The sequence below is a fragment of the Sminthopsis crassicaudata genome, chromosome 4 (genome assembly GCF_048593235.1).
Source record: "Sminthopsis crassicaudata isolate SCR6 chromosome 4, ASM4859323v1, whole genome shotgun sequence".
Taxonomy (NCBI): Eukaryota; Metazoa; Chordata; class Mammalia; order Dasyuromorphia; family Dasyuridae; genus Sminthopsis; species Sminthopsis crassicaudata.
In genome coordinates this window covers 400,030,254-400,606,969 of record NC_133620.1, presented here as the reverse complement: position 1 = coordinate 400,606,969, position 576,716 = coordinate 400,030,254, and the positions used below count along the sequence as shown (strand labels likewise).

At 35.6% G+C, this 576,716-nt stretch overlaps 3 protein-coding genes and 1 pseudogene across 15 annotated transcripts; 3 read left to right on the top strand and 1 right to left on the bottom strand.

The window, feature by feature from the left end:
* The first annotated feature begins 45,039 nt into the window (after nucleotides 1–45,039).
* PSEN2 (presenilin 2) lies at nucleotides 45,040–84,340 on the top strand. 2 transcript variants are annotated; one of them, XR_012481335.1, is made up of 11 exons: nucleotides 45,040–45,163; nucleotides 57,452–57,610; nucleotides 66,352–66,581; nucleotides 67,411–67,552; nucleotides 71,268–71,335; nucleotides 73,642–73,862; nucleotides 74,541–74,639; nucleotides 76,024–76,101; nucleotides 79,205–79,329; nucleotides 82,035–82,153; nucleotides 83,457–84,340. XR_012481335.1 is itself a non-coding variant. In XM_074262599.1 (11 exons), exons 2-11 carry the CDS (start codon nucleotides 57,473–57,475, stop codon nucleotides 83,610–83,612), a joined length of 1,371 nt encoding a protein of 456 aa, XP_074118700.1. In that variant the 5' UTR covers nucleotides 45,040–45,163; nucleotides 57,452–57,472; the 3' UTR covers nucleotides 83,613–84,340. The 2 variants fall into 2 exon arrangements, 1 of the variants encoding a protein (XP_074118700.1); XM_074262599.1 differs by having other exon boundaries at nucleotides 79,205–79,324.
* Nucleotides 84,341–124,437: 40,097 nt separating this feature from the next.
* COQ8A (coenzyme Q8A) lies at nucleotides 124,438–174,691 on the top strand. The gene is made up of 15 exons (XM_074262597.1): nucleotides 124,438–124,723; nucleotides 150,532–150,717; nucleotides 155,109–155,507; nucleotides 157,960–158,026; nucleotides 165,736–165,810; nucleotides 169,226–169,348; nucleotides 169,840–169,925; nucleotides 170,161–170,301; nucleotides 170,540–170,621; nucleotides 170,710–170,803; nucleotides 171,072–171,213; nucleotides 172,152–172,259; nucleotides 172,513–172,578; nucleotides 173,105–173,191; nucleotides 173,502–174,691. The coding sequence occupies exons 2-15, from the start codon at nucleotides 150,550–150,552 to the stop codon at nucleotides 173,787–173,789; spliced, it is 1,926 nt and encodes a 641-aa protein (XP_074118698.1). The 5' UTR covers nucleotides 124,438–124,723; nucleotides 150,532–150,549; the 3' UTR covers nucleotides 173,790–174,691.
* An 8,920-nt stretch (nucleotides 174,692–183,611) lies between these two features.
* On the bottom strand, nucleotides 183,612–512,365 carry CDC42BPA (CDC42 binding protein kinase alpha). Of its 12 annotated transcripts, none has more exons than XM_074262585.1 (40): nucleotides 510,720–512,365; nucleotides 442,598–442,689; nucleotides 382,888–382,971; nucleotides 374,456–374,551; nucleotides 368,347–368,495; nucleotides 341,186–341,279; nucleotides 327,363–327,563; nucleotides 323,136–323,384; nucleotides 311,932–312,011; nucleotides 310,183–310,349; nucleotides 308,647–308,769; nucleotides 291,253–291,386; nucleotides 282,948–283,190; nucleotides 282,557–282,667; nucleotides 281,941–282,188; nucleotides 277,028–277,133; nucleotides 273,075–273,199; nucleotides 266,965–267,070; nucleotides 266,424–266,572; nucleotides 264,189–264,280; nucleotides 263,318–263,394; nucleotides 262,554–262,601; nucleotides 256,733–256,771; nucleotides 246,690–246,809; nucleotides 244,392–244,472; nucleotides 240,580–240,685; nucleotides 236,653–236,789; nucleotides 235,472–235,611; nucleotides 232,419–232,500; nucleotides 228,148–228,364; nucleotides 227,196–227,258; nucleotides 226,164–226,757; nucleotides 225,137–225,234; nucleotides 224,044–224,128; nucleotides 220,205–220,328; nucleotides 218,734–218,851; nucleotides 205,021–205,206; nucleotides 198,457–198,586; nucleotides 189,065–189,222; nucleotides 183,612–188,342 (listed from the first exon to the last, which is right to left on the bottom strand). In XM_074262585.1, exons 1-40 carry the CDS (start codon nucleotides 510,895–510,897, stop codon nucleotides 188,211–188,213), a joined length of 5,562 nt encoding a protein of 1,853 aa, XP_074118686.1. In that variant the 5' UTR covers nucleotides 510,898–512,365; the 3' UTR covers nucleotides 183,612–188,210. The 12 variants fall into 12 exon arrangements, with proteins under 12 accessions (XP_074118686.1, XP_074118687.1, XP_074118693.1 ...); XM_074262586.1 differs by having other exon boundaries at nucleotides 198,469–198,586; XM_074262592.1 differs by lacking the exon at nucleotides 510,720–512,365 and adding an exon at nucleotides 416,577–416,738.
* On the top strand, nucleotides 478,750–494,116 carry LOC141538760 (rRNA-processing protein FCF1 homolog pseudogene; annotated as a pseudogene).
* Nucleotides 512,366–576,716: the final 64,351 nt, after the last annotated feature.

Sequence of the window (576,716 nt, the reverse complement as noted above, 5' to 3'; positions counted from 1 at the left end):
ACTATATTAGTCAGGGGCACTGAAATGGGCATTTTGCATTTATCATATAGTATGGGTGAAGAGAATTGATTGTAAGAGAAAGAAATGCCAACTAGAGATAAAAACAAAACATAAACTGTGACAAATCTGAAAAAAAAAAACAGCATTTAAAATATCAATGGAAAAAATTTCAATGGGTAAATATATGACTTTTTAGAATGAGGACCAGGGTGGGGAAAAGAAAGAAAAGAAAATCATCAAAATGTCTTTCACTTAGCAAGAAATGCAAGCAAGACAAGAAATCTTCTCAAAACTCAACATTATCAAAGAATTCTCAATAGAAGAAGTATCCCCAGCATTTTCGTATTGTCACTTGGGCAATCTGTTAAAGCAACAAAATAAAAAAAACTCAAATAAAAATCTAGTCATCTCAATGACAGGATGATAAAAATTTTTTTTCCAAAAGAAAAAATATCACATGATCCCCCTCAATCCTTCAAAACACCTTTAAATAATACCATAAAACAAATTCTAGAGCTGCAGAACCTACAAAAAGACAGAGAAACAACTCAGAAAGTAAGCAGGAAAGATTTGTTGCATCAGGGTGAGAATGGAGCTAGTCCAACAGCAATATTTACCAGATTTCAACAAACCTGAGGGAAGGGATTGGGGGAATTGAGAGCCATTCACTCAGTGGTGGCAATAGCAGTTTCCAGACTTCCCAGCCCACAAATAATAAAGGGGGATTGGACAAATGGTCATAAGGAGATTATAGGGGTTCCTTTGTTGGCACCAGAGGCAGGACTCTGTTGTGTTGCCTATGCTTGGATCTGGGTTGCAGTTCTAGGTATGAGTCCCAGGGCAAGGAGGAGCACTAGAACATCAGAACTTGCTGCAGCAGGGAAGTGACAACTATGGACATAGTTCCAGAGTAGAAAAGAATGCTTGTGGTCACTCACAAACCTATGCACAGTACAGGAGAGTAGTAAACACATCTCTCTCTAGAATTACCATTGAAACAGCTATCAAAAAACGCTAAAGCTTGGTTCAGTGCCCCCTCCACTCCAGAAGCAGAGTTCCATTTTAGCATAGAGTTAAAAGTCAAGAATAAAGATGGAAAATGAGCAAACAGCAAAAAAAGATCCTGACTATAGAAAGTCACCATGGTGATAGGGAAGCGCAAACTCAAAAAAAAAAAAAAAAGAGAGAGAGAATAAAATCAAAACTTCTATATCTAAAGCCTCAAAGACAACTGTGAATTGGTTACAGGCCATAGAAGAGCTCAGAGCAATGCCAAATAATATAGTAAACAAAAATGAAAAATTAGGAGAAAACTCATCAAAACAATGACTACATGGGACTACAACTCATAGAAAACAAAATGGTTATTTTCCCCTCCCTTTTTCTTCCTCATTCTCTTACTGATGGAGAATAGGGAATATCAGTAATTAGTTTAAATTATTCATACAATAATATATAAAAGGAAAAGAAAGGAGGATCAAGTGTATTTACTTCACTAGTCATTTTACAATCTGCTGGTTCTATTCACACTTGGCTTGCCTTAAGTCCGGAGACTTTGGCTTATAGTATAATAGTTTTATAGCAATATACTATTATAATAATATGAGAATTATAATATTACTATAATAGTATAATAATAGACATTTATAGAGAACTTTGCATTTTGCAAAGTGCTTCTTATGCATAATCTTATTTGAGTCTTCTGACTCTGTCCCTTTTGAAATTACTTTGTGCAATACTTTATAGATTTTGAGTTTACTTACTTGTATACACACTACAACCTTTTCTCCCCTCCACAATAGATTGCTAACTCCTTGATGACAGGGATTATCTTTACAAATCTAATACCTAACCCAATACTTGTTTCCTTAACTGTAAAATGAGCATAATAAGAGCACCTAGATCTCAGGATTGTTATGAAGATCAAATGAGATAATATTTGTAAAATACTTACCACAGTGCCTGTCATATAAAAGATGTCTAATAAGTGTGTATTCATTTCCCTCTTCCAATACCAAAATAAACAATAATTATTTGTTGAATAAATTGAAGACTCTCCCTTTTCTTTTCATTGCAAAATATCATTGGTGGCAATAACATAATACAGGTTATACCTTCAATGCAAACCATATTATCAGATAGCTCAATCAATCAACAAATATTTATTCAGTATCTTATATATAGAAAACATGATCCTAGGCATTGTGGCAGAAATTTTAGAAGTTAAGATCCATCTCTACCTTTATAGTTTCCACCTTGTTAGAAAGAGAAAATTATAGATATGTAAAAAGGCAACACGGTTCATAATCATTTATAGAAGGAAGAGATTCTGGTGGTCAGGTGAATTCTGGGGGTTTGGAGACTTGGTAATTTCTCTCAGTTTCTCACTGGAAGTGTATACTCACTGCATAGTATAAGGAAAAGAATGCTGGACTTGGAGTCAGAGGTTTTGTTGTTGTTTAGGCTTTTTCAGTGGTGTCCAGCTCTTTGTGACCTTATTTGAAGTTTTCTTGGCAAAGATCCCAGAGTGGTTTACCATTTCCTTCTCCAGTTTATTTTATAGATGGGGAAACTGAGGCTTGGATCCAAATCTTAAGTCTGTTACTCAGCTGTTACTAGTTGTCATATAAAGTTTCTGAACCTCCTTTTCCTCATGTATAAAATACTAAGACTACCTGCTCCATTAAATTGTTACAAAGAAATTGCTTTGTAAAATTTAAAATTGTTTTTTTAAAAAATTAGTTACTATGACTACTCTGGGGCTTTTGTTTCCCTCTTCAGCAAAATGAGGTAGTTGAACTAGACCAGTGATGTCAAATTCAAGTAGAAATGGGAGCTGCTAAACTATGCATGTGTATCCCTACCTACTTCATATTAGCTTAGAAAAACAAATGTTAATGTTATCTGTTTTATTGTATTTGTTAAATATTTCCTAGTTACATTTTAATCTAGTTCAAGCTACACTCAACAGTATTGCATGGGGCATATTTGATACTTCTCAACTAGACAATCTAAGGTCTTTTACAATTCTAAAATTCTATCTTTCTTATGACATTTCCCAACACAAATCTTTCATCTAATTACCCGTTAGATGCTAAAATATAGAGCTATTATTCCTTTCAGCTACAGCATTGTTTCTTCCTACCTTACTAGGTTTTGTGTGTTTGTGTGTGTGTGTGTGTGTGTGTGTGTGTGTGTGTGTGCATGTTTTAAGTCAAAATAAGCTAACTCTAAAACTCACATTACATTTTCAAGTTGGTAACCTGGATGTATAGTAATACCTATTTATTTCTTTGTGCATCTTAAGAAGCAAAGACAGGGAAAAGGAAAGGATAATTGGAGCAAAATAAATTACCTTCAAGCTAATGACAATATTGACTACCAGTCATTTTCCTTTTTCTCTAAGTACTTGTATTAACAAAACTTTGGGTTTTTAAAAAATTATATATACTTAAGTATTTACAATTGGAGCTGGTGGACCTGTTCATTCAAAAGTTATTTAGTGCAGGGATTCAGGCTGGTGAACTCTACATTTTCCAAACCAAGAGTTACAGAGAAATTAAATAATGGGAGAGGAAAAAAAGGTATTCTATGATTTAAAAAAAAACAAAAACTTCTTTCTTAGTATGTGAAACCCTGGGAAAGTCAGTTAATTTATCTGGGCCTGTTTCCTCATCTAAAAATGAGGGAGGTTGGTGTCCTAAGTCCCTTTTAGTTTTAACTCTGTGAACCTATATTAGGCACAGGATTGAGACTCTAAAGAACCGAATTCTAGTCTTGTGTGTTCCCACCACCTGGGTATATAACTTCAGATAAGCAAAACACCTTCAATGTTCAATTCTTTCTTCTTATTTTTATGAGTGCTTCGGACTAATTGCTCCATCATTCTTTTATAATAATATTTATATTGTTATGTGGCTGTGAATCATAAAGCACCAAAGTCTCCAAAGAATTGAGAATGAATTCACTCAGAAGACAATGGCGAGATCTATGTGTTCTAAAATATTTATAGCAACTCTATTTGTGGTGGCAAAGAAATGGAAATTGAGGAGATGCCCTCCAACTGGGGAATGATTGAACACATTGTGGCATATAATTGTGGTGGAATACTACTGTGCTATAAGAAATGATGGTTCATCACAAATGATGGAGGCCTGTATGAATGAATGAATGAGGTCTGTAGCACATAGTAATTATGACCATGTCACCCCTAATCTATTCAATAAATTCCAGAGACTCCCTATTACTTCCAGGATCACCTCTAGCTATAGGGATTTGTCCAATGTTATACTGTTAGCAATTGGCAGAATCAGGACTAATAGCCACATCTCCTGACTCTAACTTCAACATTATTTCAATTCCACATTACTATGTCTTTGTGCGATAAAATTCTACAATAGTCTCAGTGTCTCTTGGGAAAGGATGACGTGGACCTCTCATCTAGTTGGGGTCATTAAAAAATCTCCAGATGGGCTGCGCTTTTCCCCTAAAAAATATGGTCAGGAAAGGAAGGAAGGAAGGAATTCAGACACAGCTGTGGGGTATGGGAAGGGCACAAGAGGATGGTTATGAGACAGGCTTTCTTGGACAGGTAGGACAGCAGCTGCCCCTGGACATAAATAATCAGTCAGCGCCATGACAGAGAACAGGGAGTGAATACAACAGGAAACTACACTTCCTCCTTTTGGTGTCCAAGGAAACTTTTCAAATGCCAGCCTGGGAATATTTAGGAAATTGTGTTCCCTATGTTTGGGTGGATGCTAGGAAATGCCAAAGAATTAAAAACAGTGGGACAGAGTGAAAGGACTTAGGTTGGGGGTTTCCCCCAGCTTGGTGAGTATAAGTTAAATTCAAAAGAGAATGCTTTTTAATTGCCATTTATAAGAAAATGGTTCTATCATTGTCAATTAGTCACTGCCTTGGTTAACAACCATGTACTTCTGAGGCTTTTTGAAGTTTCCCTCCTCCTCCTTTTCTTTTTTTCTGATTCCTGCAACTATTCTGGTGGTCTGAGTTCATTAACTTTTTGTCTTTTTCTCCGGGCTTTAAGCTCACTTATAATATTGTTTCTTGTTAGATGAAGAGAGATATGAGAATAGGAAAAACGATGGAAAGGAGAGAAATAAAACCTTATCAAACCAAAAGTCAGGCAGGCTGGGCTCTTAACAGCTAGTAATAATATATGGGTGGATAGGTTAGTGTTATCTGGAGATAACCATAATAATAATGATAATAACAGTAATAAGGAAGAGGATTAGGAGGAGAAGAAAAAGAAAGAACAGGAGGAAAAGGAGGAGTAAAAGAAGAAGTACCATTTTTGTAGTATTTGAAGTGTTGCAAAGTACTTTATAAATATTTCATTTTATCCTCCCATGGGAAAGAAATGATGAAAATAGAGGGAGGAATCAAGATGAGGGCTTGTGTGGCCAGCTGCCTGGCCTAAAACAAAGGAAAATGAAATCTAACTGCAGCTAATTCTGTTCTCCAGAAGTTAATCAGCACAAGAACCAGACCAGTGGACCCTATATTCCCAACACAAGAAGCAGCCTTACAGCCTATCCTCATTAGATTACCAGAAAATGGGAAGAGCTAGAAAGCAAGTGACCAGGAAATACCAAAAAGAACTAAAACTCTTAAGATCTCTCTAGGAAAAAAACTTAGTTCATAAGCAAATAAATCAACAAAGAGAAGGAAGAATGAATAAAACCTCAGATATACAAAACTCTCTTAACAATTATTATATGAATCTCATTACTGGTTCTGTATCCCAAAGAGATCATAAAAAAAGAAAAATAAACCACATGTGTAAAAATGTTCGTAAGCAGCTTTGTTATAGTACCAAGAAACTGGAAACTGAGTAGATGTTCATCAACTGGGGAATGGCTGAATAAGTTATGGTGTATGGATATAATAAAATAATATTGTTCTATAAGAAATAATCAGAATATTGGTTTCAGAAGGACCTGGAGAGACTTACATGATGATGCTAAGTGAAGTAAAGTAGTACCAAAAAAAAAAAAAAACATTATACACAGCAGCAACAAGATTATATGATGATCAACTGTGATGGCTCTTTTCAACAATGAAGTGATTCAGGCCAATTCCAATAGTAATGTGGAAAGCCATCTACATCCAAAAAGAGGACTATGGGGTCGAATATGGATTACCACATAGTATTTTCACCTTTGTTGTGGTAGTCGTTGTTTGCTTGCTCATTTGTTTTTTGTATTTTTTCTTTCTCATGTTTTTCTCCTTTTTGATCTGATGTTTCTTGTGCAGCATGATAAGTGTGGAAATATGTTTTTAAAAATTGCACATGTTGAACATATACTGGATTACTTGCTTTCTCAGAGAGGGGAGAAGGTAAGGAGGCAGAAAAATTTGTAGCACAAGGTTTTGTAAGGGTGAATGTTGAAAACTATCTTTGCGTGTATTTTGAAAAATAAAAATCCATTATAAATATTATGTGAAGAAAAATAAATTAGTAGCTCCTGATGAAAAAAGAGAAGTCTTTGGCCTTCCCATGGAGCATAGAAAAAACCTTCAAATAATAACATAATAATATCTTACACTTCTATAGTGCTTTAAGATATACAAAGTGTTTCACATATTTATATTATTTACCTCATAGGTTTGTTTTAAGGAAAGTACTTTGCAAACTTTAAAGCATTACTTATTTCAAAGAATCTTTTCAACACTATTTCATTCTGTCTATCTTTACACACACTGTGTCAGCATGATGGCCTATTAGCTGTTAATCTCCAATCTCTTTAAAGACTCATCAAAAAGTGAAAATCACTGTCTAAAGATACACAGTCTACATTCTGAGGCAGGAAGGAGGTGAAAGGAATTCAGCCATCCTGACCCAGATAAGAAATAAAGAGTTAGGACTTCCTATGGCGAGTAGACTGCATCAGAAAATAGTAGGTTCTTCACTAGCAAAGATGAGATGACCCTTATTGAAGTATTTTGCAATGGGTACATAAGCAAAGTCATGACCATTTTCTGGAGAGCCTGTAGGCCTGAGTAACATCAGAGTTGAAGATATGTCAGTTAGCCAGAGGTATTGATTGTATGTGAAATGGGTAACTGGTATCAAACTTAATACTCACTTTAATTATCTACTTTATGAAAGCTTTCAGTGATTGTCTTAACACCATAGGAATAATATTTTTGAACAGTGTAGAGATGCACAAACAAAGCAGATTGGCTTTATTTAATAAAAAAACCTTTTTTTTAAAAAAAAAGTGTGGTTATAGCATTAATTTAAGCTCTGATATTTTTTAATGCTATCAATTATTTATACTAATGTGTCCATTGTATATATTATTCTCCTGCTTCTTTTTAATTCATTTCATGTCAGTTCATGCAAATCTCCTTAAAACAAAGACCCATCTTTTTAATCTCAAAATTTTTCTGCAGTTACTGTGTGGCTAGGAAAGACAGTCTTTGAGTAATTGGAAATGTGTTATTTTCCATTTGCCCAGAAGGCAATGGAAAGGTTCATGGTGGGTATGAGTAAACTGCAACACATTACACTAATTAAATCAATGAAACTAATGTTACAAAAAAGAAATTATGAAGGAGAGAAAGCATAAAGGATTTCATTAAATAAAGGTTAAATGGAAAAGAAGGACTGATCACAAGAATGAGGGATGAGCAATGGACAGTCCACATTCTCTATTGACGTATTCAAATGACGTGAAAGGAAGGTGAGAAAGGTCTTCAACATGTTTGGACCTTTTTATAATAAAATGTTGAGAGATCATGGTACTGGGTCACACTAGATGAACAGGCATGGATAAGTAGTGATCTGCATCATTGGAGGGAACAGTCTCATCTAGGAGATCACAGCATGACCTCAGAATGAGAGTCTTTCAATATTATTTCATTGTCTAAAGCACTCCATAATTCACAAGGTCTAAACTCCTGCCTTTCATGTGATGGGGCCACTGACTTAAAGGTATGCAAGTAGGCTAATTCTGGTCAGTACCTTAGGCTATGCTAGGAGATCCTACTTTCACCAGGGCTGCAACAGGCCCAATTTCTAAACTACCCATGAAATAACAATGCAGGGTCACTATAATCAGCTTTGTTATTGTCACTATTACCCAATTATGGGAAGACTCTGAGTTTCCCCAAACTTTTTTCAGTATATGGCCAGCTTTGTTAAATGCAGCTTTGCCTCTGGTCAAGATATCACTGAACATGATTTAGTAACACTATTGTTACCAATTCTATAATCTTTTTACTTTCAATGCTTTTCTACTATAATTTCATTATTTATCTCTTTTTAAAAAATGTGTTTTTACATCCTTAAATTTTCCCACGTATGTCTTTCCTTCATCAACCCAGAGAACATGTATATATAAAAGCCACAATAGAAAAAAAATGGAAAGGAACATTTGATATCAGATCACAAACTCTACTACAAAATAATAATTATTAAAAACAATTTGGTACTAGTTAAAGAAAAATGGCAGGTTAACCGGTAAAATAGACTAGGTACATGATATATTGAAGCAAATAAACGCAATAGCATAGTGTTTGAGAAAATTAGAGGAAAAAAACCATGAAAAATAAAATCCTCATTACATAGATGCACAAGTTGGCAAAATAAATTCCCACATTAGCTATGTCTGAAAATATATGTTTCTTATTGCATTTTCTTCAGGAGTATTCTGTTAGGAGACAAGTGGTATAGTTCATCTTCAGTCTTTTGGACCCATGATTTATTATTGTATTGATCAGAATTCTAAAGTTTTTCAAAGTTGTTTTTCTTTCTAATGTTGTTATTAGTATATAAATTCTTGTAATTTTGTTTTCTTCACTGTCTCAATTTCACTGAAGTCTTCCCAGTTTATTATTCATCCTTTTTATGGCATAGTAATATTCCATTCTAATCATATACCACAATTGGTTTATGTTTATGTTCCCACCATAGAAGGGTACATTCTTCATTTCCAATATTGGACTAGCACAAGAAAGCACTATGGCTATAAATATTGTTTATATAAGTCCTTTCTCTCTTTTGATTTCTTTGGGCACACATAGTAGTGGTATCACTAAGTCAAAAAAGATATGTACAGTTTGGTAAGTTTTTTTTAATAAGTTGCTTTCTAGAATGGCCAGATAAGTTTATAGATCCAGCAGAAATTTACCAGTATCCATATTTTCTTGCAGCCCCTCCAATATTCAAAATTTTATCTTCTTTGCCAGTGAGTATAATGTAGAACTCCAAAGATGCTTCATTGTGCATTTCTCTAGTTATTAGTGCTTTTGAGCATTTTTTGAGAATTAATCATTCTCCCACTAATTAAATTGAGTTGGTAGCTTGGATTTCTTCCTTTGAAAACTTCCTGTTCATATTTATCCATTGTGGAATGGTTAGTTTTATAAATTTAAATCAATTCCTTATACATCTTGGATATGAGACCTTTATCAGAGAAACCTGTTGCAAAGGTATACCTTCATTTACAAGTACAAATGTTTGTAACAGCTCTTTTTATTAGTGATAATTGGAAATTGAATTGGAATTTGAAATTAAGTGGATGCCCATCATTTGGGGAAATGGCTGAATAGAATATAGTATTTGAATGCAATGAAATAGTATTGTTCTATAAGAAATGATGAGAAGGCTGAAAAATTTACATAAATTGATGCTGAGTGAAGTGAGCAGAACCAGGAGGACATTGTGTACAATAACAGTAAGATTATGTGATGATTAACTATGATAAACTTAGCTCTTCTCATCAATATATTAATCCAAGACCATTTCAGTAGCCTTGATATGGAATATGCTTCCACATCCAGAGAAAGAACTATGGAAACTCAATATGGATCAGAGCACAATATTTTCACCTTTTTTTTCTTTTTTTTTTTTTTGCTTTTGCTTTCTCATGTTTTTTCCCCTTTTAGTTTGATTTTTCTCTCACAGCATGACTAATAAGGAAATATGTTTGAAGGGATGGTACATGTATAACCTATATCAGATTACTTGCTGTCTTGGGGAGGGATAGAGGGAAAAATTTTGGAACACAAAATCTTTTTTTAATTTTATTTTTTATTATAGCTTTTTATTTACAAGATATATGCATGGGTAATTTTTCAGCATTGACAATTGCAAAACCTTTTATTCCAATTTTTCCCCTCCTTCCCCCTATCCCCTCCCCCAGATGGCAGGTAGTGGCATACATGTTAAATATGTTAAAGTATATGTTAAATACAACATATGTATACATATAGGATATATACATAGAAGGATCAGATTTTGAAATAATGTACACTTAACCTGTGAAGGAAATCAAAAATACAGGCGGACAAAAACAAAGGGATTGGAAATGCTATGCAGTGATTCACACTCATTTTTCAGAGTTCTTTTTCTGGGTGTAGCTGGTGGAACACAAAATCTTACAAAAATAAATGTTGAAAACTAACTTTACATGTGTTTGGAAAAATAAAATACTTTTGAAAAAATAAAAAACAAAGATATCCCTTCTAATCCAACAAATCCCTAGATTTGTTTATGCAAGAACTTTTTCATTATAAATTATCAAAATTGTCTATTTTATCTTGTGTAGTCTTCCCTAGCATTTACTGAGTCATGAATTCTTTCCTTATCCATAAATCCCAAAAATGATTTCTTCTTTGCTTCACTAATTTTTTTAATGATATGACCACTTATATTTAGGATATGTATCTATTTGGTATGTAGTATGAGATGTTAGTTTAAATATAATTTCTGCCAAACTGCTATCTAGTTTCCTTGCAAGTTTTATTATCAGTTAATCATTCTCTCACTAATTAAATTCTTTGGGTTTATCAAACACTATGCTATTGCGTTTATTTGTTTCAATTATCATGTACCTAGTCTATTTTACTGATTGACCTGCCACTTTTCTTTAACTAGTACCAAATTGTTTTTAATAATTATTATTTTGTAGTAGAGTTTGCGATCTGATATCAAATGTTCCTTTCCACTTTTTTTTTCCTATTGTGGCTTTAATTTATCTGAAAGTCTGTGTCTGTATTAACAAAAGAATAATTTCCTCAAGGTTAAAAGCTGTTATATCATAATAGGTATCTCTAAGGGTACCCAGAACAGTTATAGATATATAGAAAGTGCTCAGTAAATAATTTAGCAAATTAAAAACCTCTTTGTAGCAATTATTAGGACTAGTAATGTCCTTTCTGTCAGTAGCAATAGGTGAGCAGTTATTTCTTTCTCCCTGTTTTCCAAAGCATTTTGCCTTAATCTCTCCTTTGTTCCACTAGTCTAGTTTACAATATATTTATCTATTTACATGTCACATATCCTTAGGCACTGCACATTTTTTAAAAAAATATTTTATTTTCCCCCAATTACATGAAAAAACAATTTTTGACATTTGTTAGTTTAGTTTAGTTTTTTTTTTTTAATTTGGAATTCCAAATTCTCTCCTTTTCTCCTTCCCCTTCCTGAAACTGTAAAAGATTTGATACAGATATAGTAAAAGACTATGCTTTTCTTGAGAACAAGAATTTATCCTCTTAAAGGCAACCTAGGTCCAAGTGTTGCAGTGAATAGAGCACTAGAACCGGAGTCAGGAAGCCTGTTCAAATATGGCCCTACTCACTTCCTAGTTATGTGACCCTGAATAAGTTGCTACATTAAAAAAAGCAAACTACTTTCTAGCCATCCATGTGGCTTTGGACAATTTATTTTTCACTGGGCCTCTGTTTTCCTCCCTGGAAATTAAAGGTGTTAGACTAGATGAGCTAGTCTAAGGTACCAACCAAAAGGAGCTAACTCTTTCAACTTTGGTATTCTAGCAGGGAGTTCCAGGTCTATAGACATTTTCTCTGGCTCTCCCTCAGGCTTGGAATGTTTTTCTCCCTTTTTCCTCCATTCCAATTATTGACCTTCAGGGCTTCCTCTCAGTTCCAACTAAAATCTCACCTCCTACAGGAAGCTTTCTCCAACCCCTTTTAATTCCAGTGCCTTCCCTATTTCCTATTTACCTTGTATATAGTTTGCCTTGTTTATATTTATTAGCATATTGTTTCCTCCATTAGATTGCAGCCCCTTCTTAAAGGCAGGGGCTATCTTTTGCCTCTTTTTATATTTTATGTACTTAGTACAGTGCTTTTTTTTTTTTTTTAAAAGAAGGCTCTTAATAAATGCTTATTGATTGATTGATTCTATCTTTCAAATTCTATCATATATTTTAAAATTTCAAACTACCAGCTCTAGTGGGTGAGTGAATGAATACTTACTGGTATAGCTAATCAATCCCAGCCTTATATTTTAGACCTCATCTAACCATCTGCCAGGAAATCAAGGCCTATCGGGTATGGGCTCATTGCACAGGAGGAAATATACATACACATAATATGTATACATATAACTCAAATACACATGTGTGTATATATATATATATATATATATGTGTATATATATATACACATGTCTGTATATAGATGCATATATGTGTGTAAATACATATATACATATACATTTATATGAAAATATTACCTTTTACTTTCCTTCTTCCATCTCTTGCCACAATAATCAGATCAAAACTATCAGTCCTTCTGGAAAGTATAAATGACAGACATGATGTGACAATAGACACCCCTGTTAAAGTCTCTGTGACTCCATTAAAACCTCACTCCTAGGTTACTGTTTCCATATATATTACATCTCCCCATTAGTAGAATGTATCTTCTTGAAAGCAGAGACTATCTCATTTTTGTCTTTGTTTTCCCAGCAGCCTAGCATAATTCCTGGCACATAGTAAATATTTAAAATTTTTTTCATTCAGACCTTTCACTTTGTTAAGTATCTATATTTTTCCTGCCTATCTTAGAATCTGGATGCCTGCAGGTAAAGGTTAAGTGTGCCCAGGTATAAGAATTGGCAGGATAGAAGAAGGAAGGAGGCAGTGAAATTGGATTATCCTGAAACTTCCCATTCAACCAGCAAAATGATGCAATGGAAACTTGGCTAGAGGACTCCAGGACGCTGCAATGCAAAAGGGCTTTTTAGGGAAGAATAAATATGATGAAATATTAAATAATTATCAAATATATTGAATTAAATTTTAAAAATTATGACTAGGTACAAAGCCTTGTGCTAAGTGCCAATGCAAAAAGATATGGTCCCTATCCTCAAGAAGTTTACCTTCCAATGGGGGAATGGCAACCATGGAGCGGTGAAGTCCCAGGGATAGTAAGGAGGGCCGTAGAGCAATCAAATGACGTGCCCTTTCCAAAAACAGTGCTAACATTAATTAGATTTCTATTTCTGGGTAGAGAGTTTGAGGGGAGGGGAAGGGTGAGCAGGAGCATGGGAACATGTCAGGAAGATGTTAAAGCAGGTTATTGGAGAGGTAGGAATTGGGGAGGAGAATCCTAATTGAGCAAGTTCCAGATTTAGAGTTAGGAGATCTTCCCCTCCTGCTCTTTAAGAGATTGCAGGAAATCCTTTACTCCCCTGAATCTCTGGGTCTCTGTAGTGTCATGGCTCCCCATTCTCACTTTCAACTGAATTTGCCCCAGGCACAGTTTCAGTTAATTATATCTCTAAATATGACAGATATAGAAGGAAGAAATCACACATACCTATATTTTGTTTTGTTTTGTTTTGTTTTTTTAGCCAAAATAAAGAAATAAGTCTGTACCTGTGTGTTTACTCACCTCATTAAAAGGAAAAAGCATTAGTTACTATGAACAATGAATCTCTAGCCTGGAAGGTGAAAAGTTTAGGCCCACAGTTCCTGAGCTTTCCTCCTTCCCCAACTTACCCAAATCAAAAAACTTTATTTTGTCTTCCTTTCTTTGGACAGTAATCTGCTCCATCATGACCTCTTCTCTCTTCCTCTTACCCCCTCTCTATCTCATCCTATATCTCATCCACTTAGGCTCTCTTTTACTTCCAACATGGAAATTTCACATCCCAGTAAAGTTTTTGGACTGTCATTTTAATAGGAGAAAAATATAGACCTGAAATCAGGGAGAGCCAAGCCCATTTAACTTCTGATTTGTATAATATCCCTAAAAAGGTCTTAATATCACACAAGAGCTAGATCACAAGAGATGTAGAGTTCAAAGAGACGTTAAATCTCTTCTTTCATTTTAAAGATGAGGAAATTGCCTTCTCCATTAGACTGTAAACTCTGTGAGGGCAGGGAAAGGAACCTTCCACATCCAGGGAAGAGTTGTTCATCATTGGAATACTCTAGTGAGGCACAAAACTCTTGTCTAACTGCGTATTTCCATCTACTCTGATACAAGCCTAGGCTTTGATCAGTTTGTTACTACCTCAGAATCCTCCAGGGGACTTTTTACATCCCTAACAGACAACTGCATTAACATGGGCTGTATAATGGTACTATGGCACTGAGATCCACCAATAAGCTTTGAAATAACTAGCATTTATAGAATACTTTAGGGTTTGCACAGTGCTTTACGAAGATTATTGCTTTTTATTTAAGACAACTCCAAAATATCACTATACACCTCTCAAATTGGCTAAAATGACATGGAAAAGATAATGATGAATGTTGGAGGGGATGTGGGAAAACTGGGAACTAATACATTGTTGGTGGAGTTGTGAATGGATCCAGCCATTCTGGAGAGTAATTTGCAACTATGCCCAAAGGGCCATAAAATTGTGCATATCCTCTAATGCAGCAGTGTCTCTACTGGGCTGTGTCCCAAAGAGATTATAAAATAGGGAAAAGGACCCACATGTGAAAAAATGTTTCTGGCAGCCCTTTTTGTAGTGGCAAGACACTGGAAACTGAGTGGAAGCCATGAATTGGAGAATGGTTGGGTAAATTGTGGTATATGAATGTTAATTTTGCACATGTGGGTCCTTTTCCCTCCTTTATGTTTTCTTTGGGATTGAGATCCAAGAGTATCACTGCAGGGTCAAAGGATAGGCACAGTTTTGTAGCCCTTTGGGCATAAAGAACCATAGGATATTAAAAAATCTCACATTTGGAAAAAACCTTGTGAATCATTCAGTTCATTTTGTACTTGAACATATCCTACAATATATTTGACCAGTGATTATTAACCCTTTGACTGAAATTCTCCAGAATAGGAACTTTACTACTTCCCACAGTAGTATATCCTGTTTGTGAATAGCTCTAAACTTTAGGAAGTTTTTCCTGACATTAAACTTAAATTTTTCTCTTTGCATATAGCACCCATACTTCCTAATGCTTTCTCACCAGAGAAAGTCAAATTCTTCTGTATAACTCTATCCACAAAATACCAGAAGACAACTTATCTTGCTTTCCTGTTTTGGGGGCAAAGGAAAGATCCACAAATGGCAACAAGATCACACATCAGATAAAGCGCTAGACTTACAGTTAAAGGTTCAAATCCAGCTTGAAGACATTTATTAATTAAAACTGTTGTACACATAAAAATATATTTTTTTAATTTTATTGAAGTTTTTTTTATTTTTAAAACATATGCAAGAATAATTTTTTCAACTTTCACCCTTGAAAAACCTTGTGTTCTAATTTTCCTCCCCTTCCTCCCACTCCTTTCCCTAGATGACATGTAATCCAATATATGTTAAACATGGTAAAAATATGTATTAAATCCAAAATAGGCATACATATTTATACAATTATCTTGCTACACTAGAAAAATCAGATTAAAAAGTTAAAAAAATAAGAAAGAAAATAAAATTCAAGCAAACCACAACAATAAGAGTGAAATGCTATGTTGTAATCCATCCTCAGTTCCCACAGTCCTCTCTCGGGTGCAGATGGCTCTCTTCATCACAGGATCATTGACTGTGACCTGAATCATCTCATTGTTGAAAAGTTTCCTCCATCAGAATTGATCATCGTATAGTCATGTTGTTGTCATGTATAATGATCTCCTGGTTCTGCTCACTTCACTTAACATCAGTTCGTGTAAGTCTTTCCAGGTCTCTCTGAAATCATCCTGCTGATGGAAAAAGCTATAATATTTGTAAGGAACTCTAAAGTGTTCATTAAATGCTAGTCATTTCATAGCTTATTGGTGGATCACAGCATCAATTATACTATTAAAGCGATTGTCTGGCTGCAATGGAAAAAGTCCCTAGGGGACTCTGGCTGGTGACATCTGAGCAAGTGACTGATCAAAGCCAGGACATCTAGGCTTGTACCACAGTGGATGGAAGTACGCAGTTAGGCAATAGTTTCCTGCTTCACTAGAGTATTCCAGGGATGAATCACCCTTCCCTCTATGTGGAAAGTTCCAGGAATGTCCTTTTCCTGAAAATAGTAATGTCCAATTGGCTTGACTGACTCTCCCTCTTTTATGTCTTTAAACACCTGCTTCTCTCAGAGACTTCAATGTTGAAACTTGGGTTTGGGCCCTATTTTTATATGAACTCTGGTGACATGCTCAATGCTCTCCTAAGTTCCATCCTTTTAAAATTTCTCTTTTCATAATATAACCTGAAAAAAAATAAAACAAACACTGCTATTTCTATATCCACAAAGGATCAATTACAAAACCACAGGGATTAGTTCAATATATATTTATTAAGATTCTGGTGGTACAGTGGATAAAGCTTTGGACCTGGAGTCAAAAGACCCACGTTCAAATTGTACCTCAGATATTCATAGCTGTGTTTTTTTAAGCTCTCTGTACCTCAACTGCCTCATCTGTAAAATGGATATAATATCATTATGGTGAGAGTCAAATGAGATAACATAAATAACAGTACTCTGTCCAACTTAAAGCACTAAATAAATGAAAATTATTATTAACAACAACAACTAGGGTCACATAGATAGTTACTGTCTGGGTATTTCTGAATCCTGATCCAGTATGCTCTCCTCCATACAAAGTATGTTTAAGTGAACGGTCCCCACCTAATGCTTCCAGTTTCTCATTTCCAGCTTCTTCTCTTTTCTCAGTCTGGGGAAGAATCCTATAAAAAGGAACTCCTGCCTCAAAGGATGTTCCAGTTAAGAGGTTATGACATGGCTATTATAAGGGTTTCAGATTTTGGCCTAGAGGTGTCATTATGAAAAAAAAGTGGGGAGGGAGGTGGAAAGTACAGTTCTATCCTCAGGAAATGCTTCCCTCCTCCTCCACCCTTTTTTTTATTTTTGAGTACTGGACAGTAAGTACACAATAGTTCTGTCTTCAGGAGCATATATAATAAGAGAACAAGCTATTGCTGTTCTCCCATATCTGATTCACAATAGCCTCCAGGAGCAGCTGCCTTCCTGTACCTGTCAAGAAACTCTCTCTGTCTTTTCCTTTGCTTTTTCCAGGTTATTCAAACATTTAAAGGAAGGATTTACATAAACATTTTGAGGCAGTCTTCTCTGATTCAAATTAGTTTCCACTGAGACATTTTTCCTTGCTGAAGGGCTTGGTGGAAGAGAACTGGGCCTTCAGTAAAAAGAGATGGTATAGGATAGACTTTTGTTTACAACCCCAGTTCACTCCACCCTTTGGCTAAGTGCCAGAGAAGTCAAAGAATTCATACTTATGAATGAAATCACTTGTTGGTCTAGAGAGCCCATGTAATAATAGCTCAATAAGGGAGCCAAAGGGAATGTTCATTAGCATCTGTGAGAAATGCCTGAAAGATAACATCAGGGAGAATCAGATCAATCTAACTGGTAGGTTGGGTGGAAGAAGCTGGCGTACTTAATTACAAATTATTTGGTGAGACACAGATATAGTTCCTCTCCAGCAGATGTGGTCAGGCAACAATCCCTCTCTGTCACCAGAATCACTATATATTTCATTTGTTTTTATTTACAAACATACAGCCCCAGGCAACTATTAAAATTGCTTTCCCAAAAGTGGTTCTGGGTATTTAGCTTCTTGTCTGGAGGAAGATATCTCTTTCATGAAGAAGAAATGGAGTCTGATTCACCTCTTTCCTTCCTAAGCAGTATGGCCTAGTGAACAGAATTCTATATTTGGAATCACGATCATTCAATCAATGAGCATTTATTAAACACCTACAATGTACTAGGCATGATGCTGACAACTTGAGATATAAATGCATAGAATAAAGATAATTCTTATTTATAAAAAGATTATATTCTAATGAGAGAGATTACAATACCTATATATGTGTATCTGTCTCTATAGAGTGATAAATACATAGATACATGCACACAATATAGCATAAACTATAATGTATAATTTATAAAATATAAAGTGAATAAATAGAAAAAAATATATATATATATAAAGTAATTAAATACGAGGTAGTTTAGAAGGGAGTACATTAGCAGTTGGCAGGGAGAGGGGGAGAAGAAAGATTCAGAAAGATTTCACATAGAAAATGGTAACTGAGCTATATCTTAAAGGTAGATGGGTTTTTGTAAGGCTGAGGGAAGAAGAATAGAATTCCAGGCATGTGAGATGACCAAGATAAAAATATGGAGACAAGAGTGTGATAACAGAGAAACTGAGGCAAGATAGAGATTAGAGAGTATTTAATCATTTATTAAATGGGAGAGATTTACTGGGACCAAATGGATCCATGGTTTGGTCCCAGGGCTGAATGAGACTATTGTCTCAAGAATCCAGCAAACAATGTTTGTTCTCAATGACCTATATACACATGGCTCAGCAGGGGTTAGACCGAGGCAGAGGCGTAATCAGGGTGCTGAGAGTGGGATTATGGGATTAACAATCCAGTTCTGACAGGGTGAGGGGAGGCATGGGGGACATCTGATAATTGGGATTACAGAATGAGGAAAGGCACCCAACATTCTGATGATGTCTAAGATAGAAGGTCGTTCTCCTTATCTGGATCATCATGATTAGGAGGGAGAGGTGGTTGAACAGAACAATTATAAACTGAGACAGAACAATTCAGGGTAACCAAGGCAGGCAATTTAGAGAAACTGAGTCAGGACAATAAAATAGAACTGTGGCACAACATTCCACACTCTCTTCTGAATATTCAAATCATTGAATTACTTTCCTCTAGAAGGTCTTAGCACCATAATTTTGACCAACCCTATGTAAAGCAAATAAATCAAAATGAAACTAGAAAAATGCAAGGACTTACGGCAAGGACCAGTCTCTCCCTCATAACCCCAGAGTTAATCAGCATTACAAAAGACTCCTTGTTGCAAGCATGTATCTCTACAGTTGGGGAGCATCTCAGCCAGAAAATCCACTTTGAGATAGACAGTTCACTGTGAGTTAGGTCTGTGGTCATTTGTGCATTTAACTTATCCTCTGCTTATATAAGGAATAGCAGTGCTCAAGACAATCCTGCTGCCCATCTAAGAGGGGCACCCCCAGTCTGTCAGGGACTCCAAAAGGGGAAAAAAGTGGGGCCTGGAGTAGCTCCACTTGTCCCCTTTCTATAGAACAGGATCTGCTACTAGGAGACAAATTTCTGAGCAGATTATGCACAGTTAGACCAAGGCAGGCAACCCTGAACTATTAGAGGCCTGACACCAAATTGCAAGGTCCTCTGAGAATGCTGATAACAGGAGTGGAGAAACAGATCAGAGAGACTGCCAGTCCCCAGACAGGTGTCTGATTTCTGGTTGTTTCTAAAAAATAATCCCCAAAACTGAGTCTGCCAGGGCAATTCCAACAGAATAAGGGATTTCAAAGTTAAAACATAACCAGAAACTCATAGTCCAGTAATTTTAAACAAGGAGTAAAAACAAAAAAGACTGTTTAAAGGATCTCTAGAAAAATGCACCAGTTTCCCCAATTTCCTATCTCTTCCTCCCTTTTGTTTCTCACAGAAAGGAATTCTCAAATAACTATTCCACATATAAATCCCAAGAGTGAATCAAAATTCCTATACATTAACAGACTAGTACAGTAAGTTTCCTAAAAAAATACCTCAAACATACAGCAATAGTTACACAGTTTTAGTAATTTCCATACCAAATCTTATACACACAGTAATAGATGATCCAATCAGAGTTCCTAAATTCCCCCATATCAGTCCATCAGAGGTAAGGGACAAAACTGCTTCAGGCTGGGCACTGACAGGAGACTCTCAGTCCATGCAGGGGATACTTGTGATGTGGCCTGGCATACTGGCAATCGAAGCTGATCTAGGTCCCAGAAGCAAGTCAATACCTGTAATTTGACCAAAATCTAGAACAAAAAAAAAACAAACAAAGACAAATCTAATAAATAAAGATTAGAACAATCTGAGATAGAAAGACTGGTCCACAAGAACTGCTACAAGATGTGAAGAGGCCAAAATAGACTGGCCAGCAGCTTCCTATGTGAAGAGATGCTTATCTCACAGGCAAAAGGCTGTCAGCTATAGTCCCCATAAATAGCAATTAGGTCTCACTGTGCTAATTGTCCTCTCATTATTTAGAAACTTAAAAAAAACAAACACTTGAATGTCATAGACACAATATCCAGTGACAGATAGATGACCAGACTAAATACTTATTTGCCCAAGTATTTAGGATATAATGATTACATAGAACCATGTTGGAAACAGCAAGGTATGACATAATTGAATTGCATTAACAATTTCTATTGACTATTGCTCTGATCATAGAAATCAGTCACAGGAGGAAAAAAATGCAGGGGACACAACTATAGTATAATATAAGCACTTAAAACTCATTTTTCAGCAAAACACAATGAAATAGCTTTAATTCATTTTTTCACCAGTTAATTGTCCCACTAACTGTCAGAGAGTGGAGCTTTAAAACTCCTAAATAGCATTAACTATAAACCCAAGAAATTTTACTTCCAATAACAAATCCCATTAACCAAAGTTTCAGATAAATCCTGAACAGATATTTACCATAACCCTATATTTTATAATAGTAAGAATTTGTCTCAGCAAGTCTACTTCTTTCATATCTAAGTAGACAGTTTCATAAGTGAACATTATATATACAAATCATTTTGCTTTAAAAGACAAATATTCCAAATTATATATTGTCCATAACAGAAACATTTTCAAAAGGACAAAAAAGAAAAAGAAAACTTATTATTTTCAGAGGCTCTTTAAATGACCTCAGGCTGATCCAATACAATCAATTAAAACTTAGATAGAATATCCTAATACCACATAAAAATCCAAGAGGTTCTTAAAAAAATATTAAAACTTTAGAAATTCCACAACCTCATATTGATAACAGTAAGAAATCTGTTTCAGTAAGTTCACAAGTTATCTTTCATATTTAATAGAAACATTTTCAAAAAGACAAAAAAAAACCCTATTATTTTCAGAAGCCCTTTAAATTATGGGCATAACCTCAGGATACAATCAATTTAACTTATACAGAAAACCCAATTCTACATAAAAGAATCTGAAAGATTCTTTAAAATATCAAATTTTATACTAAGTATAATTGCAACATTGAAATAACCAATTCCCAAAATTTTTAATCATTGTTCTTAAATCTTTAGCAAAGTTCTTAGCCAACAGGACAGACAGACAAGCCACACAGAACAGACATAGACTGCACAGTTACAACATTTAACCAAATTGTGTCCCAAAAGGCACTCAGAATCAGATAAGACAGCCAGAGTGCCACACTGCGTCCAGTGGACACTACTCAGAATTTAACACCCATCAGTGTCCTGTAATTCTGAGAATCCAGATGCTAGCACAGACAGGCAGACAGAACAGGTAAACAGATAAGACATCCAGACTTACTCTCCAGTAACTGAAATGGAGGTGTTCACCATCAGGCTCAGTTGTGGCTGAAAACTGTTCTCTTTCCTGGAAGCTCTGGGAAAAAATTCCAGAAGGCTGGCCTCTCCAGGCCAAGAACCCAGATCCTCAGCCGCTCTGACACCCGAAGGTCCCTAATCTCTAATCCTACTCTCATTTTCTCATATCTCGGTGGGCCCTCCAAAATGTAATGTTGGAGAAACTGAGGCAAGATAGAGATTAGAGAGTATTTAATAATTTACTTGAAAAGGAGAGATTTACTGGGACCAAATGGATCCATGGTTTGGTCCCAGGGCTGAATGAGACTATCGTCTCCAAGAATCCAGCAAACAATGTGAGTTCTCAATGACATATAAACGTGGGTCAGACACAGGGGGTAGACCGAGGCAGGGGCAGAATCAGGGTGCTGAGAACAGAAACACAGGACTAACAATCTGGTTCTGACAGGATGAGGGGAGGCATGGGGGACATCTGATAATTGGGATTGTAGAATGGGGAGAGGCACCCAACATTCTGATGATGCCTAAGATAGAAGGTCATTCTCCTTATCTGGATCATCATGATTAGGAGGGAGGGGTGGTTGAGCAGAACAATTATAAACTGAGGCAGAACAATTAGGGAAACCAAGGCAGGACAATTTAGGGAAACTGAGTCAGGACAATAAAAGAGAACTATGGCACAACAAGAGGAGGAGAATTCTGTGTGAAGAACAGAGAGGAGGCTAGTTTGCTGAATTGCCCAATGTGCAAGGGGCCTACAGTCTAATGAGATGAAAGGTAGGTTGGGGCCAGGTTGTGAAGAGCATTAAAAGTTAAACAAAGGAGTTTATAATTTATCCTAGAGGCAATAGGAAGGCACTACAGTTAATTGAGTAGGAGAGACAGGTAGTTAAATCTGCACTTGGGGGAAAAGACTTGGTCTGTGGGATGGACTGGAGTGGGGGGATCTTGGGGATAAGAAGACCAGTTAGAAAACTGTTGCAGTGATCCAGACAAGAGGTGATTAGGGCCTGAGCTAAGATGCCTAGTGATTGAATTGAATTGAAGGGGAATGATGAGTCAATAATACCAACGTTATGAACCAAAGAATGGAAGAATTATACTGGCTTCAATAGAAATAAGGAAGTTTGGAAGAGGGAGGAATGGGGGGGGGGGGAGATAATGATCTCAGTTTTGGACATGCTGAGTTTGAGTTGTCTCATAGGATATCAAGTTTGAAATATCCAATAGGCAATTGGTTGATGTACTACTGAAACTCAGGGTAAAAACTGGGGCTAGACATATAGATCTGAGGATCATCTGAATAAAGATAATAGTTAAACAAACCTGTGGCAGCTATTCATATGACAAAGACATAGTGTAGAGAGACAATAGCAGAGGGCCTAGGATAGAATCTTGAGAAATACAGGAAACACCCAGGTTTGGGGGCCATATTTTCGATGATGAGGCAGCAAAAAGAAATTGAAAAAGATCAATCACACATCTACAAGGAGAACTAGAAGGAAGTTCATTCAAATTTTGCCTCAAATATTTACTAGTTATGTGACTGTAATCAAGTCACATACTCTCTGAGCATTAATTTCTTTATCTGTAAAATGAAGGGATTGGACTAGATGGTCTCTACCATCTCTTCTAGTTCTAAATCTATGATTCTTTGTGATACCGACTCTCAGAGAGTTCCAGAGTTAACCTCCCTAGTCCCAGACAGCTAGTTGGTAATATCGATTCTTTAACATACAAAAGTTTGACCTATGGAGATTCATAAATCATTCCATGCTTCATCCAGGGCTACATATTGGTATCTACTCTTCATCACCTTTATGAAATCTTTCCACTTGAGAATTGCCTTTCTTCAGTATTCCAGGCAAAAAAAAAGTACACGTCAAGAAGGAATAAATCTGGTATACCTCCAGCCTATGCATATGCTGCTGACATTTTATATTCAAATTGTTATTTGAGGCTCTCTATTGGGAGGTTGCATTGAAATGTATGACAAATAGAAACTCATTTTAATGAGTTTTTAGGAATGTTAAAGTCATTGTTGTGTATACACTTTTTCAAAACTTCATTTGCTGCATTATTTATAAAGACTGTATTGTCTTTTTTTAAGTATGTGTATTTTAATAAAGTAAAGAGACATTTCCAACATGCTTTGGCACAGTTCACAAAAAGAATAAGTACATTTCCCATGAAGATATGAACACGTGACATAATGGCTAGCCAAGCCAAGGAGACTTTTGGAAAGAAAGAGGATTAATGGAAGACTTTGTAGTATTCAAGATCTTCCCAGAATAGCAGAGGTTTTTTGTTTTTATTTTTGCTTTTCTGTTAGACTGCTTGGAAAGTTCTGACTGGAGCAAAACAAGGAGATGAGACATCCTGACTATGGAAATAATTGTCTAATAGTGACCACATGACCAGAAGTGATGAATTGTGCTTGAGGCAAGGCAAGCTGTGAGATGCATGGAGATGGTACTAGCAAGAAGCAGGAACTTAATTAGCTAGACCACAGATTTGGCCCTTCACTGAATTTAATCCCAGAACAAATCTAAAAGTACACTCCAGCAATTGAGACTATAGATGTCTTCTGTATTGAAGTCATGAGTCTTTTCAGCTCATCTCCCAAACTGTCCTGTGGGCAATTGGAATGAGATTGTGCTTATTTATTCAGAAAATATGTGCCCCAACTATGCTTTCTCATTATTCTTCAGCCTCGCCCTAATTATTAGTTGCTTCTCTACTGACTTTAGAAATATCCTACTATCTCCCATCCTTAAAAGACCTTTACATGTCCTCAACCTCTCATTCCCCATGTCTCCCAATCAAAATCCTAGATAAAAAAGCTATAGTCATCGACTCCATTTCCTTTACTTACTCCTCAGTCCTCTGTGATCTGGCTTCCAAGCTTATTGCTCAACAACAACAAATTTGTTTTTCCAGATTTGCCAAGGAACCCAAATCTGATGACCTTTCCTCAGTCCTCATCCTTCTTAATCTCTCTAATATATTTGACTATTGGCCACTTTCTTATCATAGTTATTTGTCTCCAGTCTGGGGTTTTGTGACAATAATTTCTCCTGGTTCTCTTCTGAGTTGTTTCTTCTTCAATCTCCTTTGTTGACTCATCCATTTCACACCACCTAACTGTGTTCTATTTCAGCAGAAGTTAGGGAACTCTTCATCATCTTCCATTGAAAGCCCTCAAGCCATTAAGTCTTCTAGCTCATCATCAGTCTAAATCCCTCAGTCATACATAACTAGAAGTAGGATTCCCTTTCCCTCTGCCCAGTTTCCATGTAGAAGACTGGAACCAGGCAGGAAATATCTATAAAGATTACAAGGAATGACCCCCATAGGTCAATCTATCCATGCTGCAAACAGTTAATTATATTTTTAGATAATAGAATGTATACTTTTGATCCAATACCACATTTCTGGAATGTAGTAGTTGGTTATTAAACCAATTTTGTGGAATGGAATGGAATGGAATTTAATCATCATGGATGAGGGTAGTTTTACTGTAAAAACAAAGGTACTATCCCAATATACTTGAAGACTGGGAGTGGGAGCAAAGAGAGGTGCCTGTCCTTTTTTCCAGATTAACCCTGGGGTAACAGGGAAATTTTACCAGGAAATTAGATATCAGGGGGTTTCCCATATGCAAAATGGCTTAGAACCTGCCCAACTGGAAATCTTCCTTCAATAGATTGGCTGATAAATGAACAAACCCTGTGAAAACACCTGTTAAACAGGATTTCTTTCTCAAGTGAAATTCAATCTGTCCATACCAGTACAGCACTATGTGTAGGGTCTTCTGCCTTAGGTATTAAATAGAAAGCTATAGTAGGTTTCATTTTCATTTGGGAAATGAATCAGGAAATTATCTGTATAAATATAAAATTCAGGTTCATTGGGAGTCCTCTTTGAGATCAAAATTCTTGGAGTAATGAACAGATTAGAGGTCAAGAAGACCTGAGTTCTAATCCCATCTCAGACACTCTTTGTGTGACCTTGAAAAAAATCAACAAACCTCTCAGCATCAATTTCCTTATTTGTAAAATGAAGTATATAGAGGAAATAAGATGACCTCTGAGAGTCCTTCCAGATCTGTTTATGATACATTATGATCTTATGCTGGAGAGAGAAGTATTTTCTAAATTTTTTTTAACTAACAATTCTCCTCTATTCAAAAAGGAAAACAAATATATATAAAATTATCTAACCATAGGATTAGGGTTCTTTCCCCTGCACCAAGTCTCCTCCAACAGTATCCTATTTTATGTCATCTGTCTACCAAGATCTCTTTTAAAAACTATCTCCTTCAGGCAGACTTCATATATTTCTTTTTTTTTCCTGAGGCATTTGGGGTTAGGTGACTTGCCCAGGGTCACACAGCTAGGAAGTGTTAAGTGTCTGAGACCAGATTTGGACTCAGGTCCTTCTGGCTTCAGGGTTGGTGCTCTAACCACTGTAACACCTAGCTGCCCCTCACATATATTCTCTTATTCCTATTGATGCTTTTCTGAACGAAAGCCACATGAAAGCAGAATGCCTTCTTCCTCCAATCGGTCTCATTTCCGAGACATATTGATGGCAAGTCTCTTTCCATCCTTCTGGTCTCCAAAGCACAAGTCAACACACAAATCTAAAGACATAAAGCTTGTGGAATCTATTATTCTGACTATTAAAATATACTAGAAATGTCACAAGCTGATTCTATTGTATCTTCTGTTCAGACCTTAGAGTCCCTGGGATGAACAGCTTGGAGTCATTAGAATGATAAAAGTCAACCTAAAGATAGTAAGGTCTAGTTCCAAACTTCTTGATTCCTATAAAAGCCTTAAGCTGCTTGCTTTCAAAATCTCTACTTTGATTAATGCAGAACATGACAGGAAAGATATAAACAGAGAAATATTTCTTCTAGAAATATTTCTATTAGCTATTATAGGACATCTCTGTTTTTTTCTGTGCTTTTTGGATGAAATGATCTGTCAGCACTAGTATGTTGCTCATATTTTTCCTATCTCCTTCCAGAAACAAAAAGTCTATATGCATAAAAGTTAGTGGATTGCTATTAGTTAATTTTTTCCAAGTATGCAACATAAATTAGTAATGTCTCCTCTACTCTGCCCAAAGGGCTATAAAACTGTGCATAGCTTTTGATCCAGCAGTGCCTCTAGTGGATCTGTATCCCAAAGAAATCAAAAAAGAGGGACAAGGACACATGTACAAAAATGTTTATAGCAGCTCTTTTTGTGGTGACAAAGAACTGAAAAATGATTAGATGCCCATTAGTTGGGGAATGGCTAAATAAGTAATGGTATATGAAACTAATGGAATATTATTGTTTAATAAAAAATTATAAACAGACTGATTTTAGAAAGGACTGGAAAGACTTACATGAACCAATCCTGAGTGAAACAAGCAGAACCAGGAATACATTTTGCACAGCAACAGCAAGAGAGCGATGATCAACTATGACTGACTTGATTTTATTCAGCAGTTCAGTGATACAAGGCAATCCCAATAAACTTTGGATGGAAAAATCCATCTGCCTCCAGATGAAGACCGAATATAAATCAAGACATACTATATTCATTTTCTTTTTCTTCTGTTTTTTTTCCTCTTATGGTTTTTCCTTTTTATTCTGATTTTTCTCTCCCAATATGATTTATAAGGAAATATGCAAAAAAATGACTATATATTATATATCTAAAAACTGTTCCTACATGTAACTAGAGAAAAAAATTAATTAAAGAAAAAATGCAATCCTTTCCTCTTATATGCAGTGAATGTCATCTTAAATCAGGAATTTTTTTTAACTAGTTTAGGAGTTTTCTCTTGATTCATACCCAAAGTAATTCTATAGACTTCCAGAGTCCTAGAGCAAAAAACCTTGATTAGCACTAATTGCTTCCCGGTACTTTCTGTGGAATCAGTTATAGCCTAATATAGTACTCTGCTGCATAGTTTCTGCCATTCCCTCGACAATAAAAATAAAACCTTAGAGAATAAAAGTTAGGTCTTTGAAGATCATGATCTCATTTTTTAATCTTGTCTCATGGTTCTCCATTGACTATTTGCTTCTACCACTAAAACACATAAGGACAACCGGATGAAACAGAAATTTTAAGCACTGACTGCCATTCTTGATCTGCAGTTCAGAGGGACAAGCCTTTCCTGAGAGGGTTTGAAACTGTTGTGATCTTTCAATAAGGAGTCACAACCAGAGATACACCATCTGTGAGACAGGTCTAAGATAAAGCAATGAGGTCTTGGGCACCAGTCCCACTCAAGATGTAAGGAGAATCCGAAAGAATCAATGACTTCAGAGCAATATGTGAAAAGAAAAATAGGAATGAGATACTGAAAGGAGAAAGTGAAATAAGGCTGAACTGTGGCAGAAAAAGTGAGCTAGAAGAGGGTCACCTATCTCTTTGAAAGACTAGAAAGAAACCCAACTTTTATTTCTCGTGTCTGTCCATAACAGGCTCTCTAATAAACTCTGCCTGTTTCTTTTACCTATTTCACCTGTTTTCATGTACCTTGATTTTTGTCTCAAGCATAAGAAAGCCAGGAGTTAGGGGAGCTAAGTGATACAGTAGCAAATGCATCTTCCTGAATTAAAATGTGTCCTCAGACACTAGCTGAGTGAACTGGCCAAGTTATTTCACCCTGTTTGCTTCAGTTCCTCATCTGTAATATGAGCTGGAGAAATGACAAATTAGTGTCTTTGCCAAGGAAACCCCAAATAGGGTTACTGAAGGGACACTGAACAAAACAGCTACAGATTAACATAGACTTAAATTGGGTCAGAGATCCTAATCTCTGTCTAATTGCTGGGATTTTTCCTACCTGGGGGCTCTGAGCCATTATGATTATACTTTTCCTGACATATAAATTTCATAAAATAGGAGAGAAGGTTACATGTATTTAAGGACCATTGATTTGAATTGTTATAACATTCTGACAGACAAAGAGTCAGAGAGAGACAGAAAGAGAGAGAGACAGAGACAGAGAGAGAGAAAGACAGAGAGACAGACAGAGAGACAGAGACAGAGACACAGAGAGAGACAGAGACACAGAGAGAGACAGAGACACAGAGAGAGACAGAGAAAGACAGAGAGATATAGAGACAGACAGAGAGACAGAGGAGATAGAGAAAGAGAGAGACAGAGACAGAGAAATATAGAGATAGAGAGAGATAGAGACAGAGAGAGAGACAGAGAGAAAGAGACAGAAGACAGAAAGAAAGATATAGAGACAGAGAGACAGACAAAGGAGACAGAGAGAGAGATAGAGAGAGAGAAAGACAGAGAGACAGAGACAGAGACACAGAGAGAGACAGAGACACACACACAGAGAGAGAGAAAGATAGAAAGAGAGATATAGAGACAGACAGAGAGACAGAGGAAATAGAGAAAGAGAGACAGAAACAGAGAAATATAGAGATAGAGAGAGATAGAGACAGAAAGAGAGACAGAGAGAAAGAGACAGAAGACAGAAAGAAAGATATAGAGACAGAGAGACAGACAAAGGAGACAGAGAGAGAGATAGAGAGAGGGAGGGGGAGTGAAGGAAGGAAAAAGAGGGAGAGGGAATGAGCAAGAAGAGATCTGGTTGGACTAGATAATCTCTAAACTCCCACCTTGCTCTTTGATTCTAATTCAGCAAACATGTAATCTGTTATATTACAGAAGAGAACTATCCCACTGTAGTAGACAGAAGGTTGATAGAAGTCAGGAAAACTTCTAACATCCTCGCTATGAGACAAATAGTCTCAGTGCAACTCTTAGAACATTCAAAGATGTATCAGTAGAGAGAGTTTACTCAATGGAGTTCTTTATATCAATTAAATCACAGGACTAGAATAACAACAAAAGGAATAAAATATGACAGGCATTGTGTTAGATGCTGATTATATGTAGACAAGAGAAAACTTTTTGCCCTCAGAGAGCCTGTACTGAAGGAGGGGTTGCATTTATTAATAATAGCTTTTAATTTTCAAAATACATGCAAAAGTAGTTTTCAATATTCACCCATACAAAACCTTGTGTTGTTCCAAATTCTCCCTTCCTCCCTAGATGACAAGTAATCCAATATATATTATGTACAGTAATTCTACACATATTTCCACTTTTATCATGCTGCACAAGAAAAATCAAATAAAAAAATCAAGCAAACAGCAACAAAAAAAGTGAAAGTATTATGTTGTAATCTCAGTCTCCACAGTCATCTCTCTGGATCCAGGTGGCTCTCTCCATCACAAGACCATTGGAACTGCTCTGAATCCCCTCATAGTTGGGAAGAGCCAAGTCTATCACAGTTGATCATCATATAATCTTGTTGTTGCCGTGTACAATGTTCTCTTGGTCCTGCTCATTTCACTCAGCATCAGTTCATGTAAGCCTCTTCAGGACTTTCTGAAATCATCCTGCTGGTTATTTCCTATAAAACAATAATATTCCATAACATTCATACACCATAATTTGTTCAGCTATTCCCCAACTGATGGGCATCCACTCAGTTTCCACTTCCCTGACTCTACAAAAAGGACTGCTAAAACATTTTTGTACATGTGTGTCCTTGTCCCTTTTTTTAATGCATTTTGTTTTTAAAGAGCATTTAAACTCAAGTTATTTGTTTAAAAAAATCAAAGAACAATCCTGGTCAATGTACACAGTGAGAGATGGGGATGAAGGGGAGAGGGACTTTTCCATAGAAATACTTCTAGTCACCAAAAGGAAAAGAAAAGAACCTTTTCATCTTGATGCTCTTCCAAGAAGCTCTGACCCACAGCACATATTTTCTGTAGTACCTAGTAACCTGTGCCTTCTCCTGTACACAGGCCAACATTGCTGTCTAGCTGCTGACCTCTCTGACTAGAGAAGTTTCAAAGAGTACTTACCTCATTCTTAGTACTTCAATGACATCTTACTGAACCATGGTGTCTGGGCCTGAGATGACTCAGTCTTTAATTCCCAAAGGCCTAAGTCATTTTTTGGTCTTGGATGGAATATTGACATCTCGAAGTTTAGGCCTTTCTCCATACCTCTATAAATCACCTAAAAAAAAAGCACAAGCCTTTCCCATTAATTTGCTGACAGTAGCTTCCCCTTACAGTGGCAGTTCAGGGTTTTTAAAATAAAAAAGCAGCTCCCAGGAAGAGGAATGAAAGATTTTTTGTAATTAAGAATTCACTTCCTTTGCCAAGGTAATTAAATGTTCACCTGGCTGAAAAGTTAACATTTTGGGTTTTCATTTTATAAAATTATCAGAACAGGTATGAATATAATTATTTAAGGCAGAAATCCATTTTTGTCCATGAGTCCTAATGAAATTAGGATAACAATAATAGTAATAGTTGCAATTTACAGAGCCCATTAAAGATTACAACTCATTTAACATCCATTATTTCATTTGAACCTCTCAACATCGCTCTAAGATAAGTGCATCAGTGTTATTATTCCTATTTTACAGATGAGAAAACTAAGACTCAAAAGAAAATCGATTTGCTCTTGGCAACCTTGGCACTTTGAGATATTAAAACAGACAAAGCAAGGCCTCAGTGTATTGGGTAGTCCTTTTACCAGAGGACACAGAGAAGGATCACACAGAATAAAAAAGCTGAAGAAGTTTGCAACGAAACCATCTAGGAAAGCTGCCACAAGAGTTTAACAAATTCATATAGTATTAGACAGTAAGAATAAGAGGGAGGATTTGAACACAGGGCTTTTGGACTAAGCTCATTTCTCTCTAGTGTAACAAGCATTTTTTTTTCTACTCCTGTTCATGAAAATATCACCCAAGGGGCAACTAGATGGCACAGTGGATAGAGTCCTTTTAAAATCAGGAGGACCTGAGTTCAAATGCAGCCTTAGACATTTAATACTCACTAGCTATGTGACCCTAGGCAAGTCACTTAACCCTAATTGCCTTGCCAAAAAGAAAAAAGAAAATATCACCCAAAACTTGACTTAGATATAATAAGTAGAATTTATATAGCTCTTCAAGGTTTGCAAAGTACTTTACATACATATATATCAATCCTCACAACACTTTAAGGCAGCTATTATTATCTCTACAAATAAGGAAACTAAAGCTGAGAGCATTACATAGAGTCACACAAGCAATAAAAAGTGACTAGGGCAAGATTTGCATTTAGGTCTCTCTGATTCCAGCTCCATGACTCTTTCTACTATGTTACCTAGTGGTTTTAAACATCAGTATAGCATGGAGGTAGAGCCAAGACTGCAGAGTAAAACTCTAGATTTGTTATATCATTAATGTGATTGCTTCCTCTACAGGTTCAGATTGCAACTCTTTCAGCTTTTTTATTCTCTGGGATTCTCGTCTGACTCTTTGGTAAAAGAATCCCCCCCCCCCAATACGCTGAGACCTTAAAGGAGCTGAGGTAGCCCAACGATTTTTGGTTAAGATCCTTATTTTTTGCAATATGACTAACCCACCTCCTTCTCCTTTCTTGATGTGCTTTTGTGTGTGTGTGTGTGTGTGTGTGTGTGTGTGTGTGTGTGTGTGTGTTACCATTTCATGACATTGATTTAAAAAAAAATGCATGCCATCTGCTTGTATCCAACAAGTGCTTCTCCATTTTCCTTTGAGCTACCTGTAATCTTTTCTGAGATTGTGGTGATGCATCCAGCAAATATACAGCACCACTTTCTATCAAGAGGGAGGCAGCTAACCTCTTGATAGCAAGTGGTGCTTTTGCATTTGGAGTTTTGGATTTGGAGTTAAGATAATTTAAATTTAAGCCTTGCCTAAGATTCTCACTAGCTATGGGATCCTAGACAAGTCATTTAATTTCTGATTGACTTAGTTTCCTCTTCTATAAAATGAGGATAATAAAAGCACCTATCTCCCAGGATTGTTGTGAAAGTAGAAAATACAATATTTTGGAAACCTGAAAATGCTAAGACTAGTTATCATTATTATCATTATTATTATTGAGAATGTGCTTTGTAGCAACAAGTACCCCAGAACAGAAGTGCAACCAAATTTCCATATTTCATTCAGTCCAATTTCTCTTCATTATTGAACTCTGGGAGACACATGGTAGTGCGGCGTATAGAGTTCTAGGCCCACCAGCAGGGAGACTCATCTTTCTAAATTAAATCTGGTCTCAGGCATTTAGTAGCTATGTGTCTCTGGGCAAGTCACTTTACCCTTTTTACCTCAGTTTCCTCATCTGTAAAATGAACTGGAGAAGGAAATGACAAATCATTGCAGTGCTCTGTGCTGAGAAGACCCTTTATGGGGTCACAAATAAATTGGACACAATTGACTAACAATAACAACATTCAACTCTGGATCTAAATCATTGGATCTAAATCATTGTCTACCTACAGTATCTATCTCAAATATGCACGTAAATGAACTACCTCAATAGGCTACACATCCAACATGACATAATTTGAATGATAAATGTTTATCATCCACCTTTTCCCCCTTTATGTATTGTTAAACCTATGGAGTTTTCTTTCATGGTATTCTAAGATTAAAAAACAATAATAATAGATAACATGTAAATAGCATTTTAAGGTTTGCAAAGCATTTTACAATTGATCTTCATCATAACCCTGGCAAGTAAATTTTATTATTACCTCCATTTTACAGATGATAAAACTGAAGTCAAGGGACTTGTACAGAGTCACAAACCTAATAAATGTGGCATAGGATTCTAATTCAGTTCTACTTGATTCCAACATGGGCACTAAATCCAATGCACCACTTAGTTTACTCCTATATAGAATCCTGCCATGAGAATCCATATGTTTGGACTCTCTCCAGAATTATCCTTTATGCCCCTCGTTAAACATTTCAGGTGAACATACAATTCCTTTTTAATGTCTCATTTTGATGTTAATATTCAATGGGTCATCGAAAAAGCTTACCTCCACAGGCATAGTCTCTCAGTTACATTTCATAAAAAAGATACAGACAGGAGCTCTACAGACTTATATTATATTTCCAGGGCATATAAGCAAGGGGACAAAAATGTGAAGAAGCCTGGGGCTTTTAGAGAAACTAGAAATAGAAAAATTAAATCTTGCCTAAACATATCACTTGCAGGATGACACTGGGCAAACCACTTAATTTCTTTTGCCTCATTTACCTTTTCTATAAAATGAGGATGATAATAGCATCTATCTCTCAGGATTGTTGTGAGGGCAGAAAATATACTGCCTGTATAGGTGAGGGGAACTAAGACTAAGACCCTTAAAGACCAGGACCTAGAGCAGGTGCTGAGACTTTGGAGTTTGAGGATTCTTCAGGTAAGGGAGAGTTGAGGTCAGAGAGATTCCTTAGAGAAGGCATTGAACTTGGAGAGAAACTTTAGATCTCACCTGTCTGCAATCTTAGGATAACAAAAGCAGAGATTTAGAGATAGAAGTCATTTAATCAAATCAACTAATTTTGGCAAATCCAGATCAGACAAGCAACAGTAAGTGGCAGAGCCTGGATTTGAATTCAGTTATTTTGATTCCAGAATCAGCATTTTATATAATAATCCGAGTTACTTAAAAACCCAAACCACAAGAGTGTCAAGATGTGCTGTCAACGGTACTGAGTATGGCTTAACGTGGTAGTGAGATCCAGCCCCTGGCTGTGTTGTTGATGAGTGTGCAGCTCCTATGGGAAAATTGCAGTAGGATTTGGGTGTGTTTGTGGTATACCATGGGAAAGTTAAGTGAGTTAATTACAGAGAATAAAATGAGCAAGAGAGACTAAAAAGGAGAGCTATTAGGGACTTCAGACACCATCAAGTCTAATCCCCTCCTTTTATAGATTAAAAAAAAAATAGAGGTTCAGGGTCATATAAAAATCAGTGTTCTCAGGGAGGATAAGAATCCAGGATCCAGAATCCTAACTCCAAGTCTGGAGATAAGTGCCCTTTCAGTTGACCATAATGAGGGTAAGAGAAAAATACTGGGGAATGAATATGAGGAAGAAAGAATATGCAAGTATGGACTCTCAGAGGGGATTCACATTTAGAGTAACAAGACATCCAAGTGTGAATTCTGGGATCCTATTCTATGAAGCGTTATTAAGTTCAGGTCACTGGATCATCCATATTAGATGATCAGGGGGCATATTCTAGTAAAACAGAAGCAGGAAATCATTATTTGTGTTACTCTCCTGAGAGACTGCAGGTCCTGAGCCATACTCTCAGTCACCTTGAAGCAATATTGACATCATGGGTAAAGTGATGATGCTAGCAAATGTGAATATTTGATGGCATAGTTCTAAACCTTCAGTTGTGTTTGTATGGGACAAAAGTATTCATTTAAGTCATGTCTGACTCTCTATGACCCTATTTGGAGTTTTCTTTATTTTGTTTTTTAAGTTTTTTAAAACTTTTTTTTAATTGAAGTAAAAATAAAATAAGAAAAAATAAAATATAAAAAGAAAGAAAGAAAAACAAAACATTGTCATGTGCCCAGCAGAACATTAGGGAGGATTCAAAATAAATAACAATATACTTTCATTTATTATATATATGTAATAGTAATGTATATATAATATACATTAATTTTATATGTGTGTGTGTATATATATATATATATATATATACATATATATATATATATATATATATATATATAATAGAAGAGATTGTATTCACGTGTCCATCTTTTTTTTGCTTCCTTGTTGGTTATTCTTTTGCTCTCTTCTGTGTACTTTTTGCTTTTGCTTCTCCCCCCCCCCTTTTATCCCCTCCATTCCCCCAAGCAGACTACAGTTAAGCATGGATACCTTTATAAATAAAGATAGAAAATATAGATTCACACCCACCACATATTTCTATATATACCACATAGATATGCATACATACCTACATATACTCAGATATACACATGTATTTACCTATATGCAAACATGCTTTTAAAATGATATTAATATGGCTGATATATAATGTAGATTTTCCTCTTGATTGAATCTTTAAGTTTGACTTTGTCTAGCTCTGTTTTTTTTTTCTAATAAATTCTACTCCTGATCCTTGTGGTAGTGTGTGTATATGTCTGTGTGTGTGTATACAAATATATATATATATATATATATATGTAAATATATAAAATTTCCTATCCCTACTCTTTTATTTTAATTTTGCTCCTTAAGTTGCCTTGCTATCATTTGACTTCCCCCACCCATAAACCCTTCCCTTATTTTCTCCCCTCCTTTCCTTCCTTCTTTATACCATTTCCATTAATCTATATACTTTGTCCTACTACTATAACTCTACACACCCTTCTATACCTCATCTTATCCTTTATCTCTTGCCCATTAATCTATATAAATTGTCCCACTACTATAACTCTACATACCCTTCTATATCCCACCTTATCTTATTTAATCCCTTCCCTTATGTCTTTACCGATTTTGAAGGGTGCTATACCCTTCTTAGTATGAATATATAATGTTCTATTTAATTCATTTTTCAATGTGAGTAGGTTTTCAGAACTAAGAGCCCTCTTCTTTCCTCTAATGTCTCTGTGTTTATTCTTCCTCTGAACCTCATTTGTATAACATAATTACGATTTTTATCTTTTCCTGGACAGTTCTGCTTTTTTAAGAATTAAATCATACTCAAATTTTGTTCCAATCTTTCTTTTGTGCTACCCAATTACTGATGTCACTCTTAAACATATGGTATACTTTTCCATATTAAAAAAAACCATAAACAATTTGTCTATGTTGAATTCCTTGAAATTAATCTTTGATATTGATTCTTACATGTTAAATTTTCTATTAAGTTCAAGTTTGGTTGAGACAAAGTCCTAAAAACCTACAAGTATGTTGAATGTCCATTTTGTTTGTTCAGTATCATGGATAATTTGGCTAGATATAATATTTTTGGCCATAGGCCTTGTTCTTTTGATTGAGGGTATATATTATTCCAATACCAGCTGTCTTTTATTTTGGCTGCCAATAAACCCTGTACAATTCTAATTGTAGTTCTAGCATATTTGAGTTTTTCATTTTTGTTTCTTGCAAAATTTTCTCTTTGGTCTGTGGATTTCAAAATTTGGCAATAATATTCCTGTGTGTTTTTCAAAAGGATCTCTCTGAGGTGGTGATTGGTGTATTTTTTAAAAAAAAATTCTATTTTCCCTTGTGTTCTACCATTCCCAGACAATTTTCTTTGATTATTTCTTGCATTATTATGTCAAGGGTTTTTTTTGGTGTGTTTTTTGTTTTTTGTTTTTTGGTCACAGCTTTTAGGTAGTCCAATTATTGTTATATTTTTTCTTCTTGATCCATTCTCCAAATCTGTTGTTTTTTTAATAAGATATTTCACATTCTGTTCTATTTTTTATTCTTTATATTTTGTTTTGTTAATTCTTAATGTCTTATAGCTTCACTAGTTTCCCCTTGCCAATTTTAATTTTCAAATAATTATTTTTACCTTTATGATTTTGTATTTACATTTCTAGTTGGTTAACTTTTTTCATAATCTCATTTTTCTTAGATAGTTTTTATTATTTTTAAATTTTTTCCTCAGTATCTCTCACTTGATTTTTTAAATGAATGCAAAGATACTTTTTTTTATTTTAATTTTTTTTCCTGAGACAGTTGGGATTAAGTGACTTGCCCAAGGTCACACAACCAGGAAATATTAAGTGTCTGAGGTCACATTTGAACTCAGGTCCTCTAGACTTCAGGGCTGGTGCTGCAAAGATATTTTTCAACACTTACCTTTACAAAACCTTGTGTTTCAAATATTTCTCTCTCCTTTCTCTCATCTCTCCTCCCCTAAATAGGAAGAAATTCAATATATGTTAAACATATACAATTTTTCTAAACATATTTCCACATTTGTCATGCTGCACAAAAAAAATCAGATCAAAAGGAAAAAAAACAAGCAAGCAAAAAAAACAACAATAAAAACAATGAAAATACTATACTTTGATCCATAGTCAGTCTCCATATTTCTGTCTCTGGATGCAAGTCTCTCTCTTTTTATCACAAGTCTATGGAATTCTCACTTGATTTTTAAATTCTTATTTAAATTCTATAAATTCTTTCTGGGCAGGAAACCATTTACTGTTATTCTTTGGACAGAAGTGGCTTTTTTTTTTTTTTTTTTTTTTAACTTCACTATCATCTTCTAAAGATGAATCCTGGTGTTCCTTATTCCTATAATAAGTTTCTATGGTTGGGTTCTTCTTCCTATCCTTTTTATTTAAAACTAAGAATCATTAATGTAAGCGCCTCTAATCCTGGTTTTTGGGAGGAGGTGCCTCTAACTTCACTTTGATTCTTCCCTTTGACCTGGCACCCCAAACCAAAGCTTCACCCTTCTGCAAGTACTTACAGCCAAGAGAGTCCCTGCCCTGCTTCTTCTGCACTCACTAGATATGGCAGTTCCTTCTTGCCCAGGGCCATCTCTGAAGCACAGCTGGACCTGGTGTTCCCTCAATCTGCGCAGATTAAGACTCCCAATTCCTCACCCTGTTTAGGAGCTGAAAGTTTCTGTGGTTCTGGTTAAAGAACCAGCCAACCCAGCTAATCCTAGAGTTCCCCATTTGGCATATCCCCATTTGGTATATAGATCTAGCCTGGAGGTGTTTGTATTTCACACTGGCTAATCCCCGCCTGAGGTCTTTCTTCCATTTTAGGTTATCACCGGAGGACCCCTGCTCTGCCCCAAGTCTTCTTTGCTTTTCACCAGTCTATATGCACCTGAGGCACAATTTTGTTCTGTTTATGGGGGAAAGCTGGAGAGCTTGAAATTTTCTGACTTACTTCTGTATCTTCCCAGAATCCTCCCCGATTTTGGAATTTTCTTGTGAAAGATACTGAAGAGGTTTGCCATTTCCTTCTTCAGCTCATTTTATAGATAAGGAAACTGAAGCAAATTAGGGTTAAGGAACTTGTCCAGGATCACATAGCTATTAAGTGTCTAAGACTGGATTTGAACTCATAAAGATAAGTCTTCTTGATTACAAGCCCAGTACTTAAGCCACTATGCTACCTAGTTGAAGGAAATTAAGGATTCTAAATGATTTGAGGAGTAGAATGGGGATTGGGTTGAGGAGGGAATGCATTTCAGGTATGAGAGGGCTGGGGGGAGATCCAGCCAGTAAAAAAAGCTGGAGTTGCGTGATAGAGTGGTGTATCTAGGGAACAGTTAGACTGAAAAGGCTAGAAAAAAATGTAGGAAAGGATGGGACCTGTGATTTCACTGATGCCGGGAACTCTCAGATGAGGAAATTCTCCCCACTAATTCAAGAAGGAGAATAATATGAAATAAAACTAGAAAAGCAGGTGGAAGTCACACTGAGGACAGTGTATCCTCCTGCCTGTCACATCTCAATTCAACTGAGATTAAGTGATTAAGGTTAGGTGAGAAAGAAATGAGGCAAAGAATGACCTTTTTTACCTAATTAAAAAAAAAAATCTACTTGGAAAGGGAAGATCTTCTGGGTTTCTGCACAGCACAGAAATAATTGCTATTTACATTCACTCTGAGGCAATCAGGAGGACCAAAACAAAGACCAAGTTGACTTAGCCTGAGGTCCATAGCTAAGAAAGTAGAGTACTATGATAGTGTACATGGAAGGATCCACAGAGGAAATTAGCACCAGGAGTCAAATTTCATGAACTTCTATTTTATGGTTTTTTGAGAAAAATTTTAAGATAATTATTTTTAAAAGTAAAACAATAAAGTCACTTATATGATCACTGACCCAAATGTTCCTAATTTATCTCATTTCTAATTTATTTCAAAACTTCAATGAATCTGACACAGCATATCCCAAGTCTCCATTCAGTTTTACCTTACAATAGCTTCAACTATTAAGCTTTAATAGTTAAAACTGAATAAAGACGTTTTAGTATACCCTACATATCTTAAAATTACATAGTTATATGTGGGTGACTTTCCCTATTTAAATATGGGCCCTTTAAGAGCCATGTTTATTCTTTTCTTTGTATCTCTAGAGTTTATACATATTAATGATTAATAAATGCATATTGACTGACTGAACCCTACTATGGATACTGCCTCCAATAGTGCGGATTGTAGCCATCCATATTTTCTTATCCTGTGCAATTCTCATCAATTCCATCATCCAGAGACTATTCATTTGAGCCTCTGGAAGTCTTCCTCTCAGTATTACTACATTCACGAATGCCAGTAGAGAATTCAGGTAGTCTATTCTATTGTCTCTCTTTCTTACTGCATGACTGGCTCAGATATCTTTCTGGTCATGTGTTTTTGTTTTTTCCTAAAACATTTCCCTTATATGCTAAAGCCTTTATTCTGCAGAGCAGGTACTGAACTGCACTGATAGAGGAAGTTTTTTGCTGGAAGTTCTCAACACCAAATGAAATCATGAGTTTAGACCCCCAAAAAAACCCATTTCTTGGTCTATTTCTTCATAAATATACTGCTGCTGAGTGATTGATGCTACCTGTGTCTCTCCATTAATCTAGAGACCACTTTCTTTCCCATATACAATATGCTCACCTTATACACCTTGAGAATTCAGTTTAATAATTAATAATAATTAAGCCTCTATAAATTATCACATAAGGTGTTTAAGGTATAAAATATATGAAAAAATCTCTTCAAGAACCATATAGGGGGCAGCTAGGTGGCGCAGTGGATAGAGCACCAGCCCTGAATTTAGGAGGACCCGAGTTCAAATCTGGTCTCAGACACTTAACACTTCTAGCTGTGTGACCCTGGGCAAGTCACTTAACCCCAGCCTCAGGAAAAAATAAATAAAAAAGAACCATATAGACAACTATAAACCTACAATCTAATAAAAAAAAGTGTCAGAATAATAAACTAGATGCCCACCAATTAGGTAATGACTACATGTATAATGAAATATCACTCTGCCATAAGAAATGATGACTATAAACCACACTAGAGAAAGTCACCATCTGATACGATTATATGAGTATATGTATGTGAATATGGAGTATGCATACTACTATGTATCAGTTCTTTGTCTAGAGGTAGGTAGTGTATTTTTTCAGATATCAGTAAAATTTAATGCTAGAATTAGGCTAAAGTGAATTGGCTTCAAAGTCTCTGTCACTTTTTCACCTCCCTTCAGAGGTGACATATTTGTACCTTCTGAGAGTAGATGTGAATTTGAGAAAAAAAAAAAGCCCAAATTATTCAGCACCAAGGTTCATGAACAAGGTGGATCTAAGCTGAGTCATATCAATTGGGGGCAAAATAAAAGAGGTATTTTTCTCAAGTTGTAATGCAAATTTTCATGATACTCAAAACTGTTTTGGTTATTATAAAAGCAGAGCTCTACAAACATTCTGCACAATATAATATTGCTACAATATATTTAATTTGTACTTTAACATATGTAACATGTATTGGTCAACCTGCCATCTGGGGGAGGGGGGTGGGGGGAAGATGGGGAAAAATCGGAACAAAAGGCTTGGCAATTGTCAGCGCTATAAAATTACCCATGCATATATCTGGTAAATAAAAAGCTATAATAAAAAATATTGCTACAACATGAAAATAATTCCTGATGATACAATTATGAAAGACAATACTAGTTTGAGTATACAAATTCTGCTCTGTTGTATTTAAACTGTCTGTAGGTAGAGGAAGTTTCAATAGCCATTCTCATTAGTTTATTATAACCTTGCCTTACTTATTGTTATTCTTATTAGTAGCCTTTTATTTTGCTTGCTTTTATATCCCCATTCATTATAGCAAAGTTCTTGGCACATAGTAAGCATTAATAAATGTTTGTGACTTGATTTACTTTGTATACAGTTCATACATCCCAGATGAACTCTTCCCTGAAGCAGGCATTGACTAGCAATCTGCAAGTGGGCTCTACAAAGACCAAGCAAAAGATAAGGGAATGATTCCCCTAATGTATAAAGTCCAATAAAGTGTCAAGAGCATTGATTTTGGAGCCAGAATGTTTGCACCAAAGTCCTGGCTTTGCCACTTATTAGCTGTGACTTTGGCAAATTATTTTCACACAATGAACCTGATTTCCCTCAGTATAAAATGGGGATTATATTACTTGTACTGCCTATCTTGCAGGAATGTTGTAAAGAAAGCCCTCTGTAAACCTTAAGCTTATATAAATTCTAAGTTATTGTTATTGAATCATAGGATGTTAAGGCTAGAAAGGAGATTATCCAATCTAGTCTCCTTGTTTATACAGAGAGAAACTGACATTTAGAGAAATTGATTTATCTGCCAGAAGTTAGTTGGAAGCTAATTAGCGGCAGAACTGGGAGGTCAACCCATTTTTCCTAAGTTCTCAGTTCTTTTCATGGAGTTATACAGATGCCCTGACTGGCAGCTAGATTAAAAAGTCTAACAGTCCCATTAAGGGAAGAGAACGTGAGTAATAGGGCATATAGTCAGTTATTGTCAGTGAACAAGCATTTATTAAGTGTCATATACTATCTTTAGCCCTGGGAATAAAAAGAATGGGGGGCGGGGGAAGATACTCCTTGCCCTCAAGTAGCTTCCGTTCTAATGGGGGGAATGACATGTAAATGATTATGTACTACAAGATAAATAAGAATAGATAGAAGTAACCTCTGAAGGAAGGAACTAACAAAACAGGTTTCCTGCCAAAGGTGAGATTTGAGCTAAATTGTGAAGGTAGCTAGAGACACCAAGTGGCAGAGGTGAGGAGAGAATTACAAGCAGAAAGGATAGTCGTTGCAAAAGTGAGAGGAAGACCCTTTGACCCAGAAGTGTTGCTACTGCATTTGTATCCCAAAGAGATCTTAAAGAAGGGAAAGGGATCTGTATGTGCAAGAATGTTTGTGGCAGCCCTCTTTGTGGTGGCCAGAAACTGGAAACTGAGTGGATGCCCATTAACTGGAGAATGGCTGAATAAATTATGGTGTATGAATGTTGTGGAATATTATTGTTCTGTAAGAAATGACCAACAGGATGATTTCAAAAAGGCCTGGAGAGACTTACATGAACTGATGCTGAGTGAAATGAGCAGGACCAGGAGATCGTTGTATAACAACAATAGTATATGATGATCAATTCTGATGTACGTGGCCCTCTTCAACAATGAGATGAACCAAATCAGTTCCAATAGAGCAGTAATCAATTGAACCAGCTACCCCAGCAAAAGAACTCTGGGAGATGACTATGAACCACTACATAGAATTCCCAATCCCTCCATTTTTGTCCGCCTGAATTTTGGATTACTTCACAGGTTAATTGTACACTGTTTCAAAGTCCGATTCTTTTTGTACAGCAAAACAACTGTTTGAGCGTGTGTACATATATTGTATTTAATTTATACTCTAACATATTGAACATGTATTGGTCAACCTGCCATCTGGAGGGGGAAGGAGGGGAAAAATTAGAACAAAAGTTTTGGCAATTGTCAATGCTGTAAAATTACCCATGCATATATCTGGTAAATAAAAACTATTAAAATATTTTAAAAATTAAAAAATAAAATTTTAAAAAATAAAAAGTGAGAGGAAGAATTTACCTGTGACAGCAAACAAGTCAGCATGTCTAAGGAGGTAGAGGACAGTCAAGTGTCAGATGATGAGAGGAAAGGATCAGATTTTGAAGAGCTTTAATGGAATATTAAAGATCGTATAACTAGAAGTCAGGAGACCTGAGTTCAAGTCTCACCACTGGCACATAACTGTGATAATAAGTCAGTTAATTTATTTTAGCCTCAGTTTCCCCGTTTGTACAATAGGGACAAGAATACATATAACATCTCTAGTTGTTGTAAGACTGGAATGGCATATTATGGGATGTTCCAAAAGTCCTAGTACTGTTTTGTTCTGTGCCAGGACTTTTAGAATACTCTGTATATGTGAAACTTACATTTTGTAAACTTCAAAAGGCTGCATGAATGTTAATTATTATATGTGTAGAGAGGTATTTATATATATGTGGGTGGAGATACTGAATATGTATTGTATATATAAAGATATATTATTATATATGGACAAACTTTTATAAATAATCCCTCATCTCTGACGATCTCATTCCAGGTTAGTATTGTCTCTGTCACTTTCACCATTTCCTTGTCAATGTCCAGGCCAGGAATGAGCCGGCTTCTATGCTAGAAGCCTGGATAGATATTTCTAGAATCTTGCTGTTGGTGAGCTCACCTGTTTCTAACCTTTACAAGTCTAGGCTTTGTGGGTAACATGGGAACCATTCAAGGTATCAAGCTGTCGTGTTACGGCAGATCTGGCTTTTCAGGTATCAGGTAACTAATACTCGTGTAGTTTTTCTCTTCCATTTTTTTCAAAAGATAAAATTTCCTATTTCAAAATCTTAGATTTCATTACAAGATGTCACATACTAAGAGTACTAAAAAGTGATTAACTGCCCTCCTTAGAGCACAAACTAAGCATCTTGCCATTTTCTTTATTCAATAGTTTTAATCTACATTATATCCAGACACAAACTGATTCATTACTTTTTGCCTACTTTTAACGACCACCTAGGGCAGGGGTCCTGAAACTACTGCCCGTGGGGCAGATGCAGCCCCCTGAGGACGTTTATGCCGCCTGAGGGGTTATGGCCAAATCAGACCGGAAGTGACATTGACCTAAACTTCGGAACGAACATTTTCGGTACTGGGCTAAGGGGGCGGAGACAGAGTGTTCGGACCTCCAACAGTCTGAGGACAGTGAACTGGACCCCTATTTAAAAAGTTTGGGGACCACTGATTTAGGGGCAGTGAGGGGCAGGTCTTGAGTTCAAATCCTGCCTTAGGTTTTGCATCCTGTGTTACCTGAACTTCACCGGACTCATCTACAAAAGGTGGGGTTTGGATTCGGGGACCATTGAGTAATCAACTTTATTTCTTGTCTATTGAGTTGTCTAATTCTTCGTGACCTCTTTGGGGTTTTCTTGGCAAAGATGCCGGCCATTTCCTTCTCCGGTTCGTTTTTCTGAAGAGGAAACCGAGGCGATCAGAATTAAGTGACTCGTCCAGGGTCACACAGCTAGGACGTGTCTGAGGCCGCATTTGAATTCATGACAATGAGTCTTAAGATTTGGCTCTCTACCCGCCATTCATTGCGCCGGCCAGCTGTCTGTCCCGTAACCTTTATTAACCGCCTGCTGTGTGCTAAGCCCTCTGTCCTGGGATTCAGTGCGAGCGGGGGCTTGCCATGGCACCCGCTGAAAAGCCTCAGACACTTGTTGCCCGGTCTGGCGCCCCACCCTCACTCACGCAGGAACTGGAGTCTCCCGCAGCAACCCACCGCACCGAGGAAGCGGGCATCCTCGAGGCCTATCGTCCATTGGCCGCGCTCTCGCCCTGCCTCTAGCTGCAATTGGCCCATGAACCGGGATGACCCCGCCCCCGTCTCTGGGCGGTGTCCTGGGGATCAGCCAATGGGCGCTGCGCAGCCGGACGGCTAGTGGCGGGAGGGGCGGGCCGGGGCCGGAGGTGGTGCCTCAGCCCTGGGCTGGGGCTGACTACGTTACCCGGAGAGTTAGGTAAACAACGCCGGGGCGCTTCTCTGGGAGCAGGTGAGTTTGGCCGGGGGTGTGGGGGACTGACGGCGGCAGCCCCCTGCCCGGGAAAGCCCTCGCCCCTCCCCCAGCAGCGCTCTCCGCCCTCAGGAGGAGCGGGCACCCCGGGGTCGGGCGCGGGCGCGCACGCGCGTGCTCGGCCCGGGACCGGGGCTGGGGGCGGGGAAGGGGGGCGAGGCATGCCGGCTGCGCGCGCTTCCCGGCTGCTGTCATTTCTCGTTTCCCTTTACCTGCCGCTCCCCGGGCGCCAAGGGTCCAGCTCTGCATCCCCGCGCAGGCCTGGGAGTCTCCGCTTCGGGGAGCGTGAGTGCCAGGCCCGTACGCCGCGGGGCGGACTGCTCAGCCCCCTCCCCCACCCCCAGGTGTGAGGGGAGCCCGCCGCCCCGGTCTCCTCTGGCCCACCTGCTAGGCGCCTCTCTCAGCGGCCGGCTAAGGTGTGCAGTTAAAGGGGCCGCGCACCTGACCGCCCTCGGACTGGCGGAGCATCCCCTCTTCCTCTCCGTTAAGAAAACCGGTTGAGTTTGTTCATCACGCCTTGTGTGTTGCCGTTTTCCCTCACTGGCCTGCAACGCCGGGCAAACGCGGCCTGCCGCCGCCCGGGGGTTCGTGTGCAGAGGGAGCGCCTGTCTTCAAAGGCAGTTCTGCAATGAAAAATAATCTTAAGCTTCACTGATACTCTCACTGTATGAGTCCTCTACCAACATATAGATACATGTTAGCCAGCGGAGCGCGGCTTCGGGCACGGAAACTGGCTCTGCTTTACTCGCTTTGCTTTGTTTTCTGTAACTCTTAAAAAAAAACAAAAAAAAAAAAAAACTTTATTTTAAAATACTTACAGTCCACATAGGCTCGGGGCCATCCCTGTCTAATGATTGATTACGTTTGCAAACCGAGAGAGTCATTTTGTGCATCTGGAGTTACACCCGGAGTGTGGTGGAGAAAAGGGAAGTAGGTTTGATGTAAATGTGGGCCTTTTAGTTAGGGACAGTGTTGCCCCTCAGGTTTGTTCTGAGGAAGATAGAGTGGAAAGGATGTTAGATTTGGCAGCAGAGGACCTGTGGATAGACAGCTCTGGGGTTAAAAGATCAGAGTTCAAATTGTATCTTTGAATATTCAAATATTGTAATTTTGCACACTTTTATATAATTTGCATAATCTTGCATATTTTGGGCAAGTCACGTGATTTTCCTAAGTCTCAGTTTCCTCATCCATAAAACATGGAGATTAGACTAGATGGCCTCTAGATTATTATTGCTGTGAAATCTTACACAGAACACAACACTTAATTAAAAGGTTCTTCATGTGTAAAATGAGGAAATTGAACTAGACAATGTCGTAGTCTCCTTCACCCATAAATCTCTCCATATGTTCAAACACAATGTTCAGACATGGGATTTGAAAAAATCCTGGTGCAGACTTTTCTTCCCCTCACACAGATAGTGGCTTCCCGCCCTTCTTCCTCCCCCCCCCCACCCCCCATTGACTGCCTTAGAGAATTACTGGAGGGGGCAGGGGGAGGACAATAAGAATTACTGTACTTGGCCAGAGTCTTGCCAATAGGTGGGTTTCCCCCCTCACAGCTAGCAAGATTTAAACAATTGCTTTCTTGACTCCTGGGACCCTTTCCAGTACCAGTGGTGTCAAACTCAAGTAGAAAGGGGATCACTGAACAGCAACCCTCTCAAGTCCCATATTTAGTAAGTTTTAAAATGTAAATGGTATCTGTTTTGTCATCTTTTTGGTTTTTTGTTGTAATTACATTTTAATCTGGTTCAGCCTGTTAGGCAGTGTTGATCTTCTGGGACCCCTCTCCACAACACCTTGCTCACGTTTACTATTTTTATATGTAAACTAATAGGTTTTTTTCTGCCATTCAGTAATTCCAACTTTCTAGATGACACTGAGCAGCCTCATTCTTTGTACCTAGCCAGCTAGGAGAGCAGACTTGGTTCAGAACTAAGAAGCCCAGGTCGTACAGTTCATTGTCTCTCCTGGAAAAATCCTTCATGCATATATAGCCTGTGCTTTTTCTAGAACCTTGAGTGCCCAGACTGTCTCCATCTGCTTGATATTTCAAGGCAGATTTAAAATCACTGCACAGATTATGTCATTGACATGAGATTCAAGTTCCCTTTCTGAAATGCATGTCATGAGTTAGTGAGGATAGAGTGATTTGTAATCATGTGAATACATTATTTCTGCTCCTCTAAAGGCAGACTGAGAACCCAGTGGTGAAACAGATGGGCAATTGTGTATTGCATGGATAATCCAAAGAACCTCAGCATCTTTTCTTCCAATCCAGTTTTTTTCTTCTGCCAGGTTGTCTTGCAGAGAGATCTTCAAGGAGTTGAATATCTATAATTAAGTGGAGGAGTTATTATGACTTTTGTTTGAGGTTCTGATAGTGAGTTGCTATTCTCCAGGAAAGTTTTTGCCATTTGGACTGGAAATACTAATTTCCCTAGAGATGGCAATTTGCATGTTTTGCTTGGGAAAGGTCAGTCCCCTGTTCCTTTGTTTTTGGAAAAATACCCAGAGGTTCCCTTTTATGTTTTCCTGAGGACACAGGGTTGATTATCAACCCCATTTAGCCTTTTATTCCATATTCCTGCCCAGTACTCCCTCCCGCTTAATTTCCTTCAGGCAGGATACTCCCAAAATCATCCCACCTTGACTGCTTCTTAAGAATAATTCATTGCATCATGTATTTCTTAGAGCTTTCATACATCTTATTTAAAGCAACAACCCCAAGAGCTAAGAGCAAGGAGATCATTATGCCATTTTGCAGATGAGGAACATTCAGTTTCAGATCTGTTAAGAAGATCTGCCCAAGATCACAAAGCTAGATGGCCGAGTCTGGAACTCAGGTGTTTTGTCTTCTTTCTCCTCCATTCTTTCTTTCACCAGATGTTACTGTCATCACTTCTGCGTTGTGATCTCAAAACAGTCTTACTCAGACTATGCCACAAAGTATTTTTAAAATAAAATGTTTTTTAGAAACTAGGGTACCAATGTGGCTCAGTGAGTTGAGTAGAGTAGCACACAATATTAGGATTTAGGGATTTTGGTTCCAATTCTCACTTTTCTATCAACCATTTTTTTCTATTAACTTTTTTCTTAATAAGTTACTTCCCAGCTGTCCTCAGACCCTTCATCTATAAAATGAGGGAAGTGAATTTTCCCCCTTTTCCCTCAGTTTCTTTGTATTTATCTTTTTTGTACTTTGTACTTCATATATTGTTTCCTTCAGTGTAATGTAACTCCTCAGGATTGAAAATGTTTTGTTTATCTTTCCAGAATGTGGCACAGAGCCTGGCACATAGTTGCTGTTTAATAAATATTCTTATTCAATGTTCAATGGCCTCAAACTCAAATAAAAATGGACCACTAATCCATACGTAAGAATTACTGGCAGTTACATGTTGACTTGTTTTTTTTTTAAATAACATTGTGTCTTACTGTATTTTTGTTTATTTTGATAAATATTTTCCCAGTTACATTTTGTAACTTGTTCTTTCAGGGAGTGTTGAGGGTCCCCATGCTTTGGGTATTTGATATCTCTGAACTAGATGATTTTTAAGGCCTCTTCCAGCTGTGTAACTAACCTATGATTCTTTATGTTGATTCAGTTTAACAACCAAAATGGCTTCCTATTGAAAAAAATGTTTATTAAGAAGCTAAAAGGATTGGGATTTTAAAATATTTTGAAAGCCAAGTACCTTTTTATGTCCAATGATATTCCTGATCTTTCTGTGCATCTTTCAATATCAAGACATCTGGAGGTCAGGAGCCCTTTTTGTTTATTGCCTTGGTATCCTTTGTACCTTAGCTTTCTGCCTGTTACATGGTAGTTTAACAAATAAATGTTTGTTGAATTGAGATTGAATAGGATTACTGATAAAGACAGAAATAGGGTTAAAAATGGAGATGGGCAGAATTGGGGTTAAAGATGGAATTAGGGTTTCCAGATTATAAATATTAGTTATTTCTGGGCATATAGAACATCAACTGCTTCTGCAAGATTTCCTTACTCTTCAAAAGATTTCATGGTCTGGGGGAAGAGTATACTCTGCAGCTATGATGGTCCAGATACCTGCCCAAGTAAGCACTATTACAGCTCCCTTTACAGCTGCACAGGACATGTTTTTGCAAGTGCTTGAGTGAGCTTCCCTAATACCTCAAGATTTGCTAATTTTGGCCTAAGATTCAAGAATTTTCTATTAAATATTAAGGGTCAATTCATTGGAATCCATGCTGGTCAAGCAAAATCCATGGTAACAACAACAAACAGCCATTTAAAATCGATGAGCAGGAAGAATTTAGAATCTGAGAATCATAGGATGTCAAAGTTAAAAGGGACCTTGGGGATCCTCTAAATCAGGTCCCTCATTATGGCAGATGACACAATATCTTTTTTGGGAACATTTAATGGATTTATAGATTGTTAACACTGGAAGGGAATTTAGATATTATTTAGGTGATGATAGTGTAGTAATGGAAATAACATAGGCTTGGAATTCAGGATATTTGTGTTTAGAGTCTAGTTCTGTCATTAGCTGTTTTACTTTAGATAATTTACATCATTCCCAGAGGCCACCTTTTCTTCATAATAACAGTTAGCACTTATTGCTAATAATTAGCATCCATATAGCACTTACAGCTTGCAGAGTCCTTTACAAATACATGATTTATCTTCTTAACAACCCTGGGAAGTAGCTATTATTATCATCACCATTTTACAGATAAGGAAACTGAGGCACACCAAAGTTAAGTGACTTATCCAAGGTGACACAGCTAGTATCTGAGACCAGATTTAGGTCTTCCTTACTCTAGGTCCAGTGCTTTGTCTGCTGTAGAACTTAGCTACTTCATTTGTAAAATGAAGGATTTGGGACTAAATTCTCTCTAAAGCCCCTGCCAGCTCCAGGTCCTTTGATTCCTTATTTCTTCTGAGATAGTCCTTTCATTTTCAGACTCCAGGCCGTGATAAAATTTGCCTTAAAAAGAATGCAACTAAGAAGTTCTAGAGGGCAACAAATAGATGAAAGATGGGAAGTAGTTGGATCTGGAGTCAGAGATCCTGAATTCAGACATTAACTGCCACTTTTACTAACCTTGGGTGTATAGCCTTGACTTATATGGGCCTCAATTTCCTTATCTGCAAAATGAGGAGTGTGGATTCAGTGACCTCTAAGGATCCTTCCAGATCCTTCCAGGCTCTAAAGCTGTGAACAAAAGATCTGAAAGCATCTCTAGAAAAGAGGTCTCCCCATCCCAGATGCAGAAGCTGCTGGAGTAGGCCAGTGTTTAAGTATTTTATCATATATATCCAAAGTAAGCCAATGTATCCTTCACTAGCATTTACCAGAAATGCAGGTCACCATTTTCAAAGCATCTGGGCTTTTTGTAACCCAGAACCATCAAAAAAGATGGGAGCTCACTGAGAGGCACCAGAGCCTACTAATTAGAAAGCTAACCAGCTGTGGAGCACCTGTGACCCAGATTGGTTTTGTGACCCTGCACAAGTCACTCAACCTCTCACTCTGGGAAACTTTCTTTAAGACTACAGATTGCAGAGAAAGCAATGTCCTGCATTGGAAGAGGGAGTTTCCTAAACTGGTCAATTTTTTATACTAAGTGAAATCACAGGACCAGTCTCTATCCTTAAGGAGATTTCATGACTGTAGATGACCGCCAGGGCCTTGGATAAACAAATCAGGGATTTGACTGTTTCTGGGAGCCTCATCTTCTTCAGTGAGTCTTTCACAGGTGACAAATGAAGTTAGAAATAGTCTAACTTTCTAACAGGGAGATAGTTCTTGGAATATCAAAGATAATATAGCAGTAAGGAGCATATTGCTTAATGTGATTGTAATGAGAGCAGCCACCTGGATATTCCCATGCAATCCATCTCACCAGAGTTGCTATCGTTAGGATACAGGAACATTGGATCCATAGACATGTTCTTTCATTCCAAGATCCTTTAAGGAAGGCCTGCTGCCCACCTCCAGGGGCTCAGCATTTTAGTGTCCCTATAGAAGTGCTGTGAGGAGGAGAGGTAGATCATGAATAGGACTTGAAGTAGGTGGGAGAGGAGGATGTAAATTGAAGAAATCCTCATGGAAGCCATATACCAAGTGAAGGGACAGTATCTTATATCGGGAAAACTACTCTATTTGTAGTGGTCCACTTTCTGTCTGGGTGACTTCAGATAGTTAAAACCTCTCTGGCCTGAGTTTCATCATCATACATGAAGTAAAAGTTTTGGACTAGGTTATCTCAGGGATTCTTCATGGCTCTCAGCCTGCAACCTGGTGAGCTCATTAGTAACTGAGGAGATGATGTCTTTCTGGAAGGGTAGATGAATCTAATAGAGATGAGGTAGTGGCTAAAGTCATTAATTATACAAAATTTATCTCCTGTGGGATCAAGCCTGAACTTGGGTCAGACCCTGCCTTAGATACTTTACTAGAGAAGTGACCCTGAGCAAATCATTTTATGGTTTCAGTGGACTTTGGGGGCTTCATCTGCAAAACAGGTATAAAAATCAGCACCCAGCTCACAGGGCTATTGAAAAGGAAGTATATAATGTACCCTGAAAACTTTAAATCATTATATCAACACCAGCTATTTTAATTTTGTAAATCAGAGAGCCCTTAATTTTCTAAGCTAGAGCAATGCTCCAGGGACCCATCATGTTTCTTCTATTTGCTGATGTGTGTCCACTCCTCATTGGTTTCTGTCACTTGTATTACAAATATCTCCAGTTGTGGGGGAAAAAAAGAAAGAAAGAAATCCATTATGTTTCCTTATTGCCTATTGTGTGTGTGTGTGTGTGTGTGGGGAGAGCCTAGAGGAGCAGATGGACTTTGGAATGTTGGCTTCTGGGTGTTTTCATGTCCTTAGTTGTATGTGCATGTGGTCTCAAGAGCCCCTTTCCCTCCATCCTCCATCAGAATGGAAAAACAACAACAACAACAACAACAAACCTTTATTAAAGGATTGCTTTGTGCAGAGCACTGGGACTGTTACAAAGTGCAGCTAAAACAGGGCCTAGGGTTAAACCAAGCTTGCCTGTGGTCAAAAGTAGGAAGTGCTGGAGGTGGGATTTGAACACAGGTCTTCTGACTTCAGAGCCAATGCTCTGGTCTCTATCCTTATGGAGTTTAGAATCTAGTAGTCTATTTAAGGATAGAGACAAAGTTATTTTCTTTTTTATGTCTGGAATATGTCCCAGCAGACATTTAAGGAATGCTTATAGCACTAGGAAATTGCAATACAATACTGGAGTGAGGGGAATGTGTTTACCTTTTATTTTTAAAGTATAGACAAGACTTTTTTTTTACACAAGACAAGAAAAGAAACCATAATGAAGACTGCTTGGGATCTATAGGATAGTTGGCTGCTGTAGTAAGCCAGTGGAGCCCTTGTGATTCCCCTGGGGGTTAACTCAGCCTGTTCCTACCTAACAACCAAAGCCTTCCTAGCCTAGCTGGCTCTCAGGGGATGGACCAGGGCAGATGGCTGCCGCAGGAGTGTTTCATTACAAGGGCTAACAGAGCTGTTGTACTGTGGATCTAACCTTGAAGTCCAGGTTCAACCACCACCCTTGGCCAGAGCCACTTTCAGCAGCCCAGTTGAGGGAAGAGCAGTTGTCCAGGTTGGTTTTTTGTATACTCAGCCATGTGTGACTTGATAGATGGTAGCCAAGAACAAGCTTTGGTGCTGGGTTGATGAAGGTTATGGAAGGAGGTGATGCTCAGTTTCTAAGGACAGTGACAGCCTTTAGTCAAAGTAAATGCTCCTAAAGGCAAGGCAGTGATTATTTCTTATGTAATGAGGTTACCATGGCTGCTGTTTGAGAGCATAAAAAGTTTTTGTACCTTTTGTACCTCCTCCTCCACACCACACCACCCAACTTAAGCTGGGCTGTTTTTGTTTTCTTTCTTAAATAAAGAGGGTGCCTCAAACTTATTCCCTATGCTGCAGACTGTATAAGTACTTAATATCCAGGGCTCTTCATTTGCTTTTAGAGCAATAATTTACATTTCCCATAAGACACTGCTTCTCTCCATAGTAATTTTGATATGTTGCCAGTCCCACATTGTTTGGCCTTCAGATTTAAGGGCAGACCTTTTTATGTTCCTCCATGAGGTTCATTTTGGGTCTAAATAAAACAGAAATACAGAAGAAAGTGGGTCACTGGGTTTCATTCTAACTGCAAGGAACTGCTGGCCTAAGCAGGTTTGCTGAAAATCTTCAAGTCAGAAGGGACAATTCTGCCAGATCTGCTCATTCAGCTTTTTCAGCCACATACACCTGAATGATGAGATCCAGTACTGAGGTATTTTCTATAGATATTTGTTTAAAAGGGTTCCCAGGGCCCAAGTAAGTTTCAGCAAAAAATGTTCTTATTCTGCTGGGTAGTTTGGATTACTGTGGGAAGGAGACTTTCCCCATATATCTCTGGGTGCCCTAGTCAGACTTGATTTGTTTGTTTTTCCCCTCCTCCACTCAGCCCTCTATCACCTGGCCCTACCTTAGCTTTGAAAGTGTCAAGTAACGAGAGCTTGCTGCCTCTGTAAGTCAAATAAATGGTCTTTGCAGAAGGACCTTGGGAGAGAGGAGTTGGCTAGAACCTTCATTTCCTCATTTAGATATCACTTTACCTCCATCAGGTGTGTCAGTTACACAGTCTTGTCCCCACTTGTTTGGGAACCACAGATTTCCCCACCCTCACCCCAATTACATCAGCAAACTTGGAGTGGACAAACATCATGTGGTGTTGCTTGGCAGACTTGTTTATAAATTGTACACCTTCTGAGGAACTTTTTCTCTAAGGACTTCTGAGCACCGTGGAAAATTTAACTGTACCTTGGAAAGCAAGATACTCACTGCTTACGGTGTGCCTAGCACTGTGACAGGAGCTAGGGATACAAAGCCTTGTCCTTGCCCTTGACAAGATTTCCAGCCCCTAATGCTGGGGTTTTCCTCCCTTTCATTCTTCAAAATACTTAGCTGTGGCTAGGTAGACTCAGCAAGGGACTCAGCAAGGACCTACTAAAATTTTTGGTGCTTTCCCACAGGGAAAAGCTTCCTTTTCTGGGAAAACTACAAAGTGCTGACTTCTCCCTGGCTAACTCAACTAGTGAGAGACCAGCTCTACCTCCTTTCCCCATGCTTGAAGTCCTTCACTAGCCTTTAACATTTTTCTCTCCAGAGGGCACCAGGTGTTGATTCAGCTAGACATCTTTTGATGGCAGGTAGAGCCAATTTATAAAGGTCCTTAACTACTAAGCTGAATTGACACTTACTCTAGTGGCAGTCAGGTAGCATGAAATGTTTTTGAACAGTGATGTGATGTGGTCAGACCTGCACTTCAGGGAGATCATTTTAGCAGAAGTAGAAGGTGGATTTGACAGAGAAAGAATAGGAGAGGATTCAGTTAGGTTCCAAGAGTGGTCTAGAGAGATGTAAAGGTGGGCTTGAATCTAGATGTGAAAGGAAAAAAGAGAACAGATAGATATTATGGAGTTATAATCCTCCAAACATGGCAGCTGGTTGGATATGGGGGTTTATTAGAAGCATACTGGGACCTTCACCAGAAATAGAGAAGACTGGAGGAGGGAGTAGATTTAGGGAGAAAGATGTGTCCTGGTAAGTACATGAGATATAGTGAGTTTGATATGGGCATGGAACAGCCATGAGTTGTCTCCCCCCCCATTGTCTTTCTGCTTACCCACAGCTCTAATTCTTTGCATGATATTATGTTTTAATAGTCACAAGTGAGAGGACACCAGAAAAATCCTACAGTATGATAGGATCATAGAATTTAGATCTTGAAGGGACCTTAGAGACACTAACCTGTGTAGTTTCTGGGGCCTAGAGAGATTTAAATGATTCACCCAAGGATATATATATATATATATATATATATATATATATATATATATATATATATATATATATATATATGTAGCAGAGTCACATTTATATATATATATATATATATATATATATATATATATATATATATATATATATATATAATAAGTAGCAGAGTCACATTTGAACCAAAGATATCTCCAATTCCAAATCCATTTTTGCTTATACTATGATGTAAAACATACCAGAAGCCCAGGTTGCATGTATATAACATGTCATTTATGTTTCTATACATGTATATTTATATATTCATATACACATATGTAGTATGTGTATATAATGCAGTTTGAATACATGTATGTATATAATTTCAGGGGAAAGATTGGGATACACATTTTATACTTTATATTGAATGAAAGTAGGGTAGGACAGGAAAGAGAATACTACCACATATTTTGAGGTTTCCCTGTACTTTCACTCATAGGATTTAAACCTAGGAAGAACTTTTGAGTGTCATCAATTCTTCACCTCTGAAGACTAGAGGTACATTTGACTTGTCTAGAGCAGGCTTTTGCCTTCACATATAAAGTGTCCTTTCTCCCACTCCTAGTTTCCTATGGGTTGCTCAGGAATGATGACATCTAGTACAAAGCACAGTGTCTTGCACACAGATGATTTTGGTTCCTAGATACAGAGGGAAAAAAAAAAAGAAAACATCTCATTTTAAGAACTTGCATGGTGAGCATATACCCCATTTAGAAGCCTGCCATTGTGATCTGATATGTAATGAAACAAAGAAGTTCAAAGGTATCAAGCCAGAATTTGTTTTGCTGACTATCAGTCAGTCAACAAGTATTTATCAAACATCACCAATGTACCAGATGGGGAGGACATGAGTACAAAGAATGAAATAGAAGAGATGTATATGTAAACACATATATAGCTTGAATTTTAAGTGAATAAATACAAACAAATCAGGCATTTTGAAAGGGAGGTCAGGAGCAGTTGGGAAGATCAAGAAAGGCTTCTTACTGAAGATGGTGGGGTCCAACTACAGAAATTCAGAACAAAAGAGATTCATTTCTACCTGTGCCTGTTCCCTTGTTTATCCTATTTTGGTAGCTCATTCTCTCATTTCCCTTCCCATTTTTAATCTTAAATCAAGAGTCTTTGTTAATGTTTTTCCATCTTTCCTTTCACACATGCTGTTTCAGAGTGTGATGGAAGAGGAAGGGTATTGTTAAGCTCTTCCAAGAAACAATATTCACATGAAAGATTGTGCATTCTTACCTTCATCAGCAGTTCTCAATTTATTAGTATTATTTTTTAATCTGCAGATTCCTTCATAATTTTGGTGGTTCACCTACCTCCATGTGCTTCCTCTAGTTACTGCAAAAAAGTTTAAGGGTGACTTCCAAGTTTAATTCTCAAGACACCAAATTTCCATGGATTTCACAGCCATAGAGCATCATTGGAAGAGTTGTCAGTAAAAACAACAGACTTTTGTTTCAGAATGGAGTTGTCACCAACCTTTCTTAAGTATCTGGGGTTTAAAAGAAATTGAAAGAATTATGCTTTTGATTAAACACTAGTAGGAAAGATAATAACTTAATGATTAACTTATTCCTGAAACCAAAGAATAAACTTTTTTATAATGTAAAACTTCATAGTGTATTAAACCACCATCTGATGAGCCATCAGCCAACTTTGGCTTGTTGATCCAATGAGATAATATTTATGAGGCTCTTAGCATAATGTCTGGCACATAGTAGGTCTGTAATAAATGTGTTTTCCCTTCCCTGGAACCCTACTTGAGAATGAAAGTGAGGCAGTGTAGAAAGGATGCTGAGTTCCGAGTTTTTAGGGCATGGGTTTTCAAGCCAGTCACTTAGATTGGGGACTCTAGGCTAGTTTGCAGAAAGAGATGCCTTTCTTTGAGAATCACGCAAGGACTCTGTTGTGGATCTGAGAAAAGAAGGCATTCCTTGTCCTCATTTAGATGTCAGCAGTTGAGGGTAAGCCTAAGAGTTTATCTAACAACTCCTTTTTTCATTAAAGTAGATATTAGAGTGTCTTTTCCCTTGCCTCTCTGAGATAATTTATTTAATCATCCTAGATAGAGCTGAACATCCCTTCTCTGGGGGTCTGTGCTTATGGCTTAGGTACACTAAGATAGACAATTCTAATACACATTCAGAACAATAAATAGGTAATCTCTTTTAGTGTTCCTTTACATGAGTTTTTGGATTTGACATTTTTATTACAGATATTTAAAATGTGTTTGTTCTATTATATCTGAGATTGTTAGCATTTTTCCAGCTCCTTCTGGCCCCTGTAATCTTGTATCTTCTTGCAATTCCCATTGGCCTCTAAGGATTTTCTTTGTGCCTTCCCTTTCAGACTCTTCCCAGGAGGTGAACCATGATCACATTCATGAATTCAGACAGTGAAGAGGAAGTCTGCAATGAGAGGACATCCCTCATGTCAACAGAGAGCCCCCCAGCACGGTCTTATCATGAAGGGATCTGTACAGAAGAACGGGACAAGGAGATCCAAGAGGTAGGCCCATGCAGGTGGACTGGCTATTTGTAGGTTTTTTAAACAATTTTCCTAGGGTGGTTGGCCTTTAAAAACTCAGACCAGAAATTTACTATCATCTCTAGATGATCAATACTGGTGAAGAGGCAACAAAAAAATGTGGATAAACCAAAATCATAAGCTTTCTCAAATGCACTTTGTCTTTGGCATTGAAATGTGTAATATGTTTTTTATAGCTATACAGTTATGTATATATTCCCAGTTATGCACTGTTCAGGATGATACTTTGTTCAGAGTAATGTTAAGATGGTCTTGATTCCCAGAGAAAGCACTGATGATGCTGATGGATATTAGAAGGGAAAAGCCCAGAAATTAATTGATGCCAAAAGGAAACCAGCCTGGGATTAAACTTTTTGTTGGCTAACTTACAAATTAGAACAAATGAGACTATTAATAAATATTTGCATCATGTTTTATATTGAGGCAATGGATAGTGTATTTGACTTGGAATTTGCCTGTGGATTTGTATTAGGAAGAGCTAAGTTCAAATCCAACCTTAGACATCTCCTAGCTATGTTAGCCTGGATAAGTCACTAAACCTCTGCCTCCCTCAGTTTCCTCATCTGTTAAAATGGGATTAAGAATAGCACTTTTCTCTGGGGTGAGAATCAACTGAAATAATAATTGTAAAGCTCTTGGCACAGAGCCTGGAACAAGGCTAATGCTATTTAAATGTTTATTATTATAATTGTTGCTGTTGTGGTGATTTTTTTAAATTTAATTTTTATTTTATTTTATAATTATAACTTTTTTTTTGACAGTACATATGCATGGGTAATTTTTTACAACATTATCCCTTGCACTTACTTCTATTCAGATTTTTTTCCCTTCCTCCCCTAACCCCCTCCCCCAGATGGCAGGCAGTCTTATACATGTTAAATATATTACAGTATATTCTAGATACAATATATGTGTGTAGAACCGAATTTCTTGTTGCACAGGAAGAATTGGATTCAGAAGGTAAAAATAACAGTTTATACTCATTTCCCAGTGTTCCTTTTCTGGATGTAGCTGATTCTGTCCATCATTGATCAATTGGAATTGGATTAGCTCTTTTCTATGTTGAAGATATCCACTTCCATCAGCATACATCCTCGTACAGTATCATTGTTGAAGTGTATAATGATCTTCTGGTTCTGCTTGTTTCACTTAGCATCAGTTGATGTAAGTCTCTCCAAGCCTCTCTGTATTTCTCCTGTTGGTCATTTCTTACAGAACAATAATATTCCATAACAGTCATATACCATAATTTACCCAACCATTCTCCAATTGATGGACATCCATTCATCTTCCAGCTTCTAGCCACTATGAAAAGGGCTGCCACAAACATTTTGGCACATACAGGTCCCTTTCCCTTCTTTAGTATTTCCTTGGGATATAAGCCCAGTAGTAGTATGGCTGGGTCAAAGGGTATGCACATTTTGATAACTTTTTGGGCATAATTCCAGAGTGCTCTCCAGAATGGTTGGATTCTTTCACAACTCCACCAACAATGCATCAGTGTCCCAGTTTTCCCACAGCCCCTCCAACATTTATCATTATTTGTTCCTGTCATCTTAGCCAATCTGACAGGTGTGTAATGATATCTCAGAGTTGCCTTAATTTGCATTTCTCTGATCAATAGTGATTTGGAACACTCTTTCATATGAGCGGAAAGTTTTAATTTCATCATCTGAAAATTGTCTGTTCATATCCTTTGACCATTTATCAATTGGAGAATGGCTTGATTTCTTATAATTTAAAGTCAATTCTCTGTATATTTTGGAGATGAGGCCTTTATCAGAACCTTTAACTGTAAAAATGTTTTCCCAATTTGTTACTTCCCTTCTAATCTTGTTTGCATCAGTTTTGTTTGTGCAGAAACTTTTTAGTTTGATGTAATCAAAATTTTCTATTTTGTGATCAATAATGATCTCTAATTCTCCCTTGGATACAAACTCCTTCTTCCTCCACAAGTCTGAGAGGTAAACCATCCCATGTTCCTCCAATTTATTTATGATTTGGTTCTTTATCCCTAAATCTTGGACCCATTTTGATCTAATCTTAGTATGTGGTGTTAAATGTGGGTCCATGCCTAGTTTCTGCCATACTAATTTCCAGTTTTCCCAGCAATTTTTGTCAAATAATGAATTCTTGTCCCCAAATTTGGGATCTTTGGGTTTGTCAAACAATAGATTACTATTTTTATTCACTATCTTGCCCTGTGAACCTAACCTATGCCACTGATCAACTAGTCTATTTCTTAGCCAATACCAAATGGTTTTGGTGACTGTTGCTTTATAATACAGTTCTAGATCAGGTACAGCTAGACCACGTTCACTTAATTTTTTTTTCATTACTTCCCTTGAAATTCTCAACCTTTTGTTGTTCCATATGAATTCTGTTGTTATTTTTTCTAGGTTATTTAAATAGTTTCTTGGAAGTCTGATTGGTATAGCACTAAATAAATAAATTAGTTTAGGGAGTATTGTCATTTTAATTATATTCACTCGGCCTATCCAAGAGCACTGAATGTCTTTCCAATTATTTAAATCTGACTTTTTTTTGTGGCAAGTGTTTTGTAATTTTGCTCATATAATTCCTGACTCTCCTTTGGTAGATATATTCCCAAATATTTTATACTATCGACCGTTATTTTGAATGGATGTTGTGGTGATTTTTATTGTTGTTGTTATTCTGCTCCCCTCACCTGCCCAACAAACTACTAAAGTATTTACAGTATACTGGTTGTTTCCCTGGCATTTTTAACCCTATATTTAACCTTATTGTTGTAGGCACCTAACAAATGCTTGTTAAATTGAATTGAATTAAAATTAATTGCCAGGCCTCTCATACTCCTCCACTTTATTTTTCCATTTGTTTTCAGTGAACATAGAAAACTGCATTGAACTTTGTATGACAATTCAAGTTACCCTTCAGCTTTCTCTTGCCAGATTAAATTCTCACAATTTCTTTAACCTTTATTTTTTTAAATGCCTGTGGATTTTAGATTGTTTCTGTTCCTGTTCATCAACTCTGCTTCTTTCCTTCTCTTCTTCCTCTAAATATTTAGATTGGAATGTAGTCTGGAAAAGAAGGATACTTGAGACAAAGGATTTTCTCCCTCTCTCTCTTTTTTTTTTTAACTGGCTCTGGTTTTAGATTATTAATATAATTAAGTAGCTTGCTAACATGCTTGTATGATTGCAGCTGAAAAATGGAAATTCTTGCAGATCCATTTTGGCCAAGATCCAACAGGGTCCTCACTTGACTCTTTCCTAGATGCCTGTTAACAATGTCCCACCTTTTTTGACCTGAGTTTATCCATGAAGTCCTTTCACAACTGCTAAAAGCAAAGTTATGGTGGAGATAGAACAATTTATTCAATCCACAAGCATTACTAAGAGCCTACTGTATGCCAAAAACAGTGCATTTTTAAACAAAGTCAAAAAATGGAGCAATCGCTATTTCAAAGGAGCTTATGTTTTATACAAAGGAGTAAACAGTGGGTCTGTGATCCTATACAGAAGAAAATTCACACAATGAATATGAGATTGTTCAGGAAGGAAAGCGCTAACATTTAGGTGGAATCATAAAAGGCTTCAGGCATAAAGTCTTGAAGGTAAAGAGGGGTTCTATGAGACAGAGGTGAGGAAGAACCTTGTTCCAGGTGTGTAGGCCGACTAGTCATAGCAGATATCTGGGGAGGCAGGAGATAGAATGTGATATGTGGGGAACTGCTGGATGGACTGTTAATTGAATCATAAAGTCAGGAGGTGAAGTGATGGATAAAAGGCCGGAAAGATAGCTTGAGGCTAAGTTGTAAAAGATTTTAAAGGAGGTGAGGGGGAAGGGAACTCAGACTTCTCTTATGCCTAGGGATCTCTTTTTCCCACTGAGATTATCTTTCAATGCATAAATTATATCTTGTTTAAGTAAACACCTACTTTGTGTCAGGCACTAGTTGTGCTACACAAGTGTTATCTCATTTAGTTCCTACAATAACCCAGGGTGCTATTCTTATTCCCCACTTTACAATTGAGGAAACCAAGGCAGCCAGAGGCTAAATGATTTATCAGTGTTTGTGTTTGATCTGAGGAGTGATAAGGAGCCATAGGATTTTATTCATGAAGGAAAGACATGGTTAGACCTGTTCTTTAGAAATGTCAGTTTGGCAGTTGTGCAAAGCATGTATTGGGAAGGGAAAAACATTGAGGAAAAGAGACAAGTCAGGAGGCTCTTGTATTGGACCTCAGTAAAAGATGGTGGCTGTGTGAGTAGAGAGAATTCTAGCATGTGTTGTAGTGACAGAAGCTGCCAGATTGGGCAACTGATTGAATATGTAAGATGAGAGAGAATGAATAATTGGAGACAACCCAGAGAAATGGTGATATCCTAGACAGAAATAGGAAAGTTTAATAGAGGAGAATGGGTTTGAGGGAAAAGGTTATTTGAGCAGAGATTTAGAGCTAGAAGACATTTTAGAGGCCATCAAGTCCAGATGAGGAAATGAAGGCACAGAGCAGAAAAAAGACTTGCTCAAGCCTTGCAACTACTAATTAAGCATGCTCGTGCATGCACACACACACACACACACACACACACACACACATGCACACTTATTTACATGTCTTTTCCCATTATTATTCTATATACTGAGACAGCTTTTACTTGGTATATATTTTGTTTTTACCTGTTTGTATCTGTGTTATTTCCCATGAAATGTAAGCTTTTTGAGAATAGAATCACAGGCCTAGAACCACAAGGATTAATGATTGGATCTAGGCCTCTCACTTTCTACATAAAGAAAGGGAGACCTAGAGAGGGTCAGTGAGATACTAGATAGAAATAAACATCAGATGTGGAATTTGAACCCAGCTCCTCTGTTTTTTGAGCCAGTCTTTCTTTCACTGCACACATGATTTCATTTCTGCTTTTGGCTCTCCAGCACACAGCACAGGACCTGGCCCAGGGTAGGCATTTATTAAGAATTGTTGATTGATTGATTGGAGCAAGCAATGGACTTGGAGTCAGAACTAACCTGAGTTCCAATTCCACCTTCAGACTCTGCAATAATGAAATGTTTTGTTATGCAACTCTTGGAGCCATCATAGAACAATTATTTGTTTTAAAATAATTCTTTAACCAGTACTGTGCCAAGAGGCAATTATTTACATTGAGCCAGTCTTAAAGGAGTTCATGTTCTAATGAGAGAGGTAGCATGCAAACATCTCCATGGATACACAGTACATAGCATGTGATTCTGGGCTCTCTCTAAGTCTCAGCCGCCTTGTGTATAAAATGAAGGTCATAATAGCATTTCAGGGGCAGCTTAGTGGCAAAGTAGAAAGAGTGCCAGAGTTGAAGTTACTGACCTGACTCAGTTGACCTGAGTTCAAATCCAGCTTTGAATAGCTGTGTGAGTTTAGGCAAGTCACTTAATTCTGTTTGTCTCAATTTCTTCATTTGTAAAAATGAGCTGAAGAATGAAATGGCAAACCACTCCAGTATCTTTGTCAAGAAAACTCCAAATGGTGCCATCAAGTGTTGGACATGACGGAAAACAACTGAACAACACCAATAGTAGTATTTTCTTTCCAGACTTGTGAGAATCAAGTGTATGGAAAGTACTTTGCCAACCCTAAAACCATTCTGAAAAACCTGAACTACTACTATCATAAAATATATAATTTATGATTTCTTGCTTTTAAAAAGAGAGAAGGAAATTTGCAATAATCATCACTTATTTCAGCTTTCCCCAAACAGAATACTGTCCGTTCCAATCCAATCTCCAGATCAGGAGACTGAGGCAGAAAGGAGTCACATAAAGGGAGTCACTCTCTGAACAAGTGAGAACCACACTTTTAGGCTTCAGACCTTCTCCCTGCAGCCCGCAAGGCCCTCTGCTTCCTGAGATATTCCCTTTCCTTGCGTGGGCACTCATCGTTGAGTGGGGAAGTGCCTGTGATCAAGAGTGGAAACCAAAAGGCAGAACCAGAGTGCATGAGTGAAAGTAGAAAGAAGCGTATTTCCACTCAGTCCAAAGAAGTGCCCATGAATTCCTTTTCCCTAGAGGTTTTCAAATGGCCTACAGGGACTGGCTTATTGAGGGTATTTTAAAGAATATTTGTGTTCCGTTAAGAGATCCTCAAACTCCCAGGATATCAGTGAATAGATTTTAGGGGGTCCATGAACTTGTAGGGAGGAAAAATTACATCTTTACTTCAGTTTAATTATTTCCCTTTGTAATCCTACTTATTTTATACATTTAAAAACATTATTCTGAAAAAGGTGTGTAGGCTTCACCACACTGCCCAAGGAGTCCATGACCCACAGAAAGGTGAAGAATCCTTAACTTATATGGCCCCTGCTATGAAGCTAGGAGAGGCAGTTAGGTAACAAGGTAGATAGAGCCCTAAATCTAGAGTCAGGAAGATCTGAGTTCACATCCAACCTCTAACACTTAAGAGCTTTGGATCCTGGGCAGATCACTTTACCTCTGTCTGTCTCACTTTCTTCATCTGTAAAAGATATTTATATTCCTATCTCCCAGGGTTGTTGCAAGGATCAAAAGAGACAATAACACTTCATACATAGTAAGTGCTTCCTTTCTTCCCTTAAAGCATTGGAGTTTGGGTTGGCACCTATATAACAATATGAAATCTTCCACTGATGTTGGTTTGATGTTGTCCATCTTCCAGTGGGAACCACATCATCTTCAGTTCCATGAGTAAGGATACTAAATGTGTCTATTGAGGAAACCTTCCCTCGATGTTGAGTTCCTTCCCTTGTGAGCTGCACGCCACAGATAAGTTTTGCCTGATCTCAAAAAGGAAGATTCTGTTGCTGTAAAAGTAGGGAAATAAGGGTTCTAGAGCCCGGAGAAATAGAGAAAGAGGGATTTCACCATCCCCACTAAAAGTTCAGTTTCCCACAACTAGATCTGTATCCCAAAAGAGATTTAAAAAGAAAGACAAAAAGAAAAAGGACCTATATATACAAAATATAATCAGGTCTTTTATGGGGACAAAGAATTGGAAATTGAGGGGATACCCACCAATTGGGAAATGGCTAACTAAATTGTAGTATGTAATTGTGGTGGAATATGGTATTGTACTATAAGAAATGATAAGCAGGATGCTCTCAAAAAAACCTGGAAAGACTTCCCTGAGCTGACGTAAAGGAAAATGTACTATGTACAAAGTAACAGCAATAGTGTAAAATGATTAGTTGTGAATGGCATAGCTATTCTCAGCAATAAGTGATCCAAGACAACTCTGAAGGACTTATGATGAGAAATACTATCCATATCCAATGAAAGAACTGATGGTGTCTGAATGCAGATCGAAGCATGTTGTTTTTACTTTATTTTTTTTTGAGGGGGAGTCTCTGTTTTTTTTTTTCATAGCATGACTAATAAGAAATGTTTTGCATGATTACACATGTATTACCTGTATTGAATTGCTTGTCTTCTTAATGAGGAGGTGTAGGAAGGAAGGGAAAGAATCTGGAACTCAGTTTTAGAAATGAATGTTAAAAATTGTTTTTACATATAGCTAGGGAAAAATAAAGCACTACATTAAGAAAAAGGAGAAAACAATAAAAACTTTTCCCTTGGGGAATCTGCCCATTGAGCAAATTGACTTTCCTTGCTTTGAAGCACCTGTCCTTTTGGTCTGTCTGCTCACATACCCCAAGTTAAGAACCACTGGGCAGGGTGACCTTTCTTCCAGATCCATAATTCTATGATATTTGAATAGGTTAAAGGTTAAAAACTCTTGATACCCACATTAATGTCTCACTTAACTAGAACTTTGGTGGAATATGACCAAAAACCAAGTTTTTTATTTATTTTTTAAATTTATTTTTTTAAATAGCTTTTTATTTACAAGATATATGCATGGGTAATATTTCAGCATTGACTCTAGCAAAACCTTCTTTCTGTTCCAACTTTTCCCCTCCTTCCCCCCACTCCCCTCCCCCAGATGGCAGGTTGACCAATACATGTTAAATATGTTAAAGTATATAGAACCAAGTTTTTAAAAAAATGTCTCTGAGAAGTCAGAATAGATTACATCTTGAAAGTTTTACTATCTCTAAGGGCTCCTAAATCTGTCTGGACTGTGCCAGATAGTCTCCGTGACAGAGGTCTGCTGTGTGGCCAGCAGAGGTGTCCAGATTTTATTCCTCCTTAACATTAATGATCAAAGAGTCATCAAAGTTACCTTTGTTAAAAATTTGAAGGAATCTTGTATGGTTTTAAACATATGAGATTCCTTGTTGGAAGAGAACCATTGAGGTGGTTTTTTTTTTTTTTGTTTGTTTGTTTGTTTGTTTTTACTCTGCCAAATTAATGCCTTTTTAAAAATAATCAGCAAACCACATAGTACATTGGCTACAATCTTGTATGTCATTGTTATTTACATATTGTCTCCAGAATTAGAATATGTCCTCCTTAACAGAAGGGACTATGTTCTTTGCTTTTCTCTTTCATCTCCATCCTGTAAGACAATGTCAGTTGTGCTTGTGAATTGACAGTGTGCTCAGGGATCTTGCATTCTCAGCACCTCTCCTTCAGGCATAGAATGGAATGAGAACATGTGTGTTGTTGTTGTTGTTGTTAATGAAAAGAAGGAGGAATTGTCCTCATCCTCCTTGTGCCCCGTTCTTGAGGGCCTATGGGAGGAGAGACTGTCCTGATGATGTCTGTCACTCTCCTGCAGAAATGCCAAGGCAGCCTGTGTAACCATGGCAATGCCGACCAGTGTACCCCCGACAGCAGGGGCTCATCGAGAAGCAGCAGCCTGGAGGAGGATGAAGAGGAAGAAGAACTAACGCTCAAATATGGGGCAAAGCACGTGATCATGCTCTTTGTTCCGGTTACTCTCTGCATGGTGGTCGTTGTGGCAACCATTAAGTCAGTTCGCTTCTATACAGAGAAGAATGGACAGCTGTGAGTCAGCCCTGTGTATGGTGTATTCAGGCTAGCAGGATGTGTGCGTGTGTATGTGCAGGTGTACATATGTGCATGTAGTGGGTTGGGAGTGGGGCCAGAGAGAGAACAAAGGGACCTAATAGATTTGTAGTCCTCAGTGTGGAAAGAGAGAAAACAATTAGAACTGGAAAAGCCCTCAAAGAGCCTCTGGCCTAATGGTGTCCTACTCAAAATAGAAGCTGGGTCACTAAATTATACCTGCAGGTGGCATATTGACCGTATATAAATAAGGCTCTATTTTTTTTTTTTGTATTTATTTTATTAAATATTTCCTAATTACATTTTAATCTGTTCCCAATAGTTTGATGACTTTTGAACTAACCCAATTCCTGTTTTACATGTATGGAAACTGGGGCTTGGGGGTTAAATTATTTTCTCTGTGTCAGAAGAAAAGTAGCATTGGAGGGCAGAGATTAGAGTCCAGGACCTTACCTCTAAAACACAATTATTTTCAAGAAACTTCCATCTGAATTTTAATCTTAGCTGAGAAAAAGACTTTTGAGAAGGCCTCCCATATTTTGCTACTTCCTGCTAGACTAAGACTAGTCAACAGAATGAAATTTGAAGTTGCCTAACCTGAGGAGTTGGGTGAATTCTTGGAAGGTCTGGGCCTACTGGCAGAATGACAAAGCTTGATCCAAAATGGTGAGTCAGCCAAGGTCTTGGGAAAGTAATGGGAGAAAATGGGTGAGAAAGTTCAAATAAAGAAGAAAAAAGGTTAGGTGTAGATAAGGTCTGAGAGGGAGATTGAGTTAGGAGACTAGTAATCCTTTCTCTTTTCCTTCAGCATCTACACACCCTTTACAGAAGATACCCCTTCTATTGGTCAGCGCTTGCTCAACTCGGTGCTAAACACCCTCATCATGATCAGTGTCATTGTGGTCATGACGATATTCCTGGTTGTGCTGTACAAGCATCGCTGCTACAAGGTGGGTGCTGGTGGAGGGACTGCGTGTAGGTTGGGAGGTCTGTCAGGACCTTGTTTTGGGCTTGTTCTGAATCAGCACTGAAGTGTGTAAAGCTCTGGGAGTCTGTGTCACTGCCTGACCATCTCTGTCCTTTCAGGCCGTGTGATTTGTATACATGTATTTTGCATGTATGTGTGAACATGTGTATTTGCCTGGTGTATATATGTATATTTGTGACATACAATATAGCTTTTTATGTATTGTGCGTATATACTCAGATGTCCTCATCCATCTGAGATCTCATCATTTGAGAATTCTATCCATATCTGCCCATCCTGTGCAGTTCTTGTCTATGTTCTTTAGAAAGTTTGGTGTGAGGATTCTCATCACACCTGCTCCCTCCCTCATATTGGGATATGCCTTGGATACTTGCATAGACTGATATACCCAGAGGCAGCCTTCATGTCTCATGTGTCAGTGACCCAGGCAACTTTCTAAGACCATGACTTACAGGACAGTTGCCAATTTGCTTTGATCAAAAGAGGTTTTCTTTCTGCGAATTTGTTATCCCAATAAAATTACAGATCCAGTCCAAAAAAAGATTTCTGTACCTAAGGTGTGTGTATATGTGTGACGTTTTCCAAAGCTTTTAAGGTTTACAAAGTGCCTCCAATTTCAGAGCCTGTCCTTTTTCTACTATACCATAGTTTCATTTTTCTTTGGATACTATCCTAGCTTAAGTAACTTGCTCAAGGTAAGGACAAGCTACCCATAAAGGTGAGAGGGAAGGTTTGAACCTGAGGCTGTCCCAATTCTGAGTTTGGTGCTCTTCCACTCTATTACTCCCTCTTGTATAAAAATATATACATGCATATATTGTTTTATATATAACATATACATATTTGTGTAGATGGTGCAGTAGATAAAGCTCTGGGCTAGGAATTGGGAAGACCTGAATTCAAACATAGCCCCACACACTTACGTTATTTAATTCTGCCAAGTCGCTTAATCTCTTTTTGCTTTAGTTTCCTTTACTATAAAATGGAGTAACATTTTGTTGGGAAGATCAAATGAGATAACATGTAAACCACTTGGCACAGTACCTGACATAGTAGGAGCATGTGTCAGTTACTAATCTTATTATGATCATCACATATTTGCATATGTATAGGCATGTTTTAAAGTTACATCTTCTATGTATACATATATGCATGTGTATGTCTGTCTGTCTCTGTAGCTAGCAATCTATTTTGTTAGTAGAGGAAGTGATAGAATAAAGAGTGTCAAACTTGAAATTGGGAGAGAGCCAGGTTCAAATCTAACCCCTGACAGTTATTACATATATACTTTAGATAAGTCACTTATTACTGCATCCTCCACTTCCTTCTTTATAAAATTGTGATACTAATATCTATTTCACAGAATTGTTGTGAGACTTAAATGAAGTAATGGAGATAAAGCATTTTATAAACTTTAAAGCACTAGAAAAAATGTCATACATGTTATTGTATGTTTGTGTGTGTCTTGGGGGGGTCTAGATTGGTAATTTCTTAGGTATAAGAAATTCTCTGTAAGGAAAGTCCTTTTAGCAGTGACGATTGACCACTTTGTGTGTGTAGATAGATAAATAGATATACAGGGATTTGATGCAAGGCTTCCTAATTTGAGGCAGGCCCTCTGTCTGCTCTGCCAGCCTTCCCTGAATATCACCTGCATATATGAGTGTATCCTTAAAAAGGCTAGTCCAGCTGCTTCCATTACCCACTAGTTCATATTTAATGCCAGACAAGTCAAGGTGTTTGCAACTTTCCACTTTTCCTCCTCATATCCCTTCTGGACATGCTGTGCAGTGTGTTGTGCTATGATTTATTTCTTAAAATGTGCTACCAGAGTTCCTTTTTTATTTAGATTGTTCATAGTATCACTTCCCTATGCTAAAAATTAATTTCCACATTATTTGAAGGCCTATGACTGCCACAACTGGTTCTTGTTTTGTTTTCTTTTCCCATTTCCCTCTGGAACTGGCTCTGTACAGATTCCACCTTGTGGTCTGCGAGGCTTTCAGCTCTTGTCTCCAAGAGCCATTTCATCTGGAGACTGTCCTGTAGTCTGGGCAGTTCCAGGCAGTGTGGCTGCACCAAGATATCTCCTCATCTCTGCTGGTTCTTCCCAGAGAATTGGTGCCTTTGGGACACTGGCCCTACAGTTCCTTTCCTTGTTATGGAATATACAGGAATCCCCAAAATTTAAAGCTAGAAGGGGCCTTAGAAATCACCTTGTTTAAGGCTTTTATCTTATAGATGAGAAAATTGAGGCCTCAAAGGAGGAAATGGTTTGTCCCAGGTCATACAATAATTTAATGGCTGAGCAACCTTGGTCCCTGACTCCCGATCTAGTGACAGATACCTCAGAATTAGCTTGCTAGGGATGCCAGAGGGCTGTGTTCCTAAATCATCAATTAAAATGAGTATTGCCAATTCTGTAAAGGTAAAATTAATTAATTTTTATTAATTATTGTCAGAATTCAAATTTATTGCTAGTATATTAAGTCCAAGGGATTCTCTTCTGATTGCTGTTTTCTTTTGGAGGAATTACACATTATGTCTGAAGTAGATGCTTCTTAGGAGGGAATAATGGGTCAGTATTTCCTAGGAATGTACTTTACTGTGAGAGTTGCTATGATCATCACTGCTGCCTCTGTAGGTGAAAGGGTAGTCCTAGAGAGAAATCCCTTCCCTCCCCTTAAAGAAGCTTCCTATCTTCCCACCTGGCTTCTGTTCTGAGCCTGGAGAGTGTTCCTTATTTGGTGATCCTTTAAAACTTGCTAGCTCCTCAGTGACCCTAATTTATGCTAATAACAGATATGACATGAAAGGGCAAAGCAGCTCCTGTTATTCAAGGATCTACATCCTTGTTTGTGGTTAAAAGATTAGTATCTGTGCTAAGGAAATCTTGAGTTTCTTAGTCTATAATATTTTTCATTATCTTCAAAGTATTTTATGCACATTATCTCATGTAATTCCCAAAGCCACATAATTAGTACAAGAATTATTATCCTTATTCCTTACAGACGGGGAAACTGAGACTTGAAGAGCTGCAGACTTGCCCACAATCACCCAAGTTATAAGTGACAGAAGCAGGCTTCAGACCAGGTCCTCTAACTCCAAATTCTGCATTCTTTTCTGCTGTACCGCACTAGTGCTCACTACTGGTCCAGCCACACTCATTCTGTGCTTACTGCTTGCAAAGGACTGCTGAGCACTGGAGTTCAGAGAGGAAAGTCAGCTGTTCCCTGCTCTCAGGAACTCACATTCTGACAAGGGGAGGTTTCAGCTGCAAGTCAGATGGAAGGGTCCCGTTGTCCTTAGAGCCCAACAGCCAAGCAGCGGACGGCCAAACCACAAGGCATTAGAGAGAGTGCAGTGGGTTAGGAGATGCCCAATCCCTTTGGGAACCGTGAAACCATAGGGTAGAACCTGTAGCTACTGTTATTGAGTCATTGGCCAATGGGAAAACACTTTGAGACAGAGACACTGGGTACCTGTGGTGGGTCGTGGGGCCTTTCATCTTTCCTGCTCTGATTCGTCTGGGTTGGACGGGACACCACGGCAGTGCCGAGGTGAGCCATGCACATCGTTGCCCCTCGTTACTGTTGCTAAGCCTAGCTTTCTTTGAAACAGCAGGCAGGCTGAGAACGTTTCTTGTGTAAACAGTGGTGTGTGTTTCTGTTGTCCAGTTTATCCATGGCTGGTTGATCCTGTCTTCTCTGATGCTGCTCTTCCTCTTCACTTACATCTATCTTGGGTAAGTGTCTGCCCCAAGGTTTGGGATTGTTCCAAGTACACGTTCATCCATACTGCTCCCTGATGTGAAGGGCATGAAAGGGGGCACAGGACAGAGATGGAGATGTGCATCCGCCCTTCCTCACCACAACCCTGCACTTTACAGATTAGAAACCTGAGGCACACACAGTCATACAACTGGAAGCAGAAATAGGGTAGGGCTTGAGAGGGGCATGATCAGAGCCAGGACATGGATCCATTTCCTCTGATCCCAAGGCCTCTGTTGCTTTTTGAAATACACTTCAATAAAGGACAAAAATGATATTTAGCAAAGGAAGACTATAGGAACAAGTGGAATTAGGATTGCCTTCTCTCTGGTGCTAGAACACCTAGCCAATCAGTAGACATATATTAAGCACTGTTATGTGCCAGGCACTGAGCTAGGCCCAGGGAACTTCTATTCCCATTTTCTTGTGGAGATGATTGATCTACCTTGTTTGGCTGTATGTTGTGCTTTTAGTCTCCTGTAAAAATACCATAGAGAGAGAGGTAGCCTGGCATAGTGAACAGAGTTCTGGCTTTGGAATCAAAAAGACTGGGTTCAGGTCCTTCCTTTGACAGCTCCTGGCTGCATGACCAGAGCCAGTCAAGCTCTTAGTGCTATAGGCTACTTCTCTAAGACTATAAACAGAATGGGTGTCAACTTGTCTTGGTACAGGGCCTTCTTTTTTCAAACAGTGAAAACCCAGATCCAGGACCAAAATTTAAAAACAAGTTGACATTTTGCTTTAAACTTGATTAAGAAATTGTGTATTGAGAGCTAGAAGAGACCTCAGAGGAAAGCCATCAAATGGAACCTTCTTATTTTAGAGATGAGGAAATTCAAGCAACACAGAGAAGTGGTGAGTTGCCCATAGTCACATAGGTAATAAGTTGTGCAGAGGGATTCAGACCAAAGACCTCAGCTCCAGTATTGGATGAAAAACTCTTCTTATCTAAGTTTTATTCTTTAGTCTAAAACTTGGTAAATTCCAAATTTAGAAAATTATTGATTCGGGACATATACTCTGTTTTGAAATGTCTCCTTATTCCAGATTCCTAAGTGATATAAGAAAGACAGAACAAAGGTTTCCTAATATTTTGGGGGATGTGGGCAGCTAATACTCTGTTATGTTTCTTGCTGGATTGATGAGTAAAATTCAGATATCTAAAGCCAGGAGGTCAACTCCGAGGGATCCATGAGCTGTTTTTTTGTTTTGTTTTGTTTTGTTTTTTGTTTTTTTGTTTTTAATATTTTATAACCTAAATAATTGGTGTCCTTTGGAATTTTATTTTACTTATATTTTTAAAATCATAATTCTGAGAAGGGATCCATAGATTTCACCAGACTTCATCAAAGAGCTCCACAGTACAAAAAATTTATAATCCCCTAGTCTAAAGGAAATTTCAAATGAAATTCTAAATAAACCAAATAGTGGACTTAAAATGAATGTAACACGATCTCTCTTCATGACAATATATTTTGGAGTGGAGGTGGAAATTTATTTGAACATTTAATATGATGGAGATCTTAGCACTAGAAGGAACCTTAGAGATCACAATATAATTTCCTGACTGTAAAATGGAAAGCTGAGGCCTGGGGAAATAAGAGTGTCTTTTTCAGTCATTCAGAAACTACTTAGAAAAGCTGTGGAGTATAGGCCCAGCTTTTTATAACTCTAAAAGGCTGCTCTTTCTGCCTGGACATTGATAGGAGATAGAAGAAAGTACATCCAGCTATCAGAAATGGAAGTGACATATTCACAGGGAGAGGCAGAGAGAGAGAGAATATAGCTGTTACTGTGGCTCTGGCTGTGGCTGTGGCTGCGTGTATAAGGCCAATGAAACATCGCCAGCAGTTTATAGTGGGGGGAGGGGGCTCTTCATGGGCCAGTAAAGTATCTGTAACACTCCATGGAGGAGGAAGAGGTTACTCTTGTTAGTAGTTTTCATCGTGTTTCAAGATTCTTGAAGCCTTTTATGTATATTCTCTCTTTTGATCGTTATGAAAACTCTGTAGAGCAGGTTCTTATTCATTCTTATTTTATAGCCACAGAAACCAAGTCTCAGAGAGGGTGTCTTCCCAGAGTCACATAGTAAAGAAGCATCTAAGGCAGAATTTAAACCCACGATTGCCTGACTCTAAATCGAGCACTTTATATGCTGTGCCATTTGAAAGGCAGAAGATTTTAAATTAGATCAGGGTCTAATTAGATGAAAGTGACTATGGAAACAGGGTTTTTTCCCTAAATTCCCAGTGACTTCCTTTCTGCTGGTCTTGCTTTTCAGGGAAGTGCTCAAGACTTACAATGTGGCTATGGACTACCCAACCCTTTTCTTGGTCATCTGGAACTTTGGGGCAGTGGGAATGATCTGTATCCACTGGAAAGGTCCCCTGGTGCTGCAGCAGGCCTACCTCATCATGATCAGTGCCCTCATGGCCTTGGTCTTCATCAAGTACCTCCCAGAATGGTCAGCCTGGGTCATCCTGGGAGCCATCTCTGTGTATGGTAGGACAGCCATGGGCAGGGGTGCTTATCTTGCACCAAACAATAAGGGTCAAATCCTATCATTTTTACCCACTAGAATGTAAGATCCTTGAGGGCAGGGACTGTCCTTTGTATCTTTAGAAGTTAAGGCAGGATCTGGTACATGAAGTACTTAATAAATGCTTATTGATTTAATAATTCCAGTTAGTCTTTTAAGTGTCTTCCTTCTGGAGAATGTAAGCTCCTTGAGGGCAGGAACTATTTCATTTTTATCAACAGGTACTGTATGCCCAGTGCCTGGCACATTACAGGCATTTAATATGTGCAGTTGAAGTGAATCTTATGAAACAAAAATGAGGGATTTTTGACCAGAAAGTGACCTTCCAAAAAAAAAAAGTAGAAGTTATTTAATTCTTAATTTCTTTTTTAAAAAATTGATTCTTTCAGACCTACTTTAGATTCCAACTTTTTGCTAGTTCTTGGGCACACATCATAGATTAGGATAGAAATTTGTTCAACAATGGGTAAGGTTTAAGTAAGGAATAAAAACCAAGGACAAATGAGGGAATCCATTCTCTCTGGTCAAGGATGAGGCAAGCCCACCTATCCATTTTGAAGAGTTTGAGTCAAACAAGTTTCTAGAATGTGCTTAACAATGAGGGTCGCTTTTCCCTGATAAGGGCTTCTTGCTTTTCACAGATCTTGTGGCTGTTCTGTGTCCTAAAGGGCCCTTGAGGATGCTTGTAGAAACTGCTCAGGAAAGAAATGAACCTATATTTCCTGCACTCATATATTCATGTAAGTCCTCCCATTTCAACCCCTGCTGAGCATTAAACCATGTGAGGGTGCTTATGTCTTCACACCTTTTCCCTTTTGGTTTTCCCAGTGCCAATAACCATTTCCTGACTCCCTTTCCTTTCACAGTTTTGATAAAGAACCCTTTTTCAAGGTTGGGGATGGGGACAGGGAAGAGGGGAGAGTTGGTCTCTTTTCTCTCTGATATCCAATGGGAAGTTGACCTTTTTTTTTTTTTAATTATTGAAGATTGTTAAATGACATATTGTTCCATTAGAATTATACAGTCTTAGAGTTACAAAGTCCTCAGTCTCTAGCCTAAGCTCTCAGTGCATCCTCCTATAGCATCTGTGATCGAAGGTCCTTTGGCCTGTACTTCCAGGAATGGGGAATCACCTGCCTCACCAGGAAGTGCTCAGTCCTTGTGGACTCTTATTGCTAGGGATGAAATTGAAACATGCCTTTCAGTCACTTCATGTGCTTGATACCTCCCCACACAGTGGCTTACAGGAGTAAGGTGCTTTAGATCTAGAGCAGAAGGGACTTTATAGATGGGGAAACTGAAGCACACTTGCTCAGAGACTTGTGGCAGGACACAGAGGCAGCGAGCATCAGAGGCAGCCCTGAAGCCAGGTCCTGGGGCTCTTTCCACATTAAGCTCTCTTTTCTGGGCCTCAGTTCCCTATTCTGTCACATGAGGGATTAGAAGAGAATGATGGTCTGCCTGAGATTGTTTGTAGCTCTAAAATACTTTGTGAATTTTGAAGAGTCCAGGCAGTTGCTTAAATACTCTCTAATAAAAGAGGAGGAGCCCTGCCCCGTCTTTGGGAGTAATCTGAGAATGTATTAGAAAAGACTGATAATCCTGAAGAACACTTTAAAAAAAAAAAAAGAAAAGAAAAAGAAAAACATGATAAAGATTTAGCCTAATGAAACAGAAACATAGGTGTTGACAACAGTTATTTAAAAAAAAATAGTGGCATAAAAACTGATAAGCACATGAATAGGGAAGAAATCAGGGGGCTCAGAGAAAGTGCAAATTATTGCACTTTATTATTATCATTATATTATCATTATTTCAGTCAAATAATATAATCGTGTATCATTATCGTCTCCATTTCGCATATGAAAAAATTGATCCACAAAGAAATGAAGAAAGTTGAGCCTCTAAGTAGCAAAACCCAGGCCTCAAACTCTGTTCTTTGTTCTCTACATTCAAGGTTCTTTCTATTATGTCATTTACTTTGTATATTATTAAATACAATATACTGTAATTCAGAATCATTCTTGAGGCACAGTAGGAATAAGAAAGTATAATTGCTGATTATACAGTCACAGTGACTATGGTCTTGTCCTGTTTTTGGTTTTTGGTGCTTTTTTTTTTCAGCTGCCATGGTGTGGACTGTAGGCATGGCAAAAGTGGATTCACCCACAAAGGGAGCCCTCCCCAAGGATCAAGAGCAAGGTCAGTGTCTCTGAAGCAGACCCACAGGCCTAAAGTGTAGTGTCCCACAGTCACTGTAGGAGTGGGCCTCCTTTTGGGCATGGGAGACAGACAGAGAGATCACTAGACTATTTATTTAGTACTTACTATGTGCCCTGCATTATGCCAAGTGTACAACAAAGCAGGACTAGTTCCTTCTCTCAAGGAGATTACATTCTTTTTTTTTCACATTTTAATACTATTTTATTTTTTTAAACACATTCAAAGATAGTTTTCAACATTCACTGTTACAAAATTTTGTGTTCCAAATTTTTCTCCCTCCCCCAAACAGCAAACAATTCCATATAGGTTAAACGTGTTCAATTCATATAACCATATTTTCATATTTGTCATGCTGCACAAGAAATATCAGAATAAGAGAAAAAAGCATGAGAAAGAAAAAAAAGAAACAAGCCAGCAAACAACAACAAAGAGATGAAAATACTATGCTTTGATCCACATTCAGTCCCTACAGTTCCTTCTGGATGCAAATGGCACTTTTGATGACAAGTCTATTGGAATTGCCTTGAATCACCTCATTGTTGAAAGGAGCAAAGTCTATCATAGTTGATTATCACATGATCTTATTATTGTGTACAATGTTGTCTTGGTTCTGCTTGCATAACTCTGCATCAGTTTGTATAAGTCTTTCCAAGCTTTTCTGAAATCAATCTGCTCATTATTTCTTACAGAACAAGAATATTGCATGGTATTCATATATTATAACTTATTCAGCCTTTCCCCAATTGATGAGCATCCATACAATGTCCAGTTCCTTGCCACTACAAAAAGAGCTTCTACAAACATTTTTGTGCATGTGGGTCCTTTTCCCTCTTTTAATGATCTCTTTGAAATACAGACCCAGTGATAACACTGGTGGATCAAAGGCTATACACAGTTTGATAACTTTTTGAGCATAGTTCCAAATCACTCTCCAAAATGGCTGGATGTATTCACAACTCCACCAGCAATGCATAAGTGTCCCAGTTTTCCCACATCCCCTCCAATATTCGTCATTGTCTTTTTCTGTCATTTTGGCTAATCTGAGTTGTGAAGTGGTACCTTAGAGTTGTCTTAATTTGTATTTCTCTAATCAACAGTGATTCAGAGCATTTTTTCATATGACTAGAAATAGCTTTAATTTCTTTATCTGAAAATTGTCTGTTCACAGCCTCTGACCATTTATCACTTGGGGAATGGTTTGTGTTCTTATAAATTTGAGTCAATTCTCTACATATTTTAGAATGAGACCTTTATCAGAAACACTGGATATAAAAATTTTCCCAGTTCTTACTTTCCAATCTTGGCTGCAAAACCTTTTTAATTTAATGTAATCAAAATTATCTGTTTTGTATTTTTCTAGTTTTTGTGTTTCTATAGTTCTTATTTGGCCATAAATTCCTTCCTTCTCCATAGATCTGAGAGGTAGACTATCCTTTATCTTCTATATCTATATCATGAACCCATTTCAATCTTAGCTTGGTATCAGTGCCTAGTTTCTGCCATATTGTTTTCAAGTTTTCCCAGCAATTTTTGTCAGATAGTGAGTTCTTATCCCAGAAGGTAGAGTCTTTGGGTTTATCAAACATTAAATTGCTGTAGTCATTGACTATTGGGTCTCACTATTGTATCTAACCTATTCCACTAATTCACTACTCTATTTCTTAGCTGGTACCAAGTGGTTTTGATGACTGCTGCTTTATAATATGGTATTGGGTGTGGTACAGCTAGGCCAATTTCCTTTGCATTTTTTTCCCCATTAATTTCCTTGAAATCTTGACCTTTTGTTCTTCAGATCAATTTTGTTGTTATTTTTTCTAGCTCTGTAAGTAATTTCTAGGCAATTTGATTGGTGTGACACTGAATAGATTAATTTAGATAGAATTGTCATTTTTATTACATTAGCTCAGTCTACTCATGAGCATTTGATATTCCTTCAGTTGTGTAGAGCTATCTTTGTTTGGGTGAAAAGTATTTTGCAATGGTGTTCATAGAGTTCCTGGCTTTGTCTTGCTAGGTAGACTCCCAAATATTTTATATTGTCTACAGTTATTTTAAATGGGATTTCTTTTTCTTTCTTTTGCTGTTGTGATTTTTTGATAACATAAAAATAATAATGATTTGAGGGAGATTACATTCTAAGAGAGAAAGACAGGGGAGTGGGAAAGCCGAGGGTGGGAATGGGAAAACAAAGTGAGCCCTGTAGCTGTGGGCGTCCACACTGTGACTTCAGCAGCCACTGGGCCAGCCTCAGGTTCAATCATCCTGATAGCAGGATAGATGTGGAGCACGTGACCATTGTAAGCAGTACAGGTTAGCAGATAAAGGTGTTGTCAGAGCCAGGAATACCTGAAGTCAAGTCCATCTCTGACACTAGTGCCACAGGGCAAGTCACTCTCAGTATCTGGACAACTCTGTTAAGGCAATAAGTTGCAGAAAAGGTGCCAGCCTTTTGTGGTAGAAGGAATATCTTTACCAGGGAATTGCCAATACCAATGAAATCATAGGTTTAGGCCGAGGCCCAGTCTCTGATACGCTCCCAGAAATCCTAGTTCCATATCTGGCCCTTTTACTCTAATGAAGCATAAATATTAGTTTGGGGTAGAGATTTTCAGATGTGGAGAGGTCATCCTAGGACATGATATCTTCAAAATGTGTTGTATCCTGCATGCGCCGAGGCATTTAAACTGGGTATAGCTGATTCTTTTTTTTTTCATGGGAAAAGCTGGAACAGCTCTCCGTAGCTGGCACACTTCAGATGTCCCAGACCCCTCCTCTATTTCATTTTCAGTTATTTTTGTTATTGTCAAGATTTTTCCTTGAGCGAAAGATAAGTAATTGACCATAGTGGTGGGAAGTTCAGGAGAAAGATAGGAAAGGGCAGGGAAGTGCTAATTTTAAGGAGAGGGACTCATTTAAGTCCAAGTTCTGCTCCACCATGGACTCTTCCCTGAAGAATAGTTACCTTCTCCCCATATCAGCCTCTTCTTCCCCAACGAAAAATTCTTCTGATTGTGCTTCTCAAGCCTTTTTTTTTCTTTTTTCTTTTTACATCACTGATGCTCTGTTCTGTCTGGGAACACAGATGAAGACTCAAGTGACACTTCTGGGGACCACTCTTACTCTGAAACCTACGACTCTCCGAGGTGCACTCCACTCCACGTGCCTTCCTATGCAGTGGAGGAGCTGGAAGAAGAGGAGGAAAGTAAGGTGGATTAGTTTTCTCTAGCCAAGTGGGCACTAGGGTGGGAAGAAGGACATCTGGGAAGAGGATTCCCAATTCCCTTAAAAATGTTTTTATACACCCATACAAAGATCTCCTTCCAAAAGGAAAAAAGAAAAAATTAGAAAAGGAGTCTATGCCCACAGACTTCCAAGAATCCAAGCTACAGTCCTTTGGCTTCTGGTGGTTTGCTCTATTTTTGTTTTCCCATTGCCGAGCACAATCCCTGGTTCATAAAAGGTGCTTAGTAGCATGTTAGTCTCATGGATAAATATGGCCTGGTCATCACTGTCAGAGTGATCAGCCTGTGGGATCTGGGATAGGAAAAGACAAAGGATTATTCTTTGACTTGTTAAGAGACCAACATGATTGGGAGACAGATACTGGTGGTTGGTCACAAGGACAATCTTTTTTTTTTTTTAAATTAATTTTTATAATTATAACATTTTCTTTGACAGTACATATGCATAGGCAATTTTTTTTTTTTACAACATTATCCCGTGCACTCCCTTCTGTTCCGAATTTTTCCCCTCCTTCCCTCCACCCCCTCCCCTACATGGCAGGCATTCCCATACATATTAAATACCTTATAGTATATCCTAGGTACAATATATATATGCAGAACCGAATTTTGTTGTTGTTGTTGTTGCAAAGGAAGGATTGTATTCGGAAGGTAAAAATAATCTGGGAAGAAAAACAAAAACAAACAAACAAACAAAAAAACCCAGTGCTCACAGTTTATACTCATTTCCCAGTGTTCCTTTTCTGGATGTAGCTGATTCTCTCCATCATTGATCAATTGGAATTGGATTAGCTCTTCTCTATGTTGAAGATATCCACTTCCATCAGCATACATCCTCGTACAGTATCATTGTTGAAGTGCATAATGATCTCCTAATTCTGCTTGTTTCATTCAGCATCAGTTGATCTAAGTCTCTCCAAGCCTCTCTGTATTTCTCCTGTTGGTCATTTCTTACAGAGCAATAATATTCCATAACCTTCATATACCATAATTTACCCAACCATTCTCCAATTGATGGACATCCATTCATCTTCCAGCTTCTAACCATTACGAAAAGGGCCGCCACAAACATTTTGGCACATACAGGTCCCTTTCCACTCTTTAGTATTTCTTTGGGATATAAGCCCAGTAGTAGCACTGCTGGGTCAAAGGGTATGCACAGTTTGATAACTTTTTGGGCATAGTTCCAAATTGCTCTCCAGAATGGTTGGATTCTTTCACAACTCCACCAACAATGCATCAGTGTCCCAGTTTTCCCACAGCCCCTCCAACATTCATCGTTATTTGTTCCTGTCATCTTAGTCAATCTGACAGGTGTGTAGTGGTATCTCAGAGTTGTCTTAATTTGCATTTCTCTGATCAATAGTGATTTGGAACACTTTCATATGAGCGGAAATAGTTTTAATTTCATCATCTGAAAATTGTCTGTTCATATCCTTTGACCATTTATCAATTGGAGAATGGCTTGATTTCTTACAAATTAAAGTCAATTCTCTGTATATTTTGGAGATGAGGCCTTTATCACAACCTTTAACTGTAAAAAATGTTTTACAAGGACAATCTTGCAGACAAAAATTAGCTTTATCAACTCACGTCATCTTGGTTGGTTTTTTTAAAGTAGGCCTTGAGATCACAGATTTAGAACAGAAGGGATCTTGTCAGGCATCTAATTTATACATCAGGAAATTGAGGCCCAGAGAATTTTAATGATCTCTCCAGGGTCACATAGGTAGGAAGCAGCAAGTTGGGATTTGAACCCAAGTTCTTTGACTACAAATCCAACATAGCATTTGGTCCCACAGTTGTAGTTTTCTATGTTCTTGAAAGTTATAGAATTACAGTTCCTTAAAACAGATTTTAATTCAGACTAACTTTTTTATTATCAGTGGTACTTTCGTTTTCCAAATACATGTAAAGAAAGTTCACGACATTTATTTTTGTAAGGTTTTATGTTCTAAATTTTCTCCATCTCTCCTTTGCCTCCCCCATCCTCAAAACAGCAAGCATTCTGATATAGCAGACTTACTTTTTATGTAACTTTACTTTTACTGTAACCTGTTTTTACCCTTTTAGATTTACTGGCACAGAAAGTGCCAGCCTGCCTGAGGAGAGGTAGTTTGCTGGGAAGGTCCCCACACCAGTAAAGTCACCAATCCAGTCCCAATCCCACTCGTTATTCTGGGCCCAGAACAAGGCCTCTTTCCAGGCCTGATCCAGTTAATCTCCTGAAGGACAAGCATAAGGCTGGGCTGTGCCTTTTCCAAGCAGTGGGACTTCCCAGCCTTTTGTTTGTCTGCGTTCTATCACTGCCTGGCATTTTTAAAGAGTTCCATCAGTATTTCAGAAGATTTTGAATGGATTATGGAAATCTAAGGCCATTGTCCACTTCAGAGCTCCCGCTGGGGCTTCCACATGATTCATTGTGTGGTGAGGAATGAGGCAGTGACTCGCTTGGTGGGCCAGAGTGAGCTCTTAGGCTCTCTGACCCTTTTAGATATCAGCTATATCTATGATCCTGAAAATCGGAGAGAACTGGCTGTACACTGAGTGTGGAGATAAGTCAGCTTCCCATTCACTGAGTCAGTGTCATCCCTCATCCTTTGTTATTGACCTTCCACCAATACTTGCCACAAGACTTACAAGACTTGGTTTTTGTCTTTCTTCAAACAGGGGGAGTGAAGCTGGGCCTGGGAGACTTCATTTTCTACAGTGTTCTTGTGGGCAAGGCAGCAGCCACTGCCAGTGGGGACTGGAACACCACACTAGCCTGCTTTGTCGCCATTCTCATTGTAAGTAGCAAGACAGATCCTGGCAATAAGAGGAACAACTTAAATTTGCATAACCCATGCTAGTCATCATCTATCGTAGTCTGTCTGATCCAGCCCATGAAATAATTAGTCATGTTATCCTCATTTTTATAGATGAAGGAACTGAGGCCCGGTGGTCATGTGAGTCACTTGGGGCCATACAGCCGTGAGCCTTAAAGGCAGGTCTTAAGGGGGTCACAGAACGTAAGAGTTGAAAGGATTCTCAGTGGTGCCCTAGCCTGACCTTTGTGCCAAAGGAACACCTGCTGTATCTGCCCAGCTCTGGCCTATATCTAACACTTAGCATGTATTTAACAGATGTCTGGCTTGGGTTGAATGGCTCTCTTCCCCATTTGGAAGCAGCTATGAATCATCTCCTTGTCGAATGACACCATACCAGTTTCAAAAACAGTCCCTGAAACAGCAGGCACAGCTTCTCAATTCTTGGTCTCACATAGTCCTTGGGTCTGTCATAAGAACCAAGAAGATTGATCCCAACCCAGAGAGTTTGCTTACAAGGACCTGCAGCCAGTGCTGTGCTGGGAGGAGGAGTTTTGGGGGATCATAGCTATCCAGCCACAGCTCAAGCTGGTGACAACCTCATCGGGCTTTTGCAGTTCCCCCTCTCATTTGAGGTGTGTGTGCTATATTAGAGATACAGTGTCCTCCTGTGTCTGCTAATGTTATTTCATTGCCTTGGAGAGTGAGAGGGGAAATCCTCTGGCATAGCAGATAAGAACACTGGGCCTGGACTCAGGAAATCCAGCCTCACTCACCTACTGATTGTGTGACTCTGAGCAAGTTATTTAACCTCTTTCTGCCTCAGTTTCCTCATCTATAAAAAGAGGATAATAATAGCACCTACCTTCCCCCTACCCAGAGTTTTCATGAGAATTCAAGTCTTATTTGTAAAGTACTCTGCAACTCTTAAAATACTCTCAAATACTAGAAAGGCCTCTGGACTAGAGAGTCAGGAAACTCACATTCTCTTCTTGATGTATGAGTTAAACCACTTTGTGATTTGCTCCCCTTCTGTAAGAAATGAGGATAAAATAACATTTGCAGCACTTGTTCCACAAAATTGACAGTGAGGATTGAGTGAACCTGAGGATGGGAATGCATCTCAGAAAGCACACAGCACCCCATCTCTGGGCGCTAGATGCTTTGGGGTTTAGCTTCATGAGGAACAATCTTCTGGTCAGACCAGATCTCTTGCTTACACACAAAGGCACACACTACAGTTTCCCTTGGTCTTCTCCAGCCTCACTTTTTGTCCTTCCCACAGGGCCTGTGTTTGACACTCTTGCTGCTGGCCGTGTTCAAGAAGGCCTTGCCTGCCCTGCCCATCTCCATCACCTTCGGTCTCATCTTCTACTTCTCCACTGACAACCTTGTGAGGCCTTTCATGGATACCCTGGCATCTCACCAGTTGTACATTTAGAACAAAGCTTAGCTGCTATTGTCTGGAAACTAGGAAATTCCAAGTCTATGAAGTGATATAGTTTTACGCATTAGTGCCATATATTTTTTAAAACTTTTTTTTTTTAAATAAGTTGACACACAGAAAAAGTATTATATAGTTACTTTGTGAGATTGAACATCAGTGCAATAGAGTAGAACAAGGTCCAGGATCTGGGTTCAAGTCCGGGCACCACTACTATCTAGCCGTGTGACTTTGAGCCTCAGTTTCCTCATCTGTAAATTGAGGCAGTTGGACTAAACGATCTCTAAGTCCCTTCTGGTTCACACATGATGTAGGTGTCTGTAAATCTAAGTTCAGCCATTCAGCCTTTATAGTCCTACACTCCCTCTGCTGGAAACTCAGGAGTTCCCTTAAGTTAACTGAAAAAAGAGGTCACCAAATGTGGCTATAGTCAGAAGAGGATGGAGATTGACACCTGCTTATACTCAGTGGAATTTCATGGAAGTGTGACATATTGGAAGTCCATGAATGTTCTCAGGAAACTTGATCAAGGGACTGGCCTTACGCACTCAGATCAAGGAAGGCTCCTTTTTCAGGAAGGAATGTTCACAATGTTTTATCAATGATGTTATTTTTATTACCTGTTGGAAAGGAAGTCCAATTCTTGTAACATTTCAGATGACTAAATGCTGGGAAGTGGCTTGTTGGCCATTGTGACTTAATACTAATAAACTTTCTTAGATTGACTCAGTGGAATGCTCTTTACCTCACTATAAACTATGATCCTTCTCTAGTATGGCGACGTGGAGAGAGAGTTGACTCCAGAGCCCAGGTTCTTTGTATTCCAGGTCAAGAACTAGCCATGGGTTCTTAATGAGAAGATTTTTTTGTTTGTTTTTTGGGTCAGCCCTGTACTTTCACTAGTATGAGGAACTCCTGATAGGAAAACTGTCTCTACTGACACTTGTAGTCAATTTGTCTGTTTCCTGCAGCTTCAGAGAGTTGCTGGGATAAGCTGGGTATGAAAGTTTTCAGAATGGTAGACTCCTTCTACGTGAATACTTTCTATTGGATAGAGCTCACTACTTTTTCAGATGTCCTGTCCATTTTTACATGGCTCTAATTTTTCTAAATTTCTTCTGCTAACCTGAAATTGTCTTTTTTTCCCCTCATTCCTTCTATCCTTTAGTTCTAATTGTGTTTCCTGGAACCACACAGAACCAGTCTACTCCCTCCTTCTATGAGATAACCCTCCAAGTATTTGAAGACTGCTACCATGTGTTATCCTTGTCTGTGTCCATTCTCAATCCTTCTGTTCCCCTTTTGTTATGACTGCAGAACTCATCTTCATTTTGTTCCCTTCCTTGCCAGACAGACTCTGTATGAGGTGCTGAGGTTCAGGGTTGGAAATGGAGCTTTGGGAGTCGTCCAAGTATAAGTCACATTTTGAATGGTATAAGTAAAAAAATTCCTGAGGAAGAAAGTGTAGGAAAAAGACCTGAGGGGTCACTGAAGAGGGCCAGGGCCCTTTGTTACCTGGCTGGCTTTGGCCAAACTACTTCCCCTTTGTGCACCTGAGTTCCCTCATCTGCAAAATCAATGAAGGATAGACTTGATGGCATGTGAGGTCCCTTCTAGTCCGGAAGCTGTGCTTCATTGTTGAGTATCATCATCTAAATGCTGAAAATAAATCTTGGAGTACAGGCCACAGCTATGATTCTTTTTTTTTTTATCTTTTTAAAAGAATTTTATAATTATAACTTTTTTTAACAGTACATATGCATGGGTAATTTTTTACAACATTATCCCTTGCACTCACTTCTGTTCCAATTTTTCCCTTCCCTCCCTCCACCCCCTTCCCTAGATGATAGGCAGTCCCATACATGTTAAATGTGTTATAGTATATCCTAGATACAATATATGTGTGCAGAACCGAATTTCTTGCTGCACAGGAAGAATTGGATTCAGAAGGTAAAAATAACCTGGGAAGAAAAACAAAAATGCAAACAGTTTACACTCATTTCCCAGTGTTCCTTCTCTGGGTGTGCTGATTCTGTCCATCACTGATCAATTAGAACTGAATTAGATATTCTCTTTGTTGAAGATATCCACTTCTACCAGAATATATATGATTCTTTTTTTTTTTTAATGTGTATTTAGTGCACATTCTAATGCACATAGTGGGGTTAAAAACCACAGCAAGGCTGAAAAAAAATCCATCATGATTGCTTCTTGAGAACTAAAGTCAGTTCCCCTCTTTCCCAAAAATAGAGTGTTGATTGCTAGGTCATGGGCACTCTGGGAAAGCATCCTTCCCTTGAGGGCTGCATCACTACAGTTCTGTGGGTCCTTGTGATTCTTATAAGGTAGGTGTTTTTTTTCCCTTTTTTTGAGAACCAGACTCTGCCCTTGGGAAGAGAATTTCTAAAGGTCACTGTCTTTATGTTTTCTTCTTGAAATAATACCAAATACATATAGAGGTATCGAGGTAAAGAATGTAAGCATTTTTTGTAAACCAAAATGACAGATATTTTGATTAGTTAACTTATTATTAAAGAAATAAAGACACTTTTGTATTTGAAAGAAGATTGTTTTTCTCTGAGCTATTTGTCCAAAATTTAGGGGTCCCAAGTGAAAACATTTTTAAGAAACCCTGAACCAGATTATCTCTGAAATTCCTTCCAAGCTCTAAATTTGTGCACTAATAGTTTTCAAATGGATACATTATCTATCCCATTTTTTAATGGAAAAAAAATGAATGGAGATGACTCACAGATATGGCTACAAGGGAGAATTCTTTACCAAACAAGAGATAGAGGAGATGACAAAACTTATATGACATTGAAAACTTTTGTGTGAACAAAACCCACACAGATAAGATAAAGAGAACTTGTAGAAAAGCCTTTGCATCAAAAATCTCAGATAAAGATCTGCTATCCAAGATATATAGGAAAATAACACAAGTACAAAAGACCAAGTGCTATTTCCCCAATAGATAAGAGGTCAAAGAATTTGAATGTGTAATTCACAGCACAAACTATAAACCTTATGAAAGATTGCTCCAACTTATTTCACCTTCTTGAGCCTCAGTTGTTGTTTTTTTTTTTTTTAATGTAAAATGAATGGGTTAGATAAGATGGTCTCAAGTCAATTTCCAACTCTAAATCTACAATTCTGTGATTTATATATGACTGGCTAAATCTAAAATCAGTTGGAGGACCACCAATGGATTCTTTTGGGAGGAGACCACTTGTTCCCAGATGAAAGCATCATTTTGTTACTACAATGGAGGTGTGTGGCAGCTTTGTCAAGTGGTGGCAAGATGGCTGCAAAGTTGCAGGTTCCAGAATTGGTTGTCAGGAGTTGCCCTCTCCCCCTTCCAGATACTACAAATCATACTACAAATTTGGGTTTCTGTGAGCTTATCCAAATCAACTCATGCATCTGTTATGTACAAGTCACTCTGTTAGATCATGAAGCTAAACTTCATAGTTTAGTGGCAAGAAAGCGGATGCCCATCAATTGGAGAATGGCTAAATAAATTGTGGTATATGAATGTTATAGAATATTATTGTTCTGTAAGAAATGACCAGCAGGATGATTTCAGAAAGGCCTGGAGAGACTTACATGAACTAATGCAAAGTGAAATGAGCAGAACCAGGAGATCATTATAACTTCAACAACAATACTATATGATGATCAATTCTGATAGATGTGGCTCTTTCCAACAATGAGATGATTGAAGTCAATTCCAATGATCTTGTGAGGAAGAGAGCCATCTGCACCCAGAGAGAGGACTATGGGAACAGATTGTGGATCACAGCATGACATTCTCTTTTTGTTCATTTGCATTTTGTTTTCTTACTCATTTTCTTTCCTTTTGATCTGATTTTTCTTGTGCAGCAGAAGAATTATATGAATATGTTTACACATATTGGATTTAACATATATTTTAGCATGTATAATATATATTGGATTACTAGCTATCTGGGGAGGGGGTGGAGAAAGAAGGGGAAAATCTGAAACAAGACTATGCAAGGGTCAATGTTGAAAAATTATACGTGCATATGTTTTAAAAATAAAAAGCTTTAAAAAAGAAAAAAAAGAATATGAGGCTATAAAGACAAAAATAAAAGTAGCCCCTGCCTACAAAGAGTTTATCTGGCATGATATAACCTGTGCATGCGTTAAATATATATAAGGGACAGGGAGATCAGGAAAGGACTATTTAGAAAACATGATTTGAGCTGTGCTTTGAGGAAGCTAGATTAAGCCAGGGGTTCATCTGGAACCCCCACAGGCATTTTTGGATAAACTGTAGGGGTCCATAAATTCAGAAAAAAATATATCTTTATTTTCCCTAAACTTTGGTTTCTTTTACAATCCTATAGTTTATTTTATGCATTTAAAAACATTCTAAAGAGGGGTTCATAAAATAAAGGGGCCAAAGGGGTAGATTTCTTCCCCTTTGTGGATGTACACCAAATTATACCAAACTAACTCCAGTTTAGAGGGAATACCTAAAATAGCCCTGACTAGTTAAGAGCAAAGGGTGGTATGTCCTCCATGTGCATGTCCTAGAAGTTTATCAGAGAGGGATCCATCCAATATCATGGGAACTTTCCTCATGTTCTCCAAGGATGCCCATAAGAAAATACAGAATATTCACTGGATATCCTATGTTCTTAACACATGACAAGTTCATTTTTATTTTTGACTATACATTTCTTGTTTGCAATGGGATGTAACTTTTTAAGGTCTGATATATGCCTCTCCATCGCTTCTGGTAATCAAGTTTATTTCCTTGAAGTCTATATTATACCATCACTTTTAATAATACAATACCACCAGAAGACTATCAAAATATGGACCTTTGTTTCAGATAGTATTGTGGTACCGTTAAAAGAATTTTTTAGCTTCCTAAAGTCTCCACTCACCTCTTCCTATTCAATTCCGGCCTTAATTCCTTGTCAGTAGCTGTCCAAGATAAGATACATACACACATATTGATAGATGATCCCTATAGGTTGTACATCCAATTGCATATGATGGTCTAGACAACAGGCCTTCTTAGTCCACTTGGTTTTTCCTATGGAAACGGTTGGGCCAAACTCTTGACAGATGGCTGTCCCTGAGAAGGCTTTCAAGATTTCTGACAGTGGTAAATATTTTTGGCAAACATTCTTCTCCCTGTTTAATATGCTTCTTGATGTTAGTATCTTCAGCTCTGATCCCTTCTCTGTAAAATCGGTCTACCCCAGTTTCATTTTCCAGCTTTGTTTTCTTTGGTGCCATTTCCATTTCTTCCATAAGTGGATCCAAGTCTGTGTCTGATATTGTCTCAATGTGATAGGTAATTTTACCAATGGTAAGAGTAATTTGTTACTTTAAAAAAAAAAAAAAAGAAAAAGATCCTTTCTGTCTTTTGTCTGTTGTCTCTTTCTAGTTAAATCCACAAACACCTTCAAATTGAATTTGTTTAATTGTATATCGAGTTAAGCTTTCTTTCAACTATTTCCCCTCCACTGATGATCACGACATTAGGCAGCAATGTTTCTTATAAGTTTCCATCATCCTTTTCTGTTAAAAATTTTACAAAGGATTTTATATTATAAGCTCTATCTTAGGCTGCCATATCTCTCCACTTGGCAAACAGGCCGTAAGATTATAGGATCATAGATTTAGAGCTGGGAGAAATGTCAGAAGTCATCTAGTCCAATTTAATCATTTCACAGATGAGGACGCTGAGCACTAGAGAGAGAGAGATTGAGTTGGCTAAAGTAACTGTCTTCAAATGCTTGAATAAGATTCAATATAGGACAGGCATTAGACATATTCTGTAAATGCAACAGGAAGAAATAGAACCCTAGAGTGGAAAGCATTAGGTGACATTTCATCTCAGTGATTAGAAGGACTCCCCAACAACTAGAGCTTTCCCCACAATATAATGTATTCTCTAAACTAAGAGATAATGAATTTCACAACTATGAAAAGGAAGTTAGATGGCCATCTATTTGGATGTTATAGAAAAATAGTATTGATGTTATAGAAGGAACTCCTGCATGGGGAAATTGGACTATATTGTTAAGTTTACTTTTAACTCTTAAGAGTTTATTCTTGAAGAATAAAATTTGTTAATAGTCTTCAATTATTAAAAAAGCAAAATTCCCACCATTCCAAATATCCTACTCTATCAGAGGTATCAACAATCTCCCACATGCATACCCATATCTCTACTCAGTTGTTGAAAAGGGGCAAGAGTTAGGAAATGATATGTTATCATTGGCCCATATTGGTAATAAACAAATGGGTCAAAAGTAAAAAAAAAAAAAAGTAAAAATTTGGTTTAAACAATTTAACAAGGGCAAGAGAAAAGACTTATGAATGTAGAAGATGGATTCATTTCTCCCCTGAACAGTTATGACCTCATATCTTCAAAAGTCTTTTAAGGATGGGGAGGGACAGCTAGATGGTGCCGTAGATAGAGTGTCAGCCTTGAAGCCAGGAGGACCTGAGTTCAAATCCAACCTCAGACACATTTTTCTATTGGTATGACCCTGGACAAATCATTTAACCCCAATTACCTCAAGAGGGAAAAAAGTCTTTTAAGGGCAAAGCACCAGCATGAGATCTCATAGATACACAGAATCTTAGATTTAGAAGAATCTCAGAGACTTTCTATAAAAACAAGTGTTTGATGCCTGAAATGAATTTTTTTTTATGGGAAGAGATCTTCATTTTGGCAATTGATTTACATTAGTTAAATTTCTGTATTAAATATTCTGTTCTTTCATCCATTTTCCATTATATTATCGCTTATATCAAACTGGAGTTATTTTCATTTCACACAATTTTTTACCATTTTTGTTACACCTAGCTTTGTATTAATTTTGATATTTATTAGATGAGTCAGAGGTCTCTATAATCAGCCAACCAATCAACATGCATTTATTTACAACCTATAATATGTCGGGTGTTGTGTTAAGCACTGATGATACAAAAGAGAAACATTGAGTCCTTGCACTCAGGGAATTTATATACTAATGGAAGTGATAACATAAGCATAAATTGGGACAGAGAGTTGATACTGGAATGAACCCCATCTTATAAGGGTTGTTTCCTACCTGCTATTCAGCTCCTCCTAATTCTTGAACAGTCTTCATGATGTATGAGGGAGTTTCTCTCCAGTCTACAAGTCTTCGGCCTTTCTCAGTTCTTGCTTCTGAGCCGTGTTTCCCAACATATTTTCACTGTTCTCCTCTATGACCACTGTTCTTTTGAAGTCACCAAATATCAGAGTTTATACTTAATTTGGAAATGCTTATCAAGGTCTCAGTAGAATTTCTCTTCATCTTCAGCATTTTGTCGTTCGGTCATTTTTCAGTCATGTCCAAGTCATCATGACTCCTTTTGGAGTTTTCTTGGCAAAGACACCGGAATGGTTTGCCATTTCCTTTCCCAGTTCGTTTTACAGATGAGGAAAACAGGCAAACAGGGTTAAATGACTTGCTCAGGGTCGCATAGCTAGTAAGATTTAAACACATGGAGATGAGTCTTCCTGATTCCAAGCCAAGGACTGAATCCTTTGCACCACATAGCTGCCCTATCTTCAGCAATACGTTGTTGGCAAATTAATTATTCCCTTTGTGGTCTTGTTGCAAATATTTCAAAGCACTGCAATATGAGATGATCACATATTCAATGAATTATAGTTCTTATTGTGTCTTGGGCGCATAATAAGATGAATTACATCAATTCTTTTATTTGCCTGCCCGTGAAAATCTTTGTGAGCCTTCTACTTGCAAATTCTCTGGATTTTCTGGTTTAATTTAGAAGCCATTTCATTGAGGTAGATAGCACAGTAGATAGAGGATTGGGGTTGGACTTTGGAAGTCCTGAGTTCAAATGTGACCTAGCTTACTAGATGTGTGACCCTGAGCAAGTCATTTAAATCTGTCTGCCTCATTTTCCATAACTGTAGAATGAGACCTCCCCGATCTGTTATGAAGATTAAATGAGATATTTTAAAAGTATTTAGCTCACTACCTAGCACATAGTAAGCACTTGATAAATGCTTATTTCCCTTTTTTCATAGATTCCATAATAAGAAAGTAAAAAGTGGTATGAATATTCAGTTCCTCCATTTGTATGGTTACTTGTTACTCACTGGACAAATATATCATCTTGCAATCAATTGGGAAATGGCTAAACAAAAAAGTAGTGCATGAATGTTATAGAATATTATTATTGTATTGTAAGAAATGATAAACATGAAGAATACAGGAAAATATAGGAAGACTTATTTGAAGTGAGGCAAAGAGGAGTAAGCAAAAACATTAAAGTGAACACACGCAATGACAAGAATAATGTGAATGAAAGCAGCATCAACAACAACAACAAAAACTGAACAATAAGTAAGCCTAGTCCCTGAGAAAAGATGGGAAAATGTTTCTCTCTCCATGCTTCACAGAGGTATATTAATAAATGTGTATAGGTGGTCTAAAACATTGTGTACCCTGTTCTCTCCTTCCTGCTTTTCTGACCCCATCACCACAGAAACAGTAGACATTTTGTGCTTTTGTTCACTTTGTGGGCTGCCATGGCCAAAAACATTCACTGCCAAGTGACCAGCCTATGTTTGTGAGCCTCTCCCTACTTAGCTATGCTGATGCTCAGAAAGTAGGTATTGTTCGTTGCTGGGATCTTACTTGATGTTCTTCCAGAATGGAAGAACTGATCAGAACTAATGTCCAGTGCCATAGCCCTCAAGAACCCAAAGTCACTGCCCTTGTTTTAATGAGGCAGTAGAACAGGATTTTGTGAATTCTCTTCAGTAAGAGTCATTGCAGAAGTGGGTTTCCTAATTCCTTAAAAAATTTTTATTGCTTTATTTTTATTTTGTCTTCTTTTCCCAATATATCCTTTTCCTTCCTGCTGCACAGAAAGTCACCTTATAAAAAAAAAAAAAACAAATATAAAAGAGGGGGGGGGAAAGTTCACCCAAACTAACCAGCACATGGATCAAGTCTAACAATAAATATATATGATATTTTACATTTATTCAATCAATAAACATTAAATACCTACTGTGTGCCAGGTATTGTGCTAAGTACTGGGTATATAAAAAGAGCTTCTGCCCTCAAGGAGCTTATAATCTAATGAGGGAGACAACATGGACATATATACAAAACAAATTACATATAGGATAGATAATAAATAATTAAGAGAGGGAAAGCACTAGAATTAACAGGCATTAGAAAAAGCTTCCTGAAAAGATAGGATTTTACTTGGAAGCCAGGGAAGTCTCCTACCTATGCAAAGGAGAAGTCATGTCTTATAATGAAGAACAAAAAAAGAAATAATGAAAGACAAACCCCAAAAAAATCACCAAAACTAACCAGCACATCAGTCAAGTCTATGCTTTCCATATGCCTTGTCCCCTACTTGGGTAAGAAATGTAGCGATATACACTTTTCTCTCTCTTCTCAGGATCCAAGTTTAGTCATTACATTTATATAATATTCAGTTTTAATTCTGGTTGATATTGTTGTTTCCATTGTACCTGTTCTTTTCCCTGCTTTTCTTCTTTTACTTTCTAACAGATCATATAGGTCTTCCCCATATAAGGGAGGAAAGGAAAAAGGGAGAGAGGGAGAAAGGGAGAGAGGGAGAAAGGGAGAAAGGGAGAGAGGGAGAGGGAGGGAAGGAGGGAGAACAAGAAAAAAAAATCCTTAGTAAGGATCTGTCATTTTTCACCTTTGTATCTCCCAGTGCTTGACACTAGATGGCATGCCCTAGATGCTTACATGTTTGCTGAATCCCACTCTTCATAATTTCCTGCTTCTAGCCTCTCAAGGCAGAGAGGTGCCATCTTCATTTCACCTTTCCCAGATCATACATACGTGAAACTTTGCCTGTGGAGTAACCTGAATATGAGGAATTCCCCAGTGGATACAGTGTAGGGCAGCTTCAATACCCCAGAGAAAGAAGCCATTCTTCTGTTACTGCTATCAGTGGTGCTTTTGCCAAGCTCAGCAAGTGACTGCAATATTGTTCCCAACTGTGAAAACACTTAAGGGTGACAGACAATGGTAAGCATCTCATTCAATTTTTAAAAAAATATTATTAGATTCAAAATAAAATTGAACTGAAAATATGTTTTTTTTTCTTTTTAGACAGATTTGTGTTACTTAATACCAGTGATAGTCATTTAAAAATCCTTTTTAACATAGTTATAGAAAAATTAGAATGGAGGAAAAAGGATACAATCTTTAAGATTCTTTTAGCACTCATCCTGTGATTTTGATCCAAAGGCCTCGTACTTGAATCCTAGCTCTTTTCCTTACTACCTCTGGCAACGTAGGTAAGCTACAGTGCACTTCTGTTTGTCATTGTTTATCCTTCTCTTTGAGAAGAACAATGACTTGACAGGGGTGAAGTCTTGATTTGGGTATGAATTGGGTTTAAGTGAGGCAGAGGTGCACAAAGTCATCAGCCTGACTGCCTTCCTGAGAGGCCAAGGGCGAGACACAAGTCAAGGTGAGTGGTGATAGCCTGTGATGCAGGGATGACCTTAGCATCTTCATCTTCAGAGTCTGACCAGGCTTTAAGCACTCCTCCGTGTCGGTCAGCCACCATCGTGGCCTTCAGTTTACTTATCTGTAGAATGAGGGGTTTGCACTAACGGTCCCTCTAAATCCTTCCATGGGTACAATCGGCTTCTTTGGCATACTATTAGTTTGATAAGATCTGATGGCAAATTATAGATAGATATTGATAAGGCTACTGATAACAGATATTGATAAGACTACTGATAATAGGTATTGATAAGGCTACTGATAACAGATATTGATAAGACTACTGATAATAGATAAAGCTACTGATAACAGATATGGATAAGGCTACTGATAATAAATAGATATTAATAAGGCTACTGATAATAGATATTGATAAGACTACTTAACTGTGCCCTATTCTGACCACATCCTAAATAATAAAGTGTCTAGTTCTGAGTGCCAAATTTTAGGAGAAATGTTAATAAGTAAGTAAATGTTAGTAAGCCAGAGTGTTTCCACAGGAAGGCCACCCGGATGTTAAAGGGCCTTGAGATAGAAGGATTGATTGATTGAAGCTGGTTAGCCTGGAGAAGAGAACACTGCCGGAATGAAGGTATCAGCCTTCAAGGAAATTACAAAGAGGCAAATGTAGCCTTGTAACATTTAGGACCATCCTTGGGAGGTGGTGGTTCTTCTCCCTTCTGCCATCCCCTTTGCCACTGGCAGTCTTTGACAAAAAGCTGGAAGACTGTCTTGGAGGTATCTTGTAGAAGGAATTCTAGATCCTGGGACCAACCATTTCTGAGCATTTCTCATTATTTTCCAGTCTTCTGTTTGTAACCCAGAATAGCCACTCGAGGGCAGCACATCCCTGCAGTATAAGACTAATAGGCTTTGGAGCTTGAAGCCCTAATTTTGTCATCATTTTCTAGTACCTTCTATTTTCAGAGCACTCAGAAGTCCAAGCTCATCTTCCCAGTGTCCCCACAGGATCGGGCAGTGGGGGGCAGTAATGGCTTCATCTCACAGGTTGAGAAACCGGTCCAATGGAGAGAAAGGGACTCTTGGCTTAGATGATGTTGCAAACTCGCTGCCAATCTTGGGCTCCAGGGCAGGCTTCCAGATTCTCAACTTGAGTGTAAACAAACCTTGCCCTTGGTGCCTTGTCCTCGGGGCAAAGATTGCTCCCCCACCCTTAATTTGAAACCAGATAAACTAAATAGTTACCACATACATGAAAACGAGGAGGTGAGCAGTTGGTCAGCAGACATTTATCCAGTACCTACTATGTGCCAGGCACCGTGCTAAGCACTGGGGGTACAAGGAAAGACAAAAGCTTGCCAGGAGACCCCGCTCTAACAGAACCACGTGCAAACCACCATGTACAAACAAGGTAGAAATGGGCGATATTCAATAGAGGGAGAGCACTAGACATATGGGAGGCAGTCGATAAAGAGGCAGAGGTGGGAGATGAGAGAGTTTTGTGTGAGGAACTAAAAGGAGGCCAGCATCACTGCAATCACACGGGGAAGGGGGTGAAGCTGTGGGATGTAAGAAGATTAGAATGTTAGGAAAGGACCAGGTTAAGAAGGGTTTAAAACCCAAAAAGACGGTTTTATGTTTGATTCTGAAAGAAATAGGGAGCCAATGGAGTTTATTAAGGTGGTAGTGATACTGTGAGGTCCTGTATGTATCTGGATACAAAGCTGGTTCTGAAACCAGGAGATGCTGAGTTCAAATATGATCCAGACTGGGAAAGTTACTTAGCATTATTTGCCTCAGTTTCCTTATCTATAAAGTGGGAAGAAGAAAAGCACCTACCTTGTGGGGTTGTGGAGATCACTATAAGGTTCTAAGCATGGTACCTGGCACGTAGCAAGGGCTGTATACATGTTAGATCACATCTGTGAGGACCCTCCTCAGATAAAGGAAATGCAAAGTAGGGAGCTAGGATTGTGGGTAGCAATTTTTTTTTTAAGTTCATGCTCTCATTTTCACTATGGATCAATTTTTTCTGACTGTAGTGACCTTGTCACTTGAAATACGTTGGGATAAGGACTGGGACTGCCTGTGATTTCAGTAACTCCCATGTGAAGAAATTCCTTCTTCTAGTACAGATCAGTACATTCTCTGCAATTTATAGTCTTAAAGAACCTTTACTTCTATGATATCCTTTGTAATCAGATGTATTTTATTTTATTCATATAAAAATGATATTCTGAGAAGGGATCCACCAGTATATGTGACTTCTATCTTAGAGCATTATAAATATATATATATATATATATATATATATATATATATGTGTGTGTGTGTGTGTGTGTGTGTGTGTGTGTGTGTATATATACATATATATATTTCTATTCCTTTTATTATGTTTTCTGGAACATCTTTTCTGCTATCAACAAACTTACCTTCAGCAGAGTTCTTTCTGCATTCTCTTTCTGCATATCTGAATATCTGAGGCTTATGGAAACCTGGATTTTTCCTGAAAATATCTCATCTTTTGCCATTCTATCTAGTACTAGTTGCTCCTTCTCTCATCTTCCCATTGGTTGTTCGGTTAGTTATTGTCCTTCATTCTCAAAGAGGAACAGTACGACATCACCCTGTTAGGGTTAAGGTACAGTGTGTCCAACTGTGGCTGATCAGACCAATATGAGCTTAGAATATTCTCTCATAGATCAGGTACAAATAGTCCATGTGAAAATTGGCAGACACATGAGATAAGGAAGAGGAGTCCATATACTCTTTTCTTCTTTCTTTTTGTCATTTCTAAACAATCCTGCTATTGCCAAAATTCAGCAAATTCCTTATTAAACTTTAAATACCTCTGTCTTTATCACTCATCCTTATTGTTGTCAACTACCTGCCTACACTTTCTGATTGAGCCTTCCTCTCCATGTAAACTCCTACTCTCAGCCTTAAGAATGTTAAAAATAAATCTATTAAACACCTGCTGTCCTAATTCCGGATTGCACTAATTCTCATATCCTACAGCTCCTACCCATGAGGGTGGTTACAAAAGCTACTCAACCATTATCTAAAATTATTATACCTCCATGTTCTTAAGCATGTTCTCTATCTCTTGTCCTTCCTTCTCTTCCTCTACTTCACTCCTAAATATTCCTCAATTCCTAGCTCCTCCATTTTTCTCCATATAAGACTAGTGGAAACCTTGGATATTTTCTGTTTTCTCCTCCCTGGAGGTAACTAGCAATACCCTGTAATAATAATTCACTTACTTTTAGCTTAGAGGCAATAAAATCGCCCTCAGGTCAATGGGATCCCTTATTCTTCTACTTTGTGGAATTTATATTAGGCAAAAAAGTTATTAAGACAATCAGAATAGCTCAGGGCCTCCAGGTAGGAAAGCCCTTAATATTCAGATAAAGGTCAGTCATTCAATAAACATTTATTATTACTCTGCACAAGATACGCCGTGAAGTTTTAAGGATACATACATGTACAAGAAAGTTAGACTTTGGATGGAAAATGCCATCCACATCCGGATATCCATGGAGACTGACTGCAGATCAAAGCATACTATTTTCACTATTTCCCCCCTTTTGCTCTGGCTGGTAGGAAATTAAGAGATGACTGATCTTGAAGCCCTCTTTAAATGAAGGCTTTGGGAAGAGTTCGTTACCCTTCAATCAGAGAAGCTGAGAGTAAGGAGCAACTGTCAAAGTTATGGCTTTTGGGCAAAGGTTAGTTCTCTGCTATAATCACCTAATCTTGACTTCTCTATATTTGAAGCAAAATTGGGATATAAGAAAAATGTAGATAAAAGAAGCAAGCCTAGAATATTACAGTGTTTGTTATTGGGCATTATAGGAATGGGGGAGAAGAGGAAATTCTTTAAAACTTTTTGAGTTTTTGAAGAGGTGATTCCACCTGGTGGCTTCAGGACTGCAGGACCCTGATGGCCCACCCTATTCTTTCCCTCCCCTGTTGTTGTACACTAGCTTTTCTTCCAGTTTCTCCTTTCCCCCTGTATTACCGATTGTTTCTGAATAATACCGGACCAGACTGGGGATCCTACCTCTGCAGCAGCAGCTGCTGCTCATCTTGTAAGGACCTGGCTCCTTCCTAAAAGAAGACTGTTTTTTCTAGGCTGTCTTCCAGGTCAAAGATCATGACAGTCCATTTGTTTTTCAAGGTTTAAAGAGAACATTTTTTCTGTTGAACCTTCATGCTCAAGGTGCCAATTGTTCTCACACCCCTCTTGTACCAGTTTTTCTAGTCCATCATTCTGGCTCTCTCCCCTCCTTCCTTCAAGGTCTTATTGTTCACCACCCTTGACTTCCTTATCCCTACTTCCTCCCAATGTTCTCAGTCTCTCCTAACCTACTCAGCTCTGATTCAGGTCACACCATTTCCTACTTTGGAAATACTACACACCGCATGAGGAGGTCAACAACTGTGCCCACTATCTCAACTACAAATTTACATTAGCTCTTCTCTGCCCTCCTCCCCTCTCCCTCTCTTGTTTTCCTTTACCCTCCCTGTCTCTTCTTCTGCCTACCTTCCCATCCTCTTTTCTATCCTTTTCTCCTTCCCTTCCTCTTTTCCTCTCTCCCCCTTCCCCTTCCCTTCTTTCTCCTCCCTTTCCCACTGGCTTGATCCCCACTTGAACTCAAAACTCGAACCCAAGCCCCAGCTTTTGCACTACACCAACTAATTTATTAGCAATGATTGATTAATGCAATGCTTGACACATTAGCAAACACTAAATAAACACTTATTGACTGACTTAGCTCAAGCCTCCATTTCTCCAGCTCTTTTCCTCCAGTCTTTTACCAACAATTCATTGGATTCGATAATTCATATTAATGGGCATGCAACTTATTAACTCTATCAGGCATCAAAGAAAATGCAAATAAAATTTAAAAGCAATGCTTCAAACTCTTTTCACTTTATGTGTGTGTGTGTGTGTGTGTGTGTGTGTGTGTGTGTGTGTGTGTTGCAACAGAGCTAATCTAGAAAAATATTTTGTGTGACTTTACCCAGTGGATAAAGTGCCAGACTGGAGTCAGGAAGACCTGAGTTCAAATCCAGCCTCAGACACTTACTAGCTGTATGACCCTAGGCAGGTTACTTAACTCAATTTGCCTCAGTTTCCTTATCTACAAAATGAGCTGGAGAAGGAAGTGACAAACCATTCCAATATCTTTGCTAAGAAAACTCATAATGAGGTCACAGAGTCAGACATGACTGAAACAAATGAATAAGAATACATGACATCATATTAATATGTGTGATATATTGTTTGTCTGCTCATTGGGTGGGGTGGGAGAGAATTTGGAGCTGAACATTTTAAAAGATGAATGTTGTAAAAAACTACGTAATTGGAAAATATTTAGACAATAAATTAGAAGCAATGACAAATAACAGCCCATTGCAACAGAGATTGATTTCTTTCCCTTCCTCCAGTCCAACATCAACCAACTTTCTCCCCACCTGTCCAAGAGAACTTCCTCAACTGTGCTCAGAGAAACCAGAGGAAAGAAAGTAAAAGTAGATAAAAATTCCACTTCTCTTTGCAAAAGTTCTTAGTAGACACTTAATACATGTTAGATGATTGACCAACAAGGGCAGACACCCATAATCCCCTACTCAACAGACAAGAAAACAATAGCTCTTCCTCTTCCACACAAAATTCCAAAAACTGAGAGCCAAACAACTCTAGGAAATTTATGCCCATATCCATTCCATTCATCAAGTGGGTGCTCCTGAATCTTGTTGGGACTTAGTTGGGCTGCATTAATAAACAATTCTGGTGAAGGGTCTGCTATAGAACTCAAATCTAGTGACCTAGTTTCTGGAATTGGAGACACATTTCCCTATTGTTCTAGTTATAACATGTTAGAACTATTTAATCAGATCTACCCCAGCAGAGATAAGGCCCTGTGAGATGGGACACTGGACAAGTGAGGACAAGGATCTTCTGACCTCAGAATGGGCAGAGGAAGATATTTTTTTTCCAGTGGCCACAAAGGCAGCTGAAGCAGCCACTGTAGGGTAGATATAGTTTAATATAGGGCGGCAACTAGGTGATAAAGTGGACAAAGTACTAGGCCTAGAGCCAGGAAGACGAGTTCAAATCTTGCTCTTAGACACCTAGTAGATTTGGCCCTGGATAAGTTATCTAACTTCTGCCTCAGTTTCCCCATCTGTAAAATGGAGATAATAATAATAGCACTTACCTCCTAGAGTTGCTGTAAGGGTCAAATGAGATAATACTTATAAAGTGCTTTGCAAATCTTAAATATATAAATATATGTAATTTATATAGCATTCTACATAAATGATATATAATATTCTATAATTCATACATACATATATATGTATATATATGTGTATATATATATATATATATATATATATATATATATATATCAACAATATATGCTGTAGTACTCCTGCTTGTCTCTCCCACCCCGCTTACCAGGCATTTTGTCTAAGCAGAATGCAATGTCCTTGTGTGTGTTGTCAGAGCCCCCTGACCTGTACCCCTGTTCTAGATAGGTTTTTAAAAAAAAACTACTGGGTCTGCCTCTGTATCTTCCTGCTTACACCATTAACATCTTCCAGATTGTGATTTATAAAACCCTTGCCTCCTGCTGTAAGGGGCTGCTTGATTTGGGTCTTGCTATGTCCCTTGCAGCCCCGCTAAATAAAACCCTCTTGAAATTTTACCAAGTCTCCCTCCCTGCTTTCTCAGTACAACATATAATCTATAAATCTTTGTTAAGTGGCTATTACATGCCGGGCACTGTGCTAAGTGCTAGAGATACAAAAAGAGGCAAAAGATAGTCCCTGCCCTTAAGAAACTCACAATGGATGGAGGAGACAGCATGCAATAATTGTTGTTATCATATTGAATTCTATGAGGAATTCCTATGTCAAAACCAAATCTGCCTGTCCAGCAGGTAACCAGATGCCAGTGCCAGATGACCGATCCTCTATTGGTCCTCTAGTTCAGGTGGAACCAGCTGATTCCTGAGATCTCCACCTCTGAAGTGCTATGATTCTATATTTAGTCCTATATTCTTCTCCTTATTAGTATAATGGCTCCATCTCCTTGTCTATTGTCTTTCTAAATCCTCATTCTTTTCCTTATTATGATTGGCTCTTGTTGTTGTTTACTCATTTCAGTTATGTCTGTCTATGACCCCATTTGGGTTTTCCTGGCAAAGATACTGGAGGTTTGCCATTTTCTTCTCCAGCTCTTTTATAGATGAAGAACTGAGGCAAACAGGGTTAAACGATTTACATAGTAAGGGTCTGGGGCTGGATTTGAACTCAGGTCTTCCTGACCACTCTAACCACCTGGCCACCAAGTTTCCTGATGATTATTGGCCCTACATAAAGGCAAAATTGGAAGTTGCTCCCAAACCTCTTTCCCTATCCTGTAAAACATCTTCCCTAGCAGTAAAGCCTTCCTTAGCACTTGAAAATCCATCATTCATTGGACAAATACCCCCAAATCCCTGTTGTGGAGGAGTGTGAGGTTGGTGGATTACCTGAGTTTGGGAGTTCTGAGCTATGGCAGGGCTAAGGTGTCTGGACCACCTCAGGCTACAATACGGTGAACCACTGGGAGCAGAGGGCCATCAGTCTGCATAGAGAAGAGGGCTACCAGCCCCAAAGTGGATAGGTTAAAATTCCCATGCTCCAGGTACAGGATCAGGCCCATGAAGAGTCTTTTTTCTATGTCTAACCCAGTCTACAGGGGAATGATGAAGGCAGGATTCCAGACCAAAGGGAGCCTATAATTCTGCCACTCTGAGTCACTAGCATCTTCTAGTTGCCTCATTGTTAGAGTCCAGCAGTAATCTAATTGCTCACATTAATTATCTCATTGATCAGATCCAATCCCAGGTCAAGGATGGCTCAGATCAGAGGGGACAATGATTAGAATTTGCCCTGAATCCGAACACTTTGGAAGCACTAAAAGCAGACAGATCCCCAGTCTATACTTGAGATCTTGTGATAACACAGTATTCAAAATTCCAATAAAATATCAACAAGACCAGCCTAGAGCTTCCTTCCAGAGGTGCCACAGAACCCTAACATCAAGTCCAGTCAAAAAGTAGAGTAAAATGGGCAAACAAAAAAATGAATTGTACCATAATGTGCTATTATAGTGGTACCCAGGACACAAAAGCAGAGGAGAATCATTACAAAGCATTTACAATCATTGTCTCAGATTAAAACACAACTTGGGTGCAAATGCAGCTACAATTCCTGGAAGAGATGAAGCAAGAATTATTATTTTTTTAATAAATGGAATAAGAGCACTTGAGGAAACAACTGGAAAAGAGTAAGAGACTTGGAAGAAAGAATTGGAAAGGGAATTAACAGCTTGGCACAAGGCACATAAAACCTTGCCCAAGCAACAAATTCTTTGAAAACTTGAATAGACCAAATAAAAGCCAAAGATCTTGTGAAACAACAAGATATATTAAAACAAAGTCAAAAGGTTGAAAACATAGAAGAAAATGTGAGGTATCTCATAGTGAGAATAATGGACTTGGAAAACAGATCAAAGATAAAAAATATATATATATATATATATATATATATATATATAAGAGGCCTTGGACTATCTCACTATCATGGCCAAAAGAAGAGCCTGGATATATATTATGTTTTAAGAAATCTTTTTTAAAAATTTATTTATTTAATATTTTTCCCCAGCTACATTCAAATTTTTTTTTACATTTGTTTTTAAGATTTTTGAGTTCTAGATTCTCTCCCTTATCCCCACCCAGAATTAAGAAACCACGTGTGAAGTTATGTAAAACATTTCCATCAAATCAAGTTGTGATAGAAAACATAGTGAAAATAAAAACCTTCAAGAAAAATTAACAATAAAGAGAAATAGAGAGAGAGTAATAGAGAATGCTTTGATCTATATTCAGACTCGATCAGTTCCTTCTCTGAGTATTTAACATAAATCCTTCAGATTAGGGGTGGATGATTGTACTACTGAGAATAACAAAGTCATTTACAGCTGGTCATCCCAGAACATTGCTATTACTTTGTATACAGCATACTTCATTTTGTTCATGGGGGAACTTTCCAAGTTTTTTTTTCTCTGAGAATATCCTGCTCATCATTTTCCAGAGAACAATAATATCCCATCAGAGAAACTTGCTTCAATTTTTTTTTTTTTTGCAATTACTATTGCTAATGGTATTTCCCCCTATTTATTTTCTCTCTCCTTTCACCCTATCCCTCCTCAAAAATGTTTTTCTACTGACCACTCCCTCCCCTAATATGCCCTCTCTCTTGTCACCCTCCCCCACTTCCCATATCCCTTTCCCCTCCAATTTTCCTGAAGGGTAAGATAGATTTCTATAATCCTATATGTTTCAAGAAATCTCAAAAGAAAACTAGCTAGATCTCTTGGAACCGAAAGACAAAGTGGAAATAGATGGCATCCATCTCATCATTTTCTTTTCTTTTTTTTTTTTTTTTTTTATTTGAGGCTGGGGTTAGGTGACTTGCCCAGGGTCACACAGTTAGGAAGAGTTAAGTGTCTGAGACCAGGTTTGAACTCGGGTCCTCCTGAATTCAAGGCTGGTGCTCTATCCACTGCGCCACCTAGCTGCCCCATCATCTCATCATTTTCTAAAAGAAACCCCCAAATTGAAAACTCCCAGGAATATCATAACCAAAATCCAAATCAAAGGAAAAACAATGTAATGTAAAATATTATAAGCATCCAGAAAGAAGTAATTCAAATACTAAAAACTGATAGATCACAGACCACCATAAAGGGGTAGAGAACTTATAGTATTTCAGAAGGCAACAGATATGGGCTTACAGCCAAGAATAACTTATCCTGAGAAAATTACTATAATGGTACAGGAAAAAAATTGGCCTTTCATGAAATAGAGAACTTCCAAACATTCCTGCTGAAAAGACCAGAGCTTCAGAGAAACTTTGAAGTTCAAATATAGAAGTAAAAAGAAACATAAAAAGATAATTGTGAATGAACAATGATACCAGTACTACACAGAAATAAACTGCTTACATTCAAATATAGTTAATTAATACATGCATTCTGTCCTATTCCTATTATCATCAGAATTCATAAAGAAGGCTTTGTTAGCTTAAATTTATTGTTTTAATAAGAAAAAAATGAAAATAGAGGAGAATAAACTGGATAGGGGGAAGGAAAGGAAGGTAGAGTGCAGAAGTACCCAAATAAAGAATACACACACAGAGATAGGTACAGAAATATTTTTTATTCAACAGTGAAGAAGGAGTTGGAAAGGGGAAAAGAAGTAGATTAGCCCTAAGCAAGGCAGCTAGGTGGTGCAGTAGATATCAGGAAGACTCATCTTCCTGAGTTCAAATCTCAGACACGTACCAGCTGTGTGACCCTGGGAAAGTCACTGTTATCTCAGTTTCCTCATCTGTAAAACAAGCTGGAGAAAGAAATGGAAAATCACTCCAATATCTTTGCCAAGAAAACCCCAAATGGGGGCATGAAGAATCAGATGCATGTGAAAAACGAAAGTCCCAAGCCAAACAAATTCCAAGGATGTACAAAAATATTCACAGGTCTTTCTGATGTGGCAAAGGATGGAATCCAAGGGAATGGCCATAAATTGGAGAATGGCGGTTATTAAACTATGGCTATGATCCAGAGTTACTGCTCCTAGGTATATACCCTAAGGAGAACAAAGAGAAAGGGCACCCATATGTATTTATTGCAGCTCTCTTTTCAGTGACAAAGAACCTTTTCTTCTCTAGTCTTACAATCCATCTGTGTCCAAGTAGGTAAGTCTTTAGAGCATTGCCAAAGACTCAGGGTCATTATGTGCTGTGGTGATCTACTAATTCAGAGTCAGGATTTGAATCAGGTTTTCCTGACTCAAGTCCAGCATGCTGCCTTTCAATTAAAAAAAATAAACAATACATTAGTCAGTAAATAAACACTGATTAATCAATGCTTGGCCAAGTACTGAGGATGCAAAGAAAAGCTTTCTCTCGAGGAGTTTACATTCCAATAAGTGAAATCTTCCTAAAACAGTATATGTAACAAATAATCAAAATAAAAAATGCTTTCAATTGGAGAATGGTTGGGTAAATTGTGGTATATGAATGTTATGGAACATTATTGTTCTGTAAGAAATGACCAACAGGAGGAACTACAGAGAGGCCTGGAGAGACTTACATCAACTGATGCTGAGTGAAATGAGCAGAACTAGGAGATCATTATACACTTCAACAACAATATTGTATGAGAATATATTCTGATGGAAGTGGAAATCTTCAACAAAGAGAAGATCTAATTCAGTTCCAATTGATCAATGATGGACAGAAACAACTACACCCAGAAAAGGAACACTGGGAAACGAGTGTAAATTGTTTGCATTTTTGTTTTTCTTCCCAGGTTATTTTTACCTTCTGAATCCAATTCTCCCTGTGCAACAAGAAATTCGGTTCTGCACACATATATTGTATCTAGGATATACTATAACATATATATGTATAAGACTGCCTGCCATCTAGAGAAGGGGGTGGAGGGAGGGAAGAGAAAAATCAGAACAGAAGGGAATACAAGGGATAATGTTGTAAAAAAAAATTACCCATGCATATGTACTGTCAAAAAAAAAAGTTATAATTATAAAATAAAATTTAAAAAAAAGAAAGAAAAAATGCTTTGCATTTAGGGTTAGGACTTTTAGCTCTCTTTTTCTGTTTCAGGCTCAGAACAGGAATTCTCAACCTTGTGTGTGTGTGTTTGTGTGCCTGTGTGCCCACTTACCTTAGACCCCCTCTGGCAGTCCATGCCTTATCGTCTCACTCCTGGATCATTGCCTTACCAGTAGGCTTTGCCTGACACAAATCTCTCCCCACTCCATCACTGGATTCAACCATCAAAGTGATTTTCCTAAAACAAGGGTCCAACCATTTCATCTTTCATGGCCAGTGAGCTCCAGGGGCTCCCCATGGCCACCCCCAGGGGCGTTAGGTGGGCATTAGCCATCAGGCCCATGGGTGGCCAGCCCCGCTCTGGCAGCAGTTCTTTCCAGTTGTAGGCTGTGAGACTTGGAGCCTGGCCTTGGATGATACCTCAGGTGCGCAAAACTGGCCAAGAAAACTGTTACCTGTCTGGACTTCTGTTCCCTCATCTGTAAATTAGGGCTGTGTGACCGCTAAGGTTACTTTACTCTCCAAATCTGTGACTCTATAGGTGTAGTATGGAAAGGGGAATGGTTTTTGGGGGGAAACCACTAAGGAGGAGGCTCATTAGCAGCAAGGATTAATTGGTGGTGATGATAATAGTCATCTGAATGACCAGTAAAAGCTGTTCCCAAAATCTTGTCCTTGGGGTGATAGGAGAGCCATGGGCGGAGGGAAGGCCTGGAGAGCCAGGGTTTGTTGCTCTGGGGAGGCGTCCACCCGGGCCAGATAAGGCTCTGTTGCTATGTGCCTGGCAAGAAGAAGGGGAGGTCTCTTGGGTGCGAGATGCCAAAGCTCAAATCCTGAGATAAAGAGACGTAAATAGACTCGGGACCTGAATCAGGGCCAGCCCCGAGTCCTTGGCCTGGGAGAACTCATGATCCAAGCACCTGGTGGTGGGGGCAGAGAGGGGAGAAACGGCTCTGGAAATTTCCATCCATTGGTCAACAATATTGATTGAGCCCTGGTTCTAGGCCTGTGGGGAAAGGGAAGAAGGTACAAAAGAAACATTCATTGTTTTTAAACTTAATTTTTAAAAAATAAAGGAAAAAAATTAAAAAATGGCCCCAATCTTAGAGGGTTTAGAGCCATAACTACCATTTTTCTTATCCAGGGCAAGCTTCATCAACTGAGCCAAGCAGGCACAAAAAATACCTTAAATCAAGTTTTGTGGGGGACAAAGGAGGGGAAACAGAAACCCCAGGATGGAATTTAAGGGGAGCCAGTGAGTGAGACAGTCAAGAGCAAGGAAGTAGACAGCATTTAGTAGCTTCATATTTGATTTAATTACTCTTGCTAATTAGGTGATAAGAGTCAGTGTAGCCTAATGGATGGAGTCCCATTTCTGACACATACAGGTTCTATGATGCTAGATAAATCATTTTATCTCCCTCTGCTCTGGGCAGCTCTTAATTTCTTCTAAAATATATTTAATTCTATATTAAATTATTTTCTGTCTTCTATAAAAGGTGCAGACTGGTATTAATGGGGGAATTTCTTAAGCTAATAAAATTGTTATCTCTCTAAATAGGAGATAAGCTTAAGTATTTGCATGTTGTTGAGGGAGTGACCTTGGCTTAGCAGGATGGACAAATGAGGTAGAAAGACCACAGATCCCTAGACAAATAGGCAGTCATTTCCTTCAATATTTTTTTGTAAGCAGAAATAGGCTCAAGATTTATTGATTAATGGGTGATAGATTCAGGGAAAGGTAGAAATTCACGTGAGTACATCCTTCATTTCTGAAAAGAACATTGGAGGTAACTATTCCTCTCTGCTATCAAGCTGAGTTAGAATTGCTGATTGAATGAGCAGGATGTTTTTTGTGTTCATTGTTCTAAATTAAGGGAAAAAGCATCAAGTAGTGCAAAGAATACCAGACCAGGGAGTTGGGAGACTTGGGCCCTACTTTCACATCTGCAAACTGTGTAAAGAAGTTAGACAATTCAAATCTCCTTCCTCTTAGTCTTCTCATCTACAAATTGTGAAACAACACTTGTGTGGTCCCACCTCACAGTTGTGACAAAAGCAATTTGTAAATTGAATTATTGCTACTTCATGATCCCAGGGTTTTCTTCCCCAATTTTTTTTTTTTTTTAAATTCTGGAACATATAGGTAGCAAGGATTATAAATCTTCTCTTCAACACAGTTCCAATTATGGAAGTATTTTTATTTTTAAGAGCCTACTAGTGGCAATGTTGTGGTAATTTGAATAATCCAATCCAAGGTAAAAAGGGGAGATAAAACTGAAATATAAAACTGCTCCAAAAAATTGTGATTCTAAGTGTTAAAACTATGGTCTCACAAACTTGCCACATGCATTTAAATGCTAAGAAGATGCTAGAAAGAATGGAGGGTCCTTTGTGGATTAGCAGAAGAGTTGGGGATTTAAAGAGGACAAGAATATAATGGGATGAAGATAATAATCACATTGGAAGAGGATAATAGTCACAATAATACCCAGGTTTATTAATGGAAGTAATTATTAATGAGCTTGATAAGAATAACACTTTAAGGTCTGTAAAGTTCTTCATGAATATTATCCCATTTGACCCTTGCAATAACTCTGTGACACAGATGCTAGTATTATCTCCATTTTACAGAAAAGAAACTTGGGGCAAATAGAGATTAAATGACTTGCCTAGGATTACACGAGCTAATTTGAACTCAGGTCTTCCCGATTCCAAGTTCAGCCCTCTACCCACTAAACACACTGTCTATCTCAAGAAGAGGAAAAATGAGTAGCAGAAAACAAAGGTCCTGTAGTTTAATGGACTCCAGATTTGTTTGATCATGCACGCCAATCAGCAAAAAAAAAAATTTCATTACTCCCCCAAATATATAAATTTGCTTATTTATAAATTATATTCAGGCATTGCCATATAAATAATTATATACATGATTACAAATACAAAAATAGGAAGTTTAAAACAAGAGAATGAGAAAAAGTTGAAATATTTCCTCCTAAAGTGAATGAGAAGCAGTATGATCTAGTGGATAAAATGAAGCTTTGGAGCAAGGAAGACCAGAAGTCAAATCTTGCCTTTCACATACACTCTGACACACACTGGCTTATGACTCATCACTTTTATTACATTTTAGTTTATGGCCCCAAACACAACTTTTCAGAGCTCTAGGGCCCAGGCAATTTTCAGATATTCTAAGTTACAAAGGAGGTGCAGACCTTCAATAGTAAAGGAGTTCCTTTATAACAATGGGAGTTCCTTATAACAATGAAATCACAGATCCAGCTTTTATTCCTAGAATCTATAGGGAGCCACTGGAATTTATCCATGGGAAAATAATATGATCAAACATGAGCTTTAGGAAAATCACTTACAATTCACAGAATTCAGAAAATAACAGGAAGGAGAACCTGAGGCTTGGGGCACCATTATCCATAATTTGGGATTAAATCTGACTATAATAATTAGCTACTAAAAATAAAATAAAAATGAGTAAGCAAAGGAAAAAGGACCTTCAAAGATAATTATTGTAGTATAAAAGAAAATGTGGGGTACATATTCAGAGGAAGACAAGTAAAGTAAAAAATGCTGTTCTTACCCCAAAGAATAATGTCACAAACTCCAAAAGAGTTCTTGGAAGAACTTCAAAAAGAATTGAAAAATCATATAAGAGAGACTGGAGAAAAATTAAGAGAAAAAATAAAGCAATCCAAGAAATTGTGAAAAGAACGTTAACCAATTGGAAAAATAGGTCCACAATCTTAAGGAAGAAAATATTTCTTTGAAAAATAGAATTTGGCAAGGGGAACTAAATGATGTTATAAGACACCAAGAAATAATAAAACCAGAAAAAAAATTGAAGAGAATCTGAAACATCTCATTAGAAAAACAACTTATCTAGAGAACAGTTTGAGGAGAGACAATATAAGAATTGTTGGACTATTTGAAATTTATGATCCAAAACAATATTACAGGAAATTGATAAGGAAAATTTCCCTGAAGTTGAAATAGGAAAAAAAATGTATCATGCACCACCTGAAAGAGATCTTCAGAAGGAAAACTTCTAGGAATGTTATAACCCAATTCCAAAACTCCCAGGTTAAAGAGAAAATATTGCAAGCAACAAGAAAAAAAAGCAGTTTAAATACTCCAGAGATATAATCAGGATTTCACAAGACCTGGTAGCTCCCATACTAAAAGATTGTAGGTCTTAAAACATTATATTTTGAAAAACAATAGAGTTATTTTACCAGCAAAGTTGGATTTAATTCTGAATTTAAAAAATTTTTAACAAACAATGACTTACAGTAATTGTGACAAAAAGACCAGAATTCAATAAAAATTTTGATATATAAGATGCCTAAGAAATATAAGAAAAATATTAATTTACAAGGGATTCATTAAAGTCAAACTGTTTACTTCTTATATTTGAAAATATCAATATTTCTAAGACTCCTGTCATTATGAAAGTAGTTGGAAAGAAAGGTTGGAGATGAATATGATGGGTTGAATCTAAAAAACAATATGGGGTAGGAAAGGGTAAGAAGAAATAATTATCTCATACAATTGAGACATGAAAGGAAGAACTGATACAAAGGAAACAGGTAGGGATGGAGAGCTGAGAGTGCTGGAACCTTATTCTCTTTGGATATGGGTAAAAGAAGAAACAATTTTTATATCTAAAAATGTATAAAGGTCTTCTAAAATTATAAAGATACAAGAAAACTAGGGAATATTGTAAGGAATACACTTTTACAAGGGTGTATAGATTAAGATTTATAAGGGTGGGGTGAGAGAGAGAATAAGGCTCTTACAAGGGTATATAAAATAAGAAATCAGAGAGTAAGAGAAAAGAATAAGGTATTAATAAAAAGAGGCTAAGAAGGACAATAGTGAACAAAAATAAGATGGAGGGAAAATCACAATTAGTAATTATAACTTTAATTATGAATAGGAATAACTCATCCATAAATGGAAACAGCAAAATGGATTAAAAGTCATAATCCAACAATATATTGTTTACAAGAAACACATTTGATTATGACAGATAAACATGGACTTAAAATGGAGGGTTGGATAAAATTTCTTATACATCAACTGATGCAAAAAAAAGGAGTAATAATAATCTCAGATAAAGTTAAGGCTAAAATAGATTTAATTAAAAGAGATAGACATGGTAACTACATTTTGGTAAAAGGCATCATAGACAATGAAGCAATATCAATACTGAACTTACATGTACCAAATAATATAGCATCTAATTTTTTAAAAGAAAGGTTAAATGAATTAAAAGTAGAGATACATAATACAACAATAATAGTAGGAGACTTTAATCTTCCCCTCTCAGAACTAGATAAACCTAAGCAAAATATAAATAAAAAAATCAAGAAAGTGAATGAAATTTTAGATTAGCTATATATGATAGATAACTGGAGGGAAATAATTAGGAATAGAAAGGAATATATAACTTTTTCTCATCAGTTTGTGGTACCTTTACAAAGATTGGCTATATGTTAGTATATAAAATTTTTATAGTTAAAAGCAGAAATATTAAAAGTATCTTTTTCAGATCATAATGCAATAAAAATTACATTTAATAAGGGAACACAAATATAGATTAAAAATGAACTGGAAATTAAACAAAATTAAACTAATTTTAAAGAATGAGTATGTTAAAGATCAGATCATTGAAACAATTTTATTAAAGAAATTATTATTGTTTCTATGATTTGTTATATTATTGTAAATAAAATCAAATTTAAATAATTGGAGAAATATTGTTCAAAAGTAAGCAGGGTTAATATAATAAAAATGACAATTTTATCTTAACTAATATACATATATATACACATATATGTATATATATATATTCAATGCCATCCCAATTAAATTACCAAGAAATTATTTTACTTAATTATAAAAATAATAACAAAATTCATTTGGAAGAACAAAAAGTCAAAAATATCAAAGGAACTAATGAAAAACAGTTTTTCAAAATATATAGAAAATAGTTTTCAATATTCACCTTTGCAAAACCTTGTATTCCAAATTTTTCTCCCTCCCTCCCCTCACTCTTCCCTCCTCTAGACAGCAAGCAATACCAAATATTATATTATTTATCATACTGCACAAGAAACATCAGATCAAAAGGGGGAAAAATGAGAAAGAAAAAACCAAGCAAGCAAATAACAAATAATAAAAAAGGTGGAAATGCTATGTTGTAATCCACATGAAGTCCCCACAGTCCTCTCTTTGGATGCAGATGGTTCTCTCCATTACAAGTCTATTGGAATTGGCCTGAATCACCTCATTGTTGAAGAACCAAATCTATCATAGTTGATCATCATACACTTTTGTTGTTACTGTGTACAATGTTCTCTTGGTTCTTCTCACTTCATTTAGCATCGGTTCCTAAGTCTCTTCAGATCTTTCTGAAATCATCCTGCTCATCATTTCTTATAGAACAATAATATTTCATAACATTCACATACCATAACTTATTCAGCCATTGTACTGCTGATGGGCATCCATTCAATTTCCAGTTCCTTACCCCTACAAAAAGGGCTACTGCAAACATTTTTGCACGTGGGTTCTCTTCTCTTTTTTTTATGATCTCTTTGAGATACAGACCCAATAGAGACACTGCTGGATTAAAGGGTATGCACTTTGAGCATAGTTCCAAATTGCTCTCCAGAATGGTTGGATTCATTCACAGTTCCACCAACAATGTATCAGTGTCTCAGTTTCCCCACATCCCCTCAGACATTTGTCATTATCTTTTCCTGTCATTTTAACCAATCTGAGAAGTGTGCAGTGGTGCCTCAGAGTTGTCTTAATTTGCATTTCTCTAATCAAGTTATTTAGAGCATTTTTTTATATGATTAGAAGTGGCTTGAATTTCTTTGTCTAAAAATTGTTCATATCCTTTGACCATTTATCAATTGGGGGATGGCTTATATTCTTGCAAATTTGAGTCAATTCTCTACATATTTTATAAATGAAGGAGAGAATGGACTTTGAATGAAGAAACAGAAAGGCAAAAAACCCTGGATCCCTGATATTAGTAATTGGTTATTAATAATCATTTATCTCAAGTTTTTGATAAGGAATTTGATAAAAATTGTTGGGAAAACGGAAAAGCAGTCTGGCAAAAATAAGATCAGGTCAAAATGAATACATGATCTAGATATAGAGAGATTACAAGAAAATTTGAAGAATATGGAACATATTATCTATCAGACTTATGATAAGTGAACAATTTATAAATAAGCAAGAAATAGTAGTGTTAGGTATAAAATGGATAATTTTGATTACATTAAATTAAAAAGGTTTTATGCACATAAAACAAATATAGCCAAGATCAGAAGAAAACCAGAAAATTCAGGGTAAATGTTATAGATTTATTTCTCAGATAAAGGTCTCATATCTCAAATATATAAAGAACATTGTAAAATCTATAAAAATATGACTCATTCCCCAGTTAATAAATGGTCAAAACAGCAGTAATTTTCCAATGAAAAAATAAAAATGATTTATAGTCATATAAAAAAATGCCCTAAATCATTATAGATTAGAGGGATGCAAAATAAAATAACCTTGAACTATTATTTTACACCCATCAGATTGGCTAAAATGATTGAAGGGGAGAACAGGCAATGTTGAAAGAGATATGGAAAAATCGGAACACCAGGTGGTGGAATTGTGAACTGATTCAACCATTTTAAGAGAGCAATTAGGAATTAGGCCCAATGAGTTATTAAGCAGCCTATACCTAACCTTTGGCCCAGCAATATCACTGCTAGGAGTGCTTCCAAAAATGATTAGGGAAAAAGGAAAAGGACCTATATGATATAATATACATATATATGTATATATATATGTATATATATGTATATATATGTATATATATATATATATATATATATATAGTGCCTAATGGTAGCCAATTCTAGGTAGGGTGGGGGAAGGAGGAGGGTAAGGGAAGATAAAAAGGAAAAAAAAAAGAAAATTACATGATAAGTTTATTATATATTTAAAAGGAATAACAAGTTGTAGAGAATAGATTTGCAATTATCTTTTTTTATTCTAACATGTTATGGAAATGCTTGTTTTGCTTCATAAATTAAAAATAAAATTCTAAAAAAAAAAAAAGAAAAAAATCACTTTGACAGTTATATAGAAGTTAGTTTGGATTGGGGAGTGATTTTCATCAGGGAGGCCAATTAAGAGGCTGTTGCAATAGTCTAGGCAACAAATTATGAAAGCCAGAACCAAGAAGGAAAGTGTGAGAGTAAAGAAGAAATGGATGTGAGCAACAACAATATTTGACAACTGATTGGATATGTGGGGTGAGAAAGAAGTCACCCTGGGTGACTGGAAATACAGTGGTACACTAAAGTGATAGGGAAGTTGGAAAAGAATGGATGTGGGGAGGAAAGATACTGCAGTGAGATCTGGAGAGTGGACCACAACTCATCAATGTTCATCCTGTGAGACATATCCTGTTCCATTCACAATGAAAACCTTTTGGGTTTATATACCAGGAGCAAGAGCCTGCCCTCTGACAGGTCCCTGCTCTAGCCACAGGTAAACTGTGGGAAAGGGGGATGGCTCTGCCGGGGGATGTCTGTCGTGGTACCCATGTAGGTACTAAGGTGGATGCTCTGATAGTAAGTAGTTAGGTTATAACTGCCTGGACACTTGGCTTACAATATAGGGGAGAGGGGAATGGATCCAGCAGGAGGGAAGGAGGAGTGAATTATGAAGAATAAAGCTGGACGTGTTGTATTGGAGATAAAAAGGCTGCACCTCCACACATCCCTTAAGATCAGGCCATGGACTCCCAGGGGACCCCGGCCCCCGCTTTGGCAATCGCTGCTGTGCAGGATGGACTTAATTTGTGCATTACATGTTCTTTAAGCATGGGAAGGGGATCATCCAGTGACTCCACCACCTTGAATGTTGCCCTAATAACTTTTTGCCCAGTGGGAGGGAGCAGGGAAGGGGCAGCTGGTTCTGCTCATCATTTATCTGGGCTTTCAGTGGCACCTGTTCGGACTGGTGCTTAGTGTGTGTGTGTCTGGGGGAAAGAGATACAGCATCCATCAGGGTGTGGAATTTCACATGCAGCTGCCAGGAAGAATTGACTGTAGGGCTCCTTGACCCCTACCCTGAATTGGGATAGGCTTCTTATAGTTGCTTTTTTTTCTTTTTAAAAAAAGAAACCCCTCCTGAGTTGGGACTTTGCTCTCACTGGCAGAAGAACCATTTATTCTTAGAAAATTTTCCCTGTGTCTGTTCTCCAAGTGTTACATCTGAACCCAGAACTGCTGCTAGAATTGAATGGCTGATTGGGAGATGGCAGAGGATGGATTTTAGCACAGTTCCTAGCACATACTTAATAATGCTCTCTCTTTCTCTGTCTCTCTCGTCCCCTTTCCCTTCCTTTCTCCACCTCCTCCTCTGTCTCTCTTCTCTCTGTGTCTCTAGTTTTCTCTCTCTCCTGACATGGACTGAGAATCAGTGCTATGAGATGAAGTCAGTGCAGTAAGTGATTGTAAATTTTTCCCTTTGGGATCCACCAAAGCCAAGAACTCTTAGCAGGGTTCAGAAGTCATGAGAAAGGTTATTCCCTGAGAAATGCTCCTCTGCTTATCCAGGACCACTTAATGCAGCAGTCTGAATGAAGAGTTTAGAAATGAGTTTAATTAGTTTCTCAGTCATTTCAGTTCTTACATTTCTCAGCAAAGACTTCTCCAAATGAATGACTATGTGGTAACTCATCATCTCATTGGGGGAGGTAAAAAGGGAAATTTGTACAAGATAATATTTACTTAAAGAACATTCTTTGTAACTGATTGGAACATTAAGAGTTATTATCAACCTTTAAATCTGCACCTAGTGTGGTATGATAGTAGGGCAGCTTCCTTGATGGCTCCTAGCTTTTCCATTTTATAAAGGAAAAATCCCATCCTTTTCTCAGGAGTGGCAGAGGCAAAAGAAACAAGGGGATTGGAATTATTGGCTTCTGTGGTATTTGCTAGCTCTACATCTGTGAGATTAGAAAGCAATCAATATTACAGAACTGTATAGTAGCCCATCAATATGGACATGGGTCTTCCCTGATGAGGTCCGGGTAATTGGTGGAGTTGGCAGAGAGAGCCTGAAGTACTGATAAGATTGTAATCCTCCCTAAGGCAAGCAAGTTTTTTGTTCAAGTGGAGTTTCAATTACAGTCCAACCCCAAGTGGAAGTCTTTGGAAACTACCTTACAGAATCTAATCAGAAAGCCAGGTTATGTTGTCAACTCTTCCCCCTCTCCCAGGTTAAATTTTCCCTACAAATCTCTCCATGGTTTATGCCATCTTTGCTGAATCCCTTTTGGGTCACTCCACAAAGGAGTTCTACCTTATGGTCTCTTTCTTCTTGTTATAGCTAACTCTTTTAGGGTGCTATACTCCTTTATGGATTCAGACTTCCAGTTGAAGGCATGTTCCCACTCATGGAATATTCCCTTTCTCCTGATTAATTTTGAGTTCCACTGGGGAATTAGTCTTTTTCATTGTGAATTGTTAAAATCTCTTTCCTATTGAGTGGATGCCCATCAGTGGAATGGCTGAATAAATTATGGCATGTGAATGTAATGGAATATTATTATTCTGTAAGAAACGATCAGCAGGATAATTTCAGAAAAGCATCACATGAACTGATGCTAAATGAAGTAAGGAGAACCAAGAGAACATTGTACACAGAAAGAACAAGATTATATGATTATTTTTCTTTGATAGGTGTGGCTCTTTTCAATAACGAGCTGATCCAGGTTAATTCCAATAGATTTGTGATGGAAAGAGCCATTTGCATCCAGAAAGAGAACGATGAGGACTGAATGTGGATCACAACATAGTATTTTCACTTTTTGTTGTTGTTGTTTGCTTGCTTTTTTTTTTTTCTTCTCATTTCCCCCTTTTTAATCTGATTTTTCTTGTGCAGCATGATAAATATGGGAATAATATGTTTAGGAGAAATACACATATTTAACTTATATATTGCTATCTGGGGAGGGGCAGGAAAAGGGAAAAAAATTTGGAACACCAAGTTTTGCAAGGGTGAATGTTGAAAACTATCTTTGTATATATTTTGAAAATAAAAAAAACTTATTAAAATTTAAAAAGCAAAACAAAAAACCCTCTTTTTGCTACATTCTCTCAAATATATTTCATATTTACTACTTCATTTTGTTTGTAACCTCTTTTCATAAATAAAAGTACCTTGCAAGGAAAACATTGCAAATTCATCACATGACCCAAACCCACTATTTGGTGCCAAACTTCAACGTCATTAATTGCTAGCAGGATGACTGTTTTCCCAAGTGAGCTCCAAGATCTTCTCATGGGATCTTATACCTTTTGCCCTACATTTGAATTCTGACTCAAGTTCTATAAGAGTGAAGAGTAAACTTCTAATACTCAAAGAACTTAACATGAAGGAAAAGGCCTTAATTATGAATACAAAGATATATAAAACTATGTATACATATGTATATAGATATATGCATATATATATTCTCTAATAATCTATATAAGCAGCTAGATGGAGTCCTGGGTCTTGAATCTGGAAAATCTGAGTTTAAATTCAACATTCAATACTTATTTTCTTTGTAACCTTGAGTAAGTCATTTAAATTCTTGTTTGCTTCAGTTTCCTCAACTGTAAAGTGAGGATGATAATAGGACCTATCCTGGAGTGCAATTATGAAGATCAAATGAGGTAACATTTGTAGAGTACTTACCACAGTGCCTGGCAATAATAGATTCAGTATTAAACCATTTGCTTGACCAAAGGAAAGATGATATGTACAGTTACAAAATCCTGAGAAGATAACAACATATCCCCAGACAAATCCTTCAAAGGGTGATAGAAGTCACACACCAGACTGAAAAAAATTGCTCCAATCATAGTTTAATGAACCTTAAGACAAGAGTTCTCTGTCCCACATCTTCCATGTCTTGAGACCTATTATCTTCTTGTTTTCAGGAAAGACCCACAGTAATAGGGAATTCCCCAAACACACTAAAATGAGTTGCTATTCACTGAGGCCGAAGGATCACTGAATCAAGAACCTGAATGGGGGCTCTTGCCTTGTTACAAATGGGTCAGAAAGATTTGAGAGAGGTGGTTTCTGGGTGCTTTAATCACTTTATCAATAAGACCAGTAGGTTATTAATAAAAGGATGGCCATTTGCCTCTTTCTCTTAGACCAAAGACAATCTGACTCACAATTTATATAGCCTTTGAAAGAGTAGGTGGTCAATGAGGGGCTGAGAGTGACCCTTGAACAAAGAAAATCTCTCTACTCAGACAACTCAAAGCCTTGGGTTATTTAGACAAAAGGATCTGCCTCCACCAAAGAAAGAACACAGTGGTTTTCTACCTTAGATTAAATTCCTAGTAAGGTTGAGTGGAGTCTGACCAAGATGAAGATCGTTAAGGCAATCTCCTCATCAGTAATGTACTTCAAGAAACTGAACTTTTTTTAAAATGAGGAATTTAGAAGCATGGGAGTTCTGAATCTCCCCAAGACATTGGTTATTAGTAATTGTTTCTCTCCCAGACTAGCTGTGCCGAAAAGGCACTGAGCCCAGTGTACAGGCTTTCTCTTTTGAAAAATGAGCAGTTTGCTTTAGGTGACCTTGAAGGTCTCTTTCAGCTCCAATATTCTAGGATTCTAATAATGGTTTTCTTCTCCAATCTATTTTCCAGCTTGAACTCCCCCTGTGCCCAACTTCTTTGCTAGGAAGAACACAAAGCTATTCTCAGTTCAGCTTTGATGGTTAAGAGTCTGGCCTGAAGCTAACTCCTTGTGTATCACAGGATAATTAAGCAAATTAAATTGCTGGAGTTATAAGGAACTGCTGCTCAGAATCATTCACTAGAAGCTACAGGGAACTGGACTGTGAATTCTCACATGGAACTTACTGGCTTCTGAGTCAGATTGCCCTAGAATAACACATCAACCTTTGCTCCTTCGTTTGGGGGATGGAATCATTATTTTTAGTGATGATCTGCTAATAGGACTGGCTCCTGGTGCAGTTGTCTACCTATTTACCACCTAAACAGTCTCTGCAAAGCTGGAAGGTCAATTAAAAACAGATTACACCAACAGCAGAGATGCTGTTGAGATTGGGGATACATATGGACTATAGAACCTTACCTTGGCAAGTCTGGAATTTAAGTTCAGATTATTCAATGGCTCCAGAGTTTTTTACACCTTCAGAGTTTGGACACCTCGATTTTGAAAACAACCCATTGCAAACTTGTCACAGGTTGTACCAGATGTTCCAGAACATAATGTGTTAGCGCTACTTCTGTTTTCTGCCTAGAATCTACTGCTGATTCTTTAGATGATATTCTTTTTAAAATATATTTTTGTCTATTTCTATTTTGTGTAAAATATATATTGAATAAAATTGGTGCTAATGCTATTGAACAGAATGCATCTCAATATTTATTATTAAATGAGATGATATAGACAAAAAATAAACAAATCAACATAATCAAATAATTCCCTTATTGTGACTATTTATAGCAGGATCAGGATGTAGTTAAATCTTCAAAGAATTAAATATCCCAATTACCACATTAAAATTTTATTTTTTTAATAATAGCCTTCATTTTCCCCAAGTACACGCAAAGATAGTTTTCAATATTTCCCTTAGCAAAACCTTATATTCCAAATTTTTCTTCCTCCCTTCCCCCCTTCCCTTCCCCTAGATAGCAAGCAATCTAATATAGGTTAAATTTGTGTAAATCTTTTATATGATATTATACTACCACCTTCTCAGGAATGGTGAGAGGAGCATAGAGCTGGGGAAAGAGGGCAATGAGAAGCTTTCTTCTCTATTGTTGTTTGGATCCAAAGAGAGACACATGAAATTGTTATTTTCAGTGAATCCATTGATAGGGATTTAAAAAATGTATTCATTGCTATAGATTGTAACCCATCTTAATATTTTCATTCCATACAATTATTATTTATATTCTTCTGTCAGTCCCTTATGGAGTACCCTCCATCATCATGAATGTCTTTTAGATAAGGGGTTCTTAACTACATTATATTTGCTTCTACATCAGCAATAATAAAAACACAGTGGGAGATGCAAGTAAATTAATGAAACAATCAGGTGGGATAGGCTGGTGAGAGGACCAGGAGGGAGGAGAGTCACCAAAGCTAAGAAGGGACAGGGCTCAGGTAACCCTGGAGGACACAGTGAGGCTGAGGACTTTGCACAGCCTGACCTTCCTCAAATTCAATTCACCTGCAAGTCAGGACATCATCCTCCTGATGTCATTGATCCCCTTCCAGTACAGATTGAAGGACGAACAGCCCCGGAGGAAGAAGAAGATGGTCAAACAGGGCCAAATGTAGCAGAAAGGTCTGAAAGATGAGGATTGAGGGAAAAAATCAGTTTTGTCAACTAAGAGATCTTTGGGAATTTTGGAGAGAGCAGTTTCAAGATCTGGGGTTGAAAGCCAAGCTGATAAGAGGTAACGAGTAAGGAAGAGGAGAGGAAAGGAAATCTACAGTCACTATATACATACATACATTATATATGTATGTGTGTGTGTGTGTGTGTGTGTGTGTATACACACACATATACATTCACTATATGTGTATGTTGTAACTATAGATAATAACAAATAAGTAAATATCTAAAGCTTTGAGAAAGAGAAGAGAGATAAAGGATGATAGCTAGAGAGTCTAATGAAAGTTTTTTTGTTGTTAATTCCTCATCCTCCCTTTTCTTTCTCCTTTTCTTCCTCCTTCTCCCCTTCCTCCTCCTCCTCTTTCTTCTTTCTCCTCCTCCTCTTTCTCCTATTATTACTACTACCTCCCTATTACTACAGCTACTGCTACTACTATTACTGCTATTTCTACTACTACTACTATACTCCACTGCTACTACTGGTGCTGCTGCTTAATGAAAGTTTTTTAAGAGTAGACTCCAGGTGTGTTTGAAGTTAGTAGGATTGACACCAATAGACAGCAGGGAGAGTTTGAAGATTAGAGAATGAGATGGGATGACTGGTCCTTCTCATATATCAACCTATATTTCAAATAAATCAAAAAGTAGACATGTCACTCAATAGTTATTAATGTTCTCTGTTACCTTTTGAGGATCTATTTTCCCTTTTTTATTTATTCATTATTTGTTTTTACTATTTTTTTGTATCCCTAGCACACAGCTAAGGATTAGTTGTGTAATGCATTAATTAATTAAAATATTTAGGTCTCCATCTTGTATAAAGGGATGTAATGGATAGGTCTTTTTCAGATACCTTATAGTCTAGAAAGGGAGGTAATATGTACACAAAGGACTATGGGACAAGGCCACATGTGCAAAGTGGTAATATTAAGGCTTCTAGAACATCTGACAGAAGGGACGAGTGGCTAGTGGGTCAGGGAAGGCTTTATGGGATTGGGCAGAGAGGGGGACGTTTTAGCCGGACATTGCAGAAAGCCTAGGAGAAGTAAGTAAGTAGTAAGTGCTGATGTTGGGAAGAAGGAAGGGCTTTTGGGAGGGAAGGCTGTTACAGGTTCAAGCACAGTCATAGTTGTTGGGAAAGTCTAGGATGCATTCAAGGAACGTTGAGAGCTCCAGTTAGCTGGAATATAGGTGACAGGTAAGAGATAAGACTAGGAAGAGAAATACTTCGCCATATTGAAAGTGAATATGGGACATGCTGTTGGACAACAACACAGTAGAAGCTGCACTCTATCCAATAGTTGGGCTTAAAGTCTTGCCAGCTTTCAGTAGCTTCCCATGTTTAAAAAAAGTATAAACTCACACTCCTAGTGTGCAACATCCCTGAATCTGCCTTCTTAGGTTTTGTAGAATTCCTCCTCCTCAGGTACTTTATGTTCATGGCAAAGTGGACTAACTTTCGTTCCTTCCGCTCCTTCTACTCACTTCTGCCTCCATCCCGATCCTGATTTTACTACTCATGAACTGTTCACAAGTCATTTAAACTTACTGAGCCTCAGTTTCCTCTTCTGTGTGTGTCTATGTATATGTATGTACACACGCATACGTATTCACTATATATATGTATATTGTGACTATAGATAATAACTAATAAGCAAATATCTAAGACTTTGATATATTTCTGATATATCAAATATATAAAAAATCATTTTTAGGCTTTTCCACAGGTGTGTCATGGGGAAAGCTTTTTTTTTTTCTTTTTTTTTTTTTACTATGTGATTTATTATTTTCTTAAACAAATAGTATTTTATTTTTCTAAATACCTGCAAAGACAGTCTTCAGCATTTACCTTTGCAAAACCTTGTGTTCCAAAACTTTTTCTCTCTCTCCTTTCCTCCTTTCCCCTGCGCAACAAGCAATCTGATATATTTCCATATTCATCATGCTGTGCAAGAAAAATCAGGTCAAAAGGAAAAAAATAAGAAAAAAATAAACAAAAGGTGAAAATACTATGCTTTGATCCACATTCCATCGAGAAAAGCCTTTTATATCTCAGAGAGCTGTTTATTCATTCAACACAAGCTTTAAAGAATATTGGACTTGGCATCCAAAGAGCCTGGATCTGAATGCTAGCTGTGATAAAATGAGCCTGCAGCTGCTAGCTGGCCATGAATTCTGAAGAAAAAAACATAGGAAACAGTTTGCTCATGGGTGGTGTGAGTTACAAATATGTTTAGATAATAAACATGTTTGTGTGTGGTTATACTCCACTAAACATCACCGCCTCACGGTGGTATAGAGGCGACCCTGGATTCTGGACTTCACACAAGAAATATCAGTATCATTGAAACTCGCACAGCTTCAGAACCCTGATTTTTTTTTTTTTTTTTTTTTTTTACGTGATTAATCATTTCCCACTGTACTGGGTGACCTTCCCTTCCCGTGTTTGGTAGTTGGTCGAGTGCCAGCCTGGTCGGGGCTTTCCTCGGAGCTTGGTCAGTGAATGTGGGACAGGCTTTTTGGCCTGCTGAATTCTGAACTTGCTGGGCCTGCTCTGTCTGCAGGTTTCTTATCACAATCCAAAACAAAAGGGAAATGGTGTCCGTTCTTACAGATTGTATAGAATGCATAATACTAGAGCTGGAAGAACCACTGTTGAGGTCCTTTAAGTGATTTCCCTCATTTTTAAAGAGGACATGACAATCCAGAAAAGCTAACCAGAATTAAGATGGTAAGATGATAGATTTGGGAGCAGTTATGTGGCTGGCTCATCCAAATAGTTCTCCAGGGATCCTCATGGAAGCTTTCACCAGGCCACACTTTTTTCGGCTGGTTGCGGGACCTTTCAGTGAATTTCAACGATACTTAAATTTCTTATGTGCATTCAGGGTCCCCACGATAAGGGATGATGTGTATAACCACACACACAAATATGTGTATTATTTAAATACATTTAGCGCATGCGCTTTTAAAGGGATTGAGTTTCAAGAGTGTTTGCTACTGTGCCAAATACAGTGCTAACCTAATGGTGATATTTCACCCACTGTGACTGAGGACGTAATGGGAGATAAATAGGACATATTTTATGCAGCGGTGACTTTTCTCACAGATTTGTGGGATTGCAGGTTAGCGGGCGCACCTGTGAACAAACAGCCAATCGGCGGCTCCGTAGCCCGGCCCCATCGGGCAATCACGCCATCCCGCTCACAGACCAGGGTCAAGGACCTTTTTTTTTTTTTTTTTTTTTTTCTGGTTTAATGTTTTAGGAAGGACTAATCTATGAGCCCATTTTTGAGGTCAAACAAATCACCCCCTCATTTACACGCACGTTTAGGAAAAGGAACTGAGGGCAGAGGAAGCCAGGAGAGGCCGCCGATGCCGCCCCGGCTCTCACCGGGCTTTGCGAGCACTGGGCGGTGAAGACCTCAGAGCATTTGAGGGAGCCGCCAGACCCCGGGGTGCTGGGGATACGGAGGAACGCGAGCCGGTCCCCGCCTGCAGGGAGCCCCCAGGCTCACGGGGAAAACAACAGCAACGACCACGCAGACAGACGGACAGGGTAGATGGAAGGAAAGTGACAGGGAGTGCTCCCTGCACAAAGCGGGACGCTGGCACGGAGGCTGGACGGAGGGGAGCACGGCGGGCGCGGGGCGGCAGGAAATGAGCGCCTGTTTGAAGAAGGGCAAGGAGCGAGCTGGAAAAGGTGGAGCATGTGATGGCGGGCAGAGGGGGTTCCATTTGAGGGGAGGGAGGGAAGACACAGAGACCGAAGGAAGCGGTAAGAGACAGACACACGCACAGTTGCCGCTGCAGCATGTTTAATTCTCTTCTCTTCTCCTTCACTGAGACCTGGCCATGAGGAAGGCCTGGCGAGTTGAGGCCGTTTGCAACATTTCCCGCAAGGATGGCAGCCACAAATGCCCCAGAGGGCGAGAAAAATGCCCTTAGTACGCCCCCCCCCCCCCTCCCGGGCAGGCCCGACGCTTGCACAAGCAAACCGCCTAACTGTTTACAGGCCGTGGAGGAGGAGTGTGATGGACGTGGGGGAGGGCCAAAGGGTTGCCTCTCATTGGTCTCGCATCTCTCCCTTTTCGCTCCTGATTGGCCCGGGCTTAGGGAGTCCAGGCACGAAATACGACTAGCGGCTCGCGGCTCGCGGCTCGCAGCTCGCCTAGTTCCTGCGTGCGGCTGCCCGTGTCCACGTTCCGAGGGAGGAAAGCGGCGCAGCCAATCGGAGCGGGCCTGAGGGGCGGGGCTCTGGGCCGCCCCCTGGTCTCGCGCCGCGCGGCTGTAGAGTTGGTAAACATACCCGCGAGCGCGTGCTGGTCCCACAGTGCTGAGCGGAGGGTGACAGGGCACGGGGCAGGTGCACGGCCGCGGGAGGCAGAGGGAGGCTGACCTCTCCCTAATCCCAGGTAAGGCTGCAGCCCCCCGCGCTCGCTGCGCGCGCTGCTGGAGGGAAAGAGCCTGTGCCACAGCTGCAGCCGCAGCCACAGCCGCAGCCCCAGCCTTCGCAGCCTCCGAGCCCTTCCCGCCCCCCTGTCATCCATCCCCTCGCCGCGGCCCGGACCCACTGCGGCCTTCGCCGCCTTCCCGGGGCCGCCTGTGGGAACCTCCGCGAGAGCGGGACGCAGCTGGCAGTCACGGGGTGGCCCAGCTCCGGAACGGGCCTGAGGCCCCGCGCGCGTCCGCCAGCTCGCGCCTGAGAGAGCCGGGTCCTTTCTCCTCCCCCCCGCAGCCGGGGCAGTGCCGGGGGTCCCTGTCTCTCCCGCTTTTCCCTCTGCTCTCTGAGTCCAGGCCCAGCCGCCGACCTTCACTCCCTTCCGAGGGGCGCCCTGCCGGGGGTGAGCGGGAGAAGCCCAACCCCGGGTGGCTTAGTCCGGAGGAAAGGGGCTCCCGGGAGAGAAAGTTCCTGTGTCACTGGTGGTGGGAGCGGCCCTCCGCCCGCGAGCCATGCCCTCCGCACCTCCGCCAGGCCCGGGCGCAGTCCCGTGCCATCCCGCCCTCAGACCTGGCAGCGGGCACGCTTTGCTCAGGGAGACGCTTAGCTGCGGGTGAAGGTTTTGTGCGCACCTTCCCTCCTCCTGAGCTGGAGCTGGAACCCTTTTTTTTCTTCTATTGAGAATATTTTTATTATTTTAGTTATCATATACACGACAGAACTATATTGGGAACATTTACAAATAGGTGGTTACGAGTCTTCTCTTCTCCTTGTGCTGCAGGACCTTGCCCAGTGTTTACCCTGGGCAGAAGGCCGGGGGGTGGGGAGGGAGGAGGTGGGGGCGGGGAGGGCTGTGGGGGAGCCACACGCCTTAAAGATGGTGCGCTTAGATGTATGGTTTTGGAGCCACCGCGCCTTGTGCGTGGATGAGAAGTGGAACAGTCCGGGTCGGAGCTTCTTCCTGCCCAGGGCTCCGACCGGCGGGTTGTCATGCCGACAGGAGAGTGAGACTTACGGAAACTGACAGGAGAGGAGGGGGAGGGCAAAGGGGCCGGGGACGAGTCTTAGAAACCGAAGGGAGAGTGAACAGTCGGCAGTTATTTTTGTTTTGAGTTGCCCCCTTGTGCATCCTGCAAGATAAGCCAGAGGGTCTCTTGTTCTTGTGCCCACTTAGAACCGTGGATTTAAGTGTGTGTGTTGGGGGCGGGGGGGGGGGGGGGGGGGGGGAATCAGGCAGCCTGGTGAACCCTATAGATTGACTTTCTCAGTATGATTTAAAATGTTTTAAGACACTTTAAAAGTTTAAAATATCAGAATGTTTCTAAATATTAAATGATATAGGACTAAAAAGGAAATAAATTATGTCAAAATAGTTGCCAAAAATATTTTTAAAAAAAGTTCCTGGAACTTAGGTTAGCGACCTCTTGTCATCCATTTCTTTTATTTTACAAAAGAGGAAGCTTAGCCTCGGGGAATTTAATTGCCTTGGCTCGGTACCTGAGAAGTTAGTGGGAGAGCTGGGATTGTTCTCCAATCCAGTGCTCTTTCCTCTGCCTTATTCTGTTCTCTCAAGCCTTCAGGACTCTTCCAGATCTAATGGAGGATTCAAGAAGAGAATGAAAAAAGGAGGAGAGGATTGGGTGTTGAGCTCTGAAGTCTGGGAATGTCTGGAAAGTGCCCTTGGGTGGGACCTTTAGGCTTAGGTTGCAATGGCGACTTCGCACCTGGTGAAATGGTGATAGCAATGGTATTGTAGCCAGTGAAACAGGCACATTTTGAAACTCTCCTGGAGTTCTCTGGCACTGAGTGAAGGCCCCCCCATAATGAGGCTACTGTTGCTCTGGGCAGAATGGGTGCCCTGGCATATTAACTAGCTTAAGGCTTGACCCAAAGGAAAGGAATGTTTTCTGTAGCAGAGAGTATGGACAGCTTCTTAAGGTTTTCCAGGCAGTCCTCAATGGGAAGAAGAGGGGCAGGGAAGTTTTTTAATTTCTTATAGAGTTTTGTATTTGTGATGAATAAGTGACCAGTTCTCCAGTTGTGAAAAGGAAGTCGTTTTGTTGCTATTGATTCAGAGAAACTTGTGAAGACTTGAATGATGTAGGGAAGAAAGGAGACCCAGAAAGAATTATGTGCTAACTCTTGTTAGCTTCCCCTCTGTATCTATGATAGCAACATATCTGTAATACATACAGAGTGAGGGAGATCTGGTGGAAATCAGAAAACAGAGAGCACTGTGGTACTTCTCCGGGAAAGTCAGCATGCACCTCTTTTGGTGGGGAGGGGATATACTACCACGAAAACCTCTCCTTTTTTTGTTTCAGGTATGCCTATACTTGTCTAAATGGAAGCCAAAATTTAAAAAAAGTTTTTATTGAGCACTTCTGTGGGTGAATTGTATATATATTGAAGTTTCTCTCTCCAAAGGATATTACAGTCTTAGCAGTCACTGCTAAGAAATAGTATATATATATGAACAGAGTGAAGTGGGTAATATTAGCTGTTTAAGTGGTACTGGTAGAAAAGATACTGTTGTCTCTCAGCTCTCTATCAATGGATGGGCCATCCTGGATCAGGGGTAGGGGTTGATGTGGGAGAGGTCAAGCTTTGTCTGTAGCAAGCAAGGGCCCTAAATGTGTTTTCTAAAGCTTAGAAGAAAATCTGTACCTTTTATAGATTCCAGTTAACGTAGCTTGTCAGGAGCTCATTGGGGCTGGATGGTGGCATATAGGAGATCCAGATAACCTGATGCTTCGAGCTGGGGTAATTAGATTGGGGAATAGTGGGCAGAAAAGACTTGACTTCACTTTTTATTTCCTTTCTGTGGGTCTCAGTTTTATCATCATCATCATTATCATCACTATCACCACAGTAACTAGCACTTATATGATAACCGGGCGTAGGTATACTTTGTACAAGAAAAAAATACCATCTTATATACTATCTTCAATTTCCTTGGAGCTTATTAATCTTTTCACTATTTATTAAATGTTTTTAATGTGAGTTATCAGGTTAATTGGATGCTCCTTTCTTGACCAGCTTCAACTTTCCACATAAGAACTAGGAGAGGAGAGGGTTGATGGCCCTTTCTCCCAGTGTGAGGAGTCTATTACCGCCACACTACAGACAGAGCAGAATAATTTTCCATGAAGAGCCTGGACCACAGAGTCGTTTTTATTACTAGCTGAAATAAGAGCCACATGCAAGTAGAGGTGTCTTGATTTGATTGTAGCCTCTGAAAAGAGTGCCAACGTTCCTGTTAAAATATCACTCAAGAACAACACAGAGCCCTTTGTCCCAGAAAGAGATACTGGGGTAGAGGTGAGGATGAGGGCTGAAGGAGCTCCCCTAATTCTTTCTGGACAGAATTAGACTCAGCACCTGCCTGCAGGGTGTCTAGTTGCTGTGCCTGATGATGGGGACAGGATATTCCTCTTAAAATATAAACTTTCTCAGGAAAGCCTGCATTAGGGATTTCTTTAAGCCCCAAATAGGCCCAGTAACCATCTTTCTATCGGTCAACAGATTTTTTTTTCGTTGATCATCTCCCAGAGTGCAAAGTGCTATTCTAGGTCTGTGGCCCAGGCTCTTATGTCAAGTCTGTGATTGATTGCGCCCGCTGCATGCATTTGTTATTGAGTGGCCTGTCTGACTCTTTGGGACCCCATTTGGTTTTATTGGCAGAGTGTTTTGGCCCATCTGCTCATTTTACAGATGAGGAAACTGAGGTAAACAGGGGGAAGTGATTTATCCAGGGTCACACAGCTAGTGTCAGAGGTTGGGTTTCCTGACTCCAGGCCTTGAATTCTTATCTATCCATTGCACTACCAACCTGTCCTGTATAAAAGTTCTTTATTTCAGAAAATGGAGAGTGGGGAATATTTTAACCACTTATTTTATTATGTAGTGTAAAGTATCAAAGGATTCAAGAAAAATGTATTTATAGCTTGTTTTTCTCATATGTGATACTTTTTTTGGAGGGGAACTTATGATTTCCCTGTCATGGACTCTCTCTAATAATGCATAGTTTCACCTGCTCTGCAACATAGAATCTTAGAATGCTAAAGTCACTTGCTTAGGACACAGAACACTATCTGTTAGAGATGGGATTTGAACTCAGGACTTGCTGCCTCTGAGACCAGTGCTATAGCCATTGTGCTGCACTGCCTGGATGTGTATGAACTGGTGTTAAAGGACCTGGAAATGGTCCTCAGCTCTTGCCTCTGAGTCTCTTGACCCAAACCTCATAGGACAAGGTTAGACTTGGTCCAGGGCTTCTGGCTTAAGTAGAACCATGCTCCCAATGGATCAGATGTGCTTCATTTATTCTCTTCTAGAGGGTGGGAGGAGACACTGATCAGGGAAGGCCAAGAGAAAGGGGCCTCAGGGTCCTTCAGGACCTTGAGTCTTCGGTATGGGTAGGATTTCAAGAGAGAGACTGGCAGGGAGGACCTTGATGACAGGGAGCCCAAGCTGGGTGTGCTTGGCAGGAGACTGACCAGGAGTGTGGGTGGGCCTGGGTGGATATGGAGAGCTTTCCCTCTGCCTCTGAAAGGAGACATGGCTTGTGATAGACCAGAAAGCTGAGGACATCAGAGTGGTCTGGGCTTTTCAACTGTCAGCTTGGATTCTTCTCCGAAAGTTAGGCATCTTTGCACTCAGAGCAGGGATTCCTTTGGTTTTGTTAGAATTGGGGTCATCCTCAAACCCCCCTCTCCGAAACTCTAGATTTGTATGTCCAGAGAGACCAAGGTCATCTTGCTTGTAACTAAAGTAATTACTCTGTAGCACAGTGGTACTCAAAACTTTTTGGCTCCTTACCCTCTTAAAAATGGTTAAAGAGTACCTGTTTATGAGGGTGGTCCCTATCAAGACTTTTAATGCCTTAGAAATTAAAATTGATGAAAATTTTAAAACTGATTCAATTAAAATAACAAATCTATCACATGTATAGCAAAAACGACCATATTTTTTAAAGTTTAGTGAAGAGAGACAAATGTGAATTGCAAATTGCTTTTGTATTGTTAGTGAAAATTTTAAAATTGTTGTTCCTGGCTAAACCATCAGATTCAAAAAAAGGTATTCATTGCTTGTAATATTTGCTGCCACGGTAATTGTGGCTAAGCATTCACATAAGGAGATCTTTGATGATTACTTAGTGTTGTTATCAGAGGAACATAAGTAAAACTGCAAATCCAATCACATCTATAAACTTGTTCATTTACAAAAGTACAGTTCTGCAGGGGAGATATTAACTCATTGTTTATATTTGTCGATACGTCTTTAATTCACAGGTTATTTAGCTTCTGTAATATCATCCTACACTCACAAGAAAATAAGAGTGAAAATGGAAGTAAAGTTTTAGTGTTATTATAAAAATAGTTTTGACCTTGCAGAGATCCCCAGAAAGGATCTTTAGAATTCCTAAGGGTCCTTGAGACCATAGATTGAGAACTGCTATTATAGCAGTTGTTTAACCCTGAGTAACTTCTTTTCCTTCATTTCCTATGGAAGTGAGGGAAGGTTAGCACCCATATATACAAAGGATGGCATATTGTACTTCTTTTCAAACTGATTTTTGCACTTTTTGTACTTCTAATTACCTGCTTTCTTTTATGGAGAGCATACCCCGATCGTTATTCTCAGTGATCCAGGAGATCGCTGATGGACCTCCCTGCTCTGCTCATGGTTCTCCAAGTTTTATTTTTTGGTTTGAGAAATTCCTGTGAAAAGTTTGAGTTGTTTAAAGTTAAAAATCCAAAGAGTGTTAACAGCAGAATTTCATTGCTTGGCAGGTTTTCCCACTGGCATCCTTCCTAGCTCAAAAGAAGGGTGAAGGAAGGTATGAATAAATTGCCTTGTAACTCTTAGAGAGGAGTGGTTACTGTTTGACTGGACTTTAAACAAACATTTCGAGGCTTTCTGTAGTTTTAAAAGAAGTAACTCTTGCTCTTTGGAATGTTTACTGCATTAGAACATTAGATAAAATCATAGTTGATTATCTTATTTTAATTCAGATTACCTGTACTTTTCTTGTTCAGATTTGTAGTTCAAACAATTAACAGGGTACAAATTTAACTTTTGAGAAAAAAACTGTCTCTTCTGTTCCTGTTTCTTGTTATTCCTTTCTAAAAGACTTTACATTGATGCCAGGAGCAGAAGGGAGCAAATCTCAAGGTCATGTTTTTTCTTTGTTGTCTGGGGAGGAAGGGGAATTTATGTAAACTTTTTATTTTTTGGTTTTGTTAGTGTATTTTTTATTCTGTAATCATTTTCTACTAATTCTTCCTTAACAGCAAACAAACAAAAAAGGTTAAACTTAATGTTTAGCTATTTAAAGCAAAATCTTCAGACATGACACCACTCTTTTCTTATATTGTCTTTTAAAATACATCATCCTAAGCAAGAGATTGAGCTGGGAGTCTTTGTTTCCACAGCACTGAGCATAATGTCTGGCACATGTTAGGCCCTTAATACTTGCTTGTTGACTGATTGGCACTAGTGATTTTTTGAGTCTTGATTTATTATGGATGGAGAGTGCTGCCTTTGATTATTCCCTGGGATCAAGTCTTCCCTTAGAAGTGACCTAGGCCACAGTGGAAGGAGGTCATGGAACTAGTCTAACTAACCAAGTGGTCTGGTCTGCAGTGAATGGGAGTCTGCTTCAGTTGTGCTGGTACACAAGTGAGAGGGACTGAAGGGCAGATAGAGGAAGGAGCTGCTTTACACAAGAACCAGCAGAGGCTGGATAAGATAGGCATAATGATCAGCCAGTCCAATGAGTATGTATTGCAGACTGAGGGAAGTAACACAAGGACATTCCTGAAGCAAGGGGAGCTCTCTTCCCCCCTTTCCTATTGCAGTGGGTCAACTGTAAGAACAGCCTGAATATTCTGAAAAGCCATAAAAGAATTAAAAGAAGAAATAAAAGAAACAGGGTGGAAACCAGTAAGAAGAAATCAATAAGACAAAGTGGAGAATTTAAAACAAATGATATTTGACTTGGACTTCTTTGAAAAAGAGTGACAGGTGGTTGATTGGGAACTTAAAACAAGTCACTTCAGAGGAGAATGAACTCTTAAGAAGAACTTTTCTAAGAAGGGATTATATTTCTTAGAACTCAATTAGGGGTGGAGTTTTCTGGATCTGTAGGGGCATCCATCTGAGAAATAGGGTAAATAGAGTAAGCTTACAAATAAATATGGGTGAGAACATCTACTCACATTAGGATTACAACTTTTAAAAATAAACAACCCACGCAACCAAAATATATTACGAAGTATCAGTATCTTAATACATTTTATTTTATTTATTTTATTTTTTTATTTATAATTTTTTCACAGTATATATGCATGAGTAATTTTTTTATAATATTATCCCTTGTATTCATTTTTCCAAATTATCCCCTCCCTCTCCTCTACTCCCTCCCCTTGATGATAGGCAATCCCATACATTTTACATATGTTACAATATAACCTAGAGTATCTTAATACATTTTTGATAAAAGAAAAATTGTGATATACATAACTATAATATTGAAAAAGGAAAGAGCAAGGAATAGACTGCGTCCCATTATTTAAAATACAGTATTTTTGCCTTCTCTTCAGCTCCATTATCTCCCATTGAATTTAATAATTCTGGGACAGGGATATAATAAATGAATGCTACTCAAACTAAGAGATAAGAGGGGTGGTCAGGGAGGAAATGAATAGCCTTATGTGTGGGAGGGAAGCAAAAAGAATGTCAATAATCCAAACTAAAGGAAACAAAAAAAAAATTGAGATTGGGCAGAGTTGAGAATTTAGGAATCCATGGAGGGAGACTATGATTAGATTTGTGTAAACAAAACAAAACTAACATTTAGCATTGGAGATTAAAAACTTAATAAAATGTAGATTTAACATATAACATTTAATGTGAATGATTTAAACTTCTTAATGAAATGACAGAGAAAATGAAAAATGAATAAGAAAACACACCCTGAATTTGCTGCATTAAAGAAAAACCCTGAAAAGGTACACATGGTAAAAATGAGGTTCTGGAATAAAATGAATCTTGCCCCAAACAAATCCTGAAAAGCAGGTAGTACCATCATGATCTCAGACAAGGCAACAATTAAATTTAGTAAATTTACAAAATTTTAAAAATTTGCCCCCCCAAATCTACATTTCAAAATACTAGAGACAATGAAACAATGTAATTATCAAATATGTGAAATACTAATGGAATAGAAGAGACAGTAATATTAATACAGTAAGCACAGGAGATTTGAATGAATATTCACCGTATAATCAAAAAGAAGATTGAGCAGATATCTGGAAAAATTGGAGCTGAAAGACTTGAGGTTATTTCTGAATGTGAATATTAAAGAATACCCTTTGGTTTCAGCCTTCCAAATGGTTCATGTTCTTGTATATAAAAAAAAAAATCAGAAAAAATAAGCCCAACATCTGTAGAATATAACTTAATAAGAATGATAAATAATAATAATGTTAAAAAGAATGATAACTTTGAAACAGCATACATAAATTTATGGAACATAGCAAAAGCAATCCTCAAAGGAAAATGTTTATTTTTGGAAACACTAATTAAATTAGAAAAACAAAATTAACTAAGCATGAATTAGAAATTGTAAAGTCAATAAATTAACTTTGAAACAAGCACAAGAGAAATTTTGAAAATTGGAAAAGAAAAAAAATAAGATTAAAGACTTGAATTGATAGCCATTTCCAGAAAGGGCTTTTTTAAAAATAAAATCAATAAGAAACTACTAATTTGATTCTCAAAGGAAAAAAAATTATAAAAATAAAAAATAAATAAGGTACATTCACAATGAACAGTGGGAATAAATTTTAAATCATAAATTACTATATTTAAGTACATATCTATGAAAGTAAGAGTTTTTTTTTAAAGAAAATAGAAGAGTATTATACAAAGCATATATAAATAAAACAAAATAAACCACAAGAAATAGATATATTAAATGCCTGAATATTAGGAGGAAATCAATCCATAAATAAATTATCAAAAAATCCTCTAAATCAAACATATAAATTTTGTTAAATATTAAAAAAATAAATATGCCACAAAATTGTTCTCAATAATAAGGAAGATGCTCTATCAAACTCCTTTTATAAAATATAGTACTAATATTAATACAAGTACTAATATTAATAAAAGATGAATTATAAACCAACATCTCTAATGCTATTGTAAGAATTTTAAGTACAATTTTAATTGTCTATAAAAGTACATTAAAACATTTTATTATAAATTTTGTTAATAACAGACACAAATGTAGTTCAACATTAGGAAAATTAGGACAATATGATTAACAAAAAACATTATTATATCACTACATACACTGAAAATTTTTGACAAAGTATACCACTCATTTAGGCTAAAAACCCTGTAAGTTATAGGCATGCAAGAACTCTTTATTTTAATATGATCAAAGTAATAGATTTTAAAAAGTCAAAGACTTATGTCTTTGCTAGCGTTATTTACCATGGAGAAACACTGGAAAATTTTCCATTAAGTACCTTGGGTAGTACAATGATTTCTGCTCCTTTCCCATTGCTATATTAATACCACAGAAATGTTAGAAGTAGCCCCCTACCCACTCATCTCCAAAAAAGGGAAGAGACCCTGACCAGAGACACAGAATTACCCCATTTGTAGATTACATGATGTTTCCACATAGAGAACTCCTTGGAGAACCACAGGGACTTTGTTCAAGGTGATTGAAAGTGCCCAGGCTCTAGTGGTGTTCTCCTGATAGAACTCCCTTTCTCAAGTCTCCACATTATATCCTCTGTTTAATTGTCAAATTGATTTTACTGAAGTATGAATCTAATCATATGCTTCTCCCCAGGCCTGTTTATTTCAATTATGCCGTGTTACCTTTAGGATCAAATGTAAAAATCCTCTCTTTGGCTTTGAAAGCTCTCATAGCCTTGCCCTTTCCTAACTTCTCAGAATTCTTACTACTTATTCAGCTCCACAGACCCCAGTAGCTTCCTCCATTTCCCAACTCTTGGCATTTTTGCTGGCTCTCCTGAGCTTGAAACTGTCCCCCTTTTCATCACCACTAAACATGAAGTCATTAAGCTACCCTTGAAACAAATACCAACAAAAGTCTTGAAAATTAAAAGAGAAAAAAATTTAAATTAGAGTCTTGAATTGTTAACTATTTCCCAAAGAGCTTTGTTTTGTTTATCAATATCAATAAACCAGATAGATTCCAAAAGAAATGAAAATTAGATGGTAAAAATAAAAATAAACAAGGTAAATTCACAACAAATAGTAGGGAAATTTTTTAAAAATTCAAAATTTTGTAGTTTCTCTGCTAGATTGCCAGCTTCTGTAAGAAACCATTCCTAATTCTCTTTAATTTTAGTGCTTACCCTCTAAGATTATGTGTAATTTATCAGATTTGTATATCTTTGTATTTATATATAGAGAGAACTTTTTATATATTTATATATTTGTATTTATATAGAGAGAGTTGTTTTTGCATATCTCTCATCAGATTATGAGCTCTTTGAAAACTAGAACTGTTCTTTACCTTTGTAGTAAATATTAGCTGAATAATAAATGCTAGTTGAGCAAGATGCAAAATAATATTAATTTTAGCATTTTATATAATTTTAAAAGAAAGGAAGAAACATTAGAAATTCCCATTCAAAATTATTCCTTAAGTATGTAAAATATTAGAGAATTAACCTACCAAGACACATGGATTTAAACAAAACTGTGAGCAGCTATTTAGGAATGAAAATGTCAGTATTATTAGATAGAAAACTAATATAAAGTCATCAAAAATGATACTGGCTAAAAAAAAGTAGGAAAACATTTAATACAGAGAAAAATAGAAGGCAATCTGATTGGGGAAGGTGAGTTTAGATAAGCATCTTATACTGTGTACCAGGATAATAAGCCTCCTATAGTTGAACAGCCCAAATGTAAACATGGAAATAGGCAAATGCTATAAGCTGCTAAGGTGATTCATAATATCACAAAAGTTTAAGTACTCCCAGGAGAGGGGAGGGAGAGAAAAGAGAGAGAGGGAGGGGGAGACAGAAGGAAAGAAGAGTATCATACTGGAGGGATGGGATATTTTGGTTTTCCTCTTTGCCTGGTTCTCTGTTTTTTAAAAGAGACTGAAGAGCAGGATAATTCTCTAGAGGAGACTTTGATTGCCTTAGATTTCTATTGGTAAGTATTGGGTATTAATTTCAACTCACATTATATTGTACTTGAGAATTTATAGTGTGTTTAAATACCTTCTTTTATGTGACCTTCTCAGTGATCCTATGAACTAAGTACAGAGATGATCACATTACTTTCCTAGAAATTACATATGAGTGGAAAGAAGATAGGCAGAATTTGTTTTGCCCTTTTATTTTGAGAATCTTCTTTGATCTTCTGAATGAAGCTTTCCTTATCTCCCCCAAATGTTAGTACCCTCTTTTCTGAAGTACTTTTTGTCTTTAATTACTTTGTATGCATTTTCCTGTATTCATTTCATACTATACATTTTCCCCATCGATGATATATTTATTAACAAATGGAATATTTTTTTATCAGCTCTCATTTTCTTTTTAAAATGCTTTTTAATAGCATTTTACACTGTTGATCTTCATTTTCCTCTGGGATCTTATTTTCTCTCTTGCTTTTCTGAATATCAAAATATTAACTAATGATGTATAATGATAATTTAGTTAATTTTAATGCTGAAACCAACTCACCTTTTCTGGTCTTAAGAAAAAGAAATCTGGACATGGACAGTACTGATAAAGAAGAGAAAAATAATGAAATGTTTAAAATATAATTAATAAAAAAAGATTCTTTCTTTATGATGATCAATAGTGGCATCCTTGGGAACCTGTGGATTTCTTTTCAGACCCTAACCTTTTTTTCCAATGTTCTCTCTTTTTTTTATTAAAACTTTTTAATTTTCAACATTCATTCTTGTAAAAACCTTGTGTTCCAAATGTTGTTTCCTTCCTTTTCCTCATCCTCTTCCCTAGATGTCAATCCAATATATGTCAAGCAAGTGCAGTTCTATACATATCCCCACAATTATCACACTTCATAAGAAAAATCAGATCCAAAAGGAAAAAAAAAAAGAGAAATAAAACAACGCAAGCAAGCAACAACAAAAAGAATGAAAATATTGTTGGGGTTCCACACTTAGTTCCCACAGTCCTCTCTCTGGTGCATATTTTTTTATAAGTACTCTTCTCCCATTTGAATGTAAGCTTCGTACAAGTGGGCATTCTTTCATTCTTTATTCTTATTCTAATAGTATCTAGCAAAGTGCCTGGTATGTAGTAGGCCATTAATAAATGCTTGTTGATTAATTTTTGCCTTAACTCTAAAATATTGAATCCCTCCTTATGAGTGTTAGTGCTCTGTTATTCTTGGATGGGAGATCTTGTTAAAAGCCAACATGTTTGCACCAGGTGGTAGCTGGCATCATTAACATCCTCTGCAACAGCTGACATGGCTAAGGTCACATGGCATCTTAGAGTCAGAACTAGAACTCGGGTCTCTATGGCCAGTTCATAATTCTTTCTCCTGTACTACTAGAAGGGTCAACAGTGGATGGTTTAATTTGAAAGGAGCTATCAAAAAATGGTCAGAGAGATCGGAATATGTGGCAGAAATATAGTTAAATCTTAGCAAAAATTCTTTAACTTGTTAATTAAGAGATGGTTTATATGTACTTGGGAAGAGAAACAGCAACCATTACAACATGTTTGATGAACCTCCTTTCTTCTTTTTGGCTGGACTTCCACATGGTATATTTGTATTTTAGCAGGGCATTTGAACAAGACATGTGAACTAGATTCTAATCCAGGTAGTGGTCAGAACTTGTTGATGGTTAATGTCAAACTGCAAGGTGTAATTAACAGTGTCATGGAGATATATTTTGGGCCCTGCTGTATTCAAGATTTTTACCTGTTCCTTGGACAAAGGTTTAGATGGCATGCTTATTATATTCTCAGGAGATAAGAACTTGAGAGAGAAATAACAATCCGCTGAGCAAGAGAATCTGGACCCATCAAGATCTTAGACATGTAAAAACAGCAAATCTAATGGGAATATTTTATTAGGAATAAATATAGGATACTACAATTTGGTTAAAAAATATCAACTTCATAAGATGGGAGAAAGGGGGATCTGTGCATGGTGACAATGAGTGGGCCTAGTGCACAGAGTACTAGACTAGTCCACAAGAGCAGATACTAACTGGGTGATTCTGGCCAAGCCATTTACTGTTACCTTGTAAAACTGTAAAGGTTAGTTGTGTGGATGAGAGTGAGCTCCCTGAGGATGCTTCTTCCTGTTTTTTTTTAATCATAGAAACCCCAAAATGAACTAAAATCTTAAGTGGCTAATGTGAGTGTAGATGAGCTCAAGAAGAGTGAAAATGGGGAGTTAATAGTGTCAGTGTAGATGAGATGACAGGGGGGGAGAAGATGGTGGAAAAGATCACTGTCGTTTAGAATTTGGCACAGGAGGCATAAGTAACTGATGTGCACACTGACTGAGAATATAGACCTACAGTTTAAACCTGTTCTGCCACTGACAGGTAACGGTGTGACCATGCATGATCTTGGGCAAGGGACTTCAGATGCCTCACCTTTAAAGTAGAGTACTTGGAGTAGATTGCCAAGGGCCATTCCAGTGCTGAGGTTCAGATTCTATTTTGTGAGCTGCCTTGTGACCTCTGAGAGTGTCGTTTCATTAGAGAAGGGGGAACAGAAGCCAGAGTGCAGGATATATGATAGGGTGACCTTGGTCAGTGTGGTTAGCTTTTTAAAGAGGAAAGTTAGTTCTGTGTTGACATGGACACATGGTAAATGCTGAGAGAAGTCCAAGCCAGATGGTTGGAATGAAGCAGAAATCTCTTGCCTCCCTCAGTGCCTCTTGAGCAGGCACCTTTGCTAGTCTCATTGGCCCATGTTCTGTTGTCAAAGCCAGGTGGCTAGTCTTTGGACACATAATACCATAAACAACGACCCCTCTTAAGCCCCTGTCTCCTGCCCCTCCCTTTTCCTTTCCTCATTATCCCCCAAATGAGGGGGGAAAATGTGACACATCTAATTCTTACTGTATCACACAATCCATTCCCAAAATAAAACTGCTCCAATAGGAAGGGAGTTAGTTGAGCTGTCCTAGGCTGAAGTCCAGAAAAAAAAAAAAAAAAAAAAAAAAAACCCACTCCATCTGTTTATATAGAGAAGTAACTTAGATCATTTTAATAAATTTAGTTAAACAAATATTTGTGACATTTCTATTACTGGCAAGGCTCTGAACTAATTCAGTCTAATTTTACCAAGATCCCCATGGGGATGGTATGTGGTGGGTCCCTTTTAGCCGTGTGACCTCCTTGGCCCTAGCATTCTTATTGCAAAATGGTGAGCAGGAAAGAATGGTGTGGAGACTGCAAGAGCTTTCTGTCCAGCTTTCTTGAGTGAGCAGGTTACTAGGGCTGTTCCCTCCATAGGAGGCCTTTCTCTTAGTTTTTGCTGCTGAGAACTTGTTTTTCTCCGTAGCTCCAGTTATACTAATTTGCCTAGTTTCAGTCTCTTTGGAAAGGACACCATGGGGGCATCTGTGAAGGCCCCTCGGCAGACAGCTTGGTTTCTCTTTATCCCTGTGTTGCCTGTTAGGACTTTCCCTGGTATTTTACAGCTCCTTCTGCTTAGTGGTCCAGAGTGACCTAGGATTTATAAAGTTAAAAAACAAAACAAAACTGTGGCACTGCAGTTACTGTCACCATGTTAAGGTGAGGAGAGTGTAGGTCACCCGAGTCCTTAGGCTCATCCTAAGGATTCCTCCCCTCTGTCTAGTCTTCTATCTGCCAGTTCTTGTCAGTTCTACCTCTTCAGCATCCCTCATACATCCTTGTGGGTCAGGTGCCCCCACCGAGCTTCCTGACCCACCTCCCTGCCTCCAGTCTCTCCTCCATGCAGCTGCCAGATCGTCATCCCTAAGAACAGGTCTGAGCATGGCACTCCTCTGCTCAGGAAACTCCTGTGATCCCTGGGAGTCTCTAGAATCAAACATGGAGTCCCCTTTTCCATAGGGAAGGCTCCACACCCTCCAGCCTGCTAGTCTGCCTGCTCCCCACAAGTCCCAGGGGGAAAGGAGAGACCCAAGCTGTCCCGCCTGAAGTCTGGGATAAGAAGCCTTCTCTCTTCATGTGCCAGTGACAAGGCCCATTTCCTCTACTCTCACCCATTGGCACAGACTGTCTTGGATGCCTCTGCTGGAATGCCCAGCTTTTTTCAAGGCCCAACCAGGAAATACCCACTACCTGAGGCTCACCCTCACCCCTAAAACTGCTTTGTTTATTGTCTTTATGCCCTGGATGTTTCTTTCCTAATGTAAGTGTATCGAGGGCAAAAACTAATTTTTTTTTCTTTGTTTCACTAGTGCCTAGCATTGTGCTTGATGTAGGAACACTTTAATTGATTCAGTGGATAAATACATAAGACTAAACAGTTCTGGTCAGATTTAGGAACTACAAACGCCATGCAAACTGACACCCTGACAACATGCTGATTCAGCTTAGGGCAGGAGAGAATAACCAACCTTTGTAGACCATTTCAAGGTAGGGGCTCTGGAAAGGCTTTGTTGCCTCCCCTTCCCCCTTAATGACCAATGGAATTCTCATTGGGAGAACTTCCTCTTAAATAGGAACAGAGATGAGGAAGCCAGCCAGAGTCCCTTTGCCTTACTTTCCAGGGGTTTAAATTTTATGTTAAAGGACCCCGATATATGCTTATTATTCAGCTCCCTCCCTTCTCCAAACTGGGAATATAGTCACCTGATTTAACTTTTGCCTTAAATTGGCAGCTGACCTTCCTTCTTCACCAGCTGGAAGTTGGTAAGTAATAATAGCATGTATTTATATCTTGCCTTTTTCCAAAGTGTTCCAAGAATGTGGCAGACACAGAGGCATTTTCTAGTTCTTCTCTTGAATGATAAAATGGCACATCAACATCACTCAGTGACTTAAATAACATCCAGGCTCCTTCCCGGCTCTGCTTTCATGAATCATGTGGTCATTTCAGTCCTTGGGGGTACTGTACAAAGTCCTTATTGCTTCAGTTATAATGAAGAGCCCAATCTACTCGGGCCTCATTCATATTAGTGATAGGCATATTTCAAGACTCCCATCCACGCTTAAACATAAGATTTAACAAAGTCTCTAAACTGGGATTTCAAATTGGTGTCATGACATTTTGTGGAGTGGGTTAGCATTTAAAGGCCTTGTTCTTGGTCATTTCTTCTCAGCAAGGAAGAAGAGAAAAAAGGCTAGATTTTAATAGACTCCAGATCAGTTTCACTCTTCCTGTGTCTATCTTTTCTGACTTTTATCCCTCTTTTTTAAGAGTTGTAAATTTTATTTTTTCAATTAACAAGAAGCATTTATTTTCCTTCCCTCCCCTCCAAATAAAAACAATTATGTGTAGTTAAGCAAAAATCATTTCCCACATTGTCTATAAATATATACCTATTTCTGCATATTAGTCCATCATCTTTCTATGTAATTGGTAAATGTTCAACAGCATAAGTAAAAATAGAGTACAACCTGGATAATGTTAACTTGTGGATTTCTAAGTTGGTATGTGGTCCCCAAAGATCCTTTTCTGTTTGATGACTCTTCTTTGGAGCCATGATTGGCCATTTCATTGATCAGAGTTCTCCTTGACAGCCCTCAGATTGACAAAATTGACAATAACTGTAAAATAACATGTGCCGGAGGTCTGAGGGGAAACAGGCACCTTGATGCACTGTTGGCAGAATCAGGAATTGAACTGGCTGTTTTGGAGAGAATTATGCCCAAGAAGTTATTAGACTGCACCTTCCCTTGGACCCTGGGATACCCCTCCCCAGCTGCTACTACACAGAGACCAAAAAAAGAGGGAAAGGACTCTTGTGTGCAAAATTCTTATAGCATCTCCTTTTGTGGTGGCAAAGAGCAAATCACTCTGGGTCATCTTCAATATTTATGGTGTGCTGATGACTGTATATTCCAGGTGCCTCTCCAGTGCCTAGTAGAGTGTTTCGTAAATAGTGTGCCTTTGGAGCATAGAATCACAAGCAGAATTATTTTGAGTTGGAAAAGACCTTAGGGATCATTTAAAGTTCAGCCCCTCAATTTTACAGATGAATTGGCATCTTCTTATGCTTGGTAAATGAACAAATAAATGAGTGAATGGAATATAATTTTCCTGCCCTCCATCATTTAATCATTTAATCTTAATCCATGAATTATGCCTAATCAGGTAAAACAGGTCATTAAGCATTTATTAATCTGATACTGTCCTAAGCACTGGGGGTACAAGGCAAGGTACTTCCCAGCTACTAGAGAGACAGTGTTCAAACAACTTGGTACATACAAGGGATCTACAGGATAAATTGGAGCTCTTCTCAGAGGGAAGGCTCTCACATTGGGAGGATCAGGAAAGGCTTCCTGCAGAAGGTGGGATTTGTGCTGGAAACTAGAAAGAAGCAGGGCTTCCTGGAGGGCAGGCCTGGAACCACCAGTGTAATGTAATGTCCATGGGTCAGATATTCTAAACAATACAGAGGAGGCAGCAGGAGGCTCCTTGGAGGATCGAGGTACAGTGTTCTTGCTTATTTGTTTGGACTTATTCAGAAAATTCTTATCATATTCAAACAAACAAGGAAAAACCAAAGTGTTCATCAGCGTGTCAGGTCCTGGCTGTTAGTTATTCCTCGGCCATCTTGGGCAATTCACACAAATTCTTTGGGCCTCAGTTCCTTACTGTCCTCATAAATGCTCCTTCATTGTGGGGTCTTTTGCTCACAACATCTCTTGAAGATGGTAGGCAGGCTGGTAGAGCAGGTAGAGGGATCCAACCTGGCCCTGGGACCCTCAGTAGATCACTGTAGGTGGCCCTGGAGTGGTAGTTGTAGGGAAGGCGTGAATCTGCTCTGGAAGGAGAGGCCTTAATCAGTAAAATCTTCTCCTGAGCCTGTGCATTTTACAAATGGGGAAATTGAGGCACAGGAGATGAAAGGACTTGTAGGGACTCTTGGGGCTGCCTTTGGAGACCCCACATCTCTTGCCCCTGAGTGAGCGCTGCTCTGCAGCTTGCTGCCTTTCCCCTTCCTCGGGAATTCAGGGGACAGGCGTCCTGGTCCCTAAATACTCAGGGCTTGCACTGCGCCCTCATAGCCCCACAGGCCTCTGAAACCAAACGGGCCATAATGGAGACAAACGAGGGACCTCGGCAAGCGGTGGCCTCCCCGTCCTCCTGACCAGTCCCACTTCGGTCAGCCAGGGCAAGGTGGCCTTTTCCCTGTGCCCGGGGGTCCTGTTCAGAGCTCTTGCCCTGATGAAGGGCTGTGGCTTCACGTGGGCATCCATGGCGCATTTATCTCTAGGCCTCTGTCGAGTGTCCAAGCAGTTCCTGGCCAGTAACGAGCTGGGGCCAGATGTGGGCTCAGACCCATTTTCTGGCCTCACCAGAGCCAGGCTGGACCATTAGAGGCCCTGTACAACTGTCCTCTCCTTCTCTTCCTTCCCCTCCTCTTTTAAAAGCCTGTGCTAAAATAACATGCCTATATGTTTGAGACATAGGCTTTTTTTTTTAATTAAAGCTTTTTATTTCAAAACATATGTATAGATAATTTTCAACACTCACCCTTGCACATCCTTGTGTTGTGTAGAGGGCCGGAACTCTTGAGAAGTCTACTTGAAACAAGGATACTTACAACAAGGTGTTAACTCAGTGGAATTGATGAGATGATGGTTCTCTAATTCACACATACTTAGTGTGTTATAATGATGTAATCATACTGAGGTATTTAAGGGCTGAGAGGACTGGAAATAGAGACACTATTTTTGACCAGCCTCTGGTGGCTCTCCTGCCCTCATCACTTCTCCACTAAGACCAAAGACTCAGACTCAAGACCCAAGGACCTCCAGAAAGCTAGCCAGAACATTACAGTGTTCCAGATTTTTTTTTCTCCTTCCCTTCCCTTCACCCTCTCCCCTAGATAGCAGTAACCTAATATGTTAAATGTGTAATTCTTCTAAACATATTTCCACAATTACTGCACAAGAAAAATCAGATCAAAAAAGGAAAAAATGAGAAAGAAAACAAAATGCAAGCAAAAACAACATAAAAGGTGAAGATGCTATGTTGTGATCCACATTCAGTTCTCTCTTTGGGTACAGATGTCTCTTTCCATCATAAGATATTGGAACTGGCCTGAATTACCTCCCTGGAGAAACAACTTTTTTGTTAGAACCATGGTTTGAGGCATCTCTGAACTAAAATGAACAGCTATAACATTGGGTTTCTTACTATAAGTACATCTTTTCACCAGTTTGTGTCCGTAACTGGGACCAGCTTAGAAGAATTGAGTGTATGGGAGAGGGAATAGGCTTACTTCTTTATGTGTAGGTGTTTGCTCTTATATGTTGTTTTTGTTCACTTGTCTGAGAAAGTTGTTAAGCATATTTTTCATTTATCATAGACCTTTCCTTAAATTGTATAAAGACACTAGAATAATCCTTGTTTGAGTGGAAAGTCTGCAGAAAGGAGGGCAGATTGGTATAGATAGGTAGTTTAGATTTCCATTCATGTAGTTCATTCCTGCTTCCTCCTGAGCAGCTGTAAGAAACAGCCAGCCACTATTTTTTTCTGATGATTAAAAAAAGAAGAAAGCAAAACTTTAAAAGACATGAAGAAGACAATTTTTAATTAAAGAAAACAAGCAAAGAAGAAACCAGTATATTAATAAAAGAAACATTTCCCCTACGGGGCAATAACAAGAGAAAGGCTGCCTCCTGGTCTCCATCTAGTACCATCAGTAAACATCCCACCCTTCTATTCCCTTTACTTTGCCCCAGTATCCCTAGCTCCCTTCAGAAAACTTCTTGAAGTGGAATTTTACAGGCCTCCTAGTGAGCCTATAATCCTGGATACTTTTAATCTTATTTATTGGAGTGTATGTTTGTTTTTTTTCATATTCTTAAGGGGATAATAGGAAAGGAAGGGAGAGCATAAAAAGCTTCCATTTCAGGTCAAAACCAAAATTGTGCAGAAGTAAAAGAGTGAAGAGGGCAAAAACCGTGAGAAGCCTTTTAATGAGAACATTGGAAAATGTTCTTTTTCAGTAGTTCTTTGCATTAGCAAAGTTCTCTTTCTTCTGTTCCACATAGAGGCTGCTCTCTGCTTTTCTTCCTTTCTTTTTGAGAGTAGAGCTAAAATGAGAGGCTGTTCTCATTTCTCTTGAGGATCCCTGTTACTGCTTTTTCCTCTTCCTCTTATAATAAAAATTTTTAAATGAATTAGTTCCTAGCAGTCATCTTTAAGTGGAGCAGCCTTTTGCTGGGGAATAAAAACAAAATGCTAACATCACTGGTGGTCTCTTGCTGCTCAAGTGCAACCATTATGGAAGGTAATTTGGATTTCCTGAGGAAGTAGCTAACATATCTATACATATTGACTCAGAGATCCCACTTGTAAGCATCTATCTGTTCCAAAGACATCAAAGACAGAAAGGGAGACTGCATATATGCTAAAATATCCACAACTACACTATTTTTGGTAGCAGAGAAACAAAGTTGATGCCCATTGATTAGGAGCAAATTGTGTGCTTGGATGTGATGGGATGACCTTGTGCTGTAAAATACAAGAGTGAAGAACTCAAAGAAAGACTTAGATGGGAAGACTTAGATGAACTGATGCAAAATGAAGTTAGCACAACCAGGAAAGCTCTTCAAGCTGCTTAGTGACAACTTTGGGGATCTGTTGTACAAGGGATTCGTAAAGTTGGATCAGAGGCTGTCAGAATTTTCTCCTGTTTTTGAGATTCTTTCATACCAGTCCAGAAGCACTGATTCAGTCCTTCCTTGGTGCCAGGCCCTGTGCTAAGGGCTGAGGCTGCCACTTCCCAGATGTGTGGCTGTAGCCAAGGACAGATGTCTCTCTGAGTCTCTATCACTTACTTCGTAAGGAGGGACCCTAAAATATTGCGGAATTGAATTGTGAATTAAAGTGATAGGGACATGAGTTCATAAGAGTACTCTTTTTGTTTTTATTTGCTTGCTTGTTTTTTGACTTGAAACTGCTTATGTTCCCCCATGACATCTGAGGCCATGTGGTTCTTAGTTAATGAAGAATTTTTTTCTTACATCAGTCAGTCCATGAGCACTTAAGTGCCTGCCATGTGCCAGACTTCACGCTGAGTGTTTCCTTGAATTTTGAGGAAAAAGTACTCGTGGGGCCGGAGGGGCCCAGGGGATGGAGCCCAGGAGACTCCTCTTCCCTAGCCCTGACCTCAAACGCTTCCCTGTCGGCCTTAGTTTCTCCACTTGTCAAATAAGCTAGTGAAGGAGAGGGCCAGCCCCTCCAGCATCTCTGCCAAGACAACCTTAACGGGGCCATGAAGAGGCAGACAGTGAAGCCAGGGCTCTCCCCACTGTGTCCCTCCACCTTGCATCCATCCTCACCTAGGCTTCTCCAGCTTTCCTTTCTGGGAAGGAAAGCAGTGGGGATGGCTTTTCTGGTAGGAAAGTAAGTCAGGTGTGGTTAAGCTCTTCTGGTCCATATGAATCATGGCTTGAAAACCATCCAGGAGGAAGCAGAAGGGGCCAATGAGACAGTTCAGCATGCAGTCCCAATGCCATTGAGTCAGACTAGTTATTTTCAGTGAAATCAAGCCTATGTGGGCTTTGCCGCAGCTCATGCTGCCTTTTGTTTTTGACTATTATGGAAGAGACTCTAAAAGTGCAGCCTGGTGTCTTTTTTGGGGGGGGGGGAGGGACCAGAAGAATCTTGAGTCACTTTGTGCTTCCTTTGCATTGGAACATATAAGGTTCCCGCCACATGAGTGTTAAATCCCTGTCCTAGTTATTTTAAGAAAACAATCCGGGAAGGGGGCAAGCATAGTAGGCAGAACACAGGCTTCAAAGTGCAGAAGGTCCCAGTCCACCTGGCTGCTTGCTGTGTGGGAAATCGCTTTTCCAGAAAGAAAGCGATTAAATCATGGATGAGTTGCAATCATCCACAGTGGGAGGAGTTCCCACACTCTCTGAATCAGACATTTTTAGCATACTGATGTATTGGGGTGGTCTGTGAGAGAAGATACTGGTAGGTGCACTGCCTTGTCTCACTTCGTCAGTTTGGTTTCTCATCCTCAAACTCACAATTAGACTTGTGTTTGGATTTCTTAGGGGCCTAAAAAAGACAGAGAGGGTCAGAGTGTGTGTGGGGGGAAGGGAAAGGGGAAAAAGAGGGAAAGGGAAACGGGGGGGGGGAGAGAGAGAGAGAGAGAAAGGAGGGGATATCTTTCTAGTGTCATTACAACATGTAATGAGATAAGGTAAGAGATTGGTGACATACATTTCATGAGGCAGTAGCTGCAGAGAGTTGAGGAAATTTTCCAAATGTAAAAAAAATTCTCTCTCCCTGAGCTCAGTCTAGGGTCGAGAAAGCATTGTGTTAAGTGTTGAGTGTATTAGTAGACCCCCACCCATTACAAACACGGTATTTGTAAATGTTTATGCATATTGTTTCTGTGTGTGTGCATATTGCTTATTGATGAGGAATCTCTTTTGTACCTCGCTAGTGTGTTCTGACATTTAAACGTTTTATGTGTACTTGAGTATAAGGACTAAACAAGGAGACAAATAAGAGATTCAGAATAAAGTGTCATGCCATGTTAAGTTGGAAATGGGGAAGATATTGTTACTGACCTAGTTTCTACATGAAGCCTGTCTTGACCCTCTCTTTCATTCTTTTTTCCCCCTTTTGTATTTAATTTGTATATATTTTCTATTTATTTATCTATGTTTTTATTGTTTCTTCCTGAAGGCAGAGCTTATTTTGTCCTTGTCCAGGATCACCTTTGTGTCCCTAGTTGTCTGGTATATAGTATATAGTAAATGCTTAAGTGGATGGATGCATTGGGATGGTTTGAGTAGGACCGAGGCTTGTGAAACCTTCAGTGTACTTGAGTTAGGCCTTAAAGGAAAGTAGAAATTTAGCAGGCAAGAAGAGATAGGCTGATTTCTGCTTTTCTCTTGTCAGAGGCCTCTCTCTCTTAAGTACAAATGGCCAGGGATGAGAAGGACGGCAAAGTCACTGGTCACAACAATAAATTAACCTCAGCAAGCTGCCATGACTGAATATGGTCTCATCTGCACTGTGTCATGTGATCAAAGATTGGGAAAACTGGGGTTACTTGAATACTGGCCTTTGTTCCAGAGATTTTTTTTTTTAATTAGGTGAAAAGGCCTCTCTTAAGTAGAGGAAAGCAACAAATTAAAAAAAATGTCAATTAAATTAGGCTAAGGGAGTTGCCTAGCAAGGGTCTTTGATGGCCTGCTTGAACAAAAAGTTAAGATTGAGCCTTGTAATGAAGATTTTTGTATGAAAATGAATGCATCTGTAGTACTAGAAAAATTATTCTCTTAAGTATTGTAAACCTCTCCCTTTTGTATAATTAATTTACTTTCACTTATTAAAACTTGTTCTTATTAGCTTTCCAGGGAGAACGTTTGATGAAGGTTTTTCAGAAATCTAGAAAGCTAGAACTAGAAAGAATATTGGGGATTATCTCATTCAGCCCCTTCTTTGGACAGATAACTAAAATGAAGTAATGTGTTGTGACTTGAATAATGTCATACAGATGTCGATTGTCATTGTCACCATTTTAGGAATAATAATAATAGCAACACATTTATATTGTCCTTCAGGAATTACCTCCCAATTTTTGATATATTTGTTTTAAAAATGAAGAGGCTCAGCCCTAGAGAGAATGCTGAAGCCCACGGACCCAGGCTCAGAGTAATTTTCAAGTGCATTACATTGGGTTACAATTAGAACAAAATTATGTTGAAATAAGGTGGCGATCCAAGTTGATAGAGCCAGGGTCAAGAACCTCTTCTGAGGACCCCCTTGGACAAATGAAAGTGAGGGGTGGGGCAGCTAGGCCTTGCAGGCAGCTGGAGAGGGTGGATGCAGGCAGCATCTGGGTGGGGATGGGAAGGGAGGAATGGGGATGGTTGAGAAGATGGCTTTGGGAGGGTTCAGGCTTTAATTTCATGACTTTCCCTGGTCTCAGAAATTGGGGAGGTCTGGCAGGCCAGAGTGAGGCTGAGGGGGTACAGGAGACCCTTTTCTCTACCAACTGATGACTTGAGCCAGGCTCTCCCACTTCCAAATCAGACTTTCGAGGGTTATTCCCTGAATCCAGGGCACCTTGGGGAGCCGGGGAGAATACGGGAAGCCTGCTCTGGTTTCCAACCTCTCCAAATGAATCCTACTTCCTGCTAAATCCTCTTGTCCGGATTCAGGGTTTCTGGCACTGCTTCCTTCCCCCTTGTCAAACAGTCTCCTCCCTGTGTTTCCATGCACAGCCCTCTGGGCTCCCCTCCACTCGCCCAGTGGCTCCTCCTTAGTCTTCTTTGGTGGATTTAGCTGACTTGTGGGCTGACTTTTCTCCAGGCAGGTTCCCCCCTACCCACTGTCCCCCAAACCCTTCTCTGCCTTCTGCTTCCACACCCCCTCTGCAAGGCTCTCTGAGAGTTCTTCTCCTTTGGATTCTTATACCTCTGGTCCTATAATATTTTGTGAAAATTTCATGGTATAATAGGAAGAGCATTGAACTTGGGAGTCAAATGAAATGACTGATTCTATTGCAGCCCAGAAACCTTTGTGGGCTCCGTTTTCTCATCTGTAAACAGAAAGAGTGATCGTGAACCTCGGGTCCTTATGATGGGAGAGTCTCAGCGAGCTGTTGGGGCCTTGGGCCGGCCAGCCTTGTTCCTGTGGTCTGCCCCGGCCTCTGGCTGAATGAAGGGCTGCTTGGTCCTGGCCCTCATATGGCTACAGCGGGCCCCCGGGGGCAGGCCTCCCTCCTATCCCTGGGGTCTTCACCAGCTGTCCACTTGTGTCTCTCTCTATCCCTGCTCTTCCTTAGATGAAGATGGGCTTGGAACATGATTGGGAGCGTGTTTGGGACCTGCCCCAGTCACTAGGCTGTGGTCCAAAGGACAGACCTTTCCACCCAGACTCTGCCCCTAGTGTGGGAATGTGCTGTGCTCCTAGGATGACATGGTGGGGAAGGGGAGGGGAGGGGGGAGAGAGGTCCATCCATGGGAAAGAGCTATCTCTTCTCTCAGAATCAATCATTGGGTTGTTGTGGTTGTCTAAATCAGCTTTGACAAAAGATTAATTCAGTTAATGGGGGTCATGTGAAGAGTCCGCAAGTGGGCGGTCCTGGCAGCTGGGTGGCCTTGAGTCTGGAGTTAAGAAGACCCGAGTTCCTGCTGGCTGTAGGACCATGGGCAAGTCACTTAAATGCTTTCAGTGTCTTCATCTGTAAAATGGGGATAACCATAGGAGTAAATGAGAGGATATTAGACATTTCATAAATGCTCATTCCCTTGACCTGGGTGTCTCAGGCTACCCATGGACATTTTAGGGATTCTGGGCTTGGTGACCTTTGCCCTCAAAACTGATAAGATTATTGGATATTCCTGCCAAAAGTTGCATCTGATCACATCTTTGTCACTTTCCCAGCCAATCTGGACCAAAGGCAGAGAACTCTTAACTCATTTCAGGGAACAGATGAAATGTCAGTCACCATCTGCTTAGGGATGGTCAAGGCATCTGCATGGGCTATATTAGTAGTTTGAGTTGTCCATCTCTGGGACTGGGAGGCCGCCTTTCTGTGGTTGGGAAGCACCTTCTCTGATGTGTTCTTCTCCTTCAGTTTTAACAGCAGTCCACCATGTTGGGGGACGCCATCATGGTGATCAAAGGCTTAGCCAAGCTGACGCAGGCTGTCCTGGAGACCCACCTGCAGTACCTGGGCTTTGGTGGTGAGATGATCACGGCTGCCAGGGCCCTGCAGACTACGGCCGAGCAGCAGTTCAGTGCTGTCATGGCAAGAGTGCAGGTAAGATGGCTCATCTTTCTGCACATCCTTTCTGGTGGCGGGGAAGGAAGTGGTGGCGGTGGATGGCGACCTGCAGGCGGGGCCCAAGCCCTTTGTAGGATTGGGGATTAAAGCCATGTCCTGGCGGCTTCCCTTATTGCATAGTGGGCCAGGCCTTAGGTTCTATCTCCCTCTAAAAAAGATTCTGGGTCAGAGTTCGAAGGGCCCTGAACATCAGGGCGACACTTGTTTTATGGACAAGGAGATGGAGGCCAGACCCAGGGTGGAGCCAGGGACCGACCAAGGCTCTCTGGCTTCAGGACTCTGTGCTGCCCTGCACTTGCACTGTTCTGAAGTGTGTTGGAAGAGCTGAAAGCCGTCCTCATGGTCCTGAAGCTTTCTGGGCAGGGCCCTAGCATGAGGTCACCCTTCCCCAATAGCTTGAGTCTACCAAGGCCAGCCAGCCTGGGAGATGGGCTCCCGGGGCACAGGCGCAATTGGATGGAAGGTGGGGAGGGGTCTCTCTATTACGTGCTTACACCCACCCCATCTGCTGGCCTCAAAATCAGGATGGGCTCAGGTGGTCACATTTTATAGTCTTCAGCATGCTCCTACAGCTGGGACAGAGCAGAACTCCTTCCCCACTTCTGGGGCTGAGAGACAGGGGGCAGCTGGGTGAGGGAGGAGCTTGGTTATTATTATTGTTGTTGTTGTTATTTTTAGCCATCCGTGCTCAGAAGTCCTTCAGCTTTTTGGTCTGTTTTTGAGCTAAAAGTTGTAAGTGAAAAATGGACAGCACAGAGCATGTTTACAAATTTGGTGCCCAGAGCTTGTCACACTGAGAGTTCCTTGGTCCTAACTTCAGTTGCAGTGTGTTTGTTATTTGTGTAGTGTAATTCTTTTATTCCCTTCCCTCTTCTACCCACTGTCAACTCTTTCAGATTCTACTTTCAGATTATATTTTTACTCTCTTTAGTCACAGACTTTATGGGTCACTTGTCCAGTCCCCTTCTTTTATACAAGAGGAAGCTGAAGCCTGAGGCAGGGGCTGTGTGTGTGTGTGTGTGGGGAGAAGGGCAGATTCAGGCGGAGAGGCGAGGAGTCTCTGCTCCCAGTCAAGGACTCTCTCTCCACTTGTTTTCTTCATACCTGTCATTCACAGTGCTCACCTCCTCCACAGGGAACCTGTCAGACTTTGGGAGAATTCAGGGTCAGAAGGGAATTCCTCGGAGAAGACATCTCTGGTTCCCCCCCTTCCTTTGGAGAGGCAGAGGGGGGCTGCCAGAGCGGTTGAACTCTCAGCACTCTCCCATAAAAGGAATCTCTCCCCTGCCTGTATAAAGAAAGAAGTGAGAGACTTGTGGCTCCTCTCCCTGCCCCTGGCCCATCCTCTCCAGGGTGCCCTGGAGAGTAAGCGAGGGGAGAGCTTCCTGTCTCCTGTCCTCGGCCCTGACAATCTAGGGTCTGCACATCCAGGCTCTTCTAAACACTGGGTGCTGCCAAGAGAGCCCTGCCACGAGAGGGGGGCCTTGTTCTTACTCTTCTCTCTCAGGGAGAGCTGGACAGGTAAGCACCTGTGCTCCAGCCTCGGTCACCCATGGTCAGAGACCTGGAGTGTAGAGTAGAGGCAGCTGATGTCACGGTGATGGAGCCCGGGGCCTGGCCTCAGCTCAGGGGCAGCCTCGGACACTTGCTGGACCTATTCAGGGTGTTGTGAGGATCAAATAAGACCCCCTTTGTAAAAAAGTTCTTAGTGTGGTATCTGGTACATTATAGTGCCAGATAAATAATTCCTTCCTTTATTTTATCCTGCAAAGATTTAATCATCTTCTGCCTTTCTTCAGGATATGCAGTATCTTCCCCCACTGTCACTTGATAAGTGCTCAGGGAATAAAGACTAAAAGAAGAATATTAGAATGATAAAGTACAAATTGTAACCAGGCTGCTCTCTTCCTCAGTAAACTGTAGTAGCTTCCTCTTATCTTTTAAGTTCAAATTTAAACATCTTTCTTCAACATTCAAAACACTTTGTAACTTGACTCCAATCCACTTTTTTATTCTTAATTTGTATTACTTCCACACTCTATTGGACTATTGAACAAATTATTATTAGTTGTTGTTGAACTATTTTGTTCAATTAGTTTTGAACAATTGTTGAGTGCATTAAGGGAAGTGATATATGTTAGCCCATAAATTATTATAATGTACTATTTATCATATCTCACCATATGTTATTTCACTATAGATTATTCCTCACTCATGTGCCTGCCCTTGAATAGACTCTTTCCATTCCTGGAATGCATGTTTTCTCAACACTGCCACCTCTTAAAACCCCTCATTTCTTTCAGAGTTCAGACTAAGCACCATTTAAAAGAATTTATTTTATTTCAAACTTAAAAACTAAAACAAGCATTTCTATAACAAAGTAGAATAGAAAAAAATCATACATGAAACTGCTGTGTACAACTTGCTACTCCTTTTAAATATATAATAAAATTCTTGTGTAACTTTTTTTCCTTTTGTCCTTCTCCCCTACCTTAGAGATGGCTACCCTTAGACACAAATATGTATACATAAGTAAAACCATCCTATACACACTTCTATTTATCAGTTCTTTCTCTGGATGTAGATAGTGTTTTCTTTCAATGGGCCTTTGTAGTTAAGTTTGGGTATTTATAATAGTCAAAATGATTTAGTTATTCAAAGTTGTTCTTAAAATAATTTTGTTGTTACTGCTTATAATGTTGTTTTGGTTATGTTCATTTCACTTTCATGCAGATCTAGCCATATTTTTAAAGATCATTGAGCTTCTCATTTCTTATAGCACAGGAGTATTCCATCCTGGTCATATATCAGAGCTTGTTTGTCCACTTCCCAGTTGACAGACACCCCTTCTACCTGAGTCCCTTTTGCACCCTCTATCTACTAGCATCTTTTTCCAAAATGGTTTTGTTTTTATTTTGTCTGTATTTATGTATGCATGTGTGTATTTGTTGTCTTTTGGATAAAAGGAGCTTATTCCCCTCTCCCCCACTCCTTATATCTTCATTGCCCCTCTGTGCTAGGCACTCAATAAATAGTTGATTGGCTGAGACATTGATACATCTACCCCTTTCCAAGTCATATAACACATTCTAAAACCAAGTTTTCTTTTGTCCTCTGATGCTAACTGAGGTTCCCATGTTAACTGAGAGTTCTGTTTTGGTCATCTCCAGTGTGACTTTTCCCCTAGAATCTGTTAGTCTAGAAGGGCCACATATGACTGTGATTAACCTGCTTATGCAGATGGGGAATTGGCACAGTATGGTGAGAAAGCAGAACTCAAGGTCACTGATGGTCAATGGGAATAACATGGATTTGAAAGTCAAGAGATCTGGAGCCTCCTTGTGCTCATCAGGATTGCCTGACCTTGAGAGAGGCGTGTGTGACCCCTTCTTATATTTAAGACCCTCAAAGTCTGACTCTGACTTACCGATCTAGCCTTGTTCCACATTACTCCCCATCATTCGTGCCCAACCAGACCGCGCTGCTGGGGTTCTGCCACCTCTCTGCTGCTTGTGTTCACACAGGTCTAGGATCTCCCTTCCCTTTCTTAACCTCTCTCGATTCCAGTATTCCTCAACCTGGAGGGCCCAGCTCTGACTTCTCTGACATCCCTCCTGCTGCTGACAAGAGTGTTCTTCCTCCTCAGGTTTTCCTAGGACACTTGCCAGGGGCACCTCTCCTATGCTCCAATCTCACTGTGCCTTGAGTACTTCTGGGTTCAGAGATTCTAGCCTAGGGTCTGTGGATTTATTTTTATAAAAAATAATTCTATAGCAGTTTCATTAAAACGGATTTCTTTTATAATTCCATCTTTTATCATATGTATTTAAAAAATTCTTCTGATAAGAGATCCCCAGACTTCACCATTCTGCCAAGACCCCTGTGCTGGGGAGGAAGGAATGTTAGTGTTCATCTTTGTATATTCCTGTTGCCTGTCACTGTGCTTTGTTAGATTGATTTGAATTGCCAAACTTATTGGAAATGCTTCCTATGAGTATTCCACACATGAGGCCCCTTGTGCGGCTCACACAACCCTGTGAGGAATGGGGGGACCGTGGTATTGAAGAGGGGAATCCAAAGTTTGGTTGACTTTTCTAAGGCATCCTGGCAGATTTGCAGCAAAGCCAGAATAAAAATTCAGTTTCCCTGGCTTCTGTGTAATGGATGGGGAATTGAGGGAGAAGGTAGGTTTTGCTTCCTTAGAAGTCTCTGAGAGTAGAAGAAATCCAGGATAGTCACGGGAAGTGCTGTCTTCAGGTGGGGCTCTGGAGGAGGACTTCTTGGGCGAGAGTTGTTATCCAGCCGGGCCTTCCTCTTTATTTCCTCTGAAACCTTGATTTACTTTTTTTTTTTTTTTTTTTGTGCAGGGTACCCATCAGGCCCAAGAGCACTATCCGGACACCGGGGACGATCTAGGCTCTGAATTCCACTCCTCGGAGCCAGAGGCAGAGGGGGCTTCGGACTTTTCTGCTTCCACTCCTCTTCCTCCGTTTCCTGGCCAGCTCCACAGAGAGGGCCCTGCTCCTGCTTATGCTTCTAGTGGACCTTTTGGGGAAGCGGGGGCTTCAGGCCAGCCCTTTGGTCCTGCCTCAGGGAAAATCCATGGGAAACTTTTTGGAGACTCTAGGGACCCGTTTGCTGCCTCAGGTGTGCCACGGAGGTTTTTCCACCAGGACCAATCTTCAGTGGGGGGCCTCACTGCAGAGGATATTGAGAAAGCGCGGCAGAGCAAGGCTCAGGCTGGAAACAAGCCTCACAAACAGATGGTATGGGAAGGGGCCAATCGCAGGGGAGGAAGTGGAGCTGAGGGGGGAGGTCTGGTGTGGCATCCATTCCCCAGCGAGCTGCTTCCCTCTGGCATCTGGAGGGGCATCTGCCTGGGAGGTGCAGGCCTTTTAGGGGTCTGGGAAATGGTGAAAGGGACAGGGAAGGAAGGGGGCAGGTGGAGGGTTCAGTTTTAGTCCCATTGCATAGGATGAAAGGAGAGGGGTTTTCCTTTGGAGGCCCATCTCCTCTCTGCCCTGTATTTACCTTCATGGACTGCAGGATCCTTGGTTACCCTCGGAGTGCAGCAGTGACAAGGCTGGTATCCCATGTTCAAGTGGCAATTTCTGAGGTGTATGCAACATGGAGCAGAAAGGGAGGGGGGACCCAAGGGTTTTCATGAAGGCTTTATGGTCTTCCCTAACTTCCTTTGATGGCTGTTTCCTTGCCTCTGGCCTACCAGGGAAGATGGCTGTAAGCTGATCAGCTAAGAAGCCCTGGAACTTAGAAGGGACCTTTAAAATCTTCCAGCCCAGCTGGTTCAGTTTACAGGGGAAAGAACTGGCCCCCCTGAGGGGAGGCAGCTTGTGCAAGTCCACACAGGGACCTAGCAGCTGAGCCAGGAGCTGAGCAGGAGAGCCTAGTTCTCTGGTCCAGAATGAGGATAAATGTGACCATCTATAGGAAACACTTCAGCCTCTTCTTAGGAGAAAGGTGGTACTGTTACTATGGTCATTTTATCATCATTATCATCGTCACCAATGTTAGTAGTAGTAATAATGTAACTTATAAATCTAATTTTAACTTCAAAAAGTATAGACTGTGTTGATGGAATAGCGATTAGTGTGGAGGGTAGGAACCCAGAGTCCGATCTTAAAAAAAGGTCTTAAGTTGGAGGTCTCATTTTCTTCCTTATCCTCCCTCCCCTCAGACCTAGGTGAGTAGGCCACTCTCTCAGGCTGCATTGATGGTAATAGGTCTCAGCAAGCCCTCCCCTGTCCCATCCTTTTCTCCCCCCTCCACACTCTGGGAAGACAACTTTCTCAGGCTAAGTGTGGCCGGGCAGGCTGGTAATGGTAACCCTGACACAGCTGGGCTCTGCCCGGTTACTCTCTTAAACTCAGGCCTTCCTGCTGCTGTGAGCCAGGCTCAACTGGCTGTTTCTCTTAAATCTGTCATCCCAGGTGTGGGGGTGGAGGGGCTTCTGGGGGGGGACTGGGCTGCAGACTGTACCTCCCAGGCTGATGTGTCCTGGTGCTGGCTGAGTGGAGCTGCTGTGCTCTGGCCAGAGATCAGATGGGGGAGGAGGGGCTACACACACATCATATTTAGAGAGGCAGTTAGGTGGTCCAGATGGGTGGAGTACTGGGCTGAGAGGGAGACTTAAATGCCAGTCCTGTCCCAGATGCTAGCCGTGTGACCCTGGGCAACTCGCTCCATCTCTGTCCGCTTCAGCTTCCTCACCTGTAAAAGAGGCTAACAGTGGTGCCCGAGGTGCCCAGGTGCTTGTGATGCTCAAGAGAGAGGACTGAGAAAGTGCATGGTAGAAATGCAGCTACCCCTGCGCTAGTCCTACTAGAGACCCTGTTTCAAAGGCAAGAAACCCATTGGTCTTTTATAAGCTCTTTGTAGTTTTTAACCCATTGCTCTCCTGCACCCTGGAAGAGTTGGCTGGAGGGTCCATGTAGCTGTGGATTGGATGAGCCCAGTACTCTGCCTCCCCTCCTTTCCCACCCTTACTCCCCTTACTCCCCACCCCCCTGCCCTGGCTTAAGGGTAGAAAGAGCTACATCCCAAAGGGAAGGGGGCTCATTAACATTCTGGGCTGGCCTCTGGCCTCTGGGTCTTTGCTCTGTGCTTTATACCTGGGGCTGTTCTCCTTTGAGGGCCTGTGATCTGGCAGGCTTCTCCAGCAGAAATCCCAAGGCTCCCCAGCTCATCTACCCATGGTGTGTCATGGTTGCTTCCCTCTTGGTGGGGTCAGGAAGGTGGACCCTCATGAGCCCCGGCTGGCTTCATGGGGCTAGGGCATACGGAGGGGACCTACGATGAGGGAGCTGAAGCCTAGAGAGAGAGATCATATGACTTACCCAAGATCACTTGAGTGGGAAGGGTCAGGGGTCTTTCCTGCTCCAGACCCAGCACTTTTCTACTGCCTCCTATCAAACTGCAGACTGCTAGGTGGCTCTTGGCTTGGGTCTTGTGGTCAATGACAGTTGACTGACCCTAGATTAATTTGGGGCCTTCTGGGGCCTGGGGCTCCTTCCCTGGCCAGCCATAGTCTGTACTTGTGGGTCTTCTGGAGTCCCTGATACTCTATAGAGGACATGGTAGAGACTCTTCGGGATGGGGCTGGTGTCCTCCTCGTAACCCCCACTGGCTGCCACCCTCCCCCCCCCCCATCCTTGTGGCCCATGCTCAGCCATCCCATGAGTTTCTTTTTCCTCCTTCCAGTTAAGTGAGCGGGCCCGGGAACGGAAGGTGCCGGTCACTCGGATCGGGAGGCTAGCTAACTTTGGAGGTAAGTGGCCCGAGGCATCCTCCTGCCTCTGAGATTTCTGCTCCTGTGCTGCCCCCTGCACTCCTGCACACCCAGGAATAGGGCCGCAGGTTGTTAGATGCTCCTTAAGGTTTACTCAGCATTCACCATGCGCCAGCCACTGCTGTCCCAGGGCAGGAGGTGGGGTCTGAGGAGAGTGCAGCAGAGGGGGTGCTGAGCCTGGGACGAGGGGAAGCCCCTTCCCCCCTGGCTGCCCACCCCCTGCCCACCTCCTTTGGGGAGCAGCAGCAGGCCAAGTGCTCTGCCTAGGACAGGCCTGTGGGTGATCCGCTAACCTCCCTGCTCAGGGCCATGAGGGCTCCCTGGGCGTGTCCGGCACCCCCTTCTTCCCCTTCCCTCGCACTATGTCCCTGCCTACAGTGACTTAGCGCTTCATGGTCCACACTCTCTCTAAGGTTTGTTTTCCTGATCTTACCAGGGAGGAGACTGAGAGAAGTGGAAGGGATTCTCCAGTGAGCTCTGAATGGCTGGAGTGGGATTCCCCCCCCCCCCCATGCCTGCAGCCTCCCCTTTCCTCTCTCTGTCATCTCCTCAGATTCTCCCAAGATGTGAATGTGTGTGTAGGGGGGGGGTTTGGGTGCTGGAGGGCTCCGTGATCCTGGCCCAGGCCCTGCAGGCTCTGCTGACTGCACTGCTAAGAGCATTTTCTCCTCTTGGAGTTCCCTCTGCCATAGGTCCAGTTCCCCTTCCTCTCTTTGTATTTTCACTTCTCTTATCTTCCATTAGGTTGTGAGCCTCGGAGAGCAGAGGCTGTATCTTTTCCTTTGTAATCCTCCTTCCTAGCTCCTGACCTTCTCTCCCACTCTCCTATGGCCTACCAGGACTTCCTGCATCTTCTTTAATAAGTTTAATTTAAATGACAGACTTTTCAGAATTGTTGGAAGAGGCTCATGTTTTGAGATCTATTTGGGAAGGGGAAAGTCCTAGTGACTTTTCTGGGTAATTAGAATTGATCTGAATAGGAATTAAATCCTGGTGAGTTTTGGCCCTGTCCTTGCCCTCAGGAGGGGAATGACTGAAGGAGGTACAATCAGAAGTGGACAGGCTACTTCTATGGGTGGCTATCAGTGGTGTCCTTTAATAGGTCACAGTGTGACCGCCTTTGAAAGCAATAGGACCAGGACCAACCCCAGGCCTTTTGTTAGCTGTGTCCAGGAGTTCACAGAGGCTGATTCTCATCGTGTCCTTTGTCATTTAAAATCCAGTTAGATGTTCCGCTCTAATTCCTCTCCCTTCCTTCTCTTTCCTTTCCTGCCAACTTACTCCATTTGAAGCTGTTGCCCAGGCCAAGTAGTTGGGAATATTCCCCCAACTGAAGTGAAACCATCTGACAGTAGCCGTATTCCACTGAAGAGGACGGTAGCAGCCTGCCTCACACCTCAGTGTGGGTGTGCGCTGGCCGGCACACGAGCCATGGTGGGCCTTGTCTCTCAATCCGGCTCTGCAGGATGGCTTTCTCTTCCCTCAGCTGTGAACGCTTTCCCTTTCCAGATTAGCTTATCCTCACTTTTTTACATCCCTCCTCACAAACTTGCCTCAGTTAGAATGTGGGCTCCCAGAGGTGGGAATTTTTGTTCCCTTTCTGTGTACAGCATCCATCATGTAACAAGCACTTGAGAAAGACTGTTTCTAAGGGATGACCTTAGAAATCACCTTCCTTTTACACTAAGGAAACTGAGTCACTTGCCAAGGGATGCTCAGCTAATTAGCGGCCAAGCTAGACCCAGAATATAAGTTCTTAGTCAACAAGCATTTAAGCACCTACTTGGTACTTGAGAGAGGAGCCAACAATGAAGTGTAATCCCTGCCTGCCTCCATGTGGGTGTGTGTATCCCTCGTATATATGCATATATATGTATATATATTTATGCATACATTAACTTATAAAGTGATATTAAATTTACCTTTCATAATATGTATATAAATATGGATATTATATACATATAATAATGTGTATATAAAATGTATCCTCTATAGAATACACACTTACATATGTGTGTACGTATATTTAGATTTTCCCCAAGCCATAATATAAGGTTAAAAAATTTATTTTCTGGGGGAGGAATTCTCTGGCTTGGGGGATTAGAATAAGGTAGTTTCACTCTTTTGTTGCTTGGTATGCCCCAACCCCTTGTCCTCAGGTGCCTAGACTTCTCTCCTGCCTCTCTCCCATCCTTTCCCCTGCCCCCATGGGCAGGTCTCTCCCCACATTTGGTTTGGACCCAGGAAGAGGAATTCCTTGAATGAGCCCTCAGTAGTGCTGGGCTTGCAGAGATGTCAACAGGGTGAAAATAAGCACTTTGATGTAGCTCGTACATTTGTAGGGATGTTGTAAAAGAAAATACAGACATAAAAAAGAATAATAAAGAAGTAGGTTTCAAATTGCACATCTTCAACATATATTGAATTACTGTCTAGGAGAGGAAATGGGAAAAGGAGAGAGAAAAATTTGGAACACAAGGTTTTTGCAAGGGTAAATGTTGAAAACTGTCTTTCCATGTATTTTGAAAATAAAAACCTATTTAAAAAGGTAAAAAAAAAAAAAGGTATGCTTCAATCTGCATTCACATTCTATCAGCTCTTTCTCTGATCTGAGGATAGCATTTTTCATGATATGTTCTTTGGAATTGTCTTAGGCCACTATAGCTGAGAATAACTAAGGCATTCAAAGTTGTTGCTTGTTACTGTGTACAATGATCTCATAACTCCACTCAGTTCACTGTGCATCAGTTCATATTAGCCTTCCCAGGTTTTTCTGAAACCATTCTATTCATCATTTTTCATAGCATTCCATCATAATCATATACCACAATTTATTTAGCTATTTCCCAGTTAATGGGTGATTCAATTTCCAATTCTTCCATCACAGAAAGATTTTTGTACATATAATAATTTTTATTTTTTTAAGTTCTTTAGGATATAGATGCTATTACTGGGTCCAAGGGTATTCATAATTTTATTGCCCTATTATCCTTAATGGTTCAGAATTTCAACCAACAATCCATTAGTGTCCCAATCACAACCCCTCCAACATTTATTATTTTCCTTTTTTGTCATATTAGCGAATCTTGTGTGAGGTGGTTCCTCAGAGTTGTTTTAATTTGCATTTCTTTAGTCAATAGGGATTGAAAGCATTTTTCCATGTGTCTACAGACAGCTTTGATTTCTTCTTCTGAAAACTAATTCTTAACATTCCTTTGAGGAAATGACTTATTCTTTTTTTTTTTTTTTATTCATTTTTCCAAATTATCCCCTCCCTCCCTCCACTCCTTCCCCCCAATGGCAGGTAATCCCATACATTTTACATGTGTTACAATATAACCTAGATACAATATATGTGTGTAAATACCATTTTCTTGTTGCACATTAATTATTAGCTTCCGAAGGTATAAGTAACCTGGGTAGATAGACAGTAGTGCTAACAATTTACATTCACTTCCCAGTGTTCCTTCTCTGGGTGTAGCTACCTCTGTCCATCATTGATCAAGTGAGTTGGATCTTCTTTATGTTGAAGATTTCCACTTCCATCAGAATACATCCTCATACAGTATTGTTGTTGAAGTGTACAGTGATCTTGTGGTTCTGCTCATTTCACTCAGCAACAGTTGATATAAGTCTCTCCAGGCCTCTCTGTATTCCTCCTGCTGGTCATTTCTTACAGAGCAATAATATTCCATAACCTTCATATACCACAATTTACCCAACCATTCTCCAATTGATGGACATCCATTCAACTTCCAGTTTCTAGCTACAACAAAAAGAGCTGCCACAAACATTTTGGCACATACAGGTCCCTTTCCGCTCTTTAGTATTTCTTTGGGATATAGTCCCAGTAGTAGCGCTGCTGGGTCAAAGGGTATGCACAGTTTGACAACTTTTTGGGCATAGTTCCAAATTGCTCTCCAGAATGGCTGGATTCTTTCACAACTTCACTAACAATGTATCAGTGTCCCAGTTTTCCCACATCCCCTCCAACATTCATCAATATTTTTTCCTGTCATCTTAGCCAATCTGACAGGTGTGTAGTGGTATCTCAGAGTTGTCTTAATTTGTATTTCTCTGATCAGTAGTGATTTGGAACACTCTTTCATATGAGTGGAAATAGTTTCAAGGAAATGACTTATTCTTAAAATTTTTGACTTATTTCTCTACATATTTGGGAAATGAAACCTTTATCAGATAAACTTTCTGTAAAATTTTTCTCTAGCTTTCTTCTTCTAATGTTGGCTACTTTGATTTTGTTTTTATAGATTTTACAGATTTTAAATTTAATGTAATTAAAATTATCCATTTTGTATTTTAGTGTTCTCTGTATCTTGTTTGGTCATAAGTTTTTCCCTTATCCATAGATCTGAAAGGAAAATTGTTCCATGCTCTTCTAATTTGCTTATGATATTACTTTTTTTGTTGAGTTTGTAATTGGTATTTTAAAAAAATTTAATAATTTTATTTTCAAAATACATGCAAAAACAGTTTTCAGCATTTACCCTTTAAAACCGTGTGTTCCAATTTTTTTTCCTTTCCCCCTACCCTCCCCTAGACAGAAATCCAATATAGTCTCAATGTGCAATTCCTCTAAACATATGACCATAAATATCACACTGCACAAGAAAAATCAGATCAAAAAGGAAAAAATGAGGAAGAACAAAAGGAAACAAACAACAAAAAAGGTGAAAATATTATGTTGTGATCCACATTCAGTTCCCATAACCCTCTTTCTGGAGCCAGATGGCTCTCTCCATCACAAGTCTGTTAGAATTGACCTGAATCACCACCTAATCTTGTTGCCATGTACATTGTTCTCTTGGTTCTATTCATGTCACTTAGCATCAGTTCATGTAAGTCTTCAAGATTTTCTGAAATCAGTCTGCTAATTATTTCTTACACAACAATAATACTCCATTACATTCATATGCCATTACATATTCAGTCATTCTCCAACTGATGAGCATTCATTCAGTTTCCAGTTTCTGGTCACTACAAAGAGAGCTTGCCACAACCATTTTTGCACATGTTGTGGGTCCCTTTCCCTCTTTTAAAGATCAAAGAGGATGCAGAATTTGATAGTACTTTGGGCATGGTTCCAAATTGCTCTCCAGAATGGTTGGGTCATTTAACATCTCCACCAACAATATATTGGTCTTTCAGTTTTCCCACAACCCCTTTAACATTTATCATTGTCTTTTAGCCAGTCTGAGAGGTGTGTAGTGGTACCTCAGAGTTGTCATTTGCATTTCCTCTAATCAATAGTGATTCAGAGCATTTTTTCATATAATTAGAAGTGGCTTTAATTTTTTTAATCTGAAAATTGTCTGTTCATATTGTTTGACTATCAATTGGAGAATAGCTTGTATTATAAATTTGAATCAATTACATATTTTAGAAATGAGGACTTTATCAGAACTCAAATATAAAATTTTTCCCCAGATTTCTGCTTCCCTTTTCATCTTGGTTGCATTTTTTGTTTTTGTACAAAGCCTTTTTAATGTAACATAATCAAAATTATCCATTTTGCATTTTATACTATTCTCTAGTTCTTCTTTGGCCATGAATTCCTTCTTTTTCCACATATCTAAAAGGTAGACTTATATTACTCTTTATGTCTAAATCGTGTACCCATTTTGATCTTATTTTGATATACAGTGTGAGATATTGGTCTATACCTCATTTCTGCCAAACTGCTTTCCAATTTTCTCGACAATTTTTGTCAAATAGTGAGTTGTTGCCCCAAAATCTTGGATCTTTGTGTTTATCAAACACTAGATAACAATAGTCATTTATCAGGCACCTGTTCTATTCCACTGATCCACCAGACTTTTTTCATTATTGCCTCTTTTTTTTTTTTTCCCCAGTAATGGAGTAGAGAAAACCACTGGATAACCACTTCCAGGCTAAGTGGAGTATAGAAAAGAAATAGAATTGAGGGATGGACTGCCCTTTTTTATCTGGAAGAATGTTTCTGGTCCCATTGTTCCAAAACTGACTGCCTGGTTTGGGCTTTGGAGTGCCAAGGAGGAGGGAACACCTAAAGGTTCCTTCCATCTCTGGCCTTGTCCTCTATGAGACTTTCTGAGAAAATCTTTAAAAGTCTTTGACACAAACTTTTCCTCCCATCCCTGACTTCCTTTTTTTTTTTTTTTTCTTTTCCTAATGTGGATTTTATAGGTGCATGGTTGCATCTGTCTTATTTTAATGAACTGAATCCCCTTTATTTTATAGAAATTGTTTTTTGTTGTTCAATTCTTTTCTTTTCTGGCTTTTAATGACCCTATTTGGGGTTTTCTTGGCAAAGATTCTGCAGTGGTCTGTCATTTTCTTCTCTAGCTCATTTTACAGATGAGCTATTTACATTTTTACAGATGTGCTGTTACAATCTTAACAGGGTGAAGTGACTTGCCCAAGATCTCCCCGGTTGTGTCAGAGGTTCAGATTTGAACTTATGAAGATGTCTTTTCCCGACTCCAGGCTCTGACACTATCTACTACACCACCTTGCTGTCTTTGTTGATTAGTCTTTTTTTCAGAAAGCTATTTAAGACTTTCAGCTTACTTCTTGAGTTAAAGGGTTAAAGGGAAGCAATATTGAAAGGTATTACAGGAAAAGGATTTGGAATCCATACCTTCATTCATCCTTGGAGATTTTTAGGACTGCTTAATGACAGCTTCAGTGGGAAAGAAAAATCTATCTAGTTCATTTTAATATCAAACTATCTTTTAAAAAGCTTAGTTGGGGCAAGGAACTGGGCAGAGAGAGCTTTATGGGAAAGTTGCTGTGGAGAAAGTTTGAACAAATTTTTAAGCTCTGTAGACTGGAATGAGTGGAGACAATTTTTTTGGGGGGTCTACCCAGTCATGGAGCATTATCATTTTCATTTTTTCTCCTTTTGATTCCCCTGGCCTCCTTTGCTTAAAGTATCTTAACTTGAGGTGCATGAACTTGGTTTTTAAAAACATTTTGATAAGCATCTTTCAATATATTTGATTTCCTTTGTAATGCTACATATTGTATTTCATGCTTCCAAAAGTGTGACTCTGAGAAGGGTCCGCAGTTTTCACCTGACTTTATCAAAGGGCCCAGTGATATCAAAAGGTTAATTAGTGTGTGTGTGTGTGTGTGTGTGTGGGTGTTTTACTTGGTCACTCTTCAGCTTCCTTCTCACTGATACCTGGGCTGTCAGGAGTAGTTGCATCTGATTTTTTGTTTGTATGAGGTCTGAAACTCCTGCAGCCGTATGAAGACAACTGGAAGGCAGGTGAAGGTTAGAGGCAAATAATCAAAATGTATTTGTCTGAGACCATGAAGGGGTGGGGCTGCTGCTACAGAAAGTGGATCTCTATTTCTCCAAAGTATTTGGACTGATGGGCTAACTCGGGGATCCCTAAAGCGGAGCTTCCTTGTTGGATGCCTTGGTCTGGCCGGAGGAGGAGGAATGGCGGGTTGTGAGTCTCAGTGCCAAGGGATGTGGCACCAGCGGCTTATGTGGTCCATGGACAAATCTTATTGCTCAGAACCTCAGCTTTCCCACCTATAAAGTGGGAATAATAACATCCCGTATCTGTGTGAGGGAGACACGCTTTGCAAGCTTTGAAGTGTGCTACAAAGATGAATCCTGGTGGTGATTGTTATTTGTCCTTGCTGCCATGACAACTGGGTTTTTGTTCTTGTTTCAGGGCTAGCCGTTGGTCTGGGCTTTGGGGCCCTGGCTGAAGTGGCCAAGAAGAGCCTGCGGCCCGAGAGTAGCACAGGTGAGTCACACTCTAGGACCTGAAAAAGTCTCCCCTCCAGATGGAGTCCTGCTCCAGAGGGGACTGTGAGGTGTGATGGGAGCCCATCTGAGGTGACTTTGTGGCAGGACCAGAGGCAGGAAAGGGGCTCGTCTTCCTCTCCCTGGGGGAAGGAGCCTCCCTTTGGATGGAAAGATGTTCCTTTCCTTCTTTAGGACAATGGAGGGGGGGGGGAACCAGGGCCATATGACAGGACGGTGCCACTGGGCTGAGATGCAAGTGCCCTATGGCCCTGGCACATTATCATTGGGTTCAGGGCAAGACTTGTATAGTAAAATCTCCGTCACTGGGTATAAGGAGGAGCTTCTGTCTGAATTAGTGACAAATCCTGATTATAGAGTATTTGAAAAGGAAACATTATTACTTTCAGGGACTTACAACCATCCAATCCAGTAGCTCACAAAGTGCTGCCAAGTTTAGGGGGCCCACTGTATTGAATGTGTTTGAGTGTTTGTAGAGTTGAGCTGGTCCTCTTGAAAGTGCTTGGAATCATTTGTGTCCTTTGTGGAAGCCCCTCCCCCCTTCAGCTCCTTTAGTCTTGTACAAATCACAGGTTACTCGGGCTGTGGGTGTTGGCTCCCCCGTTCATGTTTCTCATGGGCCACCAAATGACCGCAGCTTCCCCCGTGTGTTCCTTCCTTAAACCTGCTCTGCCCAGGGCTGCTTAGAAGTGAGGACAGGGGCAGGGGCAGGGACAAAGACAGGGGCAAGGGCTGGCAGTCATCAGTGGGGTGGTCACACCACGAACTATGGGGGCTTCAGGGCAGAGGAAAGTCAATCTTGTAAATGGGGAGGAAGTTTTGTTGCGGGAGGGAGGGAGGGAGGTAGGAAGGGGGTTCTGTACTCTGCTTGTGCACAAGTAGAACCTTGCCTCAGGAACCCAGCCAGAACCACCCTTTGTGTTTGGAGCTTGGGGTGCCCCGGGAGGTGATAGTCAGATTTGATCCCCTTTGCTGGGCCTAGGACTGGACTTAGGGCCTCACCCCCAGCAGAGGTGACCCACCAGTCATTGTGTATTCAGTAAGTGGCCAAGCTGGGAATTGAACCCTGGTCTTGTGAGTCCAGTCCATTTACCTGGGTGTGCCCAGCAGGGGAAAAGAACTTGACTATTAAATGTTCGCGGCTCTGGATCTTAGAATCAGGAGTTACCTCTGATCCCCCCCCCAGAATCACTGCTCCCCACACGCACTTTGGGGGTGCCTCCCCACCTCCCAGCTGTCATTGCTCTGACTCCAGTCAGATGGGGGTGGGGGGGACCAACACCTCTGACCTCCATGTCCAGAGTGACTGAAGCCAAAACAGGGTGGCGTAGCTGGGGCCAGGTGGAGTGGCCATGGCCTTGAGACGGTGTGAGGGCGGTTCTGTGCATGGCCATGGCCGTGTGGCGTCAGCGCTCCTGCTGGATCAGAATTCAGTTTCCAAGCTGGGAGCGGCTGTCCAGTCAGGGCTCTGCCTCTGTCACCTCATTCCCCAGAGGGCCGCAGGGAGGGTGGGGCTTGTGGGTCACTCATGGGACCCCACACCTGGAGCTATCCAATTAGGTCTGAGCTCTTTGCCCTCCCTCTTCCCCCTGCTTTTTTCTCAGGTCTGGTCAGTGAATCATTCAAGGGGAACAACAGTCTGTCCTTGTGCCCTGATGGGTGCTGGGCACCTCACCTAATGGGGCAGCTTTGCTGGACCTTCCCCAGCCCCTTTCATTGGGGGTCAGTTTGTGAGGCTGGCCAGACATGGGAGGGGAGGGGGAGGTTCTCGGCCTCTGGAGGCAGATTCTTCTCTAGCTTGTCCTTGTGGGTCAGGGCGCCCTGCTGCCTCTTGCCCTTCTCAGTGACAGCATCTACACCCACGCACACTTTAGAACTCACACGGTGTGTGCACCCCTCGGCTGGGCTCTATGGTGGCTGACGGGAGCCCCGGTCTGAGCCTTCTGCTGTGCCAGGGGAAGAACTGCCTGGTGCCACACTATTAGCCACAGTTTTCCCATCTGTAAAATGAGCAGAAGGAAATGGCCCGCCCTCCAGTGTCCCTGCTAAGAAAACTCCAAAGGGGGTCAGGAAGGGTCAGACCTGATTGAGCCCCACAACTGATGAAGAGCCAGACCCTCCCTCCAATGTCCTGCAGCTATTGTGTCCTTCGTAGTCGGGGTTTGAATGCAGTGAGTTACATACACGCCTCTGCTTCCCCACCTGCTTTCTCCCTCTTTCTCCTTTTTCTCTGGGCCCCTCTGCTGGCTCTAGGCTAAGTGCTGGAGGACAAAGGCCACCAACCCCTTCCCCCACCCCCCCACCCCCCCACCCCCGGCCCGGTCAGCCTTTGCTCAGGTTCTGTAGTGGAGGGGGCTTCCTGGGTCTTGGTGAAGGCAGCCTCGCCCTGGGAGTCCCCTGTGCCCAAGTACCTATGGGATGGCCTGCAGGAGAGGAGGCTCAGATACGGGGCGGAAAACCTGGCAGGGGAAAAGCTCCAGGTGCCGTGTGCCGGACCCCCAGGAGTTGGGTTTGGGTCCCAATTCTACCACTTGCTGCCTTTGTGAGGTTAGGCCAAGCCAGCCTCTGGGCCTGAGTGTCCTTATCTGTAGAATGGAGGGTAGGGCTAAGTGGCCTTGAAGGTTGTGCCTAGCTTTCAACACGATTTTATTTTCAAATTGTTTCCTTGTCCCCCACCCACTGAAAAGTCAAGAAAAATGGAAAATACACGCGCATACATACGGACATGCGCTCACACACAGGTCAGATTTCTGCCCAGCTCTCCCAGGATCCTTTGGGAGGAGGAGCAGGATGCCCTAGACCTTGGGGATGGTCTCCCTGAATGCTAGGAAGCTCTTCCAGCCTCCTCTCTGATAATTTCCCAATGATCCTGTGGCTTGGACAGATCTGTGGCTTGTGCTCCGCCCCCTCAGATAGGCTCCTTTCTGTTGTGGGCCCTTCCCCCCAGGCCTAGATCACGGGAGGGCGGATGGACCAGGCTCCCGGCCGCGGTGAGGGGGGCCCTGAAGCTGGCGAGTCCGGGCAGGGCTCCATTCTGAGGGCCTGTAAGGGCTTAAAGGTTTGCATTTCATCCCCAAGGAGGACTTGGGAAACACAGCAGATCATCTGGGTTTTCAGAATGCGTTAAAGGCCAAGGTCTCCCACTGCCTCCGGGGCCATCTCAGGCTGTGCACAGGACCCAGATGGCACTGGAGGAGAAAGGAGGCAGGAGATGCCCCCCCTCCCCACTGTGACCCCCTCTGGGTCACACACTCTCTCAGACCGTCCTCCTCCTCCTCTCCCACCAGAAGGGAACAGAAAGGGGAACTTCTTGTGTTCCTTAAAACAGCTGCAGAGCCTGGCGCTTGAGAAGGGCCCCCGGCCCCCACTAAGCTCCCTCTTTTCCCCTGAGACAGGGAAGAAGGCCATCCTGGACTCGAGTCCCTTTCTTTCTGAGGCCAATGCGGAGAGAATCGTGAGCACCTTGTGCAAGGTGAGAGGAGCTGCCTTGAAGCTGGGCCAGATGCTGAGCATCCAGGGTAAGCGTGGGGCCTCAGGCCCTGCTGGGGACGAGTCTGTCGGTGGGGGGCCGGACTCCCTCTTTCTCCTCCCCACCCATTCCCGGGTTCCCAGAGCAGAAGCCGAGGAGGGGGCCCGCAGGTGGCGTCCCTGCCCGGAGTTTCATGGCACGTGAACTTGTGGCCTCGTATTTCTTTGGGAGCTCGCTGGGCTCAGAGAAGTAGGCTTCCTGACGGCAGGGACTGTCTTGGTGCCGTCTGTCTCTGGGTCCCCGGCACCCAGCTGGGACTGCAGGATGCTCCAGGCCCATCCAACCTCACAGCTCTTACAGAAAACTTTGTTGCGTTTTCCTAAGAGGCTTTTGAAGCTGGTCCCAAGCCCCTCCCCCTCCCCCCAGCTCTTACGTTGGGGGTGTGGCTGCTGAACCCACAATCTCACACCCCCTCATTATCCATGCGTGTCCATTCCTTCCCCAAATCATTCTGCTCATCCCTTGACTCTTTCCCCTCAGATGATGCTTTCATCAACCCCCAACTGGCCAAGATCTTTGATCGCGTGAGGCAGAGTGCGGACTTTATGCCCTTGAAACAGATGACGGTGAGATTGGGGTGTCCTGAGACCGGCCAGCAGAGAGGCCCTGGGGGGGCTCTAAGCTTCTCCTGGAGCAGGGAAGAAAAGAAAGCACCCCAAATACCGGGTTGGAAGTTGGTTGGAAAACACAACTCCTCCCGAGTGCCCTGCTCCTCTCTTCATGAGCTTCTGACTAAGGGGAGGGGGCTTTAGACCTTAGTCCCATTGGGTCTCCTCTCTTTCGGACCCTTTTTCCCTCCAGAAAACTCTGAACAACGACCTTGGGCCCAATTGGAGGGACAAACTGGAGTACTTTGAGGAGCGGCCCTTCGCCGCCGCTTCCATCGGGCAGGTCCACCTGGCCCGGATGAAGAATGGGCGAGAGGTGGCCATGAAGATCCAGGTAGGCCGGGTGAGGTGTTGGGGACGGGGCTTGGACAGCGCTGCTTCTCCGAACTTCTCTGAGTTGTCCCTGGGGCTGCCCCTGAAGCCGTGACCAGCGCATCTCTGCGGCCTGGTGGGAGGGGGCCGGACGGGGAGCTGGGACTTTCTGATGGACAGCGTCTGGGGGCAGCGTGTGGTGTTAACATGCTGGGAGGCCCTGTGCCATCTCTGCCTGTCTGTCTGTCTCTCCCTCACAGTACCCTGGGGTGGCCCAGAGCATCAACAGTGACGTCAACAACCTGATGGCTGTTCTCAGCATGAGCAACGTGCTCCCGGAAGGTAGGAGCAGACATGGGGAGGGGGGCGGCCCGTCTCCCGGACTGGGGCTCAGACCTTCCCATTTTCCACTTGCTCTTGCCCTGCCCAGGCCTGTTCCCAGAACATCTGATTGACGTGTTGAGACGGGAGCTGGCCCTCGAGTGTGACTATAAGAGAGAAGCTGCCTGTGCCAAGAAGTTCAAGTGTGTCCCTAAGGGATCCCCCACCGTGGTCCCCTGACCATAGACTTCCCTAGAGAGGAGGCACAAAGGGGGGGCCACGAAGGAGACCCTGACGGGGGAGGGGGCAGGCAGACAGACGGGGATTGTCCCCAAGTGCCCTCAAATGCTCACCTTCTCTATGAGGAAGAGGCCTAAACCAGCTCTATTTTGTGAAATGTCACCTTCTCCTTGGAGAGCCCGGCTGGGGAGTGACTTTACCCTTCTTCCCCGCCGTGCCTCTGATTGCTAGGGAGCTGCTAAAGGATCACCCCTTCTTCTATGTGCCGGAAGTCATAGATGAGCTGTGTAGTCCTCACGTGCTGACCACCGAGTTGGTGACTGGCTTTCCCCTGGACCAGGCTGAAGGGCTGAGCCAGGAAATTAGAAACGAGGTATTTCACTGGGGAAGCTCCCGGATGTGTGATGGGAGTGAGGGGATGGGGTGGGAGCTGCCCCCAGCTCCATCTTGAAGAGCAGAACATCTGCAGGGGCCAAGGCGGGGGGGGCATTAGCTTGCATGGCTCAGGCAGTGTGTGCTAAGAGTTACTGAACCCAGGGCCATGGTGACCATTAGGAGAAAAGAGCACATAATCCGTTGGAGGGCAACAGGGGGCACTAGGGGAAGCCCCTTAGGGATGATGTGCATGTTGTATGTCAAAGTTCTCCCTGACTCCCTGGCATGCTGTGGGTCAAGATGCATTGGTTGAAGTGAAGGCCCAGTCTTTGGGTGCAATGACCCAGCGTGACATGTTTTGCCCAACACACACACACAGGCCCCGAGCTGGGTGTTGGCCGTGTGGCCGGGCATCGGGGCAGGGACTCACGTCAGGTCAATCAAAGGGGAGCACAGTTGCCGGCTGCTCAGGTGGAATGAGGTCCTCAAGGTGCCTTCATGCCTTTGGAGACTCGAATGGTGACTGCCTTTGGACAGCCCCAGTCCAAACCTGTGCTCTAAAGAGCATTGCAGAGTTCAGAATCTTAAAAATGATTTCTGTGACCATGGAAAGCATGCGTTTGGGACAGAGAGAAGGACGAGGGAGAGCGGCAGCATGAAGCAGATAGAGCCTTGGGTGGGCGAATAGAGGGATGGGCCTGTTAGCACACCCGTGGGGTCTCCTGCAATGCTGCGTCTTTTCCCTTTTGAGTCAGATGTCACCCTGAGGCAAACATCTGGCTGCTTTGGCCCCCAAGAGGCTCTGAGATAAGTCTGAGGAGCAGGGAGTGGAGGCAGGTCTCACCCATCAGGGGGTGACTGACAGCACTCCCTGCATCCCAAGATCCATGCTGGCGGGTGCCATCTGCTCCCCATTCCTGCCCTTCTCTCCCCCAGATTTGCTACAATATCCTGGTCCTGTGTCTGAGGGAGCTGTTTGAGTTTCATGTCATGCAGACTGACCCCAACTGGTCTAATTTCTTTTATGATCCCCAGCAGCACAAGGTAAGGACCCCAAGGCTCTGCTGTCCCAGAATAAAGGGGCCCAAGAGCCTGGCCCCGGTGTGCTCTGCCCTTTGCTCATTCGCAAGTGGCACAAAGTTGTAGTTGACAAGCCTTGGGAGGCAGGAGGATGGTGAATGGGGCACAGTCCCTTAGAGCAGCCATCGCCTGTCACCATGGGATGCTGGGGTGGGAGTTGGCGAGCCCTTTTGCAGCCTCTCCTCTCACTTTGCCGACTTTTTCTGGTCCTCTCCAGGTAGCTCTCCTCGATTTTGGAGCAACCCGGGAGTATGACGAGTCGTTCACTGACCTTTACATCCAGGTATGGAAGGCTGCTCACAGAGACAAGGGCCCGTGAGCAGAGCTGACCCCGGATCTCAGTGCAGCCTGGCCTCCAGGCTCTGTCTGGGCCTGCACCTGTAGCGTAGCTCCTTCCCATGACAAATGTGGGAACTTGGCTGGTGGTTGAGGCTTGAGAAATCCCCACGTACGTGAAGCTCCTTGGTGCGATTCTGGTTAAAGGGCGTCCCCCCAGCCCGTTCCCCCGCCAGGAAACGAGCCATCTTTGAGAAGTCCTGGCTGTGGCTGCCACTGCAGGAGACTGGCGCTGGCCTGTGGCTCCCCCAGACCAGCCTCACATTCTGTGAGACAACCCCTCTGTCTCCCCCCCCCCCCGCTTTTGATGTGGGTCTGGGCATTCAGAAGGCTGCTAGATGAAATGGGGGGGAGTATCAAGACCCCATCCCCACCCTCCATCACTTACTAACCCCGGGGGGAAGGGGAATGAGGCAGGGGGACTCGAATGCTGGAGCGGGCCACGAGCCAGGCCCTTACCTGCGTGTGTCTAGATAATCAGGGCTGCGGCCGACCGGGACCGAGAGACCGTGCTGAAAAAGTCGATAGAGATGAAGTTCCTCACAGGCTACGAAGTGAAGGTGAGCCGAGGGCCTCCCCAGGCCAGACCAGGCCCCAAGTAAACCCAGGCCCCGCATTTGCACCAGCAGCAGCGACCTGGAGGCTCCTCGGGTACCCGTCACCTCAGAAGTGTCCGGCCATAGGCCCCAGCTGCATTTCCTTACATTTTGATTTAGTTAATTTAGAGTTAAATGGTTGAGGTGAGGTCAGTAGTAAACTGCAGCATCCTTGGCGAGGATAAGCAAGGCTAGAAATGCCTCCCCACTTCTGTGGACCAGTCGCATCCTGAAAGCCCACTCAGCTTTTTCTCTTTTCTTCCCTCTGCCCCAGGCCATGGAAGATGCCCATCTAGACGCCATCCTGATCCTGGGGGAGGCCTTTGCCTCCGACTCACCCTTTGATTTTGGGAGTCAGAGCACCACGGAGAAGATCCACGGCCTGATCCCCATCATGCTGAAGCACCGGCTCATCCCCCCGCCAGAGGAGACTTACTCCCTCCACCGAAAGATGGGGGGCTCGTTCCTCATTTGCTCCAAGCTGAAGGCCTGTTTCCCCTGTAAAGCCATGTTTGAGGAGACTTACAGCAACTACTGCAAGAGGAAGGCAGAGAAGCAGTAAGCGCCTCGTCGCAAGGCCCGCCCTCATGTCCAGCAGAGGAGAGGTCGCCTCCGGCTCCCGCAAATCACTGCGAGAATCATTGTCCCAGAAGCTAAAAGTCCATAGCCAGTGGGTGTTGGTGCTGACCAAACCCATAACCTTCTACTTACTGAAAAGGTGTTTTCTCTTGTAGGAACAAGCTTGGAGGGAATTGGGGCGAGGGGTGGGTGCTGCTGGGTTGGCTCTGTGCTGAGTGGGGGGGGTGAGGAGGAGGAGGAGGAGGAAGGAAACTGAACCATGGCAAGTCTCTTGAAACCCACTACTGTTATTCTTTCTAGGAATTAGCTTTGGACAAAGATGAGGAGGAAAAGAGATTTGATTTTTGTTTTCTTGTGTGTGTTGTTTAAATAGGGGTTTTCCTTATGTGAATGTTAACTGTAGAAGAGGGAGTGCACCCCCCCCCCCCATAAACCACAGAGAGAAAAAGCCTTTCAGGACTTTCTGGACCTTGTAGTGCAACATGTGGGGGGGTGTCTGTGCGCGCCCGACGCGCCCATGTTCCTTGCCTCCTTTCTCCGCTCTGGCTGCAGCTGGAGAGGGAATTCTGTGCAGGACAGTGCCAAAAAGCTACTTAACCCAATCACCGTCCTGCCAGCAAGCTGGCTCTTAGGAGATTCTGACCGCTGAATGTACACCAGTGGGCTTCTCACCCTCTGGTTCGGGATGGTGAGAGGGGAAGAAAAGACACAGGAAACGGCAGGGGGAGAGGAGACCCCGACTGCCATCCTCACCCTCAGGTAGTGAAGTCTTTGTGAGAGAAGGGGCGCCTTGTGCAGGTACAGCCCGAGGCTGGGAATGCTAGTTTTGTACCTCCGTGTAACTGTCCCACTACTTACGCGTTTCAATAAAACACTGATTGTGGAGTTCGGCGGGCCGCCATGTGCTTGTCTTCCTTTGCCTCTGAGCCTGTCACTCCGACCATGATGCGCCTGCAGCTGCAGCCTCGGAGGGATTTAGTGATGGGGACCAGGCCAGACGGAGCCTCTGCCTCCACCTGCCAGATCAGGGACCGGCAGAAGCCGACCACAGGAGGCTGCCGGCCCCATCACCTACCTTGGTCTCTATCCATGACCACGTCTGACCAGAGGGGCCTGACTCGTGAACCAGGAAGAGATGAAATGGAATCTAGTCATCCCTCGGCGTGAACCCACAAATGTAACTGTGGATCGGAGCTCTCCCCGGGAGGCCCTGGTCCTAGAGAGGACAAAGCCTCTAAAGGGGCTGGAGGGCACAGAAGGTGGGTTTCAGAGATCAAATGATGGGGGTGGGGGAGGAAACAAGGAAAACTCTGACAAGGCTGCTCCTAAAGGTAATCTAGGACCCCTCAATCCCAGAGCAGTTGCCTCTGGCTGCAATGGATAGGAGGCTCCTACAGGCCGTGATAAAAACCAAAATCTTTTTGACATTTTTGGGGATTGAGAGTATTCACAAATATGGAAGTGTAACTTGGGGAAAATTAATTAGTAAATGAGCACAGCACATGGCAGGCACTGATGAGGTAGGGTAATGAATTTTCCTCGCCCCAGCACCGCCAGAGCCCCTTCACGAGTCCTGGAAGCCAGGCCTGCCACAAGAAATAAGGCTTTTTTCCAGTTGCTACAGGAAATGCATGAAAAGTGGGAAATTGTGAGCACAGGGAATGGTTGAACTTTCAGCTTTGTAAATAAGACAACTGTTCATGTAAGACACCCCAGGATCAGTGACACTTTAAGACTACAAATAGTCCAGTCCCTCAGGCTCCAGCCTACTGGTGTGTGTGCCACGGGTGTAAGCAGCAGCCTCGGCGGACGCTTAAGGTCATTTTGAACCAAGATTTTGTGCCTCGAGAAGTGTGTCTACACTTGGCTTTTTCCCAGAGATGGGGGCAGAGGAGCAGATGGTACCCTGGAGAGATGTCAGAGGGAAAGGACACACTCACACACACTCTGTCTCTGTGTGTGTGTGTGTGTGTGTATGTGTGTGTGTATATATATATATGTATATATATATATATATATATATTTTTTTTTTTTTGGCATTTTCTAAAATAGAATTCTCAGCAGGTGAAGTCACCAAACCATCAAGCAGTGGAAATGAATTCAAATCTTTTTCTGCCAATTTTAGCCAAATCCTTTGCTGTTCTTTCTACCCCAAGCCACCTTAGAAACTCTTTCCCAGTGACACCTATCTTTCTGGGTACAGTAAGCCTGTCAAAGAAATGAATTGCTTTATCACTCCCACACTGATCAGAATGCTAAAGTTGGGAGAATCCTGAAATGAGGGCTTGAAGCGAGAAGTTGTTGACGTGGGGTCTGGGGCCCTCCATTCAATGGTCCATGGGACAGATGCCCTCTATTTTAACCTCCACAGATCTGGGGCTCCATTAAAACTTGCAAGGAGGTATTTTTATTTGAGGCAGCAGCCAACAAAGTTGACAGAAGCGAGCAGTGTTTCATTTGAAGACTTGTTTGTAGCATCAAGTAGTTGCTGATGAGCTGCTCACAAATCCCACTATCCATTCACTTAAGCATAATTTCCCGAAGCAAAGACCTGGGTGTTTTCTCTGAAACCAGTGTCGCGGTCTCATCACATCCCCCAAAAGACCCAAGTCAGAGAATCAGAGCCCAGGAAACCGCCGTGGCGTTACCAGAGTGTTTGCTCTGCTGGGTTGGTTTCTAGAAGGGAGCAGCGCCTCCTTCCCTCTCCCCCCCAAGGGCTTCCCAAACTGCAGACTCACAATCAGAATGAGCCTTTAAGGCTGTCCTGCCCAATTTGTAGGAGGGAGAAGGGCTGGGGGCTGTCACATCCTTTCCAGGAGCAGTTCCTGTTTACAGAGCAAGAGCAGTAAGTGAAAAGGGAGGCCGGAGGCGTGGGGTGCAGGGAGGCCGGCGAGGGGCCTGCTTGGGCCGGGCCCTGCCTGGCAAACAGCTGGGCCTAAGGGGAGTCTTGGTCTGGTCCTGTGCATGGGCCAGTCTGCTCTCCCAGTACGGAGTCCCAGAGTGGAGGCCCTCCCCATTCCTCACTTGCCCGTTTCAGGATTCTGTTCCTCTCAACATGGTCCAATTGCACTCACTTCTCGATTTACCGGCGCCTAGGAACATAGGGCTTCTTGTGCATGGAGTGCTGGTTCTGTCAGAACCCGTGGCACCCCCATGCCCGTTGGGTGACCCTACACGGGTCGTTTCTCTTTTCTGTGCCTCAGTTTTCTCCACAAAATGGGCTTGTGCTCTGCAAACTTGAAAGCACCGTGTAAATGCCGGTGGTTATGCTTTAAGACCCTGAGACCTCTGCCAGACACATGGCTCTGTCTCCCCCTCTTGCACTTGTGGTGGTGGTGTTTTAATCCCTATTTAAAGTTTGCCCTCACAGGATCAGAGTGTAGAGTTGGACCCATAAACATTACAAGCCTACCCTGTTCCAGACACTGTGCTAGCTACTGGAGATAGAAAGACCCAAAAAAATTAAGATTAAATTTAAGTAATACTTGTTTTCAAGCCCCTTGCATTTGAGGAGGAGACACGAACATATTTAAGTATTTCTAGAATAAATACAAAAGGTAGCTCAGCAGACACCAGGTAACTTGCCTGGACTCCACCCAGTCCTTCAGAGAGATTTTCAGACAAAGGGTGGATCACCTTGACAGGCAACCCACTAATTCCCCAGACAACCCACTCAACTTTGGGGAAATTTTCTTTTTAAAGACTTTTTCCTGAAACCAAGCAGGGTTTACTTGTCCCTCACTGCAGACTCCCGTTGAGAGACCTTTTTCAGGGAGCGATCTGATCTCACCGCCGGGGTGCTCTGAACGATGACGTTGTCCCGGAGGAAGCGGCCGAGGCCGAGAGCTCTGGGCTCGGGTCTGACAGAAAAATGCTGTTCAGTCCTGGGGGACCTCAGGGGACGCCTTTAAGGTGACATCGCCCCGTTAGTCACAACTGGCTCAGTAATCATACCTGGAGTCAAGGCTTTAGTTCACCTAGTCCAGGTGACTCATCATTATTTCCTTATCCATTTTGGGTATAATCTGTTACCATATTTGTTCTCTCCACCCAATCTAGATAATCCTCCTCCTCGGCAAGGAGAACAGGAGGAAAGTGGAAAACTTCTTCTGCCTTCTTCCTCAGTTAATTATCATCTTGTCTGCCGCGAGCCAAGAGAGCCTTTACACTGCTGCTTCCCCTCCTGGCAGCCGCCCCCTTTCCACATTCAGCATGCCTTTGTATTTGGCACTTCATCCCTCCCTCCCGCCTGGGAACCCTGAAACTTGCTCTCCCCGCTTCTCAGACTCTAGCCGCCCCTCTCCTCTCCCACAAGCTCCAAGATGAGAAAAAATGGCGGAGTGACCCCGTTCATCATTTCATCCTAGCAGTGAATTCATTCATGTTGGTCAGAAATGGAATCAGAACAGAGCATGTAGACAGCACTCGTCCCGGCACGTTGGGGGGGTTACTGATTGCCGTTTCAGAGAGACCAAGAGGGTTCTAGAAGTTATCCAGAAAACGGAGGTCCCCGCCAGTATGACAGCCCGCCAGCGGATCCACTCCCCAAGTTCATCTGCTTCCGCATTCTCTCCGTGACCTGTGGTGGACTCTGACGACACTGTCCCTCTCGTCTCCAGCCATGTTAAACTACGTCCCAATATCCAAATCTTACTAGCATTTTAGCATTTCAACATCTTTTTGGATCCTTAGGATTTGTCATCCGGCCTGTTTTTGGACCAACCACAAATTTCACGAGTGTGAAGACTTTAAGGGGTCACTGGACCATTAACGGTGGCTTGTTGTCCGTGTTATTTGGTCAAGCAGTGTTTCATTATTTAGACACCAGCTCATTACAAAGTGCTCGGCACATGAGCAGTCAACGTTGGGGAGATACGAGAGCCACCCTGAACTTGTGCAGCAGAAACCCCCTGCCTTAGCTCCGTGTCGGGCCAAACTCATTCTTCCAAAGCCTGGACCTAACTAAGAATGATTGGGGGACTTGGGTTGGAACTAGATGTTCCTGAAGAGAAATCCGGGTGTGGAGGCTACTGGCCTCCGCTCAACCTCTTAGAGAGATTGCTGAAATTGCGAGATTTCGTCTTTCGGCTCCCAACTGGGATGGCTCTGATCGACAGGTAACAGAAGATCACGACTAGTGATGACTTCTCAGGATAAACTCTTAATTTAGATTATAAAGAAGGAGAAAGTTACTTAATGTTGGAAATGGGATTTTGTAGCCGCCAAGGACTACAGAGAACATCTTGTCCGATTCCCCCACGAGCAGGCAGGGAGACCAGAGATGGTCACCCAGCTACTAAAGAGCAGAGCTGGGATTCAGGTCTTTGGGTGCGAAATCCAAATCTCTTTCCACTCTAATCTTCGTTCTCTGACAGCAATCTGTATTCAAGGGTTATGAGACTATACAAGGCTCTTCCAACAGTTCTACGGTTGCATATGCTCACGGAGCAGAGAGGAAACGTCCGCAGACATAAAAGCTTCCCGTGACAAAGCATCACGGACAGAGCCGACAGACAGGGTGAAGCGACTGCAGAAAAGCGTGTCCCAACTTTGAGCAATTTGTCAAACTTACACGGACACGAGACTCTGGACTTCTGACTGTCAGTTTTAAGTGTATAGTCCTGATTCACTCTGACATATAAATCCGGAATAACGACTTATACTGTCATTGAACTTTACCATTTACAACACACCATCCCTTAAAAAGAAAACAAAACTGGGAGAAAGATGGAGCGGGTGATATTAACCTCATTTTACATATATGAAAAGTGAGCCTTGATAAGGTTAAGCCCAAGATAAAGAACAGAGCTGGGATTCCCGTCCCAGGTTTCTGGTTCTAGAACCAGTGTTATTTTCCATGACAACATTATACTTTTATTTGAAAACAATGAACTGATTTTTTTTAACAGTTTTAAGAAAAGTAAAAGAACAAGATTCAGTGCTATGAAGTTATGATAATAATTAGGTTATGCTACTTGGTTCTCTGAAATAATACTTTTTTTGTACTTTTATATTTTAGAAGTGTGAAATAAGCAATAGTGAATTTTGCTCCTGAAATCCCGTCTTACACTTGAAATGAAAATTTGTCCAGCATGCTTTGTGGGACCAGTTTAATCATTATATTAAAATGTTAATACTTTAGTTAAAATAGTAATAAATAAATATGGAGCTTTATATCTAGGTCCCCAAAAATTAACTTCACAAATATGGGATACAGGACTTCGTTAGTAGTTTGAAGAAGATTTGGGGGGTTTAGTGGACTACAAGGTTAATATGAGATAAAGTGGGCGAGCTGCATTAAGAGAGGCAGAGCATCCTAGAAGGATTTGGCCTTGGTATGACAGTGCCTCAAACATTGCTTAGTTTGTGACACCACAGTTTAGGGATAACAAAAGATAAAAGGGGGGGATTCTAATTAAGGTAAACAATGATAAAGGACCTTGAGTTTAGGCATATAAGGATGGATTAAAGAAACTTGAAAGAAACTTGGGGGGGGCTGGGTGGGAAGTGGGGAGAAGATTCAATAGTTGTCCTGAAGGGTTCTGAGGCAGAAGAGAGATTAGATTTGTCCCAGTGATCTTAAAGAATAGGGCAAGGAGCAAGTTGTGGCAAAAGTGGTTTTTATTTGTTTGTCTGAAGAAAGGGCAGATTTAGGCTGGATGTCAGGAAAAAATTCCTCAGCAACCTCAACTGTCCCAAAGAGGAATGGGAAGACTTAGAGGAGAGTGGGCTCCTCTTCCCCAAAGGTATTAGAGGCTGGAGGACCATTTGTTGGTTATATAAGGATCCTTTTTTCCAAGCAGAGATTAAGTCTAGATGATTGCTAAAGTAGTTTGTCTATGGAGTTTGGTACTTTCGTGTGTCCATGGGCACACTATTTACACATGCACATGAATTTAACTTATACCAATCCCTGTGCCAAGCAACTTGACTCTCATGTGAAAAATGAAAAGTTTTTGCTCACAGTCTATGGTTAAAACTGTAGCTAGTTCTCAAAGATGACTTTTTTTTTTGATCCCCTGTAAAAGAGATAGTCTTAAAGGTGTCTCCTAACTTTGGTTCTGGGGAGACTGACAACTTGGATTAAGAGATGGACAAATTCAGTTGCCTTTTCTCAAGCTTCCTCCTCTAACCTTTCTGCAGCATTTTATACAATTGTTCCCCTCTCCAACCCCCCGCCTAACCAAATAGTCTTCCCTTCTTTTTCTTCTTGCTCCTACTCTCCTGATTCTTACTCCATTTGGAGCACTCCTCCTCTCTTCTCAGTCCTTCACCAGCTCTTTTCTCCCAAATGTTGGTGTTTCTCCAAGAACCTGCTACTGACCCTTTTTTCTCCCTTTGCACTCTTTGTCAGTTACTAATTTTTCTCCCATGGTTTGTCATCAGCTCTGATGCATCACGGTACCCAAATCTATGTATCCTGATAGCTTCTTTTAGCTCCAATTCCTTATATCTGATTGCTTGACATCTGCATCTTAACCCCCTAGGATCTCAAACGCAACGTGTTTGAGACTAAACGCACCTATCATCTTCCTAGCTTCCCTGTTCTGTTTTTTGTTCTATAGGGCTACCAACTTCCTGATCAGTTGGGACTGAAAATTTTGAGTAATAACTCTCTTTCTCTGTCTCTGTCACCCGCATACCATTCCCCACCCCCGCCCAGCTTAGATCTTCATTACCAATTGCATAGATTGTTATATGTTTATAGCTTTTCTTGCCTCCAGTCTCCTCTCGTTTCACACAACTACTACAAAAATTTTCTTAAATGTATGGCCAGGTCATTTCTCTCTATATAAATTCTTTAGCATCGCACAAAAGAAGAAACCCTTTTTGTCAGCAGATTTCATCTCACTCTCTTTTCTTTCAGACTTTACATTTTAGTAAAACTGGACTCATTGCTGATCCTGGATCTCCTTCTGCCCTCTACCACGTCCAGGATTCACGCAGGTCATTGTCCATGCTGGGGATGAATTCTTTCCCACATTTCTGCCTGATGAAACTCTTCTGTTCTTCCAGTGTCCAGCTCAGCTACTGCCCCTTCCAGAATGCCCTCCCCGATCTCCTGCTGTAAGTCTGGAGAGGCAACACGGCAGGGATCTCCTCCTCCTATTTCGTATCCCACTTTATCTAGACTATCACTCTTGTATATTTAGCACATTCTGCCTCATGGTAATAAGTAACTGCATATTGTCTTATTCCTCTCCACTCCCAAGTTGGAGAGCTCCTGGAGATCTCGTATCCCGAGCATCCAGCAGGTGCCTTGCCCATTTGCTTATTTCTTGATCACAGGATCAGAGGTTTAGAGCTGGAAAGAACGTTAGAGGCCACAAATGCCATTTTACAGATGAGGAGACTGAGGTAGAGAGCAGTTAAGGAACTTTGTCCACTGTCACACAGCTACTAAGTGTCTGGGGCACAATGTGAATCCAGGTCTCCAAGACGCCAGGTCCAGGGCTTTGTCCTTTTTGTCACACTGACTCTTGAAACTTGAATTTACACGAAGAGAGCTGACCCGATGGACTTTTCCGGACAGCATCACAGCAACGTTTTGCATGCTGCTTAGTTGCTGGGTTAAAGCATCACAGCCTCGCTGGGTTAAGTTCTTGCATTAAGGAGGAAGACTCCTTCAAAGAAGGCAGAGAAGGCCGACGGAGATCAGAAAAGAGAACTACTTAGGAAATCATTTTTGTTCAATAAAAAGCAGCATTTCTAAACACTGATATTTATTTCCCGGAAGTGATGAGTTTTGAACCTACGTATGTAGACAACCACTTAATTAACTGGACTGTAGGAGCCATACTGTCCAGTCTCCTTTAATGGAGATACAGTTTCTAGGATTCAGGATCAGTGTGAGATGTGTCTCTAGGCTGAGGAAAGAGGAGGGTTCCCATTTACCTTTAGGAGCTCTCCTCTGGAAGAACCAGGAGCAGCTAATCTCGGGCCACTTAGGCCATCACCCACCGCCCTCGATGTTGACCATTCCCTGCTTTCCAGGGTCCCTTCACAAACCACGGGGGCTGCCCTGAGATGCCCGCGCTTGTCTGGGGCGAGATCAGGACTCGGGTGTGACTCTGGCCCCCCGCGGTCTGACCTTCCCTCGCAGCCTCAGGACTCTCCGCGTCCCTTTGCTTCCCAAACCGTGACGGCCGCCGGGCAGCAGCACACGAAGGTGAGTAGTGGGCATGGCGCCCAAGCCGGGGCCCTCTTCAGAGACGCCGCCCCAGGGAGGCAGAGCTTCCTACTCAAAAGGTTTGGTCCCTCTGAAAGCAGGCCAGGCTTTCTGTCATTCAGGAAACAGGAGAAACATGTCCCAGCCCACTTGGGGAGTCTCTCTGTAAGGGGCCAGGCAGGACTGGGGTCTCTGTCAAGGCTGGTACTGGGCAGCAGGAAGACAAGACTGTCCATACACATGTAAAACCCAGCCTGACAACGAGGAACAGTGACTGAGTTGTCCCGGCGGCGTGCCGACAGCCAGCCTTTGTATTGTGTCTTCGAGGGGCGGGAGCTGCACCGGGTGCTCGTTGCACACTCGCAAGGAGCCTGGGAGGCAGGCGCTGGGACCACCCCCACTCTGGCTATAAGACTGAGGCAAACGGGGCAAAAATGACTGGCGTAAGATCCCACAGCAGGTGTTTGAGGCTAGAACGCCGGCGTTTCTGACCCCGGGCCTGCGGTCTAGCCCCGGCAGTGTCGGGTGAGAAGGCCGTCACGTGATGAAACTAAGATGAAAAGATCTGTCCCTTTTCCTTTCTCCGTTACTCGTCTTAAAAATGTTAAGTGAGGGAAAAAAGACAAAACACCCACATTTCTAACAGTTCCCTGTTTTATTGCAATACATCAAAGTCAGGTTAATATCGAGTGTGTCACCAACATAAAGTACTGGTGAGGAAGTCATTCATTACATTTCTGACTGTCTCACCTTAAATATTTCTGTGCAAAAGAATCCACATCATTGTTTGTTTGGTAGCAGAGAATCTCTTACAAAGTCCCCTACAACATCAAGGGCATCAACCCAAACAAAATAAAATAAAAAATGATAAGAGGCCAAAGCAGTGTCTTTTCCCCTCCACACAGATTTGTCAGCTTTTATATTCTAAACAAAAAAGTGATTACATCTAGATCATGCAAAACTGTACAATAATATTACAATGAAAAAACCCTAAAAATATTTTTTAAAAAATAAATGATATGAAACTGTCAGACATAAAAAGGCAGGTCACTTTCTTTCCCACTGAAATGCCAAGAATGGTTTGGGTTTTTATCATATTTCCCCCCATAACTCAGGCTATTTCTTACATGTAACAGAAGATCTATTTTTGTTTCATATTTTCAAATGTGGATGGAAAGGAAGAGAAGAGTCACAGATTCCGTGATGGATTGCCAGAGAAATGGAAAACAAAGCCTCTCTGGCGGTTTCACGTTTGAGAGTCCTGGGCCTGCTGAACTGAATGCTGAACATTCCACCCCCTTCCCCCAATCCATCATCTCAACAAGCAGAATTAGTCTAAGAACTTTGGCCTGGATTAAGTCACTGAAGTCACAACAGGGAATGTTGTTCTAAAATGGGTAAAATGAAATGTCAAACACTTCTTTATATAGTTCAGAGAAGACGGAAATGGGAGGAAGGAGAAGAGTAGGAACAGAAAAGAATGAGAAGAATACCTGATTCTCTCCCATGCATTTGGCCACCATTGTCACTTATAAAGTCTGGCTTAGCAGAAGTTCCTAGACATAAAAATTAAAGCTAAACTGATTTTTTTCAGATGCTTCCACATCTGGAGAATTGACATAAAGTGTGTTATCCAAGCACACCTGCGTTTCAAGATCAGAATGTTTTGATGATTTCAAAAGCCACCGAATTCAGCTCAGTTACAGCTTTAAGTGCTTTTCCTGCTGGAGTCAGGGAAGACTGCCCTCAGCCCCCCATCAATTTACAGGCAATACCTGAGAGTTCAATATAAATTCAATCAATCATGGTTCTATCAGACTCAAAATCTTTTTTTTTTTTTTCAAATACATAATTCAGCAATATTCAGTCATTAAGTGATAAGATACATTTCTGACCACAAGAAAGGCAGAGGAGAGCTGAAAGGCCTAGTAAGAATGGTGATAAACTTTTGTTACAAAAACTGTTTTAAATTCAAGGGCTTTGAGGATGTGTATAAGAATAGAGATTTCAAACTCCAACGCTTAAATGTGGGAATGAGGAATTTTTTTTGGAAGCCAAATGACAACAGTTTATAACGCCATATTCTGAAGGAAAAGTGCCCAAATCACAGGCAATAGCTGGGTTTTTAAATAATTAGACAAATGCAACTTACTTTAGCAACTTCTGAGGTTTTTAGTTTGGGCAAAAACTGAATAAATTATGGGTCCACCAAAAGCACATGATAAAATGTCTCTAAATTCAAGGGCAGACAATGACCAGGCAGGCTCATAGTTGAGCTGTGCAGATGCCCCGGCCTAGAACCATGCTCCACTGCTCCCAACCTTAGACAGATGCCGGGCAGAGCCCCTTTAAGCCATGGCTCTCCTGTCTGTCAAGAGGAGAACGTGCTCCTTCCACAAGCCCCCAAGCCACCCGCAGCAAAGGAGAGATTCCGTGTGGGCCACATCTTTTCATTCGTGTCCCCTGGCCTCCTCTAATGGTCAACAAGGTTATTTTTCTTTCTTTGGGTCCTTTTTTCCCAGAGATTCTTTGGTGGTTTTTTGGGTACCTGCTCAGATAGTCCTGAATGTATTACACTAGGCTACTAGGGGAGATGATGATCAAATATGGGCCCAGGATAAATGCCACCAATAGATTAACTAAGGAGGAGAGTCTCTTCTTGCCCAACGAGCCTGGGGCGGGGAATTTCAATCAATTTCCTATTGAAATTATCCTTCTACAAACAATTCTTTATTAGAAAGTATAAGTGATCTCCCTGGTCCAGGACAAGCAGGACAAGCTATGACCTGCAGATCTCTGCCCAGGCTCTGAGGGGCATTCTATTAATTTCTCCTTTTGGGGGAGATCTCGCAGGGTGATCGGAGCCCAGTCTTCCAGGAGGGGCACAAGCTGGCCCAGAACCTAAGAGTTCACTGGTATGATATGAGACATCCTTTAAGGAAGGGAAATCCCTAAGAAGAGTTGAAGTAGGAAAGGCAAGACTGAAAATAAGGTGCTCCCTGGGGGCTTCTTTCCGTCTGTTTTGTCTTCCTTATATCACAATGGTGATGAAGTGCAGCAGAACTGGGCAACAACATTAAAACATTTGCTGGTTTTCCATCATTTCTAATGCTAAATGCCACATTTAGAAAAATGTGAGATTCAAATGACAGTGAACTATAAGGTACAAACTTAATATCTGAACAAGTCAAATTGTATAGACAGCATATTAAATAATTCTTAGAATGCAAAAACTTTATATATTTTTCCAAATGTAAAATAACTTGGAGGTGACTAGTACTTTGGAACAAGTGTGCCTGTGATAAAATAAAATACAATAATTTTATATCAGGTATAGACTCCAGCATGCCCAATGGCACTGACTGCAATTTTAAAAAACTCTTCAATTTGTTTGCCTATAAAATAACCCTAGCCCAATTCTTCTTTCCCTAAAAAGCTCTGCACGTTTTCCCTCAGAGTGGTATAAACTTGGACAGACTGATAAAACTGACACTTTTCTTACCACAGGAATATATAATGAACACATAGTTATCAGTGGTCAAATGATCAGCACAAATGCTGGAATCCCAATTTATGATGCAGGAAAAAAATTCTTTTAATACAGTGGAGTATTAGTGTATGTCCCTGGAAGGAGAGCAATTTTGTAAATCTCTAATTTTTAGTGAAGCTCATGTAAGGAGAATCCAAGGAGCTGATTTCTCTTTCTTTTCCTCCCTCCCTTTTCTACTTATGTCATCTGATGGAGGAAATGGTTTCAGACCTCCATCTCATGACAAAAGTACAAAACTCCAGATTAACTTGGATTGTGAGAAAATGGACTTTGGTCTATTCTCAGTTGACTTTTCTGGGGTGCCCCCAAATAGTGAAGAAGCAAATTAAAAATGCAAGTAACAGCACAATCAACCCAATCAAGCAAGAAATCTGCTTGGAAGGAAGCTTGAAAGATATTTTGGCAGAACTGACAATTCTGGGATGACTAACTGACTAAACATGAACATCTTTTGTGTTAAACATTTTAAAAATTATCCTCAGATGAAATTAAGAAAAGTTTTGGTTGAGGCTGCTTAAAATGTATGCATTTAGTTGACTGAAGTTTTAGTTATTTGGTAAACTGCTTTCAGTTTAGAGGAAGAATATTCCCCTTCAAAGTAAAATGAGTTCCTTCTAGAGAAATTGTTTTCTGCTGTAAACTACAGTAATGCAGGGGGTGGGGGTGGGGGGGAAGGACATAATGTATTCCAGAAAAAAAGAAAAAGAAGCACTTTTGTGATCCTTAAGGACTGCCCTGTAGGTTTTGGGATGGAGGAGTTTAGAGGTTGGCAAGAAATCTTATCTCTTCATTCATATAACAGATGGGAAGCGTAATCTTTAAAATGAAGATAATGGCTTTAATTCTAGTATGGAAAAATAGGAAAGACATGTCTTTGATGACAAGAGAAATTAAAATGTTCTTCTGACACAATCTTCCAAAAGGAATGTTGCTTTCTCTAGCTCTCTCTTTCAAACAAATATCAAATGGTTTTTTCAACATTTAAAATTATTTAGCATGAAAACATATGGAAACAACACAATTCTTTTAAATTAAAGGATTTCTTTCTCTTAAATATGCATCCATCTTTTACTGAATACATGATGCTTCTCTCTTAATATATACAATCAGTATTTAACTCTTAAATCTGTGTATTTAAACTCTGTATTGTAGTAAAATATGTATTGTTTTAATTAATAAGGATTCACTGGTAACAATCAGATTAACATTCAATTGTGATGGCTGAATGAAAGCTTTATGATGCTCTTGGATGTACTGATTCTCCCCACAAAGTTATGGGTTCACTGTGCTATCTTACAGTATGAGACTCTAGTGCTCATTTAAATCTTACTCATTTTTAGTTATCTGATCTATTTATACTACCTTTTTTGAAGGGAGTGAAAGATAATGAAAGCAGTTGTAATTGTATGAAATGAAATCAATACAAATAGAAATCTGTGGCAGCTATTTGACAAAAGTTTGCCCTTTTTTTGCAGCTGTTGTTAAATCTGGGGGCAAAATTCATCTTTGAATCACATCAGAAGGTAAACCTTATCTTTCCTACTCCCACCTCCCTTCTGATACCAGTCCCCAGATAATTTTCAGGCAGAAGTGAGGGGAAGAGATGAAAGCGAGAGAATAGGGTGAGTGGAGGGTAGCCGTGGGAGAAAAGCCGGTCTGATGTCTGATTTGAATGCTGAAGCAGTTCATGAGTCCCAACTCACGTGGTCAGTGCTCTCCAGAGAGAGGCTCTTGGTCTTGTGAGGAGAAATGGGGCTGGGAGGGCTGCTGAGGTTGGAGCTGTTGGAAGCTGTAGAATGCCTTGGAGAGTCAGAGTCCTGCAGCCCCAAAAATTAGGACATTATTGATGAGCAATAATTATAGCTGACATTTATATAGAACATTATGGTTTACAAAGTGCTTAACATGATCTCATTTGATTCTCACAATAGCACTATGAGGGAGTAAAGGCATTATCTCTTTTTACATATGAGGAAACAGCAGGAAAACCATGTTTTTCTGACTCCAAATCACAACATTGTTGTGGGATATGCACGAGCCTCCACCGGAGACTCCCCTCCCTTACTGCTCTCCCTCCACTTTGATAATTTTGTTTACTTTTTCCAATATCTTTATTCTGGAGGCATTATTGTATGTACATGAAAGAAGAGTACATGGAGGTAACTATTCATGGAAGCACTTTAGAAATGTGTGCTCTTTTCATACAGGCCAGACTACTGACTTAGCTGAAAAACTCCTTTTCAAGGTATGGGATCCTATAAAATTCTAGCTTATAAACCCAAGTTACTTGGTCTCATTGTTCACAGAGTAAGAGTGACTAGTGATTCACTGAAACTGCTAAAGGCTGATCTCAAGATGGAATAATTTAAGTAAACTCTGTATTGCAACTTCTCCCCATCCATACATTTCGTCTCTACTTCAAACTTTATCAGACTGAATACTGAATTCTAATATACATTTATGAACTGCTAATACCAGATCCCAATTCTTGCGGTTCCCCAAATTTCCATCCATAGTCTTTAGTTTCTGTCACACTCACCTCTCGGTCATAGTCCCTTGCTGGCACATCACTTCCTTGGTCCATACCTCCCGAGGACAACGAACCATCTGAGGGAGAGGTCATAGGCTGCCGTTTTGTCCCGTAGCTTCCTCCTGAGAATTCTCTCCTTAATGCACTACCATTTTGTGAAGATGATCCTAAAATATTGTGCAAATTACTTGTGTTACTTGTGTGAAATCAAAGTTTGGTGGGACTTCATCAATTGGGATAAGGTAGTAGAATCTTAATTAGTTAATATCATTATATCTTTTTTATACCTGATTTAATAAGAAACAGACTTATTTGTAATTTATAGGCAGAAAAAGAAGTGGAATGAACACTTTCAAAATCTTTTTGTTGATGTTTATGTAAATTTTTTTTGAGAGCAAGGGGAGATGCAAAAGATAGTACTGCAAGCAACTATAGCCAGTCGAGAGGTATAGCTAACAAAGTGGATGATGATATAGGTTAACCCTCCACTCTCCAAAAACGACGGGTTAGAACTATGGGTCAAGTCTAATAAGTTTAAATTTAATGAAGATTAAATATACTAGGTTACAAAGTTCCATGAAGGTAAGAATAAGTCTAAACTTGATATTGCCTACAGCACAAATAACAGTGCTCAGCATGCAGAAAGTGCTTAATAAATATTTATATGTTTGTTGGATGAATAAATCAATGTAAATTCAGACATTGAAAAATCATTTGCACAAGGATAAAGTCATAAAGGCATGGCTAAATTATGAAATATGAGAAAAAAACAAAACAAAACAAACAAACAAAAAAAAACCCTGGAGCTTTTAGTAGACTTTAAGCTCAAAATATTATTAGATTAGAAATTATTCTGTCTGAATATCTGAAAAAATATAATAAAATTTAGTTTGGAGAAAATGACATGAAAATGGGGGTGGGGTGGGATGACAGTTCTCAAATATTTTAAGGATCTTCACTCCATAAAAGGATTGGTCTTATTCAGCTTAGCTGAACAATGGAAGGAGGAGCATTTTGTGGATATTAAGGAGAGGAAGATTTAGCTTCACTGGAAGTAAAAAGTTCCTAACATTTAGGGTTATTACGAAGTTGAAAAGTTGCTTTATTAGTTATTAAGTCCTTGTCTTCACTTGACATCTTTCAAAGAAAAGCAGGATGAATTGGGAAGATGGTAAAGGACATACTTTTTTTTAAGTACGAGTTGGACTAGATGGTCTCTCAACCTTCTTTTAATTCTGAATCCTGTGATGATATGTGACTTCTCTTTTTTACTTTACCCACAATTCCATTTTAACTTTAATTTTAAAGTACTAGATTCAGATTAGATTTTGGTAAACAATAAGCTGAGTAATAGAAAGAACAAAGGAGTCATAAAATTGGAGAGAAAAATATCATGATTAATAAAACTGTCAGGATCAAGAAGCAGAATCTAGGCAGCTTTCCAATCATAACAAAAATTTTTGAAGATTTCCTAAAATGAGAAACTAGCCTCCAAGCAAGGAGGCAGAAGAGAGACCACCTACCCTAGGTCTGAGGTTTTTCCCTTTAATGTTTAAGTTACAGAGAAAAGGAGGAGTCAATCCTGAGGGAGGATGGGAGTGAAAAAACAATTCAGATTTTTGGATAGGTAAGAAGTATGAGTTGATCTGAGCCTTTTTCAAAAATTTCAAGCTTCACACTTCCTCTAAGTGTACTAACAAAAGAAGGCAATCTCCAGTGTTGGTTCTGAAGGTCAGGTATTTGGGTCTCTCCTTAAAAATAAGAAAGCTTCTTTTTGTGGTGGCAATGAATTGGAAACTGGGGAGATATTCATCAATTGGAAAAGGACTGAACAACTTATGGCATCTGAAAGGGATGGGATATAATTAGGCTATAAGAAAAGCTAAGGGATGGCTTCAGAGAAACAGGAAAAGATGTAAAATGAGCAGAACCTGAAGCACAATTCCCTGTACATAAAGCTGACAGATTTGGGTGAGAAGAAGAAAGAAGCTCTATGCTCTATAAAGGGGTATAGCACAAACAGAATTTTAGCAAAAACACTTCTAGGAGCTGTTAGTTACTTCCATTGATCATAAGTATTTAAATATTATTTAAAATAAGCTTGAGCCCACTTTCCCTGGGATCTATATCTATAGATACTGGTGAAAGAGTGCAGCATAAACTTTTGTACCAACCGTTCCCATTATTCCTTCCTTAGTAAATGCTCCTTTGCTAAAAGCTGTGTCTAGCTGAGTCTAATCGAGTCAATACTCAATAAGTATTTATTAAGCACTTACTATGTACAAGACACTATGCCAATCACTAGGGACAAAAACTAAGGCAAAAGCAGTCTCTGAATTCAAGGAGCTCAAGGAGCTGTCCTTAGGGGAGACAACAAGGAAATGACTGTAGAAAACACAAACAAAACTGCATTCCCTGACCTGCTTCTCCACTCTATCAGGACAGTTAGAAGGAAGGCTGAGTTGGGGAGACCTGAGTTCAAATCCTGCCTCAGACTTTTGTTTAGCTGAGCAACACTGGAAAAGTCACAACCTCTATCTGTCCCCATTTCCTTATCTGTAAAATGGGAATAATAGCATCTCTATCAGAATTATCATGAAGATAAAATGAGATTTTTTCCCAACACTTTGTAAATCTTAAAGCACTATATAAAGTTATTACCTCAAGTACACATGAGGACATTTGCCCTTAGGCAATATCCCTTGTTATTACTCATATGAGATCAAATGAGATAATATTTGGAAAATGATTAGCACAATGCCTTGTACAAAGATGTTTAACTAATGTTCCCTTCTTCCTTCCCATTCCTTCTCTCTCTTCTCCTATATTTCTATTTCCAAGAACAATAAAATCTCTTTACTAATCATAAACTCTTATCACCCCATCTTGCCCTATGTCTGATCCCTCCTAAATCTACTCTTTGTCTAATATTGGCTATGTCCAAAATTTTACTTTTCACCACAAGTCTCTCACCTCTCTGTCAGGAGGTGGGCAGGACACTTCATCACTTGAATTGTATACGGTCACTGAACTGATCAGAGGCCTTCCATCTCTTAGTTCTTTTTTTGTTGCTGTTACTGCATAAATTTAACCTCCACCTGCATTAGTTCTTACAACCTCTAGCTCCTTATAAACATGTATCAGGGTTTTTTTTTCAGCCATTCCCTTTTAGTTTTCAGTTTTTTGCTATTACAAAAGTTGTTGGTATTGTGTACATTGCTTTTAAACATGAGTTCTATTCTTTCTTTGAAGTTTTTGGAGGTATAGATGGGTGTGGAGTTAACTTGGTTCATTAAGTGGTTACTCTTGGAAAAGGAGGACAATATAGCTAGAGAAGAACAAAGTCTAAAAGGTGCTTGTACTTGAGAGCTGGAATGCTTGATAAAGATGGAACTGGAACTCTGATGAAAGCTTCAGTTTTATCTCATTATTACTACCTCCCAAGCAGTGACTTCTTCCACAAGGGAGTCAGAGCTGGGTTTCACCATCAAGGACTCTTTGAGGTAGCCAGAGATGTTTAAAAGCATTGTTTAGAAACTCTGTAGGTGTGGTCTAATGGGGAGGGAAGGGGAGAAGAAGAGGGCAATGAGAGCTTATTGAGAATTTGCTCTAGCAAAGTAGGTTTTTGTAGAGAATTCCTTTGTTTCTCCTACAGTGCTAAAAAAGGAAATTCTGTATACTTAGTGTCAGTAGATATTTATTAAGCACTTATGTGCCAGGCACAGGGCTAAACACTAAGGTATAAAAAAAGAGACAAAAAAGTCTCTGCTCTTAAAGAGCTTACAATATAATAGAGGAAACAAGTTATGTAGAGGATAAATGGGAAATTGAGAGAAGGCATTAGTATTAACAAGGGCTGGAAAAGGTTTCTTGTAGAAGATGGATTTTAGTTAGGACTCAAACGAAACCCCCAAAAGATTAACCAAAGATGAACTTGTTCTGCAACTGGTTCACTGATAGAAAAGGATGGGGAGGGGGATTAAGTTTTTTGTTTTTTTTTTTGTTTTTTTTTTTTTTTTTTATAAAAGGTACAGGTTTCTTGAAAATTAAGTTTTATAGACATCTTAAAAAAACATACTTCACCTCTTCCTTGAGAGAGCCAACCCTTGATATTTGTTTAAAAAAACTAAACAAACCCAGAAAAGGGGGAAAAATAGCATTCTGAAAACCCTCCTGAAAACATGTGCAATATTTGTAGACCTCCTACCTCTGCAGAAGGATGAGGTAAGACTACTTTCTTATATCTTTTCTTTTGAAACCTACTCGTTCTTTATAATTTTGTCATATTCATTTTTTACTTTTTTATGGTTGCTCTTTTCATGTACATCATTGCAGTCACAACATGTATTATTTTCTTGACTATGCATTCTGCATCCATTTATGTGGGCTTAGGGTTAAACGCCCCTTCACGGACACATTAATCATTTCTTTTGGAAAGGTTTTTGTTAGAATTCTTACAAGGTGCTAAGTCACTGGAATGGATAGAGACAATAATTATCTAATTTAGCATGGTTCAGTATTATTGATCTGATCCTACAAGGAGATATTATGGGCCAGAACTTGAAACAAGGTACTGAGTGGAACTGAGGAGACAATGGTTAAGTCTAATTTAGCATTTATTTAATCCTACAACAAATAATGGTTTCCTAGTGATATAATGATTGGTGTGCACTCAGTGTGCAGCATATAAGCAAGAAGCTCCCAGGGCCAAAGAGGATTTCAGGAGATTCAGAGCCAGGATTCAGTTGAGGAGATTCACAAGTCGGGCAGAAAGAAGGAAGACAGAGAAGTGGTGGCAGGAGAGCACTGAAACCAATTCCGGAAGGCCTCCAGAAAACTAACCGAGCGCCAAGTGAAGGAGATAAGATTTGGAAAGAGACAGTAAAGGACTTTAACTCCTGGCTGCATTTTGAGATTATTGAAACTGAATTGAAAGGAAGGCTGCCTCCAGAAGCTCCCCAAGAAACCTGCTCCCAGAGAAGGATGATAATTTGGAGAAAAGAACATTACAGGTTTTGGAAAGGTTTGACCATAGGGACCAGGATGAGGGGAGGCTTTGGCAGAGACTAACGAGTAACTGCATGATATGATCATTCAACTTCATTTAGGTGGCCCAGTAATACTATCGACCTGGAAGTCAGGAGACATTAGCTGGGTGACCCTGGGTAAGTCTCTTAACCCTGTTTACTGCCACTCCTCACCTGTAAATGAACTGGAAAAGGCAATGGAAAATTGCGCTAAGATTGTTGCCAAGAAAACCCCAATTGGGGTCACAGAGAGCTGGACGTGACTGATCTTGAAGAACTCCTTTTTGCCTGGTTCACCGATAGCTATTTCTATTATGAAAAGATATGTGAGATTAGGCCCTGGAGGCCATTAATGCAATAATGGGATATGAGACGGGAATTCTGGCACATTCCTCAGGGGACTGAACTGAAAGTCCTAAGGCTGGCATATAAGAATGCCCAGAGGGTGGCGCAGTAAAGATCTTTATCTAGTTCCTCGTAGTGGCATGGGGGACCCCATGTGTGGAGTCTGAAAAAAATAGACTGGACAATTGAATGATCTTCTCTTTGGAGTCAGGACCAGCCGTCATTTTGCTAATGACTCTTACCACATACAGCTGTTCGTGGGGTACATTAATACCCATAAATGATATTACACACCTTCTGAAAAAGTAAATAATCAGTTTTTATATTTTTAAGGAGAGACTATGGTATAGGTCCATCATGGGGCCATGATGCTATGTTGTGGTAGGCTCGGTCCATCCTTAACTGAGGATGGAAAGACCCACTCTAAATTGCCCACAATAGTACTCTCATTGTTCAGTTTGTATTTTGCAAAGGAATTTTTGCATTTTTTGTTTTCAAGTTTTTATTGTCTCAATATATTCCTTAAATATTATTTTAATATTAATATTAAGTTAATATTAATAATAATATGTTAGAAATCAGCTTTTTTTTTAAAGTTAATTTTAGTAATAGTCCCTTAGATGATTTTGGGATAAAAAAGAAACAATATTTATTTTATTTAGGTGGCAATGATTTCCCTTTAAGAAAGGAGGCCATTCTCGGGGCTTGGATGATCTGGAGAACTAGAAATCCAAAAAGTTACACTTATATTAAGTCAGGATTCTGGAGGTTTTAACGGAATTCCTATTGCCTTGTGAGGACTTCTTTTTCACCTAACATTGTTGAATGCAAAAGCAAAGGAAGGTAGCATTTTTGTCTTAATTTAACTAGTTACTGAATCTGAATGTTGTCTTAACAACAGTTATTTTAATGCTCTATGAAGGATTCATTGCATTCTAATCCTGAGTTTGAAGCACTGGACTAATTTAAGATAGATGTGGCCCAGATTATCAGTGTTCCTAGCTCTGGCCTCTGAGGCAAGTTTAACATTTTATAAAGCTATCATGTTCACCTTCCCCCACAAGCCTCTTCTTCTCCAGGCTAACTATCTAATTCTGTTTGTTCCCAAAGCACTTCCATAAAATTTAAATTTATTTATCATGTTCTTTGAGAATACCTCTCAATTCTTTTCCTTTTTTGGGGTATTAATCTTGCTTTGGAGTGATAAGTCCTATATTTCCTTAATTTTGTGCAGGTTTTCAATTTGGTCATCTTTTAGATCTGTTCTCATTCATTCAACTGTGCCAAAAGTATACATTTGAATTGATGTGCTAAGTGTCAATTGTTCTAAAGGTGTTTTTCTCATTAAGCCTTCTTTAGGATGCCAGTTTATTTCAGCATGTAATCTGTTTGAACTTTCTTTTTGTTAATTCTTATACTAGATGTGTCTTTCCTGGGAAGGATCAACATATTTATAAGTATTACTTTTATCCACTGGTTAATTTAAAACTTTTTATTCAGGCTTAAAGCCATCATTCTCTATTGTTACTTGACATACATTAAGGACTTCACATTTATCAAAGCAGTAATAGCTTCTATTTATATATCACTTTAAAGTTTGCAAAAGTTCATTTTATTCTCATAACTGTGGGAGACAAATCCTCTTACTATCCTTATTTTATAGATGAAGACAGTCATAGAGAAGTGAGAACTTGCCTGGCTTCCTAGAACTGGTAAGTATCTGAGCTTGGATATAAACTCAGATCTTCACGACTTTAGGTCCAGAGCTGTACCCATAATACTATCTACCTAACTGACAAAAATGGCTTCATCTTTATGAGATGAAATGGCTATTTAATGTGCTTTTCAGGGAGGCCACAGAACTTGATAGTTTCCATGCAAATCAAAGTCATAGAAATTTTAATACAATTCTCTCTTTGATTTAAAAACTATCAATTTTACTTGAGTAATGATAGTGGGATTTAAGGCTAAGCAGAATAACAGTGGCCTTAATTTATCATCTTGAATTTGATGTAAATTCTTCTTGATATTATTGTTTTGGTAGTTATTTTTGAAATAGAGAACAGTCATCCATGAGTATATCAAATATTCTACTATTCTCAATATGGCTGGTTTGTTTTATATACTAGAGATACATGACCAAGTATGAGTGTGTAATAAAAGTCAAAAGCTTTGTGATAATCATTTAAGATGACATAAATGTCTGGGAGTTTAGGGTGGCTTGTTCAATAATGGTTAAATTGATGTGTTGCTCTTTACATTCCCTTGAATGTTCTGAAAATCTTTTTTTCTCAACTATTTTTTCTACCTGCTTATGCACTTTTGGATTGATCCAAACTGTGAAGGCTTAGTATAATGTCCATAAACATGTTACTGGCTCACACTTTGAATGCTATTCACACTAGAATGAGAGTAATCAATATCTGATGCCTTCCATTAAATACAATGGTTTCAAGCTTGCACAAGGGAGGATGCTGACAAGGGCTTTGCTAGTAATTCATGCATCTCTACATTAAACTCCCAATCAGTGATTGTGGATTTTATTTGGACCTCTCACTTTCCAAAGGTACTGAGGTTCAAGCAATCTCCCTTGAGGTAACTGTCATCGCTCATTATATCAACGGCATACATGCTTTCAATCTCCTATCTGATCCAATCGGTGCTTTTGTTGTGATGGATTTCTTTTAGCCTCATCTGGATAGGTTTCAGAACTTTTTTTTAAGGGTTCTCACACTCTCTGATAATTTCTTTGTTTCTTAAACCTCTCCAGGATAATAACAAGTTGTTTATTTTCTGAAGCTGCTATGATTCCTTGTATTCCCTTAAATTTTTTACTTTCGCTTTCAATTTTTGATTAACTTTATCAAACATTTTCATTTTTTTGGTTCCAATTTGCATTCTGTTGTTGCCTTAAAGCAACATAATATTCAAAATTCCTGTATTGCTGTAATTTTCCAATATCTTTCCATAGGTCTTCAACAGTGTTCTCAGCTCACTTCTGCAAATACTCACACATTTTTAATACTTGTTTTTAAGAGAATGTTCCTAGATAGCTCCACCTTTCCTTCTATGCTCCATACTTGTGGCAATGATCACAGAGCATATTGTTGTGTGCAAGTCCTGAAATATTTTTATACTCTGTCAAATATTGTGGGATGATGCATTCTTTCATGATGATAATTCTAGGAGATACCAACTTTGGGGGAATTTTTTTATTAGTTAGATTTATGCTGTGAAACTCAAAAAAGGTTTTGGAAACTATATTCTAAGTATGCTCATCTTTTTACAAAGTTTTGGTAATAATAGTTAGCATTTAACATCATTTTAAGATTTGCGAAGTTTTGTATGCTGTGAAGGTATTGCTATTATTTTAAATTTTTTTAGACAGGAAAACTGAAGTAGACAGGTTAAATAATTTGCCCAAGGTCACATAGCTAGTATCTGAGACTGGAGACAAAGTCACATCTTTCTGATCCCAAATCCAGCACTCTACCCATTGTGCCACTTGACTGCCTAAGTGATTAATAATAATTAATAATGCATTTGCATTATTCTTATCATCTATTTCATTATTGGGTAGTACTTCTGGAATTTTCATTAAATATAGATTTTCAATGAGTTCTGGTTCTTCATCTTTTCCATTTTCAGGTTTAAGTAATTCTCCAATTTCTGCTTCTGGTTTCTAATCTTAGTTGCAGAATGAAGCTATTTCTTAAGACTGCTCTATATTTATCTTCAAACACTGTTGGATAATTAGGATCTGAAGATGGGCGAAGGCCATATACCTATATCTTGTAAGATCTGCTTCCAATTTTGTAACAACAAAATGTCATTCTAGAGTATAAAAAAATCACTCCTTTCTCCAGGACATTTTATACACACTCAATGGTTTGCCTTCACTTCAATGTGAGTTAAGTATGTCAATATTCTCCTATGTAGAAAGCAAGAATTGGGATGAATAAAGGTAATGACAGCACCTCTAAAATTAAATGCAGTCAGCCCAGGGCTATGATGAATACTTCCACGGACCTTGATACTTACTCGCTGCCAGTCCACTGCTAGCACTCATGGAACGTCCTGGTTCAGGGCGTGATTTAGTGATGGATGGAATACTGACAGAGCCACTGAACACTGTCCGACTTTCTTGAGGCCTGAGGTTCTAAAGGAGTGATAGAAAAATAAATATTTCAGCCTGAGGGAAAGAATTTGTGGCAAAGACATGCTTTTCAGTATAACTGATAATAGAATTTTCCTTCCTATTAGAAAGAGCAAGGAGTGCAAATTAAACGCCACCAACTGCCCAACATAATAAGCCCCAAACAAAGCAAAACTGAATCCTGGGAGGGAGAGCTTTTTTTTTTTTTTTTTTTTTAAATATAATAAGAATTTTGTAGCAAGAACAGTGGCTTGAAATACTGAATTGGCACTAATGGTCAAATGTTGAATTACATGGACAAAGGCAGAAACAATATGAAGTACCCCATCTTGCTAAGATCTTAATGTACTAACAAATTAAACACTCCAATAAATGTCCCAAATTTACACTATTATGTTAAACCATACTGTATGTATATATAATAGATTATATAACATATTTATATATATATATATATATGTAGTTTTTCACATATAACTATTTGCTCCTATAGGAGGAGTCATTTTAAGAACCCACACAACTTAACACGGTGTCAAAGACATTGATGACATTCTTAAAATGAGGACAATAATCTGGTTAAAATGTTCATTTAGGTTATTAGTTTGAGCAGTTTTCCATCAATCTTAAATCACTCTGGCATACAATGGAGAGCGAAATGGCCATAGCATTTCCCCAAAATTATAGACCCCCAAACAGTAGTGTTATTTGGGGAGAGGGGGAAAGACTGCAATTATTCTGGGCAGACTACAAAACACATATTCTAAACAAGAATTTTAATATATTGCCTTACATAATGGGATGATCAGAAGAAATCTTGAGCAAATTTCTCCTGATTGGTTTACTATGATTTTAGGGTAATGGGACATTTCATAGGAAGATGGATGCGAGTCCAGATCACTCAGTGGGAGGTCAAAAGAAGCTCTTGTAGACAGTTCCAGTGACTGGGGCTCAGGAGAGACCAAATCTGGTCAGTGGAACTGCCTCCTCTGTGGTCTAGAAGAGAGAATTGTGAAATTATCTCACCCCTTTTACCCAGAGCTTTCTTTCCTTTGGACTTTCACATCAGACTGCAGCAAGGAGTGGGTAATGGTGGTGGCGATGCGGGGAAGAGAGATATTTTTCCTTTCTGCCACTTTTTCCTTTAAGAGTAGAAAATGACCACCTGTAAAAGGGCATGTGGAAAGTGGTCTACATTTGCCCAGATGAGAATGAGACTGAAGTTTCTGGATTTCTTTTGCTTTTGGATTTTATTTTCAGAGCTCAGGCATTAGCAGTCCTGAGAATGGATGCTTCCAGTTTTGGAAGTTATAGGATGGAAACTCCTGAGTTGAAGAGTTCCTCAATTTGAAAATCTGCAGGTGGGGCATGGGCTCCAGATAAGAGAGCTCCTCACTAGCTTGACATTTGTGGGGGGACTGTTTTGTCAATATAGGATCAAAGCCATGCTACAGCCAGCCAAAGAACTGGTGCCCCAAGTAGTCTTTCTGAGGGTATCTGAGGAGTTAATGGGTTGAGAGTTTCCTGAGTCTATTTTTGTACACTGATAAGAACATTGCATCTTATGCATTTTTTGTGGTGGAGGAAATATAAAGCTGTCCTATACCTGATAGCCATATTGCACATTAAGTACTTCTGCAAGAAGACACCCTGTTATTGATATATAGGAAAAGCTTTGGCACAGATCATACCTTGGCTTACCAAGAGATTCCCCTTGAATTTTACTTTTTGATATGGAGTCAAAGAAAGAAACTAATCTGGGGTCAGGTTTCCCAGGACTGAACCAGAATGGAACATTAAAGCCAAGAGCCTGCTGGGGACTAGGCTTCAGATAAGATTTTTTTCTAAGATGGGCAGAACTATATATGTGTCATTGTTATTATTAAACATGATGATCCATTTTTCTTTCTTGAGAATATTCATTTTTAATATTTACTTGAAAAATTATTTGATCAATAGTTCCTTAATTTCTGTATATAGTTAATAAAATATTATGATGCAAGTATATATTTATTTTTAATCCCTACCTTCCCATTTGTATTCAATATTAATAAAAGGGAAAAAAAGGGCTATGAATATTTTACTAGCCCACAGTATTGTCTTAATTTGCCCTTCTCTCTTTTAAGTCTTTCTAACTCCCTTTGGTCAGAGTGTTTCACAAATGGTTACATAAAATTATTATCCTTTAATAATGATCCAGCAATAAATCCTTATGATATTGGGGAAGCAACAATCTCCAAGATGTCTCCCAAATTGATTTTTAGACGAATTAGAATAGACCTTCTAGAAACAGAAATTCACATATTTCATTAGCTTCTTAAAAGCAGGAAAATAACTTAATAATAAATAAGAAATTATGTAGTCTCATATTCTATTCTATATTCAGAGATCCCCAAAAAGGTTGTTAACAACCTGCTGGACAATGGAATAAAAACTGTTCTTCTTAACTCAGTTCTGCTACAATGTGCCGAGTGAAATTTAGGCTTCCTGGATCAGGATCTAAGAATAAGTCATAGTGACTATGAGAACCAATAAAATTCTGTTTGGCTTTTAAATCCCTTCATAACCTGAACCTTGCATTCACTTCCAATTTTCTTACACCTTACTCCCCTCCACATTTTCTGTAATCTAATAACACTGGTACTCTTCTGCAAGAAGCCTTGTGCCATCAGTACAACAAACATTCAAATTTATCCTGGATACAGTTTTGTTTAAACATAATTGTTTAATGTGTCTCCTCCCCCCTTCCCCTCTTCCAGTGAGCTTCTTAGGAAGAGAGACTGTTCTTTGCCTTTCTTTGTATCCTCAATGTTTAGCTCAGTACCTGGAACTCAGTAGGTGCTTACTAAATGCTACCTGATTATTTGATTGTGATGCTTCTGACTACCTTCACAGGTTCTCTGAGCATTCTGCCTAGGCCACTCAGATATAAAGCAAATGATTTTATTCATTTCACCATTAGTTCTTAAAGGCTCAAGAAGTTGGATGATGATGATTGGTAAATACTCTTCTGTCCCTTTTCTACTGTGTTTCAAAATTACTAATCTTTTTTTTTTTTTTTTGTAAACTATTTGGAGAAAGGATCACTGTTTCAAAGGGCTAAGAAGATATATATATATATGTATACATATATATATTTAATCTTTTGGTAGCTTATAGCAAGATAAATTAGAAAAATCTATACACACACCTATTGCCACACATATTTATTTAATTTTTTTATTTAAAAACATTACATTGCCTTATCTTAAATTATTTAACAATAATACAGGTATATAAAATCAGATTTAAAAGCCTTAGTACAAAGTCCTAAATGTTTTTATATTCTTACCCCTTTTATTTCTTTCAGTCACTGTTAAAGTCATGTATAAATAACTCCAGATTCCCTTATCAACAATATGCAACAAAGAAATAAACATGTGAGATCCCACCTTGTTTTTATTATTAAGTACATGTATTCAGTAGCTACTCCTAATTTCATTTTTTCAGATGCTTCTGTCTCTAATGCCAAGATTATACCATCAAAATTATACTGACAAAATTACAACCCTTCACTTTGATGGTGTAATTGTCAGTTGGAAATGGGAACTAGAAAATTCCCTGACTAATTTTTTTCTTCAGAGAATGGTACATTTATCTTTCACTTTTTTTTCAGTGGAAATTGCTATGTAATTAACATTTATTTCATTTCTATTGCTGAATACAAAAAATCTTTTTTTTCCACAGGAAGCAAATGAATTATTAGCACTTTTACAAATAATCTGATACATAACACTAGACAAAAAAGATCTCTATTTGTAACGTGTCACAAACATAACTGAATGTATCACAAACTATATGAATATAACTAGCATGAAATTTTAGAATTTAACCAAAACCACAAGAAAGAAGGAAATGGAAAGTTCCATGGTGGTTAGCTGCATGATACATTTTCAGCCATGATGAAATAAAACCAAGATACAGAAAGATCTTGGTTGACTGATGTGATGTGATTATTGCTTCAACAGGAAGGGAAAAGGCATTTATTAACAGCCTATGTGTTAGGCACTTTACAAATCTTAACTCAATTGGTCCTCACAACAATATTGAGAGGAAGGTGCTACTATTAACCCCATTTTACAGTTGAGGTAACCAAAACAGATAGTTTAAATGCCTTTGCCTAAGGTAACATTGTTAGAAAGAGTTTGAGGCAGGATATAGATTCAGATTCTCCAGACTCTAGGTCCCATTTTCATTTACTGTGCCACTGGCTGCTTCTAACTCCTTAATTCTATAAATGCCTCAATTCTATATGTTTTTAGTATACTTAAGGAAGGAGCATGGCTTTTCTAAGTATATCACAAAAAGAGGTTGTGGCGAAAAGCCATCACATGAGGATCAAAATTACAGTCAAGTAAGGTAAATGATGATGTGTAAGAAAAACATATTTATTTGGAAGAAAAAGCATATTGAAAATCTGCCTTCCTTTAAGGCATCAAATGCAACCACTACAATTTTGATTTATTTTTCTGTTTGCAAAGTCCATGTAATTCTTTGTGTGGATATTTTTCCCCCAAAGCAAATGCTTCACTGTTCTTTTCTCTAAGAAAATAAAATAAAAATAAAAATCATTCTAGCAGCTCAATAGACAAGCATTCATATGCAACTAACTTTATGATACAGAAGCAACGTGCATATAATGTGGTACAAGAAATCTTGATAGAGCAATGGATGAATTCCAAGCTCTGACAAGTAAGTTATTGTTATTACATTACTAGAAATACATTACTAGAAAGGAAAGGAAGCTTAAAAAACTTCAAGCATTAATATTTTGATAATTTCTAATGTAAAATTAATATTTTTAAACATTCAGTCATAATATCCACTGGTTGTTTGGCAAATTTGAAGTAATCAGAAGAAAAGAAGTAATGTTAAGGAAAAACCCTCAAAAAAAAAGCAGTTTCCAGTAAGATAAGAACAAAAAGTCTATTACCAAAGTAGCACTGAATATCTAGTCTTCCAATTTTTTCCCCATGCAAATCTTTTTAAAAATATAGTGAAAGTTTGTCTCACAATAGATTGCTTCCATAAATAAATGGCTCTCTTGCATGAAATTTTTATAATATTTCTCATTATAAATGCTTCACTTGTATGTGCCAATACTTCTTTGAAATTCAACTCTTTTCACTTACCATTAGGTTACCATTGCTGAAATCATGTTTTCATTGTTTACTTGTTCTTACTACTATTGCAAATCTTAATCTAGTTCAATGACATTTTCTTACCGTGCAAATGACATTACAAATATTGTAAAATAGTAATTTCTTTTAAATTCATGTAGAGTTAAGAAAATTTTAGTACAATTTAAAGGAACAATTATAAATTTTTTTGCCATCTTCTGCAGCCAATATTCCAAATGAAGAACTACTTTATTACACATATAAATAAAGACAATGTGACTATTTCCTCACAAGCTACTATGAGGAATAGTGGAAAACAAGTTCCTGTGAAATAGTCCATATTTGCTTATTTTAAGAAAATTCCCCTTTGAGACAGAGAAGGTTAGTATAAGCAGCATATTTTCATTAAAATGGAAATTCTACTTGAAAGGTGGATACACATTCTCCATTCCACACAAAACCTAATGTAAACAAATGCAGAAAGATCAAACAAAAGCAAAATGACAGCAGGTGTCACAGTTCTCCAGAATGTGATCTGCCTCATTTTGTTTCTCATAGGGGTTTAGTTTTCATAGCCGGGGGCTTGGGTACAATTAAATACACATTAGCAATTCAGCACCCTAGTTTTGCTAATGGCTTCTCTAATTTGTGAGGTCAACTTTTTTTTTTTTTTTAATGAGGAAAGGATAATTTTTCTTATTAGTCATTAGTAGTTAATATTTATTAGATTGTACATTGGAGATTTTGCAATTCTTAAGAAAGAGTGTAGGGAAAGATAAAAATAAATATAATTGTATGTGCCTTAGCTTGGGTCTTAGTCTAATAACATATTTTTCTATAATGAATTGATTTTTGAATTATTTCAAATAAAATTTTAGAATGAATAAGAGCTCTTTTCTAAGAATGATGAGTCTTTATTTGAAAATAGGTACTTTTGGTTTTTATATTTTAAAAGAGATTAATACTTATTCTTTAAAATGTGATCAACTTTTGAGGAAACTGGGAGTTTTATCCCTTAAACTAAAAAAAAAAAATCCCCAAATCACTGCCATACCAAAAAACCTTCTAGCACCAAGCCATAAATAAAAGTAAACATATAAAGGAATGAAAAGATTTAAAAATAAAGGAAAATCTGGGTAGAAAGGAGTGAGGTCAGAAGGAAACATTCACAAAATGCTAACAGCTTGCTATATTATTTGTTAAGCCAGGCATTAGGAAATCTATAATAAAGTTAGTAAACTTTATTTAAGTTAGTAAAACACCTGACTCAGCTGTTCATACCCTTAGAGTCATAAAGCTTGGTGTACCAGGGACAGAACGCAGAGACGGGGAATATTCAGGGTTTATGGAATCAGGAGAGAGGAATTTTTCAGCAGAATTAACAGTCATGTGATAGACGTGCTCAAAGTTGATCGGAGAGGAGATCAGGCCGGAGTGATGATGAGGGGATGAATGAGGGAAACCCGGCTATCAAAGACAACAACAGAAAGAAAGAAAGGTAATAAGGTAATGAAAACGGAATCAGTAGTTATATGTGAAATTTCAGACAAGCATGCCCCTGTAGGAAAAAGGGAAGACTGAAAACTCACTTTACATTTCAAGCAAATCCTTCTATTAGTTAATTCATCTTTTACTACAGTCCTAACATCACACATACATACATACATACATACATACATACATACATAATCCACTAATAGAGGAAAATTCACATTTAAAAATATTACCCCAGATTTTCATTCTTTTATCATTATAAATTGCAAAGCAAATTAAACACTCCAATAATGATGCTAGAATATATAACGAGGTAAGGTGAAGGTGGTCTCTTTATGAGGATTGGCTGAACAAAATAGGAATGTTTAAAAGTTCCCTGTCATTTAGAGCAGGCCCATAGTGGGATAGGATGAAGGTCTTACCGGGTTTTTAAGCAAAAGGAGGAGGGTCTTTTTTTAAGAGTGGTTCTGTAAAGAGTGCTTGTTCAAGTGCATGATGGACTGGATGTCCTTTAGATCTCTTCCAATTCTGAGACTGATGAAATGACATTTTTGTAAAATGGATTTCTCTTGGCACATAATACTACTTAAAATCATGTTTTGATTTTAAAGGGCTTGTAGCATGAATTTAATTTTTAACAGTTTAATTTTCACTACAAATAAAAAACACAGCAAGTAAATGAGTAAGTTATTTTCCCTTTGTTTCTCCCACAAGATACACTCTCTCCCAATAAGGATAAATATTGGCTTTTTTCCCTCTGAATGTCCAGACATATTACAGACAATTCTTTTTTAAATACCTGAGAAATAATTAAAATTTTTAAATGCTTTTTAAATTTAAAGATTTCATGTCAAAGGATCCTTATGCTTTTGTTACAATGATAAAAAATTTGAGGGATTATTATATTATTCAAGTTACATTCCTTCAAACAGAGAATTACAGAGTATTGAAGGGACATATCTCAAAAGGTCAAGGTCACATATTTTTAAGCAATGTCTTATTGCTTTAATCACAGAGAGAGAAGCTGTATAGTTCCACTGACTACATCCAGTATGTGCTTTATGTGCTGATGCTTGGAGAATAGAATTTCCTTTTTTTTAATTTAAATAAAAAATGTGATCTTATAAACTAAATTAGACTACAAAGCTTTTATACAAGAAAAGCATTACATCAGGACTAAAGAAATAGTACATTTTCAAGGCTGACCCTAAGAAGAAAAAAGTTAGAATATTGTGGTTTTGCTTAAGAAACAAAATTACTCAAAAGAGTAGTTTAGTTAATACTTGCTCAGAGAACTCACAGGTCATTGCATCTAGGACAACTTTCCTGACACATAGCCAGAAAATATGCAAACATACTAAAAGTTAAAATTCTTGGAGAGCAAATATTTGCCCTTGAATGGTCTTTTGATGTGCTGATAGTTTCCCTATGTGTGAAAAGTAAATGACAAAGGAAAATCAATAAAATCAGTAATCACATCTGAAATTATGTAAATAATTGTAAAAACAATAATGATAGCTAACATTTATATAGCTCCTACTATGTGCCAGGCATTGCGCTAAACATTTTGCAAATACCAACAACCCTTAGGAGGTAGGTGCTATTATTCCTATTCAACAATTGAGGGAAATGAAGTAGAAATAGAAGTGATATGACCAGAGTTAACAGCAAGTGTTTGAGACAAGGTATAAATTTGGGTCTTTCTTACTCAAAGCCCATGCTGTCCTATGGTTCCACCTAACTGTCCAACTTTACCATACAACAACCACTTAAATTCTTATGGGTCCCTTTAGATGTGAAGAAAGAGTTTTGTCTTTCTCTTAGGGTTTAGCTCAGTGTTAGGCATAAAGAAAATACTTGGTAAATGGTGACTTACTGACTAGAAAGCTTTCCATATGATTTAAGAAGTGAGGGGAAAAACATCTCTTCAGATTCACTTGTATATGTATATATACACACACACACACACACACACACACGCACACACAAAACAATCTTTAAATCATTTTGGAACCAAGAAAATAAAGTTATGGTGGTTACAAAATCCAATATAAATAAAATTTCTTGCAGTTCAATCTTACTTCTGTCAAGATTTATTGTTTTAAATATAATTTAATATTTAATCCAATATATCTTTAAGCATGTGCCTTGAAAAAATGAATATAGTTTGTGGGAATTCTCTTCATCTACAATTTTTTTGTAGTGTTCTATTAAATGCAGGTAATTCCACTAATGGGAAAAGAAAATTAAAAGCTTAAGAATATTATCACTCAAATATTAGAAAGTCACTAAAGCCTCAGTCAGATGGTTTAGTTTCTAAAAAGTACTTAATTTTGCAATCATTGCATTGAAGTAAAATGATGAACACATACCATGAAAATGAAACCTGAAATTGTGAAGAATAAGAATATATACGATTCTGTTACTTGCCACATATACAAGCAAAAGTATAAGTTGGAGATATTCACAAAATCCTTGAATATACAAGATAGGAGCTTCTGTCTTAAAGAAGCAAAAAAATGCATTAAAAGTTTTGAAATTTTTATCAATTGGTAGAGTATAAAATGCACTTTTTTGTTAATTCTTTTCCCCCCAACTCTACCATCTGTGTCTCTATCAATATAGGTTCAAAAAAGAAAAATTACGTAAAGATTCAAAAACTTAAAAACAAAACGGATTCCTCCAAAATCACAAAGCAAACCTACACCACTGGTCAAACCAACTGATCACTGGAGTAAAAAAAAATGTGAAAAATGACAAATGAAAGAAGAAAACTTATTTTTTCTCAAATATCCATCAGCATATATGCAAAAATATGGATTACTTTCTACTATTCTTCACCCCAATAGAATTTGAAATTCTCAAATACACAAACATAAATTAATGCTCATGTTTAGAACTACAGAATGTTTATAATAGATTTAAAAAGTCACATGGTCTACCTTTTACAAATGAGGAAACCAAGGCCCAGAAAGACTAAGTAGTTTACCCAAGGCCAACTGGTCAACAGTGACAAGGCTACATTCATAAGCCCAGGATTTTCTACTACACTAATTCTTGCCTCCACTGCAAATTAAGCATGATATTTGTCTATTTGGGGGGAGGAGAGGAAAGCAAACAATATTCTTTAAAGGACAATCAGCATTAATTCATTAACTATTAAGCTCATTTAACAAGGAAGAAGATGGTACAGTTTAGTAGTTTCCAGTTTAATCTGAGGCAAATTAGTAGCTGCTAATTCATAGAAGAAAGATAATGCTTAAGGAACCTGCTGAGAAATGACATCAAAGCTGTATTCTTTCATAATAAGATAGGTTTTTTTTTTTTAACATGATGGAAAAATTTTAAAAAATCATTCTTTTGACTACCTTAGGAATGATTGTATACAGCAGTTATATTTCATAATTAAATGAATATTCTTGAAACAAAATGTAAGTACATTTAACCTTTATACTCTTTACTGTATATTCTTACTGAATATCTCATTTATTGCTATAACCAGTTCTAAAAACATGATACTAAGTGAAATGGTGAAACTACATTACAAAGAGCAGTTAGTTTCCTAAAAAAAAAAAAAAAAAAAAAAAAAAAAAAATGGCTGGTTGAGTAAACAAATACTATTAGCTAGCATTTCTATACCATGCTTTAAGAATTCAAGCCACTTTACAAGCATTATCCTATATTACCCCATTTTATCCTCACAAAAACTGTGAGATGGTGGTGCAGCTAGCCTCATTTTACATTTAACTGTGGCTGAGACGGACAGCGGCCAAGCAAGTTGCCTAGGATCACGGACCTAACTGTTAAAGATCAGATATGGACTTGGGTCTCCTTGGCTTAAGGTCCAATGCTCACTCCCTTCCTCCCTCCTGGTATCACGGTGTAAAGGGCTGAGCCCAGTGCCAGCACCAGGCGCTGCTTATTCCCACCCTTGCTCTCCCCCTCGGGCTACCACACCACACATCAATGGGGTGGCTGTAAGAATATCAGTCAAGGCCTTTGGGCAGGACCAAGAGCAGGAACAGCCCCTGCCTTCAGGCCGAGCTCCGAGCAACCCTTGTGGTGTGAGCCTAAGACTAGCCACTGATACTCCCAGTGTCTGTGGAGACTCTAACATTATCCACTTGTCTAGGATCACAGACTGAGAGCTGGGAGGGACCAAAGTCATCTAATACAGCTCCTTTCTTTTTACAGAGACTGGGGCAGAGAGAAGAGGGACTTGCCCAAGGCAAGGATGGGATTTGAATCGATTTCCCCTGACTGCACATACTTTTATCACCATACTCTGAAGAAGTTACAGGTCAGTACATGTCCTTCCCCACTCATCCTTCCTGTCTCTCCTCTTCCCTCAAAAATACACTTAGAAAAAGGCATTCCTTGGTGGCAAATTCAGAAAGTACTGAATATCATAAGACAACATATTTTTTCTTCTTTAATACAATTCTTCTTAAGAAAAATCCTGCAATCGGAATCATGTTTAAGTTTGTTTCTTTCTATTTATAGTTGAAGGGAAACTATATACATATACAAACATATATCTATTAGAGTAAAGTTTCTGGAAACATTTTTCTGCTGATAAAAAAATATTATTTTTGTATAAGCTAAAAAAGAATAAAAGGATAACATTTTCATTCTGAAAATATAGGCACCTTTTAATAAAATCCTCTGAAAATATACTGGCGGTGTGACTGTGGGCAAGTTCCTTGATCTCTCCCTGCTCAGAAGATTGTTAAGTTGAAGAACAGGTACTCATTTTTACAAGTAGAGTCTATTTTCTTTTCTTTTTAAATTGTTTTTATTTATTTCATTAAATGTTTCCCAATCACAGGTTAAAAAAATTAAGTTACTTAAAAAATTTTTGAGGTCCAAATCCTCTATCTTCTTCCCATCCCTCTTCTCTCCTTGAGAAGGAAAGCCATTTGATTTCAATTATACATGTGAGGTCATAAAAACATATTTATACATCAGCCATGATGCAAAAGAAAACAAAAACAAATAAAACAGTAAAAATAAAGTTTAAAAAAGTAAGCTTCACTCTTCATTGAGTTCATTAGTTCTTTCTCTGGAAGTAGAAAGCATTTTTCATCATGAGTCCTTTGGAATTGTTGTGGATCATTGTCTTGATCAAATTAAGTCTTTCATATTTGATCATGCTTATAGTATTGCTATTATTGTGTACAATATTTTGTTCACTTCATTTTGCATAAATTCACATTATGTCTTTCCAGGTTTTTCTAAAATCATTCTGTTTAGCATTTCTTGTAGCACAATATTCCATTACGATCATAGTCATTCCTCAATTGATAGGTATCACCTCAATTATAATCATTTGCCACTTTAAAAAGTTGATGTGTGTGTGTGTGTGTGTGTACACAAACAAATAGGTCTTATTCCCTTATTTTTGATCTCTAGATCTAGTAGTGGTATTGTTGGATCAAAGAGTATGCACAGTTTTATAGCCTTTTGGATAGAGTTCCAAATTGTTCTTCAGAAAAATTAGACTATTAAAAAACTTCACTAATGATGCATTAGTGTCCCAATTCTTCCACATCCCCTCAGCATTTATTATTTACCTTTTCTGTCATGTTAGCTAATCAAATTGATGTGAGATGGTGTCTCAGAATTTTTTTAATTTGCACTTCTCTAATCAGTAATGATTTAGGACATTTTTTCATTCTTCTTCTGAAAACTTCCTGTTGAAATATTTTAATCATTTATCAAATAAGGAATGATGCATATTCTTATAAATTTTACTTAGTTCTTTACCTTTTTAAAAAAGGAAGCCTTTATCAAAGAAATTTGCTGTAAAACTCACCCTTCCCCAGTTTCCTGTTCTTTCTACTTTTGGCTGTATTTGTATTTTTTTAATGCAAAAACTTTTAAATTTCACTTAATCACTTTAATCATACTTATCTATTTTACTTTCCTGATTTCCCTTTATCTTTGGTCATAAACTCTTCCCATAGACCTGAAAGATACATTTTCCCATGGTCCCCAATTTATTTATATGACCCTTTATGTCTAAATCATTTATCCTCTTTGACCTTATCTTTCAGGTAGAATTGTAATTTTTATCATATTTTCTCAGCCTCTCTACAAACAATTATTATTTCTCCAATTGTTTAAATCTCTTTATTTATATAAAAAGTATTTAATTATGTTCATATAATCCATGGGTTTATCTCAGCAGGTAAACTCCCAAATATTTTATACTGTCTGCAGTTACTTCATTCTTTTTTTTTTTTATTTGTTTACTTGTTTTTGTTATTGGGCAATGGGGGGGGGGGTTAAATGATTTGTCCAGGGTCACACAGCTTGTGTTAAAGTGCCTGAGGCTGAATCTGAACTCAGGTCCTTTTGATTTCAAGGTCAGTGCTCTATTCAGTGCATAATCTAGCTGTCCCACTTTTTAATTTAATTTTATATTTATTTAAATTTTTTATTAATTTTACATTTTTAAATTTAAAATTTTTATTATTAGTAATTAATAAAGTAATATTATTTATTTTAAATGAAATTTCTCTCAATATCTCTTGCTGCTGGACTTTATTAGTAATAGATAGAAATCTTGATGATTTATGTGGCCTTATTTTGTATCCTGCAACTTGGCTGAAGTTGATAATTGTTTCAACTATTTTAAAAATTATTTTTCTAGGATTCTCTATGTCATTATATCATCTGCAAAAAGTGATAGTTTTGTTTTCTCATTGCCTACTCTAATTCCTTCAATTTCTTTTTCTTGACTTACTATTACCATGATGTTGAATAATGATGATAGACAACCTTGCTTCACTCCTCACCCTACTGGGAAAGCTTCAAGTTTATCCTTGTTACAGGTAATGCTTGTTCTTGACTTTAAATCAATACTACTCATTATTTTAAGAAATATTTCACTGATTTCTATGCTTTCTAATGTTTCTAACAGAATAGATAATGTATTTTGTCAAAGGCTTTTTCTGAACCTACTGATACAACTCTATGTTTTATTAATCAAATGATCAATTATGTTTATAGTTTTCCTAATATTGAACCAGCCTTCCATTCCTGGTAGAAATCACATCTGGCAATAACATATGATCTTTGTGACATAATGGTATAATCACCTTGCTAGTACTTCATTAAAAAGTTTTACACTTGATACTCATTAAGGAAATTGGTCTATAGTTTTCTTTCTCTGTTTTTGCTTTTCCTCACTGAGATAGCAAAGGTATATTTTTATTATAAAAGAAATTTTATAACATTATTTCATTTCCTATTTTAAAAATAGGTTTGTTTAGACAGCATCGAGATTAATTGTTCCCTGAATATTTGGTACAATTCATTTATGAATTCATCTGGTCCTGGGGATTTTTATATACAAATTCATTGATTATATGTTCAATTTCTTTTTCTTAAATATCATTAAGTATACAATTTCCTTTTCTGTTAATTGGGGAATTTATGATCTTGTAAATGGTAATCAATTTCACTTAGATTGTCAATTTTATGATCTAATTAGTTGAGCAAAAATAATTCCTAATAATTGCTTTAATTTCTTCTTCATTGGTGGTATATTCACTCTTTTTTTCCATACTAGTGATTTATTTTTCTTCTTTAAAAAAAATTAACCATTTGTTTATTTTCATAAAACCAGTTCCTAGTTTTTGTGCATCCTGCAAATTTTGGAAAGTTGTCTTATTGTAATGTGTAATACATGGACTTATCTCTATTTCATAGGCAGAATGGATACTTTAAAAATCTTTGTCAATGTTTTGATCTCATCAATATTTTGAGTATTTTTTTTTTTTTGAGAGCAAGGGAGAAGTGCAAAACATAGCACTGCAACAACTATTGCTAGTTGGGAAGGATAACTAACAAAATGGATGGTGAAATAGGTTAACCCTACCTCCACTCCCCCAAAATGATAGATTAGAACTAAGGGCCAACTTAAATAAATTGAATTTTAAGGAAGATAAATGTATTACTTTACTGTTACATGAGGGAAAAATAAATTAAATTTAAACATTTTAATGAAATGATTGACTATTTATATGATTTGTTCTTTTAACCATTCACTCTTTAGGATTAAATTTAGTTTCTATTTAGTTTTTAATCTTTACTTTGATGGCTATTTGTGAACTATATTTTTTGTGGCATTATGATCTGAAGAGGGTGTATTTAATTTCTACTTTTTCTGCATATGGTTGTGAAGTTTTACGCCTAATACATGGTCACTTTTTGTTTAGGTACCATATACCACTGGGGAAAAAAAGAATTTTTTTTTCCTATTCCAATTCTATTTTCTCCAGAGATCTATCATGTCTAGTTTTTCTAAGATTCTATTCACTTCTTTCATGGTTAAATTTATCTAACTTGGAGAGAGGAAAATTGAGGTCCTCCAATAGTATAATTTTATTATTGATTTCTCATGTAATTAATTTAACTTTTCCTTTAAGAATTTGCCATTTACAGCTCTTTTTGTTGTAGCTAGAAACTGGAAGATGAATGGATGTCCATCAGTTGGAGAATGGTTGGGTAAATTGTGGTATATGAAGGTTATGGAATATTATTGCTCGGTAAGAAATGACCAGCAGGAGGAATACAGAGAGGCCTGGAGAGACTTAAATCAACTGATGCTGAGTGAAATGAGCAGAACCAGAAGATCACTGTACACTTCAACAACAATACTGTATGAGGATGTATTCTGATGGAAGTGGAAATCTTCAACATAAAGAAGATCCAACTCACTTCCAGTTGATCAATGATGGATAGGGGTAGCTGCACCCAGAGAAGAAACACTGGGAGGGGAATGAAAATTGTTAGCACTAATATCTGTCTGCCCAGGTTGCATGTACCTTCGGATTCTAATGTTTATTGTGCAACAAGAAAATGATATTCGCACACATGTATTGTACCTAGACTATATTGTAACACATGTAAAATGTATGGTATTGCCTGTCGTCGGGGGGAGGGAATAGAGGGAGGGGGGTAATTTGGAAAAATGAATACAAGGGATAATATTATAAAATATATATATATATATATAATAAAAAAATGCTAAAAAAAAAAGAAATAAAAAGAATATCTTTATAACAATTGCATAGACAAAAAAAAAAAAAAAAAAAAAAAAAGAATTTGCCATTTGGCCCAATGGGCTCAACAAAAACTCAGATAGAACTCAAATGACTTAACAACAAAAATGCCATTTGGTACATATATGGTTTCTTTTAGTAAGATGCAATTTCCATTCTAATACCTTTTAATTAGGTTTGTTTTTGCTTCATCTGAGATTATGATTGCTACCCCTGCCTTTTTTAAACTTCATAATAGATTTTCTCAGCCTGTTATTTTAACTCTTGAAACCTAATTTCAAGTGTGTTTCTAATCCATTATGCTATCTGTTTCCATTTCATGTTTTGTTTTTTTTTTTGCTGAGGCAATTGGGGTTAAGTAAGTTGCCCAAGTTCACATAACTAGGAAGTGTGAAGTGTCTAAAACCAAATTTGAACTCAGATCCTCCTGACTTCAGGGCTCTATTCCACTGAGCCACCTAGCTGCTCCTGCATCATCTAGATACCCCATGAGTGAATTCATCTCATTCATATTCAGTTATGATTACTAATTGTGTATTTCCTTTTATCCTACTTTCTTGTTTGCCCTTCTTTCTTTTTAATCTGGTCCCTCCTTTGAAGTCTGTTTTGTTTCTGGCCACTGCCTTCTCTAATCTATCCTTCATTTTTATCATACCTCATTTTTCTTATCCCTTTCCCCTTTTACTTCCCTGCTGGATAAGATATATTTCTATCACCAATCATGCATGTATGTATGTGTATATGCATGTATGATGTGTAATATATATATATAAAACATATAGTATGTATGTATATGTTATATTAATGTATATATATGTATATACACACACATAATACATATATTTGTGTGTGTATATTCCCTTTTTGAGTTAATTTATTTTTGAGTGAAGTTCAAGAACTGCCTGCCCTGCCCCCACCATCTTCTTGTCCATAGCAGTAGTTCTTCCTTGTATGCTTTTTTTTTTTTTTTGAGAAAATTTCCCCTATTTTTCCTCACCTTTCTCCTTCTCTTCTTTCTTGCCTTTCCATTTCTTTTAAGTCACTCCAACATAACCAACTTTTTTTAGGTAGAATATTTCTAACTGCCCTAATAATGATGAGAAGTTCTTAGAAAATACATTTATCACCTTTTCACACTGAAAGTTAAACAGTTTATAATCTTATTGAGTTCCTTATGGTTTTTCTCATGTTTACCTTCTCTTAAGTCCTGTATTTGAAAGTCAAAATTTCTTTTCAGTTTTGGTCTTTTCACCAGAAAAAATTTCACTTAATATCCATTTAGGATTATATTCAATTTTGCTAGGTAGGTAATCCAGCTCTTTTGCCTTCTGGAACATTATCATATGCTAAGTTTCCTGTACCTCTAATTTAGTTTCTAAATCTTACCGCAGCCTGACTATGATTTCATTGTATTTGAAGGGTTTCTTTCAGGCTGACTGAAATATTTTTTCTTTGAACTGGGAGCTCTAGAATTTGGCTATAATATTTCTGGGAGTTTTCATTTTGGGATTTCTTTCAAGTAATTGGTAGAATCTTTCTATTTCTCTTTTGCTTTCTGGTTCTAGGACACTGGAGCAGTTTGCCTTGACAGTTTCTTGAAATATTATATACAGGCTCTTTCTTTGTTCATGGCTTTCAGGTAATCCAATAATTCTTAAATTCTGTTTAGTCATATATGACTCTTTGTGACATAATTGGAAGTTTTCTTAGCAAAGACATTAAAATTGTTTGCCATTTCTTTCTGCAGCTCATTTTTACAGATGAAGAAACTGAGACCAATAGGATTAACATAACATAACATAACATAAAATAACTTGCCCAAGGTCACATAAGTCAGTTTTTGAGGCAAGATTTAAACCCAAGAAGATAAGTTATGTTTTGTACCTCTTCTTCCATTTGGCTATTTATTTTTTAGTGTTATTTTTTTTTCAGCATTTTTAATGTAACTTTTATTAAGATGTTAATTGTCATTCCATAGTGTTCTTTCATTGCTTTAATTTCTTTACTTAATTTTTCCTCTACTACTTTTAGGTGATTTAGACAATAATTTTATATCTCTTCTAGGAATTCTTATTGGGCTTACATCCAATTCACATTTTTTCTTTGAAGTTTTTCTTGTAGCTGTTTGATTTCATTGTCTCCTAAGTTTGTGTCTTCCTTTTCCCTGTCACCATGGTAATATTTTTATGGTCATGGTTCTTTTTTTTTCTTTGGCTTGTTCATTTTTCCATTCTATTTCTTGATTTGGAACTTTGTATTAATATTAGACTTTGTCCTTGGGTGGTAGGCAGCAGGGCTCTGTCTCAAACTTCAAGATTTTTTTGCACTTCTATTTTTAGAGTTAGTTCTGGGGGTTTGGAAATTTTTAGTGCTACACAAATGGTGTGATCTAGGGAGAGGTTTACACCTCATTGCTTGTTAAGTCTGCACTCTGATCTTTAGCCAAGAACCACTGATCCCTTGGTATAGCAATTAACTCAGCTTCTCAGAACTTTCCTTCCTTGCATCAGAAATGATATCCTTCTTCAGAATCCCTCATTCCTTTGGGCTAGAAGTGACACTGATCTTCAAGGTTTCCACTTCCTCTTGACTAAAGTGCTCCTCTTCTCTGCCCTTAATTGTGAGTCAGAAGAGGGCAAAGGCAAAGAAGTTGTCAAACAATGTCTGGTCCTCTGTACAGTGCTAGCACAAGTGTACCCTCTAATCCTTTTCTGAATACATCCTTTCCATCATTGGCTTGAAAACCACTGAAGCTGCTGCTGCTTCTGTTGCCACCACCTAGTCTCACCACTGCTATTTCATACATTTGAGCTATGAGCTAACCTCCACCTCCATGTCATATCTCTCTCTTTCCTAATTCCTAAGTTGTCTCGAGCTGAAAGAATGTTTCCCTCTGAGAACCTTTCCTTAGCTCAGCCACTTCAGAATTCAGTTTGAGGCAGTAAAGTTGTTTGGAGGTGAATGCTAGGAGAGCTTTACTGAGTGCTTCTTTACTCCACTGTCTTGAATCCAATCCAAAAAGTGAGGCTAGTTTCTTCATTGAGAGTTCCCTATATTAATGAAATTACAGGTCTGTCTCCCACCCCTAAAAAAATTATGATAAATGAAGTAGGTTTTTTTTTTCACATACTGACATAATTATTCTTAAGTGATTTCATACTGTGTCTCTAATTAGATTTTATATCCTTCAGCAAGCACTCTTTTTATGTCTTATATACCAAGTTTAAAGCCTAGTACTATGGTGTGCACATAAGTGTGCAATAAATATCTATTAACTAAATTTCAAAAAGTTTAGCTAAAAATTAATATTCATCAAGCTATGAAGCCTATGAATTATAAATTGAAAATTCACTCACTTTTAACTTGATTTTCTTAAATTAATCTGTCAATCAATTAATCGACTAATTGATCGATCAGTCAATTGACTAATTGAGCACTTACTACATGGCCCCATTGCATGTCATATACTGAACTAAATGCTAAGGATATAAAAAGAAGTCAGAAAAAGTCATTTTAAGCTGCTTATAATCCAATGGGGAGATAATATGTAAATAAATATATACATGTGCATGTATTTATAAACCTATAAAAACGTGCACATATACATGTATATCACACACATATATAATAAATAGGAGATAATGAACAAAGGAAAGGTCTAAAATTAGAGGGGTTGGTGGAGGCTTCTTATAGGATTTATTTGAGACTAAAAGGAGGCTAGGGTGGTCAGTAATGAGAGAAATGGTACAAGAGTGTTTTAAGCATGGATAAAGACAGGACAACAACATTTCAAGATGAGAAGTGCAAATTTCATTATCACATTTTACAGAAGCAGGAGCAAAGTGACTTGCCCACCGTACTAGTGCTACAAAATTGTGGAGTGGGATTGGAATCTAGTGATCTGGATTTTAAATTCATCATGGTTTTCTCTATCCTATATTAATTTTTAAAATGCCAATTTTTAAAAATTTAACTGTTTTTAATGTAGTTTGTGAGCAATAAATTGACAGGGGAAAAGATTTAATTTAGTTATTAATTCCCACCTAGATAACTTGATTACCTGACTTAGGTAAAGACACCAACTTCCTATATTTAATTTTGGTGATAATTTAGTTTTGGTACTCAGACTAGGTTAGTAACTAAATATTGAGTTTGGCTAGATAATATGATGTAGATTCTCAGCTTACAGCATGTCCTAGGAGAGGATTCTCTGAAGCCAAAACCAGCTCCAAACTGGAAACCAAATGAAAACTTGGTCATATATTTTGTTTTCAACTATAGCAGAACCACATTTAAATCTATCTTGCCAAGTGTATTACTTGTATTAAAATTTATTTAGGTAAAACCATTCTACCAAGACAGTTCTAAAACCAATTTCTTATTTTTTCTCAAACTCACTTGAGTCTTATTTATTCTTCCTTTTTCTTACCATGGGCAAGTCTTTCAGGATTTGTATTCCATCTCCTGGACCCATGTGTGCTATGTGGTTAAAATTAGTTGGGTTAGAAATTAATTTATTTCGCATTTCTGGATCTCGTAGCATCTCCCTGTAAGAGAAAATGCCTAATTTAGACACTCTTTCTATAAGTTAAACTGGACATTTAAAGAAATAAGTACATTTTCTGTTTTTGGAAGACAAATCTGAAACCATCTAAGAAATTGCTCATGTTAATAAGAAGGATAACCCTTTAGTGCAGTTGTTCTTCTATGTCAGCCTCAAACTTGCAGAAAGGGAAGAGGGGAAGTTCTGTCTTGCAAGCCAATAAATGCACCCATAAAAATTCCGAATCGTGACTGAGGCAGAGAATTAACAGTCAGAGTGAGTTGAGATCACATTCAAGAAAAGATGCAGAAGGGGGATGCAATGGTGACCTGGTTCTTCTTCGAAGGTGGAGAAGCCAAAGGACAGAAAAAAATATAATTAGAAGAATACTGCACTACTGTTCATGTTTGGAATTAGAATTACCTTACCAGTATTTTGGAAATTATCATTTAGGCATTCAATAAGATAACAACATCAAAGTAAATAAAATACCCCCCAAATTTACCTTGATATTTAGAGTTTAAAAGTTAACATTTCTGCTTTTTTTTTTTAAATCATAGTTGGTGCTTTTCTAAAGGCAACACAGAAACTATAGAAAAGGATCTAGGATCTTTCCAATGGAAACTTAGTGAGTAGAGAAGATATTCACTTTTTGAGAGGAATTTAAAATAACTCAATTTCTGGTGGAAAACAGGACCTCATGCAGTCAAAGACATAAAAAAAAAAATCTCTGCCCCAGACAATTCTGGATTATTTTATTGTTTATCTTTTAAAATTATAACATTTGAGATATTTCTCTATATAAGTGAAATCATTACCTGCCTTTTGCCTATACATTTGTGAAAATTCCAGCAAAATTGTTAGCCAGGTAATACACCATTAATGAAAAATCTTATAGTAAATTCACAGATTGTACAAGAGAATACCCTTAAATAAGGAAAGCGGAACCAGAGTCTAAAAGTATTTAATCCATATTTACATTTAGTGCCATTTCTTATTTTATAAAATGTTTATTAGAGCTCTTCATATGTACAGTTTAGAGTATATACACACATATGTACTATATTGTACCCAATTTGTGGAGGCATGCATTCCAAATTACAGCTATTGCACACATTTATTAAAAAGTCCAAATAATATACTCGAATCCAGTGCATCTTTACAACCACAGAAGGATTAGTTCAAATTATACAGACAAGATAAAACACATTGCCGAACTGACACACACACAGGTGTCTGACAGAGTTTCAGAGACTGACTTTTGCTTTCACACAAATAATACAGCACTGTCACCAAACAAATGGTCCTTCAGGGTCTACAGGCATGGACAGAAGACAAATATAAGTTAAATACCGACCTCCTCTGTTGCATCCTTTCCTCTTCTGGGACTCTGAAGGAATAACGCCGTTTATTATTGATGTTTCGAACCATTTGTTTCCGGCTATTATCTGATGTTTCAGGGACTACTAGCTCATCCCCCTCTATTAAAACAAAATGAGTTTGAATTTTATTAGCAAATAACCTGAGGGGAAAATTCATCAACACTACTTTGTAATCTGCTAATATCTTTTATTCATTAACTTCAAAGTCAACATCATCATAACTGCTATTTATATATGGTGTTTTAAGGTTTGGAAAGCACTTTGCAAACACTGTCTCATTTGAGCTTTATGACATTCCTGTCAAGTGAGTGCTCCATGTATTATATTCATTTTTTAGATGAGAAAACAGAGGCTCAGAGAGGTCAGGTGATTTGCCTATGTTGACTCAGCCAATAAGTGTCAAAAAGGGGATTCAAACCTAGATTTTCCTTATTCCAAGTTTAGTACTTGATTCATTGCTCTATGCCATAAGCTGCACTATAATAAAACTACTATTAAAAACAAAAAAACAAACTAGAAATAATGACATTTATGAAATGTGATGTATTCATGACAGAGCCAGACCATTTCTAGAAGTTATGCTGAGGAATCAAGATGCCCTCATGATGATATTCAGATGATACAAAACAGCTACTAACAAATTATATATAACTTTCAAAATATTATAAAGAATAAATATTAAGAAAGATGAATGATTTTCAAAATGAAACCATTCTCTAATATTTAAATAATAATAGAATATTATATTGGCTTGTGGCAGAATTTGTAATTTTCAACTCATGCATACATAATCTCATCCTATCCAAGTATATTCTATGCACTTAGAGTAGTTAGTGTACATTTCAAAATCAGTTTTAATAATAGGAGTAAAATTCTGCTTTAAAGTAATAGGATGTGAAATAGCAATTTTTATCAATTTAGATCAATTAGCTATAATTTGTTTTTCAAAGAGCTTACTTACAATCTTGTTGGGAAGGCAAGACATGAAACAAAAAATGAAATATGCAACTACGTCCTCAGCTAACTATAACAAATTGCCACAACTGATAAAAATACTAGGAAGTGGTCAAAAAAGGGACCCTATGTGTTGGTTAGAATTTCAGGCAGAAGCTTCATGAAGGATATAGGTCTTGAAAGACACCAAGAAATTAATATAATAAAGATGAGGTGCAGGTATTAGATTATAAATTCCTTGATGGCAAGGCTGTGTGTTTTTGAAGAAAATATTGAGCTCAAATCTGCTAGAAACAATGCTATTTAATATAACATTAATATGCATTTCTAGCTTGTACAGTAATATCTAAAATGGCATCACCACTAATGTTCTTTAATAATAATAATAATGATAAATATTCAATAATAATATGATAATAATGAAATAAGCATTATTTCAGGTAACATAAGAATCCCTAAAAAGAAAACCATAATAGTTAAAAATATGGTTTGGGTTAACATTCCAGCTAAGTAGAGAAACTAGGATACCATCCCATTGGACCATATCCTCCTAGACCATTCGTCTTGAGGAATTAATGGAGTTCCTCTTCCTTACTTTGAATAGGAAGTAAAGAAGGTATTTCCCTTTTAATGAAAAGGGATACTTTTCTTGGGTTGGGTCCTACAGCCTTCTTTTTAAGGAGACAACTGCTATAATTTAGGTGAGAAGTGTTAAAAGCCTGAACTAATATGATGGCTGTGTGAGAAAAGAAGGGTCAGATGTCAGAGAAGTTGTGGGTATAAAAAGAGCATTATCTGAAAAATATGTTGATAAAAACATGTAACTGTAGTTTTAGGTTAAATCATAGAAGCAGTTTCATTCGATAAAAGTGGTCATGACAATGTCTGACTTCCAGATTCTAAATTTAGGAATTCCTTTAAAATGGCAATCAATCCCTTGGCCAGATTTACCTCTCTACCATTCCTAGGTATGCCTGGGATAGTTCCCTAAATTTATTTTATCTGTATTATAGCTAAACTAAGTGGCACAGTAGATAGATTGCTAGGTCTGAAGTCAGGAAGAACTGAGTTCACATTCAGCCTCAGACACTGACTGGTTATATGACCCTAGGAAAATGACTTAACTTTTATTTGCCTGTTTCCTCATCTATAAAATGAGCTGGAAAACCACTTTAAATATCTTTGCCAAAAACAAACAAACAAACAACAACCCTCAAAAGAGGTCACAAAAAGTCAAACATGATTGAAAAAAACAACTCAATGCTAGAAATAGTATTATTAACATCATTACAATTACTGTTCAGTTATAGCATGGGTAAAATGGTTTTTCTACGAATTTTCTCACTGGCCACTATTTCTATGGAAATTTGTACTTGAAACAACAAATTAATAATTTATAAACTCAACCATTGGGATTGCTTGCATTGTCTCCTGGACTTTTTTTTTTTTTTAAATGGTAAAAGTAGCTACTAGAATGTCTAACTGAATGGCCTAAGTGTTGTGAAAAATAAAATGACCAATAATTTAGGCAGTATGCTTTTCTTTAAGCTTGAATAATTTTCATGCATATTAATGTAATTTTGTACTGATATTCTACATTTTGACACAACCAACAACTTCCAATAGATATCCAAACTCTCAAATAACTCACTGAAAACAGTTCAGCAAAACTGTCTAATATCATGATTTATAGCTGATTAAAAAATACTATTCTTTACTCAATTTTGATTACCAATTCTAAAGAGGAATGAAGATTATATGATTTAATTTTGGTAGTTTAGTACTGACACTGTCCACTGAATTTGACTTCTGTTTTCTTGCATTTTGGTGTTTTCTCTAAGTGGTAGTTAATTATATATTCTGTTCAGTAGTTCTTGTTGCTTTCAATTGCTGATGATGAGATGAGTAATTATCCCCTAGTTATACATGTCTATGTTGTGTTTTAGCAGGAAAGTAATGATTATGATAGGAAAAGCAATGAGTCTGTTTAGGGCATATGGATTCCATTCCTAGTTTAATCACCACCTGTGAAACTGTGGATAAGCCATATTGTTTCTTCAACCCTCAGCTACTTCATTTTCAGAATAGAGGATTATATTAATTCTACTGTATTTTCCAGAAATAAATCTGTCATTTGAAATGAATTCCTAGGACTAGTTTATAATACGAAATCATAAATTTCCATTCAACATAATCTTCTGGCTCTACATAGATGATTTAATATTTTTCCTTTGGGAATTTAGGAATCAGAGGGCTTTTATGACAGATTCATGTCATATGCAACATGACAAAGAATAAGTAATAAAGTAGACCCTTTGGAAAGTCCATTAATTTATGGCCATTTAAAAAAATTAAAAAAAAATTATTACAATAGCCCCAAAGAATCATGGAAAACCAGAGACCCGTTAGTTTGCTCTGGTTCCTGACCAAGAATTTTTGTTCATCATCCCAAGCCTCTTCTTGGAGATGTTCAATAAGTGGATATTTAGTTAAGTGTGCCAATTGCTGTGCTAAATGGTGGAGAAAGAAAGACAAAAAATGAAAACTTCTTTGCTTTCAAGAAGCTTGGGCTGAATCTGTTTCTCAGCAACTTTCATATTTTGCTCCCAATTCTCATTTTGGGGCCAAGTAAATAAATCTAATACCTTTCTTGGATTGTAGTCCTTCAGGAACTTGAAGAAAGCTATTATATATTTTTTTTCTCTCTCTACCACTGAAAACATTTTCTTCAGGCTACTTTTTTATCTCATATTTTTCAGCTGATTCTGATATGGCATAGTATCCAATCACAAAAATAAAAGTCACAAAGAGAGATTATTTTTCTATAGGTATTCTAATTAAGAGTACATTTTCCCCTTACCTGCCATCTTATTTTTGAAATATATTAATCTAATTGTCTCCAACCCTAAAAGGTTTAATGATCCTTCTGTGTTCAAGGGTCGCACCTAAAATAACAAAAGAAGAAAATAATTATTTCAACAAATTAATGCAACATCGAACTGTGAAAGCATTAACTAATGAATATTTCTTTAAGAACTCTTCATCCTTACTTATAAACATTGCTGTCTCAAATATAACTTTAGAGAAGTATAGAATGATATTATTAATTCTGACTCTGAAGGCATAAAATAAGGAACTTGAAATACTAGCTTACAAAGATTTAAAAAGAATCCCATTTAAAATGTATCTTACTTAGAAGTGCTAATTTCCTTTAAATGTAGTATTTTATTTACTTGTTAGGAGGCATTTGTGACAGCTATTATGCTGACAAAATAATAATATATCTTTTGAGCAAGTTTATAATGTCTAAAGGCCAATGTTTTTATTGTTTCCTGGATAGCATGGTGTACAAACATATCTTGATGAAGATGATTCTATTCATTCATCAACTGGCACTTCTTAGCTGGCAATTTTCTATTTGCCAAAATTATGATGTAAGATGACAAAAGTTTTGTTTTTTTAAAAAATCTGAACCTGTAAAATCCTAATTTTTAAAACTGTGTTTTAGTCACAAAATTTATAAATTTTGAGCTCTTTGTAAAGATATAGAACATACAGAAACCAGTCAATTCAAAGTTATATTAGCTCTAGATCATTTTTTTTAAACTAAGAATGGAGGAAGGAGAATTATATTTATCTTAGAGATAGCATAATATAGTTTTTAAGCAGCTATTGTCATATTTATACTATGAAACCAAATATAACAGATTATATGGTATGTATTGATATACTGATAGTAAAATTTCTCTTTTATTTCTTTTGTACTAAGTTTTCCTTAACTTGTAAAGAAGACTCCAAATTATCAATGATTTTTTTCCATCTTTCAACTCTTTATCTTTTCCTAAAGTGAGTTCCCTACATTTCAATTTTCCATCAGTAATTTATGAAGCACATATCTTTAAGAGTGTAGTACTTTGTTGCTTAACTACACTTAATTACATTTCCAGAATTACCTTCTTGAGGGGGATTGTCTGAATCCATTCCATGGAATTGACATCAAATATATCAACTGCATTTTCACTGTACACTGAGAGATATGGCGCATTATAACCTAAGGAGAATAAGAAGCAATACAGCATTTAGAATTAAAGATTAATGAAGTTTAATTAATTGCACTATTTTAAAAATATTAGATGTATTATATATTTAAAGTATATAATATATAATTAATTTTACAAGATATGAGAATAAGCTACTTGTTAATTATTTCATTCAGTGTTAGCAAACACATACTATACTTCTTAAAAGTCTAAAATCTAAACTCTTTGAAGACAGGGACCAATGTTACATAATTATGTATCCCTCCTACTGCTCTATATGCAGTAGGTGTTTAATGTTTGTTGGTGTTAATAGTAAATTAATTATTTAATTTGTTAATTTTCTATTATATTTAACAAGATTTCATGAGCTATACTGATATCTAGGACACAGAGAATAGAGTACTGGGCCTGGAGGTAGGAAGACACATTTTCCTGAGCTCAAATTTAGCTTCAGAAACTTAATAATAGTTGTGTGACCCTCGGCAAGTCACTTAAATTTCTTTGCCTCAGTTTACTCACCTGTAAAATGTAAAATACCATACCTCATCTATAAAGTGTATAAAATACTATGACAATATTTTTGCCAAGAAAAACCCCAAGTGGGATCATGGAGAATTAGACACAACTGAAATGATTGAACAACAAATGATATCTAACTATAAAAAGGATTCATAATGAGTCCAAGGTAATTACCTAATACAACATAAACATATTAATTATAGGTCTTTAACTTATATCATTATAGCCTTAAATATTAATTCTATTGACCTAGAGTTAATTTTATTGCACTTACTATTAACGTTCCCTGAAGAAGTATAGTAAATATTTTAGAAAAATTTTGACAGTGTAAAAAAAACAAAACCTGAAACTTCTTATCAGTTTTGGTAGAATAAGGCAGTTAACAAAGAAATAAAGGTAAGTACAGGTAAGCAACTCTTACAGCAAGAGGAAGGTACTGCAGGCCACATCAGTTCTTGCTGTCTTGATCTTCTGCCCTGGCAGTCAATATATATTCCAACGCTGCTAAAACACAGCAGATACTCTTTATTGGAAATCTCGACTGCACATATTGCATCGGTTGGCTGTTGTGCAATAAATGACAGTGTATGGTCATCTGGATGGAGCAAGCTGTGTGGATTCCCTTCTCCAGGCAAGGGATATCTGAGGAATCCTGACTGGAATCCCACACAGAGTCGTTCACTGAAGACTGACATCCATTGTACGTTACCCAGGACTTGGATTTCTTTCATCTTTTTATGACGAGTCTTGCTTTGATTTAATTCATAACAAAGGACCTGCCTTTTCATAGCCACACACAGGCACGTAAGAGCTCCATGGCGCACCTGTCCAGAAGCTATCGTTTGGCAACCTTTTGTCTCTGCCAATTTAAAAAATTCGGTTTCTCGTCCATCCAAAGCTGACATGGGGAAAAGTCTCACATGCCGGTTTCGTCCTGAGATCACAGCAATGAGTTGTTCATTTGGGATGAGTTCAATCTGATGTACTTTCTTATTGTCACCAACACGTATAATCTCTACATAAAGTCAGAATAAATTACTTAAAAAAGACAATACTATATAGTGGTCCTATATGAAAGCATATTACATTTCATTGTAATTATATATAAACATTTTCTTATTTATCCGAAATAATATTTTTAAGATTGTTACTTCTTATAGAATACAATGATGAAAAATTCAAGCAAAATTATATTCCCAGCTTTGCATCACCTTTAAGATTGCCATCTGAGTATTTAATTCTAATTATTCTTGATGATAAAATAAGAAAAAAGAACTGCAGTTTTAAACCCCAAAGGGATTATGGAATGCTGAAAATAAGAACATTTTAAACTGTAAATACATCAAAACTGTTGTAAAATTACAGTTATAAAATAAATAAAATACAAAATTCTCCTTTTTTTCCCCTGATACATAGCTTAAAGTTATTCCAAAATAATGAAATTTTTCCTTACCATCTTTTGTGACATGCACAACAAATAACCCTTCTTCATTTCCCAGAGCTATCCTTTCATGATCTATGACACATAAATAAAAAGGTCAATAATTTTTACTTAGCAAATATTACATGAAGCCAACAGGGTAAATTAGATAAGTGTTTTAATATAAGTAGCAAGTCACCAGAAATCAATTTAAATAAAGATTAGCAAGAATTGCAGATACAGTCAATAAAACAGAAAAGAAATTAATGATGATAATTCATTTACACAATTCATTTTACTTTCAAGAAAAAACAGGATTACCTGCCTCAAAAGACAATGACTGAAAGATCAAAAACTTGATCAGTGCTAAACAATCTTTATTAATACTTTTTCAAACAATTAGGAACTAAAATAATGATATGTGAGCCATAATAAAATTTATAAGTAGAAAAAGAAGAAAAAGAGATATGAGTTCAGTTTCATTTTTTGGCATGATGGGAACACAATATGAGAGGAAAAACTTGATAAAATTCTAGAGGGAAACAAACAATTTTATCTAGTTGATATTGATTGGATAGATGATAATAACAACTAGCATTCATATAGTCGATTAAGATTTTAAGATAAGCACTTCATATATAGTTTCATTTGATCCTCCCAACAAACCTGTAAGTTAAATGCTATATTTTATCCCATTTTACAGATAAGGAAACAGGCTAAAAGAAGTTAAGTGATTTGCCTGGAGTCATGTAACTAAGTGTCTGAGATTTAATTGAATTTTTCAGACCTTATTTAAGCAAGGTAACCAAATAGCCTAGTTATGAGGTAGGGATATGAAAGATATACATGATTAAAAATGGAAACTACAGAAAAAGACCAACATCATCACTGTCCATGATACTGTTATACAGCTTTCCAAATCTTGAAAAGTAAAGTATTTTTGCTGATAAAAAAAAGAATTGAATTTTGATCAGATATTTCCTACCTATGATGGCTGCTGCTTGGGTTGTTTTAATAAGGGGGAGAGTGCTGTCATAGGCCTCTTTAGGAATGTAGACTGAACGGTCTTTAAGTTTATTCTTCTTCAAAATCCTGTGCAGTTCATTCAGTAAGCACACCCATTTGCTCTTCTCGTTCTCACTATCTGCTAACATCAGGACTGAACATTTGTTACTTGATGCTGAAAGCTGAGAAGCTGTTACCTAAAAAAACCCAAAAAACATTTATGTATTGTCAATATATTAAAAAAACAGAGTATTTTTACTCTAGCTTAGTTTTCTTGACATAGCAAAAAAAAGAGCACAAGTGACAGCCTTCAAATTTTTTTTTTTTTTTATTGACATCACTAACACAGTTGTTTCTCATTAACAGAATGACCTATTATTAGCATGAGAATCCATGTCTAAAGCAAAGGTGAAATATTTTGAAAAATGTTAGAATTAAATTGCTTTCTCCTGTCACCAACATATTTGGATACTTTCACTAAAAAATATACTATATGTAAGGTAGTTTATCAAAAAGATATGTAACGAGCTGTCGTCTCTAGAAGCTGCCGGATTACTCTCTGGGAAGAGATCTGCTGTGTGTACTCAAATCTCTCAGACAGATTCTTCTTCCTGTAGTGAACCGTTGTCTCCAGGCAGTTGCTGTTAACTCTTGTCCTTAGAAGTGACTTCCCTTCCTGCAGAGAGCCCCGTCAAGCCAGATGTAATGCAAAGTCTTCTTCTTTCTCTGAGAGTCCTCTCTTTTATTCTCCCAGAGAATGGGCGTGGGATAATGCAAGGGCTTCTGGGAAGAACCACCCCAGCCAATGAGCTTGCCCCCTCTATCAAGTCAACCTGAGTTCTCACCTTGTAATTGTCCAGAAAACCTCAGTTCTCACTTAGTAATCCTAACATCTCCCCCTTTCTTTTGATTTAGAACATAGGACAGTCATGACCTTGAAACATAAATCCATCAATATGGGAAGTATTACAGATAATTACATAAATGACCTTGAAACATAAATCCATCAATATGGGAAGTATTACAGATAATTACATAAATTACATAAGCATATAGTAACATAGTAACATAACACATGCTAGAAGTATATAACATAATCATAAATTGAAAATTTATAAATGTCCATAAGTCCATTGTCCATTAGTCTCATCTTGTGTGAGGAAGTCCAATGATTCCTGCTGGTTTTAAAGTTCTTTAACAGTCTTCTTATTATCCATGCTCTTTCAGTGTCAGATGTTTCTTAAATCTTCTCCTTTATTTTGAGGCCTTTCTCTTTTTCTGTCTTTCTCTGATGGACAAGGCGAATATGACTTGTTGGCACCCATCTGATTCCTTCTCCTGCTGAAGAAATACAAGCAAACCCTCTCTCCCAGGCAGTTAACCTATCTAATTACCTTCTATTTACCACTTTCTAAATCTCTTCTCATCATCTGGCAATTACATTGGAGTTGTTTGCACTGGACACAGCCCTGTTGGTTTAAAAGGCCTGTATTCTCCCCAAGTGTAATCCATTTTTACAATCTGATTGCCTTTTGGCTCACTTATCAGGTAATCCCTTTCTGCCATGTGATTGCTTTTCTGCTGGTTGATTAAATCAGAGTCCTGGCCTTCTAAAGGTTCTTTGGGTGTAACATCAGCTGCCATCATGCCCCAAGTCTTTTTTGCCTGGGGCCCTGGACCTGGGCCCCTCATCCCATTTCCCTGAATTAATCTACACTCTGATGCCCAATGGAGTCCTCTGTTGCATTTTGGACATGGGGTTTTAGGTCTTCTCTCACCCTGTTTCCTCACTGTATCTCCATACCTACACTGAGCTCTTAGATGTCCAATTTTTCCACATTGAAAACATCTCCGAGTTTCTCTAGAAGTCCCTTGCCAGGAGGGACCCTGTCTTTCCACATTCATCATTGTCCGGGTGTAAAAAGCATTTGTTCCCACTGTAGCACAGCGTCTTATGATCTCCTCTAAAGGAGCATCTTTGTCTAATCCCCATATAATTCTTTTGCAAATCTCATTGGCATTTTCCTTAGCCAGATGTCTGGTCATTATTTCTGTAGCTGCATTTTCTCCAATAGTTCTTTTGACAGCAGTTTGCAAACGTCCCACAAAATCTGCAAAAGGTTCATTGGGACCTTGCTGTATTTTAGTGAAAGCCTCTCCACGATCTTTCTGTCCAGGAAGGACACCCCAAGCTTTTATTGCAGCCTTAGCAATTTGTTCATATATTGTCATGGTATAATCAGTCTGTTCTGAATTCTCTCCATACCGACCTTCACCAGCCAAGTGCTCAAAAGTGAATTGTGTGTTAACTCCTATTTCCAAATTGCATCTGACTTGAATTTTACATAATTCATGAAATTCCGAAAGCCATAATAAATTTTCTCCAGGTTCCAGGCATATCCTTGCTATGGATTTCCAATCATTTGGGGTTAGGACTTCATAAGACAAACCATCTAGTAACATTTTGACATAAGCTGATGTAGTCCCATAAAGGGTACAACCTTTTTTCAAATCCTTAATTTTATTCAAATCTAAAGGTGCATATCTTCTCATTTTATGACCTACAGAATCAATATTTTCAATCACAGGATATGCATGTATAAAATCACTTATATCCTGTCCTTCTCTCTTAGCTTTAACCAATGCTTTTTCTAATCTTGTCATAGGCTTAGGCTGCTTCACAGGCAATTCTGTTTGTGTTTCTGCCTCTTCCTCTCCTCCTTCTTGCTCCACCCATGAAGGGTTAATTGAGGGAGGAGATGGGAGGTGCTCCTGTTGCTCAGAATTGTACTTAACTTCATTGTTATCTGATTCATCCTTTTCACCTAGTTTAGTTGACACTTCCCCATTTTGCTCCTTCATCTCTTCCTTTAGAATAACATTTTTTAAAGCCATTTGGATTAAATTGTAGGTATGAATTGTATCTTTGGAAACTGAGTTTGGTCTGGAACCAAAGGGTAAAATGTCACAAAGACAATTGTAGTGTTCACCTAATTGCTCTCCTACTAATTCCCATTCATCTGGATCCAATTCTTCTTCCAGAGAAAAAGAAGGACATATGACCTTCACAGTTCTTAAAAGTTCAGTAATCTCCTCTAAAATTATAATCAATCCTTGGCTTTTCATAACCTTGATGATGCTCTCTAAACATTTTCCTTGAACAGAAGGTGTTTGCCCCATTTCACTATAAGAGATTGCTGGTTTAGCCCTTAACAAGTTAAGTTCCTTATTTATCTATTAGCACGCTCACTTAATCTTTAACAAAGTTTCCTCGTTACTCACGGTTCTGGGTTAGAGAGACTGAGATCTGGATGGGAGGCTTTTCCACTGGAATCAGGACTGTGTCTGTCCCTGTTCGGGCGCCAAATTGTGAAGGTCTGGTCTAGCTCCTCTTGTCAGGATAAGCAAAAGTCCTTGCCCCACGTGTGGACGCCAATTGTAACGAGCTGTCGTCTCTAGAAGCTGCCGGATTACTCTCTGGGAAGAGATCTGCTGTGTGTACTCAAATCTCTCAGACAGATTCTTCTTCCTGTAGTGAACCGTTGTCTCCAGGCAGTTGCTGTTAACTCTTGTCCTTAGAAGTGACTTCCCTTCCTGCAGAGAGCCCCGTCAAGCCAGATGTAATGCAAAGTCTTCTTCTTTCTCTGAGAGTCCTCTCTTTTATTCTCCCAGAGAATGGGCGTGGGATAATGCAAGGGCTTCTGGGAAGAACCACCCCAGCCAATGAGCTTGCCCCCTCTATCAAGTCAACCTGAGTTCTCACCTTGTAATTGTCCAGAAAACCTCAGTTCTCACTTAGTAATCCTAACAAAGATATACCAGAAATGTTCAGAAATATATATTGTCTGGCTATTATACAAACATCGTTTAAATTATAATGAAAGTTAGGTCACTTTGAATGTGTTCAGATGAAAAATTCACTGTCCCGCAGCATGGAGTGTCCTTTCTCTCTTGGCTTTCCTGGCTTGATTCCAAATGTGACTCATTTCCCACCTTTGGCAGTAGGCCTTTGTTATCTCCTTCTCCTATACTCTCCCTGCATTATTCTTCTTCCTAGAATTTACCACCCATTTATAATGTATAGGACCTGTGCTTATAAAATTATATGCATATCTTCCTCACTAAAATGTAAACTCCCTGAGGATCCTGTTTTGAATTTTCCCCTTATCTCTAGTGTTTATATATAGACACAATCCATATTCAGGTGAAAAATTTAGATTTCAATGACCAAATTCTAGTATATAAACTCACCCTAAAGATACAAGGGATATCCTTTCGGCTTGCATGAATAACATCAGAAGCTAGAACTGAACTCACAGAAAACTCTTCATCCCTGAAAAAGAAAACAATTAAAGTGAATTGCTATTTCTTCTCCTTGTTTATTTTATTTTTTAAAGTTTTAATAATTATTTCTATTAATATGAGCATCCAGATAAGTACAGCTCTCAAAACTGAATTTTGTAATGAAAAGAACATTCAAATGCATTTTAAAACAATTTGTTTTTCTACCAATTAAACTGCTAGACAACAGCCAAAACATTTTCTAAGTAGTACAATATTATCCCAAACTACAAATAACCATTAATCTTGAAGACACAGATTTCAAAATATAATTTGCCTTCTAGGATAGGCCTAATCTGAGAATCCTCTAAAGCAAAAAGTTTTAATTGTTTAACTTTTCTTCATCATCCTTTAAATTAAAAAAAAATCTTTTCCATTATTATAAAATTTTCCTTTGAGTATATACACCAAAAAGATTTAAGACACAAGAGTGATATCATTCACATTCGTGTGTGTGTGTGTGTGTGTGTGTGTGTGTGTGTGTGTGTGTGTGTGTGTGTGTGTGTATTACATTTCTTCAGCTTGGAATAGTTTCATATGATGATCTTCAAGATCTGATAATACCTGAAACCACTATAGACCATTTTTTTCTTTTTAAAATATATTTTATTAGTGATGCAAAAATCTTTTTTGTTTTTCTTTTTCCTGAGGCTGGGGTTAAGTGACTTGCCCAGAATCACACAGCTAGGACGTGTGAAGTGTTAAGTGTCTGAGACCACAGTTGAACTTGGGTCCTCCTGAATTCAAGGTTGGTGCTCTATCCACTGCACCACCTAGCTGCCCCCATTTTTGTTTTTCTTAAAAATAATTTTACTTACAGTATTTTCAGTGAGAGCAATGTGATTGAATATGCTTCATTATTTCAAAACACATTCTTGTTGATATTTAGTTTTTATATTACCAAGATTTTTCTGAGATCCATCCCATTCCTTGTTGGCCATTCAATTTTACAAGTAATTTAAAATTTTTTTTATGCATTTTAAACTTAAATGCAAAATTAAAAAAAGGGAAAATTTCCATGTACATGGCAGAACAAAAAAAGAGAGATTTCTATATAAAATCATAAATTTCCATTTCAGACTGTATTTCAAAAAATGACAACTAGGTAATAAGTACTACACAGTTTTCAAAGCAATCCAACTTTGCTGAGCTTCCTGTTAAGTTTTCTTTTGTTCTCTGCTATGTAATTTTTATTTATTTTTTTCTCCCTCTTCTCACTCCACCTTAGAGAAAGGTACAATTAAACAATAATCTACATATATATATGTAAGACCATGTTATACATATTTCTATTTATAAGTTCTGCAGGTGGATAGCATCTTCCTTCCCAGGTCCAAGAATTTCCATATTTTTTATTATCAACTCATTATTCTTACATCAATCACAGTTAGGGTGCATCATAATAATACACAACAACTTGTTTAGTCATTTCCTAACTAAGGGCATTTATTATTTTAGTCAATCTGATAGGTGTAAGATGATATTTCAAAGTTGTCTGAATTTGCATTTCTCTAATCAATAATGATCTTGAGCATTTTTTGTATGACTACATAGAAAAACTGCCTATTCCTATTATTTCTTATGCAATTTTATGCTTTATAATTACTGAAAACCAGATTATTGAATTCTATTGTTTTTGATTTTATCTTGTCTCTAGTTTCTACAAACTACTTCTCTTATTTTTTGACCAACATTCAATGATAGTGATGGCTACAGCTTTATCATATAATGTGAGACCTGAAAATGCTATTCTCCTTTTACCCCTGCCTTTTTCACTATTTCTCTTGATATTACAGATCTTTTATTTCTCCAAATAAATGTTAATATTTTATCAAGTTCTGTAAAATATCCTTTATGTAGTTAGATTGAAAAGCATTAAAACTGTAAATTAACTTTGGCAGTATGTCTTTTTTCTTACATAGGCATGGCTGAACCACAGGCACTTGGACATTCCTTGTTCTTTATTCCTTTAAAGAGTATTGTGTAATAGGACATATTTGATGTGCTTTGAAGGAAAAACTCCTAAATTTTTAAAAAGCTATTTTAAATGAGATTTTTCTTTTGATTATTACTTCTTGAATTTTGTTATTGTTATATGTAAGTGCTTTTGATTTGTGTGGTTATTTCATTGCCTGAAAGGTTGCTTGAAGCTATTGTCTCAATTAGTATTTTTGATGATTTCTTAGGTTTTTCTAAGTAAAATATCATATCAAATAGTTTTATTTCCTCTTAACTTATCTTAATACCTTTAATTTATCTTTTGTCTTATTGCTAACATTTATAGAACTATGTCATATAATAGTGAGGAGAGTGGGCAGCCTTGCTTTCACTTCTGGTTAAACCTTAGAGTACATCTAAGGTTTGCATATGATACTTAGTTTTCACTTTAAAGAAATACTTTTTCAGCTATTTTACAAATCCTATTTTCATTTTCTTTTCCTTTCTTCTATTGCTAATATAAGTAGCAATAGACAAAAAAAAATTAATTGTTGGGGACTTCAAAGTACCCCTTTCACCTGAAATGTTTTCAGACTTATGTGGAAACTAAAGAATGAGTAAGTCAATGAACAAATCATAGAAACAACAAATAATTATGTAAGATCATAGTATCATAGATTTAGAGCTAGAAAGTATCTTGTAGTTTCATCTATTGCAATTCCTTTCAGTACAGATTAAGGAATAGAGACCCAGAAAGACTAAGTGTCCAAGGTCATACAGACAGTATAATGTCAGAGGAAGGATTGAACCCAGCTTTTCTGACTTTAATATCATACTGTTTTAAGAAAAGGTTATTAATGAATCAGGATTTTAAAAATTTACAAGTTGCAACCAAAGCAGAGTTTAGGCAAAATTTTATAACTATAAATATATACAAAGAAGAAAGCAATGACGGAATCTTATTAAGTCATACTTTGCATTTCTATTTTATTGTGGTGAAAAACATTTTCACCTTCTAAACTTACCTCATATCAATCACTTGATTGACTACCACACTGGGCTGGGAGGCTTTTCCTTCAGCTATATCATATAGAAAGAGTTTGAAGTCACAAACCACAGCCAATGCTCTCTGCCAACCTTTCTTCACTCCAGCCGGTTTGGGAACCTTTAATGTTGGTTGAAAAAAGGAAGAGAAAATATCAAACACAGAGTCATGAAATTCATAAGATACAAAGCTAATAGAAATTCCACGCTCCCTTTCACCAGAGCTGGTACTGAGACAGGTCCAGAGAGCTCCAAGAGCTCTCCTGGAGGAGGATTCTCCTGCCCAGCTCTGTGCTTGCTAAGCATGGCAGGCTTCCCTCTGCTCCCACTCCATCACTGGCCTCCTGGTCTCCCAGGCCCAGCTCCACACTCTATAGCAGCATCATCCTTTTTCTCTAAGTGTTCAACTTTTTCTAGAGTAGAAATTTTGAGATATCTTCATGATCTACTTTCTCCTACCAAAGGCCAATGTATATTTTCTCCCCAAAGGAAGACTGAGGTGAGCTCCCCCTGTGCTGACTGCCACAGATGAATATAGTTTTGACTTTTTCCAAATTAGTAACAAATGAAAAGAATAAAACATGAAAAAATAAGTTACTAAAATATTCAATAAAACATAATCTGTAGAGGGCAGAAATTCTGAAAAGGTATACTTAAGACTCAGTATGACTGACGTAATCTTACAAGATATTAACTCAGTGGAATTGATGAGATAATGGTTCCCTAGTGATATAATGATTGACTTATACTCAATATGATGAATTGATGTAATTGTAATAGAGTATTTTAGAGGTCAGAGTCAGACCGAAGTCAAAGATTGAGATATGCAGACTGCCGGCGCAGACTGAGAAACTAAAGGAGACAATAAAAACTTTGGACTTTATTCCTGACTATTCTGGTGGTGATTATTCTGCTGAGGCCAAGGCTGGTCCCAAGGCCCTCCAGAAAGTTAACCCGGACATTACAATAATCAGTATCAGGTAATCAACAGTATTATTTCCCTCCTTCACATGTCTGCTCTGGAAGGTAAACTTAGAAACTCAATTGTCAGTTTTGCCACTTGTTATCTATGAAAAGTATTCTGAATAAAAGGTGGTAGAATTTGATTTTAATTTTAACTTTTTTATTAATGTTTTCCTTTCCCTAAACCAATAACACTTACCCTTACGTGGCCTTCATATGCTGTTCCAACTCCTTTTTGCGGATCTATTCCTAGAGGGGCTTTTGTTTGTTCAGGAGGAATTGGGCAAAATGCTGGCGCTTTGTCCGCACAGGTAACATGACATGAGAATCCACATACTTATTAAAAGAAAAAAATGAAATGTGATAATACCCTTATTAATTGAAGCAGCAAGTACATTCCTAGTATATGTAAGACACTATCCTAAGTACATTACCATATCTGTTTTTACCTTGATCATTTTTAGTGATTGACTAATTTATGACTTCCAGAAAATCATATATTTGTTTGTTAGTAAAATTTCAATGGTGGTGATAATATTCCTAATACTATTATTATTATGATTATTATACATTCCTAACACAATTACTACAGATCTGATTAAAGTGATTAACATGCATATATTTAATAAATTAAAATCTAAAATAACTGCCCAGTATCACATAAATCTCATATTTACATGATTTATTCATGCTTGATACACTTAAGGGAAAAGAAATCTATTCCTTCAGAGATACTGTTATAGAAATGTGTATGCCAAGAGCAAATTAACATTAAAATCAGTGAAGCAGTTTTGTCATCTTCAATAATTTACTTTACCTATAAATGAGTTCCTGAAGCAATGTTCTCTAAAAAATTAGTTTAGAAGCAAAGAAAGGAGATACACAAAGAATTCTCTTGTATTTCACTATGCACTAAATATAAAGAATAAACATAATAACTACAAAAATGAGTATTACTTTTAAATAATCCTAGTACTTTGAGCTCTTTATTATAAACAGTGTGGACACAAAAATATATCAAACTTGAGTAAGGTTTCATGTTAGATCTTTTTTTGTTTTTAATTTAAAAAATTCTGGCTCTTCCCATTTTGCCCAGGCCACAAGTGCGCAATTACTTGTAGTAATTCTACTACTTATTGGCAGAGCAAATTTGATCTGCTCTGTTTATAACTTAGGTAGTTATGCTCTTCCTTAGTCAACCTGGTGGCCTCCTGGCTCTTGAAGGCTCATCATGCCAGTGCTGAACTTAATGTTGACATTCAGTTAGCACAGCCAAATGTAACTTAGAACTCATGGGCTCAAAAAATAGTATACATGTATGATGCTACCACATTGCACTTAATAGATAATTCTAGCCTGTCAGCATTCTTTTTTAGTAATCTATAATGTATAAAGTTGTAACAGACTGAGTACATAGTAGGTGCTTAATAATTATTTGCTAACTGATACCAAAAGTAAAAGCGTAGGTTACAATTCATCGAATTAGAACAGTAAAAATATCAGTTAACAAATTATAGCAGCTGTTATGATGTGTCAACATTGCCACAGTATGCAAGTAACATTTATTTTTAAAAATATTCTAGTTTTCTCAGTGACATGTAAAACAATTTTTTCATTTGTTTTAAAACTTTGACATCCAGATTTTCTCCCTTCCTCACCTCAATTGAGAAGGCATATGTGAAATTATACAAAATATTCCATAAAGTTATGTTGAGAAAACATAGATCTCTTCCCCTCAAAAAAAAAAAAAAAAAAAAAAAAAAAAAAAAAAACACTCGAGAAAAATAAAGTAAAAAAAGGTATGCTTCCACCTATATTCAGGCACAATCAGTTCTTTCTTTGAGTATGGATAGCATTTCTTCATTGTAAGCCCTTCACAGTAATTTTTAGATCAATGTATTTCTGAGAAGAGCAGTCATTCACACATGATCAACCCATAACATTGCTATTACTTTGTACGTAGTACATTTCATTTTTCATGAACTTATGGAGGATTTTCCAGATTTTTTCTGAGACCATCCTGCTCATCATTTCTTATATAACAATATATAACAATAGTATCACACTTATTCAGCCATTCCTCAATTGATAGGCAGCCATTCAATTTCTAACTCTTTGCCCTAAGAAAAGAGCTGTCACAAATATTTTTATACACATTGATCCTTTTCCTTTTCAAAAAAATATTTCTCTTGGGATACATGCCTAGTAATGGTACTGTTAAAGTGATTCATTCTTGACATACACATCTCTATGAAAATGACATTTTATATCCCTATAAAGCAATGGTGTTGTTTTTTTTTTCCCTCTAAGTGTATCAAGCATGAATAGATTATGTAAATTTGAGATTTACATGACATGGGGTAATTTTATATTTTAACTTATTAAAAATAATATGCTTGCCAATCTCTTTAATTAGATATGTAATTTTCAAAGAGTATGCATGATTTTTTTAGCCTCTGGGCATAGATCATATATTTTGATAATTTTTCAACTGGGGAATGGCTTTTTTTAAAAAAATGCATATGACTCAGTTCCCTATATATTTAAGAAATATTGCCTTCATTAGAGAAATGTGCTTCAAAATTCTTTTTTATAATTACTATTGCTAACTGTATTTCCCCAATGTATTCTATTCTTTCCTCTCACCCTCTCCCTCTTCAAAAGCGTTTTGCTTCTGATCACCCCTTCCCCCCAAATATATGCTCTCTTCTATCACCCTCCTCCCTTTTCATATCCCCTTCCCATTGTGTAGGCCACATTTAAAGAAAGAGGTTTTTGTAAAGAGTTATCTGAAATATACCTGATAATATTATAAAATGAATAATTTGTCTTCTACTGAATTCTATTATAACTTCAGAGATATTCCTAAGAGAAAAAAATTGACCCTAAGACACATAAATTTTATCTAATGTCACCAGACCACAAAAAGCAATGAGAAATATTTAATCCAACTAATATAGTGTTGGTGGTGGTGTGAACAGATCCAACCATTCTGGAGAGGGCCATCAGACTGTGCATACCCTTTAATCCAGTAGTGTCTCTGCTGGGCCTGTGTCCCAAAAAGATCTTAAAGGAGAGAAAGGGACCCACATGTGCAAAAATGTTTGTGGCAGTCCTCTTTGTAGAGGCAAGAAACTGGAAACTGAATGGATGCCCATCAGATGAGGAATGGCTGAATGAGATATGAATATTATGGAATATTATTGTTCTATAAAAAATGACAAGTAGGATCATTTCAGAAAGGCCTGGAGAGACTTACATGAACCGATGCCAAATGAAGTAAGTAGAACCAAGAGAAGATTGTACATGATAACTAAAAGATTATGTGATGATCAACTGTGAGGGACTGGGCTCTTTTCAACAATGAGGTGAATCAAGCCAATCCAATAGATATGATGGAGAGAGACATCTGCCTCCAAACAGAGAACTATGGAGACTGAATGTGGACACAACATATTATCTTCACCTTTTTTGTTGTTGTTTGCTTGCTTTTTTCCCTTTTTGATCTTATTTTTCTTATGCAACATGATAAATGTAGAAATATGTAGAGAAGAACTGTACATGTTTAACATATATTGCATTGCTTGCTGTCTAGGGGAGGGGGAAGGAGAAAAATTTGGAACAGTGTTTTGCAGAACTGAACTATCTTTGCATGTATTCTGAAAATTAAAAAAAAATCTATTATTAATGGAAAATATTTAGTCCATCTGAATATGTATTGTAGTATGTCCTTTTATGCCCTGGTTGAAGTTAAACTCAAAATGAATATTAAAATGAGCAAAGAAAATCTTTCATTTTTTGTATGTCATAAAGGCATGTGGCTTCTGAACTATGGATTCTTTCCAATGAGTGTTAAGAAATAGGAAACAAAATTCTTAGATAATTCTTAGTTATTAAGAATTACCTTTCTATTTTTCCTAAATAATGGAAATAGATTAAAATAGAGGTTCATTCAGCAAATTACTATGATTGTTCCCAAAATATCTGAATTGAAATAGAAAAACGAAATAAATGATTTTAATGAAGACCAATACCTTCAAGATTTAACAGAATAAAGTTGTTTGAATAACACTTTCAGCTATAAATATAAATATAAATTTCCATTTCTCCCCCTCTCCATTCTTACCTTCACAAGCACAGCCTTGTCTTATCAAACCAACCATCAGAGATGTGCACTGATTACATTTGGTAGGAGTATTAAAGGATTTTACTACAAACTGGTGGGCCTTTGGCTATAAAACAAATAGATAAAAAGCTTATGTTGACAGTTATTTTTGTGACAAGGTAAATGCATTTTTTATATCATCATCTTACATACAAATAGAATGTGTTTCTCTCCTTAGCATGCTCATCTTAAGTGTTATAAGCAATTCGGGGAAAAAAAAATGCCACCCTTCAATGGTGACAAGAAATTCTTTAAAGCAATGTAATCACAGATCTAGTCCCTATCTCTACCATATCCTAGACACTGGGTCACATGTAATTTATAGCACACCAAGAAAATCGCTTAAGAAAACAGCAATGTTTATGAATTCTTCATTATTATAGTCTTGGAAAAGAAAGCACATTAAGAAAGTTCAAATATTTTATAGACAAATCTGACAATCATAATGGATGTGCTTTTTACGAGTTAAAATTACAGTTTGTTAGTATTTATAGCTTATATTTCAGTGATGTTCTCTGGTTTCTCAAGTGTTTTCCTTCTCAAAATGCTGTGTAATAGGGAGTGCATGTTATCATTCCCATTTTAGCAAGAGATCTGAAGTTCATAACACTGAATGACTCAGCCAGCATTATTTGGCTAATCAGTATCAGAACCAGGATTACTACCCAAGCTTCTCCAGATGACAGTTTCAGTATTCTTTCTATTTCATTACTTTACTTTTCTATTCTTTCTTCAGAATTGACTTTGAAAATCTATCTTATATACTTTTTTTTGCATTTATAATTTTTGACAAAAAAAAACCCACACTAGAAGCTTAAAATAACTGTAAACCTTAGCTTGAGGGACAAAATTAAAAAAGGAGTTTCAAATTTTTTATTTGTATGATAAACTGACTATATTCATTTTATAGTACCAAAGTCAAATAACACTTTTCAAATCTGTTCTTCCCTTTAGAAGAAGGTAATAATGGAGATAAGGGAGATAACACTTGTATTCCTGTTAAAATTAGAGATAAATGGCACCATATCATTTTTTTAAAACTAGAAATGGGATAGTTCAAAAGTTTCTTCTGTCTTTATTAATTTATCTATGTGTAAAAGTCAGGGTAGATTTGCAATTGAATTGGTTCTCCATTCTTTCCAAATTAAGGAAATATGTTGATGAACAGCTTTTATTTTTGAAAGGATAAAGAATAAACAGTTTGGGGGTTTATTCTTTTTCTTCTATATAATATAGCAGTCTTTTCCAGCCAAAAAATAGTTTCACCTATATGCAGTTTAGGTGAAAAAGCTGGGAATGATTATTTGGAGAAATCAAATAGAAACTTTCATTTTTATTCCAGTACAATTCTTAGATTTCACAAAACAACAAAGAAATAAAAAGGAATATTGAAAGTTTTGAAATCTAGGTTACAAATAAATTCTATCCTCTTCCTCTTTAGTGTATAACCCACGTACCAATAAAAGAAGAACAAAATATAAGAAGGGTGTAGCTTTTCTCTTCTTACCAGAGAAACTTTAATCTTGGAGCATATGGCAGTTTCAGAAAGGTTAGGGGAATAGGAGTAGAGTATAAATATTTATATAGTGTCAATTATATGCTAGGCACTATACTAAGCACTTTTTGATATTTTAAAATAGAAAATCAGACAATTAGATCATCATAACAATTCTGTGGTGCTATTATTAAGCTTATTTTATAGATGAGGAAACTAAGGCAAACAACAGTTGAGTGACTTGCCTCAGGTTATGCAGCTTTGGCAAGTGTCCAAAGCCAGATGTTAACCCAGGTCTTCCTGACCTGAGCCTATGCCACCAATTGCCTCTACTCCTCTGTCATCCCCTCTAGATATCTCTATCTAAGGCACTAAAGACATCTTTCACATAACCTTGTTCAAATAAGAAAGCTGGGAAAGGGAAAGAGGGTATATCAAGGCAGAACTATCACTTCCTTTTTTCTGGCTTTCAGCTTGGTGTCCTTTCTACAATGACACAATGCTTTCCAATCTATATCTGGGCCTTTTAAAGCTTGAGATGAGCTTTTATAACTTTTATTTAAAAGAATCAGTTGAAAGGATATAAGGCTATGTAAGACATGCTTATGTCATGCTTTTAAGCTAACATGAAAAATGATAATTATATGAACAATATAATTTTAGATATATTGTTTCTTGCTCAACATTACATCAAATAGTTTTCATTTTTATCCTTTATGTGAAGTCAAGCACATTATAATACATCTTATTAATAAGTTAAAAACTTGCTAAAAACCTAATTAATCTCTTTCAACTATTTAAATATTTTACACAGGTTTAAAGTGAATACATAAATTTATCAGAAATTGATTAAAACTTTAAAAGTATCAGTTCGTCTGCTCAAGGAAAAAAATATTTCATTTATTTTCTCTTCTGTGAATGAAAATTCAAAGTATCCTTGCAACAAAAGTAATAGAGACATATGAATGATAAAATTGAACAACAATAATTTGCACAATGCCCCAAAATAGCTTCACATATTCATTATCTTTAGATCTAATTAAAGAAAATAGAGCTCTAAATCAAAATTCTCTGGTTAGGAGAAAAAAATTAGACTATTTTGGCAGTTGTTGGTTTGTTTGTATATTTGTTCTTAAAAAGGATTAAAATGATATTACTATGTTAAGAGCCAAGTTACATACAGTTGTCCCACTGTAACTGATCAGACCAATATGATCTCAGAATACTCTATCACAGGTTGGGCACAAATAGTCCACATGAACATTTGCACATCTTGCATTTCTTTTGAGCTACTTCAATTCTGCTTTGCTCATAGAGCACAGCAACTTCTCTGAAGAGGGTATGCCATGCTGGGAGATTCTGTGCCAGTGTTTCCACCACACAGTTGATTCCAAAGTTCTTATGAGAGACCTTTATAGCATCCTTGTATTGATTTTTTTGACTACTATGTGAGTATTTGCCCTGTGTGAGTTCTTTATAAAATAGTCTTTTTGGCAAGCATACATTTGGCATTCAAACTCTTAAGCATTCTTAAAATGTGGGTGATCAACTATCTGAATAATGTAGTTATAGTTATTAGTGTTGCTGGAAATGATATATTCCTCCATTCATTTTACTGAACTCATCGGAAGATAATATAACACAATGAAAGATTTTGATTATATCATTTTATTCTATAAAACAACTAATTTTTATACACTGAGAGTGGGTGCTATACAAAAATACATGCAGATAATTTTTCAAATTCCTTATTTCCTTCTTTTTGGTCTTAACATTCATCTTTACTACATCTGCCAAATTGTGAATAGGAACCAAAAAAATTAAATTAGGCCAGCATGTTCACTGATCAGACATTTCAACAAAAAATATGATTTCAAAGAATATTAAAACTAGGATAATTTAGACTGTGAGATTATATAGCATTTTAAGTACTTTTGAGAAGGGGTTAAAACATCCAAAATCAAGAATGCTAGGAAGAAGAATCCTCCTTCTAAGAAGTGTTAAGTGTCTGAGACTAGATTTGCACTCAGGTCCTCCTGACTTTAGGGTTGATACTCTATCCACTTCACTACCTAGCTGCTCCAATTCATTCTTTCCTGCAACTTATGTATGTGAAACTATTCTGCTTCCAAAGGACAATCTGAATAATTTTGCAAGGAGTTTTACTGTGCATAACTATAGGGAGATCAGTGGCAAAAATCATAGTTAACTGTACAAGTTAGAAAAGATCTATTCCCATTTTTCAGAAAAACAAGCAGTTTATGAATAGATTAACTACCTTAGGTGCAGAGATGCCAGATCCAATATATGCTGATCTCATTGTTGGTGTGTGAGTTGAACGTGGAGGGTGGTCTGCAACCTGAATCCAGGAGAAAAAAAAAAGATATAAATGACTTGAGATGGAGCCTCCATTTCAAACATCACCAGATTAAACCAAGGTGAAGAAAACTAAAAAAAACCTTAGGGAAAGCAAATTTCATACTAATTAATATAATGAAAACATATTTTAAGTAGTTTGTGCATATGCCTTCAAAATTCATAAATAAATTTGTTAAGCAAAACTTGCTTAATTAACTCTAGAAATATAAAAAAATGACTTGCAAAAGAAAAGCCATAAAAATAAAACTGAAAGGATACTGAATGTAGTCTACATGAAGTGGAAGATAGCAATTCTTAGTTTTGGTTTGCACTTGCTATTTTAATGCCTTAATACCTTTAAAAACTCTTTTTAACAAGATGCACCTAAACAATAACTGACAATTCAATAATCAACCTCTAAGTCAAGAATTCTTAACATTAGATTAATGAACTTTTAAAAATTACTAGATAATTAAATAGAAATAACTTCCTTTTTAATACTATGCATTTAAAAACATAATTCTGAGAAAGGATAATTCCATAGGTTTCTATAGGTTTTACCAGATCAATTTGCCAAAGGGGTCTAGAGACACAAAAAAGGTTAAACATTCCTGTTCTACTAACTACTTGATTTGCACAAAAGTAATGTTTTCATATATCTGACAATGGATGTGAAGATAAAAATATAAGCTATAAATTTACTGGGATGATAAAGCAATTAGTTGACATTTGGTATAGGAATTAATATTAGTGATGGGAAACTTTTGTCACAAGTAGAGGGGTTTAGATCAATTATCAGGGCTTAGCTTTATATAAGAAGCTATGAACAATATTTCTTCATTATTTAATTATACAAAATGCAAGAACTCTGTTAGTTGTGGAGTGGGTAATCTTCTTGTCTGCTACCTAAGGGCACACATTGTTTGAAGCAGAGGCTGCTTATTAAATGGCAGATATAGAAGTCAAGAATTATCAGGAAGTATTTTTGATTTGGATAGCAAGGTGAGAAGGAAGCTGACAAATAATGATTATAAGAGATCCAGACTAGTTAGAAAGAATACTGAATTCTTAAGAGAGAAATAGATCAATCTTTTTGCTGTGGTTATTATACCCTCCAGCAGATGAAAAAGTTAATTTGTTTTAGTCTGAAAAATGGAATTGTGCATCTCCTCAAGATTAAATGACACCTTCTATTCTAGAATTAGCCTCAATTTAGTTTCCACGGTTTTAATTAGAAATTATCTGGGGAAACAACTTAAACCCAGATCAGAATTTAACATAAAAAGCTGAATGGGAGATACTACATTAATTATAGAAAAAAGTAAAACACAAATGAAAAATATGCTAATATTATGATCCAAAATAATAGAGACCCTGGATTGTTTGATTCACAAAGCTTTCACAAAATCTTGATAGGTTATGTATCAGGGCTAAGGCATGGCTACAATTATATTGTATAGTTTCCCAAATTTACTCTCTGTTTTTATTAGAACTCCAAATCCAACCTTGAAATCACAAAATAAAATCCTATTTGAATTAACAAGAAAGGACTAGAAAGAAGTAAAATAAGCACGATATGTGCATCTTTCATTTTCAGAGCATAAACAAAAGTGTAACCTGTGCTTTTTTTTTTTTTTTTAAACTATTAGTTGAGAAAGTCAACTGGCTGAGTAAAAAACTCTTGTCACATCAGGAACTCCCAGAGCTATATTTTCTACATTATTGGAACAAGGGATAAGAAACAGATTCATACTGGTTGACCATTCTAGTCATAATTGAGTATTTTATAGCCAGGAATGACTTGGTAACTGCATTTTTAAAAAGACTAATTATACATACTAGTGGATTTGGGTTTAATTTCAAAAAATTATAAAATTTTCACTTGGCAATCAAACACTGTAGCACTGGTCTCCTACTTATTTTCTCATTTTTTCATCCTCTTGTAATATTGTTAAACTGTGCCTAGTTAAAATATAGCTAATTTAGGAAGGTCTGCCTTAGGGATAAATGACTTTATTTGATTTTTCTCACCTATCTATACTACTGACAAATTATATTAGACTACAAAATCTAAATGTCTTTATGTGTTTTATATATTTATATCTATATCTCACAGGTAACATAAAGAGACAAATTTCACTTTTTTTGTAATGGGTGTGATTTACTGTTTTTGGTCACAAGTTAAAGGTCAGGGAACAGAACAGTCCCAGAGAGGTACCTCAATTGGTTCAATGTCACTAGCTGTGGAAGGAGACCTGGACCTTGACTGGAGGTGAGACTTGACCTCCTCATTCCGTGAAGTAGGGTTAGACAACGTAAAGTTCTCAACTGAATCAATCTAGGAAAACAAGTCAGGAAAAAAAAAAAAAAAAAAAAACAAACACCCAAGAAGTCACTTTTAACAATTCACTGCTCTTAGCAATATCAAATCATGATCATGATAGTGTTTCTTAAGAAATGACAACAAAACTATAATATAAATATTTGTTAGGGATGTTTCGGAAAATATATGTTTGTGATAAGTATGTGAAGTATACCAGGTGAGCAGGTGACCCTTTCCCAACTGGAGATTATTACTGCATTGTCTGTGGGGTATCCCACATATAATTTTTGCTGACACCTAAAGGAATTTAGCTCATGAATAAATGCAGAATATATAATAAAGAAATTCACTGAAAATTGGATATTGTAACTACAGTAGAAACCCAACCAACATCTCTAGTGTTCATTGCTTGCATTGGCAGCAAATGATATATTACTTAGGAATATTTGCAACTGACAAGAATGTTTTGGGTTGAAATTCAGTATATAAAATCCTTAAGGGGATAAATTAATATTATGATTTTGTGATTTAGTTATTTTTTTAATTTATCAAAAATAAATTCATGAAAATAAGTTTATAAAAAAGATTAATTTTATGACAATCTCTTATAATGATAAAATAACTTAAAAAATGAAAATTGGATGATCAAGGGTTGAATGATAAACACAATAAATGTTAGTGAAGTCTAAAGCAAAATGCTATACCAGAGATTCCTAAACTTGGTTCAATTCATATTTCCATCTTTAGCTCAAAATAACAGGGCATATGACTTCAAATCATGTCTAATATCTTTTTTTGAACACTGCAAAATACTTTTCTTTAGATGATTTTTGTAAGATACTTTAACACCACACTATATACAAAATATATAGATAATATTGGATTATCTACAGCAAGACACACAGTAGTGTGAAAAACAAAGATATACTTTGAAATTAATTTTTAGTACTCTGTGTATGGTGTTACTTACATCTCCAAAAGTCACATTAATTCAAAATACCTGGACCAAATTATGAGGACTTTTGAAAACTTTACCAAAGTTCTATTCTGATATCTTATCCTGGCATGGAGATGATCCTTCATTTTCAAGGGCACTGTAATCAAAACATAAACACTATCAAGTCTACCAAAGTGAAAAGATACATGCCCAGTCACAATTCATGTCTACTATCAAAGGACTAATCTAACAAATTTCAAAGAGTCTTACTACCAGAATAGCCTCAAAGTGATAATTTTTTGGCAAAGACAATTCTCAAAGATCTTTTAATAACTCACTTAACAGTTGTAATTTATATTAGAGAAGATAATATCAACACAAATGAAATCACCAGTTGCTCAAGTAGTGAAGTATGAAAAATATCTTTAAGAAGATACAATATATTTTTATCACTTACTGGGTCAGTTTCTTAAATCAGAGCTCCAACTCCTCTATAAGCTATATTAACCTTGCCTGTGCTTTTTTGACCTTTCACTAGACTTTTTTTCTTTATTAATATTTTTTCATACAAAGTAGCCTAGTCTCCTTATTTTTTGTATGTATATCATTTTCTTTAAGATGCTATCTGATTTATATAACCCTAATGTCAATTTGCATTAATGAGAAATTAGTGGTTTTTTGTTAGCTGTTTTTTTTAAAAGAAATTTCTTTGTATTCTTCAGTTATTACTTGTATATTTGCCTTTTCTTCCAAATTACAATGCAGCTTCTCAAAGACAACTATAATATCTTTTTTTCTATATTCCTCACATACTCTTGTGCAGTACAATTCAAATAGCATTAAGCTTAATAAAACTGTACTTAATAAATTAATGAACTGGAAGCCACTTGATTTTTCAATTCTATAAGCTTTTCAGTCTTCTCATTCCCTAACTACATGCTTGTGATGAAATATATTCAATTTAACACAATAAACAAATAGTAAGCTGCCAGAGCTACATTTTTTCAAATTGGACATCAAGAGGCCAAGTCTGGCTTGGCTCTAAACTTCTTGAGATCATATTTCTTCAACCAAATCACTTTTTCATTCTATTGTTGATGTTGCTCCTGCCCCACCTTCTAAATAGACCTCTGTAGACCATATTGGACAGAAGCTAAGCCATGTACTTATGGTTGAGTTCCTTTAAACCATGCATGCATGTTCATTTTCAGTATGGCTGTTTTTCTTCTCTCTAGCCTATATACTAATCCCTTAATCGTTTTACTTTTTGCTTTGAAAACTGTAATCAAGTCAATATTGCATTACTTTAATAGTCCTGTGTATTCCCTAATTAAAACATCTTTCCTGGCTACCATTCCATAAGGTATTTCATAGAATACCTTATGGTAATTTAGAAATCACATTTAATAGAATGTAAATAATTACATTTATTAGAATGTAAACTCTTTGAAGGCAGGGGTTTCCACCCTTTCCTATTGTTATCCCCAGGGCACTTAATAAATGCATTTTAATTCATTCATTCAACACTTTTCAGAAAGAATGTCTGCTTAAACCTAAAAGTTTCTTTCTGATCATTTATTAGAGATGGGCAAAACAGAGAAAAATCTATAATTACTAAAGGGGTTTTCTTGGTGGAAATCTGGACTGGGAGCAATTAAAACAATGGGCCAAATCAAATAAAATGAAATTTCATAGGGATAAATTTTATAGCAATATCTTATACCTACATTAAAAAATGTAGACTTTCCAAGTACAAGATGTGATTAGACAGTTGTGTACTTACGGAAAAGACAAATTTCAGAGGTATTAAAACTACAGTGAGTCTACAGTGCAAAATGGCAGCCAAAAATGCTATGCAATCTAATTAAGTGAGGCCTAGTATCTAGGACTTAGGAATGATAGTTCTGATAGTCTCCATCATTGTCAGACAAAACTTAAAAGTACTGTGGTTCTAGACACCATATTTAAGGAATGATGCTGATAAGCTATTCAGTATATAGAATAAGGAGATGAAGTTGGTGAAGGTTGTCAAATTCATGTTATATGATGACAATTTAAAGAAATGGGAGTGTTTAGTCTTCAAAAAGAAGTCATTTGGGGGATATGATAATTATCTGTAAGTTTTTGGAGGTAGAAGAGGAATTAGATTTGAAAGAAGAAAAGAATTAAGAGGAATGGAGGAAGATAGAGGTAAATTTGTTCAATTAAAAAAAACACTTCAGTTTCTTAATAACCAGATCTATGCAAAAGTAACACAGCTTGTTTTACAAGGTTATGGGTTTCTCTCCTTTGTAGTTTTCAGACAAAGGATGAGTGATTACTTGTTGGGGGTTTTGTTAAAAGCCAGGCATGAGCTGTACTAGGTGGTTTTTGAGGCACCTTCAAATAGACATTCAGAGAGGGAGTAATAATCTTATAATTCTTTTAATTACTAAACTGAAAAATTGAGAGAAATCTAAAAATACACTTTTATACAACTGCATGGCAACTAAGAGATAAAGCAGGAAGAATCAATGGGAAAGCCAAGGAATTCATAGAACCCAATATTCAAAAAGAGGAAAAGTAATAACATTCAAGACCTTAGATAGTGATCTCACAAATATAGAGAATAAGGCTAAACACCAAAGTAAACCAAAGATCTTGATACAAGAAAATGAATTAGGCCTCATAGGCAGCTCTAAGATTTGTACAGGGAATATGACTTGTGAATAGAATATGGCAATATTTTGGAATATTATATAACAGGTTATTTTTCAAAAAGTAATAAAAGGATACAGCATCACATATCAGAGTAAAAATATTCAGCAATATTTTGATGAGATTTTACATCAAATTACATGATTAAAAGACAAAAGAGACTAAGTTGGAGAAACATCAGAAATCTAGAATTAAGGTAACAGTGATGTGGAACCTCCTTAATATTCTTCTTCTACACAGAAGCTACTATTTTTCTGTAATATCCCAGTTAATATATGGGCCTGTCTGCTGTCTTTGCCTAAAACAGAGAAACTATCTTCATGAGCATTATGACTTTTCTTTCTCTTTTAATACTATTTTATGAATTAATTACTGGTGAAGGCTCTTATCTTATTCCTGAGCTATCACAATAGGCTTCTGGTTGGTCCCTTTCCCTCCAATAGATTCAAATCCATTTTGCATTCAGCTGTCAAATTAAACTTTACAAATTATAGGTTTGACCATGTCATGTACCTGTTCAATCACTTCAGGGGCTTACTATTATATTACTTCTAGGATCAAATATAAAATCCTGTTTAGCTTTTAGAGCCCTTCAATCTTCTAATACTTAATAGCTGCCCAGGTAATCTACAATCCAATGACCTTGTATTCCTTAGTGTTACTCCCACTAGACATTCTTTTTCCAGACTCTGGGCATTTTGAATGGTTGGGCATATTGTTCCTATTCATCTTTTTCTCTTGGTTTTCTTTAAGTCTCAGCTAATGTCCTTACTTTCTGTAAGAAGTCTTTTCCAGTTCTCCCATTCATTTCCTTCTGAGGAAACCCCAATTTATACTATATATACCTCATTGTTACATAATTGTTAGCATGCTTATTGCCTCCATTAGACTGTGAACCCTATGAAAAAAAGGGATGGGGGAGAACATTCTTTTTTGTATAGTCAGTTCTAAGCACAGCAGGAAATTAATGAAGGCTTTTTAAATTGACTTGAAAAAAGGCCAAAGAGGGATGTGGGAAACTGTGAAGCATGAGATTCTGAAAAGAGAAACATAAATGAATCTAATGAAGAGGTAAGAGGAAACTGACTAAAGAGACCAATGACCACCCAAGGAGCTAATAAACCCAGACTGGCTTTTTAAAGACACAGTAGAAGAAAGGCTAAGTAACTGATAATGAATTTGTAGAATGAATATATTATTCCTGTGATACTAGAGCAAGGAGAGTTAGAATAAGTCAATGCTGGCAATCATTGCTCAAGACAATCAAAAAATTGTCTCATATATGCAAGAGTAGGAAGATTAAACAAGATATAAGAATGCTACTTAAGCAGATAGGAGAATGAAAATATATGATGATAGTTAAAAGGCTCAATAATTTATTTTTTTAAAATCTATTTTCCCCTTCAAGAATAATGTCTTTGGACCATTAAGTACAAAACAAAAATGTTCATTAGGGAACAGTAATTTAACATAATAATAGTAACTTAAGATAATAAAGTATCCAGTTTTCCTTCATCAGGCAAAGTTATTAGGCCAAGATGAGCTATGTTTTAAGATAACCAATGAGCCAGTGGATCATCCTTGATTTTTCATGTTTTATTACATCTTCTCTATCTGTTTTGAAAAAATCAGTGTGGATTTATGAATTTATGAATAAGGATTTATTCTTTTGTGGCTTATGGATCAATGTAGTCAGCTTCCCTTTGCCTCTACATTAAGCCACTATCAGTGAGTATCCTTTAAAAGATACTGGAGAATGGGAGAAGTACAGCAGGACTCAGGAAGGGTATATGTTCCAATTTTGCAAAAAAGGAAAATATTCAAGTCTAGTGAGATTTCAATTAATAAAATTCTAGAACACAGTATTAAAAGGATAGTTTGTGAGTATTTTAAAAAGGAAGACTGGATCACTAAAAACCAGGATAGCTCCACTAAGAAAAAAATAATTCCAGAAAACTTTACTCCTTGGAAAATTAGAGAAATGCTCTAAGCTCAGTAGAGAGAGTCCCAAAAGCTTTGGGACATTCTACATAATCAGATTTTAGCAAAACAGGTAAACATACAAATAGCAGTGATTGGCATTTATAAGTATGTTGCTCTTAATACTGAGGCAGCTAAGTGTTAATAGTGTATAGAAGAATTTTTTTTTAACCTCATTACATAGCATGCTGCATAGAGAGCTGGCCTAGAAACCAGAAGTTCTGGGTTCAAGATTTTCTTCTTATAATACAAACTATATGAACCCAGACAAATCGCTTAAACTCTTAGTTATACTCACTTGGTGAAAATAGTAGGAAAAGCAAAACGTATATGGCTAATCCAAGCTCAATAACCATGTCCTCAATTTTGAGTAATTTTGAGGCAGAACCCTCTTCATAAATAGACTTATAGGCCCACAGTTCGAAAGCAAAGTCATTTGATTCAATTATTTGATTGACAGATGAAAAACTGAGGGCCAAAGGCTAATGACTTGCACAAGGAGTGCTGTATGAAACAGCAGAATTAAGATGAAAACATTAGAATAGAAGCTAATTTTTAAAGGCATCAAAAAGGTAAACGACTACAATCCTGATCCTCGCTATTTTAGAAGCCCCCAGTGGCTGCAACCAACACAACAAGCACTGGTCTTTGTAATAGTGAGAAAGCAAGACAGGGAAAGGAAAAAATAGAAGTGCAATTTAATTCATGAATATATATATATATATATATATATATATATATATATATATATACAAAAGCAACTTCTGAAGGGCTATGGAGTAAAAAAAAAAGAATATTTTACAGATTGCATATATTACTGCTATCTGAATATGAACAGAAGTTCTAAAAACACATTTGTCTACTGAGTATTTTTTGGTCATGAAGAAAAATGGTAGAAAAGAGTCACAATAATGATAAATTCACATTAGATATGAAATGCACTTCTAAGTATGCAGTATGACATCAACACTATATTAAAATAATATTAAAAACTAAATACTAGCTTTTAAGTTTTGTATAATAAGACAAAGTCAATTAATTCATCAAGCAAAGTTCAGCTTATTTTTAATTTCTTTTCTTTTTTTTTTTTAAAGGAAATTGTTGTTTTCTAAGAATTAAAAAGGAACTACCAAAATGTATGAATAATTCTATCTGTTAAGATAGTTGAGATAAATGATGAAATCAAATTCAGAATATTAGCAAATTGAATATGAACATGCTAAAAATATGACTAAAAAAAGAACTATTGAATATATATTTGAAAAAAAACAGTCCCAAAAGTCATCTTCTATAAAGAATGTGAAAGGTAACATCAGAAATAAATTTGAAATAAAAAATTATTTGGGAAATTATTCTTTTATTTTCTATACACATATACATATAATTGGCACTAACAAAAATCACTCCTTTAGATTTTGTTGTATTTACATTTTTCAAAATGCTTACTCTATTTAAAAAAAAAACTATTAGAAATTTGCCATGAAATAGTTAAAGAAATTAGGTAATACATCAATTGTAGTAAGGTAATAAAGCAAATAATTAAAGAAAAAGTAATCCTCATTTTAAAAAAGTACCTTTATAAATATCCAAAACAATAGTAGTTTAAGATATAATCATTATTACTATTTAAGTTAACCAACCAAACAAAAACATGTCCCACATGCAAGGTAAAATATTATAGTCATTTGTACAAGCAATAAAGTGAATCAATGTAACAGTAATAATAAATGTGAAGGTTCCTCAGTAATAAAAGTAACTTGTAGGATTTTAATAAAGGAGCAATAAAAAGGAAAAGGTGATGAAATGTAACTGCATTAAGAGATAATATGTAGTAAGGTACTACTAATTAGTGCAAGACTTCAAGGGAAGAAAAAATGAAAATTAATTCTAACCTAACCAAGTCATTTTGATATTTTAAAAAATAAATATCAAGATTACAGAAAGAACTTACTTAAAAGCCAAAATGGTTATTCTTTCCTAAAATTTTTAAAAGTATTCAAACATTCAAAAGCTGGTTTTATAACCTTGAGTTAGAGATGAAATTAATTACCTTGTTATAATTACAAGAGAGTATTGATTATTTTCACAATAGCAACTGGCAAGTTTACAAACTTTCTTAAATAAGCAAAGTTACAAATTAGTCCAGATTATGAATAATTGTCTTTGAGATCTAACAATCTAGCTTTTGTTTTCTCTTCATGGAAATCTGTTGGAAATGTCTACTTTCATTTTTTTTAATATTCTAAGATAACAAAGAAAATAACCTCTTTTCCTCATAACTTCAACTTTCTAAAGGAACTATGAAGGAATATACTTAAAAGATTAAACCCTTAAAAGCAATAAATCATTAAAATTTTCCTTTTTATCATTACAAAATGAAAATAGTATTAATATTTTCCCATACTAGAAATACTTTAAAAAGAAAATACCATGTTATTTATTTAAAATGTTCAAAATTTAAAACAAGATCTAATCTGTACAGGCATATTTTTTGAAAGGAGACATATGAATCAGGGAGAATATATATACACTGACATGCCTTCCCAATTTTTTAACTAAGATGTGTCTTCTTACCTTATGAAAGCTTTAATACTACAAAGGTAGTTTAGAGAAAAAAGGCAAGTACAAAGAGAAAGGATGTGATTCAGAAATCTTGCTAAATCTTATATGGGACCAAGAATAGAATAAAATAGAGGCTACAATAGGAAAAGAACTACAGAGAACTCACGAGAGAACATTGTTGGGTGGAATTACTGGTTCTTTTTGTAAAAAAGCTTCACAGATAGTTTTCCTAAAAATGCTCATCCTGAGAACTCTGTTCATTTAAGCGCAAATGAAAGAAGTAACTGGTAAAAGATGGAATGAATTTCCTAGAAATATGGCAGAATATAATCTGTGAATTTTATGTCTTTATTCTAATTTTAAAAAGATCCAGTTTTTAATGCCACAATATACTTAAGATATAATAAAATAATTACGGCCAAAATGTGTATGAATAGCAATAAATAATGAGGTAGATGTGACCAATTATGGTTATTAAACAGGTAGCATAACCTCATGTCAGAAAGAATAACATAAACCCATTAAATCATAAGCTGCTTGAGAGCAGGGGCTGTTCTTTACTTTCTTTTTCTTTTCCCAGATCATTTGTTTAATAAATGCTGGTAGATATGACTTACATGATAACACCTAAATTATCTGGCAAATGACAAGGGGATGCAAATGAATGTTTTCTACCCTTTTATACTTGAGAACAATATGTTAATATTATTAGGTTTTTTTTATTTCCTAAAATAACATAATATTGTCGCTGGAATACTGTACTAGTGGTTAAAATCCTAGCAATCAAGAGTCCTAGGTCTAACACTAATATCTTTTGTAATGTTTTAAGGCTCATTGTGTAACCTGAAAATGAAAATAACATGCCTGTCTCATCTATAGTATAAGATTATTTTACAGACAAGGTCCACAAAGCTTATGCCATTTGTGTGTTCAGTGAGTTTCCGACTTATTGGAAAAAAGATTATATAAATATAAATTTTAACCATATAGCAATTAAAAAAAATTTCAGGACCAATTTGACATCTAAAATTCTAGAATTTCAGAGTACTGATAATAAAGCTTTTTTCTTGAATAACCAAATAGTTTTCTTGAATAGCCAAAGTTAAAAATTAGTTTTGATTATAATTGTCAATGAGATCAGACAATCTAACTTTTGTTTCTCTTCATGGAAATCTAATTTAATATACACTTTCATTAATCTCTTTATCAAATATTAGTACATGAGAGAAATTATGAATTTTATGAAAAACTTTATTTTAATATAGACCTAAGAAAATGCTTATTGATGAATTCTGCTTATCTGGGAAGATGAGAAATATATTTCTAACTAGATACATTCATATCCTATGAAGGCCTTCCAAATTTGGGCATCTCTAGGAAATCCCTAAATATATGCTTATATTTAAGAGATCATTATAACTCTGACGATGCTAACTGAACACTTCTCTAATTAATTTTGAAAGATAATTTCAATGTTACTTTTCTTTAACATCAACATCAAATGAAATTCAAACTTTTATCATGGCAGTTTGATCAAAGAAACACTATCATGTGAGCATTCCTAAAGCTTTGAAATCAAAGCAATAAAAGAAAATATAAACATAGCACTAATAGCAGTAACAGCAAAAGCAACACAAAACATGCAGTAATATAAATAAAACATTGCAAAAAAGGCAGCATAGAATATTCTGCAACCACAGGCAAAAAAGATGGGAATGAGGGACATGGGAGTGGGGTGGAGAAAAGTACAACAATCTCTTACACGTCTGCCTTTGCTAGCTGGAATACAGGATGGAGAGCGCTTCAACAGAGAAAGGAGGAAAATATGTTACAAAAACTCTCACATACAATTATCCTAAAAAATTCTTATGTTAACAAGTTAATGATATATACATAGATAGATAGATAGATACACATATAGAGAGCCACATTTTATGATAGAATAAAACCACATATATTTTGTCAGATGATTTTTTTAAGGGAAAAAAAAAAGAACACATAGATAAAACAGTACAAATAAACCCAAGTAGTTTGACAGAGTAATAAGTTGGAAGACAGTAAGGTTCTAAGTGGATTAGGTATACATGAGGAGACTTATTAAAAGATCACCATATACCATACATCTTCTTGAAACTCCATTTTGCTGCTATATTTAATATATGTGAATGGAAGGAACTGAAGTTTTTTTGATTTAGTAATAATTGGAATTTGAGTGTTTAATTGATTTCCATTAATTCTGTCTTAACTAACAAATGCTAACCTTTCTCATAGATACTACTATGATTGTGCTAATGCTAAAGAATTACTACTAAGTCATACCAGTATTTCAAGGATATCCTGGATAATCACAAACAACAGAATAAAGTTTTTGAAATAGCATCCAAACCTGTAATATATGGTGACACTCAAAGAGACTAATCTCCTAAAATGATTTTACACACGTTTTGCATATGCACTGTACTTTCAACTTTTTCCAAAATGTTTTTCTAATCATCTTCACAATAACCATAAAGGTGAATCAGGTTTTATTCCCATTTTCCCATTTTACAGATAAATAGTTCAGCTAAGGCATGAAGGGAAAAATTAAGGTGATTTATCCAAAGTTATTTAATAAGTTTACAGGAAGCTAAAATTACATTATGTCTCCTGTTTTCGAGTAAGGTCTTTTCCCTCTCCTTCCCCTGCTTTCTACTATGGCAAATTTACTTTTTGTTTATCTCCAAATAAAAGCAAGAGGTTAATGAGATCAACATTTCAGGTTCAATTCTATTCTAGATACTTTCAAATAAAGGGAGAAAAATCTATTCCACAATCAAATGGCTTTTTTCTCTAATGCAAATAACCAGTTGAAAGAACAGTGAAAGCTCAATGTAAATTTAAACTTACTCCTACAATAATCTGAAGAACATTATATTTTGTTAGATACTTATATTATAATCTAAATATGATTTTGTTTAAATTAAAAATGATAATGAATCATCTACAATAAAGATGTTTATCTTCTACAAACATCTGCTGTCTTCGGGTATAAATAACTGAATCCAAGATATCTATTTTTATGTTTTCAATAGAAAAAAAAATTATACTTTTTTCTGATAGGATAATTATAGTAAACCACAAAATACACGCTTTTATATAAACATCTAAATTAGTTGCATACCAGAAGATAGAAACCAATGCTTTGTCTTTATGTTTTTGAATCATTTAAAACATGTATTTAGGATCCATGAGGTTCTATCAGCACTTTAAGGCTAGAATATGAAGTATCTAGGCAAGTACTTTTGGTTACACATATATAATCTGGTTAGTTTTTTGAGGATTAGTTAACTGATTTAGAAATTAAATAAATTACAACCAAAAATTATTTATGGTGCTATCATGGCATTTAGATCAACAATCAACAATTTATTTATTTTGGGCACAGTCAAATCAAACTAAATAACTAGCCAAGTTGCAAGTATTAATGTTCAAAAATCTGAAAACCAAAGGAAAGCCACTCTGAAAATTTTGTTGAAGGTAAAATGAATGAAAAGGATGCTGTTCAGTTTAGAATTATGTACTTATAGAAACTCTATGCTTATATAATACCCTTATACTTATAATTCTACTAGTAAAAATTCAATGTACTATATCAAGAAAACAAATCAGGGAGGTTTTTGGTAGTGCCATTAGTCACATTAGGCTCTAATGTAAATTTGAAGAGGGAAAGAAAAGATATGACAGATAGTTTTGGGCATTGTATAGCTGAAGGGAGAACAGGACTAAGATAAGTTCCTATAGGGTTTTTTGACAGATTATCAGGAAGGGGGTGAAAATTAAAGAGTATTAGTGACAAACATGACTTCTTTTTAAATTTTATTGAGGTGTAACTCTTAAGTCTGCCCTACTGATAATGCCAAGCTATAAGTGAACTTGCCTCAGGTCAGTACCACCACAGAGTAAAAACTACTGGAGACGCCTCTCATGGCTGTTGGACAAAACAAATGTGGACTCATATATAAACCTGGGCATACTTTCCAGAGCCTAATATTAAGTGTATATAAGAACATAGGGCATCACGTACAGATAGGTGTGGTCAAGAACAGTTTTAAGACACTAGAATGAAGGACCCTTCATCATCACTGCACTCTCATAGAAAAAAATATAAGTTACTCAGAGTTACTAGTGAGAGCAAGGGGTAATTCTACTACTAGACAAATAGTACAACTCTATTAATATCCTTCCACTAGGTTTTTTTTTTTAAAAGATCCTATTCCCAAAATTTTAATACGTACAGATTTAGACCCTGACTAACCTTTTACAAGCATCTGGGATTGTCTTCTATAATTGAAAGTTACTACAAAACTCATGGCTCTTACCTCCACCTCAGTTTGTCTGATTCTTAGCCACTGTTGAAACCAGAAGAAAAGTGGGCCTTTCTTATTTTAGCATGAATTAGCAATTTAGAACATCAAAAAATATGGAGAACTTCCACAAACCTATTCCTAAATTTTCATCACTCCTTCTCTTTCAACCCCATTATATGTTACCCCCTCAGCATAGGACCACCTCAATTTAATGTTTGCTTCCATCTGTTAAGCAGATATATGTTTCATTAGAGATAGTCAATTCAAAATAGGGAAACCTGGTAAATATGAAACATGAAAAGGAAAATATGTTAATTAAAAATCATAGCCTTTAATTAAACAAGTGTCACATGCATCATTTTGCCCACCCTTGATCTATCTGAACAATTAAAAGATTTTTTTTCTTTCTTCTTTTTGCTTTGAAAGCTAACATAGTAGAATGAAAAATTGGGAGAGAAGAGAATTAATCTGAATTTTAAAGTTAATATGTTTTCTGTGCTTCTATTATACAATGGATAGGTTCTCTAAGAAGGATTTTTGTAAAGTCATGGAATGAGAAGGAATGGATAAGTTATGATATATAACAGTAGAGATATTATGTATATCCATGAAATCACAGATCCAAATAAGGATAGAAGTCAATGCCTTTTATTTAACATGAATGAGCTAGATTTTCGTAAGACTAGAAATATCACTGTCTTATATTTTTGTGGATAATAGTGAAGATAACTGGCAAAAGGGTATATGTCTATGTTTTAAAATTTTTTTTATAGATGGAATGGTAGCTACAGAGAAACAAGAAAAAATTTCAATGTACTTTTTCAGTACTATAACTAAGGTTATATATTGACAGTACTATAATCTTAAAATAGTGTTACTTAAGAAATTAAAATATTAATTATAATGTATAAAACCTTCATACAATAATGTCAGTGTGAACTGAGTGATGACCCCAGACAAAGACCAGAGGTTTATTATGGCAAAAAGTAAATATATGCCTTGAGAATCATAAAATTTGATGACATTAGTGATCTTTAACATAGCAATATATGTGTTGAAATCCTCTGAGATAGAATTTCTAGCAAAGTAGACAGATGCTATGATATTATACAGAAAAAAAAGCTAAAGAGAACATAGCATGGGGGGAAGGTAGCTGAAGATTAGGAACAAGATGTGCAAATAGGAACATTAGAAAAGCTTTAACTTCAGAGTCAGAGGAAGAAGCAAGAAAAGCAGAGTAAGGAAGAGGAGAATCCAGGAATACTTAGGCATATGGGCAAGTCAGCCCAGGGAAATGATAAGAGGTTAAAGGAAGGACATTTAGTCAGATATTTCCATAAGCAGAATCTAGAAGGAAAACATGCTAAGCTAGGACAGCAGGAATCTATCAGAACAGACATGTCTATCAGAAGACAAAAGGATATATCTAGAGCTTCAAGTAAAGAAAATAGGTTGACCTAGGGAATAGAAAAGAGTAATAGAAGCAACCATGATCCCAAGAATGAAAAATGAAAAGATACTGTAGACTTTGGACAGGGAATTCCAAGAAGAGTCAATGCTTAATGCCCCAAATTTATGCCAATCCAAATTAAATAAATTCAACTACACACACACATACACCCACATCCAACACACACTCTCCCCACCACACAGTCTCCTTACATGAATGGCAAAATTAATTGTTCATTTCAAATAGTTGTATGCACTAAAATACAATGAATCTGGGAAAGAGTATTTCCTGAGAAAAACCATTAAGTGGGGAAATATTCTAATCATAGTGACACAGTATTTCAAAGAGAAGTCCTTATAATTTTCTCCTAACCCTTTTATATTCTTGGTTTGTGGAAGCAGAAAAATCAACCCAACTTCAGCTATTAGTTACGGAAAATGCCAAAAAACATTCCTTAATTTGGAGAGTGCTTCTGATGGTGGCATTTTATTTTGACATAATATGCTGTAGAATTATGTTATAGAGAGAAAAGTATGTGGAGGTAGAGTGAAGGACATAAGTTAGAAAGGAAAAAGGAAATTTTGAAACAAAGGAAAGCTTAAAGTAATACTTGGATTTTCTTCATATGCTTTTAAGAATGAATGATACTTGTAGCTAATTATCCCATAATTTAAGAGATTAAACAATACTTCATGTAAAAATACTACCATTATGTATAGCACTTTTTAGTGGTACCCAAAATTATTCTTCAACACTGAAATCATAGAACAATATTTTAGATTAAACAAAAATGCAAAATTTTAAATAACTATTTCAAACATATCAAGGCAGCCAGACTTTCTGTTAATAAAAAATTTGTCATTATTAAGATATAACCACAATTAACATGCACTAATTTTCATGTATTTAATGTCTATTTTACAAAAATAAAATATGCTAAGTAATCTTAAGAATACTTTTTTGATTTCTGTTAAAATATAAGAAATAGAAAATTTTAAGATATTCTGGTAAAAAGAGGCTATGTTTGACAAGGTACCATCCCATTGTTCTCCCAACCCTCCTTATACTTTTGGAAGCATAGAATTTTAACATGATAAAACAATTTATTTAAAGGATTATTATACTACTTAATATGAAACATAGAGAATTCACATAAGATGAAATTATGTAAAAAAGAATGAATGAAGCATATCTCATAGGATCTATCTAAACGGCTAAATCTGTATGTTTAATTCAGGAAGGAAATAATAATGCAGTCAATTTATATAAATATACTTGTACTAACTCAAAATAATTCAAAGTCCATTTTTATATTAAAAGAAAACTTTATTGGTAGCCTAATTTTTTTTTTTTACCTTTTGTCAGCAGAATTTAATATGACTTTAAAAATCAGAACTTATAAAAAAATGCAAAAATTAAAAAATATTTTGGTAAGAAGATAGAAAAATGTTCAAGACTAATATACAGGAAAGAAAAAGAAGTGAAAATAGCAATTATCACATGTAATAAAAAATTTAAGTAGTTGTGATAAAATTAAAACGGCAGTTCTGATCAAAGATTAATTAAAGGGACCAGAATGAAGGAGAAAATGACAGATCCTCTGAACAAGCAAAGCACTTGCATAGTATATTATTTTATTTTCATGGATAAGAAAAACATAGAAACATTTTTCACCCATAATTTATTCTACAGTTCCTTAAATTGACTGCATTAATTTATAGATTCTCCAAATCAATTCACTGATCTCTTTTACTGAGGGATGCATTGTTTGAAGATGAAAGACTTACGTCATCCAAAAAATCAATCAGTGAAGATGAGGAAGAAGAAAAGGAATCCTATTTAACGAATACAGCAATAAAGAAATAGAAAAAAAATGTATGAAGCAATTTAATAAAAATAAATAATAACTCCAACCTTCTATAACAATTAAATAAAATGGTAAATGGCATTAATTCAAGAAAATGAACAAAATAGATACTATACCTTTTCTTACACAAGAAATTTATAAACTCCTTTAAACTACATCTAAAGAATGGTACTTATTTTTCCTGACACAAATAATTAATTAATTTGAATATTATCTTTCAAATATAACCAAATATAGCAAATGTGTGAATAAAATTAAACAGAAGAAAACATCAAAGGAACCAACAAACAATAACCCAATATAGTTTTTAGATATAACAATGACTCCCAAATTCAGATTTTCCCCCCATTAAATGTAGTCATTCAGCTCTAAGAGAAATGTTATTTCAGCTTATATTACAGTAGGACTATTTGCCAAATCACAATCCTTTCATTTCCATTTTTTCTTTTTTTCATTTCACAGTTCCAAGGTGCTAATGTAGGATGGAATTAAAAGTCATAATAATGCCCATTTTTCTTTTTCTGTATCCCCAGTACCTAGCACAGTGCTGGCATAGAGAAAATGTCTAACAAATGCTTGTTAATTGATTGATAATTTTTATACAAGTGTAAAAGTTTTTTTTTTTTTTTTTAATAACATGAAGCTATAAGATGAGATGAGGAAATTAAATGATTTTACACTTACTTCAAATTGATCCAGAGCAGAGGTAGGCGCATTCAAAAATGCCAAGAAAGAATTCTGTGAGTCTTGGTGCTTTACACCTAGAAGACAGCAGCAACTTTTTTTAAGCTTGAGAACAAAACTACTTTTCATGGATAACCTTTTCTGCCTGAATTTGTTAAAAGGAATTTATAAACCAAAGTATTCAGAGATCATCAAAATCCTGAATATGTATACTCAAAACCAAAATATATTAAATACTGGTAATTTTTTCTTACCCTTATATATGATAAGACCAGAGTATTTTGCATTTTTTCCCTAATACACATATAGTACGTTGTGTAATGGTATGACAAACATATCAATCTTCAGAAAATACTTCTTGAGTTTCAAATTATTGTATCGTCCCTCTAAAATACAGAGTTTAAACCTCTTGTTGAAAGTTTGACTAGAATGTAGCCTTGGAGGGAAGAGAATTGCCTGCTCCAAGATATCATGAGTTTTCTAGGATAAGGGGTAAGGAAGCTGTTGACTAATAAAGACAAGTTAACTTAACAGTCTCCTTCTGTAAATATAATCATATTCATATTACATCATGCCACGGCAACTTAGATTATTTCAAAATGGAAAGTGACAACTTCAAATAAATTTCTTTCTAAGCATAAAAAGTTATTTACAGAAATTTCTGTACTAATGAAAAGGAGTTCAAATTGATGCAAAATTATATTTATTCCTACTTGGATCTTAACAAGATAAACAATAAACCTAGAAATAATGGCTTTGTGAAGTCATTAATTCTCATACATACTGTAAACAGCCTCTTACATAGTACAATATGGTAAAATCTATGCACAATGATACGAGACCTGATTTATATGATCACCAGTTTCCATACCCTTTTCAGATTTAAGATCCTCAGTCTCCTTTTTCAGTTTTTCAATTTCTGATAGCAGTTCCAAGTTCTTCTTTTCTGACTCTTGTAGTTTGCTTGAAAGGGGAAAAGAGAAAGATGTATTTAGCTACTAATTTCTACCTATTTTCTCAGATCCTTTTAGGTCTTACTTGGTATGGAACTATAAAACTGCTTTTGTTTACTTATTCTGAGGTTGACTTTACACCACTAATTCATATACCTGGAGCACATTAAGAAAAGTTTATACTTATTTTGATGTATAATAGTAATGATGAATATTAATGCTTAATATTATTTTCGCTCATATGATCAATACTGCTTCTCTTTTAAGAGCCATAAAAATTTAAATAAAGCATCCTTGACTCCAAGTTTAAATTTTAAAAATATAATTAGAAACAGATTCTATTTTTAGAGGTTGGCTTTCCATACAAAAACTGAAATTACAAATAGATATCTTTCCATTCTAATTTACTTTAGATATTTAGTTTATGATTATACTTAAGAAAGTTGTGTATTTTTACAACTTAACACTATCAAATCTGGTTCTTTCAATTCCTTCGTTGTTCTTATACAACTCACTTGCAGTGACTTACTCATATATCAAATCTCCTGACAAAATTACTGAGATAATTATTAATATTCTTAACAGTCATAACTGTGCTGTCCTCTACTTTGGTGTTAAACTTAGAGAGCCCTAGGAAGTGTTTCACTGACTTACTGGAAAAAAACAAAAACAAAACAACCAACCAGATCATTAATTTGAAATTTACAAAAGCTCTAGATACACTTGAAAATCTTTTTCAAAATTATATTACAATGTATCCTAGAAGATGACATCAATAAAACTGCAAAAAGGTCTTTAGAATCCTGGTCACAATTTTCAGATGATTAAAAACAAACAAACAAACAACTTATAACTCAAGATGCATTCCTAAATTATAGGTGCTCCCTGATACCCCAAGGCTTTTGATAGAGTCTATATGTTTTAAATTTTGTGATACAAATAATATTTCTAAATAAATAACAAACAATACTGATCTAGTCTTGAACATATAGAACTGTTTAAATAAATTTATATTATTATCATGGACAAATTTTACAAAGAAATATTTTGGAACTAAATGAGATTAGGCTAGTTTCTCTCACTTTCTCCCTCTTCCCCTCCCCCCCCCAGTCATCACCACACAAATACCAGTATTCTGTTGTTCCAGATATCTGGTTCCAAAACAATCAAAATTTCAGGTGTCTCAAAGGTATATTAAGAGATAAACAAATCAAGTGCTGCAATGGTGTCCATTAAGATGCTAAAAGAATGAGAGAGCTTTCAATACTGACTAAGGGATTTGTAGAGAAAGAGATGGACAAAAATTACAGCACACAAAAGGAATGGAACATTGTGGTTGTACTGATGAAGGGTCCAATCCAAGCAAAAAAAAAAAAAAAAAAAAAAAAAAAAAAAAAAAAAAAAAAAAAAGCTTTAATTAAGCACATACAATGAGCCAGATACACAATGTGCTAGGTTAGGACATGAGAAACAAAACCAGTTTTGGAATGAAGAAGCGCACTAGTGGAAAATGTTTCATTCAATGTGTCTTTCATCTTTAGAGTTTTCTTCACTTTAAAAAATTAAAATCTGTTGATACAGTTTAAAAGTAAAATCTTTTTAAATTAAGCAACATCTCCTCCTCCTTCTTCTTCTCCCTCTGTCCCTCTCTCTCTTTCTTTGCCTCACCTCCTCCACAAGTGAAAAAGAAATACAAGGATCTTGTTGTACAACTTGTTTTAACAATCAATGCATATTTCCCACCAAACACCCAAACAAGCACCTCTCTTGAAAGCCAGTGATCAGTTGTTAACAGAACCAGATAGGTCTTCATGGGATTAACACTGACATTAAATAACATTGACATTAATTTAACATTGTACATTAAATAAATGTATTTAACCAATGTTGTTGCCTCTCCATGTTGACTTCATTCTACTGTAGCCATCATGTATCTCTTAATAAGATTAAAGAGGTGCTGACACAAGAAAGTATACAAGTAACCAGTAAATGACTTTTAATGCCACTTTAAAAAGAAACAAAAGGGAATTGATTTTTTTTCTTTATAAAGAAAAAATAGATTATTCAATTGGCAGGAAATCAAAGAGACCTCTTTAATTGCCTTTTTGCAAACACAGGAAGTAGTTCATTTGAATTGTAATATTCCATCTCACCATTCTGTTGAGATGTTTGATGCTTTAACTTTATTAAGCTCTTCTTGGATGGCCTGTTTGGCTTTAATTTCAGCATCCAAAGCTGACTGCAACTCTAACCGAGCTGACATATCCAGTTTTGCAAAACGGCGCATCTTCCAGGGCATATCCTAAAAACAATCAAACTGTGTTACCAGCTACATTTTATTATATTTCCAACATATAAGGCCTAAAATTACAAAATAATACGGAAGATTCCCTAATAATATTATCTTTCTCAAATAGTAAAATAGAAAAATAATCTGTAAAAATTGTTATTTTATATTAAGGTCAGAGGAAAGATATTTATAAGGAAATTATTTTTGTTAGCATCTCATTTAATTAAAATTTTAAGTACATTACAGAAATTATGTTTGGTACAAGGAAAGTCAAAATATTTGATTTTTGCTGAAATACTTTATTGTAGGTGAAAATTTGGGAAAATACATAATTTTATAAAAATAGTTTTTGTGGCTTACTTTTTCATCATAATTAATTCTTACATAAAATAGCAATTCCTTACTGTTGCTCTTGTGCCAAGGCTGGAATTTCTCAATGCCTCTAGTTCCTCTGTCATTTTAGAGGCCAAAGCCTGAAGATAGCCTCGTGCATCCTTTTCATCACTCACCCTGTATTACAAAAAAAATAAAAGATTAATGTGAAAAATCTAAAGGCTAAATTGTGTAACTCTATTATGTATATTAAAAATCTAAAAAGGAAATGTGACAAATGATTGAATAATTTTGAACCTAATCACCAAAAAGGACCTAAATTAAACTACCTTTGCCTGACAGCTGGTTGGAAAAGCCTTAGTGTACCACAAAAATGGAAACTTTGTGATGGAATATTTAGATTCCTTCATGATTAATAAACTAAAAATATTCCTTATATTTAACATATTTTAATATGTTTATTGCCCCATTTAATAATTGGGTTTACTAATGTGACTTATTTCCTTTTTTAAAGTTTTTTTTTATTTTCAAAACATATGCATGGATAATTTTTCAACATTAACCCTTGCAAAATCTTGTGTTCCAATTTCTCCCCTTTCTCCCCCCCTCCCTCCCCTTGATAGCAAGTAGTCCAATCATATTTTAAAGTTTTTAATAACTTTTTTACATTATCACAGTTTCCCTGAAAGTTCCTTTTCCTTTCTCAAAGTCATTCCATAAAACAAAAAGGACTTTTTAAAGACAGAAAGAAAGAAAAGAAAAAGAAAGAAAAAGGTTGGGAAAATTAGCACAATCAATCAATATGTTGAAAAAAGTTCAAAAACATATTCCATGTACATCACTGGTGCCTGGACTTTTGTTGTTGTTGTTGTTACTGAGGAAATTGGAATTAAGTGACTTGCCCAGGGTGCCCTCCACCTCTGCTAAGTTAAGAGTATCATTTCATATCTCTTCTTTCCAGATTGATCTTTATAATTTTACTATTCTTTATTTTTTATTTCTTTTTTGTATTGTTCTTTAACATGCAGAGTTTTGTAGTAATCATATTTTTTTGGCTCTGCTTATTTTTCTGTGTCACTTCACATAGATCTTTTCATGCTTCTTATGCATCTATCATTTTTTTACAGCATAGGAATATTACATTTGTAAACTGAAATTTGTAAATTTGTTTACATCTTTTTACCACTTATGTATTGGGAAATGATTACTAGTCATGTGTGTGTGTATATGTATATATGTGTGTGTATATGTATATGTGTGTGTGTGTGTGTGTGTACATGTGAAATAATTTTATCTGTGGAGAAGCTTTTCAATTTCATATACTGAATCTTTTCTCTTGATGTTCTAAATCTTTTGCTTCCACAAATGGATTTTATTATTTCATAAAATTAATTCTATAAAGTATCCTTTTGATAATTTGATTGGTCCATCATTAAAAGTACAAATTAATTTTGTACAATATTGCCATTTTATTATAATGGCAAACCCAAATCATGAGTACTGAATATTGCTTCAGTTAATTAAAAGAGCACTTTGTAATCAAATCTATACAAGTCTCTTGTGTGCCTTAGTAAACTGATCCTTAGATTTTTTTAAAAATACATTTTGCTTGTTATTTGGAATAGGGTTTTCTTTTCTATTATTGATTCTTGGATTTGTTTTTATTCCATATAGAAGATTGTTTTATCTTAGGGTTTTGTTTGTTTGTTTTTGGTGCCTGAGATTTACTTTATTTTTCAAGGAACATAAGAGTGCTCAGTTTCTCAAACAAGACTAGTTTTCACACAGACCAAGCTTTAGGCAAATGAATGCTCTCAAACCCTTGTGACAGGTGCTCCATGTATCTTATCTTCTCTGTTCTTTGTTCTGAGATAAGAAAGCAAAGCAGGTAGTAATTGGGTCTCCTACAAAGATCTCTTCTTCCAAGGGTTCAGAGATTAGGTGTGTTTCCAGAGAGCTAGGCTATAGTAATCAAAAGTAGTGTTCTGTAACAAGATGCATTTCCACAGAGAGCAGAAAGCAAAGCTATAGTAATTAGATTGTTCTGAGGAACATATCCTGCCACAAGTATCTTGTCTTTTGAGAGTTCAAAGACTACATTGCTTCCACAGAAAGCAAGCCTATAGTAATTAACATGTCCTTAGAGTAATTCCTGTCACAATTATCATGTCTTCAATGTACTCTGAAACTAGCTGCATTTCCACAGGTAGCAAAGCCCTGTAGTAACCAGAATGTTCTCATGGAGAATGTCTCCAATCACACTTTGTCCAATGAGTGTTATATAGCTGAGAAGATATTTGTTTTTCCTTCCCCTTTGTGGAGATGAGAGGTCATTAGTGTTACACACTTCACATGTTTTCCAAATACATGTAATCAGTTTTCCCTTTCCCTCATATACCCTGGCTGAATCCATACATACAGGATTCTCAGGGATCAGTTCATTCATTGGGAATGGTCCACAAATTTAGGGAACTGAAATGTTCACTGAGCAGGATAGAATAGGGTCAGAATGGTGGTTAAGACCATTCAGACTTGGTCCAAATTCAAAGTTGTGTAGACTAAAAATATTTTAATGACTAAGTTTTTCTGTTTCTTTTTAAAATAAATTATCATGTTGGGCCATCCCCAAAATTTAAACATTTTAATATATGAAAAAGAACAAAAATGAGGATTATGTCATCTCAGCTAATTAGCTAGGATTTTTGAAGTATACTATCATATCATGAACAGATAAAGTTTTAACTTTTCTTTGTCTTTTAACTTTTTTTGGTCAAAAGTTGTCATTAATTTCTTTCATCTTATTTTATTACTAGCATTTCCAGAACTACATAAAAGAGTGGAGAGTAAGTACCTTTGCTTTACTCCCTATTTATTGGAAAAAGATCAATTTTCACTGAATATAAAACTTATTTGTGGTATCAGATATGTGCTTTTTGTGATGTGAAAAAGGTCCCTTTATGCCTATATTTGGTAGAGTTTTGTTTTGTTTTTAGCATAAATGAGTGATATCATGCTTAAAGACTTCCTTTGTAGTATCTATTGAGATATTGTGTTTTTGAATGTCTTGGTTTTCAATATAATTATACTGGATATTTTCCTAATGCTGAATTATCCTTGCATCCCTAGTATAAATCCTTCCAAAAAGACCCTGAAAGGATAAAACTAGTAGCAGACAGACAATTCAATCTTCATTTTCCTTCTATAAACTTTTACAATGACTACCCAAGCTTCTTTCTTTCCCTAATATTCTTTCTTGTTTTTCTTATGTCTCACTTTTTCTTCAATTTTTTCATTCTTTACATTTTTGTTTTATTATTTTTGGTCTCATAACTTCACTGGCTTTCCCTTGACCAATTCTAGTTTTTAAAGTCATTTTCTTCCTTAAGATTCTGTAACTCTTACTCTAGTTGACTGACTTTCTTTTCACAATCTTTTTTTCTTGTATCTTCTTTTTTTTCTTTTTAAATTTTCCTTAGTCTCTTTCACTTGATTTTTAAAATTCTTTTTAGTTCTTCTATAAACTCGTTTTGGACAGGCAACCATTAAATGTTACTCTTTAGGATAGGAGAGGCTTTTTGGCTTAAGTATCTTCTTAAGATGAACTCTGGTCTTCTCTATTTCCAAAGTAACTTTCTATGGTTGGATTCTTTCTCCTTTGTTCGAAATTGTGAGTCTCTAGTCTTTTTTAGAATGTGGTATCTCTTTGAAGAGCTCATTTGCCCTGATCATATGGTGAAATCCAAAGCACCCCAAAAGTTGTTTTCCATCTTGACATAACTATAGAATTTAGCAAAAGCTGGTTTTTGAAAGATAATCAAGGGGCATGGCAAATCTTCTGCTATCTAATGGTAAGCAAGCCCCTCTTAATTCCTTTTAGCAGAATTTCACATTTCATATAAGCATAACATCTTAACACATTTACACCTGTCATATCTCTATGAGCTATCCTCTACCCTCAGTGATTTAAAATAGTTTCAGCACCTTATTACCAGCCTTTGCATCCTGAGTTAAGAAATCATCTACTAACTCCTTGTCTATATAGACACTGTGACAGCATACCTAAGAGTGTTCATATCCATTAATCTCCCCTTTCTCTCAGGGAAAACATGGGGTTGATTTTCTGTAGGGTATATGAACAAATATGTCACTCTCTCTGGATTTAAAACCTTTTTGTCCTATATAAATGAGATCAATGTGGCCAGCATACAAATAAATGGCTTTTGATATTTTGAATGCATCTCCCAATGAGATATAAAAAAGTTTTATATGTATACACAGACACATATAAAGTTCCACAAATATTTCTTTGAGATAGCAGAGTATTTATTTTGGGCTTGGTAACTTGTTAACCCATTCATAATTTAAGAATGAATAATGAAGTGTGCAATTCTGGGAATGATAAAATTTCCTAATCTGAGAATTATATGATTGGTTCAAGTTAACATAAATATGAGCTTCTAGCTTTTATGTTGTTCAACTGTTTTAGTAGTGTCCAACTCTTTGCGACACCATTTGGAATTTTCTTGACAAGGATACTAAAGTGGTTTGCCATTTCTTTCTCCAGCTCATTTTATAGATGAGGAAACTCAGGCAAACAGGATTAAGTAACTTGCCAGAGTCACACAGCTAGTAAGTATCTGAGGCCAGATTGAATTCAGGAAGATGAGTGTTTCTGACACAAGGCTCAGCACCCTATTCACTGCACTACATTTTTGCCCATTTTGGCATTTATTTTATGACTATTAATAGGAATAGTGAAGTCTGAGCTGAGAGTCAGATATGAAGAAAGAGAGAAAAACTTTAATAGAACTAAGAGTATATATGAAGTGATAATGGAGGGAGGAAAGCCTAGTTATTTGCACAGACTCCCAATCAGAACTACTAATGGTAGCCTTAAAAAGTTAAGGGCAGAAATATGAGTTTTATGTGCTCTAAAATAGAAAGAAGGGGGAGATTTTCCAGATGCCAAGTTTTTGTAACCAGCCTGCATAGAAAAGAAAGTGTTGTTCCCCTAACCTCTTAGAAAAGAACTGAAAATAAGAGTTAACTGGGTGGCTTAAATTTATCCCTTAGTTATTTTATTTTGCAATGTCAAGTTCATTTTCAATCTAGGACTGATCTAAACCTTAAGAATAGTACTATAGAATGAATACTATGCAAGTAACCTAGTTGAAAGGTGGGATTTGTTGTTAAGAGAAAAGAAATTTATCTAGTGTTTTTGTTAAAGCTAGTCCTTTGTGTTTTTGCATTTTCTGTGGAGTGAAACAAAGATTCTCTATCTTTGTTTTTGAGTGCTTACACAGGAAAGAGGGCTCTTTTTTTTTTTTTTTAACCCACATCAGTGGAGGTCTACACATAAAACTATATTTTGAGGTTCTTAGAGAAAACTCAGTATTAGGGCAAAATGAGCCAGAGAAATGATGCTTAGGGAAGCTCCTTAAGATACAATCATGTAGGGGCAGCTAGGTGGTGCAGTGGATAGAGCACCAGCCTTGAAGTCAGGAAGGCCTGACTTCAAATCTGACCTCAGACACTTAGCACCTAGCTGTGTGACCCTGGGCAAGTCACTTAACCTCAAATGCCTCGGGGAAAATATATCTATATCTATATATATATCTATCTATATATATGTATACAAATAATGAGAAATGATACAACTGTATCTAAATTAAAAATAATTATATATGAAACAATGTTATAATGAAGAAAAAAAAAAGCTACTTCTTTCTCTAGCCTTTTTGTTCCTTAAAGCAAAGAGGACTTAATTTTTGGTCTTAGAAAGGGGTGATTAAATATTAATGATGTTTTTCTTAAGTCCTAAAAAGTCTAACCTATATAACAAAGAGTTAATTAACTTTGTTCTTACAGAGAAAGAGCAGCTTTCAAATGAACTGTGGGAAAGCTGGTGGTGGAAATATGGTAGGAGAACAAGGTGGAAAACAAAGGAATTTCCTGGCCCTATATAAATCACACAATAGTGCAAAAATGAGTGAACTGTAATAAAGCCAACATTTTTAGTGTAAACTTGTTTTTCCTTCCCAGTGGAAATATGGGAGGAGAAACTCTTTTTTGACAATTAAAGTAAGCTAAAGACATTATTGGCAATGTCCCCAATAATTGAAACAATGTGCTCAATGATCAAGTTCTTTAAATAGGATATATTTAAAATTGGAGTACTCACCACTGAATAATTTCTGTGATTTGGGCCTCCCAATGTGCGACCGATTCCTTTTTGTCTGCTAGATCTCTCATCTCTTCTTCTAGTTGTCGGTTGTTTATACTTAATCTCTCAAACATAGCTGTGAGCTGAAAGGGCATGGAGTTGTAATGTGAATTACTCACTGAGACAATCTATCTGTCAAATTTGACTTATACCAAGAAAATGATGTAATTATCAGAACACTACCTTGAAATAGCATATCAAATAATTCACTAGAAAATTTGCTTTCTTAATTTTATTCTCAAATTCAGTTTGAGAGATCATTGTCAGCTTCAAATATACTTCACTTTAATGCTACTTTTAAAAAGACTTCTTTTTAGCTCCTCAAAAAGATAGAAACCCTTGCCTGAGTGAATAACTTTAAACTTCTTATATATTTTTTAAAAATGTTTTAAAAAAATTACAAAGGATACATATGAAAATGTATGAATTGCCAGAAATATTTAGAATGCTATGATTTCTGATAAAAGCATGGTTTAATTTTTAAAAAAGAATATTAAGAAGAATTAGGCTTTTAAGAGTGGGACCTTAATATACAGCTGACATAACCAGTGTAATCCAAAATCACTTCATATTCAAAAAGACAACATGAGTTTTGTACTAATGAAGTTTTTCCTGTTTATAAATAGCAAGCCTGATTAAATATGGGGAGAAATATGCATCTCAACTATACATTATAAACCTCTTGATTTATAGATAAAATTAGTCTTTGTATAGGTAACATACAGCTTACTGCTTACTATTCTTTTAAGTACTCACTACTTTTTTTGAGGGGGATGAGGGAATTGAGGTTAAATGACTTGCCTAAGGTCATATAGCTAGTAAGCATCAAGCATTTGAGGCCAAATTTCAACTCTTGACTCCAAGCAGATGTTTTTTCACTGTGCTACCCCATTGTCTCTATGCTCACTGTTTTTTTTAAGCCTTCATACCTTAAACTTAAAGTTTTTCAACTATACTATCCCTTTTAAAAGATTACCTTGTTTATTCTATTTCAATCAGAAAGGAGTTAACATTTTCTTTACTAACCATCTTTCTTTTTCTTTTTCTTTTTCTTTTTTTTTTTTTTAGGCTGGGGTTAAGTGACTTGCCCAGGGTCACACAGCTAGGAAGTGTTAAGTGTCTTGAGACCAGGTTTGAACTCCAGTCCTCCTGAAATCAAGGCTGGTGCTCTATCCACTGCGCCACCTAGCTGCCCCCTACTAACCATCTTTCAATTGTCCATTTTGCTTATTTAAAATGTTTCTTAATTTATTATTTCTAAACATACAAATCTTTGCAACTTTGGAAAAATAAGTCAGGATGCAAATGTATATTTTTCCTTAAAACACTCATTTTCTCTTATTTTAAAGGGACATGACTTACTCAATTTGCAACTAATATTCACTATAAAGAAAAACCTTATATCCTCTAAAAACTAATTGGTATTTTATGGATTTCTTTTTCACATTTTGTTTCTTAAAAATATGAAGCAGGTCTACTGATAACATATTTATTTTTGCCAGAGATGTAATAGAATTTTAAAAAGCAAAATGAGATATACATTTTATACATGGCCAATGTAGGAATGTGTTTAGCTGAACTACATATATTTGTTATAAAGATTTTGTTTTTATTCAATTAGGAGAAAGCAGTTACAGATATGATATTCAGATATCAGCACAAATTTTTTTTCAATAGGAGTCACAAAGTATGATGTATAAAGCAGAGTGGGGAATGTGCTATAATTCTGACCAGCAATCACACTGTTAATCTATATATTGGGGGAGGGTAACAGCAGCTAGAAGATCAGATAAGATGTCATTAAGAATATAGCATTTGAGCTGTTGCTGAAGGAAATCAGGTCTAAAAGGCAAGGTGAGGAAGAAGAAAAGGTACAAGGATATGAGGATGGGCAGCAATCAGAAGGCCAGGCCCAGTGAACTTCAGAGTGTGTATAAAAGTCAGGGAGTGAATGATTTTAAATACCAAAAAGGGGAATTTAAATTTTGTTCTAGGGAACAAAGAGAACCACTGTAGTTTAATGAAGAAAAGAAGGATACTGTAATCAGACGAGTGCTCTTAAAGAAAACAAATCTTTAGCTATTCGTAGAAGAAGCAGGTTAAAAGCTTATTAAATTAAAATCAGAAAAGAAGAAAAACACAAAACAGCAGAAACAATCCAAAAAGCAGTGACAAGAGAACAAGAGCAAGACCAATGCCCCAAGAGGAACAGAAGACAGGTGTCCCTGCTGGCCTCTCAGCTCTTTCTGGGAATTATTTTGTGATAATGAACTTGTTCCTGGTTCCTTCAAAGTTCCATCTACACAGACTTGTCTTCCATCATGGCTTCCTCCCCTCCAAAAAATTACTTTCCCCTCCTCAACCATAAGGACTCAAGTATGGCTTAGGCTTCTTTCTCCAATCCTTCAGATTAGGCTTTGTTTTCATGTAAATATTCATCCAAGAAAATTTAGCATCACATGTTTATCTTACATAGAACTAGTAATAATGTAAAAACTAGCAATGAAATAGAATATTGTTAACTCATGGGGAACTGACCAACATTATACTACTTTAGATTGTTTCTCTGCACTCTCTAATTAGATCTTGCACTTAGTAATTAGCACAGTGATTCCAAATGAAATCATCTTGCAATGAGAAGTTTTTTTATCTCAATGTAACTCTTGAGCTTACAAAACAGAAATGATCTCTAAATCTACAATCATTAATAGTTACATACATGTTAACTTGTTGCTTTTTTAAATCAAGTTAAACTACATAAATCCCAATTTACTTACAAATTGAAAGGTCTGCTTCTAAAAAGTCTTTAAATTCATATAAATTAGTTTATTTTAAATTTATTTAAGTCATCACTTGAGATTTTGTTATTTTCAAAATAGCACAGGGCATTACAATGTTCCTTCTCAAGTTATTTTCAGCAAAACAATCCAGCCAATTCTTAATAAAAATCTGGAAAATTACAGTCATAAGAAGTAAATGTGGGAGAAGAGAAGATACATGAGACAAAAATGGCAGTGAGACTGTTTAGACTAGTAGATTTCTTGAGAGCATCAATACTTGCATAGTAGGCACTTAGAACTGTTTCTTAAATTAAATTAGTCATAATTAATGAAAGTAGATAATTGAAAGCCACAGAGAATGTGGGGGGGAAAAGTTTCACATAGAATCTTTATTCAAATTTTAGCAGTATATAACTAACAGTAAACATTGAGGTCCCAGTTAATACAAATAATGAATTCCATAAAGTTTCTGTATTAATTAGGGTTTGTATTGTATATTTCCATTGGGTTGCACCCAAATTTATATAATTATAACTTCAAATATTACAAATCTGAATATGTATCTTCATTATTCAATATCCCAATATATGGGATTCATAATTGGCATTAATTAGAGCATAGCTGTAAAAAATTTCTGTTTTTTTTCAGGCTGACATGCCTAGAAACTAAAGGAGGATGTATATACCAAAACTACCTGAAGATAAACTAAACATAAAAAAAAAATTCTACCATATAGTTAGTAGTTTATTTCATAGGCCTGAATTGCTTTCAAAGATTTCCTCATGATCCTCCTTTTATATTTCCACAAATCAGCACGGCAGTCCCTGATATAATATACTCTTATTTAAGTGCTTTAGTCCTATCCAGGAGAAAATGAGATTGTATGAAACAAAATTGCGTGAAAATAAAAAAAGAGAGAGAATATATGGGACAATGAAAAACTGGAAGAAATAAAGAAAAAAAATTATCCTGAGCTGATTTTGGGATGGGGGATACTGCTTATTCCAAGGAAAGATTTGATCCTAAAAGTGAAAGTTTTCCTTTAAAAAAAAAAAAAAAAAAAGGATATATTTAAAATAAATTTGTACTCACCATGACTTATTGAAGTGGGTTAATAATTGAATCACTCACCTTATCAAGCTCACTTGACAGTTTTTTATTTTCTTCAGTCAACAGAATCTTTTCTCGTTCATATTTTTGTTTAAATTCACTTTCAAATTCTTCCCTTTCATTTTGGCTATTAAATTACAAAAAAACAAAACAAAGAAAAAGTCATATCATTAAAGTGAGCTAATAATTTGAGGAAAACTATTTTCATGACAATTTCTGTTTCATTAGAAATGAGACTATTATAATTATTTAAATGAATTCTTACTATGTAAACATGCTTTCTTAGTGTGTAGGCAAGCATATCACATGGTTTTTGGGTGATGGGAATAGTAGATTTGTGATTTCATCAATTCCTATATTGATGAATGGTATAGAACTCCTACTATTAAAGGAGAGTAGAACCTCACCTCTAATTTAAGAGATTTTTAAAAATGTCACCTGGAAAATTAAGACATGTCTGATGGTCACACAATTTATCAGTAATTCAATAGTATTTCCTCTGTGCCAGACACTGTGCTGAGAACTGAGGGATACACAAGGATCCCATATTCTCTTGAAGAGACAAGATGCACTACAAGTAACTCAAATTCATGGTAAAATTGGAATCGCTAAGAAGTGGCAAGGATGAGGTATAAGCTGAAAAAGAACTGTACCTAGTCCTTCAGAACTTCTAATATTAACATTTTATATATTTACACATATATATACACATATATATATATGTATATATATACACAAACAAACTGAGAAACATATTTTATGGTATATACTATGTGACATGGATATAAACTTTTTTTCTAGTCCTCAAATATTTATTAAACACTTAAGAAAGGAAGTCAAAATGAAAGAGTAGAATCTTCCAAAGATTCTCCTACAAATGACTTAAAATTGACTTTGGAGCAACAGAGCCCACAAATGATCAAAGTGAGAGAGATATTTTTCCCAGTCAACTTAGGAGATTGGCAAGAGAACACTGTGACATCACAGGAAAAGGGGGGACTAGTCTGAAGCACAAGGTCCTCAAGAAGGGGAACTGATCACAGGAAAAAGACCAAGAGGAATACTATAGCTTGGGGCTACTGATCACAGTCCCAGGGCCACAAAGAATGCTTATGTTTGCAGCTACAAGGAAGCAGGGGCCCTTCTGGGTAAATACCAGAGTGCACATCAGAACAGAAGTGACCACAACTCTCTGAAGATCACACAATCTTGGAGACACTGAAAAATTTCAAAATTCCAGAAGTATTTTTGAAAACAGTAGCACATAAAAAATGTATGCAGTAGCTTTTTTTGTAGTGGCAAGAAACTGGAAACTGAGTAGATGCCCATCAATTGGGGAATGGCTGAATAAGTTATGGTACATGAATGTAATGGAATATTATTGTTATAAAAGAAATGACCAGCAGGATGATTCGAGAGAGGCCTGGAGAGGCTGACATGAACTGATGCTGAGTGAAATGAGCAGAACCAGGAGATCATTATACACGGCAAAAAGATTATATGATGATCAATTCTGATGGACGTGGCTCTCTTCAACAATGAGATGGCTGATGCCAATTCCAATGATCTTGTGATGAAGAGAGCCATCTGCACCCAAAGAGAGGTCTGTGGGGACTGAGTATGTATCACAAGGATAGCATTTTCACTCTTTTTGTTGTTTGCTAGCATTTTATTTTCTTTCTTATTTTTTTCCTTTTTGATTTGATTTTTCTTGTGCAGCAAGATAATTGTATAAATATGTATGCATACATTGGATTTAACATATATTTTACCATATTTAACATATATTGGATTACTTGCCATCTAGGGGAGGGGGTGGGGGAAAGGGGATGAAATTGGGAAAAGGAAAAATGACATATTTGTACAAAATTAATTATAGCAGCTCTTTTTGTGGTGGCAAAGAATTGGAAATTGAGAGGATATTCATGCACTGGGGAATGGCTAAATAAGTTGTGGCATGTGATTATGATGGAGTGCTACTGTGTCAGAAGAAATGATTAGGAAAATAGTTACAGAAAAACAAGGGAAGAATAATATGAACAATATGCAAAGTGAGCAGAACCAGATCATTTCATACAGTAACAGCAATATTATAATGATGATCAACTGTAAAAGACTTAGCTAATCTGATCAATACAATGATCTAAGACCATTCCGAAGTATTCATATATTATTATTCTGGGAGGTCAAGAGGCAGAGATACATACCTCTTTATTTTACAGATGAGAAAAATGAGATAGATGGCTTTTTAGTGCCATATCTGGTAAGGAAGTGCCTAGGACTGAAAATAAACTCAAGTTTTTCTGACTCCACATTTAGTATTCTCCATTGAACCCGCTTCAATTGATAATTTACTTAACAAGAGATAATCTCCTTCCTCCCCCTATTATTATGTAGAAAGCATTTTTTTGTTTTTCATAAATGCATAAAAAATAATTTTGGGGGATGAATTATAGAACATCTATTTAGACCACTAAAAGATTCATTACTTTTTATAAAAACAAACAGTTATCAGTTATTAGTATAAGTGGCATGGATTAATTTTTCCTCTTAAACTCAAATGTGAAAATCTATTTTATACACTCTTTAAAAAATACTTGCCTATTTAAATTTTGCATATAATGACTATTTTTTCCCCAGTATGATGCCTTCTAAAATGGCTTGCAAATATTTTCAATAAAAATTTATTTCAGATCAGGAGAATATAACTGCCTTAAACAGTCAAATGTAATTATTTTTGCTGAAAAAAATATCCAGAAAGAATTTCTTGTTCAAAAGTGGATTTTATAAAGGGTGAAAGGAAAACCAATTTTAACAAACTATCTTATCACTATAGATGAAAAGTCTTATCTAGCACAATTTGATAATGGATATATGTCTCAGCTAGAGGCAAAGCTCAGAATGAGCTGATGTCTGCAAGGAATACCAAGAATAACTCCGCCCCCCCCAAAGCAAAACACATACACACCCAATTTTTTAAAGCTATATTGAGAAAAAGAAGACAACCAAAGAAGGGGTATGAATGTAGCAATCTGAAAGATGATAATGAAGAGAAGTCAGAACTTTTATTTCATTTATTTTCTTTGCTAAGGGGAACAATATTTAAATTGGAAAGGATAATAAACTGAGAAATAGGAATTTTGCTGTTCTCAATGAGTTCAAATCATAAGGACTAGGTCAGATATATTCAATGATTTCGGAGACTGATTTCTAGCAGAACTATGAAAACAGAAAAGTTACAAAGTAACTTGAAGGGCAAATGTAATCCCAATTTTCAAAAAGGGAAAGAGTCATCTTCACAGTGTAAGATAGTGCAATTAACTTATGACTGAATGTCAAAATTCTTGAATATATTATTAAAGTGATAGTTTGCAAATTACAAAAAAGTAATACATGACTTTCAAAAATGATTATGTCAGACTTGCCTTGTTTCTTGTTTTACAAGTTGCAGTGGAATGCTATAGACATAATTTGTCTGGATTTTATGAAAGAGTATGACAAACACTAGTTAGTGCTACTCTTGTGGATCAGATGGAGAGGTATGGATTAACCAGACTAGATAAAAGCCTGATTGATAGGACTTAAAATTTTATGACTAGTCAGCACCATGAGTACTTATGAAAAATTATATATTTCATTTCACATGAGCCCTCTAGTGGAATGACTCAGGGATCTGTTTTTTTGTTATTATTATTCAGGAGTTTTCAGTCTGTGTAACCCCATTTGGGATTTTCTTGGCAAAGATACTGAAAGTTTGCAGTTTCCTTCTCCAGCTCATTTTACAGATGAAGAAACTGAGGCAAACAGGGATAAGTAATTTGCCCAGGATCATACAGCTAATAAGTATCTGAGGCTGTGTTAGAAATCAGGACTATCTGACTTTTAATCCTGCACTCTTTCTATTATGTTATTTAGGGATCTGTTTTTAGCTCTGTGCAATTTAACTTTTGGGGGGGCAGCTTAGTTGTAGAATGGGGAGAATGCCAGGCCTGTTGTCAAGAAGGCTTGAATTCAAATCTGGTCTCAGTCACTAGCTGCATCACTTAGCCCTGCCTGCCTCAGTTTCCTCATCTGTAAAATAAGCTGAAGAAGGAGATGGCAAACCATTCCAGTATCATTGCCAATAAAACCTTGAATAGGGTCATGAAGTGTTGCACTAAGATAAAGGAATAAATGGTGTATGTATAAAAATTTTAGCTATTTATATAAGTTATTGTGTTGAATAAGAGTCAGGATCCAAAATGATGTGTATAGGGTATAATGTAAATATGGATAAATATAAAGTTTTTACACTATAGTTTGAAAAAAAAAAACCCTCACCAGTATAAGACTGGGGGTAGAGGATAGAGCAGTAGAGATTGGATAGGTAAATGATAGTTTATTTGAGAAAGATATAAAACTTCATTTATGTGTTAAGATTAATATCTACTAATATCCATACTGTAGCTAAATAAAACCTACTTTTGTTACCTGATGAATGATCAAACAACTAGAGCTAATCAAATGCAGGATACGCAATTTCAGTAAGAATGGCCCTCTCTCCAAGTCCCCATCCCTTGCCAGAGTTCTTTAACTGAAGGCTGGGTTACAACACAATGAGTACTTTTATTTTTTAGAAAGGACTGATATATAGACTAGGATTATAAGGACTCTTGAGTTCTTTTCAAACTCTGAAAATCTGTAATTCCGTGATTTAACATGCACTTTTCTTTTTTTTCCCCCTCTAAATGTCAAAGTTTATGTCTCTTTTGTTGTGGTTGGTAACTTTGCCTGGCACACAAAATTTGTTTTTATAGATTCTCCTATTACATTGTAATAAATGACTTACAGGTAAATTACACATATACTACTCCTTCAAGGACAGAATGTTTAAAATGCTTTTCAATATCATAAATTGCAATTGATATCTCTGTAAGACACAGTGATTTCCTTACCTCTCTCTCCTAGTCTTTTCTAATTTGTCTTTTAAAATCATAATCTCCTTCTTGAGGGCAAGCTGCTGGCCTTCTGCATCACGCAGTTCTTTCTTCAAATTTTTAATTTCATTTGCATGAATTACATTCCTTTTGGACAATTCCTCTTCATAAAAGATACTTTTCTTTTCCAAGTCAGTCTTTAGTTTGGTTATTTCTTGCTGATGTTCTATGCTGCTTATACCTGGTGAGCGACCAACTTGCTTTTGCTACAAAAATAAAAGATCTTTTACCCAACAAAACAATGAAACTGGACCAACTTAATTCTGCATTCAAAGGCATATGTTTATGTAAAACAGGCAATTAAATGTCACAAGATTTATGTGAAAACCAAATTTATTACAAGAGAAACGAACACGCATATGTAACCCATAGGGTTCCTAAACTTTACAGACATTTACATTTTTATAATAGTACTAGCAACAAAAACCTCCAAACTTTTATTATTTTTTTATAATGAAGAATTAGGAGCACTTTACTTCTCCTTCCACATCCAATGTGGTAATAAGCTAGCACCTGCCTAGGTCTAAAGGGAAACAACATAATTAACTTAAAAAAAAAAAAAAAGCACACTGACCTTTAATCCTTCCAATTCATTTTCCAGCTGTTTAGAATACTGTTCACTCCGTTCTCGAAGTTTCCTGTCCTTAGATGCCTCTGCTACTGCAGATTCTACATGGACTTCCAGCTTAAAAAAACAACAAGCCAATACAAAGTTTTACTTTTGCAATCCTGAAATAAAAATGTTTTCCTGGAAATGTGGATAATGTTTATTAGAAAGAAAACCCAAACAACCAAATTTTCACTAAATAAATATGATGGAACTAAAAAAAGTTTATGCCAGGATAGTAATGATTTTTTATGTGTGAAAATTTTCAATGAGATGGAAGTGTATACCTTCAAATTATTTGAGAAAGGAGCTTCCATTGCTATTCCATGACTACTCCAGAATTTGCTCAAATACTAACCTCTTTTTTGGCTCTTTCTGTTTTGCGCAGTTCTTGCCTTAAGCTTTCAACTTTTTGCATCACCAATTCCATCTCTTCTTCCTTATCTCGAACTTGGCGAGCAAGTTTCTGCTTCTGGGAGTGCAAGTCTGTAAGCCGTTCATTCATCTCTGAAAACTCTTGCATGGCCAGTTTCCGCTGGCTGTGTGCATCTTTTAGTTCTTTGGTTTGAGATTTTAATCGTTCACTAGACTCAATTAGTTCCTACAGTTTAGTAAAAAGAAAACAAGCTATCAATTCAGAAGATTAGCAGCCAAATGTGGCCTTCAATGTGGCCATCACTGGAATCAGAAAGAGCCACGTTTGCAAATCCAAGGAAACAATGAAAAGGATGAATTATTAAATGAAATTAAGAGAGTTTCTAACCAGACTGTTTTATATTCTTAGTTCTTGAGGTAAATTTGATATGCAATAATGTACAGATTATTTAAACTTTTGGAAATACGTTTTTATGCTATAACTTGAAAAAGATTAAGGAGACGTAAAAGATTGAAAGAGAGAAAAAAACCAGGGAAGGTGGTTTTGAGAGATTTCACAATTAGTTTCATAACTTTGCTTTTAAAACTATACAAAAAGCTAGATTATTTGTAAAATTACTTAACTTTATGGCTCAAGTATTTTTTTTTTTTTACATCACCTTTTTGGTATCTGTAGAGGGCTGAAACTCTGAAAAGGTGTACTTGAAACTGAGATAGCAGAGTACTTAAAGCTAAATGCCTATTTGATATGAGATAATGGTTCTATATACATATATTTAGATGAGATGGTAATATGAGGGCTCTCCTCACCATTGGTGCTTGCTGAATGTGTGGTGGTGAAGTGATCATAGACAAGGATTGGAGGGCTGAGAGAGAGTCAGAGTCTCTCTGCCATAGGACGCTCAGCAGGGAAGACTTCAGGCTCCCTACTACAAAGTCCAGAATCCATCTTTGGCAAGCCACGTGGCATCTTGCCTGCCTCCTTCACTTCTCCTCCAAAGACCAAGGACTTTGACTGATCTTGACTCTAACTGATCCTGAGGCCCTCCAGAGAGCTAGCCCAGACATTATAGGTATCAATGATATGATATGATTATAGATTAAACCATTACATATTATGACGATCACAAGACTAACAGGAAGAGAACTATTAATATCACTAATGTGGAAAATCTGAAAGAAAAGTCACTGGGTAAAGAAAAATATCAGAATCCTTTCCATGGAAACTGAATTTGACTAAGTACATGTATAAGACTTTGTCCCCACAAACCACATATCCTAACTATAAAAAGAGTAATGGCACTAGAGGCGGCTATGTGGCACAATGGATAAAGTATCTGATACTGAGTTAAGAATACTTATGTTCAAATATGGCCTCAGAAATTTACTAGCAATGACTCTAGGTAAGTCACAATTTCTGTTTGCATCATTTTTCTCTTCTGTAAAATGAGGCTAATAATAATACCTACCCCTTAGGGTTTTGGTTTTTGATTTGTTTTGTTTTGATTTTAAAGCTAAAATGGACATTTAAAAAAGTATTTAAAATTATTTTTTTTTAAGTTTCACATCTTTTTAGAAAAATCTGGCCTAAGCACAATACTAATGTCTCTGCATACAATGCCTACGTTCACTTTTTAAAATATTTTTATTATTAATTTTATAATTATAATTTTTGACAGTACATATGCAAGGGTAATTTTTTTTTAACATTATCCCTTGTATTCACTTTTCCAAATTTACCCCTCCCTCCCTCCTTTCTACTCCCTCCCCTAGATGACAGGCAATCCCATACATGTTAAATGTGTTACAGTATACCCTAAATACAATATATGTGTGTAAAACCAAATTTCTTGTTGCATGGTAAGAATTGGATTCCGAAGGTATAAGTAACCTGGGTAGAAAGACAATAGTGCAAACATTTTACACTCAATTCCCAGTGTTCCTTCTCTGGGTGTAGCTGTTTCTGTTCATCATTGATCAACTGGAACTGAATTAGATATTCTTTATGTTGAAGCTATCCACTTCAATCAGAATATATCTTCATACAGTATTGTTGTATAATGATCTCCTGGTTCTGCTCATTTCACTCAGCATCAGTTCATGTAAGTCTCTCCAAGCCTCTCTGTATTCATCCTGCTGGTCATTTCTTACAGAGCAATAATATTCCATAATATTCCAATTAATGGGCATCCATTCATTTTCCAGTTTCTAGCCACTATGAAAAGAGCTGCCACAAACATTTTTGGCACATACAGGTCCCTTTCCCCTCTTTAGTATTTTTTGGGGATATAAGCCCAGTAGTACCACTGCTCGATCAAAGGTATGCACAGTTTGATAACTTTTGGGGCATAGTTCCAAATTGCTCACCAAAATGGCTGGATTATTTCACAATTCCACCAACAATGCATCAGTGTCCCATTTTTCCCACATCCCCTCCAACATTCATCATCATTTGTTCCTGTCATCTTAGCCAATCTGACAGGTGTGTAGTGGTATCCCAGAGTTGTCTTAATTTGCGTTTCTCTGATCAATAGTGATTTGGAACACTCTTTCATATGAATGGAAATAGTTTCAATTTCATTATCTGAAAATTGTCTGTTCATATCCTTTGACCACTTATCAATTGGAGAATGGTTTGATTTCTTATAAATTAGAGTCAGTTCTCTATATATTTTGGAAATGAGGCCTTTATCAGAACCTTTAACTATAAAAATATTTTCTCAATTTGTTACTTCCCTTCTAATCTTGCTTGCATTAGTTTTGTTTGTACAAAAGCTTTTTAATTTGATGTAATCAAAATTTTCTATTCTGTGATCAATAATGATCTCTAGTTCTCCTTTGGTCATAAATTCTTTCCTCCTCCACAAGTTTGAGAGGTATATTTCTCTAATCTATTTATGATCTCATTCTTTATGCCAAATCATGGACCCATCTTGACCTTATCTTGGTATATGGTGTTAAGTGTGAGTCCATATCTAATTTCTGCCATACTAATTTCCAGTTTTCCCAACAGGTTTTTTCAAATAATTAATTCTTATCCCAAAAGTTGTTATCTATGGGTTTCTCAAATACTAGATTGCTATAGTTGTACACTATTTTGTCCTGTGAACCTAATCTGTTCCACTGATCAACTAGTCTATTTCTTAGCCAATACCAAATGGTTTTGGTGACTGCTGCTTTATAATATAGCTTTAGATCATATGCCTTCATTCATAAAGAGCCTTATATTTTTATATCAATGAAATAAATATTTTATGTAATCTGTAAATATTATGCACATAATCGCTATAAATCTCTTAAAAGTTAAAACATTAAAAAACTGGTAAACTAAACAGTAATAAATTTATTAATATCTCAGAATAACAATCATTCAATGGCTATTTTGAAGCTTGAATTTAAAACGTTTCTACCCTAGACAAAATTTATTCATAACAGCTATCACATTCTAGGAGCTAGCTTCCAGATAGCATTATATTCTAATATACAAGTTATACAGTTTTGTTAAAAGATATCAACTGTATAATGAACTGAACCAGGTACACCCAGCGAAAGAACTCTGGGAGATGACTATGAACTAGTTCATAGTCCACTACAAAGAATTCTCAATCCCTCTATTTTTGTCTTCCTGCATTTTTTATTTCCTTCACAGGCTAATTGTACACTATTTCAAAGTCAGATTCTTTTTGTACAGCAAAACAACTGTTTGGACATGTATACATATATTGTATTTAACTTATACTTTAACATATTTAGCATGTATTGGTCAACCTGCCATCTGGGGGGAGGAAGAAGGGGAAAAATTAGAACAAAAGGTTTTGCAACTGTCAATGTTGTAAAATTACCTATGCATATATCTGGTAAATAAAAACTATTAAAAAATTTTTAAAAAGATATCAATTGTAGTACCGTTGAAATCAAGCTTAACTTTTATTTTTTTTTTTTAATAATAGCTTTTTATTTTCAAAATACATATAGGGACAGTTTTCAACATTTCACCTTTGCAAAACTCTATGCTCCAAATTTCTCTTCCTCTTAGGCCCTTTCCCTGGACAGCAAGTAATTCAATATAGGTTAAACATGTGCAATTTTTCTAAACATATTTCCACATTTATCATGCTGCACAAGAAAAATCAGATCAAAAAGGAAAAAAAAAAACAAGAAAAAAAAAGCAAGGAAACAACAAAACAAGAAAACAAAAAAGGTGAAAATATTATGTTTTGATCCACATTCAGTCCCCATAGTCCTCTTTCTGACTGTATATATTAAGCCTAATTTAAAAGAAAATTTAAAAAGTAAGAAACAAGAAAGCAAACTATGTCATGCAAAATATATTAATTAGAAAAAGCATGTTCCTTATTACAGTACTGATTATGACATTAAGGCTTTCAAAGAATGTCAACTTTGTTTCTCTCAGGGATTACCTACTTTTGCAATAATGTAGAAATGTTATATAAATCCTTTATGGAAAAAAGGATCTAGGTCAATCTAACTAAAATAATTTTTATATAAACTGTCAAGTTCACAATTTAGATTTTAAAATAAATGAAATCATCTAAACTATTTTTTTAAATTAATATTTATTTTTTCCCTAATTAAACAAAAACAATTTTAACATTCATTTAAAAAATATCTGGGGTTCCAAATTTGTTCTCTCTTATTTCCCCCTTCTGCTCTCATTAATATAGCTTATACATACACAATGATGCATAATACATCAATTATGAGTCACACTGTAAAAGAAAACACAGGCATACCCAAAAAAACCTCCAAAAAAATAAAATAAAATAAAGATAAAGCATGCTTCAATCTGCACTCAGAATTCATTAGTTCTCTACAGAGAACAGCATTTTTCCTCTTAAATTCTTTGAAATTGTCTTGGATCACTGTTGAGAATATCTAAGACTTTCAAAGTTGGTCCCTGTACAATACTGAGTTATTACATACAATATTCTCCTAATTCTGTTCATTTCACTTTGGATCAGTTCATGTAAGTCTTCCTAGATTTTTTGGAGAGCATCCTGTTCATCACTTTATATATCACAACTTGTTCAGCTGTTCCTCAATTGATAGGCATCTCTCAGTTTCTAATTTTTTCCTCCACAAAAGATGCTATAAACATTTTTGTACACATATATGCCCTTTTCCTTTTTGTTTCTTATCCTTTTGAGATACCAACCTAGTACTGGTACTTCTGGGTCAAAGAATATGAATGGTTTTATAGCTCTCTTTTCGTACAGTTCCAAAATTGTTCTCTGGAATGATTGGTTCAGTTTATAATTCTACTAATAATGAATTATTAGAGTCTTCATTTCCCACATCTTCTCCAACATTTGACAATCTCCTCTTCTGTCATATTAGCCAATCTGCCTGGTGTGGTGTGAAAGGTAGTTCAGTTGTTTTAATCTGCATTTCTCTAATCAATAGAAATTTAGAACATTTTTTTCATTTGATATACAGCTTTGATTATATTCAGCTCAGCTCTTTTCTTCAGGAATGCTTAAAAGTCTTATTTCATTAATTATCTATTTTTTCCTTTGAAAGATTATTCTTAGTTTTGCTGGGTAGGTGATTATTGGTTGTAATTAGGCAAACACTTCAGAATATCACATTTAAGTCCTCTAATCCTTTACCTTTAATGTAGAATCTGCGAAATCTTGTTTTATCCTGATTGTGGCTCCATGATAGTTGAATGGTTTCTTTCTGGCTACTTGCAATATTATCTCTTTGACCTCTGAAATTTGGCTACAATATTCCTAGGAGTTTTCATTTTGGTATTTCTTTCAAGTGGTAATTGGTAGGATCTTTTAATTTCTAGTCTACTATCTGATTCTAAAATACCAGGGCAATTTTCTTTGATAATTTCTTGAAAGATGAGGTCTAAATTTTTCTTTTGAACATAGGTTTTGTTAGTCTAATAAACTCTTAAATCATCTCTCCTTAATCTGTTCCCTTGGACAGTTGTTTTTCCAATGAGATAATCATTTTTTCCATTCTTTTGATTTTGTTTAACTATTTCTTGATGTTTCATTAGCTTCCACTTATCCAGTTCTAATTTTTAAAAATCATTTTAATTTAAAGTTTTGAATGCCAAGTTCTTTCTCCCCCTTTAGATATGGGTTATATGTGTGTAATTGTGTAAAAAAATTCATATTATTCATTTGTGTGAAAAGACAAAGAAAAAAAAAAACAAAAGTGAAAAATAGCATGCTTCAGTCTGTATTTAAACAAGGACAATTTTTTTTCTGGAGGCTGATAATAATATGCATTAGGATTAGTCCATTAGGATAGTCTTGGATTGTCCAATTCTAATTTTTAAGGAATTACTTTCTTACTTTTGTACCTTCTTTCCTATTTGGCTAATTCTGCTTAAAGGAATTATTCTCTTTTTCTGCACCTTTTAAAAAAAAAAAACGATTCTGGTTTTTAAGGTATCATGTTTTGCCATTTTTTTTGTACCTCTACCAAGAAGAAGAATATTTCCTGATTTTCTTAGGTTATTATAGGCTTTTTTTTTTTTTTTTTGATGTTTTGGATATAGCAGTTTTGACTTTGTTGTCTTCTGAGTTTGTTCTGATCTTCCCTTTCACCATAGTAATTTTCTATGATCATTTTTTTTTTTTTTTTGCTGTTTGTTCATTTTTAGCCTATTTCTTTTTTTTTTTTTTTTTTTTAATTTTACATGTTACAGTTGGGCTCTGCTCCCAGATGTCAAGGGAAGACTCCCAAATGTTAGATTTTTTGTGCAGCTGTTTTCAGAATAGGGGAATTTGTGAGTTTTCAGTTCTTCCAAGGAAAGATAATCTAAGGAGAGGAATGTTTACTTACTCTCCTGGCCTATGCTCTCATCTATGAATAACCACAAGCACTCTTCTTTTTTCTTTCCTTTCTTCCTTTCCTCCCTACCTGCTTTCTTTTTAAAGTTTACTGCCAATTCATGTAACAAAACAAGCATTTCCATAATATAACAAAATAGATGATTATGCATAAAAATACAAATCTACCATGTACAATTTGCTATTTCCTCCAAATGTACAGCAAAGTTATATAAATTTTTTTCTTTCTTTTTTTAAAAAACATTTCATCTCCTATACTCCAAAATGGCTACCATTAGATACAAATGCCATAGAACCATTACCAAATCTCCTGCATCCCTGAAGCTTCAAGTTCTGGTTTGCTAGAGATCTTCCTGAGACTAAGACTGCAACCCAGATCCCAGTATGTACAATACAACCCAATTCTGGCAAAGGTACTCCTGTAATCTCCTTGTGACCACCTCTCAGATCCCTTACTGTCTTGTGTGCTGACAGTTCTAGAAGCCAGTGCTCCTGCTGCGGATTCAGCCCACCAACTCCCTCTGACCTCTTTCTTGTTTGCTGAAGCCTATAAGCCTATAAACCTGACTGTACTACATTTCATTCTCACCCTAATGAAAAAGACTTTTCCTGTCAATCTTTTAAGTTGTCCTGGGCTGGAAAATTCATCCCATCTTTTTGTGGCTTATAATGCTATAGAATTCATATTGAGGGATTTTTTGAAATTGTTTGGAGTGGAATTTGGGAGAACCTGGGTGAATTACTGGATTTTTCTCTGCCAAAAACCACCCACTAATTCTTATTTTCCTAAATATTTTTTGCTATATTCCAAAATGCTTCCTTTGTCTTCCTTTGTCAAATTATTACTTTAAAAACACACATGGAAATTTTACAAAGAGAATATGGAATTTTCTTTATTTCTTACCTAAATAAAAATACTATCTTAAATGATAAATGGGTTTAATAGGTGATTTTAGAAACTTAATTTCCAAATATACTTATGCTATTTTTTTGGGAGGAAAGAAGGACACAACATATGAAACTTTAAATTTGCAATGAATTTTAAAAATCAGAAAAATATATCAAAAGAATATTAAATTTTAACACTTTTAAATGTATTTTCATATTAGGAAATTGTAAAGAAATTATTTTTATTCCTCTTGATTTTTTTTCTAAACCAACACATTTACTAAGTGTTTGTGGCATGTGATCTAGTTTTCAAGATAATGAGGTGGATACAAAGATAAAAACAACATTAATAAATGGTGAGAGAGATTTGTATACTAAGTAGATCAACTTGGCTTAATACAGAGTATGTAAGTACATACTATAATTTCTATCACAGGCCTAACCTTTTTTTGGTGAGCAATGAAGAGCAAATAAAGCAGGGTAGTAGAGGTGAAATAGTTTAAATGTGGTATCTGAAAAAGTTGGAAGATTCAGAAAGATATGAAAACAAAAAAAATTTTTTGTTACCTTATTAAGGTCTTCTCTTTCTTGCTTTAGCATTTTTATTTGTTTCTCACAAGCTTTGATTTGTCTAGAAGCATCATCTAGTTCTCGCCTCATAGAACTAGCTTCTTCTAATTGTTGCTCTAGATGATCAGAATCTAAAATGAAAGATATTGTTCCTTTTACAAACAGCATAATGAAATTATTCATAAAGATCAAAGTAGTATTTTAAAATTTCTTTATTTAAAGGGTATGCTGGAGTCACACAAATGAATGCCATATACAACTACATGACAAAATGCTTATTATTCCATTTCTAAATAAAACCACATCTATAAACATGTTTTAAGGTATGAATTTAAAAATACACTTTAAATAGAAGAGCAAAGAATTTGTAAAAAGAGGACACAGGCTGAAGTCTTTGTATAAGTCCTTTGACTTCTCCATATGTCAGTTCTCTTATTTGTATAAGGAAAAGAACAGTTCCAGATGGTATCCTAATATCCATTCTAACTCCAAATCCTTGCTATGAAGTCATTAAATATTAGGTTTACTGTATTGTTAAGAACAAAATATTTAGTGCTTCTTAAAAACTGTAAGTCTATCAAAAAAAATTTTGTTCTTTAGAATTGATAATAAGAACTTTCACACACATAGCAAATTGATTTATTTATTTAATTAAATTTAAAGAGCATCTATTATGTATAAGATCTAAGTGAGGTGCTAGGAAATAGAAAAATAAATAAAATAAATCAGTTTTTGAACTTAGGAAATGTATATTCTCCTGAGAACTGGAACATATAAATAGCAAAAAGCATTAAATAAGCATTTATTAAGCACTTATGATGTGCTAAGCACCACGCTAAGTACTAGTGGTAAAAATATAAGCAAAAAGATAGCCCATGCTCCCAAAGAATTTATATTTTAATGCAAGAAAAATACACAGAAAAAACAAAAGGGGATTATGGAGTTGGGAGAGGAAGGTACCTGGCATGCAAACACAGGTTTGAAAGTCAGAAAATCAGCAACATGGCCTCGGATGAGAAGGAAGGTAAACAGACCTTGACCCTTCCACAGAATAAAAGATCCAGGAAAAACTCATTAATGGGAAGAGAATGGATCTTGTGGAGAAATAATCCTAGGTGAGCAGGCCATAGTGGGTAGTTTCAGGGTAAGGGTGCCTCAGGCACAGAAGGAAGTATAAGATATTTAGGAAGGAGGAAACTCTAAAAATCAAGAGAGTTGAAGAAATATTTTCCACAGAAGTGGCACTGAAATTAGTTTTGAAAAAAAGATGAGAATTATAAGATATATCTCAGTAGAAAAGTAATACTAAAAAGTAATGCTAAATCAATAAAACATCATATGAAATGAGTAATGTAAAATAAATTTTTAGAAAGATATGGCCAAATAAATTTTGAAGGCCTTTAAATGCCAAGATGAGGAGTTTGTATTTTATCCTAGAGACAACAGAAAGCTACTGAAGATTCATTTAGAAAAGAGAGAAAGGAAGAAAGAGGGAAGGGAAGGGAAGGGAAGGAACAGAGTAGGAGAGAGAGAGGGGAAGAAAGTAAGATGGAGGAAGAAAGTGAGAAAGGGGGAGAGAAGGAGGGAGGGAGAGTGAAAGAGAAGGAGAAGAGAAAAGGAAAGGAAAGAAGAAAAAAGAGAAAGGGGAAAGCAAGAATAGGAAAGGGAGGAAAGGAAAGTTTATCAAGTATTCAAAGATACAGAAATGGAAATCAGAAGACATTTATAACAAACATACAGAGTTTTGGAGTCATAATTAAATTCATGGAAGCTAACAAGATCACTGAGAAGTATGGAGAGAGAGAGGTTTCAAGTGGTGATGTTAACAATTAATTTACAAATTTATAGTTTTATAAATCAAACTAATGAAGAGATTGCTTTGAATAAAATACTAAAATTCATTTAGAGCAAAAGGACTAGCATCTCAAAAGAAGCAAAAAAGAAATAGGAATGATGAGTAAATAGATATTTTAGAGACTATGTAACCAAGTATTATAAACAACAAAACATATATTTGACTCATAGCCCAGGTTTTGATAATGCAAGAACATAATCTACTTAGGGAGGACCTTCTCATTTAATAAGAATTGTTAAGAAATCTGGAAAGGAATTTGGCAAAAAAGCCACAACAAAACAAAACAGACTTAGAATAATATTTCAGAACTTCTATTACAGTACAGTCCCAAACAGATATGTTGCCTAAATGTAAAAATGTAAGGTAATTAAAAAAAAATTAAAAAACAACAAAAAAACAATTAAAAAGGAAATATTTCTCACAACTATGGCTAGCAGGAGAATTCTTGATTAAAGATCAGAAACAATCATAAAAACATATTGTGATACCCAGGGTATTCCAAAAGTCATAGTGAATTTTAAAACTTTTGTAACTTATGATTGCATTAAGACTTTTGTGATGTTCTGGATGGCACAATGTGCTCAAAATTAATGTTAGAGGTCATACCAATTAAAAAAAATAGAAAAGAATTACTTTTCTGAGCTATGGCTAAGAAGATAATGCTTAATAAAACAAAGAATAGAGGCAATAACAAAAAAATAGTTAATATTTGCAGGTTTTTTTGGGCAAAGATTTTATTCAACATGTTTACACCAACATTTGTGATGCAGATTAATTTATCTTTGCATATAAATTTAAGGTAGAGAACTATAGCTCTCTAAAAAAAAAAAATGAGTTTGGTAGTGAAACACACATACAAATGCATTTACTTCCTTGAAAATTTAGCGCTTAGTCTTTACATTATATTTACTTTCAGTAAAATAATCTGAACCCAATCTCTTTACCCTTCAAGAACTCCTCTCTTGGTCTTGTTCCATCCTAACCTACTCGAGTTTCATTTCATTATTATTTTTTTTTTGTTCATATTATCCTTCTTTTGATCTGAGATAAATATGCTAATTAATCCTCCCTACCATGCCACTGTCTGAAGTCTATCTTCTGTTTCAGTGACATTAATTTGCAACATTATTTTTCAATATATCATTTTTATTCTTTCCCCCTTTTAAGTCTATAACACGGGTCGGTTTTGCTCTTTTTCTTTTATGATTACTTATTGCTTTTGATGTCACTTGTCATTGCTATTTTTTAAAAGAGTGTTTTGGGACTTTTTATTTGTATTTTTTTGGTGTAGTCAGAAGACAGTTGACCCCATAAAACCATTTAATTCACCATCTTCAAAGAAACCTGTTCCTTTCTAAAACCCACCTTTATCCTTCAGATACCTTGACACCTCTAGCAAAACTGTGTCACAGCAAAAATCTTTGTATATACTTGGTCTAAATCCATTAGCTTGTTCCATTTTTTTTCTTCTGACACTTCTACTATCAAAATATATATCTAGAATTGTGATGTTAAAGGGTCAAATATGGTATCCCTACATAATTAAATGGTTTAAAAAAACAAAACAAAACAAAAAAAAAACCAAAAAATTTTACAGTTATTTATCCTCTTTTGTCTGTTGTTTTGATACTTAAATGACCTTAGGCTGATTTTACTTGAGAACAACCAAAATCAGTTAGCAAGCATTTATTAACTATCTACTATATAGAAAGCACAAAGTTGAAAACAAAACAGTCACAGAGCTCAAGAAGTTTTTAACAAGGGAGAAACCATTACACACACCTTTTTCTTTCTTTTTCTGTGTATATATAAATACAAACACATATACCTATATACACACATATCCCACAGACACATACACACTAGACACAAGGTAATTTTAGGGGGGGGGGAATTCACTAGCAACTAGAGTTGCTTAAACAAGAAGAGTTGCTTGGCCTCAGTAAGAATTAAGTGGCAGAAAGCACCTGAATGGGAAAAAAAAGAAAAAGAAAACAAGAGGGAGTTCATAGCAAATGGCCTCATTTTTTGTCTGTACAATGAGGCAAGAATCTCAGATGAGACAGTAGAGGGAGAAGGAGCCATGGGAGGCTTAAGGAGGAACAAAAAAGTTTGGAAGAGCTGCTGTGGAAAGTACATATTTCATTCAAGAGAGAGATATAATAAAGTTGTCTAGAAGCAGTGAGAGCCCAGTTGAAACTTGTAATTTCAACCCAGTTGAATAGTTAGGCAATGCTCTCCATCTTTTTTCAGGAGCACATGTGTAGACATGAAGGTAAAAATTGGTAGTGATCCAAAGAAGAGGAGATGGTGGACTAATATAAAGTAGCTTGGAATACAAGAGAGAATTATGTAAAGTTGACATGGTTCAACAAGTCAAGATGAAGAGGAGAAAATGCAGAGGATAGCTTGAGAAGGAATCGAGGGGTCACAGGACTGGAGTTGATGGTCAGGATGAAAGATAGGGTTATAAAAAGGAAGGCAGAGGGAGATGTGAAAAGCTAAATGATGAAGAATAAGAAAATTCCAGAGTTCTTGAATGGAAGTGGTATACTTGTGGATGATTGCAAGAACAAAAGTATGACCAGCTTTGTATTTGATGTGGAGAAGGAGCTCATGGGAACTGAGCAGGCTGAGGAACTGAGTGGTTAAAGAATTTAAAGGAGAATCAATATGTATGCTGAAGTTCCCTAGAATAAAGGCAGGAGGTGGGGAAAGGCCAAATAACCAATTAATTGAAGAAGAAAAAAAGTGACCTCTGCATCTGTGGACAATATTATTAAGATTTTGATAGTGATATAAATAGCATAAATCTTAAAGAAAGAGAGGTTATTGAGTGATGGGAAAAGGGGTAGAATCTGGAAGTAGTAATGGGAAACAAGGAGTATTCCAGTTCTTCTTCCTTGACTACTAAGCATGAATGAAGGTACAAACAGTAATTGAAAGAGTAGCTAGGGAGGCAGTCATCAGAGGAAAGCTGGTTTACAGTAAAGCTAGTTAGATAGAAGGAAACATAAATATGGAAGAACAATGCTTTGAACTGAATTCCCAACCTCATATAATGGAAAAAAGTTTCAAAAGATAGATATCTAGTGGAAGAAGTAAAAATTGTTTGAGAATAGGAAGAAGTACATATATCATCCCTATCATGGTATATGGAATGAAGTAATTTCAAAGATGCCTTAAATGAGCCTAAATTGGATGAACCTGTATAGTCCAATACTTTATTCAATTACAATAAGGAATCATTTTATCTAATTGTACAATGGTCCATAGGTCTCTAAATAATTTTTTTAAAAATAGGATAATGACTTCTTTTTGGATCATTCATAACTGAACTTCACTAAACTAGATTAAAACAACAACAGCATTTTTTACACATATTTTGGATTAGAAAAACAGACCACAGTGGATTTGAAAAGAATCTAAATAAAAACCTATACCATATTACACAACATAGGCATTCTCTAAAATAGCTATCATACTTTTTTTGTTAATAAAGACAGAATTTCTCATACTACATATAAACAGATTTAAAATTTATAGAACTCTTTCCTGAATAAACAAACAAAATTTTACATAAAAATGATAAATGCTACTATGTGGACTTATCTAATATAACTAATAATACTATTTTATAACCAAATCAAACTTATAAAACCATTAATGGATATTAATATCTTCCAAGGATAATATGCACACAAATTCAAACAAATATGAACATCAAATAAAAACTTAAATCATGCAGATACGTTTACAGAAACTAAGAGATCCATGATAATACAGCATTAAGGCACTACTAAAGAAAGATGAAAAGAAAGCCCATTCTTAAAAAGCCAGATTTATAGGTTAATACAGATTCTGCAAAAGAATGGTACAAGTGTTCCAATAATTGAACATTTCCCCCAAAGGTGTATAGAATATAATCATGTAGTCAGAATTATACAAAAGAAGTTTGCTTTTCTGCATTAACAAAGAGACAAGAAGTTCTCATACTACAAATACAAATCCCTTGAAAATTCAATAAATAAAATAGAAAAGTACTTTTTTCCCTGAGGCAATTGGGGTTAAGTGACTTGCCCAGGGTCACATAGCTAGAAAGTATTAAGTGTCTGAGGCCACATTTGAACTCAGGTCCTCCTGACTTCAGACTGGTGCTCTATCCACTATGCCAACTAGCTTCCTCCAAATATAAAAGAATTTAAGCATTGTTACAGCAAAACGCTAAACCATAATCATCTAAAATAATTTCTTTTCCAATTATTTTTCAATTGTGTCTCATTCTCTTTGAGCTCATTTGCAGTTTTCCTGGCAGAGATGCAGAAGTTGTTTGCCATTTTCTTCTTCAGTTTATTTTCTAGATAATGAAACTGAGGCAAACAGGGTTAAGTGATAAGTCAGTTGTTCAGGTGTGAGGCAAAAGGGGCCTAAAATCAGAATGGTGGTAGTGGCAAAGGAGCAAAGAGGTTATACTGTCTAATGTATTACCTTTTCCTTACCTTTTTTTTCTTCTTAAGAGAACTGAAATATAAGAAAGCTTTTCCCAGGCTTTATGTTTTTTTGTTTTGTTTTGTTTTGTTTTTTCCCTACAAAGGCTAACTTGAGTTGTTTTATTTTTATTCTGTTTTTAAAGCAGTAAAAAGTTATATCGGTCTTCTTTGTTTAGTATAAGAGAATTCTAAGTTTTAGCAAATATGTAATAGTGCCATAATTAGCTATTGCTATGGAACCAACCAAAAATCTTAATAAAAGTTTTACTGAATCATATACACTAAACAGAATTGAACCTGAGTATCAAACTTCCCGATATATATAACTTTCCAAATTCCAATTATTTGACTGTGCTTTTTAAATTAACAAAATAACATGTGGAAGTCTCCGAAAGCCACATTTTTTGTTAACAAATAAGAAACGAGACAAAATTGTGGAAAAGTAAGCTTTCCAAAATTACATTACCCTTTTAAAGATAAAAACATCCCTTTTTTTATATATGGGCCTGTTTTTCTAAAGTGTGTTACCAAGACACAGATAATCTGAAACATTAAAATATTTTATTTTGCCGCTAGTGAATCATCAAACTAAATAAATGACCCAATCTAATCAGAGGGGAAAAAATTGAAGTAGAAGATGATGAATTTTGATATGAGATTTCTTGGTATGAAGATCACTGCACATTTTCCTACAAAAAAATCATTCAAAATTATTGCATGTTATTTAAAATTATTTTTCCTGTAATGACTTTGATGTCATCAATTATTATAGTTTTTTTATGAATTAAATATGGTCAGTAAACCATTAAGTTATAATCTTAGCTAATTTATTCTCTTTGATTTACACTCTTCTACATTATTATTGAAAAACCAACAACAACAACAAAAAGTTGACCTTAAGTGTAGCAATACAGAAACCATATAAAGTTATTTTCATTGATAATGATTTCACCCTTCATTTCATCCTTTAGTGGAGCTAAATGAATACCATTAACACCTCCTCATAAATTCTCTCCAAGGGGTCTACACAATGTGTTAATAAAATTCCTCTTCACTTTTTTGTAATTAAATGACTATAAATGGAACAGATACATGGGCTGCCTACTGATGTGTTCTCTTATTCTCACCACAGGACTAATTTATTTTCTCGATTATATATATCTCTTATTGATATCCTTTATATAACTTCTCTTATAAAAACCCTTACTGGTAATGTATTAACAGACTATTCATTTCTATCATGGACTTCTCCACTGTTCTTCCAATGACTCAACTCTATTACTTTCAAAACAAAATTTTTACTATAAACTTAAACTAGGACTTACAAAACACCTATGTGCTAGGGATTGTGCTAAGTGATTTATAAATTTTAATTTATTTGATCATCCCTTTGAGGTAGACCCTATTATCCACATTTACCAATTAAGGAAACTAAGAGTAACTTGTTCAGAGTGACACAGCGTAAGGCTAGATTTAAACTAAACCCTCTTCACTTCAGGTCCAGGACTCTACCCAAGAGATCACCTAATTGCCAAACAAATATGAACATTTCAATACACAAAAATCAAAAAAGGATTGTAAGTGTAACTGTAAACTTACATAATATTCAGTTTAAAGTGTATATTAAAATAAAAATAGTAGCATCAAACAAATGCCTTGTACATGTATACTTCTCAACTTTCTTCTGCTTACTTCTATGTATTTTGAAATACTTCACTATTTTTCTTTTCCACCTTTTTTTTTTCCACTAAGAGTATTATCCACCCTCTGTTCTACTATACCTCTCCTCAAACAACAAAAAAATTCATTCATATTAAAAATATAATCAATCATAACAAATCCATACAATGGTTATATCTGAAAATGCTATCTACAAGAAAGGAAGTTTCATCAACAGTCTCTGATAATCATGATTCACCACATTGGTAACTTTTACATTAATAAAGACACGATATAATCATTCTTCTGGCTCTACTCACACCCATTTTTCACCTAGTTCTTTGCAAAGTTTTTCTTGTATTCTGTATTTGCCTTTCAAAGATTCCACCTAACTTGGGTTTTTTAAGAATGCATAAATGTTTTCTATCATATTAAAGATCCATTTTCTCCCTATATATAATATTATATTCCTTTTTAAAGAACACATTGTTAGTTAAAAGCTTTTTTCTTTCACCTTTTGATATAATTATATTCCAATATTTTCTTGTTTATTTAATCTCCAGAATAGTCTTATGATCTTGACCATTTTTCCTTTGCACTAAAACTTTTCAAGAAGCCTTATGGTCTTTTTTCTTTAATTTAAAAATTCTGGCTTTTTGGTTTTGACATTCCTGGGTATGTTTAACTTTCTCTTGAGGGGGTCATGTTTTTTAGGAAGTCTAATGATTTTTAAAATTATCTTTCTTGACCTGTTTTCCAGATCATTTAAGTTCTAAGTTTTCAGCCTTATTACTTTGTTCTAATATTTCTTGTTATTTTATTTAGTTATTAGTTGTTTGTTCCATTCTATTTGTCAAAGAGTCCACTGCTTAAGTACAATTTCTAACTTTTGTTTTAAACTACTATATTTCTATTTCCCCCCTTAAAATCTCTAATTTAATTATTATGTTATTTAATTTCTTCCACAAATTTTAGGAATTCTTGTAAAAAAGCCATTCTTTGCTTTTTCTGAGGTTCATCTTGTTTTTACTGACAAGTAACTCTCTTTACCCTAGATTTACCTCATGCATTTCTCTTAACTTAAGGTATTTTTGGCATTAAAGAGTTTTCTTTCTTCATTCTTATCTCCCGTGATAGTTTCTCTCAGTTCTCTTGAATAGGATGAGTAGTTGTTGCCTGGTCCTATCCCTTCTACAGTCTGGATGGAATTGACACTGCATTGTTACAATTCTTTTTTTTTTTAAAATAATTATAATTTTTGACAGTATATATGCATGAGTATTTTTTTTATAACATTAGCCCTTGTATTCATTTTTCCAAATTATCCCTTCCCTTCCTTTACTACCTCCCCTAGATGACAGGCAATCCCATACATTTTACATGTATTACAGTATAACCTAGATACAATATATGTGTGTAAATCCAATTTTCTTTTTTTTTTTAATGTTTTTTTTTATTAATTTTTCCAAATTATCCCCTCCCTCCACTCCCTCCCCCCGATGGCAGGTAATCCCATACATTTTACATGTGTTACAATATAACCTAGATACAATATATGTGTATAAATATCATTTTCTTGTTGCATATTAATTATTAGCTTCCGAAGGTATAAGTAACCTGGGTAGATAGACAGTAGTGCTAACAATTTACATTCGCTTCCCAGTGTTCCTTCTCTGGGAGTAGTTATTTCTGTCCATCATTGATCAACTGGAAGTGAGTTGTATCTTCTTTATGTTGAAGCTTTCCACTTCCATCAGAATACATCCTCATACAGTATTGTTGTTGGAGTGTATAGTGATCTTCTGGTTCTGCTCATTTCACTCAGCAATAGTTGATTTAAGTCTCTCCAAGCCTCTCTGTATTCCTCCTGCTGGTCATTTCTTAAAGAGCAATAATATTCCATAACCTTCATATACCACAATTTACCCAACCATTCTCCAATTGATGGACATCCATTCACTTTCCTGTTTCTAGCTACAACAAAAAGAGCTGCCACAAACATTTTGGCACATACAGGTCCCTTTCCACTCTTTAGTATTTCTTTGGGATATAATCCCAATAACAGCAATGCTGGGTCGAAGGGTATGCACAGTTTGACAACTTTTTGGGCATAGTTCCAAACTGCTCTCCAGAATGGCTGGATTCTTTCACAACTCCACCAACAATGTATCAGTGTCCCAGTTGTCCCACATTCCCTCCAACATTCATCATTATTTGTTCCTGTCATCTTAGCCAATCTGACAGGTGTGTAGTGGTATCTCAGAGTTGTCTTAATTTGCATTTCTCTGATCAGCAGTGTAAATCCAATTTTCTTGTTGCACATTAAGTAATAAATTCCGAAGGTATAAGTAGCCTGGGTAGATAGACAGTAGTGCTAACAATTTACATTCACTTCTCAGTGTTTCTTCTCTGGGTGTAATTATTTCTGTCCATCATTGATCAACTGGAAGTGAGTTGGATCTTCTTTATGTTGAAGATATCCACTTCCATCAGAATACATCTTCATACAGCATTGAAATGTACAGCGATCTTCTGATTCTATTCATTTCACTCAGCATCAGTTGATGTAAGTCTTTCCAAACCTCTCTGTATTTGTCCTGCTGGTCATTTCTTACAGAACAATAATATTCCATAACCTTCATATACCATAATTTACCTAACCATTCTCCAATTGATGGACATCCATTCATCTTCCAGTTTCTAGCCACTACGAAAAGAGCTGCCACAAACATTTTGGCACATATAGGTCCCTTTCCCCTCTTTAATATTTCTTTGGAGTATAAGCCCAATAGCAGCAACACTGGATCAAAGGGTATGCACAGTTTGATAACTTTTTGGGCATAGTTCCAAATTGCTCTCCAGAATGGTTGGATTCTTTCACAACTCCACCAACAATGTATTAGTGTCCCAGTTTTCCCACATCCCCTCCAACATTCATCATTATTTGTTCCTGTCATCTTAGCCAATCTGACAGGTGTGTAGTGGTATCTCAGAATTTGCATTTCTCTGATCAGTAGTGATTTGGAACACTCTTTCATATGAGTGGATATAATTTCAATTTCATCATCTGAGAATTGTCTGTTCATATCCTTTGACATTTATCAATTGGAGAATGGTTTGATTTCTTATAAATTAGGGTCAGTTCTCTATATATTTTCGAAATGAGAACTTTATCAGAACCTTTAACTGTAAAAATATTTTCCCAATTTGTTACTTCCCTTCTAATCTTGTTTGCATTAGTTTTGTTTGTACAGAAACTTTTTAGTTTGATGTAATCAAAATCTTCTATTTTGTGATCAATAATGATCTCTAATTCTCCTCTGGTCATAAATTCCTTCTTCCTCCACAGGTCTGAGAGGTAGACTATCCTCTGTTCCTCTAATCTATTTATGATCTCATTCTTTATGCCTAAATCATGGACCCATTTTGATCTTATCTTGATATATGGTGTTAAGTGTGGATCCATATCTAATTTCTGCCATACTAATTTCCAGTTTTCCCAACAGTTTTTTTTTTTTCAAATAATGAATTTTTATCCCTAATGTTGGTATCTTTGGGTTTGTCAAAGACTAGATTGCTATAGATGTACCCTTTTTTGTCCTTTGTACCTAATCTGTTCCACTGATCTACCGGTCTATTTCTTAGCCAATACCAAATGGTTTTGGTGACTGCTGTTATATAATATAGCTTTAGATCAGGTACACCTAGATCACCTTCATCTGACTTTTTTTTCATTAGTTCCCTTGCAATTCTCGACCTTTTATTTTTCCATATGAATTTTGTTGTTATTTTTTCTAGGTCATTAAAATAGTTTCTTAGGAGTCTGATTGATTTAGCACTAAATAAATAGATTAGTTTGGGGAGTATTGTCATCCTTATTATATTCGCTTGGCCTATCCAAGAGCACTCAATGCTTTCCAATTATTTAAATCTGACTTTATTTTTGTGGCAAGTGTTTTGTAATTTTTCTCATATAATTCCTGACTATTCTTTGGTAGATGGATTCCCAAATATTTTATACTCTCAACATTTGTTTGGAATGGAATTTCTCTTTGTATCTCTTGCTGTTGCGATTGTTAAAATTCTTAATGGTGTGGCAAAGACTAGGACCCATTATGTGTAAAATTCTTGGTTCTACCTCATCTTTGTGACCAAGATAGTGTACTGTCTTTTGTCAAATCTCTGCCTTCTTATCCTTATATAATCATCATTTAAGAATTTGTTCCATTTTTGTTGTGGCCATGAGAAGCCTCAAACAATGTCAGAAATCATGCTGGTCTCATGTCACCTGGATACTCACTCCCCTGCAAAAGACAATTTGGTCACTGTAGTATTTCCCTCATTACTGATGTCCTTATGTTTACTGTAGGTCCAGTAGAAAAGTTGATTATAAATCTATTGGAGAAATCTGAGGGATACACAAATGGCCTAGTCTTATCTCTTTGTACAGTTAGGTATCAGAGTCAAGTTCTATCCTGTAATATGGTCTTGAAAGACCAGGATTATGTTCCCATTGCCTTCATCCCATTACTGAACATAAGTAAAAATTTGGTAAAAAAAAACAAAACAAAACAAAACAAAAAACTTGTTGGTACATTTCTATTTAGATCTCCTATAGATAAGGATGTTTTACAATAAGGTTGTACCAAGTAAGATTTGTTCAATTTTCAATGTGAACATTTAGACCTCAGAAACTGGCAAATGTTAAAATCAAGGTTTAATTGATGCTTTAAAAAAAAACTGACAACACTTAAAGTGATGAAGATTATTCAGATTAAATTTAAAAGTATTTTCTGCATGCTTTTTTTTCCTTCAGAGAGTTGGTTATGAAATATTTACCAGCATATCACTCCTCACAGGCTTCTTTGTCTTCTTGGGCAGTCCTGGATAAATATAATTTATTGGTATTTCCTTTTTATTATATCTATTGTTTTAAAAAATATTTATGGGGTGGTTTTTCAGAGTATTTTCTTTGATTAATTCCTTTTAAATAAATGATTATAATTATTATAATTGGTATCATTTGTATAATCTTTTAAAATACACAAGACATTTTATACATGATTTTAAGTGTACATCCCAAACCTTAACAAGAACAATATAAAAAAAAAAAGCTCAAATTACCAAACAACTAAGCATTAGTATAGTTATGCTTAAGATTTTGCAAGCAAGTCTTCAGCAATATGTGAACTTATAATTAAGAGCAGAATGCTTTTCAAAAAGGTAGAGGAACCAAGGACCAAATTGTCAAGATTTTCTGAATTATGGAGAAATAAATCAAGGGTGTTACAGAAAAACATCTTCTGCTTCACTGACCATACTAAAGCCTTTAACTGTGGATCATAACAAAATATGGCAAGTTCTCAAAGAAATGGAACTATCAAATCATCTTACTTGTCTGCTGAAGAATCTATGCTAGTCAAGAAGCAACAATTAGAATCAGACATGAAACAACTAATTAGTTTAAGATTGGGAAAGATATATAACAAGGTTGTATATTGTCACCTTATTTATTTATCTTATATGTAGAGAGTATATCATGGGAAATGTGAGGCTGGAGGGATCAAAAGCTAGAATTATGGTTGCCAAGGAGAAATATCAATAACTTCAGATATGCAGACAATCCCACTCTGAAAGCAGAAAATGAAGAAGAATTAAGAAGTTCTTGATGAGGGTGAAAGAGGAAGGACATGAAATCTGGCGTGAAATTTAACACTTGAAACATTAAAACATTCAACAAAACTAAAATATGGCAACTGATCCATCACTTTTTGGCAAAGAGGAAGATGTTTCTGCTTTTTAGTATGCTGTACATGTTTGCCACACAACACTGGCTTAGGGGCTCTAGAAAGCACAGTACATTTTGTCACCCCAACTTGGGGGCTCTAGAAAGTAGCACACAACAAATATCAATGCTAAAATTTTAAATAACATCTTAGCAAGGAGGTAATAACAATATATTACACAGATCATATACTATCACCAGGTTCAAGTTATACCAAGAATGCAAGGCTGGTTCAATATTATTAGAAAAACTATGGCATAATTATCAATCACAAAAACAACAAAAATTACATAGTTTTTACAATAGGTGAAGAAAAGACTTTTAACATCATACAACATTTGTTCCTATTAAAAAACATTAGAAAGCAAAAATGATAACTAGTAGTTATCTAAAATGAAGAGCAATAATCTCTAATATGATCAAGGAAGAAGCAAAAATATCAATGATAGCCTCTGTTGTTCAATACTGTATTAGAAATGCTAGTTTTAGCAATAAGATAATATAAAAAACAAAGAAATTAGAAGAATAAAAATGGGCAATGAGGAAATAAAACTATTATGATTTGCAGGTAATATTATGGCATATTTAAAGAACAATGGATATCAACTGAAAATTTGGTTGAAATAATGATCAACTTTAGCAAAGTAAGAGGATATCAAATAAATCCATATAAATTATCAAAATTTCTATGACAACAAAACCCATGAGAAAAATAGAAAGAAATTATGTTTAAATAACTGCAGGCAATATAAGTCTACCTTCAACACAAACTCAGGGACAATATGAACGTGATTATAAGACACTTCACCCTAAAGGATCTAAACGAATGGAGAAGTATTATTCATGTGAAGATTGAATAATATTGATAATTGTACCTAAATTAATTTGTGTTTTCAGTGTCATACTAATTAAATGACTAGATTTGGTAGAAAAAATAACAAAATTCAAGTCTTCATCTTAATAAATTTCTTTGAAGCTTTTGAACTACTATCGACTACTATCTTCTGGATACTCTTCTCTTCTTTCAAGTTTTTGTGACACTATACTGGTTTTCCTCCTCCTTGTCTGCTTACTCTTTCTCAGTCTCTTTTTGTTTCTCTTTAATCTCTTCATTCAGGGAGTACCCACTAACTGCAGGTGTCCATCCCCCAAGGCTTTATCTTGAGCCCTCAGGCTTTTCCCTCTATATTATTTCATTTGGAAGATAGCCTCAATTACCCTGAATTCAATTACCATCATTATGCCAATGATTTTCAAATGTATGTATCCAAGCCCTAATTTCTCTGCTAACTTCCAGTCTTGACTTCCTTTTAAACATATCAAACTAGGTATCTTAATGCCAATCTTAAACTCAGTGTATACAATATTAAATTTCTTTTCTTTCCCTCATCTCCCTTTCTCTCAGGTCTTCCCCCTTTTCCTAATTTCCCTATTACCTTTAAGGATACCACTACCTTTCCAGTAAACCCAAACATGCAACATAGGCATCACTTTCAAATCTTAACATTCATTCCCTTCCTCATATTAAATTGGTTGCCCAGTCCTATCAATTCTATCTTTACAATATATCTTATATATGCCCTTTTAAATTTTAGCAAAAGTCCTACGTTCATAAGAAGTCTTTCCTAGCACTCCTCAATCAGAGTGCCTTCTTTCTGAGAAAATACCCAAATTATCCTGATTATATCTTGTCTGCATATAGTCACTGCATGTTTTTTCCCTATATTAGAATTGTATAGGCAAAGTGCATTTCTTGCTTTTCTTTCTGTATCCCGTGCTTTTTACAATTTCTGGCATGTAGCAGGGACTTAACGTTTACTGACTGAAAACTCAAGGTACCAGAAGTAAGTAATGTCAACAGACTGCATCTTTATTCCTCTGAGACAATTAGTCGTAAGTATGGTTTAAATGCCTCCTGAAGAAAAACTAGCCTAATCTACATGATGGTTAGGGAGAAGAAGGAATTTATATATCTCTCATCACACTATTTATTCTGTGTATATGCAGAAAATATAAAGTTCTGTTGTGCCACAGTCTCCTTGAGCTGTTCTACCTCAGTTTCCCTGCACTAGTTTCCCTCATTGTCCTGACTGAGTTTCCATGAATTGTTCTATCTCAGTTTCCTTAACTGTTCTGCCTCAGTCCCCTAAGTCATAAAAATCCCCCTGGTTCATTAAGACTAAGGACCATTTGCTCTAAGGTTATAAATTGTCAATGGGAGATGAGGAGCAGACTCCTGACTCCTTCCTGACTCCTAGCTCCTTCTGCCCCCAAGAATTTATGACACTGCCCCTCTAAAATATTCCAAAAGATAAGACTATCACCGATGCTTCACTGACATCTTTATTTCTGTTATTCAAACATCCTGACTCTGGCTTTTAGTAAAAGTTTATAACTTCCCCCCCCATCTTGATTTTCCCACTTTTCCTCTCCTTTGTCTGAAGAGCTATAAAAGTGTTTATCGTTCCCCCATTCATTACTGGATACTTTGAGACAAGAGTCCTGTCCAGTCAATTAAACTCTCCAATTAATAAAATATTTTAAAAGACTCTCTAATCTCTATCTTGCCTCAGTTTTTCTGGCATTACAGTTCTCTGCTCTGTTGAACATAAGTTCTTTGAGAAAATTGTAAAAATGATTTTATTTCTTATCTTTCAATCTGTTTCTAATGTAATGACTGGTACATAGTAGGCATTTAATAAATGCTTGCTAACCAACTGAAAAAACAAATTAGGGAAGAAGGGAAAGAAACATGATTGAGAAAGATGAAGCAATATGAGTGACATATCATGGTTGGGACATACTTCTCGAGGAAAAGCCAAAGTTATACCAGTAAGAGATAGAGTACTAGGTAATTGAAAATCACTTGCCCAAAGACCCTGTTGATAGAATTCTGACAATAATTATATCACACTAAATTTTTACAGACACCATATGTGGAAGCTAATAAGATATATATTTATTCTTTAGAAAGAAGACCCTATGAGGAAAATGTATAAGATAAAATTTAAATCGAAATAAATAATCTATAATTATAGGTATCTTTTCTTCCCACAAATACAACAAATGGTGATTTATTTTAATATCTAAAGCTATGTTAATGAAAAGGCAAATTGTAATAGAATAAAAGGTAAACTCCAACAGTAATTAAGAGATTTTAATTCTAATTTATAATTTAACATAAACCAGCTATTAAATCTTGTTTAATCATTTCATTTGTTTGGGCCTTAGTTTCTATGTATAAAATGAAAAAGCTGAACTAGATGATCAATTAATTACCATATAAAATTTTATAACATATGATAAAAATTAGTTTAAAAACACTCCCCAAAATATTTTAAAATGCACATGTATCTTAAATGAAAAAAGTAATATTTCTTGAAAATATTAAAGGGATATAAGAGATTATTTTAAATGGCATACACAATTCCACTATACTATACTACTACTACTACTACTACTACTACTACACTATACTACTAGGACAACATTGAAAGAATGGCATCTGCAAACAGAGAAATACATTTTACTTAATTTATAAATACTCTGAAGAACCAATTCTGTCCACAAAAAAGTATTAATGATAAACTATGGAAATTTACCTGTTATTTGTTTCCTCAACTTCTCAATTTCTTCTTTTAAGTTTCTTATTTCTAAATCTTTATTGGCAGTCAATGGACCATCTACAGTTGAATATTGCAGAGCCTGGACAGTCTGTGTTGATTCTTTAAAAACAGAAGGAAAAATAAGATAATAGTGACTCATGTGCATTTTATGAACAACATGAACAGATATGTGGAAAAATACTTAGAGAATTAATGACAAAGTTGAGACATATGAATATTTTGATTACAGTACAATATTCTCATTTGTGTTTTCATTCTAGACATCTGAGGAACATATGCTGAATTAATTTGAATAGTATCATGTCCATAACTTGAAATCAATTCCAAATTCAAAGGACCAGCTCTTTCCTTTGACTACAGTGGCCTCATATTTGTATCTTCCTCAAACCTTAAGATCTCCTTCTCAGGTCACTGAGTACCTCCTCAAACTCCAATTTGAGAAAGCACTCACACTAGTCATGCTCTCTTCAAAGAGGAACCAAAGCTTATCTCTCAATTATTTCTTCACTTTTCCCCTGAGCTTGTAAGGAAAAGACAACAAGAGATAGATATTACACTTTTATGCACTTCATAGAGCAGCCCTACTGCCTTGCATATTATTTCTCAGGTTAGTGGTTCCATACCTCCATAGCTATATTATAGTGAGTGACTACATGCCTTCCCTGTTAAAATAGAGCTAGTTTCATTCAGAAATCAATTCCACTCTATCTCTTTCCAGATATCTCTGATAATATTTGCCCATATTTTTCCTATTTTTTTTTCTTTATTTTGAATCTGGTTTGTATATATTCATATATTCCCATTTTCTCCATTTTCATAGTACAAGCTCCTTGAGAAAAGGGACCATTTCACTTTTATTGTTGAACCTCTAGAGCCTAGCACTGTCTACCTATCAAATATGATGTGCTTAATTTTTGCATGCAGATTGAAAAATATTTCTCAAACATCATTTTTATGATACTGGCTTGCATCTCTGCCTGTTGCTATGCCGTGCAAAAATTAAGCTTTTAAATTTGAGAGTTCTCTTTCTCTCTTTAGGTATCAACAGGGTAACAATGGCTCAGCTCTGAACATTCAATTTCTATTTACAATTTGATTATTTTTCAGGTAACAAAAATCTTGTACCAAATGCAAATAATGGAACAGCTAATAGGGCACCGGACCTAAAGTAAGGAGCGCCTGAATTCAAATCCAGCCTCCAGCACTTAACATTGACTAGCTATGTGACTCTGAGCAACTCTAATTGCCTCACAGAAAAACCCACTCCAAAACCAAACAACAAATACAACACACTCAATAACCAGGTGGATATTAAAAAATGTTAGGCATTGAAAACTAAAACATCATGTCAGCATAAATAGGGATGACTTCTTTGTAATAGGAAAAATTAATTTAAAATATTTTCTTAAAATATTAGGCATAACAATACTATACAAAAATTCCAAATTAATGAAGGCATTGTATACCAGTTTAATTCCAAAGACTGTATCACTACCTTAAAAAATTCTTTACCTTGAAGTTTTCTACTAAGTTCAAGTTTTTCCTGTTCAAGACGTCTTATTCTCCGTTCATAAGCTTCAGTTGCTAAACTGTCCTCCAAAGTTCGCTGAATATTGACATCAACATCCATTGAGGGAGGGCCAGCTGTAACTCTTAAACAACTTCGATCTGAGAGAACACTGAAGAAAAGAGAAAATAACTTGACATCATTTTAAGAAGAAAAGTTTGAAGATAAGGAAAAAACAAGGTGGTTCATGATTTATAAGTTTCCTATTTAACAACATAGATTAATAAGGAAAATTTAAATAGAAAAATTGACTTCCTTTATTTAGTAGAACTATTTTAATAAAAACATGTTAACAAAGTTTCCTTAAATAGGCTTCTAAAACTAACAATCCATGAAACAAGGAAAAGTACATAATAGTCCCTAATCCTTTGCAAGACCTTTCTGATTCAACAGGAAAAGTGTCAGAGGGGCAAAAAAGGCATCAGAAGATTACAAGAAACAGTTTTTAGAGCTTAAAAACATATCAAATGCAAAGAATGTGGGATGATGGCATACAGCTAAAGTCATATCTTAAGTATTGGTAATGTCAGGGGAAACTAAGTAGAGCTCCATTAAGCTCAGCAGACAACCTGGGATATACTTTTGGAATAACATGAACAAAAATCCTATAGAATGGGTGGGTCACAGGTGGGCTGTGACTTGCCTAGCAGAAGAGAGTTGATTTAATGAGATCACATGAGATCACAGAATTCACTGTATTTCATATAAATACATATACTCATATAAATACATATAAAATTTAACAGAGCTGTTGGTTCTCTAAATGTGAAATCACATTGTTTAATAGCCCAAGAATAAAACATATAGTTGGAGAAAGTGAATTATATTAATCAACATTCTCACAATAAGCAAAATGAAGTGGGGGGTGGGGGTGGAAACAGGCTATAGCTAAATGAAGGAAGGTTTTCAGTTTCTCTTTGGAAAGCCAAAAAAGGGAATTGATAGCCAGTTCTACTCTAACCAGAGTTAATAGGAAACAACATATGATGGGATAAGAGCACAATGGAGATAATTGTAGATTATGCACTATATATCTGTTGTGAAGAATGAAGAGATAGAAATTTTATTCTGAAATCATGAAAAGTCTCCAAATTAAATCAATTTATACTAAACATGAATTAGAAGTGTGTTCAAATATATTTTCAGAAATTTAAAAATATCTAACCAAAATTTTCTATTGAGAAGTCTTGAGATAAATCCTGAAAAACTGGATTAATTATTCAATAATAAAAAATTTTATATACTATTAATAGCACCAACATTTTTAAAATTAGAAGGATCTCTAGTAGTGTAAACTGTGAGCTTTTTTTTTTTGTTTTTCTTTCCAGATTATTTTACCTTCCGAATACAATTCTTCCTTTGCAACAACAACAACAACAAAATTCGGTTCTGCACATATATATTGTACCTATAAGATATTTAATATGTATGGGAATGCCTGCCATCTAGGGGAGGGGGTGGAGGGAAGGAGGGGAAAAAATTCGGAACAGAAGGGAGTACAATGTTGTAAAAAAAGAAAAAAAAATTACCTATGCATATGTACTGTCAAAAAAAATGTTATAATTATAAGAAAAAAAAAGAAAAGAAAGGAAAAAAAAGGATTTCTAGTAGATCATCTTAAATTTAAAAATTTTAAACATATCATTTTGCTTTTAGCCTAGCAAAACTTTTTTTTTTTTAAATTTCAAACTTACCAACTACTAGTATATGTAAAACCAACAAATGGTAGATGGTGACCAGAGAATGCAGTATGGGTTGGAGGGGGCATCGTTTCCTGAAAAGGAAAGAACAGAGGATGAATGAATAAGTATTACCAGCAGAATGTGTCACAGAAATTAATTTATATTCATATATGTTTTAATAAATTTAAGACTGCTTTGATATTGCTACTTTACCCAGCTAAAAGTAGACTGTAACATTTCCATGCTTTAGCAGAATATCTTTCATTATTTGCTAAGGCGAAACAAATTTCATCACTTGATATTCAGCTTTCTGTTGGCAAGTCTACCTAGACTTAAGCTGGTTCTCAAATGAGTCAGTATTACTGGGAAAGTTATTCTAGACGCTAATGGGACTATAAACAAATTGACTGTGGCTTAGCTCTCAAAAAACAGTAAGAATGTTATTCTTCTTGTGATCTGGTCACCAACTACCTACCTGCCCAGTCTAACTGGTAAAGGACAAGAGACTTACACACTTCCCACCACTTAGTAATAATCAAATTAACATCATAACAGGGGATAGGGACAGTGACCTCTACTATAGAAGACAAGTAAATCAATTATGCCTCAGGTCTAGAACCGGTAGGGGAACAGATCCTATGCACACTACCATGTGGACTCTATTTACCTCCAAGCAACCTAGAAAATAAGTTCTTTCTAGAGCCAAGATTCTCACTCCATTCCACCAAATAAAATTAATATAATACTTGGTACCAGTGGACTAGCTACCATTGCCACTAAGAAGAGTGAGAAGTCTATAATTCAATAACTAAAAAATGCTCTTCCTCCCTCCTTTCTCACTATCTTGATTTATCAGTAAAAGCTACCCAGATTTATGATGCTTCCTCAGTTAGACAACGAGCATCCTTCTCAGTGTTAGCCCTTTCCAAGTCCCTGTCTGAATGTGTCCTTCACTATCATCAGGGTGTCTGGAATTCCTTTACATATATTTACTCTCATATACCATAATTTATCTATACACAAAGAAACCTGGTTCCTCTGAGAGGTGCCTTTTATTTATTTATTTATTTTTCTTTCTAAATCACTCAGCATCATTCATGTAAGTCTCTCCAAGCCTCTCTGTATTTCTCTTGTTGGTCATTTCTTATAGAACAATAATATTCCATAACATTCTCATGCCATACCATAATTTACCCAAGCATTCTCCAATTGATGGGCATCCATTCATTTTCCAGCTTCTAGCCACTATGAAAAGGGCTGCCACAAACATTTTGGCACATATAGGTCCCTTTCCTTTCTTTAGTATTTCTTTGGGATATAAGCCCAGTAGTAGCACTGCTGGATCAAAGGGTATGCACAGATTGATAACTTTTGGGGCATAATTCTACATTGCTCTCCAGAATGGTTGGATTCTTTCACAACTCCACCAACAATATATCAGTGTCCCAGTTTTCCCACAGCCCCTCCAACATTCATCATTATTTTTTCCTGTCATTTTAGCCAATCTGACAGATGTGTAGTGGTATCTCAGAATTGTCTTAATTTGCATTTGAGAGGTGCCTTTTAAAAGTGAATTTAAGATTATTCAAAAGTTTGATATTTTCATTAAAAAATATTTCCATTAGATTAGGATTGTTTTTTTAAAGTAATTTTCTCATTTAGTCTAATTTGTTAATTGTCAGATATTGAAATTCAGTATTAAGAAATAAACACTATTGTTTCATTTGTCTCTAAACTTCTCATAAAAAAAATTTTACCTCCTCCTTTTTTTTCAGTTTTCTTTCACTAGTCACCCTCCAGAACAAGAGGTACATTCTCTTATGCAGTGTGGAATCGTATTGAGCACTTTCTCCCTTTGAGCTGCATATTATTTTTTTCTTAATTTTAACACAACTTTATTCTAGAGTCCTGGGTCACGCCTGGACGAGAAATCCTCATCTGCTTTTAACTATTAATTTCAAACTAATGGTAGACACTAACTTTCTTTTCTCCCATATCACAAAGTTTTAAATTTTTTCTTTTAGGAAACCAGTTAAGGGCAAAGGATCTTTATTGAAACAATCAAGAGCTTTCCATCAACACACTGGACCAGCAGAGTGGATACTCCTATAGGTTTGTTCATACCAGAAAGGTTTCAGACATGGGTCTACTGATAAATTGTGACTGCTTTCTGAGGACAAGTCAGTCCAATTATGTAAAAGGAGGCTTGTCACCTATAGGAAATGAATACTATGGCTATAAAAAATGATTTTTCAAAATGTTGCACAATCCTAATGGATAAACTCCATTTATTCTTAAAATGGTGAAAAAATTAAAGGGAAAGAGATTATAATGGCAAAGATGGTAAAAGAAAAAAATAATTAAGATTCAAAGGGCTGTGAGAAGATGCTAATAAATTGGAGATTCAATCTAACTCTTCTGATCAAAAAATTTAGAATTCCATTTGAAAAGTCAATAAAATGTAAACACTCTTCAGTCCAGTTATAGTACTACTGATCAAATAGCACAAAGAAACAAAAGACTGGAAGAAAAAATATCAACACTTCCAGACCTTACACTATGTTGTAAAGCAGTACGTAAAAGTAGTTAAATGCCCACTGTGTGCCATACATTATATTAAGCACTGGCCGCAGAAAAAGAAGCAATAAGAAGCATCTATGCCCTTAAGGACTTCATAGTGTAATTGTGGAAAGAAAGGGAAAACATTGTATATATAAAATATCCATATACAGAAAGACACAATTATAAAATATAAAGTCTCTAATCATGATTACATGAAATGAAAAGGATAAAAAGCAAAATTAAAATAACTAGGGAAAAAAAAGGATGAGTCAATTGTGAAAAAAATCTTTGTATAAAATATCTTTAATAAGGGACTGATACCCAAGATTTATAGAAAATTAATAAATATATAGATAAAAAGTCATTAAATCAATGGATTAAAGGTCAAAAAATATGAACAATGAATTACTTCTCAGAGAAATTGAAAATTGTTGATAATCACTTGAAAGAATACTCTGGGGATCACCAATTATAAATAATCAAGCTTGAGGCTTTATCTCACCTCCAAAAAAGTAGTAAAGATGACAAAAGACTGACAAAAGTCAAGATTGAGAGATGTTGTGGATAGACAGGCAAACAAATGGACTACTAATGGAACTGTAAATTGGTCTAATCGCACTGAAAAGTAATTAGAAATTAGGCAAAGAAAGTAACTGAAAATGAAAGTAAATGAAAACATCTTTTGACGCAGAAATTCCATTGCTAGGCATATATACTAAGGTTGATGACAAAAAAGAAGAAAAAAAGGTGGAAAAGATACTAAGTATAACAAAAATATTTATGATCAGATTTTGGGGGAGGATAAGGGATGGGAAGGTGAACATTGACCAAAAAGTGATTGAAAAATTATGTTACATAAATGATATGGAGCACATACAAATAATGACAAATTTAGACATCAGAAGGCATTAATAAATTTATGTTAACAAAGTAAACAAAAGCAATGTCTACCATAATGCAAACAAACAAAAAAGGTAGTAAATTCAGAAGAACTGCCCAGAGAATAAATTTTTTTAAATTCTTTGCTTTTACTATAGCAAATATTCTTTCAATTCGACTCCAAGAATCAAAACCATTGTCATAAACTGATCTCAAAGATACAATATTTTTTAATAGCATATGAGAGTATGACTGTATGATTCCATGGTAATATAGCTCCAAGAAGCTGAAGCATGTATAGTGGCCACACCCCAGTAAAACCATCTCAGCAGATGGGTTAAACCATATCAAGTGTAGCCAACCTATCAATGACTTAGGAGGATGTCTACACCTTAACAATATGAAGACCCTTCTCCAGGCAGAATGGACAGATGAAAACAATTTATTTCAATGGTCATGAAAGCAGCTGAAGCAGGCTTTGTGGAGCAGTGAAAGCTTGGTTAGACATTGAAGATGCCAAAGTTATCCATTGTACCCCAGGCCATCACCAAGCCAGTCTTGACTTTTTTCTTGCTACTTGACTTGGATGCCTCTGGAAGAGACAGTGAGGCTGATGACTACAATTGTACCTCACTTAAAATCAAAACATCAGGCTGTAATGTCACTGGTCCTCTTTGAAAAGAAGGTTATACAACAACTACTGAAAATAACTCTATAACTCATTCAATTAATTTATCTTCTTCCACTGGAAAAATATGAAGAATTTTTAGTAATGTTATAAAATGGTTTCAAAAACTCATGTAATGGGGAAGTTAGGTGGCGCAGTGGATAAAGCACCAACCCTGAAGTCAGGAAACCCGAGTTCAAATCTGGCCTCAAGACACTTAACACTTCCTAGCTGGGTGATCCTGGGCAAGTCTCTTAACCCCAACTGCCTCAGCAAAAAACCAAACAAACAAACAACAACAAAAAAAATCATGTGATGTCCTAAAAACAAACAATACATTCCTAATGGCAGCATATACTCATTGTAGATTTTGCTTTCTCTCCACTACACATTGGCTTATGGCATAAATAGAAATCAATATCACTACTCTGATTCAGGAAGACTTTTTTTTTTTTTTTTTTTTTTTTTTTTGTGATATTCTATTGCTTCCCTGATTGAATGAAATACTGGCTAAACAAAAAATTAAAGAAAAATTTTAAAAACCCAAAGAACAGAATAAAACTAAAAGGGAAACTTTGTGAGAGAAAACAGGTTGAGAAAATAAGACACCCAATGAGTTTTAATATATTTCTGTTCTTCTCTTATAAGATGACAAATGTGGCTGGTTGGTTCTGCAAAACTCTTTTTGATATGAGGGAGAGTTAAATAAGAGAAAATATTAATGTATGAAAATGACTTACACACAAAAAAAAACTAACATCAATAAAACTTCTAGAATTTAGAAAAGCAAAAAAGAGGGTGTTATTAATAAAATAATTTTTAGTCTGTCTAGAATCATGAGAGTACTTTAAATATGAAATCTATATTCAATGACAGACAAGTTGAGGGATTTCTAGAAAACAAATTAAATCAAACCTTTTTTAATTAAATGAAGCTAGGAAATTTAAAAAACACACCTAACAAGAAGGAAGGCTCACAGGTACTCCCTGTACAACAACAGCAGCAACAAAAACTGATCAAATTATCTGATTTCACTTTATATACCAGGATAATAAGAAACATCATAGAAAGCTCAGTCATCTGACCTTACACCATAAAAATGACTGCAATAAAAATCTGATAGAGAGGGTGAAGATATAAATAAATTTTTAAAAATTCAAGAAGATTCACTAAACTGAATTAACATATAACTTGAATTCTCTAGGCATAGATGGGAACTGAATAGGAGTGGAAAATATGGTTTAGGATTAGGAAACAAAAGAGGTCAAAATGTCATGAACCATATATAGGTCTTAGGCTATTTATTATTAATATTTTCTTCAAAAAGAAAGCTGAAAGTGTTGAATATAGTAAACATTAGATATAAAGTAAAATTAATTATATCTTAATAGACCTCCTCCCAATATATTTATCAACATGGAATTTTTCAAGGTATCCCAAATAAGCTCTTCAAGTTGCCTTAGGAGTTTAAAATTGAACTAAGGCATTTGGCATTACCTATATTATGGGTCTATAAGAAGATATTTAATTTGGCAGTGACATGCAGTCATAAAAGTGCTTCTCTAGACAATATTATTTCCTATACTCATGGCAAGATGATGTAATACTTCCTGGAAGGAGCAACAAAAATTAATAAATTCAATAAGCTACTAAATAATATTCAATAAGACATAAAACAGATTTATGCTGGCAAAAAATGTTTACCATTGTTATGGAGGAAGTACAAAAATGAGTATAAATAGAAGACTGATTTCCTAGAAATAATATACTTCTGTTTCCAGATCACATTCTATATTAATCATATTTCACCTGGATTATTACAACTACCTTATATGTGAACTTTAGGGAGAAGAGGAAAAATGGCAATATGTGAAGCATAATGGCAAATTAATGTCCTATAAGAAATTATAAACAAGATTATTTCAGAAAATCTTCAAAAATACAAATTGAGAAAGAGTGAAGTGAGCAAAACCAGGGAAACATTATATAAAATGGCAAGAGAATTATAAAGATACTAAGAATTCTGATCAAAGCATTGTAAAATGATGTAAGCATAAAAGACATATGAGAAGAAGGAACATGATTAGGCAATTAACCTGATATGATAAAGGACAAGGGAAATAGAAAAGTGAATGATTGCTTTAATGGTGCAAGCCTAAGCAAATGAAAGTAATGTTATCATAAAACAAAATAGGGTAAGGAATAGACATGGACATAGAGAATGTATTATACTGATGGAACACTGAGCTGGTGGAGTTGACTAGGTAATTTTCCTGTTAGGTAATAAAGTTCAGGAAAAAGACTAGAGCTGAATGTATAGATAGATATATCTATATGTAGGTGACAACTGAGCTCATAAAAAAGAATGAGAGATGATATAATGGCATACTTTAAGAATCCTAGAATATCAACTAAAAACCTAGTTGGAATTAATTAGCAACTTTAGCAAAGTGGCAGGATAAAAAAATAAACACACATCTACATATTACTAACAAAAGAACAAGAGACAGAAAGAAATTCCATCTAAAATAATTATAGACAATACAGTTGTTCAGTCTATCTGCCAACACAAACTGAGGAACTATATAAATACAATGGGAAAAAAAAACTACTTATATAGATACAGTTAGTTCTGAACAACTGGAGAAATATAACTGCTCATAGTTAGTCTAAACTAATATAACAATGACAATTCTACCCAAATTAATTTACCTATTCAGTGTCATGCCAATCAAACTATCCAAAATTATTTAATGGATCCAGAAAAAAACCACAAAAATTCATCTGGAATTTAATAGATCAATCATTGAATATTAATGGAAATAATGAAAAAAAAAAAAAGAAGAAGAAAAATGCTTGAAGGAAGGTGTTGTAACTGTACCAGTTATCTCAAACTGTATTATAAAACAGTAATTTATCAAAACAAAACAATCTGATACTGGCTAAGAAACAGAGTGGTAGATCAGGGGAATAGATTAGGTACACAGTAGTAAATAATCACAATAATCTAGTGTTTGGTAAACACAAAGATCCAAGTTTAGAGCACAAAAACTCACTATATGAAAAAAAAAAAAAAAAACAAACAAACAAACAAAAAAAAAACACTGGGAAAACCAAAAAACAATTTGGCATAAACAAGGTATAGACCAACATCTCCTACCATCTACCAAGATAAGGTAAAAATGGTTAAGAGGATGTAGAACTAAAGGATGAGACTATAAGCAAATTAGGAGAGCATGGAATGGTTTACCTGTCAGATTTATGGATAAGAAGAGAATTTTATGACAAAATAAGATATAAAATGGATAATTTTGATTACATTAAATTAAAAGGTTGGATTTTGTTTCTTTGTTTGTTTTTTTTTTAAATAAACAAAACCAATACAGTCAATAGTAGAAGAAAACCAGAAAATGGGGAAAACATTTCTTCCACAGCAAGTTTATCTGACAAGGGCTTCATTTCTCAGATACTACAGAAAAGTGAGTCAAAATTATAAGAATATGAGTCATTTCCCAATTGATAAATGATCAAAAGGAGCTTTCAGGCAGTTTTAAAATAAAGAAATAAGAGCAAAATATAGTCACATAAAATACTCTAAAATACTATTAGAGAATTATAAATATTAGAGAAATATAAATTAAAATTAAAATAACTCTGAGTTACTATCTCAGGTTACACCTATCATGTCAGCTAAAATTAACAGAAAAAGAAAATTACAAATGCTAGAAAAAGGTTTGTGGAAAAATAGGAACACTGACGAACTGTTGGTGGAATTGTGAACGGGTTCTAAACCTTCTGGAGAATAATTTGGAACTATGTCCAAAAAGGCTGTAAAATTATACATACTTTCTAACCCATCAATACCACTATGATGTTTACATCTCAAAGAGAACCCTTCCCCCAACAAAAAAATAAAGACTTATTTTACAAATTACAAAAATATTTAGAGCATCTCTTTTTGTAATGGCAAATAATTAGAAAGTAAGGGGATGTCCATCAATTGAAAAAAGACTGAACAAACTGTGGTATAAGATTGTGAAGAAATACTATTGTTAACTAATTGTTACAAGAAATGACGAGCAGGCTTATTTCTGAAAAACCTGAGAAGATTTACAGATGCAGAATGAAGTAAAGAAAATCAAGAGAGAATATCAGCACTATTGTAGGATGACAGACTGTCAATGATTTAGATAGTCTCAACACAAAGATCCAAGATAATTACCAAAAGACCTATAATGAAAAATGCTAATCACTAGCTTCAGAGAAAAAATGTAGTCTGAATGTAAATCAAAGTATATTTTTTTAAAATTATCTTTTTTTCATGTTTTCTTTCACAGTCAATATGACTCTTCTGGAAATACATTTTACATGACTGCACATGTATAATCTTTATCAACTTGCTTGCCTTCTCAAGGAAGGAGGAAGAAGGGAAGGGAAAGAAGGCTGAACACTGGAGAGATTATGGGCAATCCGATGGATTTTTGATTTTTCTATGTCAATCTGATAGCTTTTACTTTCAAACTTTGATTCAATGTACTTCAACAAAGATTTACTAAGAGCCTACTATGTATGGCACTGTGCTTGATGTTAAAGATATCACTTAGATATATTTGGATATTTGAACTGTGTCATGAGCCATTAATTAATGTCATTTCATTCTGTGTTACTGTAGACAAGAGGTCTATCCAACACTTTAAAGGTCATTCAACACTTCCCTGGATTTCATAAGATTGTCAGTAGAATATCTCAACGGTTACACTATCATCTCTTATTCTCATCTGGTTATAATATGACAATCTTCTTTTTCTATCATACGATTCTCTCTTGATGTCTTTTACTATTTTATTCAAAATTAATCAAAAGTTACATATTTGAACCTGCTCATGCTGACCATGGTTACGCTTGATGTTTTACTGCCTTATAACACTGGTAGAATATAGATATTAAAAAGTTGGTTTTGTTTCTGGGAGAAGTTTGGGTTCATTAAAGAAATTCTATAATCTATCCAAAGCAACCCCAATCCACTTTCATGCTCTTATTCATTTCTGGAATATTGTCCTTTTTTTTTAATTAAAGCTTTTTATTTACAAAACATATGCATGGATAATTGTTCAACACTACTCTTGCAAAACCTTGTGCTCCATATTTTCCCCCCACCCTCTCCTCTACATGGCACATAATCCATAATGTCCATTTAAATTTAAAGTCTATAGGCTGTTCTATGTAATAATTTGTGAAATAGAAATTCTTGTTTCATTTGTTTTTTTCTGTATACATGATTAGGCCAAAATGTGTCTGGTTTCATACAAAGATGACTAAGATATTACTCTTAAATATAATGAACTTATTATGTAATGGCAAATGTAGAAGAGATATGCCACTTCTACAAATAATTACAATGCAAAACATAATGTGATAAATGAAAAAGTGAAAACCAAAATGCTATCGGAAATCTGAGAATAAAGAGATCACTTTTAGCAAGGGGTAAATCTGTAGGTTTTCATGACACTGACCTCTTCTGGTTCTCCTCCTATTTCACCAATCCTCAATCTCTTGCTGCATCTTGGTCCAAATCTGGCCTGTTAAGCATGGGTGTCCCACAGGGCTTGTCCTGGACTCTCTCTTCTTTTTCCCTTTGTATATATTTCACTTGGCAATCTCATCAGCTCCCATGGATTCAGTTATCATCTCTGTGCTGATAATTATCATTATCATTTACTAAGCTGCCCAACCCTAACTCTCCCAACAGATGACTCTCAAAATAATATATCCAGCTTTTTTTTTTTCTGAAACTTAGTTCAAAATCATGAATTGTCTGCTGCCACTCTTCATGTGGATACCCCATAAAGTATCTCAATCTCAATACCATTGTGCTATTCAAAACAAAACTCATTCTCTTTTTCCCCAAAACACCATCTCTGCTTATATTACTTATTTCTATTGAGTATTCTACCATCTTCTCTCATTCACAGAGTTTTACAACTTCAGCATCATCACTGATTTTTCCTCCTCATCCATATCAGTCACCAAAATTTGTCTACTTTTATTTTCATAACATCTCTCATATTTCTCCCTTTTCACATAAATGACCACAACCCTAGTTAAAATTATATACCATACCTTACGTGGACTACTTTAATAGCTTCCAAATAAGCTTTCCTGTTTTTAGCCTCCCCTTTCATGAAGCAATCAAAATGATGTTCTTTAACTACAGGTCTGACCCTGTCACTAGGATTAAATAACAAAAACCCCACCATCCTTTAAAATAACAGTAACAAAATCTCCTTTTGTTTGGCATTTTAAATTCTTCAAAATTTGGTTTCAGCCTGTATCAAGACTTTTTTCACATTATACTTCCTCATTTCAGAATGATCCAGTCAAACTGGCCTATTTTCTAGCATTCAAATTAGGTTTTCAACTTCTCATCTCTCATACCTGGAATGTTCTCTCTCTTTATCCTCCCATATTGGCACCCTAATTTCTTGTAAGATTCAAGTACCACCTTTTATATAAGGCCTTTCTTGAGCCTCCCACTTATTCAATGATACTCCACACACCTTAATTCACTTTCTATATGTTTTTTTGTTTAGTTATATGTGCCCATGCTGTGTTTATTAGAATTTAAGTTTCTTAAATTTGAAATGTTTCATTTTTATCTTTGTAATATGAAGGCTTAGTATAGGGTAAATAACATAATTGTATTCAATAAATGTGTGTTAAACAGAATTGAATTGAACTAAATTCTAGATATAGGAACTGACAGTACTTATCCACCCACTTATCCACTCCTCTAAAGGAGGAAGAAACAAAGGTAACCCTGAGGTTATGAGCCTCAGGGACACTGAGAATGATGGTGACAAGATAAATATAAGTTAGAGGAAATGAGAATAGAATATTATTGAATTTTTATAAATGGGAATATTTAAACAAATCATTTCCCCCAGTGATACCAAAGGTATATATAAAAATGAATACAACAAATGCCTTTTGATAACAAATAAAAAGCCAGTAAATGAAACTCCTATAAACTATCAAATTCTTTAAAATATTCAACCATAAGGTAGATTTTAATTATAAAAGTAAAAAGTTTTCTTAATGTTATACTTACAGAATTCTTTAAACAATCATCATCAACATCAAAGTTTGAAGTATCCGTAGGACTGCTAACTTCTGGGATATAAGGTGCTTCACAGTTCCGAATATTATCCCAGTCAATGCCAGCAAAAAAGGGGTGATTTTTAAAATCTTCTATGCCATTTTGTCCAAGTCGATGTTCTCTGCTACAAATAAGCCTTCGAATAAGATCTTTAGCACTTTCGGACACATCTGTCACTTGAACTGGAAACTGAAATCTCTCCTAAAGATTGTAAAACATAAGTAAATCAAAAATATGAGATTCAGAATACAATATACATTCAATCACCATAATCAATAATGATAGAGTATGTCAATTAAGTTTAAAATATTTATATTAGCAATAAATCAACAGTGCTGAATTTATAGTCAGGAAAATACAGATTGAAATCCTACTTCTTATACTTATGTAATTCCATAACCATGTCAACTAAGTAACTTTTCTGAGTCTTAGTTTGTTCAACAGGTAGTTTTTTCCTCCCTTCCTCAGAGATAGTCTATGAAAGCATGATTTCAAGTACTACATATTAGATACTACTATTGTTATTGTGTATCTAGAACAAATAGAAGACTGTGCAAGATACTTGTGTTGATACAAAGTTGAGAGAAGACTTAGTATTTGATCCTCAAGGAGTTCATAATCATTAAAGGAAGATTTCTATGATACAAAATAACAGAAGATAAATATATAAAAGATTCTCTCTTAACCCTACCTTTCTTCCAAACTTCCCTATTTTTTTTTATTTTAATAGATTTATAACTTATTTAAGAGACCTCAGAGGTTATCAAATTCAATCTTCCTTATTCTGCATGTAAGAAAACTTAGTTGTCACAGAGACCGAATTATTTGCCTAAAATCATACAGATTAAGTGATCAAGATTTGAACCCTGATCTTCTGTCTCCAAATCCACAGTCCTTTCTGATTATGTCCCATGCCTTATTTTTTTTTATTATTATTATAGCTTTTTATTTACAAGATATATGCATGGGTAATTTTTCAGCATTGACAATTGTAAAACCTTTTGTTCCAACTTTTCCCCTCCTTCCCCCCATCCCTTCCTCCAGATGGAAGGTTGACCAATACGTGTTAAATATGTTAAAAAATATAAGTTAAATACAATATATGTATACATGGCCATATAGTTATTTTGCTGTACAAAAAGAATCGGACTTTGAAATCGTGTACAATTAGTCTGTGAAGGAAATCAAAAATGCAGGTGGACAAAAATAGAGGGATTGGGAATTCTATGTAGTGGTTCATAGTCCTCTCCCAGAGTTCTTTTGCTGGGTGTAGCTGGTTCAATTCATTACTGCTCTATTGGAACTAATTTGGTTCATCTCATTGTTGGAGAGGGCCACGTCCATCAGAATTAATCATCATATAGTGTTGTTATTGAAGTATATAATGATCTCCTGGTCCTGCTCATTTCACTCAGCATCAGTTCATGTAGGTCTTTCCATGAGACTCTGAAATCATCCTGCTGGTCAATATGGAATATTCCATAATATTCATATACCACAATTTATTCAGCCATTCTACAATTGATCGACATCCCTTCATTTTCCAGTTTTTGGCCACTACAAAGAAGACTGTCACAAACATTCTTGCACATACAGGTCCCTTTCCCTTCTTTAAGATCTCTTTGGGATATAAGCCCAGTAGTAACACTGCTGGATCAAAGGGTATACACAGTTTGATAACTTTTTGAGCATAAACTTCCCTATTTCTTGATCTTGCTTCTAATGATTAGGTTTGAAACCTAGAAGACAGCAATGATTCTTCCCTCTTCCTCTCCTCATCCTAACTAAACAGTGATCAATTCTTATAGATTCAACTTCAGTTATATCTCATATGTACCCTTATTTCCCCATTCATAAGAAGGTTTTCCTAAGGGGAATAATTAGGGCAGACTCTTTTGAGCTATTATCAAATATTAATAGAACAATTTTCATATGTTTCTAGGAAAAAATACAAAATACTCTGGCATTTAAATCTCTTTATAATATGGCCCTCTCCCATCTTTTAAAACTTAATTCATTATTCTTCTTCATACAGACTATGTTCCAGCTAAACTTGATGAACTTGACAATTTATCTTCTCTTTCTATGCCTGGAACTCAGAGCTTCCTCAAATCTATGAATTCTTTATTTGCTACAAAATTCCATTTAGGTGCCATCTTCTATATCAAAGCTCCTTAAACTGTGGGTTATGACCTAATACAGGGTTATGTTATGGGGGGAGGAGTTTTTGCAAAATTATGATTTACTTTCAATAAATGTTTGATATGTATACTTATTTTATATACCTGTATATCTCTCAGGTGAAAAGAGTTCCCAAGTAGCAAAAGTTTAAGAAGCATAATCCTATTTCTTTTCCCATATCCCCATGATGGGGGTGAACCCTGCAACTGTATCCCCTTTAATCTGTAAAAGAAGGGTGATTGGGGTCTCAAGCTTTCCCCTGGGAAAAGCATATCTTCCTAGACAAAGCCTTCCCAAGTTAAGTGGCTTCATTCAATTAGAGATCTTGGTCAAATCACCCCCGCCCCCCATAGAAACTGAGATCTTTTAGGGGTGGCCCAGATCCCCCTCAGGAGATTCCCAGACTCTGGGAAAAGCTTTTGATTCAATTGGAGATCTCTGACTGATGGTTCTTTATTGATTAGCCCAGATAGCTTCCAAGCCAACATTTTGCCAATATAATCAGGGGCCTGTTAAACACACTTTTGCCAAATTCCTAATGAAGAAATTTTGCCCGCTAAGAGTCCTTAGTGAACAATAAATCTCTTTTCTGCTACTCAGACTTTTCAAATTTGCGAATTCTTTCGCATTGGACTTGTGTAGACCAGAGGAGATTCCTCATTTCAATTCTCAGTACCACATCAAGCACAATGGTTAGGAATCTCCCTTCTCAAATGATAATGTATTCATTTACCTGAATAGGTATCTTATTCCATTGGTAGAATATAAATTCCTGGAGGGCAATGCAGTAGGTGACTAAAGGGCCCTTGTATTTTTAAAGCTGTACTTAGACTGAGATTAATATGGAAGCCATGTACAGCAAGTTAAGGAGTTTAGACTTTATTTGGTGAGTAGATAGTTTTTTAGTGACTTGACCAAATAAAAAGCAAAATCAGTCTGAAAGTGATTGGAATAGAAATAATGATTTTAAAAGCATATATTAAGCACTTATTAGGTACTAAGCATTATTAGGTACTAAGCATTGTGCTAAGTGGTAGAAATACAAAGCTAAGTAGTGCCTACTTATAAGGAGTTCACACTCTAATATCCTGAAGGAAAGCATTTTAAAAAAAAAACAAACTTTCAGCTGCAAAATAAATAGAATGAGAAGGGGAGAAAAAACAAACAAATATATATTCTACAGATTAAACAACAAGGCAAAAGATCCTTAGATTATGTCAATAGGTCCAGTGACAGTGATTATGTCTGCAGGACACAGGGAAAAGAAAGATGGCAAGGGCTGGTGATTCTCCACATCTCATGAGAAGGAAGACATCTGATTGACTCCCATATGCTCTGAGCCAACTAAATAGTCAATGAGTCTAATGAGTTATAAGTGACATGAGGTAGGGGGAGGGAAGAGGGATAAAGATGGAATGAAAGTGGGAAAAGCTAGGGAATCTCTTCACACTACCAGTGTAATGATGGGTTTAGGGATACTACAGAGCTGGGAATGGGAAAAGGCAAAGAGAAGAGGGCACTCTCAGTGGCTATCATAAAAACACCAATTATACACACTAATATTTTAACAGAACAGGAGTGATAACGATGTCAACAAAGGATTGCAAACTTTAAAAGAGATATATTAAGCTTGGTTTAGACATGCATTTGCAGTTACTAATGGGATATTCTGATAGAAATATTATGCCAACAAGTATATATAAAAATCTAAAGTTCATAAAACAAGAGAGGCTTAGGAATAAAGGGCTCACAAAAATGTGCTAAGGAGTGATGGATAATAAATCCACAAATGTTAGATTACCCAAAGAATAGAGTAAAAAAAATAAAATTAATAAAGCCTTGGGCAACAACAAGCTTATCACTAAAATCACTTACAAGTATAAAAAATTATGATTTGAAAAAACTTCAATCACTTTTCTGGAAAAATATTCATATTTTTAGATAACAATTATATTATTTCAAGTTTTTAAGTTTTTAAAAAGATTTAAAAATACTAACTTTGTGGTTCATGATTTTCCCATATGTTTCCACCAGAGATTCTGCATAAAATGGTGTTTCTCCATAGAGCATCTCATACATGCAAACACCCAAAGACCACCAGTCACACTCTGGTCCATACTTTCCTTTCCCATCTTCCATGGCTTGAAGGATTTCTGGAGAGATATAGTCTGGGGTTCCAACAGCCACAGATGATTGAACCTGTAAAAGTAAACATTTTTAGTAAACTAAGAAATCTTCACACTGATGAAATTAGGACTCTTCGAAGTATTAAAGTATGGAATTAAATTATTAGAAAATAGGGAAGTTATGGTTCCAATAAAAAACATTCTTTATATAATACTACCATAGCTAAGTATAGGAAGTATCCTTAGTCAAAACTAATCCACAAGTATAAGACCTTTGTCAGAACTGAGAGAAAATGGAAATCAGAAAAACTCCTGCATTTGAAAACTATGTTCTCTTCTTTTGGAAGCTATTAACCTTTGCTAGAATGCAAAAGACATGATAAAATCAGTAATTTTATGCCATGGCAAACAAATTTTTTGGTATTAAAATAAATGGCTTCATTTTTAAAGCTAAACTTTAAAAGTCCCATTTTATAGAAATCTTCTTAGATGTTACTTTTACCCTAATTGAGCGGATTTACTTTTATAAAATCTTTACTCTCTAACAATGTTTCAGCTTTTATAATATTTATTTAAAATTAAAAAAAAAAAGAAACTGACATGTAGTTAGACATACTTCTATGGAAATAATCTGAACTTGATTGCCATGTATGTACCAAAAAGGAAGAGGCAAGAAAAATATTTATTCATAAATACTGGTCAATCCAATTTGTTCATTTCTTGAGGAAAAGAACTGCAAAAATTTAAAAAGAGAATTGGTTGGAAAAAAAGTGAAAGATCAAATATGAAAGAGTTAGTATAAACTCTTTAGTAGTCTTTAGTAACTCTTTAGTATTAGTTAAATTAGTAAAAAGTGAAAGACCAAATATTAGTAATCACAAAAATGAAGCAGTATGGAATGACAGATAGAGAAGTTAGTTACTAATGTGGACTTAAATTAAGTTCTACCTGTAGCATGAACATTAGTTGTATGACCTAAAAAATTATTGACATGTACTGGCTCTAAGATTATATATAAATTACACTAAAAGTACTGACCTATTTTTATAGTTCCAGCTCAGTTAAAAAAAACAACAACAAAAAAAAAACAAACCCAAGAGACATTTAAAACAACACACAGGTACACAACTCAAGAAAAACAAAACAAAACCTGATAATTATTTTGATTAAAAACCCATCAGATTAAAGGATTACAAAAATTTACAGGACCCATCTAGCCTAATTTGTACAAAAAGAAGTTTTTACAATTCAACATTCATCAAGCCTTTGCAGGAAGATCTTAAAAAAAAAAAAAAAAAAAAAAAAAAAAAAAGGGAAACCTTTCCTCCTGAGGCAACTTTGTACAGAAGATCTTGGTTAAGAGATGTTTACTTAAATTTGCCCCTTCAAATACTTGAATGCAGATATCATCCTCCCCCAGTTTTTCTCTTTCCAGATTAAAGAACCCAGGTTTCTTCAATAATCCTCATATGCCATAATCAAATTGGCTGAATTTCTTTGGATGGTCTCTGGATAATAAAAATCCTTTCTCCAAATGTGGTGTCCATAGTTGAATACAATATAAAATGGGGGAGGAGGGAAACTGATATAAGATTTTCTAGGGATAAGGATTGGAAAGGCCCATAGTAAACTGTGTCCCCTTAGGGGAAAGAGTGATCCAGTCTCAAACCCTCCAGGCTGATGGGAGAGGCCACATCCATTCTTAAGGGTAATTTCCAGATAAGTAATCTCATTCAATTGGAAATGTTGGCCAAACTGCCCAGGGCTAGAACAAACAGGATAAAACCCTCAGGCCTGTCAATCCACCTTGGCTAATTCCTAACAGGAGTTTGCCATTAAGAAAATTATTTTCTTGGCATAAATAAACCCATTCTTGCCACAAACCCCATGCCTGTTTTCTTTGGGGTTTACAAATTCTTTCCACTGGCCAAGGGGGATCCCATTGATGTTAGGGGATCTCTCAACCCTCAATTCTCACACCTCAACAAAACCAAGAACAGAGCAGAACTACTACTTTCTTAGCAAATCAATCAAAAAACAAACATTAACCTTATGTCAGGTACTAGGAACACACACAAAAATAATAAGATACATAATCCCTTCTCTCAATGAACATATTTACATTCTATGTCATTCTTAATGCAAACAAAGACTAATGCTTTATAGTTGTCAGATCATACTGATGGGGGTTGAGGTCCCTTTAAGATTCCTCTCTGACTGCCCAACCCCCATGGCTGACCTTGACTCACAAATCCTGGTCAAAAGCACCCTTTTGAATATCCGGGCCCAGTCCCCACTATCAGCTCAGCTTTTCCCAGCTCCCACTGGATCTGAGCTATCTGAAAAACCTGCCAAGAACTTGGGGGTACCGCCCATCATCTTCTAGGTATAAAAGAAATGAGCCAGAGATCTGTCTTTGCAGGAGCCCTCCCTCCCAACACATGGTATCCTTCTGGCCATGTAAGGGTTCCTGCCCGCTGAATGGCCACCTCTGGCCCTGGCGTCTTTCTAACCGAACTTTACTTCCAAATTTCTACAATAAACCTTTTATTTATCAATCTAGGTTTTCGGGCTTGTAAATTCATTTACAGGGGACACTGCCTCATGGGATTATGTATGCGCTGAGAAATGGGGATCCCCCTTTCCTTTCTCTCGTTAATACTGTTAGATTCAGGAATTTGTAGCCCATTAAAAAGTCCAGATTTTTTTCCAGGTAAATTGCTTTCTAGGTGTAGCTCATCAATCTTGTGTTTTTCAAGTGGCTTTTACAAAATTCATATATATAACTGTATACTGATATATTTTATTGCATATTACTAGATTTGGTTCAAAGGTCTGATCTGTTCAACCAATTCTTATTTGTCTTATCAACTCACAGCTCTCAATCTTGGATAGTATAATGCCGGAGAAACTGAGGTGAGATAGAGGTTAAAGAGTTAAAATTTAATTTATTAAATAAGTCAGTTGACTGGACCAGACTCTCATCTCCAAGAATCCAGCAAACAATGAGAAGACTGAAGCAGGGACAGAGGGTGCTAAGAGTGGGAATGGGACTCTGACAGAGTGGGATGAGCCTCCAGAAATGAGATGACATAATCAGGGAGAGGCATCCCGGACATGTGTAGAGACGTCTAGATAAGACAGTATCTGGCATCCCAATAGCTTGGGATGGAGAAAGGTATTTTGATATTCTAAAACATATTTTTTATCCTTATTACATATTCTAATAAAGAGGGAGGGGTGGTTTTACAGGACTGAGCTTTGAGAAGCAGGGAAACTGAGTAAGGACTAGGTCAGGATAATTATGGAAACTGAGAATTGTGGCATAACAACAGCAGTTGAGAAACATTTTGATCTCAAGATCCTTTTAGATTCTAAAAAATTAAGAGCACTCAAATAAGTTTTGGCTTATATGCATTGTACCTAACAACATTTATTATATTAGAAATTTAAGTGTATTGATGAGAATAAAACTCTGTTTAACCTGAGACAGCCCTGTAAAGTTATGTAAAATCATCAACAAAAAGTTATACAAACTCAAATGGTCTTACATCCTCTGGAGACAGGAAGATGAGTCTTCAGAAAATGTCTCTTTTCATATACAAACTCAAATGGTCTTGCATACAGAATGCCAATTCTTAGACTCATGTATAATGGATCTTCAGAAAATGTCTCTTTGCAAATCACTTCTCTCTTGAGAATGATATTGCCCACCAAGGGAGTCTTTCTCTTGGTGCCTCTTTAACAACAAAAGCTTTATATCACAGACTTTGAGTTTAGCAAATTTCCTTCGCTGTGAATTTGAGCCTTGAAGTTCCTACCACACCTCTTCTTCGGTAGGTACCCTGCCCTCATCAGTATAATTTAAAAAAAAATAAAAATTTTTTTTTTTAAATTTCAAGACCACCTGAAAGGATCTTAGCTACTATCAGCTACTACTTTTGAGAACTACTGCTTTAGCGAATAAAAACATAATGAAACCATAGCAACTGTTTATGGAAATCTTAGCTATTCTTCTGATAAAATGGAAGAATTACAAGAACTAAGGAATTTTCAGACAAGCTGATAAAATGGAATAGCTTAAAATTTTTTTTAATATTATTTTACTCCTGGAAAGTCCATTATGAACAAAGTGAAATGTACTATATACAAAGTAATAGCAATGTTTTGGGAGGACCAGCTGTAAATGACTTTGTTATTCTCAGTAGTAAAATCAGCCACACCTACTGTGAAGAACTTGAAGAGGGGACCCAGAAACTCTGAAAATCCTTGAAGGAGAAAATCTCCTTCAACTCTGCCTCAATAAGGTCCCAGGGACAAACAGATTCCTTGTTATCTGGGTGGGGACAACTCAGTCCTGAAACTCATTGAATTCAATTCAAATTCTAGCTCAAGCTGAAACCCAGCTAGGAGTCAACCTGGGACTCCACCGACGAGCCCCCTTCAGCTTGCAGCCAAAGCCCCCTGTTATAAAAGAGCCAAACTAAAATCCTCTCTTTGTAGAGGTTCCAAACATGCCAGTCTTATGCTTGGCATGCTAAAGGCCTCTGTCCACTGGAATACTCTTTACAGTGCCATTCTCTCTTTACCCTCACCTATTTCCCTAACCAGACTTTATGACTCTCTGTCAGGATTTCTAACCTTACTTCCAATCCCCATAATAAACTTTTTTCTCAATCTAGGTTTTCAGGTCTGTAAATTCTTTTACAGAGAATCTCTGCACCACCAGAAGGGAGTCCCCAAAACTCCCTACCTTTGTGCTGAATCCCAGGGGGTTGCAGGGGAATCAAACTTCTACATTTGGTTCCCTGAACCCCGAACCTGCCACTAGACTTTATCATTTAACTCCCTGATCATCAGGAATCCTAATTTCATTTTGATTCCCTAAATCTAAACCTCATCAGACTTATCAGATAAAAAATACTATTCATACCCACAAAAGGAACTGATTGAGTTTGAATATAGATTTAAACATATTCTATTTCTTTATCTCACTTTTTATTTTTAACTTAATTTTTCTTAATTTTAACTTTAATTTAATTTTCTTAAGTTAATAAAATTGACTTAATTTCTTTTCATTAGGATAGGAGATCTATACTTTCTTTCACAACTTGACCTTTATGGAAATGTTCCTCATAACTTCACATGTGGTTTCTTAATTGGGGGTGGGAATAAAGGACAGAACCTAGAACCCAAAAATCTTAAAAACAAATGTAAAAAATTGTTTTGAGTGTAACTGGAAAAATGTTAAATAAATATATTTTTTTAAAAAAGAAAAAGATAAAGTCTGCAAAGTACTTTAAAAAATAAATTTTATTTTTACTTTTTGCAGGTAATGTTGTGCCACAGTTCCCTTTTATTGTCCTGACTCAGTTTCCCTAATTGTCCTGCCTTGGTTTGCCTGAATTGTTCTGCCTCAGTTCCTAATTATTCTGGTCAATCCTGCAACACCACTCCTCCCTCCTAATAACATGATCCACATAAAGAGAAAGACCTTCTATCTTAGACATCATCAGAATGTCCGGTGCCTCTCCCCATTCTGTAATCCCCCCCAACCCTGTCAGAACTGGACTGACAGTCCCATTCCTGCTCTTAGTGCTCTGATTCCACCCCTGCCTCAGTGTACCCCAGAATATGAATACATATATTCAATGTATAACTGAATACACACACACACACACACACACACACACACACACACACACACACACGTCATCGAGAACTCACTTTGGTTGCTGGATTCTTGGAGACAATAATCTCATGCAGTCCTGGGACCAAACCATGGACCCATTTGGTCCCAGTAAATTTCTTCCCTTCAAATAAAATATTAAAAATTCTCTAATCTCTATCTTGCCTCAGTTTCTCCGGCATTACAATGTCATTCATTAATGTATCTATACATTTTCCTTTTCTGCTTTTGCTCTTTCAACTATAAGTAATAAAAGAAGTTTGGTAAGACTCTTCCTTGCCTTTTATTCCTAATTATTTAATATTGGAATTTGCTGATTTTGAAGTTTGGTAGAATTCACCTGTCAATCTAACTGGTTCAGATGCTTTTTTTTCTTATTGGGAAGCTCATTTATGGCCTATTCAGTTTCTTTTCTAAAATGAATTTACTTAGCTTGTTCATTTTCTGTTAATGTAGACCACCTATATTTTTCTAAATATTCTCCTATTTCACTTAAATTGTTGAATTTATAGGCATATTATTAGAGGAAATAACTCCTAATATGACTGCTTTTTTGTCTTCTGTGAGGGTATATTCATTCATTTCATTTTTAATATTAGTTATTTGCTTTTTTTTTCTTTTTAAAAAATATTAACCAATGATTTGTTTTGTTGAGTTCTTCCCCCCCCATAAAACCCATTCTCAGTTTTATTTATTATTCCAGTGTTTTTCTTATACTCAATTTTATTAATCTCTTTTTATTTTTTCACTTTTAAGATTTCTAAGTATGTGTTAAATTGGGGATTTTAAAATCATTTTTTAGCGTGTGTGTGCGTGTGCGTGTGCGTGTGTGTGTGTGTGTGTTTGTTTTTAAATTTGGATATCCAATTCATTGGTCTACTCTTTTTCATTATTGATGTAAGCAGACATAAACATTTTCCTCTGATTACTGCTTTTGCTGTATCCTATAGATTTTGATATATTGTCTCATTATTATCAGTTTCTTTAAATAAATTAATGGTTATTTCTAAGATTTATTCCTTAATCTACTCATTGGTAAAGATTAGGATATTTAATTTTTTACCTGTGTTTACAAGATCTCCCAATAAATGTAAGTTTTACTACATGGTGATACGAAAAAGATGCATTTAATTTTTCTGCTTTTCTTCATTTACACTCTGTTTTGTAAAGTACAATGTTTAGGTGCTAAGAAGTGGGTGCATTCATTTCTATTCCCATTCAGTTCTCTCTAGATATCTATCATATCTGAGATTCTCTTCACCATCTTAACTTTTGTCATTAATTTTTTGGTTAGATTTATCTAATTCTGAGAGGAGAAGGTTAAAATCTTCATTATTAAAATATTACTACTTCCACTTCAAATTCATCTAATGTTTCCTTTAAAAATTTATATACTGTTTATAGCATTTAAGTCATATATTTAGTATTGGTATTACTTCATTTTCTATGGCACTTTTTATTATGTGGTTTCCCTGTATTTCTCTTTTAATTAAATCCATTTTAGCTTTGACTGAGATAATGATTGCTAGCTACCTCCCCCCCCCCCTCCGCTTTTTTCTTGCCTCAACTGAAGTATAATAATTTTTACTTCAGCCCTATATTTTAACTCTATGGGGATATCTCTCAGTTTTAAACGTGTTTCTTATACACAACATAGTGTCACATTGGGAATTTTAATCCATTCTACTCTTAGTTTCCATTTTATAGATGAGTCTCTCCCATTCACTTCAAAATTATGACAACCATGTCATATTTCCCTTCATCCCATTTTCCCTCTCATCCTATTGTCCTTCTCATCCTCTAACTTTTCCTCTAACCAATATCTCCCTAATATTCACCTTTTTAAAGAATCCCTACCTTATCCTGTCCCCTTGCTGTCCTATTATTTTATACACTTAAAGACTTTTGTCCCCTTCTAGTCCTTTTGTCTTTTAACATAGAACCTATTATATCTTGTGTTATCCTGACCCTGGCTCAACAGTATTTAAATTGTCTGTTTGTTTGCTTTCTTATTGCTTGTAGTATTTTCTCCTTAACCTGGGAGTTTCAAAACTTGGCTTTGATGTTCCTGTGATATCTCTTTCATGATGGTGATAGATGGATTTTTCCCATTTCTATTTTACCCTCTCATTATAGAATTTCAGGGCAATTTTCCTTAATGATTTCTTGCGACATCTTATGTAGCCTTAATTTTAACCAAAACTTTCAGGTAATCCAACAATTCTTACTATTATCCTTTACTTGATCTGGTCTACAGAGCAGTTCTTTTTCTAATGAGATGTTTCATATTCTCTTCTATGTTTTCATTCTTTTAAGTTTTATTATTTCTTGGTATCTTGTGACATCATTAGTTTCCCCTTGCCAAGTACTAGTTTTTAAGGATTTATTTCTTCCTTGAGTTTTTAGATCTCTTTTTTCCAATTGCTTGGCTTTCTTTTCATAATTTTCTTGGATTTCATGCCTTGGTTTTAATTTTTTTTCTTCCTAATTTTTCCTTAACCTTTCTTGGTTTTTTAATTAAAGTCCTTTTTGAGCTCTTCCAAGAACTCTTTCTGGGCTTGTGACCATTTAACATTTTTCTTTGAAGTAGGGATAGCTTTTTTTTAAAACTTCATCATCTTTTTCTGAATATGAACCTAGATCTCCTCTATCTCTTATAGTAGCTATTTTTGGTAGAGTTCTTTTTCTTGTGCTTATATTTTATTATTTATTTTGGTGGCTTGATATTCAAATCAATTCTAGTTCTAAGGATGGTGGTGGGGGGGTGAAACCTCAGGTTTCAAGTGATTCATTCTGTTTTCTGAGATCTGTCAGGGGCTCTACTTCAGGTATTCCTCTCTGCCCCTGAACCAAGGCTGGGCCCCCCAATCACCCTGTCACTGCAAATGTTCTTGCTCCCTGCAATCCCTTTCCTGGCTGCAAACTTCAGCTCATTCCTCTACCCTAGAATCCAAACAAGGACTTCACCCCCCTGCTAATGCCCACAGCCAGCAGGACCTCTGCACCCTGCTCCCATACTCATGAATTAATCCTCACCCAGCTGCAGCCTGTGACTGAGTCTGGTTGGCCCAACTAGGCCTAGTGTCCCACAATAGGAGAGGGTCCTTCTGTCTTTCCCTGCTCAGCTATCGTGTCCCCACACTGTCTATGAAGTGCAAGTTCCTGAATCCCAGCTGTCTCCAGGGCTTGTTGTAAGTGAATTTAGGGGAGTCTGCCTGGAGGAGTTTTGTGCTTTAAGGGGCCAGTCTGCTACTAACAGTTGAGTTTGAGGTTATATTTTATCTTCTTTGAGGGAGAATTTTAGTTTAGAGAGGGAGTTTGACAAAAGCATCTTCACAGGGAGAAGAAGTTACATGGGATGTTTAAGCATAGATGAGTTTTTAAGGATTCTTCAGATAGAATGAAATAAATCCCTTTGTGCATTTGTAGCTAAGGAGCCATTATGCATTTGAATATCAATCTAATCAATGGAAGTATATAACAAACACTAGTGATGTTACCTGAAATGATTTCAGGTAATTAATTATGTTGATTAAGTCTTGTTATTCTGGAAATAGCTGACTTTTTTTTTTTTTTTAATATAAGTTCCTGAAATAGAGGTCACAATCTACTTACCTGCTCCTAGGGTTTGTCATTTGTTGATTCAGGAAAGTATGCCTGGAGGTGTTTGCACTTCAACCTAGTCCAGCCTCCTTATATAGTGGGGTCCTTCCTAAGGTTCTCCCAAGTTGTTTTAGAAGAAGGACAATTACTTTACCAAGCACTGTTAATTATTTCTGCTGCTTAAAGTTCACTTTGAGGCAATATTTTTCACTGGTTGGAGAGGAATTTGAGGGGCCTGATATTTCTTATTTTAATCTGCCATCTTCTAAAACTGTAGTTTCTTAAAAATTAAGAAAGTCCATGGGAGGATAGATTAAAATTAGTGAAGGAGAGAGACCATGACAAGGTTTTTAAAGGAAGGGTGAGTAGTCTCAACAGAGAAATTGAAAAGAAATGATTCCAATAAAGGACATTTACATTAGAGAAGCAATATACATTTGAAGGAAGAGAATGTACATCTGTCTTACATTGATGGGAGCTTTATTTGAGGAGAGGATGAAATTGTACATTAGGAAATCATCTTATCTGAGAAATGATTATATCTCTCTGGGCAATAACTTAGCCAAAGAGAAACTACACAAATCCTCTCAGGTAGGAAATATCCATAATTTCACAGAAGACAGAACACGAGATAGGATAATAGAACTATGTGAATGGGCTGATGATGGTAGCAACAGGATTAAGGATCAAGCCTTAGAATTTGGGAAAGAGAAAGCTCCTACCACATAACACTATTTCCACCAAACATTTTAGTCTTCAGGATCTGAAATCAGATACAGCAAGAACACTGGAATAAGAATTACAAAGTCAATATCAATTCTTCCCCTCCCCCCAGAAAAAAAAAATAAAAGAAGTAATTCAATGTCTGGAACTTGGGAAATTCTAGGCCCTGGAAAATAACTGAGAGAAGAACAAGTAAAAATTGAGTCCATGAATTAAGAAATAAAATAAGTACAAAGAGGAAATACAAAGAAATAAAATAAATTACAAAGAGGAAAAACCAAAGAAGAATTTCATGGAAAAGAGTAAAGCAAAAGAAAATTATGCAAAATAAAGGATAAAATGAAAGTGAAAAGGAAATAAAGATTTTTAACTACTTCCTTACCCAGATTGGGAAAATGTAGGAACCAAAAGGGTACAGAAAGATTAAAATAAAGTAAAATTAACAATCTAACTCATACCTTCAAAAAAGGATAGAGATAGGAAAGTTCAAATGTAGGAAAGCTAAGCTTTTCTCAGAACAGATTAACAATAAACTAATGTTAGCTGGATCGATAAAAGCACTCTCTCCTTTAAAAAAAAAAAAAAAAGGAAAGAAAAAGTACTGATTTTAATGAGAAAATAATTGCAACAAGATTCTCTGAAAAAAAAAAAGGCCTTATTTCCAAGATATAGAAATAACAGATTCATATTCTTGAGAACAATTAAAAAAACAACAACAACCAAAAACACTATTCTTAATATGTCAAATGATCAAGGGCTATGTAAATTAGTTCTCAAAAAAAAAAAAGAAAGAAAGAAAGAAAAGAAATCTAATCTATCAACAGCAACATGAAAAATGTTTCAGATTATATCTAATAATCTGAAAATGTAAATTCAAGCAACTCTGAGATTCTACCTCACATCCATTACATTGACATATCCAGCAAAAAAGGAAAATGATAAATGCTAGAAAGGCTGTGTAAAAACAGGCACACTGCACTTTTAATGGAGGTAAAAATTGTTCCTGTTATTCCAGAAATGAATATGGAATTATGTCCCTAAAATTACTAAATTAGGAATATCCTTATGTAAGAGATTCCACTACTAGAATTTGCCAAAGAGAGCAAAGAAGGAAAGGACACCAAAGTACAACAATATTTATAGCAGCTCTTTTTTGAAAGAGCAAAGAAATGGGAAACTAAGCTATCAACTGAGGAATAGCTTACCAATCATGATATTTACATGTAATGGAATATGGGTGTTTTTTAAGGAATGACAAGTGATAATTTCAGAGAAAATTAGGAAGATAAGTATGAACTGAGTAAGAATGAAATGAGCACAATAAAGAGAATAATTTGTACAACTCTAATGACAAACTTAGAAAAAAAAAAAGACATTAAAACATTGATCAATGCAATAATCAACTATGATGTCAAAGGACCAATGATGAAATGTGGTACCTACCTCCAAAAAGAGAAGTACCAGAGATATAGAATGAAACATATTTTTGGATAGAACCAATACGGAAATTTATTTTCCTTTATTATACATATTTTATAATGATTTTGGTCTTTCCTTTCCCATGAAAGGAGTGGGGGTAAAAAGGAAGGAAGAAAAAATAAAATATTGTTAATTGAAAAAAATTAGGACCAAATAAAGAGAGGAATTGTTTAGCAATTCTGACTTTAAGTATGAATAAATTCAACAATTTAATAAAAGATATGGACAGAATAAATGAAACAAAAAAACTCTGCTCTACACCATAAACACATAAAATGTAAAGAAACCTAGAGAAAGGATGAAAGATGACTTCATGAGGAATCATGAGAAATACAACAGAAAGAAATGTTGATTACAAGATATCTCAAAAAAATGTGCCATTAATCCACTAACATAAATATAGAGACAAATAAGTAATGAGTCATCCCATGTAAATGACAGGTTGAATCAACACAGTAAAAAATTGTCAATGCTATTTATAGATTTAATGCCAAATAAATCAAATTTCTAACAATTTACCTTTAATATTAGATAATTAATATGAATAGATTTAAGTTTTTGTACTTGGCCCTAAACATACAGAAAAATGGATAATGGATGGTTTAAACCTTTTCTACTTAGCTCCAAACATTTTTAACTAAGAAAAATGGACAGAATTTAAAAATATATAAATGTAAGGAAAAATTTCCCAGTCATTAGTGGTACAATGAAATGGGCTGCATCAGAAGTGAGGGGGTTCTCCTTCACCAAAATTTAATTTAAAAAAAAAAAAAAGGCTTGGGTGATCATTATTAGAAATGCTAAAGTTTTTTGATTAAGTACTGGTTCTATTCAGTTTCTGAAATTTAGATTCCATGATATAAGTTTATGATCATAATATCCGTGTTTCAATGAACAAAAAGTCAAAAGACACTCACTTGTAGAAGGAAAAAAAATTACTTGGTAATATTCATCTAAAATACTGCACAAACTTGAGATCAATACAATGATAATTAGAACTGGGTTCCAATTTAAATCCATCAAAATGGCAATGACCATTTCAAATGACAAAATTCAATATATGGGAATGTGAAGAAAAAGGCAAACTACTATATTCCTTAAAAATGTGAAAATTGGTGTCATCTTTTAGGAAATCAATTTTGAAAATAAGAACTTTAAAATTACAAGCCTTTGTTCCAATAATTCGATTATTAGGACCACAGCCTAAAGGTATTTTTAAAAGAAAGAGACCCATCTATACAAAAAACACTTTTTATCAATTAAAGCCAAATTAAAATAAGTTATATAGTAAATAATTGGAAAAATGGCTGAATAAACTCTGCATGTCAACAAAATTGAGTATCAGTGATAGGGACAGGAACTAGACCAGAATTTTACTAGTACAGAGAAGAATCAGATAAGGAAAATATTTTCATTAATGCAGATTGACATGTGCAGCAGTGATGTCAAAATCAAATAGGAATAGGGTCCACTAAAACATTCATCAAGACCCCTGAGACCTGCATATTGATTAAGAAAAACCATAAATATTTATATATTTCTTCTTCTAGTAATAAAGCTATAAATTAAAATCAAATAGGAATATACTTTAATTTGATTCAAGATTCTATAAAACTCAGGAATGTGGCTGAGCTGCATGCAGTGTATTTGACACTTTTAGCTTAGAGCAGCCAGTATGTGACAAACATGAGATTTGAACCCTTTCTTGACTCTGAGGGTGGCTCTGCATCTCTATGCCATACTGCCTTCCTGATGGAATTAAGGATAACACAAAAATGACAAACATGAGAATTGCAAGAAACACAGAAAGACCACAGTAATGTAAAGAAAACAAAATTAAAACATATTGATTATGGCTATAAAAAAAATCTGAAATAAAATCTGCCAAAGACACAGAAAAATGAATAATAAAAAGAGGGCATAAAAGCAAATAAGAATTATTTTGTTTAAATTTATATAATTTTTTGGCTAATGAACAAAAATTATGAGTTTTTCTTACCCATCTGATTTCATTCCTTATTCTGTTGGTTTTATTCTGAGAATGACTATTAAGTTTAAAACAAAAAAATTTTAGAAAAATGACTTCATAGGAAAACTCTATTATATCAAATAGTTTCCAGAAAGGATTTCTAAAGCACATGAGTAAAGAAAAAATATTACAATAGAAATTTGTGAGACTACATTTTCCCAAATATACATACTGTTCCATCTTCCATGAGTTTCAAGCAAGAACCAAAATCCGCTAATCGAATATGACCATTCACATCCATCAGAATATTATCAGGTTTAATATCCCTGTAAAAAAAAATGCATTAAAGTTTTAGATATGGAAAAGTAAAAATAAAATATCACTTAATAAGATTAATCTTTAACTGTTTTTTTTAATTTCTGAAGAATTTCTGAATCCACTCAGTAATTTACTTGTCAGTTGCAATCATTCTTTTTCCAACAAGAGAGCAATATATTCCATATACTCTTATGGACCAGGGGATATAAAATAATCTGTATGAGCAGAGTTTTCCCCTCTACCTCTGATAAGCAGCAGCTTTTTGCATGACTTCTACATTTTAGTTCAGTTTAGAAGCTAAATAAAAATGTAATAGTTTTATATTTGCTATTTTTTTAATTGCTAGGATATTAAAAAGTAGTATCATACCTTTTCTTTCTTTTTTTTCCAATGTAGATTTTTAAAATTAATTTTATAATTATAATTTTTTGACAGTACATATGCGTGGGTAATTTTTTAAAAACATTATACCTTGTATTCATTTCTGTTCTGAATTTTCCCCTCCTTCCCTCTACCCCCTCCCCTAGATGACAGGCAATCCCATACATGTTAAATGTGTTATAGTATATCCTAGATACAATATGTGTGTGCAGAACCGAATTTCTTGTTGCACAGGAAGAATTGGATTTAGAAGGTAAAAGTAACCTGGGACCCAGTGTTAACTTCTCTGGGTGTAGCTGATTCTGTCCATCATTGATCAAGAGGAATTGGATTAGCTCTTCTCTATGTTGAAGATATCCCATTCCATCAGAATACATCCTCATACACTATTGTTGTTGAAGTGTATAATCTCCTGGTTCTGCTCATTTCATTTAGCATCAGTTCATGTAAATCTCATCCTACTGGTCATTTCTCACAGAGCAATAATATTCCATAACATTCTCATGCCATACAATAATTTACCCAATCATTCTCCAATTGATGGGTATCCATTCATTTTCCAGTTTCTAGCCACTACAAAAAGGGCTGCCACAAACATTCCTGCACATACAGGTCCCTTTCCCCTCTTTAGTATTTCTTTGGGGTATATGCCCAGTAGGGTATGCACAGTTTGATAGCTTTTTGGACATAATTCCAGATTGCTCTCCAGAATGGTTGGATTCTTTCACAACTCTACCAACAATGTATCAGTGTCCCAGTTTTCCCACAGCCCCTCTGACATTCATCATTATTTTTCCTGTTATCTTAGCCAATCTGACAGGTGTGTAGTGGTATCTCAGAGTTGTCTTAATTTACATTTCTCTGATCAGTAATGATTTGGAAGACTTTCATATGAGTGGAAATAGTTTCAATTTCATCATCTGAAAATTGTCTGTTCATATCTTTTGACCATTTATCAGTTGGAGAATGTCTTGATTTCTTATAAATTAGAATCAGTTCTCTATATATTTTGGAAATGAGGCCTTTATCAGAACCTTTAACTGTAAAAATATTTTCCCAATTTGTTACTTCCCTTCTAATCTTGTTTGCACTAGTTTTGTTTGTACAAAAGCTTTTTAATTTGATGCAATCAAAATTTTCTATTTTGTGATCAATAATGATCTCTAGTTCTCCTTTGGTCACAAGTTCCTTCCTCCTCCACAGGTCTGAGAGGTAGACTATCCTCTGTTTCTCTAATCTATTTATGATCTCATTCTTTATGCTTAAATCATGGACCCATTTTGATCTTACCTTAGTATGTGGTGTTAAGTGTGGGTCCATATCTAATTTCTGCCATACTAATTTCCAATTTTCCCAGCAGTTTTTGTCAAATAACGAATTCTTATCCCAAAAGTTGGGATCTTTGGGTTTGTCAAACACTAGATTGCTATAATTGTACACCATTTTGTCCTGTGAACCTAACCTATTCCACTGATCAACTAGTCTATTTCTTAGCCAATACCAAATGGTTTTGGTGACTGCTGCTTTATAATATAGTTCTAGATCAGGTATAGCTAGGCCACCTTCATTTGAGTATCATACCTTTTCATGAATTTAATGATGGCAATTCTAAATTACTTTAACATGGGAGTAAGAATAATCTCTATTTGGGTTAAATTATGGCCATCTTTAGCTCACATTTCTTTCACGCTGATGTCTGGACCACTCTTACCAAATTTAGAACTATGTTAGGTCTGTATTTATCATACATGTTTGTTTTTTTTTTTAAAAAAAAGCATGGTAATTGTTGCCTACATACTTGAAAGGTACAAAAAAAAAAGATAATGTGGTTCAATGTATGTTTGAACTTTTCGTGGACTAATAAAATAGCACATAGATTAATTCTCTCATCTTGAATTATAATAATGGTTTTTAAAAGATCTATTTAACCATAAAAAATTAATCGCTTCAAAATAAAGCAAAATAGTGAAATGTCCAAGCTACTATAACTCCATAAATTCATCTCTTCAGAAAGGTTACTTAGGTTCTGCTGTTGCCACAACAACTTTCTTAAGTAAATGAACGATTTGGATGAATTATAGAACAGCAGTTGACTCAATCTAACTTTCTAACAATACAGATGATATTTCAACACTACCTTTTCATTCTGTGCAACTCTTGTTCATCTCTCCTTCCCATAAATACATCATGAAGGATCCACACAATGTTTATAGAATATTTTTCTCTATATTTACATAAACACAAACCTACTATCTGAAATATAAATCCCTTTTCCATTGTTCTCATTATATGATCAAAACACCTTGTTTTCTAAGCCATAAATCAATGTCACAAATTACTGGGAAGATCTAGATTTGGAGTTATCAAAGGAAATTAAGTGTAGTAAATTAAAACCTCAGTAATGAATTATACAGCATAGCAGGATTTTATTATAATCAAAGTTTCTGTAAAGATAAATCTCATACTAGTAAAATAATAATTTAAAATGTGAAATAAAAGAGGCCTTAAAAAGGAAGAAGGATATCTTTTTCATGCCAAAAACTATTTTTCAGGCAACCTTTTTTTTTTTTTTTTGAAAAATAAAAATAAAAAAGATTAAGCTTATGTAAGCTATTCTCATTTATTTTGAAAGTAGAAAAATTTTAAAAGACATTTTAAATTCATTAGTTTTACAGTGACATTGCCAAACACTGTGGCCAACAAGGAGAGAGATGATCCCCATTTTCTTGTGAGTCTCTATGATATATATAATTTCCATAAAACATGTTCTACTAGAGAGATAAAAGTGTTACTTTTGAATGGACAATTCCTAAAGGAAGCCTATTAATCTGTCAGCTAATAATGCTCACTACTCTTTCCCCTTACATAACACAACTAATATGAAGGAAGAGAACTAGAGAAGTACCCTTTCAAAACTGACCCAAAGCATCTTTATTTACCTTGGAAAGTGGTTGTGACAACAGTAGAGATAGAGAGAAGCAAAGTAACCATCCAGAAAAGAGTTTAATTAAGAGAAAGGAGTCTGTGATGCTTTATGTTTTTAATGCAGTAGTCTGACTTAAATAGCTCTAAAGTTTAATAAAAACTGAAATTATCTGAAGGGCATGTATTCTAAAATAAATTCAATTATACAAAAATAGCATCATAATAACTATAATTAAAAAGCTCAAATCCCAGGCTACAATGTGACCAAATACTCTAGTATTCCAATGAATATGAAATCTCATTAACAGATATTCCATCTGATGATGCCAATCACAATCTATCCACAGAAATGGAATGTTGAAAAGGCAATGCATTTGGAGAGAGAGGACCTAGATTCAGACTCTGAATTTGTAAAATAAACAACAAACATCTATGAACACATTCTAATTTCAGCTTTATCCCTTTGGATGACTCAATCTAAGGTTCACTTTTTTTTTTTTTTTTTTACTGTGAAATGAGCAATACTATACCACAATGAATTTGATGAACATCCATTCTATTACAGATGCAAAATTATTTTGATTAATGAATCAATGAAGATGCAAATATAAGTTTCTTCCTTGGTTCTAAAATGATCTCAATCCATAAAGCTGTGAAAATAGGGTTTAACCAGTAAGTGTTTTAAAATATATAGTTGGGACATAAAGAACAAGATCAATGCTGAAAATAATATTTTATGATTTTATCTTCCTATTCAATAGTTAGAAAGTGGCAAAAATTATTTATTTATTAATTTAATTTATTTTTTATTTAATTTACTAATTCATTTAACTTATTTAATTACTTATTTTTAAAAATGATAATAAAATAAATTGTAATTTAGCTGAGAAAAATTATTTTAAAACAATAATTAAATAAAATGATATAATAAAATAAACTGTAATTCAATTGTGAATTAAAATGATAAATGCCTAATGGCTAATGAGATAAATAAGTTTGTGTATGAATATACATATGCACAACACACACATATAAGATCCCATAAAGATAATACTATCTTTTCTTGGCAATGGGCTTTACATTTTTTAGGAGCTATATTCATCTTCTGATTGATAAAAGAAAAATTCCAAAGAGCATTAGTGTCATTTGACTCTAACCTGTGATTCAATCAATTAATAAGAATTAAACACCACCTACATGTCAACTACGATGTTTAAGCACTAGCGACACAATGTAAAATACTCTCTTATTTTCAAATTCAGTGTTGACAATTCTTTCCTCTTCCTCATCTTGCCTATCTAATTATTGTCGAGTCTTTTTAAAATCTACTTCTATAACGTTATTTCTCTCACAGGATACTTTTATCACTTCAATATCTCTTGCTTGTACTACTACAATTAATTGTCTTGACCATGGTCACATGTCTAATAGTTCTAATTACAAGTTTAACATTACTGATATATTAGTAGTAGGAATATATTCAAGCTTCTACCTCTATGCACAAATAATTAACAAAAATCTCACCACTATCATATTCATTATTTAGTGGAGGTTATATTGTTAATCAAATATCCATTTCCTAAAATGTAAATGATATTACAATAATATATATGTGTGTATACAGAATAAATACAAAGTATTTCCAATGTTTTCATGCAATTTTAAGGTATAAGTTTAAAATTGCACTAGGATTTTTAGGGCGCGCCATAAAAAGAAAAGAAATATAAAAATAACTAACCATGATAGAGTTTGTGAGGAAGAAACAGCAGCTAGGAGAACAAGGAGCATCTACTCACACAGAAACCAGTCTTTGAATAGAATTTTGAGGGAAGAGCACTTTTTATGGCACAGACAAAGAACAAGTGCAATCAAGACAAGAAGAATAGATGACAGCATGGAAAAGGGAGATGAGATGTTGTGAATGAGTAAGGCAGAAAAAAATCAGTTTGGCCAGAATGCTGAATACAGAAAGAATTATGTCCAATAAGAATGAAAAGATAGCTAAAGACTTGAAGAGGGAAGAAAATATTATAGTGGGCAGGAATATAGGGAATCAATCATGGAAGAATAAATGGTTTGCCTTGTTGCAGTGAAACTCCTGTTCCATTTGTATAAAAGGAAATTTGTATTGGACAACATGCTTCCATTTAGCTGAAAGTGAGTAGAAGTAGAGAAGCTTTTTGGGAAGAGTAATTGGGATAAGAGATAAGAGGTAAAAAGACAAGTAGATAAGGCATTTGAGAACAGAGGACAATGTAGAGTTGAAATGGGTGCCAACATGGTCAAAACTGGACATGGAGTAAAACGAATTCAGAAGAGGACAATGACCTGAGAAAGTACAAAGAAATGGAGGTATTGAGATTCTGAGAACAAAGAATAGCTTTAGAAATGCTGAAGCAAAAAAGAGAGATGGAACAGAGGGGAGAGTCAGCATGAATAAATTCATGAGGTTCAATTGATAAATTTTCAGTATGAGCATTTATATCTCAGAAAGTGATAAGTTACAAACCAGGACTTAAAATAGCTTTGTTGACTTTCTAGACTTAAAAAAGTGAAGGCGAAAATGTTAATAAAGCAGATCAAACTTAAAAGTGTGTCATGTGTACATATTTGTTTTTGTTTTCAGGCACTGTTAAACATTTAACAGCATTTCCCTTAATGGAATGATAGATTATGGACTGAGCAAGGCATAGGTTTCTAATCAAGAGCTGCTTGAATAGATACCTTAGAAACGTTGAACATAATGGTGAGATTCAGTGTATTTGTAGATGAAATGCAGTGAAGGAATAGGTCAGAGGATTAAAGAAAGTTGTGGAAATGAGAGGATAGGGAGGTAATGGGGGCATTATTATTACTGAAGTTCCCTTTATCTCTTCCCTAAGGGAGAGAATTGAGGAAGGTAGAAACACAGTAGAAAAGAGAAAAGAAGTGGAATGATTTGGGAGGGTAGGATGTATGCAACAACTACCATGATTTTGTTTGGGTGAAAAATTCTGATTTAATATTTAAAGTGGAGTGATGGATGTAAAAGTAAGAGTTTGAAAGTAGCAATGAAGAACAGAGTACTTCTTCAATATCAGGAAGAGGAAGAAAATTTTGCTGATTATGAAATAGGAATTTCAAAAGGTAGAGCATAAAGTATGGCTGGGAATAGCTTGAGGAAGATGGGGGTAAGATGAGGGTCTGGAGTATATTTCTCCAATATGCTAGATGAATGCTTAATGCAGGGATAAGAAGAGAAACAAAAGAAGTCAAATGGTTCTGCACATAAATTAGTGAAAGCCAGTCTCAAGAGATTACTGCAAAGAGAAATCTTTACACTTATTAGATTTGGCTCAAAGAGAAGATATCAGACATAATTGGTTTCACAGAGAAACTTGTCTCACCTTATAGGGAAATAGAAGGGGAAAGAAGAAAAGAAAGGGAAAGACTAATAAAAAGGAAAATAGAAGTATTAGGAGTAAGGTATAAAAAAGGGGAGGGGCTCTAAAGGGGGAAAGCTGTTTGAGGGAGATGGTCATCAAAAGCAAAATACTGGGGAGGGAAGGGGGAAAGAAAAAAAGAAAAACTTAATTGAGGGTAAATAAGATAACCGGAAATACAGAATTAGTTACTTTAACTGTGAATGTGAATGGGATGAACTTCCCCATAAAACGGAAGTGGATAGCAGACTGGATTAAAAGCCAGAATCCTACTATATGCTGTTTATAAGAAAAGCATTTATAGCAAAGTGATAATGGAATGTCATGGCTAAATTTCATACAGAGTGAAGGTAAAAGGCTGGAGTAGAATCTATTATGCTTCAGGTGAAATTAAAAAAAAAAAAAAAAAGCAGCGGTAGCAATCCTGATCTTAGATCAAGTAAAAGCAAAAATAGATCTAATTAAGAGATAAGGAAGGAAATTATATCTTACTAAAGAGTATCATAGATAATGAAGCAATATCAATATTAAACATATTATTTTGGATGTATAGCATGCAAATTCCTAGAGAAGCTAAGAGAGATGTAAGAAGAAGTAAATAGTAAAACTATATTAGTGGGGGATCTCAACCTTGCTCTCAGAACTAGATGAATAAAATCACAAAATAAATAAGAAAGAAGTTAAGGAGAAGTTACGTTAATATAATATGAACAGAATATCAGAAAAGTTAGGTATGATAGATTTTTGGAGAAAACAGGAAACGGGAGTTTACTTTCTTCTTGGCAGTTCACAGAACCTATACAAAAATTGACCATGTATTAGGGCATAAAAACCTCAAAATCAAATGCAGAAAGGCAGAAATAGTAATATTTTAGTATATTTATATTTTACATATTATACTATATCTACTATATATTATACTATATACATACATTATACTAAATTTACTAAAAAATAGAAATTTTTTTCAGATCATCTTGCAATAAAAATCATATGCAATAAAAGGACAGGAGAAAATAGACCAAAAAGTAATTGAAAATCAAATAATCTAATCCTAAAGAATAAAAGGGTGAAACAAGAAATCAAAGATACAATTAACTTCATCTAAGAGAATAAGGGAAATTTTTATATCTCTAGATGATTACTTGCATAAAATAGAGAAAGAGAAGATCAATAAATTAGGCTTACAACTAAAAAAGCTAAAAAAACGAACAAATTAAAAACCTTCAATTCAATACCAAATTTGAAATTCTGAAAATAAAAGGGGAGATCACTAGTTTTATTTTTATTATTATTATATATATATTTTTATAATATTATCCCTTGTATTCATTTTTCCAAATTATCCCCCCCCTCCCTCTACTCCCTCCCCCCGATGACAGGCAATCCCATACATTTTACATGTGTTACAATATAACCTAGATACAATACATGTGTGTAAATACCATTTTCTTGTTGCACAATAAGCATTAGATTCCGAAGGTACATGTAACCTGGGCAGACAGATATTAGTGCTAACAATTTACATTCACTTCTCAGTGTTCCTTCTCTGGGTGTAATTATTTCTGTCCATCATTGATCAACTGGAAGTGAGTTGGCTCTTCTTTATGTTGAAGATATCCACTTCCATCAGAATATATCCTCATACAGTATTGTTGTTGAAGTGTACAGTGATCTGCTCATTTCACTCAGCATCAGTTGATGTAAGTCTCTCCAAGCCTCTCTGTATTCCTCCTGCTGGTCATTTCTTACAGAGCAATAATATTCCATAACCTTCATATACCATAATTTACCCAACCATTCTCCAACTGATGGACATCCATTCATCTTCCAGTTTCTAGCTACAACAAAAAGATCTGCCACAAACATTTTGGCACATATAGGTCTCTTTCCGCTCTTTAGTATTTCTTTGGGATATAAGCCCAGTAGTAGTCAAAGGGTCTGCACAGTTTGATAACTTTTTGGGCATAATTCCAAATTGCTCTCCAGAATGGCTGGATTCTTTCACAACTCCACCAGCAATGTATTAGTGTCCCAGTTTTCCCACATCCCCTCCAACATTCATCATTATTTGTTCCTGTCATCTTAGCCAATCTGACAGGTGTGTAGTGCTATCTCAGAGTTGTCTTAATTTGCATTTCTCTGATCAGTAGTGATTTGGAACACTCTTTCATATGAGTGGATATAGTTTCAATTTCTTCATCTGAGAATTGTCTGTTCATATCCTTTGATCATTTATCAATTTGAGAATGGTTCGGTTTCTTATAAATTAGGGTCAGTTCTCTATATATTTTGGAAATGAGACCTTTGTCAGAACCTTTGCTTTTAAAAATATTTTCCCAATTTGTTACTTCCCTTCTAATCTTGTTTGCATTAGTATTGTTTGTACAGAAACTTTTTAGTTTGATGTAATCAAAATCTTCTATTTTGTGATCAATAATGATCTCTAGTTCTCCTCTGGTCATAAATTCCTTCCTCCTCCACAAGTCTGAGAGGTAGACTATCCTCTGTTACTCTAATCTATTTATGATCTCACTCTTTATGCCTAAATCATGGACCCATTTTGATCTTATCTTGGTATATGGTGTTAAGTGTGGATCCATATCTAATTTCTGCCATATTAATTTCCAGTTTTCCCAACAGTTTTTTTCCAAATAATGAATTTTTGTCCCTAATGTTGGTATCTTTGGGTTTGTCAAAGACTAGATTGCTATAGATGTACCCTTTTTTGTCCTTTGTATCTAATCTGTTCCACTGATCTACCGGTCTATTTCTTAGCCAATACCAAATGGTTTTGGTGACTGCTGCTATATAATATAGCTTTAGATCAGGTACACTTAGACCACCTTCCTCTGAGTTTTTTTTCATTAGTTCCCTTGCAATCCTTGACCTTTTATTCTTCCATATGAATTTTGTTGTTATTTTTTCTAGGTCATTGAAATAGTTTCTTGGGAGTCTGATTGGTATAGCACTAAATAAATAGATTAGTTTGGGGAGTATTGTCATCTTTATTATATTCACTCGGCCTATCCAAGAGCACTGAATGTCTTTCCAATTATTTAAATCTGACTTTATTTTTGTGGCAAGTGTTTTGTAATTTTTCTCATATAATTCCTGACTTTTCTTTGATAGATGGATTCCCAAATACTTTATACTCTCAACATTTGTTTGGAATGGAATTTCTCTTTGTAGCTCTTGCTGTTGCATTTTGTTAGTGATATATAAAAATGCTGAGGATTTATGTGGATGATCACTAGTTTTCTTAATAGATAAAACTGAGTTGGTTTTATGGGGAAAAAAAAGATAAATCTTTAGTTAATTTAATTACAAAAAGGAAAGAAGAAAATCAAATTTTTAGTCTCAAAAATGAAAAGGAAGAACTTTCTACCAATGAAGAGGAAATTAGAGCAACTATTAGGAAAGGGACTCACATAAGCAAAAAATGTTTGTGGCAGCCCTTTTTGTAGTAGCAAAAAGCTGGAAACTGTATGCCCAACAGTTGGAGAATGGCTGAATGAGTTATGATATATGAATGTTATGGAATAGTATTGTTCTATAACTTCTTTCCTTCCTTCCTTCTTTCCATCCTTCTCTCCCTCCTTCTTTCCCTTCCCCTTTTATTCCTTTTCCCCCTTCCTCTTTCCCATCCTTCCTGATTTTTTATAAGAGTAGAGTTCTCTAAGAGGAGGAAGGGAAAGAAAAATTGATAAATGTAGCTAATAAAAAAATAATATAAAAATAAAATTTTTAAATACACAAATGATTTTGGTCTCATAGAATCCCAAATATTACCTTTAATGTTAATGTTAATAATATAGGGGATGTCTATCTGATGTCTAGCAGTCTTACAAGACAAAGAAACCTCTGATTATTCTGTCCCTAAGGCACCTTCTCCTCCTTAGAAGGAGACAAACAAAAAACATTTTTTAAGCCAAGTTTATGCAAAATAAATGAATGAATATTAAATTCATGCTTCCCTTAGATTCTTCTAGAAGTCCTTGTCCAGGTTCATAAATGCTGCCCAGAGATTTTAGTATAAAATGATTTTCCAAGGTTGGGAGGGGGCAGCAGAGCCAAGATGACAGAGAAGAGATACATCTTTTTCTGAGCTCCTACCATGATCCTCAAAAGTAACAGCAAATCCAGCCCCTGAACTGATTTTGGAGTGATAAATGGGAAATAAATTGGGAAAATTGGGAGTATAACAAATTACCAGCAGAAGATAATTTTGAAGATTTCCAGAAAAGGTCCCTTTCAATCAGGCCCAGAGGGAGGTAGGCCAAGTGTAAAAAGTAGGCACTGACCCATATCTAAACCTGTATACAAAGATGATGTCAAAATGGGTCCATGATTTAGGCATAAAGAATGAGATTATAAATAAATTAGAAGAACATAGAATTGTCTACCTCTCAAACCTGTGGAGGAAGAAGGAATTTGTGATCAAAGAAGAAATAGAGATCATTATTAGTCACAAAACAGATAATTTTGATTATACTAAGCTAAAAAGGTTTTATACAAACAAAACTAAAGCAAACAAGATTAGAAGGGAAGTAACAAACTGGGAAAACATTTTTATATTCAAGGGTTTTGATAAAGGCCTCATTTTCAAAATATATAGAGAACTGAATCAAATTTATAAGAAATGAAGCCATTCTCCAATTAATAAATGGTCAAAGGATATGAACAGACAATTTTCAAGTGAAGAAATTGAAACCATATTCAAAAGGAGTGGTGCCACGATGGCAGAGAGCAGACACCACCTTCTGTGACCTCCTTCTCCTCTGATATTCTCTCAAACCAATAGCAGATTAAGCCTCTAAACTGGTTTTGGAGTCAAAGAACCCACAAACATTTGGACTACAACACATTCCCAGAAGAAGACACCTTGGAAGAACTTCAGAACTGGTCTGTTTCAAACGGGGAGGGGGACACTCTGCCAAGCATAGGGAGACAGGGTTGGGAGATGGGACCGGGAGCCAGAGTGTTGCAGCTTCCACATATCTGGGAATCTTCTATGAGTTTCTTAGGCCACCTTGTCTGAGTTATAAGTTATAAGTATAAGTTACAAGCAAACCTTGTCTGGTTTGGCAGATTTGCTACAAAAGGCAAATTGTAAGCCACTGAGCACAGGGAACAACACAGGACCTAGTTGCTATTGCCCAGCATCAAAAGTCAATCAGCAGAACTGGCACAGGGCAAACTAAAGCAGCTGTCACTCCTTTTTGTTAAGAGCAGACTTCAAAAATAAGCAGACTTAAAAAAAATGAGCAAAAATAACTCTCCGCCTAGACAGCTTTTATGGAGAGAGAGAACAGACCTCAAAAAAAGATTGAGATTCCTAAAGACAAACCAACTCCAGAAGCTCCAAAGGGAACTGAGCTGGTTCCCATTCACAAGATTTTCTCAGAACATTGCATAAAGGATCTTAAGAGTTAGAAGAAAAATGGAGAAAGAAAATGAGATCGTTGCAATAAGAGATGGGAAAAGCATATAACTCCCTATAAAGTATATTTGATGAAATGGAAAAAGCATGTAACTACTTACAAAACAGATATGAAAAAATACTGATTCACTGTAAAACAAAATTTCTGAAATGGAAAAAAATGCAATGAACAAAACAACAGCTAGGTGCAACAGCCCTTCTAACTGAAGAAGCCTCTAAGCTCACCATCGGGTTCAGAGCATTTCTGAATCCAAAGGGCATTAGTGGCTTGCTTATTGGGAGGCTTGCCAGATATCAGGCTCCCCCGCTAGAAACTCCTGACCTTATTCTCATAGTGTACCACATCCTTACCCCTGCTACTCTGCTCCCTGACAACACTCAGTTGAGTAACATGACAACCCAGATGGTGAATGGTTTACAGATGGGTCCAGTTTTCTTGAAAATGGGGAAAGCCAGGTTGTTCTATGGTAACTCTCAATAGCCCCTTAAAGACAAAGCCAGCACCCACCTCATGACTTCTGCCCCAATTGCCCCAATACTGAACCCATTGCCCTTAATAGGACTTTGGAACTGGGGAAAGGAATGAGAGTGAACACCTATAGTGACTCCAAATATACTTTTCAAATTTTACACACTCATGGAGCTATATGGAAAGAAAGAGGACTTTTGACAGCAAAAAAATTCTCTTATGCTCTATACCTTAGCTTTTAATCCCGGAGGCAAGCCAGTGAGATCTTCTTTCTGGCCTGCCCAGCTCTTTGCAGAGTGAAATGGCCCAGCCTTCACTTCTCAAATAACTCAAAAAGTGGCTGAGAGACTTAAGATTAGCTTTCTTTCTTTCTTGTTCTTTTCCACTTTTTCCAGATGTACCTTTAACAACACTCTGAAGATAACAGTTTTGCTCCTAGTATTTTTTCTCCAGCTCTTTTGGTGTCATTCTGTGATACCTGCCAGTGGAGAGATAATTCCTTAGTCTTTAGTCAGTTTAGATAACTCCATGGGCAGTGGGAGCATTCAGGACTGTTGGGTGTGCCCTCAGCAACCCCAAGGCAGTCCACATATGTGACCTGATGCATTATTTGCAAAGATCCCATTCTTAAATATCACCTTCCCCACCCTGATTGCCACACAATTTGTACTAGCTACCTCCCCAAGAGAATAACTTTAACCTGACTATCCCTTGTTTTCTTGCCAGAAAGGATTTCTTACCTACATAATTGTAGGATATCCATTCCAAAAATTTTCTGACAAACTCACTTTCTTTCTACACCACCTTCCTTGAAGCTTCAATCTTCATAACCTTCTGAAAACCAACATTTTGACTCATATAATTTCATGTAATTATAATCATCCTTGGGGATAACAAGGAAGTTACTACAAAACTTGACCTTAGGTACCATCTGTGCATGTAAGGGTTATACTTTTCTACGTAAAAATGGGATTTCTATTCTACTTTGATGTTTCTAAGGGACCCTCTTCAACCTGTAATCCTCTTTTCCCAATGCTTAATACCTTTTAAACATTATGGTGCTTGCACCCCAGGTCATCTGAGTGTTGCTGTGTATAATGCCTCTGCTTCAGATACTACCCTCACCCCTTTAAGAAGAAAAAAGTGGGAATTTGGGGGGAAACATTCTTTGGTATTTGTCCTAGGAAAAGCTGTTTGGGAAGCATTTGGGAGGCATTCATGATAGCCTTATGCTTACCCTCTCCTGCTCCCCCTCAATCTTTCTCTGAATGGGGTTCCTGGCTATTGTTTCTATTAACTCCTATACTAACTTGACTTTTTATTATTCTTTTTGCTTATATTTGATCCTTGCATTTAACTTACTTGTGAGATTTGTTTCCTCCAGGCTCCAAGGTATGAACTTCCAACTATTTGTTCACCTTGAATACCATTGGCTAACTGATTCTGACACTCAGTACCCCTCTGAATGCTACTGCTGCTGACATCTTCAAATCACCTGCCTCCCCTCCAGTATGGACCCCACTAGGAAGGGCAGCTTTAGCATTTAGAAGCTCTAGAAGATGAGATTTCTGTCCCTTTGTCCCAAATCAATCTGGGGTACAACTGCTTGGGAAGGAACTGATGTAATATCGCTTCTAGAGGAGACAGTAATGATTCTGACTTAAGGGGGCTTCTGTAGAACAGAATTATAATTGATTCTAAATCTTCTGGCTTTGGAGAATGCTTCAGGGACTCCCCACACTCTCAATTTAAGAACAACTATCTAAATGATTCTGAATAGATCACTCCTCAATCCATTGCTGACTGTCAGATAGCTCCTGACTTCAAGATAGTCTCACAGATCAAACTCCAAATACAATAATGATAATCTGGTCACTGAGAACTAACTCTGGGCCATAATATTAGCATATCTACAACATGAATAACAAGGTAAATGTGTCTCCTTGCTCCTGTTTCTTTGCTAAATTCATTTGGAACTTAGCCCACTTCAATTGGTGTTACAATTACAATAAACTTTGCCCCTTGACCAGGAAATGAATTCAAGCCTGCAAATTTTTTTGAGACACCTCGTGACACTAGTCGTGTGATCCCATACTTTTAGGATCCCTTTCCCAACCTCAACAAAATCAGTGAATTCCTTTGACAACTATACAGTATTCCAGAAAATTCTCTCTTCTCCATATTATCTATACCGCTGACAGATAAGCCCCTAGCTCACTACATTCCCTTTTTCTTTTTCAACTCCAAATTTCACAATGAGTTGTGCTCAATAATGAGCTTTAATCATTAAAAATAAAAGGAACACTGATAGTTTTTCTTGTAAGAGAGCAGGATCCTATCATAGCATTTTTCTTTCACAGCCTCCAAAAAGATCATCACAAAGATTGCTGTTGTTGTTTCTCTTTGGTACTCAGAGAGGACCATAATATCGGAGAGGTGGTACCATGACACACAAGTGAATTGGATTTAAGTAAGGGAGGGCTGTGCAAAGTCGCCTGCCTCACTCTCCCCTCCAGTGGCCAGATACAGATCAGGAGAACTGGAGATTGCCCTGGATACAGTGGGAGACCTTGGCCTTTTAAGCTAAGGTCTTCAACAGGTCTCAGTTTGACTGAGATTGTATCCATTCAATAGTCAGAAGTCTCTTTATCATCTCCTGACATTACAAGGATAGTTCTGACACACTCTGGAAATTCATTTATATCACTTCTCCCTTTCATCATGCCATAAACTCATGCTTTCTTTCTGTCACAGGATTTTTTTATTTACTTTTCTTCTTGTTCACAGCTTCTCATTCGTTATATATTACACCTTATTTACACTTATAATGTACCTTTTCCATTCCTTGATAGTCATTTTTAATTCTTCAGAGTCAGTAGTGTTATAGATTTTGTTAACTTACAGAAACAGAAGCAAAATGTCTGTATTGAAAAGATGGGTTATTGTTGTTATAATAATAAGACTAAAGTAATGAAAAGTGCTTAGCAACTTCCCCAAAGCAGTCTATTTAGGTATAAGTGAGAGACATGTATATAAATCAGAGACACAGAATACTGGATCTAGAATCAGGAAGACCTGAGTTCAAATTCAATCTCACACACATAGTAGCTATATGACCCTGGGCATCTCATTTGACCTGTTTATCTCAGCCTTCTTGAGAAGGCTTGCCTCCTCTCAGGATTATTATAAGGATCAAATGAGAAAGAGGAGAGAATGAGAAAGAGAAGGGGGAGGAAGAAAAAAGAGGAAAGAGAGAGAATGAATGTATGTGTATGAACATGTGTATGTATACATCTACACACATTTTTTCAAAGCTTAGCATACATAGTACATGCTATGTGGATAACTGAGCAATAAGCATTTTTTCATACATTCGTTTTTTCTTATATAGCCATACAGACCAAATTTCTTTGAATGATTTTAGTATTTAGAAAGTGTTAGTATTTAGTATTTAGAAATATTTAGAAAAATCTTCATTGTCTAAGGGATCCGATGCAATCACAAACTGAAGTATATGAAGGATATCATAATCTGTAGAGAATCTATTTCATTATTATTTTGTCCATTTATGTCTGACTCTTTGTAACCCTATGGACACAACATGCCAGGCCCTTCTATCCTTTACTACCTCCAAAAATCTGTCTGAGTTCATATTTAATGTTTCCATGATACCATCTAACCACTTCATCCTCTGCCTGTCCTTTTTTCTTTTTTCTTCAATCTTTCCCAACAACAGGGCCCAATGAGTCCCATCTTCTCATTATGTGGCCAAAGTATTTAAGCTTTAGTATTGGACCTTCCAGAGTATAATAGTCTGAATTAATTTCTTTAAGTATTGACTGATTTGACTTTCCTGTTGTCCAATGAATTTTCAAAAGTCTTCTCTAGCAACACAATTCGAAAGTGTTGATTCTGTGATGCTCAGTTTTCCTTAAAAGTCCAACTCTCACCCACCATACATTGCTACTAGAAAAATCCATAGCTTAAGACATTTGTCAGCAATTTGATGTCTCTGCTTTATAGTATGGTGTCCAGAAGGCCATCATTTTCTGGACTCAATCTTTACTTTAGCAGGATCTATATCGTACTGTGGTTAAATACTTTTTGACAAATTGACATCTCCTTCTTTCCTTTATACCTCATCTGATGTTTATTATCAGAAAAGAAATGAATATGATTATTTCTGCCTTTATTTTCAAGGAATCTTGAATGTTCTTGATATGATGTGAAAAATTTTGTTAAAAACAAGATAATGTGTCTTTATCTATGTAATCTTAGTGCTTAACACACTATATGATGCACACTAAGTATTAATAAATATTTGTTGACTGACATCTTAGAACAGGGAAACAAGTGGATTTACTTAAATTCTGAGTACCAATATCCCCACACACATACACAAGGGAAACAAGTCCCTCAGATATTACTCCAGTGTGTATGGTCATCTCTTAGTGCCAATCATCGCATCTTCAGGGAATAAGGCTGACTGACATGCGACTGGGAAAATATTTTTTTTAAATCACAAATGGTTTAGAGTCAATGTTAAATTAAATTCTTTATATTTCTATGTTTTCCTCAAAATGACTATGCAAGCAAACCTTTGTGTTAGACCGAAATAATCCTTTTAATCCAACAGCTATTCACCACAGAAGTAAGTTTGAAAAACTCAAAGAATTCTTTTTCAACTTCAAAGGGATAAAGCCTAGCTGCTTATCTGAGTCAAAACCTTTACAATCTCACCTTAGACCTCAGCTATTACTGAGTTTCTAAGAATCAGTGATGTCTCTGTACAATCCAATAAGACTGGAAAATTAGTTTGGAGTCAAGTTATGTAAGGCTTTAAAGGTCAAACAAACAAGTTTTAGTTTTATCCTAGAGTAGAACAAGAAGCCACTGAGGTTGGTTCAGTAATGAAGGCCCAAGATTAGAACCAAGTTTAAGAAAAACTATATTGACAGCAGTATATAGAATGGAAGGGGGAACAAGGAGATGCTATTGCAATAATATAAAAGAAAAGAGCTAATAAGGCCATAAACCAAAGTAATAACTTTGTAAATGGAGAAGAGTCAAGATACAGAAGATGTGACAGAGGAATAAAAGGAATATTATCTGGCAAATTATTAGACAAGTTTCTTTTTTTGTTTTTGTTTTTGTTTGTTTGTTTATTTTTTTATTTTTTGACAAACTTCTTTATAAAGAACCTTCATACAGAGTATTTTGAGTCTGACAATCTCACATGATCTGAATGAAAACTGCTGTTTTAAAGTGGTTTCCATCCATTGAAATTCATCTATTGAATAACATTATGTGGTTTTATTACAAATTTAGTCATAAATGATTTTTGATGAATCAATTGAATGAAAGCGTTTGTAAAGGTTAATGGGAAAAACGAAGAGTTAAGGATAATGCCTAGATTATGAATCTGAGACACTGAAAAGGTGGTAGTTCCAGCTACAAAATTAGGAAAAACTAGAGGAAGGAAGAACTTAAGGAGAAAGACATTAATTTCAATTTTATAAATGTTTAGTTTAAAATTCCTGGACATACAATTTGAAATGTCTAATATGAAATTGAACCTTAAGGGAGAGATGATGAAAATACCAACTAAAATATTATAGAGATGAGAACAGAAATTGGAGAACTCATAATTAGATGGCTTTAGTAAGAATGATGAGTTAACAAAGGAGACAGAAAAAGAGCTATTGGAAAAATAGAAGCTGAACCTGTTAAGAATAGTGTCATGAAAACCAAAACCGTTAAGAATATTGAGATGGTCAGTAGTATCAAATGCAGTCAATATGAAGAAGAAAAAATCCGATCTGTCAAGAGATTATTAGCAATTTTGGAGAAATAATGACATTTGATGCATGTGGCCAGAAAGAAGAATGTAGAGTATTAAGAACTGACTGAGAATAAAGAAAAAGAAGGCAATTATTGCCACTGTTTGGTTGGGAAAGGGAAGATAATAGCTACCTTTAATAAGTTTTAATGTTTATATACAATGTTTCTACAGAGTTTGTATGACAACTAAGTTAGATAAGTTGATGAGCTTAGGTATAATAGTGAGTTCAGCAGTACTGGAGGAGTTACAGTCACTGTGGATCACTGAAAGCTCATCAATGAAAAGCAATGCATAGGCAGGTCAGTATTTCCCTCTTTCAGCAGAATCTATCATCTTGAATAATAAAGTACTGTCTTTTATTACTATGATTATATTGAGAATCCTGGAAAGACATGAAGTAAACTAATGGAAAACAACTATAATAAAACTATGGAATTTGAATGATGCTACAATTAACAAATTTTGTCCCAAAGATACAAGAAGAATGATGTACATATAATATTCTTCCCCCGTCCCCCCCTGCCGCTGGGGTTAAGTGACTTGCCCAGGGTCACACAGCTAGGAAGTGTTGTGTCTGAGACCAAATTTGAACTCCTGTCCTCCTGAATTCAGGACTGGTGCTCTATCCACTGCGCCACCTAGCTGCCCCATATATATTCTTAACAGAGCAATAAATTTATTGAATCATGTCTGGCAATTAGTAATTATGTAGTAAATTATACAAAATTATTCACATCTCTTTTTCTAGTTATTTATTCTACTCATCCTATTAACCCCAAAGAAATTTTCAACAAAGTTTTAATATATGTGACAAAATATTTTGGTTTTGGTTTTTTTTTTGGTGGGGCACCAAAGTAAAAAACAAGAGGCTATCCATTGATGCAAAAATAGCTAAAAATGAATATAAAAAATATTTTAAAGAATATGAGGAATTCAGAGAAATATGGAAAGATTTATATGAACTGAAACAAAATTAAATAAGCAGAAAAAGAAAAAAATTCCATATATTAAATGATTATGTTCACAAAAGGATCAGCAAAAGAAACCCAAATTTTGAGTAAAAAACAAGTAATAGTACTGAAGGACAGATTAACAAAACATTTCTCTTTGCTCTCAGAACATGGAAAGGTATTACACAACTAGATGTATATACTGTCAGAGGTGATCTGTCAAGAGTCTTTACTTTTTTATTTGGTTCAGTTGTAGAGGATGAGGACTGATGGAGTATATCTGGAAATTACTGGGATATAAAAATAAAAGGCTTTTAAAACTTTTTAATAGTTATATTGTATTTCAATATATATATATATATATAATGATATTATTTTGCCACTTTATGCATTCTAATTACTTGTTTCAAACTTTCAAAATAGCATATAAAATTATGTTTTATGTTTTAGTCAGCCCAATAATATGCCTCAGCTTTGGCCCTTTTCTCTCAGAAAGTAAATGGATTTATTTGGATCATGGTTATTTGGATCTCTAAGTCCAACTAGTAAGATAATAACATAGGGATCTCCAATCTTACAATGTAACTGACTGAAATAACTTTCTTTCTTGATTATGAGAAGAGACTTATTTTGGATTAATACATTATTTATAAATATTTTAACTTAGAATTAAGCAGATTAAAAGAACATGACAGCTGTAAACTACACAAATCTATTTAATTAATAGGAGTATTCTTTTTTTATAACCTATCTCAATTCCAATAACTAATTTTTCTCATATGTAAAATGAGGAAGATTGGTACAGATAACTTGTAAGTTGCCTTTCAATTCCAAATCTGTGATTCTATATTTTATAACTAAGTGTACTTCATACAGATTTAAAAATATTTAGAGTGATTTAGATCAATACTACATAATGCCTATTTTTCTTCTGTTAAATTTATGAATACACTGAATTTGTAAATTCAGTTCTTTTTTAAATAAAAAAGTATTTGGAAATATTAAATTTCACAGTCAATCCAATGTTAAGCAATGATCACATTTTAAAAATTCCAAGGTAATTCCACAAAATGAGAACCAAATAGTAAAAGAGTTAAGGACAATTATAAGAAAGCAAATTCTGGTTTTTTGATGCTTTATCACTGTATTTGTTAAACGTCATTTTAAAAATTGAAATGGCAAATGACAGTTATGTAGTATTTTAAGAATGAAATGAGTAAATAGTGAATAATATGTAATATGAAACTCAAGACAAACTAGAGGAAAATTTGGAAGTCCTTTTTCCTTTAAAATTACGCTTATTAATGACAAGAAATTACTTGTCTGTGAATACACAGATACTAAATACACACACATATATAATCATCTCAACGGCTGACAGGCAAAGGAAAAATAAACAATAGAATAGGTTTTACTCTTACTATCTCCTGGCTACTACCTGAAAATATAGCTTTGATTTGTCTTAGTAAACCAGATTTATTATATATTTTAAATATATATTTTATTTTTATATTTTAAAAATTATTTTATTATAGCTTTCTATTTACAAAACATATGCATGGGTAATTTTTTAATATTGTCCCTTGCAAAACCTTCTGTTCCAAATTTTCCCCTCTTTCCCCCCATCCCCTCTCCTAGATGCAGGTAGTCCAATACATGCTAAATATGTCAAAATATATGTTAAGTCCAATATATGTATACATATTTGTAGTTATCTTGCTGCACAAGAAAAATCAGATCAAGAAGGAAAAAAGAAAAAATCCCTGAGAAAGAAAACAAAAATGCAAGCAAAAGTGAAAATGCTCAGCTCCCACAGTCCTCTCTCTGGGTACAGATGGCTCTCTTCATTACTAAACAACTGGAACTGGTTTGAATTATCTCTCTGAAGAGAGCTACGTCCATCAGAATTGATTATTGTCTAGTCTGGCTGCCGTGTATAATGATCTCCTGGTTCTACTTGTTTCACTTAATATCAGTTCATATAAGTCTCTCCAGGCCTCTCTGAAATTATCCTGTTGGCCATTTCTTACAGAATAATAATATTCCATAACATTTATATACCATATTTTATTCAGCCATTCTCCAACTGATGGGCATCCATTCAGTTTCCAGCTTCTAGCCACTACAAAAAGGGCTGTCACAAACATTTTTGCACATGTGGGCCCCTTTCCCTCCTTTAAGATCTCTTTGGGATATAAGCCTAGTAGAAACACTACTGGGTCAAAGGGTATGCACAGTTTGATAACTTTTTGATCATAGTTCCAAATTGTTCTCCAGAATGATTAGATCAGTTCACAATTCCACCAACAATGTATCAATGTCCCAGTTTTCCTATATCCCTCCAACATTCGTCATTATCTTTTTCTGTCCAAATTCATTATATTCTATCAGGATTCCTACTCTAATTGGCTCTAGCATATTGATATAGATGCCTTAGTTTTTTTACATGAAGAAAGCACACTATTATGTATAGTTATAGTCTTTTACAATCACAATTAATTAGGTTAATCCTAATTAGGTGCACTTTTACAGCTGTAAGTTCATGAAAGAAAATAAAAGTTATTTTAATCATTTAAAATCATTAACAATGAATGATATATTGAGTTTTATAACTATTTGCTTGTAAGTGCTTTGCTGAATCAATATTCATAAAGCTAATTTGCAAAAAACATGCAAATCCCCAATTGGTTGCTAATTTAAAAGCCCCAAGAACTAGCATCTAAGAATGGAAGCTCCCATAGTGTCAAAAACAAAAATTCAAAATTTCTAAGCACGTTAAGATTTACAAATAATTACATAATTATCATATTTCTCTCAGGGGTCAAACAAAACAAGTGTATTTATCCTTCCGAGTAGCTAAATTAGGATCAGAGAAAGAGAGATATGTCAGTATTGAGGAAAACACAAGTTCAAATTTGGCCTTAGATGCTTACTAGTTGTGTGACTCTGGACAAGTCACTTAACCTCAATTTGCTTCAACTCAGCTGTCAAATAGAAATAATAATACCTACCTTACAGGATTATTGTGAAAATCACATGAGATTATATTTGTTCAATGTTTAGTAACTGCCTGGTACATAGTAGATGCCATAAAAAGTGTTTCTTCATTTTGCATTCAAGTATTTGAAAAAAATTAAAAAACAACCCTCTCCTACTTTCCAAATCCTTCTTCCAAGACAAACATATCTACTTTATTTTTTTATCTTTTTCAGTCATTTTACCATTACTCATTTTTGGATGGATATATATATCAGTTTCTCAGTAACATCAGACATCTTGAAAATTAGAATAGACATTAATGGCTATAAGAACAAACAAAAAATAATTAAACAAAGTCAAAAAATTGAAAAATACTAGATACTAAGCTTTAAAACTTGATTAAGACTTGAAAGACACTGTTACAAGAGAGTTTAAAATCTCATTAAATTCAGAAAAGCAGAAATATTAAGCATACTTTTTACTATTAACCTTTATAAAATCATGAAAGAAAGTATTAAAATTAAGTGAAAACAATAACTTTAAAGAATTGGAAGGCCAAAGAAAGCTAATGACAATAAGACAAACAAAACAAAATTCCGAGACATAGTCAATGGAATCCTCCAATGAAAAAGGCTGTCCTTAAATACTTTCATCAACAAAAGAGCACACACTGACAAATTAGGCCTTTAATGTTAAACAAAACAAAACAAAACAAAAAACAAAAAACAGAATTCCCATCCAAAAAAACCCCAAAAAACTAAAAACCTAATAGAACATCAAATATTATCTTTCATTCAAAATACACTTTCAGTTGTTTTTTTAAGATTTTTGAGTTCTAGGTTCTCTCTCTTATCCCGACCAACAATTAAAAAAAAAAAAAAAAAAAAAGTGTTTCGGTATTGACCCTTCCTCTCCCCCATTTTATCAACCATATCACGCCTCCCATATCCCATTCTCCTTCTATTTTCCTGTAGGGTAAAATAGGTTTCTATACTTTCCTGGAGTATCTATATTTTAATTCCCATTTGAGCCAATTCTGATGAGAGTAAGATTTACTCACCAACCCTCTCCTCTAAAAGCTTTTAATTTTTCTTGGAGGCTTTGGATATAGGAGATTCTACTTTGTTTTTAACCTTCTGAGTGTGTGTTTTGTCCTCCTTGTCACCATTATAACTTCCAATAGTCAAAAAAATTTTTTTTATTATCTGCTCATTTGTTAAAGTAGGACTCTATTTCCAGGTGGAGGCTGATGCAATAATTTTAAATAAAATATTAGTTAAATATGTAACACAATATATCACAAAGATTAATAGTAATAGTCCAGTTTGAATTATGCTGGCAATATAGAGCTATTTCAATATAGGAGAAGTTATAAATATATTTTACTACATTAATAACAAGCATAGAAATTATATGATTGGGAGCAACTAGGTGGCGCAGTGGATAAAGCACCAGCCTTGAATTCAGGAGGACCTGAGTTCAAATCTGGGTCAGACACTTAACACTTCCTAGCTGTGTGACCCTAAGCAAGTCACATAACCCCAGCCTCAGGGGAAAAAAAAAAGAAAGAAAGAAATTATATGATTTTATCAGTAGACACAGAAAAAAAAAGCTTGACAAAATACACCACTTAAGAACACTATCAAAGAAACAAATGCACCTTCCTAGCACTTAACATATTGCCTAGCATGTGAGTCTCTAATAAAATACCTGTGAATTTTACTTGACTTTTCCTAATATAGCAAATACTCACACACACAATCACATAATCCACACATACATAAAACCAATAACCAATGTAGTATTAGCCTTTTTTCCAATATCAGGGTTTTAATAAAGATTATACTCTCATTACAACTGACTAATAAATATATTATCCACCAAAAAAGCTAATTATACAGATAACATAATATAATATAAGATCAAAGAGTAAGGAATCAGAATAAGCAAAGAAGAAATAAATTACTTTTTGCAAATAATATGATACAGAGAAACGTAACATATCAAGTAAAAAAGAAATTAGAAAAATCATTACCTTCAATTAAAGTTTTATGATATAAAATAAATTAAGAAAAGTCTATAAACAGTTATAATTATATTTATATAGTATACAGGAAGATAGAGTGTCAATTATCTTACATATTCCATCTGTCAAGTATTTTATACACTTCATAAATGACATTTCTATTTTTATCATTTCCTTCTGGATTTTATTGGTACTTAACAAAAAACTGATGAGTTATGCGAGTTCATCTTATATCTTGTAACCATGTCAAAGTTAATTGTTTCACTTAATTTTTTACTTGAGCGTCTAGGATTCATAAAGTTAAACCATGACATCATTTCTAGAAAGCAATAACTATTTTCTATTTGCCTCACCAAAAGGTATGATAAGTCATATATTCCATTTTTGACTCTAAAGGAAGAGCTGAAATAAGAATCTTGTTGGAGGGTAATATAGTTTGAGTCAAATGAATAACAGCTAAAAAATGAAGACTTTAAACCAAGCAGACCACAGAAGAGTTCTGAGGATGAGATGCAAAAATAAAACAAAAAACAAACAAAAAACAACTGATTTCAAAAGACTGACTTGATCTCAGCATTAATTACTATAATTCCTGGTATGATAGGAGAAGCCAAAGTGGGAAGACTATAGAATAGTCACTGATCAAGAAGTTCAGTTAAACATTTAACATGTATGGGATTGCCTGTCATCTAGGGGAGGGAGTACAGGGAGGGAGGGGAAAATTTGGAAAAATGAATACAAGGAATAATGTTGTTAAAAAAAATTACCCATGCATATGTACTGTCAAAAAAATTATAATTATAAAATTAATTTTAAAAAAAGAAGTTCAGTTAAATGAGAATATATACAATTTGTGAATAATGGACTGAGGAAGAAGAGAGTTGAGGCAAGAAGATCAACTAGAAATCTCTTGCAATGGTTCATGAGTGAGGAGATACAAAGGCCACATGGCAGAGAAAGAAAAGGGGTATATATAAGCAGAAAAGAATACAATGATATTAAAGATGACAATGCTAGCTTTGTCAGAAACCAGAGGTATTATTTTCAGATGTGCTTTCATCATGTATGGATTACCCACATAATTCCTATGAAGGTCCACCTTTCCCACTGAGTATGCATGTATTTATATAAAAGTAAATACAATGATTATGGGTGCAATGGTATTTTATTATATTGTACACAGCGTATTTAATTAAAATACCTTTGCTATGAATTGAGTCCTATCTGTCTGACTGGCAAAAGGTAAAAATACTTGTAGGGGCTTGCTGTCTAGTAGTTTAGAGAGAATGCTAACCAAAAAAATAATAATAATAATAATAATAATAACAAAAAACTGACCTAGTTAATAGAGAGGTCTGAAAAGTATCACACATATTCTGCACAAATATGATTTTTATCTTAATTTGTATTGGTAATAATAAGAATAAAATATGTTTGAATTATCCTAGTGGTATGCCAAACTGGTTGTTAGAATTCATTGAATATGGTGGTCAGAGAAGGTTATTTATTGCAATGGGCATTTTCTATTAGCATGCCCCTACTGAAAGAATCCATTTTCTCCCACTGGAATGTGGTCTTTAAATATAATATAGAAACAAAGATGAGACTTGAATTCAGGACTCCTTGACTCAGAGACTAATTATCCACTAAACTTTGCTTCTCTTAGTTATGCTTATGTTTAGGAGAAGAAAAGAAATTAAACATTCATTGCTTCCTCTAGGACCAAGAACCTGAGCATTTACCAGTGTTATGGAATCTGTAGTCAATAGCTTTGCTTGAGAAATATCATCATTCTTGAAATAATTTTTAAATTTCTATGAAAGCCTCATATTCAATTATTTTACCAATCTTTTATTTTGAAAATGTTCTATATCTAACCAGAAGTTCATGAATTCTATAAATAGAGACCAATTCAAGCATCTGTTCCAATACTGAAAAATAACAACTGCTTTTTGAAATTTTTTTGTTCTGCAGATACTCCAAAGAATGTTGAAATGCTATATATTTCTAACTAATTGACTGAAATTTTTTTGGATACAAATTTCATAAACCAGTAATCCAAAGGATTCAAAAAATGGATCATACCCATTAAATGGAATAACATCAGGTAAGAGTATTTATAAGACTTTTCATATTTGTACCACAAAACATACAATCATTAATTTTTAGAAATCCAGATGAGTGACAGGTGATACTTAATATAATGACCCTAAAATTTGGGCAAAAGTCTAAAAACAAGGAATAGATCTAAGAAAATTATTTTGGTAGTATTTTTGTAAGGAAAAAGCTCATAAGCTTAAGTTCTTAAAATTTTCTTAAGATACATTTTTCCCTGTAAAAATAATGATTGAAATAGGTCAGGTTTGGAAGTCTTAAGAGTCTCAAATTTGTACATTCTCTCATCTATAGTCAATAACAACTAAGTCAAACTGAAGTTATCTGCATCTAAAGTAGCTATTTCTATTAACAAGACCAGTGTAATTGTGATTCTAGTCCAATGACTTGGAAGTCTATTGAGAACTAATCTTTATTTTCACAAGTAAGTCTAAAAATGATCTTTGGCCCTAAAACATGTTTATTATTTAGTTATAAAGCATCTTAAAGAAATCTCCCAATCTGTAGGGCAATTTATCCTTACCTGTGCACATAATGTAGTTGATGTACTGAATCAATGGCTATGACCATCTCAGCCAAGTAAAATCGAGCCATATCCTCAGGCAGTCTGTCTTCAAACTTGCTGAGCAGAGTGAGCAAATCCCCACCAACATAATAATCCATAACTAGGTACTGTGAAGGGAAATATAACATTTCTTCAGAAAGAAAAATTGAACACATTCCCAAGGTCAAATGCCAAAAGAATTCTTATGAATCCATTTTTTAAAAATGTGGATAGAAAGATCTACAAGTTTTACCAAACCTTTTTGAATATGGAGATCCTTAATATTAAAAACTATCATTATAAAAACTTCACATAAGAATTTTTGATCTATTAGTATCTGTTAAGAAATTATTTAGGATACTACTTCAATGGGCCTGTGATTTTACTGACACAGAGTAATGCATATAAGCACAGGTCACAAACCAGCTTTGACTTTTCATCCTGTATGACGCCTAGTTTTTTATTTTCTTGCAGATACTCCAAAGACATATTGAAAATGTTTTTTGGATGTTTTCTCCAGTTTGTGGATACTGCTACAGTTCTTTTAGGCTGTCCATCTATTATCCATACTTGCCATATAACAAAACTATATTTGTGCTTAAATTTTTTTTACATGATGCTTTGTATACCACCTCTCATAAGACTTCTACATATAAGTACAAATAACATATGCCAAGCAAGTACAATTAATGTCAAAGGAAGGCAGTGGTATTTAGGAAGAGAAAATAGGATCAGTCATATTTCAGTTGAGTTTTGAAGAAAGCTCAAGATTCCAAGAAACAGATGATGTAAGGAAGAAATACAGGGATGAGGAATAGCTACAATCCAGGAACAGGGAACAGCCCTACCATGTCATATAAGAGAGATGAACAAGATCAATTTGGCTGGACTGTATATGTTTAGGGGAATAACATGCAATTAATATGCAAAAATGAGTTGAAGTCAGGTTATAAACAGATTTAATTACCCAAGAAAGGAAACTACATTTAATCTTGGAGGGAACAGGAGACAGGATTTTACTGAACAGAGGTGACACAGATCTATATTCTGATCTGGAAAGTAAAGAAAAAGTCATAGTGAGGCATTTTTCTATGCCAGGGAAGATTAGTGATATAGAAAAAGAGATTTGGAAACAGTGGGGAAGAGGTTTGAGTAGGAATATATATGGAGAGGGTGGAGTGCATTTTAATGCTCAGGGACAGAAAGAAGGCTAATCTAGGACACTGAAAAAGATCCCAGGACATCCCTGAATTAACAATGGGTATAGGAATGGATGTCATCTGGAAGTTCTATATCCAATTATTCAGTTTCAGGTCACAGATCTGGGGCAGAAAAGAGTGGTCTAGTGTTGGGACAAGTAGAACATTTAGTATAAAATATTCCAGAGGAAAAAGATAAAGAATTACAAGTAAAAATAACCCACCCAATAAAAAGTAAATAAAATCCTATGTGGGTAAAAAAGAATAGTTCTAGGCACTAACGATAATAATTTAATTAAATAGATGATAATAAATTGATCAGATGAACCAAGAGTAAGTACTGACTATGCATAGAAAAATGCTTACCTCTATTGTTTTACAAGACAGAAGGGACAGATTCCTAAACCTATAAATTGGAAAGAAATACCTAAGAAAACTTTGGCATGATTAGTCTGTGAAAAGAACATGGAAACAACTAGGTTAAAAATAAGTTATATTACTAGGAGATAATAATCAGGAGCCAATTTCCCCACTCACCTCTGAAGAAACTCTACAAATTTGAAACTCAGGATTCTCCCTCACCATACTCTTTTTAAATGCTTTTTTGAGTGGAAGAGGGGTGGAGTAAGGGTAGAGCCTAGGGAAAGTCAGTAGGATGAAGATAAAGAGGAGAGAGCAGCTTTTTCATGTTTTAGTATATAGTCTGGTTATAGTCCCTCTTTACCTATCTTGATTCCCTTCATTCTGGTCAGGCTTTCATTTTTTTCTCCTTGGTTATACATTAATATGATTCTGTGGAATACAAGTCCAGGAATTCAAAAGCTATAGAGAAATGGAACAAAAATTCCCTAGATTCATTTTTTTTCTCTCTCTCTAGCTACTTCTCTATTGCAGCATTTTCTAAGACTGGTTCTCTATTTTTGAAAATTGAATGAGTTTGGGTGCTGATGGAAACCTCCTCCAAACCAACAACCAAAAAACCAGATAGATCATCAGTCCCATTCAATGCCAAATTCCACAACCAGCTATCACATGGGGGTTGGGGAATGGAGAGAATATGAGACAAAGCAGAAACTTTGAACTTAATCCTCCTCAATCCCAGGCTATTATCTACTCTTAAGGTTGAGTGGTCAGCAGGGATAACATTCCTGCCATCTAATCCAAGTGCACCTGCCTAGGCCATTAGGGGTTTGGAAATAATGACCTCCTGAAATATGCATAAGCAATAATGAAAGATGGCAACGTGGAAAGACATTCCTAATGCTCTACTGAGGTTTGAGGGTGGAGGCTGCTCCCTTACTGCTCTGATCATGATTATTAAAAATATGGAGGTGGGGCAGAGAATTTATATTTTGCCTCTATTGAAATTCCCTTCAAGTGTACTGTGACAAGTAGCCATGTCCTTTGATCTATTACTACACTCATTGTTTTATTAGAAGCCCTATGCACTTGACACCCCTGTACTTATAGTCTTTACTTTTTGCTCAGCTGTACATGTTTTATATATCCTGGCTCCTCTAGCCAGCTATCATAGATATCCAATAAAAGCATGTTCCCTGAAAGAACTATCACCCATTTACTTCAGCCAGATTCAAAAAGGATCCTGTGCTAGACTAAATTATATACATTTACTACTGTACATATGAATTATAACATTTAAACATGAAAACAGAAATTTTTAAATTTAATTTTAAATTTCTGCATAAAGTAGCTATACAGCTAAACTGGAGAGAGGAGAAAATTGAAGTATAGACACCAATTAGGAGACTATGGCAAAAATCTATTATGGACCAGAACTCTGAACTTGAAACAAGGATTCTTACAAAGTACTAAGTGGAATTGATGAGACATGGTTATCTAGTTTAGCATGGTGCTTAATACTTCTCTAAGTTCAGTATGATCAATTTCATCTTATAACAAATAATGGTTTCCTACTGATATAATGATTGGTGTATACTCAGTGTGGAGCATATAAGCAGGGACTGAGAGCCACAGAGGAGAAGCTCCCAGAGCCAAGAGACAGAGATTCATTTCCACCTTCAGTCAGGCTCTCCTCCTGCATTTCTCCACTGAGACCAAGGCCAGTCTGAAAGGCTCTCCAGAAAGCTGCCCAGTCCCAGGAAGGAGATAATAAAGAATCCGGACTTTTAACACCTGGCTGTTCTTGTGATGATTACTGAACTGAAACGAAAGCTGCTTCCAGAGAGCCCAAGAAGACCGAAACAGAGAACATTACAAAAGTCCAGATGAGAGATAATAGAAGCATCAATTAAAATGATAGCTATGTGAATAGAGAGAAAAGCACAAAACAGATATGGAAGTAGAACCAATAAGATTGTACAACTTATTAGAAACAATACAATTTCTTCTATTTCTTCTCGGGAGTCATGCTTGTAACTTTGTAACATTTTTGATTGCTTTGTGGTTATTTTTTATGTTTATTTTGTTGCAATCAATTTGTATATTGTTTTGTGATTCTATTTCACTTTGCATCAAATAAATATTTCTATGCTTTTAAAAATTTATCATATTTAACAATTCTTATAGCACAGAAATATTTCCTTACATTCGTGTACGATAAATTGTTTATATACACCCAAATTAATGGTCAAAGACTTTATTTTCAATTCTTCACTATCCCAAAAATGTTACTATAAATATTTTTCATGCATATGAGGATTTTTTTAAACTATAAATTATCTCTCTGGGTATAAGTTCAACAGTGAAATTAGGTAAAGGGACATTAGACATTTCATTTTCATAATTCAAAACTGCTTTCTAAAACAGTTATACTGACTTGGGTACTAAACCAATAATACTCTAAAGTGTTCTTATCTTCCCATGAACCCCCTAACATTGAAAAAGATAACAAAAGAGGAGAATAATCATTTTACATGGTGTTAAGGGAGAAACTTCAGAATTTTTTTGATTTATGTTTCTCATTATATATATATATATATACATATATATATATATATTTTATATCTTTCATATGGCTATTAACAGTTTTCATTTATCCTTTGACCTACCGCTCCTTCCCTTTCTCCCCTCTCTCCCCTTTCTTCTCCCTAATCCTTTTCCCTCTCCCAAACACTCCCCCATAAAGCTGGTAGTACAATGGATATAGCACAAAATGTGGAGTCAGAAAGACCCAAGTTTAAATCTAGCCACAGACACATTTCCTAGCTGTGTGACACTGGACAAGTCACCAGAATACTACTTGCCTCAGTTTTCTCAAGTGTGAAAGTGAGAGTCTAATAGCATTGACTTTGTAGGATTATTATAAGGATCAAATAAAATAACATTTGTAAAAAAAAGCAATTATCACATTGCCTGGAACATAGTAAGGGTTATATAAATGCTTCACCTCCCATTTTCCTAGCCTTCATCATTCCTAGAAACTCATCATTCTACAAAATAAATCAACTCAGAAACTCAAAACTTCTTAGCAATTTCTACCCCTGAAGTCCCTCCCTCCCTCTGGTTGGAGAGAATGGGAGGTATTCCCTGATCTTTTTCCATATCTAAAGATGGCTTCCACTGAATTCCCTTCACCATTTTCCATCTGTTATTTTCCTAGATTCTACCTTGAGAAACTCATCATTCTGTGAAATGATAATGCTGAATGTTAGAGGGGACACTGATACATTGTTGGTGGAGTTGTGAATACATCCAGCCATTCTGGAGAGCAATTTGGAACCATGCTCAAAAAGTTATCAAACTGTGCGTATTCTTTGACCCAGAAGTGTTGCTACTGGGTTTGTATCCCAAAGAGATCTTAAAGAAGGGAAAGGGACCTATATGTGCAAGAATGCTCTCTTTGTTGTGGCCAGAAACTGGAAACTACGTGGATGCCCATCAATTGGAGTTCTTAAGTGCAACTGGAAATCAAAAATATGGAAATGATGGATCCAGAATAGAGTTTTCATGGGAAATGGGATAAAGGGAGTTTGCAGAAATATTGGGGATAACAAAGAATACAAACTGCACAATCAAGAATCAAGGAAAACTAGTGCCATGATACAATATTTCTATCTTTCCTATTATTTGAAGAAACTGGCATTTTTAATGGTGAGGAATAACAGAAAAAGAAAGATGAGGGCAATATCTTCAAGACAATAATATGGAAATGATTTAGAAGAGAGAACTTAAAAATAGATATCTTAGGTACCTATTAGGTACACAAATTCCTTGAGGAATAAAGAAACTAAAGAGGGAATATATAATAAAAGGCCAAGAATTAAAGAACAGATAGAAGAGTCTATCTAAACTAAGAGAAAAATAATTTAAAAAAAAAAAAAAAAAGAAGAATGAAGTGAAAAAAATCTTTTTAGGAAAAAGGTACAGAAAATGAACATTTTAAAAACCTATAAAAAACAAGGTCAAGAAAAGGAAAAGAATATTTTACTTGTCTACTTAATTGAAAAAAATAAATAAAGTGAGGAAGAACTAGAAAACTAGATAAAAAGAAAAAGGAATTAATAAGAAAAGTAAAACTCCAAAATCAGGGAACGAGGTAACAAAATGGATATGAAGAATATAAGGTAAAAGAAAGAGACCCAATGGATTGCCTTCAAGTAGATTTAGCTAAAATAACTTAAGAGACAAAAGTGCTGTTTTTACAAAAGAATGGGGAGGAAAATCCTAATTTGGGTATTTCAGTCAAGACTATACTTGGACCCAAAGCATTATTATAGAGATAAGTGAATTACCAAGATCATACAAGTAGCAAACTTGGTATTTCAAGTAATGTTTTCCAAATCCAGTATTTTATCATTATACCATACTAACTTAAAACAATACATAAGCCTAATCCTTCTAAAGGAACAACTAACTGGTTAAGGAGTAATGAATACTGCTAATAGTATGTACACAAATGTGATACTTACTAAGTAATTGTCATCCTGGAAGGCATAGTGCAAAGTTGTAATCCACTTGTTGTCTCCATTCACCAGCACATCCCTCTCTTCTCGAAAACATGCTGTCTACAAAGAAGAAAAAAAAAATTTAGCAGTTATTATGCTGAAAAATAAATACTGACACATTTGTTCTTTCTTTTTTAAAAAAAGAGGATATGATTATGTCCTTAGTTTTTAAAGCCCACTCAAATGTAATATTTACTCCTTGAGAATACTATTTTTTTCCAGTTTATAAAAACTTAAGCAATGAAACAAACAACATACTGCTATAAGTATACCTATTCTGTACAACATAATATCCGAATACAGTATTAATAATCATTGCTGTACCATCTCCACCCAAAATTCAATCTCTACCTTCGTTTTATGCTCATGTCCTCCCATAAGTGTTTCACAAAAAAATCTAATATTTCAGAACCTTTTTTTTTAGAACTTTAAAGATTCTATCTCAGTGAACCGAATCAGTTCCAATAGAGCAGTAATGAACTGAACCAGCTACACCCAGCAAAAGAACTCTGGGAGATGACTATGAACCACTATATAGAAATCCCAATCCCTATATTTTGGATTTCCTTCAAGGCTAATTGTACACTATTTCAAGGTCCGATTCTTTTTGTACAGCAAAATAACTGTTTAAACATGTATACATATATTGTATTTAACTTATACTTTAACATATTTAACATGTATTGGTCAACCTGCCATCTGGGGGAAGGGGTAAGGGGAAGAAATAAGTCTACTTTCTTTCATCTACTTAATTCAAGTCATTTTCATCTAGTGTCTAAGATACGGATATTGAAGGAATGCAAAGTCTAAACAAAAAAAGTTGTCCACTTGATTTTTTTTTCCTGCCTTGTGAACTGTAGCTGATCACTTTTGAGTGATCATGGACCACAGTGTTATGGGGCTTGACACAATCAGTACAATATCCACCAACAGTTACATCTAGAGGAAATTATCATGTATAGGTAAACTTTCCATTTGAACTGCAACAACAGTAGTCTTTGTTATAATAGCAAAATCCAAAATTAAATACTTAAAATATTGCACAATATTAACATTTAAAATATTTGTTAAAATGTGACTTCCCAAAATTTATAATCAGATAATTGTTTAACACTTATCTCTATCGTCTACATATGACAAAAAAATATTTTTATTTGGTCACTTTCTTAACTATCCTTAACTTTTTTCAAATTCAGATATCTATTCTCCATTCTCACTACTTTGACTTTACTCTATCTTCATACAGCCCTACTAACTTATTTTACCCAGTTCTAACAAATAGGACACATTTTTTTCTCTATAGCCCCACTTATAATTCATAGTGACAGAATAAGGAAGTTGACTTGCAATTGCTTTAGGCAACTTCTGAAAGTAAACTCCCGCTAAACAATGCATTACAGCACCTTCTGTGCAACTGTTCCAGAAATATGGAAGGTCATAAACATTGCAGAAGCACTGACATATTAAATGTCCAGGTTCATAGAGGCAGGGTGTGAATCTAAAATCTGCCTCAAAATGAAGCAGAAATTTTGTTCTCTATATTATGCTATTTCTTATTACTCATCTACTTAAGTCCTTCCTGGCTTTTACTGTTCTAAATAACTTTAAATGTACCTTTTTTTCCCCTCTATCATACTATATTCTACTTTAGTCTTAATAATAATTAACAAAATTAGATGAGACAGTTATAATTGTACCACCGAAATATTTAGTACTATGGCCAACATTCCAGCAGAAGCAGGTATTGTAGGAATAAGGGATCTTCCCTTCCCATTCTCTAGCCCACCCATCCAGATCTCAGTGGCCTGAAGACATAGAAGGAGCAAATCCCAGGAAGCATTTTCCTTACATCTCACCACTAAGGTTCTTTTAAGCACTTTGTGTTTCTCTTCCCCAGCTATATTATGACTCTGCTGTTATCCACAATCCTATAAATTATTGAGATCCCACATACATCAGAAATATATCCATTAACAATACTTGAATGAGAACGGGACTCACTACAAACCTTCGAAAAAGATATTGAACTACTAGTAGCCTTTATAACATGCTTTGCAGCTCCACTAGGCTTTGCCATCTAGCTTGCTGATTTACTTTACAAACCTGCTATTGTACTCTTACATTCCTAGGACTTGTCTTCCAATATGCTACAACCTCCTAAGGTCCACCTGCCCTCTGCCAAACTCTCCTTAATTAGAATATAAACTCCTATCTTTTTAATTTGTATCTCATGTTTAGTACACTGCTGGCACATAAATGAGGACTTATACCATATGCCATATAGCTTAAAATATTTTATAAAACTTTGCAATTCCAACAAGTACTTTAGTAGTTTCTGAATCTCTTAAATTCTTTACTTTAGAGTAGGGAGAAATTTAACAGTATAGTGAAGTAATACCTATATTTGACAAAAAAAAAAATCAAACATTTTCTCTTTTAAAATTACTTCTCCTAAAAATCCAATAACCAAAAAATGAGCTCCAAGTTCTATTTGCAGAGAATTAGTGGTTTTTAAGGATGAAGAGAACAACTTGATTTTACAATACAAACTTAAAGCTACTACTTTATGACAGCCAGATGTTCTTTCTTTCAATCAGTTCGAAGAGTAGAATCAAGGGATGTCAAAAAAGAATACTTTTTTATATCTTCTTTATCTGCAAAAGCACAGGTAAATATCTAATGAATCCTAATGTTCAATATAATTTTAAAAGCTTTGAAATTAAGCCAATTTTCAAACTACATATTTTATGGGTAAAAAGTAAATTAAAGAATCATGCTAGAGAAATGGCCTTGTTTAAACTGTGACAGGAATGATTCTCTAATATTCAGAATCAAAGGATTATTAAGTAGAAACAATTATAGAGGATTATGACAGTAATGCAATCCCTCTCACTTTCCAGATTAGAAAACTAAGGGCCAGAGAAGTTAAGTGCTTTGCTCGTTATACATTACTAATCTAATATTTGTTACTAAGTCATCAGTAATATTCATCATTAATCACTAGGATCATAAGTTTTACCTTTGCAACTGCTCATGGGACATGTTCATTTAGTTATCTTTTCAAAGTCTCAAATGCAATTGAATCAATCATTTTTATTGGCATTCAGGTAATAGACCCAAAACAATTTGTCATTTTGTTATTCTTTTGAATTTTACATTGTGTGAACTATTGTGGGCTGCTGAATACAAGTGAAATGCAAGACCACCTCAAAACTCATGCAAAGAACTGTTGCAATGACTCATGCAGCCAACAAATCAATAGGCTCTTCTTTTTCATACTTTGTTTTAATTTCTTCCACCAGGGCTTTGTATTTTTAGTTTTTCATTCTATATAGTCTGGAGATTTTTGAGTATTTGATATATTAAAAGTTAGTGAGATTTAAATATATAAAACTTGTCATGAGCACACGGTTATCTAATTATCTGGAGGATGTACACACATACACACTACAATATCTTCTTACACAGCAGTCACCACTTTTCCTCCTCTGATAATTCATCTGTAACTTCTAGAAGTAATAACATGGTTCTGAATTATCATCACAAATCTATTTTCCATAAACAAATCCTTATGATTCAGGCATTTACTGAACTCTTTTTGTCAACTTGTTTTTAAAGTTTATGTAGCAGTTGTCCAAGAAGGGTTTTTTAATTCTCTTCTTAGATTTCACCTCTTTTGTGGGCTATGTCTACATTATTTTTGAAAAATATAATAGTATGTACTTAAATTAATATATATAATATAATATAATATAATATAATTAATATAATAGTATGTACTTAAATTAATAAGTGAAGTGATATCTCATATTCTAAAAGCACTCATGCAAGTTTTTTTTTTTTTAACTGTTCATCATGTGCTTGGAGAACCTATGAATTCTCTTCTTCCTTTTTAATAACGGAGTATAAATCTTTCTAAAGCTTTGGGGTAATAAGCCATAAAGTTGTGAAGGTAGAATAAGCAAGGTCCATCAACCACCTTGATATTTAGGTTCAAAAAATGTAAGACTAGTTTTAATCACAACCTTATTATTCTTTGAACTATAATATTCTCTTTCTTTTCCTCTCTGTCTCCTTTCACTCTTCTCTCTCCCTTCCTTCCTCAATCTCAATGCTAATGCAATTTAAGGCTTCCATGCAACTTTCTTAATTGAAGTATTGAGGGCTTAAGGGTTTCCCCCAGTGTGGTCCAGAATGCTGCTCTAAACTTCTTCCATCCCTACCCCACTTTTTACTTTCTGGGAATTTCTTTCTTTTCTTTTTTTTTCCTCCTTTTTATTTGTTTGTTTTTTATTTTGTTTTATCAGAATATCTTTGGCTTCCAGCTATCTCTTACTCTTGGAGTCTCTTGTACATGTTTAACATATACTGGATTACTCACCATCTAGGGAAGGGGTGGGAGGAAAGGGAGGGAAAAAATTGAAACACAAGGTTTTGCAAGGTTTGAAAACTATTATGCATTTGTGTGCTAATATTTCTCAGGAATATTATATGGGATATAATTGGAAAATGAGATGGAACATTTTTGCCCAGCTTACTCAACACATCTATTCCATGACAATCCCCAAAAAAACTCTAAACTAATTCTGATGAGGAAAGCCAAGAAAAAGTTAGTTAATCATTTTTCCATTTCAGGGCAGCTTGAGGAGACAGAGAAGTTTACTAATAGAAGGACTAGGGCTAGCCAAGAGTGTGGTATGGTTAGATGATTGCTGGCCGCAAAGATGAAAAGAAGAATGAAATAAAGCGCCAGGGCAGGTTGAAAAAATCCTAAGAGATTCCTGAACTGATGCCATCTGGTGGCTCTGTTGTCTATCACCCAATTCTAGATTACATATCTAGGAAGGGTCTCAAGTGTAGGCCATCCTAGTTTTAGCTAGAAAAAAGTTTGGGAAATATGGCTATTGTGACTGAGCCTAAGAACAGAGCAGCACAAATGCAGCCTAACCTTTGGTCTACAATCTAAGCCTACAATAGATTAATTAGGTCAGGAGTCCCAAACCAAAATGGAGCCAGCAATTCAATTATTCCAGGAAACTGCAGAACCTCCCCACTGCTCTAAGAGTGAATCCATTAAAAGTCTACTAAATCCCAACCAAAGACAAGTTAATAGACCCAAACCTGGATCAGGAACTTATAGAACTCAATCTAGAAAGGTACCTCAGATCTCTCACCCCAGATTACACTAATCTGGGAACACTGAAAATTTACAGACCTCCAGACTGAGTTAAGAAAATAGCAGAAGAAAATAAAAAGGCCAGTACCTCGGGACAGATATTCCTCTGCTCACAACCACCTCCCATCCCCTAAAAGTGCTCAAGGCCCATCAACAAAGGCCACAGTAAAGAATCTATAGAAAGGAAGAAAGGGGGAAGAGGAAGAGGAGCCTACCATAAAGAAGTTCCCTGGGCATAATGACTGGAAAGTTAAAGTCATCGATATAGGAAAAGAGAAACATGAAAAAAAATCTACAAGCAAAACCACAAACAAAAAAAAATGTAAATTGTACACAAATCAAAAAGAATAAAGATTTTAAAAACCAATTTAAGGAGGCAAAGTCAAGCTGGTAGAGTAAGAAGTAATATTTCTGCATAGCTAGCTCAGAATACTTGTTTTATAACGATTCAGAAAATAAACCAGAATGAATTTTAGCAGGAAAGTGATTTTTAAAAAGTCAAAGCAGTTTCAATAATGAAATGATTCAGGTCATTTCCAATGAACTTGTGATACAAAGAGCATTTACATCCATAGAGGACTACAGGGACTAAATATGAATCACAACATAACATTTTCATCTTTTTTGTTGTTCTTGTTTTTTCTTTCTTTTTTTGTCCCCTTTTTGATCAAATATTTGAACTGATATGCAGCATGATAAATGTAGAAAAATGTTTGGAAGAATTCCACATGTTCAACCTATGTTGGATTGCTTGCTGTCTAGGGGAAGGAGGAAAGTAAAGAGAGAAGCAGGGAAAATTTGGAACACAAGATTTTGCAAGAGTGAATATTAAAAACTATTTTTGCATGCATTTTGAAAAATAAAAAGCTATTTAAAAAAAAAAAGTCAAAGCAGGCTATTTTTTGTTTCTTTGTTTTCCCAGTCAAAGTTGGCTTAGGAAGGCAGAGAAGTTTGCTGATACTTTGAACCAAGGCTGGTCAGAAGCACAGCACTTTGGGCAAAATGAAGGCGTATAGGTCCAATAACAGAAAAAGGACCAAGATAAAGTCCCAACACAGGAAACAATGGAATAGAAAGAGAACCCTGAACTAGTGTTCAACACAAGAATTAAGTGGCATTTTGCAACTCTGTTGTATCTTGTCCAGCATATCAGGAAAAGCAGCATTTGTGAGGGAGCATGAGCAGTAACAGCTTTAAGAAATGTGATAATCTACATACTTCTCAGAATAGCTAAGATAACAGGAAAATATAATTATTAATGTTGGAGAGGATGTGAGAAAAATGGGACACTAATGCATGCTTGGTAGAATTGTGAAATGATCCAACCATTCTGGTGAGCAATCTAGAATCATGCCCAAAATATTATCAAACTGTGCATACCCTTTGATCCAGCAGTATCTTTCCTGAGTCTGTAATCCAAAGAGATCATACAAAAGGAAAAAAGGACCCGGATATCAAAAATGTTTGTGGTAGCTCTTTTTGTAGTTTCTTAAAACTGGAAACTGAGTACATGTCCATCAGTTGGAGAATGGCTAAATAATTTATGATATATGAATGTTATGGAATATTATTGTTCTATAAGAAATGATCATCAAAACGATTTTAGAAAGGCCTGGAGAGACTTCCATGAACTGATCCTAAGTGAAGTAAGTAGAATCCAAGAGAACATTGTATACACTGGTAACAAAATTATGTGATGATCAACTATGATGGATGTGGCTCTTTTCAACAATGAAATGATTCAGGTCAATTCCAACAGATTTGTGATGCAGCTATCTGCATCCAGAAAGAAGGTGATAGGGAATGAATATGGATCACAAGATAATATTTTCACCTTCTTTGTTGTTGTTTGATTTTTTTTTCTTTATCATTTTTTTCCTTTTTTATCTGATTTTTCTTGTGCAGCATGAGAAATGTGGAAATACATTTAGAAGAATTGCACATACTTAACATATATTGGTTTGCTCTCTAGGGAAAGGAGGGAAACAATTTGGAAAACAAGGTTTTTACAAGGGTGAATGCTAAAAACTATCTTTGCATGTATATTGAAAATAAAAAGCTATTGTTGTCCCCAAAAAATGTAGGTAAGTGACTGAGCAATGGAGCAAAAAAGGAAAGGCTGTTTTTAGCCTTTAACCAAGTGTCTAAGTTTACAGTGAAATAACCAAGGCAAAAAGTTTCAGGCCAAAACTGTATACAGCAGTTCAGCCACTTTGAATGTGCAGAAACTTAGAGGACTAGCACTGATGAGGTCCAGCAGCAGTCAACTGAAAATCGAACACACACAAGTTAAAAAGACACAAACCTGAGCAGAAACTTGTAGAGCTCAGTACTGAAGGACAAGAAAAGTCCTCTTCCTGGACCCCACCAATTTCAGAGTAACTTGTCAGTCCTCAAGCTGAGGTGTGAAAGTAAAAAGTAGAAGGACAAAAGCTCAAGCCAGAAGTGTGCATAAACTAACATAAAGCCCTAAGCCAAGAGGTATGCTGGAAGAATGAGCAAAAACAAAATAAAACCACAAAAAAAGAGTTATCAAGCTTAATACAAACACAGAAGAGAACAATTTGAAAACATGTATAAGCAAAGCCACAAAAAAAAAAAAAAAAAAATGCATCTTGGACACAATTCTAACAAGAATATTTTAAACCATTAGATTTTGAATCATGCATATCGTTTATTCTAACAATATCACACTACTAGGTATGCATCCCAAAAAAGGACAAAAAAAGGAAAAGGACTCAAATGTACAAAAATATTAATAGCAGCTCTTTTCACAGGGAAAAGAACGGGAAAGTGAGGTCATGACTATCAAGTGGGGAATTGCTAAATAAATTGTGATATGTGATTATAATGGAATATTAATGTTCTATAAGAAATGAGAAGCAGGATGCTCTCAAAAAACCTGGAGAGTCCTCTATTAGTTCATGCAAAGTGAAATGTACTGTTTACAAAGTAACAGTAATATTGTGGGATGATCAGCTGTGAATTGCTTTGCTATTCGCAGAAACACAATGATCCAAAACAATTCTGAAAGATTTATAAGAAATAATGTTATCCATACCCAGCACATGACTAAAGTGGTAATATATTTTAATTAAAATTTTATTATAAGTAAATATTGGTTTTTCCTATTTTATAATCCCCCTTCTTTATTTAAAAATTTGCCATCTTAAAAACCGTCTAAAATAGTATATAAAGTCTCAAGTATTTGGAATCTTACCTCTGCTCTTTTCAACATTTCCCATTTATTCAATATTTTCATGGCAAATACTTTATCAGCATTTTTTAGCTTTACAACAGCCACCTAGAAAAAAAGATAAAGGATAGACTTTAAAAATATGAAAATATGCAATTGTGAATCACTCAGCTATTCTTAGCAATGCAATAATCGAAAACAATTCCAAAGGATTCATGATGAAAAATGAAATCCATCTTAAGAGAAAAAACCAATGGCATCTGAAAACAGACTGAAGTATACCATATTTTCATTTTCTTTTGTGTGCAAACTTCTTTCAATAAATGACTAATATATGATGTAAAAATCTTAAATAAAATATTAGCAAAGAGATTACAGAAAATCATGCCCCTAGATAATACATCATGACCAAGTAGGATTTATACCAGGAATGCAGGGCTGGTTCAATATTAGGGAAACTATTAGCATAATTGACTTATCAATAATCAAATTAACAAAAACCATATGATCATCTCAATAGATGAAGAAAAAGCATTTTGATAAAATCCAACACCAATTGCTATTAAAAACACTAGAGAGTATAGGAATAAATGTACTTTTCCTTAAAACAGTCAGTAGCATCTATTTAAAACCCTCAGTAAACAGCATATATAATGGGAATAAACTGGAACCATCCCCAATAAGATCAGGAGTGAAACAAGGTTGTCACTATCACCATTGCCATTCAATATTGGATTAGAAATGCTAGCTTTGGCAATAAGAGTTGAGAAAGAGATTAAATGAATTAGAGTAGGTGATGAGGAAATCAAATTATCACTCTTTGCAGATGGTATGATGGTATACTTAAGAAAACCCCAGAAAATCAACTAAAAAGCTATCAGAAAATAATCCTCAACTTTAGAAAAGTTGCAGGATACAAAACAAATCCACATAAATCATCAGCATTTTTATACACAATAACAAATTCCAACAGCAAGAGATACAAATAGAAATTATATTTAAAATAACTGTCGATAGTATAAAATATTTGGGAATCTATCTGCTAAGAGAAAGTCAGGAACTATATGAGCAAAACTATAAAACACTTTCCACACAAATAAAGTCAGATCTAAACAACTGGAAAAATATGAAATGCTGGATAGGTTGAACAAATATAAAGATGACAATACTTCCTAAATTATTTATTTTGTACTATACCAATCAAACTCCCAAGAAACTAGTTTACTGACCTAGAAAAAATAACAACAAAATTCATCTGGAAGAACAAGAGGTCAAGAATTTCAAGGGAACTAATGAAAAAAAAATCAAATTAAGGTGGTCTAGCTGTACCAGATCTAAAACTATATTATAAAGCAATGATTATCAAAACCATTTGGAAATGGCTAAGAAAAAGACCAGTTGATCAGTGAAATACATTAGGTTCACATGACAAAATAGTCACTAATTATAGCAATCTAGTGTTTGACAAACCCAAAAACCCCAACTTTTGGGATAAGAATTCACTACTTGACAAAAACTTCTGGGAAAATTGGAAACTAGGCATTGATCCACACTTAACACAGTATACCAAGATAAGGTCAAAATGGATTCTTGATCTACGCATAAATAATGATATTATAAATAAATTAGAAGAACATAAGATAGTTTACTTCTTAGACCTGTGAAGGAGAAAGGAATTTGTGACCAAAGAAGAACTAGAGATCATTATAGATCACAAAATAAATAATTTTTGTTATATTAAGTTTAAAAGTTTTTGTATAAATAAAACTAATGCAGACAAGATTGGAAGGGAAGCAAACTGGGAAAACATTTTTACATTCAAAGGTTCTGATAAAGGCCTCATTTCCAAAATATATAGAGAATTGACTCAAATTTATGAGAAATCAAGCCATTCCCCAATTGATAAATGGTCAAAGGACATGAACAATTTTCAGATGAAGAAATTGAAACTATTTCTATATGAAAAGATATTCACAAATTCACTATTGATCAGAGAAATGCAAATTAAGAAAACTCTGAGATACCACTACACACCTCTCAGACTGGCTAAAATGATAGGAAAAGATAATGCTGAATGTTGGAGGGGATATGGGAAAACTGGAACACTGACACATTCATTGTTGGTGGAATTGTGAATTGATCCAACCATTCTGGAGAGCAATTTGGAACCATGCTCAAAAAGTTATCAAACTTAACATACCTTTTGACCCAGCAGTATTTCTACTGGGCTTATATCCCAAAGAGATCTTAAAGGAGGGAAAGGGACCCACATGTGCAGAAATGTTTGTGGCATCTCTCTTTGTAGAGGCAAGAAACTGGAAACTGAGTGGATGCCCATCAATTGGAGAATGGTTGAACAAATTATGGTATATGAATGTTATATAATATTATTGTTCTGTAAGAAACGACTAACAGGTGATTTCAGTGAGGACTGCAGACTCTTACATGAATTTTTGCTAAGTGAAATGAGAAGAACGAAGAGATCACAACAACTGTAAAGGGCTGAAACTCTGAATAGGTGCATTGGAATCAGACAATGAAGCACTTAAGACTAATTACCTATTGGACAATAATACAAGCATATGCTTGGAAAATGGCCCTTCCCACTATACTGTGTTGGCTTGATCTTTTGGTGTATACAGATAATTGTAGGAGGGATTAGGGAGAGTGGAGTAAGACAAGTCAGAGTCATTTTGGCGGTGGCCGAAGAGAAGGGAGGTTGTGGAGGGAGAGTTTGTGTCCATCCCCTTCACTTCTCCCCCTAAAGACCAAGAATAAATACCAAAGACCTTTGCTTATCCTGACTCCGGTTGATTCTAAGGCGTCCAGGGTGTTAACCCAGACTTCACACAACAATATTATAAGACACTCAATTCTGATGGATATAGCTCTCTTCAACAATGCGATGACTGAAACCAGTTCCAATTGTTCAGTAATGAAGAGAGTCATCTATACCCAGAGAGAGGACTATGTGGAACACAACATAGCATTTCCACTCTGTCATTGTTTGCTTGCATTTTTTGTTTTTCTTCTCAGGTTTTTTTTTTTTCTTTCTAGATCCAATTTTTCTAGTGCAGCAAGATAATGATATAAATATGTATACATATATTGGATTTAACATGTATTTTAACATATTTAAAATATATTAGACCACCTGCCATCTAGGGGAATGAGTGGAGGGAAGGAGGGGAAATTTGGAACAAAAGGTTTTGCAAGGGTCAATGTTGAAAAATTACCCAATCATATGTTTTGTAAATAAAAAGCTATAATAAAATGAACTTGAAGACAGAAAAAAATAAAAAACAAAACAAAACAAAAAATGACGGCAGAAAAAAATAAAAAACAAAACAAAACAAAAAAATGACTAATATAGAAATCTTTCATCTAATTGCATATGTATAACCATAGCAAATTGCTTACTGTCTCTGGGAGGGGGGAAGGAAAGGTTAGAATTTGGAATTCAAAACATTAAAAAAAATATTAATTGTTGTATGTGTATTTGGGAAAAGTAAAATATTATTTAAAAAAAACCCATGAAATTATATACCCTCGATAGTCATTATTTTCCTTACATTTATCTAGAAAGAAGCAGAATATCCCTAAGGCTTTAATACTGGAGAATATATAGGATCTTATATTTCTGACAGAAGAATATATTGCTAGACTTTATCAGCCAGTGTAATAAGCAGAAATATTTCTAATGGGAAAAGTATTGTATTTGGAAAGTGGGCATTATTAAAAATATCTCTTCTAAGTTTCCTGATATTTTACATTTATATCAAGTAAGCTCCATTACAATCTGGGGATCAACCAAAATTTAAAGTATTTTTTAAAATTAAGCTTGAACAATAAATAATAACAAATTTAATTGGAAATATCAGTAGCCAAAATAAACTTGTTCAATAAAAGTGGTATTTTTCCATTAATAAAAGTAAAGAGAGAATTTTCAATTTTTCATATCTTATAAAGGGTCAATTTTCATTTAGCAATCAAAGACTTTCCTTTCAGAAGAAGAAGAAGTAATTCAACTAGATAGCTCAAATTTACCACAGAATCCAAAAATAACACCTTAACATAATACAGTTTTTATCCATCTCTTAGGCAACACAAATACTCATCAACCTACCCACCTGGAAACACAATAAATACAGAATTATTCATACATTTACATTCATATATGATTGAGAATATAGGAAAGAGAAAACTAGAATTTGAAGAGCCAAGTTTCAAGCTTTTGAACGATGAGCCAAGTTTCAAGCTTTTGAACGATGAGCCAAATAATCATAATTTAACCTATATGTAAAAATGACAATATTAACATCTATACTGCATGACTCTTAGAAGAATGTGATCATGAAAAGGCTTTATAAATCTTAAAGCTTTAGCATCATTAAAATATTATTAAATATTAAGTCTACCTCTGCTACGAAAAGCAATGTGTCCTTGGGTAAATCATTTGTCTTTTCAAAACCTCAATAAAATGAGAAAGAAAATAGTCCTCTCTAAGATCCTTTCTAGCCCTTGAAATTCTATCACTGTATATCTAAGACTTGTGTTTTTACTTTGTCTCTACACATCCACAAATTGTATTTCAGAGGACCAGCTTAAGTTAAATGACTAGTTTATTAGATAGTGGATTATTTGGTAATAGCAATACAATAAACAAACAAATAAATAAATAAATGAAATTTCAAGATGTTTATTAAGGTGGTGCAGCCATCTTATGCTTCACAGATAGTAGAATGGGAGTGGGGATAAATTAGTAGACCATATATAAATTTTTGCCTAATAATTAAAGAGTGGAGATAATATTGAGCAATTAAATAAAATTAATCTTGACTCTTATTATAAATTAAATTAGAAAAAGCAAGAAAATTGAAATCATATGGCATCGTGGCCTACAATAGTTGGTAGAGTACGGTTTACTGTGCATTTGAGAGCAATGAGAAATAATAACAATTTCCTGAATTTTTAGTCATCTTGTACTGCAGTGCTCCTAAGTACTTGCAAAGAGTACTTTTTTGCAAAATAACCAAAGCCTAACACCCAATAAATAAGAATTTATTAAACACCTGTTTACAAGGCACTGTTAGGTTCTGGGAATATAAATACAAAGAATTAATCCTTTCTCCTTACATATTCTAGTGAGCAAGACAAGTACATAATAAGCATTTGCAGAATAAGTTCAAATCACTACATAAAATAATCAGGAGAGGGGACACGAAAGTAATTTGAGAAACAGGGGAGAATCAAGTTAAGACTCCATGTATAATGTGACACGTTTTTTAAGGAAAAGAAGTATTCTTTGAGATTTATTCTTTGAAGTTTGCAGAGTTAACTAGGAATGACTAGCACAGATAACTACTACTGAAAAGCCATGGAGAGGATAAACTGAGGTGTGAAAAAATAGAAAGAAGGCCAATTTGGTTGTTAAAGAGTATAGATGATCAATATGTATCCCAAAGAAATAATAAAAAAGGAAAAAAGGACCCACATGTGCAAAAATGTTTGTAGCAGCCCTTTTTGTAGTGGCAAGGAATTGAAAACTGAGTGGATGCCCATCAGTTGGAGAATGGCTGAATAAATTATTTGTTCTCATATTTTTTTTATTTTACCTTTTCATCTATCTTTTCTTGTGCATATGGAAATGTTTAGAAGAATTGCATTTTTTAAATAATAATAGTTTTTATTTACCAGATATATGCATGGGTAATTTTACAACATTGACAATTGCCAAAGCTTTTGTTCTAATTTTTCCTTTCCTTGCCCCCCTCCCCATGGCAGGTTGACCAATACATGTTAAATATGTTAAAAGTATAAATTAAATACAATATATGTATACATGTCCAAACAGTTGTTTTGCTGCACAAAAAGAATCAGACTTTGAAATAGTATACAATTAGCCTGTGAAGGAAATCCAAAATGCAGGCGGACAAAATTAGAGGGAATGGGAATTCTATGTAGTGGTTCACAGTCGTCTTTCAGAGTTCTTTCACTGGGTGTAGCTGGTTCAGTTCATCACTGCTCTATTGTAACTTATTTGGTTCATCTCTTTGTTGAAAGTGGCCACATCCATCAGAATTGATCATCATATAGTATTGTTGTTGAAGTATATAATGATCTCCTGGTCCTACTCATTTCACTCAGCATCAGTTCATGTAAGTCTCTCCAGGCCTTTCTGAAATCATCCTGTTGGTCATTTCTTACAGAACAATAATATTCCATAATATTCATATACCACAAGTTATTCAGACATTCTCCAATTGATGGGCATCCACTTAGTTTCCAGTTTCTGGCCACCACAAAGAAGGCTGCCACAAACATTCTTGCACATACAGGTCCCTTTCCCTTCTTTAAGATCTCTTTGGGATATAAGCCCAGTAGTAACACTGCTGGGTCAAAGGGTATGCACAGTTTGATAACTTTTTGAGCATAATTCCAAATTGCTCTCCAGAATGGCTGGATCTATTCACCATGCCATCAACAATGTTAACAGTATCCCTGTTTTCCCACATCCCCTCCACATTCTGCATTATCTTTCCCTATTATTCTAGCCAATCTGACAGGTGTGTAGTGGTATCTCAGAGTTGTTAATTTGCATTTCTCTGATTAATAATAACTTGGAATATCTTTTCATATGGCTAAAAATAGTTTCTTCATCTGAGAATTATCTGTTCATATCCTTTGAACATTTATCAATTGGAGAATGGCTTGATTTCTCATAAATTAGAGTCAATTCTCTATATATTTGGAAATGAGGCCTTTATCGGAATCTTTGACTATAAAATTGTTTTCCCAGTTTGTTGTTTCCCTTCTAATCTTATCTGCATTAGTTTTGTTTGTATAAAAACTTTTCAATTTGATATAATCAAAGTTTTCTACTTTGTGATCAATAATGATTTCTAGTTCTCCTTTGGACATAAATGCATTCCTCTTCCACAGGTCTAAGAGGTAAACTATCCTATGTTCCTCTAATTTATTTATAATCTCATTCTTTATGTCTAGGTCATGAACCCATTTTGACCTGACCTTGGTGAATGGTGTTAAGTGTGGGTCAATGACTAGTTTCTGCCATATTAATTTCCAATTTTTCCAGAAATTTTTGTCAAACATTGAGTTCTTATCCCAAAAGCTGGGGTCCTTGGGTTTGTCAAACACTAGATTATTAAAGTTATTGATTATTTTGTCCTTTGGACCTAACCTATTCCACTGATCAACTAGTCTGCTGGTAACTGCTGCTTTATAATATAATTTTAGATCTGGTACAGCTAGGCCACCTTCATTTGATTTTTTTCCCCATTAATTCCCTTGAAATTCTTGACCTTTTTTTTTTTTTTTCCATATGAACTTTATTGTTATTTTTTCTAGGTCATTAAAATAGTTTTTTGAGAGTCTGATTGGTATAGCGCTAAACAAATAGATTAGTTTAGGTAGTATTGTCATCTTTATTATATTTGCTTGCCCTATCCAAAAGCATTTAATATTTTTCCAATTGGTTAGATCAGACTTAATTTGTGTGGAAAGTGTTTTGTAGTTTTGCTCATATAGTTTCTGATTTTCCCTTGGCAGATAGATTCCTAAATATTTTATACTATCAGTAGTTACTTTAAATGGAATTTCTCTTTGTAACTCTAATTGTTGGACTTTGTTAGTGATATATAAGAATGCTGATGATTTATGTGGATTTATTGGGTATCCTGCAACTCTGCTAAAGGTGTGGATTGTTTCTAATAGCTTTTTAGTAGAATCTTTGGGGTTCTCTAAGTATACCATCATATCGTCTGCAAAGAGTGATAATTTGGTTTCCTCATTACCTACTCTAATTCCTTTAATCTCTTTCTATACTCTTATTGCCAAAGCTAGCATTTCTAAGACAATATTGAATAGTAATGGTGATAGTGGGCAACCTTGTTTCACTCCTGATCTTAATGGGAATGGTTGCAGTTTATGTCTATTACATATGACGCTTACTGATGGTTTTAAATAGATGCTACTGATTATTTTAAGGAAAAGTCCATGTATTCCTATAGTCTCAAGTGTTTTCAATAGAAATGGATGTTGGATTTTATCAAATGCTTTTTCTGCATCTATTGAGATGATCATATGTTTTTTGTTAATGTGGTTATTAATATGGCCAATTATACTGATAGTTTTCCTAATATTGAACCAGCCCTGTGTTCCTAGTATAAATCCTACTTGATGATCACAATGTATTATCCTGAGGATGATTTTCTGTAGTCTTTTTGCTAAAGAATTGCATGTTTAACTTATATCGGAATGCTTACTGTGGGAGAGGGAATGGAAGTGAAGAAAGAAAGATTTGGAATAAGAGGTTTTAAAAAGATGAATATTGAACACTATCTTTGTATGCACTTGGAAAAATAAAATGCTATTTTTTAAAAAGCGGAGATGGAGACCTCCTATTCTGGGATCCAATCAAAAAAGAAGAAGAAAAAGTAAAAACTAACGAAGGTAGAAAAATAGAATGGAAGCAAGTTGTGAAAAGTTTACTTGCCAACATATACTGTAAAAGATTAAGGAAAGAAATTTTACAAAAAAGGTATTAAAAATTTCTAAAATAAGTCAACAGATACCTTAAAAGTAGTAACTTCATTGCCAAGGTGGGAATGTATGAAAAAAACAAGAATTAAGTTGGAAAATCATGGAGAGATTAAAGATTTATAGAATACCTATGCCTCTACACTATGATTACTTTATTAAAAGATTTCATAGGAGGGTTGACATCATAAATATCAAATATAATTATCAAGAGTAAAATAGATTAACTTTTTAAAGGATTGGAAACAACTCATTACTAATGACGCAATTCCTAAATCATCTGTATAAAATTGTAAAAATTAACTATTGAAGCTAAAATCAAAAGTGATACAAAGATACAAATGAGTTATCTATAACAAAAAAATGGATTATGAACAAAAAAGGCCATAGATAAAGATGATAATAATTTTACATATAAGTTTAACCAGTATAAGCCAATTACTATTAATCACATTAAAAAATTAAAAACATATAATTATAACATACTAAGTACAGAAACTGCCTTTGATAAAATGTAATATTTATTCCAAAAACCCTAAAGCATAAAAGTAGATACACAAAGTACTACATATATATATATATATATATATATATATATATATATATATATATATATATATATATATGAATACACAGTTCAAGATCAAGTAAACAAATATATTAAGTTCCTTGAACCATCTGAACAACTTAGAACACTGCACCAAAAAAAAAAAAAAAAAAAAAAGGTAGAGCCCAAGGGCTATATTGAAAAGGAACCCCCCCCCCAAAAAATGTCAGCGTTAAAGAAGGAAAAGAAGTCTCCCCATGTGACCAGAGTTACTTATAGTCTATAAGGCCACCAGACAGACCAAAAATAGAGAGCTCCACCAAGAAAGTCCCAGACATGGAAAGAAACCCAAAGTATAAACCTTTGAAGCCAATGAGATGGCAGAGACAAGTTGGGGGGCAATAATACTCAGGCAATGTCAAGCTCAAAAGCTCCAAAGACCCTAGTGCTCTGATCTAAAACACCTTATATCTTGAGGATGCAATGCTCTGAAGTACCTAGATTTTTATTTGAGAGGGAAGGGATATGGGGGTGGGAGGGGGAGGGGGAGATTTTGAAGGGAAATGGAGAAGAGAACAAATCTATTCATGTTTTTAATGTGAAGGCACCGAATATCAAAGAATTTTCAGTAGAAATCTAGGTAACCTAGGTCAAGAACAAATAGAATCAATAATCCCAAAAAGTTCAGGAAAGTGCATCGTCTGGCCCTGGCAATAAATCCCAATTAAGAACCTAAGGCAGAAAAGATGAGTAAACAGAAGACATCAAAATCTAAAGAGGTAAAATCCAACCTTAACATCTGCAAGCAGAGATTCAAAAGAAAAAAAAAATTTTTTCCCACAATGAATATATAAATACCTAGAAGAATTGAGGAATGGGTTTTTACAAATAGAATAAAAGCTCCTGAGGAAAAATATGGAAGAAATCAATAAGTATTCTCATCAAGTGATATGGGTCACTTGGCTATTCCATCTTTTGGCTCTGGTCATTTTTTCTGCCTGTCTCAAGCCTGGAATATTTTCCTCCTCTGCTCCAACTATTATCCTTTTTGGTTTCCTTTAAGCCCCAATTAAAATACTATCTATAGCAGCAATAGAGAAAACTCAGCCCATGAGTAATATAAGGCCCATGAAATCATTTGTTAAAGGAACTATAGGCAATGATGAGCTGATAGCTAAGTACAATAAACTCTCACTGCTTGAGCTCTATAAGCTGACAATTTTGTATGGCCTGGGAATGATTTTATAAATTCTAAATGATCCTTGACAGAATAAAGTTTCCCTACTCCTTGTTTCCTCTTAATTTTACCATCTTTTCTTCATTAATTTTTTCCCATTTATTCTGTGTACAGGAATATATGTATATGTACACACACACACACACACACACACACACACACACACACACACACGAAAATTTCTCTATATGTAATCTTCCCCAAGAGACAGAAGCTCTTTAAGGATAGGAACTGTCTTTGCTACTTTTTGTATCCCCAGCACTGAATGCAGTATCTGACACCTATCAGGCACTTAATGCAAGTAATAGATTCCGTAAAAATTATAACAAACCAAAATGAAATCAATGGCTGCATGATATATAAAGAAATATTAGAAAAAAAGTCAAATATGGAAAAAAATATTTTGTAATTCAAATTAAATTTTAAAATTACCTGGAAAACAGGTCAAAGAAAAATTATTTTAGAATCATCAGATTTTCTAAAAATTGTGATCAAAAGAGAAACCTATATTTCAACTACTATAGTTCAAGAATTCATAAATGCAAACAGCCAAGACTTATTAGAATCAGAAAGCAAATGATTTTCATCAATAAGTTCCTGAAAGTAAATTCCCTGGGAGCCACGAAGGCAGAGTGGGAGACTAAGATGGCACAGTAAAGTCAGGAAGCTGCTTGAGCTCTCCCAGTTTCCCCAGAAAATCACATGAAACCATGTCTCTAAACAGAATCTGACAGAATGAAACCTCTTTCCAGCTCAGGACTGAAAAATCTTCAAGGAAGGTCAGTCTTACTGAGGTGAAAAGGTTTTCAACCCAGGTTAGGTGGACTCTTGGAAAGCCTATGAGAGGGTCTTAGTTAGGATTCTTACAAGGTATTTATGCACTTAGTTCACACCTTTAAAGGAGTTCACTCAATGGTCCACACATTAGACTTCATACCTTTAGAGAGCATATAAAAAGCCCATTCTCTGAGAGGAGGAGTCAAGATTTCATTCCCACTTAGATGTCATGCTGGCTGGAGATATTCTGAAAAGAGTTCTCAAGAGCCAAGAAGAGAGATAGGCCTCTACTAAAGCTAAAAGGGCCCCAGGAAAAGATTCAGGATTTTGGACACAATAAATGATCTGGACTTTAACTCCTGGCTGCACTTTGGGATGATGGAACTGAACTAAAAGGAAGGCTGCCTCCAGAAACTCCCCAAGAAACCTGCTCCCAGAGAACGATTGCGATTTAGAGAAAAGAGAACATTATAGGTCTTAATCACAGCAAATCAGCAAATAAGACCCTCAGTCCTGGCTCAGCAGAGGAACAAGCGGGAGGGATGGGGGAGAAGGGGGGGGGGCAACTTGCTCAGAAGACAAACTGAAAAACAATTTCCTAAAAAGAGCAGGTAAAGCTGCCCCTACAAACACAAGATGGCGCTGTGCTCAAAGCCAAAACTCAGAGCTGCACAGGAAGCTTGGGACAATGCCCCCTTTGTTCCAGGAGCAGAGTTCAACCTTAAAAGTAAAAAGGGGGGGGGGGGGGGGGGGAATACTGAAAGAAAAGGAAAGAAAATGATCAAGGAACGAAAAGAACCTTGACCATAGAAAGCTACTATGCAGACAGGGCAGACCAAAACACAAACTCAGATGAGGACAGAATGGGCAAAGAAGAAATCTCAAAGAGTGAGATAAATTGGTCTCAAGTCCAAAGAGGCTTCTTGGAAGTGCTCATAAAAGACTTCAAAAGGCAAATTAGAGAGGTAGAAGAAAAAATGAGAGTCAACAGTTTGGAAAAGGAAGGAAAAATTATCTGAAGAAAAAAACTCCTTAAAAAGTAGAATAAACCAAATGGAAAAAGAGGTACAAAAGATAACTGAAGAAAATCACACATTAAAAACTAGAACAGGGCAAACAAAAGCTAATGGCTTTTTGAGACAGGACGAATCAATCAAACTAAAAAGAATGAAAAAATGGAAGAAAATGGGAAATATCTCATTGGCAAAATAGCCAACTTAGAAAAAAAATCCAGAAGAGACAATTTAAAAATTATTGGCCTACCTGAAGGCCATGACCAAAAAAAAAGAGCTTGGATAGCATTCTACAAGAGGTCATTAAGGAAAATTGCCCAGATATTCTAGAAACAGAGGGAGAAATACTCATTGAAAGAATTCATCAATTACCTCTAGAAAGAGATCCCACAAGGAAAATCCCAAGGAGCATTGTTGCAAAATTCCAAAACTATAATCTCCAGGAAAAAAAAATGCTGTAAGCATTAGGAGATTTTAAGCCAGTTACAGGAAGAAATACAGTAAAACTTTTCTAGTGGAGTTCAACCTTTCCCTCTAAGAATCAGACAAATCTAACCACAAAATAAACAAGAAATAAACTAGGAAGGTTAATAGGATGCTAGACGTTAGGAGAAAACTGAATAGGGATAGAAAAGAATACATGTTTTTCTCAGTAGTACATGGCACTCACATAAATATTGACCATGTATTAGGACATAAAAACCTCACAATCATATGCAAAAAACCAGAAATAGTAAATGCTTCCTTTTCAGATTACAATGAAATAAAAATTATGTTCAATTAAGTATCAGGGGGAGATAGGCTAAAAACCAATTGGAAATTAAATGATCTAATTCTAAAGAATGAGTGAATCAAACAAAATATTGAAACAATCCATAATTTCATCCAAGAAAATGACAGTAATGAGACAACATATCAAAACTTATGAGAGCCAAAAGCAGTTCTTAGGGGAAGTTTTATATTTCTAAATAGCTATATAAATAAAATAAAGGGGAGCTCAATGAATTAGACTTGCAATGAAAAAAGTCTTAAAAAGAACAAATTAAACCCCCCTAATTAAATAGCACATTAGAAATTTTTAAACTCAATGGAGAGACTAGTAAAATAGGGAAAAAAAGAAAACTACTGGACTAAGAAACAAAACTAGGAGTTGGTTTTATGAAAAAATGACTAATAAAATAGATAAACCTTTGGTTAATTTGATCAGAAAAGGAAAAGAAAAAAACCAAATCACTAGCATCAAAAATTTACTACCAATGAAAAATAAATTAAAGAAATAATTAGGAGATTTTTTGCCCAAATCTATGGCAGCAAGTCTGACAATCTAACCAAAATTGATGAGTATTACAAAATATAAACTACCCAGGTTCTACCTGACAAGACAAATTCAAGAACTATATGAACACAATTACAAAAGACTTCTCACACAAATAAAATTAGATCTAAACACAATTGGAAAAACATAATTGTTCATGGCTAGGTCAAGCTAATATAATAAAAATGACAATTCTGCCTGAATTGGTCTATTTGTTCAGTGCTATACGAAACTGCCAAAACATTATTTCGTAGAACTAGAAAAAAATCATAACAAAATTCATCAGGAAGAACAAAAGGACAAGAATTTCAAGGAAATTAATGAAAAAAATACAAAGAATGATGGTTAAGCAGTACCAAACCTAAAGCAGCAGTCATCATAACCATTTGGTACTGGCTAAGAAATATAGTAGATCAGTGAAATAGATTAGATACACAAGTCACAATAAATAAGGCCTATGGCAATTTAATATTTGGGTTAACCCCCAAACTCCACCTTCTGGAAGAAGAACTCATTACTTCACAAAAATTGCTGGGAAAAATAAATAAAAAACAAAAACAATGTGTCAGAAACTATATCTCATATCTCATACCAAAATAAGGTCAAAATGAATACATGACTTGGGCAAAAAGGATGACATCATAAACAAATTAAGAGAGCAAGGGATAATTTACCTATCAGATCTTTGGAAAAAAGAAGAACTTATGACCAAAAAACCCCCAAAAACCTAGAGAACATTATGAAAGGCAAAGTGGACAACTATGATTACATTAAATTAAACAGGTTTTGTACAAACAAAACCAACAGAAACAAGGTTAAAAGGGAAGTACAAAGGTGGGGGGAAAATCTTTACAGTAGCTCTGACAAAAGTCTCATTTCTAAAATATATAAAGAATTATGTCAAATTTATAAGAACACACGTGATTTACCAATTAATAAATGGTCAAAGGATATGACAATTTTCAGATGATGAAATTAAAGCTATTTATAGCTACATGAAAAAATGCACTAAATCACTATTGACTAGAGAAATGCAAATTAAAACAACTCTGAGGTACCACCTCATACTTCTTAGATTGGCTAAAATAACAGGAAAGGATAATGACAAATATTGGAGGGAATGTGAGAAAACTGGCACACTAATCCATTGATGGAGTTGTGAAATGATCCAATCATTCTGAAGAGCAATCTAGAACTTTGCCCAAAAGGCTACCAAACTGTGCATACCTTTAGACTCAGCAGTGCCACTACTGGGTCTGTATCCCAAGGAAATCATAAAGGAGGGAAAAGGATCCACATGTACAAAAATGTTTATAGCACTTTTTGGTGGTAGCAAAGGACTGGAAAAAGAGTGGATGCCCATCAATTGGGAAATGGCTGAATAAGCTGTGATACATGAAGGTAATGGAATATTATTGTTCTATAAAAAATGATGAACAAGCTGATTATAGAAAGGCCTGGAAAGATTTATATAAACTGATGCTGAGTGAAACAAGCATAACCAGGAATACATTGTACACAGTTAGCAACAAGAATGTGCAACAATCAACTATGATTGGTTCTTCTCAGTGGTTCTGTAATCTAAAGCAATCCCAATAGACTTGGACAGAAAATGCCATCTGCATCCAAAAAAAGAACTAAGGAGACTGAATAAAAATCAACACATGCTATGTTCACTTCTTTTTCCTATATTTTATTTATTTATTTTTTAATATCTCCTGTTGGGATTACAAGGTGAGAACTCAGGTTGTCTGGGCAATTTTCTAGCTCAGAATTCACACCTTTAGTTCCAGCCTTTAGAGGGAGTTTGCACCTTTGGACTTCTAAGAAGGAATTTACATGTTTAAAGAAGTTTGCACCTTTAAGAGGAGGAGCAAGTTCATTGGTTGAAGTATTTCCCCAGGCCCCGTTGAGTTCTCACATGCCCATTCTCTGTGAGGATAAAAGAGGCAACATTGAGCCTGGAAAACAGTCTAGTCTGGCTGGGAGATTGAGTTTAGATGGTGGTCTGGAAGGAGAGGGTCTGGCTGGAGGCTCCAGAAGCTTCCCAAGAAACCTGCTCACAGAGAAAAGATTATACAGAAAAGAGATCTCCTCCCAGAGAAGGATTATAATTCAAGAGACAACCGGACCTTTACAATTTCCCATGGTTTTTCCTTTTTGCTCTGATTTTTCTGTACCAACATAATTCATAAAAAATGTGTATTAAAAATAAACAAAAGAAAAAAACTCCCTAAAACAAAACATCCAAAGCTTGCAGATCAAATACACACACACACACACACACACACACACACACACACACACACACACACACACACACACACACACAAACACACACACACACACACACTCTGTATGGAACCCAAAACCACAAATCAACATCTTATATTGCTTCTTTTTTAAAGCATATAATAAATTCAAACTATTACAACCAAAAGAATCCCTGCCCTCAAAGTACTTGTACTATTTTAAGAACAACAATGTGTACATAAATTATATATTCCCCTCAAAATGCAAAGGAACAGGGGGGACAGTGCATTCACAGCTCAGGGAACAAGAAAGGTTTCCTATAGAAAGTGATGCTTTTAATTTTGAAATGATTCTCAGAGATGGATATGAAATAGAAGAGCATCTCACGAGAGGTCAACAACTGCTAAGACACAGAGATAAGAAATAGGAATACTATGTGAGGAACATCAAGAAATATCCAATGGGCTGGAACATAGGAAAATGAAAAAGGGAACACTGAAAAGTAGATTAGATTCAGGTTATTAAGGGCTTTAAGGGTTAAACAGTTTTCCTCTCTGAATTAGATGAATCTAATCAAACAAGAAAGAAGGAGATGAATAGAATTTTAGAAAAGTTAAATATGATAAATCTTTGGAGAAAAATGATTGGGAATAAAAAGAATGAATTTTTTCCTCAGCAGTATATGACTTCTACATACACACACAAAAGAAAACTGAACATGTATTATTAGGGCATAAAAATCTCACAATCAAATGTGGCAAAATTAAATATATTCTTTTCAGATCATAATGCAATAAAAATTACATTCAATAAAAAGTTATGTAAACATATAGTCAAAATAGGAAACCTTAAAATTCTAAAGAATGAGAGGTCAAGAGGCAGCTAGATGGCACAGTGGATAGAGAGAGTTAGCCCTGAAGTCAGGAGGACCCAAGTTCAAATGTAACCAACCTCAAATCTAGCTGTATGAACCTGGGCAAGTTACTTAACCCCAAATACCAAAGGGAAAGGGAAAGGGAAAGGGAAATCAGAAACAATAATTTCATTGAAGAAAATGACAATGAGATAATATACCAAACTTTTTATTAGAGTCAAAGCAGTACAAAGGAAAAAAAAATTATCTCTAAATGCTTATATCAAGAAAACAGAAAAAGAATAAATCAATGAATTTGGTATGCAAAATAACAAATGAAAAATCCCTATTTAAACACCAAATTGAAAATTCTCAAAATCCAAAGAAATTACTAAACTTAGAAGCAAAAAAAAAAAAAAACAAAACAAAACACTGAATTAATAAATAATATGAGAAGGTTTTATGTAAAACAAAAACAATATAGTAGAGAAACTAATGGTTAATCTGATTTTTTTTTAAAAGAAGAAAACCAAATTAAGAGTATCAAAAATGAAAGGGTGAATTCAATTCCAATGAAGATATAATAAAATAAAGCAATTATTATAAGCTATTTTGCCCAATTATATGCCAATAAACCTAACCCTTTAAGTGAAATGGATAAATACAAAAATGGATTAAATTGCCCAGAATAAAAGAAAAGGAAATAAGATACTTAAATAACCCTATCTCAGAAAAAGAAACTGAATAAGCCATCAATGAATTCCCTAGAAGAAAATCCCTAGGACCAGATGAATTAAAAAATGAATTCTACCAAATATTTAAAGAACTGATTTCAACTACATAATCTCTTTGGAAAAATAAGCAAAGGAGTCCTAATGGATTTTTTTTTTAACTCACAAATGTGGCACTGATACTTAAACCAGGAACAACAAAAACACAGAAAGAAACCATAGACCAATTTTGCCAATGACTATTCACAAAAACATTAGCAAGGAAATGACTGCAATATACCACAAAGATCATATACTGTGACCAGATGGGATTTATACTACGAATGAGGGTTAGTTCAGTAGTAGGAAAACCATAGGTATAACTGATCAGTAACAAAACCAATACAAATTAAAATATTATCTCTATAGACTCGATAAAGCTTTGACAAAATAAAACACCATTTCTTCTAAAAACAAAAGAAAGCATAGGAATAAATGGAGCTTTCCTTTAAATTAGCATCTATATAAAACTATCAGCAACCATTCATTACCTGTAAAGTGGTTGACTAACCTAGAAGCCTTCCCAATATGACTGGAGTGAAGCAAAGACATAATCCTTATTATTCAATAATATGTTACAAATACTAGCTATACCATTAGAGAAAAAGATATTAAAGAAATTAGAACAGGCAAAGAAGAAACAAAATTAACATACATTGCAAATGATTTGCCAATGCTAATAATAGTTATACTTGGAGAATCTTTGAAAATCAGCTAAAAAAAAAGTTAAAATAATTAAACATTTCATCAAAGTTGGATTATGTAAGATAAACCCATATAATCATCAGCATTTACCAACAAAGTCCATCAAGCAAGAGATAGAAAGGGAAATTCCATTTAAAATAACGGGAAAATACTTGGGTATCTACCAGCCAAGAGAAATACAGAAATTATATAAACATAATTATAAAATACTTTTCATACAGATATAACAATTGAAAAATTATTAATTATTGAGTAGAAACAAATCAATGTAATAAGATAGCAATTCTATCTAAATTTATTTACTTATTCAGTGCTATATCAAACTCGGGGGGGGAAAAAAAGCATTTTATAGAGCTAGGAAAAAATAAAATTCAGCTGGAACAACAAAAGGCCAAGCATATCAAGACAATCAGATAAAAACAAAATACAAAAGAGGATAGCCCAATAGTATCAGATCTCAAGCTACATTACAAAACAGTAATCATCAAAACAATCTGGTATTGGCTAAGAAGTGGAGTGGTAGAACAATGGAATAGATTAGGTACACAATACACAATAGTAAATCAAACACTATTGTTTGATAAACCCAAAGACCCAAGCTTTTGGGAAAAGAACTCACTATTTAATAAAAACCAAGGAGATAACTAGAAAGCAACTTGTTTTAAAAACTAGGTTTAAAGCAACATCTCACATCATATACCAAGAGAAGGTCAAAATGGGTATATGATTTAGGTCATGCCATAAGCAAATCAGGAAAAATGAGGAATAGAAAGCATTACAACATATAAAAGAGATGATTTTGATTACATTAAATTAAATGTATTTTGCACAAACTAATGCAGCCAAGATTAGAAGGAAAGCAGAAAGCCGGGAATGAGAGGTGAATAGCTGTAAATTTCTTTGACAAAGGTCTCATTTCTCAAATATACAGAGAAGTGGATCAAATTTATAAAAATTCCAAATATATAAATGGTCAAAGGATATGAATAGGCAGTTTTCAGACAAAGAAATCCAACTTATCTATAGTCATATGGAAAAACGCTCTAAAAACAGAGAAATGTGAATTAAAACAACTCTGAGTAGGTACCACCACACATTTATCTGATTGACTTAGATGATAGAAAAGGAAAATCACTTCTTAGAAAGGATGTGGAAAAATTAGGACACTAATGATTGTCTTTGTTGGATGGATCAAACCATTCTGAAGAACAATTTGGAACTTTGCCCAGAGGGCTATAAAATCATGCATACCCTTTACTACTGGATTTGCATCCCAAAGAGATTTTTTTTTTTTTTTTAAGGGAGGAAAAGGACTTATTTATATGTACAAAAAAATAGGTACAGGAACTTTTTTGTGGTGGCAAAGAATTGGAAATTGAGGGGATATTCAGTAACTGGAAATGGCTGATTAAGCTATCGTACATAATTGTGATAGAATATTATTGTACTATAAGAAACAATGAGCTGGATGTTTTCAGAAAAACTGAGATGAACTAATGGCAAAGTAAAGTAAGCAGAACCAAGAAAATACTGTACCCAATAAAAGCAATATTAACTACAAATAACTTAGCTATTTTCAACAATACAATGATACAAGATTATACCAAAGAACTTATGATGGGGGAAAAAAACCGTTATATGTATGCCTCAAAAGAAGTAGCTAATTGAATCTGGATACAGATCAAATTACACTTGTTAAAAACAAAAACAAACAAACAAACAAAAACCATTTTTCTTGGCTTTAGGGAGAAGAGATATCTGTTTTCTTTCACAACATGACTTAATACAGAAATATATTTTGCATGACTATAGACATATATAAACAACTGTCAAATTGTTTTTCTTCTCAATGAAGGGGAAGAGAGGGAAAGTATTTGGAACTCAATTTTTTAAAGTAATTCAACAAATGTTTATTTTTTTTCAAATTTTAAAAACATTTTTATTTAAAGTTTTGAATGTGAAATTCTCTCTCTCCCCCTCTCTCCTCTCCCTTCCTCTTCTCCCTTCTCCCCCTCTCAGAGAATAAACAGATATAGGTTATATATACCCAATTATCTAAAACCACTTCATATTGAAGTCATTTTGTCCAAGAAGTCTCAAATAAAAGAAAAAAATGAAAAGTAAGTGAAAAATATCATGCTTCAGTCTGTATTCAATAAATATCAGTTCTTTCTCTGGAGGCAGATAGTTTTCTGCATCATCAGATTGGGTTTGTTTTGGATCACTGTATTGCTGAGAATAGTTAAGTTATTTACAATTCTTCACTGAACAATATTATTGTTATTATACACAATGTCCTCCTGATTTGATTCACTTTATTATGTCTCAGTTCACATAAGCCTTTCCAGATTTTTCTTAAACCATCCTACTTCTCATTTCTTACAGCACAATAATATTTCATTATAATCATAGACCACAGCTTATTTAGCCATTCTCTAATTGATAGGCATCCCTCTTTGATAAGAACTCAATTTTTTTAAAAACAAATGTTTAAAATTGTTTTTACATTTAGTGAGGGAAAATAAAATCTTTTAAAGAAGTTAAACAGGGAAACATATCTGATTCTATACATAACAAAGAGTCACTTAAATTCATTGGAGAAAGGGAGGACATGGTCAGATCTGCCCCTAATATCCTTAATGAGAATATTAGTAAAGAATGGGCAAGCTTAAATAAGTTGAAACACCACAGTGGCCCATAACTCTACCAATCCACAATTATCTAAAAAAAAAAAATACATAGAAAACATAAACAAGATGCCACTATGCTTATTTGATGATTATTTTAAAAGCATGTGAATTCAAAAGACAAAACAAACTTAAAGGTTCTCTTCCAACAATATATCTCTGCTTCTACCATTCAACAAATGATCCATATATTATAATATTATTATCTGAAGGTTAAAATGAAGATAAACTTTCTTCATTACTCTAATCACAAATATGAGACAAGACAAAAAACAAGGTACTTATCACAGTTAAAGAGAAGATCTAGAAAATGCAAAGTTGAAGGACTCCTAAAAACGATGAGGTCTTATTACTGTACAGATGGATTAGTTCTCATTCCATCAAGTCTTGAAATACTACTGAGTTTCCTGACCAATATCCATAATCACCCAAAAGAGTTTGACCTTACCGTCTAAGTAGAAAAAAAATTAAGAGGATGAATAGCTTCAGTTCCAATTAAAACATAGGGGGAAATCTATGTAACTCATCCATCAAGCTTCAGTCCAATTTCTACCTTCAAATGACAACCATAGACCCTTACTTGGGGCTTTGGTTTTCAAATACATAAGAATTTACCATATCTAGCCTGATACAAAGTCACCAAATTGCTAAACTGATATCTTCAGGCCATATTTCTTTACACTTTTTTTCCCCACCTTTTCCATCCCTTCCCATCTGCATTACATCTAAGAACAGTATTGAATTCAGTAATTCAACCCTTATAAACGACATGCCAATAGCTCTCCTATCCCTGAATTCATATTCCCATGTTAATTTTTCAGACTATTCCACAATTTCCCTATATAAAGTAAACTTCTTGAAGGCAGTGACTGTTTTGCTGCTTTCTATTTGCAAGCCCAGTTTCTGACACATTACCTGGCACAAAACAAACACTTAATGACTTTTCTTCAGTTGTAGTACATAACCTGAAAATACACAATGGAAGCTGGGTTCAGAATTAATAAGAATGGGCTAGATTGACAAGAATAAATTTCAGAGTTCCAACTTTCTTTTCCTGAAATGAATGTTCATCTTTTTTAATACCACTATTTTATAAGGAATGATGCATGTCTACAAGTAATAGTTCCACTTTCCAGAAGATTACCAAAGATGAAAATAAATAAAATGACAAACATTGGAGAGGCTGCTGAAAAAAAAAAAAAAAAAAAAAAAGCACATCAATACACTGTTGAACTGTGAAAACACCCAACTACATTAAGAAAGCAATTTATAATTATCCACAAAAAGTTACTTAACAATAAGTGTCCTCTGTCCCAGGCATACCACTGCTAGGCCTATACCCAAAAGAGAACAAAGGAAAAAAAAGTTGTAAATTTACACATTTATTGTAGCTCTTTTTTGGTGGCAAAAAACTGGAGACCAAGAGACTGCCTATTAGCTGGAAAGTAGTTGAATAAATTATAAATGTAATGGAATATGACTGTAGTGCAAGAAATGAAAGAAAAGATTATTTCAAAGTGAAATACTTATATGAAGATTGAACTGATTAGGAAAAGAAAAATAATTTGTACCTTAAACATACCAATTAAGAAAGATTATATAAATTTGATCAACTAAGCGATCACCAGGTTTCCAGAGAAGACTGACAAAGGAGAATATTGTCTACCTCATGTCAGAAGGAGAATATATATACAGAATAAAGAAATGTATTTTTGAATGTAATCACCACAGGAATTTGCTTTACCTGGCTTTGTATATATGATTCATAAGTCCTGTATTTCTTTTCATCTTTTATTTTGTGAATGGGACAAGGTAGAAGGAATTTTTAAAAATTTTAATTGTTGGTAAGTTTTTAACTTTCAAGTGCACATTACAAATAATTGTTTGCTGGATAAGACAATATATTAAAATATGTTTGAAATTACAATAATGTAAAAAGCAAAATATATTAATAAAACCACAAGAAAATGACATTTCTTGTCAAACAGTATGAATAGGCTGCATTACAGTAAATAAAGAACTACAGAGAATTAATGGATATCAACCAAATATATGATTTAAAAAGTTATACAGTGTAAGATGAGGATTATCAGTGAACAGTACATATACAGGATATATCAAAAGTCTTAGCAGAGTTTTAAGCTATTAAAGTTTAAACCTACAATAAAAATTTTTGGATTCCTGTATTTCATTTCACGAAGAAATTACAATGAATCTACTACTTCATGTGGACTCCCTAAGATAAAATTTAAGGAACACATGGATAAAGTCACACTGAATGAGAGACATGGATAGATAATGCTCTGCCACTTTGAAAGAAAAATCTGCATCGTGCACCATGATAATTGTGGAAATATGTACAGAAGAATTGCTTTAACATACTGTATTATTTGCCATCTGGGGAGGGGATAAGGGGAAAAGAAGGAAAAAACTTTTGCAAAGGTGAATGCTGAAAATTATGCATATGTTTTGAAAATAAACAGCTTTAATTTAAAAAAAAAAATACCCTGTTCCTTAAATAAGATCACAAGTACATTTAAGTAGGTAAGAAAATTTTAAAAAACAAATTGTATAGCAACTTTCTCTCCTCCCCTCCCTCCCCCAGCTCCCCATCCCCCCACCCATGACTCTACTTCAAACGATGGCAATTCTTTAATTGTTACATCAAAACTAAAGATGATGTAATGATCAACTTCATTTAAATTCCTTTATTTCAAAAGCAAAAATATTTCTGAGATCCTTTAGTGAACTTTCCCACAGCTTCATTGTGATCCTGATTTTCCAGATTTCAACTCATGCCTCAGGTGCAGTCATACTCTGGAACATCTTTCAATATATGTTTTTATCCTGAAAAATCTCTGCTATGTTAGCTCCAAAAACAATAATAAAATTAATCTGGAAACACAACAATATCAAGAATCTCAAGGAAATTAATATATAGAAGTGGATACCTGATCTTAAACTAAATTATAAAACAGTAATTCTCAAAATAATTTGATTCAGGTTAAGAAATTGAGAAGCGGATAAGTGGAGCAAATTAGTAAGAAATGAAATAAGCATTTATTAAGCACTTAGTGTAAGGAAGGCATTGTGCTAAGTGCTTTACAAATATTTCATTTTGTCCTCAAAAGAACCCTATAAAGTAGGTGTTATTAGTATCAATATTTTGTTCTTCAGCTAGTCAGTCACATCTGATTCTTCATGATCCAAGGAATGTTTTGGCAAAGATACTGGAGTGGTTTGTCAGTTTCTTCTCCATTAGATTAAGGAAAACAGAGTTTAAATGACTTATCCAGGATCACACAACTAAGAAGTATCTGAAGCCACATCTGAATTCAGGTCTTCCTGACCCTGGGCCCAGAATTCTATCCACTGAGTCAGCTTGTGCTCTCTCTTTTAGGCAAACAGGGGTTAAAAGACCTGTTCAAGGTCACACACTTAGTAAATGTCTGAGGTCAAGTTTGGACTTGAGTCCTTCTGACTCCTGGGCCAGAGCTTTATCCACTGAGCCATCTAGCTGCCTCATTAATATTTTATAGTTGAGGGAACTAAAGTGGCTTTCAAGGATAATACACCTAGCATATCTAAGTTAAGCATAGAAACTTAGAAAGGGACACCCAGAACTTAAACATAACTACAAAGTCTTCTTTACAGAAACAAAGACAAATAATTAGGTATTAATTACTCACTGTTGAACCATGCCAATATAATAAATATAATAAAATTGAAATTATCTAATTAAAATTACACATTAATGATATTCCAATCAAATTACTTCACAGGAATTACTTCAAAGAACTACACAAAATAATAATAAAATTCATCTGCAAGAATGAGTCAAGAATCTCAAGGGAAGTTAACAGGAAAAAATGAAGGGAGCCAGGCACAAACAGACCCTAATTTACTACTAAAAAAAGGAATGATGATCATTAAAACTACTTAGATAACAAATAGAAAAGTCAATTATTTAAAAGATTAGTAAACAACACATATGTAACTACACATAAGAGCAAGTGCTTAATAATAATAAAGCTATATAGCAACATTATTATATGTTTCATATCAATATTATATAATAATGATGATGTTAGAAATTTTATAGAGTTTTTCAATTTGCCAAAGACTTAATATACATTAATTCATTTGAATCCCAATAAATCCAAGTCTTCCAACAATTATGGTAAGGATTCCCTTTCTGATCAAAAACTGCCTGGAAAATTGGAAAGCAAAAGATTGACTTTAGCCCAAAATTGTATACCATATATCATGATAACTCCAAATGTGTATGGTATAAATTTTTAAAAGATACATAAAAAACAGAATACAAGGGCAAGAAATGCTTTTCAAAACTATAACTAAACAAGAGGTAAAAATAGGCAACTTTATTATATAGCACTATAAAGCTTTTTGCAAAAGCAAAAAAAAAAAATGTGGTTAAAAGTGAAAAAGAAACAATCAGAAAAAAATCTTCATAGCAAATATCTCTAAAAAGGTCTATTATTACAAATATATGACTAATTTCCAAAAAAATTAGGGATAAGTAATTAAATATGAAAATAAAATTCTCAAATGAAGAAATACAAGCTATCAACAAATATATGACAAATGTTTTCAATGCTACTAAAAGAAATTCAAATTAAAACAATTCCAAAGTTCTATTTCAATCCACTCAGAATGGAAAAGATGACAAAAGGAGAAAAATATCAATTGTTGGAAGGGGAATAAAGAGGTAGTGACACTAATACTCTATTGGAAGAGCTCTAAATGAATTGTTTCAACTACTCCAAAAAACAATTTGTAACTCTACTCAAAATGTCATTAAACAGTATATATTCTTCGATCCACCAATAACACTATCAAAAAAGTATCCCTACGGGAATATCCAAGAACTGAGAAAGGGGAATTCCATGTACAAGAATATTATTAGCACCAGTTTCTATTGTAGTACATAATTACAAACAAAGTGGATGCCCATTAATTAGGGAACGGTTAAACAAATTACATTGTGTAAATGTAATGAAAAATTTCTGCATTCTAAGAAACAATATTGAGGATTCAGAGAAACCTGGGAAGAAGACTTATATGAAGTGATACATAGTGAAATGATCAAAAGTAATATAACAATTTACTCAACTACAATATTAATGTGAGAGGAAACAATCTTGAAAGATGCCAGAGTTCTGACCAAAACAGAAATTAATAATGCTTCATCACATGTAATGATGAAAAACATCTACCATTTGGCACGGAGATGATAGAGATTATCATAGATTACAGATTCAAGATTCAGTGATGTGTACATTCTCAGACAAAACCATTATGATGAATTGTTTTGCTTGATTACACCTATTTGTAACAAGAAGGACTGGTAACTCAAATTAGTAAGTAGCAATGGCTATGAAAAAAAGCATTAAAAAAAATCTTTACATACAAAAAACACCAAAAGACTAGAAAGAGATACAATCAACAAGAATTTATTAGCTTACCATGTTCTAGACACTATGCTAGAGGATATAAAGAAAAGCAAAATAACAGAAATAATTCCCTACAATCAAAGAGTATACATAATAATAGAAGAGATAAAATAACTAGATACACATGAGATGATCATTCCTTTCTTTCAGATTCTCAAATTTATTAATGTACTACGTCACAAAGTAATTGATCATTTTTAAAAATTTATTTTGCTCTTATTGCAATCTTTACTTCCTAATTTTGATAATATAGATTTATGCTCTTAAAAAATTAGGTTATCAACCCCAGACTTTTTCAAAAATGGATCTTAGATTTAGCTACCACTTTTTAGTGATTTTTTGTTCCATTATATTGATTACTAATACAAGTTATTAATTTTTATTTTCAGTTGATTTGTTGTTTTTTGTTTAAAAAAATATTTACATGTACTCAGTTTCTCTAATTTTCTCTTTCACTGATAAATGCATTCATAATTACTCATCAAATGCTGCTTTGGCAGAATTCCATAAATTTGGGGGGAAGGGAAGGGGTATTGTATTGGGTCCTCATCATGTGATCTGCTTAACATGATCCATTTTAAAATAATTCCCTTTCTCATTTAGTGACATTTTTAATCCAGTCATTTAATAAATTAACTACTTCTCCGACTCCCAACATCCGTAAATCTGAAATAGAACAAAGTCAACTATGGAAAGGAAATGCACATTTTTATTCTTTTTATATCTGTTAATCAAAATTTAACAAAATTACTGAGATAAAATCATCCTATCTTACATTTATAACTACTTGCTTTTTTAGTTTAGATTTTCCCTTTGACAAAGATAGTTAGAATCATCATTTTAAGATTATTCTATCCTTACCTGAAGTATTCTCTTCTTTCTCTCTGAAACAGCCTACTAAACAGCCTTTAGTAATTTAGCAAATATATTCTAAGGCTGAGATTCTTAAATAATCACAAAAAGGAAAACACCAACAATACTACATTAAAATCTGTATTGAAAACTTAAGTGTATATAAGCTTAATAAAACATTTATTTACAAGTAGATTTGGGTAAAGTATCACTCCTAATAGTTTATTTCCTCTTCTACATCACTATATCAGAAAATATAATTTTAAAAATTCAACAGAAAATTTTACAAGTAGGTAGAATTTATATAGAGCAGGCTGCTGCATATCAGCCTTTTGCTGTTGCCATCATGGTTCATAGTGTCATCAACTTTGGGGATGACAGTGTAAGCCAGCATTACTACACAAGGCTGCTGGAGATATTTCAAGATGTTCATGTATTTAGATGGGGAAAAATGTCTATTTTCTCTAAGCTCCGACTGATATTTACCGTTTCCTTTCTACATTTTCATGACATAAATTTCATGGTTCTCTTTCTATGAGAAATTATGAGCAGTCTATGTCTCTTTTGCAGGATCTTCATCCAGGTCACATCACACAAGGATTTATCTTGAGTCCTCTCCTTTTCTCCCTCTATACTACTTCTATACTAAAAATATTTTACAACTGTAAGATGAAGAAACCTAGATAGAAATTTGCCTGTTAGATAATCTGGGACTTTTAGTGGTTAGTTAGTGTTGTTAGGATCTAATAGTATGATATGGCAGCCAAAACAACTAATTTACTTTTAGGTTGCATTGAGAAATGTACTGGGACTGGATGATAATTCTGTTTCTGCAAGAGATAAAGTATTATTTTGAGTCCTGGTTGTCATAACTTATGGAGAACAAAAAAAAAAAAAGCCTGAATCATATGATCATAGTTCCTGTAGGATTTTAGTCTACAGCTAGAATAGTGATGTTATAAGTTCCCATGGGTTCAATTATCATGTCTATGAAACTGATTTTCATAACAGTTTATATAGCTCTAATATCCTGAATTCCCCTCATTAATTATCCATCAGATATCTCAAAATGGATATCCTGTAGGTACCTCATATTCAGTAAGTCCAAAATCAAACTGGTGATTTTCCCACCAAAACCCCCTCTTTTCCCAGCTTCTCTATTACTTCAGAAGATATCATCATCTTCTGTCACTCAACTTTTTAATGCTGGAGTCATCCTATTTGTGCTCAACTGCACATATCCAATCTGCCAAGTAGTATTGTTTCTACTTTCATATCATCCCTTTTGTGTATTTCCTTAAGAAAAAAGTCCATACCCTAGCATAGGACCTTATCACCTCACACCTGGATTACTATAAGAGGGTTCTGGTTTGTCTTTTTAGGGCAAGTGTCTTCCCACTTCAGTCCATCTTTCTCCACAGAACTGTAAAAGTTTCTGCCAGGTCTAATCATCAACACCCCCCCCAATAAATTAATGTTTAAGTACAGACATAAGCATCTGCTTTGCCACTGAACCCTAGAGACCATGGGACCTTTCTACATGACTTGCAGCTAAAATCTTCCATGTATATTAGAATGCAAATTCTTGAGAATAGGTGACTTTGTTATTTTTATTCCTAATAGTACAATGTTTTATATGTGCTATTGACTCATGCATCTGAAATTCTGTTTGGCTGTTAATGTCTTTCATAACCTATTCCATTTCTACTTTTCATGTTTTCCTTGTCTTTAATTCCTGTTCGTGTACTCTGAAGATCCAGCAAAAACAGAATTCCTGCTGTTTTTCACAAGACATTTCTGTCTTCTAACTCCCTTCCTTTTTCACTAGTAGTTCCCAATAACTGGAACACTCTCCCTCTTCACTTTTACCTGCTATCCTCTGAACATATCCTTAAGACTCAGCTCAAAATTCAACTACCACAAGAAATCTTTATGGGGCACCCCTATCCTAGTTCTTGTGCCTTCCCTTTAAAATGCCTCTATTTACACTGTAATACATCTTGAATGTATATACTTGTTTGCATGATGTCTTCCCATTAGAACATGAACTCTTTGAAGACATGAATCACATCTTTTCCTTTCTTTGTATCCCCGGCTTAGCTAAGTATCAGGCACAAAGTAGGAGTTTAATAAATGTGGTGTTAATTATTTTAGAAGGTTTATGATGCAAAAAAAGGTTAAGAATTCTTTTGCTAAGAGTTTTCAAATTTGGTTAACAACTCTTATGGTCCTTTTTAAAAATGTTTAATCTTCACTTGGGAGGTCTACTTCATCTCAAATAATATTGATATATGCTTCTCAAACATTCATTTCTTCAGTTCAGAGTTCATGAATTTTGCTACATAGTTAGATCTGGGTTCTTAACCCAGGCCTCTTACTTTTGTACATAGTTTAGTCTACTTGCAGCCAGCCTCCCAAGTCTTTCAAAGTTCCATGATGATTTTAATTACTCTTCACAAGTAAAAAACTTCTTCACTTCTGGCAACTTATGAGATTTCTTCCTTTATCACTGACTATACTATCTGAAGTTTAACTATTATTTAGACTTATTAAAGATTCAATTGTTCTTGGAAGGGGCAGTTAATGGATTATTTCTATGAATTATTTTGTATTTATTTGCATTTTTTTTTTTACCCTATCGGCCAGTTGGGCCAATGTGGTTCTTCTCTGTGTTTTGAAATAATCAAAATAAGCCTGTAATTCTATAATTTTTTAACTTTAATTTCCAGATCATCTATGTTTTATGAAATTCAATCATCTACCTACAGTGATTTTCCTGTTTGTTACAACAGTAACTTGCAATATTAAGAGAAGAGAATCATAATGAAAAGTAAGTATTAACTTAGGTTTGAATTCCCTGTTAGAAATCAAACTGTTGAGACCTAAACAAGACTTTTCTACAATTTAGTTTCCTAATTTGTAAATTTAATTTTCCTAAAATTTACTTTTCTAATTTATAAAAATGGAAATGTTAAGAATATGTACTTCAAAATGTTGTGGAGCATCAAAGGGGATGTTTATAAAGTGCTCTGAAAATTTTAAATGCTATAAAATGGGAACTATTAATATTTATTTGGCATTATTATTGTTGCTTTTATGTATTTAGGTTGTCTTCTATTATATTACCTACACCGATAATTTTCTTGGTCATTTCTCCTTGTTTTTTAATCTTTTCATTTCTTTTATTAGTTTCCACATCAAATTTCATATTTTTGAAGGGCTTTGTATTTAGTTTTATGATTTCTTAAGCACTGCTACTTCTTATTTTCACTAAATGTGTAATTCAGAAGTCTCTAGAAATATCTTGTATTTTTATTTTTCCCAAATGGTTTTTTTTTGATACTTTAAGCTGATATGGTTATACACCATGGTATTTTTAATTTTATCAGCATTCTACTTTGCTTTTTTTTTTTTTTTTTTTTTAATTGTAACTGACTTTTTGGGCATAATTTTTAGTCATTTACTTTCTCTTTAGCATGATATTTGTTTGTTGATTCTCCTCAGTTATGTGAGCATAGTTCTCTCTAATCTTCTAATATCTTAGACCACAATTTTTTCATGGTCACAAATTAAAATCCCCCCCCCTTTTTTTTTTGAGGCTAGGGTTAAGTGACTTGCCCAGGGTCACACAGCTAGGAAGTGTTAAGTGTCTGAGACCAAATTTGAACTCCAGTCCTCCTGAATTCAAGGCTGGTGCTCTATCCACAGCGCCACCTAACTGCCCCTAAATTAAAATCCCTAATCAAAAATCTCATAATTGCCAATTGTCACTAGAAGTCTATACTAAATAATTCAAAGAAAGAGTTAAGATAAAAAGAAAGAAAATCTGAAGAAAATCTACTTGGAGTGGAAACTAGGGAAAATTAAAAACAATGAAAGTATGGTTTTCACCACACCAACAATAAAATATAAAAAGTTACATTGTCTCTCTGAAAGATCTACATTTTATAATGCTGGTAACACTAAAAGAGGACTATAGTCGTAATTACAAATCCATAACCAATAAATTAGGAAGGCTTTATAACTGACTGATTAGGAAGCCCTGCCTCAAATTATAGAAAGGGATGTATTTTTTAAATGCAACTTAATGGACTAATAATAGCAATGCTTGTTATCAATTACATTCCTGGCAGAAATTAACTACTATAAACTAAACCTAATATCTCACCTATGCATGTTTTTTTTCAGCAACGGAAATAAATATGCTATTTTCTTCAAAGAAAAGTATTGCATTCAGTGATCAGAAATCATTTTAACACAGAAAGAAACAGGACTATGCTTGAAAACCCCACTCTTTCAAACATAGCAGTACATTTAACTTTTGAGGCAGCATGCAGTTTTATTAGATTGAATATAAGATCTGGAGTCAAAAAGGCTTGTCAACTCTCATCTCTGACATTTATTAACTATAACACTTTGAGCAAAAAGCTTAATCTCTCTTAGACTTTCACAAGCCCACCACTCTCTTTTCCCTGATCCTCTCTTTTCTCTAAGTTTTCATGTCGTTTCTCTTTGCTGATTCTGCTCCTACCTGTCCAGTATTTTTGGTTGGATATTCTTCTACATCATATTCAAAATCTATTTAGGGTTTCCTTAGGATCAGCCCTGGACCTCTTCTCTTCTCCTTCTATACTAATTTACTAGGTAGCTAATCAACAGTCTTAGGACTCTCATCTTTAAAATAGATAATAAAAGCATTCACACCTCATAAGAACTGTTGTCAAAATTAAATAATTTATATAGAGCTTTTTGAAAACCTTAAAGCACTACAAAAAGATCAGTTATTAGAAACCATAATGCTTAGAAACATTTTTCTTACCTCATTTAATCTAACTGAAAATTTCATCCACTGTTTCCAATTTTGCTATCTGAGGACAACAAAGGCACATCTACAAGACATCCTTCAAATAATGGAACACATATTTACTATGCTTTAATATTTTATTGACTAAATCTGACCTGTTCCTACAGCTGATTTTCATTTGGCAGGTTGATGAGACCAGCTCTTTATCATACTGATTACCCAGGACTGGAAAGAACATGGGATAGTCAAAAGCATGTCACACTTGGAAACCACAGAACTTGAAGTTCAGAACCTGGCAGTGATATTTACAACTTAAATGAACTTTAACAAGTCAACCAGTATCACTAAGGTCCCTTCTAACTCTAGACTAAAATCCTACAGGAACTATGATCATATGATTCAGGCTTTTTTTTGTTTGTTTGTTCTCCATAAGTTATGACAACCAGGACTCAAAATAATACTTCATCTGTTGCAGAACAGAATTATCATCCAGTCCCAGTACATTTCTCAATGCAACCTAAAAGTAAATTAGTAGTTTTGGCTGCCATATCACACTACTAGGTCCTAACACACACTGACTAACCACTAAAAGTCCCAGATTATCTAACAGGCAAATTTCTACCTAGGTTTTTTCATCTTACAGTTGTAAAATATTTTTTTTAACCAGAGTATTAGGGTTTACACTTATTCCTTCTAACCCAGTTTTCACATATAGAAAAACAATCTAGCCCATTAAAATATATATTTTTTAAATTTTGCCATCTAAAAATTTAGTTTATTTTTTCCAGCTTTATATCTTTCAAGATTTTTCTGTTTTTATCCAATTCATTATTTATAAATGTTCATTAGGAAAAGACCAAGTCCAGATCCTTTTAGAATTATGCAAGACAATTAAGCTAATATGGAAGCATTAGAAAGCTAATCTTTTGTCTTGGCTATTCAATATAAAGTTAAATCTAACTATAAGATTCTCTCCGTCTAGTCCTCAAAAATAGCAGAACAAATTTTTCCAATAGCTTTGCTACTCAATTTTAAAAAAACCTACTTCTGCATGTACAATTTATGTTTTAAAGCAAAATTAAAAAACAGCTGTATGTCTTGGCTGAAACCCATGCAGGACTTGAAAAAAGCAATGTGTGATTATGACTAATAACATGAATTACAAAATTATTTTGTTTCATAATCCCACAAAGATTTATCCTTTTATCTCATAACTTGTCCCTTGATTACCTGCTAACCTTGTCTTTGTTGTTTAACCTAAGTAAATTTTATCTCTACCTGCCTTTTATCTCCCTTGAGCTAGGGGGATGCCAGGCTATTAACCTATATAATGTCTGCTATTACTTAATAAGGCTTACAAGTGCAAGATCAGCCTTACAGAAGCTGATCATTTCTTCCTAGGTGCAATATCTAGCTGCTTCTAGGTGAACATGTATATGAAAGCCAGTACGTTTAAAAGTTGTTCAACCTAAGCTAGAAAGAGGTTTAGTTTGATTTTAAAGGCATAGCTCCTTTAAGAAGCAATCTGAAAATACTTCTGTGAGTTTTTACTTCATCAAGAAGTTCTTTCTAGATACAGAACAAATAAGGAGGGATATGAGTAACATAAGTAGCTGTCAGAGTAAACCCTCCAAATTAAAAGGAAACCAGGAAAATCATACAGCAGAATTCCATGTAAATCTTTTTCCACTGGTCACAGAAGCAAAACGATGCAAGGGCTTACTTACAGAGAGAAGCCATGTGGAGAAAAAGTAGTTTCCACTGGCATGAAAGGAACTGGGACTTCAGGCCTAGGGACTAGCAAGATGCAGAGAAAATTCTAGTTAGAAAAACTGGAGCAAGCAAGCTAATTAAAGGTTTTTGACACCTGAAGCAGGGGGAAGGGGTATAGGCCAAAGGCAAGCTTTCACACCGAGCTCTGAAGCCCAGAAGCCTCGAAGCAGCTGGAACAAGGCTGGAGCAGACAGAAGCGGTGAGCCACCGGGAAGCTGCAGACAGGCAACGCCCAGAGCGCAAGTTAAAGGTTTTCCTGAAAGCAAAAAGGAAAACCCAAAGTTAAGTTAAGCAGTGAATGGTAACAGTTGAGGTTTAGTGAGGGAAGGCACTTTTAAGCAAGATGCTTACATCTCTTTGAATCTTGCTCCATCATGTAGTATTGTACATTTATTTTGTAGTATTTAACTTATGCCATTATATTATAGATTTATATTTTCATATAAAATGAAAAAATATAAATATTTTTTTAGTTACGTAGGACTGCTAAGGCTTGTGTTGCTAAAACTATCTATACATATGTGTGTATATATATGAGTGGGCATGTATACACACACACACACACACATATATCACTTTTCACCTTGTAGAAGCTACAGAATAAGTATAATACCTATAAGAACTGTTCAGTTCCCTAGGGCTGCCCTGTCATTTAAAAACCTATTAAATTATAGTAAATGTCATGGGATGTGTATATAGGTCCAAGAGAGAGGTTTTGGGTTTTTTTTTTGTGTGTGTGTGTGTGTTTTTTTTTTTTGCAGGAACAGATTACTAAATTTAGACAAAATTGACTTTTGTTTTTTAAGAAAAATACAATGCCCTATTTATACCTTTATTTCAAAAATCTAAATTATGATACAGAGCAAAATTTAAAGAAATAGGCACATTTAGATATATGCTGTCACTATCACTATGTCTCAACTGTTCTCAAATGCTGCTTAATAACTCTGAGTTTAATCATCAAGTATAAATAACATTCACTTCAACTCTTTTCTTAAGGTAAGACAGCTTCTAAGCTATATGAACGTAAACAATAGTTTAGGGTTTGGCTCCCACCATGTCTATTAATGAAAGTTTGTTGCAGAAGCCCATTTTCCTCCTGCTTTGATTTTTTAAAAGTGATTTGGGCTTTGAAGTAACAAAAGTAGTTAATTGTCTGTTTACCTAATTAGAGATGGCAGAAAGAAAAAAAAAATACCGTAGGCTTTGGAGTCAGAAATTTTCAAATACAGGATTTGTTACTCAGTATTTGTGCAACCCTCAGCTAGTCACTTAATCTCTCTGGGTCCATTTCCTCTCCTGTGAAATGAGAGGAAACTTTTTTCTTACTTTCCTAGTTCCTCAGTACTCATAATTTGTTCCAAAGTACTTGTGTACCTATCAATCCCTTTATGTTAAAAGGTTGTTTGTTTCAAGAAACTTGTCTTTTCTTTTCCACCTATACTCAGAAAAGAAAAAAAAAAAAAAACAAAAAGAAGAAAAAAAAAAAAACAAAAAATATTTCTATATTTTATGTTTGAAAGAGCTTATAACTACTTCTTTTGGTAAGATCACTTGCAGTAAACATTCATACCGATCACCACCTAGTTTAGGCTTTTAATCATCTGAGAAAACTACAACCAATGAACTCCTTTTATTTAAAAAAAAAATTTTTTTTATTTGGGTCTTTTTACAAGCTTCTTCCCATCCCAATTCATCCTCTGGAATTGCCAAAGTGATTTTTATGACATGCTAAAGCCTATCACACTCATGTCAACAAACTTTGATGGCACCTTATTTTCTCTAATTTAAAATACAAACTTTTCATGACGACACTTTTGTACCTTGCTAGTCTTCTAACATGACTGCCTGTCCCACACTCTTGTATTCCAGTTAAACAAACTACTTGCTGTTCTTCCACCGACTCTCATCTATGTTTTCTTCACTGACTGCCCCATTGCCTATGCTTGGAATGCATTCCTCCCTCATCTCCACTTCTTAAAATAACTAGTTCCCTTCAAGTTCAAGTTCTAACTTCTTCATGAAGCCATTCTGAGAACATTCAGGTTTTAAGACACTTTCTCCCAAAACTACCCTATGTTCATTATGTATATATTCTGTTTATACTGGCATACTGTTTCCAATCAAAACATAAGCTCTTTGAATTTGTTTTTGTATATCTAAGATTTAATGCAGTGCCTGAAATACAGTAAAAAGGTGATTGTAAAGTAAATGGAATTAATTATTTGGTTAATTATTAATTGATTCCAAATGATTTGTTGACATCAGTGTTAAAGTTGTTGTGAAAGGATAAATTAGCTGTGTACATATCTTGGAAGAGTAAGAAAAACAGTTAATAAAATTTACTAGGGCTCAAAACCCTGAACAGTTCACAATATAGTAATTAATTTCCTAATCTAAGAATGGGACCAGATCCATAAAAAATTCATAGGACACTTTTTAGCCAGGACAAGATTATAACTGAATCCACAGGCACTGCTCAGAAAACATGGGAAAGGAGAATGGAACTAGAAAAAGTGGTAATGCAAGAAAGTACTTAAAGACCAATTGTTAAAAACCGTAAAAAGCAAGGGAAATGTGTAACACTACATCAAGGAAATAGAAAATTTTAATGTTGAACCCCTACACATAGCCTTACACTAGAGTGGCATATTTCCATAAAAATATGAAGCTCTGCAGAACACAACTTCTATTTGTGCACAGATTAATATAAACAGAATAGAACCCACTCCTATTCCATAGAAAAATTAGTTTCCAGACTCCCTTTTCTGCTTACTTTTCCCTGTTCCTTGTTGTTTTTCTCTTTCCTATTTAGATGTCCAGGTTCTTATTACACCATAAAAATAGGAAAAAATTTGAGATAACTAGTTATATACTCCCTCAAAATAATTTATATCTGTTTGTTTACTGCTAGGTAATTTATCCTAAGTCTTTTGTCCCTAATTATAAAAAGAATGCATTAATATTTTGCTAAAAAGTCTAAGTAATAGTGAAACTTGGCAATTCTCAAATCAGTAGCAATGACAAAAGATTAACCAATGAAATCAGAAGATTGAAGCAACAGCACCACCTATTCTCATTCCACTACATAGACCAGGGGGAAGATTTTCTGGCCTGAGAGACCAAAAAAAATTTTTTTAAAAATCTATCTTATATCTGGGTCATCCTCTAAGGGGATCAAAATAAGAATGTGTACTCCAAACAGTTGGTGAACACACAGATAACATGTAGAATCTATGAGAAAAGACTGTTTCCTTTACAAAGAAACCATTAACCATTAAGTAAATTCACAAATGTTCTGAAGTAGCCCAATACTAGTTTGAAATGGCAAAATAGACATTGATACATTGTGATACAGAAATAAGAATCAAATTTCAAAATAGAATCATGATCTACCCCCAACCTTGGGATTATAGAAAGAAGCAACTGACAATAAACCACTTAAAATTAAATTAAAAACTATCATTCTGACAAATTTAAATTCCTTCTCTTTACTGAGATTTTTCTATTTTAAATGACAATTGTTCATCAAAATTTACTAAGTTAACTAGCAAGTTTCTTCTATAAAATGAGAAGTTATATTTAAAAAATCTTTCAACTCTAAATACTATGTACTCTATAGAAGAGGTGCCAAACATGCATGTATCCATAACACTCCTGGCTGCAGCCTGAAACATTAAGATGTAGTTCTGATTTTACCGTGTTGATGTATTTTCTTATAAAAGAAAAATATATGTGTGTGTGATTGATTGACTAAGTCACTATGCAGCCTCCTGGAATCATATAAGATTTAGAGGCCTCTGTTTCTATTTGAATTTACCACCACTAACCTCCTATACTATTAAATCTAAATATTTACTCCTTGTTTAGGGTAATATCCACATCGAACAATTACTGATCAAATGATTATCGACTAACATATATGTGTGTATACATGTATATGCATATATATCTATACATATATATACATACACACACACAGGAGGGACAGGGTAGAAGGGGGGAGTGAAAAGGGAAAGGAGGAAGAAGAGAGATCAGAGAAGGAAGACAGAGGAAGACAAAGAGAGAGGGAGACGCACAAAAGGAATGAATACTAACACCACAATAAGATGTCCTCTGATTTATTTCATCAGTAAAATACATATTAAACAAATACTACACATAACAATAAGCTAGTCCTGGAATTTGGAGGACAGGCTATTTTACATTTAAAATATAATGACTTCAATACCAGAAGTAGCAAAATCAGTCTTTCAAGAAGCATTTATTAAACATCTTACTTGGTACCAGACAATGGGCTAAGCAATAGAGAATACAAAGAAAGTGAAACCAGTTACTTGGTTTCACAAGAATCTATACTTGAGTTGAACATGAGGTTGTTGTTACATTAGTAACTAATTCTAAGAATTGTTCTAATACTCACGGATAGAGAAAGAAAAATATATTTATATAAATCAATTTTTTTTAATTTTTAATTTTAATTTACTTAGGAAATTTCTATTTAAAATAGGTAAATTATACAACTACAATCATTATTCATGGATTATAGCCAATATAATAAAAAGAGCTTTACTTGACTAATCAATGCCATCCCAATTATATCATTTAAAAATTACTGATCTAAAAAAATAAATAAATAAATAACAAAATTCATTTGGAAGAACAAAAGTTCAAGAATTTCAAAGAAAACTGTAAAGAAACCAGATCTAAAACTATAAGGTAAGAACATTGTTAAAGTATAAAATGGATGACATTTGTTTTGTATAAATAAAACCAATGTAGCCAATATTAGAAGGCAAGCAGAAAACCGGTAGGAAAAAAAGCTTTCATAGACAATCTATCAGACAGGAGATAAGATTGTGATAGAATACTGCTATAAAATAAGACATTGAGCTGGCTGATTTAGAAAAACATGTTTGAGAAATAACTTTACTGACTTAGGAGCTATGGTGTTAAGTCTTTAATTACACAACAGCAGAGCTGTTTAGAAAAGTTTAGAATCAAACTTTTGTTTATTTCTGAAATTCAAGTCCCTCTCTTGATGCTCCATTGCCTAAGTACCACAGAAGTTATAAGAGGAGTGTGTAATCCCCCCAGGAGTGTAACTCTCCACTTCTGATTACATCAAGTGCCAGATATACTCTCCTATTTGAAGAGTTTAATTTCCCCAAGTGAGTCTAAGTCTCCTCCCCATCATATCACCACACCTTCCTTCTAAATCAACTCTAATTATATTTTACAATGTGTTTCTTATTCTAAATCTCCACCCTGATTACATTAATTTACAAGTCTGGGTACCCACCACCTCAATTTCATTTTGCTTTTATAAGTTTTGTTTCCTAGTTCCTTGTTCTAGCTAGGTTTCAATTTTATTTTTCTAATTTAAGATTCATTTTTCAGCAATTCTCTCATCTAATTACTTAACTCTGTGGAAACTAAACCTCTAATCAATTCTCACACATGTAAAGATTTGGAACTATAAAGGAAGATGCAATTCACTTCCAAAATAAAAATTGACAAATAGAAATATGCATAGCATGGTCCTAATACATATTTGTATATGTGCACATATATATGTGTGTGTGTCTATAGATGTATGAATCTAGGGTGGGTTGAAGGAAGGAGTAAAATAAAAAATACATAAGAACAAAAGAAAACCTAGAAAGCAGCACAGAAAAGCCAGGTTGCTTTAAAAATAATGTGTAAAATATATTACATAGGTCTTCATAAAGTGGAAATTTACTATTACATATTAAATCCTTTCTTATGTTCTGCAATGTACATGAAAAATTTTCCCCCTCATTGTGTGTTGAAGTTTAAAATGAACAAAATTTTTTTAAAAACATATATAAATTTACAGCACAATATTAATGTAGTTCATTTTAAATTTTATTAAGTAAGAAAGATACAGAATTGCCCTTCCACTTCCATTTTTTTCCCCCAGAATGCACAAAGCTGCATATTAAAAAAACTAAGATCCACCTTGGTTCAAAAAACTCAGATTGCTAGAACTTACTAAAAATAAGTATTTAAAATTTTCTAATTTTATTGCTTTTGCCTTTAAAATGGTCTGGTGAAAAATTCTTGGTATGTCCTGATATCAACATTTTGGTTTCAGTTGGATCATTTTTCCCTGCATTCTTCAAACATTTTGCTCTATTTCCAACAAAGTGTAAGACACCACCGTTTCTCCTTACTCAACAACATGAAGTCCATCCATTTTTTATCATCTACATCAGTTTAATTATTTTTATTTTATTTACCACTAGGATGTATTAATTAAAAATTAAAACACTTTCATTTCTTTATCATTTATTAATCAGGATGTGAATACCCATGCTATAGATAATTTACCTAATATCAAGCAGTAAATTATAGTAGAGAGGTTCAAAAACACTGATTCTACCAAATAAAACTATGTTCAAATTGAAATTTGACCTCAAATCCCCAGTAGGATTAGTTGGAAAAGACTACTGAAAAGAATATGGGGAATGGGATATAATTAATTCAAAAGAAATGCCGGATAAAGCAAAGTAGCACTCTATATATGAAAATATAACCACATGAAGAAATCTGAAAGCATGAAGAACATTTGGGTGACAAGTAAAGGCACAGAAAAGGAAAAAATAAAGAAATGCATTTGTACAGTATACTATAGACCACCTGGATATAAAGAAAAAAAGAGATGAATTTAAGAAACAGATCACAAGCCTGGGACACAGTAATGATACAAGTAATGATAATAAACTCTATACATTTAATACGGGTGCAATTTTTTCTGCTTCTCTACCTCTCTTCTCTCTCTTTTCCTCTTTCCCTCCACCCTGCCTTTCTCTTTTTTCTTTCCCTCCACCCTGCCTTTCTCTTTTTTCGTTCCCTCCACCCACCCTTAATACCCAGACCCACAAAAGCTAAACATTTCTTGACCTGTCTTAATAATAGATCTTATAAAAATGAATGGTAGACAAATTTTTTTTTGGTATTGGCTAAGAAATAAGACTAGTTGATCAGTGGAATAGGTTAGGTTCAAAGGACAAAATAGTCAATAACTTTAATAATTTAGTGTTTGACAAACCCAAAGACCCCAGCTTTTGGGATAAGAATTCACTGTTTGACAAAAACTGCTGGGGAAATTGGAAATTAGTATGGCAGAAACTAGGCATTGACCACACTTAACACTGTACACCAAGATAAGGTCAAAATGGGTTCATGACCTAGGTATAAAGAATTAGATTATAAATAAATTCAAAGAATATAGGATAGTTTTACTTCTCAGATCTGTGGAGGAGGAAGGAATTTGTGACCAAAGAAGAACTACAGATCATTATTGATCATAAAATAGAAAATTTTGATTATATCAAATTGAAAAGCTTTTGTGCAAACAAAACTAATGCAGACAAGATTAGAAGGAAAACAATAAACTGGGAAAACATTTTTACAGTCAAAGGTTCCGATAAAGGCCTCATTTTCAAAATATATAGAGAACTGACTTTAATTTATAAGAAATCAAGCCATTCTCCAATTGATAAATGGTCAATTTTCAGATGAAGAAATTGAAACTATTTCTAGCCATATGAAAAGATGCTCCAAGTCATTATTAATCAGAGAAATGCAAATTAAGACAACTGAGATACCACTGAACACCTATACATAGGGCACACACAGATTGGCTAGGATGACAGGAAAAGATAATGCTGAATGTTAGAGGGGACACCGATACATTGTTGGTGGAATTGTGAATACATCCAGCCATTCTGGAGAGTAATTTGGAACTATGTTCAAAAAGTTATCAAACTGTGAATACCTTTTGATCCAGCAGCATTACTACTGGGCTTATATCCCAAAGAAATCTTAAAGAAGCGAAAGGGACGTGTATGTACAAGAATGTTTGTGGCAGTCCTCTTTGTAGTGGCCAGAAACTGGAAACTGAGTGGATGCCCATCAATAGAGAATGGCTGAATAAATTGTGGTATATGAATGTTAAGGAATATTATTGTTCTGTATGAAATGACCAACATGATGATTTCAGAAAGGCCTGAAGAGACTTACATGAACTGATGCTGAGTAAAATGAGCAGGACTAGGATCATTATATACTTTAATAATAAAACTATAAAGATGATGAATTCTGATGGGCATGGCCATTTTCAACAATGAGATGAACCAAATCAGTTCCATTTGTTCAATAATGAATAGAACTAGATCCACCCAGCGAAAGAACTCTGGGAAATGAGTGTGAACCACTACATAGCATCTCTAATCCCTCTGTTTTTGTCTGCCTACATTTTTTATTTCCTTCACAGGTTAATTGTACACTATTTTAAAGTCTGATTCTTCTTGTGCAGCAAAATAACTATATGGATATGTATACATCTAATGTATTTAACATAAACTTTAACATATTTAACATATATTGGTTTACCTGCCATCTGGGGGAAGGGATGGGGGGAAAGAGGGGGAAAATTGGAAGAAAAGGTTTTGCAATTGTCAATGCTGAAAAATTACCCATGCAATCAATATCTTGTAAATAAAATGCTATAATAAAAAAAATGAATGGTAGAAATTACTTACATGTATTTAGAAAAATAATATACTATTGAGGAAAAAAAAAGAATGAAATCATAAAGTCACAAAGAAAGATACTTAAAAATGAGAAAGAAAAAGAAACTGTCAAAAAAGAAAAATGGATAACAAGAGTAATTACCAACTATTAAATTTTTAAAATAAAAATATAAAAGATAAATAATGAATACAAAAGTGTGGCATATTTCTGAAAAACTGTTTCTGCTAAACTGCTAAAGAGTTGATTACTATGAGGAAAAACTCTAATTTTGTTTTTCACTATGATGGAGAAAAGAGAAGGATCAAAGAAAGGATAAGACCTGCTATTAGGTTGTATAGAACAATGATAATGGATAACAGAACACTGATCTGTTCAACTACTTTGTTCTGTTTTGGGTTTTTGTTTTGTTTTGTTTTGTTTTTACAAATCATCTTTAGAAAAAGTTAAAGAGAGAAAGTAAAAAACTCAGAAAGAAATGTACAGAAAGACAGAATCTGTAAGAGAGAGACACAGAGAGGCTTTGGAAAGAGAGAGGAGAGAGAATTTCATTCATCATTGCTAATCTCATTACATTATCTTTCTCTCTAAACCAGTGGTCCCTCAAACTTTTTAAATAAGGATCCAGCTCACTGTCCCTCAGACTGTTGGAGGGCTGGACTATAGTAAAAACAAAAACTCACTCTGTCCCCGCCCCTCAGCCCATTTGCCATAACCCAGCCGGCAGCATATGGCCTATGGGCGGTAGTTTGAGAACCCCTGCTAAACCCTTGCCTTTCCTGAACTTTCTTATTTTTGTCACAGGAATATACACAATCATATACAGGATTAACCTGTAACAATATACACCATTATATTTCTAATAATCCAAGTTTGAAACCTGAAGTGTTAATTTTGATATCTCACCTTTACACTCCCCACATATATAAGCAGTTGCTAAATATTATCATTTCTAACTTTATTATATGTCTTTTAAGAAGATATTGAATTTTTAATTTATGGAATAAAATAAGGAGTTCTATATAACATTATAATAAAGATGATTGTAAAAACTATTTTAAAAAAAAGGAATTATCATGTTTGGACTAAATGGAACAGAATAAAAATGGCTAATAAGGAGATGATAATCCAAGATAAGTAAGGAGATGGCAAGTGAGCATTCAGCTACCCTTACTAAGTGCAAAACACCAGGACCAGAAAAAACAGCATCTGTAAGTAAAAGGAGTAGATGATATAACTCTTAATATCTGCAATCCCTGAAGGATCACAGATAACAAGAAAAATGCCATAGATATAGAGAAGAGGCAGAGAAGAAATTACAATTGTCACAAAAAAGGAAAAAGGTGAGTGAATTTGACTTTGATTCCTGTCAAAATTCTAACACATAATTAAAGGAATGGTCAGTAAATAACTAGTTTTATCAAAAGCACTTCCCTATTCCCACATCAAGAACCATATTAACCCCACTTCATTAAGACAATACTATAACACAGTATCCCAGATTTATGACAAAGTCTCTCATGCTATCCTTGTAGACAAAATAAAGAAATGTGGGTGAGATGATTAAGTTATATAGCTCATACAGACCAGAAAGCAAATAAAACTACCAAATAGGGCAGCCCTACTTCCTCTTCCCTTTTTTCTGGTTATCTCATGGGAGAGACATGGCCTGGATGAGATGGAAAGCAGCAATTTTATTTGTTTTGATGAAATGGAAAATTATTACACCCTACCATGTGTTCTGACATTTCCTCCTAACATCCTATATGCCTTACCAGCTATCTGCCCTGCCTCTAAGTCTAGCAATCCCCCGGGGGATTGTTGACTTAATGAATGAAATAATCAAAAGAACCTCTGGAACTTGCTATCTCTTTCTCCTGTGAATCCTTAGAATTTCCTGTCTTTTCCATCTGTCCTATAAATTTACTTTTTTTCCACATTCTGTCTCTCCTCATTTGTATAAGCTCCTTAAAAACAGGGACTGTCTCATCTTTCCTATTTATATGCCCAGGATTAAATACATAACAAGCCTTTAATAAATGCATTTTTTAATCCATTTATTCATAGGTCCAAAAATTAGCTAAAGGATGGAATCTAAAAATTAGTTTTAATGGTTTGGCATCACACTGGAAAATAGATCCATGATTGGCCTGGAAAGGTGCCCAATCCAGGCCCTACCAGCCTTGATTTTTCCTTTGCATTCATCCCCACAGAGCTAACTATTGCCATGTCTTGTCATGATCTACTTTCACAACTTTTATTATATATGTCTCTTCTACATTCACACAGCCATTGGGTACCTATTACCTCAAGTCTGCAATACCACAAAACAAAACTGTTGATTTGGTTTCTATATTTCAACTCTCCAACTACTCCAATCCATCCTCCATTCAGTTTCCAAAAGGACCTTCCTAAACTACAAGTCTGATCACTTGTACACACACACACACACACACCACACACACACACACACACACACACACACACACACCTACCTCAACCAATTGCTCCCTTTTAGCTCCAGGATCAAAAATGTAAAAACATGTTTTAGAACAAAATCTTATTTGGTTTTTACAATTCTTGATAACTTGGCCTCTACATTTCCTTTTTCCTATGCTTTACCATATTCTATAATCTAGCAACAGCATCCTTCTCATTCTACCATTCACCTCCTTTGCACTCATGGTCCCTTTTACTTAGAATGTGCTTTCCCCTCCCGACCTCCTGGCTTCTCTAACCTCTTCAGAATGGGGCACAAATCCCTTCTTCTACAAAATGACTTTCCTAATCCTTTCAACTGCTAATGCTTCCCCCCTCTGAGAATACTTCCCATTTATACTTCCATTTGTATTTTGTAAGACTTTTTCCATGTCTCTCCCATTAAAATTTGAGCTTCCTGTAGTCAGAACCTTTGTTTCTGTCTTCCTTTTGTAAGGGAACACATAGTACCTGGCACTTCCTCCTTTCATTCATTAAGTTCAAAATTTCTTTTTTTTTTTAAATGATAATCTTTTACCTTATGTCTTACAAATATATTTTTCCCTCAGTCCATCAATTCTGCACTAGCTACACGCTCTCCCACACCTGGGATTCTCTGGCTCCTGGCTTCCTTCAACAATCATTAAAGGCCTGACTTGTACAAACAACAACAAATAACAAACAACCACCATCATCAGCACCAACGCCATTGTCACTGCTCCCTGCCGTTGCCACCACCACCACTAATAACAATACCACCAACAACAACACCAACACCACAACTACTACAATACCAACAATAACAACAACCACACTACCACACCACCAACAATAACACTACCAACAACAACAATAATCACACCACAACAACCACAAGCACACCATCACCACAACAATCACAAGCACAATACCACCACTATCTTTCTTAATTCTATGATTATCTCTATTTTATCCTGTACATATCTTTACATATAGTTGAACTTCTTGAGGAAAAAAAAACTGTGTTTTGCTTTTCTCTATTGCCTCAGCGATTAGCACATTGCCATGGCACACAGTAGGTGTCTAATAAATGCTTGTTCACTTATTGACTTAACCTCTTTAGAACTCTTTAGGGGGCAGCTAGGGGGCAGTGGATAGAGCACCAGCCTTGAATTCAGCAGGATCCGAGTTCAAATCTGGTCTCAGACACTTAACACGTCCTAGCTGTGTGACCCTGGGCAAGTCACTTAATCCCAGCCTCAGGAAAAGAAAAAAAAAAAAAAAAAAGAACTCTATCTTTATCTGTAAAATGAATAAAACTGTAAAATCTATCTCACAAGAATATCATGAGAATCAAATGAAATAATAATGTACTTGTAAAGTGTTTTATAAAATGTAAAAAGATATAAAGTGTTTGTTGTTACTACTATTCTTAACAGACAATTTCAATGGTTTACAAAAATCTCCAATGAAGAAATTCAGCATCTTCTTTGTAATTTATAATCTCAAAGAGTTACTAAGAGTTTGTAATGTCCTTGTTTTCAAAGAAAGTCACTGACATCACAGGGTGATAACTTGATTTGCATTTGAATTGGATTTAAATGAGGCAAAATTGCACAAAGTTGTCAGCTTCAATCTTTCTTCTAGAGTCATTGAAGTCCAGTGAAAAATAAAAGTCAAGATGACTGCAGATGGCCCAGGATGCAATAGATAACTCTGGCATCTTTGATGTCTGACTATCTCCTTCTAGAGCTCTACTATTGTAGAAACTTTTATGGCCAATGACACAATTGTTTTCATCTACTCATTCAACTGGAGGATATCTTTACATGCTTGGGGCAATCATCTGCCCCTAACTCCTTTATGGGTTTAGGGCCATCAATTACCCTCAACATGGTTTATCCCTTCTGTAGATATGGTTTATCAGAGTATGGCCACTATGCATGTTATAGTTTTTTTAAGCCACAGGTTAGAGTTGATATCAGGTGGACACCAAAATGTGGATATACAATCCTGAATAGCACTCACACCAGGGATGCTAGTCCTCCTCCAACACTCCATTGCCTAGAATCATATAGCTATTTAGTGTCAGAGGAAAGATTAGGACTTAGGTCTTCCAGACTCCCAGGCCAGTTTTCTTTCCACAACTTTTCAGCTATCCTGTTATTATTAGAATTTACTTCAAAATATAACTGAACAAGATATTCAGCAAGTGATCATTAAGTTTCGGTTTTCTTCAAGTCTTCCAATGAGGGAATCTTCCATGTAAGGCACTGTGTTTGTATTTTTCAATTGATCAAATTTTGTAGAAACTTTCCCTAAATTAATCATAATTTTTTTTTCTTTGCAGCTTCTATCCACTCCTCTTAGTTTTGTTTTCTAGGATTAAGTAGAACAAATTTAATTTCTTTCATGGGTCAGCCTTTGAAGTCCATATAGAAAACAATCATGTCTTTTTCTTCTTTAGGCACCTTCAAATGATCTTCAAATCATATTTTCAAGAACTGATCATCCTGTTCTAAACGATTTCTATGCTTCTGGTTTAAAGGCTGCTATGCTTTTAGTTTATCAATATCCTTCCTAAAATGTGTTCAAAATTAAACATATGATCAATATTCCACATGTGATCTGACTGGGGCAAAGTATAGGAAAATGATCACTTCACTAATTTTGAACACTCTGCTCCTAAAACTAAATTAAAATTTTTAATTATTAGTGTTAACTTGTATCAAGATTTTGTCAAATAAAACCTTGATTTTTTTTTTCAGAAGAATGGTTGCCCAGATATACATTCTCTGATTTTATGCTTATGAAATTAATTTGGGGCCTAAATTTAAGACTTTATATATATAGCTATTAAATTACCCCATTATTCTATCTTAATGAATACTACCTTGTGAATTCCAATGTTATCCAGTGTGTTGACTATTTTTCCAGCTTTTTATCATCTCCAAATTAGATGAGAATATCATCTCTCTATATTCTTATCTAACACACAAAATAACAAAGTACCAAATAAATCCCAGGGTATGCTTACAACATGTAATTTTCAATAAGATGCAAAGTATAACTGATCATTCAACTAGTTACAAAACCTACATGAATGCGTAATTACTGTATAACCCAGTTTCAGATTACTCCCAGATGAATGACACCCTACCTTTTCTCCTGAGCTCTACTCCTATAGAACGTCATGCCCAATGAACATTTCCAAACAGATGTCCCAGTAGCAATTCAAACACTACCTCTCCAAAACAGAATTCATCCTACCCTGGAAACCCACACTACATATTAACCTCCCTGATTATGATGACAAAACATACTTCTAGTCACCCAAGTTTGCAACTTCATAGTCATCTTTTACTCTGCCCTTTTCCTCAACCTCTACATCCCACTCAGGGGTCAAGCTAGATCAATTTTATCTCTGCATTTCTTTCTGATCCATTAAATCTGTTTACTGTAAGTATCCTAAAACATTATTCAAAATGGACTATTGCAAGAGCTTCTTAGTACATTTCCCTGACTCAAATCTCTTCCATTTTTGATTCACCTTCAATTGTTGTTGTTTTTAGTCATGTCCAACTTGTCATTTTTGATATTTGTCATTTCTTTTTCCAGCTCATTTTACAGTTAAGGAAATTGAAGCAAACAGGGTTAAGTGGCTTGCCCAGGGTGACACAGATGTGAATTCAGATGAATCCTTCCGACCCCAAGCCCAGCTGCCATAATATCTATTACTAAAGAAAGATACAACAGTGTCACCTGTCTGCTTAAAATCCTCTACAGACTACTCAAAATTTCTAGGGTAAAATACAAACTCTTTCTTTGGTACTTGATTAATCAACAGCAAGCATTTATATTCTGGTTCCTACTTTTCCAAGCTTATTATATATATTGATCCCCTTCATGAACTCTACATTCCAGTTAAATTGTCCTCTTATTGTTCCTCACATCAATCTTCCCTGTGCCAAACTTGGAATTTCTAATTTCTTCAAAGCTTAGCACAAGAGCCACCATCTACCTGAGGCTGTTCCCCCACAGTTGAGAATATCTCCATTTTATAGGCCAAGCGAATATAATAAAGATGATAATACTCCCCAAACTAATCTATTTATTTAGTGCTATACCAATCAGACTCCCAAGAAACTATTTTAATGACCTAGAAAAAATAACAACAAAATTCATATGGAAAAATAAAAGGTCGAGAATTTCAAGGGAATTAATGGAAAAAAAAAGTCAGATGAAGGTGGTCTAGGTGTACCTGATCTAAAGCTATATTCTATAGCAGCAGTCACCAAAACCATTTGGTATTGGCTAAGAAATAGACCAGTCGATCAGTGGAACAGATTAGGTACAAAGGACAAATAAGGGTACAACCATAGCAATATAGTGTTTCACTAACCCAAAGATACCAACATTTGGGATAAAAATTCATTATTTGAAAAAAACTGTTGGGAAAACTGGAAATTATTATGGCAGAAATTAGATATGATTCCACACTTAACACCATATACCAAGATAAGATCAAAATGGGCCCATGATTTAGGCATAAAGAATGAGATCATAAATAGATTAGAGGAACAGAGGATAGTCTACCTCTCAGACCTGTGGAGGAGGAAGGAATTTATGACCAGAGGTGAACTAGAGATCATTATTGATCACAAAATAGAAGATTTTGATCACATCAAACTAAAAAGTTTCTGTACAAACAATACTAATGCAAACAAGATTAGAAGGGAAGTAACAAATTGGGAAAATATTTTTACAGTTAAAGGTTCTGAGAAAGGTCTCATTTCCAAAATATATAGAGAACTGACCCTAATTTATAAGAAATCAAACCATTCTCCAATTGATAAATGGTCAAAGGATATGAACAGACAATTCTCAGATGATGAAATTGAAACTATATCGACTCATATGAAAGAGTGTTCCAAATCACTACTGATCAGAGAAATGCAAATTAAGACAACTCTGAGATACCACTACACACCTGTCAGATTGGCTAAGATGACAGGAACAAATAATGATCAATGTTGGAGGGGATGTGGGAAAACTGGGACACTGATGCATTGTCGGTGGAGTTGTAAAAGAATCCAACCATTCTGGAGAGCAATTGGAACTATGCCCAAAAAGTTATCAAACTGTGCATACTCTTTGATCCAGCAATGCTACTACTAGGCTTATATCCCAAAGAAATACTAAAGAGAGGAAAGGGCCCTGAATGTGCCAAAATGTTTGTGGCAGCTCTTTTCGTAGTGGCTAGAAACTGGAAGATGAATGGATGCCCATCAATTGGAGAATGGTTGGGTAAATTATGCCATATGAAGGTTATGGAATATTATTGCTCTGTAAGAAATGACCAGCAGGATGAATTCAGAAAGGCCTGGAGAGACTTACATGAACTGATGCTGAGTGAAATGAGCAGAACCAGAAGATCACGATACACTTCAACAACAATACTATATGAGGATGTATTCTGATGGAAGTGGTTATCTTAAACATAAAGAAGATCCAACCCACTTCCAGTTGATCAATGATGGACAGAAACAACTACACTGGGAATTGAGTGTAAACTGTTAGCACTACTGTCTATCTACCCAGGTTACTTATACCTTCAGAATCCAATACTTAACGTGCAACAAGAAAATTGGATTTACACACATATAGTGTATCTAGGTTATACTGAAAGACATGTAAAATGTATGGGATTGCCTGTCATTTAGGGGAGGGAGTGGAGAGAGGGAGGGAAAAATTTGGAAAAATGAATGCAAGGGATAATGTTATTAAAAAAATTTACTCATGCATATATACTGTCAAAAAAATTTATAATTATAAAATTAGTTTTAAAAAAGAAAAAAAGAGAGAATATCTCCATTCCTTCAAAAAATATTAATTTCATTTACCACTAATATATTTCTATTTACTTCCAGTTGTACATACTTATTAGAACACATGAGTGCCACCTGACAGACTTGCATAAAGGATTTCCTCTTGTGAGAGGATGATACAAGGAGACTGAGAGGCAGTTACTGTTCTCTGAACTCTCTGACTGAGAGACCACTGCCTGACCTCCCTCCTCTTCCCTCTGCTTCCAATTTATCTCATTCCCAGTCCCCAACACCTGTGTCAGCAAAGGCTGCCTTGTAACTTCTCCAGATGCTATGATCCACAGCTGTGGAGGCTCTTGGAGAATTGACCTGCCCCCTTAACATATACTCATTTTCTCAATTAAATGCAGGCCCCTTTAGGGCAAAAAAGTTTTCATTTGTGTTTATATATCTTCAGTGCCTAGCACAGTTATCTAATGAAGAGTAGGTATTTAATAACATGGATATAAACTAATCCACATCTCTCCATCTTCTCCATAAAAATTGCATGAGAGATGTCATCTGAGTTAAAATCTACATAAACTATATATATGTATATATATGTGTGTGTGTGTATATATATATATATGTCATTCTATTGATCTAGCAATTTAACAAACTGATCAAAAAAGAAAATAAATCTATCTTTATGTAAATATTCTTGAAAAAGACATCCTAAAATGGTCAGTCTCCCTATTCATCATTTCCTCCATAGCAATGATATTCTTCCCTATTAATAATCAGCTTCAGAACAGAACTTTCATTTGCTTTCTCTGCCTTTCAAAGAATGAAATTATATTAAGCCAAGTCAAGAAATTTTTTCCTGCTTTGATTACAACAGATGCAAATCAAAATCATTAATGTTTGACTTTCTGTTGCCACTCTCCTTCACATCTTCCCATAAATCTGGCCTAAGGGTCTATTAGGGAGAAGAGGAATAAGGCTTCCACAATGTATGGCTTTTCTTGACAAAATATGGCTACCAACAGAGCACCAATGGTTTGTTCTTTGCTTACTTCTTAGCTTTTCCCAAGTGAACAACTCATCTCTTATTATACTGCTTTGTTTTCAAACAGCAAAGCAAAACTGATATTCAAAACAAAAGATAGTATTAAAACAAGAATAGCCCACAGATAACTGTTTTCAGAACAAAAGATGCTAGATTTATTTCCTATAAAAAGGAAGTTGAAAGATCAGGAAAGCCTTAAGTAGGAATAAGACAAAGAGCCTAAACTTAACAAAAAAACCAAATGATCTGAAAAATAAGAGCCTAGTAAGGAATTTTTAAATCCTTTATAATTTGTCCTTAGAATAATGGGCTACACTGTTACAAAGAGGAGCACATTTTCAATATGTTAAAGCCACCTCTCAAAAGCCCACAACATTTAATATAATTCAAATGCTACAGGTATCACTGCTACAAAATAGACCTGTGTTGTGAAGACCTGGGAAGAAAATCACATCTAAGAAGAGAGTAAAACAGTAGCAAAAATTCAGTCTGAATTTTTGACTGGGGGAAAAAAACCCTGGAAGAAAACAGTTTTAGTAAAAAGTTGGGGATGTAGGCCAAGTTATAAAAGATGAAGTGTGAGTGGGAGATGAGAATCAAAGAAGCACAAATTTCGTGAGAGTGTGGCTATGAAAGACAGGAAAAGTACAGGATGATATTTTGAGAAAAAGGTAGGATAAAATAAACACTTACTCTATTAAAGGATCATTGCTAGGCAGAGTTTCAAAGAATATAAAAAATATTTCTGAAGCATTTACTGTATTCCAAGCAATACACTAAGTATTAGACGCACAAATACATTACTCTTGAGGAATTTACATCCTAATAGAAGAAGACAAAATATAAAATATATACAATAAGGCCAAATCAAAGCCAGGGTCTTAAGAACAAAGTAAGACAGCCTGAGTACAGAGACAGATTTATTCAGGTTGAGGAGAAAAAGTAGTAATACCTAAGGACACTGAAAGAGCTTCTCCTAGGAAATGACAAGTAAAATGATCCTTCAACAAACTGGACATTCCAAGAAGCCTATGTAAGGAGAGAATGAAAGAGGTAAAATATGCACCAGGTGTGGAAAATAAAAATAGATTTGGGAGAAAATAAATTATAAAAAAGAATGTTAAATAAAAGTTTGCAACATGGAGCAATCATAATAAGACATCAATTACAGGTTATAAATTTTTGCTATCATATGAATAAAAAAGAGAAATAAAAGTTCCTAGGAGGAAAAAGACATTAAAGGGGAGATACTATGAGGTGGAAGAAAGTACCTTAGAGTGGGCGTAGCTGGGAAAAGGAGTTACACTGCAAAGCAAAGATCTTTATCAAGAGCAGATCTTTTATAGGGGGAATATAATTGGAGGAGAGTGGGAAGGAGGAGTGTGTTTAACATCATACTTGGAAAGTCTCAGAAGAAGAGGGGAAATAAAAGTGGGGAGAAGGCCTTAAAAGATAGGCTGGAAAACCTTGGTACCCATCAAAGTGATCTTAAAAATGCTAACAAGGCTAGAAACATTAAGTGGATGTCTTAACTATGGTAATAAGAGACTGGGAAGTTAAGTTCCCACTAGACAGTCTTGAAAAACTGAACTAATCAGAGTTGACAAAGGAGCAGGATGGGACTTACTTCAAGTCTGAAGGAATGAAAGCAGGAGACAAAACTCTGACTTCAAGGCCCATAGTTTATTTTTAAAAGGTAGAATGATTTTAGTTTTAAAAGATAGATACCTAGAAGATTGTATTATATGCTAAAAGCAATAAAAGGTCCATAAAGACTCCACAAGTAGTCTGCCTCTCTCCTTCCACCCCCACAAAAAAAGAAAAAAAAGAAAAAAAGTGGTCAGGTCTGATCTTTAGGAAAATTATTTTGACAACTACATGTAAAAAGAAGAGATTAGAAGCTATGATTTCAACTAGGAGGCTACTGCAAGAGTCTAGATAAAGCATGAAGAAGTTGCCCTGAACTAAGATGGTATCCATGTTATGTTAATGGATGAGGGAGAAGGAAGATTTGAGAACAATTCTAAGGTTGCAAAATTGGGTGAATTTAACTCAGAAATAGGTTAAATAGTCAATACGTGACATTAGCTGAAGTTCAGGAGAAAAACTAGGACTGAACCAATCTGGTATATGCAAATGATATTACTAAGATAAAGAATATACAAAGAGAAGTCTTAGAGCTCAGACTTCAAAGATACTCATGGTTATAAAATAAGACAATAATTCCTTATGAAGGAGATTTATGAAGTAAATTGTGGAGAAAATAATGGTTCAATTCATGACATGAAATAATCATGACAGGAATTTATCACAGGTTACAGAAATTTGCCATTTATTATGTAAAATACCTCATGGGCTTAGTAAAATATGACTAGTCAAGGCAGAATCATAGGTGATTAGGCAACATGCTTTTGGGACTAAGAACTATTAAAGTCTCAGGGGAAAGGAGGAATTAGGGAGGTACAAAGTCCAATGATAGTTGATACTGTCTTAAGTGTGCTAACAAGACAGTCTGGGAAAACTAACCTTTTGTCTGTGATTATGGTTGACAAGAGCTCACATCACAACTTTCTTAAGAATGTTAGTAAGACAGTATGGAAAAGCTAACCTTTTAGGTGCAATTATGATTAATAATAGGAACAGAATAGGCTCATTTTTAGCATTTCCTGACAAAAGGGCAAAACAAATTGGTTTGGAGCTTACATCATATTGCTTCTAAAATTAAATATAAGCTCTTTTTTTTTTTTGGATTTTAAACCTTTTCTACATTAATCCCCTTCCCTTACTGATGGTACAACTATGTTGGTTTTTTTCCTACTGTTCATATAAAATGTCATTTCATGTCTCCACACTATTTCATTGATCTCCCTGTGGAAAACTTCTCACTTCTATTTTTTAGAATCCCTTAGCTCAAACCCATCTTTCTTTATATAAAGGGGGAAAAACGAATGAAAGTTTCAAAGATCTTAGAAAGAAGAAAACACAAAGACCTTATATATAAGCAAATAAAACAATAGGGAAAAAAAATAAAAACAGAAAGAAATATGACCTCCAGATCTAGCAAATAAGTTCAAGTATCTATGATTAAATACTTCAAAACAATGGATAATTATTCTGTACTTACTAAGAAAAAGACAGATGAGGAACAGCTAGATGACACAGTGGATAGGGCACCAGCCCTGGAGTCTGGAAGACTAGAGTTCAAAACCAGTCTCAGACTCTTAACACATTAGCTATGTGATTCTGGGCAATTCAATTTATCCCAATTGCCTTGGGGGACTGGGGGGGAGGGGAAGAGATTTTTGAGGAGAACAAAGAACCACAAAAAATGTGTTCCTGAGTAATTTTTAAAAGAAATGAGAATTGTAAGAGCAGAATTTGTGATTTATACAGTAAAATTACTAGAGTCTACAGTAGGTAAATTTCATCAAAGAAATAAAAGAGAGAACAAGAGATAGGGAATACAAAACTACAGAAGGAAATAATTCATGTAAGAGATAAATTCCAAAACTATAGATATGCATAGATATGCTGATTAAGCCAGGGAAGAATTTTTATCTTACACCTTAGTAAGAATGGGTATCTAAGCTAGTAGGCATTCTTAAAATTAATAAAACATTCCTTTTTATACCTTGTTCCCAAAAAATATAAGTACCTCTCCTGATTCCTCCTTGGCTGGATTATATAGAGATTATAGCCTATCTGGAACATCTGATTCTCCCAAGTGAATGTAAATCCCCACTCTTGAGTACATCTCATTTCTTATGACTTTCCTATAAGTTTTGTAACCTTTAGGTTTTGTTTCTTACATTTCAGTTTCATTTCTCTGATTTAAGTTTCCTTTCTCTGTATTTCTTTAAATTAAGTTTCATTAACTCTATGAAAACTAAACCTTCATCCAATTCTCACAATCTAGAAATTAAAAAATAACAAAAGAAAATATGCTCTCTGTACATCAAACCATATTAATCTTGAAGACAAACTGCACAGGTCAAACTAAGAATCATGTTTCCCAAAAGAACACAAAGCAAAAACTCAAACATCATAATGCAGAAAATAATAGAACTGCCCAGAACTTCTGAACTCAGAAAATGAAATGCCAATTGAAAGAATATATAAATCACCTCCAGGAAAAAAAAACAAACAAACCCAAGAGTACAAACTCCAAGACAGCATAGAGACTAGATTTAACAATTCACTTGGAAACAACAAGTTCTGTAAGTAATCATGAGAAAGACCTTCGAATATAAAGGGAAGGAAATTCAAATGACATAAACCTACCAGAAAACATAGGAGAAAATGTAAAATATGTTCGAAAGAATAATGGAGCTCAGGATGCAACTCAGGGTAATTTACCCTGCAAATCTGAGCTTAACCAAAAATGTAAAGATGGGCATTTAACAAGAAAGGGGCATTTGAAACATTCTTAGAAAGAAAACCAGACCCAAGACATTATTTGCTTTTCAAACACAGAACGACAGAATGAAGACAGACTGAACAAATTCAGTAGCCTACTACAATAATAAAATGACAGTGAGATCAGTAAGAGATTTCTTTCTAAAGATACATAAGGAGACAGGAAGGTGAAGACAAAATCAAGTGGGAAGTAACACAGAAGAAATGAATCCTTGGCATTACAAACAGAACCTAGGGACACCTTATCTATGTGTGAATCAATATTTTTTTTTGGGGGGGGGCGGTGAAGATCCATGAAACAGAGAAGAAAACCATAGGAGACAATGAAAAGTGTATATAGTTTGCCTGGGTCAAATCAAGAGCTAGCAAAAGGAGGTGAGTCCTGTGGTTCTGCAGGAAAAGAGGAGCCTGGAAGGAAATAAGGATTGGGGGTTAGAGGAAAAGGACTGAAAGGGAAAGGAAAAGGAGGGAGAGCTTGGTTTGATGGAAGAAACAGTTCCACTGATAAATATTCCTATGGGTGGAGAGAGAGATTCTATGAAGGGAAATAGGGATCTTGTACTAGGTTTAGTCTGGAATATCTGATATCTGAAAAGATGGCATGTCCTACTTTGGGAGGTGAGAGAACCCTTTTGGGCAAGTGGCACTAAAGGGAGTAGGAAAGCATGAACATAGGGAGGAAATTCTGAGGCAAATGGGGAAAACAAGGAAAAAACATAGATCAGTAGTGGGCTGCATAATTAGGGATGCGGCTAAGAGGGAATCTTACCATATGGCAGGGATCTTTCTCCCCTAAAATAACTGGCCCAGTTCTAAGAGAGAGGAATAATGGAAAAGAGGAATTTTCTTGGGGACAAATTCTATGAGGCAATAGCAGAAACTGCCAAGAGGGAAGATTCCTTAGAGAATACAGAGATTGGAGAGACCAAATAGAATAGAAAGGATGCATGACAGGAGAATAAAAGAAATTCTCTCTAAAAATGGACACAAAGAAATGAAAATTTTAAAACTAATGAATAGGACTAATTTTAAAGAACAGAAGAACAAGAGATAAATTTGACTAAAAGGAAAATGCGAGTGGGGAAATTAAATAACCAGATAAAAGTAGGAAAGGGGGAAAAACAGTAAGAAAAACCCTAATGGAAAACAGTAAACAAAAAAGTAAGGAATGAAAAAGAATGAAGAGAACCAGTAGATATGGCTATTGTTGTTCAGTCATGTCTGATTTTTTCTGATTTCAATTGAGGTTTTCTTGGCAAAGATTTTGGAGGGATTTGCCATCATTCCCTTCTCCAGCTTATATGATTTGTGTAATACCACACATCTAGTTAGTGTCTGAGACCAGATCTGAACTTAAAAAAATGAGTTTTCCTGACTCCAGGTCACACTCTCTCCACTGCACCACCTAGGTGCTCCTAGGAGAAAGAGAGCAATCTCAAGATAAAGCTAAATTAAAAAATATAACATCTACAGCAGAAATGGGTAGGGTAGGGACAGAGATAATAAAATCAATGGTATTTTAAAACAAAAACCAATATTAAAAAAAAGAAGGAAATATAAACCCAATTCTCAGCTTCAATTGTAAACATATAAGCAATCCAATAAAACAAAAAAAGAGTGGCAGACTATATAAAAAAGTAAAACCCCACAATATGTTGCTTACAAAAAAATACAGTTTAAAAACAAAGACATAAATAAAATTGAGAGGATAGGAAAACATTTATTATATATCAGATCTAAAAAAGCAAGAATTGCAATCAAGTCTGGAAAAAAAATTCAAAAAATAAAAAGAGATAAACAAAGAAAATTACATTATGCTGAAAGGAACCAGAGACAAAAAATCATTATAAGAATAATACACTCATATACTCCAAATGTTTAATAATTGAATTCACACAGGAAACATCAATTGAGATACAAGAGAAAATAGTAACACAATAGTGATAGGAGATTTCAATATTCACTGAGTTCTGAATAAGTGTAATAGAATGATGAACAAAAGGGAATATATGGAAATAAATAAACCTCTGGAAGTCTTAGAGCATACAATTTGGAATTAAACAAATAAAATGCATACCCTTTAAACCAAAAATTCTATTGCTGGAACTATATCCTAAATAAATCATCAAAAAGAAAGCCCCCATATGCAAAATAAATTTAAAAATGGGTACAGCAGCACTTTTTACAAAAGCAAAGAATTAGGAACAAAATAGATGCACATAGATTAATTTTTTTAAATTGTGGAGTACAAATGTAACAACATTACTATGTTGTAAGTAATGAAAACAGAGATGCATATAAAAATCTACATGAAATGGCACAGAGTAAAGTAAGCAAAGCCAAGAAAACAATATACACAATAACCATAATAATGTAAATAGGAAAAAAAATATTAAAAAGTTAAAAGTGAATGTAACACAACTATAAATACCAAGGCAATTCTGGGCCATGTGAGAGCCACGAGATGAAAAACTAGGCATTTTTATCTCAAACTTCTGCAAATCTGAAATTATATGCTAAAATAAAGCAACATCAGCTTTTTTCCCAAATATAATTTTTTTTTTTTTTTTTTTACAACCTTGTCTAAGGTCACAGTGTGTGTAAATAGCAGAGCTGTGATTTGTGCCTAACTTTATTCTTCTCCAGTCACAGGATGTTTTTTTTGTTTTGTTTTGTTTTGTTTTTGAACATCCAACGAAAGGGACAGAGATGGTGGGCTTATATAACAATAAGATGCTGGTCTAAGTACAGTTGGGCATATATTTAAATCAAGTAATGGTATAGAAATAAAAGATGAAGATAGTACTAAGCAATACAATATCATTATTGCTGTTTGTCCGCCATTCTCAAAAAGTACTATTTCATCAGGGAGATATTATAAAAGCTACTTTAAAGAAGAATAATCTGACACTTGTTCCAAATAGGCTTGATGGAATACAGTTTGGACATATTGGTAAGCCAGCTAGAAAGGTGTTACAGTAAAAGAGAAATGAAGCATGAGACGCTGAACTAGATAGCAGTTACACCTAAAAAAGCCATAATTAGCAAGGTGTCAACTAAGGATTTGGCCCAAAGAATCTTATTAGGAGATTCTAAAGTACTTGTAAGTGCACAGAAACAAAATAATTAGGAAAAAAAATAGTTAAAATAGCAAGATACTAGATAGTTTGATAATATGAGCTCCCCACTCCCATGAAAGTTTCTCTATAAGCAGCCTCCAAATATCCTAGAATCTCTACTTCCTTTCCATGCCTTTTCTCCACCCACAAAGTACATGCTTACTTGTCCAAAACTTCCTAGTTATAGCTTTGAATATAGAATACAAGATAGGAAAAAAAGGGATTCCATAAGAAATAACAAGTGGTTGGACAATCAATTCAATAGTGAGATAAATGAAAGGGCAGTTTAGGCTTTAGATAGGATTAAGTAAAAGAAATGAAATAGAGAGCAGGAAGTTGAAAGTTGACATTTTGGAGAAAGATTGATGACTTCAATTTTAAATATGTAAAGTTTGCTATAGATAGTAAGGAGACCAGGGGAGCATATTTCTTTCTTTACCAACAAAATAGATTCTGTTAAGTATATGAGCTTCCCATGCTTTACCAAGGAATTCCCTGAGAAATTTCCTTTGTAGAAAAAAAGTTAATTTCAAATTTGAAATTAACATAAAATTTTCAAGTGATCTCTTCTTTCCAATCTTCATTCCTGAAATTTGAGATAAATGATAAAAATGGCAAATATTTTAATTTATCCATAAACATTAAACATATGATTTTTAAAAAATGTTAATAGATCTTTATATCTTACCTCCCCAAAAGCTCCTCTACCAATCACCTTTAATATTTCAAAGTCTTCTTTATGTAATCGCATCTGTTTCACTTTAGAAGTGAATGGTTTGGCTGCAAGAAAAAAAAATCAATTACTTTTCAAAGAAAGATGAAAAATTATAGTCTGAATTTTTATAATTATGTTACATGCTAAAAGTTCAGTTATTAGTAGGCTCTAAAAAAGTTCTCATTGAGTAAAGCAGAAATAATTTTAATAACCAAAACCAAAGTTTTTGGGGGTTTTTTTTATTTCTTATGCAGTTATGTCATTTGGTGAAAAATATAAAGACATGCATCTTAAAATACTTTCAAATATCTCTGAAGCTCAATATATCTATGTAATAAAACTGTCAATTTATTACCATGTTAACAGTATACACTTCAACATTTAATATATTTCTCACATTAGTCCTAGAAAAAGAAACAAGATTTTTAAAACTAGTTCAAACAGATGAAACAATTTCAACAATTTCATTTGAATTTTAAATGATAAAACATACTGTATCATTATTAGTAACATTACAAAAATGTTTTTAGCTCTCCAGGGCAAGATGGACAAGTGAATTTTACCAAACATTTAAAGAACAATTAATTCTAATACTATACTGTACAGGGCTAGAACTGAGCAGATGCAAGGTAACCTGGCACTTGAGGCTAATTACCAATTGGACAATTCTCTATTACCACATGTTTGGAGGATGACCCTACTTAATTATTCTGTGCTGGCTCCATCAGTGGGGGTAGACAAAGAAGGGGAAGTGAGATCAGTGGGTGGAGTAGGAGGAGGAGAGTGATTCATTTTCTTGGGAGGTGGAGAGAGAGGAAGGAGGTGTGGGAATTGCTAGATCTAATCCTCTGACCACAACCACAAAAGACCAAGAATAAACACTTTTGCTTATCCTGACTCTGGATGATTCTAAGAGATCCGGGGTCTCACACTATACAAACTATTTGGGAAAATGCTCTATCCACTGTGCCACTTAGCTGCCCTAAACAAATCAAACTTGTCCTTCCTCCCATCTCTTTGCTATTTATTTAATTATTATTATTATTATTATTTTTTAACTGAGGCAATTGGGGTTAAGTGACTTGCCCACAGTCACACCCACAGTCACACAGGTAGGAAGTGTTAAGTGTCTGAGGCCAGATTTGAACTCTAGTCCTCCTGACATGAGGACTGGTGCTCTATTCACTGGGCCACCTAGCTGCCCTCCAAATTCTTTTTATGACACAGTTATGGTGCTGATACCTAAACCTAAAGAGTCAAAATAGAGAAAGAAAATTGTAGACCAATTTTCCAAATGAATATTGATGCAAAAATCTTAAATAAAATATTAGCAAAGAGATTACAGCAACTTATCGCCAGGGTAAAATACTATAACCAAATAGAATTTATATCAATAATGCAAGGCTGGATCAATATCAGGAAAACTAGAATAACTGACTATATCAATCACCAAACTAGCAGAAATCATATCATTGTAGCAATAGATAGAGAAAAAGCATTTAACAAAAAACAACATCCATTCCTATTAAAAAACACAAGCAAGCGGGAAAACTGGGACACTGATACATTGTTGGTGGAATTGTGAATAACATCCAGCCATTCTGGAGAGTAATTTGGAACTATGCTCAAAAAGTTATCAAATTGGGCATATCCTTTGACCCAGCAGTGCTACTACTGGGCTTATATCCCAAGAGATCTTAAAGAAGGGAAAGGGACCTGTATGTGCAAGAATGTTTGTGGCAGCCCTCTTTGTAGTGGCCAGAAACTGAAAACCGAATGGCTGCCCATCAATTGGAGAATAGCTGAATAAATTGTGGTATATGAATATTATGGAATATTATTGTTCTGTTAGAAATGACCAGCAGGATGATTTCAGAAAGTCCTGGAGAGACTTACATGAACTGATGCTGAGTGAAATGAGCAGAACCAGGAGATCATTATATACTTCAACAACAATACTATATGATGATCAATTCTGATGGATGTGGCCCTCTTCAGCAATGAGATGAACCAAATCAGTTCCAATAGAGCAGTAATGAACTGAACCAGCTACACCCAGCAAAAGAACTCTGGGAGATGACTATGAACCACTACAGAGAATTCCCAATCCCTCTATTTTTGTCTGCCAGCATTTTTGATTTCCTTCATAGGCTAATTGTACACTATGTCAAAGTCCAATTCTTTTTGTTCAGCAAAATAACTGTTTGGACATGTATACATATATTGTATAACTTATACTTTAACATATTTAATATGTATTGGTCAACCTGCCATCTGGGGGAAGGGGTGGGAGGAAGGAGAGGAAAAGTTGGAACAAAAGGTTTTGCAATTGTCAATGCTGAAAAATTACCTATGCATATATCTTATAAATAAAAAGCTATTTAAAAAAAAAAAACACAAGCAAGCATAGGAATAAATGGAGTTTTCCTTAAAATGAAAAATACTATCTATCTATAGCAAACATCATATGTAAAGGGGAAAAATTAGAAGCATTCCTAATAAGATCAGGAATGAAACGAGGTTGCCCACTATCACCTACTATTCAACATTATGTTAGAAATGTTAGCTTTAGCATAAGAGAAGAAAAAGAAATTGAAGAAATTAGGAGTAGGTAATGAGGAAACAAAATTATCACTCCTTGCAGATGATATAACCGTATACTTAAAAGATTCTAGAGAATCAAATAAAAAACTACTAGAAACAATTAACAACTTTAGCAAAAGTTGCAGGATACAAAATAAATCCACATAAATCACAAGCATTTCTATATGTTGCCAACAAAGTCCAGCAGCAAGATATTAAAAGAGAAATTACATTTAGAATATGTAACATGCCCTCCTGGCAGTTACAATTACTAATTTGTCCTAGGCCCAACAGAGTACCTTTGACCACTGACCTTTGCAGTGTCAACTCTACCTGGCTCCCCTCCTCTGAGGTCTCTGGCCATGATTTCTTGAATCTATAGTTTAATAACCGGTAGCACACTCAAGAACAGCCACGTGTAATCTTAAATGCCTTTATTATACCTACTCACATAATGCCCTGACTTGTTAGTTCCCTAGTGAACACCTGGTCTGAATTACCCCGTGTTCACTACCAAACTCCTTACCTCTCTCAGCTATCCATCAGCTTGGCTTGGCTTGGCTACCCCAGGCTAGGGAGCCAGGTTAAAGAGAGCGGACTGCTGTCTGCAATGGGCTTATAAAGGCCCTATGAGGTTACACACACAGCCAACCAGCAAGAGAGCCGTCACCCTTTACAAAGCTATCTCAATATGGCCAGGATTCCACCCACAGGACAGTCCTATATCCACAGAGTTTACTTCTGGGCCACTCAAATCTCCAGTTGCACTGTGGCACCGCCCATTTAAAGGACCCTTACAAGAATAAGTGTAGATAATATAAAATATTTGGAAGTCTACTTGCCAAGAAAAAAACTAAGAACTATATGAACACAATTACAAAACATTTTTCACACAAATAAAGTTAAGATGTAAACAATTGGAAGAATATCAAATGTCCATGGGTAGGCTGAGCTGATATAATAAAAATTACAATTCTACCTAAATTAATCTACTTATTTAGTACCATACCAATCAAACTGCTAAGAAATTACTTTATAGCATTAGAAAAAAAAAATCCCCTGAAACAACAAAAGGTCAAAAATTTCAAGGGGATTAATGAAAAAAATGCAAATGAAGGTAGCCTAGCTGTACTAGATCTAAAACTATATTATAAAACAACAGTCATCAAAACTATCTGGTACTAGCTAAGATATAAAATAGTGGACCAGTAGAACTGGTTAGCTTCATTAAGATAGAATAATTATTGACTATAGTAGTCTAGTATTTGATAAGCCCAAAGACTTCAGCTTCTGGGCTAAGAACTCACTATTTGACAAAAATTGCTGGGAAAATTGGGAAACAATATGGCAGAAACTAGGCATTGACCAACACCTAACATCCTATACCAAGATAAAGTCAAAATAGGTTCATGATTTATATATAATAGATGATACTATAAGCAAATTAGAAGAACAAGGGATAAAATAAATTTTAAGGACAGTTTAATACTTTAAAATTTCTATGACACTGAATTACTTTCTGTGAAAGTTTCAAATATAGAAAATATAACATTAAAAAATTATTCTACATTTCAGCTTATTCCTATTAATATCCAAGAAAACAATTTTAAAATACAGAGGTTTCACATATGATTAATTCTTGCACAAGAATCAGGATTAAGACTTATTAGATTTTTTTAAAAATCAATTTACTTTATTACCATGTTTTCCATTACAAAAATGTCATTCTTCTGATTACTAATTATAATTAGACAAATTAGGAGTCTGTCAAGTTTTTATAGTTTGCAGTTTTTACAGTAAATTTACAAAAATTCCTTAAACTGAGAAGATCACATTATATTTATGGCTATTTACCAATAAGACAAATTTTAAAACCACAGACCCTCTTGTAAACTACATAAGATACTGAAGTTTAGTTGTCAATTTATATATTTATCTCAGAGCTCTCTGAATAGGAGGAGGGAATGATGTTGAGAGGATTTCAGGTACAGAATTAGAAGAGGAAGCTAAAGACAGCTGGAATTTTCTCAGTAAAGAAAGGAAACAATCTGCTGCAAGCAAAAGGAAAGAAGCATTTTAACTGGAGAAGAAACAAGAGAAGATTTGGAAAAAACAAAAACAAAAACACAACACATTGTGCAATAGAGAATCAATCAGGGAAGAGTGAAAGGATTTCTGATCCCACTGAGAACTCAGATGGAGTAACAAATTTATAGTGGATCCTAATCAAGAAAATTCCATGACTTCTTCCAGTGACATTCAGCAACACCTGAATAGAAGAAGATAGAAGAGAGGAGCAACCAAGGGCTAAGGTTTGGAAGGGATGAATGAAGAAAAGACAAACAGGCAAGGGAATATGGCATAAAATTGAATTGATTAACTATGACTTCATAAGATCATAATCATAAAGAGAGGCTACAGGTGGGATGGCAATGATATGCTAGCAAAGTAGAAAGTAGTAGGACAGAAGATCACAAGAAATACAAAGAACAGGTTTAGGGGAGTGAAATACTAAAGAAGAAGAAAGGATAAGAGATTACACAAATAATCTGGGAGAAGAACTAGAGTTGCTGGTAGGGAGGCAAAGACTGAACAATTAATTATAAGTGAAAATGAAATCAAGATTATGTGAAGTAGAATAAAAGTACAGATCAGAAGAGATAAAGTGGCTAAGGAATTGAAGGGGTCAGAGAAGTAACAGGGGAAAGATTTCATTTAGACAAATTGTGATATATGAAAGAAGGGATATGATTCAATCCCTCCACACCACTACCCTGTTTACAATAACAGAAAACTCAGAATGTAATCACAAGGTATTAATTAGGTATTAAAAACCAAATATTAAGTGAGAAATCAAATGAGAAATTAGTGTCCAGCTCAAGATTGTCAAGTTTTCCCACGACAGACGTGGGCCTGCAGTTCTATGGCTTTCATCCCAAAGGAGGACCAAGAGCCTGAAATCAAAGTGAAATATAAAGCTCTTGTTGCTGACTGCAGAATGAGATCAGTCTGTAGACAGGGGAATGGGGTGAGAAAGAAGGTGTCTACAACTCTTCAGCAAAGTCTTTTTGCTAGCTCATAGGAATGAGCAACTGTCAAGGAAGTGCCTTACCCAAGAGTAAGCCCATAGTTGTGGCAACTGTGATCCAAATTGTGAACCAGGACTACTTATTCAGATTAGAAAGGCAGCAATTTTGGACATAATGAAATTTTGCAAATTCCCAGCCTGAGCTTCTCCTGAGATCCTTAAAGAACACAGCATTCAACATCCAAAGAATGTGATAATAGGATCACATAAGACTTTTAATATTCCCTCTAAGATTGTCCAGCCCTAAAAAATCATAATTTAGAACAATGAATATTTTTTTAAAACAATGAAACAGAGCTATTAAATACGGATGACCAAAAAGAAAACCCAGAAGAAAAGAATAAATTCATTAAGTATCCAAGAGAAAAAGCTCAAAGAAAAATGAAGCTTAATCACAAATTCAACAAAAATTTCTGGAAGAAATGAAGAATTGTATTTTTAAAGAATTTAAATTATAAAAGTAAAATAAGAATTTTACAGGTTGGAATTTGAAAAGAAATTAGACCTATAAAAAAAGATTTAGACGAAATAATGAAAATATAAGATATACAAAAGCTTAAATAACAGACTTCTAAGAATTAGAATAGACTAAACAGAATTTGATAACTCCAAAAAACTAAAATTTAAAAACAAAGTCAAAAGACTGAAAAAAATGGATGAAAATGTCAAAAACTTCCTATCTAAAACAAATAATCTGGAAAAAAGATCAAGGAGAGATAATTCAAGAATAATAGGGTTGTGGTTAGACTTACATTAACTGATGTTGAGTGAAGTGAGCAGAACCAGAAGAACATTGTACATCATCACAGCAAGATTGTGTGATGATCAACTATGATAGACTTAGGTTTACTAACAATACAGTGACCCAAGAAAATTCTAATATACTTGGGATGGAAAATCCCATCTGCATTCAGAGATAGAACTCTGGAGACTGAATGAAGATCAAAGTGTACTATTTTCACCTCTTTTTTTTGTTGTTGTTTGCTCTCTTTTCTCATATTAAAGAGAACAAAATAAAAACAGAATCCACTGGTCATCATCTTTAAGAAGATCCAAAAACAGAATACCAAAATCTAAAGCTCCCAGGTCAAAGAAAATAAAGGTGCCAGAAAGAAACTAAGTTTGTTGGCAATATTATTCAGATACCTAGCTAACAATAAACCATTTAATTGTATTGTTTTAAAGCAAATTAACTTTTAAAAGGCAATAAACAAATTATTTTCTTCTCTATATTAAATATTAAGACCTTAAATGTTTGACACAAACAAATATTTTGAAGTCAACTTCTATTACTTATAGTAATTATTTGGAAATGGATTCAAATGTTATATGAAGTGTAATTACTACTAGATTGTGAGCTCAATAAGGGCAGGGACTGTTTTTTGCCTTTTTTTATATTCCCAGGACTTAACAAAATGTTTGACACACAGTAAGCACTAGATAAATGTTTACTACCTGACTACTAAGCAATCACATTTCCCTAATTAAGACAGAATTAAGGTTCTTAGGAAATAACCTGAGAGAAGACCAGAAAAGGGATGTAGTCAAAAACAATTTTTGATTAATCATTGCATAAAAATTATTGTGCATATGATTTGCCACTTTAAAGAAATACTTGTAAGTAAAATCAAAAGAGATAGTAAAAAAAAAGTTTCTTCCTTCGAATATTATTTGTATTTGCTTTTTCCTTTTAGTGAATTCGGGTCAGTTAAATAGCAGAGGAACAACAGAAAAAAATAACTTCTTTCAATGTGTTTGTAACATGTACATGGCAGTTACTAGCAGAATATATTGGCACTTCTCCATAATTCTATAATAGGAATGCTTCTCAAACTAGTGCTGCATTTTCATCCCATGTATAGTAAAGATGTAACTTCTAAGATCTCTCCCTCCCACTTCTTAAAATTTTGATCTGATCTTTTGCACAGACTAGCTAGAAGAAACTATCTCAAAGGGAAGGAAATGCTATGTGAAACAAAAACATTTCCTTTACAGGAATGATGCTCCACTTGCTTCCATTTTTCAGATCTACAAGTTATGGACGAGACTTTCATTCTTTCTTGTTATATCATGCATTTGTGTTTGTAGGAAACTTTTTATTTAAAAAGAATTACTTGAGGAAAAGGATTAAAAAGGAAATGGATGTTTTATGGTTTAAGTTATCTTGGCTTTTCTTGTAGAAGGCAAGTCATTTATAAACTAGTAAGTAAAGAGTTCTTTCTGCTTCATTTTAATAATATTTACCTGGAACACTCTTATCTCTGCCTCTTGGAATCCCTCTCTTTTGAAGTAGTTGAAACACCACCTACTGCATAAAGCCCTTTCTGATCTCCATTCCACCAACTACTATTATAATAGCTTCCCACCTTTCATTTATTTTATTCTCTATATATTTATCTCTATACATGTTGTTTCTCCCAACAGAATCTAAGCAACTTGAATCTGGTAATGTTTCAGTTTTTGTGTCTTTACAATGCCTAGAACACAGCTAAAAGAAAAAAAGAAATAAAAAAAGTTGCTTATTAAATGCTTGTTGACTTTAGAGATTGACTGCATATAAAATACAATTAATAAATGTTTATCTAAATGAAATGAGTATTATATTAAATTCACCAAGATGTACCTAAGAATACTAAGAAGATTTACATGATATTGTACTGCTATTAAATTTAAATTTACTGCTTGAGAAGAAATATGTACTCAAAAACAAAACAGAAAGGACTAAGTGTATGAAGAAAGTTACAAACAATGCTACAAAAGAATAAAACTAGAAAAATTCTGTTGAGTTAAAATAATTGCTGGTAGAAAAAAATAGATCATTATGAAAGCAATCTCATTCAAGCTGGGTCTTAAAGAGAGAAGAATTTGAAAAGGCAAAGATGTAAGCAGCATAGCCACAAATAAAAAAAAAAGCTGTGAGTAGTGTATTTTTATTAGGAAGTTTAATTCAGCAACTCAATGTTGTCTACCTCAGTTATTTATTTGTCCAGAATAATTTTGTCAATAAAGGAATAATCAACAATGAGAGAAAAATTTTGCTCTATATAAAATTTTTCTCCATTTTCTGTTTCATAAGAGCTTCCTGGATATTACACGTCAGTTAGTAAACAAGAAAAACTAAGAAACTTTAACAAGTGCAATCTGACAAAAAAGTCTTTAAAACTGAACCAGAATTACTCAGAACTTCCAAAATTAATTTGCTGAATATAACTAAATTAAAGGGTTGCCTTAGCTCTTTAGCTTAACATTATTAGTATTTCAACCATCTTAAAAACTAAGTCATTGATACAAAACTGTTTTCATGCACACAACAAAGGGAAGCATCACCTAAAAAAAGTCAAATCCCAAAATTCAAAAAGTAGTCTAATTTATGTCAATATCAAATAAGTCTAGCATCTCCTTAATTCTAATAATCTTAAAGGAGAAGGAGAGGGGTACCAACTTCTAGCTATACCATTCACTTAAAGACATTAATACTCTCATTTCTACTCTAACTACAAAGTCTACACACATGGTTCAAGACCAGGAAGATGGTAAAGGTAGTACCTTCGGTAATGGTAAGGATTATAACTTGAAAAAGATTTTTGGTCTAGATATATGAATTTCATCTCTTGTGGGGAACTTTCAGTGTGGAAATTTCCTCCAATTCAGGCAAGTAACTCATCTATAATTCAGTCTTTATTAGAATTGCCCAGTGTACTGTGAGGTTAAGTGACCTGCTCATGGTCATAAAACTAGCATTTGTCAAAATGATCATTTGAATTCAGGTCTTTCTGACTTCAAGGACAAACATCTATCAAATTCACTACACCAGGTCAAACTGCCTCTCTCTACAAAAATTAAAAGATGGATAACATCCAAGCTAAGCCTGTATTTTAATAATTAAATGAAACCATGACATTATCAATGTGGATATTCCCTATATTGATGTAGATAACACCATACCAACAACCCTTCACTTTCCATGATTGTTATTCATATTTTCCTACAGGTCATCCACAGAGGTCTTACCCATCCCAAACAATAATATAGCCACCTAGAGGTCTGCTTCCTTTCACTTATCCCTCCAGCCTCCACCAAAAGGGGATGGGGAAAAAAGATGGAATATTTAAGAAAACTACCCCCATATACTACCCCAAAACAGAGAAGAACCAAGGGAAGGGGGAAGGGAATAAACATTTTATATAGTACCCAGTATGTGTCAGGCACTATGCCAAGAGCTTTATAAATATTGTCTCACAACTGAGAGGAATAATGCTGTTATCCCTAGCCTACAATATCCTATAACAACCCAGAAACAATAACAACAACAACAACAACAAAAATAGCTAGTTTTAAGCAACAGTTAAAATCAGATAAAGTTAACCTTTTTTTTCCCCTCACTGGAAGAAAAGAAACAAAAAGGTTCCCCACCCTTTGCCATCCAACAGGGGGAAAAGGTTGCTCACTTTAAATTCAAGGTTAAATTCTCAAAATATTTTGGACGAAAGGTGCCACTAAATTTCCAGATAATGAACAAGTCAAAGAAATGCTTCAATTAAATAAATGATTTTGGGGGCAGCTAGGTGATGCAGTGGATAGAGCACCAGCCCTGAAGTCAGGAGGACCCGAGTTCAAGTTTGGCCTCAGATACTTTTGGCAAGTCACTTAATCCCAATTGCCTCAGCAATCAATCAATCAATCAGTCAGTCAATCAATCAATCAATAAAAAATAAACTCATAAATGATTTTTTTATTTAAAAGAACCAAGTAACAATATCAATAAAAAACTGAAAATTATATCTAAATCATAAGATACAGAAGAAATGCCAAAGATAAAGTATATTAGAGACAAATTAATGTAGTTTAATAATTTTATGATTTACAAAAAAAAAAGGTAAGAGTTAAAAGAATTTTCAAAAATGAAAAGGACAGAAGAAAAACATAATTATTTTCAAATAAATGGGGGAAGAAGAAAGTTAACAAAGATCAATCAACAATGATAATCAAAGAACAAGGCCAAAATGTCACAGAATTCAAAATATGACAATGAGAGGTAAAGATTTGGAAGACAAATCAAGATACTGATAACTACAATACAGAAAAGAGAGCAGAAAAAAATGCAGCTTTAGATTAAAAGAAATAAACTGAAGGGAATTCTTAAAATAGATCAAAAAAAGACATTTCACACATGTAAAGAAGTCATCAGACTCTTGCAAAATAGAGAAATCCAAAATGTGTCTAATACAAATAATTATCAAGTATCAAAACACAAAGAATTCTTAAAAGTTAAATGCAATTTTATTATAAAGCAGGAATTGGAATTTCCCCAGATTTTTCAGCATTCTCATGGGAATGAGGACAATAAATCAAAAACAAGTACTTCTTAAAAACAAACTATGAATACAAAAAATTGCATGTCCATAAAAAGCAAGAGGGAAGGGGCAATTGGTGACTCAGTGGTTAGAACATCAGCCCCCAAGTCATGAGGACCTGAGTTCAAATCTAACTTCAGACACTTGCCAGCTGTGTGACCCTGGGCAAATCACTTAACCCCAACTGCCTGGGGGGTGAAGTCATCTAATAATCAATAGGAATTCAAAAAGTTTACTTTTTTTAAAGTTCTAAAAAAAAATTTGCTAGTAGTCAGGGAAGATTTTCATACCTCCATCACAAGTATTTTTTTTTTTTTGGAGGCTATAAACTATTGAATAAGCTGGAAGAAAGGTATAGCCAAACTGGAAAAATAGCAGGATGGAGCTTTCCTTCCTCTCCCAACAAATCTAAAAAAAATAAGACTAAATTCTGATGGGAAAATCCAAGAAGCAGTCAAAGTGAATCACTTATATAGCACAGGGCCACAGAGAGACAAAGAAGTATGGTTTCTGGGGATAGGGTTCAATTCAAAGCACTTCAGTTTAAGAGAGAGGTTATAAACATGAATAGGTCCATGACCCAGAACACAAGAAGACCTAATACAAAGAACAGGAGCCAAATGGAAGCTCTGTTACCCATTACATAGTTCTAGATCACAAAACTAATCAAAAGGCAGATCAAGAAAAGAACTTGTATCTAAAAGTGATTTTCCATTTCGAGGTAAAGAAAACTCTCTGATCCTGGGACAGTATAAAGAGGAATTTCAAAAACAAGAAGAGGCAACAGGGTAGGATGGCTTGGATCCCAAGAATACAGAGATATCTCAATTTTATCTTCTAGCACAGGATGAAGCTTGCAAAGGAATAATAATTTGTGCAAGAATCCTAGACCAAAAGGGAGCAGAAGATTCTGTCACTCCAAAATAGCAGAGTCTTCCTAGTTGATAAGAATTGAGTCCAGTAGCAATCTTTTGCTCAGAACCAACAAACCCAGGTTAAAAACATGTAGATCCAAGGAAGATGGGAACACAATGTGCTAATGATCAGGTTTTATCTTGAATCAGACCACTTTGGAAAAACTTGAAGATGCCCAATCTGAGTGTCCTTAAGGTCCTAAAACAACATATTTAATACCTTTAAGAAATCAGCAAAAAGAATCAACCCACACTTTCCTTCCAAGTATATGAAAAACCTGACCCTAACAAAGTCTAAAGTCAAAAGAAGCTCAGAAAAATGAACAAAAAAGAATGCTACTACTATTTAAAAACTATTATGATATCAGTGAGAAACAATCAAGAAACAAACCCAGAAGATGAAAATGATCCTGCAATATCTACAGTCTCAAAGTAAAAAAAAAAAGACAAAAAAAGACAACTATATACAATTTCAATAGAATTCTTGGAAAAGATGAAGAAAGTTTTTTAAAGAGTTTTAAAATATAATGAATTGAGAATATGAAGGGAGGTGGAGAGTGAATACAAATGATCTCATGTAAGAAATGATCTATGTAAGAAAGAACTGGAAAAGAAATTAACTTGGTTCAAAGAGACATAAACCTTGCCCAAGGAACCAGAATGAAAACCAGAATGGGTCAAATAGAAACCAATGACTTCATGAGAGAACAAAAAATATTAAAACAAAGTCAAAAGGCTAGGGGATGTTGGGAGAGAGAAGAAATTGTAAGGTATCTCAATGAAAAACAATTAACTTGAAAAACACTGAATTGTCTAAAAGTCATGACCACCCAACCTCAAAAAAAGAACCTAAACACATTTTAAGAAATCTTATAAGAAAACTGTCCAGATCACTTAGAACCAGAGTACGAAGTGGTCACCTCCTTAAAATGAAAATTCTAAGGAATATTAGAGTCAAAATCCAGAGCTTTCATCCAGAAAACAAGTACTGAGGAGGCTCTTGCCTTGCAGGTTCATTCAAGATTAAGGAAGCACCAATACAAAGGAGAGAAGAGCTTAGAATATAATGTAGAAGATAAAGGAATACAGGCTTAAAATCAAAAATGATTTACCCAGCAAAACTGACAATTATGATAAAATGGAAACTTTAATGGAAATATTGAACTTTAATGAAACCAAGGACTTCCAAGCATTCCTAAAGAAATATGACAAAAATTGACTGCAAACTTTATAATCATGAAGAACTAAATACAAGTCTTGTTTCTGATCTATTAATTGTGTAATTAAATCACAAAGTCTCATAGAAATCTCATCATAAAACAGTTGTGATCTTTGTGCTTAGCATAGGTTTTGGCACATAATAGATGTTTAATGAACACTTACTGAATCTTCTTCAATTGATAGAATCTCTTGTGTGTTCTCTTCAATAATAAAATCACTAATCCACATAAAAAAAAAAAAAAAGACAATCATAAAAGAAACACATGAAAAACCAAAACAAATATTGAGAATTATATCTGGCAGGAAAGCAAATAAAGGTTAATTGTTCTCCAAAACTTTTAAACATATTATCATGCTGTGATAAAGTGAGAGGGAGCCTGATGGAGAAAAAAATCTAAGTTCAACTCCCCCTGATACAGTTAGCTTTGTTGTGTGGCCTTGGACAAGTCACATCACTTGGCAACCCTCTTGCCAATGCTCTCAAAACATAATTTGTTGAACAGGTGTCAACCTATATGGGTAGAGTCTCCTTCTCCGAGCTTCTTACCAATAAAATCAAGAAAATGATTTGATTATCTATGTCATACTATTCTTACAGAAAAGAGGGAAAGCTGCTGAGTAAATGATAATATATTCAATGAATTCAGAGTCACCTGAATACCCCAGCCCAAAGAAAAGTCAGTTTAAGACTACCTTGGCAAGAAGTGTTCAGTCAACAAACTTAAGAGATCCATTTTGGCCCTATGCTATTAATTTATCAATAACTTCAATAAAGCCATAGACAGCAATGTCATCCAATACACATATGATGAATTTGGGAAGGCTAGCTAACAAAGAGGTCAAAAAACTAAAATCCAAAAAGATCTTGTCTACCTACAGCATTAGACTGAATCTAATAAAATTCAAAAGAAATAAATAGAAAATCTTAAACCTGGGTTCAAAAAAGCCAACTCCTTATAAGTGCAACATTAGATAATGGTCTCAAAAAGATATCAGGTGTTTGCTATACTGCAAACTCAATAAAAGTCAACCTTCTAAAGTGCCAGCCTTTTTAAAAAGATAAAGTCATCTAAACACTTTCCAAGAATAAGGAGATCAAAGTCCCTCTTTAATCTGCCTTGGCCAAAGTAAATATGGAAGACTGTATTCAATTCTGGGGATCATCATATTAAAAGGCATTCTGATAAACTGCAAAACTTTGAGAGGAGAAAAGTAAAATGGCAAAAAGCCTCAAGATTAGAAGAAAGTGAGATTATTTAGCCTGAAGAAAAAAAAGACTCAAAATATTCAGGCAAGATTTTAACAATGGACAAAAATATTAGTATCTATCACAGTATCTAACATTTAAAGGTTTGTAATGTGAAATATGGATTAGACTTCTTTTTGGCAGAATCATTTCCAAGGGGCAGCAATTGCAGAAAGGCCTGATGACAGGAAAAACCATTAGAGCTATCCAAAAATGAAAAAGACTCTACCTTAGGAGGTAGGGGGTTCCCTCTCACTAAAGATCTTCAGGTAGAGACTAGATGACTACTGGTCAAATCTCTTTTTCAGTATGGTCTGGACTAGATCACAGCTGAAAAAATAATTTTCAATCCATAATCTAAAATGGTCAATGGATAGGAACAGGTTTTCAACAAAGAAAATACAAAATGTTAATAATAAAACATTCACATGATATTCTGGAGAGCAAAAGATCTTGGATTACAACCAAGAATCAACTAACTACTCAACAAAATTGAACATAAACTTTCAAAGGAAGAGATTAATCTTCAACGAAATACAGAATTTAAAATCATTTCTGATAAAAAGACCAGAACTAACCAGAAAGTTTAATCTTCAAATATAAAACTCAAGAGAAGTATAAAAAGGTCAACAGAAAAGAAAAAAAAACAATAACATGTTATTTAAAAGTCAAACTGTTTATATTAACTCTACATGACAAGATAATATTTGTAATTCTTGAGGACTGTTACCTTTATTAGGGCAGTTACTTAGATACTTAGAGGGTGTGGGGACTTTGATGTGATGATATTAAAAAAAAGACATTAAAGGGTAAAAAAAAATTGTACTGGGAGAAGATGAAAACAAGGTAAAATGGTTACCTCATGAAGAGGCATAAAAGACCTATTACAGTAGAAGGGGAAAAAAAGGGAGGAGGAGGAGCATTGTATTGTTTGAAGCTTAATCTCATCAGATTTGACTCAGAGGAAATAACACTCACTGGGGGGTAAGAGGAGTGTAATAGAAATTTAATTTACTGAAGTAGAGGGAGAAAGAGGAAAGAAAAGATAGAGGCTAGATGGAAGGAAGCACAGAAGCATGGGGGGGGGGGAAGGAAAAGAGAAAAGAAGTAGGATGATAAAAGGGAGGGCAAATTGAGGGAAGGAGTGGTCAGGAGCAAAACACTGATAAGACCACACAGGATGAAAAGAGAGAAAAAAAAATGAATGGGAGAATATAGGATAGAGGGAAATATACAACTGATAATCATAACTATGAATAGGATGAACTCTACCATAAAACAGAAGCAGATAGCAAAATGGATGAAAAGCCAGAATCCTAAATATGTTGTTTACAAGAAACACATCTGAAGCAGAGAGATGCACACAATAAAGATAAAAGGTTGAAGCAGAAGATATTATACTTCAGCTGAAGTAAAAAAAAAAAAAAAAAAAAAAAAAAAAAAAGGCAGGAATAGCAATCCTGATCTCAGATGAAATAAGCACAAAAATAAGATCTAATTAAAAGAAAAAAGGAAATTACATCTTGCTAAAAGGTACCATAGACAATGAAGTGTTATCAATTCTAAACATGTACCAAGTTGTACAACATCAAAATTATGACAGGAGAAGTTGTCAGTTACAGGGAGAAATAGACAGCAAAACCATACTAGTGAGGGACCTCAACCTCTACCTCTCAGAATTAAATAAATCTAACCAAAATAAACAAGAAAAAAGATGAGGTGAATAGAAAATTTTTAAATCTAAATATAATAGACCTCTAGAGAAAATTGAATGGGAAAAGAAAGGAATATAACTTTTTCTTAGAGGTTTCTCACCTACATAAAAATTGATCATGTATTAGGATATAAAAATTTCACAAAAACAGAAAGGCAGAAATTATTAAATGCACCGTTTTCAGATCATGATGTAATAAAAATTACACACGATAGACCGTCATGAAAAGATAGACTAAATACTAATTGGAAATTTAAAAATGATTAGGTCAAACAACAAATCACAGAAATAATCAATTATTTTACCAAGGAGAATAACAATAACAAGACAATATACCAACTGGGACACTAATATATTGTTGGTGGAATTGTGAAAGAATCCAGCCATTCTGGAGAGCAATTTGGAACTATGCCCCAAAAGTTATCAAATTGTGCATACCCTTTGACCCAGCATTGCTGCTATTGGGATTATATCCCAAAGAAATACTAAAGAGCAGAAAGGGATCTGTATGTGCCAAAATGTTTGTGGCAGCTCTTTTCGTAGTGGCTAGAAACGAAGATGAATGGATGTCCATCAGTTGGACAATGGTTGGGTAAATTATGGTATATGGAATATTATTGCTCGGTAAGAAATGACCAGCAGGAGGAATACAGAGAGGCTTGGAGAGACTTACATCAACTGATGCTGCGTGAAATGAATAGAACCAGAAGATCGCTGTACACTTCAATGCTGTATGAAGATGTATTCTGATGGAAGTGAATATCTTCAACATAAAGAAGATCCAACTCACTTCCAGTTGATCAATGATGGACAAAACAGCTACACCCAGAGAAGGAACACTGGGAAGTGAATGTAAATTGTTAGCACTACTGTCTACCCAGGTTACTTACACCTTCGGAATCTAATACTTAATGTGCAACAAGAAAATGGGATTTACACACATATATTGTATCTAGGTTATATTGTAACACATGTAAAATGTATGGGATTGCCTGTCATCAAAGGGAGGGAGTAGAGGGAGGGAGGGGATAATTTGGAAAAATGAATACAAGGGATAATGTTATAAAAAAAATTACTCATGCATATATACTGTGAAAAAAATTTATAAATAAAATAATAAAATAATAATAAAACAAAATAAAATAGGAAATTAAAAAAAAAAAAAAGACAATATACCAAAACCTATGGGATGAAACCAAAGCAGTTCTTTTTTTTTTTTAATATATATATATATATATATATATATATATATATTTTATAATATTATCCCTTGTATTCATTTTTCCAAATTACCCCCCCTCCCTCTATTCCCTCCCCCCAACGACAGGCAATACCATACATTTTACATGTGTTACAATATAGTCTAGGTACAATACATGTGTGTGAATATCATTTTCTTGTTGCACAATAAACATTAGAATCTGAAGGTACATGTAACCTGGGCAGACAGATATTAGTGCTAACATTTTACATTCCCCTCCCAGTGTTTCTTCTCTGGGTGTAGCTACCTCTGTCCATCATTGATCAACTGGAAGTGAGTTGGATCTTCTTTATGTTGAAGATTTCCACTTCCATCAGAATACATCCTCATACAGTATTGTTGTTGAAGTGTACAGTGATCTTCTGGTTCTGCTCATTTCACTCAGCATCAGTTGATTTAAGTCTCTCCAGGCCTCTCTATATTCCTCCTGCTGGTCATTTCTTACCGAGCAATAATATTCCATAACCTTCATATACCACAATTTACCCAACCATTCTCCAACTGATGGACATCCATTCATCTTCCAGTTTCTAGCTACAACAAATAGAGCTGCCACAAACATTTTGGCACATATATGTTTCTTTCCGCTCTTTAGTATTTCTTTGGGATATAATCCCAGTAGTAGCGCTGCTGGGTCAAAGGGTATGCACAGTTTGATAACTTTTTGGGCATAATTCCAGATAGCTCTCCAGAATGGCTGGATTCTTTCGCAACCCCACCAGCAACGTATAAGTGTCCCAGTTTCCCCACATCCCCTCCAACATTCATCATTATTTGTTCCTGTCATCTTAGCCAATCTGACAGGTGTGTAGTGGTATCTCAGAGTGGTCTTAATTTGCATTTCTCTGATCAGTAGTGATTTGGAACACTCTTTCATGTGAGTGGATATAGTTTCAATTTCTTCCTCTGAGAATTGTCTGTTCATATCCTTTCACCATTTATCAATTGGAGAATGGTTCGGTTTCTTATAAATTATGGTCAGTTCTCTATATATTTTGGAAATGAGACACCAAAGCAGTTCTTAAGGGAAATTTTATATCTCTAAATGCTTGCATAAATAAAGTAGAGGGAAAAAAAAAAATCAATGAATTGGGCACGTAACTAAAAAAGCTAGAAAAAAAAACAAATAAAACATTCAAATTTCAACTTTGAGACATCATCTAATACCCATCAAATTAGCAAAAAAAATTAAAAGCAATGAAAGAACTTTGGGGGTTCATGAAGAAGTATGAATGATAAAAGTCTCTCCTCCTGTCCCCCATACCCTTCCGAAATCCAATTCCTCTAAATTATGTATCTGATTCTATTCCTTTTCATCTTTTTGAACAGATTTTATCCTCAATCATCATTCTCTCTCAGATCTTCAACCTCTACTAATCAACAGGTTCTTTCATTCAAGTTATATTTCCACTACTCTTCTCAACCAAAATCCTTAAAAGTTGTCTGCACTTGCTGCCTCTACTTTATTTCCTCTCACACCTCAATCCCTCAGTGTGGCTTTCTACCTCATCATTCTCTCTAAATTGAAATCATTCTCTCTAAAGTGATCTCTTAATCCCTCACTCCCTAATCATTAACATATCTGCCGTATTTGACATAGTGGACCACCCAGACATTCTTTCTTATCTGGGTTCCCAAGACACTACTCTCTCTTGGTCTTCCTCCTACCTAACTGACTGCTGTCTGGATATCCTTTGCTGGCTCATCATCCACTTCAAATGTTTCAAACACATCCATCGTCCTTAGGCCACATGTAGCCCACAATACCCTCAAGTGCAGTCTAAACCAAATAACATCCAAATGATAAATATTTAACAAAATTTAATAAAATATAATGTTACATTTTAAACAGTCAATATGTAACCAACAGGAATTGTCATATGCAATTTAATGAGCCTGTTTCCATTTGAGCTTGACACCATTGATCCACAAATGGCCCTGAAATACAAGTACTCTCCACAGAATTCTTAGATCTTTTCTCTCCTCACTCCATAGTAATTTCCTCAGTAATTTCATGAGCTTCAACGAGTTTAACTATCAATTCTATACAACTCTCTGTCAGACTTTGGTCCCTGATAAACAATATTTACTGGACATTTCAATTGGACGTTACAAGTCCTAGAAACATGAACATTCAACATGTCCAAAATAGAACTCATTATTCCACACATCCCTATCCTCTCTTCTTTCAAAATGTCTTATTTTGTCAAAAGTATCACCATCCTTTGTGATCTTGGCACTATACTCAATTTCTCACTTTTCATTTTCCCCTATATCTAGTCAGTTGACAAATATTGCCTTTTGTACCTTTGAACCTTCTCTCCATTCAACTAATCACTATCTTAGTTCAATCCTCTCACTTAAGATTTGCAAATGTCTCCTAACTGGCATCCTACAAGTCTCTCACTACTCCAGCCTATCCTATACATTGTTGCCATAGTAATTATCCTGAAGCTTAGATATAGCTTCCTTCTCAAACAACTGGATGGCTTCCTTTATTGCTAGGATAATTTAGAAACTTCTCTTTAGCTTTGAAGGCCCCATATAACCAGACCCCAACCTATTATTCCAGCTTTATCGGGCAGAACTCCCTCTTCAAACTCTGAAATTCATGTCTAGAAGGCATTCTCCTTACCTCCATACAATCCTTCCCCAGAACTCAATATATTTACCCTAAACAACCTCCCCCTTTCAAACTTACCAACAGCTATCAAACGCAGCAGTCACACAGGCTCACCACCAAAGTGTCATCTCAGATTTCTCTTTTATACTTATAGCTTATCTGTTTCCAAGGCCTGTTGAGCTTTTTGCCTTTATGACATCTCTCTAAGCCTTTCCTCTTAGCCTTCCAACACAGAAGTTCAGAACCTCATCTTCCTCTCACCAAGACTACTACAATAACTATGCATGTATTGGTCTCCTTGGATCTCGTCGGTTCCCACTCCAGTCTATCTTCCACTCAGCTGCCAACTAATCTTCATAAGGCAGAGATCTGACCATATTATTCACATGCTCTTCTGCTGCCCTCAAAAACTACAGATCTTTCTCCAGAATCAAATATAAATCCCAATTTGGCATTCAAAGATCCCTCACCCTAACTTACATCATATTCCTACACCTACTGATTCTGGATCACATTGACATTGGCTTCCTTGAAGTTCCTTACACAAGATAATTTTATCTCCAGACTCTTGAGAATTTTTAGATGCTATCTACCATTTCTAGAATAATCTCTTTCCTCATTTCCACCTTCTGGCTTTCTTGCATTGCTTCAAGTTCCTGCTAAAATCTCATCTTCTGTAAGAAGCCTGTCTTGAGCTTTCCCCCCCCCCCCCTGTCTTTCCCCCTTCTTTGTATTCCCAGAGTTTACCACAATACCTGGTACATACTAAACATTTAATAAATGCTGACTGACTGACTTTAAGATAAAATTCAGGCCTCATCTTCTGGATAAACCCTTTCCTGATCTCCAATTGCTAGTGTCCTTCCTCTTAAAATACCTCGTATTTAACTAGTTTGAATGTATACGTGTATATGTATGTGTAATGTAGGTGTATGTATACATATATATATATATATATATATATATATATATATATATATATATATATATATATATATATATATATATATATATATGTGTGTGTGTGTGTGTGTGTGTGTGTGTGTTCTAATTATACAAGACTAAAAGGTAACTATGAATCATTGATCTAGCAGCAGAAGGAATCTTGGAGGTCACTTAGTCCAAACTCCTTCCTGGTTCTGATTTTTTTCCAGAATTCAAAATCATGCTGCTTTCTTATCCTGAAACTTTCTTTAGTGCCTGGAGCCTTCTCCTAAACACCAACTTCAGTAGCTTTTACTCTTCAACTCAGAATGTCTTGTCTTTCACTTTCACCCTGAATATATCACCATCAGGCCCATCCCACTTTTCCACAGAGGAGTTACTCCCAGAGCATCTATTTTGTGGAGGAGTCCAGGCCAGGGACCCTTCATTCAATCCTCTTGGCTCTGATCTTCCTAATTCCAAGTCCAGTGCTCCACTGAACCACCTGGCTACTTCTTTAAAAAAAATTAAAAAAAAAAAAAACAAAAAAAAAACTCTAAAGGAGATATTAGGAAATACAGCATCTTTTAAATAAAATAGTATTCTCTAGCACATGAGGTCCATGATTTTTATCTGGTAACCAGTCTTTCAAACCACAGGATTTCCTGAGGTTGTGTTATTTTGCCGCAACCCTCCAATCAAGGACATCTAACTTCCTATGACACACAAAGAGGAAATAACAAAGAACTTATTTACTAACTCAACATTAGTATGATATATTCAATTCAATAATCATTCACTTAGCACTTCCTATGTGAAGAGTGCTATAAGAGGCACTGAGGATATAAAGATAAAAAACAAAGCCAGTCACCATTCTCAAAGAATTTATGTTCTTTGGTGAAACACAACCTGTCAATTAATAAAAACATCACACACTCACAAACCTGGGTAAAAAACATAATCATCATGAAATTCAGAGGAACTAGAGTGACATTCCATCTCTGACCTTGAGCAAGTCTTTATTTCTTTTGCCTCAGTCTCCTCATTTAAAAAAAAAAAAAAAAGATGACCTCTGAGGTTCCTTACAACATTATGTCCTAATGTACTAGAGCGAGGAAAAGACTTTTTGTACGAAGTGGCACAAGAAATGAACTGTGAAAGAAGCTAAGAATCCTAAGTAGTAACATAAAAATGAAATACAATCCAGGAACAAGCAACATTACTTGTAGTAATGCTAACAATATATAAAAGGAGATGTAGAATGAAAAGTACAATAATGCGAAATAAGGCAAGCCGTAAACTTTCAAAGGCTTTAAGTGCTAAGCTAAAGAATTTATATTTTATCCTGATGGCAATATGGGAACTAATGAAGATTTTTTGTTTGTTTGTTTTTGCTGAGGCAGTTGGGGTTAAGTGACTTACTAAGTTAAGTGACAGCTAGGAAGTATTAAGTTTCTGAGGCCAAATTTGAACTCAGGTCCTCCTGACTTTGTGCTCTATCCAATGCACCACCTAGCTACCCCTTACCAGTGAAGATTCTTGAACAGGCAAAAGAAAAATGGACAGACCAATTTGTTTTTAGTAAAACTATTTTAACAGGTATGTGGAAGATGAAAGCAAGACCACCAATTAGGAAGTCACTCAAGAGTCTGGAGAAGAGGTAATGGAAGGTGACAGAGTGAGTGAAAAGGGGACAGCTGTATATTATGGTACTCAAATGTTTGACTACTACCAGGGATGGAAACTTCCCTACTTCTTAGAACAGCATATTCTTGGTAGAACATTTCAAGTTTTCAATCTTGTCTTTGAAGTCTCATCATTCCAGCTCTAATAACCATTTATATGAATGTAACTTTCTCAAGAAAAAGGATTAAGTTGCTTGCTTTTGGAAGAAATAGACAGTAAAACTATAATAGTGGGAGATCTCAACCTTGCACTCTCAGATTTAGACAAATCAAACCATAAAACAAACAAGAAAGAAATTAAAAAAGTAAATAGAACATTAGAAAAACTAGGTATGATAGACCTTTGGAGAAAACTGAATGGCAATAGGAAGGAATATACTTTCTTCTCAGCAGTTCATGGATCCTATACAAAAATTGACCATATACTAGGACATAAAGATCTCAAAATTAAATGTAGGAAGGCAGAAATAATAAATGCCTTCTTCTCAGATCACAATGCAATAAAAGCTACATTCAGTAAAAAGTTAGGGGTAAATAGACCAAAAAGTAATTGGAAACTGAATAATCTCATCTTAAAGAATGACTGGGTGAAAGAGCAAATTATAGAAACAATTAACAATTTCACCCAAGATAATGATAATGATGAGACATCATATCAAAATCTTTGGGATGCAGCTAAAGCGGTAATAAGGGGAAATTTTATATCTTTAGAGGCTTATTTGAAGAAAATTGAGAAAGAGAAGATTAACGAATTGGGCTTACAACTTAAAAGGCTAGAAAAAGACCAAATTATAAACCCCCAACCAAAAATTAAACTCGAAATACAAAAATTAAAAGGAGAAATCAATAAAATTGAAAGTAAAAAAACTATTGAATTAATAAATAAAACCAAGAGTTGGTTTTATGAAAAAGCCAATAAAATAGATAAACCTTTAGTAAATTTGATCAAAAAAAAGAAAGAGGAAAATCAAATTGATAGTCTTACAAATGAAAAGGGGGATCTTTCCACCAATGAAGAGGAAATTAGAGAAATAATAAGGAGTTACTTTGCCCAACTTTATGCCAATAAATTTGATAACTTAAGTGAAATGGATGACTTCCTCCAAAAATATAGGCTCCCTAGATTAACAGAGGAGGAGATAAATTGCTTAAATAGTCCCATTTCAGAAAAAGAAATAGAACAAGCTATTAATCAACTCCCCAGGAAAAAATCCCCAGGGCCAGATGGATTCACATGTGAATTCTACCAAACATTTAAAGAACAATTAGCCCCAATGTTATATAAATTATTTGAAAAAATAGGGGATGAAGGAGTCCTACCAAATTCCTTTTATGACACAGACATGGTACTGATACCTAAACCTGGTAGATCGAAAACTGAGAAAGAAAATTATAGACCAATCTCCTTAATGAATATTGATGCTAAAATCTTAAATAAGATATTAGCAAAAAGACTTCAGAAAATCATCTCCAAGATAATACACTATGATCAAGTAGGATTTATTCCAGGAATGCAGGGCTGGTTTAATATTAGGAAAACTATTAATATAATTGACCATATTAATAATCAAATTAATAAGAACCATATGATCATCTCAATAGATGCAGAAAAAGCATTTGACAAAATCCAACATCCATTCCTACTAAAAACTCTTGAGAGTATAGGAATAAACGGATTATTCCTTAGAATAATCAGGAGTATATATTTAAGACCGTCAGTAAGCATAATATGCAATAGAAATAAACTGCAACCTTTCCCAGTAAGATCAGGAGTGAAACAAGGTTGCCCACTATCACCATTACTATTCAATATAGTACTAGAAACGCTAGCCTCGGCAATAAGAGCCGAGAAAGAGATTCAAGGAATTAGAGTAGGAAATGAGGAAATTAAACTATCACTTTTTGCAGATGACATGATGGTATACTTAGAGAACCCCAAAGACTCTGCTAAAAAGCTACTAGAAATAATTCAAAATTTCAGCAAAGTGGCAGGATACAAAATAAATCCACATAAATCCTCGGCATTTTTATATATCACTAACAAAATGCAACAGCAAGAGATACAAAGAGAAATTCCATTCCAAACAAATGTTGATAGTATAAAATATTTGGGAATCCATCTACCAAAAAAAAGTCAGGAATTATATGAGAAAAATTACAAAACACTTGCCACAAAAATAAAATCAGATTTAAATAATTGGAAAGACATTCAGTGCTCTTGGATAGGCCGAGCGAATATAATAAAGATGACAATACTCCCCAAACTAATCTATTTATTTAGTGCTATACCAATCAGACTCCCAAGAAACTATTTTAATGACCTAGAAAAAATAACAACAAAATTCATATGGAAGAATAAAAGGTCAAGAATTGCAAGGGAACTAATGAAAAAAAACTCAGAGGAAGGTGGTCTAAGTGTACCTGATCTAAAGCTATATTATATAGCAGCAGTCACCAAAACCATTTGGTATTGGCTACGAAATAGACCGGTAGATCAGTGGAACAGATTAGATACAAAGGACAAAAAAGGGTACATCTATAGCAATCTAATCTTTGACAAACCCAAAGATTCCAACATTAGGGATAAAAATTCATTATTCGGAAAAAACTGTTGGGAAAACTGGAAATTAGTATGGCAGAAATTAGATATGGATCCACACTTAACACCATATACCAAGATAAGATCAAAATGGGTCCATGATTTAGGCATAAAGAGGGAGATAATAAATAGATTAGAGGAACAGAGGATAATCTACCTCTCAGACTTGTGGAGGAGGAAGGAATTTATGACCAGAGGAGAACTAGAGATCATTATTGATCACAAAATAGAAGATTTTGATTACATCAAACTAAAAAGTTTCTGTACAAATAATACTAATGCAAACAAGATTAGAAGGGAAGTAACAAATTGGGAAAATATTTTTAAAAACAAAGGTTCTGACAAAGGTCTCATTTCCAAAATATATAGAGAACTGACCATAATTTATAAGAAACCAAACCATTCTCCAATTGATAAATGGTCAAAGGATATGAACAGACAATTCTCAGAGGAAGAAATTGAAACTATATCCACTCACATGAAAGAGTGTTCCAAATCACTACTGATCAGAGAAATGCAAATTAAGACCACTCTGAGATACCACTACACACCTGTCAGATTGACTAAGATGACAGGAACAAATAATGACAAATGTTGGAGGGGATGTGGGGAAATTGGGACACTAATGCATTGCTGGTGGAGTTGTGAAAGAATCCAGCCATTCTGGAGAGCAATCTGGAATTATGCCCAAAAAGTTATCAAACTGTGCATACCCTTTGACCCAGCAGCGCTACTACTGGGATTATATCCCAAAGAAATACTAAAGAGCGGAAAGAGACATATATGTGCCAAAATGTTTGTGGCAGCTCTTTTTGTTGTAGCTAGAAACTGGAAGATGAATGGATGTCCATCAGTTGGAGAATGGTTGGGTAAATTGTGGTATATGAAAGTTATGGAATATTATTGCTCAGTAAGAAATGACCAGCAGGAGGAATACAGAGAGGGTTGGAGAGACTTAAATCAACTGATGCTGAGTGAAATGAGCAGAACCAGAAGATCACTGTATACTTCAACAACGATACTGTATGAGGATGTATTCTGATGGAAGTGGAAATCTTCAACATAAAGAAGATCCAACTCACTTCCAGTTGATCAATGATGGACAGAGGTAGATACACCCAGAGAAGAAACACTGGGAGGAGAATGTAAATTGTTAGCACTAATATCTGTCTGCCCAGGTTGCATATACCTTCGGATTCTAATGTTTATTGTGCAACAAGAAAATGATATTCACACACATGTATTTTACTTAGACTATATTGTAACACATGTAAAATGTATGGTATTGCCTGTCGTCGGGGGGAGGGAATAAGGGAGGGGGGGTAATTTGGAAAAATGAATACAAGGGATAATATTATAAAATATATATATATATATATAATAAAAAAAAATTAAAAAAAAAAAAAAAAAAAAAAAAAAAAAAAAAAAAAAAAAAAAAAAAAAAGTTGCTTGCTTTTGTATAAATTCTTAGCATTCAATATAGTACTTAGTACATAGGAAATGAATAAGAAATTATCCCTCATTCATTCTTACCAATGAAATTAGTAGGGGTATAAAATTTTAAGATTTAGAAGGAACTATGGTGATTTATTTGAAGGAAAAACATGAGAAAACTCCAAATTGATCATAGACGATAAAAATAATTCCCCCTTTTATTTAAATGACTAAAAAATAAATTTTCAGAGATACTCTAACACTAGCATTGCAATAAATTAATATTTTCATTATGAAAGTAATTCTTACTAGACTAAGAGTCAGGAAAACCTGAAAATACTATCTCAGATACTTGCTAAATGTGTTACCCCCCCTCAGTAAAATCATTTAAACCTCTGTACTGTAGTTTTCTTGTCCATAAAAAGAGAAAGTTGAATTTGATGGCCCCTTAGGGCTTCCAGCTCTAAATCTAGGATATTATGATACATCATGTGTAGTAATAAAGCAAGCTAACTAATAAACCCCAAGCACAATTGACTTTAATTTGCAACAGAAATGCACATTCATGCAGATAAACACACATGCACATAACTACACAGGATGTTTACCATTCTGTACTACCAGATTGCTTCCTGGCTACATCCAATCATCAACTAGAAAACCAGATAAAAATTAAAAGAAAAAGTGTTCAAAATAATTCACAAATATGGTAATATACAATAACATAAATATACTAATACAAAATTTGTATATAATAATAGATTGAATAGAAAATAGTGAGTTATAGAAATTTTATATAGTTTATCTAGTATATTCTTTCATCGTACAAATACAGCTCAGATGCTCAGAAAGCTTAAATAACTTGCCAAAGGTCAAAATGGTAGCAAAAATAGAATTCAAACCAAGGTCTTCTGATTTAAATCCAAAGTTATCTTTTCATCGTTCCTCCAAAAAAAAATTTTTTTAACATAATTGGAGCCCATCAAATAGATGGCACTTCCTTAACAATAATTAAATTGTAAAGGCTTCTAGGACCTTATCTATATTTATCAAAGGGAATGCTAACCTCTCCTCAGCAAAAATTTAAAAGGTAATTTCTTTTAACAAAATGTTCCCTAAGACACAGCTTCTTCCATCAGAATATTACATTTGGTACGTCAATCACATCTCATCTAGTCTATTTTTTATTTAATAAAAGTAAATTATGTTCAATTAAAAATGAGCTACTGGATAAACTTTGGAACAAGGATATAAGACAGGTTAAAGAAAAAAAATTAGGTTACACTCAACTTATCCCAGAGTCAGTTCACTGTAGATCATGGCCCTAACCTTCTTCTCTAGACACTCTGGTTACATTGTTCTTGATTATAATTGAAATTATTAAAACCAAAAGCAAATTTAAACTCACAAGGTAAAACCTTTAAGGAAGCCAAGACATTAGATTTAACCTTTTAATTCTGAACAATCAAAGCTTTTTATTTCTTAGAAGTACAATTAATAAAATTAGTTGAACAGGTTATATTTAACAGGGACAGGGAAAACAAGTCATCCAGCTGCTTGGGACACAAATAAAAATGGAAAAAATGTAGAACCAAAATGACAGGTCTTCTACCATTTGAGGAACATAGTTAAAGGCTTTGCATCCTTTTGTCATTTGAAATAGCTTCTGAATTTATGAATTTAAGGAACTTTCAGACATCTGAAAATGCTTAAACAGCCTTGATTGTACATTTAAAATTAAAAATTCATCTTGAGGCATAAAATTTAAACAACTATTCACTACATATTTATATACATATTGTCTCCCCAATAAAATGAGAGATTATTTTATTTTCGTCTTTGTATTTAGAAGCTGGCACATAGTAGGTATAAGAATTCCAAAATTTGGAAAATCCTCAAAGAACCCTTAGAATCTTAGAAGCTCCACAAAAAGTGAGGCAGAAGAAGAGGAATATATTCCTGTTTTACTTGTAGATCTCTAAGCAAGGGAAAGCCCAAACTACTTTAAAGCAGCCCATTCTGTTTTTTGATGGCTCTAATCGTTAGGAACTTTTTCATAACAAGAAGTTGAAATTTGCAATTCTTCTTTTCCATTCACTATTTGAAAAGTGAAAGGAGCAGAATAAAAAGAACATTTTTAAAGTAAACATTGTCAAAGCAATACTGTTCGAAAAACAACTGGCAACTACCATTTTACTAAGTATAATAAAATATTTCAAGAACTACAAAGAACCTCCAGAGAAAGAAGTGATAAACAGACATGTACATAGCACGGTTTTACACATATTTATAAATTATGTCAAATGAAGGCATTCTCTAGTGCAAATTGGGGAAAGAAAAAGGGACAGTTCAGAATTTAAAATAAAAAAAAAAATCAAGAAATGTGCAACTCTTAAAAAAAAATAAAACTTCACTGAATGACCCTTAGAAGTCATTCCCTATATAATATCTATAGCATTTTTTGCCTATATCATTCATTTGACATGTATTGTAATCACAAGGCTTATGTAAATCAGCAGTTTTATATAGGTAACTGTGTCCCCAATTACTGTGTAAAGTGCTTGGCAACTGGGGACAGATAATACAGAGAAAAAAGAACTGATTGGAATCAAAAGACCTAGATTCATAGTAACTTTCCTAAGCCTTAGGTTGTGATGTGCATTTGTTTCTTCTCTCCCAAAGAGGATAAAAATACTTTATCTTCATAAAGCTGTTTCTCTTGATTGCTAGGTTTGCAATTAAAAACATTTGCTCAGCTTTGGTTTCCTTACCAGCAATCCTTGGAAATCATTCATTTCATTAAAAATCCCTTTTTCCTTCTGAAGATTATAGTTAGCTTTTCTGGCTAGGTTATTCTTAGTTATGTCTTTATTTTTTGCCTTTTGCAAAGAGCTCTCCTCTTTTTGATAATGGTAGTAGCTTCCACATCTTGGTATCATCATGCCTGGCTTCTTATTAGTAGATTTTTTCCTTTATAGCTGCTTAAAGGATTTTTTTTTTTTTTTAATCCAGAAGACGCTCATGATATTCCTTAGAGTTTTCATTTTGAGATTTCTTGCAGGAAGTTACTAGTAGATTCTTTAAATTTTAAGTCAGATGCTGTAAGCTTAATTCATGATTTCTTAAAATACAGTATCTAGACTTTTTTATTTTTGATTGATGTTTTCAAGGGAAAGTGGATGGTTTTTAGAGATGATATTTTATTTATAATAAAAGAGTATTTTATGTTCCAAAAGTTATTGGTGTGTAACACTCCTACTTTTCCACTACTGGGTCTACATGCTAAAGAAAGGAATGAAAGAGGAAAAGGATTTCTATGTACAGAAATGCAGCAGCAGTTTATAGTAACCCAAAAAGAGGAAATTAGGTAATAACTGACTACTTTTTGGAAAATGACTAAAAATTATGACATTAAGGTAATGGAATAATATTATTGTGCCCTAAGAAATAGCAAAATGAACATGAGAAGAAAGAAAACTGGAAAGACCTCCATGGTCTGATGCAGAATAATATGAATAGAATCAGGAGGATAATTTGCACAGTAACAATTTGATAAAAAATGATGTTGCATGTTGAAAGACTTTAGAACTCTTATTAATTCAGTGCTAAACCATGAGTCTAGAAGATTGAAGATGAATTATGCTACCCATCTCATGCCAAAGAGATGGTGGACTTAAGTTACAGGATGAGACACGAGTTTTTTGAGACAAGCATATTTGGACATGTCCAAGGCAGGAATTCATTTTCTGGACTAAGCGTACTTGTGTATTATTTCTTCCCTAAGGGTGTATTCTTTTGGGGTATAGAGGAAGAGAGATGTTAACAACATATGATAAAAGAAATATATTTTAATAAGTAGTATAACTGCACTACAATGTTAAGAATACCTCTGGTGTTTAAGCTTTTAAAAAAAAATACTCTCTCATTAATGAAAACAATCTACTGTCATTTAGACTTGAATATATTGCTATACATAACTGAAGGCAATAAAACTTACTTTCTTTTAAAAAGCTTATAATTCTTTTTCTTAAAAAAGCATCTCAGACATTTGACTATGTTTTGAATACTACTCTGTTCTAAATATCAGGTATACAAAAGAAAGTCTTGATTATAGGTTCATAGGTCTAGAACCAAAAGAGAACTCAGGCCATTTAATGCAACTATTATTTTTTTCATTTTACACATAAAGGGAATTGAGGTGTCTTCAAGAGTTTTAAGAGAGAGTAAGATAGATCTATTGTGTTTCAATATAAAGAGGGAAAAAAAAGAAATTACTATGGAAAAAAGTGGAAAGGAAATGGACTTTGCTATCTCATATAATCCATATGCAGAAGAAAAAACAAAAACAAAACTGAGGAAGAAAAAGGGCATGGGGGGGGGGGGGGCAATCTACACATGAATCTCACTTTATCTGGCCCAAAGAATTAAATACACATATGCACATGCCTACATATAGCAGATGGTGTATAAAAATAAATTCAACAGAAAATCAGAAGGAAAATAATTAAGAGATAAGGAAGATTTAGGGAGGGATTAGTTATAAGCACAAGAAACTATCTCTGGGGACTGGATTGTTCAGGGAAGAACAACAGGAAAGAAAACAATAGTAAGAAACTTATGAAATAAGGTGAAAAGAAATAATAAAATTAAATCAGATTACATCCAATCACAACTATGTGAAATACTCTAGTCCAGTGGTCGTCAAACTTTTTAAATGGGGGGCCAGTTCATTGTCCCTCAGACCTTTGGAGGGCAGGACTATAGTAAAAACAAAAGCTCACACTCTGTCTCCGCCCCTCAGCCTATTTGCCATAACCTGGCAGTCTGAATAAAGGTCCTCAGCAGGCCACACCTGGCCTGCGGGATATAGTTTGAGAACCCCTGCTCTATTCTTTCAATACTTAAAATTTATTGGCAAAGATGGGAGAGAGAAGATATAAAGTGAATAACTATATCTATAAACATGAATGGAATGAATCTGCCCATAAAAACTGAAGAGAGCAGAAAAATAAATTAGAGGGCAAAGTCCAACAACATAATGAAAGCAGTAATCATCAAAACAATTTCATAGTGGTAAAGAAATAGGCCAATCAGTGAAAAAATATTAGGTACACAATATTCAAAAGCCAACTAACACAGAAGACTAATGATTTAAAAAACCAAAGACTCAGTAGTCACAAGAACTCATTATTTGACAAAAACTGCTAAGAAATGTGAAAAGCAATTTGACAGAATCTTAGTACAGACCAATATCTCAAATCATATGCTTCAAAGAGATACATAATTTAAACATGAAAGATGACTACTAAAATAAATTAGATGTACAAAAATAGAAATTACTTTTCTGATTTATTTATAGGAAAACATTTCATAACCAAGAAAATGGATAATTTCAATAACATGAAAATTTTTTAAAAATTTCTGCACTCACAGAACCAACACAGATATAATCAAAAGAGAAACAGATAGCTTGGGGAGAGGAGGGAAGAGGAGAGAGAGGGAGAGAACTTTGCAACAAAATTCTCTGATAAAGGTCACATTTCCAGGATATAAAAAAAACTGATACAAGTGAATAATACTAAGAACCATTTCCTACTTCATATATGACCAAAGAACATGAAAAAGTTTTTAAAGAAAAAGATCCTAGCTATCAATAACAACTTGAAAAAAAATGCACCAAATAACTAATAAAAAAAAGAACCACTCATCATTACCAAGTCTCAAGTACCTCCTCATATCATCAGACTGGCAAAGTTGACAAAAAAAAAAAAAAAAAAAGGCAAATGACAAAAGTTGGAGGGCCTAAGTATTTCAATCTTTTGATACTATGCTCTTAAAAAAACTGTATTCTCTTTTACACAGCAAAACTATTACTAGGGTTATACCTCCCAGAAATCAAAGAGAAAAAAATGACCCAAATACACATATATAATATATAAACATTTGTATCAATTTTTTTTATTAGTAAAGAATTGAAAACTAAGTGGATGCTCATCAATTGAAGAATGATTGAACAAATTACAATATATAAAGGAAATGGAATACTACTTATCCCATAAGAAATAATAAAAGAGAATTTCAGAGAAACCTGGCAAGACTTATTTGAACTGATGCAAAATAAAGTGAGCAGATCCAAAAGGACAATTTACACTGCCATGAAGGTCTAGCAAATGTGCAGGTTACAAAGACAGGATCTTTCTAAGGATCTTTGCTGAGAAGTCATTCCCAGAAATTCATAATATATAAGAAAGCATATGTATAGATAGATCTTCCAAAACTGGTTTCAGTTAAATTATCATGTAATTGGGAGAAGCTTTTTTTTCCCCATTGTCTATATAACCAGAAGTGTCTGTGAGTTCAAAAAGGATTGAGTCAGCTCTGGCTAGCTTTCTTTGCTACATTTATGTCTGGGGAAGTAAGATGCCATTCATGTAAAATGAGGGGGCTGCATAAACTCAGTCCTCTTCTACAAATCCATCATTCTAAGACTCAAGTAAAAAATGGGAAGATGTTTTTTCAATGTGAGAAAACTAAGTTAATAAGTAAAACTCTAATTATCCTAATCAGGTTTTAACTATTCACAGTGAATTCTTAAGATATCAATAGATGAAAGATATATCTTAGACCTTAGGCTATAATCATTCCCCTCTTAATGTTTGATGGGATAAAGGTCTTTATACATTTTAGACATCATTAGGGTATCAGGAGCCTCTCTAATACCTCCCTCCATTATGCCATCCTCATCCTAGATTCCTCCGCCCATTAGGTCATCCCCATCCAAGATTAACTTAAATAGCAAAGCCAAGTAAAATCCCACAGGAGGAGAAAATGGATACTTAATGAAATAGAGGACTCTGTGCATTCCTGATGAAAAGATCAGAGCTACATGTTGGATTTCTTTTTTTTTTTTCCCTTTCTTTCACCTTTTGATCTGATTTTTCTTGTGCAACATAACAAATATGGAAATATGTTTAGAAGAACTGCATATATTTAACTTATATTGAATTGCTTGCTGTCTATGGAAGGGAATGAGGGGAAGGAAGGAAGAAAAATTTGGAAAACAAGGTTTTGCAAAAGTAAACGTTGAAAACTATCTTTGTATTTATTTGGAAAAATAAAAAACTATTAAAAAGGGGAAAAAAGATCAAAGCTGAACAGAAAATGTGACATTCAAACATAAAGCTCAAGACAACATTAAAAAAAGATAACACAATGTTAAACGGTTACATTCCTTTTGAGAAAATGAGACATGTAACCCCATGAAGAATTTTACCATCACTAAGGAGGTTTAAAGGAATCTACTTAGAGGGCATCTCACACACACACAGGAACAGTTAAGTAAATAAATTCACCTTATCCAAAAGGTTGGAGGAAATGTGGGGAAGGAAGAATGGATCTTCAAAGGTAAGAAAATAAGAGTAGAGATTTTAAGAGTGGTGATGATCAGAAGCAAAACAGACTTTTGAGGAGGGGATGGTAAAAATTAAGAAGGATAAACACAAAAAAAAAATAGACTGGAGGGAAATACAGTTAGTTATATCATAAAGGATCCGAATGGGATAAAGTCACCTATAATACAGAAGAGGATAGCAGAATAGTTTAGAAACTGGAAGGTGTTTACAAGAAACATATTTGAAACAGAAAGAGGCTGAAATATAATTTATTATGCTTCAGATTAAAAAAAAAAAGCAGAGGAAGCAATCATCAAGAAGCAAAAGCAAATAGACCTAATTAAAAGAGAAAAATCAAGAAATTATTTTGTTAAAAGGTACTATAGTGAATTAATATCATTATCTATATTATAATTCAATATCGAACATTATTGTACCAAATGGCATTGCACCCAAATTGTTTTTTTTTTGTTTGTTTGTTTGTTTTGTTTTGTTTTGTTTTTTATAGTTTTTATTTGCCCGATATATGCATGGGTAATTTTATAACATTGAAAATTGCCAAACCTTTTGTTCTAATTTTTCCCCTCCTTCCCCCCCCCCCATGGCAGGTTGACCAATATATGTTAAATATGTTAAAGTATAAATTAAACACAATATATGCATATATGTCCAAACAGTTGTTGAATCGGACTTTGAAATAGTGTACAATTAGTCTGTGAAGGAAATCAAAGACGCAGGCAGACAAAAATAGCGGAATTGGGAATTCTATACAGTGGTTCATAATCATCTCCCAGAGTTCTTTCACTGGGTGTAGCTGGTTCAATTCATCACTATAGCATCCAAATTCTTAAAGGGAAAAGTTAAATGAGTTGCAGGACAAAACAGACAGTAAAACTATATTAGTAGGGGACTTCAATTTATCCCCAACTTACCCCTCTCATACCTAAATAAATCCAACCATAAAATAATCAAGAAGTAAAAGAAATGAATAAAAAAATTTTAACTGGATATGGTACATATCTAGAAAATAATGAATGAGAGTAGAAAAGAATAAATAACTATTTCTCAGCTGTGTATGGCACCCTTTAGAAAAACTGAGTATGTATCAGAGCATAAGTAAGTTTCAAACAAAAGTGGAAAGTAGAAATATTAAATACATCTTTTTTCTGACCATAATAAAATAACAATTATGTGCAATAAAGCACCTTTGAAATACAAATTAAAATTAGTTAGAAACTAAATAAAAATAATTCATAATTTTATTAGAGATGATGATAACTATAAGTCAGTTTACCAAAATTGGATGTAGCCAAAGAATTACTTTGGGGAAAATTTCTATTTCTAAATGTTTACGCCAATAAAAGAGAAAGAAATAATAAATAAAATGGGCATAGATCAAAATAAAACCCAAAAAAATCTAGAAAAAGGAACAAATTTAAAACTCCCTATTAAATACCAAAAAAGAAAATCCTGAAAATCAAAATTGATAAAATTGAAATTTTAAGAAATTAAATTAATTATTAAAACTACAAACTGGTTTTATGAGGGGGAAAAACAATAAAACAGATAAACTATTGGCTAATTTGATATTTAAACAAAAACCAAATTACCCATATCAAAAATGAAAATAGTGAGTGCACAATCAGTGAAGACAAAATAAAAGCATTAAGAACTATTTTGCCCAACTAAACGCCAATAAAATTGACAATCTAAGTGAAATAGATGGACATTTATAAAAAATATGAATTGCCCAAATTAACAAGAAAGGAAATAGGATACTTTAAAGTTTAGTTTAGTAAGCCATAAATGAGCTCCATAAGTATGAACAACAGGACCAACTCGATTGCAAGGGAACTCTACCAAACAAATGTAGTTTGAAAATTACATTTAAAAGTCCTACCAATTTCCTTTATTGGCACAAATATGACACCTATAACAAGGAGTAAAAAAAAACAATAAAATTATAGACCAATTTCCTTTATTGGCACAAATATGACACCTATAACAAGGAGTAAAAAAAAACAATAAAATTATAGACCAATTTCACTAATAAATGTTAATGCAAAAAATAAAATATTAGCTAAGGAGATGGCAACAACATGTCACAAAGATCATGTTATCATCAGCTGGATGTATAACAAGCAATGCAAGGTTGGTTCAATATTAGAAAAACTATAAGCATAATGAACATATCAATTAAAAATTATATGATTACTTCAACTAACACAGAAAAGACTTTTAGCAAAAAATATAATACCCATTGCTATTTTTAAAAAAATACTAGAAAGGAGTGTACTGAATGCAGCTTTTCTTAAATGTAATATCTATACAAAATCAAGAACAAGCATTATATGTAATGTGAACAAACTTGGAACCTTTCCAGTAAGATCAAGGTTGAAGCAAGTATGTCCAAGGAATACTACTCTAGCAATAAGCTTATTCCTTAAAACTGAAGGAATAAACACAGGCAATGAGGATACAAAAAATATAACTTGTTGAAGATGATAAGATGGTATATTTAGAAAACACTAACCCAAGAAACTAAATCAAAATAACAACTTAGCAAGTTGCAAGATATATATTAAATCCACATAAATCATCAGCATTTCTATTTATTATCAACAAAAACTAGCAGGAAGAAAAATTCCACTTAAAATAACTGCAGAGCATATATAATACTTGGGAATCTACCTATCAAGCCAAACACAGAAACTATATAAACACAATTACTATGCAAATAAAGACTGTTATAAATTAAGTGAGTAGGTCAAATCAATAAATAAAAATGGCAACTCTAAATTTATGTATTCAATGCCATACCAATTCAAACAGTTACTTAATAAATTTAAGAAGAAATAATAAAATTTATTTGGAAAAAAAAGAGATAAAAAATATCAAGGGTAATAAGAATACAACTCACTTTCCACTTGATAAATGGTCAGAGGATATCAACAGGCAGTCTTCGAATGGAGATTAAAGCTATCTGTGTCACATGAAAAACTGCTCTAAATCACTACTGACTAGAAAAATGAAGATTAAAACATTTAGTTAATATGATAGAAGAGAAAAATGATAAATGATGAAGATGTTGGAAAACTTGAACACTAATCCATTGTTGGAGTCATGAACTGATTTAACCACTCGGGAGAACAATTTGAAAAATATGCCCAAAGGGCAATGAAAGTGTGTATCTGTTTTGATCCAGCAAGGGGAAAGGACACACATATTCAAAAATATTTATAGCAGCACTTTTTTTGTGATGGCAAAAAAATTAAAAATTGTGAAGCTGTCCATCAATTGGAGAATAAGTGAACAAATTGTAGTATATAAATGAAATGAAATATTACTGTGCTATAAGAAATGACAAGCAGGATGATTTCAGAAAAACCTGGAAAAATTTACATGAACTGATGTTAAATGAAGTAAGCCCCAGAAGAACAATACACAACAACAGCAACTTTGCATAATGATCAAATATGACAGACTTAACTCTTCTCAGCAATACTTTTGGTGAAAAATTCTACCCACCTATAGATTGAGAATTCATGGACTTAAGAGTACAGATTAAACCATATTTCTTATTGATCTTTTTTTTGGGGGGCGGGGCATAATTAATGCAGAAATGTTTTAAATGTGTGCATATATATAACAATTGCTTTCTCAATAGATGACGAAAGAGGTAGAAGAAAGAAATTAGCATTGAAAATTGGGATTGATTGGGAATCTAAAAGTATATCCAGAAACCTCAAAAAGACTTCTAGAAACCTTGAACCATGAAGTGAATGCTTAGTTTATGAAATGAGAGACTGCAAATGGCCTCAATCAGCTATGTCCTAAAAAGAGATGTGAATAGAGGAGAGTCATTAATTGCTTACAGAGGAAAGAAAAAGATAGATTAAAAACAAAAAAGATCCCAGTCCACTCAAAGAAAAAAGTTCCCCAGCATTCATTTCGCTTGTTCTTCCAATGTAACACAGTTGGGACCCTCTTACTATAACTTGGTTGATACCAACTTTATCAACTTCTCCATCAAAGGCAAAGTTGGACTTAGTGCAGTTAATGATGGATTGTCTATATGCAACAGGCATTCCTTGCATAACTGACTCTAATGATCGAATTGAAAAACTGGGACAGAAGTATCAAGCCAGTCCTGAGGATTGTGAAGTACTCAGGATTTGAACAATTGTCATACTCACCCAAAAGAACATATACAAATGCTTCTTTACTCCAGAGGCTCACAAAGCACAAGTGCTATACTGTAGCTACAGTTGATCAAAACCTTAAGTGAAGAATCCAGAAGATCCCTGGAGTTCCCATCATGTATATATCTAAGCATAGGTATAACATATCAAGAGAATGCCAGATGATTATAGAGCCCCTCGATTACAACATCAAGAGACTGAAGTTCCTGTGATACCAGTCTACAAAATACCCATACAATTAACAAAGAAATACCATTCTATTCCATTATTTGTCATATTGTGTAAAATGTGCTTACAAGAGACTTGCTTTTTTATTCTATTCCAAAATGACTTTTGTATCTTAATGAAAAAAAAAATCATTTAATTTACATAAAAATCAATTTTGTTCAGACATTTCTATAGATTGAGTTATTCTTGTTTCATTGTTCCTAACTGCTAGAAAATGGGCTTTAAACAAGTATTTCCATGGATTTTCTCCCCTTGACTCTACCACCTCAATAGAAGCTGCTTCTACGTACAATTTTATTATATTGGAAATAAACATATAAATGAGGGGGGGGGAAATGCATCCATAAATTAGGGAATGAATAAAATTATATAAAGAATGAAATATTACTGTACTTGAGGATGAAAGATTGTTTTGGAGAATCCTGGGGAGAATTACATTAACTAATATAAGATAAACAGAAACAGGAAAATAATTTATACAATAATAGTAATAAAATAAAGAAAAATAACTTTGAAAGAATTAGGAACTTGGATCAGTATAATTATCAAGGATTTCAGAGGACTAAAGATGAAACATGTTACCTACTTCCAGATAGAAAGTAAAGGACTCAGAGTGCAGAATGAGAAATGTTTTTTGACATGGCAAAAGTAGACATTTGCTTTGCTTAGTAACACATTTTTAACAGTTCTGTTTTTCTTTCACTCTCATTTGTGTGACAGGAAAAGATGATGGATTTTTACTAATTTTTTTTCCTAAATAAAATATAATTTTTAAAAGGAATTACAGTAGTCTTTCCCTCATTCCTTCTTTTCCTGTCTGCATATGACATGGCAGGACTTTTCAAAAATCTCCCTGAAAGGGTGAAAAAGAAGCTGATATTCTGTTACACTGACAACATGTCCACTGTGAACACAACAGCCAAAGAATATGTCCTGCCTATGCAAACTCTCTTCTCTAACAATGAGCCTGAGACAGCTGCATCAGACCTTATAGAGTTTATCTTTTGAGTTCAAGTGGGCCAGAGCTGGTACTGTTCTGGAAATACACCTCTAAATCAACTATGGTGTACTGATAATTATATTATCTTAAAATAAACACCAAAAAAAGGGAGGAAATGCAATATGATACAATGGAAATAAAAAACATGAAGTTGGGAATCAAAAAGCCTGGATTTCAATCCCAGGTCTTGCTCTAATCTCAGCAATCAGGGCTTCAATCTTCCTTATTCATAAAACAAGCTTAACGAATTTTGACTTTTTCCATATTTACTATAATTATCAATGGTTCTCCTCACTATAAAGCACAATTCACTCATACACATCTATATTAAGATGCCCACAAACATATGTCCAATCATGTAATATGTTTATTCTTATACTTCAACACTTGTGACCTCAATCACATAAGTATTCCCCTTATATTTAAATATTTATATTTATCAATTCAAATCATAACCTATATGCTGCTTCTTATCCTAAGTTATTCTTTTTTGAGGGAAGAGGGGAGAGCAGGCAACTGGGGTTAAGTGAATAGTCCAGGGTCACATAGCCAGTAAGTATCAAGTTTATTAAGCACCTACTATGCAAATAGAAATATGTGAAACCCTGGGGATATTAAAAGGGGCAAAAGATAGTTCCTGCCCTCGAGGAGCTTAGAATCTAATAGAGATACCATACAAATAAATGTGTGTGTGTGTGCGTGTGTAAGATAGATAGAACTATATATAGAATGAACTGGAAATGAGAGAAAACAATGGAATTAAGAGGGACAGGAAGGGCTTTCTGTAGAAGATAGGATTTTAGTTGTGACTTAAAGAAAATCCAAGGTGTGGGGGGGGGGAGGGAGAGCCAAGATGGTGGAGAAGACACATGCGTCATTCTGAACTCCTCTCATATCCTCACTACTAATTACCAAATTCAGCCTCAGAAATAGAGTTTGACTGGTAAAATCCACGAATATTGGGAGTACAACAAATTACCAGCCAAAGATAATCTGGAAGATCTCCAGAAAAGGTTTGTCTTGATTGGCAGGAAGGTAGAGCAGAAGCTAGCACATTGAGCAGACCGGGCTGGGGGCGGTCTCCGTGAGTGGAAAATTTAGAGGGAGGACTTTACCACAGATTGGCTGCTCTACTTTAGTTGCAAAGCAGTAGTTCAGCAGAGAAGTTGCATAAACGCCAAAGGTAGAGCATACTCCAAAAAACATCAGAATTTAACAGGATCTGGCTACACCCACCCAGCACCAGAAGTGATTCAGCACAGACCACACAGCACAGTCCTGCAGCTTTTGCCCAGGGCAGCCACAAATCTGTTCAGCAGGGGGGCTCTGCCCAGAGCAATAAAACTTCCTGTGCTTCCCAGAGCAGAGGCGCTTCTGGTGCAAGGTTCTTCCCAGGGCACTTCCGCAACTCGGCCACTCTTTGCAGCCCATTTGCAGGACAGCTACTGTCCATATACCTATCCCTGTTCTGCAGAGAAAGCGGAGAACCTCCTTGTCCTGAAGGCAGACCCTAAGAGCTTTTTACAAAAATGAGTAAAAAAGCTAAGTACTCTAATCATACATAGCTTCTATACAGAGAATTGATTTTTAATCCAAGGAGACTAATAGCAGACAGTCTCCAGACAAAACCCCAAAAGGGGATATAACCTGGTTCCCATCACACATGGCTCTCCTAGAAGAAATTATAAAAGATCTTAAAAGAGAGCTAGAAAAAAAATGGGGAAAGGAAAGAGAATCTCTGCAAGAGAGTATGGAAAAAGTGTATAATTCACTAAAAGAAAAATTTGATAAAGTAGAAAAAGAAAACAACTTCCTGAAATGTGAACTGCAAAAGGAAACAGAATTTGTAAATTGGAAAAGATAAAGTAACTCCCAGGAAAGTAGAATGTGTGAATCGGAAAAAGAAAATAACTGTTAAAAAAAAAAAATTAGTGAAATGGAAAAAAAAAATCCATAGAGTAAAACAATTCATTTAAAAATTCAATTAGATATATACAAAAAGAAGTTAAAAAAAAAAAACCTAATGAAGAAAATAACTCATTAAAAATCAGAACTGAACAAACAGAAATGAATGATTCATTGAGACATCAAGAATCAGTCAAGCAAAACCAAAAAAATGAAAAAATTAGGAAAAATGTTAACTATCTACTTGGAAAAACAACAGACCTGGAAAATAGATGTAGTAGAGATAATCTGAAGATTACTGGACTTCCTGAAAATTATGATGAAAAAAAGAGCCTACATAATATTTCACAGGAAATCATCAAGGAGAACTGCCCAGACGTAATAGAATCAGAAGGTAAAATAGGCATTGAAAGAATTCATCGAACACCTTCTGAAAGAGACCCTAAAATAAAAACTCCCAACGGAATATTGTGGCTAAATTTCAGAACTATCAGACTAAGGAAAAAATATTACAAGCAGTCAGAAAAAAAAAAATTCAAATGCCAAGGAACCACAATAAGGATCACTCAGGATTTAGCTGCTTCCACATTAAAGGATTGAAGGACTTGGAATCTGATATCCCGAAAGGCAAAAGAACTTGGAATGCAGCCAAGAATAAACTATCCAGCTAAGCTGAGTATTTTCTTCCAGGGAAGAAGATGGACATTTAATGAAACAGGTAAATTCCATTTGTTTCTAGAGCTAAACGAAAAATTTGACCTCCAAGTATAGGACTCGAGAAAAACAGAAAAAGGTAAAAAGAACTCTTGAGAACTATATTTCTGTTATGGACATATATAAAGAGTGCATTTATAATTTGATTTTATTGATATAATATAAAAAAGGGAAATAAAAGTGGAAAGGGGATAGTACCAGAAAAAGGGAAAAGGTGAGATAAAAAGAGGGAAACTACATCCCACGAAAGGCAAAGGAAACCTATCATATCTGAGGGAATTTTGGCAGGGGGAGGAACATTATGTAAATCTCATAAGATTTGGCTCAAAGAGAAAATAATTGACATATTTGGTTTACAGAGAAACTTCTCTCCCCTCATTAAAAAGTGAGAGAGGAAAAGAGAAAAGGGAAAAAAGTAATAAGGGAAAGATATAAGAAAGGGGAAGGGAATCAAAGGGAGTGGGAGGGATTCTAAAGAGGAAGAGCTGCATAAAGCATGTGGTACCCATAAGTTTAATACTGGGGAGGACAATAATGGGGGTAAGAAAAAGAAAAGCATAATCTGGGGATAATAAGATGGCAGAAAATAAAAAATTAGTGATTTTAACCCTAAATGTGGATGAGATGAACTCTCCCATTAAGCGGAGACAGATAGATTGGATCAAAAGCCAGAACCCTACAATATGTTGTTTATAGGAAACACATTTAAAGCAGGGAGATACATACAGATTAAAGGTAAAAGGTTGGAGCTGAATCTATTATGCTTCAGGTGAAGTCAAAAAAGCAGGGGTAGCCATCCTTATGTCAGATCAAGCAAAAGCAAAAATTGATCTAATTAAAAGAGATAAGGAAGGAAACTATATTTTGTTAAAGGGTAGCACAGACAATGAAGCAATGTCAATACTAAACATATATGCACCAAATGGTATAGCATCTAACTTCCTAAAGGAGAAGTTAAAATTGTTGCAAGAAGAAATAGACAACAAAACTATACTATAATAAATATAATATAATACAATAAAACTAAAATATAATAGTGGGAGATCTCAATCTTGCACTCTCAGAATTAGATAAATCAAACCACAAAACAAATAAGAAAGAAGTTAAAGAGGTAAATAGAGTATTAGAAAAGTTAGGTATGATACATCTTTGGAGAAAACTGAATGGAGACAGAAAGGAGTACACTTTCTTCTCAGCAGTTCATAGAATCTATATAAAAATTGACCATATTATTAGGACATAAAGAGCTCAAAATTAAATGCAGAAAGGTAGAAATAGTAAATGCATTCTTTTCAGATCACAATGCAATAAAAACTACATTCAACAAAAAGTTAGGGGTGAATAGACCAAAAAGTAATTGGAAGCTAAATAATCTCATTCTAAAGAATGATTGGGTGAAACAGCAAATCATAGACCCAATAATTTCACCCAAGATAATGACAACAAAGAGACAACATACCAAAATTTGTGGGACACAGTCAAAGTGGTAATAAGGGGAAATTTTATATCTTTAGAGGCTTAAAGAAAATAGAGAAAGAGAAGATCAATGAATTGGGCTTGCAACTTAATAAGCTAAACAAAGACCAAATTAAAAACCCCCAATCAAACACTAAACTTGAAATTCTAAAATTACAAGGAGAAATTGATAAAATTGAAAATTAAAAAACTATTGAATTAATAAATAAAACTAAGAGTTGGTTTTATGAAAAAACCAGTAAAATAGATAGATCTTTGGTAAATCTGATTAGAAAAAGGAGAGGAAAATCAAATTGTTAGTCTTAAAAATGAAAAAAGGGAGAACTTTCCACTAATAAAGAGGAAATCAGAGCAATAATCTTTGCCCAACTTTATGCCAATAAATTTGATAACCTAAGTGAAATGGATGACTACCTTCAAAAATACAGGCTTCCCAGATTAACAGAGGAGGAAGTAAATTGCTTAAATAGTCCCATTTTAGAAAAAGAAACAGAACAAGCTATTAATCAAATCCCTAAGAAAAAATCCCCAGGACGAGAGGGATTTACATGTCCTTTATGTATTCCTACCAAATATATAAAGAACAATTAACTCCAATACTATATAAACTATTTGAAAAAAATAGAGAATGAAGGACTTCCACACCAAATTCCTTTTATGACACAGACAAGGTATTGATACCTAAACCAGCTAGGTGGAAAACAGAGAAAGAAAATTACAGACCAATCTCCGTAATGAATATTGATGCTAAAATCTTAAATAAAATATTAGTAAAGAGATTACAGAAAATCATCCCAAGAATAATGCACCATGACCAAGTAGTATTTATACCAGGAATGCAGGGCTGGTTCAATATTAGGAAAACTATTAGCATAACTGACTATATCAATAACCAAATTAACAAAAACCATATGATTTGATCATCTCAATATATACAGAAAAAGCATTTGATAAAATCCAATATTCTTTCCTATTAAAAACACTTGAGAGTATAGGAATAAATGGACTTTTCCTTAAAATAATCAGTAGCATCTATTTAAAACTATCAGTAAGCATCATATGTAATGGGGATAAACTGAACAGTTCCCAATAACAAGGTTGCCCATTATCCACATTACTATTCCATATTATAAGAGAAATGCTAGCTTTGGCAATAAGAGTTGAGAAAGAGAGTAAAAGAAATAGAGTAGGTAATGAGGAAACCAAATTATCACTCGTTGCAGATGATATGATGGTATACTTAGAGAACCCCAGATATTCTATTAGAAATAATCCACAACTTTAGCAAAGTTGCAGGATACAAAATAAACCCACATAAATCATCTTATATATCACTAATAAAATCCAACAGTTAGAATTGCAAAGAGAAAGTCCATTTAAAGTAACTGCTGATAGTATAAAATATTCGGGAATCTATCTGCCAAGGGGAAGTCAACAACTATATAAGCAAAACTACAAAACACTTTCCACACAAAGTCAGATCTAACCAATTGGAAAAATATTAAGTGCTTTTGAAAAGGTTGAACAAATTTAATAAAGATGACAATACTACCTAAACTAATCTACTTATTTAGTGCTAAACCAATCAGACTCTCAAAAAACTATTTTAATGACCTAAAAAAAATAAAATAACAAAATTCATCTGGAAGAACAAAAGGTCAAAACTTTCAAGGGAACTAATGACAAAAAAAAAAAAAAAAAAAAAAAAAAAAAAAAATCAAATGAAAGTGGCCTAGCTATACTAGATCTAAAACTATATAAAAAAAAACTATATATAAAAAAACTATATAAAGCAGTGATCATCAAAATCATTTGATACTGGCTAAGAAAAAGACGAGTTGATCAGTGGAATAGGTTAGGTTCACAGGACAAAATAGTCAATAACTTTAATAATCTAGTGTTTGACAAATCCAAAGACCCCAGCTTTTGGGATAAAAATTCACTACTTGACAAAAACTGCTGGGAAAATTGGAAATTAGTATGGCAGAAATTAGGCACTGACCCACACAACACCATACACCAAGAAAAGTTCAAAATGGGTTCATGATCTAGACATAAAGAATGAGATTATAAATAAATTCGGAAAAACATAAGATAGTTTACCTGTCAGACCTGTGGAGGAAGAAGGAATTTGTGACCAAAGAAGAACTACGGATCGTTATTGATCACAAAATAAAAAATTTTGTTTATATCAAATTGAAAAGCTTTTGTACAAACAAAACTAATGCAGATAAGATTAGAAGGGAAACAATAAAGTGGGAAAACATTTTCACAGCCAAAGGTTCTGATAAAGGTCTCATTTCCAAAATATAGAGAATTAACTCTAATTTGTAAGAAATGAAGCCATTCTTCAATTGATAAATGGTCAAAGGATATGATGACAATTTTCAGATAAAGAAATTAAAACTATTTCTAACCATATGAAAAGATGTTCCAAGTCATTATTAATCAGAGAAAGACAAATTAAGACCACTCTGACATACCACTACACACCTGTCAGATTGGCTAGGATGACAGGAAAAGATAATGCTGAATTTGAGGGGATGTGGGGAAAACTGGGACACTGATACATTGTTGGTAGAGTTGTGAATACATCCAGCCATTCTGGAGAGCAATTTGGAACTATGCTCAAAAAGTTATCAAACTGTGCATAGCCTTTGATCCAGCAGTGCTACTACTGGGCTTATATCCTAAAGAGATTTTAAAGAAGGGAAAGGGACCTATATGTGCAAGAATGTTTATAGCAGACCTCTTTATAGTGGCTAGAAACTGGAAACTGAGTGGATGCCCATCAATTGGAGAATGGCTGAATAAATTGTGGTATATGAATGTTGTGGTATATTATTGTTCTGTAAGAAATGACCAGCAGGATGATTTCAGAGGGACTTATATGAACTTATGCTGAGAGAAATGAGCAGGACCAGGAGATCATTACATACTTTAACAACAATACTATATGATGATCAATTCTGATGGATGTGGCCACTTTCAACAATGAGATGAACCAAATCAGTTCCATTTGTTCAATAATGAATAGAACCAGGTACACCCAGCAAAAGAACTCAGGGAAATGAGTGTGAACCACTACATAGCATTTCCAATCCCTCTGTTTTTGTCCACTTGCATTTTTTATTTCCTTCACAGGTTAATTTTCAAAGTCCGATTCTTCTTATGCAGCAAAATAACTATGGCTATGAATACATATATTATATTTAACATATTTAACATGTATTATATTTACAACCGTCAGTAAGCACAATATGCAATGGAGATAAACTGGAACCTTTCCCAGTATGATCAGGAGTGAAACAAGGTTGCCCACTATCACCACTACTATTCAATATTGTATTAGAAATGTTAGCCTCGGCAATAAGAATCGAGAAAGAGATTAAAGGAATAAGAGTAGGTAATGAGGAAATCAAACTGTCACTCTTTGCAGATGATATGATGGTATACTTAAAAAAACCCCAAAGATTCTAATAAAAAGTTATTAGAAATAATTCACAACTTTAGCAAAGTTGCTGGATACAAAATAAATCCACATAAATCCTCAGCATTTTTATACATCACCAACAAAATGCAACAGCAAGAGATACAAAGAGAAATTCCATTCCAAACAAATATTGAGAGTATAAAATATTTGGGAATCCATCTACCAAAGAAAAGTCAGGAATTATATGAGCATATTTAACATGTATTGTTCTACCTGCCATCTGGGGGAGGGGGTGGTGGGAAGGAAGGGAAAATTGGAACAAAAGGTTTTGCAAGGGTCAATGCTGAAAAATTACCCAGGCATATATATATATATATTTTCTTTTTTTTTCCCCCTGAGGATGGGGTTAAGTGACTTGCCCAGGGTCACACAGCTAGGAAGTGTTAAGTGTCTGAGACCAGATTTGAACTCAGATCCTCCTGAATTCAAGGCTGGTGCTCTATCCACTGCACCACCTAGCTGCCCCTATGCATATATCTTGTAAATAAAAAACTATAATAAAAAAAAAAAAAAGAAAAACCAAGGAGGTGAGCTGTCAGAGAGAAGAGAGAGCATTCCAGGTATGAAGGACAGGCAGAGAAAATGCCTGAAGCCAAGAGAGAATATCTTTTTCATGAAACTGTCAGGAGGCCAATGGCACTGGATTAAAAATTACATGTTGGGGAGTAAAATGTAAAAAGAGGTTAGGTTATAAAGAATTCTGAATGCCAAAAATAGCATTTTGTATTTGATCATGAAAACAACAGGAAGTCACTAGAGTTTACTGAGAAGAGTGACATGATCTTAGACTTGAGCTTTAAGAAAATGATTTCAGTAGCTGAATGGAGAATGGATTAGAGTGGGGAAACAAATGAGACAGGTAGACCAGCAGCAGGCTCCTACAGTAATGAAGGCCTAAGGTGAAGAGAGCCTGACCTTTTTACAGATCTACTCAATGCAATAAAGGCCTTCCTTCAAGTTCTTTATATCTGGGAGTACCAGGACAGCATCTAACCTAGTTATCTATTTATCTATTATCCTTATCCCTAACTCATAATATATAATATGACCAGCCCATGTCCATTTCTAATCATTTCCTGGCTGATAAAAATTATGCCACATCTCATAAACCAGTAATCGCCATCACTGAAAATATGCTGCAGGCTACTTATAATAATGAAGACAGCAAATAGCCATCACTTACGTGGCATTTATTATGCGCTAAGCACTGCGCTATATGCTTTAGGATTATTATCCCATTTAGTTCTCATGAGAAACTTTGAGTGGTGGGTGCTATTATTATCCCCATTTCTGTTGTTATTCAGACATAGTAATGTCTATTCCTGACTCCATGGACCATATGTTGCAAATCCTTTTATTTTTCACTATTTCCCAAAGTCTGTTCATGTTCATTGTTTCCAGGAAACTACCTATCTCATCCTCTTTTGTCCCCTTTTCCTTTTGCCTTTATTATTTCCCAGTATCAGAGACTTTTCCAGTAAGTCCATTCTTCTGATTACATGGCCAAAGGATTTCATCTTCAGCTTCAGTATGTGACCTTCCAGTGAATAACTGGAATTAATTTCTTTTAAGTATTGACTAATTTGATCTCCTTGCTGTTCAGAGGATTCTCAAAAGTCCTCTTCAGCACCACAATCACTGATTCTGCAATACTCAGTTTTCCTTAAAGGCCAATTCTCACATTTATACATTGTTACTGGAAGAAACATAGTTTTCACTATATGGATCTTTGACAGCAAGGTAACATCTCTGTTTTTTATCCATAGTTGCTACAGCTTTCCTTCTAAAAAGCAAGAGGTTTTTAACAAGAGACTGCCATTACTTTAGTGATATTAGCATATTCTAATTTCATTGTGATCCTTACTGTGTACCCAATGCAAGATAAATTCTGGTTTGACTCCCATACCTCATCTCTAGTGTCAGTTGTTTTTAGGTTTTAGTGATTTTGATTTAATTTTAAGAAAAGGTTGCCAGGATAATAGTCCCTTTTCTGATGCCTAGGAAGACAGGTGTTAACTTTGTTAAATTTGATAATTATTTACAAAATGCTTTGGATTTGTTATATTATCAGAGATACTTATAAGCCTACATTGAAAACTGATCTATTTTGATATTGTCACAGTATAGAAATGCTATTATCAGGGTTCCAGAAAAGTGTATGTTCTCTCCAAATCTCTGCTGAAGCAAATGTATATGATATACTATCCTATTAGGAGTAAGCTTTGTGATCAGGACAGCCTATGTACGTTATGGAAAACTCTTTAAAAATGTATAGGAAAAAAAGATTTTATGCTCAGGGATGATCTTTAAGTAAAAGAAAAATCAATACTCAGTTTCCTTTCAACTGTGATGGAATCTCTTTTGGAAGCTGATCAAGTTCCTTTCATTTGTGAAATGTGAAGCTCCAAGAGAAGCCATTTTAATTAGTAGAAAGTTCCTTTGACAATTTCCCAACCCCAGTTTTTTGTAGAGTAAGACCATTCATTGAAAAGTATGTCATTTTGAATCAGTGCCTTCCTCTATGTTAATCAGATTCATCCTAGAAATAGATGATGCATATATGTACTTTAGGACACATTAATTGCTTTGGGTTTATTAGGTCTTGATTTCAAAATATATGCTCACATACAAGTCCCATAGGTTTGGCAGGAACTCAGTTTGGCATGCTACTCATGACTAGTGTAGAGGGATGGAACTCTGGAAAGGTATATTTGATTCAAGGACAGCAGGGTGCTTATAGTTAAGCACCTACTCAATGTGATTGATAAGATAATAGCTCTATGTAATTATTCTAGTTGGCATATACTTAGAATGATATGGTAATATTGTAGTCCTCAGCTGTTGTAGTGATGTAATAGTACTAAGGTATTTAAGGGCTGAGAGGATTGGGAACAGAGAAACTCAGCCACCGACACTCCATCTTTGACCAGCCTCATGGTGGTTCTCTTGCCTTCATCACTTGTCCACCTAAAGACCTAGGCCCCTCCAGAGAACCTCCAGAAAGCTAGCCAAGACATTACATTTGGCATCCAAACATGGGGCCCTAGAAACACAGGACCTTGCAAAGAAAGGCACAAACCAGCTCAACTAATTTAATCGGCCAAGTTCATTGGAGAAGTTCCCTATGACCTGGAAATAGTGTGAGTATAAAAATAGACAAGCAGGAAACTTCTGTAAAGGCTAACATCACTTTCATTTTAGATCACTATACACTTCAACAACAATACTGTATGAAGATATATTCTAATGGAAGTGGATATCTTCAACATAAAGAAGATCCAACTCACTTCCAGTTGATCAATGATGGAAAGAAACAGCTACACCCAGAGAAGGGACACTGGGAATTGAATGTAAACTGTTAGCACTACTGTCTTTCTACTCAGGTTACTTATACCTTCGGAATCCAATTCTTAACGTGCAACAAGAAAATTGGATTTACACACATATATTGTATCTAGGTTATACTGTTAACACATTTAATATGTATGGGATTGCCTGTCTTCTAGTGGAGGGAGTAGAGGCAGGGAGGGGAAAATTTGGAAAAATGAATACAAGGGATAATGTTACCAAAAAAAAAAAAAAAATTACTCATGCATATGTACTGTCAAAAAAAATTTATAATTATAAAATTAAGGGGAAAAAAAGAAAATCTTGAAATGATAAAACAAACAAAAAAAAATCACTTTTATTTTTAGGCTGAAATAGGGCAAATACTAAGAAAAGAGCCTCCCCCACCCAAGGGAAGTGTGTAGAATGCATAGTTAGATTAATAAAGCAAGGTTTGTTGGTAACATGGAAGGAAATCATTGGACTCTTGAATATATTAGAGTGTACATCTCCTTGGCTATCTAAGGAAGAAAAATTAGAGTCAGATATGTGGAAAATAGTGGGACAGCAACTAATTGAATATTACGAAGCTATGGGTCCTGATTCAATTCCTGAGGAAACATTCCTTATGTACAATATAATATAATTGGCTTTAAAGGAGCCCACAAGTTCTTTTTTAAAAAAGGAAAAATTTTAAGGTGGATAGCCAGACAAGAAAGTGTGAGGAGAAAGAAAGGAGGGGGGTGGTACTGACAAAGCAGCTGAAAGGCATGGAGAGTTGGACAAGAAAGGAGTTAAGTATAGTGCTGATGAACTTATGGGATGTGGTGCTTCTCACTTTCACAGCTCAGTTTCACCTTCCCTACACAGGAGCAGATACCCTTAGAGTATCCCCCATCTCCTCACCCTCCCCCCTCAATTTTACATTTGTAGATGAAGGGAGGAGGAGGAGGGGGAAGGGCAGTATCACCATTAGCACCACGCATGCAGCAGCTTTGTCCGCCCCTTATGGCACAATTACCAAAGGCACAAATTAAAGCTAAAGAGAAAGGACAGGATACATCTGATTTGAGAATAGAAGCACAGCCTGTGATTGAAGAAACTGTTTGACTCTTCAGGTCAAGAAAAAAGAAGATACACGCCTTTTAAGCTGGAAATTATCAAAGACCTGAAAAAAGCTTGCACTTTTTATGGGTCTACATCATCTTATGTTAAGATGTTATTACAGCATTTGGCTTTTGAAGTTTTAATCCCTAATGACTGGAAATCTATAGCAAGGACATGTTTAGAACCTGGACAAAACTTGTGGCTTCCTGAATATAGTGAGCTCTGTAAAATACAAGCCCAACGAAATAGGCCACCTGGAGTAAATATACCAGTCACCTTTGATCAACTAGCAGGTGTAGATCCTTATGCAGGCACTTTAGCACGAATTAATTACCCTTTGACAGCTATGAGCAAATTGCTTCTGCTGACAAGATAGAGGGGAAGACCTCATGAAAATAGCACAAGGTCCAAATGAACCCTTTGTTGATGGGCTGTCATATGAATTATTGATGAAAATGCAGCAACAGAAATTATGATAAGACAACTTGCTAAGGAAAATACTAATGAGGTTTGTAGAATTATACTAGGACTACACAAGGATGCTCCTTTAGAGGAGATCATAAAACTCTGTGGGCACAAATATCTTTTATACCCAGCCTATGATGCAGACTTTTCAAGATCTGAACATGGGAAAACAAGTTCCCTTTTGGCAAAGGGACTTCCAGAGAGACTCGACAATGCTTTCAATGTGGAAAGTTCAATGTTGGCATAAAGACAGACTGAGAAAACTGGGTGGGAGAACAAGACCCAAAACCCCAAATCCAAAATTCAACAAAAGCTTCAATTGGGCATCAGAATGTAGATTGATTCAGGGAAACGAGAAGTGGGGTTCGGCTCCAGGGCCCCAGGCAAAAAACACTTGGGGCATGATGGCAGCTGATCCTACACCCAGAGAGTGTTTAGAAGTTCAGTACTCAGACATGACCAATCAGCTGAGAAGCAATCTGACAGGAGAAAGGGATTACAATTGGGAAGAATAGAGTTGTATGCAGCTGGGACTACTGAGATATCCCCTGGAGAGGTGAAATCTGTTCCTCTCCAGCCTATGGATCCCTTGCCTCCAGGCACAGTAGCCTTGACCCTTTTACCTCCTGAGAGTGCTTACAAAATAGTATCCAACTATACACTGATGTGGGAAACTGGGGAATGTGTAGATAATATCCTAGTCACTAATATAGGTAGACAATATGTGACATCACCCAGGAGAAGTAGGAGCAGCATCAGGTCTACTGATACAAATTCCTAATAGGCAATTTGATGATATTTATCCAGATTTTGACTCCCAGAAACAGAATCCAGGAATATTCTAGACTGCAGCTGTTACAGCTGACAATCCAATGCTCACTATCTATAAATGGCATATCATTAGAAAGATTGGTAAACACAGGTGCAGAACGTAGTCATTAGAGGTGACAATTGGCCCAGTCATTGGCCAAAGAATAAGGCAGATACCCATATGTCTGACAAAGGAGGATCAATAGCTGCTGAAATTAGTGCTACCCTTTTGAGATGGATATTTGAAGGTGAAACAGGAGATTTTACTCCTTTTACAATAGAAAAAATTCCCATCTATGGAGAAAAGACATCTTACAACATTTAGGATTGCAAATGAGTACTTCAGCTTTTTAAGCAGGGCTGCTGTTAAAGGCCTGCCTGCACTCTCACCTGTTCCCATTCAATGGAAAACTGATACACCAGTATGGGTAGAACAGTGGCCCTTACAAAGTGAAAAAATTCAGGCCTTACTAGTACAAAAGCAACTTGACCAAGAACACTTACAATTTTCTCTAAGTCCTTGGAATTCCCCTGTATTTGTTGTAAAAAAAGAAATCTAGAAAATAGAGGATGTTGACTGATTTAAGAAAATTAAATGAACAGATGGAAACTATGGGAACTCTTCAGCCTGGGCTTCCATCTCCTACTCAATAGCCTACAGAATGGCCTCTTTGGGTTAATGACATTAAGGATTGTTTCTATTCTATCCCTCTGGATAAGGAGGATATGAAAAGATTTGCCTTTTCAGTACCCAGAATTAATTTAGCTGAGCCTTATAAAAAATATGGACAATTTTGCCACAGGGAATGAAAAACAGCCCTACTATGTGTCAAATGTATGTGGCTACTGTTCTTGCTCCAGTAAGAAAAGCATTTCCAAAAGTTATGTTGTTACATTACATGGATAATATCTTGGAGTGTGCACCCAAGGAGCAAATGTTACAAGCATGTCTACAAAAGACCATAGAAACACTAAGAAATTACAAATTGCATATAGCTCCAGAAAAAATTCAAAGACATGCTCCTTTTAAATATTTAGGATATGAAGTATACCCTAAGATGCTTACAGTACAAAAGCTTTCTTTAAGAACAGAGCAGTTGAACACTTTAAATGATTTTCAAAAATTGATGGATGCGTCCAGTATTTGTTAGGCTAAACTACCTATCAATTACATCCATTATATGAAATTTTAAGGGGAGACAATGCTTTAAACTCACCATGCCAACTTACAAAAGAAGCTCAAGAGGCTTTGAGAGAGGTTGAACTGGTTTTATCCACTGTGGTTGAAAGAATTACTCAAAAATCCTTGGGAATATCAGTTTTTGCTACAAAAGGGGCACCCACAGCAGTCTTTCTTCAAGGAGACAGTGTGATAGAGTGGGTGAATCTCCACAACCAGACTAAAGCCTTACTCCTTACCCGGTGCTTGTGGCTAGAATTTTATTAAAGGCCACTAAGCAAGCAGTACAATTATCTGGGATAAGACCTGACAAGATACATACCTTTTATACCAATGCACAAATTAACATATGCTGTGAAAACATCCCAGAGTGGGAAATTTCCTGGTCACAGTTCCAAATTTTACACACAGGTTTCCATTAAAGATAAACTGGCTATTACATAATTGGAAATGGGTTTTTGAAGAAAAAGTTTCTAAGGTTCCTCTTAAAGGATCAACTATCTTTACAGATGCATCCAAACATAACATTTCTACTGTATACTCTAAAGACTTAACCATACAGAGCAGTCAGAACTCCTTTTCAGTCCACTCAGCAGAATTAATGATATGCAATTATGCTAGCTCTTATTATATAGGAGATGTAAATGTAATATCTGATTCAGCCCATTCAGTATGTGTGATACAAAGAATTGCCAAAGCCCAAATAAAATTTGTAGCATCTATTATATATCAGCTCTTTAAGGAACTTCAAGAGCAAGTAACAAAGCATCCAGGTAAGATTTTATTTCTTGCGTATCCATTCTCATAGTGGACTTCCAGGTCCTATTTTTTATGGAAATTCAAAGATAGCCTTCTAACCATGTTAGCCAATACTCCTTTATTTCAAGCAACCCAAGAATCTCATTCTAAATATCATCAAGCTGCTTGAGCTTTATGCTTGCAATTTGAGATAACAAAAGAGGAAACTAGGAGCTTAGTAAAAGCCTGTACAGCTCGCCTTCCTTTCCACGCTCCTACATTCCCACCCTTGTGGCTTGAGAACTAATGAAATTTGGCAAATGGATATGCCCATTATAAATCTTTTGGTCATCTGTCTTTTATCCATGTTGTAGTAGATACCTTTTCAGGATTTACTTTTGCAATACCAGCAGCAAAAGAGACAGCCCGAGTGGTCACTGAATTCCTTATACAAGCTTTTGCAATAAAAAAGCAATAAAAAGAAATAATGGACTTGCATCTACTTCTAAACATTGTGTACACTTTTGTGCACAGTATTAGATTTTATACACCACTGGCATACCTTTTAATCCTCAAGGACAGGCAATAGTAGAGAGAAGAAACAGAGACATCAAGACACTCCTCTAAAAACTCCTTCTAAAAAAGAAAGGAGGAGCCACAGGTAACCCTAAAGAACTTCTAAATTTAACTCTTTATACTATTAATTTTTTGATTTTTTGTTTGTGGCAGCCTTTTTTGTAGTGGCTAGAAATTGGAAAATGAATGGATGCCCATCAATTGGAGAATGGTTGGGTAAATTGTGGTATATGAATGTTATGGAATATTATTGTTCTGTAAGAAATGACCAGCAGGATGAATACAGAGAGGCTTGGAAAGACTTACATGAACTGATGCTGAGTGAAATGAGCAGAACCAGGAGATCATTATACACTACAACAATGATACTCTATGAGGATGTATTCTAATGGAAGTGGATATCTTCAACAAAGAGAAGACCTAATTCAGTTCCAATTGATCAATGATGGACACAATCAACTATGCCCAGAGAAGGAACACTGGGAAATGAGTGTAAACTGTTTGCATTTTTGTTCTTCTTCCCAGGTTATTTTTACATTCTGAATCCAATTCTCCCTCTGCAACAAGAGAACTGTTTGGTTCTGCACATATATATTGTATCTAGAATATACTATAACATATTTAACATGTATAAGACTGCTTGCCATCTAGGGGAGGGGGGAGGGAAGGAAGGGAAAAGTCAGAACAAAATTGATTGCAAAGGATAACGTTGTAAAAAATTACTCATGCATATGTACTGTCAAAAAAAAGTTATAATTATAAATTTAAAAAAAATTTTTAAAAAGATAAGTGTTTTTAAAAATTTTTCTTAATTTTTGATAAAGATACACTGGCTCCAGGAGACAGGTTTTATAACCCACTGAAAGGACAGTTTCCAGTGCAAGCAGCTCCACTATCTTTAGATGATCGCCAGGTGATATGGAGAGATCCAGAAAGTGGTAAATGGAAGGGATCAATTAGGTTGGGGGAGAGGGTTTGCTTGTATCTCTATAGATGGAGAAGGAATCTGATGGGTGCCAATGAGCCGTACTCACCTAGTCCATCAATGAGAGACAGAGAAGACCCCCTGAAATGAAGGAAAAGACCCAAGAAACACCGGGTGGTTCCATCGCTGACTGTGACCACCAATAAAGAGCATGGAAGTTATGGCAATTGACTCATGAACATCAAAAATTGTTGATGAGATTGCTATAGAATTTCAAAACCAGTAGGAATCATTGGATTCCCTGAAACATGATAAGATTGTCATTTAAAACCAGCATGAATCATTAGATTCCCTGAGACATGATGAGACTGTTGCGGGACTTCAAAACCAGCAGGAATCATTGGATTCCCTGACTTGTGAAGTAATGGGACAATAGTATGGTTTTGGACTATCTCGTGGCTGCTGAAGGTTATTTATATCCCCTCCTTCTAGGACTTCTGGACATGTATCATTCCTCATATTGATTCATGTTGTTTGTTACACATCACTACTAGCCTGTGTTATATTACTATGTGCTTGTGTAATACCTCACATGCTGATGGATTTATGTATACTTATTTCAAGTAAGACCCTTCAGCCCAGAGGAAAGCTGCTAACAATATCTGGTTTGATTCCCCGTTTCCCTTTGATGTTCTCACCTCCCTTCCTGAGAAGTCTGGGAGGGTGTGACCACCTGTGTTCTAAAACAAAAGAAAGTGGGAGTAGAGGCCAGAACTCTAGAAAGGTATACTTGAATCAAGGACAGCAGGACGATAATAGTTAGGCACCTACTCAGTGTGATTGATGGTATAATGGTTCTGTTATCACTCTAGTTGGCATATTCTTAGAGTGATATGGTGATGTAATGGACAGTTGACACATGCTCAGTTAAATACTGAGGTATTTAAGGGTTGAGAGGACTAGGAACAGAGAGACTCTCAGCCACAGACACTCCTTCTTTGACCAGCCTCGTGGTAGCTCTCCTACCTTCATTACTTCTCCGCCTAAAGACCACAGCCCCTCCAAAAAACTAGTGCAGACATTATAGACTAATATCTTAGAGTTAAGTCAGGCATTAAGCCTAGAATAAATCAAACTCAGGAGTAAGGATTCCTTATAAGAGTAAGGATTCTGCACGATGTCCTGACAAGGTCTGTTCATAACTAAGGCTTCTCGAATGGCCTCATTTGAGGGCTATCAGGACTAGTTACGAGGGTCAGGGTGACTGGTGGGTATGGCTAAGACAAACTTATAGGCCTGTATAGTTTGGTTTTTCAAGAAAAAGGATTACAGAATTTAAAGTTGAAGAGATCGTAGAATTTTACTAATCAGGAAATAAGGCAGAGAAGTAGACTTGTTTACAAGGTTGGTAAGTAAATAGTGGAGTTGAGTGAGATTTGAACTCTGGTCTTCTGCCACCAAATTCAGTCTTTTTTCTACTAGGTTGACAGTTTGGTATTTTGGCGTTTTTTTGGTGGGCCTGTGGGCCAAGGCTGTAACTCCATTATGGCCTAAGTATGCCTCTTTCATTCAATACATATTTATTATAAAAGTAAAAAATAATAATAATAATTCATGGCTACAAGTCAACATCTATAATGATCTTTGAGCCCAAGAATACAAAATCTGATACTGCTTCCATTTCTTCTTCCTCTATTTGCCAGGAAGTGATGGGACCAGTTGCCAAGATCAGGTGACAAGATGATCTGGCACTTTCATTTCTTTGAGACTTGCTACATTTTAGAATCATCCACATAATCAAGTGTTTTAGTGTCATCAAGAAGTAGATGTTTGCTTTCCCCATAATCTGTCATATTTGACAAATTTAGTCTTTTATTCTTCTGCCTCTTCAAAAGCCAGCCTACTCTTCTAGTAATTCTTGGTTCACATATTGCTGAGGCTTAGCTTGGAGATAGAATCTTGAGCATAATCTTGCTGGTGAGTGAAATGAGCTCAACCATTTGGTAATTTGAATGTTCCTTGGCATTGCTCTTCTTTAGGATTGGGATATAAACTGATCTTTTCCAAACAATGGCCACTGCTGACATACAATGGTTTTCCATTTTGTTCTCCAGCTCATTTTACAGATGAGGAAACTGAGATAAACAGAATTAAGTGACTTGTCCAGGGTCACACAGCTAATAAGTGTCTAATGCAGGATCTGAACTTAGGTCTTTTCAGATTCAGCACTCTATCCACTGAGCCATCTAACTGTCCAACCCTCTTTTAAAGATAAGGACAGTGAAGCAAAAAGATTTTCCAGTGTCATAAAAGTAGTCAGGATTTGGGGCTGGTTGAACTGAGATCTTCTGAACTCCAGGCCCAGCACTCTATTCACTTTTCCACCTAACTGCTCCCACTACTATACAATTGATCATTGTCCTTTGGTATATGTTAAGATCATATCAGATTTTTTAAAGATATTCTTGATAAATACAATCAGAGAAGTAGATCTGTTCACTGATCTTCTGAGAATTAACATTAAGTGAAGACTAAAAATAAGGAAATGTGCTTGTCAAAATCACTTATTAGAAAAGTAGTCAACATCCAATTCTTCCAGTTATGGAAGAGGTTCCAAATAAGCTCTAAATGCAATAAGTGCCAAGGGATGTCGAAGTCTTCTGAATATTTCTGTTTGTGGATGCTATTATGATTTCCTGATGCCCCAGAATGTTTCTTCTCAGTTGTCATCCTTAACAAAAATATTTTTTTTTCTTAACAATACTGACCATTCTTCGCATCTTCATGATATTGTTCTCTATTCTCCTACTAATCTAGCCATCCCACTACTTATTATCATTCATTTCCCAGTTCTACATCTTGTACAGGGCACTATCCTGGGCCATCCTCTCTTCTCTGCCTCCAATTAAACAATTATCAGGATAAATTCTTGTTTCATTTTTAACAAGTCTCTCTTTTTTAAAAATAGTTTTTATCAGATATATGCATGGGTAATTTTACAACATTGACAATTGCCAAACCTTTTGTTCTAATTTTTCCCCTCCTACCCCCCTACCCTCCTCCCAGATGGCAGGTTGACCAATACATGTTAATATGTTTAACAAGACTCTTTTTACCATGTCAAAGGAACGTCTTTACCCTGGAAGTTCACTCCACCCCAGGACTATTTTTTTCACTAGAAGTACCTTCTGCCAGAGGACTTACTTCCTGGGTGGCTTGTTTTTGTTGATCTCTTTTCAAAAAGGACCAAAATGACATCATTATGTTAGAGTTGAGTTACTGTATAACTGTGACTGATCAGATCAATATGAGCTCAGAATGATCTGCCATAAGTAGGTCACAAAGAGTCCATATGACCATTTGGAGTAGCTTTTCTACTCCATATTGCATATTTCCCATTTTCTTTGGACTAATTTAATTCTGCTTTGCTCATAAAGCGCAGCATCTTCTCTGATGAGAGCACTCCATGATAGGAGGTCCTGTGCCACTTTCTGAGTAGATAACTCTTCCCTAAATGTCCAATTTGAGGAGGAAGCCCAGGCCAACCAACCAAATCTTCACTGCTCTTTCCCAGGTTTACCACTGACTTATTTTCACAGGACTCTCTAACATTAACATCTTCCCTTCCCCCCACAGCTCCCTTTTACATGGTATCTTAATTCATTTGAATTGAAACTTCTTGGAGGCAGATATAGTTTTTTTTTCTATTAGTATTCATATTCCCACAAAATGTTTAATAAATCCTTATAGAATAACTGTTGACTAATTGTCTATAGAAGAATTCATCAGCTTACAGGATTCAATTACAATCAGATGATTTCCAGATCTACATATTTCACCTGTTTCCTAAGAATACAATATCACAAAATACCTGTTAGACATCTTTGCTTAGATTTACCATAGACATCTGAAACTGAATTTTTCCAAAAATAATTCCATCCTCCATCTGATGTCCAACATCCTCTTTCTTTTGTCTTTCCAATCACCTAGGTTCTTATCCCTGTAATCATCTCCACCCATCATTCTGACCTCCATATATAATAAGTTGCCAAGTTTGAGCCACATAACTTGGCCACATAAGGCTCTCACCAATCAAGACAGACCCAAAGGAAGGAATTGTCTAGGGAACAAAATGCTTTGCAAATTTTATCATGTTCTCTATTGTAAATATCAGCTATTACTTTCTTAAAAGGAGAGATAACATGATACAATATAAAGTAATATAATGCCATGTTGTATAAGTAGTCTTTGTAGTAGTTAATGATAACAAAGTTATTCATTGACTCTTACTGTATGAGGTTCTGTGCTAGATTCTGTGGAAAAAAAATTAACAAGTTCCTTAAAGGGAAAAACTTTCTTATCTAGTAATCACAGAATCTCAGAACAAGAAGTCTAAGTCAAATCATTCCTGAACAAGAATTCCAGCTAGCACATATTCAACAAAAGTGATCACTCATTTATGCTTTCAAGACAGTCCCATTTCACTTCTGAATAGCTCTATTTTCTAAGTTTTTCCAAATTGATGTCTTGACAGCATCCACCTATTGCTAGGTCTGCCTTCTGGGAGCATCTTGTTTTACACAGTGCATAACATTGTAGTTCTGTCTGAAAAGTGATTCACATATATTATCTCAGTTTATCATAAGAGTCGGGGAGCTGGTTGCTATTATTATCCCCATTTTACAAATATGGAAACTGAGAAAGTCAGAGACTTAAATGGTTTGGGTGAGGTGACATAACCAATAAGGGTTGAATTCCAGCCTTCCAGGTTCTAAATCAAACTTTCTATTACACTCTAGAAATTGTTTAAACGAACACCTTACATGCATATCTCACTTTAGGTATAATTATAAGGTATATTCCTTAAAAACAAATCTGTGAGATGGATGGCACAACTATTATAGAATATTCTGCAGATGTGAAAACTAAAGCTCAAAGAAATTAAATAATTTTTCCTGAAATACATAGCTGATAAATGTCAACACCAGGATTTTAACATAAGTGTTGTTTCTACCTTTATATTAAATGTTATTGAATGAATATATAAATTAGTGTAGCAATGTATACTGATGGAAATACAAAGTTTATATTATTTCACTCAATGCATTTTGATGCTTCTTGCATCAAGCAATTAAAAATAAGTAGTTTCTACAATTTGTTGTGTCATATAAGAATATGTCTAGTTCTTATCCCTTTATATAAAGGTTTTTGCATTCTGTTCTTAGTAATAAATTTAAATTTAAGAAATATTAAATTGGGGAAAGATAGACACACTAGTACACTGTTGGTGAAGCTATGAATCAGTACAACTATTTAGGAAAACAAATTGTAATTCTGCAAATAAAGTGACTAACATATTCAACCTCATGATCCTGGGATTCCACTATTATATTGACATATCTCAAAACAATGTAAATGGAAAGTACCACTACAATACAATCAACAGCAAAGGTTGGAAAATTACAAATAAGCATAACTCCAAAGCAAAGATATGAGATTTCCTCCCACTCCATCCTATATAGACTTGGGAGATCCAATAGTATAGTTTATGTTTATATTCTGGTCAGAAATCATGAGGGCCTTCTCCTCCAGAATGATTTTTTTAAAAAGGCAAACTAAGACATTTTTTGCCTCAATTCTTACCTAATCTTCAATTACTGAGTGGGCATTGCCTCAGACAAACTGAGACCTGGGAAAGATCTTAACTTAGGTACAGGTCTCCCACTTTATCGAAGGCCAGCCAGTAGTCTTGATTTATGTCTTGCTACTGGATTCTGATGGCTCTGGAGGACAGACTGAAGCTGGTGACCTTGCACAACTCTGCCTTAATTACTTAAATCCAAATCACTTGCAAGCCAAGATATCACCTTCCTGATGTCACTGAACTTTTCAAGAACAAAGGATAAACAATAATAATACTGCAGGTATTTTCAGACTTTCTGACGTACTAATCAGTTTTACTCTGTTTTTTTTTCTCTCCTTTTAAAAAATATTTGTGATACTGTATGTGTCTCTAGTAGGAAGAAACTATAGTAAATAAAAAAAGATCCAATAAAAATTTATTTTATACACACACATACATACATATATACATATATATATATATATATATATATATATACATATATATCAATTGCTATGTCAATTTACTCAAAGGTCATATCTTAAGATAATTTGAAACTTTATAAACCAACAAGTACAAAAGAAAGTTACTAAGTTGCATAAGAAAATATTCAAAAGTTTGGATGTGGAAGATTTAACAGAAAGATTCAAAAGTATGCCAAATGTGGATTCTACCCATGGTAACTAAAAGTAAACCTAATTAAGCTGTAATGCTACAAACAAAGCAAAATTACTTACAAGAATACTGTTTTTCAGATGAAAAAATTAAAAATAAAATTCCTATTGCTAAATGATTACAAATGACTGATCTCATTCAGGTGCATTGTAAAACTTTTTAAACTGGTATTATTCACTTCTTCAAGCCTTATTTTGATTTAAAAAAAAAAAAAACCAATGGTGCTGATTGAAAGACATTTTATAAAGAAACAAATATCATCAAGATTCATTTAGATTATCTGTCTCTTAGCAAAACCAATTAAGTATCTTTTAAAAATTCTATCCTCTCCAATTCTATTCTCCAATTTTTTCTTCAAAACATATGGTGTCTCATATTAGTGACTTCATAGCCCCAATCCACTGCAAATGAGAATGCCTAGCATTTAAGTTCCAATTCATCCACTACCATTCTATTTTACTTTAGGAGTCAGTTTTCTCATCTGTAAATTGAGGAAGTTGAATAAAAATGATCCTTTCCAAAACTGCAGTGTTATGAGTCTGTTCAAATGAGCATTTTAAAGCTAAAAATATCATCATGTTTTGATGAGTGAGGCAGTGTGTTAAGGTGGAATCCTGGTCAAATCCTAGTGTAGACTGAATCTGGAGTCAAAAGGGCTAGTTTCAAAACTTTTAAGATTACTATGAATCGTGGACACATCTACCATGGGATGCTTGTGCACCTAAGATAAGGGAAACAAACACACACACACACACACACACATACACGAGGCAAACAGCCATGTATTCAGGGCCATATGAAGTTTGGGTGAACAGCACCCACTCCTTTTCCCACAAGACTTTTTGAGACAGCATTAAATAATCCTTAAATTTAATAGTCAGAAAGGAGTCGATAGTCAGAAAGAAAGAGAATCTCCAAAGTCCAGCAACTTGCTTTTGCATAACCCCAGGCCTCTTCCTGCTCAATAGCCAATTAGATTTAAGGGTACACTTAATCATTTTACAATGCAAACAAGTAGCTCATAAATGCAAGTTAATAGGTTTCCCCAAGCCTACAAGGAATGGTCCCAGTTCACCCACACTACATAAGTACAATACAAAGAAACAGTACCTAATTTGGGCCTTGTAGCAAAGATAATGATTCTGTGAGATGAAGATGAGGAGGAAGAACTTTCCAAACATGAAAGATGATTTGAATCATCAATCCATGGAGTCAGGAGAAAGAATTTTGAGTTTAAGTACTGTCATTTGACTAAAATGTAGTTCATGAGGGAAGTAGCAAATAAAGTTGTTATGGTAGACGGAAGTCAGATTGTGAAGAGATTTAAATGAAGGGGTTCGTTTCATTTTATCGCAGAGACACTGAGTCACCAAGGATTTGAGATTTTTTTTTTCCTCCTAAACTTGACATCTACAGGAATAAGACTGGCAGCTTTGAGCTGGATGGATTGGATGGGGAAGAAACTTGAAGCAGCAGTCCACAGAAGAGGTGCTGAAGACCTGAACTAGTATACTAGAACTAGAACTAGATAGAGAAAAGAGACCAGATACCAAGAGATGCTGTCACTGAAATAACAAAATTTAACAATTAATTAGATTACATATGACAAAAACTGATGTCTTCAACAGAAATAGGGAAACTGATTTTTTTTCTTAAATATATACTTAACTAGAGATATGTTTTGCTCCTTATCATAAGAGATGAGAAGAACTGGGAAGAGATTGTTAAAAAGAAATCCAGAAGTGAGTTAAAACAATCTTAACTGGAAAGCTAAATGAAAATAAATTCTCCATGTAATTCCATTATCAATTGAAAACTTTGGAATCATTAGTAAAGTCTGCTCAAAAAAATATTAAGAATGATTAGGACAGGAGAAGGGAAATATAATACATACTAGAAAAGATACAGATGCTTTCAATCAAGGCCATTACTCCCCACGTAATTCACTTACCATTAAAAGCTGGATATAAATTTTAAATGTATTTCAATAAAAGGAAAAATTTTAAAACAAAAAAATTGCACCCATCATATGTTAGAGTTCAATATTTATTATTAATATAAAAAGAATAATTAGTTCAATTGTAAACATTGCTGTTGCTTTGAAAATTACATGTTTTTTTAAAATATCAAGGCTACAGATATAAAAAAGATCTATAGTTTTACATGTTTCATCAAATATTAATATGATCACTTATAGTAGGATAATTGTAAAGAATTCCCCCAAATTCCCACTTCTTACTTTTAAGTGCTAAATTTATAGATTAATAAGCAATATCATCTTTAATGAACTTAGTTTACAGTGTAAAAATTGTTTCTTTTTCTACAATTATAATTACTATGTATTCTTAGGAGTTTTGTATAAACCAAAACTCAAATAAACAGACTAGGCAGCAAGATCTAACTATATTAAATTTCAGCTCCTTAAAATGAAAACAAATCAGTTTAAATAAAGGGTGATTTATGCCCTTGTACTACTTCTACCTCTAGACACACTTCTCATTTGTTAATCCTCTACTCTTCTAGACTGCTTCTTCCCTGAGGTCATCAACAACACTAGTGATGAATGTTTAAGGAGAAATACTATGTAGTATTTGCAATACTTACTCTTCCACAAGCAGTTCTAGTTGCTATAATCAATATAATGACATAACAATTGTTGTAAAACAAAAGTATAGATATAGAGACGTCATCTAGTTCAATCACTTCTTATAGATAATGAAAGAGTCCAAGTGAGATTAAATGAGTCACCCAAGGTCAGAAAGAGCAATAGGCATCAGAGGCAAAATTGGAACCTCAATCTTCTGATTCCAAAGCTGCACTATTCCAATGTGTTATCCAAACAGCACCTGAGAGGATCAAAGCCAAAATCCTGGTCATCCTCTTTTAAGGGTTCCCTTATTCTCACTTATAATTTAGCTTCCTCGATGTCATAGTATGTAGTACTATCAACTGTATAAAAATACAAGATCTATCTGAAGTTAGGCTGTTTTATCATCCCATATACCAATAACTTTGCATTACATGCTAGCTATTTGTGCTGTATGGCATAGTTTAAAACAACAGGTTTCCTTTATAGCACCCTTTGAAAATATAAAAAAAGTATATATATGAAAGCAAATAATGAATAAAAAAGGGCATTTTAAAAATGCTTTACCATCCATCATTTTAATATAAGTTTGTAGTCTTTCTCATGGCGGGTGTTTATAGAGATATATATATATATATATATGTATATCTAGACACACACATATACACATATATTAAATTCTGGACAATTCCCAATTTAGAAAATTTATTCAGTGCCCCAGCACTTAGCACAATGCCTATGGTATAGAAAGGATTCAATAAATGCTTGCTGACTTAGCTATTAGTCACCAAAAATCTACATAATTTACAAAATCAATCAATCAACAGGAACAGAAAAGCAGTCATTTCAAAATTCCAAACTTCTTAAATAGCTAATATATAATACAGTAACAATGCTATATATTAAGCCTTCTTTTGCCACTATCTTCTATGAGTAACTCACCCCATCACCTCCTTTTACAACTTTTAAGTGTACAAAACAAATTCCCTCTTATTTAATATTCAGCAAATAGCCCTAAAAAAAAAAAAAAAAAAAGCCTAAAAAAGGGGTTTTAACAAGAAAATTTCCCTGAGAATTCTGGCTATTTCTCCCAAAATACAGAAAAGCACACTACAAGGATTTAAAGAAAATATCAAAGAGACTGGAACTTTAGGAAGAATCACTACTAAAGATCATTTTATAGTTTAAAAATTATTAACTTTTTGGACACTAGTGTTCACTAGAAAAAATTTTAATTACATGACTTTTGAACATGATTCCATTTTATATACAAGTGAAATAAAATCAACTATATTTAACAGAAAACCTATTAAAATTCTTTTAAAATATAGCATAGCATGATCCAAAGTCGTGTGATTTGCCACCATTAATATTCAAACATTTAAAATAGAATATTAACTTTAATCATAAGGCAATAGGTAATAATGAAACTTAAATGATTTCCTTAAATTTATTTTAATCACAGCTTTAAAAAATCTTTGACATTAATTTTTTTCCATTTTGCAGATGGGAAAGGGGAGATACTGGTATTGTATGATTTGCTCAAAATCACAAGGGAAAGTTTCAGAATCATCTTATGAAGCTCAAAGATTACCTCTATTAAGTCCAGATATGACTTTTCACTCCACAATGATACCTATATATTTTTTCATTTCTCTCATGTCATTTTCTAATCCAAGCTTCAATAGCTTTAATTAAACTTAAGCAAAATTAAGAAAAAAATCCAAAAATGTCTTAAGTTACTAGATTTGTAAAATACTCATTTAAAAAGACAACTAAGAAAGTCTATATAGTTACCAAGTTATGTCAATCTTGAGATGTCAATTAATAATCATTACCCTTCACACATTTCTACAGTTAACACATTTCACTGTTGACTGTTTCCAAACAATTAGAAAAAATATTAAACATTAAATGCAAGCATACTTCAAATGTTTAGCTAGAAAACCAATAATTACTAAGAATATTTCAAATTTGCAAATTTATTAGAAATTAAATCTTCATATATAAAGTGTATCCAATTACAAAACTACCAGTATTCTAAAAAGATGGGAAAAAAAAATGTTTTTACTCCAGTGTTCTTCATATACTAAAGTACCTTAAAAAAAAAAAAAAAAAAAGATGCTGAATTTTTTTTTTAAATAACACTCTTTAAATGTAGTTTGTTATAACTTAAGAACTATTTCTCACTTATAATCTAGCTCCCTCGATGTCATAGTATGTAGTACTATCAACTATATAAAAATACAAGATCTATCTGAAGTGAGGCTGTTTTGTCATCCCATGTAACCAATGGGATTTTCTAGATAGGAAAAATGTTTTTAATGTGGAGACCAGTACTTAAAAAGGACATTTGATCAAAATGCACATGAAACACTAGCTCTCCTCCTCCATCAAAATATCTTCTTAGTTACTGCTATATTTAGAAGAATAAAGACTCTCATAACCAGTTCAATCAAGATGATGCTACCAAGCATCCCTCCCCAATTTCAATTACAGAATTCTAAAAAGCATGTTGATAGGTTGATCAAAATGAGTTTTTTAAAAAATACAAATATTCCCCCCCTTTATTCATACGAAGATTAAAATCCCCTGCCAAGTCTATAGGGCAGTGCTGCGCTGATGTTAAAAGTTATTTTAAATTCAATTTTACAATGATTTGAAACACAGCAGGTAACTAGATTTTTTTTTCAACTGCTATCAGTCCTTTTCAATTTCATACTTATGATAAACTTCATTGAAATATGTACCAAAAGGCCTTAGAGACAAGTTATTTTTTGCCTTCAGAGAATTCATCCATCATCTCTTCCTGCACTCTACATGGACTAGGCCTTAAAATTAAGACATTGAATCACACCTGAAAAACCATTTAACAAACCAGAAAATTCCAACCTTGAAAACTAAGTTACTCGCTTAATCCAAGAATAAAATACATTTGCCTGCAAGTTACAAAGACAACACATTCGGGAAAACCTTATAACCATTTCCCCACACACTCACAAAAATAAAAAATTCATGCAGACTTACCCCATTCAAGATACTCAACAATATTTTTCTCTCTTCTCAAAGGGGAATTGTTACATTCATCATAAAGGCAGATGAGTATATCCAGCAATGTCTCCACGCTGAAGCACTGCCCGTTGGTCTGGGCTGGACCGTCCAAAATAAACTGCTCCAGCTGCCTCAAACGCACCTCTCCAGACATGGTTGCTTCGATTTGCGCTGGTCGTCCTTGCAATGACTAGTCCTATCCTTATGCCTGGAACCTAACTTTTAATCATATGGTTGTCGGGTTTTTCTTCGCGTGTTTTTTTTTTTGTTGTTGTTGTTTTGTTTTTTTAAAGAAACCAGTAGTGATTTAAATGACTATCAGTGCAGTCCTAGTGCTGAATTAAAAATCCCACACCGTGACAACCTCACTTCGTTGAAGCCTGTTCAATTTGTCACACACATTTTTTTAATGGGGAAAAGTTGCCTCCCTCCCCCCAAAATATATATATTTTTTACTGCATTTGGGGGAGGGGAATATATTTAAATTTATACTTAAATAACAAAATAATTATTATAATTCAAAGTAAACAACCAAATAGCCAACACATTAAAAAAAAAATCTCCTTCATTCAAAATTCAGCTCATGCAACATAATCCTGAAATTAATCCCGTTGCATCATTAAAGAATAAAGCTCGATCTGCATCAGCAATTCACTTCTCGGAGGGTGGACTGAAAAAAGTAGGGAGAAAACAAAATGTGTAGCCAGGAGGGGAACCCCCGAATCCCGCTGAGAATTCCCCCCACCGATACTGGAATAATGCATCGGGGGCCGATTTCTTCAGGGGCGAAGGTGGGAGGCTGGGGTGGAGGTCTCCGGAGCAGCCCCTGCACGGAGCCCAGCCGAGTCTTTTTCCTCCCGAAGTCGTCTCTCCGCCCCCCCTAAGGCTTTGCAGTCATTCCTATTTCGGTGAGGTTCCCAAGAAAACTCTTCATTTTTCTGCCCCCACTTCTCCTCGGGGGCTGTGGGAGCAAGAGGGAGCGCGAGGAGGGAGGGGGGTGGCGACCGACCCACCCCCGGCTCCCGCGGCACGGGGCTGACTAACCCCACTGACAAACCCCCTCCATGGCTGTCAGTCAGGCCGGCTGTCTGTCTGCGTGTCCGCAAGGCCGCCGAGGTCGTGGTCCGGGCTCTCTGGGCTCCCCCCCGGTAGCGCCGGCCGCGGCCACCGCCTCCCCTTCTTCGTCCTCCTCGGCGTCCTCTCGGTGCCGTTTCCGAGGCTCCCCAGGCCCCCGACTGACGCGCGGACAGACGGAGGGACAGATGGACGGAAGGAAGGGAGCGAGGCGGGGAAGGCTGGGGGCTTTTCTGAATTCAGAGTCCCGAGGCGGCGGCTCCGGAGGCGGCTTTTCTCCCTTCTTCACGCCCCAGAGTTAAGGGCATCTTTCTCTGGGGAGGGAGGTGGCTCGAGCGGAGAAGGAAAAGGAGGAGGAGGAAGAGGAGGAGGGGGAGGGGGAGGAGGAGGAGGAGGAGGAGGAGGAAGGGAGGAGAGATTGAGGCCGTCGCCGCTGCCGCTGCTGCCGCCCCGGCTGCCGCCGCCGCCGCCACTGCTGTGAGAAGGGGGGCGGGGAGCTAAGGCTCAGGCCGCCGCCGCCACCGCGCGAGCTCGCTCCCGACCACTCCCTTCCTTTCCCCTTCCTCCCCCGCCCTTCTTCCTCCTCTCGCGCTCGCGCCGCTTCTCCGAGGCTCGCTCTGCTCGGGCTTCTCCTTTTCCTCCTCCTCCTCCTCCTTCCCAGTCAACACCTCACACCGACGGCGGTGGGCGCGGAGGAGTCCAGAGCCAACATGGCGGCAGCCGCCACACACACCCCCGCCCCCCGCCTTTCCCACTCCGCCCCCCCCCACCTCCCCGCTCGCCTCGAGTCCGTTCGAAGGCCTCGAGCGAGCGGCCGACGGAGCTCTGGGCACGCGCCGCTGCGGAGCAGAGGGCACGGAGAGCGGCGGGCGCGCGAGGTGGCGGGGAGGGAGGGGGCTGAGGAATGGGATCGGGAGGGATGGGGAAGAAGGCAGCTCGCTGATGCTGCGGCAGTTACAGCGCGGAATGCAGGGATACGGGAGGACTCGGTGGGGGGAGGCTCGGAGGAGGTTAGGCGGCTGGAGGATGGGTGAGCCGAGGCCGGCCCCTCGGGCTCGCCCAGGGCCCCCAAGCACGGGCTGCAGAAGCGGCTGCAAGAGCGGGCGCCCCGAGCTGACGCTGCTCGGGATCTTTTCCCGTTGCCCCCCGTTTGCCGGCAGCTGCTTTTTGGGGGTCTTCACACTAGACATCCTCTTCCCGCGGTGATCCCACCTTCAAGGACCGCCCCTACTGCAGCAACAGCGCCGGGTCCGTGACCGGCCTCCCCTCTCCTACGCTCACCCCTCAACATCCGAACCCCCCAATTCTCCCCAAAGGTTCATAATTCCCCAAACGCTTAATTACTGTTACAAAAAAAGCGCAGAACTGGCATTTGCATCGGGCCTACTCTATTCGAGGCTTTACAAATGCATATCTCAGTTCATCTTCACTGTAATCTAGAAAAGTCGATGCCGTTATTAGCCCCATTTTACAGTTGAGGAAACTGAGGTAAACAAATTTTAAAACTTGCCCGGAGTCACATGGTTAGTGAATGTTGAAAACTGAGCGCTTCTTGAATACTCTTTTGTCTCATTTTTGGAGCAAAAATAGTGATGGAATACAAGTGTAAGCAACAAACATCCAGCTGCTTGCATAGTCTGGGCAAAATGAATTTTTCATACTTTATTTTTCACTTGGGAGTTTTTTTAATATCTAGCAGGTACCTAGTAAACGTCTGCTGAATAAACTTTTTTTCCAAATAACAGATGAAGAATACTGTCAAGAAATAAGTGCTGCCTAAAGTTATTCGAGCATGAAATAATGAAAAGAGACCTAGAATTGAAACCAGAAGTCCTGGGTTTGAATCCCGGCTGTTAAGCGGTGTGTGTGACCTTAAGAAAGTAATTTTCTCTCCACGCCCCAGTTTCTTCTATAGTAAAATGGATCTGAACTAGATACCTAAAGTTAAATCTTCAGTCTTTTTATTTTTCACAATAAATAAACAAACAAACAAACAAACAAACAAACAAATAAATAAATGAATGAATGAATGAATGAATGAATGAATGAATGAATAAATAAGTTTCCCTGTTTCATAATATATATGGCACACCTATTGTAGTCATACATGGTTATATTCTTAGAATTATATTTTAACCCTCCTTCCTTCATTCCCCACATCCAATTAGTTGCCAAGCCCTATCGGTTTTATCTCTAAAATATCTTTTACATCAACTCATTCCTTTATAATTTCCAGAGCCAACACCCTACTTTAAGCTCTCATTACTTCTAAACTACACTATTGCAAAAGCCTTCTAATCAGACTCAGTGTATACATTCTCTTCCTGCTCTGATTCATCCTTCATGCTGAGCCCAGATTAATCTTCTTAATGCATAACTCTAATCACAATACTCCACTAATCCAAAATTTTATGGCTTTCCAATGCTTACCAAATAAAATCCATACTTGTTAGCTCAAGAACTTTGACAATCTGGTCCCAATCTATCCCACAAGACATATTTTACACTCTTTTTCCTTAGGAATGCTGCCTCACTACTAAGTTGTTTCTCAAAGGCAACCTATCAATCAATCAACAAAGATTGATCAAGCACTTGTAGTATATCTGATGCTCGCTCATACAAAGACAAAACTAAAACAGTTTCTGTCTTTAAGCTTTTACTTTATAAGAAGATATCCAGTCACATACTATAATATCCCATACTTTCTTGCTCTGCAGTCTATTTGTATTTGAGTTTGAGACCCCTATACCTTTTGTTCATACTATTTCCCACAACTAGAACGGCCTTCTATCTTTTAAAATCCTACTCAACTTTCAAAGCCCAACTCTTCCCTAAAGCGTTTCTTCATAGCCTGATATGAAAGGAGCTTTGCATAGTAGATAGTATTCTAGTTTTGGAATTGGGAAGAATTGTATTTAGTCCTGGGTTAACAAAAATCACTAGCTTATAAACCCTGAGCAACCCTTCTGAATCTCACTTTCCTCATCTATAAAATGGGGGATGGGGAAGAGGAGAGATGTATTGGGCTCATTTATCTCTAAGAATCCTTCCAACTTTTAATCTATTACTCTATGATATTCATTATCAACAGATAGTAGACTATTCCTGAACTCATGGCAATCTGTTCTTTTTTGGTGCACTTACATTTTAATTTGAATCATGGTTATTTATGTATGTCCAATTAAACCAGATTAAACTGTAAATTGGGAAACATTTGACAAAATAAAATTACAATACAATATAATATTACTTTGTGATTTTTTTTGTCAATATGGACATCAGTAATCCATTTCTATTTGAGCTTAACACTATTGATATATATTATGAATCTGATTGTGTGTTATTGCCCTTCATCCACTCTAAATTTCTTGGGGTGGGAAGGAATAACATCTTTTTTTTATATATTTCCTTTATATCTAGCACAAAGCACAGCATATAATGAATGAATGAGAAAAAAGGATAGTCCTTTCCTTTAAACAATCTCCCTTTGTCAATATAATTTTTATACTTGAAGAATCCCTTGACTGTTATCTTTGAGGATTTTCAATACTCTATTACTTGGAATCTTGACATTTTAATAAGTTCATAAAATCATGAAATAGAACAATAACAAAGAAAAGATTTATTGTGTCTTCCAGCATAATACATTTAAGAGTAGGACTGCAAGATCCCTACCCAATCCAGTTTAGAATAAAGGCCTAATGGGCCCCGCAGTGGTCAATCCCCTAACATTTAAAAATAACAACAGTACCAAGAACATTAATTGTAGATGAAAGTATAGAGAATGAAGAAGAAAAAGTGGTAATAAAACGGGCATATTGCCTATTGTCACCCACCCAAGCTTATTAACAATTGGGTACCACCCACAGATCAGTATGATATTGGTTGTTAAATACCTTTCCTGTGTTCTTTAAAGAAAATGGAAAGGATTTAGAAGAAACCACACGGAGAAGTAAAGGATTTAGAAGAAAGCATAAGGAGAAGGAAACAGGCCCCAAGAAATTTTGGATAATTCAAGTTCAAAGGAACTTAATAATTAACTAGCCACTAAATGCATATTGTGTAGGTGTTATTTTAAAGGCTCTGATTCAAGAACCAGGTTCTGTGAACAGACTTATTAATGAGAATGATCCTAAGCCAAAGAAAGGGGAAGGTGTATAGGCATAACTAACAACCAAGCAACCCCTGCGGTGCTTGAGGGCCCGTTAAAGGAGACCGCCTGGAAAACTACACAAGAGTGTTTCAAGGAGCAATGAACTGGAAAAGGTATCCTTTGTGCAGCATCTCTTGGGGGCTAAAATTTAAACCCATGGCACCAAAAAGTTGTGATTTACATGCTCATATTAAAATGCATGAAGAAATGGAATTGAGTTGATCTTTCCAGATGAGAGGAACATAAGATGGGAAATGAAGATAAGAAGGAAGGAAGATTGTGCCAGGGAATACTGAAATAATAGCCTGGGTGCCCATCATGCATTCATACCAATATATGTCAGGATCAAGATTTGAATGCAGGTCTTCCTGGCTCTGAAGCTGGATTTCTATTCCTTAAGTCATACTGCCTCTCAGAGATACACCTGTTGCAAAGGCTTGCACACAACAGTATGAAGAAATCCATTTAACCAGAAATACACAGGAAGACCTAGAAAGAATTTATCTTCAATTCAGGCATAATATTGTAGGAAAACAGCAATCAATCAATCAATTTGTATTAGAGCCACTCTCCCAACCTATCTTTTGTTATGACTGCAGAATAGCTGAATCTGTCTCAGGAAATCATAAGACCAAGATCTAGTTGAGAGCCAAATCAAACCTAATAATAGGGTGGATTCATAGGGAAACCACAAACCACTACAATACTTACTTTTAGCTCAACTGTTAACCTGATTGACCTGTGGACAATTTACATTTTTCCCTCTTCATCTCTGTCTGTTTCCTTTCTATGACTTGCTTTAAGTCTCAGTTAAAACCCCTTCTCCTACATTGAAGTCATTCCCAACCCCTCTTAATTCTAATTTCCCTCTCTTAATTATATCCCTATTTATCCTGTGTATAACTTGTTTTTACAAATTTGTTTGCTTGTTGTCTCCCTTTGTTGTTGTGAGGACAGGGACTACTTTTTGTCTCTTTTTGTATTGTCAGTATTTGACACACTTCTTGGCACATAGTAGGCATTTAATAAATCTCTCTTGACTGACTATGGCATATACTACCCCACCTGAGAGAAATGCTTCAACAAAATATATATACTATATTTCTAGTTACTACCCAATATATACGACAAGAAGAGAGAGACTGATTTCTTTTTAGAATATGGAATTCCTTTTTACTAACGGATAAGCATCATCTTAATTGCCTAGACCAGTCATACTCAAAAAAAAAGAAATGGGAATCACTACTCCATATATATGGGTCCCTTTGGGCCACATATTGAAGGTAATATTACCTAAATTTTACTGTATTTTTATTTATTTTGTTAACTATTTCCCAATTACATTTTAATTTGCTTTAGCAGACAACTAAGCTTTTGAAAGTTTTGCAGACAACTCTAGGGTTGCAGGTATGGTACCTCTGCCTAGATCACTGAGAGATTAAGCAGTTGGCAAAGGATCACAATAGCCAATATATGTCATGATCAAGATTTGAATGCAGATCTTCCTGGCTTTGAAGCTGGATTTCTATTCACTATACCATATTGCTTCTCAGAAATATACTTCTTGCAAAGGCTTGCATACAACAGTATGAAGAAATCCATCTAACCAGAAGTTTACAGGAAGACCTGAAAAGTACTAATGGCATCAATCAATAAACATTTATTGAATGACTACTGCATGCCAGATTAAGTTCAAATAACTTCTGAGAAATTAGAAAAATTCCATCAGGGCAAAATATGTGAATGACAATATACATAGTAATAACAATAGTATAATTTGTGCTTAACCAGAAACACAAAAATCAATAGTAAACACGTCTAACATCAAGTAAACCAATAAATTATATTTAATATAGCATTGTCTTAAAACAAACCAGTTAATTTTGGTTTCTATTTTTTTTCTTAGGCAGAGAAATTTTTTCAGAAGAATGATTGAATATAAATAAGTCACTTCAAATTTGGTTCACAGAAGAAAGCCCCTTTATTGGTTGGTTGCTTGTTAAAATATATCAAATTAGGAATTTTTTTTACTACTTGAGGAAGAACTCAACACAAAATATCATCTATAATTTACTCATTTGATTAATTAGTATTGCTAACTGGATGCTAAGCTTGCTTGTTTACACTCTGTGTAAGCCCTGTAAATTCTGAGTATCCTCTATACTCAATCCCCTTTAAATTAGCCCCAATTACTCTGTCCTAATCATATTCCTATGAATATTGCTGCAACTTTAAAATTTTATCCTAGCTTTATATTTTAAAAGAAAACAAAAAAGTCCCACACTATAAATGGAACCTTTAAAAACAACTTGGAGCTAAACATTCTAGGAGAGCTTTTATTTCCCTTCTCACATATCATTATATCTATACAAAGTAAAAATTAAATATCTTTTCCTGAGGTAGTAGTCCTTTTCCCAAGTCACAGCCCACATCTATATCTCTATTAATCTTGAAGTTGAAATTGTAAGTGAAAATTAATGTGAAAATATAACAAAGTATAGTATCTATGGAGCATTTAACAAATTAATCTATAGTCAATCAATCAAAAAGCATTTAAGAATGACAAGTATTTGTAGAGTACTATATAAAACTTTTCACATATTCTTTTATTTGATCCTCATAGTAACCTTTTGAGATACTTATTATTAGTTCCCCATTTTGGGAAAGAAGAAACAAGTTGAGTGAAAGATGTTAATTGACTTATACAAGGTCACTCAGCTAATAAGAATCTGAGTCAGTATTCAAACTCAAATTCTGACTCCATGCGCAGTATCCTATGCACTAGGTTCCCAGGCAATATGCTAGGTCTTTAGGATACAAAGACAGTAATGAAACAGTCTTTGCTTAAAATATGTGCAATGGGAAGGAATAATATTAATTATTTGCTAGAGCTTAAAATTGGGCTAAGATGTAGAGGTACAAATATTGAGACAGTCTCTTATCTCTGTAGGAGAGGTTTGCTATAGAGAAGAAGGAAAGGTCAGGTTGTCTTTAGGATATATCAGAAGGAATGACAATATGTAGGGATCTAGTGAGCAAAGAAGCATATCAGATAGAGAGTGGATCTTCTGGAGCAATGGTTAGACAGATGGTCTATGAGGACTAACTGTTTGGAAGGGAGTTGTGAACTCTGGGGTTGGAGAAAAATGTGACTCTCAGTTTTCTTAGGCAGAGCCCCCTTGCTGATTAATGATGGAGAAGCCTTTCTTGTTGGCCATGAAGACTTAATTTTCTGCTGAGTGGCAACTCTGGGGGTACAGCAAAGGGTCAATCTCCCATCCTTTGGACCCGCAAGTAATAATAGATGTGCATGCTCTGAAGTCCAAGTGGCATTTATTTGCATCAGCAGGACTAACTGAGCCTGCTCATAAGAACTGAGCTTATTGGACAGTTACCTTCCTTTACATAATCATTCTAGGCTTCTGTATTGTTTAGTGTTCTATTTCCATTTAGTGGGATTAAAAATACCTATTCAATATCTTATTCGGTACTCTAGGTCCCTTTTGGATATCCTTCTCCTCCTCCTTTCCCCTCCCCCTTGGAGAGTGCTCTTTATAGTATAGCCTAAAATAGAATTTTTCCTCAGGAATATGAGGTGGGGGTAGAATTGAAGCTCTAAAAGCCTAATTCTTTTATTTAGGAGACAGACTTAAAACAATGAATCAGGGCAAACCTCAAGGGCAGGAAAAGGACAGAAATTGGTGAAGATAGCCAGCTCTGGCTTTAACCCAGCAGTATCTGACTAGCCCAAGTGCCTGAGATACAAAATGAATACAAGATCCTTTGGAGAGGGAAGGACCCAGATATATTAGGAAAAGTTTCATGCAGAAACTGGTGCTTGAATAGAGTCTTGAAAGATATTAAAAATTCTACAACATGAAGATAAAAGAAGAAATATATTCCAAGTGTGGGAGACTACCAAAGCAAAAGCATGGATATAGGAGACAAAATTTCATTTATGAGAAAGTATAAGTGGAATATAGAGTGTTGAAAGAGGAATAAGGTCTATATCTACAAAGGTAGATTAGAGCAGGCTGTAAAGGATTTTACATGTTAAAAAGAAGAATTTATATTTCATCCTAGAAGGAATAGGAAGTCACTAAAAGATTCTGTTTTGTTTTGTAATAGTGATATAGTCAGACTTTTACTAAAAACAAATTATTGTATTGATTGTTCATAGGATGGATTAGAGAAAAAAGAAGCTTAAGACGGAAACTTTTTAGGAGGCTTTTGTTTTAGTACAGCTAAGAGATAATGAGAGCCTTTTGAATAGAGAGAAGGGTCAGGTATGAGAGATGTAAAAGTAGAAGCTGATTAGCCACGTGGGTGAGAGAGAAAAAGAGACTTAAGATGACAACAAGGTCATGAACCCCAGGGAGATTGGGTGGATGGTATTGCCCTAGACACACAAATAATGTAGGTTTTTGTTTTTTTTTTTTTTTTTTGGAGGGAAGAATGGGTCTTCTGCTTGTCTTTTGGAAAAGCCAAGCCATTGTGTCCCTATAAGTTTATCATTAGAATGATAGTTTTATCTGTCTCTTACTGATAGTGTATATAGCAAGAGAGACAATATGCTGTAGAATGCTATATCTGAAGTCAGAAAGACCCAAATTCAAATCCAGTCTCAGAAACACTGTGTGACCTTAGCCAAGTAACTTAACTGCTACCTGTCTCACTTTTCCCTTCTATAAAATGAGGGTATTTAAATAGTACCTATTTCCAAGGATTGTTGTGAGAAAAAAAAATCAGATAACATATATAAAGTTCTCTGAAAATTTTAAGTATACAAACGCTGGTTATTAGTATTATTATTGTTATGTCAGGCAGTGTTTGAGGCATCAGGGATACAAATTTAAAAAAAAAGATACAATTCCTACTTTTGTGGAAGTTACATTTTATACAGGAAGACAATATAATCACAACATCCTTATTTCAAATATGCAAACCTGTTTTGATATTTTAGGGGTGAGGTGCTTTTTCTAGTATAATTCACAACTCATTCCTTCTTGATTTTCTAATTACCCAGATATTCTCATAAGTAATTCATAGGGAATCCACCCTTAGGTCCATCCTCTGGTTTTTGCCATATTTCACTGATATTAACATAGTATTTAACTCTCCATTTGTTATCCTTCCCTCTTGCTAGATAGACCACCAGTCATATATATTCTAATTATAACATGTCTGTTATTCAAGTTCTTGAACACGTCATCAATAATAATATACTGTACCTATTGGAACTTACTAGACATCTCTCTATAATACCTTATAATTAAAAAGTCTAACCTAAAAAAAAATTTCTTGTGAGACATTGTTGGGGGGACACATGGTGTCAATACTCTTTCCTAGATAAAACTCTTATTCTATTATTGATCATAAGGGTTAGCTATTCTAAACAATGCTGTTTAACCAAGAGAAGAGAAGGCTAATTTGATTTGGTTACATTTTTCAAGTATATAAAGCACTTAAGTAGAGATGTTTTCTATGATCAATTCACCACATCTGGAGAGCAACAAGCAGAAAGAAATAGATCTCTATTAAGAGAATGTGGATTTATTTGGGGCACAAGGAGATCATATCAATTGAAAAGATGAAAAAATGTCAAAATGAACCAGTGAAGGAGGTTATAAGGAGATGGCCAAAGAGGGAAATGTTTGGGTATCCATAAGATAACTGATTCTTTCCACAGTTTACTACTTTCTACTTGTCTTGATTCTACCTGTTTTTATATTACAGTATTATTTCTGACACTTGGCATAACTATCAGTGGTCCAGGATCCCGCCTCTGTAGGAAACACCATTTTCTATTAATTCATCCAAGACAAAGTTAGAAAGAACATTCAATCTTTCTCTGTCTCAATTTCCTCATTTGCAAAATAGAAAGAACATTGCACCTACCTCAGAATTTGGAGGCTCAATTGAGTAAATGCATATAAAACATTTAAAACCATTCTTATTTCTGGTCATGGGCTCCCTGCCATCTTCCTATATAACTCTGAATTATTATTCACTTCTTCCTAGACACCATGACTCTATCATGGATAGATATTTATATATTTCCTGGCTCTTTATATCTCTTTCTATTTGTCCTTAAGGATTCCTTCCCTGAGTTTACCTTTCCATGTGTGTGTATGTGTATGTATATGTGTGTGTATGATGTTTTCATTTATGTGTGTGCCTATGTGTCTGTATTTGTCTGTTTTGTATATATGTACAACACATAAATCTAGGTATATTCAAACACATGCATGTATATTCATGTTTATGTATGTGTTTGTATGTAATTTTCACATCTTCGTATCAATGTGTATGAGGTGTGGGTGCATACACATACAAAACTCCCTTTCATGCACATATGGTCCAACAAAACATGCCTTCTTTTTGTTTCCAGCACAGAAAATTCTATCTTCTTTCTCCATGCCTTTATACAGGTGTATCTCTCATTTCTGGAGGCATTCATTATCTCTTTAAAAATTTTTAGTTTCCTTCAAAGCTCAGTTTAAACATCTCCTATAGGAGGTCTTTCCTGGACCCTTCTGTCCAGTTGCTAATGCTTCTACCCTAAAATTATTATATTTCACTTTGGATATTATTTTAGAGAAAGCTAGGTGTCCCAGTGGATACAGGGCTAAAATCAGGAAAAGCCAAGGTCAAAGTCAGCCTTATATACTTACTAGTTAGTTGTATGATTCTGGGCAAGTCAATTAAAAACTGATTCCTCAATTTCTTCATCAAACAGAGATAATAATAGTACCTACCTTCATAGGATTGTTGAGAGGACCAAATGAGATATTTGTAAAGTGCTTGTACAATGTCCCACACATAATAGGTACTTACTAAATGAATATTCTCTTACCCTTCCCTCCCTCCTAATATCTGTATATCATAACCTCTAATAGAAAGTAAGCTCTTTGAGTGCAGGGATCTTATGCTTATATCTTTGCATACCCATTGTCAGACAAAATAAATGCTCCATTGATTGACTGACCAACTTTCAAACTCTGTAATCTTTAAGTTTTTTGTGATGATTTACCATCCAAGTGCCCCAGAGCAGTCTTTAAGAATGTTATCATAAATTAGTGCTTTGACTGATCAATCAGTCAATCAGCACTTCCTCTACTATTAATCTTACAGCTCAATTATGCCTTATTTTTTCTGATTCTTATGAATATCATTTCACATCTTCCATCAAAGACCAATTCAATCAAATTGTGCATACCCTTTGACCCAGCAATGCTACTACTGGGCTTATATCCCAAAGAAATACTAAAGAAGGGAAAGGGACCTGTATGTGCCAAAATGTTTGTGGCAGCCCTTTTTGTAGTAGCTAGAAACTGGAAAATGAATGGATGTCCATCAATTGGAGAATGGTTGGGTAAATTATGGTATATGAAGGTTATGGAATATTATTGCTCTGTAAGAAATGACCAACAGGAGGAATACAGAGAGGCTTGGAGAGACTTACATCAATTGATGCTGAGTGAAATGAGCAGAACCAGAAGATCGCTGTACACTTCAACAATGATACTGTCTGAAGATATATTCTAATTGAAGTGGATATCTTCAACATAAAGAAGATCCAATTCAGTTTCAGTTGATCAATGATGTACAAAAACAGCTACACCCAGAGAAGGAGCACTGGGAAATGAGTGTAAAATGTTTGCACTATTGTCTTTCTACCCAGGTTACTTATACCTTCGGAATTCAATTCTTACCGTGCAACAAGAAATTTGGTTTTACACACATATATTGTATCTAGGATATACTGTAACACATTTGATATGTATGGGATTGCCTGTCATCTGAGGAGGGAGTAGAGGGAGGGAGGGGAAAATTTGGAAAAGTGAATACAAGGGATAATGTTGTAAAAAAAAAAAAAAATTACCCATGCATATGTACTGTCAAAAAATTATAATTATAAAATTAATTTTTAAAAAGACCAACTCAACACAGTAAGACCTTTCTTTGGTTTTTTAAAATATTTTGTTCTAATTCTTTTAATATTTTGTGGGTACAAATTCAACAGTCAGGCTGAGAATGTATTATTCCTCTTTCTTGCTAAATAAAATGACCCTCCTTTTCTAGTCATTATCTGATATCACCATTCATAATGAGTTCCTACAGAGGAATTTATTTAAGTAGCTTACCATTATCAGTTCATAATGTAAAAATATCTTAAATATGTCCAAAATAATTGTACATTATTTCTACCAAGGCTTTGAAGATGGAGGTCATAAGTATTATTGAATATACTAAATAGTTAAGATAAAGATAAAATGAACTTAGTGTGAGAATAGGGGCTAGAGAAGGAAATAATAATATCCTCCATGTGTATAGTTTTGGAAATCAAGCAGGATTAGCTTGGTCTACACCAAATTAGACAACAGTCTAATAAGTATAAGAGAGAGTTAAGTTTACTATTCTATAGACTTCATTTTTATAAGTGTTCTTGTGTTGTGGGTTTCTGAAAAAGCAATTTTTCCCAAAATAATATTTTATTTTTACCCCAAAATAATATTTTATTTTTTCTCCAATTACACATTTAATTTTTAACATTTGGGTTTTTTTTTTTAGTTTTGAGTTCCACATTCTATTCTTTCCTCTCTCCTTTCCCTTCCCACTCCCTGAGACAATAAACAACCTGAATAGGATATATATATGTGTGTGTGTGTGTGTGTGTGTGTGTGTGTGTGTGTGTGTGTGTACAATCGTGTAAAATGTTTCCATATTAGTTATTTTGTTAAAAAAAAAAAGACTCAACAGATTTAAATAATTGGAAAGACATTCAGTGCTCTTGGATAGGCTGAGCGAATATAATAAAGATGACAATACTCCCCAAACTAATCTATTTATTTAGTGCTATACCAATCAGACTCCCAAGAAACTATTTTAATGACCTAGAAAAAATAACAACAAAATTCATATGGAAGAATAAAAGGTCGAGAATTGCAAGGGAACTAATGAAAAAAAAAGTCAGAGGAAGGTGATCTAAGTGTACCTGATCTAAAGCTATATTATATAGCAGCAGTCACCAAAACCATTTGGTATTGGCTAAGAAGTAGACTAGTGGATCAGTGGAACAGATTAGATACAAAGGACAAAAAAGGGTACATCTGTAGCAATCTAATCTTTGACAAACCCAAAGATACCAACATCAGGGATAAAAATTCGTTATTTGGAAAAAAACTGTTGGGAAAACTGGAAATTAGTATGGCAGAAATTAGGTATGGATCCACACTTAACACCATATACCAAGATAAGATCAAAATGGGTCCATGATTTAGGCATAAAGAATGAGATAATAAATAAATTAGAGAAACAGAAAATAGTCTACCTCTCAGACCTGTGGAGGAGGAAGGAATTTATGACCAGAGGTGAACTAGAGATCATTATTGATCACAAAATAGAAGATTTTGATTACATCAAACTAAAAAGTTTCTGTACAAACAATACTAATGCAAACAAGATTAGAAGGGAAGTAACAAATTAGGAAAATATTTTTAAAGTTAAAGGTTCTGACAAAGGTCTCATTTCCAAAATATATAGAGAACTGACCCTAATTTATAAGAAATCAAACCATTCTCCAATTGATAAATGGTCAAAGGATATGAACAGACAATTCTCAGATGAAGAAATTGAAACTATATCCACTCACATGAAAGAGTGTTCCAAATCACTACTGATCAGAGAAATGCAAATCAAGACAACTATGAGATACCACTACACACCTGTCAGATTGGCTAAGATGACAGGAACAAATAATGATGAATGTTGGAGGGGATGTGGGAAAACTGGGACACTGATACATTGTTGGTGGAGTTGTGAAAGAATCCAACCATTCTGGAGAGCAATCTGGAATTATGCCCAAAAAGTTATCAAACTGTGCATACCCTTTGATCCAGCATTGCTATTATTGGGCTTATACCCCAAAGAAAGACTAAAGAAGAGAAAGGGACCTGTATGTGCCAAAATGTTTGTGGCAGCTCTTTTTGTAGTAGCTAGAAACTGGAAGATGAATGGATGTCCATCAATTGGAGAATGGTTGGGTAAATTATGGTATATGAAGGTTATGGAATATTATTGCTCTATAAGAAATGACCAGCAGGAGGAATACAGAGAGGCTTGGAGAGACTTATATCAACTGATGCTGAGTGAAATTAATAGATCCAGAAGATCTCTGTACACTTCAATGCTGTATGAAGAGGTATTCTGATGAAAGTGGATATCTTCAACATAAAGAATATCCAACTCACTTCCAGTTGATAAATGATGGACAGAAATAACTACACCCAGAGAAGGAACACTGGGAAGTGAATGGAAAGTATGAGCACTACTGTCTATCTACCAGGTTACTTATACCTTCGGAATCTAATACTTAATGTGCAACAAGAAAATGGGATTTACACACATATATTGTATCTGGGTTATATTGTAACACATGTAAAATGTATGGGATTGCCTGTCATCGGGGGGAGGGAGTAGAGGGAGAGAGGGGATAATTTGGAAAAATGAATACAAGGGATAATATTATTTTAAAAAAATACTCATGCATATATACTGTGGAAAAAATTCTAAATAAAATTTTAAAAAAGACTCAAAAAAGAAAAATAGTATGCTTCAGTCTGTATTCATACAATTTCAGTTTATTCTCTGGACATGAGTAGCATTTTTCATCAGGAATCCTTTGGGATTGTCTTGGATCATTATATTGCTGAAAATAGCTAGTGATTCACAATTCTTCATCATGCAATATTGCCATTACTGTGTATATATGTTCTCTTGGTTCTGCTCACTTCACTTTGCATCATGTCATGTAAGTCTTCCCAGATTTTTCTGAAATCATCCTGCTTGGCATTTCTTATAACACAATAATATTTCATCATAATCATATAGCATAACTTGCTCAGTTATTCCCAAATTGATGGTTATCCCCTCAATTGTCCATTCTTTTCCACTACAAAAAGTGCTACTACAAATATTCTGATGCAAGAAGGCCCTGAAAAAAGGCTTTTATTATATCATGAGAAGCAATTAAAGGTGAACAGAGTCCTACTAATATAGGAGAGATTCCTTTGGACATAAGGGTAAATTTCATTATCAAGATGGTAAAAAAAAAAACCATAATGAGTTTTTAAGGGAAATTAAAGAATCAAAACATCATCATCACCAACCCTAACATTTATATAGCATTTACTATGTGCTAGGAATTGTGGTAAATGTTTTATAATTATTATCTCTTTTGATTCTCACAACAACCCTGGAAAATAAATGCTATTATTATCCCCATTTTATAGACGAGAAAACGGAGGCAGATAGATGATGTGATTTACACATCTAGTAAGTGTCTGAAGCTACATTTGAACTCAGATCTTACTACCTTCAATCTCCATGCTTTATCCAGTTTCACGAAGCTAATTGGAAAGCCTCTCAGAGGTTAACTAATCTAAGCCATGTCTGACTAAGAATGCTCTTCTTCATAATCCCTAACTAGTGTTCATCCAGCCTTTGTTTAAAAACCTCTAGAGGGGGCAGCTAGGTGGCTCAGTGAATAGAGCACCAGCCCTGAAGTCAGGAGCACCTGAATTCAAATGTAGCTTCAGACACTTCCTAGCTGTGTGACCCTGGGCAAGTCATTTAACCCCAATTACCTCAGCAGAAACAAACAAAAACACCTCTAGTGATGGGGGAACCTATTCCAGTTTTGGAGAACACTAATTATTTGGAAATTTTTTTGACATCTGCTCCTTCCTTCACTCATTACTCTTCATACTGCCTAGTGGGGTCAGGAAGAATCAGTATTGTCCACATTCTACACAATACCCTTCAGAATCTTAAAAACTCTTTTCTTTCCACCTCCATCCTATCTTGGTCTTCTTTTCTCCTGGTTAAACATTTCTTAAGTCCTTCAACTAAATTTCCTATGGAATAAATGTAAGGCCCTTCACTACTGCTAGTCGCCCTACTCTTATTATTCTCTAGCTTATCAACATTCCTTCTAAATTATGGTTTGCATTCTCCATTCCCAAACATATAAGAGAAAAGCAGAGGACCAGATGGCTTTAAAAATTAACCTGCCAGAAGGCAAGGGTGTGGAACAGATGCTCTCACCAGGCCCTCTCAGCTCTGGGATTCGATGATGCTACATTGGAATGGGGACTAATTAAACTAGGAAGTCATATGGTAGAATGGGTGATTATGTTTTGGTAACAGACTGTGACCCTTCTCTGACCCAGAGGACCGCTGCATCAGCACTTACATTCTAAGTGAAATAAGGCACTGTCAGCAATATTTCTTATAATAAAAACTATCATTAAAAAAGCATCAGGGCAAAAACCCATAAATAGGATGGTACCAAGAATACTCCAGATATCCATGAGAATGGGGAAGTGAAATTTTAAGAAAGTTAAGTAGAAGACTCCAGAGTAGCAGAAGGTTTGATCAGCTGGCTACAGTTAGTAGCTTGGGCTCAGGAAGGATCAACTAACCATTTTTCTTCATTGATTCCTGTCACCTGGAACATTAGCTTCCTCATCACTTGAAACTTGTATACTATGATAATGTGTTGTTCTATATAAAGGGCTAATGCACTATTAATGAGGACATAGATTTTGGAGCTGGCTGTTGTAGCATGAAGATAGGTTTTCCACACTCTATACCTATTCTCTTTTCTGGGGAAGGCATGTGGTTTTTTTAAATTTAATAGTTTTTATTTACCAGATATATGCATAGGTAATTTTACAACATTGACAATTGCCAAACCTTTTGTTCTAATTTTTCCCCTCCTTTCCCCCCCTCCCCTCAGATGGCAGGTTGATCAATACATGTTAAATATGTTAAAGTATAAATTAAATACGATATGTAGATAGATAGAGAGATAGATATAAAAGGGCATATGCTTTTTTGAAGAGTGGTTGCTCTTCAAAAAAATAAGAGTTGTCTGGGAAGCAGTTTTATTTCATATGAAAATTAACTTGCCCTTATGGAGAGCAAATATACAACTTTGGGTTTATTAGAACATCCTTTAACCAAATGAATTAACATAGGATCAAATGTGATAATATATGTAAAGGACTTTGCAAACTTTAAAGTATCATATTAACACTAGCTATTATTTTTACTTAGGAAATGGTATCTTTTCTTGGCCAGTGGCTGCTTTACAAAATGTTTTAAGTAAGCAATGATCAGTCCTCAATGTGGGAGCAAACTTATTATACATTTCCGGAAGGTTGTGCTTACTTTTTATAAGACAAGATGGTCTCACTTATCCAGGGGACACTTTTGCTTGAAGGCTTGTTCCATCAATGATGGAACAAGAGGGCACTTTCCTGAAAAGTAGGGAGTGTTGAGAGAATATCTCTGTGAACTTTCACATCTTGTCACCAAAATTGAGTTTATGAATAGACAGATGGGTAGTTACTCAAAAACCCAACCTATCTTCAAAGTATCTCCTCTGTTAGTTTACCCTGAAACCTGAAATTCTCACAAGTAATTCTTTTGGATCAAGTTAATGGGCTTTGGATCTACAGGCTGAATTCAATCTTTCATTTAATTTCATCTTGCTCCCAAAGTTCTATGGACTGAGTTGCCAGAAATCTAAAAAAGATTCTCCCCTCTGCATCCCCATGGGATTCTGTGATAACACTGTTTAGAATGGAAGTTTTTAAAGATAAAAAGCAGTTGCAGAATTATAAATACTAGTTAGATACCTAGTTAAAATTTAGAAGAGAAATGATAATATTGAAATTCATAATTTCAATCCATAATTATAAGATAGCAAGGATAATTTATCTTCAAAACACCTCAGAAATATTGAGCTCCTCTTTTCCCCCTTCCTCTCTCTCTTTCATCTCCATTCATCATCATTCCACTTTTTCATTTGCAGTCTCACTCCTGTCTCTCTTCCTTTCTCTAACTGCATCACTCTCTTTCATCCATCCACGTATGTTCAGTTCTCCTCTTATAGATATAATATGAAATTGAATTATATTTTAAGTGTTTACAATATTTATTGCATAACATTTAGTCTTACTTTAGGAGAAAAGTGGCACTACACCGGTGAGCAGATTTAGCAATCACTCTGATTCAGCCTAACCTTTTTGTAAGCTACAATATTGCTCCCCTTTTGCTCGGCCCCCTCTCTCTTCTTAGAGAGAGAGGCTTTTCTTTTAAATCAAATATTGGAGGGGTGAATGAGGGAGGAAAGAATGATGGAGACCTTACCTCAGTCCCAGCACAGTTAGTCACAGTTCCCTAGCAACTGCTTACTCATTAGTTGTCTAGAGGGATCTCAGTATAAGTGTTTTCTCTCTGTCTTGGAAAAGTTGAAAAAAAAAAAAAAAAAAAAAAGATCAATAATATTCTTTTAAAGCTCAAGGCACCAAATCACTAGCTTACTAACAAAAAATAACAACAAGAAAACCTTTGTCTCTATCTCTGTCTCAATTTCTGTCTCTCTGTCTCTAAGGCTCTTTTTTTCTATTCCCCCAAACTGCCCCTCAATTATCTCCTCCCAAAAAATATACCCAGATTCACTTATATTAGCAAAGCTTGTGATAAACAGTTTATTATTGTTGTCAGATTAAGAGACAAAGTAAACATTTAAACAAAGATTTTTAAAAGCTGATGTAAAACACATTTTTGCTGTATGAAGATAAATAAGCATTAGCTCCAGTTCACTACACAGAGAGGACCCAGAAGGCTGAGAAAGAAAGAAAAGGAAGAATTATTAACATGAAGTTTACAGTGGGAGAAGCAGCAATATCTCCTTAATGCTCCTCTTGTATGATCCTATATTATCCTCTGCCTTGCTTCCAAAGTCCTGGCCACTGTTTCTCATGATGGCTACATTCTAGAAACTTTTACATACCATGTAACAGTGTGCTGGACCCAGTTCAAATTAGTTCACTCCATTGTTAACTTTTGAGTGTGAATATTTATATCTCAAAAATTGACAAATACTACAAATTGGGGTTTGATATATTATTTTTGTTGATTGTCTAGACCTCAGATGATGTAAAAAATGTCAATAATGGCAAATTAAACTTAAAATGGTGTGGTAGATACTTTTTTGCTGGTGATCTGGTTGTTAAATATTCACCATATACCCCTACTGCCATCTTTTTAAAAAATTTACTTTACTTTAGCTCTGTATGGTATCACAACTTCTCCCTCAAATCTTTGAGATTTCATTTGTCAATGAAAGGCAAGGTCTACCAGTCACAGGAGCAGGACAAATCCTCTAAAGACTAAAGAAGGACAACACTGGAAGATTTCCATCTGATCAGTGTCTATCTACCACCTCCAGTAATTCAACTGACAATGTCAAGACAGCATTAGATTTTTTCATTTAGATTTGGAAGATTCCTCAAAGATCATCTAGATCATTTTATAGATGAATAAATTGAGACTTAGAGCAGGTGATTTGCTGAAGGTCACATGGGTAAGTGACAGAATTAGAATTTAAAACTATGCCCTTTGATTCTAAAGTCAGTATTCTTTGTAGCACAGCATGTCATCATGACTTAATGTCTTTTTCTCAAAAAACAAAACAAAAACCCAATAACCAAAAAAGCCTGTTGCTTTCATTTCCATCTGATTTTTTTCCAGCTAGTCTCAGATAGAAAATAATATTTTTCACTTCTAGGTTAGAGGGTTATTTCTAGGTGGCAATTATTAAAAATACATATTATCTAAGAAGGAGTCACATATTAATATAGATTAATTTATAAGATTGGACACTACTGATCTAACAGATAATAAGGCAGCAAGAGTATGAGGCACAGGATGGAGGAGTTGTGATGGCAGATAAAGAAGGATAGGTTTGTACATAGATATAGGGATCATGTGTTGTGGATTCTCTAGAGAACAGACCCTATCAATATCAAGAAAAATCAATATAAAGAATATCAAGAAAGGAAAACATACTTTTAATGGGACTTTGCAAATAGAATTTGCTTTCTCAATTTTTATCCCATTTTTTTCAAAACATTATGATCATTGCAATTGTCTGTTGTTTTGTTGCTGAATTAGAGCAAAGGGTAACTGAAAGGGGGAGGGAAAATAGGAGAGGAGAAAAGATGGAAAAAGACACCTAAATGAAAAGGACCCACAAGATATCCTTCTGATGTACAGGATTCCCTATTTAACATAACAATAATGGGTTTAATAGAAAGAATGATAAATTATGGAGTCAAAAGATCCAAGCTGAAGTCTCAGCTCTGATGGTTACTGGTTATGTGACCATGAGCAAATTATTAACTTTTATGAACATTAGTTTCCACATCTGTAAAAAGAAGATAATAATTGTGTGAACAACTTCACAGAAGTGTTGCAAATAAAAATTTTTGTAAACCTTTGGAGTTATTACAGCATGTAGGCTCTGGACTCTTCTAACACATCAAGTCCCTAGAGTGAGACTTTTTCTTCTACAAGAGTTGTAGGGGTGACCCTGAGGGGTTAGGATGATTTTTAATCTTATTACTCATGAGCCCATCTACTCTAGCTCCCCATCAATATTAATCATCCATGATTGCCACTCTAATATCATTTTAATAAGTTGATAGAGCTCCAATATCAATTTGATAAGTTGATGGATCATAAATATAAATTAATCATTAACATCAATTAGCTTTTACAAAAGGATATTTATTGAGATAGTACAGCAAGGATAGAAGTAAAAATACATTCTCCAGGACCAAGGTCCACTCTCCTTTATATATCCATTGGTCCTTGGAGAGTGGACTCAAAATTAAAGACATTACCAACAACATCTTCACTTCTGGTTGTGACATACTTAGTTGATAAATGGATTATTTTCTTGCTTACAGAAAGAGGTATCTCCATTCTCAGGTTTATTCTCTGCTGCAGTCAAGCAGGTTGCTCTTCAGGGCTGGCTATTCACTAGACTTGACTACAGGAAACTCTCCCATGTATTCTCACAGACCTTCCAGACTCATGAAGTTATAGCCTGTTTTGCTCAGTCCCCAAGTTCATTCATATAAAATCAAGAAAGAAAAACAACAAAGACAAATTCATAGCAGCATCATACTTTCATAGCTATCCAGTGGTCAAGTGAGAGAAAATGTGGAGTCCCTCCCCACTTGGAGGCCCACAGCTCTTTTTACATCATTTTCCCTCAAGGAAAAGAGAGAGGGGTTTCATCCATTTGAGGGCATACTCAGTTCTTGTTCATGGGCCAATTAAAAGGAATTTCATGATCACACATTGTCAAGAAAGAGTAGGAGAATATTTACGCTGCATACTATAAATTGAGGAAAGGACCTACTCTTGGTAGGAGAAAAAATGTACACAAGGCATTTTTAAGTTTAATCTCTGCATTACCAAAATTTTCTCCAATCACTTTCTTAAGTCTAGACAATCAAGAAAATAATAAGTTAACCACTTATGTGTAGTGTTGATTTTCAAGGTGCAAATGCTCACACTGAAAATTTTATAATCAGCTCTCATGAACCAGTTTGAATTAATTTTGTTATACCCTTGAAAGAACCCTTCTATTACACATGCTGAGAAACAAACTCACCAAGTCTACAATTTTTACAAATGCCAATAAGAATTTATTGTGTGTGCTCTAAAGACGGGACCCTCATTGACTGTCCCTCCTATCATATTATTACTAGGAGAAGTGAACAGTAGTTCTGTCATCATGAGATCATGTAAGTCACTTGGAAGTCTTATGAACAACAGCAAATCAGGGTTTCCTGGCTCTAGAAAATATGTAACAGGAAATTCTCCAAATGTGAAAGTTATAACTACTCAAATGCAAAAAATTCAATTTGACTTCATTTCAATATGATAGCTAAATTAAAGCATTAATACAGATATTCTAAGAAATCCTATTGTTATTGTTATTCTTATTTTAGAAAAATCAGGTGCATAGATAATTCCAAGGAAAATCCAATAGTATCTAATATACATAACTATGTCAACTTGTAAAATTGTGTGGCATAAACAAATACATGGGCAGTATCTTGTTTAAGAAAATCGAAATGTTACAGATAGCTGAACAATTGTATTTTTTTTACAAACCTGAAAGTATGGGTATTAGTATTCTTATATTAAATGTTTGCTATTTTTAGCGCCATTCCTATACATTAATTTTTAAAGAATCTTTACTTACATAATTCCCCCCCCCAATCACAATCATTACTGGATATAAGACTTTTACTCCTCACCTCCCAGAATTGAACTCTCTTATAATATATAAAAACAGTTTAACAAAAAAAAATCTATATTCCTGCCTCATAAGATCATGAATGCAATGGTCTGACCCTGTTGTCCTCTGGCTCTCTCTCTTTATGATTTATTGTCTGCATTCTGGAACCATGGTGGCTATTATAATCACTGAATCCTGCTTCCTTTAAGTGATCATTTTGATACTGGTATCATTATTATATATTATAGCCATAGTATATATGGTTCTGTTACTATTATTTATTTCTCTCTACATCAGTTCACACAAGTCTTCCCGTGTTTTCCCTGTATAGTAATATTATACTACCTTCACATACCACACTTTATTCAGGCATTAACCGACTGATAATAGTTTGTTTCTGATTTTTTCTACCACAAAAAGTATCTCTGTGAATCTTTTTTGGTACATATCAGACCTTTCTTTCTCTTACTTCCTTAGTATAAAGTAGAGAGATAATTGAATCAAAAGATATGCTTATATATCAATTCCTTAGGGAATTTTAGTAAACTAAGCTTTCTCTGACGGCTCCTTTAAGAAAAATGAAATAACAGTTGTGGTAAACTTACTATTGAAAAAGTTGGTATAAAAATCAGTATGTTATCATCTTTTCAAAATGTCTTTATCTGGGTTACCTTTATCTTTGGTGACCTAAATGATGCATTTACTATAGCAGCAGTTTTCAAATTTTTAGTATCAGGACCAATTTACATCCTTAAAAATTACCCCCTCCAAAATAATTTTTCTTTATGTGGGTTATATCTGTTGACATTTGTTACATTAGGAATTAAATTTTTTAAAAAGAATATTTAAGTTGTTTTTGCATGTGATTGGAAAAATACTATTTTTAAAAAGAAATTAAAATAAAAGGTAGTATTATGAATTTTTAAAATCTCATTGACCTATAAAAGGGTCTAGGGGACCCAGAATGGTCCCTTGACCACACTAAGAGAACCACTGTACTCTGCTATGGGCCTTAAGAGATTTATTAGCCTCTTATAATAAATGGTGCTTTGTATTTATATGGAACTTATATTCTGAGAACCTGGTTGATCTTTTCCTGATCTCTTTTGAAGTATGATGCCTAGAATTGGAAACAGTGCTCCAGATGTGGTTTGATGAGCCTATAGTACAATGGGGTCCTTAAGAAAAATGCTAAAGTATTATTAACCTCATTTTCAGACAAAGAAAATGAGGCACAGAAAGCTGAAGCAATTGGTCTCAGACTCTGAAGGAAGAAAAATGAGTAGCTAAATTCAGAATTAAGACTTAATCATTTCAGAGACCAGTGTTCTGTGCTTCACAACCAAATATTTCTGGCTTTCAAAGACCTAGAAGCCAAGCTGATTTTTTTTTTTTGGTATTTTGGGAATATTTGAATCCTGAAGCAGAGACTGATTTTACTTCTCTTTATAAAACACTTTGGGGTGGGAGGGGGAAAGGACTTGTTTCAAATGGATCATTATACATTTAGAATAAGAAATAAACTTATTGGGACTATAGAGGTAAAAGGAATTTTTAGTGGTCTTCTGATCCAGTAATTTCTTCCACACAGTGAAGCAATTCCCTCTTCATCTTACCTAATAGATGATCATGCAATGCCTTCAATAACAAAATTTTGACTACCTTGCTAGGCAATCTGTTCTTAATAGGAATTGATCTCCCTTAGAGAAAGATGAGGATAAAAGAGGCTCTATTCTGCCACCTGAATAAGTTCCCATGTTTGGCAAGGGCTATTCTCCCAAAATGTAGAATGAGAATGTTGTGTGGTTCAAGGGGAGGCAGAATAATTATTTTTATTCTTTTCATTCCCTTCTCTTAGGGAGACTCTAATTCTTGCCAGGAGGGGAAGCTGGAAGTTGGGACTTGGAGATTTGGCCAATCTCTCCTTTGAGAAGAGTACCAGATTAGAACTACATCTATCTGCTCTCTTAAATATTATTTGTTTTAGGAGCATGATTTACAAGTTCCAGCTTATTCATTATTGGGGGGGGGAAGAATGACCCCAAATCTTATATCCAAGATTTGAACACGTTCCCAACAAATACCAGTTTCACAAAGAAAATATATAGCAAAGGCAAAAAAAAAAATAACAAAGAAACCCATTTACCTAATTTGATAGCAGAACAGAACACAGAGAAAGTATACATAGGAGAACATATGCCAGACATTATAGAATAAAGGAATTCTTTCATTGTGAGCAAGGCAAGTCAGTTCAACCAAGAGAGAATCCAAGATTTTACTAAAGGAAAAGTTCTCTAGAGCTTCTAGTATAGCAAGCTGGGAATAGGGATATGGTGGAGACTGTCAGCTTCTCTTATGTTGGCTTCTTCCCACAGTCTTTTCCTTTAGCAACCTGAAGTAGAGTTGACTTTGTCTATCTTCTGTTTCAAAGTTGGAAGTCAAAAGTATCTGAAGTTCAAATAGACCTGAAGAAAATAGAAGTTTTAAGAGAAATGGAGTTCTCTCCATCCTACGCTTCATACAAGTATAGAACATTGATCTGAACCTATAGGAAGAGAGTCTATTACCAATGGACTTTGGGATTAGAGTTTTCTTTTTTAAGACAGTTCTTCTTTATGGTGAATTCAAGTTTGACTCATTTAACTTTCAAACAAAAATGCCCTCCATAAAAACAAAAAAAGTTAAGTTTATGCCCTCTTCTATTTGACAACTTTTCAGATGTTTGAAGTCAGCTATCATGTTCTCAAGTTTTCTCTTCTTCAAGGTAAATATTTCTTTCACAGCTTTTCCATAAACTATGGCTTGGTATGCATTACCTAATCATCCTGTTAAGTCTTTGAAATATGATTCTAAGAATTGGAAACAATCCTCCAGATATAGTCTACCTAACACATAATAAATGCTTAATAAAAACGTTTTGGCTGACTGACCAGCCTAAAGTATAATAGAACTATCAGTTCTCCTTTTTTGAATACTATATATATAATTAGTTCAGTCTAAATTAGCTTTTTCAGGAAAGAAACCACATCAAACTGTTAATTCACATTGAGTCAACAATATGCCAGTCTCCTTTTCTAGCTATACTTCTTTTATCCTGCAAAGTTACTTAATTTTTTAAATTCATATGTAAAAGTTAAAATTTATCTCTACTAAATTTTACCTTATTATTGGGCCCATTATTCTATACAACTGAGATAATATTGAATGTTATTTCTATCATTTTACCTATTGTACCCAGAACTTGTAACATTTGCAAATGATAAACACATTTTATGGTCTTTATTCAAATTAGTGATTTTTTTTTAAATTTTAAGAGGACAGGGCCAAGAACAAAGTTTGTGAGATATCTCATTGTGGATGGATACTTAGCCACGTATCTGTGATCTTTAGATATGGTTGTTCAACTTGTTAATTATGTCACCTAAATTTAAAGTATCCACTTCTTAATCTTTTCTCTAAATTTAAGATGTTATTATGGGATATATTAAGTACTGTGCTGAATTGAGATGTATGATATTTATAGATTTTCTCTGGTAATGATACACATAATATTTTTAAAGAAAGTAGACTTAATTCTATCTCCTAGTGATCATTTTCCCCCTAAAACATTTACAAATCATTTATTATCAATTTTAATTATCAAAGCAATTTATTGTCAAATATCAAGGGATCAACATCAAATTAATAGGCTGTATTTTTTCTAAATCTCATCTTCTGCCTCATTCTTTAAAATTGTGACAATATTTTTCTATCTCCATTATTCCTTCCTTTCTTGTTTTATGAATTCTGAATGATTATCAACAGTGGTTCCAGACATATCCTTTCAAATCCTGAAATATAAACAATTTCAATATGGAGATTCAAACTTATTCAATGTGGTTGTCTTCTCTAAATTTTCTCTCTATCTTAGGCTTTAATTATATAAAAAATACAACATGCTTATTCTATGCAGCCTGTACAGTTTGAAAATAATTTTTTTATGAAAGTCAAAAAAATACAAGTGAAATAGTTCTTTCTCTCTGTGTCATCTGTTCAATCTGCTTCAAGCAGTAGAGATCTAGACCTTTCTTATTCCTATTTTGGCCCTGAACAGCAAAAATAGCCCTTTATATCTAATAGCCCTTAGTCCTTATTCTTGGGTTCTTATTTCTAAGTGTCAGTTAATTTTTGTACATTAGCCTTCCCGACATTTTTCTTATAGTTTCATGCCATTCTTTGGTATTTAATTCTTCATTATGCTTCCTTATTTTATAAGTTTATGGAATTTTAGAGTTAGAGATATCCCAGCAACTATCTAGATCATTCCTTCCCATATTATACCAGACAAGTGGTTCTCTAGCTTCTGCTTGAAGTCCTCCAGTAAGGGGTAACCAACCAGCTCCTGAAGCAATCCATTCCAATTTGACACAGCTGTAGTTGCTAGGAAAATTTTCCTGACATCAAGTCTAATCTCTTTGCAACTATCAATCATTACTTCTGGTCCTGCTCTTTGAGACCAAATACAAGTATACTTTCTATGTGACTTAATCAAGTCACTAAACTTCCCTAAGCCTCATTTTCCTCATCAATAAACCGACAGGATTGGACTAGATGGTCCCTGATGTTCCTTTCGACTTTAGATCTACAATCCTAAATTCCTTTTTTCCCCTTAATAGTATTTGGTTTTCCAATTACATATAAAGATAGTTTTCAACATTGATTTTTGTAATATTCTGAGTTCCAATTTTTCTCCCTCTCCCCAAGATAGCAAGCAATCTGATATAGATTATACAAATACAAGCATTTTAAGCAAATTTCTATTATGTCATGTTGTGAAAAAAAAAAGAAAGCAAAAGAGAAAAACCATGAGAAAAAAATCAAGCAAAAAAAAAAAAAAAGGTGAAAATAACATTCTTCAATTCATATTTAGTCTCTATAGCTCTCTCTCTCTCTACATGCAGATAACATTATCTATCCCAAGTCTATTGGGAATTGTCTTGGATCACTATATTGCTGAAAAGAGCTAAGTCTATCATAGTTGCTCATCACATAATCTTGCTATTACTGTATACAATGTTCTCCTGGTTTTGTAAGAAATGATAACTAATCTGATTTCAGAAAAACCTGGGAAGATTTAACATGAACTAATGCTGAGTGAAGTGAACAGAACCACGAGAATGTTATACACAGTAACAGCAATATTTTGTATGATGAACTGTGAATGACAACTATTTTCAGCAATAAATGACCTAAGACAATTCCAAAGGAATTATAATGAAAAGTGCATTCTACCTCCAGAGAAAGAACTGATAGAATCTGGATGCAGATGAAAGCATACTTTTAAAAAAAAAAAAAAAACTATTTTTATTGGTGTTTTTATGGGGGAAGGGAGTCTGTGTTTTGAATGACTGCACATGTATAATCTATAAAAACCTACTTGTTATCTCAGAATTTGAAACTCAAATTTTAAAATAATGTTAAAAGGTAATTGGAAAAAATAAAAGATTATAAAAAATTAAATTAAATCTCATTTCATCAGGTGTTTACACTCATCTATATTTCTGCATTAATTTATTTATTTACCCTTCCTCCCTTCTATATTTAAATAATTTGGGAATTATATTATTAATATAAGTTTTCTTCCAGAATTCAAGTCTCCCATCCTTGAGTTATTGTCTCTTTAAGAATTTATGGTCACTGAGTCATACTTAAATTTTCTTAGAATGTTTTGAAATCTGCTTTTGTGAAGCTTGGCTTGCATGTCTAACTCTATCCAAGATTCTTGAGTTCAAAAGCATAACTAAAGACTTTTTCGATTCACTAAACTTAGGAACAGAAATACAACCAGAGATTTGTGCCTCTAAGAATATTTTCTAAGACATGGCATATCACTTAAAAAGCAATGATTTGGGGCCTGTGTCAGAAGATAAAAGAAACCTAAAAATTGGTTGAATATGATAAAGATTTAATCATAACTAATTCAAATATAATATTGTTTTAGTTACCATAGTTACCCAGAGATTTATTCTTCTTTATAAAATTTTGAAAAAGAGATACAGAACTTTTACCCTACATTTAAGAGCTCTTTTAATCAACAGTAGCAGCCCTGAACCTTGGAAATTTATAAATATATTCACTATCTTGAGGTTAGAATTTTTAAAAGTAAAAGATAGCATATTTTTCTACTTGGATTAATTAAAAATTTTAAGTCAAAAGATCTAAGTTCAAGCACTGGCTCTGCTACTTACCAGCTGTGTGACCTGGAAAAGACATTTAATGTCTCTGATTTCTAGTTTCCTGGTGCCTAAAATTAGTATAATGACCGTTACAGAAATTACATCATAGAATTATTATGAAGCTAAAGGGAGTTGTTTGTAAAACTTTATAAATCCCAAAGCATCATGCAAATATCAGTTATCATTTTTATTGTTCGAGTCTTTCTACTCTTTGGATGGTTCAAAGTTGGGCAGGGGAAAATGTAGCTTCAAGCTAATGGACTGAGGTACTAATTCAATGGATTATCTGTTTTGGGGGACTGGGCCTTACTTAGACTAAGCCCCTGGTTATTTGTATTCTTTATTAGGGAAAAAAGTGAGAGAGAGACAGACAGAAATATGTCATTCAATAATAACACAAGGAGATTTACTCAGCTGTAATGAAGGAAATTCGATAAGGATATGCAGTTAGTATATCTCAAGTTTATTCAGCTGAAAAAAAGCTTGCTTCTATGAGTTGATTATCATTTTTTAAAAATCTTTTTTTTGCCTGCTAAGCATCAGAAAATATCTGAACTACCAGGAAGAAATGTCAGAAGCCTATACCTTTAGTACCTTGAGTGAATCAGGTCTTAAGGAGAGTTTCAATAATTTAAGGAAAAACTAAGGAGCCAAGATGATTGAGTAAAGGCAGGAACTTGCGCAAACTGGTCCAAATTCCTTTAAAAATTAATGGTAAACAAATTTTAAAGCATCAAAATACCTCAAAAAAACAGTAGAATATTTTCCAGCCAAAGGAAAACTATCCTAACTTGCATGAGATTAAAATATTGCTCCGACTATCTATCCAACCATGTCAGAAACAAGGCAGTGTACATTATTTGTTCACTTTGTTTTTCCAGTGTGAAAAGTTGTATTTATCTCTTTGGATGATTGTGAATACCCTATAGTGTTATAGGATTTGTTGAAATCAGCAGAATATCTTCTATGAACAGGAATATCTTTATCATCAAAAGAAATCTCTCTCCATTCAGACTTAATGGTGGGAAATTCTCCATGACTCTGGCAAATATCTATGGTGAGTACACATCTCCCTCTTTTATGATTTGTGTGATGTTGGTACTTCATCACAGTTATCTCTACAGTTGTATATAATTCTGGGATCATAAAATTGGAGCTGGCATGGATCTTTGACACTATCTTGTCCAATGCTTCATTTTACTAGCAAAGAAACTGAAACCTAGAGAGGTAAGATAAAATACCTGAGATCACACAGTTAAGGACAAGTTAAATCAGAACTTGAATCCAATATATCCAATTTGAAATCCAATGGTTTTTTCCAGTGTCATATTGTGTTAATTTAACATGCATAGGAGATATCTTATTTTTAGGAGAGGCTTTAAGACTACATTTTGTCCTGCTGAGTCATTTTTTATATCAATAAGCAATAGAGTAGATTTTTACTTGTTCCATACAGCATAGAGACTATAGAAGATGGAGCCCACTCTTGAAAGTCATTTATAAAAGTATTTTTGTTCCCTTCTCATGTTTTTCTCAAAGATATTTCTTTCTATATGGATAGACCATTTTCATAAAGATTATATTATTCAGATAAGAAAGTAGACATGTGCTTTGGTAGTTGCTGATTTCTCCTTGTCTTGTCTCTTTGTCTCCTTTTCTTAAAATGTCTTAAAAATCGGTCCTTTAGTCTCCCAAATTGGGACACCATTAGCATGGAATTCTCCTCTACCACTTGAAATCCATCTGTTCTCCTCCATTTCATTTCCTTAAGTACTGTTGCTGCTCTCTCACATAGTACATTAGGTACCAATGTACCAGAATCCAAATGGAGTGATTCCATTATTGTCACTGATGAGAAGATTGCCATGGAAATATGCTGGCAAATCTTTTCCATTTCATCTCTATTTCTTGTTTTCCCTTTGGTTTCATCTAGAATGCTACTGGAACAAGTTGTCTAAGTTGGGTGTTACATCAAACTTTCTTCAAGCTTCTTTCCCCTTCAACATCATTTCCCTTGCCTGTGAGACAATGCTTCTTGTAATCCTTCATATTACATCATTCTCCTTGATGATGACAAAATTAACTTTCACTCTAAAATAGTACTGGCTGCCATGACTTTCTGCTTAGAATCCATCATCAAATATTTATTAAGAATTCTATCTTAAGTCTAACACTATGTGAGACACTGGGAATACAGAGACAAAAATAAAAGAGTCCAGCTCTCAAGATTTCACTCTATTACCAAAGTCAATATGTGTGTACATATGCATGAATATACAAACACATTTATGTGTATATATATATGTATACACATGTATATGTGTATGTATATATATATGTATACACATACATGCAAATGCATATATTGGGTAATACCAAATAGTTGGAGGGAAGAGATCAACAGCACCCAGGAGCATTATGATGTAAGTCAATACCATCAAGTATTTGCTGTCAGAAGTATGTTGGCATTCTTTTAACATCCTTATTATGGTATCTCTCAATTAAATTTTTCTAGGAAATGATGATACTATCAATGTCATTATTTTTCTCCATTTCTCATTTAAAAAAAAATTGGACGTACTATTTAGTTAGATCAAATTGGAGTTGCTGCATATACTACCTTTTATCTTTAATCTCTCTTTTAACTTGGTATTGATTTTGACCTTTGTTCTCACTCTGTGACTACATACCAAAAGCTGATTCTACAATAATTTCCATGTAATTAACTAATTTGTTTTCTATTGATGTAATCAATTTCATTTTTGTGATGTTCAGTGTCTATTATATCCTATTCCTCCTGACTATATTTTTGAAGAGGTATTAATGATACATAAGCTTGTATATGTTTTCATTTAATTCAATTATATGTATAATTGAATTGTGGATTCTTTCATTTCTCTGTTCAATTATTCATTTATAAACAACTTATATTAATAATTGAATTAAGAAATGAAAGAGGATACAAACTTGTATACATACCCACATATAACTGAATTAAGAAATAAAAGAATACTTAAATTTATATATATATATATATATATATGTCTATACCAAGTCATAGGTACATATACATGTAATTGAATTAAGAAATAGCATGCATAAACATATATATATAAATGTGTATATGTATATATATGTATGTATGTATGTATATACATAACTTCTTGTTGCTTATCCTTTGTGCTCAAAGAAGATCAAAATAACAGGGGTCATTGTATAGTAAAGTCATTATCACTGACTGTTAATCAGACCAAAACAAACTTAAAACACTTTATGACAAATCAGGCACATATAGTCGATATGAACCTTTGAGACAAAGATGTCTCTAAATTTGCATATCTTGCATTTCTTTTGAACTATTTTTATTTTGCTTTGCTCAGAGAGCACAGTGCCTTCTTTAATGCAGGCATACCATGTTGGATGGTCCTGTGCCAGTATCTCTTTTGTCTCGTAATTTATACTATAGTTCTTCAGAAAGACTTTGAGAGAATCCTTATATCATTTCTGACCACCACATAAGTACCTGCCTTATGAGATGTTCTTTGTAAAATAGTTTTTTTATACAAACACATTTGGCATTTGAATTACATGGCAAGGCATCAGAGTTGTGCTTTCTGCAGCTGAGTTTGAATGTCTTGAGAAAGGGCCTCTGTGTTTGGTACCTTATCTTGCTAAACAATCTTCAGAATCTTCCTAAGATTATTTGAATGGATGTTGTTCAATTTTCTGTATGATACTAGTAGACTGTCTAAGTTTCACAGGCATATAGCATAATGGTTCTGTTCTAACAAATATATGTATGTGTGCACACACACACACAATTTTGCCATCTTCTCTTGTGAGCACTTTAACCATGAAGTCACCAGATATTAAGATTTATATTAATTCTTCATAGAATTTCTTTGCTTCTTTGTTGATACATGAGATGTTGATATATGTAGATGTTGATACATATAGTTATTAATACATAAATTACAAAAATCTTCATGGTAGTTGTTGACCTATATTCACTGTAAGCATTCTAAGGGAAGAGAAACAAATGTTCCAGGAAATGAAGTTTCTTATTGCTTTGAAGAAGATGAAAAAATGAACTCCACTGACCCTTTACCTTGCCTTCTTAAGGAGAACCTGTGAGCCACATTTCATTTATCTTCAAGTAGACTTTAAGGGTTTTAAAACCTTTGTTCCCTCTTCTGCAACCTGATGGTTAATTGGTTGGTTGCTGTCCTTTGTATTGGAAAGACATCACTTTAGAATCCAGCTCCAGTGTTGACTGTGGCTGATCAGATCAATAAGACTCAGAATGTTCTACCACAGGTCAGATACAAATAGTTCCTATGAACATTTAGGTCAATTTCTCTAATTTTAGAAAACATCTTGAGTTTCTTCTGAACTAATTCAATTCTGATTTACTCATAGAGCACAGCACCTTCTCTGATAAGACCATGCCATACTGGGAGGTCCTGTGCTTGGGTTTCCCATATCATCAATCGATTCTAAAGTTCTTAGGAGAGACCTTGACAGTGTCTTTACATCACTTTTACTGATCATCTTGTGAGCACTTTCTCTGTTTGAGTTCTCCATAAAGTTTTTTTTTTTTGTTTTTTTTTTTGGCAAATGTACATTTGGCATTTGAACAATGTGACCAGCCGGAAAGGGGATGAGATGCACAGGACCAAGGTCAAGGTCAAAAAAACTAAGTACCTGCCTTTCAATGCTCTTGGAGGGTAAGCCTCTGCATATCTCTCTAGGCTAGTCTTCAGAGAGTAAACATAGAATACTTTCTGCTTCTATAGGTTATGCTCAAAGACTTTCTAGTCTGATAAAATCTTCCAGAGTTTGAATCTTAATGCTTGCCTTTGAAACCTTGCCTTTATCTTTAAATCATTATGAGGCATTAGTTGTTTGGGGTTTTTTTTTTTTTTTCTGTTTTTTCTAGAAATTAAAATTAAATCTAAAAATTCAACTTTCTTCAATATAAATTTGAATTATTTACTAATTACAATTCAAATATTTCATCTATAGCAATTTCAGGAATAATATTATTAAATTTAAGTGTCTATAAGTGTCTTTTGAAATTCTGATTACTTGGCTGCAACACTACTTGTGCTTATAGTCACTGCATAGTCTTCCAGGAGAGAAATTATTCTCCCAATTACAATATCTGTTAGAGTTCATTTGTTGGAGTAGTATCTTCCTATAATCTCTCCATTTCTCCTCCCCACTAAGTAAATAAAATAAAGAGAATTACAGAATTGCAGATTTATAAGGGACCCCAGAGTCCATCTAATCCAACTCCCACCCAAGGCATACCTCATAAAAATTCTTTGATAATTTCCTCTGATAATAGTCAATAAAAGATACCATGGGAAAAAAAGAATTGAAATTAAAAAATAATTCATGCCCTAAGGCAAAAGGCACACTCAGGCTGTGGATAGCAGGAAAACTTCCTGCTAGAACAGATTTGTGGATTCAACTTTTGCTTGGGGAAAAGGGAAATTCTCAGCAACAGAGTCCCCTGTTATCTAGCCCTTTGGGGTCATGAACTCATGTTATATTTATATTTGATTTTAGAGGTTATAGGAAGCATCAGAAGTTGGTTGAGCAGGGGAGCTATGTGATCAGATGTGCACTTAAGGAAAATAACTTTGGCAACAGATTATAGGATAGATTGGTGTGGTAAGAGTCTTGAGGAAAAAGATCAATTAGGAGGCTGTTGCAACAATCTAGGTAAGGGTGATAAGAGCCTAGAGTGAGAGGTTGTGAAGATAGAAATGTCAAGATGTAAGTTCAAAGAGAGTGACAATAATATTGAGGTTATAAACCTGAGCTGCTGGAAGGATAGAAAAATGCCTTTGTTAGGAAAAAAAAAAAAGGAAGTTTTGAAAAGAGGAAGATTTAGTGGCAAACGTAATTATTTTAGTTTTAAATATATTGTTTAAAATGTTTCTGAACAGTTAGCTTGAAATGTTCAATAGAAAATTGATGTAGGACTAAAGTTAGGGAGAGAGACTAGGGCTAGATAAATCTGAGAGTTCCTATATATGGATAAGTGGTTAAACCCATTGGAGCTGATAAAGTTACTAAATGAAAGAATATAGGGGGAGAAAAGAGTATCAACAGAACCTTGGGGAACCCCCACAGTTAAGGGATCAAAGGACATGAACAACTTAAATTTTTAAATAATATTTTATTTCTATCAATTACATATGAAGATAATTTTTAACATTCAATTTTTAAAATTTTTGAGTTCCAAATTTTCTCCTTATCTCCCTCCCTCACATCTTCCTCCCTAAGATGGTAAGCAATTTGATATATGTTATATATGTACAATCATATAAAACTTATTTCTTTATTGGTCATATTATGAAAGAAGAAACAGACTACAAGAAAAAAAAAACACAAAACCTGAAAAAATAGTATGCTTCAATATGCATTTAGACTCGATTAGTTTTTTTCTCTAGCTGTGGGTAGCATTTTTCCTTGTGAATCCTTTGAAATTTTCTTGGATCATTGTATTGCTGAGAATTGCTGAGTTTTTCACAATTCTTCATCATACAATATTGTTACTGTTTACAATATTCTCTTGGTTCTATTCACTTCATTTTGCATCATTTCATGTAAGTTCCCAGATTTTTCTGAAAGTATCCTGTTCATCATTTCTCACAGCACAATAGTATTCCACTACTATTATATCCACAACTCGTTTAGCCATTCCTCAGTTGATGGGCATTACCTCAACTTCCAATTCTCTGCTACCACACAAAGAGCTGCTATAAATATATTTGTATAAATAAGTCTTTTTTTTCCTTTTGAAAAAAATCTCTTTGGGATTCAGACCTAACAGTTGTATTGCTATATCAGAGTATGAAGAGTTTGATTGCTAGTATGATCATAACATGGGCATAGTATGAATAGTTTTCAAAAGAAAAATTTTAAATTCTAAATGAGCACATTGAAATATACTCAAAATCAGTAATAGCAAGAGAAATATATCAGTTTTACCATTTCACCTTTTTATCAAAGAAGATGAAAAATGAGAATCACCAGTGTTGGAGGGACTATGAAAGAAAAACACCACACTGAAATCCTGCTGTTGAGGCTGTGAATTTAATAGAATTAAAGCTTTATAGAAAATGCTTTGGGCCAGCTAGGTGGTGCAGTGGATAGAGCACCAGCCTTGAATTCAGGAGAACCAGAGTTCAAATCTAGTCTCAGACTGGGCAAGTCACTTAACCCCAACCTCAGGGGAAAAAAAATGCTTTAAAAGTTTTAAGTTTGAATTCTAGGTATCATTTTGGAATTATGCAAAGTAAGTGACTAATCTGTTCAAATTCTCTGATCTAGTAATCTTACTAGTGAGCATATAATCCAAAAAAGCCAAAAAATGGAAACTAAAGGTCCATATTGGTAGCAAAGAATAGGAAACAAAGTAAATATCCATCAACTGGATATCCTAAAATCTGTGATATAGAGATATAATGGAATATTTTGAGGTACTAAGAAGTGAAATGGAAGAATTCAGAGATATATGAAAATATTTACATGAACCAAGGCAAAATGATTTAAATGATATGACATTCTGTGTTTACTCTCCTAACCCACACATTTACTAGCAGGTTGATTTCCCAGAGAAAGGCTAGTTACATTTCTCCTATTTCTTTCTATGGTTATCCTGGAGGGAAGTAGAGGTATCTTTCTCTAATGCTGTTGTTTTGATTCCCCCCCCCCATTCTGGTTTGTTCTCCCTAATATTATGAGTAATTGGTATCTCCCTATCATGTAACCAATGAATAAAAATCAGCTTTTACAAAGAGATATTTCTCTTCAACACTTAGAGGTAACAGTAATAGCTAATATTTATTTAGCATCTACTATGTGCTAGTCACTATCTTAAGCCCTTTACAAATATTATTTCATTTGATCTTCATGACAAGCCTGGGAAATGGTGATATTATTTTCATTCTCATTTCACATTTAAGGAAATTGAGAAAAAAAAGAAAAACAGAAATTGAAAAAAACAGACTTTTCTAAGAATATAGAGTAAGTGCCTAGATTTGAGCTCAAGTTCTCTTGACTCCAACTCCACCATTCTATTCATTGCACCATCTAAGTCCACTCTCCTTGTTTTTGTTTCTACAAAGTATATTCATTACCAAATTCATTTCCAAATGCAGTAGAGCTAGTGCATGTATCTGTGTGTCATGTGTGTGCACATGTGTATTCATGTATATATGTGTATTGTACATGTGTTTTGGGTCAGGCAGGTCACTCTTCATTGATTTTGTGGATACTTCACTGGTACTCATCACAATGGCATCAGTTCATATAAACATTCCCGTATTTTCCTAGATTCTTCATATTCTTCACTTTTTCTTGCCATCAAGCCTTTGGACTTCTGGTACTCAATAGTCTCTCCTTTCAGAGCTTCCAATGTCATAGCTATCTCTAATATTCCAAATGCTAAAGGCAGGAAAAAATAAACCTAACATGATAAAAACAACAACAAAATATATATGCTCACAGGACACAGTCCAACAACCTAAAGATTTATTCTTTACTCACAAGAAGCCAGGCAAGAAAGAGGGAATGCTCTTATAATTGAGGATTTTGAATACACATCCTTTTCACCACAGCAACCAATCAAAAGGCTCCTCTTCTCAACATGGTAAGCTGACTTGAAATAATACCTTCAAAGTGCACATGTTTAAACTATATTGGATTACTTGTCTTGGGAAGGGGGAAAGGAGGGAGAAAAGGAGAGTAATGTATGTAATATGTAATACAAATTTTTGCAAGGGTGAATGTTGAAAAAATATATTTGCATGTATTTTGAAAATAAAAAGCTATTCAATAGGAAAAAAAAAAAGAAATAAGGAAATAAGACCTTCAGAAATGCTCACATCCACATGATAATTGTGTCAAGTCATTTTATGCAGATCCCTAAGAGCTGGACTCCCATTGGCAATCCCAGTAACCACAATTACATAAGCAGGACAAAAAGAACAATATATAAACAAACTACAACAATGTAAATAAAAAGATCACTTAAAGGAAGTCAAACATTGAGTAATTTTTTTAAAGTAAAAATAATGACAGAGAGCAAACATTAAAATAAATGCTTCTTAGAGCAGAGATGTAGGATACTACTGAGGTAGAGTGTTTTATGTGTTGCTAGATACAGATCATTGTCTAAGTTATTTTAATTTTGTTTTCTTTGTTAAAAGAGAAAGTTTGGGGCAGCTAGGTGGTGCAGTGGATAGAGCACCAGCCTTGAATTCAGGAGGACACGAGTTCAAATGCGGTCTCAGACACTTAACACTTCCTAGCTGTGTGACCCTGGGCAAGTCACTTAACCCCAGCCTCAGGGGGGGGAAAAAAAAAGAGAGAAAGTGATTCAAGAGTATGGGGCTGAGGTGGAAAGAGAAGAGGTGTAAATATTTCTAGAAATGACTATTATGTAAAAATAAAATTCAACAATAAAACTTATTTTTGAAAAATAATTGATTTGGGATAAATGATAAATATTTTGAAGTCCTTTCAACTTTAAAAAAAATCTTTGAAGTCCTTTCAACTTAAAAAAAAACTTTTTAATTTTTGAAAAATCATTCTGTGAACCTTAGAAAAATAGATCTTAAAACAGGATAATCTGCTATGATACCACCTGATCAGAGAGAAGGAATACAAAGGAGGAAAGCTGAGACATACCTCAATCAAAGCTTTTATATTTATCCCATTAATAAATGGGATTTCTTTCCTTATGGCAGTCTGAGAACTCTCCCTGATTTGGAGGAACAGGAACCAACAAGACTAAGCAACATAGAAGTTACAAGACAAAAAATATTTTAACAAGGAATGAATGTGCTATCTTTTATAAGTTTATAAATCTAATGAGCACCCATAACTAGAAGACCTATAGCCTAAGCTGCCTGTTCCTCTCTAAACAACTAGATATCTCTAAGTTAGTTCCATCTCACAAAAGTTTGTGTCATATCCTGATGTCTATGTCTAAGGTTGTCTTTCCACAAATCAAATCTCTCGGCCTTACTCACCTCCCCATTTGCTTCTCCTCTTCCATACTTTCACATTTATTATATCTTATTGAACCAACTTTACCAAAATCATTATTTTAGAAAGTATTTAATCAAAGTGGTAAGAAAAATGAACACCAAAGCATGCAATATGTATCCTAAGCTGCAACTCTCCTGAGCCCTATCAGCACTAGAGAGGTGAAAACTCAGTTCAGTCCCAATGAATGCTGTGACTTGTTAAATTTGTATTTAAATGTTACTAGCATAATACACTCTATCTTCCATCTCTATACCTTTGCCTGGGTTATCCCTCATTCCTAGAATTCACTTTCCCTGCCTCTTGGCCTCTCTTACTTGCCTTAAAACTGTGCCCAATATCAATTCTTACATAAAGCATATCCATGGTTCCCCCAGATGACAGTGCCATGCATCCCCCCAAAAAATTACCTGGTACTTATTTTGTATATATTTGTATAGGTACAAGTTATCTCCCAGGAGAAAAGCTGCCCCACCCATTTCCCATTGCCTGGTCTATAGTAGATGCTTAATAAGTACTTATTGATTTGTTTAACTCATGGCATGCCTTATTCTTAATCTATATTATTGCTCAACTGTGCTGATAAATGTAAAAACTGTAAAGTACTTTGTATCTCTCTCCAATGCTATGTATTCTAGGGCAATTGGGGAAGCAACTAGAATCGATTTCACTTTACTTAATACTATCAGTAGTTTCACATTCCATTGCCTTTGCCTTGGTTATCAACCAAACAAGATCAGATACATGCAACAATCTATACTTTTGTCTCTTTAAAATGAGAATAAGATATGTTGGGTTTCTCCAAATGGAGGAGCCTGCCTATCTATCATAACTTCTCCAAAGGAAAAAGGGAATAAGGGTGGTGAACTGTCTGATTCACATTCTACTATCACTATTCTGCCATATTATCAGAATTTTCCACCATTTTTCTTCTTCCCAGTCTCTATGTTATTCTTTTTTTTTTTTTTAAATCCACTCTTAAAACATTACCATCTCAGGCATACTCTGAGTCTGTATGTATATATCACTGACTCACTGCCTATCAGTAAATTTGCTAAACAAAATTAGTCTGATAGAATTTTTTAAAATCTTAGAGTTGTAAAGGGTTTTAGTCCATCTCCCCATTGAATGTAGGAATTTCTTTTATGAAATCTTTTCCTTGTTCATTCAATTTCTGACTAAATGGTCCTAGTGATTAGAAATTCATTAGTTATTGGAGAAACCCATTCCATTGTTGAATAGTTCAAGTACATAGAAATTTCTGCATTAATTTATTAATCTTCACCAATCCTAAATTTTATGTGGAAAAAGAAGGCCTGAAAGCTCTATTGTCTTTCCAAAAATCAGCCAAATCAGAATTCTAGGCTTGTCTGAGGGACTTCTTTTAAAAGTTGCAGCAGGGACTTCTAATTCATACTTTACAGCTACTCACCAAAAATCAAGAATCAGCTTGATCAAAATAATAAATAAATAATAATAATAACCAAAATGTTCAAATTTGAGGTACCTAAAATATCTCAAATTGTTGCCATATCTATTCATTTACTTAAAACCATCTTGGAAAAAATCATTTTTAGAAAAGATTTCCTCCTTATATCATCCTCCAACTTTATATATGTAAGATGGAGAGATATAAATCTCATATATGTCTCACTATATGGATCTAAATATATCTCATGAATATATAGATATAGATATATTTCAGTAAAGTGGATATAAGAAATTTGTATTAAACAAAGGTGAAAGAATTTTTTAAAATTTCCTTTTGCAGACAGACTGTTGAAATTTTTTTGCATTTATGTCATTCAAAAATTATTGTTATAAACTTCAAACTTGGCAGGAATGTACTCCCAGTGGAGGAAGGAAAAAAATCAAGCCAATCTAAAGTCATGAAGATTTAAATAATGTGTTTTCAGAACATGCATAAAAAGAACATTTTATGGGTTTTTGAAAGGACATTTGACTTAAGATTTCCTGGTTCAAAAAATTGTCTTATAAGAATTTTGTTTCAGTTAAATCATCTATTTTTCCTTGAGTTTCTCTACTATAACCCCAGAAATTAAGTCTAAAAATTTATTAATGAAACACTAAAATTAGGAATGTGCAGAATCAAAGGATATGGAATTCTAAAGTTTCTCATAGCAATGTTCATTTAACCTCTCTGCCCATAGGTTTTCCAGTTTTTCATGAAAGGTATACAATACCATACTATATTGTGGTTTATATATATATTTTAGGTCACATTATAAACTTACTATGTGAGATAGCTGAGTCAACAGAGAAAATAAAAACCTAAACTATGGAATTTCCTGACTCTTGAATTCCTAAATTCACAGTATTGTTTACTTAACACAATTACATATAGTTTTATTTTAAAAAATAAAAGGCACCATATCCCAGGTTTTCCCTTTCAACATGTGCCTTTAGCACTTCCTTCCACACCATGGACACCTTGGTCTTTTTAGTATAGTCTCGAAAAAATGTGTTGACCAAAGCAGCATCAAGAAAAAAGGGGCAGAAAATATATTCTGAACTTAGACTTCTTATTACTATTTTGAGAACATTACACCCAATTAGTCAAATGATAACATTTGTTAAGTACCTACTATGTGTCAGACATGTGCAGAAGCAAAAGATAGTTCCTGCCTTCAAGGAAATTATAATCTAATCTATCTAGCATGGTTGTATTTTAATTTTTTTCATCCTCATTATTATTACTCACAAAGAATGCAGTGTTGATATTAAGAAAACATTTGTAAAAGAAAATTAGGAGACTACCTAAAAGTCAGCATATTACTAAGAATAAATCCTCTATTTCTCCCTGGCAAATCTGCAACTGAGGAAAGAGGAAAAGTTAGACATTGTGGTTCCCCACTTTCAAATCTCTCTATGTCAGGGATTCTTGATCTTTTTTATGTCATAGTCCCCTTTAGCACTCTGGTAAAACCTATGAATTCTTTCTCAGAATTATACTTTAAGATGCATAAAATGAAATACATATATTTACAAAGGAAACTAATTATATTAAAATAGTTATAATAAATGTTTTAAACAAGTTCATGGGTTGTAGGGTAAGAACCCCTGTATAAATGAAGCAGAAATGGAATAGAAAAGGAAAATGTCTCATTCTCCTTTGGTAATTAGACAAAACTACCTATACTCTTTGATCTCAGATTGTCTTCAAAAGGTTAAAATCAGACTATGATACAGGAAATCTAAGCAGTCAGGATCTACTTTGGTGTAGCAGACAGCACACTAGATTTGAACATAAAATTTTTAATTTTGAATCCTGACATTGGTACCTCCCAGCTATGAAGTAAAAAATAAGTCATTTCATCTCTGCAAGCCTTGGTTTGCTCATCTATAAAATGAAGGAGTTTGCCTATGGAATCTCTAAAGTCCCACATGGCTTTAAAACCTATGATTGACTGCTTTCATTCCTCTTTGCAGCCCCATATACTTATTTTTACCTGTTCTTTTCTGTAAACTCAAGAGTAGTCATCCCCTGTAATTAGGCCCTGCCTTAACACGAAATCTGTTAAGAAACTTCTGGCTAGGCTAAAACCTTGTCTTAGTGTCAGGTTGCTCCTTGTGGTATTGGCTGGGACTTTGTATTAACTCTTCTGAAAGTGTGTCATGAATTCATGACCTGTTCCCTTCTCTGACCATTGATACCTGTGTTTTTACTTTTCTTGCGGTCTACATTCTTGACCTAGCCTAACCCTGAATGACTGGCAGCTATATCTACTTAGCCAACCCTCTTCTGCTGTTACTTAGGATCCCAGTACAACAAAAGCAAATAGTGAAGCTGGAGGGAGTTGGGGGATGAAGGAGAGAGAAATAGCTAGGAAAAAAAAAGGAACTCCATCTTTTTAATTGATCTATTATGAAGAGAAAGTTAGAGACTTCCTTGCTATTCTCTGAGTCTCATGACCTTTTTTTTTTTTTTTTTTTAATTTCTCCTGTGGAACAAATTGCCCAACATTTTCTATTCCAGAAAACTGTAGTTAATTGTCTTTGTACTCCTCAAAAAATAGACATGTAAATTAGTTGGTGGAGACACACAGCTAAAGAAGGAAGATAATGTGAAGTTCTGTCATGGATATGGGATAGGGAATTTTCCAGACTGAAACTGGACTTGGTCTCTTACTATGGCTCCATGCTCACTCAGACATAGAGGAAAAGAGCAGAGCATGAATTAAAAAAATTATGAGAAAAGATATTCTCTACAGTTAACTCTGCTGTTTTTTTAGCAATGCAACGTGATCTTGGGGAGCAGAGCAGAGTTATTGCTCTAATCATAAAAATGCTGGGTATTTAGAAATAGTGCTTCAATAGGATTTTGTGAAATCTTTACTCAAAAAGTTGGAGTTTGTGGTCTAGTAAGGAGGACTGTGTGGGTGACAGAGTGATGACTGGTTTGGGGGGTGTGGAGCTCTTTAAAGAATTAATCTGATGTTAGTTTAGACTGCCTATCATACACCCTAAGATTAGAAACACAGTCCAATACTACACAACCACAGTGAGGGCTATTTAGGGATGTTTGGAGTTCTTGGGTTTCTTGATAGTATTTAAACCTTATGGCATGTTGAATAAAAAGAGCTGAGCTTTCCAGAGCTACTCTATTTTATGAATACATTACTGTCTTTTGAAAAAGACATTTCAACTTAAAAAAGAATAAAATAAATAAGATGACTGTGTCTAGCTATTGAGTTTGCCCTGGATCTATGATACAGTGGGAAAAACATTTGAGAAATGGGGTTCCAATCCCAAATGATTTGGCTTCCTATGTGATTTTGGGCTGATTATTTAGTCTTCATAGATATTTATTTTCCTCTTCCATAAAAATTAAGGGGCTAGATTAAATGGCACTTAACATCTTATGTTGTTCTAGCTCTATGACCCTATGAGAATAAAATAAAGAAGTAAAATTAGTGTCTAGGTTTTTCCTGGACTTGGAAAAAAATATTCCATGTTTTTAACACCATTATTCTGACAGTGATAACAATGGCTACAAATCATGGAATGCCAGAATCTATGATGAATCAAAATTATAGGTTGCTCAACTGCAATGTGAGACTGCAGCACATTATAAATGATGAATTCACTCATGAAGCAGCATGAAGTGTATGATTAAAAAGATGTAGAACTGGAAGAGAAAATGGACTGATAATGAAGCAAGAATAAGAGATAGCAAATATACAGGCTAAGGATTGTACTGGTACCTGCATAATGTCAAGAAATCAAGAATAAGTATTCTAGGGAGGGTTTACAGGAAGACATGGGCAAGAATTGCACAGAAAGAGAAAAGACTTCAGTATTTTGTAAGCCACAATATTGGAGGGAAAACCCACATTAGTAAGGTCAGAGATCCATTGGAGTATATAATAAAGGTGACTGGGAGGACAGTGTTTTTCAAAACCTTAAAATGTTATATCACTGTGAATTTTCAATAGCATTCATACTAAAAAGTTAGGGATATTGTCAAGGAACAACTTCAAATAACTGAAAATACTGAACAATTTGCAAAATGCAATCTATCTCCTCTTCCTTCTATTCAACTATGAGATCAACTTGCTATGCCCATAGAAGACACTAGCAAAAGCTTCAATAGCTGATCTAACTACAAGTCATAGTCTGAACAATGAGCCTCCTCTATCCACTTGATTCTTCCTGAGTAGACTGGTAGACTAGAGTCTTTTCATTGGTAGCGAACTTACTTAAGAGACTCTGCCCATAATCAAGACTTGATGCAATCATTAGAATCACCCACAAATAAAAGCATCATAAATCCTTCTTCATTCAGATTCTGGTGGTCATTCTCCATGACAGTGACAAAAAATCTTTGGCTAGCATACACATCTCTGTCTTATGATTCACTTGATATTAATAATTTGAGGATATTCAAACAAAGTCATCTCTGTTGCAGCATCTATCAAGGAATCTTTTATTATCTTAATGTATGCATGGGAGGATCTTTTTATCTTTTTATAATCAACAATAAACATAGGAAGATTTTGTGTTCTCTGGACCTTCTAGTAAATTGTGTGACTGTAGCAAGGCAAGAAACATTATTAAGCATTTAGTATGTTTTAAGCACTGTGCTAAGTATTGGATACATATACATGCAAAATGAAAGCCCCTGTCTTTAAGGAGATTGCATTCTAATGGGGGAAGGTAACTGAAATTGAGCTGAGAGGGGAAGTTTCTTAGAATGGGGGATGACAGGGAAGTCTGGAGAGTCCAAGGCACAACCAAAAAGGAAATGAAACATGGCATTCCCATTTCCAAACTGGAGGTCCCTGAAAAAAATCACCAATAGATGAATATAAAATGACTTTTGCCACACCCATGCTAAACTCTTTATAAGTATTATCTCATTTACTCCTCACAAAAACTCTGGGAGATAGGTGTTATTGTTGTCCTAATTTTACAGTTAAGTAAACTGAGGCAAGCAAAGCTTACTTGACTTCCCTAAGGTCACATGTTTAGTAAATAAATGAAGTCAGTTTTAATTCAGATTTTTGTCATTCTATGCCCAGCACTCTAAATACTGCATAAAGATAGTTTGTTGTTGAAAACTGCTTTCCAGATCAGAAATGCATTATACACAACAGCAAAATTGTCTGAAGATCAACTATGATAGACTTGCTTTTCTCAACAATTCAGTGATACAAGATAATCCCAATAAACTTTGGGAGAAAATACTTCAAAAGCTACTGTTTTTGCTGTCATTTGAATAAATGCTTCTGCTAATATTGGCCAGTAGTTAAGGAGAGGCACAATAGTGGAGACTGGTAAGGTAATATTAGGAAGATCCTTACAGAGTAACTGCAAGTATACTGGGAGCTGTAGGAGCTTCCCCTTTGGGGACCTGCTGGGCCAGTAAGAATCAGAGGAGTGGATCTTAAAGAAGTAGTTACATCAAATCTCATGAAAATAGATGCCTCACTTTTTTCTCAACATTTTCATCTCCAGTTTGGGTTTTTTCTCTGTATTTTTGGTCTGTTCCAGCTGTTCTTCTGGATTTAATTTTCTTGAATGTCATTTTCCTATCCTCCTGTGCCACACAGTATATTAGATGTTAAGAGTCCAAACTATGGTGGTAAGCCTGTCATTAATCAAATATAAACTCTTCTGTTTGACATTTGGTTTCCTTCACAATCTAACCCCACCCAACTCTACCTTTGCAGACATTTTATTTTACTCCCCTTTTAAACTCCCTGTGCTCCAACCAAACTACTCTATTTTGTTATTCTCACAAACTATATTGTTTATATACCCTTTTATTAGTTCTTCCACATCTTAGAATATATTCCCTTCTTACCTCTACTTCTGAAAATCCTTTTTCTCCTTTAAGGTGGCCCAAGTTCCATTCCCTATCTGGGGCCTTACTTTAGCACTCTATCTGCTTGGAGTTCCCCCCCAAATCAGCATGAGCTGATTTTGCCTATACTTAGGTATGACCATACTGTCTCCCTGATAGAATGTCAGATCTCCATAGGAAAAAGAAGGTTGTTATGAGTCACTTGACCACTGAATCTTGGGCTTCAAGACCAGTGTGGTTAGACTCTAGCCTTCCATCTTCTCCCTGACATTATTTTGACTTGTATTCCGTACTGGCACCCAGTGACCTGCTATTTGTAAATTCCTTAAGAACAGGAGTCATGTCTTCTCTTTCTGTTTTTTACTTCCTCCCCCTCTCCCTTATTGGTTTTTTGGCTTTAATAATCTATGTATGATATATACTCAATAATAATTATTAACTATTATGTTACCAATAGATCAAATTCATATTTTATTATATATATAAAAATCAAACCTTTCCTCATAACAATCTTATGGGGAAAGTAGTATAAGTATTATTATTGCGATTTTACAAAGGAGCAAACTAAGGCTCAGAGATTATTAATATCATGTCCAAGGTCATATAATAAAGGATGGAACAAAGACTTAAATCTATTGGTCAGTTATCCTTTCCACTAATATTTTGACAACTTCTTACCACTTACCTAGTGCCATTGCAATATATTCCTATAAGTAATTCATTTTTAAGAAGATTGATCACTTTCAGGCCTTTGCAAAAATTCATATATTATAAACTCACTTGGTATATTTTGCATAAGGGTAGATATTTTTGTTACTGTTGCTCAGTTGTGCAGTTGTGTCTCGCTCTTAATGTCTTCTGGGCCATAATACACCAACATTATCCATGGGGTTTTCTTGGCAAAGATACTGGAATGACTTGACATTTTCTTCTCCAATAAATTACGACAAGCAGAGCTTAAGTGTTTTGTCCAGGGTCATACAACTAATAAGAGTCTAAGGCTTAATTTGAACTCAGGTATTCCTGACTTAAGGCCCAGGGGTCTATCCACTAGAATATCTAGCTGTCTCTCTAGATGTTTTAGCCTGATCAAATGTGGCTTGTTACTTTCCCTCTCAGAGAAGTACCACAGCACTGAAAACCAAGAATTAGGCAGATTGAAATGACTAGGAATGTAAATCCAAGAATTTCTACTAATTAAATACGTGTTTCTTTCAATTCTGAAGTTCTACAGTTCCAAGTTTAAAAGGCAGGAACCTCTAGAGAAAGTGAGAGGAACATTTTAGTGTTTGTCAGAGACTACTTAGCTATTGAACTATTTTCTCATGCTGAGTATAGTTGTCCTTTTCCCTCTCAGATATAATCTAAAAGTCTATCTATCACCTAAGCATGAAGGACTCTCTGTTTATGACTCTCTACTTGAGATCCTCAGTCCAGGGTGCTCATTTTGGCCTGAAGTTTCAATTCACCTTCTGTGCCCTTCTAAGAAATTGAATATTCACTCCTCAAGTTGCATCAAGGTACCAGTTCTTTTCATTAACTCCTGTAGCTTTGAACTTTTAGTAGCTAATGTATGATGTTCCTCAGCCCTATGAATTTAAAAAACTCTTAAAATTCTATGTTGTTCTTATCTTTTTATATATTTTAGGCTTTATTTTTTGTAGAGGAAACAGGTCAACTGCAAGGAGGGAAGGGAAGAGAGTCTACATCCCTAAGGAAATCCTCTTAGCCACTCTAAATGTATTTTCTGCCTCTACCCCCGACAACCCTCTTAAAGGACCATCTTCTTCAGGAAGGTTGAAGACTCCCAAATAGAAACAAGGTTCTTGGAAATCTTTCTGAATTTGAGGTTAAAGTTCCCTTTAAAGAAAACAATAAGACCAGGCCCAAAGATAGTACAGAAGAACTCCTAGGATAATGCTGTTTCCTCATACCTAGAACTCACATATTTCTTTTTTTTTAATTTTTTTTATTTTTAAAAATTCTATTATTATAGCTTTTTTATTTACAAGATATATGCATGGGTAATTTTTCAGCATTGTCAATTGCAAAACTTGTGTTCACTCGGGAAACAACAAGTCAGGGCATCAGTCAGGGCATTATGTGAGTAGGTATAATAAAGGCTTTTAAGATTACACGTGGCTGTTCTTGAGCGTGCTACCGGTTATTAAACTATAGATTCAAGAGATCGTGGCCAGAGACCTTTGAAGGCCTCAGAGGAGGTGAGCCAGGTAGAGTTGACACTGCAAAGGTCAGTGGTCACAGGTACTCTGTTGGGCCTAGGACAGACTGGTAATTGTAACTGCCAGGAGTGCACCCCCTCCCCTAGATGGCAGGTTGATCAATACATGTTATATATCTTAAAGTATATGTTAAATACAATATATGTATATATGTCCAAAAAGAATCGGACTTTGAAATAGTATACAATTAGCCTGTGAAGGAAATCAAAAATGCAGGCGGACAAAAATAGAGGGATTGGGAATTCTATGTAGTGGTTCATACTCATTTCTCAGAGTTCTTTCTCTGGGTGTAGCTGGTTCAATTTATTACTGCTCTATTGGAACTGATTTGAGAACTCACATGTTTCAAGATAAAGCTAGCCAAGAATTTAAAAATCACTGTTCCAAACTATCCGCCTTTTCTCCGTCAATTAAGTCTCCCAACCAATCTTGTTTGGAATCTGAATAGGAAGTTAGCGGGAAGCCTCTTCCCTCACCTCCAAAGGATACTACACTATTATCATACAAGACTAATTTGTGGGCAGGGAGAGGGAATCAAGTGAACCTGAATAAATTGATGTCCTATTAAAACAGAAGTTGTTTGTTTTTCTGTTACTGTTTATTACTCCCCAACTATCTTCTCTTTTGAAAATAAAGGAAAAAATGGCTGGTGTCAGACTGATTCCTAACAAGTTATTAACAGGAATCATTCCTAACAAGTTATTAATATGTTCAAAACAGAAATCAGTATTTTCCTCCATAATTGTCTTTTTTCTGAACTTTCCTATTACTTTTGAGGGCATCATAATCCTTCCACTTACCCAGGTTCACAATCTCAGTGTCATCTTTAAGTACTCTCTGGATCAACTCACTTCCAGTTGATCAATGATGGACAGAAATAGCTACACCCAGAGAAGGAACACTGGGAAGTGAATGTAAATTGTTAGCACTACTGTCTATCTATCCAGGTTATTTATACCTTTGTAATCTAATACTTAATTTGCAACAAGAAAACGGTATTTACACACATATATTGTATCTAGGTTATACTGTAACACATGTAAAATGTATGGGATTGCCTGTCATCGGGGGGAGGGAATAGAGGGAAGAGGGGGGATAATTTGGAAAAATGAATACAAAGGATAATATTATAAAAAAAATTACTCATGCATATATACTGTGAAAAAAAATTCTAAAAAAAAAAAAAAAGTACTCTCTGGATCTCTCCTCACATTAGGTACCAAATCTTATTATTTTTTCCTCTACAATACCTCTTGTACATGTTTTCTTCTCACTACTAACTTCCCCATGTGTTTGCACTTTGCCTGTAATTTTTTTCTGGAATGCTCCTAATCCTCCACCTCTCAGAATTCTTGGTTTCTTTTTAAAAGGAAACTTAAGAAGGAGGATGGCTCAAGCGCCATTTTCTTTTTGATTCCCTCCCCACTAAGACTATCTTCCACCTACTCCATATTTATTTTGTATTTAATTATATATATAATATATATACATATATAATATATATGTGTATATATATATATATATATATATATATATATATATATATATATATATATATATATATATATATATATATATATATAAATACACACACACACACAGAGACATATATATATAGTTTTCACCTATACCATACCAAACTGTTAGCTCCTAGCAAGGTCAATCAAACTAATCACTGAGTGTCTCAGCCCTCTCTAAGGCTGGATTTGAATTCAGGTCTTCCTGACTCCAGACTCAGTATTTTATCTACTGAGCTACCTAGCTGCTTCAACTAGCACATGGAGGACTTAATAAATGTTTGCTGATTGATCTGGTTCCTCTGTCCCTGTTTGGTTATTTCTCTCTCTGACTAAATCCAAAACCAAATGTGAAGACCAAGACCTAGTTAGAATTCTAGATTCCCTCTAAGTGCCCCCCATAAGGTCATGAAATCTCTAGCATATCTTTACCATTCAAAACTCCAGATGTTCCATGAAAGAATGTTGAAATCCTGGCCCTGACACTTATTATTTGATGACTAAGAATATCACTTTCTACATCTGTAAAATGAAGGGGTTCTTATCCTGTGAGTGTATGAACCAAAATCCTATATGAAAGTCACTCAAAGAGGAGCTCTTGATATCTTTTATTCATGTCTCTTCAAGTAAATAGGAGGCTCTTCGTATCTGTTTAAGATAATTAAAAACAAAATGACCAACATACAGATTATAGGTTTGAATCTGTACTCTTCCAATGTTTTTCTCTCTGATCAAAATTCCATTTGCTCTATCCCCATGTCCCCAGAATTAGAATCATAGAATTTTAGGATTAGAAAGAACCTCACATGAGAATATCTGTATATGTAATGTGCTTTGCAAACCTAAAAGCACCACCAAAATACTATTATCATTATCATTGTCTAATCTATAATATTATCTAATTTATAATCTCTCTAACCCATACCTTAAAGAAATATCTACTTTAGTATACACACACACACACACACACACACACACACACACACACGCATATATATATATATATATATATATATATATATATATATATACACACATATACTAATAAGCAGTAATTCAGCTTCTAGGTAAAAACCTCCAACTGGGAAACTTCACTATCCCTCAAGAGAAATTGTTAGAATGGTTTTATTAAGGGGTAGCTAGATGGCACAGTAGATAGAGCACCAGCCTTGAAGTCAGGAGGACCTAAGTTCAAATCTGGCTCAGAAAATTAATATTCCATAATATTAATATTCAATTCAATACTGACCCTGGGCAAGTCACTTAACCCCAATTGCCTCAGCAAAAAAGAAAGAAAGAATAGCTCTGTTAGTTGTTTGTTTTTTCCTGATACCATATTAAATTTGCCTCATTGTAATTTTTCTCAGATCCATTTGTAGAATCTCATCCAATAACAGTCTTTTAAAAATATATAACTTATAAGTTTCAACATTAGATATTTTATTTCTTTTTGCTTTTAAGTTCTAACTGAAGGCTAACAGTAATTATCCTTCACTGTTTGTAGTTTTTTCCCACAAGGGCTGTTCCACTTTACTGCCTCTACTCTTTATGCTATACCTTACTTAATTTCATTATCCCTAGTAATTAAATATATATGTATGTATGTATGTATATATGTGTGTATATATAAGTATGTGTATGTATGTGTGTGTTTACATATATATATATATATATACATATATGTAAATATAATTTTTTTTGGTCTGGGCTTGTGTGAAAATTTGCTTCACCAATGAAGACCAGCAATTTTTATGTAAATTGGTTGAGGACACTAAGAGGGTAAGTGACTTATCTATGGTCACACAGTTGTAACAGAAGAATGAAAAAGTAAGGTCTGATATTCTAATTCTAATTATTTTAACATCATTGATCTATTAGAAATATGGCTTTTAGAAGATTAATTTTCATGAGACCCAGGATTCTTTTCTTAAATAGCCACTTGATATAGTAACTTTTCTAGAGGCAAGGATGAGCCAGAACTTTTTTATTTCAGTTAATCATTGAACTACCTGGCAAGAATAACTTTCTCCCAGTCTTAATCCAGCTTCCTCTAAGACTGATTTGATATCATTTAATGTGCAGACCAGTCTTTCAGGAGTCTAGAAACAATTTGAAAGTCATCCAAAGATTATATTATCTAAGAAGCCATTAGCTGACACAATAATTTGAAGAGATTTCCATGCCAGATTTACAGTGGTTCAACCAATGTTTGATCCATAGGAAATCTGAATCTAAAAAAACTGCCTGACCCCAGTCCTTTCCTTCAGATAATTTCTTGAACCAAAAAGGAAAGTATCAGTCATTTATTGTCCCAATTATATAAACTCTCTTCCTTGGTCACCATTCCCCAATATTTTGTCCTTTCATTCAGATACAAGGGCAGACATCTCACTTTTGTATCTATTATTTCCAGGGACTAGAAAATTGCTCAACACACAATTTATTAGTTGGTTGATTGGTGTTAAATAGCTTCCAAGGTACATTTTAGGAAAATTTCACAGAAATCTCTAACCACAGAGTCAGTTTCGTTAGATATTTTATCACTACTCCTTCATTGCCATTAATTATCATGTTCTTGGTTCCTACTGGACAAGAGTAGTTTTAGACAAATTATTTGGTGTCTACTGAACCTGAAAACATCATCTCAAACTAATTCTCATGGTGTTAGCTGGACCTATATTCTAAAGTAGTGTCCCAGTCCAACTCAAAATATCCTTTGGGGAAGCATACATACTACCACTAAGAACATTATAAGAACACACAGACACACATATACACACAGAGGCAGACATTATCTTTGAACTCTAAATTGCATGTGGGTTTCCCTTATTGTAACTTGATCAAATCAATTCATCAATTAAATATCTATTATGTGCCAAGGACTGTGCTAGACACTAGGGATACAAGAGGGAGACAGATCTTGCCCTAAGGACTAATTCTACTAAGACCTGTCAGTCTTCATGTTTCACATACTGTAAAATTTCTTTAATCTTGGAGAATGATGAATATATAATTTATAAGTTCCAACATTAGATATTTTATTTCTTTTTGCTTTTAAGTTCTAACTGAAGGCATCTTCACCAAAGGAAAGAGGTTGTGCATACCTCCAGATTATTAAAAATAATATATTGCTTCCCACTCCCATCCCCAGCCAGGATCCTATTGTACTTTCTTTTTCATGGTACTGGAGTATTCTTATTCTAAGATCATCTTTCCTCTCTTATGGTTAGAAGAGAAACAAGCTCTAGCCACCAGATATATACATAAGCCATTCAAAGATATTTTATATCCCAGAATGCAACATAACTGGTACCATTATCCAAGGCTCAACCTATGAGATTCTATCCAAGCATCTTTGTAGGAGAGCCAACATTTCCTTCTTTTGCTAATCTATGCAACTTGTGGCCTATGTGGTACATTACTTTAGTCTTATTCCTTATGCTTGTGGGTGCTATATTTCTCCACTAAAAGAATGTTAGGAGATAGGGAATCTGCCTTTTTCTAGTTTTTTTTTTCCTTCTAATTTTCTTCTTGCTTCTCTGCCTAGTGTGCTGGGCAGATTTAAGGACCACTAGTTATTTCAACATCTCTTCTATGTCCAATAAACCTTTAAAAAAAAATCTTCCTTTGGCTTTTCAAACTATGTCTGAGGATTAGCCTTAAAAGTTTTCCATCCTATGTGGCTTTCTTCAACAATGAGATGATTAAACTAATTCCAATTGTTCAGTGATGAAGAGAGCCATCTACACCCAAAGAGAAAACTGTGGGAGCTGAATGTGGACCACAGCATGGCATTCTCACTCTTTTTGTTGTTTTTTGCTGGCATTTGGGGGTTTTTTCAGCTTTTTTTTCCTCCTTGATCTGAGTTTTCTTGTGCAGCAAGATAACTGTATAAATATATGTTGTATTTAACATCTATTTTAACATATTTAACATATATTTGACTACCTGCCATCTGGGGAGGGGGTGGGGAAAGTAGGGGATAATTTGGAACAGAAGGCTTTGCAAGATTCAATGTAGACAAATTACCCATGCATATGTTTTGTAAATAAAAAGCTTTAATATAAAAAAAAAAGCTTTCCATCCTACTTCTTACCTAAGAGACAGAGAGAGAGAGAAAAAGAGGAGTGAGGGAAGAGGAAGAAAGGCAGGGAGAGAAGGAGGGTAGGAGGGAGAGATAGAGGGAGAGAGGGAGAGAAAGGAGAGAAAGGGAGAAGGAAGAAAGGAAAAAGGAAGGAAGGAAAAGGAAGGAAGGAAGAAGGAAAGAGAAAGAAAGAGGAAGGAAGGAAGACTAATTCCTGCTCTCAAGGAGTTTATAATCTAATGGAGAAACAACCTGAAAATAATGTACAAATATGATATTATGGATTAAATGAGAGATAATCGACATAGGTAAAGCACTAGAATTAAGGTAGATTTGGGAAAGGTTTCTTATAGGACAAAGGTATCAAGTACAGAACCTTGCCTGTATGAGGTCCACAATACTCCTGTACATTTTGGGAATCATAAATCTAATTGGGAAATAGTAAAATAAAAACACAATAAAACATGGTAATATCATCAATATAATATATATAGTTTATTGGTCCTTGTTGTCCAACAGAGTGTCACCACTGCTGTTGAAGGCAGCAGAAGAAGTTTTAGCTGGGACCTTGGAAGCCAGGAAATTAAGAGGGAGAGATAAAAGAGCATCTTCACTGGACAGAGAATGATCAGGAAAAGCCCAGTGACCTTTCAAAGACACAAAGAGTTGAAGTAGGAGCCAGCAGCAGGAAGAAGAATCCAACTCTACCTCTTAGGAGAAGCCATTGGTTCCAGCAGAGAAAATACTCAGGAGACCCATCTAGCAGTTAAGATTCTTCAAGACGCAGCTGAAACACATGGATACAAAGAAGCAGAGCTTCAGCATTGGACTAAATGGTATCAGAGGCTCCATTCATCTCTGAGATTCTGAGATGCTATGATATGATTTAATGTGATGTCCTCAGCCTTTAGAGAGAGTTGATAAAGGAGCATTCATCTGAACAGTGTTTCAGTATCTTTCACCAAGCCATTGTAGAAGGCATTGATTGTCCACTCTGCTATCCTATACCCCATATACAAGAACCCACATGATACATTTCCACTCTTGAGTGGAGTAGCAGGAATGATTTTTTTCTGAAAGTGAATACTATGTAACCCAAAGTATTTCTCTTTTTTGTTTTACTCAGGTATCTACCAAGAGCTTCAAAGTGTCTAAATGATCAGTTCATGTCAGGGACCTATTTACAGCTTTTCCCTTTAAATGGCCTTTAATTGTTTTCCTCCTGAATTGTCAGATCTTAATATCATTTGAAAGCTATCTTTTCCTTTTTGGACATGGGTGGGGAAATCAATTCTAAATAAATGACATTCACATAGCAAATAGCACTAAAGACAGTACCCTACAGTAGATAATTAATAATTGTTAAATTTATGTGAATGGAAAGAAGGATGTAGATGAAGAAGTCAACATTCTCAGGGTTGCGTTTTGACTACCCCAATAAACAAGTTCTTCTTGGATCTTAAATATTATTTTAAAATAAGCCTTTTTTTTTTTTCCAAAGTGAAATTTCACCACTTGATCTGACTGAACAATGGGGGAAAAAGGTAAGCTGATCAGCTAAAATTAGCTACTAATTATTTGTGAAATGCTTTTCTGTCAAGTTCTCCTAGTGCTTGCCCTACTTTTATTTCCTTGTCCCAAGTTGTAGAGGCTATTCAGCCTTCCTAAACAATTGCAAAAGCACAGCAGGACCTCTGGCCTTGAATTAAAGCTTCTGTATAAGTCCTAGCCAAACCCCTGCCCTTTGAATGAAATGTTAAAACCAAGACCCACCCTCATAGACAGTTCTTGTAAATAAAGGAGGGAACTGTGTGGTTCTTGGCCAATATTTTTCCTGTCAATAGAATGAAGCAATTAGATACCCATATAATCATTGAGCTTAAATAGAACTCAGAAGGTCTTGTTCTCTTCATATCTTTACTATCCAAAGCAAATGTTTTCATATTTGTTTTTTTTTAAAAGATTTCTAGAGATGGGATTTCATAACCGCTTTCTTTTGCCTGTCTTTATATTTGATCATCCTTACCAAAAAAAATTCTTTCTATCTAGCCAAATTCCGAGTGCAATTTTTATTCATTTTCTCTGGAAAGCTAGTATCCTCTTTGTAGTGACAGTTTTCCAAATATGAAATGTGATTACTTTTCCAAAGAGGCTTCATTTTCTATTCCTTTAATCATTGCTTTTGATTTTCTCTGCACTATTTGTTTTTTTCAAGTGTGGCTATCAAAATTTGACAAAAACTACTGAAAAGCACCCAAACAATGCCAAACATAGCAAAGAGATTATTTTTTACCTTATTTTTGTCATGTTCCTTATGTGTTTATACATACATACATACATACACACACACACATATATATATACACATATACATATGTATACACACACACACACACACACACAACACTTAAAAAAACCCAACTTATCTAAGGACTAGCCTGAAAGGCAGGAAGACTAATTCCTCCTGATGTATATTAGCATCAGATCCGGAGTCCCTAAAACACTTCACTAATTCTTGTTGATAGTTCAACAAATTCTTGTTTGTGGACCAACCATTATGCATCCAAATAATTTTCTTTTATACTTGAGTTTAGTTATAAGGCAGTTTGGTATAAGAAAATAACATGCATAAAGCCTTTTGTAAATCATGAAGTACCATCCAAATGCCAATTGTTATGATTAGGAATCATTCTGCTGACAATCTGTATCTGTGCTTGGTATTTTGACCCTCTGGATGTTAATGTGCTGAATAAGAGAACACCATCTTATGCTTTATAGATCATCTCTCTAATTTTTCAAGGCCATTTTCTTTTTTTCCCTTCAAATTTTAAATTTTTATTTAGTCTTGAGTTCAAATTCTATCCCTGTCTTCCCAAGCACCTTCCTGAGATGGCAAGTAATCAGATATAGGATATACATGTACAATTATGTAAAGCATTTCCACATTAGCTATTTTGTACAAGAAGTTTCAAACAAAAGGGGAAAAAAGAAAGGAAAAGTGAAAAACAACATACTTCAATCTGTTTTCAATCAATATCAGTTTTTTTCTCTGGAAGTGATGGCATGTTTCATCATGAGTCCTTTGGAATTTTCTTAGTTCATCAAACAATCTTTTGGGATTTTCTTAGTTCATCAAACAATTTTGCTGTTACTGTGTACAATTTTCTTCTAGTTCTGTTCACTTCACTTTGCATCAGTTCATGTAAGTCTTTTCAGGTTTTTCTGAAATTATCCTGCCTGACACTTCTTATAGCACAAGAATATTACTTTACAATTATATACCACAGTTTGTTTAGTCACTCCACAACTGATGGGCATTCATTTTTGATTTCCAATTCTTAGTCATCACAAAAAGAACTGCTATAAATATTTGTACAAATAGGTCCTTTCCCCCTCCTCCTCCTTTTTTGGATGTCTTTGGGATATAGACTTAGCAGTGGTATTGCTGGATCAAAGGGGAATGCACAGTTTAATAACCCTTTGGGCATATTTCCAAATTGCTCTCCATAATGGTTGGATCAATTGATAACTTTACCAAAAGTGCATTAGTGTCCTAGTTTTTCCATATCCTCTTCAACATCCAACATTTTCCTTTTTTTAAATTTTTGTCATATTAGATATTCTGAAGGGGGTGAGGTAGTATCTTAGAATTGTTTTAATTTATATTTCTCTGATGAGTAGTACTTTAAAATATTTTTCCATATGAATATAGATAGCTTGATTTCTTGTCTGAAAACTACTTATTTCTATCCTGTGACCATTTAAAAATTGGAGAATGACTTGTGTTTTTATAAATTTAACTCAGTTCTGTATATATTTGAGAAATGAAACTTTTATCAGAGATGCTTGTTGCAAAAAACTTTTCCCAGTTTTTTGCTTTCCTTATAATTTCAGTTGCATTGGTTTTGTTTATGCAAAAATTTTTAAAATTTTCTATAATAAAAAATTATCTATTTTTTACTGTTTCTACTATTACTATTTGTAATGTTCTCCATATCTTCTTTGATCCTAAATGCTTCCCTTATCCATAAATCTGACAGATAAACTATTCCATGTTCTCTTAATTTCCTTATGGTATTACTCTTTATGTATAAATCATGTACCCATTTTGAACTTTATCTTAGTACAGTGCTTCTTAAACTTTTTTCACTCATGACACTTTTTGCCTGAGAAATTTTTATGTGAACCTGGTTATATAGGTATATAAAACAGGCATACAAATCAAACTTTTACTGATAATAAATCTTAATTTTGTGACCCCCACTTTTAGTTATGCAACCCCATGTGGGGTCATGACCTAGTTTAAGAAGATTTGTCTTAAAATATACCTAGTTTATACCTAGGTTCTCTTAAGGCCATTTTAAATCCAACAATACAACAAGCATTTTATTAAGTAGTTATTATGTACCATGAACTGTGCAAAGCAAAAAATATGCCCTGCCCTCAAAGAGCTTATAGTCTAGTAGGGGAAAAACATAAACAAGACAAGTAGCAACTATATTCAAAATAATTCAAAGATGAGAATTCTTTTCCTCACATCTAACATGTTAATTGTGCTATCCAATTTGTTTTCTACAATGTTAATAATTGTTATTTCTATAGCTCCTCCCAAGTCAATGATAATAAATAAGTTTTCCTCTGACCAACCCCTGAGAAGGGATACTTCCCAGATTGAGCTTAAAATACTGACAGCTATCCCTAAGAATCCTTCTTCCAGGTAGTGTAATAGTCCTATCAGTCTAATATTCCTATGTGATCTTAGGCTCTATATTCATATGGGGGTAATGAGAATGGCTGTGAGATAAAATTGAAATCCTTACCCCTAACTAGATAAATTGTCTACATTTTGCCTTGCCTACAAAGCCTGACCTTCTAGTATAAAAAGAAAACAAGGAGTCCTGGCACATTTTGCCCTTTATGAAGTCATTTTGACTTTGAAAATATGAGAAAAAAATCTATTTTTTGTGCGTCACAGGCAGAGCCCTCTTTGCACCAAATGGCACAGGGGTTTTGAGCAGTACTGAATATGTGGAGCAAAGTGCAGGCTGAGTTATTGGAATACCAGAACACCACAAAGGGTCAGACATTTATTAGTAAAAGTGACAGAAATGATTCCATACTCGAGGTTACAGGGTTCTGAGTACAATAGATTGAGAGGGCAAATAGCCACCCTGGATAAAATCTGACCTTCCACTGACCCATTTTGCATTCTCCTGGCTAATAATATATGAGGGTAGCAAAGGAAAGTTCCCAGTTTCCTTAATATTTGAAACAGAAAGACAGAAAACCATCAAACAAAGATGCCTATGGGAGAAAAAAAAACCCTACATTTATTACACTGAATTATTTATCATGGATATAAAAGCAAGAAATTCAGAGTCAAGATTATTCTGCTACTCCGCTTCAACTTGTCCTGATAGTGTATTTTGGAGGTAAGATTCCCTGGAGTCCTAGGAATGCCTGAGGCATTGTTCTTACATTCTAAACCCACCTTCTTTCTCAGTTTATTCTTTCTCCCCCTCCCCCTCCCCCTCCCCCTCTCCCTCTCCCTTTCCTTCTCCCTCTCCCTCTCCCTCTCCCTCTCCCTCCCAACTCTGTATTATGGAATCAATAAAACATGGAATAATTTGTGAAAAGTTGCCCAAATACCATCAATTATAGAAAAAGTCATCTCATTTTCTATGTCAAAAGCTAACATGTTACAAAGACCAGCTGTAGGGACAATTGCAGCAGCAGACAATCTCACCATCACTTTCAAGTAACATTCTTGGTCTTAGAATAGTTAATAAGAAGGTCTAGCATTAGTGGTACCAGATATTCCTCCCACCATTTCCCCAGTATTAATAGTTGAGGGATATTCTAGAGTAGGGGTTCTCAAACTAGGGCCCAAGGGCCAGATGCTGCCCACTGAGGACGTTTATGCGGCCAGCCAGGTTATGGCAAATGGGCTGAGGGGCGGAGGCAGAATGTGAGGTTTTGTTTTTACTATAGTCCAGCCCTCCAACAGTCTGAGGGACAGTGAATTGGCTCCCTATTTAAAAAGTTTGAGGACCACTCTTCTAGAGTGAAAAATTTCCAGATATTGAGGGAAATTTCCAGAGTAAGAAAGTAGCTGAAGAATGATGATAAAATTCAGAGATCAGAAGCCTAGGCAGGAACAGTATGAAGGAATTGGTCAGTGGAGGAAGGTTCCGGTGAAGGAAGGACCAGACATTGAGGGAAGATGACTGAGGTGAAGCTGGAGAGTCAGAAGCTCATTCAGGAGGTTAATGAAGTAAAGAAAGTAATCTCAGAGATGACTTGACAGGAAAGTATGGATTTTTTTTCTCAGAATCTGGCCATTCCCTTGATCTTCCTTTCCCCAAATCCTATTCCTCAAATCCCAACCATATTCTTTATGATATCCATTAGCTCACTCTGTTTTTCTAATTTCTCCTGCAATTCAACAAATTCAGTGAATATTGAACCTATTATTTATAAAACATTTTGGTGTGAAAATAAGATTGAATAAATATAACTTACCTTCATGTAACCTTTAGCTCAGAGGCTTTTGTGTAAAAGGCCTGTGAATATTTTAGAACATGCCTCAGTTTTGGAGCTCATTCTTTCCATCTAGAAAATCTAGAAACTTTGCTCTGTACTATATAAATATTAGCCATGTGAAATCACCCAGTGTGCTGTTACCAGCTCCCCTTGCAAGCACATGGAGCTTCTGAAGCTTCTTGAGCAGGTGAGAAACATGATCAGCCATATGCTTTAAGTACATTAATTTGGCACCTGTGCAGGGTGAATTGAAAATGGAGAAACTTGAGGCAAGTCCAGTTAGGGTCTATTACAATAGTACAAGGAAAAGGTTGTAAGGTCCTGAATGAGGGTGGTGACTATTTGAGTGGAAAGGGATAGATATGAGAGATATCATGGAGGCAAAAATCAGATATATGGCAATTGGATGTATATAAAGACTAAGAGAGTGAACAATCAAGAATGATTTCTAGGTTGTAAACCTAGTAAATGAAAAGATCATAGTGACTTTGACATAAAGAAGTCTGAAGGAGGAGTAGAGTTTTTTAGAAGGAAGGTGTAAAGGGCTAGAACTGAGCAGATGCAAGGTAACCTGGCATGTGAGGCTAATTACCAATTGGACAATTCTCTATTAATATATTTGGAGGATGACCCTACTTAAGTATTAGGTGCTTGTTCAATCAGTGGGTGTGGACAAAGAAGGGGAAGTGAGATCAGTGGGTGGAGTAGTAGGAGGAGGGTCATTCTTTGGTGGCAGAGGGAGAGAGGAAGGAGGTGTGGAGATTCCTAGCTCTAATCCCCTGAGAATGACCCCAAAAGACCAAGAATAAAGACTTTTGCTTATCCTGACTCTGGCTGATTCTAAGATATCCAGGGTTTCAACAGGAAGGAGAGAAGAATTTTGAGTTATACTTTAGAAATGTTAACATTAAGATGTCTATAGATCATCCAGGTTGAGATATCCAACAGGAGGACAAAAGAGCTTCCTTTATAAAGCCTCTACTACTGTATAGTTCCTGACATACTTCTGTCTTATACCAAACTTAGCTCAAGAATAATATTGTTGTTTATTTGGTTTTCAGTTATGTCCGACTCTTTGTGACCCTCAATATGGATTTTCTTAAACTGGAAAATGAATGGATGCCCATCAATTGGAGAATGGGTGGGTAAATTATGGTATATGAATGTTATGGAATATTATTGTTCTGTAAAAAATGACCAGCAGGATGAACAGAGAGGTTTGGAGAGACTTACATGAACTGATGCTGAGTGAAACGAGCAGAACCAAAAGAACATTTTACACAGCAACAATGATACTGTATGAGGATGTATTCTGATGGAAGTGGATATCTTCAACAAAGAGAAGATCTAATTCAGTTCCAACTAATCAATGATGGACAAAATCAGCTACACCCAGAGAAGGAACACTGGGAAATGAGTGTAAACTGTTTGCATTTTTGTTTTTCTTCCCAGGTTATTTTTACCTTCTGAATCCAATTCTTCCTGTGCAACAAGAAATTCAGTTCTGCACACATATATTGTATCTAGGATATACTATAACATATTTAACATGTATAAGACTTCCTGCCATCTAGGGGAGGGGGTGGAAGGAAGGAAGGGAAAAATCAGAACAGAAGTGAGTGCAAGGGACAATGTTGTCAAAAATTACCCATGCATATGTACTGTCAAAAAAAAAGTTATAATTATAAAATAAAATAAAATAAAAAGAAATATAGGTTTTCTTAGCAAATATAATGGAATGGTTTGCCATTTCCTCCTTCAGCTCATTTTACAGATGAGAAAACTGAGGCAGACAGAAGTAAGTGACTTCCCTTGCTTCTCTTCTCCTCCCCTCTCCTCTCCTATATCATCATATGACATGGACCCAAGGTCATTCACCACCTTGATTGTCTTCCCCTAGCTTATTAGTGTCTTTAAATCGTGACTCTCAGAAATGAGCATAATGGTGGTCTGACCAGGATAGAGAGAAGAGAAACTATCACTTCCTCATTCCTAGAAGATTGATGCCTCTCTAAATGCAGCACCCCGACAATAACAGGCAGCAAGTGAAGCCAAATGAGAGCCTGATTCATTCTCAAGTAAATCGCATTTTTAAAAAACGAGTTTTAGGCCCTGAAAGGTTTAGCAAACATATGGAAAAAATTTACCCCATATTCTTTGCCACATGCATCCTGCTTTTCAGCAGACAGATTTGCCCAGGAATACTAACATCTTGTCTATTAACATAGTGGAATGTTATGCAGATGTTGGTTTAAATTCATTTAGAATCTCCTAGGCTTGTTGTGATGGCTTTGCCTCTGTGAAATGTGAGAAGACCTTCCAGGTCTCCAGCTTTATGATATTTTTGTCATTTGGTGGCATCTATGGAGGGACCAGATCAGACTGAAACTCCACTATCTCTAGGAGGTGACCTCTGCAAAAGACTGGATGCACTTTTCACAGTTCCTCATTGAGTGAATGATTTAAATCCATCATTTTTCATGTATTATTCAATCAACAAACATTAGTAATATTATGTGCCAGCCATTTGCTAGGGATACAAACAGAAAAATATCTCTGATATCAAATCAGAGTTTACATTCTTCTCAGGATCTAGCACATAGAGAGAAGTTAGAGCCAGTGGAGAGGTGGGTGTAGTTTAAGCTGTCAGGGCTTGTGAATAGAGATAGAAACACTAGCTTGAGAGGCATAATAGTATACTAGATGGGGCTCCGGACTTGAAAGATGAGGTCAAATCAGTTAGTAGTTCTCTGATCCTGGACAAGTCACTTAATCTGTCTGCCTCAGTTTCCTCATTTGTAAAATGAGAGGGTTTACCTCCAAGATCCCATCTAAAACTTGCAGACTTCTGATCTTATGATGATCACACCTTTCCTAGGAGCAACAGTACCATTAATTTGATTATCGTTCCCTGAAAAAGAAGAGAGAAAAGTAATGGAGAGGGATGGGTAGAAAACAGGGGATGAGGTTTGTTTGGCATCAGGGCAGATGGCAAGATGCCTAAGTTGGCTAGACCCTGCTATGCTGGCTCAGAGCTGGATGGGATGAAACATTGCCTAAAGGTTTGGAGCCGGCTAGAAATAGAGGATTGAGGTGAGGATTGACTCACCCTCCAGTCCAGGCAATTCTATCCCAGGGCAAGTCCCAATGCTGAGTGGATAATAAGCTCTTTGAAAGAAAATATTAACTGCCACTATATATATATATATAAATCTTCTCCTTGCCAGTGCTGGTCTACTTAAGCCCTGCTCATTCTACAAATAGAAGCTAGAGGGGAAAAAAATATACCTCTCCTCAAAATGAGATCAGTTCATCTGACCCACAAAGAAAAAAAAAAAAAAAACCAATTAATTTATAATATCCTGTTTAAGACAATTAAGGCAATTCCCATGGAGTAAGCTAGCTGAAGGCTTTAATGAACATTGGGTGAAACCTGGAAGCTGTGTTGATTTTAGTTCATCCTTTAAACATATGAAGGCTTATTTGAAGTTCATCTGAATATGCTCAAATTCTTGGGCCAAATGGCCAATGAGAAATTTTGTTTTGCTAGACTATACATGTTTGCAAAAGGAGTTTTGTTTTTCTTGATTTCTCAGTGGGGGGCAGGGTGAGGGAAGTAAGAAAAGAGAGAAGTCTGATCTTTGTTTGAAAATGAAATAAAACAAAAATAAATTCTTAGGTCAAGGATCCCAAATCCTTTCCTAATAAGTTATTTTTTATTTTCTCAAAGTCTTATGATCTTCAGTGGGGTGTGGGGAGTGGGGTGAGCAGTAGGGAATACCAGGGAGTTTTGTGAGAGTGCAAGTTTTAAGCAGAGGGTGGCCAGAGGTATTCCTTTACCAGTGGTCCCTTCAAAGGGTGGAGCCATTCCTGGCTACACTCCCCTCTCCACTGGAAACCAAAGGAGGCGGGTGTGGTGGTGAAGACTGCTTTTAAGATCTACTTTGAAATCACAGTTTACTGGGTGTTGTTTAGGAGTTCAGCATAGCTGCAAAGAATCATAGATGACAGGATCACAAAATATTAGAGCTTAAAGGCATACTAGAGACTGTCTACTCACTCTCCCTTTCATTTAATAACTGAAGAAATCTAGGATCAAAGGTATTCAGAGATCACAGGGATAGTAGTTGTACAGGTAGGATATAGAGACAGATCTATAATATATAATTTTACATAATACATCATGTCGCTTCTCGGAGTTAGGAAAACTCATCTTCCTGAGTTCAAATCTGTCCTCAGACACTTACTAGCTGGGTGAACCTGGACAGGCCACTTAATTCTGTTTGCCTTAATTTCCTCATCTGTAAAATGAGTAAGAGAAGGAAACAGAAGGAAATCCATTCCAGTAACTTTGCCAAGGAAACACCAAATAAGGTCATGAAGGGTTGGACACAACTACTGGACTAATTGCAGATTTGCCCCAGTGACATATTCTTCATTTGGCTGTTCCTTTGTGTGACTGTGAGTCTTCCTGGTCCTTGGTTCAGTGTTTTACTGAGATTCTGCTACTTTCACAGTCTTATCATTTTCTTACCAACCCTGAAAGTGAGAGCAATAAAAACATTGGAATAATGGCG

Coding starts and splice junctions, on each gene's coding strand:
- PSEN2 (XM_074262599.1), top strand. CDS start 57,473: ATGATCACATTCATGAATTCAGACAGTGAAGAGGAAGTCTGCAATGAG. Junction 66,582..67,410: donor ACAGAGAAGAATGGACAGCT/GTGAGTCAGCCC, acceptor CTTTTCCTTCAG/CATCTACACACCCTTTACAG. Junction 82,154..83,456: donor GCTTTGTCGCCATTCTCATT/GTAAGTAGCAAG, acceptor TCCTTCCCACAG/GGCCTGTGTTTGACACTCTT.
- COQ8A (XM_074262597.1), top strand. CDS start 150,550: ATGTTGGGGGACGCCATCATGGTGATCAAAGGCTTAGCCAAGCTGACG. Junction 170,804..171,071: donor GCCTGTGCCAAGAAGTTCAA/GTGTGTCCCTAA, acceptor TCTGATTGCTAG/GGAGCTGCTAAAGGATCACC. Junction 173,192..173,501: donor TCACAGGCTACGAAGTGAAG/GTGAGCCGAGGG, acceptor CCTCTGCCCCAG/GCCATGGAAGATGCCCATCT.
- CDC42BPA (XM_074262585.1), bottom strand. CDS start 510,897: ATGTCTGGAGAGGTGCGTTTGAGGCAGCTGGAGCAGTTTATTTTGGAC. Junction 341,280..368,346: donor CAACTACATTATGTGCACAG/GTAAGGATAAAT, acceptor TTTTTTTTACAG/GGATATTAAACCTGATAATA. Junction 198,587..205,020: donor CAAGCTTTATGACTCTAAGG/GTATGAACAGCT, acceptor TCACTCCTTTAG/AACCTCAGGCCTCAAGAAAG.